The sequence below is a fragment of the Semicossyphus pulcher genome, unplaced genomic scaffold (assembly GCF_022749685.1).
Source record: "Semicossyphus pulcher isolate SPU_LCO1_2020_fin unplaced genomic scaffold, fSemPul1.0.p SCAF_13, whole genome shotgun sequence".
Classification (NCBI taxonomy): Eukaryota; Metazoa; Chordata; class Actinopteri; order Labriformes; family Labridae; genus Semicossyphus; species Semicossyphus pulcher.
The window spans coordinates 16360863-16932770 of record NW_027211637.1 but is presented as its reverse complement, the minus strand read 5'-3'; the positions used below and the strand labels follow the sequence as shown (position 1 = coordinate 16932770).

The window sequence follows — 571908 nt, the reverse complement described above, 5'->3', positions numbered from 1 at the left end:
TGCGATGGTGAACAAAACAAAAAGTAGAGTTTTGAAATTGATGATCTGACTCAGCACTAATATATGACAATGAAGTTAAAAATTTAAGTTTAAAGCAACAGTGCATGCTTTTTAGCTCACACGGAGACAGGTGATACATACAGTTTTGTCCGTTTTCATTGATGTTCATTTCATTTGTATTACATTCGCTTCTGAAAGCGTTAAAATGCAAAATACGACACCCTCTAATGCTCTCAAACACAATATGCAGCCTGAGCACAATTCACAGATAAGCTGGAAATGTCCTTCACAGGCTTTTTACGACATAGTCGTTCAATGATGATTAAGAATCTGATGCTATCGCCCCTCCTGGCTCTGGCTTTTACACTATTCACTTTTCATAAAACACAACAAAAGCAAATTAGACAGAAAGAGGGTGCTTGTGCAGGATGACGCATCAAACGGGCCTGCAGGCTAACGTCCGCGTGGTCCCATCTGAAGTAAAGAGTGTTGCTTTTGTTTTAGATGGAGGCAATTAATGACCAGCTTTAAGCTGTCATATTTCAAAAGTATGCAGTCAGATAAAAGCATTACAATGAGACACAGTTTGGATGAAGTGGCGCTGCTGCGGGGCGGTGTCACTTCATATCAAGTCCAAATTATTGACGAAAACAATTGCTTACGGACACAGTCCGACACAATCCCTGCTCATGACTCTCATTAGATGCAATTTTACGCTCAAAATGCAGAGAAAGGAAACAATCAAACAGCTTCGGTTTAAAACGTGCGTTTGTGCGCAGATTAACAAAAGACCAGATGTTAAGAAAGGCAAAACGCTCATACACATGTATGAATGATAGATTGACAGGGTGCAGATTACTGTTTATTTGCACCCTTATAAGAAGAACGCAGGCGGACAGGAAGGAAGAAATCAATCTCAAAAATCTTTCCCGCATATTCAGGTACACATGACTCATCTTCATTGTCAAGGAAGTCTGAACCGTATTTGTTTTTCCATCAATCAACACAATCAGAGTTTGCCAATTACTGGGCGGATAAATAACAAAGCAACTATTCAAGCTTTGAGCTGTTACATGCTTCTGTTATATAACACATGCGCGGTGACATTCCGCGTAATGACAGGGTGAGATCACATTATCCAGTAAGTAAATTCTGTGAATTACAAGCAACTTTCTCCAGGATATTTGACACAATAAAAAAAGTCGGTTTGCTCATTAAAGTTCATATCAAACATGCCTTCTAGTCAAACTCACACTCACAGTGAGGCCTATAACTTGTGGTTTATCTAGAAGGATTTGGACCATAATTTCTGTGTGGAAAATTGGCGGATATCAGAAGTTATTTCAGGTCTCGTGTGCAGAAGAGAAAACCCCTAACGACCACGAGTTACTGTGTGATGAGATGAAATAACACGGAATTATCAGTATAACCAAACCGGAGCCAGTGAGTGTTCTCTATCCGGGATACGTGCTTCAGATTTCAGATTCTTAGTGTCCAAATCCACGATTTTTCCTTCCCACACTTTTTCAAATCGATTTTTTTTTCATCAAAACATTTCAAATCCCCCCGCCTCCAGCACAGCAAGTCCCGAGACCTATTACTGGTCAAAAAGACATTCTCAATGCTTCAAGGCCTTACGCAGTGATAGAGGCTACTGTTGCAGCCTCGTCCTACAAAACAAGTTTTTCTTGGTTGAAAACAGCGAATTATATCTGTGGGGAACTCTCCGTTCTAGCTTCAAATTTATAAAACGCTTGATATGTGCTATTTTTGTTTCCTAAATGTTTCTCGCGTGCAGGTCCATGGATTACCAGAACCTTACAGTGCGGTTAAAATAGATTCCTAATTATTAACTGCTCCTCAAGAAATAAAAAAGGGTCAAATCTAAATTTTAATTCGGCAACAATATCAAACATAAGCCAGATCTTACAAATAAATTAGGTAAATAACCCTTTTCTTGTTAATTCAATCGTCTACTAAAAAGCTTTCGGTGCTCACTCCCCCTATTTCACACGAAAAACCCAACGATTAAAAAAATGGTGAGAAAAAGAAAAAGGAAAGCCGTTAGCATAGTTGCTTCATGTCTGATCATGCCAGTGGCAGTAACACATCTCGAGCTGTCCCCAGGAAGTGTCTGTGTGAAGCCCTCAGTTCCTGTGCGCCACTACAAAGTGAAATAAATTGCTTTATGTGTATATGGTTTTAGGGTGAATCTGCGCAGCTTTCGGGGCTGTTTCCAGCGCTGTAAAGTCTTTGTCAGTGATGCATTCCAAGGGAGACACTCATTCACTGAGCTGAATGAAAGTGACTTTGGATTCCAGACTGTCTCTTCCAGTTTGCACCACCGCCAAAGGGAGGAGGGGGGCTGAGAAAACAAGGGGAAATAGTGACCAGGATAAACACTGGACTCTCTAGTGGGGAAAATGCTGACTGTGCGTCAAGAACACACTTCTATAAATAAGGTTCCTTTAGATTAGCTCATCGCTCTCCTGAAGATGTTCCGTATCGTCTTTGGTTAATTCATGCTGAATTTCATCAATGAAACATGTGTGTTCAAATGTATAATAAGGCTATACTTTAAGAGTTTGGCCTTTATCTTGCGATGGTCAGTGGATCACTGCTGAGATGCAATAACTAGAATAACACAAATATACTTGTTTCTAATATGCGCCAGCAAGTAGCCTAATAATGTTGTGCTTTTGGGCTCTGTGCTTTAGCTATAGGGCTATTAGAGGCTGAGTCCTCAGAGGATACAAGTATTCTCATCTGTAAACTCGCTCCGAGTAAAAAAATAAAACCACTTGCGTCTTTATTAGTAAAATTAGGGCAATATAAAACATGAGACGCACACGTAGCTTCAGATTGCTAGCCGGGCCGGGGGAAGTTTCACTTCAAAGATTGCAGTGAGACAATTTAAAGAACACTAAAAATATAACATGACTCATTTATATCATTTAATGCACAAAATCTTTGCAGAAATTTTACTGAGAAAAAAAATCTTAATTGGCCAAAAGTGATGGAATAACAGCTGTCAGTGTAAATGTGCGTGCATGTGTGCTGACGTTTGTGGAAACACTTACAACGCAAGTAAAAGATATTTAACATTTTTTAATGTCAAATATTTTTACGTTAAGCTTCTTCTGAGATTTAACTTTGTAATTTTGTAATTAAATATTTAATAAACAAACAGGAAATAATGTTCAGCTCACACCAGATCTGTGAAACGTCAACACGCATCCACATCCTGTTACAGAGCCAGTTTGGTTCGTCAGATAAATTAATGAGTCAAATATGTCACATCCATCTATCCATCCATCTGTCCATTCAGATCATCATGGAGCAGCTGTCAGACGCAACACAACGCCGTCTAAAACTTTACCCCATGTTGTTTACAACCCATTCTCCCAGTGAGAGCCTCGCGAGCTTTTACAGCCCGCCACAAAATAACAGCAAAGAAAGAAAACGTCTCTGTCCAAGGTATTGCAGCGCAGTTCATTTACAATGCCATTTGCGGGGGACCTGGGTGACTATAGGGGGTAATTCAGCGGAAATTGTGCCCTTGATGAAGACGAACTGACGTAATCAAGGCAGTTTCTTGTTGCCGAGCCAGGAAGCCAACCCCAACAACATGAAACTACCTAAACCACGCTTCAGCTTCGCGCAAAAGGGGTTAAAATCCAAGGGAAGGAGAGTGCATGCAAAAAGCCATGTGAGGATTTACACTGTCCAGCAGAGAGAGAAAAGGCGAGTACCAACACAATAAAACACTCTGTCTAATATAGGCGAGCTAATCTCGTAACAGTGCATGTAAGAAACTCAGATTTTCTCTTAAAAACCTGTAAGTCTTTAAATGCCATTGTTCTCATTTCATAAACAGCATTTTAGCAGCACAGTGTAATAATAATGTTGTCATCATTCAGCCTTTACAGAGTAGCAAACTGTAAGATTCAGTCCGGAAACAGAATGCAACATATTCAGCATCAACAAACATTATAATACCAGCAGGGAGGAAAGCAGTAATGAGCAGCACGCTGATTAACGCTCCATCAACAGCTTCATATAAACTACCGACGTGTGCAGGCGTGCACCATGCGTGCCACGAGAGCTGTCAAGCAACTCCCCTGACAGATGTGCCGTACTTTACAAAACAGGAAATACAAATATTACGTTGAAAAAAAAAGAGCGTCCTACCTTCACTTGGCTCCTGCAGAAGACGCCTCCATGGTGCGTTTAGTTATCCACGTGCGCGCTGCGATGCTTGTTGTTATTATTGTCCCTGCAGCCGTCGCGGACGCTGTCCCCCCTTCTTAATCCTCCATCTTTCTTATCTCCTGCTTCCATGAAGCTCCATTATCCCGGGTGGAGGCGGCTGCCTGGCTGGCTGCTCCCCTTCCAGCCCACCGCCTTAGCTTGGCTCGTGCACATTGCAGTCTCTGCTGTGTGGATTAGCCCTCCTCCACACACACCTTTAAACGCATCTTTACTGCTGCAGCACATTATATTTGCAGATCATAAAATCCACCCCCAACGCTTTCCAGGGCGAACCTGACATTAGAATTTTATGACCTTGACTTACTGTGGTCACCTGGATAATATTTAAATCAACGTTATGGTCTTTCACTTCTATTAAAAGTGCCATAATCTCCTTCTCTCATCCGCAGTGTCTCTCCCTCCCTCCTCATTTGCACCACTATACCAGGGGAAGGACAAAGTTAGCAATACCTTCCGTTTCCCCCTGCTTTTATTGTTTTGGAATCATAGCTGCATGCACAATACACTGCACGAGTATGTCACAGCAAGACACCAACGAAGAAGCAGCAAAACATTCATTATAGCTCAGCAAAGTGAGACTGCTTACATGCCAAGACTTATTTATAGACTGCTTAAGACTGTACTCCTGCTTTCGTTTAGTTCACGTTATATTACAATAATTAAAGTAAGGTAATAGCACCTCACTGTTCTAATGCTGCTGCAAGTGTCCTCCTGCAACTCAAGTCCGCAGCGTTTTATAGTTCTAATAGGAAGGCACAGTGTGTGTGTGTGTGTGTGTGTGTGTGTGTGTGTGTGTATAAAGAGAAATGTGATTGAATGCATTATAAAAATGACACATGCTGTCTATATCTGTGCCTGTGTCTACGTGTGAGTGTGTGTATGTGTGTGTGTGAGTGTGTGCATGTGTAATTTAAAAAAAGAATCTCCTCAGGAATAGTTATAAACTGCACTGTGCTCCCTCTCTCGGCTCTCCCTGTTCAGCTTCTTGAGCTTCATGCGTCTGTTTTGGAACCAGATCTTGACCTGTCTGTCGGTCAGGTTGATACTCCGGCTGATCTCCAGGCGGCGCTCCCGAGACAGATACATGTTGAACAAGAACTCCTTCTCCAGCTCCAGCGTCTGGTGCTTTGTGTAGGGACACCGCTTCTTCCTTCCACTTTTGGCTCTCAACCAGCTTCCCGTTGTCTTTTCCGCGGATAAATCATCTACCGGAGCAAGAGAAATGCAACAATGAGCGACCGCAGCCAAACCTGAACAGTAGTTTTGCGCACAGGAAATAAGCTGTTGTAAAACCTGCATCAATACACTGGATGCTGCGTACACGCCCATTTTTCTAATGCACATTCAATAGCGTTAATGTGGATCAAAATGTAGCTTACAAGCAGAGCTTTACCTGGGTGTGGACTCTCCGACACTCTCACTCCAACAAATGAACAGCACACCTTTTCGCAACAACTCCTACTGATTTAAAATTGCTTCTGGGTGATGTACAGCTATAATTAGATCAAATAAAACCAGGGTGTGTAAGCATTTCTTTTGTCTACGTTGGACCTCAGACTGCCATTAAATTTTATCGCCTCTGCACACCGGAGCCAAAGTGAAATTTTTTCGAAGGTGCATCCCCAAAACAAAAGGCAGAAGGAAGTCTCTGATGCGCAATACACGAGCTTGGGAAAACAATAACAAAGGAAACAAGGCATGTCGGAGGTAGCAGGGAAATAACAGTGCTGCACATTCAGTTAATTCCTTGATTAGGTTGCGGGCTCAAGGGAATTACGGCTCTGTTACACACACACACACACACACACACACACACACACACACACACACACACACACACACACACACACACACACACACACTAAGCAGGGTTACAGTAATAATTACCCTAATGTGATCACGCAGTGTGTGGCCCACATTCAATCATTACAAAAACATTTAATTCAGTAATAACAGGACACACACACACACACACACACACACCTTATGCCTGGCTCTATGTTTCAATTAAATTAATCTAAAATAAAAAGAGCTTGTTGGTTGTCATGTCTGAAGCTGAATCCATAAATAAAACACAAACACACCGAGGTTAACAATAAAAATAGCAGATGAGTGCGCAATGACATCAGTCAGCTGGCATCGATTAGTTACTGGCACAATCCTAAAAATAATTATATAAATGGTGTAAAAATAATCATTAGAACTGTATATGTGTGTTTAAAATATAATCAATCGATTGTTGCGGTTTAATTAAAATGTAGTTTAAAACTTAAACCAGCTTGTCAAAGTTTGGTTTTCTTGATTTTGTCAATTTTTAAAAAAGGAAATAAATATTAAAAAATGTGCTTGGATTTTTCACTTCCTGTACAAAGGAGAATAAATTACCCGGAGTTTTCGTTGCATCCATGCAGAAAAGTGAAAATGTACTCATAATAAATGTGACTCAAAAGTTTAAAAATTCTCCCTGCGGTTTTTTTTTTTAAATTAGCCGGGCACGCGACCAAATGTCTCAACAGTGCTGCAATACTGTAGATTTTTATGTTAGCTTCATACCTCACATTTTAAGGCGTAAAATAGTGCTGTTAAAAATAGTTACTTCTCACAATGCAAATGAGCCATGTCAGAGTATTGTGTGTGTGTGTGTGTGTATGTGTGTGTGTGTGTGTGTGTGTGTGTGTGTGTGTGTGTGTGTGTGTGTGTGTGTGTGTGTGTGTGTGTGTGTGTGTGTGTGTGTGTGTGTGGTGTCTGTGTGTGTGAGCGTGTTTATTTCAATGATAACTGCCCATCTCACATTCTCACATTAATGGAAAGGTGTTAAATGCCACGGGCATCGTAACCCCTGCTAGGCGAGCCTGTCAGAAGCCCATACAGCACATATGACTGCTATCAAACACCAGCGTGCATTATTAGGCCATGACGTAACACAACGTGTACACATAACATTCACAGAGCTGATAGTTGGACTAGATTATTCCACACGTGCATTATTCTTCGTGTGTTTGCGTATGGGTGTGTGTGTGTACATGTGTGTGTGTGTGTGTGTGTGTGTGTGTGTGTGTGTGTGTGTGTGTGTGTGTGAGGGAGGAGGAGGAGGAGGAGGGAGGGGGGGTGTATAGTGTACCTTTTGATTCCCCGTCCGAGTTATCTGAGCAGCTGTCACTCTTGGCCTTCTCCTCCTTCCTGCTCTGACTCTCATCTGTCTCTGAAACCTCTCTCGCCGTCTCGTGCGCCGTTTTTTTGCTGCAACTTATTGTCGCTTCTGATGCTGACTCAACAGATGACTCCAAGTGCGTGAGGGAGAAGCCGGAGGGGAACTGCTGCTCGTCCTGCTGCGGCCTCTCCGCGCTGTTGAACACCTGGAAGCAGCCGCTGGACGAGGCGGAGGTCTGCTGGGGCCGGCAGCTATTGTCTCCCAGCCGGATGTAAGAGGCTGACTCTGTTGTCTGCTGTTTCCCCTTATTGCTGTCATCCTGATAGAGGCAACAAAACGCCTCCTCTTTGACGTTACCCGCTGGAAACGAGCAGGGTTGTAAACACTGGGCAACAGGTTGTTGGTCCCTGCTGGGTTTGGAGCCTGGGGTCCATGTGGGCAGCTGCGCGGACAGGTAGGACGCATCCTGGAAGCCGCTGAGAGACGCACCGCCCGGAGGAAGATCGTCTCTTTTGGAGAGTGGAGATGGTCCAACCTTCCCAATGTTTCTCATCACTGAGTATCCGTACTCTGCAGCTGTGTGGATGTACATTCCGGGGTTGCTGGAATAACCGTCACCCCTGAAGGAAGATGATCCTCCCATTATGGAATCCATGAGGAAGTTACCGGGCGCTAAGTTATTCGGACATGACATTTTTGCATGTGGAAGCACAGTGATCGTTTTGGTGTGTTCAGCTGCTCTGAACTACGGGATTCCTGCAGGAGAATCAGGACAGTAGGATGCTGACATCTTTTGGAGGGGGGTGCAAAAATATCAGGAACATAATTATGGATGCTGGGAGACATGTCATGTGATTTTCAGACCAATAGCGGCGTGGAAGTGGCCTTGATGCTCCAGACTGACGTGACGTCAGCGCGGTCAAGTTGGGAAATCTGCAGGTTTTTGATGGAGCAAGAGCGCCACCTAGCGAGCTCGAGCCTGTCAGGACAGCAGGCCTCGCAGCAGAGGGAACAAAGGACGGCTGCTGCAGCAGGATTACTACGTGGCTTTTTTTTTACTGTTTTTATTCTGACTAAGATAAGAACTTAAGAGAATTAAAAGAGTACACGTGTGATTCACTTTTCGCCTGCGTTCTGGAGGGAGCCAGCGAGGATTTGTCATAAGAGGTGCATTTGATGTCAGCTCTTTTTGTGTGTTTTTTCTCTCACATTTGCTTTGTTGTTACCACCGATAAAGAAAGGTAAGCTGCACGCAGGTGTGTTTTTCAAAAGCAAACAAGAACAGAAAAGTGACAAATATATTTAAACAGCAGATTGTGTTTTAATTCTTGTGTCTATGAAGTATTATATGAATTAATGTATGTTGGCGTTTGTATTTGAGCTTTGAATTTTGTTAGTAATATCTCCCGAAATGTGTTTACCCGACGTGATTCTGTAGACTTGCACTGGCACGTTTCTTTCACTGATTAAGAACAAACTTTTACCTCGGCCTGCTCTTTTATCTTGAACCTCACATTAATTATTCGTCCGCCTGTTACTTTACTACTACGGCACAACTAAACCTGAACACTTAAAAAGCAAACACATTCTATCTTATTACAACATAGTTGTAGATTTAGTATTAAAACAAACTACTCTGTCTGTATTGTGCTTCTTCATGAAGCCGCTCTAGGCTGACTTACCGGCTGTGTGTGTGAGCCTGGCTGCAGGAGGAGGTGGACGCAGTGCGTTAGGGGATGTTGGGCCTGTGAAGATTTTTTTTATCATCGAGGTGTAAAATGAAGTTATGCAGAATCACGTCAGGCGCAGGCTAATGTGTCTTCTTTTTATTATCATTTTACTTTTCTGTTGACACACAACACCTCACAGCCTTATGGAGAATTCACTGCGTACCTGTGATATTGTTATACAAGATCCTGTATGATTTAAGGATAAACCTTGTTGTTCACGTGTTTTTAATATTTTAAAGATCTGAAATAATTTACTGTTTAAAAAAAAAAAAAACAGTCATTGTCAGATTAGCTGTGGGCACGAGGAGCTGGTAATTAAGTGTGGCTCTGTCGTCAGAATAAATGCGCGTATTTCTGCACTTCTTAAAATAAAAAGATTGGTTAGTTTAAAGTCTCATTCATTCATAAAAACTATTTAGAATTCGTCACACATTGTCGTGTCCCCTTCAGGTGAAAACTTTATTTAAATAGAAGTCACTAGCAAAACGTAAACAAACGCTTTGCTGCAGCCGGGAGCAGCCAGCGATAATTATAAGATATTTATTTTCTCATGTTTGACAATAATATGAATAAATGATTATCTATTTTATGATATAAAACTTTCCACTAAGATCCTTTAGTTACCTCATATAATGGAGACGAAATGTTCTATTTTTATTTAATAGCCAAATGAGAGATATTAGTTTTTTGTGAATCTATTTCTGTTAATACAATTAGGTTAGTTACTAACCCACGTGACACATGATCGTCTCACTCCCGAGTTTATGGTCAGTTAAAATTCCCCTTCGTTTGGAGGGGATTTTTTCTATTTGATGTCATGTGTTGGGTCATGTTAGGCCTGGTGTTTCTGTGCTGGAGTCACTCTTTGCTTTAGGACATTTCATCCGGGCCAAACCAACCCGCAGTTACACGAAAGAAAACAATAACTTACACAGAGCTGCAGAAACTTCACATGCTCGAGGTGAAGACAACATGTTTTCCTGGAATAGACCGCACGAAAGCTAGCACTGAATGAAGGAAATCATATTCTGTTGCTTTTTATTTTCATCGCTCTCAAACTGAAAATTAATTAGGCTCGTTAATATCTTTGCAACTGATCTCTAGTATGCATTAAAAACTCATACTGCATGTAGCATGTCTTTAGCCAATTTGAAATGTTGTTTGAAACCACAATGCGTGTGCGTGTGTTCTTTTTATGTTTGAGACGTGCACGCGCGCCCCAGTCTGTCTCTGTCTGTCTGTCTGTCTGTTCAGTTCAGTATCATTTTCAAAGGCAAGGGCAAATTATCATTGTGTGTCTTCAAATACTTTTCTGCATTTGTAAACGTAATGTGATGTTGTGTAAGAGAAATAAATATTCGAAATAATCGATTAACTGTGTGTTTGTTGTTATTATTCATTTAAAACATCCCCCACATTTATTTAAATTAACTGCAGCTTTGATGTTTGATTAGTTTTTGTGACTTACATTTTAATTAAGGATACACAGAGGGAAGGATGACGTGTTCTTATGGGTGTTGAAAACATCGTTGCCTTCTGAAACTTTAAGAAAACTCAAAATAAAAGGTACGAACTCGCATGCGCCGCTGAGTTAAAGTTACTCCTAAATACTGACACTTTAAACATTTCCGTTTTTTTCACATCTTAACCGAAAACCAGTGGAATAAATTATAATTAATAGTTTTACTTCCAAAGCCATCTTTCTTTCAACCAAACACAAATTCTGTCTCATTTAAGGACACGTAATAACCAGACTTAATCTATAGCCTCTGCACAACTTCACACCACTGTCACACACTCACACATACACACACACTGCTTTATTGCACATTCACACCTAGCCTGCAGGCTAGCTCCAACTCCGCCTAGCACCAAAAAAGCGATAAAAACAAATTATATGTGTACAACTTTTGAAGCAGCACTGGGCTCTAAATAACGCTTACATTTCACAGAGATGCTGAGAAGCCTCGCGATGCCTTAGAGCGGCTGATGTGACCTCATATACCTGTTCGTGCAGCAAAAAGCTCGCCTTTATAATGTCAGCGGCCTGAAATGATTATTGGGAACAGAATACCTGATGCAATGTCACACACCTGGCAGAGTAGCACAATAAGGATTGGGTTCTTACAGTGCCGGCAGCAACATGGAAACAGTGTGATGCAACAGAGCAAACAATGTGGGAACAGTTTGCCACAACAGTTTGTGATTGACAGCTCAGCCGGTATAGAAATTGCACATAATGACGGAAGATCTGAGCCTGTAGCAATCACACGCAATAATGTACATGCAGAAGTATGACACACAGGTGAAACATTAAAAAACATACTTTGCTACAGAACAGACCCAAGGGTGGACAATTATGGAATACGTCATCAGGTTTAATGGCCGTATTAGTCCTGCATTTGTAAGTAATGAGTAATAAGAGCTAACAGGCTAATGAAAGCTAATGAAAGGTTTCACTGGGCATGCATACCTTTCTGCTTCCATAACACAATGTGAATTATGTTTCTGTTTACTTTTTAAGCAGGTCCATATCTGGAGAAAAGGAACCAAGCATGTTTTGTTTTGTTTACCTGCAAATGTCGGCGCTTTATTTCTGCACATGCGTAAAGCCTCTTTTATATTTTAGGCCAACAATATAAGGGAAAACACTGTTTGCAATGAGGACAGTTGCACGTGCAGAAAAATAAGCATTATTAAATATGTGCAGTTTTTTTTTTCTTCAAGAATTTCCTCACACACTAACTCACATTGCTCGTCCATGTGTGGACTACACACACACACACACACACACACACACACACACACACATACACACACACACACACACACACGGAGTTGACTGCGCCAGTATTTCACCACGGTCTTTACACTTGTCCAAACTTCAGCCAGATCTTTCGCCACTAACTCGCGCTCCGATTGATAGCAGTAGCTGGTATTACATTACGCACAGGTACGGGCGCTGAATGCTGCGGCACAGACCAGCCCGGCTTCTCCTCCTGTGTGCCTAATCAGGAGCCACCGGGGCGACACAACTAATTTGCTGCTGGCAGCCACTTTGAAATATCTACTCCAGTTGGATGTGAGGAGGCTCTGCTTTGTGCCCTCTTTCATGCCACTGCCCACTCAATGCACGAGCGCAAATTTACGGCGTCAGAATCATGTAAGTTCTTAATTAAAAACCAGAGGAACCGCCATCAAAGTACAGCAGCCTTACACTGAGGACCACAACAAACACAGGCAAGCAAGCCGCCGTTTGTTGCTTAAAACCTGCGAGAATAAATTAAAGTTGGTGGCAACAATAAATAAATACACAGAAGAGTACAGAATGCCGTTGAGTGTAAATTCCAGTGTTTTGAGTGTTATTTGGTTGCAGCGATAGCAGGAGCTGGTTTTACAGCGTCGAACTGTTTTATGGCCCTATAGAACAGGAAAGGTGCTGAGATGTGAGCACTACACTGTAGTATAAAACCATTCAATAGCCTATAACATCTTGATTAGTATTTGCAGGGGGGGAAAAAACGGAATACCCCTACATTTACGTCACATTTTATCACACATTATAAAGGATGAATAGTTGCGTAAAATGTGCAGAAAAATATTTGGAAAAATGCTTTTGATATTTTATTCGATGCGAAGGTTCACACAGTGTATTTATTTTTCTTTCTAATACTTTTTTGTTGTTGTTTTATTTCTATATATAAATCCTGGCCTGTATATTTTTAGCTGTTAAGGTTTTTTCCTAGCAATAAAATTATGTATTTTTATGTTATTGAGTGAGGACGCAATAATTCCTTATGTTTCCCGTTAAGTTTGGTTTATTTGCCTCCGGAAATAATCTTAGAACTGTTTCCGTAATTATAAATAAATATATAAATTCACACTCTCCCCTGAAGAAAATTGGTATACAGCTACAATATATTTAAAAATTAAAGCAAGCCGTTTTGATACTTTCGCAGCATCAGATCGAGCTGAGATCCTTTAAAATAATTCCTCAGCTTTTATGCGGCTGATTCAATTAATTTTTCTTCTGCATTTTTATGGCACCAGGTTGTATGTTCTCCCTCCTGCATGGTTCGCCTCATCTACATAAAAACACACCGCCATTTTCTTTTTCACCACAACACCCAAGTGCACAATCCAGGCTGGCAGGAGCTGCATTCCAGCAGAGTGGACTGTCCTTCTGTCACACACACAACACAACACATCACGAGCTGTCTCTCCACGACTAATAATACCACTGTGATGTCACAGAGGCATCCATGTCAGGAAACGTTTTCAAGATCCCGCAGAGGAAACAACACAGCGCGGAGGCCCGGGGGACTCCTTGCCCCCGTGTGGCTGATGGACAACATTTGCAGGAGCCTCTGCAGCGCGCTCTGTTAGTGACGTTGTGTGTTGGAGAAACCAACAAATTACGCACGTCACCGTCCCAGGGCCAAGGTTGGTGGGTGTGGCGAGAGAGAGGGGCTTCTATAGCCTTGATCTCCGCGAGTGTGCGGCGTCTTTTCTTTGTCAGGACGGCCTCTCTGTCCTTCCTGATATTACCCTGACATATGCAGATTGACCCGCATCTCAATTCATGCAGAGAAAATACCTGCCAAGATTTCCTTAATATATGCGCTACACGGTGCGCGTCACGTGGATACAACCAGGGCGCGTCCCACCTCCCTCTTTTTTCCTGCTCTTTCTTCACACTAAAATAATGAGACAAGGTATCCTTTATCAAAGTCTCAACTTGAATTAAACCACACACGGAAGTAAAATAAAGCGCGCGCAGGTCTGTATTTGCTATAAAATGTCTTTGATCCAAGCACAGGAGCCACTTTGAGTCAGGGCTCAAAGGATGGACTGACTCCCACACCCACACGCGCACAAACCCTCATGTTGCACGCACAGAACCACCCATTACGACAGGCACACTGCGACAGCCACACACCGGCATGTTTTTTCTTCTGTCGAGAATACAAATAAAGGCCTACAGTTTATACCAACACGGTTTAAAACGCCTCATGCGTGAAAACGTATACATTTTACAAGGACAATAAAGTGTATTTACTGGGCGTGCTAAAGCTGGCCAAGTTACCTGCTGTAGTTTAATGTGAGGGGTCAAAGTTGGTCTGTGTACACATTCCATTTTCTGTTCCCACTCACTCTCATTGGCCCATTCCGCCGCGGCACACATTTCCGGGCTAAAGGGGCTCCTTGATTCCACTTTATTGCAGCGGGTTAAAGGTGAAGGCCTTGACATTATTGAAGTTCAAAGACTACATTTAATTATAAATTGTAGTTAATGCACACGTGCAATCATCATGCGCATATGTTGGTTGCAGGGGGACACACGTACGAAATACACATGCGCCCACTTTAGGCGCGCGCGCACGCACACACACACGCACGCACACACACACACACACACACACACACACACACACACACACACACACACACACACACACACTTAAAGAAAAAGAAGAAATGCTATTTATGATTTCCTCTCCCCTAGTTAACTCGTGTTTAACTCATAACACATGCCCCCAATTAGTCAAACATTATTTATTCATAAGTGATGAGTTAGGCGGATGTTTGAGCAAAGACAAACACACTTTTATCTCAAATGTTTGACCATCTCAGCTGCACAACATTGCAATTTCACGTGGTCTTTTATAGGCCGGAGCATACATTTAAAAAATATATATATTAAAGATAAACTTACATGACGTAAAATCCCCACTCTGGGAGGTCTCTCGCGGTTTTCCAATTTTCAGACTAGCAGAGTGGACGTGACGCTGGTGCGCAGAGGGGGTTGGGGTTGACTTTGCACACTGCACAGTCCGAGTTCATGTCGAAACCTCTTGGCAACTTTTACCCCCCCTCCTCAACCCTTCGGACATCCAGCCCTGCTTGTTTACTATTTACTGCGGAAGTGAACGGCATTCCCCCCGAACAGACGGTGCAATTAAGAGAAAAAAATAGCCATTTAGTGCCTCTGTCTTTATGGCAGTGTCTAGACTACAAGAGTGGCGATTCCATTTAGTGGGCACTAAAAGAGGTTATCATTGCACTCTCTTTCTCTACATGTCTATGATGTGGCCTCTATCTGGTTTAACACGTTTGCTAAAATTTCAAACATGATCTTTAACTGTGGTGGAAGTGAAGAATGGCTGAAAATCCGACAAGTGTAGGCCCGCCGACAGCATTCATCCAAATCTACCACAGAAAATGTGTGTATCAACACGAAGAGGCTAATAACACAAGCTGAAAACGTGCTAATGTTTTGTAGCCATGCAGGCTAACATTTTGAGCTAATACACACATTTAGGAACAGTTGGTTAATCCAAAAGGCGCACGAGAACGTAGAGGAAAACAGTGCGGCTGTTGAGAACAAATGCAGATAGCAGGATTAATGGTAAATGTGGTCATGGTGGCACAAAAAGCACAAAGCCGGTGAGTTTTGCCTATACGTTTCTGTTTATTTAATAGGTATTATATTAATGATACACAGGCCAACAATCTGTTCCTCCTTTCTGGAATCCAAAGCACCAATGTTTCAGCAAATAATTTAACGAGTGTTGGCATTAAAGCTGTTAAAAGTTGAATGGTGGACTGAAAAAATAGCAGCAGGGAGAAAGGAGGAAAGGAAATTCAACATACGCCTATTTACAGTCACGAATGCACATTGCATAGGCTACTCTGTACAGGGGGGGGATATATACTTTCACAGATTGGACGTCACAGTTCTCAATGGCGGAAAATAAAAAATGCATTTTGGTATAACTTGTTCAAACTCTGGTCGAGAAATAATTAGATCATGATATGCTATTTACAAAGACCAGAGGGAAGGGAAGAGCTAAAAGTTGTCTGCGCAATAAGGATTCAAATTGTCTGATACATTTGATATTTTAACAACAAATATGCCTATATGAACAATAGAATAAACACAATGGAGAATGGTGATAAATAGAGGGAAATATTCAAGAACAGCATTAGGTATAAATGATTATTCTATAACCATGGAGGCCTTTTCTGGGACCAGCTATAGAAATTCACCGCCGCCCGAGGGGCAATAAGAAAATGGCGACTTTATCCCATGCAGGCCTATCACTCCCACTGTCCACTTTAACATTGCACTGTAGGTGATATGGGCTCCTTTAGAAAAAAAATGGTTATGCCCACGATTACAATTCAATGAGATACGAGGAGGCCTGAATGTCACTGACCAACACTGTGACACTTTTCTGCTCCATGCTCACAACAGGGGGTTTCCAGAGAAGTACTGCAGGCGATCTCTGCTCAGCTTCTTCTCTTTCATTCTTCTATTCTGAAACCAGATTTTAACCTGGCGGTCGGTGAGGTTTAACATTCGGGAGAGCTGAAGCCTTTTCTCTTTGTTGATGTAAACGTTAAAGAAGAATTCCCGCTCCAGCTCTCGGATCTGAAACTTGGAGTATGGACACCGCTTCTTCCTTGTGCGAGGAGTGCCTGCAGGGGTAAAAGGGTAAAATTAGAAATAAAATAAAGGGAAACAGCAGCATGGTCACATGATTTTAAAATGACATTATGTGTGAAAAAAAGGGGGGAAATAGATGTAAACGCTGCTAAGGATTCCGCTTGAGTGGCTTCATTAGTAATGATTCATCAGGCAAAGTGGCTCAGGCTATCAGATAAACCAGCCATAAAGAGTGTTAAATATCCGAATCGCTTGGATGGAAATAATATCAACTTACAGCCTCTAAGTACGTGTTTATCTGTTATAAATACACAACAACAAAAGTACTTCAGCGCATTATGTGCGTCACATTCCTCTGGAGCTAAACTAACTATTTACACAATCTTCTGGCACTGGCTTGAAATGCGTGGCCCTGTTTGCAAGAATGGCCTTTTGCAGACCCCTGTGGCCCTATAACTTCTTATCAAACAGGTGACTGGGGATTTTTTTTATTGTTTTATTTTTTATGTATGGAAGAGGGGCAAACTGCAGCCTCAGTTAGCTTGTCTCTGCAGCCTGCCTGGGCTAATACACTGAGCATTAGGCTAAGCATCCATACATAGGCAATATGTGCACAAATAATAGCAATTTTAGCACTTAATAACAAGCGTTATTTTACTTCCTGGTAGTTTGTGTTAAGATTGTAACGCCAGTTTGCATGCAAATGATTGGTAGAAAGGAGGGGATGCTAAATGAAAGCTAAATGGAATTGGGGTTTAGCTTTTTTTCAGCAGCTAATAAAGAAATGGCATCATTTGCAGGCTGTGCATTCTCCTCATATATGCAGGCATAACAGTCGATTCTCCGACACTGATTCATTTCCTGAATGAAAATGCTGAATACGATTGTATTAAATGTATGGATAGACAGATAGACAGATAGATAGACAGATAGACAGATAGACAGATAGACAGATAGATAGATAGATAGATAGATAGATAGATAGATAGATAGGCAGGCGCATTTAACCGTAAATTCTCTAATACTCTGCACCAACTCTTTTTTTCGTGCAAACCCAGTGCTAAAAAGAAAATTCACAAGACGCCAAAAGCAATGTTCTGCCCAATTGGTTTTTACTCTCGACAGCCCGACGAGAAAATCCTTTAAAATGCCCAACGCAAGTTCATGATCAAAGTTAACATTTGTCACAATAGCTCTCTCTTAAAAATTTCACAGACTCTCACCATAGAGGCGTCTGTGTATAACATCCCCCTTTTTTCAAAGCGCTTTCCCATCGTAAAAATTCTTCTCGTTGCAAGAAAGAGCTTTGTAGGGTTATAATAAAATCCTTTGAATGCTTATAAAACTCCACATAAAATCTGACCGACAAAACACCGGGCTAGTCCCCTTAACCTTCCCCCATTTTTACAGCGTCGGTATACCTACTCGAGTGGCTGCTCTTGCTGGCGGTGCCGTCCTTGGTTGTTGCGGAGGAAGAAGTACACGAGCCCGAATTTGTGTGTTCCTCCTCATCTTCTGGGTCTTTTTCCTGCTCCGGGGCTCCGGGTACCGAGGCTGTGGGCTGCTGTTGCTGCTGCTGCTGGGACTCGCTTTCCAGCTTTCCCCCCTCGCCCTTTTGTAAACAATTGTCTGACTGATTGTCCGTGCTGCTGCAGTACGCCGTCTCGAAAAAGCGGTCGAAACCTTGGGGGAGGACGTTGTTTTTCCCCACGCCGGAGTAAAAACCTGTGGAGGGGTGATTGGAGCCCGGGTGGGTGTGATGGTGATGGTGGTGGCTGTACACACTCTCGTTCTTCATAAGCATTTCTGTCATGGTGGATGGTGGAAGACAGTCCCTATGCACCAGATCCTCTCCCGAGTAGCACGATGCATAATTGCTTCTGTGGTGCCATTTACTAGCAGGGTCCAAGCCGTAGGAAACTTCCCGTACCGGCGGTACTTGAGACAGATTTGTGGAATAAGGGTAGCTGATTTGCCGGGACGGGGCCTGCGGAAGGAACGAGGAGACGGCAGAAAACTCGGGGACGTAGTAGGTGCAGCTGGGGAGGTAGATGTTGGACGCGCAGCCCGTCCTGTCCCCAAACTCGGATGTCCGGTCTTTGCGCGTCTGGGAGCAGAAGTTGCCCAGATTCACCGAGTTAAACATCTTTCTCTCTCTCGTACTCCGCACTATAGATAGATGTTTTGGATACGAGCTGCAGCAGAAGGGAAAAATTTGGGAAGGCGAGATGACGCGCAATCCGTCTAAGTCGCCCCGCAGACACGTGATCGAAAGTAGATATTGTCATATATCAATTTGGAAGAGTTGGATGTGTAGGAGTGGTTGGCTTTAGGTAAGATCTCCGCGGTTCAAACGAATAATTTTCCAAACACCACAGGCGCACTGAGAAAACCAGTAACAGATTCCTGTTTGCTGGCTTATGACAATTAGAGAGATATGTGCTGTGTGTGTTTATGTTTATGGGCTGCTGCTAGGCTAGCTGAGCAGCTACAGCTCCTTAAACAGGCACAGCACTAACTGCACAGTGCACTCACTCACATGCATTTACTAGTGTTATGGAGTTATACAGGTAAGATGTATTATTTATATCATTATTATTATTTTATTTTTTATCATTATTATTTGCACTATTATTATTAATATTAGAGAATTACTTTCCCTGGAACTATTTTCTGCTGCCTTTTGTAATTTAACAGTTTAATCCCAAAAGGAGATATTGTTAGTCACAGGCAGTTACACGCAGTATAAAATCTGCATTATGAAAGCTATACGTCAGTAATCGCTGCAAATGAAGCGCAAATAAAGTATAAAGCCCGAGTCGTTTCATCTATTTTTAAAAAAACTTAAATAAATCGCGGTGACAAATCTCTGAGCCGCCTCGGGACATTTTTACACAGTGGTCTTTGAATATGCAGGAGATCATTCGATAAGGGTTGTAGTGTTTGTTATGATCCCTGTTTTTTCTCTAACAGTGGCTAAACGAGTCTGCTGCACTCAGGACTCTTTCACTGAGGTGTGGATGAGCCGGGCTCTCCTTTCTGAAACTATCCAACATTATAATGCCTTTTTTTAATAACATCAACAAATGACTACACCGGAACACAGGCTGGCGACTATAATTATGCACTAAAATTAAATTAAAGAAGCCGTTAAACAATGCAAATTATACCCAGCATGCATGTTGTTGTGCAGGCTGAAGTAATCGGCCCATTCTCATGATTCCCTTTGACTTTGAATCTTGAACGCATGGAGGACGACTGCGCAATAAGAGTTCCTGGAGGTCCTGCAGGAGGACTACCGGAGAAGCCCTGGGACCTTCATCTCCCCCAGAGAGAAAAATGTGCCCTGGAAACATAAACACAAACTCAGAAAAACGCAACGAGTCCACTGAAAACGCTGGATTCAGCACACGTTGGAGCTATTGACAACACAGTTAGAATATCAGCACAATGTGGGGAGCCTCTTATTCTGAAAATACCCAGCTTGATAAGAGATGATGTAATGTCTCCTTGGACTCACTTCAGTTGATCAAATTAAATATTTTGGGTCGCAGCTTTTGATTATAAGCTTGAAAGCAGAGCAACAATTATTGTTGTTGTAAACAGCTGCTTAAAGGCCACTCAGACTGCGCTTATTGACCAGGCTGTATGAAAGTACCCGAGCGTTGCCTCTAAAATTAAATAAGTCACAGCTGATATTTCAAGCTGCTGAGATCCTTTTATTTTCCACAGGAATGTCGACTTGAAACTGTGTGTGACTGTTAAAAACGGGGACATATCCTCCGGACTTTTTTTTGTCATATTGAATAGTAATAAATTAATGGTTTGGAGAAAAGAGGCGCCTGCGTGTTCTTTCCTGCGTCATTGTAAACTTTTAATTGTACTGTTGAGGGCCATCTTGGATTCTTTATAGACTAACTGTTACTATCACAAGGTGAAATTAATATGATGGTCCATTGTTTATGATTATAGGCTACTTCCTAAATGTTGCAAAAGACTCCTGAATTATTATCCAATAATCCAATAACCCTATCATTCTATTACAAACACTCCCGGGACACCTGCGCCGGTCAGAAATAATTGAAAACAAAGTTGGTCTCTTTGGAGATTTCCAACAGCAAGGACAAGAAAAAGCAACATAATCAGACCTCAGGCTTTGGAACTGAGAGTCCATTGCAGGAGTGTTTGTGAACCAAAAAAAAAAGTGGCATTGGCATTAGCTTGTTTACTACCCCTACAGACAAAAGGTTGTCTCACATGATGCATCCTGCATCCAAGTACAAAGAAAGCAGACAGCTGTCCAGACACAGCACTTGAATTTGACCACTAAAATCCTCTCTACGTCCACCATAAAACCCCGAATGGCTGTAGTAACGCTAAATCCCTTTGTTCTATAGAAAACCATAAAGTTTGAGAATGAGAGGAATTTGGACTTTAGCAAGTAGATATTCTGCAACTTAAAAAAAAAGAGGGGAAAAAACACAAATGCGCTTAACTTGAACGCCAAACACCAAAAACGCATTTTCTGCAACTGAGTTTTGGGTGTGTACTTAAGAAATATACACATGTTGGTCAGTAGCTTCAAATAATGCGTTTTGGTGCGGTTCTTATGCTGAAAAAATCAAGTCAAATTAGTCAAATAAAGACAAGTGACAAAACGAAGAAAACAAGATTATAAAAGTGTATTTATGCGCACTGGAGTTCAGCTACTGGTGTATTATTTGGAAGACGAACAGCGGCAGCTTTGGAAATATTTGTGTAAACACACTGGCCTGTGGCCTGTACGGACACATGCTCGACACATGCTGCAGCACTAGTGCAGTTCCATCACAATAATAATGATAATCTGCACATCAAAATGTCACTGTCTACGTTAACAGTGTCAAATATACTGCCGCACTGTAACGTATAAAAGTTCATACGCATGGCTTACATTTAAAGTTCAATTTCTATAAACCAAAAAGCCGCCATACTAATTGGCTTTAAATAAATGTTCTGAATTACGACATTTAAAATGTATTTGTGTGTTAACATTACTCTGATCATAACAGCGCATCTGCGGAATTAAAAAAAAAATCTTTGGCAATAAATTAAAACCACAAACTTTTCTTTCAGCAGGCAATAACAGAACAACAGCAGACAGTCCAAAACAATATTGTCAAATCATTTCCTCATCATAATCATTGCAATGATGCGTATTAGCGCGGTATAAATAAGTAATGTGAGGGTATGAATAAGTGATGCACTAATAAAATTGAAAAGTTAGGGCAGCAGATCAAGACAAGTGAAGAATGCGTGATAGGAGTTTAAAAGACTACACAACACACAAGAGGAATTAAGGTGTTTAAACGAAGGGGAAATGGCACTCCTGGTTGCATTTAAGTCGAAGTATTTGTCATAACGTGGCAAAATATGAGCAGCTAACGTCCATCACTTGGTAATATCCGCCTTCCGATGGTTTAAACACTGGCTATTCTCGCCTTGGTGCGCTCAGACCATCAGTCAAAGAATAAGGTTTCACATGGGGTTATTTCCCTGCATGGACTCCCAGCAGCTGATATTCTGCTAGCAGTAGGACCCAGCAAAGTTTGATTTGGTTGCACCAAATGAGCAGGCTAGGAATATGCAGAGTTTGCACGCAAAGGGGTCTGCAACCGAGTGATCAATCCTCTACTTATTTTATGTTATCAGAGCTTATAGATGAACATCCCAACTATTTGAAGGAATAGCCAAATGTCTCTGTTGCGTGCGCAAAAGAGAAGGTGTTGTAAACCATTCTTCGCTTAAATATCACCGTTGGAGCTCTAACTTTACGACTGTGTCTGTGGAATTTAAGTTATGTATTGCTACCTAGCGCCATAATTACAATGGTTAACCTAGGTGTCACCCTCTTGTTAAGAACAACTCTCAGTTCAAAAATGACGCTCCTAAATATCGCAGAGTGTTTGGCTCTGCGTCGATAAATCCTGTGCCAACACTAACACACACAAGAACAGTGACACACACACACACACAATGGGCGCAGTTCACCAATACACTGTTGCACAGTTAGCTGGAGTCAAGGCTAAATGTGGGGAGCCTGTGTAATCATATTACTGTCCCCTCATGGCCTAGATAAGTTTAATTGGATGTAAGTCGGGCAGTTAAACTTGGTTGTATGAGCTGCGAACAGTTTCAAGCAACACTAAAGAGCCTTGTTTTTTTTTTACTGAGGTCTCAGTGAATGCACCATGCGTGAAGCGTTTGTGGTGGCAACAATAGCTTACAAGATAAGGACGTGTGTTGCTGTTACATTTAGAGCAATCTCCAGAGTGTATTTCTCGTTCAACCACTAGGACATAAAGCTTTCACAACAATGTGTTAAACTTTTTTTTACTAGAAGTATTAAATGATTTCACATCTCAAGAAAATCCTCCAATGGCGACTGCTGGCTCCAGCTCCTATATGTTATTTAAATGACCTGGAAAAACCTGGAGGTCCTAAGCGCAGAACACAGTAAACGCTGAAGTGGTGTATCTTTCTTTGAACACATTCTAGATGCGCCCAAAGTGAGCTTGTGTTTGATATTTTGCTGGAGGGGCTCTTAGCTTCACGGTTAATACCATTATAAGAAAGTCAGAATAAAGAGAATTTTAGGCGCAGAAATTACTGGAGGCTATGGCCTGTCACATGCCGACATACTTAAACAGCTATGTTTAGGCACAGGCGAGTATTACTCCTCTATTAACTGCACAGTTAATCTGAAATATGTGCACCCCCCTTTAAAATCAGCGGGGATAACATGACCATTGTTTAAAAACAACCCAGGGTTGATTAGGTATACTAAATAAACCGTTTTGGCCAGGGTTCGGAAATTACGCACAAGACGGCACAAAATTACGCACGACCTGCAAGCCGTTGCGCAGTGGTTTGTTTTGAAATTCGTTAACTTAAATATTTTGTACTTGGTTTATTAATTATTACAATCTGAATTTGATCATATTTTGACACATGAACTACGTGTGTCTATTAAATATATACATGGATTTTTTTCAGACGTTAGGCGCAAGCGTTTTAAAATGTGGTATTTTTTTCATTCTCATGGTTAAACCTTGTCTGTTGTCGACAAAAAAAGTGTTGGCTGTGTGTACGCAGAGGGGAATCAAGTAACAAATAAATCGGGTTAAAATTGCATTAAAATATGTGTCAATTACTCTAAACAGACAAACGTTAATTTCGTATGATTGTTATATCTGAGAGGAAGGGCGCACTGGTTGGTTCTCTTCAAAGCGGGGGGTCAAAATGCATTATTTTCGTTTGTGCTCGCCTTCACAGGAGCGCTTCAGCATGTGGACCCAAAATAGAAGCTCTAAGCTTTTCGCTTTAGACCCAGATATCGTTGAAATGCCTGCTCAAACGCATTGCTCTAATGTTTGCGTTGCCGTCTGAGCTGCAGATTTTCAAAGCTTTTCTTCAGCGCCAGACCTTTAAACACAGAGGACATAAATATATTGATATTCATGTAGGGGGGGGATGTATATTCCAGGCTACACTGCATGCGCACCGAACTGATAGCGGACCCATTTTAACAGGTGACAAAGATTTTTTCTATAATGTTAAAATTTGTAAGAGCTTTAAGGCAGCCACCGCCGGCTGTGCAGATCTATGCTGCATACTTGACCTTCAGTGAGTGCGTTAAGGCCCAAGCGTCGACAGCAAAGGATAGCCCACCCTCAAATATACACAAAATTTAGGAAGAATGTCCTTTTAGTATTAGGCAGCAAAAAAGAAAGAATTACCATGTTTATTCAAAACATTGAAAAATGTTAAAAACTGAAATAAAGTCACAAAATATTACTGAGCCGAATATCACCTCAGGCGCGACATTGTAACTATGTAGTCACTCAATTTAAAAAAATGCCGATGATGCTACAATGGGTTAACCAGAACAACAACAATAAAAGATTGGCTATTGATTTGCAACCGCAACCTTGATCCTTGTTTCCCCCATCTTTAGATATTCTTCTTTCTTTCCAACAGAGACAACTGGTCAGAGAGGAATCCGGCTCCTCTGAGGCAGCACTGAAATCTTCACACCCCGTTAGGAGGGTTGTTGGACGTGCGATGGTATTGGAAAAACAAATTGATAAGATGGCACATTTCAGAAAAATAGAGCCCATAAAGAACTCATTTCAAATCATGTCAAAATCAATACATAACAGTTCTGAAAGGAGTGCAACGATATGGATCTCTCATGTTAAGCATTCCGTCTCTCTTTCTCTATCACATTAACGCTCTCCTTCAAAACACTCTCCCCCCCCCCCACACACACACACACACGCACACTCTACACTCCCCCACATACACTTTAGCAGGAATAACATTGCTTTCTATTCCTCCAGCCAGCTTCGTACCATAAACGGCAGAGGGGTGGCGGGGGACGTAGACCACATGCCACACAAGTTCTCTGCGAAGGGCACTGTGAAGCTCACTGACCTTTGGGACGCGGAGACAGGGCCGCCATAAACAGATTTAGCCAGTCTCAAAGTCAAAAGTGCTCAAGAGCAGTATTGTAAAGACCTGCAAAGCCAGCTGAGATTTCTTCCTCTTTTACAATCTGAACATCTCGAGGTTCACCGCTGTGGCTTCTTTTGACTTGTTTTAAATTTCCTCTTATACACAGTAAACGCAATTATACTAAACTAGAACACACAAGGCAAATACATGCAAACTAATATTAGCTGTTTTGCATGGCTCACGTTTAACGTTTGACGAGAGGGGATAACAGGTAAAGCACGCAGCGCACGGTTTAGCGGTTTGTTGTGCGTAAAAGCGCTTAAAAAGGTTTCCAGCACAAGATTATTCGTCACAAGGGAGAAGCAAATAAAAGGCAGAAATATCTGAACAAAGAGACTAGGGAGAAAAGTCACACATAACACCAACAGATACGTCTGGTTTGAAGTTCAAGTTAAAACAACATGTTCACATATCCGTTTGGCACACTTCAAAGGCCAGACTGCCACGTTGTTCACTCCAAACAATCGCACCGTTTTACACAGGAATCACAAAACTAGCCCGCAAACACAAACCTCTGTTTGCATCATTTCATCTCGGTGGCAAAGACGATTCACGCTGTGCTCAATGTTGTGAGTCCTCTTAATGCTTAACCCATATTTCTCTTTGTCTTTTAACAAATTATGCAAATCGCTGCTGCTGTAAATTTCAGTTAACAATTTCCTGTGTTAACTGAAACACTAATCTACTGCAATTTCCTGCAAATCAAGGATTCCAGTTAATATCTGCGTCGTCTCGCTCTATTTTCCGTATCGCCATTTACGCATTTTTTTTTACAAGCAAGTATAAAACTAGAAATGTAAATAACTCAGCCTAATTGAGTTGTTACAATTGTTGCTGTTTACAATTCAACTGCGCATTCGTGGATATTATTTCCTGAAGCGTTTGGAACAAAATTTGGAACATAATTCACGTTGAATATGTTTATTTTTAATCACGGATACTGTCGGACAGACAAGAACGTCATGGTGCATTTTGCATCTATTATTGTCCTCCAACCCATTTAACAAAGCAACACACAAACATTCGACTCTAGTTTATGTCCCTTCATGTTAAACAGCGCGTTTGATCGGCCAAAAAGATTGGAGCTGTTATGAATAATACCCTCTTCATGATCAAAAGTAATACACGCAATTTAAGATATCCAAAGTATTATTTCACAGTCTTAGTTGTTGGTAATATTGCAGCAAACACTTGGCACACTCACTGGTTATTGTGTGCATAAACCTGGTGACTCTTCAGAACTAACACACTGTGAATGTCTTTGATTAAAACAAACAAGGACATATTCATGTTGTCGTCGGTGCGTAAAAGGGTAAAACGGTCCATATCAAAACATTACGCCTGCATTTCTCTTTGTATATACAGGGGGAGTAATGCATATTCAGATGCTAGCATGTTATCTGCTATCCATGCCAAAATACTAGGTAGTCATTCAATTGAAATTACACGTCAAACCATCTTTAATCAGATGCGCAAAAGTGCATGGAAAGCATTTTTCCAAACATAAAACCAGCGGATGCCATATATCTAGTCTGGTTTGTAGACGATGCATGTTGTATATTCACAAACAATTTGAGGCTGTTCAGTTATTTCTTACATAACAAAGCTTATTTTGGAATATTTAAATGTTTTTTAATAATTATTATTGGTAATATCTGCACACTGACGCGTTAGGCCCGATCGCAGTGCGTAAAGACGGTCCTTTTCTCTCACGGAGAATATTACAGCTCATTCTATACAATACAAACACAATGCAAGAGCTGTTATTTTGATTGAACAGTAAAAAAGGAAGACATCTGTAGCCTAACAGGGGAGTGTGGACGTTTATAGTATAAGGTAAAAAGACTTCTGTGTACTGCAGAGGCAGCAAAGCAGTGTAACCACAACATGAGACAGAAGATTTAATCACTGCGGTGAGGTTTTTGTAAGATCAAAGCCAAATGTGTCTTCTCTTAATGACGCTGAATATTAAATATGTATTTAATATAAATGTTCATGGTGGTAAATAAAATAGAAAAAGAATCGAGTTAAGTAATGAGCTCACGTCATCCTCCATGTGTGTATTTGTGCTGTGATCATGCACAGACTAGGACTCAGGAAGGCCGTTCTGTGGCTCGGTTGGAGCGGCCGTTCACAGTTCACTGAAAAGGCAACATCTGATCTCAACATTGAGACAGAACAACAGTTTCCTACTTCAAACTGAGAGTGAAGGCTACTGAGGACAAACGCATTAACGCTTAGTTAGTTAGCAGAAAGGAAAAGACTGCACAGCCCTGCATTGCTTTACACGTCTCTGCCAGTAGGGAGAGCTTTAAGGATGTTAGATTATAACAGAACCATGTCTGCTTGTGGGGATGTGTGCCATTTGAGGAAGATCTTTTATCTGATCTGTTGGCATGTTTTTATATGTATTTACAGCGTGTTTAACCCCCTAATGCAAACCAGAGGAGAGGATGCACGTGGAGAAGGACTGGCCAAGAGGCTCGACTATATGGAGCACTGGGGTGTAACCCTATTACTGCTTTACAGAGCTGTTGCGTGTTTAGCTGCACCGTTATAGGCTTGTAGCACCAGTGACATTGATTAGGTCGAACTTCAAAGGAAGAAAGGGAAGCTTTAGAAAACAGAGGAAGGTGATTTTTTTGCCTAAATATAATATAGTTGTTATAGACAACAATAAAAAGGAATAAAATTCAATGCAACATGGGGTTTAGGATGAGCATCTGGCCGCCATTTTGCATTGAGAGCTATATAGCTACCTTTGCGGCCATAATAACACACAGCCAACCTGTGTGGGCTCCTATTGATTATAGTTCACAGCATGTCCAGCCGTGTGCCAACAAAACACCCTCTCAAATTCGTCCAAATGCCCTATTAATGTTGGGATCTTTATTTCACTGCAGAGGACACACAGGTATCTTGAAAGTGTGTTACAGGTCATGTCTAATAAAATAATCCACGCAGTCAGAAAAGCGGACTTTTAAAGCAGAGCATTCAGAGAGGCGACCCATTGACACACTGAGGTTACACCAATAAACGTTTCAATATTCTGTTTATTGAAGACCTTACGCATATACATTCATATCATTATTACTTTTACAAGACAACGTAGCAATCCTTACAAGCGCAAAGAAGGGAATGCGATGAGGGACGAGAATAAAAGAACGATAACAAACAACTATTACACAGAAACAGGGTTTCTTTAAATGTCATGTCTGGTACATTTGCTTGCATACCATCTCTTAGATCCACTCTTGGCAGTATAATATAATAGGCCTACATTTCCAACCCTTACAACCACAAATAGGCTATATGGAATGCGATATTGTACACGACGATCAATAACATAAAACACTATTACATAGCGATAAGGACTCCTCAAACAGGATGCAAATAGTAACATATGTAATTTCATTTTACAAAGTTATACACGAGTACAAGGTAGGGAGAGGGACAACACTGAGCACGTTGCGAGGAGCAAGTACATTACGCAGGCCTGATAGGCCCCCCGCTCTTCCTCCCTAATCATAATAACAATAATAATAATAATTATAATAATAATACATTCGTTGGAGACGTTTGCGTCAAAACGTTGACTTGGTGTTTTCTTCTGATTTGTTCAGGAAAAAAATTGTATAAAAATTCACCTACAGAAAAAAGTGGCCCGCAAACATGACTTATAGCTATTTCACATCAATAACATGCTGCAAATACATTTCACTGCTATAGCTTACTCGTTATACATGACGGATGATGCACTGCATTCCCCCGAATTAAGGAAGCACACATGATTAACTTTTTCTAAATTTCTACATTTTTATTTTCATTTTGAGCACCAAGTTTCAGAAACGCTCTTTTAGGCCCCAAAATATCCAACCCCCTCCCCGGCCCATTTGCAAATTCAGGCGGCTCCTTCGTTGAGCCAAGTTGGCCTAAAATTGTATTTTATTCGGGTAAATTTTTCCATCACAGATCGTCGCGAGATTACTGTAGAATACATTATGTTTTTTAAACTGTTATACTCTGAATGTTGACTATAATAGCAGCTAAAAACCCGTGTTCAAACGGTGATCTCACTCAGCTAAAGAAATGCAACCCCATGCAGGATTCTGTGGTTGTTGTTCGGACAAGTTGAAAGGTAATAAAAGTAACACCAAAAAAACTACCTTTAAAAACTTGTTAGCACATGAACAAAGTAGTGGTAATTAATTTCTCAATGCGCAGTCATACGGATATGGATTACACTGCGGGTTTAGTTCTCCCTCTCCTCATGCAGATTCCCAGACTTCCAGACTTCCTGCCCGTGACCGTGAACGTGTCACAACGCCTGGTGAAAACTAAAGACGATAAGGCGGCGTTTCGTTAACCAAACAAACAAGTTATGGCTGTGGAAGTATTTATCCACCGGGAGGGAGGCTCTACTTTATCAATTACAGCTTCAGAGAAATTATTGCGCGGATGCGGCTCCAGGCGGTTCTGTCTTTCTGGCTTCAATGTTATTTTCAGGCCTATTTATTTGACATTTTACCAAGTGGCGCGCGCCCTACTAATTTTCTCTGACTACAAGTGGAACAAAAAGGATGTAGACATGACGCGTAATCCCCAAACTGAGCGATTATGCGTGGGTAACATAAGGGCGTAAACTGTTCTGTTGACATATTATGAAAACCAAGAGACACAGAAACATTCTCACAGCTTCTTGTGCGATTATACCAAACATGAAGGTACGCTTATAGAAATGTACAATATAGCTTTGTATGCCAGGTTAGTGGCGTGTTTTTGGGCTTATGCAGCCCGCACCATTGAGAGAAAAATGATCAGAAAATGTGGTGATAATTGCCTGCAATGTAAAAGATGGATAGATGAGTGCATGCATTGAAAGAAGACCTAAGGGAGCGTAGAAGGCTTGGCTTTTTACTGCCTATCGATTCACCTTCTGCCGCATCTCTAAAAGTAGGCCAAAGCTTGCTCCCTCAGCATGAGTCTCTTCTTCTTCATCCTGCGGTTCTGGAACCAGATCTTGACTTGCTGGTCGCTGAGGTTCAGACGGTCGGAGAGCTCCCTCCGCCGCTGTCTGGTGATGAACTCATTCATCATGAATTCACCCTCGAGCTCAGCCAGCTGAAGTTTGGAGTACGGCTTGCGCTTCTTTCTGGTCCGGGTGTGCATCGGGTACCACGGGGCAGCTGGAGGAGAGGGAGGAGGAGGAGGAGGAGAGGAGGGGGCATACAGCGGATTAGTCACCACAGTTGCAAAATCACGGTCACATCCAAGGTTATGAGGAGTCTACAGGGGCGTCAGTGGTCCAAGGCACGCGTGGACATTTGCCAAAGTGAATTGAACATTCATTTGAGCTTTATTTTGAAAAGCATCACATTTCTATGTAGAAGTCTTTCGCACTTAAATACTAAAACAACTAGTTTTCTTACAGATGTCTGCTGTCGTGTATATGGAAGGAATCTGAGCGTGACCTAGATCATTTCTGAGTTTCACAAAACATCCCAGATGTTTGGATTCAGTTTTAAATGAACATACAGAGAAATTACGCCCCTGCAAGCTGTCACTTCCTCCACACACAGCCAAAACGCATTTGTTTTGGTCCCTGTCTGGATGCCTGTTCATATCTCAATTCAATTCCAATTGCAGGACCAGAGCCTGTCTGATTTTTGTGAGGTTTATAATAGGTGTTTTTCTCTGTATTTTTAACCCTTTCTATAAAGAGCAGCGATGTACAGCGGTTTGTGTCACAGGAAGTTTTTATTGTTGCAGTTAAAGTAGCATTAACGTGACAATTAAGCCGTGCTTGCAAATCCCCCTACTTATTTGTGAGTTTCAGAGCATATTAAATGACTCTTGAGTACACAGCGACAGATATTAATTCTGTTTACGAGTCATTAAAAAGAAAAGTCTCCCTATTCGATGCAGCCAACCAAAGCGCCTCTTCTCTTTAAATCAATGCACTAATTTGTTTGTACAAAGAGCGACGAGACGCAGAAATCATCCTTTCTAGTTTCAGCTTTATGGACATGCAATGACAGTGTAGAGCTTTAATTCAAAGGCTGGTTTGTAATCTGGTTTGGTGAGGTTATCTGCAACTGTACACAACCACATGGCGCGTGAGGTATTTTAGGGCAACCCCTAGCGGCGTTTGCGCACCACGCAAGTACCCTGCAGGCTAATGAAGGCTGCAAGTTGTGCATCAAGATAACGAGCTCTAATGACGCTGTAATACCGCGAGTGTACGCTACGTGCAGCCCTGTGAATAATATGAACGTGCGTTTGTAATAATTGTGATCAGTAAAATAGCACTCACCTCCGCCTGCGGCTATGTTGCTTGCATGGCTTCCCGGTGACACCAGGGTCTGTGTGTCGCTGGATGGAGGCTTGCTGCCCTCGTTGAGCAGCGAGGAGCTGGAGTCGGACTCCATTGACTGACAGGATGGCGGGTCTTGCGTTAGCTGCTCGCTCCCGTAATCATATTTGGAGAAGGCGGCAGTGGTGCCAATCCCACCGTGCATCCCGTGGTCAGATGTTAATGATGATGTGTCTCTCGCCCTGTCCTCCCGTTTGAGGCTGCTGCCACCTGAGCAGGTCTCCCTGCTCCCGTTGCCGTTGTTATAGTAACATTTGCCCTCTTCTGGTCTGCTAATTTCACACGAGCGGTTGAAAGAAGGGTTAATAGACACGGGGCTGCTAAAGTAGGACTGAGAGTATCCATTGCACGGCTCCGAAGGATTCCACGGGAGGGAGCAAACATTGTCCCTTCTCGGGTAGGAGAGAGACGGTAGCCCCGCCAGTTGTCCTCCTGAAGCTCGAAAATTCGGGAAGTAAAACGTGTCTCCAGTGTGGATGTTTACCAAAGGTCCCACAAACCCTGGATTAAGGAGATTATGCTCGCCCATTTCCGCGGGCCCGACCAACAGCTTCTAGTTTATTGCAATCTGACATTTAACATAGTTAAACCTGGAGGGGCGCCTGATTGGTCATCCCCAAACCACGTGTCCAGGCTAACTTCTGCTACACATAGTACCACCCACTCGGTCCCTCTCAGACAAAACAAAACATTAACTTGTGTATTACAGAGGTTTATATGCTTTTTAAAAAATACTATAAAGCTTTTATTAAAAATGTAGAATCTTGTTTTTCCACACTTGAGTCCTGCAGAGCCTGAAAGCAGCCCGGGCTGCTTCTCCTCTTACACTGCTGGAACTGTCCATGGCCTCGTTTAATATCTTTATAAGCTGGCCAAAGTTTTTTTAAACGCTCTCTCTTATGAAAACTATTTCTCTTGAAGGAGAAGACGGTGCATATGACATCTTGTTTTCTTGCAAATTATGGTTGAATTTCATGTCACATAAAGCTGTGATGTCCCAATTTTACAAGCTTGTTTTAAGAAAAGACTGATGCTCATTGCCGCACTCTGCTCATATTTACAGTAACGGGGTCAGCAGGTTGAAGCCACTGGCTCTGTAAAACAGGACGATATTCTACAAGGTTACTTTAAGAGGGTATATTTCACATAATATCCTCTAGTACACCTCACATGAACAACTTTAACAGATACCTCCAATAAACGTTCGCAGCCAAACTCTGCTGGGATTGTTATACCTCTCACAATTCTTTTATATGAATTTTACAAGATATCAGAGGGCACTTAACTGATCCGAGCAGCTGAGAGGCTCTGCTTTATATCGCGCTAATTAGTTGATTTGTGGATGCAACTCTGGAGACGCTGAGCAAATCTGTGACATGTCACACTGCAGTCATGCCTCTGCTATTACTAAAAAAAATATATATTTTTAAACAAGCCAAATAAACACTTCACACTCCGCCACAGTGCTCTTCTTCTTCTGCACACAGCTTCGCCATGGTGAGAGCAGGATTTCGGCTTTCAGACAACAGCTGGCGCAAGAATTTCTAATGTGGCCTTCAGTCATCAAACTGCTCAAACATCATCCTCAAAGATATTCTGACTGACCTGTGCCTCCTGCATTCCCCTCCCGGGTCTACACCGCCCTCATTAACAGATAAATAAATCCAAGAAGGCTTTAAGCTTTCTATATTAAATCATATCAGTCCTGCAGCTACAACTTTTTCTTATTAAAATCATATTTTACCCAAACCTTCGCTCTTTACTGCTGAGAAGAAAGAAAAAACAACTAATGGATCTCATAAGTCACCACGTCTCCGCGCTCAGACTGTTCATGTCTCAATTATGGAAGTTTAAAAAAGTCAGAATAATTCAAGGCAGAAAGTTTGCTGTATATATTAAAGAGTAGAAATACATTAAATAATTATATAATAGTTTTAACTAATTAATGAGAGTGAATAAGAATAGGGAAAAGATCCGAAATATGACTCAGCACGCACATACACACATATAGCCGTCAATACACTCAAGTTCAAGCCGCAGTCACGGTGGGTTGAACTTGATGTTGAACTCATATAGTCAATTTAAATGAACAATATCAGTACAATTAAAATAAACAAAACATAATGAACATATAAAAGCCTTTTGGGCAGCTTGGAGTGAGGGCGAACAGCCAGACTCATTAAAATAATGTGAATATAAGATGCGCCGGTCATTGAGCGGATTTAAAGTGGATCCTAAATGCTGCCCTGCAAATAAAAAGATTGATTCCGGTCCAAAATATATTTAAATAGTAGAATAATTAGGCTCCATGAATTAATATAATAACGTTGAGGATTAACAGAAAGGTGCAAGGTTAGAGCAGCCTGCACATGCGTGCTGAATGGCGCACGTTGCGTGCTACCAATTTGCCAATGAAGGGTTATGTGAGACATTAGCATTCATTTAAACATTGGTTTGGGAACGATTTGCAAGTCAGCCGACATTTGATAGCTGTCCCCGTCGCTGGTGAGCGTGTCTCCTATCTAACCCGTAGGCAGCGGGCCTGGCTCAGCCTTAAATAGAAAGACAAAATATCAGATGTTTGAACTGGAGAAGCTGCTGCGGTTTCACTCTGTGCTCTGCACTCTTTGCCTCTCATACCTCTGCACATTCTTGCATCTAGTTAGTGAGTCTCGCAATGCAGCAAACATCAATCCCATATAATATCATGTGCCTCGCTCTCTGGGAGGAGCACAGGCTGGCTTGGTATCACTTCACGTGTTATTGTAACAAATAAAAGCAGAACAGTGCAGTGTGATGTTTACAGCAGAATGGGCCGGATGGCCGTGCACAGAGATAATACATGTAGGCTGCAGCCTCCACTTTACCTCGGAGAACGAGGCCATGTGTTGCGCCTCCTCGCCTAGTCTCTCCCCGCCTCCGCTCCTGAACTCCCACAGATCCGCATTTCACATTCAAACAAATGCTCGTCTGTTCAGTGCATCTCTGGCTCCGTGATGATGTCACGAGTGGCCGTGAGCTGCAGACCCTGCACAGTCTCATTGACTAGAACGAAAATGTGCCTTTCAAAAAAAAGAAGTTGGTAAAGCGAGCTTCTAGCACTGTCAAGGTCACTGTCTAGTCCAGTGTCTGCGCGATATTGAAATGACCCTCCTGGAATCCGCGGCTCCTGTCCAGACAGGGCAATAGCCTAAACAAAGGGCCTTTCTTCCCCTTTTCTCTTTGATTCTGTGCAGGCAGGTTGCCACAGTTAGAGCCTTGAGCGGCCCTTTTTTAAAGCTTCCTTCAAGTAAAACAAACCACCAAGGGAAGCCTAAAGAAGCCACTAAAGTGCTAACGTTTAACTTGAAAGGTTTGGCTCAACTTTTTCATTTGTGTACAGCAGACGACTTTTAATTCTGCTTCACTGCATCATCCTGTCTGACTACGCAAGCAGGAAGAACTGTGCCATCTATTATTTTAAATTGTTTGTTAGAGCGAGCCCAAACCAACCTAGAAATAATTATATAATATTATTCATATTTCAAAGTCTGAGATCATCAAGGCGCGCATTAACAGCGTGTGTAGTCTGTATAATTCCTATGTAGATAAAGTAAATAACACATTACAAAGTGACATTAAAGCAAGTATTCATAACATGACGTCATGTTATAGGCTAAATACTGGCATTTGAACTTGACGGTCACTTTGTATAAACTAATAAAGCCACAAGCTGCCACTCAGTGTTTGCTCAAATATATAAATATTTTGTTTTAATAACTCACATTTGTACTTATTTTTTAACTCTAAATTGTTAAATAGAATTGTTTTAATGCGCGTGAGTGTGAGAGATCGGCGTGTGTGTGTGTGTGTGTTATTATGATTCATATATAATCAAAAAGATTAAATATAAACCGCTCATCCACTGTGTCCGCATTCATGCGCATTAAATGATGACGTTCTCAAACCAAACTTGGCGCGTGCCGTCAGTCACGCGGGATTCTAATTAAAGCTCTTTTACACATTTACTCTTTCAATCAACAGCGCTGTTAAGTGTGTCGAATAAGTTCTTATAGCTGAACATGCAAAGACATAAACGAAAAAAATATATCAAAGAAATCCAATGAGTAAATAAATAATCATGTGGAGATCAAAGCCCTGCTTATCTCTGCTGTCTTTTCCTGCCCCGACATGTGACTTCCTGATTATCGGATGTATTTCAACAGTCAAAGCACAACACTATTCCATTATAGCATTAATATAACAAATGTATGACATCAGTTCCACAACGAAACAGCAAAAAAGAGCAGGCTTCATGTTTAACTTGTGTATTTGTTGTAACATTCACTCTTAAAAAAAGGCCTAAAAGTTTAAAAGTAAGAACTTCAGAATAATAAAGATTATCATCTCAGTATTTCACTATTTCATAAATACTGTCAACTACAGGGGGGAGGTGGAAGCACGCAGCACAAACAGACATAAGAATGCTGCAAAATAAACAGAGGTAAAAATGTGGCTGCATCAGAGCTCGCTGCAGCACTTCCTGATATTTTCCTCTGGTCACCACCAGAGGTTATCAGCCCCCTGTCTCATGTGTCTGCTGACAGCGGCCTGCAGCTCTCACGCCTCCTCACACAACCAAAACCCATGCAACTTTTTTACACATTTTACGTTTCTAATGTATAAAAGACGCCTGATCAATGTGCAAAACGTCTAAAAGCTAAAAAACATTTGTTTTCTTTTTACTGGGAAAGATGCTGTTTGTTTTATTGAGTTATTGTGAGTGTCTCTTATATCGGCAGAGTAAATGTAAACTTCGGCCGTGCAGGCTCAAAGTGACAAATAAAGCTAGTACAAAAATTAACTTTAAGCAGAGGGTGGATATCAGAGAGCTGTAATAACGTAATATTATTCCACATTTTCTTCTTCAATTGTGCCTTACAGTACTTAAAATATTCGTATTGTGATATTTCTGTATTTATCCATTCAATTATTTAATCTGCCTTTAAATTACAATTAAATATTTCTGAAGATGTGTAAAGAAAAAATAGCTTTTTGAATTTCACAAATAGTTTTAAAAATAATGTGCATATTCTCATATCACATTATATTTGAGATAACAAATGTTATGCCGAAAACCTCTTATGATTTAATACATTTCTCGACACATTTAATAAAATTGTTATTTATATTATAATATTCTAAAACTTCAGGTGTAAAAATAACTAAGCCATATTTAAAGCAGTAATCGTTTTCACAAAAGGTCTGCGCTGCCGTCTCTTACTTCGAAAAGAATAAAAATATTCAAATAGCAACCAAATGCGCCTGTTACTGCGCATCATCCGTTGTATTTCTGCACGTTTGTTTTGTTTAATTACACATGTACACAGCGCTGGCTGTGAGCTATAAAGTCATAAAACAAAGTCCGAGCAGGCCTGCTGCCATCATAGGAAGAAAACGCCCATACCTTACATCGCTGTGAGGGCGACGTCCTATCATCATTTCCTCTCGCTGTGCAGACACTATGGCTGCTGGTGTTGGTGTGAGACGTCAAAAGTCCTACCTGTCCTCCGTGGTCAATAACACACACCTCATGACGAGTGCATGAAACCATTGGTGCTTCCACGGGCAACAACTTTTAGAGGACTTCTGTAAAAAAGAAAAAAACACACAAAAGAGCAGAGCCCAAATGTTAATGCAAAGCTCGCAGAGATGGTCAGCAAGGCAGGTCAGAGGATATCGCTACACTTCCCCTTTTTTATGTATTTATGGCATGTCATTAAGCCCGGCTGTCTAGACAGGGAAATAACACCTTGTTTGCCTACAAACAAACCGCCGCCATTGGTGTCCAGCCCCCTATTTATTATTCACAATCTGCTGTGATGTCAAGGTCAAAGTGACTGCATAGTCATGGTCAAGGGTAAATGTGGAGAGCCAGAACTTTTCCACCAAGGATTGAAAATCCAGGAACCAGACAAACACAAACTTTGAGTGTGACGGCTTGGATTCTACTCAAGGACCTCAGAAGATCTGAGGAGCTGGAAAAAGTGACCAGAGAGTCCAGCCAAGCTCGCGCCTATAGAGAGATGACAGCCAAACGCACACTAAATATATGCCATGCATGGTATCTTATAGGAAAGCCACAATATGAGACATATAAGGCTAATGCTGGTTAAGTATTTAGGCCTCACATGTGATTTATTTTCATTTGAGAAAAAGACACAATATTTACATCTAACATTTAAACTAGTCCGCATTAATGTTAAATCAGACTAAACACGGAGACTGCAGACTAGAGATGGAGTACTTTTAAGTATATTAATGTAAACCACTTTCAGCTTTAATTATTCTCAGGACAGTCGTGTTTAAATGTCATTTTTCCCACATGTTTTCCCATTTATTTTCCCAACTGTAGCTTAACTTGCCTGTGGGACATGAAGGCCTTATACTTGCTAAAACTGGCCGCCTGTATAGAAGAAGAAAAAAAACACTTGCCGCATCTCTGCACAGCCTATACCAAATAGATATTAAATCAGTTATTTGTAAGCGAAACTACAGACAATCTCTGCGCAATGCAGCTTTGGGCTGATTTTGTCGCTCGGTGTGCAAGAACGTGCACGTGCATTATGACTATACATGTGTTTATAACACAATAATGACTATTTATATGTAAAAGATGAAAAATGCATTCTCAATTTTATTGCAAAACTCACCTGTGCTATTGAAACAGACTCCTACAGCAGGGTGTCACTGAAATCTAAATACGCGCGGCGCGTCACGACCACAGATATCATATGCTGCGTATATGTGCGTATATATTTATACCAAGAAATGTTTGTCCTTTTTTATAATCTTATGTATTCTCAATATCTCAGGGCAGACTCAGCACCATAATAGTGTTGGTGTAAATGCATTACACACACTGGATGTAGCCTGTTGGACTCGTGTAGGATGCGGGTAATACTGCTCCCACAATAAGAAAAACAGTGACTAATTTGTACCCGTGAAATATGGAAATGACTGCCTACAGTTGTCTGGCCTAACCCAGAACATTTTTCTCTGACAGATGATGCATAGATACCTTTATTTTGCTTTAGGCCTGATGATTCAGCAAGTTGAACTTCAGCCAAACAACAGGTAGCTTCATACATATGATTGCTTTTGACTTGGATAAAAATGCGGAGGGAGTTGGAGGTAAGCGTGGGATAGACTTTAGTTTCTCTCAACCGCCGACTATGTTTCTACGAAACTGATCAATATGAAAGACCAGATCCTGCAAGGGTTAATATTATATTTGCATCCGGAATAGAAATGAGCGCAAATATCAGTTTATTTTGTGTTTTTCTGAGTTTGCAAGTGCCAGAAAATCCGTGCAGCTGCTCAGCGCCCGTGCGTAATGAATGGATCATCTCCTGCTGCCATTAGGACTCCAGGATGCCCAATAGGTCTTAATCAAGCACTTTGCAACATAAAATCCTCACTCATCCATCCGCTGCTGCTGTTACAGACTCAACTTTAAGAGGAAAGGCGACAGCGGTGAGAGCTGCTGCTCCTTAATGACACCAGTGTAACTTGAAACGAAAGGAAATGCTGCAAGCAGGACGGTTGATTGACTTGAATATTTAAGCATTTTCATAATCATCATTTATTTATGAAACACGTTACCAGGACGTAATTCAACACCACAATACAGTTCACATACTGCACGAAAGTAGAAATTACAGGCTCCGTACAAGGCGCATGATCAGCTGCAATGCTACACTAACAAAGACGAAATCAAATCAAATAAACGATTGTGCATTTATGTGTAATACTCACTGACTTTAATGGTTTACAATCATTCCAGTTGCATGACAGAATCCTTCACTGACAAAGGAAAACATACAGGTCGTGGGATATTCCAGTTTACAGTTCCGCCATACTAGATAATATGAATTAAATAATAAAAGGCATTGCACTATACAGATTAACAACATAGCAGCCTTTGTTTTAGCCCAGGCTTAAGAGAACAAATCCCACACAGAGGAACATAGCTTTTGAAATTCAGAAGGAATATTTAAAAAATAAAAAAAGATTCGTTCTCTCGAAAGTCTTTGTGAGCTTTTAGTTGGAGTCTCAAGTTCAACGTATCATCATGCCACAAGTCCTGTCCATGTGGCGATCCTCTTCCTAAAATGACACCAAACGACAGTCTGCTGTGATTTGATCTGTCCGCTGCAAGTCTTCCAAATGTCATCGGCTCCTTTAGAGATTTGGCTTTCAAAATAAAAGAAAAAGAAAAAACACGCAATACTTGTCTTTGAAATACAGATATCGTTTTAAATATTATATATTTATATATGTACATTCATATAAAACAAATGTGAAGTGAAATTTTTCAATATTTTCACAGTTTTTAGAGGATTTTCTCTAAATTGAAAACAGGGGGGTGGCGGTGGCAAGGTCGATGGAAAAGATGGAAGTTAAATTAAAAAAAAAAAACACTCAGCCAAAATGTTCTTCAGCCACGGTTTTCGATGCAAGAGGTAAATATATGGCGTGATGTTTTGGAAGGTATGAGTTGCAGTTTACAAGGAGGTCGCTGATCTTATCAAGTGGTGTGCATGTGATTGCTCTTGGATTTACTGACGAATTTTTTCTCCTTCACTCGCCGGTTTTGGAACCAGATGGTGACTTGGCGCTCCGAGAGGTTGGTGGCGGCAGAGATGCGCCTTCTCTTGTCTTTGGTGATGAACTTGCTGGCTGCGTACTCTTTCTCCAGCTCCTTCAGCTGGATCTTGGTGTAAGGGACGCGCTTTTTACGCCCTCGACGGTAGCTGCTGACTTCAGGCTGCAGAGGCACGACATCTGGAAGAGGAGAGGGAAAATGCACGTTAGGCTGTGCGTGAAAACACCGCAATGTTTCATTTCATAAATTCAGCAGCACTGCAGTTTACAAGACTTCTGAAGAAATCTAAGAAACGTTAAGATTTAAATTCTGTCTCTACCTGACAGGAAATAAAAAAGTTGTTTCTAAATAATTCACTTTTCAATGTCAAACCCCAAACTGTGTCTGATGGTGCATGAGTGTGTGTGTGTGTGTGTGTGTGTGTGTGTGTGTGTGTGTGTGTGTGTGACAGCGAATGAGTGTGTGTGTTGCATTCAGTGGTTGGGGGGAGGGTGTGGGGTACACCACAGAAATGAGATTGCAGTGACGATCTCAGGTGTGCTGCACCTGACGTAAAGAGATGCAATATTAGCATCGAGAGTTCACTAATGTAACATTTACTCAGCTCGTGGCGCGCGCTGATAGGCCCTCCTTTGTTTCTGTGAATGAACTGTCACTATGAAGTTGCAGACACTACAATTGTGCATTGTTTCAAATGGCCAGTGATCATTGTTTTTCCTTTGGCTGCGTGTCAATACTTTAATCTGCTGGTCGACGTACGAAACTCAGCAGACCTTGCTGATGGTATCTTTCAAATCTAATAGATGATTATTTAATGCGGGGGGGGGGGCAAAACTGAGTAACAAGTGGCGCACTGCTTCAAAAATAGAAATCACAATCTGGCAATTAAACTGTTAAAAAAAGATCTTGAAAAACTAGATCAGATCAGATTAGAAGGTTTTGAATTATAATCAAGTTACACACATTACATTAAACACTGCCCTGATTTTCCTTGAAGATGTAAATTGCTCTTTCCACTGCTCTTTCTAAATGGTTTTTGAAAGCCCCAAAACCTCGAGGCAGTATGAGTCTTATTTGTTCAGGAAAGCAGAGTTCTGGGATTGCACCCTTTCGCCAAGGCTGCATGGAGCCAATGAGAGACATGACAGGACAAGTATGCCAATACCTCGAGAAATAGTGGCAAGCTGTGAGACATGAAGATTTTTACCCCCATGCCATTTTACAGTCAGGGGCTGTGGACATTTCGGCTCGGTTAAAGTGCACACGAGATTTTTATGGTTCTCTTTTTCTTTGGGCCAAAGGATGTTCAAACATTAGCTTCATGATATCTCTTTATTCACTTATATTTGATATTTCCTTGTGAGGAAATTAAGCACAACCAACTGGAGATCGCTGTTATTTTGTTTTATACTTTTACAGCACAATTTAAAGCAGAGCGGTTTCTGCGTGAGTCAGGCAGTAAGTGGCATGTATGTGCAGCCAGACAGACAGACAGACATGGACAGCGCGCGCTTGTGTTTTTGTGCATGTGTGCGCGCGCATATGACAGCGTGCCCGTGCTTGCGTGGCTTGCTCTTGTGTATTTTCAGCATAAACGGAGGAGGGGGTGGGTGTGTTGTGTGAGAAGTCCAGTCCTAATCCGAGATTAAAATACCTACAGATTTGACAAAGATAATAAAGGCTTGTGGTAAAAGACGCAGTCCAGTAAACACTCTGTAAAGTGCATTCTGTCCGGGCCCCAGTGTCTATCATCAGATATCATGCATGTTCTATGACAGCGAGTTAAAAGCCAAAGGCGAGCATGCATTATAATGTGAATTGGTCAGTGGTTGAGAGCATTTGTACATCATGGTGGTGAGGTAAGTATGCAATACAAATGTTAGTCAAATGAATTGTGAGATATGCAAAAGCCTGACACATCACAGGGCGCTGAGATTTATTGGCACAGTCCAACCACAGAAGGCTAGCTTAGTCACTATATTGTCAAACATGGAGCAAAGGTATGCACTGGTGTTGCTGTCTATTCTCCGTGGCTGAAACTGAACTATTACCATCATATGACCTCAGAGGAAAAAAATCAGCTGCCTCTAGGAATTTGTTTTAAAGCATTAAAAAAAGGCCCAAAGGCTCCTGAAACGTACAATTCTGATTGTGTCATTTTTACGCACTAAACTAAATGCATGATGCATTTAATGTCAAACGGGAAAAAAATAACTGCCCATATTCGCAGAGTCCATAAAGGACATTGGATAGCTGACATGGTGATTGACATGTTTGTTTATTCTGCACATTAAGAGTTTCCCTGGACTTCTTCGTAAACTGATATTTGGCACTTTAACACAATAATATGGACTAAGCAGTAACATCCCGGCAGAGTAAAAATATCTGGCTACATTTAAATAGCTTTCTTAATGTGATGACACAGGTATTAAACGCCTACAAGCCGCTGCACTAACATATAAATTACAGCCTGCAGGAGACAGTTAGAAAAAATTTAATCAAACATAATTACAACGTACCTGGAAAAGGTGATTTCCAAAGATGAGTTGACTGCGTTTGCTCTTTGGAGCAGTACACCTGCCCATCCCAGCCATTGGAGAGAGCCCAGTGCTGGTAGCCCTCCATGGGGATCAGGGCGTCGTGCCGCGGCTCAGGATGGGCACTGATACCGGGCACCACGGACACGTCGAGATATCCCGGGACAGCCTGATACGAGCTGGCGAAACTCGGGTAGAAGGCAAACTCTTTGGCCCTGGTGGACAGTTCTTCCGTGGGCAGCGCTGTGCTGGGCTCGGCATATTTCTCTGCGGGATGATACGAGCAAGGCTTCTGCTGCAAGTTCACGTTGTGCGAATGAGATAATCTACAGCCGTAATAAGGGTTTCCAAACGGATAACCGTAGCTCAAAGATGCACTGGATGATGTCTGCGGAGCGGGACACTGCCGGCCGGTGTCCGGGGAGGAAATATCCGAGTAGACGGAGCCCTGGTGGGTCGCTATGGTGCCAGAATGTCGTCCCAGCGCGGGGTGCGACATCAGGTCCCTGCAGTGGGTCGCAGGGCAATTACCGCTCAGTCCCTCCATTGTTTGGCTTTTATTCTGGTTGTTGTCATTCGGGCTTTTTTCATAAACGTACATCAAGGTGTCCGCCCAGCGTGGATGCAGAACCAGCGAAGTCGTCATATCAGGGGCTGCCGATGCTTTTTAAAAGTCGACTACTCCAAGACGGACACCTCATTTCCAACTACATTTTACACCACGCGCATGCGCACACTGGGCCCTCGTGTGTCCACTTCATTAAGAATCTGGCACGTGATACGCTAACAAGTCCTACGAGATTGGGCTTGTGAGTTGGGGCAGAGCAGCCCTTTAAAGACCCACTGCCTCACATGTCTCAGTTTTTTCCTGCAGAACTCCGAGTCCTGTCATTGGCTCAAATCACGCAGACCCACACCCTTAAAGGGGAGTTTGGATACTTCAGGATTGGGGCAAACGAAAACAACCTGTGAAATTTTGCCGACAGAGAACTGCAGGAGAATATTACAGCATATGATACATGTCATAGTCAGTACATGGGAAATAAATATAAGTATTTCTTACTGAATATTTATTATAATTTTTAAACTTGCGTGGTGACGCACTGCGCGAAATGTGCGTTTATCCGGGTTCACTTGGTGGAACTGACGTATCCCGACTGAGGTTTAGTTTGATTATTAAATATATTCATGAATAAAAAAGGATTTCATTTGGAAAGCATAGTTTGTAGTCATTTTTTCTGTCAATTATTTTTTATTAACACAAAAAAAAGAGCTAACGAAGCACATGTGGATCTGTAAACCGCCCAATCTTATCAAGACTGCTTTTCTGAAGGACGCATTTCCTTTAAAGCCGTATATAACTGCCACTGGGTCACCTATTAACATGCTGAGATGAGATTCTGTAACCAAAGCTAGCTGTTGACTTTTAGTGTTTCAGCAGGGTATAAAACAAATGTGTATTAATAATGTTGCTTTTCAGGGGTTTGATATTTTAACACCAACAGCAGATAATAACTTTACAGCACGATGTTATCATTTTTATTTAAAAAGTCAGGCAAAAAAAAAACCATCTACAGGCTGTGTGTGAGTGTGTGTGTGTGTGTGTGTGTGTGTGTGTTCGAGTGTGTGTGAGACTTTGTTTTGTGGGTGAGATGAAGAAGCAGGAGTTTTATTTAGAGCAAAGTTGAATGTATAATCACACCTCCACAGTTTCAGCCACAGGACTAGGTGAAAGCTCATCCAGGTAAGATACCGTTATGCAAATTACATTTCAGCACATGCAGTGCGGTTAAATTGAAGACGTAAAAATAGCAATTAAGTCCAAAGAATAGACGCCTCCTTTACTTTGTAAACATTTTTCCGCAATATGTTTGGGCGAGGTGTGCCGCGTCCGTTATGCCCCAAAGCTTTGTCATCGATAACGCGATCATAAAATAATACCATTCAACGAATTCATGTGATGTTTCAGTTTCACATGGCTATTTATTCAAACCTACAAGTGGATGCTGACGTTCCCAGGCGAAAATAATAACAAGGGTCCGCTTTAAACTGAGCTGCGTGTAGACTACAGCTTATTTAATTAGACAGCATGCGGACCTATTTCTTCACAGGAATCTTCTTCCGCCACTCTTTGACACGCGTCCTCCCTCCAGAGTTTCCCAAAGCTCTGTTTAAAATCTAAAACTACTTTTTCAGCTCATCTCGTCATCAGGCCCTAAAATCACAACGGTTGCGGAATTCCAATTTATCGTCCTCTGCAGCACTTTCTTTAAAACAGCTTCAGGTTAATATTTAAAATTTGACTATGTTTGATTTTGAAATATTAACGATGGGATAGGCCCGCAAAGTTTCCATCAAACAGACTTGTGATGCCTTTCCCATGACTCACCCATAAAGCAGGCTACAAGCTGCCCCACGAAGGGCGCCTAGTTTATCAACATTTTTGCACTGCTGAGTAGCTCTGGGAATAATCAGGCCACTGTTGTGTACTTGTATACTAAAGGAAGCTAGACCTCTGTCCTTCCTCGGACCGGGACTAAAGTTCTTTTGTCTCAAGCAAATTACAACTACGGAGGGCTCATCCAAACGGCAGCTGCACGGAAGTCCAAGGTCAAGGTAAAAAAACGCAGACAAACAGGGTCGTAATGGGAGTCTAGACAGACAAGAATGAACTTCACACTAGAGCATGCATGCAAACTAGCAGTTATTTAGAGACCCTCACTCTAAAATGTTTGCTGTGTGTGAAGAGGAAGAGAAGTTCAAATAATCCCTGTGTTTTTGTTTAAAGGAGCAGGAATTTGACAGCTTTTGCGCTTCAGGAAACCGGCTCATTCCAAACTAACATTTTTTCCATGGAAGCTCAGACTCCAGGAGAAGACTCTCTTTTTATATAATTTCATAATTTATGAATGACAGAATGTTATTATTAGCTGGGCGCATTTTCACTCACTCACAAACTTCCATTTTTTAATCTCTAAATGTCTGTAGGCTGTGCTAATAGTTTGGCCCTGAGGGATACCAGGGTGATGGAGCGCTGGCCGAATGGGCGGCACATCTCACAGATAATAATTAAAGTTGTGCAATGTAGAAGACAAATACTATGATATTATTAAACCACACTTTATGTTGCAATAACAATAAACCTCATGTTAAGCCTGTCTGTGGTTTCTCCAGAACATGCACCCAAAATGTGGATTTTTTAAAAACTGTTTCAGGAAGGAAAATCAGCAGAATAAGGTAAAATAAGATATTTAGGCACAACTGCAGAGTTAATAAATATTTCTCTCTCTACACTTTTGCAAGAACTAAAATAATTAGACATTCTTGTGGGAGCAAAAATAATTAGCCTAATAATAAATATGTCAGCGCATGGCGCATTTCCAATAGGACAAATTGTGCAAAGACACGAGACATCAGCAGCTCACCACAGACACCAGCGGAGTCACAAACACACGCACTGCAAATAGAAATGACAATGAATTTTAAAAGATACCAAAGTTTAATTCTTGCTTTTTTTCCACCATCTATTAACAGTGACAAGACACGCAGGCAGGTGGATTTCTTAAAGGGTGTTTTTAACATTACGCACGTGCAGGTTCCCTATTGCACGTTTGCTTTATATTTATTTTTACATCCAAAACCACCTATGAATGGGATATTTTGAATAAATGACTACGCAACTATCCATGACAGTCTTTAGATATTAAAGTTGATATTCCTTAACCATAATCCACCTCTAAACGTGACTATATGCGGTGTAGAAGTTTGTGCGAATTCATAAATCTCATTAGGCTTCAGCTGTGTTTACTTTTGGTTTTTAGCTTCTACAGATCGAAGCTCAAATACCAAAATCTGACAAGCAGTAAGGAATCATGGGCGCAGCGTAAATCTGTGGATTAATTAAACTCGTGATGCTGTCACTATAATTGAACCAAAATCCACAACCAGAACTATCTTTCACAGATGCAGGGTAAAATAATAAAGATGAAAAAGTTGCGTCTCGGAAGGGACGAAAAACTGATCCATTGTCAGTTTTGCTCAATTTAAAGTCTTTTAAACTTCAAAGTTTGTGGCTGATTATTGAAGCTATTCGTGCGTCGATGATAACAGTTTGGGGTGAAACTTCACTGCAAAACCTCCTTTTTTTAATTATTTTTTTTACCAAACATTCATCCATTATTCATCAAAAGTTTCCTTCAAAGCGATCTGCCAGGATGAGTGAAACACTTCACCACTGCACTTTCGCTTATTTCAGGATCTGTTAATAGAAACCACTATCGATATCTTGACAAGCAGCCATGATGTGCTGCTGTAAATACTCTGACAAGCAGACATCACGTCCTCGCAGACAGGCCCTGTCAGACGGAGAGAGAGCCCGTCTGATGCGGAGCTCTGTGGGGGAGGGGAGAGCCTCCATCCGCATTACAAATACTGCCTACCTGCGGCTTCCGCTCACAGGAACTGACTGTGGGCGCACATGAGAGAGCCGGTGGACCTTATGTAAGCAGAATGTGCAGTTATACACTTAGAGAAGATGTGCAGCATGTGCTATTTTTATGCAGACGCAATTAAATACAGTACACTCCTCTGTAATGCCACGCATTTCAAGAACGCGTCTCTCTTACTTAATAATAATAATAACACAATGACGAATACTGCAAATGAAACTAATGAATTAATCACAGTCAGTTTTCTTCGCCTTGATTTACACAATTGGCCACATTACTGCAAGAGTAGTCCCTCCATCAAAATTACTTTGAGACCGAGATTTCCGGTTCTCTCACACGTATTTATCCGTAAATAACACGTCGATAAAATAACAAAATACAACTCTTGAAATGTTACCTCACCGGTGTGGAGAATGATGCAAGTCCCTGCGCGTAAAGAGTCTTTGTAAAGGCGATGTAGCGATCCACGAATGTGTTGACAGCTTGCAGGTAGAGTGTGCGCTATGCTCAAAGCAGGTTGCGTTTATGTTTACGAGTAACCAGCCGACTTCAGACTTAGCTTTCAGATCAAACCATTTTTTTATAATCAAAGTTGAACAAATACTTATGTCACTGAACGATGGACTTTGTCAACCACTACAAGCAAACAGAATCACGCAGTGTAACAGTGTAAAGGCCAGTGCGGTGTGTTTTCAAAAGAAGGAATCTGAGGAGATTTTAGTAAATGTCAAACTCACTGGATTAAACTTTGGACCCACTAAGTGTCTGAGCTAATTAAATGGACCAAAATCTGACTGCACATAAATCGCATAGTAAATCAAGACTGCTGTTCATTTGGAAGTTGCCCGTGTGAGTCACGAGCTCCCGCTCTGGCGCCTTACATGTATTGTGCATTAAGGCTCGTGTTAATGCAACATTTTCCTGCAGGACAGTGAATGCTCACTTCCTTTTAGTCGTTTATATTACTCCAGTGGTATGTGTGTGTGTGTGTGTGTGTGTGTGTGTGTGTGTGTGTGTGTGTGTGTGTGTGTGTGTGTGTGTGTAGGATGCGGTGACTGCACACTGTTCTTTGGATAGAAAAATTGAATTGAGAAGAGACAGAGTTCTGTTGTTCGGCAGAGAGGAGCAGGCGTCCAGCAGTCCAGTGCCATGAAAACATTCCTACAAAACTAAAACTGCATCTCAATCTCCTGTTTTTTTACCCGGCCACGCTGTTTTTAATTTACGATTTAAAAAATGTTCATAATCGTAAAAGCCAAGACCACTGCATGTCCATGCCAACAGCAGGGCCAGAGGAGAGCATGTGATTTGGTCAAGAAACTGCGGCTCTCAAACTAGGGCAGTGCAGTGTTGGTGCGTGGTAAACAGAACGCAATGTCTATACAATGCGTTGGAGAGGGACATGTAAACACACCCGTTAACATGCATAAATAGATTGCTATGGAGTGTTTTCTTTTCTATTTCAACTCGTACCGACACCAACACATTCCTAGTTGTTGCAGTTTGCAGGAGATCTGCATGCATTTGCATGAACGCATTTTAAAACACAAGCACGAGTATGCAGCAGTCGTTCATTCTATCGAAGCCTTCAAGTGTTCAAAAAAATAGATTTATTACAACAGACTAAGCTGGTGCCATTGGACATGTTTGCCAAGCAAACTGAAATTAGCTTAAGTGTTCGTGAAACGACATACAGTGAATAGAGGACACTAAAGTGTCGAGTTTAGGCCATACTGGTGTGGGGGGGAGAAACCCCCTTCTGACTCACTTTACGCACCAACACTTTCTTATTCTGCTGATGTGAAACAGACTCTTCTTCATCTTCATCAAGTTCGAGTGTGAAGAAAGAGATAAGGGCTGCTCAGGAACTCTTAAGGTTTCTAATCATGTCTGTGGATGTTTTCTTTATAATTGTCACCACGAGGTAAATCCACCATTTTTATTTACCACTGATGAAGCACCCGATGGAGGTTGTATGTTTTTAGGCTGCATGAAAATGACTACCTACACTTCAGTTTATGCGTAATTTACCACGGATTCGACTCGTTTAACCTCATCCAGAGCAGGTAGACTATATATGAGAGGACGGCTGTGGGTAAACCGCAGAATGAAGCGGACCAGGCGGAGCCGCGCCCAGAGGAGAGAGGGCAGGCTGGCAGCCAGGCCAAAGAGGATTTACTAAATACAACACAGGCTTTACTGCCCTTTGATTTAGCCCGGTGTACTTATCATATTGGTATTAAAATGTCAGTGGTTCATTACCCGGTTCTGACAAGAAGCTGTGAACAAATTTGAGACAAAGACATCTTTGCGCGTCACTTATGTGACACAAAATGTAGTTCAATAATTTCGAGAAACGCCCGAGATATTGTGCAAAACAACACCGAGAATTTAAGCCTCAAACATTTTCAGAACGCCGTAAGATTTACAAAGCACGCTACAGAAGCATCAAATCAATACATTACACAAATTTAAATGTTTTTATACGTAAGTAATTACAATTTATACACAGCAACAGCCGAAAAAATGTAGATTTTGTTTCCTTGTATGGACAAAGTTTGGAGTTGCACTGTGAAATAAGCAACTTTTACGCACGGCCACCAATTGTGAGTAAAACAGTCAAAATGTCTTAAATTCTACAATTAAAAATAAGGTCGTTTATATTATTTACTATATTTACTTGTATTATCATTCAAAAATCCTAAAAGGTGATGTCTCTCTCCAATAGTGTGGACCAAATCCTCTCTTCTATCTTCCACCATAATATGAATTATAAACAAATTTGCTCTTTTAAAATGTGCGCAACACTTGAGCTGATGGCGGTCTACAATCAGTAATCTGTGGGAGTGAGCTGAAAGTATCTGCAGTCTCAGTCCGGAGGCTAAACCGGAGAGAAAGCAGACTAAATAAATCCACAGTTGGACGCGTCTAGTCGGAAGTCCAAGTTCAAGTTAAGAGAGGCGGTCGCTCCATCCGTCCAGACAGCAAAACAAAAGACACACACGTTCATCATTAATCATCTCACTGGTTCTCGCTCTGAATAAAGCGCGTCAAACTTAGTGGACACACTATAAGGCTTATCCACAGGGATCATGCGTGTGTAAATGTGCATTTTAGATGTTTTGGTCGGTAGTTTGGCTGACACATTTGAGAGGAAAAATAAGTTTTTATCCACGGTGCGAAAACAAGAATGTTGACACAGGCCAAGACGTACACTTTAAATATGAGCATCAGAGGCAAATAGATTAAAGGGACAATTTAGACGACGGTTATGATATTTGAAAGTTACCTTTTATACATTAGGCAGCTGTGGGTTTGATTCTGTGCGGGGGGGGGGGAAGTGATCCGCCTGTAATAGAAGACTGCATCAAAAAAAGAATTTCTTCTGAAATCTGAAGTCTTGCGTTAAAGGCCAATCTTTCCACGCTGCTTACATCGATGCTAACGCGCTCCACAGTCTGTCACACCATGCAGCTCGGAAAATGTTCACGTACAGAAAATGTGTCAAAATGCTGTTAGAGTTCCGAGAACACACGCTGTGAATGTCTGGGAGCTTAACACGCCACTGTATCGTTTACTGACTAAATATTTCGACAATAACTGTTTCTAAGCGAATATTATGCCACCACTATTAAAAGAGGTAAATTAAAATACGGTTTATTATCTACAGTTGACTAAATTGGACGAACTTTTACTCAATTGCGCATGTCTAACATTTTGTTTCGCAAATCAAAATATAAATGAACTATTTTCCCTCTTGCATCCCATAAAATTTCTGATATGTATTTTGAAGTCTTCACCCTTTGTTATAGACTTCCTGTGGGGCACGTGGGCGACATTTCCACATTCACGTCATCACAAAACTTATGAAAAACTATCAGCTATATTACTTCCTTCACACTATCATTAACGGCGCAGCATTTAGCTCACATACAGCTGTAAAGAATCTTAAACATGAAGTATACTATATTTGCTATAGGCAAATGGTTTATTTATACAGCCCACGCTGTGAAGCCCACTTCGCTCCGAGACACCAAATAAAAATCATGGAAATTTACAGAACGCCGTTTTAAGGACAACAACTTCCTCACTGAGTCTGCAGCAGGCCCGCAGTGACTGAGGAGCCTGAACTGTGCACGAGCTGCAGGTTTGGAGGAGCTGGAAAAGATGTCTGCACCTGCTTGTTGTTGGTTAACTCGTTGTGACGGAGGGAATATTTAAGGAATGATGACATGGTGCGCAGGAAGCTACTGTCTGAATGATATCAGCAAGGCAAACGTAAAAGGCACTTATTAACGTATTGATCCAAGTTGTTTATAAAAAAAGCCTGCAGGAGAGAGTCTGCTGCAGAGAGCTGCAGGGAGGCCACGCTGCTGCAAACATATTCATCACAAACATGTTCTAAAATATGAAACTAGTATGCATCATTTGTGTATTTTGTTGGAAGTGAGCAGAGACATGTGGCTGCGCAGAACGCTGTACCTGTGCCGACTAAGTTGAATCTGTAGCATTTGAAAATCAAAATTCGCAGCAGGATTTTCCTTTAATTTTGTCAGAGAAACCACAGAAAGCAAATCTGGTTTCAGACCGTTTAAATTCGACTTCAATCGGATAAGTCGATCAAAAACATCTATTTGTTCAGTCGGACTGTTACGAAATTTCGTGATAGTTTCTAAAACAAACTGTTGCTCTCTATCACTGCATGTCAGGTAATAATACTGACACATCATGTAAAAGTATTTGAATTAACTCCAGAGAGGCGTTTTGTGCGCAATGCGATCTTTCCCAGTGTGCCTACCTGTACTTGAACATACTGTATGTGGTACTTACGCAACTATTTGGCTCATACCTTCACCACGCGTCACGCGCTTGAGGTAAAAGGTGGTGATATTTGCATTCATGCATGTACAAACATTTGCCAACGTCTCTCCTCAGGTCAACCCACTGATGGTGGTTCTTACGTGCTCCTTGTATTACATGTTTCATCATGTGACCGTGTTTGTGAATTTACTTAGCGGACAGAACATTTGCCTGATAAGAAACATGATGCATTCACTGATGTGTGGCTGCAAAGCGAGTAAATCCTGTTTAAATAATTGACAGCAAACAGATTCTTGTGTTAATAAAAAAAATCTTTGTTTACACAGAATAGTACATTTCCTCTACACATCTAAGCCTACTTTGTGCGTGTATTTGGTTGACTAGTCTTTCTAACATTTGATAAACATGGCTGCCCTGAAGACTGAAAAGCTTCAAAGGCTTCATAAGGCTTTTATTCGTTACAGAGCGAACAACAAGTCGTCCATATTTTTGATATTTCTTATATCTTTTTTAAAACTTTCTTCTAAGAAAACTGGATGGCAAAGTTACCAAAGCTGGAGTTAAATTAAAGACAGACAGAAGAACCAAAGTGGAATTATGGTGACGTTTGTGTCGCCTGCTGTCTGGAGGAGTGCCACAGTAAATCCTGATTTCTTTTTTTTTTGCGCACTCCTGCGCGCGGCCTGAACGAGCGCAGATGGATTGATAGACCAACGATGTAAATTAATCCGCGGACCGGAATTAGTGCAGGTTCACTTGTGCCAGTGTGTCCGACACATTATGAAGATGAGCAAGACGAAGTTCAAGTTCAAAGTCAGTGTGCTCAGACAGAGCTGGGTGAGCTCAGGAGAGGACACCCCTCACCTCCATCACCTCGCTCGTAAACCAAAAACAGTAGCCGTTTGCATATCCGATCCGACTGAAAACATAGACGAGATCCCCGCTCAACATCCGAGACAGGAAAACATAACGAAAACTGCGAAAATCTGATCAACTTGTCAACAGCGGACACATTACTGATGAATGGACAAGCTTGAATGTATCTTAAAGAGACATATCACGGACCTGCTTTAATCTTATCACTGCGCTTTGCTGCGTAACTAAAGTATTTGGCGTTTCTGTTATTATTCGCATTTAAATCACCTAGAATGGCTGGAATTTGCGAGTCCTCTTTAAACGGCCGGAAATAAAACCAAAAAAATAAAAAAAATCGTTTTTTAAATCCGATTCTGAATCAAATTAGCTAATTTTTTTTATTTCTAAGTGTTGGTGTTAGAGGCCAACACTAAATATCTTTTGTCATGCAATGTTTACCGAAAGAAACGGATCAGAAAGTAGGTCTAAGCTGCATCCTATCATTTCAATGATAGAAAATTCTGTATTTCTGATGCATTCAAATGTATTAAGAAAGATGCAGGAACGTATGAAACACACATATTCAGTCAAACTAAATCTTATTTGTGCGTAAACATTTTTATATTTAACTAAATAAGACAAAAAATAATCCCATATCCCGATCACAAACTGTGTTTCGGGTATTTTTGTATTCTGCTGTTTAAGGCGGAGGTTTTAAGAAGCCGTGTCCCGTTTTTTCTGTGAATTATTCCATAAAAACACATAAATAGGAGCCTAACGTGAGAAATGCAAAACTTTATGAACATATTCAGAGGAGTAACAGGCCGATGAAAAACCACATTCTCTCACTTTTTCTTCCTGCGTGGGATTTTATGGAGAAGCCAACAAAACTCAGAAAGTTCGAATTGTGCGTCTGTGGCACCGGAACAGTGCAGCGGTTCTGCTGCAGCGCTTTAATTAATTTTCTATTTAATTGCGTAATTAATGGCTGAAGAGGCTGTAAAATAATGCGCATCAGTAAGATATTAAATGCGTGAGAGGGTTTTACATGTAGTTATGTGGCAATAATTTCGAGTCTAAGATACAGGGTACAAATTAATGCGCGCCGTCAGGTGACCTGACCTTTTTAACATATTGATAATAACACAGAGAACAACACAAAACAGCAAGAAAGTAGGTCCGATATAATCTGATGAGAGAGAGAATGTGAAGGAAACAATCAGGAGATTGTTTAAAAAAAATTTTTATTTCTACTTAAATAATAACAACCAAAATAATAAACACACAATAATTAATGTTCATCTTTCAATCTTTACTAATTATTTACCAAACATTAGATTTCATCATTCAACAGAGCTGACATTTATCATCAAAGAATGATGGCATTTTTTTAAGCAAGAACAATATGGGTGAGTTTTTTGGGGCGAAATGTTTGTATTTTAAACAATTAATTATGTATTACTTCAACCAATGTTCTATAGAAGTGACAGACTTTTTAATTGGAGTGGTTCTTTGTTGTAGACGGCACTGTGGGAGCTGAACTGTTAAATGGCCGGTTGTGTGTGTGTTAGCAGATAAACTAATCTAATACGATCTATTTCTTCAAATACTGAAACATTACAGTAGACTACAGTTAAATGTGCTTAACATCCTACAGAGAGCAGCTGCAGAATTCAACACAAAGCACATGCAATGTCTCTTCAGGAAATCAATCAACGCATTTTACATTCATGCCATCAGCAGCATTGTTGCTGCATTAATCAAAAACATCTGCAAACTGTATTTCATACCACATGTAATAACTCCTTAATTCATAAATACTGGAACCATGTCTGATTTGTTGTCTGTACTGTGCATGTTGGGTTGAACTATTTATAACGGAGTGTACTTTGATATTCTATGAAGTGTTTTAGCCAACCTGTCAGGCCGGAGACACATTTCCACACCTCTGCACAAGCTATTCTTCTTTTCATGCTAGGCCTGGAAGAAGATAAAATGTTCTAAAACCAGTTCATCTTTCATTATGAAAACTGTTTGTCCAAAACACTTCCCTGACATAACTGGGTCCTCTTAAGCCTGCTTTGGCTGCTGAGAAATCCTGGAAACCTCCCAAAGTAGAAATATGTGTCCATGACCTTGCTCAAGGTCAGAGTAAACACAAAAAGACCATTTAGCTCGGCTGAATTTGGCCATGAATCTGGGGACGTCAGTTCCCGGAGCTGGTAAGAGAAGTACAGTAAATTACAAGCACTTCAATGTTAAGCATCCAACCTTACCGTATAAACTGAAAGTAAATGACGTTTTTGAAACTACAGATTTAACTGACAGCGAGGCTCCGGCTCCTAAAGCTGAGAAACTGATCGAGCGAGCTGTTTTAAGCTGGAGCCAGATGTGGCCCGCAGGCTGCTGAATGAGCATCACCGTTTAAATCAGTGAGGAACTGATGCTGTCCTCTGTATCGGTCTTTACTTCGGTGAAGTCTAATTTTACAAACACCTTAACCAGTGTTTAGTGGAAACTTTATTTTGAAAGGGTTAAAAGTTTTATAGAGTGCACACACACACACACAAAAATCCTCTGTTGCAGCATTTTAAACTTCTCAAATCGTCTGTAAATGTTTTCACCTACCGAGGATATATTCTGATACGACTCGCAGTGATGCAGCACAGTTTCTATTCGATGAGCAAATTCTGTTTTACAGCATACTTGTGTTTTTACAATTCCAATATCATATTTTAGTAGCACAAGTAGCCTTGGCTATAGTACATTTTAATAATCATTAAATGTTCCCTGCTAGTTTTCATTTTTAATGTTTTAAGGGACAAATTTACGCTGATTTATCAAAAAATGTGATGTAAATGTAAATGTACAATGAAAATGTCAAGTTAAGCAGTGAGGTCATTTCTGAGTATGTTTCTTGATAAAGTAGTATCCTGCTTCGTTTTTATATTTGGAGAACATTTTGCACATGTATTATTTTATGTGTATTATTACTGCAGGATGGAAACATTGTAATTTCAGTTGTGCTTATATTTCATGAACTTTGGTAATGCTTTCTTAAGAGATAAATACAGTTCTAACAGATCTTCCGATGTACAATGTTTTTTGTTTTTTTTTAACATCTATTTATATTTGATGTAAAGTTATTTATCAATACTTGCACTATGTGTACTGTGTATACATGCTAGCTACATTTTATAAGTGCTGTACAGATCAGCCTATGCTGGTCTGTTTCTATACTACCTACCATGTAAGCTTGTTTTTGTCCCTCTTTAAAAAGCATCATAGTCCTAGAGAAACTACATTTCATATCATCTCACTGTATACTTGTATATGGTTGAAATGACAAAGAAAACTTGACTTCTTTCTTTGTTCAATGTCATAATATTCAAATTCTAAGTGTTATAACAAACTGGAATGGGGAAACCTGTAAGAGTCAAGCCCATAGATGGGACCTTAACTGAATTTAAGTGTTATAATACCGTTTTTCAGATACGTTACATTGGCGTGAAATGTTTCTTTAAACACTCACCCGCACCTTTATCAGTTAGGATGTGTATAAGAAAGTGGAAGGTCTTAGTGCATTACACGAGCATACACCAGTGTCCGCTCGCACGTGAAGCTGTTTGTTGGCGCTTACTGACTTTGTTCCGTCCTGTGTTGATCGTTGCTTGTGCTTGTGTATGAACTCTCAGATGTACGGCGTTTTGGACAAAAGCGGCTGCTAAATGAAATTGTAACATTGTAGCATACAGAGAGCGCCAGTGTTGTGTTTGTGGTATCTGTATTGTTTCTGCAAATGAAAACTTTGATTGTGTATAGTAAATAAATGTTAAAAACAGACGTGTTGCTTTCAAGAACTAAAAACAGAAACCTTATTACATATATATACCCTATTTTCTACTTTCAATAATACAAATCAGTCATATTGTATTTGATTAAAATCACAGAAAAAATGTCATCAGGTATTTGACTGAAGGATAAACAGTGTTTGAGAACTGATAACATGATGATGTTGCATTTGACGTGCGTCCTCTTTGTGAGGTTTTTCACAAACACATTATGTCCAAGCAGCTATTTAGCAATTAATTAGCTCTGCATCGATTCTCACGGCTGATCTTTTTCACACAGCACTACGCACGCACACAATCCCGCTGACTTGACTCGGAGCAGTTCGTAGGAGAGCGATGGATGCTCGGGGGGAAGACAGATTTTGTTTATTTATGTACAGCCAGTCAACTGAGCGAGGAAAATGTCCTTTTTTACAAGTCGCTCCCATACTGCGTGTGGCTATAATAACCACAAGAGAGGAGCTTTTCCACAACCGGATACCTACCATTTGGACTAAAGTCTCAGAGTTTTTCCACATGACTGATCGCATGAAAGGGGAACTCCTAATGGAAACATTTTTAATAAAAAGATAAAAGTCACATGTTTGTGGACGTTGAGTGGAATTTCTTCTAAATCTGCACAATGTCTCTTGAGTTGAGGAGTCGCCATCACAACGTCCTACGTCTCAGAACCGAACAACAAGTCCTCAAAACAATAAGCAATAGTTCTGGACCACTAGCACTTTTTTCTGTCTCTCCATTTGTGTTTTAAGAAGAGCAACAAAACAGCTTCAGCCCTGACAGTATATTTGTCCTATTTACCTGCCAACATGTACACCTCCTGTGAATATTGTAGGTAATGGCTTCCCCATATTTAATCTCTTCATATGAAAGTCACAAACGCCCCTTCATTATTGTATTTGGAGAACAATGGACGAAAAAAATTACACTGCATTTTTTATTTGACATTATTAAAAAATACTCTGAGCACAAGCAGAAGTTGGCATAACAAGACAATAAATGAAAAAAAGATTTAAACAAGCATCTGCGTCTGTTTTGTCCCTGTTATTCCTCCCATGATTCATTCACATCCTGCTTTCATTCTTATATATTAACATGCTCTGGTTGTCAGATTGTTCAATCACCCACATATATTATAATAGCCTGATTATATCAAGATTTTTTGCTTTCTTACTCTTTTTATTTTCATGAATATTAATGATAATAAATCAGAAGTCAGAAAAAAAATATACTCCTAGTTTACCAAAGCTCCATTTCACAAGACATTTCCATCAAAGTCTAAGGTGCTCTGAGTCCGGCTGAGTCAGCCTCGCTGACAACAACTTCCAAGTGGCTACAGCAGGTTTTACATCCATTTTATGGCTAGAAGGCAAATAAATCCTGACTGGGTTTTCTCCCCCTCTTCACCTTACCTCTTAATCCTTCCTGCGATGCTTTAGGTTCTTCTCTCCACTGCAGAAGTTAAAACAGGCCTGCAAGTCCGCCTTCTTTGATGATGATTTTCAGCTGCAAGATTGAGGGCAAAGACTTAAATGAAAAGCAATTACATAAAAAGTAAAGGATTTTGTATCAAAGCATCCAAAACTATAAGTCTATTAAAAAAGTGTTTCTGAATTCAGGACCGAATTTTGTTTCTTCCGAGTATTCTGCGTCAACAAAACCACCCAGTACATTTTGATTCACTGGTTAGTGCTTGCAGTCTCTAAATAACAGCGAGTGGCACTGAGACTATTTTCGTTACAACAGCAGCAGTAAGCGAGCTGTTCAGGTCAAAGAAGAGAGGAAAACGCAATTCAAAATGACTTGTGACATCTTTCTTTCATTAAGGATTAAAAGTTATTACCACTTGTGCAAATAAGAGGTTAACTAAAATCCTAAAAATGTGGTTAAACTGTTAAAATGGTTACCTGCTGGGTGTGGATCAGAGCTACATGCAGTAGATCCGACGGCTGTGCAAACACATGGCATCCCAGCTGCACATGAGCGACCCCGGCTTTCATCAACGATCGCAGTAGCTAAGAAACAAAACGCAGGATACATTTTAGAAGAATATTCAAATATACTACATTTATATTTTAGAAGTCAGAAGGAAAGAAGTAAAAACATGATGACATAGGGCACAAAATATGCAGGATACGGGGTCGGTTCGGCTTTACAGCAAACCACAGGCAATAATACAAAGAGGGGAAGCTGGAGCGGAATAATTAATTATATGAATCCATATTTAGGGATTTAAACACCATAATCATGATAAAAAATATACTTGAAGTACTTGTATACACTACAGTTCATAAACTACACGGTAACCTAACTACAAATCACATAACACCAAGAAATATCAAACAAACAAAAGCAAATCTGCAGAATCTTAAACTGGGGGAGTAAAACACTCTTCACTTATTTTACTCACTCAGTGTGGCACACTAAAGCTATATTAATCATGCATGTACATTTCCACTGTGCCCTCGGCATGCTGACCCAACAATATCATGGTTCTGCTACACAGCAGACGGAGCCCCGACGGTGCCTGCCTGCAACCGAGCTGTCACAGCAAAACGACCGACTCAACATATGTGCTCATATAGGCAACCGGAGAGAAGTGCCCTTTCGAAAAGGCTCGGTTGTTTTCGAGCTCCTGCATTATGTTGCTGTAATTTGGAGGAGGATTTTTTGTTTCACTCTGGGGTTGCTGTGCTGACGTTTATCTAACAACTAGTAACCCCGCTGTTTTCTGGTGCTTCCTCTTCACTGTGTGCAGCCTGAGCTGCACTTACACCCCTTGCTGTGTCAAGCTATTGATAATGCAAACCGGAGCTGTTTTACTATGTTGAAGGAACTGTTGTCTTAGCAACTGAATGCTACTTATTTTATAGTCACACTGGTGGCATGACTGTAGGGATGCAGTGATGGTCTGTTGGTTGGACCACCAATTTGGTCCAAAGTGAAATATCTCAGTCATTAGATGAAGTGCCGTGACTTTTTCTACAGACATCCATTGTCCCAAGAGGATGAATCCTAAATGCACAAACATCCATGGTTCAAAGACAGAGATGTTCCGATAGCATGTTCTCCTTCACAATACCATTTCCGATAACGACACTTGAGTATAGACCAATACTGAGTACCCCTAAAATACAATTGAAAAAAAGACAACCAACTGCAGACAATTTTCTAGCTTTGACTGACATCAGACTTGTTGATTTTTGGGGGGCTTATGAGGGTATTGTATCGGGGGATTTGGCATACTTACTAATATCAATGCTGCAATTTAGGCTGTATCTGGGAAATACCAAAGCTGGTAAAAGTATCAATACAATATTTTTCTGAGCTTCACCTGCACTTCGTGTTTGGAAATGATTAGCTAAATATTAGCATGTTACCTTTATCACAGTGAGCGTGATAGTTTGCTGACGTCGCCCACTGAGCCTCGGTACAGTCTCACAGAGCTGCTCGTGTGGCCGTGCTCTGTAGTAATACACTGATTAAAGTAGGTCATCATCTACATTTAGCCTAAACATGTTTCCCTCCTTTTGCATCAATCTAAATGCTACAAGAGAGAACAGCTCTAAAAAAGAAGCACAGTCGTATGATGAGAAACTGTCAGCCGCTCTAAAGTCTGGGTGATTCTCAAAACTCACATACGAGTGCAAGAAGGGTTTAAAAGTATTTCCAGTCATTTATTCATTCATGCTGAAACAGTATTTTTGTCATCTGTCATTCTGTCATCTCTTTCGCTCCCCTTTCCTTTCATATATATATGTGCTGCTAGCACTTTATCATTATATCAGTATTGAAGCATTTAATCAAGAAAAGATCGGTCTTTAATTTCCAGCCTTTTCCTTCAGTCAAGGATTTTACTAGACTAGTCTAAATAAACAACTTGATTCATCAACCTGAATTTTACACAACCCAACTAGTATTGTTAGCTTTATATAATTTTCAATTGTAGTTTAATTGCAGGGTTATTTGTAAGAGAAGCTAAAACTGCTATACAGTAATGGTAGTAGGGGTTTTGGGATGTTATTGTACATATGTTTAAATCTCAACACTGAGATACGCTACTTATAATCTTCTCTATAGTGTTTTTTTAGATGGAATCTGCCAGACCACCAGTGACAATGTGGACGTTAAAATGTCAATAAGCCCGCATGGAGCTTAACAAAAACTCATTTTCACAACTGTGCTGCCTCAAGTGATCGCAGCAAACAGCCTTTGTATCTAATTCTACAGGAAAGGCGAGAGCCCCGCTGTTGAAGCAATACTTTGTAATGGTATTAGGAGGGCTATAAAAGTGTCAGAGGCCTGTAAACAGGCAATCAGAGATTGAGCCATGGTCTGTTGCATTCAGAGACATCAATCACTAAGTAATGCATATGAAGAGTGAAAAAAAGTGCTGGGCATTAGACATAATGTGATAGGTCTACTTTGTTTGGTAGCATTTAACAGTAAAACTTAAAAGTACTTTTACATAAATCCACAAACATCAGTGTACATAACAAAAGAACCAGAAGAAAAGATACACACAATACTGAAAATGTATTCAATATCAGAAATCATAGGATCGCCTACAATGTCCTTGCATGTGCTTTGCCTACTGCCACGTGTCACAGTTATGGAGAACAACAAAATGTTTCATGTTTCAGATATATAGTATTATTTCTTCTTTTTCTGATACCCTTTTATATGAAAATATCACAGCAATTTCTTTAATTCAAGAATATGCTTCTAACCAGGGGTTATGAATTGGGGGTTTAAGGGGACTGTGTGTACAAGGCCTTCATGTGAGTAAGGCTGACAAAGATACTAGAATGAATAGGCCTGGATGAAGGGAGGGACCCAGGGAATACCCACGTTCAGGGCCTGGGATTTTGTATTACACTTCTGCTTCTAATGCAACTTTAACAACTTAACCTCAGTATACTCTATAACAATAGTCAAATTAAAAAGATAAGAAGTTATAGCAAATGTGCTCCGTTATGGCCTTTAATATGTATATATGTATATGTATACATATATATATATATATACATATACATACATATATATATATACATATACATATATATATATATACACACATATACATACATATATATATATATACATATACATACATATACATATACATACATATACATATATATACATACATATACATACACATACATATACATATACATACATATATATATATACATATACATATACATATACATTCACATACATATATATATATATATACATATACATACACATATATATATATACATATACATACACATATATTAGATATACATATACATACATATATATATACACATACACACATATATATACACACACACACATATATATACACACACACACATATACACACATATATATATACACACACATATATATATACACGAACACGTATATATACAGAAACAAGGATTATTTCTGAACTTTATCATAGTCTAAGGGAATGTCAGACTAATAGTACATCTTATGTAAAATGTAAGTGGGAAATTTTTCAAAGTGGGAATTGAAAATCACAATTTCAGGAGATGAATGGCAGCATATGTGTGTAACATCACAGCCATCCACAAATTCACATAAATGGAGAGAACTGAATTGGAAAAATCCAATTTGTTTTTTTTATAACACCTAACATTAAAAGCAAACAACCTTTAAGTCAACAAACATGCTGGTGTCGATGTGGTCATACGGATGCAAACCATACACATATCTTCTGGAGCCCCAAAGTAGAGCCATTATGGGACAGAGAGGATTCAGTATTGGATGAGGTATTAGGGTATATGATCTCCAAGAAGTGTTCCATTCTATATCTGGGTGATGTTACTACAGTAGTTCTGAAGGAAGATAATTACTTGGTAAAAATCCTATTCATTGCTAGTAGGAAGGCCATTACAAGAAACTAGCTTGGAACAGACCCACCCAGACATAGACAGGTGGTTAGATATAGGCAAGAGAAAATGGGGAAATGGATTACGTTTAGAAATGAAGGCATCAGCACTGTATAAATACATATTTTTTTGAAAATATAAGCAATTGTATGAATGTTTTAATAATCAAGTAGAATGATGTAAACTAGATGACTAGATGTAAACTGTAACCCCCTCTTTGCAGCTGTGACTTTTGAAGATGTTTTCTTCTTTTTCTTGTTTACTTGTGTATATAAGATAATAAAAACTAGTGTTGAAAAAAAGAATTGGTTTGAAATGAGAAAATAATTTGAAAAAAAATCTCTTACATTTTTATTACAAAAATAGTCCACTTCTTCGGTCTTGACGACTGAAATATCTTTATCAGTATTTGAGTGGTTGTCATGAAACAGTTTGTCAGATATGCATGGTCCTCAGAGGATGAATCCTCCTGTCTTTGGTAGGGCTGGGTATCGATAAGGATTTTTCAATTCGAATCGATTTCCGATCCGATTCGGTATCTATTTTGGTTAGGGGTATTTCAGTTACAATATCAATGCACCTCTAACCTGGTGCATTATCAAATTTTGTTGTTTACAATAATAACTGACCCCAAAGAAGTTAGAGAGTAACATAAACATCAGTGCAAAACTAACTTACATATTCATGGATGCACACACAATAAAGAGAGTCCATCGGCGATCACTGATGTCTGTAGTAGATGCAGTAAACAAGTCTGGGCACTGCTTCGAGGGGATGCGCTGTGTCGTGCTGCGTTCAGGAGCACTCAGAAACGTGAGTGATCAGACACGTTTTTACACATATTCTTTAAGATCGATCTCGGGGGTTGAATCGATATTGGCTCATTCAAATGAGAATCGATTAAAATCGGAAAAATCAATTTTTTAAACTCAGCCCTAGTCTTTGGTGTCTCCCGACTTTACTTTTCAAATATCTTGACACCTATTCAACAGATTTTGTACAAATATTCATGGTCCTTAGAGGACAAACTATAAAGACTTCTTTCTTTGTTATGAAATACCTTCACAACTATTTTTTTGGAATTTTGTACAAACATTAATGGTCCCCAGCAGAATACTGATCGCTTTGATCCCCTGACTGTTCAACCAGTATCAGTAAGGGTTTTTTTTGGTCTATGACATATACAACAGTAATAACATTCCCATCAGCCTCAGCCCTTTGTGTTAAGTTCTAATTAGAAATTGTTAGCATGCTACCACTGTAAACTAGAATGGAGAAAATAGTACATTATACCTGCCTAACATAAAGCATATACATTGTGAGCAAGGTAGCAGGCCATTGTGAGCATTGAGCTCCAAGCACTGCTGTGCCTAAGCACAGCCTCGGTCTACAAGCATGGCTGTTGAGTCTCTCTCCTGTTAATAAGGCAACATATGACCAGTTTATGGGGCAAGGGAGATACTAGAATTCTGAGTAGAGATGCTTACAATTCTCTGGCGCTGGTGCTAACTCCAGATGTGTAAACATTTGTGTGCTTTCTGCTGCTCGGACTCCGCATTCATTAAACCTTTTTTCCCTTTGTTTCCCTGAACTTGCAGAGGCAGGGTTGGCTAACTCAGAGACTTAAGAAAAGGTAAGGCAGACAAACTGTTCCTTGAAAGTTTTCAGACCACCCAAGACATTAATCTACATGAAACAAGTGACTGTGAAACTAGTCATGCAGTGTAGAAGGTACTCTATTTCAAAGCATATTCCTTTCTGGCAAAACTGCCCATTGACTGAGAAGCGTTTTAAATACGATAAAGGGGTTTCTGATTGTTGGGCTTTCCAAACAATGATGTTCTAATGATGTTAAATGTTGGATCTTTGACTGCAAATGTAAAGTAAGTGAAATGTAATAAAGATCACTTGGGCGATGTCGTAATGGTGCCTGTGAGCTGCTTTCTTCTTCTTTCTTACTCGTGTGATATTATGTTACATATTTCTAATAAATGAACTGTAACTGGACTGTACCTATAGAGCATTTTCTAGTCTTCCGACCACTTGAGGCGCTTTTACACTAAATGTCATTATTCACCCTTTCACACTCACACACTGATGGCAATGGCTACTATGCCAATCTCAAATCAGGATCTTCATACACCGAAGGCTATGCCTTGGGAAGCAATTTGGGGCCAAGTGTCTTGCCCAAGGACACGTCGACACATGGATTGTAGCAGTCAGGGATCAACCCCCCAACCTTCCGATAGAGAGACGACTGGCTCTGGCACTGAGCCACAGCTATTGTACGGTAAATGCAAGAGTACAAAATAAATTGCACTTGGATTTTGGGCATTACTGGACAAATTCTTTTTGCTTGGCATTACTTATAAATAGGGTTGGGAATCGCAGGGTAACTCACGATACAATACACGATACATGGCCCATAATAATGATAAAATCATCGATAAGCACCAAGAGCGCCATATATTTGTAAATTAAAATATCGATAGTTAACACCAGCCTATCGATAATTGTATTGCACTAGTCAGGAAGGTGCGAAATCACTAAAACACATCTCAATCACTGCTAAGACGTTCATCTACATGCATGTTTATTAGTCCTAACTGTAAAATTAAATTCCAGCTGCATTTTGGGAAGCTGCATGTCCAATGTTCTTAAGGCGTCGGTTCTGACCATCTAATAAACATACAGTGGAGGATCTGAGTGACCGTGAAGGCATAGAAACCGCAAGGAAGCTCAAGTACAGCGTAGGTTAGGACATCAGGTACATTACGTACACACAGCATGACTTCAAAATGAAGTCTTAAAATGCTACAAGCCAGAGTACACGTAGGTCCGCTGAAATGGTAGAGGATGCATTCTCTCTTTAGTACTAGTTGTGAGTCTAGCAGCAAAACCAGTTTAGCTGTTGATGCTGCATCTTATTTTTGTCCATAGCATGAAGAAAATATGTTTTATGTCTCGCATCTGTAAAGCTCTAAAAAAAAATATTGACTAACAGTCAGGTATCATGTGTTAATCTGTCTTTACTTAACAAGTTGTAGGTTGGCATTGCTTACATAAAAAAGTTTTGACATTGGTCTGTAGTATCTTAGGACATCACTGTCTAGGTTAGGTTATAAAAGAGGCATTCAAAATATTGAATTATTTGTGATATTTTATTGTGACATCATGCAAATACAAAGTGAAATTTAAAAAAGACTAAGGCACTACAGCCATGGTAGGAGCTATGTGAGACTGCACGTAGACACAGTGGGGCTTTGAGCTAAAGACTTATATCAATATGTTAACAAGCTCATAATTATGCTTTTTATATGTTTTATCTTTAATGTTAATCATGTTTACATACCTTTTAGCCTGTCAGCATGCTAATATTTGCTAATTAGTACTGAACATAGAGTACAGTTGAGGCTGATGGGAATGGAAGCAATGCATATCTGCACATTATTTTGTGCTGATCCATTTCTTTTGCATGGGATAAGTAAAAACTCTGGTCAGCAGTTACAGCTGCGCTACAGGAAAGGTTACCAACCTCATGGTTCATCCTCTGGACACCAACTGTATAACATTGTACTTCAACCCATCAAACAGTCGTCAGGACATTTCGCTAAAGGCCAGTAATATCAACCTGAATTTGGCGCTAGAGGTAATCACGGGATCACAAGAGTCAGTAGTCGTGGACCAAAGTGGTTGATGGACCAATTGAGACAGACAAACCTAGAATGCCATCCCTGAAGTCACTGTTCGAATTCGGAAATCCCGGTAAAATTATTTGTTGCAACAATACAAGCTGACGTCAATTAGTCACAAAGGTAAAATGTTTAAATCTATCTCGCAAAGTCCTCACACTTCAACGTGGACATTTGATAATGAGCGTCAGAGCTTGTGTCAGCATTTAACAGCCAATCTAAATAAACAACAGTCTGGATCCTTGACTTATTATCTTGGAGAAATTGCCTTATTTTCAGTGCGTACAGCCTTGCCAGAAGTATTTTTTTAAATAAATTAATGAATGGACTCAAGCCCAGTATGGTGATATCTGTCACCCAACCTTTTTGTTATAACTAACACTCAGTTTAAGTGTCAGTCTGAGTGAAAGTTTGAGTGCTCAGTGAATGTTTTCAGGTTGTTGTTTATAGTTTTAAGAGAGAGTTAGTTTAGAAGTCAAAGCCTCTCTCAATTCTGTGTGATTAAAATGTAGCTGGATTCAGTAGCCATTTAGCTTAGCTTAGCAAAGAGAGGTCTCTGCTGGTTGCCTTTTCCAGTCTTCACGATAAGCTAATGTTTGTATATTGTAAATACCTGGAGCCAGTAGCTAGTTACAACATACATATACAAACATGGGAGTGGTATTAAACTTCTCATGCAAGAGAATTAATAACCGTGTAGTTCCTGGAACAACTCCAGTGGTTCCTTTAACTAAGGCACGCAGATCAGTGAGGATGTAAGTGTTCTCCTCGTCCTCCTTATTGTCAGACTTTAGGATGATCGCTGTGTCAGGAACAGGGATATAATACGGTTATATTTTGAACTCATCACTGAGCTGTTATAATATAACGTGCCGAATATTACACGTACACACAAGATGGTGAATGGTTAAAGATAACTGATTAAAAATGGGTGAAAATATTATGAAGCTAAATCTTGTTTGTGATAAGAAAAGTCAAGCGTTTCTATTTCTTGGCTGACGGTATTTTTGGATATAATTAGAAAAAACAAAAAGGTATTTTCCTTACTCTAACCTTGTAGAAATTGAATCTATGTAGTCTAATCTTATATGGAGCCATATGACAGCCTCAATTATTGAACTTAAATAAAAACATTATAGTTAATGGGAAGGGAAGTGCAGATCATATTATTTCAGGGTCCAACATGATAGTCTTTCTGGGAGATCCTCACAAAAACACAACTGCACCAACACATAATCAGATGAATGTGACAGAATTGCACTACATATATCTAGTCAAGCAAAACATATCATATTGAAACCAATCAAGCTGTGACAGGTTTTCTCAAAAGGGCCAGGCTGAAGGAACCGCACACCAGCCAGCCAGCACATACACAATACATGACGGCTATAAATGCATAAAAGAGGAACCAACCGGGCTGCAGTGAGGAGCATAAATCCACAAGATTGATTGCCATGGTTTGATCTGTTTATAGTAAAAATAAACAGACATATAGAGATAAAGATGGAGAGAAATGTGCAACACATAGATGGAATGAATAAACCTCCCTTTTTAAGCCTAATGTGCTGCGTGTTTATTGGCTTGATTTGCAATTTTCACACTGAATTTCTGAAAACGCCAGTTGCAGTGGTGGATATTTCCTTCAATTTAAAAGGGGATTTATGGTTAAAATGATATGATAAAACAACTAAATGCTTACAGACACTGGAAAAAATACTCTATACCGATTTCCAGAGAGTGTATTTGTTGGACATTTGAAATTTAGCTTCTCAAACTAACAATGAAATGGAGCAGAGGTGGCCTTAGTGCAACTCAAACACAACATGCACTGTATATTTCACACTTAATGTATACTGAAAGTTCAGCATGGTTAAATGTCTACTAAGGAGCAGGATGTATTATCTTATAGTGCAATGACTTGGCAAATGCGAGGAGAAGGAGCTGTACCTGGAAAAGTCTCTTGGTAGCAAAAAGTTTGACTGACACATAAATGGAATGTAACATGGAGTACGTGTTTTAGTATGTGTTCCCATTTTTAATTAGGCGTAACAAAAACTATTTTACAAAGCCTAGGCTCCACTTTTTGGCTATATTATAAGTATTTATAGATATTTCATGAGCCATTGCTTTTCACAGTTTTTTCATCACATCGTAACTCAAAAATAAAGGTCTTCTTTACTAGACCTTTTACAATCAATAAAGTGTTTTTTTAATCTTGTTTAACAGTCACTTACTGTCAGTTTTTGTACAAAGAACTAGTATAAAGACTATAAATTTAGGAATTAAATTTACTCCAATTGCTTGTTTAAACTTTCGGTGGGAGGTTGTCTGTTTATTTATGATTGGACTTGGCATGGGTCCTTAAAGTCGTCTCCAACTGCAGAAGCTCTCTGCGGTGCATCACTTCTGACTGCCACTGCTGTTCCTCTGGAGATTTAACCACCAACGGTCATTTGACAAGGTCTTTAATCCCTTCATCTAAGCATTTTTCCCCTTGACTTCACTGAGTTTTCCATGTCTGCATGAGCACACACCCATGTCTGGAGACTTGATGTGAATAATTACACAAGTGTATGCACATACCATTGTCATAAAACCCAAGCAAAAGGCAAAAGGGATTATTTTTAATCAGACCACAAAAGCGTTTGCTTTGTAGCAGAGAAAGGTGGAGTAAAGTGTGGCTTTGGGACTTACTTCGTCATGTGGGTGGAGTCTGAGCGGCAAAACAGCAAAGGAACCCTCTTTTCTAGTCCACCTCTGACCAAATGGAGGATGTATGCTGCTCAACAACATGACTCCACCAGGGCCTTTCATGCCCTCTTCAACGGTTTTTCCATATTAATTATTCAGAAATGTTTCCGGACTTTTTTTTTGACAACTGCGAAGGAGCTCAAAATCACTTTCCATTACGCCAAAGACGGATTTACGTAATTAGACCTCATGTGTTTCCAGTTACAAATGCTGATGTCACGCCTTTTCACCATTTGCCTTCCAAGTCTCCAACACCACTACTCACCATGTCCAAGGAAAATGGAAGCCATTAGATAGCTTCAAATCAAATACAAAGAAAACCTTTATCATTAAATATTTCCGGCATGTTAATAACACAGTATACAAGTGCTCAACAAAACTCCTAAGTAGACCTAAAACAAGTCATGGAAAAATATGGGGAATCTTATTAAAATGCAACAATTTAAAGCGACTGTTTGAAAATGTATAAGATGGTCTATCAGTTCAGACGGATTTAATTGATAAGGTATAAATATTTATCTCTTTCTAATCTGTGTATAGGAGATTTGACTTGTCTTAATCATTTTTCCTGGTGTTAGGCTTTGCTTAGACTGACATCTGGGCATTTATAGTGCTGGCAAGAAATGGCTGCTGGCTGAGGTTTGACATACTTCGAGCCATACCTTAGAGGGCTAAGCAGGGGTTTGTTCAAATGGACGGATATTCCAGCTCTAATTTGAGCTAAATCATGGGACAAGCCAAAACTTTCCCATTTTGATCTTGGCTGCCTGAGGCAACAACAATGCATTTAATGTGCAAAGACAATTTGTTCTAACAGTTTGTTAGAACAGAATTTTTCACTTTCAACATGAGCCAAATGTGCAATTACCTTGTAGCAAGCAAAAGACTGTGGATGGAAATGTGTAAACGTTTGTGGTTTACTCTATCAGATATGTATGTAGGTGTCAGTTGTCACCTGATGGGCAAAAGACCACAGTTAAAGTAATGATCTCGAAGATTTTCATTTAAATAAATGTCTGTGAAGTCACTATCGACAGTAGGAGTACTACTGTTAAATAGCTTTAAACTTATTCTTATTCTACTTCTGTGTTTATTGTTCTGCACCTAAACACCAACTCAAAATCCTTGTTTATGTAAACCTATTTGGCAATAAACTTGATTCTGAGATCTATCGCCGAATGAGGTAACGAAAATGGCAATTGAGCCTATGGCCCACTGATGGAAGCCTTTGCATTTGCAGTATTACAGACTGGGTGTCTGTGGCGACATTCGCGGAAAAAATCTTGACGTGACGAGGGTAGGCGGAGCTAAGCGGCTGCGTTTCCAGTCTCTTCAAGTGTTGCGAGTTAACAGTAATCCACTATGGCTGAATAAACAAAGAAAAGATTGATGACTACAGATACAACTTCAAGAATAAGTGAAATTTGAAGCTCGGATGAAGGCAAACTAAAAAGGAAAGCAACCCTCAGCGAGGAAAATCAAGAGTTACAGCCAGAACCAACTGTGGACGTCACACATGCGACACTGTCTGGATATCTGGGAAGTGTGCTCCCGCAATTACCGTTTATCACCACAGGTGCTGCCAAAGAGAACAAAACTGAGATCATCAGATTAAATCTTTAATGTTGCTTTAGACTGATGAATTTAAACTTTGTGCATACAAGAAATTAAATCCTGTGTAATTAAACACAATAGACCTCCAATTACATGCTATACACTACATGCTCATTCTCAGACTGTCACTGTCTGTCTGCTCAGTATACATTATCCCGCTTATTACACAGCTTTTTACTTATGAAATCAATTATTTGTCACAATGGATTTGAAATTATTTGACTGAGTTAAAAATGATTATATTGCCGTTTAAAAATAGTCCATTACAATCACAGTGAGAGCTGTCTACATAGCAACTGTTAACTCTACAGTCTTCTAAAAATGAGCTAACGGCGCTAATGTTACTCACATTAAAATGAGCTAACGCCGCTAATGTTACTCACATTAAAATGAGCTAACCGAGCTAATGTTACTCACATTAAAATGAGCTAACCGGGCTATTGTTACTCACATTAAAATGAGCTAACCAAGCTAATGTTACTCACATTAAAATGAGCTAACCGAGCTAATGTTACTCACTAACGGAGCTAATGTTACTCACATTAAAATGAGCTAACCGAGCTAATGTTACTCACTAACGGAGCTAATGTTACTCACATTAAAATGAGTTTACCGAGCTAATGTTACTCACATTAAAACGAGCTAACGGAGCTAATGTTACTCACATTAAAATGAGCTAACTGGGCTGTTTTTACTCACACTAAATGGAAACATTTCCACTGATGGTGAAGTAAGACACGGTGAACGGGACCTCAGGAGTCAGCACAGCACCTGGTTGAGGTTTTCTGTCTCCTCACTGTCAGAGTCTGTTCACATTTTCTTTTCCATTCACCACCTTTAAACATCGCCGTATCCCGTACTGTGTTCAGTTTAAAGTTTACTTCTTTATTGCTTTCTCTTCGCTGTCTTGTCTCTTTTCATATCTTCCCCTCTGTAAACAGCCAACGTCAAATTTACCGGACTTATTTCGGCAGATTGATATGATTACAGTTGGTTAGAGATTAATCCCTAGCAAAGGTCTGTTCTTCATAATAACGGTCTGTTATCAAGAAATCACATAGCTAGGAATGCCTTAATTAACCAATCAGAAACAAGTATTTAACACAGCCGTGTAATAAACCCTTATATTTTTCTCTCTTGCCCACCTGCTCCTGTACATGTAGTGTTGGGGGGGACAAAACTTGAAGTTTACAATAACACCCCTCTGACACCGTCTGAACAAAAACTATAACTTGCTTTATTACGCAAAGGCAGCTTTTTTACAGCCCATTTGTGTAACATGGTATGAGTGTTGATTTTATTGTGTCCAGCTTCTGCATTTTATCCCACTGAGGAAATAAATGTTAAATATTGAATAAAACTCTATTTTTGACAACACAGACAGGGCCGTAATTGTAACAAAGATGTAGTTTGGTTTATGTTCACGGTTTGTTGGGTAAGTATAAAACTGCTCTTAATGGAATGAAAAGTTATACAAAGCCTCTCTCTCCTCTTTTCCACACTGTGGTGTCAATCATTATGCCATCCCTCACAAGTGTATAATATAACAATAAATATGTTTATAGCGAGACATAACATTTGACTGTAAATATGTCTTGGTCTACAAACAAATAAATGGGCATGCCAGTTGAGCACCATATGCAACTAATTATGAACTCTTTTTTTGTGTGCTTTAACAAGAAAGTGAGGGGGGCGAGGGGAGATAAAGTGGGAGAGACGACAGTTAATCTTTTGGTGGTGTTTTACTTTGCAGTTCTTGCAAGGTCTCACTGTTCATCGTGCACAAAAGGGAATATCGAGAAAAGAAACAGAATGAAAAACATCAAAGCCTTAAATTCTAAATTATTGCATATGCAGATACTGTTTCAGATTTACTTTGACTATGTTCCAGTACTACTCCAGCTCAAAGAGAACACTTTGTTCTGCTGTGTGAACACTGGCAGGGAGTCTGCTGTGGTTATGAAATGAAGCCAAACATTTCAGGGAATGTACCAGTAAGGGATAAAGGCTTAACACCCAAGCTCTGCACTACATTTATGTATCTGGCATTGTGATTCCTGTGCACCAACAAACAGTCAAACATGAATGATATGACAAACTCAATCCTGAGACTTCTTCTTTGGTGGCTGATTGAGTTGTCCTTGGTCTTAAGAAACAAAAGACTTAAGGGTGAGCAATAAATCAATGCAGACCGTGTCTCCCCTGGGCTATTCAGCCACTTGGGGTGTAAAACGCTCAAAGGCAATGAGCACTTGAAAGTCTGGAGCTGCGGACAGATTCTGCCCAGCAATTATCCTGTCTGCGTGCCTCCTAAACACTGCATACCAGATATGTTTGGGCCTCTTCAGCAACAGTCCTAGTTATGGAGACACAGATGCTAATGACACCACATTTTCAGAGAAGCAGAGACAGAAGGCCTCTGGCCATCTCTTCTAAAACACATGCCACACAGCCTGCACCACCCACAACACACAGACATGTTATTGATGACCATTGACGGCTCTCCTCTTCACTTGACTCAGGGTGGCCGCCAAAGGCAACAAAGCAGTAAATACAACTTGTCTAGGTAACGTAACTTACTCATAACTGCTTTTCAGTTACTTCAACTTGTCTGGTTGGAGAGGGTAGATATGTTCTCACAAATTGACACATTTTCTCTTCCTCTAGTAGAGTTGTGTTGTGTAACACTTTGTGTTTCCATTTTTGGGCTGCTGCCCAGCAAGGAGCAGACTGACAAGCACCTGTCACATGGATTGATGTGTCCAGCTGGTGAGCAAGAGGTGGGCTGAGAGACACAGGAGCAGGAGCAGCACACATTAAATCTGATGGCTAAGATGAGAGGGGTGTGTTTGAGGCTCTGGCAGAAGGTTTGAAGGTGATAGAGAGATGAGGTAAGATGGAGGGCTGGAAGAGAGGGAGGGGTGGATCACTAAGAAGGAGGGTGACAGGAAGTGACTCTACCTTGGATACCTTCAAGGTGACTCAGTATGACAGAACATTCCCAAAGGTTTACTACTGCAGAGAGGAATAGACAGACACAGAGAGAAAGAGAGAGAGGGAGGGAGGGGGAGAGAGAATTTCAAGGTGCAAAAGCTCTTTGCAGATGTCCAAATACGCAGTAAATCACTCTGAGGACCTGAGGGTGCTCAAATGCTTTTTGACTGAATCTGTCTCCCAGCCCAGCGGCTCCAGAATGACTAAAACATTAACAGGAGACTTCAGGGAGGCAGCAGCAGCAGCAGCAGCAGCAGCAGCAGCCCACCCATCCCCCACTAGCGCCTGCACAATCCCAGGACTGTGCAAACATAAGGCCTAACCAAAATGGCCTCCATTCAGATGTTGTCCAAATGCACGTTTTGTTTGAAAGCAAGAGAATTCTTGACTGGAAGATAGGCTTGGACACAAACTATCTATTTAGCCGTGTGTCCCCATTCCCAGGAGTCATAAAGCTGCCCCTGGCATTTGAGTAGAGAGGTCTGTGTGTCGAGTTACAGGTGTTCTTTTTAACACGGTTGCTTGAGAAAAAAAAAGAAAAAAAGGTTTATGACTTTTCTTCTATGGCGGGCTGAGGAAACAGAAGTGACATTGGGCTTAAAAAACAAGTTTTAACCTAGGATGTAATCACCTTTATAGCACAAAAACAAATAGAGCTACAAAGCGCGCTATGCAGCCGTACTTCTGCAATCAACATAGTTTTCTGCAAACACCCACTGAGTAAAAGAAGCAAACCTTTAATCAAAGCGACAGCCAAAGTGCTGAGAGGGAGGAAACTAATTACTTGTAAATGAAAACAAACAGCAATAATTTTATGATGTTTCATTATAAACACATAAAGACGGATTACAATGAATATAAACATTAAAAATAGAGAACAGAAGCCGCTTCCAAAACTTCATAATGACTAGCCGGGAATCATAACTTGATTTTTACTTTCCTTTAGAACAAAGGGAAAAACAAAACCATTTGGTGAATGTTCAGTGAGGAGTTTAGTGCAGCACCATTATTCAGATGTGCAATAACATTAATGTATCTATTTCTTATTGCTCATAAATGGTCCGAGTAGTGAAATGAGTAGTAGTGAAATGAATGAAATTCTTTCAACAGTTTTATGGGTACAAAATTACAACTCCACATTTTGAATTCATTGAATTGTAACTGGCAAGCTTACTTTGGAGAGTGAATAAATGTGCTTTTTATGCTCGCTGTTTAAACTTTTTGAATGCTTTAACATTAAAGTGTTATAGTCTTAACATTGCTTTTTTTCCAGACACCGTCCTATAGATAAGATTATCCTCTCTCCATCCCTCATTTGCCTCCTCTGACCTCCAAATTGGAAATGACTGACTGACATGATTTAGTGCTAATGAAAAGAACATTATTAGGGGATATAAAGCAGCGAGTGCTTATAATTACAGCAGAACTATATGCATGACTCAAAATGATTTAAACATATATAGTAGTGACGATCTCGGCGATAATTCAATGCATTACACAGATGTGCTTCATTTGCAACTTGCTTTAAATGTCTTCTTATAGAAGGAGAGAAACAGCAGTGCTGCCACAAAGGGAGAGAGGGAGATCTGCAGAGGCAGGACTCTGTGCCTCTGTGCTGCTGTGATATGTGTGCTCTACTGCCCCCTGGCAGATGCAGCTGTCACTGCACTCACATTTCATTAGAAAGGAAAACCACTCCCTACAACAGAACAGCCCAGAAAAATGGCCCTGTGTCTTACATATTTAATATATTTATAGCATCATCTGAATACCCCAGAGGCTGGTCACGAGATCATAATCTTTTAAACACATTAGCCTCAGAAGGGAAGATGCTAAATATAAACATAAGATACATAATGGTATCTAGAGCTTTGCAAAATTGCACACTCGTAAGTCAAGAAACGGTTTTGGTCGCCTAACTTTTAAAAAGCACTAATTAAAATAACTACAACCTTTTGCAACAATAAATTATGCATTTCCTGATCTCTTGCATTGTGCAATGAAACATTAAGGCAATACATCAGCATCCAGCAGAGCCCTTCATTACATTTATATTTTCAGGCAGTGCTTTAAAGCTTGAAATTATAACCAGTTTTTTGGCTGGTGAGCAGTTACAAAAATTACATATCAATGAGAGCTGCTTCAAGCTGAGCCAGGAACAGATGTGTATGAACTGTGCATGTAAGGGGAAAAACATGCTCACGACTTACAGCAGCAACCACATCACCAACAAATGCCAATATGTGACATTTATTCTGAAAAAAGACGCCAAATAAATGATCAACATATATAAAGAAAAATGCAGGCATGGTGAGAGAAGCATGATGAAATACTTCTAAAGCCAAACGTTGAATGCATGGAGGAAAACACGCCTTAAGAAGTCTACGCTGAGCAGCTTTAAACATTAACCACAGGCAGCGGGTGGAAAAGTTAAACACAGTTGGACAGTATATCTTAGTGACAGACCATTTTACATAAAGCCTGCCTGCTCACTGGTACACTAGCTGTAATGCAGTAAGGTTAGATGTGTTGTTAAACCACCCTCTGTCACAAACACATGCTGTGTGACTTAACTGCAGAGTAGCCCACCAAAACACTGATACTGCATTACAGTACCTCGGTCGAACTAAGGGTGGCAGCACAGCCCCTGACACAGGACTTTGCTAACTGTGATCACTGCCAGAGAGCATCTTTAATATCTCAACAGGAACCAGCAGCACCACAGAGAAACACTTGGTAGATGGCCAGAAAGTTTGGCGAGTTAAGCCGGCGTTGTGGCGGTTCTACGTGAACATTATAAGTCAGGTAATCTCTTCTGAACAAGAGCTGCGTTCTCTATACTCAATCAATAGTCTACTCTACTCTTGTCACCATGTTGAGTGAGAAATACGGCGTTGCCACTTTTCACTCCTTAAGGACAGCTTTGTGCTCAGTAACACCTTCCCCTGATAAATGGACACAGGGCAGGATATACTGGAGGGGCCACTGCAGATGAACATGCATCACCGCATCCATTTCACAGTGCTTAAAGTCTCCTCAGTGCAGGATGACATCACTCAACCAAGATCACTAGAGCAGAGCCGGAGCCTGTAAGGCTATTCAAATTAATTAACAAATGACCTTAGATTAGAGGGGGAGTCACAGATCAGACAATGAAGGCATTTATCAATTCAATAGGCGAGGGTACTCTCCCATGATGCATATATCTCTTCTCTGTGCTGCAAGCGCACACTCCCTTCCTCTGCCTGCAATAAGACACGCACTGTATTATACATAGGTTAATATAAAAAACAGCTATAGGCGATAGCATAATTTACTTCTGTCTAACGCGCCGTTTCAGTGAAGACCTTCCTTGTATTAAAATTGCCTTTGGATATAAAAGCATCACTGGTTGTTTTTCTATTTGGGGAGGAAAATTCCACAATAAAGAAGCAACCAGGAATCCTGTCACGCCGCTGTCTGATAAAGTGTGAAATAAGCTGCAGCCCAGATGGTATTCTCTTTTATTTCAAGAACAGACTATATCGGAGCCATCTCAGAGAGACAAGTCAATCTCAAGGCTCGCTAATACAGTTCCATGGACAGGGGATAAATCCCTGGTAGGCAACAAAAAGCAGATCAATAAAGAAAGCATGTAAACAAACCACAGTGGAAATGAAGTTGAGATAGATGGCGAGAGGGGTAGTGAGGGTGACCAGCAGCGCTACGATTAAAGCGCATGGTCAGGGACTGAGAGAAGAATGAAGGGCAGAAAGCCAGGGGGACTGTCAGGGTGAGGAGCAGAGGGAGTGCAAATGAGGAGAGGGAGATGCACGGCCATGAAGGAGAGAAAGGAGCAGAGAAAGAGCGAGGGAGCGCGTGAGGGAGATGGGGGAAGCGAGAAAATGAGGGAGAGAGAAAAACGGTAGTGTAGAAGTGATTTATGCTAGTTGTATAATTTTCTACAACGCTGCTCCCCCCCCTCTCTCTCTTCCCCTACGGCTCTCCTTTCCTCCTCAATATCCAACCCTCCCACCAGGGTGTGCTCCTCCTCGCTGTCACACCAAGGAACGGTCCCTGGCCACACCAGCCAGTGATTAAGATTCTGCCGTGATGCGACTGCAGCACTTCGCAAATGGAAGACTGGACATAATTTCCCTAAAATGCTGTTTTTTATCACCTATTTCCCCTTCATCAGCTTGCCGCACACGATTGATAGCTGATGGCACCTCTGACAACTTAACGTTTTTATGGCTAGATTTATGGGCTATCTGCTCCTCTCCTTTTACAGCTCAAACTCTGTAAAAATGCTTATTTCTCAGATAAGGAGAGGGAGGGTGTGTGTCTATGTGTATGGAATAGTATCACACCCAGCTAAATGTATGTATGAGAGAGAAGGGCCCACCTCACTGCAATGCAGTCCAGATCGGTCCTGGGCTTCCAGGGCTTTATAGAGAGAGTGAAATTACCTCTGCATAGCACCATGGATTAAATAATACTTCTCGCGTCTTAAATAGCATAAAATCACTCTCATCATATTCCTAGTAGCGAACGTTTGCCGTCATTGCTCGAGTAGTGCTGCTCACTTTGTTTCATTTTTGTTATTCTATAAGACAAATCACTTGATTGTGTAAACCTACTTGGCAATAGACCCCGCTTCTTTTTATGGATGCATTAATTCTGAGACTCTTACGTCGGATATATAGGCCAGTGAAGGCATCATTTAATGTATTGTTTATATGTGAGGGATCAACAAAACAACAAACTCACTATATCGCAGATGATAATCTTACATATATAAGTCTTTTTTCTCTTCATAGAAAGCTCATGTCCTGTTAGCATGCACGTGCATGCTTCTTGATCATGTGACAACTGGTTCAGATACAGCATACCTGCTCATTACCACTCTTAGGTAAAGACAAGTTGAGCTAATTGCGGTAAAGGTAAGTTAGGCAAGCTTTAAAAGGCAGTGAACAGCTGTACACCTGAGTTCAAACTACCTAGTTGAGTCTTTGTGTCTGCACATGTTGCAAGAGGTTTTTTCAGTGCACCGGGCCGCTGATGGACTGACTGGGCTGCAGTGGAAGTGTGGCCACTGCAGGTTCCCCTCCCTCCCTGCTCAGATTTACAGCCGGTACGGGCTCCCAGTTAGCCTTCCCCTCTCCTCCACTGATGAGCCTGGCAGATCCCAGACAGACGCCCCGGGGGACTGGAGTGTGACAGGGAATGGGGGAGGGGAGCAAAGAGAGGGAGAGAGAGAGAGAGATGGGGAGAGGAGAGAGGGAGAGAACCAGTCTGATGAGATCAGTGATTCATAGACACCCAGGAGGACACACCCTGCAATGGGGTAATACCACACATGTTTTAACTGGGCTGGCCCATAATTCATTAGGGTTACCAAGGCTACAAGGAGCACCTTAGGAGAGAGGCCCCAGAAATCATCTCTGCATGTTGTTGGATGCAGCCCATATAGGAGTGGGGGATTAATATTCAAGGCTACAGCGTGCTCGCCTTTAGTGGAGAAGACCAATCTGTTGAGTGGAGAAAACCAGCTCATTTAAAGTCTGCATATTTCCACATCAGGTCACAGGTTGCTCTGAGTTTTTCACACCCTGTTTTTTTCCCCTTAGTACTGTGTCGGGATCTGAGGGTGTCAGTGGAAATTTTATGGCACAAAATATGGAACTGGAAAAAGTGCTGCTCTTACGTGCTTGAAAACATCTTCCCAGAGCAGTAAACACAGAGTGGTGCTAACCTCTCCCAGAAAAAAATAATAATAATGTTGGAAGTATAATTATGCTGCATGCTTCATTACAGGAGCTAAAATCTACTAATCACTGCGCACTGTGTGAAAAAGCAAGCCGATTCCTACTAGCTACAAGAAGAAAAACACGCACCGTCATCTTTGTTTATGAAGCTCTTTCTATGAAGATGTCTGATTATTAACACGTCTCTTCTCACGTTTAAAATACCAGACCAGATCTCAGGACTAGCTAACCCTAAATAACACGCAGATACACACTGAAATTGGAAAGACTGCCTTGAAATAATATTAGCACTTTAAGTGCACCAAATAAGGCAATCACAGGATTTTAAAGCATTAACTTCTTATACAGTTTGGGGATTTTTAAGTATTAATTTAGGACTTTTTTATAGGAATGTTTTTGATGCTATAGTAAAAGAAAACTTGATATAACCTGATTACCGGAAAATGTGGTGTATAAGACACACTTTTAATCTTTCATCTAAAAAGTGAGCTGCATCCTATATACTGGTGCGACTAATTTATAAAATACAGAGAGGTATGTTACTGTGTGACGGTATTTTACTTAGACGATGGTGCTATCTAGTTGTTAAGTGGTGTCGTAACATCTCTGCATCAAACTGTTTCCTGGTCCAAGCCGCAACAACGTCTCCTATTTACAATATGCCGCAGTGCCGATTCCCTCGCTGTTTTAAATGAGGAAAACGAACTTGATTGTTGCTAACGCGTTGTCACGGACATGCTCCATTTCATTTGCCAGCTACCACTAGTTACCGCACCGGTTGCTAGCAGGATTGCAAACTCGACATGGCAAAAACAGATGGTAGGCTGTAATTTGTGTGTGTTTTTAATGAGAATAAATTGAAATACTGTTAAAATAAGTTAACCCGTTTCTATTAATGAATAACTATAGAAAACCTTTTTCCCTCTGGGATACTCCCAAAAACAGACTGCGTTTTATAATCCGGATTTTACGGTAAATAAAGGTTACATACATGTCTGCTGTTAATGAATATATTACAGCAAAGTGCATTCATGAGTTAAACTTCGTAGTTCCAGGCCTAAATTCAAAGCGTACTTCCAAGACTCCCCTGAGGTCCAAACCAGCCTTCAGCCGAGCCCTGACTGGAGAGCTTAATTGCTCTGATTATCCCCTGTAATTGCTGTTGCTTTCTCTGTCTTGAGTTTTATAGGGGTGCAATGAACAGGTATGGTTTGATTGTGGCTTTGGAAAGCACACACAGCTCATGTTGTTGCAATTAAATTTGGGACATTTCTGCATCACGCTCTGCCTGACTGAGTCAGATTTCCATTTTCCTAAAGCGAGGAGGGATTACGCACGGGAGACCTTAGGATGGTGATAGTGAACGAGGTCATTACAGGCTTACTCAGCACCTGGGGGGTCCGGGTGATTGCACTGACGTTTATCATCACCTTGTTTCACTGTACTGTTGACATCATACTGTGAAATTCTGGACATATGTGAAGAGTTGAAACAAATACAGAACAAGCAGGTAACAACATGACCTCAGTGCCATCAAAGCCTCTTAATCATCTGCATACAGTTTAACAGCAGCCTATTAATCACTTAATGTAAAACATGGTCTCTTCTAAAAGGCCACAAACTTGGTTATCCATTGAAAAATGGTCTCTTTCTGATTAAGCAATCACATTGCAAGCATAGGCTGCCCGCTTTTCATAAATCACGTCAAACATACATGGCATTTGATTAGAACCCATTAGCAATGAGCAACAGTGTGTGTATGATGTGCGTGTGGGGAGGCATGTGTTGTGCATCTCATCTCACTTTTTCCATGGTGTGCTCTGTAGGATGTTCCTCATTAGTGTGAATATTAATGCGACCAGAAAGAGGGGAAGAGGGAAGAAAAATGTAAAAGGAATTTGGAAGAGCTTTTTAAAGGGGCCATTTCATCAGAATCGTTATTTTTTTGCGGTTCTCTGAAGGCTCGTAACCGGCGGTCTATGAAGAGAGACATACCGCAGTGGGGCTTAATTTAAAACCAGAAAGGTCACTGCGCTAAGAAAGGTCCTCAGCTCAGCCAAAAATATAAAATGAGGAGGAGAAAGAGAAAGCAGTGGGGGAGGAGGAGCGGGCCAAGAAAGAGAGCAGAATGAAAGGAGATCAGAGGATGCCGATTGGGAAGGGGGGACACGAGCGGGAGGAAACACGTTCAAGTAATTTGGAAAGACAGTGTTATGAAGGGAGAACAAAAATGGAAAAATACTGAGGAAAGAGGGAAACTGAGAGAGGATAATGAATTGAGCTGCAGTTGAACTGGAACAGGCATAGCATCAAAACAGATGCAGGAGGGTTTTGTTTACTTTAATGGGGTTTTTGCAAGTAATTTGTTATAATGGCCGACAATTTCAGGGAAAAACACTGCATACGTACACAGTGAAGGATTGCCAATCTGTCCAACAATCTGTGTTGGCAGTAACACAACCCTCCCCGAGCCTTTGCTGAATTAGGCTCTCTGTGCTTGGTACTGGACCAGCGCTAATGGTCAGATGGGAAATTAGCTTTGCCATATGCAACTCAGCACTGAAAAGGTACAAGTTTGAAAACAACACTTCTGCCCAGTTCAGTGCCGTCTAAAAGCGATGATGACTCTTGATTTGGCCGAGATGTGCGTGTCCTGTGTTGGACTTGGCCTTGTGAACAATAGTAAACCATTCAGCAACGAAGCCACCCTCCCCCAACTCTACCTTAAATTCCACAAACCAAACGTCCCTGTTTTCAATCACTTGTTTATCTATCAGCTCGCTTTAATTGTCCTCTGGGTTTTTGACTGCACCACATTACATAAAAGCACACAGGAGCCTCATGGCGGCAGCAGCATGACAGCCTCTGATGTAAAGCCTCACGCTTTGCACAGATAAGACGGGTTCAATTTTAATGTTGCTAGCACACCGAGACGCACCAGGCTCACTTGTAAAACAGAATGCCCCCTTCGCTTGTAAACGCAGCAGCCCAAGAGGAGGAAAGAGATGGGGGGTTGGGCCGGCCGAGGTGGGACTGAATTAAAAGGAGGGGAGGAATTCCACTTGTCCAACTCCTGCAATCCATCCCATGGATCAATTTCTCCTCTCAAATTCCCAATCCATTCCCAATCTCTTTTAAAAACTAATACCCAATTCCAATCACAACTGCAGTAAAGCATATCTTGTAAAAGGTCATAGTGTGACCTCGGAGTTCTCTAAATTGGATGCTGGTTGGCCCACTTTCCTTTGAAATACTGCACAGCCTGAAATAAAAACTGCCCTGTGCACAATCACACCACCGGTGGGACCTGCATCCAGCCCATCAGTAGGTGTTCATTTTGATGAGGAATATCACCGCACAGATAGTTAACAAGATGTTGGCTGTCCGTGTTGAGACATCCAGGTACCAGAAGAACTTAAACCTAAACTAGAGCACGGGGGCTCAGGAATGATTTTGGTATAGGTGTTGTGTGTGCGTATGTGCTTGCCGTAGGCAGCGCGCCTGCATATAGTGGAGCATCTCTCCTGCAGCCAGCCAAGGGAACTGATCAGATGGACGATCAAACACTAATCATTCCCTCACGGCCCATACCGAGTAAAGCTGTCATTAATTTTGCGGAATTACATCAAATCTGAGACATTCTTTATGTGGCCCACGGCCTGCAGACAGTTATACGACAGGGACTGCTGCGCTAAGCAGATGGGGTAGCTTGGCCGTGCATACTAAATACCACCGTCCCCCATTTCTCCACCCTCCCAACACTCTGCCCTCCTTCCAGGCACTCTGCTCCTGCTCCCTCTTTCTTTGTTTTCTACCCTTCTAATGCTTTTCCTTGACTATATGGTCACGCACTCCTCATTGATTACATCACGCACCCCGCTGCGATAGATGTTATTTAACCTTAAAAAAAATGCTCACGCAGCTTTAATTAATTCTGCATCCTTGATAGAGAAATAACTTGTATTGGAAAAGCTGTATTCACACACATGAGACACATCATGAATTAATTTAGGATGATGAGAAAATAAATTGTTTACCGACATAAATTTTTTATGTTTGGATCTTGGATGTCGACAACTTTAACTGTTTTCTTGGCTATAGACAACAGAAGGTCATAATCCCATTTGAGGTTTCCTTGGCAACTGATTACTGCTGAAGGCAAGTTACAATTTATGACTAGTGACACATACCTGCCATTCCCTTTGAATGAGACATGTGGTAAGCTATATTCAGACAGACCACCTCAGGTACTAAAACTGCAGTAGCACTCAGGGGCTTTACCATTTTCTTATATTGAGAGGAATTCCGAGCCAGGCTGCGAGAAATCAGCAGACGACGGGGATTAAATTTGTGCGGAATAGTTCTACAACCGATAAATAAACAACATGCCGACAATTCCCTGCCAGAGAAGTTGATAGTGTCTCTTTTATTCTATCTAAAGCTTAAAAGTGGTTATAATTCACACTTCACAAATAAAAAAAGGATAAATTCACATGGTGTGTGTGTGTATTATGTGTATGTGCATGCATGTCGGCGAGAGGGGGAGGGGGGAAGGGGGCATGACAGACAGAGCAGAGCCATAACAGCAGGCAGCCAGGTCAAGATCAAGCAGTTTCATGGACAATCCACTTTCAGTCTAGTCTCTATTAGGGTGAAGCCCCACATTCCTCCTGCACGGCCATCTTTTAACTTCACACAACAGTGACGCTTCAAAGTCAAGGCTATCTGGGGTCTGCCATAATGCTTTCTGTAATGACAGTGCTGCAAAACACAGACGGTTAGCAAAACAGACACAAAACCAGAAGGATGGAATGAATACTTCTTAAAGAGAGCTTTCATGTTCAAGCATTTTAGCATCTTCATATTGATTTAATGAAATTATGTTAAAAGACAAAGCAGGATCTCATTATGAATTTCAAAGAAGCTACAGCTGCAACAAAATGAAATTGGAAGCTGTCCTTACACCCCTTGCTTAAAACACAAATGTAAACAATGAATGCAAGTAAGCCATCCAGTATTTAATTATCCAACTGCATAGAGAGCCACTACTTCCAGCCGCACTTTGTCCACACAGGCTCAGCACACTATTAATCCACTTAAACACAATTTATAGGGTCTCAACATCGACTGTCCGTCGGCATAAAATTACATGAAGCGTCCTTATAGTGTCTTCAACAGACTAAATTAGCCAAACTGGACTTCCTAATTGAGGAGGAGTAAAGCACTGTGTGACTGGAATGACTCGTCAATGAGCCGAGATAAATAAGCGGGCCACGGGAAGAACATCAATAACTATAATAATATAGAATGAGCATTACTTAAGCTGTGGTTGCTGAGGCATGAGGACTTTAAATCTTAAACACTAACTTTAATTTCCACTTCTGGGTTTTTGCTTTTACAGACTGTACGACAAATGACATTTTTAATTCCCTAATCATTCTTTTTAAGTCCGATTCATATTTCTTTCAGATTGAATACAATTACAAAACTAATACTTTAATGTGTCTATAATTTAAAACCTTACAAATTGACATCTTGGAAAAAATAACTGAGCATATTATGTTTATTCAATCCCTCTCCTAAGGGTCATGTTTACCTAATCCTGGGGTATTATCAATGTGTTAAATCAGTCATAAACTTTGCTATTCTGTTGTTTGCAAATCTTATGGCACCAGGCTTAATTAATACAAAGCTGCCACAATGTCTGCACATAGTGTGTAATTTCTGTATTTTAGACCTCATGCTGCAGCAATATTAAGCTGTTTATTCCTGTGATCGAATGTCTCTCTTACATTATGAAAAAGTACAAAAAATGTGTGCTAAGATTACTTCACACAGCAGAGACCGTCTCAGGAGACTTAAGAGCATGCTGTGTGTTAGAGAGGGTTAGGAGATCTGGTCTGCAGGAGACAACCTGAATGCAAAGCATTGTGTTTTCAAGATGGTATACTGCCACCTGCTGTCCGCCGCTGTAACCTCATCATGCTGATGTTGGAAGGCAAATTTTAAGATGTGAGGCATTTCTCACACCACTACCACCATATTCCAAAAAGTAGTACTACTGGTTTAAAAAACAAACAAACAGAATTTCTCATGAAATCTGAAACATGGAAAAAAGTTAAAAGATCTTTTCCGGTGCCAAATTTTCCATAGCAAATTTACACAGATAAATAGGCCTACTGGTTGAATTTACGTTTACTTAAGTATAATGTTTAAGTTCAATATTGAGATACTTGTCCATATCCTGCCAATACTGTGGGCTACTTTTACTCATCTACATGTATTTTAAGTCACTTGCACTTTGCAGCTGCAGTTAGGTACAATTAAATAAAACAGAATAATACATTATTGTTATGGATTAAGCTAATCTACAGAACATAAAGTGGGCTAATGAATACAACCCCCACTTTTACCAGCTGCAACATTATTGATGCTTACTTATAAACGTAACAGCAATTTAAAACAAGTTATACAATACATGTTAATTTGGAATAGGCCACTTTGCAAATGGGTTATTTTTCCAATAAAACTTAAATTTGTTTTCAGTAAAATTTGGAATTCATGACTTGAACCAGAGTATTGTTCTACACTGTGGTTTTGTTATGTTTACTTTAGTAAAAGATATTAGTACTACAACTTCCACCAGTGCAGATAACGCCTAACACCTGTTTAATTGGAAAAAGCACCCTGCAGGACATTGATGCAACTAATTAGCATAAATTCAAACAAAGAACTATAAAATCATATGATTTATGTGCAGGTTGCAGAGAATCCTAAATAAAGTATTTACTGTATGTTATACAAAATCAATAGCTTTTACAGCGTACATCTACCTTCGTAATAATGACGTTGACAAACACAACGCAGTCACTAGGCAAACATTTGCAAGAAAAAAAATAAAAAATAAACCACAACAGCGAGTGAACAGGGTTACGTTACTTTCTCCCAATGTGCGCACATCCGCTAACCGTTGTTTTTCTCATCGCACACAGATATACTTATTTCCATTGGTCAGGCTCCACCATCGGACAACCAATGGCACTCAGTTCTCTGACATGCGGTGAGAAAAGTCACAGCAGCCGATGAGAAGCATCATATTACGTCCAGTGAGACCGCTGCCATTCTGCTTTGAGCATGGGGATTGTAGTTTATAATGCAGCTGTTCAGCGTTGTGTCACCGACAGCTGAACAGCAGCTCCCATAATTCCTCGGTGGAAGTGAAGCTGTCATGCTTGTGTTTTGCTTTGGTTTTTTGTTATTGTTTCGGGTTAGTGGAGCAACTGAGACCGAGGAGGAAAGCACGACTTATTTCGCTCGTGTTTTAGTTTGTTTTCTCACGGACCGAGACTTCTGTATCTGATAGAGAGACGTCTTGCTTCTGCGGTTTACAGAAAAGTGAGGGCGAAAAAGGTAAGCGAGACATCAGAGACGGTCGCGAGATAATGTGCGCAGATGTCTTTTGTAGTTAACAAAGCCTGTTATTGTCCTGTCTGACGTGCACGCGCGGCGCTTGAACTAATTGGATGAAGGTAATTAAATAGAACCGGTTCCAATCTATCCGTTATGGTTGTGATGCCACGTTTTCTTCCTAAGCTCGCATCGACGTGCAAGGCACACTGTTTTCTCGACATGTGCTACTGTTGGGCCTCAAGCCTCGTGCTGTGTAATATGAACCCTGCTAAAGCTGCAGTAGATTTTCGTCACTAATGTATGCTTTTCGACGGCATGTACAAAATGTCCTGCAATATTTACACCAGAAAAGTTTATTCCATAACACCTTAGTTTAGAAGGATGCTTTACAATAATGAAAACTCCATATCCCTTTAATTATGTTGGATTATGACAGCACCACATGAGATAAATATAAAGTATGGAAAAGTCACAGTTAATCCACAAGTGCAGCACATGTACACTTTTACAGTTCTCACTAAGTGTTTTTCCTTGCACAAGTTCTCATAATAGTCTGTTGTTAGTTTCTGGATATCTGCCCCAGCAAACAGTTCCATATGACCTGTGGTAGAGTCACTACCCAACGCACTGCTAAAAGAATAAATAATGCATTCTGTAAGCAGCATGTGTCTCCACGTGGTGTTACAAACTGCAGGCAGGAATTCCTTCAAAATGATTGAGAGTGTATTAACTAGTGGAATTTGAGCCCAACACCTGCTGGAGGCCCCAGACACCTTGTACTGCATGCTCACACGTGACGGTGTACAATAGCAAGTGATGATGACTGAAATAGCCCTAGTGACAAACATGTTGTATGTCATGTTCCTTAAAGGCCATGCAGTTGCTGAGGTTTAGTCTTTTAAGTGTGCGCTCAGTCAGGGTGTCATCTTACTGCTGAAAAAATACTCACAGACCTCTGTCTGGTTTGTTCTTCCTGCACTCACCTCTCACCTAGTTCACAATTGGCTCATCAAATCATGCATGTGAGTTTTTACCTTGCCCATGTTGTACATAACCTTAAAAAAAAACTCAACTCAAGTTTAACGATTGTGTTCTTTCCTGTAGGTGCAACATAGCCTGCCTTTGTTTTGCGTTGCCATGGAGAAGGCTTGGCAGGTGGAGTTCAGAAACGTGGGCTGCAGTTACTTCCCTGAGAGCAGAGTCGATTGCCACTACACACTGAGCTCAAATCACAACTGGGCCAACAGTGACTGGATAGGGCTCTTCAAGGTAATGTTAACATAATCACTGTCACAAAATCAAGATTAATGTATGTATCAAACTGCGAAATAACAGTGTGTGCATGTTTTCTTCCTCAGGTGGGATGGTCATCAGTGAAAGAATACCACACCTTTGTTTGGGCACTGGCCCCTGCTGACTATCAAGAGGGCACTGATGTCAACTGCTGTGTGCACTTCCAGGGTACTCATGCCCTTGTTTTCTAATTGTATTTTATTTCCCATAGTTAGCCGGAATCTATACGAGTACAGTGCTTACATCCGCACATAAAACCTTCAGCAGGAGATTGATGTTTCTGTAAATTGAATTGCTCTGTTGTGTACAAAAGGCTAGAGACTGGATATTGAGTTGAGGACAATGATAGTTATTTCTACCTTTAAGAGAATTTCCAAAGATGTAAAAGGGAACATATCCGGTGCAGAGAACAAATATCTCTCCTATATTGTTCGCTAACAAAGACACAGTCTCTTTCTTTCGAATGCAAGAGGTTGAGTAATGCGGATGACAAAGACAATGGCTCACAGCCTGCTCTGACTACCACTGCTCACTGGGGAGTACAGTGTTGACTCTGTCCTGTCTGTCAGTGACAGCTGATAAGCCTGATTCAGTGTGAGGGGCACGTGTGCAGCAGGTGTGGCATCGACCTCTCATGTAGTGATTTATCACCTACTAAAGCAGATGGTCATTGTCACTCTACATTGCAAGAAGAGCAGAGGAAGTAGAGTTAAAAAAAAACTGCTGATGGTTCCTTATCATCAGAGAGGCAGTGATTTAAAAACAAGGTTGCCTGTGCAGTGACCTGAACTGGTGTTATAAGTTACAATACAGCTCATAAACTTTGCTGTGTGTTATTCTCCATTCTGGCCCCTTTACTGTACATGTGAAACAGAAATTCTATGTAAATCATTGTAAACATGACGCTACAGAGCCTGTGTAAGATAAGGATAATATTAGGTTAGCTTACTTTATGGGCTGGAGGAAGTCACGGGCTGTGGCTGGCTGCTCTCTGGTCAGCCTGGGAAGCAGAAGGCATAGTTCAATTTGTGGTCATGTGGACAAAATTTGTTTAAACTAGGAAATAATCAGGAAATCTGTTGCTTGTAAACTTAAAACTTTCTATGAGAGACAGAAAGCATGGACAGCACCCGTAACAGGATGTAGAGGATTTGCTTTTTTTAGCATTAGATACGATTTTTTTTTAACCAGATTTCCCCTCTGTGAATTCAATAGCAGGCACTTGTTCCTGTTAGCTTATGTGTTGAGCATAAACACTTAAAGCAACCGAAAAACTGGACTTTAGACTAGGTTCCCAGGGACCTCAAGAATCAACTACACTTATGTATTTTCAAAACAATATACAGAAATAACAGATTATTAGGAGGGGGGGATATCAGGCATTACAGTTGCTCTGATACAGAGAGAAGCATGGAGAAATATATGACATAAAATAGAAGTAAGAAATATGTCAAATAGGTATTGCAGAGTTCAATTATTGCACAATTACCCAGCTTATAAGAGTTCAAAACTGTGTTGGCAGAATAGTGTCTTTGACTACGGTCTACCAGGACCCCAATTCATTGGTATTTTTAACAGAGCAACAATTAATACAGAAGCAGAAGATAATCTAATCTTATCTAATCTAATCTAATCTAATCTGACATCATTAGGAAACAAGTGATTGGCAAATGATCAAAACTACTACAAAGCAAATGTGATGTATGGCAGAAGTCTCACATCTGGTGGCCCCCAGGTACCCAAGTTGGTACGAAAAGGGTTAACGTGTACTAAACACTACATGTTATTGCCTAGTGAGCAGTTAGCCTGTTGGAGCTTGATGAATATTGGAGCTAGCTAGCTAGTCACTGTCCAAAACAACAGGGCCCTGAGACTACATGCCTCTTCTTAGAGGTCCTGTACCCAGAGTGACTTATTAAAACTTTCTGAACCAAATCCAGTTGAAATTGTTGGCTAGCCTCTTGGTTAACTTTGCACAGCATTTGATTAAAACAGATTTTGAGTCGCGTGTCTATGTGGACATGTAGTACCCTTTTCGGCTGAAGTTAGGCTAATGTTAGCGTAAGCTGACCTCTTTTACCTGCTTCAGTTTATGCGACGGTTGTGTTTGGCTAATCACACTGACCTTACACAACAATTGCAGATGAAACTCGATATTACCACCTTAACGCAAGTTAAATAGCAAACACGCGTGTCGGACAAAAATTGTTTTATTGTGCACAACAGACGCCAATAAAGCAGCTTCTTTTCCCTCAAAAATCAAGCACTTCAAGCAATCAACACTTGTAAGAATAAGCTAGCTCTGATACAGGACCATTTAAGTGATCCGTCAATTCAGGTGCTCTGTACTCATTAAGTACTTAAACAGGTGGAAAATGAAAACACGAACTCACTTGAGCCAAGCTGGGCTTCTTGCCGAAACAGCAGGATGCATAAAGTCCATTTCAGGCGGGTGAAAAGTCACAACATTTCAGACAATTTCTAAGAACTGCTCATTCCGTGAAAGTGTTTGCAACCATTGCAAACTCCAAACTGGCGCGCGACGCCATGTTTTTTTCTCGCTCACCTCCACCTGCGCCGAACGACGCGAGTGCTGCCACAGGTGGTCGGAAGCTGTATTGCAAAAGTCTGTTAATACATCAATGATAACGTAAACGTTGTCCAAATTTAGACAGGGTTAAATTACCTAAACTTTTTTACCTTTTCTTTTGTTCAACGCTATATAAAAGTTAGGCTACTTTGAAGCACATTAATTACTGCAGATTCATTTTGAGTTGGGTTTTTTGTATTTCTCTTGTTTGTACTGTATTTTTTGGAGATATCTGGCACTATAATTTTCTTCAGGATTAATAAAGTTCTATCTTATCTTATCTTATCTAACATGAGTCATCTTTTTTCTATCCCTTTATAGCCTCCTACCTACCCAAGCCCAGCTCTCAAGAGTATGAGTTTGTGTATATCGACGCTAAGGGGGAAGTGTGCTCCCGCAGCTCCAAATTCACTTTCTGCGCTCCGAAGCCTCTTGAGGATCTGGTGACCCTTGAGGAGGAGCCCCATGGAGAGGAAGGAGGCACAGACATGTTGCTGGTGGTGCCCAGAGCTGAACTGCTGCAGGTGAGCATAACAAATTCCAAATAGATTGACTAGATTAGGTAGTGAAGGTAGTGAGTTTGTCTTTGCAAAATGAATGAGTGCTGATAAAACACATATGCAGGGAAATCAGTACTATTGTTTATCTCTGGCACACTAAGACAAGAGCACAATTATGATTCCCTTTCCGCCGTCTGCTTTGCTTTTGTCTCTTGGCAGAGTCGACTGCAGGAATGTCTGCGAGAGCGAGCTGAGCTGCTGCAGGTGCAGGAGGTGGCAAATAGGCAGAAGGAGAAAGAAAAGGAGGAGTACAAGAGGGCGAGGGAGGCCTGGGACCGACGGCGCAGAGAGCTGGAGAGTGATATCGCCAGGCTGCATGAAGAGCTGTGGCAGAGTGGAGAGAAGATGAAGGAGATAGCGAGGAAGCAGAAGGTGGTGTATAGAGCTAGGCAAATGATTGGGGCATGATAATTTGATTAGCCCCAATTTGCCTTTTATTATTTCCATACTTGTTTCTCTGTCTGTTCCCTTATTCTCTGAGGATAAGCAAAAGTCTCTGCTGGAACAACATGCTGTCTTTTTACATTATTCAATTCCAAATAGTTACAAACAATAGTTTCTTAGAGCTGTTATAGTAAAATGTAAAATATTTCCATTTTGGTTGCCCAATCTTATAATTGTAAAATAAATTTCCTCATGTAACGCCTCTGGTCTGTTAGGAGGAGCGGGCTTTAGGAGAATCACTGGCCCAGGAGAAAAGCACTTTATTGGATGCGAGGGAGGAGAGCAAAGTGCGAATCAAAGAGCTGGAGGAGGATATCAAAACCCTGACACAGAGAACCGTGGAAAGAGAGACAGAGTTGGAAAGGTACAACATAAAATATCTTCTCCCTTTATCTTCCTTTTAGTGTTGTACGGCGCACAGGAACACTTTTGATTGTCAGTAACTAAATCTGTGTGTGCAGGATGAAGGAAAGAGCAAAGAGGGCTGGAGCTCAGAAAAAAGAAGAGGAGAGTGAGAGAAAGAGCCTGCAGGTAATTATAAGCCAGAACATATTGAAATCATAATCAGACCTATTCCTTTATTGTCATTATCTAAATGTGCTATTCTTTCTGTCTTTCTTATAGACCAAGCTGGAACAGACGGAGGGTGAGCTCCGAAGTCTGTCCAAAGAGTTCCAGGGCTTGAGGACTTCACTGGCCCAGAGAGACACAAGTGTCCTGCAGCTCCAAAGCACCATCACCACCCTCACCCAGAAACTCACCACCGCCCACAGGAAAGAGGTAAGGAAAGAGGGGAAGGGGACAAAAGGAGGATTGTTTGATGTCACCACATCCTTAAACTTAGCTTCAATTGACTTTAAACAGGACTTTGGATTTTAAAGTTAAGAATTAGTCTGGCATTTTCTTCCAAATGACCTCACAGCTATGTAGCCAACACATGCTTTCTCCTTCCTTTTTGGCCAGGCTGAGAGCGAGGCAGCTCTGAAGGAGATGCGTAGTCTGCGGGAGCGTCTGAACACCAGCGAGCGTGCTGCAGAGGGCTTGAAGAGCGATCTAAGTGCGATGGTAGCTCAGAGGGATCACGGGCAGGCAGAACTGCATCAGGCTCGTCTGCAGGCTGCACAGCTCACCCTGCAGCTGGCAGATTCCAGTCTGGCCCTGAGAGAGGGAAGAGCGCGCTGGACCCAGGAGAGGCAGAGTCTGCAGCGCAATGCTGAGGTACTGCAGGAGAACAAAGAAGAAAATGTTTCATATTTATTCAGTTGTAGAGTTTAGATTATACTTTGTTCCGCTTTTGTCTATGTGAGTTATTCGATATATAGAAACAGCATTAATGTCTGATGAAATGTTCCTATAGCTCTTGTGGTATATATTACTCACTGCCTGACGTGAACATGTTATTTACTGAATAATTGTGTGTGTCACTCTGACAGAGGGACCACGACCGTCTGGAGAAACTCAACACAGAGATGCAGCGGATGGAGGAGAGGCTGCAAGAGGAGACGATGGAGAGAGTGAAGCTGGAGGTGGAGCTTGGGAGAGAACAGGATTGCAACAGGGTGACTAAAACAAAGAACTTATTGCATTGAGTGTTTCCTTTTATAGGGTCATTATTTGTAGTTTACTTCAACTTGATTGTCGTAACTGAAATTAAATGTATACATGTAAACAACGAAAAGTGCACACAATTTGAACTCTTAGCTTGGCGGAAAAGCCGGGAGCAGGAGGAAAAGCTTGCTTGGCTCTGTGTTTTAAAAATCCATTTACCAGTGACAGAGATAAGAAGCAAAAACAGACTCAAAACGACAAGTGCTGGAACTACTTCTTGGCCGACCAAAGTGGCTTCCTGTATTTTTATCGTCACTGTGACTGCTTCCAGTCTGCATGCTAAGCTTAGCACATTTAAGTTTCAATCTTTACAGCTAACTCTCTGCAAGAAAGCAAATAAACTTATCTCCCAAAATGTCCAGCATCTCCAGAGTGTTCTGACATGTCCTGTTGTCTCCTGATATGTGGCCTGCAGGTCCAGCTGAGTGAAACCCGCAGGGAGCTCCAGGAGCTGAAGGCCAGCCTGAGGGTCGCACAAAAGGAGAAGGAGCAGCTACATGCAGAGAAACAGGTAAGCCAACATGAATCTGTGCTGATGTGTTGTCTGACCAAAAAAAGAGGACATAATAATGTTTTGTTTCGAGATTTTTGAACTCTGTAACCCTGTAAGGATTCACAGGTACTGACTTTATGGTCTATTTATTATCAGCTGATGAGCTCTAAAGGCAAATGAAAGGCTCGTATGGATTAACAAGTAAATCCTTTTATTCTAATCAGCTCATAACTGCCGCCTCTGCTCATTACCAGCTTTAAATTGAGTGCAAGTTTAGGAACAATTTGTGCCACTAAGCTCAAGTGCTCCTACAAACAATAATTGTTTATCTAAACGCTCTTTTTAATAGAATATTCGTACACCCTGAAGCTAATAGATGTAACATATACACGAGAACACCGGGATCGTGAATGTCCCAGGTGTTGGGAATCTTCTGTCTGTTGTTGTCTTCTTGGTTGTTATTGTGCAGTATAAATTGTTTATAGTGCAATATAAATCAGTGGATTTCAGTGCAGTCAGTGCTGTCGCTGTTAAAGTGCCTGCAGAGTTTTTGTTGGCTAACCACAATCGCATTTACCGGCTACTGGCAGAGTACATGGTCGATGTTTTTAAAATCAGTGTCCAGCTTAATTTTAACATCGGCCATATGGGATCATAGCGGGCAATCTGTGGCACTTCATAAATCAAACAAACGTTTCAATGCTCATTGAACAGCGATAATAATATTTATATAATAGCAGACATTGTGTTTGTGTGTTTCCTGTGTAACGATTTTATGTTGCTTTGGCCTGAAGAAGTGGGACATCATGAGGGTTATGAGGGTGACGGCTGCTGAAGCCGTGATTAAAGTCCTGCCCGGGTGTGTGATATGATGGCTGTATTTTCCGCTGCAGGAGTTGATGGACTACATCTGTCAGCTGGAGCAGAAGATGGGAACAGTGGCCGGTGCCAAGTGGAGCGCTGCCCTGCCTGCCTCTACAGGTGAATGGAGCCCCACATTAATCTACTGTATGCCCAGCAGATGTGAACAATAAAAGTGTTCACTATCACTCAACAGCAGCACTAAATATTGTTCAGAGTGGCCTGTGTTGTGGGAAACAGAGGAAGTGATTGGAGGAAAGTGACCACTCTTTTGTTTCTATCTGGCAGGGCGGCCTGGCAGTGCATTATCTGACTCTGAGGACGAGAACCCCGAGGCTCTGCAGCCCCTCCGCCCGCCAAGACCTCTGGGACACTACAGCCTGTGTGAGCAGGGCGAGCCTGATTCTCTACTCCTTGCCACCCCTCCTCCCTCCCCCAGGGAGATGGAGAGGAGCGCGGTGGTCATCAACCAGCCAGCCCCGCTCTCCTCGCCACGCCAGGCCGGCGCTGACACACTGGCACACAGCTCTGACTCGGTGAGACGTGCTATCTGAGCCATTCAGCGTCACCATTGTGTAATTATATGTGATACTGAAAATGAGCTATGTCCTCCTGCTGATAGCCACACGCTCCAGTTAAACATGGGCAGTGGATCGTTTGATACAGACATTATCTCCCCGAAGCAATTAGGCCGCTAGTCTGCAAGTTATTAGACTGTAATAGCTGCTGGACAGATATGTTTTAACTGTTTATGTGTGTGTGTGTGTGTTGCTCTCTGGTGTTAAGGAGGATGAAACTGATTCACTTCAGTGTGGAAGGCACAGCTCTGGAGAGGAAACAGCACTTTTGCTGCCCGAGCATGCAGACACCATTCTCAGGTAAGACCTGCCATCTCAAACACACGTTAAAGCATACATAAAATACACACAAACACACACTCACACTCACAGGACCCATTACTCTAAAGTATCAAAGGATTAATACTGAATAAAATACCCATTTCAAAGTTGATACAGTTCTCATATGTAGGAATATGTCCAAAAAAAGTCATCACTCTGAGGAGTTCTTTTGAAAAGTAGTAACTTTTGACTTCTTATATTACTCAGGTATTTAATTTGTTTCCTATTTTAGACCTTTACTCTACAACTCTGCTACATGTCACAAGGAGACTTATTTTTTTTAATCAAATGCAATCAACTGCTTGAGATTCAAACTGTTGTTAGAATAGAATAAAATACTTTATTGTCATTGCACAAATGTACAATGACATTTTAATTGCATCTACTCTCAATGGTAGGGGTTAAAACAAAGTTAAAGGCACCATATCTTTTGAATGGATGTTCTCATATTTTACATGGGTTTAATATTTTTGGGTGTTTATTGTTCACAGTGAAAAAGTGAAAACTGCATAATTCCCTTTTTTTCCAGAATTACATTTATAAAAATGTCGCCTCTGAAATGGGCCGTTCAGAACAGCTGCATGTTTCTATGTAGAACCTTGCTTTGGCTGATATCGACCAATCGTCCTTCACCATCATTCACCTCAGGCTGCCTTCTTGCACTAGCTTGTAGTTAAGTTCTGATATCTCCTGGCGATTCTGGCTCGTACATATAAGGCCGAATAATCGTGGCTAATGTCTGACCTTTTAATAGCAAAACAGCTTGTTAGTTTCAGGAGGAAGGAGAGGCTCCGAAAATTAATTAAATTAAAATGTTTATACAATACGTAGCTAGAATATGTCCCCTTTAATAGACCTTTAGCTGAACTCTATTGGCTGGTGACCTCTGACGAACAACAGTTTCTTGCTGTGGCCTCCTGTCTTGTCATATATGTGTGTATTTGTCTATCAGCAGTTCCTTCCTCTTTTTTCATATTACAACCCCTCAGATACTGTGAATCTTGTGACTCTTATGTTTGGAACCACGAAACTTAACTACTTATCTTTATGTCAAGTAGATAAAACCAGCTCCACCTCCACCTGCTACAACAATAAAACACTATTAACACATTGTTGCATGAGAATAAACAACGCGATGGTGTCATATATCAGACACAGAGGCCGTTTTTCTGTGGGACAAAATATCTTTACTTTTACTTCTTTATGTTTTAAAGATAAAGCTTCTGTACTATCACTTGTGTACGATTGTAGATTGATGGAGTATTTTTATCTTGTTGTAGTAGTGTTTTTACTTGTTCTCCCACTGCCTTCAATACTGTTAACACTATTATTAAATCCAAGTATTCGATGTTGCAAATGTTATGACTATATATTGATTTACCCGGATTAAGGTTAGCATGTATCCCCCCCTAATGAAGAGGAAGGCAAGTGACAATTAAAAATCCCAACAAATCAAGCATCGTGGAAGATTTAATGTTCAAAAATGGAGATTTGCATTACTGACTGCTTATTAAAAATTTCTTTGAGGCCAAACAAGCCAACAAATTTCTTCCTGTCATGCCGGCTGGTTTTAAACTCAGCAATGCGTCATATTTTATGAGCTCAGGACTTGATTTGTGTGGACAACCTTACGCTGCAAAGTAATTTGTGAACACCGCCGCCAGATAAATGCAGCGGAGTAAAAAAGTATCGTATTTCTCCCTTAGATGTAGAAAAGTTAAAGCCTAAAGTATCTTAAAATGTAACATTGAAGTACTTTTACTTTATCTTCAGCACCTGATTAGATCTACTTAGTTACTTAGCGCCTCTGGTCACACACAGAAATGGTTTCACGCTCTCACTATGAATTCAGAGCTCGCTAATGCACACAGACATGTCATGCGACAAATTATTTATGGCGACAGGCTGAGTATGGCTGGAAGATGGAAGTTTTGAATATGCGGTCGTAAAAGAAGTTGAGTCAGGGTGAGGCGGGGGAGACGGCGTGAGACAGAGGAGGGGCGAGATGGGAGGACAAGGGGACAGATAAGTTGACAGCGAGCTGTAGCAATGATTTACCTGATGGGTGTACCGCAGTCACGGGCCAATTTTCAGCATCATTAAAGCCCTCTCTCTCCCACTCACCCGCTGCTTCAGCCTAACCTCCTCTTTCAACCAGAATGTGTGTTTCTTTCACTTTTTCACACACGCGCACTCTCTGCTTTGTGTCTTCCCTCAGTGATCTGGCCGACACATCCCTGTGGTAACCGGTGGACATGCGGCCGCGGCTTCGGCGAGCGATCAAAAAAGAGGAGAAGTTGGACTTTCTTGGAGTTAATGTGCTTCCACATGACTTCCACTAACAAGCACACACACACACACACAGCTCACTCACTACACAAACACAATGTTAATATGCAATTTATCTTAACATGCTATCTGCCATCTTCGGTTTTTCCTTCTTAGATTGTCGTGTTATCACCCCGGCTGATGCTTGTGGCGGCAGGTCAACACCACGTTTATGTCTGACAGAAGACTGTTCTGGTGTTTGAGAGTTCGCAGACTGTAGCTGAATGATTTCTGTTGAATCATTGCGACGTCGAGAGCTTTACGACGGATGTTATGTCGCTTTTATGACATTTGTGATTAGGAGTCATGACAGGCACTGTAATTATGATGTTTTGTGCCGGGGCCTCGGCTCCGCTGGAAATCACAGCAAAAGTCTCCTCCAGCTTTAAATTCTCCACGGCGGCTTGGAACACTTTTCATGACAGCATAACGTAAACAATACAGCATCATGCTAGAGTTATATTGCAGCAATATAGGTCTATGACATCATATTTCTCCTCCATTTACTCAGAAGTAGGATTTTGATATGCACTTTCTCGTACGCATTAGCGGTTGATTGTTGTCGTGCAGATGCAGTTTAGGCGCTTTGAGATGGACAAGCATTGGACACAGAGAGCTTATTGAACAGATTGTGTTTAAAGTCTATTAAGATAGATGCCAGATGCAACTTTCTACTTCAGTAACTTCATATCATCATTATTATAAAATTAATGCTCATTAAGCTTTTCACTACAGATCAGCTGCAGTTTTTACTCGCTTATGATCCCGGGTTTTATGTTTCACAGCTATTGAAATGAAATGCTAATTTACAAGCTAGTCCTTTGGATATTTAGTGTTGTTACAGTTTGTATTGTACAGAGAGTTTATCTCACATCTATGCGGCTCTAGATTTGTGCCTAAAATGATTTTAAAAAGAGTAAAAGAAAATCATCTTTATAGAAGCGGACATCCTGACGCGGTGTTGGTATTTCCCCCTTAGCCCTTTGGCATTATACTGCCTAATAAAAATCGCTGCCTACCTTTTAATCAATACTGTATGCATTTTTCATGATTTTCTATTTATAATTAACTTGAGTTACGCTGCAATGAGGCTATATTCAGGTTTAGTTTGAAATAGGGGTTTGGTTTTCACACAACTCTTTGTGCAATGTGTGACAAAGTTTTCCATGCTTGGCTCAGACGATTTGCTCGACACTTTGATGCTTGATTTTATCTGCTGTATTTGCACCCTATTTTTACTATAGAAGAGTTTTTAGAGGAAAAGTTGCTATATGGATACTTAAAAAATACGTCTCTTGTGTGTCCTCTCATCATTATCTTAATCATTACCATGGTGTGTTGTGTTTACGCATATTTTATGTAAACTTTTTTTTCTTTTCTAATACTTAAACTGACTCTGAGGTTTGATATTTGAGTGATAAGTCGCGGGATATCGGTGCTAATGAAAGGGAATGAAACCAGCGAGAGATTGGTTTTAAAGTTTAAACAGCTTCAGCAGGAGGAGGGTTATTGAAGTAGGCATAAATGTGTGTCCTTCTCTCATTTACCTTGTGTCACTGGGTATTATGGTGTTGCAGTACATGATGACTCTCCTTATATAGATGTAGGACTGTTTGAAGGGAGCCTGGTATTCTCTCCTATAAGAAAGCGCACTACATGTATTCTCCATAGTCTTCGTTTGTGGTTGTAATCTGACTTTTATGTGTTGAGGTAGACTTTTTTTTTTGTCGTTCCACTGAGAGCTCCAGTACTCGTCAGGATACTGTCTCCCATTGCAATAAAACTCCAGTGGTTATGGTTTGTTTTGAAGTTTTGTGTGTGAAGGTTACCCCACGTGTACGCCACCCACCCACCGTGTATTTTCTTACCAGTCATGTAACAGGGTCCGGGGCGGGGTTCTGTATAATAAAATGGTTTATGTATCCATCATTGGGTCTAATGTGTCTTTTTCTGGCCAAAGATCATAGCAATATTTTGATCCTCACATGACATTTCACTGGTAATTAACTATGCCATTTCTTTTCACACTGCTATATAACCCATATTCCCTTTTGGCTCATTGCCTATCTCGCATACATCCCTCATTCTGGGTTTTCTCCACACTCACCTTTTGCCTCTCTCCCCTCAGGCCCCGACCTCCTCATCATCTCCATCCTTGCGCCTCTCCTACTCCTCCGGCGATCTCCTATAGCTCCCCGCGTTTGAAGCTCTCCTCACCACACTCCCTCCATCTTAAGTCTGGGGTGACGATAGCTAATTATAAAATCAATGATGCCGGGCTGCCTAGTTTACAGCCCCCTCTAAAACCTTAACTGGGAAATCACTGTGGGATTGATGACTCCCTCACTCTTTATCTCTTTTAATTAGAAATGTAAAAGATATGAAGACCCAGAGGCCAGAACACATCTCCTAGTTTTTATGACCCCGACGCCTCGCTCCCCTTCCCCAAATCACCCCTCTTCTTCTCTCTACCTGGCCTTGTTTATTTCCTCTGCCTCCCTTCCCTGCTGGCACACCCTCCATTCCCACTCAGATACCTTTACCCGTTCCTCCATCACTTTCTCCATTACCCTTCCTTTAAGATGGCACGCCTGCCCGTCTGCTCGCGCAGGGGGAAGGTGTTAAATTTACGGTCTTTGCACTTGAAAACGCTCCTCACCTTCCCCTCACCTCTCGTCTCTTCCCTTGACTGATTCACCAACCCTCCGTGGATTCACCGCGTGTGTAACAAATGACCAAAATGTCCTTTTCGTCTGTTCTGACCCAACAAGAGACACGCTGTAAAAGATGTGCTGTTTCACACTGTGACCCCGCTCCAATCTGCATGCATCCACAAAAATACACCACATCAAACCCAGGTGCACCACCTTTTTATATCCCACCCTGAGCCCGGGCCTTTACTCCCTAACTCCCCAGGAGCACCTTGGATCACTGAGCTTTATCCTGGTGATCACTCTCTGAGGAGCTCCATTATCTCTCCCATTTGTTGACTAAGGTAACGCTGCGGTTTGCTCACGTTCGCAGCGAGCTCAGCGGTATGCAGCAGGGCTTCTCTTTCTCTCTCTCTCTGGGTTTAAAAATTCAAATGAGTTTCTTTGGTTTGCCGCACTCATGACCCACTTTTATGGATTCTTTACTATTTTTTATGAATAATTGATGCCCTGAGGCTGCAAGAATATTACAAGGGAGATTTTTTACCCTTTATTAATTCATTGCACCTTTTTTTTTCCAGCGGCCTTTCTTTACACATTTTCATCTTTTCCCATTATCAGAGAATATTCCCCGCTAACTCGAGTAATTAGTTAATCAAGTATCGTCGACGTGGAACGATGAGTATATAGAAATCTTACCCGGCTCCTTTAAATTCCCCCAAGCACACCCAAACCCTCCCATGGGTTCCCATGGCAACATCGTCCAGGGGCTGGGTATATGAGGCCGTTTGATTGTTCCTTGTAAAATAGTGTGTAATGTATGGGCCTTATTTTAATTCCGGTCTGGTGTTATTGATCTGTCTTTAATGATAGTTAATTAAAGCAATCGTATAATTGATAGAATCTCATCTCTGTTTATCACCCTCCTCTGATTCTCTCTCTCTCTCTCTCCGTCTTTCTATTAATAAAATCAAGGTGAGGCATTAGTATCCCACACTGGTGCGCTGAAAAAAAGAGAGATGTTTACTATCAGAAGCCCTTTACAAAGAGGGTTCCTGTTCTTTATCAAGAGGAGCACGCTCTTATCAGTGACAGTGATTTACTCGAGGCAGGTCTCATAAAAGGAATAAATTATACACTTGATTTTTACAGAACCGATCTGAAGAAGTCCATCCTAGAGTTTCCTTAATTTAAGGTTGCCTGTTTAAATGTGGTTAGCACTATTATGTTCAGCTTTTTCATACACTTTGACAAATGTGTCGACTCTGAGTTTAAGGCCTTGACGTCCTTATCAAAACGTTGCTTATTATCAAAGCGTTTTGAAAGTTTTGGATCCAACATGCTCCGTTCTGCAAGATCTGAAACCAGATTAGACCAGGTACTAACTCTCCAGTTGGAAGCATCACTTTCATCTTCTCTGGAAGGCCTCCAGTATAGACTAACATCTAGGGCTGCAAATAAAGATTGTTTTAGTATCAATTGATGTGCATCTTTTTTGATTAGTTTAGTCTGAAACACTGAAAAAAATGGGGGAAAAATCTGATTATGTCTCTGCAAGTCAATTTAAAGACTAAAAAATGGTTTATTTAATGTATCTAAAAAGTGAGGCTTCTATTTTTTAATTATTTATTTTGCCTTCCTTCCTCAGGTGCACTCCTACTTCCTGTTATATATTCTACCCACCTTTCCTAAATTCAATAGATAAACCAAAGGAAACAGATTCGCTGTTTAAGTACCGCACCACTTTATCTTCGAGCCAAAACTGTAGCAAAGAGTTAGTCTGTGGTTCTTTTTTTAAGGCTACCACCTGCGCTCCTCCAACTGCAGAGTGAACAAATCTTCGGAGCAGACCTTTATCTGATGTCCTTGTTCAGCACTGGGCTGTGATTTATTAGCCTCTGCACCCACAGCTCTCCGTGACCTAACAGACCCTTTCTCTTATCCTGCGTGCAGGGTGAGCACTGCTGCAAAGGGCGACCGCGCACCCTGCAGTCATGATTCAAGAGCTCCCTCTACTGATGTACCTTGGTACTGCATGTTTAAAGTGACTAAAACCTGCTTTATTTCGCTTGTGTGATTTGTGAGTAAAGTTTGCATGAGGATGAAATAAAATAAAAGTCCAGTAATCTCACAAAAGTAGTTTATTGTGCCTCTTACTGTTTATATGGCTTTTCTTTGTATGACAAGAGTTGACATAAACAGAGGGTAGACAACACCTTGGCCATGTTGAAAAAACAAAAACATAAAAACAACATAATCTCAATGTTCTGTCTGCATTACCATCATTAACGTCATGACAGCCCAGCAGAGAGAAAAGGATGAGGTCGTCACACAAGAGCTTTTTGTGTGACAGCACCATGCCGAGGACATTCACCCAATGACTGAACAGGTTAAAGCATTCACACACACACACGCCCACGCACACACACACATACGCACACATGACTCAAAAAGAGGAGACCTGCCCGTATTCAGGAGACGGGACCTCTCGCCGCTACAGAGAGAATGTTCATATTGCTTCAAAGAGAGACCGAAAAAACCCCTCTGTGCTGTACATCAGCCGCGCTCTCCCAGCTGATCGCCAACAGAGACGTTTTGGCAATAAAGAAATGATACATGAGAACACATAATCCTCTGCAGCTCCTTTAAAGAGAGAGGTGAGGATATACACAAAGAAGACAAGATGATATAATGGCTTTTGGGATGAGAAGGCAGTTTGCTGCATGGATGCCAGCGCGAGCACAGGCGGGGCAGTGAGGATGATGATGATGATGATGATTTTTTTCCCGCTCCTTTGGGAGAGTCAGACTGGCATCCATGCTGCTTTTCAGACTTGTCTCCTTCTATGTACACGCAGGGTGGAGTGGGGGGGTAGAGCTAATCAAAAAACGGAGTTAAGAATACACACATAAATATTGCCTGTTCCTAGCGTGCCTGAGAGCAGCGTTAGGGTTTGGTCCTTACTGAAAAGCCCTGAGTCTGATTCCAAAACATCTTCCATAAGGATTCCTGCTTTGACTTTGCATATGTCTTCGATCGTTGTGTTGCTGCATAATGTTGCTACTGTGTGTGGATGTTGAATGTGTGCGTGTGTGTATTTGTCTTCTGACATCATCGGGGAGTGCTCAAATGTTGATTGTTTTTCATGTTTTGTTCATTTTGGACATGCTAACGGAGATTTTAAGCCCGAACAGAGGATCACCAAAGTGCTACATGTACGGTGTAAAAAGTAAATCTCTGTCCGAGCACTCCATCTACATCTGCTACGGCTGAGGGTCGAGTTCAAGGTGTGTGTGTGAGCGTTAAATAGAGATCCAATATGTGTTTGTGTTCGTGCATGTGTGTGTGTGAGGATTGCTGGATCGTGGCTGGAGTCCCTGCCAGTAGTCAAGCTCCGAAAATGACTTCCTAACTTTGGCACAAACATACTTACTTTCCACATCGACAGCTTTAGTCGGCCGCAACGAGCGCTAAATAGAATAATGCCAATTCCCTGATAACAGAAACTGATTAAGTCGCTGCAACGTAACACTAGTCCTCTGGGTTGATTATCATTGACATCCACAGTGAGCCAAAGTGCCCAACAAAAAAAAGCCCCCAGCTAAGCATATGTAGCTGCTAAGGAAGACCCAGCCAGTTCTGATTACCCTTTCTTTCCCTCTGAATATCTTCTCAGGAAAGCTCTTCAAAGAAAAAAAACTTGTCTACAGGATTCATATATAAAACCAGAATAACAAATAAAGACAAAAATATAATGGTATATAGATATGTATGGACTTATTCATAAATTGAAAATAAAGAAAAACTAAAAATTCAAAAGCAATAACCACAAAGACAAAAGATAAGCATACTCGATTTGGTTTTGCCCTGTACTCTTGTTTTCTTTGAGAAATGTGCTTGTTGTTGTAAATCCATAGAAATCACCTGCTCAGTTCTGGTGTCTGGTTTGGCCGTTCCCCTATTCAGATATTAACAACAATAGTGGAAAACAGAGCGACATTTAGCTTTCTCAAAGAGGTTTACTTCCCTCTTGGCTACGCCAGGAGTTCATATGGTTTACTGTCATCTCTCCTTTACTTTATTTCTCTGTAGTTCACTTGTCATGGACCATGAGGCCTGAGTTAGAAAGTGTCTGTACACATAAGGCTCTGCTGTGCTCCGCTGTGGAGGACACAATGATGTGCAGTAAGGAGAGAAAGGGGGGGGGGAGGGAAGGCCAGCATTTTGTTGAGGTGGGAGATCGAGTGAGGTTGTGTTGTATGTTTATGTATGTGTATGTATGTGTGTGTTTGTGTGTGTGTATGAAATGCTGTGTTCACTGCGCCCTCCCAACAAGGCCTTTCCTCGACCCATCTATGGCATCCAGCACCCCCCACGGCTCCCCGTCACTGTCCGAGCCCCTGTCTCGCTCTTCGTCCCCCACGTCGTCGTCGTCGTCTTCGTCCTCCTCCTCCGGCGACGGCTCGCTGCCGTTCTCTGTGGCCCAGCTGTCCTCCTCGTCCTCGGCCTCCTGCTTTAAAACCAGGGCTGGAGGCGGAGGCGGGGGCGGTGGAGGCGGAGGGGTCGGGCTGTCGTTGCTTTCTGTTTGGTCCTCGAAAGCCTCTGGGTTCTCCAGCATCTCCCTGATCAGAGGAGGCATCGGGCCTGGGATCTCCATCTTCAGAGTGATGGCTCGCTCTGCACCTGGAGGCACAAACACAGGGCGATGGTCGATAATTAGTCCTCAGATTATTAAAACACTGCTCCCCTTCTTCATAGAGAACACAAGTGAAGCTAGTAGACGGTACTCTGCTAACCTTTGAGTGTTACTAATTACAGCGGTTACATCTTTTATTAAAATCAGATTGGGTTCTCGGAAGTGATTAAGTCATACTAACCCTTTGTGCTGATGCCCCTGAGGTCGGTGATCTTCATCAGCATGCGGGGGAACATGTGAGGTTTGTTGGGGCGACGGCGGCGTGCGTAGATCTTCAGAGCCTCGAGTAGAGGCTCTTGCAGCTTATCTACTTTCTGGGGCTCCTCCAGATCCATGCGGTCTGATGAAGAGAGCAGAAAACACATAATATGCTCTATTATTTAGCAGAATTGTACATATGAAAGACTAGTACAGACATAATTTTACACATCAGAGCAAATACACAGCTGGGATTGTCAGTGTACGTGTACGCTGCACTACCTCCACAAATGAGGCAGATGGCGCTGAGGAGGCCGGTTTCTGTGTCGTCCATCTCCAGGGGTAGAAGCTGGCCAGCAAAGGCAAACACCAGGTCTGTTAGAGGTCCGAAGCCGGCGTTGTGCATCTGAGTCCGGTTCAGAGTCAGGCCATCTGAGAAGGTCATAGTGTCCTGTTCTGGGGTGTAGCGTGTGCAGATCCTCAGCATCTGAAAGAAGGGGAAACACTTTGTTAATAAAAGTATGATGCCAAAATTAAATTAAAAAGTGTTAGCTCAAACTGATTTGTGTGCAACTGTTAACACAAAGTTCCTCTCTCTTTTCATGGCTCAGTTTTATTTAGGGGAACTCTCCTGCACTACCACTTCTCACCACCAGATGCCAGTGTTTCCTCATGTCCTTTAATACCTAATAAAAAGGGTTCTGCTGTGGGAGTGAGTGAAGAGCACAAAGGGGAAAAACAAAGACCCTGCTTCCTCACCAGTATGTCCAGGCAGGCTGACTTCAGCAGAGTGATCTGGTCAGCGATGGTGAGGGTGGTGAAACCTGGCAGCCGCTTGGCGAATTCCACAATCTTGATTATGCATTTGGTGGAGAGCTCGCTAAACTTGTCCCATAAACCGAGATCCAGCTGGACGCGGTGGTCTGAGCTGGAGTTCTGCACACACACACAAACACACACAGAGAGATCAGTATGCTGTCACAGAGGTGGTGTGCAACCTTGTTTGCATCAAGGGCGAGCGTGTCCGAGCCTGACAACACATTTACATTTAACATCAATCACAAGAGGAAAAAAAAAATCCATTTACATGTTGCATCAATCACTGTGAGGCCACACAGATGGCTTAATGGGGAACTGAATTAGTTAAAGCACCACTATGTTGGGAAAGCTACGGTGAATTTACGTCTTTAGGAGCCTTCAGTGACGGCATAGCTTGGTTGCCACACACGATATGATTGTGAAGTAGTATGTCGTATGTGTGTGTGTGTGTGCGTGTGGGAAACTTACTGTGGTGTATTTGCCCAACTGGCAAAGTGATGGGAAGGTTTCTTGGTGAGCTTTGCTGACTTTATTGACGAGCTCCTCTAGCTCCCCGCTTAGCTCATAGCTCTCTGGCAGCACCACCTCCTCCTTCACATCCTTCTTCTTCTTGTTTCTGTCATTGCGCACCGCTAAAAAACAAAGAGACAAAGAGGTCAGACAAGAGAGTCGCCACCACTTCATACTAAATCTTCAATGTTCCTCTTCGTTATCTGTGATCACATGTGAAAACATCCACCGCACTCGTGCTCTCTGTCCCTGTCAAGGACTTTTGTTGTCGCTGGTGGAAACCTGAACTCAGCAGCAACTGAGGTTTTTCTTAACAGTATCAACATATTTCCTTTAGCACGGCGCTGACACCGGCTATCTCTTTCTTATCACCCGCTCTCTTCCTTGTCTATCTCTCTGTCCACTTGACCGGTGCACATAAGCCAGGCCTCCTCTCCACTCTCTCCCTCTCTCTCTGCCTCCTCTCCCTCCTCCTCCCATACTTTCCTTCCTCTCAGGATATCCAGTAATAGCAGAGGCACAATGTGATCCCGGTCTTAACACACATCCCACAAAACATTACACCCACATACATGTCCCACGGGCTCTGTGAAGGGCAAGAAACTGCCGCTTACACGCAGCCATCCACACACAAGGTCAAACTGAAGGAGGGCACAAAACTGTGGCACAGATTGGGCAGACAGCGTGAATCCTGTCGCCATTAACTTTGTCATCACTCAAAATCTTGTTTTCTGCTCTGTTGTCCTCATGAATGAAAGCAGTGTCTGTGCCGGCCAGAGGGCGAGGTTTTGTGGTGAAACAGGAAGTCAGAATGATTTTCGTGAAGCGATTAGTCATATGATTGGTACAGTGCCCAGCCTCGCCTTGATCACCACCCCTGGTAGGCTCATCATCTGCTTCTGTCTCTGTGCGAAATAGTTTCCTGGAGCCTCTGAGGGAGCTTTTACAGATCAATAAGATCACACTGTGAGAATCAGGTCAGATCTGAGCCAAGCAGAATTTAAATCACCTGCTTGGCAAAGGTAGCCAGATACATCACACTGGATCTTCCGTCTGTGTGTGCACACGATTCTGTGTGTGTAAGTGAGTGAATATTTATGTTTTCTGTCCTTTGGGACTATTTTTCCTGGAGGACTCACCTTCCTTGGACATGCCGACCTCAAAGCACTTCTGCAGCCTGCAGTACTGGCAGCGGTTGCGAGTGACCTTGTTAATCTGACAGTTCTTGTCTCGGTGGCAGGTGTACACCATGTTCTTCTGGATACTGCGACGGAAGAAACCCTGGAGCATCAGGAAGCAAGAGACAAAAGGGGAGAGGGCAAGAAAACGACACAGGCGTTGTTTTTTAGAGTCAAGTCATCAAATCAGCAATGTGACATTTAAACTGTTCCTCTTTCATAACCACACTTTTTTAATAAACTTTAGAAAAGGGAAAGCATTTGAACTTTCCTGGATTATTACAACTTCACTTTCTTGTTCTCCATTTTTAAGAAACGAGCTGACCTATTTTACAGAAGCAGATAACTTTTCTTCTCATCTTGATCAAAAAGCCAGACAGCTCAGAAACCCAGCGTTTGTCTGAATATAAGAAATAAATCCAGACAAAGCAGAGCTCAAAAAGGATCTGGCAGGTTCTTCTCACCTTGCAGCCCTCGCAGGAGCTGACCCCGTAGTGGTACCCTGAGGACTTGTCCTGGCACACAAAGCAGGGCTTGTAGATGCGAGGTGGGGGAGGCGGAGACGGAGAACTGGGTACCATCTCCTCCGAGCTGGTGCTCTGGGTCTCCACCGCTATGGATGAGAAGAAAAAAAACCCCAGAGATGAGTGTCACAAATCACTGTCGACAGCTACCGTGCAGTCTGAAATATCACATGTGCACTTGTGGATACATGTAGCAGGCGAGGATAGTGAGGAGTTTTTAAGTGCATTCAAACGTGGTTTGACAGCTGACAGCGTTTCCTCTTTCCTTGTGATTTGTGAGGTCAGAAGGAGGTCCAGAGAAAGCGTTTGTAAACCTTTTGTCTGAAGGCTGGATTCAGATACAATTTTATGTTTTTAGCTTCTCTCTATGTGGGACCAAATGGATAAAGAAAGTTTAAATAGAGTGTGAAGCAAACAGGCAACAGTTTTTCTTCCCAGACACTAGGTACCACCCTAAGGGGTAGCAGTCAAGTGCATATTTGGGGGGATTAATGTTTCGTGTGAGCACACACGGCAACAAAGGAAGTATGACTGTCTGACAGCAGAGACAAAACTGTTTTTTACAGCAGTAAGCAAGAGTGCTGTTGATTGACAGCTTCTCTGATAAGGCCAGGTAAGAGAGTGAGCTGTTGCAGCCTGAGAGTCAAATCTGGCTCTTCCTCATTCCACGGAGTGACAACTGCACATGATGACATCTTGCACGCACAGAGAAGACACATGTCAAACACACATGCGTGCAAAGCAGGGTGTAAAGCTCTCCTCCCAACTTTTCAAACTGGCCGGTGACGTCAGCGCTACCTCGAGTCACATACTTGCTACGGTACATTAAACTTCGCTCTATTCCGAAGTGAACACACATATAAGCGCGTTTAGAAGTTCAAGTGTGCAGCGTGTGGATTCCATACTTCCCCTGAGAAACATAAGCTGCTGCACACACACACACAGGACCAGACCGTCACCACACATGCGCGCCTGCACAGACTCAGACACACATGTTGCTCGGGGGAAGTATGGAATCCATACGCCGCACACTTGAACATCCACTCTTTCAACTTTCACCCTTGGTTACCCTCAAACTTCAACCCCCCAACTCTGCATCCCACCACCCCCTGACACACAAACCCTATTTTTCTCTTGTTTCCTGGCCCTAAATTCCTCAGTGCAGCCCTGCCAGGTTTTAATAGAGGCCTCGGCTCGTAAGGCGGCCTATAAAGGCGGTCCCATGGCTGGACTGGAGGCCCCAGCTCGGCTGGCCCAAACTTTATTGGGACTCGGTCACCTTGGGCAGCTATTCACACCACCAGCTGTAGCTCCCAGCCCGTAAAAAAAAAGCCAATCATAAAATAAAAAACAGGGAGGCTCTAAAATTCTAACTTTTACTGCCCCCACCTCCCCCCAGCACCTTCAATGGAAAGCACAGAGGGCTAGCCTAAACTTAACCTACAACCCCCCTCCTCCTCCCCTCTCTCACACCCAAGGCTGAGGCAAAAACCACCAGCTTGGCTTTTTACAAGAGAGGGGAGACTTCAAAAAGAAGAAAAAAAAGAGGGCATAAAAAGAGGAATTTGATAAAAAACAGAGAAAGGGGCAGAGGGGCAGAGGGGGAAAGGGGGAGGGCGGGACACAGTTGCTCCTGAGGGCAAGTCTTGTTCAAGACCAAACTGACCATTACTGCCACTGCTGCTGCTGCAGCTGCTGTGACTGGCCAGCCGCTGCCTCATTAATGATAGTAACAGAAAAAATGTCAGACATTTTCATTTGTAGCCTGCTGCTCAAACATCTGTTTTTCATATGTGTTTTTATATTTGACTATTCAGATTCTGCATTGAAATTCCTCCTTTGAAAGGCGAACTTTGCTGGAGGCAAAGATGTTTTCCATTAGTTTTAAAGCGATCCCCGAGCCAAATGTGCAAATCAATCTAAAACCTGAAGTTTACGCCCGCTGAATGTTTCTGCAGCAGTTCTCATATCTCCCCGGCCAGAATGAAACAAAGCAGCAGGGTCAGTGGGAGAGCAGAAACCCTCTGAACGTGCCATGAACCTCTGTGTTTATGCAATAATAACAGCAGCAAATGAGCCTCCAGACCGAGCGCTGACAACCCCTTAGAAAAGGACAAACCATATGTGGCGTCAAGTAACGAACACTGAGTGACGCCGTCTAAATGGAGAAAGAAAGCGGGCCAAAGAGAGAAAGGCCTATGGTGGAGAAAACTCTGGAGAAATACATCAGGCTCCGTCAACACGTCGAACCTGGTTCCTGCCAGAGAACATGACTCCTGTACCCGCCTCCCAGACTTCGCCTCATTCAGCCCGCTCCATCCAAATCCCCCGCACCACTTACCCCAGGGCGCCACAGTGAGAGGGCCCATTCAGGCGGCCGCTATGAGCCCCTTTCCTCAGTCTCCTCAACTCAGCTCATCACTGTTTAGAAAACAAAGCCCTGTGAAATGAGAGGCCCTCCTTATCAGCGCTCTGAGGGCCCGGGGCACCATTTGCATGACAATCCGCCGGCCGAGGCCTGTGAGCCGATGACAGACGGATGAGATGAGAGGAGCGGGATAGGTGGGTGGCTGCTGTTGTTGGGGGAGGAGAAGAGGATAAGAGGCGAAAGAAGGAGGGATAGCTGGGTTACCAGTAGCCACTGTTCGTTTCCTGCTCGGTATCAGTTTACTCCCTAATCCCCTCTCTCAGTGCTCTCTGGGCCCAGCTGCACTGACCAGGCCTAATCCCCTGATCACATAAACACTGATACTATTCAATGCCTACAAAATACACACACACGCACACTGGAGGATAATATTCACTAGCAAACAAGCAAACACACACAACAATCCCCCCCTCCCTCCTCTACATTCCATTAAAGTGCTCCAGCCTGAGTGGGATGTGCAGTTCATCATTCTCCACAACCTCATTAGATGTGAAATGTAACTGCACACGACAGAAATAGCTGTTTGGCTGAAGGTGACTTCAACTAGGTCAATTACATTAAATTCTAGGTCATGTCAGGCGGGCCCGGCGACGTCCCTGTAGGTTCAACAGATACAAAAGGAGAGAGAGAGGGAGAGAAAAGGAAGGGATAGTATGGAGAAAAACAAGCGACTTCCTGGAAAGACTGAAGCTGCCTGTTGTTCAGTCGACTGGAAAGGGGAGTGTTTCTAATGTATGTGAGCAAAGGCATGACAATGCAGCTCGTGTTTTATGTTGCAACACACTCCGTTTTAACCCAGCAGCATATGACGTTCTGGCAGGTTAACAAGTTTTCTTTCACAATAGGCCTGCAGATTTTGTCTACGTGACTCGTTGGTGTGATTGAATCTACTGTTCCAGGAGTCTAGTCTTGGCATGTGGGGGCAAATGCACAGGCGTGTTTTTTAAATGTGGGGATGGCGTACATACAGTTCAGTCCACGAGTGAGTGGCACGGGCATATGTGTGTTCAGTTAGTGTTTATGTCGTTGCCGTGTGGCGCGGATCACTCCCTGCCGCCTCTATTTGATTTGCAAATGTAGGGCTGTTTGTAACAGTGCAGCAGTGAGTTCCCCATTAAAATATCCTGTGTGTGCATGTGTGTGTGTGTGTGTGTGTGTGTGGATGTAAACCTACAAGCACGGGCATGTGGGGGCCTTTGTCTCCGTCTCTACCTTCATTTAACAGCCTGCAAAGCTTGCGTGTTCTTGTCGAATGCGCGGAGCAGTAAAAGAGTGTGTGAGACTTGGAGGGAGTGTGTGAGAGAGGGGCACACTGTGAAAAAGAGAGGGGTGTGTGCTGGGCAGACAGGAGTGGCAGAAGGGGAGCAGATTGAGAGAGGATGGTGAACAGTGGGCTGGAAGACTTGCTGGCACGCTCCGGTGGGGGCCTTTAGGGGGGGTGCCCTTGGCCTTCTACCCCCGCAGCAGAGGCTGCAGCACCACAGGGTGCTCGTGAGTGACCACTGAAAGGTTTCTATGAGGAAGTGGAATTCATGAAAGAGGAAAAGAAAGTACCACACCCTCGTGAGCGGTGCCAGCGCGTTTCACTCTCCTCCTCCTCTGTGTTTCTCTGCCCACGTCTTCCTGTCATCCCTCTGAGGCTTCTGCTACAATGCCCCGCACCCACACACACACACACACACACACACACATTTCCTTCCTCTTGTCAGTACCAGTCTTTCCGGAGGATCTCCGTCACTGCTTCTGTCCCTCGCTGCAACACCTTCTTACATGTGCAATCTCCTAATACCGCTGCTCTGTTCAAACTATTGCACTTGAACCACCTGCGAGCTTTTAGGTTGGAGGTCTATCACGTCTCTATTGTGTGAGTTACACAAGAACTCACGACGTAACCTGCCTGCAACTGAGAGAGAGAAAGTTTATATGGTGAAGGAGGCAAAAGCTGGTTGGGAGGGAGGAATGTGTGTGTGTTGACAAGACGATGAGGGGGGGTGATTTCATTAAAGGTGCTGAGCAGTAGCAACGCCTTTCAACAGCTGTCAGAAAGCTCATTACCTGGGCTCCTACACACACACACACACACACACACACACACACACACACACACACACACACAGGCCTGTAAAGAGGCCCGGCTATGCTGTCTTTTAAAACAAGCTCTATGATAAAACTAGGCTGCTGACCAGGGGGACGGTCCAGGTTTGAGAGGTGAAAACACACCAAAGTGGGCAGACATAGTGAGAAACCAGACATTAACACACACACACACCCTCCAGGAATTTACACCTTTCTGTCAGAACCCAGCAGAAAGTCATGAAACACACAGAGAGGCGGACACATGATGCACACGTACTGTATAATCCCAGACCAGACGTTCTGTATATGTCATGTACATTTTGGCGTGTGTTCAAAGCTGCTTTGAGCGCCGACGACAACAATTTGAGAGCGACACAACATGATACTTGCGCCCGAAATCCTCGCAACACACACACACATTTCACACTCCTTTATCTAAACTGCAGCAAAGAAGGCGCAGAAAGCAGAGCAGGGCAGGAAAGGCAGCAGGTGGGATAAGCCTGTATCCTCAGGGCACATTTTAAAAAGTGGAATTACCCTTGCAGTCTGGTGCTGCTCTCAAAACACCCTTTCTTCTTTACAGCACCTCATAAAGGGCCTTTTGATATTTTCTTGATGGAGTCGGCCAAGCCAACATTTGGCAGCGAGCACCCCCCTTTTCCTGCAACGCCGTCAAGAAACACACAAGTTGGCTTCAAACGCACAAACTTGCCCACCAAGCTGTTTGTCCCCGATGAACCCTGCATAAAAAAGTTTCCTTCACGTGTCCTTGTACCAAACCTGAGGAAGGAGGTATTAAAAAGTAAAGGAACCGTGTTTCAATGAAAGGATTTTTTGTCACCGGCCTTTTATGGCTCGTGCAGGAAAAAGCAGACAGTCAAGTGCAGATCTGTGGAAAAAATGTGCCCCCTCATCCCTGCGGTGAGCTCCAGCTGACTCTTCATCTGCCCAACAGAAGACAGTGACTGGAGAGTGAACCCAAACCTGGCAGTCGTGCGCTAGCCTGAGCCCATTGATCACGTCAAGAAGACAGGACAAGTAGTCACGGGCAGGCGAGGAAGCAGACAGAGAGCGGAGGCAGGCAGGCAGACAGGCGAGGTGAGGAGAGAAGAGAGCAGAGGAGTCATCGAGGCAAACCCAGAGTCTTTGATCCTCAGGTTGTTTCTCGTCCTCCCAGACTTCCTCTCACCATCTGTAGCCCCGGCTCTCACCTGTCTGTCTCTGGCAAGGCCGCTAGTGCTCGTTCAATTGCTATTGCTTCCTCTCCACAACAATAGAAACCTACAAAAGTAGAAGTAGCCGGGCCGTGGCTGCGGCCTCGCTGTCAGAGGAAGTCGGGGGGGAAAGGAGGATAACGTAAACAACAACAGTAGTATTCACTCCAGCTCGTCGGGGAAGCACCGCAGACCAAAGTGTGCAAACGCAAACCTCTTATTGGAGGGAACAAGCACACCCACAAGTAGTAGTGTGACAGTTCATTCTTTTTTAATATGTAAAGGTGCGAGCCCGAGAGTCTGCACGTACCTCACCAAGCGTTTCCTCTTTCTGTCCCAAAACTTTACCTCAAAACCGCTTCACAAAATCATGTTATGTCTAATGTCTTTTCTGCTTTTATTGTGTCCAGATTTGCACTACACACTAACTACCAACTATATTTTTCTCCTTTGCACTTTGAGTAAAAAACACCAAAGACTGAGACTTGTGTAAAATAGTCAGACGATCAATGACAGAGAAGCTAGAAAGTGGCTGCGGCTTCCTGTACTTGAGTAATTTGCAGTCCATTTGTAAGTGGTATTGCGACACAGGCACAAAGTCCCCTTAAACTGGCATTGAGTTTCACAGTCATAGCAGACGTAGGAGTAACTCTGAGAAACTTCTGCTTTGAGTAGCTCAGCCGAGCAATGATGCATAACAGAGTTTTTCACTTTTGCTTGGCAACCAACCACCAACAGGTTGCCCAACTCCGTGTCTGGGCGGAGGCTGTCAGCGCTCTGACAAGAAACTCAGACTGGGGCCAGAGAGTGATTCATTTCCTTCTCGGTCTGCCACTCGATGTATCGGAAGTTTCGTGCAAGACTAAAATGAGGCAACAGCATCAAATTTTGAAATTTTGAGTATTGCCATTCAGGGAATACGAACACGTCACTGAGAGAGCAGGCGATGCCCATTCAGTCAGTTCCCATAACAGCAGTCTACCCTGAACTCATTCAGCATTCCTGAACCAGGCATAAATCATCCCAAGCAGCCCCTAACTCCTCTCTCTGGATCGCTTCCTGTCTAACTGGCTGTCCGTTTGGCCGGCTGGTTTTCTCTCTCCGGTTTTTCTGGCAATTGTGAGATTCTGATAAATCCAGGCCTTCTGACAGGACGACTACAGCCAGCTTACATTCAATCACAGTAAAGATACGGACAGATTCTGTAGCAGCGTGCAGCCACAGAAGAGCACATGCTTTTTTTTAATGTGTCAATGCGTGCCAGCTCATGACTGTGTCATATCTGGGAATTAATTTCTTGTGTAAGTTTCAGAGTGACACATCGGCTGCAGAGGCCGACTGAAAGAGTGAGTGTGTTATCGTGCATTTCAATATTATGGTAATATTTCTGGTCTCTGCAGGCGCCAGATCGGCTGTCAGAGGGATAAAGAAACTGATTTAGATAGATACATTTCTACCAGAGAAACCTGGTTTCTTAGCCATGTTTACACTTAACAAGGTTCAGAACAAGGGTTTTACATGTGCGCCTGACAAAGAGCCAGCACAATCAATGTAGCAATGTGGAGGCAATTCAGTGTGATGAAAGAAAAGATCATTACTTCAACTTTTCATTCTTGTTCCCAAAGTAAATAAGCACAAAATGTGACTATAACAGCAACTAAAATAAATACGTCTGTTTCCACAGCTGTACCATAGAGAAGTCTGATTACTGACCAGCTGTATGTTAACTTTTCAAGATGTAAACGCACTCTCCTGTTTCCTGCCGTAACCTGATTTCTCCCATTAACCTGGTTTGGCACAAAAACACACACAAAGAGACACACACATGCACAGAGAGGCATCTGTAAAGTTCTCTATTTCCATTCATGTGCTCCGCGTAAAACGCACCGAACTGTCGGCTGAGCACACAATCACAGGCATGTCTGCTTACACACACACCTGTTCCTCCTCGCTGATCACACAGGCGAAACACACAAACAAATGAACTAATGCAGGGGTATACAAATAAGCTCATGCACCATTTCAAGAAAAGCCGGCATGGCAGTTGCAAATTTTGGCAGAATTTGACTAATGTCCAAGTGAAAACAACGCCAACAGGTCTCCCCCTCTCCGCCCCCCGGCCTCCCTCCCTCGGCCAACTCCTCTTCCATCACTCTCCACCCCTGAGCCCGGATAATAGCTGTACTACACCAGCCGCCCACCACTCCCTGCCAAACACTGTCGGCTGCGTAAACACAGCCCATTCATACGTACACAGAGGGAGGACGGTCGGGCTCGTCTGGGTTTTTTAGTAGCGGCCTGGCTGTCCCGAGCTTTTCGCTTCTCAAAACAGTGAGCCCCCTGGCAACGCTCGAGCCAAGCCGTCAGTCAATAACACGCTGGTAACAGAACTGCTCTCTTCACACTCACATTCAGCTGACATACACATACTCCTATATACACTATACACAAACACATATGGGCAACTGTACATAGCGTGCTGGCCGGTGATATAAACTCTCACAGGTGCATGCACAAGTACAACACGCACACACACATTGCCTGTCGATTGCCCACGCCTTTGTACGAGGGAAAATGTGCCTGGCAGGCAAAGAGCAGGTCTCAGTAAACAGCTAGTAGCAGCCAGACATGGGTGTGAGGGTGGGCAGGCACAATACCTCCGTGACCAGTGAAAGATTGTGAAAGAACTTATGAAACTCTGCATTTCATACTCTGCTGATACTAAGCAGCAAACCTTAATGTTTCAGCAAACCCGCTCTTGCGAAATGCTTCTAAAAACGCTCAGGGAAAAGACAAACACAAAATCAGAGGTGACAGATTCAGGCTCTACATGCTGGTTGATGAGTTTTATTTACAGTAGTGTGACTGACGCTGCAGAGAGGCTATAAACTGCCATTAGAGCGGAGCTGGATTCCAGCACAGGCCCGAGGAATCCAGCCTGGCACATTGTCTGTCTCTGGATTTGACACAGCAGTCTGGGTGCCCGAACGCCGGCCAAACAGGGCACGTAAACACCGCTCACACTGACATATAGGAGTTCACATACAGACTCCACACATGCAGGAGCAGGAGCAGGCGGCCTGACACTCTCGTATTTATGCATATGGAAAAACCACGCATGAAAGGGGGGCTTGTGGAAAAAGTTGAAGCAACTGCAGGGATTGAATCTGTTTATTTATAGGCAGCACGGCCTGTTAATGGGCTCAGGCAGGGGCAGATCTGTTAGCAAGGTGGTGCGATACTGCAACACAAGCAGTCCTTATACTGAAAATGGCCTCATGGTGCAGAAATGTTTTCCATGTTGCAATGTAATGCAATACAATAAATATTAAATAACTACTACATGGAAATAATAATGATTTCAGAGTCAGATTCCTTGTACATGCAGAGTACACGTGGGATTTTTGCAGCTGCCTGAGCTACTGCATAATAAAGTGTCATTATGTAGACATATATAGCTGCATAGAGCATAAGCCTTTGCATGTACATGTACACATAAATACCCACACTTATGCATACAGAAGAAAGCAGCTTTCCCCCGAGAGCAGATGCAATCTACTAGCCGCACGCTAAAATTAGGTTGTTTTTAGATTCGAGTTTGGAATTACAGATTCAAAGGTTACCCTCCTGCTTTAGTGTATTTACATTTAACTGTGTCCTGATGTTCTCTAAACTTCTCCTTCAGTTGCATGAGCATAATTGTTTTCAGAGACAAGTGAAGCTTTTTCCATCGGGCATATCAATTACGACTCAGCGACCTTGGAGCAGCTGACTACTTAAGCCCTTTTAACTTCAGCACATTCATTTGACATTATCTCCACAGGATCAACAAGGTTTATGTATATATAACAGCACTGACAAGTCCTCATTAGAACTGCAACTATAAGTCTCCTTCAGACACACACACACACACACACACTGCCCCCCTCACCAAGATACCACTATCTATTCCCAGTCCTGCCCCCTCAGGCATTCTAATCTTTTAATTGAATCTTTTGTAATTATAATGAAATAACTGCGGACTTCCATCAGGGAGAAAATGATCAGGGCCAGAATGTGCCAGCGGTCACAGGAAGCTCTTCTTTCTCTGCCATTGCTGCCGAGATATACCCCCATTTCAATTAGCTCCTCAATTCACATCTGAGCAGCACATTAAGGGGAAAACAAAAGAGGCGTGTGTGCCTGTGTGTGTGTGTGTGTGCGCACGGTGATATATCCCTCCGGCGATTTGTCACTGCCGTGTCACTCTCTTGTATGTATCGCTCGCAAGCATCACGATTAATATCCAAACAAAAAAGATGGAGCTGCGCGTGTGTTTTGGTGAGAAAAACACACTTCCCCTTCTTGTGACCCTGGAGAACCGCTAAGCGTAATTGCCTCATTCTTCTAAGCAAATGAACATTGACAGAGTGGGGATTGCTCTGCATAGGCCCTCTCAAATGGCTTCCCTGGCAGTTGACTAATTCAGTTCTCATTGACGTATGACTAAATCAGTGTCCATTATCCTTACGCGCCGGGCAGCTCAGATGTAGTACCAGCCCTGTGCTAGAAGGCACTTAAGAGCATTACACAAGCCGAGCCGGTTGAAAGGGTCTCCTTTTCAGCAGGCTGACAAGGCCGCCACACATGGTGTGGATCTGACATTGGCCAGGCCGTAGCCCCTGACTAACCTCTGACATTGAGGTCTCCCACTGGTGAACAAAAAACAGGAAAACTGACCACACACTTTAAAGTGCTCGGACTGTCCCGGGCTAACGGCCAACAACAGTGACACTTATCACCGCGGGAGATTTACTGCCAGGACAATGGGATGTGCTCATTTTGTGTAAGATTTAAGGGGACAAATGCTTTTATTACATTTTCTACCAACAAATAGCGACACTTTTAGGATTGGCCTTTTTCCCACACTGCTGAATTTTCTCTACAAACTGAGAAAAACAGTTTGACCTCACTAATTCTTGTGGAGTATCATGCCAGGGCCAGGTGACTCTCTTTACAAACCCGCTGGTTATTTTGGTGTGCAGAGAGCGTGCTTGTGTGATTAGGAGCCAGACAGGTCCCTCTGTTGTGCAGCTGGGCCGCCCTAATGAGATATCAGACTCAAACATCAATTCATCAGCCTCATTGATGAGGACAATGAGGGGCAACTGCCTCAGTAAAGAGAGGCATTATGGCTCCTCGTGTGGGGATAGGGCGGCCTTGTTTACAAAGGTTATTGGGCACAGAGGGCTTGAAACAGTACACCACAGCAGCCTCTTCGCTCTGCTCTGCTCTGCTAGACTCGGCTCTCTTCCCCTCGGGGCAGCTTCTCAGGACTTTTATCTCTTTGATTTCTCCGGAACAAAGACCCCAAAAGAGAAATGTACTTCAGGAATCTGGAGGGACCTAATTTTTAAATGCGCGCATGTGTGTGAATGGGTTAAAAAAAAGGAAAGGCCTGATTGATTAAATAAACAAATCTCATCTTGTTATCATCAGAGCTCCCCTGGCTGAGCAGAGCAGAGCAGGCTGGGCCGGCTGGAGTCCCCCCTGGCCTCGGCCTCCACTGACAGGGCATCTGTCTTCATTAAAGCTCAGCCAGTGTGCATGACAGCCACTGAAATGCTGGTGTCTTCACGATTAATGAAGACAGATGACTCCCCCCCCGAGAGGCAGTAAAAAGGAACAAAAAGCAGGAGGACGAACAAACAGAAAAACACAACACGGACCAGAAAGCTTCCAAAAAACAAGAACACAGTTATTCTGTTTATCCCACGGCTCCATCTCTTCTACTATTCCTGATTGTTTTTCCACTGTCATATCTGGCTCGGCTCCCTCCACACGTCTCCCACCATACCGTGCATGTGCACCCCCACTCCTTTTCCACTCTCACACGCTCTCTCACAGCAGCAGCGGCCCCCTGGAAGTGTATGGAAATGGACCCCAGTTTTGTCTGTGCAGAGACAGGCCTGTTGTTAAGAGTCCGAGCCTTGTCTGAAGTCGAGGGAGGGAGAGGAAAAATGAGAGTCTGACAGAGATAAAGAGAGGGAAGAAAGCTGGCCTGGATATCCCTCTGCTTTTTTAACTGTGTATGCATTCCACATTTCTAATTTATTCATCCATTTCTCCAGTAAATAATTAATCTGCTTATTAATTCATGGCTGTTTGGCTCAGAAGGAATATCATTAGTGTCCAGAAGCGTAAACAAACCTCAGTCCTTTGAGGGCTGCAGCATGCAACCTTAACTTTAACATCTGTAATATTAAAAAGGCCAATTCATCAGTAACCTTTCATGGGAAATATATCAGAAACAAAAGTTCTAGTTTCATACCCACACGATGAATGGCAGATAGACTAAACATGCATCTGAGTCGTCGGTTTTCTCTTCCTGTCACTCGCCAACCCTTTTCCTCTTTGCTTTCATCTGTGAAAACTCAAACTTTTGTTTTTAGTACACAGCACCTGGCAAGGTCAAACCTCAGGTGGCTCATATTGTAACTGAAACTTGACTCCACGAGCCCAGACTCACAACTCAAGGAACACAGGCGCACGAAAACACACATAGACGGACAAAAAGTGCATATCATATCATAGCGGAGAGTTTCTTTCAGATGGTTGAGCAGCTCAAACTGACTGTGGGCTATGAGGGGGGGAGAGAGGAGAGGAAAGGAGAAGAGAGGAGAGGAGAGGGGACTGTCTGTCCTGCTCTTTTCCTGTGCTGCTCTGTAGCCCCTGACAGCAGCCCCCTTGGCCGAGCCCTGAGGGGTAAGCAAGCCAGCAAAGAGAGAGAGAGGAGAGAGAGAGAGAGAGAGAGTCGCAGACATGAGTGTGAAATCCAAACAGGATGCCACTTACACTGAACGCTGGCACTGCCCGTCCAAGCGAAGGGGTCCAGCCCAGCAAAGAAGGGGCTCGCCTTCCGCAGCATGCATGCACCTCGGCTGGTGACATCATAGAGCTGACGGGGGCCCATTCCCAGAGCCTCCATACAGTCGAACATGGCACCCCCCCTCCCTGAGCAGAAATCACCACGAGCCCTCACTGCTGTCTGCGTCCTTGCCTGCTTCCACCACCGCTGCTCACGTCACTCGCTGAGGCAGTGACAACAACAAACTGCAGCAACAGCTAGCTGGCTCTGCTGCTACCCTCTTCTTCTTCTCTCACTTATCTCTCTCTCGCTGTCACTCTCTCTCTCTGCTCTCCTTTCCTGCCGATGCCGGAGTTTCCCTCTTTCCCTCTGAGCTGGAATGCAGATCTGGTTCCTGCCTGGCTGAGCTGAGCTGAGCTGAGCTGAGCGTGACTCTGACTCTCTACTCTCCCCCCTGCCCTTGGGTGAGCTGCTCCCTGTCTGCTGTAACAGACCTAAATAACAGCCTCTCACAGCTCTCGCTGAGCCCCAGACACGGCGGAGCGAACCAACTACCTCGGCATGACGCTGTGAGAGGGGGTGGAGAGAGAGAGAGAGTGAGAGAGAGAGAATGCCTGAGAGGGAGGGGTAGAAGGGGAGGGAGAGGGGGCCGGCCAGCGCTGGAGGAAGAAGTGATCTGGTTAGAGGACAAAACTCTGTTGCCATTCTTCTCCTGCGTTTTTGTCCGTGCTGCTTTTGTGTTTCATATTTCAGCTCCGAATGCAAACAAACACACACACTCCCCCCTCCTCCTTCTTCTCCCTTCGTGTCCCATTCAGATCTGCTCTCTGTCTGTCTTTGCATCGCACCTCCCCCCTATTCCCCTGCAGTAAATATGAGCCCCTTTCCCCTCCCTTCCCTGAGCCCCCGTCTCTAATCATAACCATATTAAAGTCCAGCCACTGGCCGGGCGAGTATGTGTGTGTGAGAAAGAGAGCCAAAGAGAGAGAGAGAAAGAACATTGTGCTGTGGTTGAACCCAGAAACCAGATGCCAGGGTAAATCCCTCCCTCCTCTCCCGTCTGTTTGAGGGAAACAGAGTATGGTGCAGTTCTGTCTGTCCCGCTGGAAGTGCTTTAACAGTGATGAATGAGGGGGCTGCCTCGCTCAACCCCAGCAGAGCATTTACACAGACAAATACCCCCAATATACAAACACACCATGTGCTGGACACACTTCTCACAGGTTCACTTGACCTTGTTTGTGATTTATCTCTGAGCGACTGATGTAAAGACAGACAGAGAGATGCAGGGATGCAGATGTGCAAGAAGTGAATCTTAAAGCGCCTTAAATGTATAATCCATGTGTAAAAAATGTGCCATCCAAATTTAGCTCCGGCTGTTCTGTGCACGGCTCAAACAATTCAATTGAAAACATGGCAGTGCTCTCGCAGTGACGGTAAATCAAAGGAAATCAATAGGCGTCTGTAGTCAATAAAAAAGCCTGTCACTGGTCCTAACTGTTGCTCAGCAGACGAATAGACTCAGGCCGGGCTAAAGCAAACAGCCTGATACAATGGGAGATATATGATAATAGAATGGCTTTAGCCTGTGCGCCCCGCACATTCATCTCCCCCCCTGTCAGAGCGGCACAAGTGGTACAGCCCAGCAGGCAAAAAAGACAACATTTCCTGTCAATCTGTGCTGCTGGCTAATTCTCCATAAACACACAGTGCCCTCCCTCCACCCTCCACCTCCTCCGTCTAACACTTCAGTCTTCTTCCTGTCTCATGAAAGAAACCATGCGTTCTCATTTCAGCTCACTTTGAAAGATTCGGATTCAAATGTTTATTGACCTTAAAGCTGGAGAACTCCTGTTTATTTTCTTACGCTGGCACACTCATGCACACATGTGGGCTGATACTCCTCACATTACACAGCGGCGCTGACTCACACAGGCACACACACTTAACAGCTCTTTTGTCGCATCAAAGAGTAAACAACTTCAGTAGTTTTTATGTGTTTCTTCATACAGCTGTCGGGTCATAAAGAGGAAGCTTTATGACAGCAAGAATAGAACAGTAGGGCTAGATAACACGCTTTTATCTGTCAGAGATGCTCCTGCTAACAGTTTGCTGTTAAAAAACTCCCTTTTCTTTCCCCTCCACCCATTTTCACAACAATAAAAATGTTCTGATGTGGATGCATTTCAGATTAAATCATCACTGCCCAGAGTCACATTTTTGTGGTCCGCAAGAATTCTTCTCACACTCGTCTTTCGTCTCCTTCCTGTCTTTTTTTTTTTTCTTTTCTCGCAGCTAGTTTCAAACAGCATCCTGGAAACTTAAAACTGGCTAATTCCCTCGTGTTCCAATGTTCTGTGTAACACCAGCGCTGTTTGCCAGGGCTGCTCTCTGGACCGGTGAGCTGCAACGCTGCAATCGATTTATTATATCACGCGCTCACACTTGAAAATCTTTTGTTTTTGGAGATTGATGGACCCTATCTGACTCTCCCCTGGATTTGACATTTCTTCTTACTGTGTTCGAGACGATAATTCAGCCCACTAACCCCGGGTTCTCCCACTTATTGGCAGACGGCGCAGCGAGCTGCGAGTCTTCCAGCGCTTCAGAGGTTTTGCCGAGTGAGTTTAGACATCTAATCTACACATACTCCATACTGCTGCTGACCCAGGCCGGTCCCTGCCTCCCCCTCCCTCCTCCCCTTCCTTCCCCGGCCAGAGAGGTTGAACTCCAGAAGAAACCCCCACTGGGCCACTAACTTTCCCCCCAAACTTATCCTGCCCTCCCTCCTTCTCTCCCTCACTCTCTGGCTCACAAGTCTCCCCCCGTTTCTGCAAATACTCTCCTCATTTCATCAAGCTCCCTATGGCCGTTTTTTCCCTGACTGCATGATTTGTTTGAGTTGACAAAGTTCTCTGCTTTTGTTTCTGCTTTTGGAAATGTTTCATTTTCAGTGGCTGCCAACTCGCTGGTCATTTTGTGTGACTGCTGCTTTAAATCATGTTTAATTGCAGTGATTAGACCGGACTTTCACACATATTAAAACGTTTACATTTTTCTTTTATGACGGGATTTTAAACCCGTGATGTTTTATCTCTTTATCTCGACAGTAGACGGTGACGCTAAGCCAGATGGACTAAGTCTGCTTCTACCTCCACGTGGGCCTGAGCCCAGGAAAATCAGGCTTTACTACTGTCTGACACTGTGATGCCGATTACAGATAAGACGTATACAACACATTGTTGCCACTTCCTCTGTATACAGTCATTCAGGTTCCAGCCAAGCAGTCAACAGCGCAGTGCCGTGTGAGGCAATAAAGACGGCTTGTTTTTAAATGCCGATGTGCTAAACGCAGCCTGGAGATTTTGAAAGGAATGCAGAGCTTTTCCATCGGTGATGCGAGCATGTGTGCAGTGTGTGGACGTGCTGAAACAGATTGCCGGTGATGATAGAGACACTGAACACCAGTTCAGAGCGCCCGCCCACTACAGACAGATTCAGGTTACTCATACACACACAGAAACACACACACACACACAGATCCTACACTGGTCTATCTTTGAAGTAAGTGGCTTAATGAAGGAGCGGACAAACTTTGTACCTGTAGACATTTTCTGTTCTTTCATTAGAATTAAAATCTCATTGAAGCGATGGTGTGTGGTTTGTTTTCCTCATCACATCCATGAACACAAGTTCAGCTCTGAGAAAGTATGTAACTCTACCCTCTCATCTACCTGACGCTCCCACGGTATATCTCAAGCAGATACTGATGTGTCGCCGCGGAGGAGGGACGCAGGGAAAGTGAGGAGTGACTTATGATAGAGCCTGCTTCTCAGAGGCGGCCATCTTGGCCTCCGTTCACATGCTCGTTCCACCAAAGGCCCAACAGAGCTACTTTTCAGAGCGCTATCAGACTTGGCCATCTTTCAGCAACGTCCTTTTTGCTCTCTTGTCTTTTTCTCTCCCTCTATCTGCGCTGTCATGACATTTTGCTACCCGTGTTTTGTGGGAAAAAAAAGAAAGATCTTTTAGTTGTGAGGCCAAAATTATGAACCCCCCCCGTTCCTGCGCCTGTGTGCCCGCCCACGCCTCCTGAGAGCCCGTCCCTCCTTTCTCGCCATAGCGCGCTCTTCGTCCTGCACGTGCCCACAAAGGCCCATCTGAAAACAGAGCCCTCCCATTTTTAATAGTAGCCTCTTTATCTTCATCTGTCATCATGTCAGAGCTGTAGTACACTCTGTGGCCTCTCCCTCACCAGCAACCTTTGCTGACTTTCCACACACGCAGGCATGCCGGCACACGCAAACTCACACACACACACTTAATACACAAACACAAAGTTTCAGCCAGTTTCCAGCACTTAGGGCAAAATGGCTCCAAGTTGCAGAGAGGGATAACGGGAGGAAATCCAAGGTGAAGGCTGAGAAGGAAGAGAGAAAGAGGAGAGGGGAAGCAGCAGGGAACTCAGGAGTGCATAAGCCGACAGGGTTTAGGTGGATCTCATTGCAGGAGCAGATATTCCGCTCAGATTCACAAAAGTGGGTGCTGCTTAAATTGACTGGAAGAACAAACCAGGCCTTCTTTCTGTCCCCTCTTATCTATTAAATCGTGGCCAGCACCGTCTGCGAAATAAAAAAGACCAAAGTCTGTGAGGGGAATCGATTTCCAAAAAGAAGCGGAGCGCCTCGGAGAGCTGTCATCTTGAGGCTAGTGGTCGCCGAGGGAGATGAAAGCGGGGATGTCAGAGCTGTTTATTAGAGCAGAGGAGGCTCCGGTCGCACTGATAGATCAAGGACGCAGCCAAACAGCGCTACACATGCTGTCATCACACAACAACTACACAGGAATGGTGTGGTCCGAGCAATGCTGGTTTGCTATGCAGATCTTGGTCACAGCAGCAGAGGTGCCAGAGAGCAGATGGCTCTGTACAGATACTCATAACTGTGAAGTGTGGGGTTAAAACTAAACATTGCTCACATTTATTAATAGTGAAAACTTAGTGTCTTTAAATGTATTTGAGATTTCAAAACTGTTGCTGGATATAGTTCTATAGCTAATACAGATCTTATCCACAATGCATCATTTCAATAGGTGTGTCTCCTTCCTGGAGTTCCTCTGAAATCTCTGTAATGTTTCCCCCTTGGGCTGAGGCAATTTTTTCTGCCCCTTCAATAAATTTAACAGATACCAGTAGATGACAGAAAGACTGACAGAGGCAGAGATGAATTGGCTGTGCTCTGCAAACAGAACATTGAACAGTCAATTGAACACTCTCAAAGAGACTTTTAGAGGTGACATCACAGTTTAGCCGCTTTCCCATTGGTCCAAAAACACACTAACACACAGCTTTTTTGCTGAATGGGAAAGGTTACATTCAGCATTCAGACCCGGGTCAAATGACTCTGCAGTAGACCCGGGTAATTATCGCCTCGGCTATGATTGGCAATGATGGGAACACAAAACCCGGGTCGACACGCCAATCTCCCCTCCCTTTCCGGCCGATGCTATGATGCGCAAAGCTACAAATTCCAGCCGTCTCCGTCCTAACCCTGTTTCTGGCACATTTGTGACGTCAGACGTTGATGCAGCAGAAAAGAGACCAAAAGCAGTATACTCCACTGACAATGGGAAAAAAGACAATCGGCATCTATAAGTGGGTCTTCCCGGGTCTGAAAAACCTGCGTCGACGCGCTAATTTTGGTGGGAAAGGGGTATCTGTAAAGAGAGAGCAGGGAGAGGTGTCTGCCTGCAAGTAGTGAGTGTTAGCGCGGGTGAGCTCATCATATTCATACATAGCTCGCTTTCCCTTTCATCTCCCTCCCTTCCTCCCTTCACTCATATATACAGTATACCCACATATGCACAGAGACGAATCCAAACCCTCACAGTCAGCCACCTACCAACCTGCCTCCACCTCGGCTGGGCTGAAACCCAGCACTTCAACCTTAATGAAAATAAATACAGCCGTACAATGTGCTGTTTGTGCTCCGCTCCGCATCCAGCGGAGAAGCCTTCACTCTGCTGTCGACATCCTTCCCTGCTGTCCCTCTCCTCCATTTAAAGGTTTCGCTTTTACATTCCCGCTCGTACCACATTTCCCACCAAAATGGCTGCTTTACGCAACTCCCCGAGCTCCCTAAGCCAACATGACCTCCTTGTGTGTGTGTGTGTGTGTGTGTGTGTTTAAGAATGTGTTTTTAATTATGTCACTTTGCATGAGGATATTTTTTTCGGCTGGAACATTTTAGTCCTTTTCACAGCCTGCCTGACTTAATGGTTTCTGTGTGTGTGTGTTTATGTGTGTGCATACATGCATGTTTAAGCATGCACACATGGATGCATGCATATATCCCCAGCAGTCAGTATTCTATTGTTTGTGCATGCGTGTGTGGGTATGTGTTCATGTTCAAGCGTAGATAACGCAACACACATTTTACATAAACAGCCCTGCTGTTCACCTTCTCTCCAGCAGAGGCACACCTGAGCACACTCAGGCAGCTTTTACACAAGTTTCAACACGCGTTTCATTCCACTCTATTAATACAATGCCTTGATTTGATCCCACTGTGATGCAGCCTAAAGCACTCACAGCTGAGTTTCCTGGACACGTCCCTCAGAGAAAAGCTGGAACTTCTGGTCTGAGTTGAAAGTCCCCAGAAAAAGGACTTCAGATTTTGGTCCCTGCCATGTGGTCTGAAGGAAATGACCTACTAGCTTTTCAAAACATCCCTGTGGCTGGCTTTGGGGCCAGGGCTCCGGCCCTGATTGGTGAAAGCTTAGAGAGGTGTTTCAGGGCTCAGTGGTGATGTTATCACATAGTAAGTGGCCTTAATGGGCTTCCAACTGTTTGTTTGAAGGGCTCCCATAATGACAGGGATCAACTGATAACGGCCTCTCGCACACACTGCACGGACAGCCGTCAGACCCTCTCATGGATGAACAAACGCCTTTGCCCCTTTGTAAAGATACGGGTGGTAAGGATGGGAGTGCAGCAGCACACCCACATGGTCAGTGAACTTCATTCACACATGACTCAACAGTGAAGTGAGTTAAGAATAAAGAAAAGCCTTCTATCTCTCTGCATGTGCAAACACAGTCCGCCTTCCCCATCCCTCCCCTCTCCGGTCTCATCCCACCTCCGTGCAAAACAGGTATTTCCAAAGACACTGTGGTGCAAAAACAGAGCGCCGCCGTGGGAGGTGCTCCGACCTGTCGGCACAGCGTGCACGCCCAACAAAAGTAGGAGTCACCCTGGCTACCTTTCTCACAACAATTATGCACGGAGCTCTGGAGCTGGGCAAGAATGCAAGCGCCATTTACTGCACGAAAATACGCACACAGAAATATCTGCAGTGCTGCTCCCTTTATGTGGAAGGTATTTTCTCAGTCTGGCCCACAGACAGCCCGGACAACAATGAGCAGGCCTGTTAAGCCAACTCCTGGAGAAGTAGAAGAGGGAGAGAAAAAACACACGGCCTGGGGAATGTCCAAACCAAGGCCTTTTGTCTTCTCCTCTAACGTTTAAGAGAGCGGGGACTGAGACCGCTGTCAGTAAAATGCCTTGTAACATTCCTGTCAGGGGACACAACAAAAAGAGGCTTTAAAGGCCCGAAACTAACAGCTGATAGTTTTCCATCCACTATGCAAACCCTAAAGTCAGACTCAGATGTGTTTTTGTATGAGCTTTGGCTCAAATAAGCTGTAGACATGTCTCGTACTGATTCATTCGTCAATGAATTGATCAGGGAAATGATGTATTAATAATAATACTGTAACTGATTAATGGTTTAAAGCTCCTGTGAGGAGTGTTTTGCTGGTTATGAAACAGACTGAAATGAATTCTGATGTGACCTACAAAAGCAAACCAGACCATCAGCGACAAGATTGATTATTTCTATATAGTTATTTTTAATGCCTGAAACAGGATACCTATGACTGTTAGAGAAAGCAGGATGAGATTTTTTGTTAAAAAACACCACTTAAGCATGAAGACGACAAAATCCGCAAAGAGATAAGAGGTACGGCTTTGTCCACAGGGGGCGCCAAAATCAACACAAACTTAAAGTTCCTCGCAGGAGCTTTAAAGGTGAGGAAATGCTGTTTTTCTGTTTTTAAATAATCATAAATGGAATATCTTTTTTTTGATTGTTGGTTGAACAAAAGAGGAACTTTGAGGAGATTGCTTGGGTTGCTATTTTCAACAATTAAAAGAAAAAAGATAAGTGCCCAATTAAAAGTCTTTGTCCTACCTATTTCAACTTAATAACTTGTGTGAAAAAGACAGAGATTGTTTAATTTCTTGCTGATTTGACACATATCTTCAATCCTAACAGTAAATAATATAAGACTAACTACTCACATTGCTCTATAAAGCTGATGTCAGCTAATAAAGAGGTAGAAGTAAAAAAACATCCATCTCCTCACATAAAGCTGAGTCAGAGCTAATTGTCTCTGTGATCCAGACTTAATCTTTGACCCCGGCCTCGTTTAAGCCCTGATACAGAGCTTAAACCGAATAACTGCGCTCCTTAACCCTTGTGAGCGATACTACTGCCAGCGTGGATGTGTCAGTACAAGCAGTCATGTATGAAGGCCCGGCTGCATGTGGTTGCCTGTGTCTGTTTGTGCTTTGATACTTTGTTTTTTTGTTTTAACTCGTGCCAGTGCAGAAACCAAAAAGAATCCATCTGTCAGTGCTGTGGGATTTCACTCTGCGTCAGGGGTATGTTTCTCGTTTTTAGATGAAAGAAGCGCTCTGTGTGTGAGAAACAGAGAGAGAGAGAGAGGGGAGAGAGAGAGAGAGAGAGAGAGAGAAACAGAGAGAGAGAGAGAGAGAGAGAGAGAGAGAGGGAGAGAGAGAGAGAGAGAGAGAGAATGGGAAGAGTGTCTCTGGTGGTGTGTTTGCATGTGTGTATCTGTGTGTTTTCCTAGTAGGGTGTGTTCTTGGATTCCACCACACTAAGACATTACCCCCAGGTGCTCTCTCTCTCTCTCGCTCGCTCGCTCGCTCGCTCTGCTTCTATGAAAATACCTTGAGGATTAGGTGGGCAGCAGCGGGGAGGGAGGGAGGGAGGGAGGGAGGAGGAAGGTGGGTGGGGGGGGTGAGGTAGTGATTGACGGCTGAAAGGCTGGAGAGGTGCTCAGGCATGCTGTGGTAGGGGAGAGAGAGAGCGCGGGGGGGGGGGGGGAACTGCACACACAGGCGGGGGGGGGGGGGGTTCTCAGGCTCTGCACTCAGCTGTTGCCACCCACACCCATTATAGCCCCTCCACAACCACCCACCACCACCTGCCACCTCTTTAGCACTGCACCCGGATAAGGTTTCAAATAACTCCTGCCTACCTTTACCTCATATCTCAGCCTCAGCTCTGCTTCTCTCTCTGCGTCTGTCTCTCACGCAGACATCCTCAGCATGTAATTATGCAGCAGTGGTTTCACACACGGATACTCCTCCCTGACCTAGAATCCTGATGCTGATTAAAACGCTGCGTTTTGAAGCGAGCAGGTGCTTTATACAATGAGGGACGTATGTCGGCAGTGTGTGTTTAATCTCACTGCTTTTTCCATGACAGAAAAACACTCTGCATCGCCAACAATCTCCTCTTTGTGCTCTGTGCTCTCATACATCATTGAATCCTGCTGCTCTGGCATACAACAGTGCCCCCTGTGGACAGGCCCGGACCTACATGTCTGAAACAACTGGAGCGTGCTGCTTGAGCCGTCTGGCTGTTTGAATCCCGCCTTCAATTGATGTAAGGTGTTCGTTAAAAAGTCAGACGAGCCTTTGAATTAAACTCGTTTTTAAGTATTTGTTGATGCTTGGAGCACTCATCGCCTCACATTGAAAGAATGTTGTTGTGTCTCTAATTGCAGACTTGTGGGTTGCCTGCCTCGCTAGAGCTCCATGAGAGGTCCAGATACACACACACACACACGCACAAACACACACGCCACTGAAGCCGGAGCCAGAGTATGCGGTCACAACCACGCCATCTTCAAGCATCTATAAGGAAACCACAGGAGCAGAGTAATCATTGTACTGATGAAAGTGGACTTTTTCCTTACAGTCTCTTTGGGGGATTTTTTTTCGAACCACTCATCCTATATCACAAACAGACCCTGAAGTTTTCCATTTCCACAAAATTACACATAATGAAGTGCAATTTAAATCGCCGTTTTTTTCCCCTCTTTCCAGTGCACGTCCAAATTGTTTAATGTGCGTCGACTAAAATGAAAGTAAGGGGCCGTGTACGTAGTTGGAGCTGAAATGGAAAAGGACACACGAGAGGGAGGGGGAGAGTCAAACACGCACGCTAATGAAAATGACTTACAGAGGGCGGCCATCTCTTTGGGCAGGTCGGCACCGAATCTCCCAAACAGGCTGCTGTTGGCCAGCAGGTCGAAAGGGGAGTGGCTTCTCATGGAGTTGAAGGCGAAGGGGTAGACAGCAGGTGGGAAGCCCGTCATGTGACCCACCTGCTGTTCCCTGTTAGTAGCCATGGCGACGGAGCACGCCCAGGGGTCCGCAGCAGGCTCTCGCAGCACCTGGAAATCCGTGTCCTTCCGGCGACTCTCAGGATGTGTTGAAGGATGAGCGATGGTGCGGCCTCTGGTTTACTGACTCCACTTTAGAAGAGTCATCCAACCCAGTGTCCTGAGGAAGAGAAGAGAAGTCCTTACTAATAAATTCACCACATACAACGTGAGCAGAAGTGTTTCTGATTGGCATGAACATGATGATACAGTCGGTGGTTTGTGTCTCTGGATTGCACGAAACACGATTCACCTCACGTCAACTCTGAAAGCCTGATCCATCTGCGCTCTGGGATGGAGAATAGTTTATCCACAGCGCTAATGCAAGAAGGATGTGCACGCTTCATACCAACAGGTATGACATTACGAGGAGGACGGAGGAAGTGAGGGAAAAGAACGGCGAGAAACCAAAACAGATAAAGAGGTGAGAGAAAAAGAGTGAGTGAGCTGTGAGAGCAGAAAAACTGGGACTGGGCGAGGGGAAAAGAAAATAAGAAAGAAGTTTGGAAAAAGTTATAACAGGGAAGAGCGGGGAGGGGAGGGGAGAAGAGAGAGAGAGAAAAAGAGAGAGCTCTTGTTCCTGCAGTTTTGAAGAGCTTCCAGACTTCTACAGTGATTCCAGGCTATGCCATATGATTTAAATCACCAGAACTCTACTATAAAGAGCTCCTCTGTTCCTGCTGCCAGCCTAGCACAGCAGCCTGCCTCTCTGCCGCTTTCCCCCAGGACCAGAGGCCCAGACACGGGGTCCGAAGCATGAAGAAGGGAGACAAGAGGGGAGGGAGGGGGGTTGATGGTGGGGAAAATGAGATCCACTGATTGCTAACTGCTGCTGTCACTTCCAACTATCTTCTTGAGGTCAGGCTCCCATCCCACAGAGTCATTTTGGCTCTAACCTCCCGCAGCCCGCTCGTCACTTTGACTCCACACAGTAGGCACAGACAAGTCAGACTCAAGTGTGGACAAGGCTGCACTTATGCCCCACTGTTGACTGTTAATACAAGAGGGGGGGGAAAAAACCTGCTAAAGCCTCCCATTTTCTTTTTTTATGTTTTCTTTGCCTTTCGCTTCCCTAGCGTGATTTCATGAGTGGGTGGTGTGATCATCTTGTTTTTTAAATGTGGCTTTGAAAAAGAGCAGAGCCAAGGAATTTGGAACTGCTGTGGCTTGTGAATCTGGGAGAAAAGACAGGGAAAAAATCCTGGTAATGAATTCGGTATAAACAAAGAAATGAGGGGAGGGGGAAAAAAAAAAGAAGAAAGATCTAAGGCTGAACTGGTGAACTGCTGAACTGAGCGAAAACGCACAGAGGAACAGTGACAGGGTCTGGGCACTGGGGGGCACTAAGACGTGGCGCCGTGCCCAGGAAAATGAGGGAGAGCTTTCCAAGACGCACACATATGCACACAGTCTGAAACACATGCAATCAAGCACTGAAAAAAAATACTCTACACATGTGTGAGAGTACCCACTAACACACACACACACACACACGCACACACACCTCTCACCCTTTGCCTTTTCCAGGGCTCCGGCTCCCTCCCTGCCTCTCTTTCTGGCTCTTTCTCTTTCAACAGAGCCAGTTAATTACACCCTACTGCTGCAGGCAGCTTCAAACCACCACTAATTTAGAGTTCCATTACAGTAAACTGTTCCACATGTGCTTCCAGGGCCCAGGCAGGCTCGGGTGGCCACGTTTCAGGAAGGAGCAGCCGCCGATAGGCACCCACCCCCATCCTGCCAACGCAGCTATACTGCCATCTTTCTTTTTCTTTCCTCCTTTCTGTCGGCATTTCTTAACTTCTTTCATTCCCCCTCTTAGTCTCTCCCTCTTCCAAATTACCTTTGATTTTCTTTTCCGACCCACCCCACATCTCCTCTCTATAATCATGTCCTTATACCCAATCCCCCACCCCCCTCAACTCCCCCTCCCCCACCCCCACCCGCACCCCGTCTCCATCCCTCTTCTGCTTATACAACTTGTACCATGACCCTGTGCAGCGGTTCCACTGTGTGGCTAACACACAAAAACATCACTAAAGATTTCACAGTGGGCCTAATGGGAGAAGAGGTAGAGACTGGAAAAACAAAACTGCCAGCAACGCACAGGCCCACAGTATGTCTGTGTGCGTGTGTGTGCGTGTGTGTGCGTGTGTGCATGTACATTCATGTGTGTTATGAGTATATACTTGGCGAGCGTTGAGCCCGTTTGGGTATCTGCCTCATGAACTCAGAGCAGGCCCCATAAAGGCAGCGCAATCTGTCTGCGAGTGCAGGAAGAAGAGAGGCGGATAAAGAGAGAAGGGAAGATGTGTGAGAAAAAGAAGGCTCGTAGCAAAGAGCAGGACTGTACGCATTTGACTTTTGTATTCCCACAGGAGGAAACAACGGTATATTCATCCAAAAATTAAGCTTTAAATGAGTTTCAAGCCGCGAAACCAAAGCGCAGAATCCTTTCTAGGAAAAGAAACCACAGTGCCACTGCTCGTTCGCACATGTTTGAAACATCGAAAGAAAGGAAAAAAACGAGAACTAAAGAGTAAAGGCAGAGACGCAGCTTTTTAAAAGTGAACCCAGTCACTTTACTCTCCCCAAACACAATAATGAATTAATAAAAGAGTTGGCGCCAGTGTTTTTTAATGAGTCACATCAGCCGGCAGCTTTTTACAGAGCCATTTATGTTTTATGTCGGGTCCTGTGGTAGGCTCGCTTCGCCAGCCCGTCTGGAGCTATAAGGGGATAAGGGGAATTTGTGAGTGACCTCATCCCCTGTTAGCCAGGGCCAAATGGGCATAGAGGGCCTCCCCACTTCCCCTGAGCCTGGGGGGCACACAGGAGGCAGCAAGCGGCCAGGCAGGCGAATAGCACCGGGGCCAGCCATGGGTGGGTTCCCGGCTGCTGCTGCTGCTGCTGCTGCTGCTGGGACTTTCCATCATTCCCTAAGAGGTGCACTGTAGCAGTTTAAATTTACTTTGGTTGTTTCTGTAAATAGTGCGAGTGTCAGACCTCACAGTAGCTCGGCGTGTTAAAGCAGACTTATTGGTTACACTCGAGATAATCCATTGATGTTATCGGGACAACGCAGCGTGTAGCAAATGAAATGAAATCAATCAAGCCGGCAATTTGGAGACAGCGGGACAAGACGAGGCACGCTTACAGAGAATGGGATTGTTTTGTTTGCTGAAGAGTTTGGATTTCGACACAAAGCGAGGCATCGAGCAGGAGTTTAAAAAAGAGACAAAGAGAGAGAGAGAGAGCAGTTCCCACAGATTGAATGTCTGTCAAACAAAGGGTATCAAATCCTCTGCGAGCAACACAACAATTGTGCCTTAACCGTTGTGACGGAGTCGGGCCCCTCAGGCAATAAGAACTGCAGTCAAACATAACAAATAAATCACGGCATCTCAGGAAGAGCCGCACCACACAACCGAGAAAGGCAGAGTGTGTTTTTTTTAGTCAGCACAAGAAACCACAGGTGATTACTCGGCGTATATGAGCAGGATTCTGGGTGCCATGGCTGCCTCTTGTTTGTTAACAGGAGGGCTCTCATTGCTGGGAAGCAAAAAAAATGGCATTACTGTGTGATGTTAAATTGAGTTATGATTATATGTTTGTCTTTGTGGACTTGTGCCTTTGAAGTCAGAAATTTCACAACTCTTCTCTCTCTGTGACTCCTTTTTCTGTCCCGTGATTGAGTGACTTTTCTTCTTTCGTTTTCTTTTGGGGTTCCTTGAAGTACCCAGAAGGCCCAAACATGCCATTTTTAGAATTTCTGCGAGGTTGAATAAAAATATGTGCCAATCAGTCGAGGCAGCGCAGCAAGTCGAAACCTTTACTGGAAGGATTGAATTGTAAATTCACAGCCTCCAGATAAATGAAGTGTACCATGTATCCTGGCAGGGAAGGCTTGGCAGTCCTCTCTCTCTTTTTCCACCTCTGACTTGCCCACTCCTGCTCTTGCACTGTTTTTCTTTTTCTGACAGAAAGCTGAGCGTGTCTTCCAGGCACTGTCCTCCAATCGTCAACATCATAAAGTGATTTATGTTCAGTACGTTTGTAAAGGAAACGACTTGAAGCAGACAGTTTAAGTTTTGGGTCATGGGTGAAGTCATACCACCACAGCAGTTACACAATGATTTTACAGACCCTGTGTCCTAACCGAGTTGACAGACTGGCTTTTCCAACCGCTCGGAGCAGAAAGAATATTTATTGTCATCATCACCGCTTAATATGCCAACACAGAGCAATCAACAACTCAGAGCCGTGACAGATGAATAAAAAGGTTCGTATTAAATCAGGATCACAGTGTTATCTGATCTGGGTGCTGGCGTCAGCAGTATTTTGACTGTGACAACAATATCCTCAACACTATTATCTGATGCAAAGCTGACAGCTCCCAGTCTTTCAACAGGCAGCAGGCTAATGGCTCTGAGAGAGACACCTAGTGACAGACGCTCCAGTGTCTCCAAACAAACCTGCATTCCTCCCGCCTCAAACTTGTTTGACATCTGCCTGCTCTTGGCATCGCACAAACACGTATTTGCTTATAGCAACAATGCAGAGTAGCACCTCTGTGTAATCATTTGTCACTTAAAGAGGTATTGTTTTTCACCAGTGCCATCTGGGAGTGGCGTTACACAATCGGCGTGTTTGTAGCTATAAATCATCAAACATTTATTCCTCCATCTTTTTTGTTCTCTTTCTTCTCTTTGTTTAGACGAAGTGTCCAAAAGCAGGCTGTGTTGACTCGCAGTGGTGAAAGAGAGAAGTATGGAAAGAGTGAGAACTCAGAGTGAGACATAAAGCACTTTGTGACATGATGAAGTCATTCTTACAGAGCGCTGTTTCCATGATGTGGTGGAGCTCTTTGGAGGACTCAACAAGGAGACTCCGGCAGTGGGTCCAGCAAAACAAGAAAACAGAGCACAACAGGAAAAGGCAAAGACAGACGATGGCGAGAAAAAATACAAGTTTGAGAAATAAGAGTGAGTCAGAGAGACAGGAAATAAAGCATCCAGATGGCAACAATGTGGTGGCCGCTCTTTTGGGTAAAGCTGGTGCTACTAATTCCTCTTAGCTTGGAAGGTGTCCTCAGCTCAGAGGGAAAACAATCCTCTCTCTGTATGAAGAGATGTATAATGGATGGGTTCAACACCACCGCTGCTTTTAGCCTCAGGAGTCAAAGCAACACTCAGACACAAGCAGGCCCAAACACACACACGCCAAACAACACAGTTGAACTCTGCGCCAGAAGATCTTTTAATGAGGGCTTGGACGCCGCCTGAAAATGTAAATCCTCACAATCAGAGCGGCACACCTGCAAAAATAGACATAGGAAATAGTTTGCAGATAGTTTCCTTGTTAATTATAGTGCGCTAGCGGAGAGCCCCTCGATTCCCCTAAAACCACCTGTCTAACCCCTCCCTACCACTTGGCCTTAATTGCTATAGAAATTCCAGCAAAGACAGGTATCAACAACTCCCAGATTTACTGCGCAAAGTCAAGTCACAAAGGAAGACTGTTGGCGGATTTTGCAATACATGAGCTTTTATGGGTCAACTGTTGATTCCCACAAAACCTCAGATTTATCTACACCTGAGAAGGAGAATCGCATAAAGCACAAGGTTTTCCACTTCTGTCATTTTCCTTTTAAAGCACTGTGAAAGATACTTGTAGGTACGTTTTTGTACACTTATGAAAACTTTAAGTTAGTATAATCCTCATAATGCTGTCTTTCCTTTTAATCCATACCAGACATATAACTGAAAAACTAGTGCCAATCAGGCTGTTAGAATAAAAGAAAATTAACCCCAAAGTATCTATTTCATCCATTTTACCAGAGTATTATTGCTCATCTGTGCTAATATACAATAAAGTATGTGAGGGTTGATGCTAGTATGGTCTGTTTCTCGATGAGTAAATATTTACAACCTAGAAAAGAGGAGAATGTTTGTGGTGAGACCTACAAAGCTGACATATTTGTGATCACAAGAACAGGGATCATGAGTAATGACACATCTGGAGCATATAACAGCAAGCACAAATAATAATTGATTCCAAACTGTCACTGAAGACAAGCACAACACTGTGACTGAGCACCATGAAGGTAAAGCCGCCCTGCGTGGACAGCGTGTCCTCGAAACAGACCCACGGGTGGTGCTTGCGGCGTGATATTACTCTGCTCCCTTTCTTCCACTCCAGATGTCACCGCCTCAGAGTCGATGGAGCAGATGACAGCGGAGGCCGACACTGATATCACTGGCCTTCGAGCTGGGAGCCGTCTGGGTGTTTTTTCAATTCACTTCAATCAGAGTGTCCCTCACACTTATGTCAGGTCCACCAGGGGATACACAGCAGGTGCAAAGCCAAGGCAGTCCAGCTGCAGAGCTTTACCTACAGACCAGCCTCTGCTGCAGCAATAAAGCACAGCTACACTCTGACATCATGCCCCTGATCTTCATCTGATATCCAAATCACACAGCACTAAACGCACTGTGTTACACACGGCTGTAACAAGTGGAACCTGTTAACCCTGCGCAAATGCCAGCATCAATAAATAATGCTCAGTGACACGCTGCTAACTATGGGAACACATTGAATAAACTTTCATGTAAACTCCGAGCACAGTTTCAGACACACCTCACGCCACAGGAATCAGCCTGTGCTGTTTAAAAGGTGGAAAACAATGCTGCTCTTTTCCAAGTGTTCATATGCTGGTTATAAAAAAAAACAGGTCAAGGACTGGTGACTCCTCTGGTGAATACACATCAAACACATGCGAGCGTGTACACACACAGAAACACACACACATATGCTAATAATAAAGAGCTCCACAGGCAGTGGGTAACACTCGCTAATAGGCACATATGTGCACACACGCAGGCACAAACACCGCTCAAGTATGTTTTCATATAAACTCAGTGTCAGTCTCACGCTAATAAAGTAGAAACAAACTAAGTAACTAAAACAGTGCATGCAAACAAACATGTGTGTTAGGACGTTTTAGTGTTTACACGTGAAAGTCTGCTCAGATTTCGGGGAAACAATGATTAATTGTCTCAAAGCCTCTCAAGTGTTTTGCACACACGCTCTCTGTCTTCAATTAAAACTGTCGACTCGTTCCCAAAAAATGCAGCCTCTCTCCTTCTCTCTCTCTTTGTTAACAGAGGGAGGATGAGAAGAAGGAAGGCAAACAATGACTAAAGTCGCTCGTTCCAAATGTTTAAAGTGTAAACGACTCACCCGCTGTGGTGTAAGAGAAGCACACGGACGGATGAAGTTGTTGCCGGGGCGGTCTGATGAGCCGAGCTAGCCGGGGAAAAGCCGAAAAGATGTGTGTTTGTTCATCAGAGTCCTTCTGACAGCAAAGACAGAGTAGCAGTGAGCCTCCCTCTCTCACTCCCCCTCTTCCACTCTCTCCTCCTCCTCCTCCTCCTCCTCTCTCGCACTCTCTACCTCTTTAAAAAAAATCACTCTTTCACTCCCCAAACACAAGCGCACACTCACTCTCTCTCTCTCTCTCTCGCTCACTAAGAAATAATTATACTCTCTGATTCATAAAGCCTTCCTTTGTCACGTGACCCAACACTTCAAATATACAGCACATTTTTTCACAAGCCACAAAATGCCTGGAGGGAAGGAAAAGGCCCAGAGAGCTTAAGTTTCTGTTTTTAATTCTCTCTCCCTTCTTTGTCTCTCGGGTGAATTCTTTTTTCTCTCCTTCGTCTTCATGGCGTAAGGCTCGGTTTACCTACAAACTGCTTGTGCATGTTAGGAAGCGGAGCCATGTCGTGATCTCACATCATTTGGGTTTAATCAATAAATTGAGAGCTTAATCGGAGAGGATGTTTGAGTATCCTGAACAACACAGAATGTAATGTTTTCATTTGACACAGATGCGGCTTAAATGGCAAGCAGATCGAGTATTTTACAAAGAAAGTCAAAGAAGTTTCAGAGTCATTTATCCCATGATGATTAATTTATGGATTAATCAGCTTCACCTGTCTGCTTAGTACAGGCGTGAACTCTAGGTGCTGTTTGTGTTCCTCATGTTTGTGTTTGGCGCCGTGTTTTATTGCTATTGTAATGTTTCCGTGACAGTCCTCCAAGAGTAGTTATAATAAATCACAACTATTACCACCATTGCCTGTGATAACACTAATGCTAGGACCTAATATTAAAGGGCGAGCCTGTTGTGAAACCAGTAAAGGAAGTCGTGGACATAAAACAAACTAGATATAAGAACATCTCAAACTGTTCGCTGAGGATAAATGAAAACCAGAGTTTGGCCCACAAAGATAGACATTTTTTAGGATAGACAACATCCGTCAACATCCTGCCAAACATTACGCAGTTAGAGTTATTTAAGTCAAGATGATCAGGGGAAAAAAAACATTAGATTTCTGCACCTCAACCACTTGTGAAACTAGCAGTGGCACATGAGCTGCAGGGAAGTCCCGTGTGAGATGGCAGAGCTGTGCAGCAGCGGCAGCAGCAGCGACAGATTTTGGGTGTGCCCCTGAGCGTGCCCCCTCTCTCCATATGAGATCATATGTTTCAGATCTGTGTTTATGTGTTTGTGGTTCTGGGCGTGTGCCCTGTTTTTTCTGAATGCAATGTTTCTCAAGTTGTTTTGGTTATGGGGGAGCACCTCAAACCTCAGAGCTGGGAGGAGGAGGCACACCTCAACGGGCACCTCAACGGGCACTTTTACCTCAGCAGCAGGTTGGAGAAAAACAGCGCTATCTGAAGAGAACAAAAGAACAAGCGGATGTAAATACATGCAACACTTGAAGAAGAAGAATCCAGTCTAATCCATATCTAATAAGAAAATAAAAGCAGCAAGCATCTTCAAAATAACCAACTTATTCATGCACTACTTCCTCTGAAAGTTAATCTAAAGCGATGCCCTTCAGGCATATTGGCCATGCATCGCTTCACGTTCAGCCAAACACCGTCAGAAGAAGAGACGCCCACAAACGCAGCATGCAGAACTTTTATTTCCATCTTCTCATACCTGTAAGACTTGCTATAACTGCTCTGTATATTGTTTGTAAATCACAGGAACTGGCCGGATACAGGCAGAGATCTTATCCCCAAATACACTGACCCAATATCCTCCAGGATAAAGTCGAGCCATAATAAAATAAAATAACTCTCGAATGCAGCCTCGCCTCTTTCTCATACTTTGCCGTGTGCTTCCGATCTTTACAGCCACATATGGTCTACAGAAGCCGGCTGAAATGCCCTTTCATACATGTTCTCATGTGCATTTGCTTGTACATAATCAGGGTGAGTGAATGGCTAAGCAGTGAGAGGCGCTGTTGCCTTTTTCTTGCAGAAACCTTATATTCAGGAAACTCAGATCTAAGCCACACTGCAAAGAGCACTTCAGCTGATCCTTATCTCGTTTACATTTGATTTATGCGTTGCTTATGAAGCGACTCGGGCTAATAGAAATCCCTTAGCTGTTTACATAGCGGTACTAAATCAGCAATTGTGTAAAATGAAACATGTAGGCAAACACAGCCATAGGACGCTGCGAAAACTCGCTCTTATGTGATCCGTTAGAGGGATGTGAACAGTAATGTGTGAGTTTGAAGTGTGTGTGATGGTATCAGGCCGGCTGAGGCTGTGCATTTGTGTCAGGGTATGTGCAGTCAAGTGCATGATGGGAGTCGTGTGTGTGTCAGCGCGCGAGGCATGCTGTGCTCCTTATTAAATTATGACAGTGAGCTTGAGCAGGGGGTGTGTTTAGGTTTAACGTACATGCGCTTGTGAATATGTGTGTGTGGATGAGCAGGCGTAGGCAGTAGCAGCGAGGAGGTCAGAGGTTACTAGTGTTTGTGTTTCAGTGTCAGTGAAGTGTGCTCCAGGCAGAGATTTATGATCATTGTGTCTGGGAGGCTGCAGAGTGGGGGATAATGAAGATAGATCAGGGTGCTATCTCTCTCTCAGGGCACCGCTGGAAACGCGGCCTCTGGCCCCCCCTCCGTTCTCGTATCATTAACTTCAGCCTGTGACATCATAACGCACTGCCCTGACATCAATCCTAACGCAGTGTGCTCTGACAAAAAGTCGAAAGCGGAGAGGCCATTTCTCACAGGAAGTCAGCCGGCAAACGCAGGCATTGTCGGGCACCGAGCCTCTGCAGCTTCTCTGGGTGTGTTTATGAAGATATGAAATATTCATGGAATCATCGTTCTCGCTCGTGTGTTTCCACTTTGGATTCGACGTATTTGCATTCACGGAGCTACGGAGGAGAGGCCTGGGGCTGGTTGGCAGAGGAATAGCATAAAAAGGCAGAAAAGGAAGGAGGAAAAAGGGGGGATGATGGAGAGAGCAAAGGGAGGGAGGAAGTGAGGTTAGAGGGGTTACAGAGAGGGGGAGAAGAGAGGGGAGAGAGGGCATGTGGTACAGCGAATGTGAGAGTAACGGGTGTGAAATAGAAAAAAAAAAAAGAGGGGAAGAAAAGATGGAGAGAGGGATGATGGGAGGGAGAGGGGGTTGATGGGATTGGTGGTGGCGAGGTGAGAAGGGGCGCAGGGAGCTGGTGCCTGTGGCGGCAGGTTTTAATCAGTAACAAGATGCCTGTAATGAGATCACTATTTCCCCACATTTAGATTGATGTCATGCAAAGTTTGCTGCCACACTGAGACAGGCAGGGGACTCACAGTCATTTACACACACACACACACACACACACAAATATACACTTGCTTGCGCTTTCTTGGTTACAGACTTAAACACACATCCTGTGAAATGAAGGAGCTCATTCATCCCGCCTGGCAAAGTGCGCTCATTTAGAGTCCAACCGCCTTGAAGTAAAAACATACACAGAGGAGTACTACGCGCAGGAAAATGAGTTACTCATGGCAAAGGAGAAATGTATGTGCTAGGGACCGAAGGGCACACGCCACTATGTGCTCCTCTAACAAAAACAAATGAGCAAGAGAGAGAGAAAGAGCCAAGAGATTTTTACTGCAGGAGGAACTAAAGGGGAAAAGGGACAGGGAGAAAATAAAAACAGGAGTGTGTGTGTGTGTGTGTGTGTGTGTGTGAGCGCGCATGCATATTTTGGGGTGCATTCAGAGGCTGTCGACACGGCTACCAGCGTGTGTGCCAGCACATGAGTGCTCGGCCTGTTCCCCAACATGTGTGTCCAATGAAAGGTGAACGGCTCTCCTGTCTATACTTTCCTCAAAAATCAGCCATGATGTCACCATGAACCCATCTTGAACCCACCTCTGTCAAAAAGCATTACTCCAGCCCTCCCTCTCTCTCTCTCTCTCTCTCTCTGCCTCATTTTCTGTTCCACCTCTCCCTCCTTCACGCTCCACTCCTGCCTCTCTCCAATTCTTCTCTGAGCTCCCATTCTTGTGCTTTCCCTCTTTTTCATATTTCCGTATTCTTCAACATTTCCCCTCTCCAGTCCATGTCTCTTCTCTTCACAACTCTCTCCCTCTCTCTCTTTTTTTTTTTTGGCAAGCGTGGTCTAATTGAATCACCAAAAAGGCGCAGTCGTTTGCCAAAAATGCCAGGATGTTCTGATTATCATAAACTTTGTTTAAGCTGTGGTTTTACAAGGAAAATGCTCAGAGTGCAAAAAAAATAAAAAAAGCAGAAAAAATGAGGAATAGGGGAGAATGCAAATGAAAGAGGGAACGAGAGAGAGCGCAGGGGAAGAGAGGGGTGGTGGGGGCAGCGAGAAGGCAGCCAGAGAGCCACATATGGAAGTGATTCTGTAATTACTGCAAATCTGTGAGCTCAAAAGGAAAGGTCTTCTTTTCCATGCCTCCTTCCCTGCACATAAAACTGCCCTTGTGAGAAAGCTGGGCACTAAATACTGAGCAGGAAACAAGAAAAAACTAAGTTTTCATTTGCTTCTGCTTTTTGGCAAGAGGGGTAGATATATAAATATGCATATATGTTTTAGTATGTTGAGTTTAAATGCAGCTCTGCTTCTGCTTTTTACTTCACAGATGAAGGAGAAAAAAAATCTCTGCTGATCATGAGGCTAATTCCACACAGTCTACTTACTACTGGAAAATTTTCTGCATTCTTTGCTCATTTGCTTTGCTTTTCCGAGCTTAATCAACCGTCCTGGAGGCTAATCTAAAACAAACTGGGAGGTTCAGCCTGGAATAAACTCAAGTCTCTCGCCAGCCGCACACCTACCTGGCATCAGCCACATAAAGCACACATTCAACAAGGTGTGCGAGGGAGGGGGCGGAGAGGGGGATGAGTGACAGATATACAGACAGAGGAACAGACAGACAGTGATGAAGACTGTCTTTCAAGCCCCAGGCAGAGCAGTGCTTTGCAGGTGTGTATGTTGGCAGCGACTTCTGTTCTGCTTAAGTCCCCAAACCGTTCGAGCAGCCTGTAATTATCTGGTGCCCTCCCTGCCATAACGTGTTCTCATGAAGAGTCTCACACACACGCACGCGCACACACATACACATACACATACAGTAAACACACCCGGGCTGACGCAGCGTTGGCTACGTTTATTCTTAGACACATCCAATTAATCACGAAAGGAGATGATTTATGTAAAGTACACAGCAGACCTACCTTCTTCGCCTAGAGAAGTGTATGCCTCGGCTTCAAACGCGAGCACATTCCCCCAGAAGTTTGAAACGTAAATAGTAGATGACAGGCGCGCGCACACCGAAGTTTCCTGGGAAGGAGACAAAACAAAGTCATAGAGAGAGGCCCTTGTTTACAGCACAGGATGGTGTAAATGTCGCGCAGTTTGGTCTTAAACGCTTCAGATAATTCAGTCATTTGAAAGAGTACCTTCGTTTGTTGCCATTCCGTCTCCGAGTCCCGCCGGCAGCTCAGGGGCGTTGATGGGAGCTACAGATTTCTGGCACTCTGACTCCCCCTAGTGGCGGAAGACAGGAGCGCAGCACACAGTGAAATGGGATGGAAACCTAAACAAAGACACAAATAACAAAGCTAATTTAGAAGTAGGTCAATATGTGTCTGTGGAAATTACTAGTAAACCTGTTACTGATTGTGTTCGTGTCCAATGTTAGCAGAATCTTCTTCTATTTTGAGCTTTCCCAGTTATAGAATGTCTTTATAGTTCTTCTGACGGGTAAGCATGAAACAGGAAATATGTACTGTTGAGTTAACGAGTCATAATAATAATAACAATAAATAAATGGATGGATAGAATAGACCGGAAAAGGTTTCAATTGCCTTAAGTAATATTACAACCCACTCTTTTATTGCATTTTTTATTTCTTTAATTTGAACTAAAACATATTATTTAATTTCAAAACTGAGGACAAAAATATTGACCTACTCGTACGCTTAACTTTATATAACAATTTAATACAATATCGTATTTTGTGTTTTATAATGGAGTCGTAAGAAATTATTTTCAAAAGCTAAAATTGGTCACCTTAAAAAGTTGGGGGGAAAGTCTTGCATTATGGATAAATAGAATCCTGCTTATGTGTAAGTACCATGACTTGCCACTAAGGGGCGCTTTCCACAAGCTGTGTACAGTTGGTTCTATGTTCACAGCCATACAGTACAGTTGGCTACACTTTATTGCTGACTTCATGTTGCTGAACTTATTGTTGCGCAAACACATTTTAAATTTAGAGGTAAAGTAAAAACTGGAAAACAGACTTGCTATAGTTTTTAACCAAAAAAGGTCACACGTGCAGAAATAAATAGCTTTAGACATTTATTTTCTGTTATTTAGTAACGAAATTTCATCCAAAGTTGAGTGTTTAACTACATCTGGCTGCGGCAGTATGTTGCGTGTCAGAGGTCCAGCTGCGCATTTCCTTTGGCACATGGGCTTTAACCTTGGCACTTGCTTGTTGTTTGGCATGTCTCAGTGTTTACCATCCGTTTGCAGCGCTGCCTGACAGTGAGCAAGCAGTCACGGTGAGCCACGCCTATTGTCCATGTGCTTCATCCTCCAATCTCGCCATCCCTCCTCACCACGCGCTCTGTATTTTGCATAAAATGTGTATCAGTAGGGCAGCGCTCTCCCCTGCACATGCAGAGCGCACATGTAGCGTGGCTTTACTGAACACATACCACGGTCGAATAAGCGCATCAAACTCCCCTCAGCTCCAGATCCCCGCCAATGAAAATGCACAAAAGCGTGAAGGAGAGAGAGGGAGAGAAAGGACTCCGCGAGATACAAAGAGTGAGCCAAATCCCACACAAACAGACACAACACAAGTTGAGCGAACGGAAAGGCGGTCACATTTCCTACTCACCTGAAAACGTGATTGATGTGGGTGTTTGTATCAGTGGGTGTGTATGTCATGTCTGACGCTCACGGATATGCTGACTCTACTTTCTTGGAATTCATGACAATCTTTTAATCTTCGCTCGTGCAGCATCACACGCGCTCTAACGCAGCCAATGCGCAGTATCCAGAGAGCAGAAGGCATTCAGGTATCTTTGAGGAGAGCAGTCTGTCTAACGCACCTCAGTCAGATCAGACCTGAGCACTGACAGAGACACCTGCCTGCAGTTTCGTGGGAGAAAAAAACTTTACGCGCAGCAGACACATCTCCATCACTTCTTCCCATTTTTGCGCTCTATGGAGCAGGTGCTTCATTCAACGCCGTTTCTTCACTTTCTCACCGGTCTTCAGAAGACTTTTGCTCCTGTTTAGTGGCATTCACGGACGTCTACTTTTACTTCAATTCTGCTGAAAGTTATCGACATCGATCAATCAAGAATGGATCACAGCCCTGGTGGTAAGTGTAACTTTTACAATATTTTTGACATGCAGCAGCTGCTCCATTATAACAATGCTGGAGATGACACAAGAGGCATATTGATTAACTTGTCTTTGTTCAGCCTTTTCATTCATGTTGCTGTCAACTACCAATAGGGAACTATGTTTGTGCAATTCAACAATAACCAAATAATGACAAATTTTGAAATTAGTTGTAATTTAGAAACAATATGCAACAAAAAGCTACATTTCTATTATTCATAATTTTGACAGTTTGTGATAAAAAAAATTAAAGTGGAAAACTAACTTTCGCCTAATATGTGTATTAGTGGAAATTATATGTGCATTCTAATTTTTGACGTCGTATTACATGCGTGGATAGGTACACGAAATACAATTTTACATGCATACATTTACGTGTGTTTCAAGCTTCAATGCAATAAGTGATGTTATTGGTTTATAATGTGTTTATGGCAATACGCTCGTGCTCGAGTTTGAGCCTCAATTTGTCTCTAAATTCAATCAAAGTGTAAAAGTGAGACTTTACGCAAACTTGTAAAAAAGTTACTGCGCTGCGTTCAAGTGTCAGCGCCAAGACTGCAGCTCTCGCCATATGGTCGTAGTGGGGGCTGCTGTGGGGGCTGTCCACTTCCTGCCTCTCTACATGAAAACAAACTCACGTGGAGCTACAGTACACTGGCTGTCATTGTAATCACGGTCTCTCAGAGCCAGCACTTTAAAAATCATCTCACGGGGGGGAAAAAGAAACTTTGGAGTAATGGATGTGTTTGTTTCTATTATCAAGGCCATCAGTTTGAGTGCCTGCAGTATAAAAGTTGATAACCGCAGGATTTCCACCCTTTAAGTGGTATTAGGCAGCGCGCTCTCGAGGTCAGCCAAAGGTGCACATGCTTCCTGCTTCCTCACCTAATTAACGGTGAATCATTTACAACGGCCACGGTCGGTCACGTTCCAGCACAGGTGATGGGCGCACCCTGTGCTCCGTCAACATGCTGCTCTAATCTGAAGGCAACACTAAACCCACTCACCGGGTTGTGACTTTCTATTTATGTGGACAAAGTGGGCCAGTGTTCTGCTCGGAACAAGGGAGGCAGTTAGAGGAGGATTCACGGATAAAGGCTGTATCAGACGATACATATGACGAGTGCAGTGGGCTTTGATGTTTGGAAGATGTTGGGCGTATTTGTGTTGGAGTGATTGCTATTGCAGTCTATTTGTTTATATGTTTATTTCACAGTTGATATAGATTCACTTTTTTTTCAAATGGCAGTGCATCTTACTTTCAATAAGTTGTTATAACCTCATTAGAAGGCACATGACTTCATTTCCCTGAGTTGAGTGCAGTGATTTAAACAATGCTCATTAAGATCATCATGACCTGGCACAAATATGGCTATGGTGGTGGGCTGCAGGGCTCATTAAGTCTGGCAGATGAAGTTCAAGTGTGTTTGTGTTTGTTGACACAGAGCCCCCACTTTGCCTCCAAAGATGACTGGGTGGGACACCCAGAAGATTATTGATGATTAATTATGCTACATGATGTGATGTCTTTCATGTTTGGGACATTTGGGACAAAATAGTCCCAAATTTCAGGCAAAAAAAACATAAGGATTGTTTTTCTATATGTATGTTCTATTAATGCTAATAGTTTAGCATGAACTTTTGAAAATAAATATTACTAATATGAACTCAATGAAAGGGTTAACTGTCAAATGAGGCTCATATGATGAGAAGATTCAGACCCCAAACTTCGACCTATTCCTTGTCATGAAATATAAAATGCTAATAGTTTTGGTGGCAATTTTTACCTGGTTGACAAAACATTTCAGAAGAAACTCCCAAGTATGGTCCAATTTTTTTTGCAAACAATGAAACTAACGCTATATAGTCGGTGGTAAAAAATACATTTGCTAAATAATGAGTGAACCATTTAGTTTGGAGATCTGCATCCCTTTCAAATGATCATTTCCCGGCAAAAACTGAAACTCACAAAAATCCATGAGGGCAATTAAAATATTTAAAATGTCTACCCCCAAACAAGAAGTGTGGGTCCTGAAAAACGTGACTGCATGACTCTGTCTCTGAATTGAAGAAACTGAGAGGTGCAACTGAAATATGTCACCACTGTCCCTGGTCTCCCCTACTCTAATACACCCTATTACAAAGTATAACCAAAGGAGATTTGGAGGCTATAATTTGCCAGAAATATACCATAAGTTATTAAAGTTACTGTATATTATAGAGAGATATTCATCATCTTCATTGTCTCACATTGCAAACTTGGGTTTGGCTTCATACTGATACAACACATAAGTCCTAGTGTTTCTAAACTAACTGCAGCGCCTGGCTGACAGTGCAGGAGGTGCTGCTGCTGCTGCTGCTGGTGCACAGTCAGAGCCCCCCCACCACCCCCGCATAACATGCTGCTCTATTTAATTCGGCTCTTTAATTATAAGCCCCTGGCGGACTGTAGAAGCTCTGGCTCCTGGCTGGAGCTGCAGCTTCAAGTCTTCCCAGTGAAAGCTCCGTCAAAAGCCTCCTCACGTGGCTTCCTTTGCAGAGCCGCGTGCGGCGCGTGAGATAGCCGGGCCCTCCTCCCCGCCGCTTCCCCGCTCTCACGGACGCTTCTGTGTTGATGCCGCCTGCGGTGATGGTGAGGGAGAGCTTGGTCAGTGGGTCAGCGATTCCATGCATTAACTTTTTTTTCTCTCTCGTCACGTTTTCCCGCCTCATGAGCCTCCTGCTTGAAAGCTTTTTTTTTTTTTACTCATCTCGTTTGAGTCACAGTGTGGTGGAAGCTGACTTGATTTTTTTTCACTCTGCAACATCTGTCCCCAACCCCTCGGTTCAGGGCACACATCCGCTTAGGGTGCGTTTCAGCTGGAACGTGACTCTGCTGTTAAACACAACATCCCACTTTCATCCAATGCGCTTTCCGAAAGATTTTGAAAGAGATAGCGGATCAAACACACGGAGAGGTTGCTGATTAAAACGCACAACCCTGACACGGAAGTTGTTAGACCACATTTGACCGAGCGCACGAGCCACATATGGAGCAATTCCAGCCACAACAACCAAACAACCCGGGGTATTAGAGGTTAGATCTCCAATCATATTCTGGTGTTAATAAATTATAGCTATCCTCTGTAATCTACTTCCTCCTGATAACTGCACAAGCCAGAGCTGGTGTGTGATGCAGCATCAGTTTGAGATGCTTCAGGCGCATCGACACAATTCTACCAAGTTCCTGTGATATTGACCTACTTACACAAGCTGGAGTTAATGAAGTCTGCAGTGAACACCCAAGTTGTGCTCAAAGATTGGACATGTTCAGAAGCTCTTTTAGTTGGCCATATAGCCTACATCATTTTCAATAACAGCATAATAAACACCGTGTTGTTCTACGGAAGCAAAACATGTCAGGTTTACATCCCAAGGGTGCTATAGGGTCACCTTAACTGTATTCTATATGTAGCCGTCTCCCCCTGTCCTGCATTGGAAGGTGAACTAGTGGAAGTAGGAGATAAAGGACAAGAGAAACAGGGAGGAGAGGGGATGATAAAAGAGGAGAGGAGTGTTGTGCCTGTGAACTGCTCACTGCTCACGTTTCTCCGCCTGCCTCCGGTCCCAGGCAGATTAGTGCTTGCACGGGTTGGCTAAGTTTAACATGGGCACTGAGGAAGAAAATAACTGAATACATCAATGTAGATGTTGACTGATATATTACAGGCTGCCAATATTAAGAATAAAAACAGCAATGTTGCCTATTATACAATGTATTGATAGGCAATTCCAGCAGCAGTTTGCAGCCTGTGTGCATAAACTTTCTGCAATGTTTGCATCAAATATAAAGAAATAGTGAAGGGACTTTGCATTGTTGTTACTTAACTGTAACCTTTCTACAACAAGTGACACATGCAGGCGATAGTACTATAGTATCAGTCTATATACTCCAGAGCAGCCTGTAAAAGGGGATTGTTAATTGACAGTGTTTACAGCACTGAGGCTCCCAGGGTCATTCATAAACACTCGCTGTACATGTGAGCCTTCAGGTGGACATGCAATGTGTTTGGGTGGAGTGGGGGGTTGGGCCACTGACTGTCTGCATGTAAGCTCAGGAAGTGATGAGGCTCAGGCCTGCATCTGCTGGCTCTGTCTGTCTGTCAGTCTGTGGCTCTGGCATGAGTCAACAAACCAGCAACACGTGCAGGTTGAGGGATTATTAAAACATTTGAGCCAAAACAAATAGCTTGTGCAGCAAAGAGCAACATGCAGCCACACAGGGAAAGACCTGCTGCACTTAAGCAGGATTTATATATAAAAGGCTCAGATGGTCAAACTACTGTAATTTGGATATTGCAAATAATTTGCAAGTTGGATATTTCTGCAAAACAATCATGAATAAAGTTTATATTTGGCGCATATTTTTTAGATTAACTTTAATACTTCACTTGATTTGCATGTAATTTGCCTCTCTGCGGGACTCTACTGTACACAGAGTTGTTGGTGTATCATTACAGCAGTCCAGTCCAGAAAGTTGAGGCTTTTCCTTTGCAAAAACGTGACTCACATTCTCCGACTGTTGGTGGCGCATGAACAGTAACAGTAGCTGAGGCTTGGTGCCACCTCACGCCTGGGGTGCTTCCCAGCAGTCCGCGTATGTTTGTAAACACAGCTCGGATTTGAGATTGTTGTATATTTCAACACGAGACTGCGGATTTGGTTCGGGCAGTAACCGTGTCAGGAGTCCATGCATGTGAGGCGGCGGTCAGGTGTCGTGCTGCTAGCTGGCGCTGGGCACGGTGCCAGGGGAGCGAGGCTATTATTGGAGCGGAGGAGGCAGCGGACCCCGCAGACACGTGAGGCCGTGTCTCAGCTCATCCACAACGCATGACTACAAGTGCGGAAGAGAGAGAGAGGGAGAGAGAAAGGGGAGGGTTGGTGGGATGAGAAGGAAGCGAAACTTCACTAACAACCACGGCTGTGCGACATAAAACATTCCGCATATCTAAACGCTGGCTGCATTAAAATTGCACAAGCGTGACGCAGGAATTATTAACAAAAAGTAGCGCTTTGTTGGTGCTTCTCGCGCCTGTCTGCCTGCCTTGTTACTGTGCTACCAGCAGTATTTTTAGCGCCTACTTTATCGGCTTGAGCGCACCATTACGCCTGTTACACTCAGGATGAGGCAACGGCGATGCAAACTCTCAGAGCTGTTCTTTGCTGCCCAGGGGTTGTGTAACATTACATCACATCACATCCAAAGTTGTAGAGTAAGTGGACAGGTTTCTAAGGAAATATGGATTGACAATATAAATGTATATTAAAGTTAAATTATCTCAGCCAACAACTTCCTATAGGCTACATATATGGCCTACAACAACTAATGCCACTTTTCAGCAACTGAATGACATTGTATGCTTTATTTAGAAGCTTCATGTCAAATTAAATTCACCACATGACCTCCATCCTTCCCCTTATCTGCAGGAGTCATCCTGTACGCAGGCTCCTCCGGCAGTTCCAGTTCCAGTTCCAGCCCCAGCCCTGGCAGCCCTTCCAGCGGGTACCAGACTCAGTCGCCATCTTCACACTCCCAGCCCTCATCTCCAGAGGAGGTTACCTTCACAGAGATCGGGTCGCTGAAACAGAGGTCAGCTGGGTGCACCACCCCGTCCTCCAAACTGGTGTTCCAATTCCCTGATGTGTACAGTGGCCCTACAGCAGCAGCCACTCCTCAGCACACCTACCAACACCCCATCGCAGGAAAGAGGCCATGCGGGTTCACGGGAACTTTCACAAGTAAGTGTTTATGCACTTTTTTTAGGCATAAATATTTATACCTTCATCTTGCAGCTTATCTAACAGTCTGTTTATGCTTCCTCAGAAACAGGTGGAATGGTCCTGCTATGCAAAGTCTGTGGGGACATCGCATCTGGTTTCCACTATGGAGTGCATGCATGTGAGGGATGCAAGGTAAGCACCAGATCAAAAATATTAAGATGGATGAATCACCAATGCCCTGATTCGCGGTGCACCAGTTTAATGCTATATTTTTGCTGTTTTTTTGTGTCAGGGGTTTTTCCGCCGCAGCATCCAGCAGAACATCAACTACAAGATGTGTGTGAAGAACGAGAACTGTCTGATCATGCGCATGAACCGCAACCGGTGCCAGCACTGCCGCTTCAAGAAATGCCTATCTGTTGGCATGTCGAGAGATGGTGAGACATCCTGACACATTTCTAACTAGAGAGAGAGAGAGAGAGAGAGAGAGAAAGAGAGAGAGAGAGAGAGAGAGAGAGAGAGAGAGAGAGCCTTGTGCAGATCTGCCAGAATGCCACAGTGCTCTGATTAGCCAAAGCAGCAGGGAAATGGGCAGCCCGAAAGAGGCACAGCGCTCATATGTAGGTCTGTGTGAAAAATGTAATGCGGAAAGTCTTTTGAGGTCATCGTGCCAGTAGCTCAGTTTCTCACTTCATCATCACACCCGCACCTGCCTTGCCCTTCTACGGTGTCGCTGCACTGTCAAAGATCTGGCCTCGTATCACTCTCTTAAGTTTCACGGTGTCTTTCTCCTGCCCTTTGCAGCATCCTCACACTATACTGTTACCTTACCGCTCCTGCTCAGACCCCTCCCCCCTCCATGTACCCACCATGTTCCCTCAGCTCTCTTACATCTCCCTCTCAGACAATGATTTATGAGAAGAGGAGCCTTGAAGTCCCCGAAGCTATCTATCATCTGGAAAACTGCAGCAAACACAGGAATTATTTTCGGAAATTGGAACAGGGTCAACTTGATTACCTTGTGTGTGCCCATAGAACGCCTTCCTGCAATTAATGAGGGATAAGGCAACAATTAAGCAACTGATGCAGAAAACAGCCAATTGTTGTGACAGAGTTTATCAGGCGTGACGCTCACATCAACTGGCTTTAGCACTGATAGCTGAGCGTTGATTGATCACCTATCAACGCAGATTAAGAAAACAGCTGGGCTGACCTAGAAAAACAATAAAGAATTGAGCCTATAGTGTACTCATGCATCATGACCTACTTGGGGTAGTTCGCCTGTCTTCTTTCTCGCAGTATGCTTTCTGCTTATCTCCACCCTCCAGTACCCTGCGCTGCTTAATCTAGCAAAGAGGTTAGTGTTATTTCTGCATGTGCTTGACACTTCTGGTGCAGAGGGAAAATAGGTTGGCAAAATACGACTCAATAAGAGAACAAACAGTCAGGTCGACCCTTTTTAGAAAAGATTTCCGAAACACATTCAGGACCACAACCTAGAAACCCCTTTTTGCTCTTTTTCAACCATTACAAAAACAGGAAAACCACAGGCAACTGCCTACAGCCCACAATAAACAGAGCACCCTGATTTCACACCAGGCAGCTGTGTGACTGCGGCTCAGCAATATAGGCAAATATATAAGTCCGTTGGCATGATGGCACAATTCTTTCTCTAACTAGAGCGTCATATCTAGAGCAACAGCACACTAGTTTGTGTTTGCTTCTTATTTAAAACGATGAAAGGGAATAATCTGATGCCACATTATTAGGGCTATCCACATCAAGGCATCCTGCAGGCAATGCACAGATTACTGTAAACAAAGGCATATCTACTGTGCATTGAAATCACCTTACTTGACTTAACATGGTGTAATTTAGTTTTTATGTAAATTGCTCATGTGTAACAGAAGTGGAAATAACAGTAAATTCCGTTAAAAAATATGCCACTCTACAATTCCTGCTACAGATCGAGGCGTCCTTTAGTTGCAAAACTCTTTCAAGCTGCTCCACTTTAACTTTGCTACCTCATTTGACTCCACCTTGCGCAAGCACACACACACCTCCCACACACACACAGACCGGCTCTCCATATATCACTGTCTCTCACATCAGTCCCCTTCATGTTTCCGCTACTGTCTTCTCGACTCGCTCGCGCTTCAAGCCCACCTCTCTCATCCTTCTCCCTCTCAACATCTCAGTGCCAGTGACATCACGCTCACGTTGCCCCACTGCCCTACTTACAAACGGAGGGAGGGAGCGGGAGAGGAAGGAGATAGGGGTGGTTAGAGGAGAGGATGAGGCAGATGGTAGCAGGGGTTCTATAAATAGCCTCTCCAGCTGATGGTTACTGTGGGAAGGGGGAGGGGGGGAGATGTGTGAGGAGAAGGAAGTTTTCTTCTCACAACTTACATGATTCTCCTTGAAATCATAAAACACTTAAGGAGCTTTTGTGCTAGTGAGATGTGCCTGTTTCTGCCTTCTAAGCTTTAATTTAAAAACCACAGTATAGGACGGATGCACCTATACATACCACCTTAGCAATCAGAGAAACATAAATTAAAAGAGCACAAAACGTCCTCTTGACACTAATTCGTCTTTCCTGCTTGTGTTTTCCCCAGCTGTGCGTTTTGGCCGCATCCCTAAGCGAGAGAAGCAGCGACTCCTTGACGAGATGCAGAGCTACATGAACAGCCTAAACGAGTCGGCTGCCATGGAAATGGACTCATCTTCAGTGAGGGACGCTCCCTCCAGCCCGGAAGAGGGCAACTCAAAAGAGGCCATCGGGGCCATCTCTAGAGCCTACCGTGACATCTTCACCAGCAGGAACAACCACAGCCAGGAGAGGCCGGCCAAGAGAGCCAACATCTCCACCAACAACAACTCATCTCACTTCTCTCAGGATGTAGCTTTTACCCAAGTCCACTCCCAACCCGCCTCCAGCCAGAGTTATCGGTCCTGCCCTGCTGCATCTGCCAACCAATGCCCAGTTGCACATAATGACAATCATCATACTTTCCAAAATGTGGACAACCATCGCTATACCTACTCAGTGTCAACTAATCAGAATCACGATCAGGCAAACAGCACAACACCTCACAGGGGCAGCAGTGCCAATCACAACAGCTATCGCAACGCAGCAGGAAGCACCCAGAATCAGCCGTCCTGCCCATGGAAATTGGCTCAAGGAGCTAAAGTGCTGGTAAGTGCAGAAAGCATAACAAATTAGATGAAGACTCCTTATATTTCTTGTCTGACCAACAACTAATAGTTATATTTATGTCTGTCTCTTAGGCCTGTCCTCTCAACGCGTGGCCTGTATCAGGGGCAGAGCGCTCGAGTCAGGAGATATGGGAATCGTTCTCTCAGTGTTTCACCCCCGCTGTCAAGGAGGTGGTAGAGTTTGCAAAGGGCATCCCAGGATTTCAAGAGCTTGGCCAACAAGATCAGGTCATGCTGCTCAAATCAGGCACTTTTCAGGTAATCATACAATCCTTATCTTTTTTTTGCACATAAAAATTTGAGTCTAAATGTAAAATTGATGTCGGTATTTCTCTCAATCTCAAACTCTTGTTTATCTCTTTTTGTGCATGTTTAGGTTCTGATGGTGAGGTTCAGCACCTTGTTCAATGCGGCGGAGCGTACGGTTACCTTCCTGAATGGCCAAACGTACCCCCTGACCACCCTGCGTGCCTTGGGCATGGGCTCTCTGCTGGACGCGATGTTTGAGTTCAGTGAGAAGTTAGGCTCCCTGGGGCTCGAGCCTGATGAGATGGCTCTCTTTATGGCTGTGGTGCTGGTCTCTGCAGGTGAGAAAAAGGCACTATTTAGTGGGAAAACACTGACACTTTGTTAATGACCCATTACTGTAATAACTGTGTCCGTCCACCACTCACATCCGCATCTTCTGTGCTCCACAGATCGTTCTGGCATCTCAGACATGCGTGCTGTTGAGCAGCTCCAGGAGGGTCTGATCCGAGCCCTACGGTCGCTGATCACCCGACGTCGCCCAGATGACTCCGCTCTCTTCCCCAAACTCCTGCTGCGTCTGCCGGACCTGCGCACCCTCAACAACCTGCACTCCGACAAACTGTTGGCCTTTCGCATCGACCCTTGAGAAGGCCGCTCACTATGAGAGCACAAAGACTCAAACTGTTTTAAAAATATACAGTACACAATACAAACAGACACATATGCAGGTTTTTTCTTCCAAGGGCAGGACTTCCTTGAAAATTGAGCAAGAATGAATTGTACAATCTGAGAGTTTTTCAGCAGGATAAATGAGGGCAGTAGCGAACATATTCTTGATTCGTTATTGATCTTTATGCTTCATGTTTTTGGACAAATATGCATCAACATACACACTCATGTATACACATAAACCTCAACATCTTTTGAAGACATTGTTCCAGTTAAAAATGTAATTTTCATGTAGAGTAACTATTACCCTTTTGGATGAATCATTTGTGCACTTGCTCATTATATTCAGTGTATTTAAGAATTAAAGCCAGTTCACTTCTGTTTATTCCTTAAGTCGTACAGTATCACGAGGCCATCAAAAAGCAGCGAAAGAAAGACGGATATCATAGCTCCAAACTGTTTTTACTTAGGGACCATAAGTGATGATGACCGTGTTTCAGTTGGTGTTGAAAACAAAGGGAACTTGTATATAATACATAGTGAAATCTGAAATATTAAGGTAAATGTGTATCACTGTTTCACAAACATACCATCTGCATTGGTACTGGAATGAGACCACTTTATTAATGTGTCACTTGAACACAATAGGATTCATTTGTCCCTTACTGATCTTCCAGAAAAGACTTTGGTTAAAAATATGCCAACTTTATAAGTCATCGGCAATTTATTTTACTTCACACAAACATGTGTCTGCGTTGCTTTATTGTATCACATCTGGACTGATGGAGATGCTCTATGCATGTTGGTTTTGTAGTTCCTTTGTTTATTTTTTTTGCTGTAAATATTTTGTTACCCAAATGTATATGTATCAATGACTGAACTGATATGTTGGATCGGACGGATGAGTTCGGTGCGAAGAAGAATGTACTCTACCTTACTGTACTAGGTGGGGGTTTGGCCATGCCAAGGGGGCTTTGCACAGGAGGATATGTAGACGGGATTCTCAGATGGTTTAGACACACTTTCTGATATCAGATGATGTAACCAACCAGCATAATCCCTGAAAACACCAGCACTCACTCCACATGCACCCTTCCTCTGCCCCCAATGTTTGTCATACAAACACAAGAGATATTTTTGGGTGAGAGATCTTATTTGATTGGTCCTCTCACTGATTGCTTGTTTGATTATGGATGATTGAGGACATCTTGTATATTTTGTAAATCTTTATTCCTAAATAGAAATGATATAAAGTTCAAATTATGTATTACTCTGCCTCTGTGTCTTTTTTATTTATTTTGTGGCCATTAAGGCAAAATGCATTAAAGATTTGCTGAATATTTAGGACTCTATGGCTCTCAGGAATTATATATTATATATATTATATAGGAATATATATTAAAACTAAATAAGTATATTGGCACATATCATTAAAAATAGATGTGTTCGTGAGACAGAACACCTCTTTATACCAGGTGTGCATGCTAGTCACATTAGAACAAGTTATAAGAAGACAATCCCTATCACTTAGCTAAAGAAAAATCTGGTCTGCACGATCCATGTACACAACTGTATTTTTGTAGTACGTGTGCCGATTTCATTACAAGACGAGGAAAAACCTCAGCTTACTTCAAACGACGAGGTGTTAATGAATGAATAAAGTCCATCCTTGGCACTGGACTGCCACTCCAAGAAAGTTGCACCACAGGATGTTTGAATTCATGAAGCAACTTCTCCTTTCTGTGGAAATCAAAAAGCAAAGCACGACTGCCACCTCGTGGTGAAGGTATAGATATGATCCCGGATGATGAATCCCGGAAGTGAATGGTTTGTTTGCTTCTAAAGGCACACACATTCATATAATATCTTACAGCTCACTAAGTTATACTTTATGTAATCACTTTTATACGTCGTTCAACTAACATGGGAACACAGTCAAACAGCACGGTAAGATAAAACTAAATGATAACGTATAGTGGAAAACCCCATTTAATCATAACTTTAGAAGCAGGTTAGCTTGAAGGCTAGCGTTAGCTAAATAACAGTAGCATTCTGGTACAGTGTAGGTACCATTTAGCGCTAACAATAAAGGGTTTAAGTAAACTAAAATAAGTTGTCAACTATCAGGCTTTCTGTTAATGATGCATATGAGATTATACTGTCGTAACATGCTAATGCAAATTTCGTTGAGTCACAAAAAATCGAAAAGTGAAAGCTTATTAGACGAGTTAGCTCCCTATTAGCATGGCAAATACAAAACTATACTATTCAGTGGTAACTTATTCGCTCTTTTTACAGGTGCTGAGAAATAGAAAGAAACGAGTGGAAAGCACCCCAGGACCTCAGGTTTGATTTCAAACGTGTGCAGCAGTTCAACACACCATGTTGGTGACAGCATATCTTGCCATCATCTTCCTACTCGCCCTGTGTGTTGGCCTCGAGCTCACAGCACGTCGCCTCACGCCACCTCAGGCTACTCCTACTGCTGTAGCCAACCCAGCTTTCCGTAGCTTCCAGGGTATATTCCTCCGGGCGTACCTTTTGGCTCTGTGGGCAGACTGGCTCCAGGGTCCTTACCTCTACAAACTCTACCGCCACTACAGCTTCCTGGAATCCCAAATAGCCATTTTATATGTGTGTGGCCTGGCCTCCTGTGTTCTGTTTGCTCCATTTTCAGGCTGGCTCCCTCAAGCCTTGGGCCGCAGACGGACATGCCTTCTCTTCTGCCTCTCATACTCTGCTTGTTGTCTCACCAAGCTGTCCAGAGACTATTTTGTTTTGATTGTGGGCCGTGTCCTGGGGGGCCTCTCTACATCCCTGCTTTCCACCACATTTGAAGCATGGTATGTGCACCGTCATGTAGATGTCCACGATTTCCCCAAGGAGTGGATCCCCAGCACCTTCACCAAAGCTGCTACCTGGAACCATGGGCTGGCTGTGGGAGCAGGGCTGGTGGCTAACATGCTGGCCGAGTGGCTGCACCTAGGGCCGGTGGCTCCCTTTCTTCTGGCTGTACCCTGCCTGGCGGGCTGTGGCTGGATGGTGTTAACAGACTGGGGCAAAGAAGAGGCCAAAGGAAGTCCTGAAGGGGACAAACAAACACTGCTTCTTGGTGCTCCAAGTGGAGGTGTGACCCGTTTGTCTGCAAGGGCCCGCTTTTCTCGCAGCTGCCATGATGGGCTGCGCTGCCTGCTGTCAGACAAGAGAGTCATGCTCTTGGGTGGAGTGCAGGCTCTGTTTGAAAGCGTCCTCTACATTTTTGTTTTCCTGTGGACCCCCGTACTAGACCCTCATGGGCCTCCTTTGGGAATAGTGTTCGCTTGCCTGATGGCTGCCAGCATGGTCGGCTCCTTGCTGTACCGCCTAGCCACCTCAACGCGCTACCGTCTGCAGCCTGGCCATGTTGTCTGCCTGGCTGTGCTGATGGCCTTCTTCTCCTTCTTCATGCTGACCTTCTCCACTGCCCCAGGCCAGCCTAGACCTCATGAGTCCTTTCTGGCCTTCCTGCTGCTGGAGCTGGCCAGTGGCCTCTACTTCCCTGCTGTCAGCTTTCTCCAGGGCAGGGTGATCCCAGAGGAGAAGCGGGCTGGTGTCCTGGCCTGGTTCCGGCTGCCTCTGCACCTGCTGGCCTGCCTGGGGCTGCTGGCGCTGCATGGAGAGATTTCAGGAACAGGTGGAGGGGAGGGTGGCAGCGGCACCAGACATATGTTTGGAGGCTGTGCAGTTATGATGCTCGCAGCTTTGATGGCTGTAGTCAGTCTGTTCACATTGGGCAGGAATGACACAGACCTGAGACTAGAGGGAACCAGAGGTGAGGGGGAGATGTAATGAGGTGATAGGCCATAATATCCATTAATGCTTTACTGGTTTTACATTTATTGTGTCAGTATTGTGCGTCTACTTTTTGCAAAATGCATAAGTGAAGGAAATCAAAGTCCAAAGGGGGTGTTTTTTCAGAACTGGGAGTTCCATTTTATATTTTATTGCCTTGTTACTTCTTACGTTTTTGGGAGAGTCTTCTTACTTATATCTTCTGTAGTGGAAGCTCTGGGATCATGGCCATATGTACCCTAATCTGTCAAGAACATTGCTTACAGCTGTCCAAAGCTCCTGTATCATTCCTACATCTATTTAAAAATAACTTTATTGCCTGATGTGTCCACCTACAGGGAGATGGGGAGATGCATTTGCCAAGATATAAACGTTATCTGTCAGTATCCCCGTGAGGATCATTAATGAAGTAGTTTCATTGTAGTCTTAAAAAGAGACAAGAAGAGATGTAAGTTTTCAGGGAGCTCAGTGGATTTTCAAAGAAATAAAGTCCTGACTTACATGTAGACCATATCTGAATGTCACACTTCTTTCACTGTTCTTTGTTTTCTGAATGTTTTTTTCTTCTAGGATTTCTGTGTTGTATTTTAAGGAAAGAAGCAACCAGTCAGTTTTACTTAGAAAACAATATTTTCTCTGTATTGTCTTGACATTTCTCTGATCTTTGATGCTTTTAAATAAAAGTGTACATATCGTACACATTATTTATACTAAATGTTTTTATGTTTTTTCTTATTGAAGTTTTAAAATGTTTATTTAGTATTATTAGTTCAGGTTGCTTAAATTCGCATCACAACTTAATTGCTTTGTTACCAGTTTTGTGCAAGAGAAATGTATTCCTAGTAAATGCTGCCTAAACACACAGTATTTACTTATATTTTATTGAATGCACACTGAAAAAAAAGCGTTCAGCATTAAAATCTTATTTTGCGTCTATCGTTTTTAAAAAATACAATATGGATAATAATGGAAAATATATTGAAAGTTACAGCTTGAAATGAGTCACCTACACCAGAAGAAGGCACTAGTGTTTCATTTAATTCAAATGCAAAGGGACTATTTAAAGTTGCGGAACACATTTTGATTGGCAGTGGTCCAAATTGTATATTTGGACATTCCCGGCCCGTGTATTTCCCCTCTACTAGTTTTTTTAAGCTGCAAACCATATTTCCAGATTTGTCTGGACTTTTATCCTCATCACCCATCATGCAGTCATCGTCATCCCCTCTTATTTTGGTTTTGTGGTACAGCCCCAGCTCTTCTCAATGGCGCAGCTTTACCTGGATGCTGCTAGAACATCCCTCAGTGGGTAAGGGAGGGGGATCTGCACGAGTCTTAACTGCGTTGTTTTGGGATTGCATCACTACATCGTCAAAGGGTGTTTAGTCTGAGCAGCTATAACAGCGCTATTAATCTTAGGTCCTCGCTCACTGGGAAGATTGACTCCTTTAAGAGATCAATTATTGAAAGACGAGACACCAGAGCTCCATTGACTGGCATACAGAACACGACAACCCTACTGCAGGACGTCAGAGAGTCATCATGACACAGGGCAAGGTATGAGCTCTCTAACATAGCGTCATTCAGGTAATCGTTCCGTCTGTAGTGTATTGTGTATTTTGAATTTCTGTAAAGGGCCTAGATTATTATGTAACAGTATGTGCGTGTCTCTTCTCCATCCTTTTAGTCTCACTGCTTCCAAATGCTTTATGGCTACACACGCAATACTAGTTGAATACTAGTTTACTGCGTCATCATGCTGACTGAAAACAAGAATTTAGGAAGGTGGAAATTTTGAGTTCGGTTTCTCTGTTGAGCAGCATAGTGTTTCAAACCACCTAATCACTCAGGACTCTATACTGACTGTTTTATTCACGGTATCTGAATATAGTTTTTTTTACCTTTAATTCTTGCTTTGGCTAAATGATTATAACTGTGTTTATTAATGCCCAGCAGATGAGGGTAATCCGAGTTAGGTTGGTGGAATGCGTGCGTCACCGGTTTTTTGTTTTTTTTACCATGTTGCGTCACCATGAAAAAAACTGTCAATTAGAAAAAAATATTATTTTTGTAGCTAACAGCACTTTAGCCTGTAGCCTACCCCCAGTTAGTGAGTTTCTCAAAATGTGGCCAGCGTCGACTAATTTAAAACGTCCTGCATGTTTTCAAACATGGCCGATTCAATATTTTAAAACCAGTGCTCTGTGACAGTGACACCTTGATATGCTAGTACAGGAGGCAGAAGCCAATACTAACTTAAGTTGATAAGTCTAAATGTAGCAGCACTACTGTTGCTAAGTTAAGTGTAAGAAATATGAGATTTATTCTTGAAGATGAAGAAGTTCATGTGTGTGCTGAAGTTACATGAAATATTAAAAGCAGGGGATATATCAGTTAAGGGATAGCTAAGCTATCACTGACTATTATGAGCTAAAGTTTCAGTTGAGGTGAAAACACAGACGAGTTCAGTTAAAGTTGTAACCTAGAAATGAGAGAAGATAGAATTTAGAAGTAAAAGTGCTGGAGGTTAATAAATGTAGTCTTGAAATAGACAGCTAAAAAACAATTAAAGTATCTTGTGAAGTGTATCCACTGAAAGAAGGTGAACTATAAGTTGAAAGTTATTTAAATAACAGTTGACATGTCAAAAGTAAAAGCAGTTGATGTGTGTATAAAAGTTACCGGTAGTATCTGAAAAAAATGACACTCAAGACCAGAAATTTAAAATTCAGTAAATGAGTCGCAGACTAACAGATAAGATTTGAACTTAAAGATTACAAATTGTTCATCTTTTGGGCTTTTAGCTGTCACTTGCAAACAAGGCCAACAATGGCTCCACCAGTGGAGAAGCCTTGGTGTCACCTGCTCCTCCCAGCTATGAGGAGGCCACTGCAGGTATGATAACACCTCATTCGTCATTATAACCAATGAATAAATTTAATAATGTGTATCATGTTTTGGAATGGTGGGGTAGTGATGGGAATTGCATAAGCACATTTTGCTGAAAAATGCATTGTAAAACGCCAAAAAGTCTGAACTATAAATGTGTTCTCTAGGCACCAGTGCTCCTTGCTACAATGATGTTGAGATGCTCACAGAGTTCACCTGGGATGATCGCAACATCAGGAGGATCTTCATCCGAAAGGTATCAAAAGCTTTATCATCGCATTTAAAGTGAAAATCTCAAAGATTTTCATTTTAAATAAATGTCTGTTAAGTCCCTATCTATCACTGAATGAGGTAACACAATGGTGATTGAGTCTATGGCCCACTGATGAAAGCCTTTGCATTTGCAGTATTACAGACCGGGCGTCTATGGTGACTTTAGCGGAAAAAATAACAAGCGGTGCCCAGTTAGTGACACGTTTTCCATCTCCCAGCAGTGGTTGGTCTGCCAGAGAGGGTAGGCGGAGCTAAGCAGCTGCTTTTCCGGTCTCTGCAAGTGTTTCAAGTAAACAGTAATCTACTATGGCTGAACAAACTAGGGCTGAAAAGTTCGATGAATGCAGATACAACTTCAGAAATAAGTTAAAATCCAAAGACAAAGATACAAATTCGACGCTCAGATGAAGGCAAACAGTCTAAAAAGGAAAGCGACTGTGAGCGAGGAAAATCAAGAGTTACAACCGGAGCCGACTGTGGACGTCACACATGCAACACTTTCTGGATATCTGGAAAGTGTGCTCCTGCAATTACCATTTGTTGCCATAAGTGCCGCCAAATAGAACGAAACTGAGATCTTCGAGATTCAACTTTCACATTTGCCTTGTTTTGAATGCTGTTTATCAGTGATTTATTTCTTCTAAATTGACACCGTTACATTTTTAAATGCCTGAGTGACTAGCACATACAAGTTCATACAATTATGCTATAGTTTTGTAACCTAGCTTGCTTTTTTTTAGGTGTACGCCATCTTGATGATCCAGCTTTTGGTCACTCTTGCTATTGTGGCTCTTTTCACTTTCTGGTGAGTTTTAGCCAGCCTTTTTCAATATCATCCTAAGTAATTCAAATGAAATTCACTGGTTAGGGTGGCAAGGTGGGATGGCAGGGGGGTGGGGGTGAGGAGGAGGGATGAAAATACAGATGTAATGTGACATGCTTATTGACCTTTCTTCAATAAAAAACAAATGTTCACAAAAATAAATTCACTTTCATTTTAGTGACCCTGTGAAGGAATACATTCAAACTAACCCTGGGTGGTACTGGGCCTCCTAGTAAGTGATGTTTTTCTGTCTCAAGTACAACAAAGTTTATTTTCTGGTCCGTGTCACTTTTATCTGACAAAATATTTAACAAAATGTCTGTTGTTCAACAGTGCTGTGTTCTTCGTCACATATCTGACTCTATCTTGCTGCTCTGCACCAAGGTCAGTTAAAATTTCTTTAAAAATATGTGTGCAAGATCGACAAAATAAATGTAATCACCGCAAAGCTTCAATTTCTTACTCTTACAGGAGACAGTTTCCATGGAATCTGATTCTGCTTGCCATCTTTGTAAGTACAAGGCAGACATTTTTTTTTTCAATAAGCTTTATTCATGTATGCACTGAATTTTGCATTCTTAACATTCATATATTAAAAATATGTTGATATATAACTCCCACTCAACATATGATTGCATCTGGACATTAGAATGATCTAAAGTAAATGTATGCATATATTTTATAAGAGTTGATATTCTCCAGTCATGCCTGTATTCGTATGACTTTATATATTCTGTTACAGACCCTCTCACTCTCCTACATGACAGGGATGTTGTCCAGGTACACTTTATGTTGGATCACTGTTTTATGTGACGGTCTGGTGTCGCTGGCTGCTTCAGACCTTAGCTAACATTGTGGCTTTTGCATCCAGATAAATATGCAACTATTTACTTTCTGAACTGTAATGTGTATTCTGTTTTACAATAGCTTGAAATGTCTCATTAAGTTTAGCATGTGTCTTGTTTTTATAGCTTCTATAATACCAAGTCAGTGGTGATGTGTCTGGGCATCACAGCAGCAGTCTGTCTCCTGGTCACGATCTTCAGCTTCCAAACTAAGGTGAAAAAATAAAATGTTTTCCTTTTCTGTGCTTTGAATATTATCTTATATATAAATGTATGCATGATTTAGAGCGAAAATTATCCTTTTTTTAGCCTTTCATGTTGTTGGATTAAAATACTTAGGTTTGGTTTCGTGTGCTCCCTCCATCCAGATTGATGTGACATCATGCCAAGGCGTGCTCTTTATCTTCTGCATGGTCATGTTTGTCTCTGGGCTGGTGCTGGCGCTCGTCCTTCCCTTCCAATGTGTAAGTACGACAATCGAAATAGAAGTAAATAGCCAGTCTGACAAATATTTGACACTAGACTAACAGGGTGATGATTGTATGCATTCAGATGTTACCAAATAGACCTTTAAATTGTGGATCTTAGTACCTCAATTCGATCTAATCAAGTGATTTTTGCCATTTAGGTTCCTTGGTTGGATGCCACCTATGCTGCATTGGGAGCCATACTGTTTACCATGGTAATAGATAGATTTTGTTATTTATTGTAGACTGATGCATTGAGCGATAATGATAATTCTTACTTGTTTTGTTTTCTGTTGCAGTTTTTGGCATTCGACACCCAGCTCCTCATGGGAAACAAGCGCTACACCATGAGTCCAGAAGAGTACGTTTTTGCCACTCTCAACATCTACCTGGATATCATCTACATCTTCTCCTTCTTCCTCCAAATCTTTGGAACAAAGCAAGAGTAAACCATCATCCTACCATTCTTAGTTATAGACAAGGGACGTACCTTTAGCAAGTCATGAAAGGAGTCTTTTAAAATGTCTGCAATTGTGATGACAGTGCTTCCAGTTGTAACAGCTTTATTTTTGTGCCTGATATTGATAAGAATCCATTGCAAATCTCTTGTACAGCTATACATGTACATAGACGTACGTCGGTAAGCAACCACATCCAAAATCTCAAAACGTTTCCCTCCTCTCCAGCATGTTGTGAACTCACACCACATCACAGGGTTAGCGTACTAGCTTTGCCAGTAGGTGATCCTTGTTCTTCTTCCATTAATGGTGTCTAAAACCTACTGTGGGTGTTCATCTCCAGCTGTATGGGTATCTTTATATCCATGCCTGTCATGATAGCACAAATACTGTGCAAACAATAGATGTCAATACTCTTTAAGAGGATTTGATTTATTATACAATATGCATGACTCTTAAAAAAATCCCTAACTATGCCAAGTGTGGTCATGACGTCATTGAAGTACTGCTGTTGGTATTGATTTAGTTAGTGAATGACAACACAAGTCTTGATTTACAAGTCTTTTCCTCTGTTTCCAGTCATATTAATTGTACACTTGATAATGTGACTTTGTTGTTTAACCTGTTTGAGGGTAGGTGACATATTTTTCTGACTTTAAATGACAATCTGAATCTTTTATTTAATGAATTTGCAATGTTGCTACTCATCTCTGCTCTTTGATTTGTTACCCACATTCACTCTATACTGTGGGGTCTATGGTTTGAGTGTTTGCTCCATTGCCGTTCATTGACTTTACAGAGCTGCACTGTTTATTATTAGTATGTAACTTCCCTTTTGTGTGTGATTGTATGTGAACACTTTTTTCATGAACAATATTTAGTTTGAAAAAACTTGGTTTTTGGCAATATAGATGTTGGTCTTAATATTATTTCAACTTAATGAGTCGGTTTGAGAGTGGTGACAATTGAATATCTATATGACAGTGCCATACATGCATGGACTGTACTGTAACTTTTCACAAGTGGACATTTGTGAGGAGGCTTAAATGCTGTATTTAATGAGATTTGAAGTTTATTTTTTTATGACAGAGTGATATATTTAAGTAAGTGTGTGATATACAATGGCAAGTTTGAAGCTTGAAATGAATTTATAACTCTTCTGAAGTGGCCTTGGATTATTTTTATTTGATGACATTAATGCAGTATATTGTTCTAAGATCACCCTGCATTTCATCTTAGCATTGATGTTACTGTATTTATTAAATGGTGAACATGTGTGAATGCAGTTGCTGGTTCTCTCTGATTTAATAAATTATGATATCCTTTAACATGTCTTTATTATCTTTATTGCAAAATAATGCCACTTCCCACAGGACAAAGGTGAACTCTATCTCAGTTACTTAAAGTCTTATTCTGAACATCTTGATAATGTGAAGATGTCTTTGGTGTCTTTCTGAATATTTTGAATGCTCTCCTATGATAAAATCACCAGCTAACACGCTTGCATTGTTACAATTTGCATTTGTTAGAAGAGTTATTCACCAGCACTCTGGTCTAAATATTTCAGAGGTATTTAAAGTAGCTACCTTGTTCCTCTGTTTGTTTAGGAACCATAGCGTTGGTATACCATTTTGGTGTGTGTTAACATATGGCAGAGGCAATTTACAGTATACAGCAAATAGCAGCTTTTATCGTTTAAACTGGACAAGTTTGTCAATATTAAAAGTAACAGACTGAAGAGAAATACTTTAAAAATACTGGAATATGTTATGCTTAATCATAAATGATTATGGAATATGAGAGAACATTTTGTGACCTTAGGACTGCATGTTAGGTATAAAGATCAGCTTCATATTTTTTATTTTATTAAAAATAAAATAAAGAAATTTGAAATAACCATATGGCTATTTCTCCACTTAAAATTGTGAGCAAAAAAATAAATCACAAATGTAAAAAAGGATGTAGAGTTGCCTAACTGTGGTTTGAACCTGTGATGGATATGAAATTGTGCTTTTTTACTTCTTTTTTTTTTATTGTATAAATCAACATTTACAGCATGTAACATTAGACATGAACATAATAGATAGATGTTATATATTAAAATAAAATAAAAAACAAAGAAGAGACAATATAGATCAATAACTTAAGAGATATGTAGGCAATAAAATCTTCTAAAAAAATCCTGTAGCATACTAATTGTATATACGTAAAATTGTGCTCAGAAGTCAGTGCCGCCGGGTGTGACGTGATGTTAAATGGTCTCCTCCGGTCTACAATCAACCAGTAAACCTCGGGTTCACTCGGACTTACAGCATCCTGTCATCCAATCACAATGAGCGATGGTGGAGCGTCCTGTTCAGCCATGTTGTGGTTTTGAATGAGGAAGAAGCGGGAGATAATATTCTTCAACGAGTTTATATGCAATTTAAAGTGTCGTTAAGGATATATGAATGAGTTTGGGAGTGACTCAAAATGATAACCATTTTTTCGAACTCGTTGGTTGCGACTTATCGCATTCCTGTTGGAATTTAAACACACTTCCATAAATTAGCCGCGTAGCTAACAACGTTAGCTAGCAAGGTAGTTAGCACAGCGTGCTAGCAAGGCTAGTAGCTAATTCTCAGCCAACTAGCCAACGGTTAGCGTGTTTCGTGGGGAAGTAAAATGATATTTGTGTGGAGTGTTAGCCTTTGAATTAGCCTCAGCTAACCTGCCTCTGTCGAATGAAGCGCATTAGCCACAGTTGTTTTGACTATATTGTCAGGTAAGTTAGACTGAACGCAGCTTTAAGTCAGCGATTTATCCTCATTCGCGGTGATTTTTTTCCAAAACTTTTGAGCCATGTTGAATAAAATCTACGACTGGGTAGAAACAAGTTTTGCAAATCTTCGCAATGGTGTGCCAGCTGAGGAGCACTCGGATACTCACCAGGTACCGGGAGATGGTCAGATGAGGAGGAAAAGACCAATTGAATGGTATGAGCTGTATTAGCGTTGTTCCCATGTGTTATCTGGAATCGGTGTGTTTAAAACGACCCAAATTAAAACTGGACCCAAGTTTCTTTTAGGTTATTCAAGCTCATGATTCAGTGTAACTGCCGTTTGTTTAATGTTTCCATTCATTGCCTCCTATGTTAATCAACGTATAGTTACATAAAATATCAAACTGTTATAATGTAAATGAAACTGTTTATTTTCAGCTAGTCGGCATGAATGGAAAGTGATATTAACTGTTTAGCATCAATCTGTTGTCTCCTTAAGTTTGGAAGATGGACATAACATCGACCAAGATGGCTTAATAGTAAAGAAGTCTCGGATGGGTAATTATACATTAACTTTAATGCATATTATTATATAGTATAGTTTAATCAGCATTACCTTACTTAAAGTCTTGGTTTTACTTTTGTTTAAAATGTAGGGGATCTTATTGACACCGTCAAGACTGCAGCTGAAGGGGTTAAGACTCATAGCTCCAGTGTGGCTACATGGATGAGGAACAATGTGAGCCCTACCTTGAGAAACATACTTCCTGCCTCCCCTGGTACTCCACCTGCAGACCTCCTGCCCCAGCCCTCAACATCAGCAGCACTCTGGGCTGGGAGAGAGGTAGGGAATAACTTTTTTTTGGTTCAGACTTCAGATCATGTCATATCATTTGTTGCTCTTTTTTTAATATGTCATGTATTTGTTTGGTGTAAGATTGTTGATAGGGACTCTCTGGATGAAACATTTGCTGCACCCTCAACAACTTTAGAGTGGAAGACATCCAAATCAGGTAAACATTTTCACCTAAAGGTAGGATGTGTGATTCTGGAGAAAGATTGGCTTTAAAAAATCTGCAAATGTTTACAGACTGAAAATGATTGTACTCTTCCAACTGTAGAATGCCCGCGTAATGAGAGGTCCATTATAGGATCAAAAGTCTGTAGGCGACAAGTGTGCATGAGTCCTACACATCGTGAAGTGCCAAAAACAAATGGACACCCAGTCAACATGCCAACCTCCATCACACCTGAATTGCACCCCTCTCCACGGTTGGGCAGGCCCCTTAACCTCCGACCATATGGAGCGCTAAGGTATCGCTCACATCTTCTGAGTTGTCTATTGTAAAAAAAAAAAATATGTTTTTAAATTATTTATCATTGTACTGAGTCGACAAGTGTCAGATGAGAAAGTTTGATGCCAATTTGTGTCTGCAGTTTGTTTCCTGGAGTTACAAGCAACACCTGCAACAGCATGTATGAGAAGACCTTTCCCATCAAAGTGGTCCAGAGCCCAACGCACAGCACCTCATCCGGCCGCATACACAGGGCAAGGCCCCGCTGTACAGCACAAGAGGTCAGACATTTGGATGGTATGGCACTTTGTGATTCCTTCTTATTGCGTTTCTTTATTGATGTCGTGGCTCTCTGTATTTGTCCAGTCTGTTCGGGAGGAGGAGAAGGAGGTCTACAGGCAGCTTCTGACCATGGTCTCTGGTGGTCAGTCATCTTTTCTTCACAACGGCAGCTCACACTCCATTGTGAGGTCACACAGAGATTTGTACGTATCCAGAGAAGTGCAGTGGATTTTAATACTGCTATATTTAAACTGTTTATCAAAATATGTAAAGCGATACAGGAAATCACTTTAGTTGACTTGACTATATCTCGATGTTGTCTCATCTGCCTACCCCTTGTCACCTTCCTCATCAGCACCAGCTTTCTGACCACCAGCCGCAGACTGCTGCAGGTCTCATCTCCTACCGGGTCAGCTGCAGAGGAAACTTCAGAGGGACCCAGCAGCCCCCCCAGTCCCAGGGGCATGTCCAGCCAGAGCTCCAGCAACCTCCCAAGCCCAGTGGGGAACTCCAACAACAGGCCCGGGAGCCAGACGTGGTCTCTGGACACGGACATCAGCTCCAGTAGAGCAGCTACTATCACATCAGTCCCCTCCCCATCCGCTCTGCAGGATAACTCATCTCAGGACACACAATCATCAGGTTGGACTTTACCCACTTGTGTCACACATAATTGACTTATAGCCAATGACAATTGGCACACCATAACTTAAGTGAATATTTTCATGCTTCTGTATGCCCTCCTGGGTTGTAATCTGCTCATCTTTTCTTGCAGCTCATGACGGTGACTCTGTAATTATTGTAAATGAACAAAAGGGTAAAAAGCAAGACAGCTCAAGGTTAGTATTTGTTCCTCTGTCAGTCTTGGTATTTTGATTCTTTCATTGTTATCACAAGCTTCATTTTATTACAGTTAAGTTTAAATGTTTTACAAGCATAGCCAAAAACATAAAGATCTTAGTTAGAGTCAACTGAAATGTTTCATTCATTCACAATAACATATTTCTCTGTCTTTACAGTGTGCCATGTTTCCAAGCTGAGTTATGGATTAAAGAATTGTAAGTACACTTCAAGTGACTCAAATAAACAATTGATCCATTTTTCTCAGAATTTGTGTTGGAATAAAGGAAAATGCATTTCTTGGTCACTGTAGGACGAGCATGTATGACTCTCGGGCGAGAGAGAGACGGAGACAGATAGAAGAGCAGGAGGCCCTGGCTGCTCTGCTGCTGCGACAGGTGAGTGTGCACCACTGAAGCCCTCGTTCGGGTTCAGTTTTTGTCTTATCCCACTGACCTGTGTCATGTTGTTACTGGTTCACAGCGGCTGTCTAAAGAGGGGCAACGCAGCCCAGATGTCGAGGTCCATGTTCGAGTTCCTTTGGAGAAGGAGGTTCCTTTGACCCTTGTGATAGAAGAAGCGAAACCTGTGGAGGAGAAGCCGGAATTCCCTGAACTGACAGAGGTGTGGTCATTGTATCTTAATGTGCATGCACTTACCATAAATAGAGGAATGAGTCTCCCTGAATAGGCCTGCTCTCACTTAGAAGACTGATTTTCGTATGTATTTCTTATAAAAAGTTAAAGAATAAGTTAAAAGTAACGCATTTAATAATTGCTTTAAATGTGCTTTGATGTGCAGTTGTTGGATTTTATTTACGTTCCTTCAACTTGATATCAAGTGCTCTGTTCAGCTTAGTTTCAGAGCAAACAATAGTCAGTATTTTTTTGTTTCTGCAGGCTGTTCACTCATATGTAACCTAATATTTCCTGATTGTCACATGTATTCTCTCACTCTCTATGAAGGAAATGGAGGCTGGGGTGAACAGGGCGCTGAGGGGAGGGGGTCATGAAGTATTAAGTGAAGGTTTTGGTCTCAGCCTAACACGCAAAGACCTGCAAACCCTCAGCAATCTCAACTGGCTCAATGATGAGGTGAGTACACATTATCCTTCTGTAAGAGCTGTGTGTGAACTATCAGCAGGCGTTCATGCTACAATAATTCCATAGCCAAGCCATAGAATGGTCCTTGTCCAGTTAATTGAAACTCTCCCTACCTTATCTGTCAGGTGATCAACTTTTATATGAACCTGCTGGTGGAGCGCAGCAAGGACCCTGGCCTGCCATCAGTCAACACCTTCAACACTTTTTTCTATCCTAAGCTGCGCGGCAGTGGCTACTCTGCTGTCCGCCGCTGGACCAAAAAGACTGACATCTTTTCTAAAGACATCCTTTTGGTCCCTGTCCACTTGGGGGTGCACTGGTGCCTCTCTGTAAGTCAAAGTTGTGTTAAACTGTGAACCTGGAAGTACAAATCTTTGGATTTCTTTTGCAGTCATTTTTGTGCAACTCTGTCTCGCAGGTGGTGGACTTCCGCAAAAAGGCCATCCTCTACTTTGATTCTATGGGAGGAAACAATGACGAAGCATGCAGAATATTGTTGTAAGTTTTAATTTCATATATAGTTTTTGTCTAATTGCATATACACTATATTTGGAGAGCTAAATGTTACACTTGTAAATTGATTTAGATGATGCATCAAAAAGTATAGAAAGTAATTGATTTTTGTTCCCTCAGTGATTACCTGCGCCAGGAAAGTAAGGACAAGAAGGGCGAAGAACTGGATACCTCAGGCTGGACTCTGCACAGCAAAAAGCGCCATGTAAGTGCTACTAAATGTTGGATAGCTTTCTGTTATCAGGAAAAAAAAGGCACAGTTTTAAGAAGTTGCGCTTCCATCATTAGCAAGCTTGCTCAGCTGTGTGCTGAACTGCAGCTAATTTACAAGCAGACTAGTTTTAATATTCATGATGTTTTTTTGGCACGATTATTTTATTTGCACGGGATTAGGTTACTTTAGCTACTAATAAACCCATCATCATGTTTTGTTTGGAGGCCTTAATAACTTCTTGCAAACTAGTGGAATGAACAAAATATTTCTGTGAATAATTTGCGAGATTCTCAGGTGCCGTAGTGATTGCTGTTTGCTTTAAAGAGGAGAATTGGGAGTGGGGAAAAATATAAGGTGTTGTTTGACATAGTACATTTAAATAGAAAACGTCTTTGAGGTGCTTTGACAAATCATGGAGCTTTTGAAGAAGGTGTAAAGCCTCCTCCCGGCTCTTTTTATATACAGGAAAATTCATCAGTCATCTGCTGGTGTTTTTTCCCCACTATGTTTTACCGGCACATCCATCAAAAAGCCAGTACTGGAAAGAGTGTGTCTCCTAGCTTCAAAACAATGCACCTGTCTTTTTTCACTGGTTTTATTTATGAAACAGCCACTAGTACGGCTTTTAAAATCTTAGTTCAGTATTTGTTTTTTGCTCTCTAAAATAGCTGTGTTTGTATGTTTTTCTATGTTACTGTTTTTACACAACTACTGAGCTGTGAGGAAGACAAAGAGAAAATTTGTTTTAGCTGGTCAAATTGGTTAAACATTCTTATTGATCAAATATTCTGTCAAACTTGCACCAAAAGTTACTCGTTTGGCCCGGTAACATCTTTATATTCCTCCTTTGCTCTCAGGAAATCCCACAGCAGATGAATGGTAGTGACTGTGGAATGTTCACATGCAAATATGCAGACTACATTACCAAAGACAAGCCAATCACCTTCACACAGGTAATCACAGACCGCACACTCAAAGAACATTTCATGACAACAATGACAAAGATGTCTTACGTCACCTCCCTTTCATTCACAGAAACACATGCCCTACTTCAGGAGAAGGATGGTCTGGGAGATTGTGAACCACAAGCTGTTGTGATGTCAGCATGAGGCCTGTGAACTTGTAAAGTCGACTCAAAATATGAGTGATGGATGAGCTACGTTTAAATGACAGTGGTCTTGCTTTCGGATCGACTTGCACACCAGCTCATCAGATCAGGAACCAGCTCTTCTACTCTGCATCCCCTGAACCCTCAGCTGACGGGATGGAGCACCCAGCACTGCCTCCTCTCCACTACTCCACTTTTTTTGGTGCACCAAAGGAGCATCAATATGTTTTGTATTACCCAGCCACAACAGATTTTCAAACCACATTGACTTACAAACCATACTCTGAGCTGCAATTTTCAGTTTGATGCAGACACACAAAGTTTACATGTTTTTGTCTTACAGGGAGATAAGCGTAATATGCTGCATATTTTTTATACTGACAGGTATACTACATTTTAATGTCACTGTCATTGTTTGATACTCTTGGTATGTGTAAAGTAACTTGTCTTTACTATTGAAGTATGAATGCCAACCAAACTCAAACTGGCATCTAATGGCATCTAGTCCAAAACTGGTCTCTTTGTATTTGGGTTTGAGACTCTTTGTTTTTTTCAATAATATGAACATTTTACCAAAAACAGGATTATTTTTGTAATTTGTTCAATTAAAATGCACAAAAGTCTTCAACTATGACATTGCCTCAGAGTATGATTTACATTTTCACTGACATGCATGTGTAACGAAACAGTCTTAGTGCGGGGTTCAAACATTTTGCCATTTCCTCAGTCTTGATAAAAGATTGTAAATTAAGGTCCAAAGTCTATTTTATGTATTTCAGAGTAATTTTGTTTTTTTGTTTAACAGAAACTTTTGAGCATATTCAGTATATTTTGAACTTTGTAAATACAAACATATACAGCCTCTTGAAAAGTGTAATATACTTTTTCTTTATGTATTTTTGTTATCTATTTTTATCTAGATTCAAGTGTTTTAGAAATAAATCCTCATGTATCGTGACTGTTCTTTGTGCATTACCTCAGAATCACCTGGGTTTGATAGAAAAACTGCCACATTTGATAAACATGAGAGAACCTGGACGTGTCTTGGCTTATTTAAAGTTCATTATCCCCTTTATACACTTAACATATGGTCCCTTGTGTAATAAAATCACACAAACCACAGTGAAAAACTTTTATTAAAAAACGACAAGTTCAAAATCAAACCAAGTTCAAAGTTTAATAGCTGTAGGGATTTTTTCTATGAAGAAGACAAAGACCTGCATCATGGCACAGACAAACATTTACTGAGGAGAGGATGTTCGATGCACGAAACAAGACTGCACAGACGAAGTTGAGCACGAGTTACAAACTGACCCCAGATGTGACTTGATGAATGACCTTCAGCTAAAAGATGTCTAAACACTTAGCAATCCAACATTAGCAGCGATAGTTCTTTATACTTTAGAGTCACCATTCAGGTTTTCTTCCATATTTTGGATAAAAAACAATCAAACACAAAAAAGTAACTAAAAGTTGTTTATATTGTTTTGCTTTATAGAGCTCTGTTCAGATTAGACCCATAAAAAAAACATATTTCCAACATTAGCAGTGCATAAAAAAATAAAGTTCCAGTCAGAGTTGGAGCCCACCAAATCTTAGTCGCACTTCACCATCCCTTCCAGTGAAATCTAAGGCATTTCTGTGAAGTTAAATGTTCTCCTGGAAATGAACTGTTCCACGTTTTAAAGGAGGACAACAGCGACAATTACACAGCAAGATAGCAAACAGGACAAGACACAACATATAAAATATAACCCGAAGATAAAAACTGCAATTGGGTGGAATGGAGGATTACGTCTGACACAACCCTATGGTGTCCTTTCAAAATAAAAGTTGGGTAGACGAGTGGGCAACCCGTCTTCATTCACATAAAGAACACCTGCCATAGATTTTTTTTTCCTTCAGTCATATGAACGACCACATTTTGGTTTGAAACAGTTCCCTTTTAATGCAGCAATGAATGAACCAAAGATGAACGTGTCAGTCAGTAAACAAACAAAGACGATGTGAACCAGGATGTTGAGTCGTATTGTGAGGTGTGTCTTGGATATCTGTAGTATTGCATTAAGGACAATAAATAAATTGCATAGATCATCAGACCTCGGGCTTGTTTTTCCGAACATTGGACGGAAGAGTTAAGTGGACACAGTACCAGCTGTGAACAGCCATGAGACCTGCTGTAGTTGGTTATTGCCTGTGAACTCTGTACACAAACTGAATCTACATTGCTCTGGCAGGATGAGGTAAGTCAAGGTTTCTGAACATAAACATCTCTTATATTGTTCCCTAATGCTTAGGGCACAACTCTGTAACAATGCATCTGAACCTAGAAGACATGATTAGTCTGTGATCTGGAGACACAGACAGAACTGAATAACTGTAAAAAAAAAACAATAAAGCCTCTTTGACATCAACACTGAAACCAGACTGAGGAAAGTATGCAAACATACATTAAATCACTATTTAAAAAAACACAAACAACAGTTGAAATCATCTATAACTCACTATTTGAAGCGCACAACACACTATCAAAAATAAAATCAAAGCTTCTTTGAAAAATAGGACAAATCTTCAAAGTACTAAAACTGAATTTAAAAAAGACATAACAAAACATTTAAATTAGAAATGTAAAAAAATGAAGGTGAAAAACAGAAATGCATAAGTAGATGCAAAAACAGTAACGGCCTGTATGAAAGCATCTCTATACTGGCCACCTTGGTAGTGTTTTCTGGAGATAGAACAGAACAGAGCCACGCTTCACCAGTTGATCTCCATGTCTTGAGTCTAAATAAGAACGTTAAGCTTTTATAAAAACATCAAATTCTTGCTTCAGAAACTACATTTTTTGGATTCAATGAGGATTCAGCTTCCCTTTTTATAAAAGGGATGTGAAGAAAAACACAGAGGTACGTAAATCTGTCTCGACAATTTGGTAATGTTGTTACTATAACTGAGGCATAACGACACTAATGAAAGGTAATCAACACATTTAAATCTCTTATTTACAGGCAGCTCTGTGCGAGATGTGATCCCTGTTAGCAACTTTGGATTATATTAAATGGAGCAGCTAAAAGGACGCAAATATCTAGAACTTTCTGTGATAATCTCTGGAATGCTTTAAATCTATTCAGCTCTTTTAAAGATGTCTTCTCTTGATGACCATCATCTCTTCTTTGTAGTCCTCTGATTGTCTGAAGCTTTGTTGAGATTGTTGTAACTATAAATTATAAGAGTCAAGTGCCAAACAGAAGCTACAGGTAAGGTTTCATACCTGATTAACTTGGAGACAAGCAAATCCAAGTCAGCACCATATCCGTCTACAGGATGAGTCATCCGCTTTTTGAAAGACTTCTTCTTGTTTTTATGAGTATTCAAATATTTGCACCTATCAATCAATGGGACACATGAAGCTAAAACACACTAAAACAAAGAATTATGTACAAGAAAGGCAGGTTCAAAGCATGAAAGTATAAGACAAACGAAGTGAAGTGTATATCTTACAAAAGGGCAAAATAAAACAGGGTGTTGAAATGTTCTCTTCCTGGTGTGTAGTGTGTGTGACTTATTTTCTTGTTATGAAAATAGATGCTCTTTCTTCTTCTGCTGTTCCATTTCCCGTTGCCTGCCGCCCTCCAGCCTTGCTTGCTTGCTTGCAGTAAAAGGAGTTTGTTTTAAAATATGAGTTTGTAGAAAATATCTTTTGCTTGTCCTTTCTGTGTAACAGTCCATGATCCTCCGGAGTGTCCGGTGCAGAGTCTCTGTGCCGAGTTTTCAGCACTTGGGGCCCTTTTGAGAGTCACTCCGGCTCCAGAGGAAGATCTAACACAAGGTGACAAGATCAGCCAATCAGAAACAAGAACCACTGCACGCGTGCACATACAGACAAACAAAACAAGCGTGCACATGGACTTGCAACAATCACCTCTTCACTTGTTATGCTGGTAGGGGTAGGTTGTGTGTTCTGTGGGTGTCTCTATGGCAACAGGTGGTTGGACGGCACTTTCCTGAAAGAAAGGAAGAAAATATCAAACCCATGAGTGAGTGTTTCAAGTAACATTAAGGTGCAACACTGTTCTCGCAAAAGAGGACATTACCTCAACGGACATGTTGGTGGCAGGCACTTGGGTGTACTGGGGGATGTAGGTCCCCTGCATAGATGTGTTTGCAGGCATGTACTGCAGGAGGATGGAGATAATAGGTTTATTAGACATGACAGTTGCATTGGCAATAACACAGTAAAATAAAACTCAAGTAGTCAAAATTAATCTGCAATTACAACTTTCTTTATCAGCCTGAATAACAAAAGTGAGCTGCAACTCAACGAGCCAATTCAGCCTCTCGAACAATTCTTATCCTGTTGATTCGCCAAAACAAAAGTCTAGTTATCTCTAACCTAAGGATTTGGCAAACCTTTAAAAGTAGTGATTTAATACCCTTTTTCAAGTTAGAATCATTGCATCCCTCATACCTTTGGTATCTTCTTCTATTGTCATTATTGTTAGGCTCAGCTTGCTTCCATGAGTGTGAAGATGCACATATCATTTTGATGTTTTTCAGCCTCTGTTTCGAGCAAATTGAGCAGCAGTGTCTGTAAAGCATCAGTGATAGCTGCACGGAATAAAGGCTGCCGATCATTTAATGTGGGGTTTTTTTCAGCCGGAAATTACTATTCATTTATTGATTCTAAGTAACTTTAAGTTAATTTTAAGTTACATTTTCATTTAAGTTTATGTCTATTTTTATTTGGTACAGGCAGCAAGACAATAAACTGCAATAATTAATTTATTAAAGGCATTTTTTTGTTAAGGGATACAGGGGTAGGATTTTGAGAACTTGTGGGCTTGTGACGGTTATGGACTATTTGTGGTTATTTTAGCTTAGATGGTATTTTCTTTGTTTTTTCTATTTTATTTCTCATTTGTCTCTCATTATTATTACATTTTAATTTTGTTTTATCTGAGAATGTAAAGGGCATTGTGCTGTTTACTTCCCTTTGTAATGTAAATGTTTTTCCTTTGTAATTAATTCACAAAAAATGTGCACCAGACTGATTCAATAACCAGCAACTCATTGCAATACAAACGTGATAAAATAAACCCTATATATTATATGATTGGCTGGATAGTTCGTCACCAATAAATCATATTTTATTGGATTCATTCATATAGAACCGTCTGAGTTTTGGAGAAATAAATAAAATGGGTTTTTTTTGCAAATTATATTTGTTAGCTAAAAATGAGAGAGGGAGAAAGTACTGAAAGTGACTTTCAGAAAAGCTTGAGGTAAAGTTGTCTTAATGTCAGTTAAGCATCAGGCCTTCATTCAGGAGATTGTTTGGATGGAGTGGTGAGCTGTACTGACTGTGCCACTGCTGCCCATGGAGAGGTGGCTGAGCTGCTGTGTCAGGGGCCCCATCATGGAGGTCGGCTGGATGGACATGGTGTGGTCCATTCCTGGCGTCAGAACTGCTCCCTGTGGAAAACATACAGAGATGTAAGCGATGTAACTTATCACCAGATGAAAAAGATTCTTATTCACAGTTTGACAGATTCTGAAGGTATATTAAAAGGCATCACAAACACGGATGTTCCAGATACTCACTGTGGGCGGCATGATGTATGATTGGTGATGGATCCAGGATGGGTTGTGCACCTGCATGAACAAAAAACACACATGTATCAGGATTAGATGTCTTAAACAGTAAACAGATGAGCAGACATTTAGCTTAAAGGGTGTGAAACTACCTGGTAGGTGGACACAGGTGAATGCATGTACGGGGAGAGGGAGGACGGCCCGAGCATCCGGTTTGGGGCAATGCTGTAGGGAGAGGAGTAGAACCTGCAGAGAGAGATACAAAGCTGTAACCACAACTTCATACACTTCCTGTGGGTATACAAGGGATTAGACAGACTTAGCACTGACCCGTTCTGTAAGGCTGTGGTGGGGTCATAGGTCAGGGTCATACCTCCCTGGAGAAAAGAAAAGACAGTGTTATTATAAAGCAGATCAGTGTACCAACCACAACAAGCGATTAGGACATGAGGAACTCACACTCTCCCCGTCTCTTGCCCAGGGCCGGCCGTTCTGCAGATATTTTCCTTGGCTCTGACGCTTCTTCTGGCCTCCATCGGCAAATTTACACAACAAGGGCTCTGACGGCACTGGGAAAGTCAGAATACTTTATGAAAATACTTGAATACAAATACATGTAAACATATGGATGTAAAAGATAACGAGACGTGGGCTTAAAGACATGAAACGGCAGAAGGAAACCTCACCTGGAACTCCTGGTGGAGTCTTGATATAATTCCCATTGAAATGTTGGATGATGGCTTCACATTTTTCTGTTGACTCCATCCTATCGGAAAAGTTAACAATACATGTTTGTTAACATGTGTGTAACAGTAGCAGGAAGCAAGGTATAAACTCCCAGTTGAAGTGTATTACCTCTACCGGCCACCAGAGGGCTCACAAACCATGACTAATACTGAAAAACTAAAGTTGATCTGTAACTTTGGCACTGACTACTCTAATTTTAAAATTCATTTGTGTAATTGGATATTGTCCTTAAAGCACATGAGGCTAAACTGTCACTATCCAACCAGCTGCCTTTATACAAGTGACTACATAACTTTTACCTGGCAAAGCCCACCCCTCGGCTGGTTCCGTTGGCGTCACGGAGGACGCGAGTGGAAATGGCCTGGCTGAAGGGCTTCAGCATGTTCTCCAGCTCCTGCTCGTCCATGGACAGAGGCAGGTTGGAGATGTACAAATTGGTGGGGTCCTGCTCCTGTTGCTGAACAGAGAGAAGCCAAAGGGAGGATTAAAAAATGAGGAAGTGGAGCAGACATTTTCATTATCACAAAGTCAGGAGCCCTCCAGAGAGAAAGGGGAGAGGGATTGAAGTCGAAGTAAGATTTCTTTTTGGCTTTGCATGAGAAAGCGAGCTGCATGGACGAGGTCTGATGAGAAAAAAGCCATTCAGAGACGGAGGAGATAGTATTCTGGCTGGACTTCAGCTGAACTTCTCTCTCTATTTCTGTCTCTTCCACTTTTATTCATCCATCGAACTCCTTTTCTTCTTAATGCTCCTCTCTCGTACTCCATCACCCGTATATTATTACCATAAGGGTAGACGACCGGCTCATTGTGTGAGACTGGCCTCTTAAGAGGATGAAAGCGCAGGATCCAGGTAATGTGATATCAAAGCGTAATTACATTTCAAATGGCTCTCCAACCATGGATGATCTAAAATGATTATGTGCTTTTGCTCTCTGGAGAATCACTGCAGAGACATTTTGGACAAAGACCTTAGGAAGATCTGAAGAACATCTAAAGGATTGTGCTATCACCTCCCACCAGGCACACATTATCATCCTGTTTCCTGGGTCATGCAATAATATAGGAGACGCAAGTTATATCCATGTTGTAATCCTGACCTTGGATGCAGACACAGATTTCGACTCCGGCTTGCATAAATCACACAAATTATGCACCTTTTTGAATCTGATTTTATTAGAAAACAACCTAAAAGACATTCTTAAAGCGCCACAGTCTCATTTTATGCTCTTGAACTACTTTCCTTCCCTCCTGCTCAACCAAATTGGATTTAGCAACAGCATCTTGTAAGATAACCAATCTGAATCACCCTCTAACCATTATGCATATTCATTATCTCAGAGTGCAGATGTGATTAAAAACCTGTAAATGCAGTGTGAATTAATTTCCATCTGATGAATAATGCATGTGCAATTGCTGCGACCTGCGGTGAAGGTGATTTCTCCTTCACCTTCCTCCTCCTCTTTTCCCTTCGCAGCAGCGCAAGCTAGAGATGCAGCTTTACACCCAGGAGAGCGAGCCAAGCAGAGAAGACCTGCTGCGGGTTTCAACCGCGAGTGAGTCAGACTGAGTCATCGAGAAAACTGACGCTAACATAAGCCCTGTTGTAAACCCGGAGTGAAGCTGAGAAGGGAATCGAGTTATTCTGCGAGCAAGGAGCCGTATGAATGTCGGTGATCCAGCTTAACGAGAGATCAGTTTTCCCAGGGTGTTGGGTGTGCACGTGCGTGTGTGTGTGTGTGTGTGTGTGTCATAATCTGGTTAAGGCCAGGCTGGAGAAGTGCATGTGTGATTGTCAAGTGTGCAGTGTGTGTGTTGACAGGGCGGGTGGCTGGGCAGAGGGCCCTGCTGACTTGGGAGCTGCTCAGACACTGAGTCAGAAGCCACCAGGGAGAACAGACAGGTTCTTTGTGCAGAGAGCACGCTCCCTCAACACCGTCACCACTATGAAGCACAACACACATACACACCATGTACACACATGTACCTGTGTGCATCCACGAACTCTTGTTTCTACACACACGTAATCTGCAGAGCATTAATACCCATAAACACACTGATTTAAGCACACGCCCATATGTGCATGCAGAGCAACGCCTTTCGAACACACAGGCAGGCGCGCACACACAAACTGAGGCTTAATTGGCTTATATTTGTGAATCATTGCTCATGTAACAATTAGGAAATTAAGCTCAAGATAAAGACAGCTTTAAAAGAGAAAGACCTTTCTGCTGCAAACAAATTCATTTTTCACATTTTTGCTGAGTCACTGTCAAAATGCTGAGAATTAAACTCTGAACAACAAGCTGTAAGAAATAAACCAACTAAAAGCTAACGTCTTAAGCGGGGTTCTTACCTTAGCCATCTGAGCCTGCACTCCACCCGCCTTCAGCGCCGTCACCGCCTTCTGAGCTGAGGACGGACTGTCAAAGTCAACAAAGCCATAGCCTGCAGGGACAGGGACATACAGCAACAAATACGCGTTATGACAGTGTGATATAATGCACAGTGCCTGCCTCTTTAAACATAGACATGTGAATTCAACTAATGAAGCATACAGTGTGGTAGTGAATCTGAGGAGACAACCAGCTATGTTTGGATTATACTTCCAAACGGAGGACAGATGTAAAGTTACACAACACTGCTCCTGCTCATGCACCTGTTCTATAGAGTGATACTTAAAACACTGTTAACACTTTCCAACACAAAGCTAACACCTTTATTGAAAAGAAAGCTATGTGCTGTGACTTTCACACATGCAAACCAGAGCAGAGATGAGAAACCGTGGGATGTCATGCTCGTGGTGCTATTTATGAATATACAAGCTTACTTAAGACATTAAGTTATAGAGCAGCAAGGTATGGAATAAAGACCGAATATAAGGTGATAATTAGAGGTGCAGCTATTCATTATGCACCTCTGATAATCAAGCCTTTCTATCTGCATATGAAACCGAGAATTCTGTTGTTACTAACCAGTTTAAAAAGCCTTCCTGATATCAGAGGTTCAGTTCAGAGATGACACACTGACACAATTTTGAGCCGCCTCTGTTTAAACTGACCTTTTAACCTGTTCCCTACAGTTAACTTTCAACCAGCTGATGCTTGCACACCTCACCTTTGCACTTGTTTGTAGTCTTGTCCAGGATGGCCTTGGTAGATACGATTTTCCCGTACCTGCAAAAACAGTGAAGTTGACGTTTCAAGAATCATCCTTTCATAGTGTACTGAAAATAACTTGAAATCAATTACAAGCATGGAAACATTGCTGACAAAGTGTGGAGATGTGCTCCATGATGACTGCATTATAATTCACCTGATGGATTCGGTGTAATGACACTGAACACAATTACAGCATCTGATAATAAATCATGTGCATAAGGGAATCTTTAGGGAGGGGGCGGGACTTGAATTGAATGAAATAAGAGTAATGTCCCGGGGGTGTCTGAATGCTACAAAGAGCTATAGATTTCTTATTCATCCCAGCTCACGCACAGATGTCAATGAGGATCAAAGCTCAAGGGGAATCCATCATGGAAATATGGTAAACATAAATGTGTGTGCTGCGTTTTCAGAGTGCCAGAATCATTGTAAAAATCCTGCATTATCTTTCCAGCTGGCTGGATATAGATCCTACAGATGCATAGGATAGCGCCTGGCTTGGGGAAATGCTTCTGTGCAGCAGAGTGTCTATCGGTTCCCATCTCTCCAGGCATGTGCATGCAGTGTAATCGGATATGCCTCTCCTTGGCTGTCCTGTCCGATGCTGGCTCCCAGCCATACTCTCATTCTACTAACCAGCTTCTCTCCGGGCGGCGCTCAAACCTCCGCTGGGTCTTAGTGCCCCTCACAGTGCAGGCGAGCTTTCATTCAGCAGCTCTGACGACACCGCTGCCACATTTCATCTGAGCTTGAAGAGTTACTTTTATAATACTCTCTAATAATAAGGATTAAGCACTGACCTGCTAAAATTGTAATCTGGCAGTTAATCTGTTGGATTACTCCAAATTGGAAATGAAATGGTTTCTTTCCAGTTAATTTAGGATTACTTTCCTCAGAGTGAAAAAATTCTGGAAATCTTAATTCCCTTACCGAGGTGACTTAAGGTCGCCGTGAAGGTGATTACGTTTTTATGGGAAAATTCACCCGAATCTAAATGATTGATTCACACAGTGTGACAGCAGGTCACATGAACACATTTCTGGAAGTATTGAATACTTAGAAATTATTAGGAGCACCTTAAACCCCCCTGTGGCTGTTATTATTGTCTCATTTCCAGTTCATATTCTTTCTTAGATCACAACTGTATTTACAATCTTAATAACACTTGTAAATGTGTTAGAAATTCTCTTTGAAAGTGTCTTTTTTGTTTACTATCGCTGAGAGATATTGTACTATTCATCCTATCCAAATTCCCTCCAATTGAGTCCATGCAGGGCTGCACGGTGGTGCAGTGGTTGCCTCACAGCTAGAAGGTTCCTGGTTCAGTTCAGACGAAGTGGGGCCTTTATGTGTGGAGTTTGCATGTTCTCCCAGCACATGCGTTGGTTTCCTCTGGTACTTTGGCTTCCTCCCACAGTCCAAAGACATGCTCATTAGTTAATTGGTGACTCTAATACCCCTTTCCCACCTAAATTTAGTGTGCTGGTTTTTCAGACCTGGGAAGACCCACTTATAAATGCCGATTGTCTCTGTTCCCATTGCCAGCGGAGTATACTCCTGCCGGTCTCTTTTCTACTGCATCACCGTCTGACGTCACAAACGCACCCAAAACAGGGTTAGTAAACAGTGAAGCTGTTACTGTGGTTAGGTCTTAATTGTATCTATTTATATCATTATTAGTCATATCATTAGTATCTATATATATCAAACTTGGCACCGACAAAATTTGAACGATGTTCGAGCTCTGTTTGGACGGAGACGGGCGGAATTTGTAGCTGAGATGACGAGGAGTCGCAGAAGTTACAGACGGAGCATAGCATCGCGCCAGAAAGGGGGCGGAGATTAACATGACAACACAGGTTTTATGTTCCAAATGAATGCCGATCGGAGCCGAGGCGATAATTACCCGGGTCTACTGCATTTGTATTGTAACCTTTCCCATTAAACAAAAAAGCCGGGTGTTAGTGGGTTTTTTGACCAGTGGGAGAGCGGCTTAAGTTGCCCGTAGGTGTGATTGCGAGTGTTAAAGGTTGTCTGTCTCTATGTGTCAGCCCTGTGATTGACTGGCGACCAGTCCAGGGCGTACCCCGCCTCTCGCCCAATGACAATGACAGCTGGGATAGGCTTCAGCCCCCGGCGACAATGAAACAGGATAAGCCGTATAGATAATGGATGGATGCATGGATGAGTCCATGCATTATTGGTTAACTGAAGCTCTGTTGTATTATGCATTTTGCCTTCTAAAAATCATTACTATTTCATGGTGCATTTCTGATTCTAATCCATAGGATGCCACCGACTGCACTGGACATATGCTAACATTGTCTATTTATATTTTAGACGCATTATTACTACCATTCTACATCTTCATATTATGATTAACATTCAAACTTCTCACTCAATCTCTGCTTACACAGTTGAGATGCTGCTTTACTCAATAGCGCTCAGAGGTCTCAGACTACATGATGCAGAGCGAAAAGAGGGGCTACAGACTCAGCCATGTGTGAGAGAGCACAGCCCAGCCCAGCCCGATGTCCATCCATGGTCAACCACCAGAGACGGACCGGGGCAAGAACCAGAGCGGCAGTGAGGCACCCAGAGAGACAACTGCAGGGGCTGGAGATGGAGAACCAACCCCCATCCCCTGCTCTCATCCCTCACTCTCCTAACACAGTACATCTCAGAGCTGCATACTCTCCGTGTGGGGGAGGGGAGCTGTGGGAGTGTTGTCCTGATACTGTGCACTTATTTACTGTTCAAACTTGAGTTCTGATTCCCTCCTTGACTTGTCTTCCCTACTGTTTTACATCCTCGCCGGCATGCAAGTTCCCTGTTAACTACTGCTGGATACAGTTTCCTCTCTTTTTGTACTTTCACTGAGAATAACGTCGGTCTTAATGTGCTCTGCTAAAAGGTAAATTTCATGCAGTGATTTTATCTGCTCTGTAAAAGCAGAAATACGAGAACTACCCCCACAGAACACCACCTGACACACAAACCCTGAACTCCATTCACTCCTCCCCCTCTGATTCTCTCCATCCACCCTCTTCATCCCCCCCTCCTCTTCATGCCATTGCCCTTGTTTGTCTTTCCCTTTCCCCTGGGCTCGCCATTTCCTGTAGGGTTGGGCAGCCTCATGTGAGCCATATCTTCCAGACAGCTGTAAAATAGCAGGCCTCTCCCTCCCTCCCTCCCTCCCTCTCTCCCTCCCTTTTTTCAATCGCTCAAGCCCCCGTTCCCTCCTTTTTTCTCTCTCCCACTCTTCTCCTCTGCTCTTGTGGTCCTCATCACCAGGCTCCAGAATTCAATTAAGTGAACCCAGATCATTCGTCTCAGCTTCCTGCTTGTTTTGATGTCTTCAACTGAGGGACTAACAAACATATCAGATGGATTGGATAATACTGCTGTTTGATGTCTGACTACACAGTGCCCACAACAAAGAGTCACACTCGAACAGATGAGCAACGAAGTGTGGTATTTATAGTGCGGAATATGAAGGATAGTATACTCTCATTGTCATCATACTGTATGATGATATGCTACAAGAATAAAGCACGGAGGAGCCATGACTCATGCAGGCCATAAGTCAAAGAAGGAGTGAGCGTGAGAGAGGGAGACTAAACATTCTGTACCTAGTTTTTGGAAAGTCTGAGTTTAGCTTTGCCAAACTGAAAGGTCTTAGTTTGCTGGCCAAATGATTGTTGTTTTTTCCATAAGGCCGCTAAATGATGGGCCTTAAAAACATCTGGATGAATATGTGGCTCTCTTCTTCCATCCAAAAATACCTGCTCGGACTTAGTGTAGCATTCATGTGCATTTTAAGTGTAATGGAGTCTTGCAATCTTTGACTCATTCAGCCAGCCAGCCATGCACCCATAGCTCTCTCCTGTCTTAATCCAGAGTTCGACTGTAACCTGTTTCATGTGCGCAGCAGGGCAGCCAGAGAGAAATTAATGGGGTGTACATGTAGGGGTTAGAGCAATTGGTTTTTGGGTGACTTACGGCTGACAGAGTTTGACCAGATCCTGGTCTGTGGTCCCTGGATGGAGGCCGCGGATGTAAAGGTTGGTTTTGCTCAGCTGCTCTCCCCCACTGCTGCTGCTGCTGCTGCTGCCATTGCTGATGGAGGTGGTGGAGGAGTTGTTATTGTGGTTGTTGTTGGGGCTTGGGGGAGCCATGTGATGGTTGGAGGGTGACACATACGTCTGCTGCAGAACGAATAGAGGGAATAGTAAGATTTAGTATAGTAAAGTTGCACAGAAAGCAGATACCCTTATATGCAAATGATAATAAAAGTATATACTGATGTAGTAAGTGGATTTCTTTAACTGCAGGCTTTTAAAGACACAATAAGCCAAAACATGAGCAATATCAGCTGGTTAACTTTATGACTAAAGTATCAAAATCTGGAACAGAGTCAGCGCCAGGAGGCCAAAATAAATTGAGCTGCTTTATCTGACTTAAATATAAATAATTGAAACAATACAACCATAAATCTGATGCTGTAGATTCACAGAAAGAGCATATCAGATAACAGCATGTACAACGAGCACATATCATTATTTAAAGGTTATACATACAGATCGTATCTTTGCATGCATGTGCAGACAATGTACTCCAGGCTCTGAATGCGCTCTGGTTTAGCAGAGATTGGAACCATAAAAATTACAAACTACATGGCAGCAGAGACACTAAACAAACATTTACTTAAAATTAAACTCCTCCAGCAGCAATTCAGTCTCCCCAGTACACCCTGCGTGTGGAGGAGATAAATGTACAAGTAAATGTTCACTATCAGTCTGCTCAACCTGACCTTGCACTTTCTAGTAAAATGTTGTTGCCTGTAAAAGTGTTTTACATGCTTTAGTGAAGGCTGTGGCACAGAATCATTGCAGTGTCTGTATATCTGAGGCACATGCGTATCTGATTATCATAGAGATCTATTACAGGTCGTCTATGAAACACATACCTGTTGGTTTTTGGTTGGATCTTACCTTCATTAGTATATATTTAAGTGTGCCATTTAAACTGACCTACTTTTGAATGATGCAGAACTTAGAGAAATGTTGCTTTTGGCAGAAATGTAAACTCTAATTGTTTATAGCATACAAGAGAATTATGCTTTGAGAATCAAATAGAGCCCATTTATAAATGTAAAAAGAAAGCACATAACATTAAATCTGGCAATAATAAAAGAAGCCAACCTCTACACTTCTGTGAAATAGACTTTGACATTGTGGGTTGAAGCTGGAAGGGTTATTGCAAACAGTTTTCATTGGGAGCTTTTGAAAAATTTCCTGGAAAGAGTGTTCACATGGAAATCTGTAGATTATCTATCGCAACCAGGACCTTGTTTCTCAGAAGAAACTTGTATACATTTTCATATTTTTTTTGGTGCTTTTGGCAGTACAAGACAATTTCCCTTCATCTCTATTGTCTTGTGGTGATGGCAAAAAAAGGCAGAAATAAGGTGGTGATAAGGAATCTTTAAATGCATGTGCAGAAGAGTGCACACACATAATAATCTTATGTAACAGCTGCACTTTAAAAATCCCTGGTCCCTATAAAGTTAATCAAGTTAGTATGGAAGTTAAATGTTAGCTGAGTTTGGCCTCACTTTTGCCCCCTCCCAGTGCTGGTGGAGGAGAAACTGTTTGATTAGTTAGGGTCAGCAGGCTCAGCCCCAGGGAACAATGGGGCGGCTTGTTGAACACCATAAGGTCAGCACTGGAGCACCAGCTTATTAACAGAGCAGGAGATGTCAAAATGTCTGCTGGTATCAAGCTAATTATGACCTCTATTTCTCTCTGCTGTGGATCTTTTTTTGATTACCTTTTAGCCTTCATGTTAAATTTCTATCCCAGGAACACAAAGTCCAAACTGTGAATTGAAAAGTTACAGAAAAAAGATTTGAGCATTTAAAACTAAGACATGAATGTCTGTCTCTCACTTATAATGTCGGAAGTCGTATGGCTGAAAAGAGCAAATTCTGAATCACCAAGATTAAGATCTAGTCTGTATGTTGTAAACGAGATAGTTCAAATATCTCCGGGGGAAAAAGGATCACAGCAGTCTAACATGCCTGGGCGGGACTAAAGTAAAAAATTGACCAATCATATGTGTGCCAACAAATAACAACCAATCAACTTAAGGAGCTCTTACCTAACAAGTTATTATTGGTCAGACTTCTAGTCAGTCAACTCTCAAACGTTAAACAACAACCTCGCAAAACTCGGCAGACGGCTGGGGGAAAACTTGAAAAAGCTGCATTAAATCAGAGTCAAGGTCCGGTCTGTAATTTCTGCAAATTATATGATTTAGTACAAGATCAAAAAAAGTTGTTCCTCAGCTTAGAAAGACTGAGGTGTGACCTCCTCAGCTTATCACTTCGCTAGCTAGCCGGATGTCTTGCTGGGAAACAGTTATCTTTAGCTAGCTGTTTATGTTCAATGCACAAATTAGTTGTTTTTACCGGTATAACGTTTAATTTTGAGAGCACTTTTAAAAACGGTGTACAAAATAAGTAAAATCTTTATTGGAAAAGATTAATCAAGTTATGTTCAACCCTTAAACTATCATGTCTTGAATATGACTATCTTACAGTTGAAGGGAACAACAGCATCAAGACTCAAGACCTAAACTCATGTTTCTGGTGTGAGAAACCTTTGTATTGTATTTCTGATAATAAAAGTCATTTTTGTCCTGCTTCCTCTACATTGATTAGATTAATATCAAACCTAGATCTATAGCCAGCCAATGTAGCGTACTTCAAGCTTACTCTACATGCAGGATAACAAGAAAATTGACACATTATCAAGGATGCCTGCTAAGCATGAATACAGGACTACAGGAGCGGGGTGGACACTTATCACCCACATCTACGTGTAATATAGCAACATACTCTCAGACACTACTATCATGAGTAGCAGCACAGTGATGCCTTTGTAAGCTTTATTGTGTCCATGCTTCCCAGCTGCCTAATGTTTTCCAAATTGCTGATAAATCTTCAGGAGAAACTTTTTCTCTTTTTAATTAAGTTGAGAAAATCACAGTGACTCAAGAAGCCCATTCATCTCTAATCTCCCTCTCTTCTCAAGCATCAATACCTCACAGTTTGTTTTTCCACAATCACAGCCTCTTCCTGTGCTTTCCCCTGCTCTCACTGTAGGCAGCCCACGCATACTATCAGGAGGGATGCACCTGCAGAGGCCTGGGGAGATAGCATCTGACGGGAGACCGAGTCTGGGCCCGAGCCTAGCTAGTGAGGCCTGTCTAATTGGGATCTGAGCTTGTTAGCGGAAAATGCTAATCCCTCTCATGTGCTCTCAAGTCAGAAGGTAGTGTCTCATTAAGACCGCTCTGCTAGGCTCCTTTGGAGGAAAGGATGGCAGTGAGACAAATCCACACCTACTCCCCATCTGCCCCAGCGCCAGGTGTTTTACCATCCATGTAAGGTAATGCCTGATGTGCTGGTGCAAACACAGGCCAATGTGCATGCAGAATAACACATAAATACACTCAATAAGGAAGTCAGGAAGCATTACAACAGTCTGAAAGGTGCATGATAGGAAATCACAGTTAAGTCTGTTGCCAAAACCTGACCTCCTGGCATGTTACTGATTTCTTACACTTGTTACTCTTCAGTCTACAGCCGCTAACATATATCTTGACCCTGTTCCTTACATCCATCACAGAGTCATCTCTGGGGATTCTCTGCATTCCTCTGCAGCACACACATGTTTATGTTTCACTCCTTAACATGGACGAGAGTTGTGTGGGATGGGGGGCCTTTATGTTTTGAGTTTGAGATAAGAGTTCAAGCTGTCATCATTAAATTGAATTACACTCCTGAGGGCATCGAGGATATGTAGGAAATGGCCTTCTAGATAATGACTACATCAACCCTGATAAATTCAGGTAATTCTGCACATTTAACATACACAAATGTACAAATGGCCTACAAAAAATTGAAAGTATTTATCCTATCCTTCCATTGAACAATAGATGCTCAGTTACTTCCGGCTTCTCTACTACAACAACTCTTACTCTCTACAGAAAAGCTTTAAACATATAGTCCACACATCGAGTTTGCAGTTATAGTTACAGAAAGATAGATCAGCTCATTGCTCTGTTATAGCTGTGCAAGAAGCACAACTACAGTAAAAGACCTACAGCATGTTGCAGAGAGAGCGAGTGTTCTTCCGGCAGCAGCTAAAGACTGATGAGGTGATTACAGTATGAGGGAGTAGAGGTGATGCCTGTAGGGAGCGTAGGTGAATCAAGGACTTTTACATCCGCAAAAGAACAATGAGTGCAAAGTGTATGCCTTTAACTCGATAATGATAGCAAAGATAAGAGCCTGATTGTCTACCGCTTGAATGCTACATCTCTCTGGCAGGTCAAACCTTTGCGCAACTGTACCAGAAAACATTTTAAAAAATACACAATTCATCTGTCAAAATAAGTATCTCTATATTGCTATATTCTATCTGTAACAAATAGATGTATGATAGATTGTATGAGAGAGAAAATTCTTAAATGTGGATTCCTACCTGCTTTGCTAAAGCAACTTTTAGAGGCACCGTAGAAAAGATCATTGTGTCACAGAAACAATATTTTTATGTTGTTTCTGCAGATGCAAGCAAAAAAACTGCAAGAAAAACAGGACAACGTCGGAAAGACCAAATTAGAAAAGTGATTGAAATTCTTGCCGTCCTGTAGCTTAAAGGTGAGACTTCTCTTTCCTCTCCTTCCCCTGACTTAATCCAGCTTTTTGAAAAAAGAAAAAACACCGGAAAATCTTAACATGCGCTTAAAAAAAGTCTGTTTTCAACAGGTATCAAGCATCCTGAGGAGAACAGAAAGCAAATTCTGAGGACAAGGGATGCATGAGTGAGGAGGAATGTTCAGGCTCTCTTCTCCATGTGAACTGAGCCACTGACAGACAAGAAATCAAGGTATGTGAAACACAGGGGGGAAGAAAAAAAAGAGAGGGGGGAGTTAATCGAAAGCAGAGAAAAGGGGGGGAAATCTCTTAATCCTTTCTTTTCTCCGCCCTTTTTCTCGTAGTAAAAGACACAGACCAGGAGTTACCACTTGACGCTGGATTTACAAGTGCTTCCCTCTGTGTGACTTTGGCGCTCTAACAATGAGAAATGCGTACCAAAAAAAAGTGTATGTCTTCTTTCAAGGAAAAGGTTTGAGTTTGCAGAACCCTTCTTGAAGTGAGCACATTGTCTGAATCCAGGATTCCAGGAATTCCAGGTCATTAATCTGAGCAATCTGAATTCCTGCCAGCCGCGAGGCAGGGAAGGGAATAACGCAGGGAAGGAGGGAGGTATTTGATTTCAGCTTAGTTCAAACGTTACTCAAGAAATGCTGAGATGCAGGTCGCTGAATATTTATTAGCCATTCCAGTCACACTTAAACTGCATCCTTTAGAGACACATTTAGTTATAAAATCTTCTTGGAAATCAGCACTAAAATTGCTCCAAATTTAGACATGACAAACATTCAAATAGATGTTGAAAACAGTCCAGCTGATCCTGTAATATCCTCAAAATTAGATTCCTGAAAAATCTATACAGTCCCTACAAAGAGAGTGGTTGAAAATGGATCATCAATGTCACTCCATGAATTATTCATAGGAGAAGACAAGCCAATCAATATTAGACCTTATTGCTCTAGTTCTGTTGTCATTGCTCCATACCTGAAAGGCACATGTACGCACATGTATAAAATCTACATTAGCCTGATAACATGGGCTCTGTAACTTTCCTCTTTTTCATGCATACCCTCTCAGTCATCATTAACAGGATGGAAGGGGTGGGGCATATCGGTACGCGTAAAAGAAGAAAAAACTTTGCTAACTTGTGGTTAATTCAATGAAAACATTACCTAAGCGAGACGTAGTTAATGAATTACCCACAAATTCACATTAAAGTAAAAAATAATCAGCTCTTTGTGCTTGTTCGGAGCCTTTACAAGCATCTACAGCACACTTGTAAGCTCTACTCTGTGCAGGCTGGCTATAGGAAGAGATCAGCGACGGAAAAAAACCGAAAGCAAACTGTAGAAGTAATCTACAGGCAACAATGTAACGGGCCCCGTTGCTAGTTTGTAACAGTGTTAACAACACCGTCAAAAAGCCGACAGCAAAGGTTGCAACAGCGAGTAACAGAGTTTAAACGTCTCCTGTGATCCACTTTCAAGGACACTGCAGCTTAAACAGCCGAGCAGCTTTTAACTGAAGAGGCAGAGCTCGAACACAGCACCGCATCGAGAAATTACTGAGTGTTTTAGAAAGAGAGGACGGAAGTAGGCTGTAGTGTTGTTATTTACCCTCTTGCTGTTTTTGCCGGTGTAGCCGTTGTATGGGTTGATTCCTGTCCTTGGCGGCACAGAGAGCAGCATTTTTACGCGGCGCTGTGTCCGGAGGAGCGGAGAGCTGAGGCAGTCAGCTGACGTCAGCCAGGGAAATTCAGCCAGGAACAGCGGTAGTGATTGGAGTCGCTCTTCCCAGCACTCTATACGCACACTATACCCTGGCTATGCGCTCATGTGTTGTAACTCGCTTTAGCGCAGGGTACATATTCAAAAAGCCCACACGTCAATCATGATGATTTTACTCAGGAGATAAATATGAAAAAATTAAGCAAGACATATAAATTCCACTCTACCAGTGTTAATTAAAAGGGTAGCCTACTTGTACCCTAGGGGTACTTCTGCAGTTACCAGGAGGATGTGGAAAGTTGTATGTGGGGTTGTCAGCTAGCTTAAAGAATAAATAATCATTATTATTTGGTTAAAAAATGTGATTATTGATAAATTAGCTAAAAATAGTATAAATGGTTGAAAGATCTGTTGAAATGGATAGCAAAAGAAATTGATAACTGGCATTAAAAGTTAGCCAAATTTAGTGCCGTTCAAATGGTTACCTAAATGTAACTGAAATTAGTTAGCAAATGTTATAATTTGTAGTTAAAAGTGTCTCAGAAACAGTTAAAATTGTTTGCAAAAGTAATGAAATACATTTAAATAGCTAAATGTAATTGACATTAGCTAACGTTGAAATTGTTGCCAAAAGTAATGGGTTAAGTGTTGAAAAGTAAGATGAAAATAAGGGATTAACAGATTAAATTATTAGCTAAAAATAAAGGATAGCAATTGAAATTATAAGATAAAATAATGGATAAACAGATTATTGTTTTAGCTTAACATAAGGGATAAAAAGGTGAAAATGTTAGCAAAAAGTAATGGACAAACATGTGAAATAGTTAGCATAAAGGTATGGATGCAAAGCTGAAATTGTTACCCAAAGTAATGGATAAATGATTAGCTAAAAGTAATGGATAAATGATTAGCTAAAAGTGATGGATAAACAGTTTAAATCCTTAGCTTGAGAAAGTGGATTTAAAGGTAAAATAGAAATCTAGCTAAAGGTAATGATGATGATGAACTCATAAACAGTTAATTAGAAGTACTACATTCGCATGTGAGTTATCCATTACTGTGTAATAATGTGACCCTGTGGGTGTAATATTTGTATCATATTCAGCCTTCAGTCAGAAAAAGCAAGCATGAGGCCCCTTAAAAAAACTATTTCTTAGTTTAACCCTATTTTTGGGTAAACAAGTCATAAGATATACTGTTTTTGGGATCAAAGCAAAGTAAGTTATATAGAAAAAAGTATTGTCCATAAAAACCACAAGGCAATGCTTTCTTGAAAATATACCTGATATTTCTCATGGTATTTTATATGCCTGTGACCCTGGAGCTTAGAGTTACATCTTCATCACCCCTTTCATAAAATGCTTACTTTTACTCAAAAGATATAACTGCAGCTCTATGCAAATATGCATGTTTTTATGCTTGTGGAGCCACCCCAAATGTACAATCTACTGTTAATTTATTTTGCATTCATCTGCCGTTTCATCCACTTTGGCTCCCATCATGTGACTTAAAAAGTGTTTGTATCAACAGAAGTTGCTTGGCAACTAAATCCCCTGACCCCTTTTCCTCTCCTTGTGTACCCTGACTGATTAGCCCTCATGTGTGTAGAAAACATATGCAATAGTTCACTCAGCCATATAGTGTTTTTTCTAACCATGGCTGTCTGCATAACACATCTACAGCTGCAGAAGTGTGCAGCACAGAAAGACAGAGGACAGGCCTTATGTTGATCTACATGCACGAGGGATTTCATCCTGATTTCATCATGATGGTCTAGTCAGACAGACGGGAGAGGCTCAGCTGAATTCATAATCTGTATATCTCTCTCTCTCTCTCCCTCTATCTGTCTCACACACATGCATTTGCACAATGTCAAAACTGCATTGGTTTCATTTGCATAAAAGTAACATTATTCTGCATTGCCATCATTCTCTCCAGCTAGATATTGATGATTTCTTCCCTACGACCAGACTGTCTTCAGATCATAATTAGGTCACCCAGAGTGGTTCACTCCCCCTCTGTAAATCTATGCTATGTTTTGAAATGTGTGTGTGCAAGTGTTCAGCCAGATGGGCTGTGAGTTCCCGAGCTCAAGGACAGTTTGGGGAGTGACTCAGTCAGCAGAGTGCCTCAGCCAGCCAACACACACAGAATTCACCAGTAACGGGAATAGCTGGGCCTGTTGGGAGCTGGGTGGGTTTTTTGGATCGGGTTTCGTCCACTAGATGGGTAAAAGACTTGGATTTGATTGTAACGTTGTACCACAGAAAATGTTGAACAAGCAGTTTAGTGTAAAATAAACCAGAGATAAAGTTTCCTGGTAGAACAACAACAATATTACATAAGATTACACCTGCGTTTTCTACAAATCAAAGACTCGTGTGAAAAATGTCATGTTGAACTAGCTCCTGCAAGTTGGCTTTATGGGGGGGAGATTTGCAGAGGGGTGAGAAGTGAGTTGGGGTGAGTGATGGGGGGTTAGGAGAACACAGGCTGCTGGTGCATGCTCCGCATTCCTCAGGTGTTGTCAGCATAGCTTGCCCAGTAATTACCTCTCTGTGAAAACATGCACAAAGCAACACTTCACCAGCAAACTGAAAGGCAGCAACCCAGAGAAGCAGGTTAGATGTCGGAGATAGATGGGAGTATATATATATTTACGTTTATGAATAGTATGAGCTGAAATGATGACTTTTTAAAAGAATGAGTACGTTAGAGGTGAATTCATTGAAACAGGTACTGTATACTTCATGCACCAGCACAGCTACAGATGCAGAGCTGGGATGTGCAGGAGTCAGGGGCTTGATTTATACAGCCATTCATCTTATCTCAAGGATACGTGCAGGTGTGGGTAATAAGTATTGCCAAGCAGACCTTGGCATGTGACTCTAGTAGTGTAATACAGACGTACGCTTAAAGATGGTGGTCCGCCTTCACACACAGTTTTTATTAACTTTGCATACAGAGAGTAGATCCTCCCGATCCTCCCTTTGCGTGCTGTTTTACATTGCTCCCTTCAGACGTCATCACTTCCCACATTGTCACCGCCGTCACTGTGAGAAGCTGCTTCTCTGTGTCTGGGAACTCTTCTCTCACCCTCTCCTCTGCTCCCTCCTTTGCCCCGCTCTGTCTCCTCGGCTGGCTCGCTAAAAGCCGGGGGATTGTGTGCAGATGTGCCTGGAGAGAGGCCAGCCCCTCTGCCCTGGGAGAACATGTGGTCTGGGAGTGTTTACGCTGGCACTCTTTCAAGCTGACTCCCGCACAGCATGCTGGCGTCTGTCTCTCCTGGATGACAATGCTCAACCCTCTTCTCACAAAGGGGGCATTCTCAGGTTGAGGTGACACTAGCATGTTGTTGATCTACTGCCTTGGCAAACAGTAATGTAAATAAAAAAGACGACAAGTTTGCTAACATGAAAATGCTGTTTCCCAGTGAACTTGAATATTAAATGTAACATAATAGCTAAATAGTTTAATATCTTTCTCCTAACTTTCTTTATGTTTTTATTCTGAATTGATACTCAGAGTGAAAATAAGCTGAGATTCAACTGATATTTTGATACTTCAGGCATGTTTTTCACAGATTCTTGACATACTTTACATTCTCCCCTGTGATTTGGGCTCTGGGTAAATATCTGTAAACTGAAAAACACTTTTTCTTAACACCAGAGTCAGAGAGGTTATTGTCAGTTTGTTTAAGGTAAAGTCCTCACCATTTGTTTTTAGTACCCATGATTAAATGCCGTTGGGAAAAGGAGACACACAGCATTACACCATAGACTTGCAGAAAGAGTCAAATTTATGAGCCTATCAGTTGCAAAACAGCTGCGATAGAGTCTTATATCCTCTTGCATTCTCTTTTTAACCAAATGACTCTATGATCAGATTGTAAAACTCACCAAATACTACATTAAATTGTCTGATTAAGTTAATTGTGTAAGTAAAATGAGTTACAGTCTGCGTGTCTCTCTGTAATGTGAGTATTCAGCTCCCCCTGCAGGCTTACAGGGTTCATGAGACCAACCAATCCTCTTTATTCATGTCGCTAAAGAATGATTTCACAAAGATTACACACTCTTTGTTAAAGCTTTGATCAGTTATGCTTCAGTGAAGTTTGCTTTTGACTTTTGGGAAATATTCTAAAAAGGTCATTTTTTTTTACAAATCTGTAATTTTCATCAAATACAACTAAATCTGTTCAAATTTGCAAAATGTTGTCATCTACATTTTCCTTTTCGGGCCAATTTTTTTTCTTAGCAGCTCACGTTTAATGTTGCTAATATGCAGATCTGGTTATCCATACATATGATTTGTTTTCAGACTCAAATATAAATGCATAGTTAATGGATAAAGTAAACCCTAACATACCTTAAACGCTCTCAGGATTATCAGAAATGTCATTGGTCTTGTTTAAAAGGTTTAGGAAAATATTATACATGTGGACTTTATGCGAACTCCAGATTGATTTAAGTATTTTGTTTTGGTATTTAGCTTTGCCAACCAAGTACTGTAATGCAATGACTTTATTGTTTTGTGAATAATTGCATTTACTGAAAGCTGGGAAGACTATTATACTCGTATACAGTTATGCTTGTTCAAAACATGTAGCTACATCAATTTCATACCTATTTCTCCTTTACATTCACCACTAGGGGGCGTAGTTAAATGGAGAATGCAGAGGTTGAGGGTCTTCCACAATAACTGGCTAAACATAAAGCTCCGTCTAAACTGTCTCTCTTCCTGTTTTCAGGTTTTACTTGTAAAATTAGGTGCACATCTTGATGTGTTTGCGTGATAAAAGACAAACTCACTAAGATAACATTGAGATTAGTTTAAAGGCAGTCTTTTATTTCAGGCCAATAAGAGAAATGTGATTCAAAATCGTTTTTTCTCAAAGTGATATATTTCACTTTTTAACATTATGATTGATATCAAGAACAAAAGAGGTTTGGGCTACTGAAATCTATGAAAATCAGTTTATGATAGAAACACTGTTAAAAACAAAGTGTTACAACAGTTAGTAAGTAAGCAGCATATCGGTCAGTGTTTAACAGATGTTTAAGTGACTGTTTGAAGTATTATCATTCGATTTTCGAAATGTTTTATCATACAAATCAGGATTCTTTTGAAATATTGAGCCAACATGGCTGATACAAGGGCGCCAGTTGCAGGCAGCGCCGCCTTGTTCTCCCACCTCCACGGTTTGATGAAAAAGCGCATGAAATAGGAGAAAAGGAGGTGTGTTAGAGCATGCGCAGACGGTGCTCGCCGCTTAGTTATCCCATTTTTGAGGAGTCGAGCTTACGTCACGGGCTCGTTCACAGTGCAAGAGCTTGAGATTCACCATCCACTCATGCAACCACAAGCACAGAGAGGCACTGGCGCTCCGAGGGGAAAAAACGCTTTTACTTTTTAATTTTTCTTTTTGGTTTTGGCACGGCATGAGCTGAACGGAACCGGCGGCTGGCTGCACTGCTTTCTGGACGTGTGGACGATTGTGGTGGCATGGTGTGGTGAACCAGCAAGAGACCCCAGCAAGCACAGAGAGAGACAGAGGTTCACTGTGCATCATGTTTGAATGCCGATAATCAATTAGAAATATACATGACTGTGCCACTGCATTACCTTTAGCCTCACCGGGCTGTAAGTCTCCTTTTATCGTGTAGCCCGTCTGAAGCGGCCACCGTGCGGGGCTGAGGGCGCAACTGAACGGACAATCGCACCCGGACCATTGAAGGGGTTCGGATGAGGTGCTTGATCGGGTTGTTAGGTTGTAGAAATCCAGCCAACTTTTCCTCTATTCCTTTCTAACAGCAGTGCCATCGAGCATTGCTCAGGAGATGGCGATGAGGTGGTTCTACTTGGGATTTGTACTCTGCTTGGAGATCACCTCTCCTAACGGTGCAACCATAGGTAAGAAAGCCTGTTGTTTTATCTTGCATTGTGATACTCGAGAAAGCATGACCACTTTTTTCTCCTGCAAAGCATCTGTGCACAGGCCTGTGTTCACCAGAGTTGGAGCCAATAACACTGTGTGCCACAGCAGTGTCCTCAGACAAGGAGATCGATAACTAGGAAAGGCTTTAATCGGAGAAAGTAACGCACAAATAAGCAGTGTGCTAGTCATTTTGGCGTTAAAATGTGGTTGCGTTTTTTAGCACTGCTCCTGTTTGAGCAGACAGAAAGGGCCTGTCTGCAAGGGTGGTAGACAGTGAGGTTATTCACTGAATATTTAGCAGGTAAAAGGCAAAAGCAACATTTGCACGAACGTCCCGTTTAAACAAAACGACATATTTTCTGACTGCTGAAAATATCTCCTATTTCCCCCCTCATGCACATTCTCTGTAAGGCTACAGCTGATAGCCACCATTCAAACCTAACGTGCTGTTTTTTAATTCACAAAAATGATTCAGCAGCTCGCTCAAGTTTCATATCAAAGCTGTGGGTGCCATCGGTCAGATCGGCTTTCATGTTTGTTTTCAGTTACTTGGCGCATGAAGAAAACAACAGTTGAGTCTGCTCGTGAAGGTATCATCTCAATGGCGCGGCATGTCCCGACGTGCACCGTCTGTGTAGCTGCCTGGGAATCACATTTTATTAGTGACAGCCAGGTACTGTCTGTCTGATAGTGAGATGAATAGTCGTGCAGTTATCCTGTTACGTCCAGGGAGCTCCTTAATGCTCCGAAATCCCTGATGGTAATAATGAGACTCTAAATGCACCACTGCTCTTGTGACAGTTCTTTGCAGACCTGTTGAGCTTACAGCTGGCTGTTTTTGAGCACTTAAGGGAAAACCGAAGATACACACAATAACACATGTATTTTAAAATTTTTATTTCTACAGATATTTCTCTCTATATTCTACATTTAACATTGCACGTACCTAAAATAATGATACATTCAGAATAATGGCATATATATTTCCATGTTTAAAGTCCTCCATAATATTTTGTGGATGTAATACTGAAAAAGTTCAGTATTAGTAGATAGTTAGCAGACCTGACAGCCGTGTATATGCATGGGTATTTATAATATTAATCTGACAGTTAATTCACAGTTAAAGTCAATGTTTACCTTCATTCCCAGAGGGAAAAACACATTATAATGTTAATTTTGCCCCAGAAGTCAGCAAATTGCTCCTGCCCTTCTCCATGTTGAGAGATCTTATATAAGTTTCATTAGATTTTGATGGAGAATGTTCAGCCATAGCTGGGGTTACAGGAGCAGGCAAGCTCCTCCCACCTCCTCCATCAGTATGTAACATCTGGACACAGGGAGACCATTAATCCAACTTAAATGTGACTGCGAGAGGGGGAGGGACCAGCTGAAGAGCTGGGGGTGAGGGCGGGTCGAGCGAAATAAACTCAGAGAATCAGTCTTGGATGCTCTCTGAAACTGACATGTAGTTACATCACTGGGAGTCAGGGATGGGAACGGTGTATGTGTGTTATGTCATTAGTAACAGTTGATTTATCAGCCTCCTTTGGGAGATTTGTTGGTCCAAAAGGTTAGAAACGGTCAAGTGAGTAGATACAAACTTTAAGAGCAGTCAAATGGACTGGATTTGTCTGGATCACCACTGGGCCACAGCATGACTTCACAAATGAAAAAGGATTAGTTAGAGGAAGGTCAGAAGGCCATAGTCAACAGTGAAACATTGGACAAACACCTTTGTTTAATATTGATTGTTGGTATTGATTAGACATATCATTGTGTTGCCTGTAGATGAATGACAAAATCCAAGATGGTGCTTAATGATACTTGGAGCTTAGGAGTGAAATATGAAGAAATGTGAACACAATTTGAAGAGTCCAAAGTAACCTGTACAAGTCTTATTTTCCAACTAACAGTTCCAACCACCAAGATAATCAGGCTCCAGTAATAATTTGACAAAGTAAAGCATTAAATTCAACCATTTTCAGAAGCTGGAACCCTCCGATTGTTAGCCTGTTACTTTAAAAACAATCAATCAACTGTAGTGCTGAAATGATTTTTTTGAAACAATAGAAAATTAATCAATTTATTCTTATTTTAAGATTTATTTTGGGGCATTTTGCTATTATTTATAGGACAGCTGAAGATAGACAAGAAATGTTGGAAGGGTGGGGGATGATATGCAGCAAAGGACTTGAGGGCGGGAGTCGAACCCGCAGCTGCGGCGTCGAGGGCGGGAGTCAATTCCGCGTCGATGGCCGTAGCCTCCGCACATGGGGCACACGATCCACCCACTGAGCCAAATCAAAATGACAATAAAAAGTTTGACATTCCAGCCTGTTAATTGTGAGCATTTGCTCTTTGTGAATTCTCTTTGTTGTTGTTGTAGTGAGCTGAATATTGAGTCTTGGATTGTCAGTTGGTCAAAACAACACCTTGTATTGTCTTTCCGCCCACTTTATTCTGATACTAATTTGTCCAAAGGACTCATTTAGAAAATTTCTGACAGCTAATAGATACCCAAAGGCTTGTTACTTGCACCCTTAATGGATAAACAAAAGGAGTGCCAATTCAATTTTGATTGTAGACTAAAGAATCAATCAGCAAATCTGTCAGCTCTATTTGACACTACAGTAAAAGTAGTACCATATAGTCCTTATTTATGTTTGCGAAGATCTTTCATATTTACTCACCATGTGGATTTCTAACATAAAGTCGGCCATGTTGCTATTGAGCCCACATATAGGATTTCAAGAGCCTTTGGAGCCAGAAGACTCCCAATGGTGAAAAGTGTAAATGTGGGTCAGAGGCTAAGGAGGTTGAATTCCTGAGGAGCCTACACTCTGTTTGCCTGACCTTTTTAATGGGACCTGGCTTTACCTTTTCCTCAGAACTGTCACTGAAAACATCTGCTGGAAAAATTCAGCATCCCTCATACAAATTCAACAGGTAATAGGACTTGGATTGCTCTCTTCAGCTCGTCCAAGTGGAGGTCACTGGGGAGTGCTTATTGTAGCTCTGTACACCTGAGGCTCTCTGTTGATGCACTCTTATCAGGTGACACAGATTTTCCACAAATGATTTACTACCATTCAAAAATCTCCCTCCAAGGAAACATATGAAGTGTTTGGAGTAAAATGTAGCGTGTGGAGTGTCCAGTCTTTATACATTCTTTAGCTATGGGAGGAAACTGTATTTAAAGCTTATGCGCAGGTGTTTTGCATTTGAGTCCTGACCCATGCAGTGAAAATATTTCTGCAATGATAATAGCAGAGGGTGGGATTCTTGACCGTAGCTGCAGAAAAGATCCCCTTTTTTTAATCCCTTTACTTCCTGCACTGCAATGCAATCAAGTGTGACTAGAGGGTAAAACCGGATTAACATAAATGTCTTCAGTGTCGTTCCCCACGTTTTGAAGGCGTGAGACCTCAGATGAAAGAGTGTTTGTTAATAGTGAATAGCAGGGGTGCACTGTAATTGGTGTTTTCTGCTTGCTACATCACTGTTTACCCCTTTTAGCTGCTAAGACCTAAAAAAGGAACAGATCGGCTCCTTTTAACAAAATGTGTGGGTGTGTGTAAATGCAGCTCGGTAAGATTCACTGTTTTGTAGGTGATGATATAATCAGGCTGGCTGTGATGATATGAATCCTTTCCTGTCATTGATATGATGATGTCTCTTATCTTTTTTAACCTGCCGCACATGAACGTAACACATATTTAGATTGGCACATAGATGTGTTTCTCCTCACACTTCATAAAGAGGGCACACAGAGTTGTTCAAATGTAGCAAAGGCTTGCAACGTTTGCCTGACACCTGGCGCAGCTGTGAGAATTCGTGACTCCTGTTTTGCTCTGACATCATTAACGGTGAACTCCTCACCTGATGCCTCAAGCTGACCACACACACACACACACTGTCACTTTCTGGAGGCTTTCGGTCGCTGCTCTTATGTGTGTCGGCCCTGTGTGCTGGCTTTAATAGGTCACGCTCAGGTACACAGCAGATGTGGCCAATGTTGCTAACTTTGCACTTGACTGGAGAATCGATTTGATCTCAGGGACCCCGGGTTGCTTTCACACCTGCTCGGAGGAGAGGATCAGATATATGGAGATAAGATTCCAATTTCATGGACTGCTGCAGAGTGGCAAAGATGTTTACTTTCTTCAAAGTCACAGACTTTGGCTCTGAGTCCTTGGTTAGTGCTTGTAAATGAAAATAACATCTACGCTATCTGCTTAGTGGCAAAGATGCGGACACACTTGTTTATTTTTTATAGTACTCTGGTGTATGGGAGCATGTAAATTCTCCTGTTTGATGGACTGTATCGCCACAACAGTACTGCACAGTAGCCGACAAGTCATTTTCTCTTGTAATATCACAAATAAACACATTTTCGCTGTATGGGCATACAAATCAACGAGGGACGGCTGTGGCTCAGTGGTAGAGTTGGTCGTCTCTCAATTGGAAGGTTGGGGGTTCGATCCCTGACGGCTTCAGTCGCATGTCAAAGTGTTCTTGGGCAAGACACTGATCCCCAAATTGCTCCCGAAGGCCTAGCCATCGGGTATGAATGGACATAAATCCTGACTGGAGATTGGCACTTAGGCCTTTGCCATCACTGTCTGGTCAGAAGACAAGAAAAGCACTATGAAAGTGCAGTCCATTCCATGTCTGTCCAATACAACAAGATATTACTATTACTGAATGAGATATGTCCTGTATATACATAAAACCGTTAAACACACAGTCTACACAATGTTGTCAGGTTACAACCAGTGCTTAAAATGTTATGCATCCCAAAGCATAATGGAACGCCTTTATTTAGAACCAATGAGTCCGACACCTATTTAATGCATTAAAGGTAGGTTACATAAAAGAGATTACATCATCGTTGATGCCATAAAAAAGAATTAACCTACAATAGTAAAGCTGTAAACAGAGTGTAGACAAACATTAACTACAGCAGTGGAACAGCATTTATAATGTTGTGCTTTTTGCACACATTTACATACGTTGTAAACTCATCTACAACACATTTTCTTGCACCATAACAAATGTCGTTACTAACTTTTTCTCTCCGACGCTATTGGCTATAGCTCTAATTGGATGTTGATATAAACTGAAAACAAATTCCTTGTAAAATCTTTCCTCTCTAACGTGTTTGTCATCTCAATGAGCAGTGTTTCCATGAGACATGCTTTCTGATGTTGTCCCAGAAAAACACTTGTCGAGACGCTGCGGGAAAACCTAATGAGCTCCAGTTTCACTCGTTAGAAGCGAACTCTCTCCAGCTTCGTGTTTGGAGTTTGGTTTCACACTGGTTTGAAAACTAATTATGTTGCTGCTTTCAACATTTCAGCTTCTATTTCCTTGTTCCTTGTCTGGTATCACCTCAAATCTCTGCTGCGTGTTACCATGAACCCGTTGGATTTAGTTTGTGGTCCTTAACAATGCTATCAAGATTGAAGGGTGTGTGTGTAGTCTCTTGACTCAGGCTTTGCAAGCCAAGGTCCACAGTTTTTGTTTTCCTATGGAGTTTCAATTCATTGCAGTATTCTGTTATTGGTCCATTTTGTACCATATCGTACTTTGTGCTCATCATGGAGGGCAAAATGACTCATTGTGGCCTTATAGTTCCTGCTACCTTTTCAGAAGGTCATGTGAACTATCATGCAGTTTGAGACCTTTTGATGTATCTCACAGTCCAGTTTTGGATCCACTGAACAAAGAGGTCCTCTGTAAAGGTGCGAAGTGGACGACAAATCATTTTGTGCGCCTTTTATAAGTCATTCCCAGAAATGATCGTGCCAGGAACATCCCTTCCTCCTTCCTCTTTTAGAGTAAATCTAATGAATGATTCATAGAGATGGATTTGCGTTTAATCGAAGAAACATTTCATCCTTCAACTGAAGTAAATCCCGATGTCAGACTGTATCCACACAAAGGCAAGGCAGGGTTTACCGTCATCTCATTTGCAGCGAATGCCTCATTGAATGCGGTCCAGCCTTCATGTTGTGGCTCACGTATTCTGTGTTTCATAACGGATCAATCTGGTTTGACTTTCCCCTCACAGAGCTGTGCTATGCGGAGACTCCAGGGTGGGCGTAGAAGAACTCAGTCGAAGGCACCATTAGCTTATTAACATTTATCTTCATATCCATCAATCACACTCACTCTTTGTGTGTCCTTTACTGCGTTGCCTTTTACTGCTCTGGCCTGTGACGTCCTGCAGAGCCTCATCAGGTTACCGCAGAGGTCAAATGTGCTCCCTTTTGCTTAAAGGCAGTAGTTCTTACTCAAACGCAGTTTTCTGTTTATGCATTTCCAGCCTCTTTGAAAAAGGCTATTTGGGATTAGAACTTGAATGGCCTATGGACATTGAGTGTCCACTGTGAGCTGGTTAAAGTGCTCCAGTGCTTGGCTGTGGCTTGGCTTGACACAAAGCTAAGTGGTTGTTTCCACTGGATGGTTGGGCACTGCACAGAGTGGCCATTGAAGAAGTTGATTCAATAGCTCCAGCAGTGGCCAAGGAAAGAGCCTTTTAATACACTTGTTTTGTACTTCACAGCAAAGTGTTTTACATTTTCTATCTAAAAAGTTCAGACTTAGGTTGAAAAATATTCCATCTTGAATTTGAATCATTTATAGAGCACAAAAGTGGAATAACAACTTTCCTTTGCCCACGATCTCTTCCCTGTGGTTCATGTTTGGTTTTAGTTGTTACTTATGAGGCATGGCGTCTTGCTTTGAAATCTTCAAGTAAAAATCGCTTCAAACGTGACCTCAGGGGTCTAATAACAAACTTTAGTGGGTTCACTTTTTTTACTCACTGAAACACTGTAAGATCCGAGATCTCCAGTGGGGGACCAGGAAAGGGAGAAGTGATGGTGTCACTGCAAAACCAAGCAAAACCACCGAGACCCAGAGTTCCATTTATTTATGTTAATTATCCACGAGGTGATTGGGTTTGTTGGTTGGCAAAAGGAAAGTAAATGCCATCAATCAATTTGTATGGTGGATTTTGCTGCTGAGTATGTGTTGTATGTCAAGATCATGGAGTGTGTATTACAGCCAAGTACAACATTCAGAACAATACTTTGGTCCTCTCACACACTCTGTCTTGCTTCAAAAGAAACAACCAAAAAGTAATTTTCCCTTCAATTCAAAAGCGAAACAGTTTGGTTTCTTTGGATCGGGGCTGCTCCTCTGTAACAGATTGTCTTTTGGAGGCAAAGCGATACACATGAAATCAATTAGAAGGTGCTGGAATGTGCTGCATGGATCTGGAGTTGATTTGTAGAAGAGGGATGGCCATATCGAGAGAGATGGACGGGGGTGTGTGGGGAGGAGGGATGGGTCAGTTTTGTGTCCCAGCTGGCGATGGTGTCTGGAGGCCTCCATTACTTGGCTGCTGAATTTGTGACACCATTTACTCACCATCCCCTCCTGTTCCATCCCACAGTGTTCCTTTTCAGATTGAAGTTTTTGGTTAACAAAAAAAAACCTTTAAATGTCCCTTCCCTCAGAAAAAAGAACTTTCCAGGCCTTCCTTCCTTCTTTTTATGAAGCACTCAGGGCGGACGTTTCTATAAGAGCCGTGCTTTGTGTACATTTACACATTTGCTCACTCCCCCGTGTTTAATGCTTTTTGCCATGCACAGTGCTCGGGGGCAATCCAGTGTGCACTGTTTGGACAGGGCAGAGCTCCACTGGCCCTGCATAAGGAAATCCAGTGTGTGTGCTCCATACAACAGGCCATTGGCTCCAAACAATACCATATCAGTCGACTGGATCCTTTGCATCCTCATTCTAGGAAGTAATCTATTAAGTCTAATGTCTTCTCTGAGACAATCATAGCTAGGGCTGCACGATACATCGCTTAACAATTGCAATTGCGACATACGCATGTGCAATAGTCACATCGCACGTGCAATAGTCACATCGCAGGACGTGCAACAGGGAAGCAGATTAGGTGAAAGCTGCTACTTTTTTGTTGCTCGGTGCAAAACGAAAATGACCAGTTCCTCGTATTTAACTGACTAATCCACAGGAAAGGTCCGTCTCATATCATGTTATTGCAGCTCTTCACCAGAGCACATAGACTGAACCAATCGCTGTGCAGCACAGACTGTGGTCACCTGCCTGTAAACTGTTAACAAGCACGGAGAGTCACGTCTCCTGCTTCCTGTCGGTACATACAGTTTCACTCCGTGTGTGTGCTGCAGGTGCAGCCGCTACACTGCGTGGCACGTCCGCTATATGAACTGTCTGTTTATGTAACACAGCCTTAACCAGCACCGGGACGAGGTGCCAGTGTTCTAGTATGACTGTTAATTGTTTATATGAACATGAAAACACACTGCATTCATGTGGTATAATTTCCTGTATTTTTTCAAATCACAATAAATATTGCAGAACAAAAAGATCGCATTGTTTTTTCCAATACCATGCAGCCCTAATCAAAGCCTCTAGTCTCTCCTCCAGAACCTAAAAAGAACAAGGGCTCTTGCTGAATGATAGGAATTACAATACAGCAATTAAAACAGTTATTCTTGGTCTAATCTGTCTGAAGTCGATCCATCAGGGTGTCGGAGAAAAACTGTTAAAAGCAAATCCTTCTCGGTCTGTTAAATGCCAATGACTACGCCGTCACCAGCGCACTAACGCTCTGTGATTTCTAATTTTAAACCCATATATCCCAATTTGGTGTCCTTGAATGTCTCCTCCAAGTTGAGGCGCGAAAACTATTGAAAAAAGCTGGAATAAGATGTTAAGTTGAGTGTAGATAATTAGATGGTTAGTTGGGTAGAAACACAAATCTCCCGTGTCCAATGGACAAATTAGAGACATTTTTTCCAGCGTTGTGGCCTTCAGGCATTCTTGGTGTTACAATTGCCTGAAGGACTTTCTCTGCATTCATATTTAATGCCTATGATGTATCATGCTCCCATAAAGATATTATGAATGGAATTCACTGTTAGTGCAACGTATTGCAACTAGATTACAGTGAGGGAGACAGGCAAGTTTTTGTTGTTTTTTAAAGCAGCTAAATTAAAATATCCGACATGGTTTTATTTTCTCTTTAGAAAATAGGAACTGTTTCCTCTGGAGCTTCCAAAGTTGTCCTCACTTATTAATCGTGCAAAACTAAAAACTCTTTGTGTTTGAACTTTGGCTCAGAAATGTAGTTTTCTTATTTACTTCTTTAATTTGATGCATTTTCGCTCTATTAGATTAGATAGGATGGTTATATATTTTAAGTACTATCCCTCCTGTTTTTGTGGAAAGAAGAGCTGAATGTTGTGGGATTTCCTCCCCTTCAGTCACAGCAGTGCGATCAAGTTGCCTCTCAGCTGTAGCAGGAAGTGCTTTAGTTGAAATGGCATTATCAGGAGGGAACTCTGTTGGAGGCAAACACCCGGGGCTTACAGGAGTTCCTGCAAGTGGAGTATGTACCTTGATTCAGTGGGAAGGGTGTTTGCTGTTGGGCCAATCCCAGGCGACTAAATAAAGGCCTTCTTCATTCCCTTTTGTAGGTAGAGTGCACCCTAATGATTTAACTTCCCAGCCTGATTTGGACCCTCCAAAGGTTGTTAGCATTTTGGCTGTAACTTTCGGGAAAGAAGGCGACTTTGCAGGCTGAATTAACAATTCACATCTCTGTTTGAGATATTTCAGAGGGCTTTGAAAGAGGGCTGCTGGAAGAAAAAGGCTGCCAGTCTTTCCCCCAGTCTCTAACCCCTCCTCTGCCACAACCTCAAATTAGGCTCAGAGGTTCTCCCCTCTGTGGTCATCTCACGCTGGTGTGTAAAGGCATGATAAAATTAGAACCCACAATGTTTTATTTCCAGTTTTTATGCTCACTCATAGGGAACAACCGACTCAGCCCAGCTGCTTCACACGGGGACCAGAGAGATGGAGGGAATGCCTTCACATAGCAGGAGGTTTCAGATCAGGGTGCAGCAGTCAGTGGGGCTGTTTGTTTGGTTGTTAAGGCAGATTAAAGAGCAACATATAAGCACGGGTAAATCCAGGGTATTTACCACCATATAAGATGTACGAGGACATTGGTAAGCTGAAAGGGAGCAAAACTAACAAGTTGGCGTCAGGCCACGGCTAGCCTCTCTCATTCCTTCACCGAGGGGTTGGGTGGGTGCAAGTTTAAGCTGATTCATTCCCTGGTCTTTATCTGCTCCTTTACAGCTGTTTATTTTCTTTCATCTCAAATTTTACATCCCAACACACCTTGTGACATTTAATTCAGACTATTTATTATGGTGTCTCACCGCTGAGTTTAAATCTAATCCTTTCGCATCACTAGAATTATGTTTTGTAAGCCTTGCCTCTGTCATTGTGTGAGGAGAAAACGAGACGAGCGCTCTGCATTTTAAAATCCATTGCTCTCTTTCCCTTAATCTCCTCAGATATCGAGGTGTCGCTCACGTAAAGAAAGCTCTGATCTGATCCCTGCATCCCTTTTTTAGCTTCTAATTGTATTTACAAAAACATGACACTGAGAAGTCTTAGTGTTCGACTTGCACTTCACTGTCACATAAAAAGACCAAGGTCTGAACCCTTTTAGTCCGACAGTCGAATGGAACGTGATTGCAATGATACACTAGCCTCATGCTCTCTTGTGATTTCAGTCACATCCCAGCCCCCTTGCGGCGCTCCCCCACCCCACCCCAAACACCTCTCTGCCTGCCAAGTACGTAGGGAGGCAAGTCATCCAGGGCGAGAGAGGGCTCAGTCCCTGCAGAGAATCACAATGAGACCTTCGCTGCTGTCCTTCCAAGAGGTTGCTGCACAACAGTACAGTAACAACAACCTCCTGCCTGAAACGGCCTCTGTGGTCGCTTTTTTGTGTGTGTGTGTTTGACTTTTTTGACCACTCGCATAAAGAAAGTATTTCCCTGGTATATATTTGGCAACATATTTAGCAGTGTTACATAATGGACTTAAAAATGTAGTCCTACTTACTTTATTCTTCTACGTTTTACTCTATTTCTATGTTCATTTTTTGACACCAAAACACAATGACAACATTCCTCGTATATTTCACAATAAACCTTGTTAATTTTGATCTTTGAATACAGTGTAAAAGTATATTATCACTAGAACAGAAACAATAGAAATTCCTTTCAACTCAGTTTAGGGCTGCACGATTATAGCCTAAATGATAATCACATAATTTTGATCAATATTGAGATGCCGATTTTTATTATTATTATTATTGTTTTCGGTCATTTATGCCTATATTGACCAAGAGGACATTGGATAGTGTCAGAAACAGGGGAAGACAGAGTGGGAGATGACGCGCGGCAAAGGGCCGAGGGTCGGAGTTGAACCCGGGGCCGCCACATCGAGAGCTATAGAATCAGAATCAGAAAAACTTTATTAATCCCCAAAATCCGGGCGTTACAGTTGCTCTACAGTTATTTACAAATGAACAGTATAGCCTCTGTACATAGTCGCTCATTTAACTGCTGAGCTAATCATCATGCTGCACTTTATGGTGTTTTTTTCAGCTGGTTGAACAGGTTTCAGGCACTATTTGCATATTATTTTTTCTCGCTTTACATCACCTGCCCTAAACCTGAAATACCCCCAAACAACCAATATAAGCCGTTTTGGAGGACCATCTCTTCGTCTTCTGTTCAGGACATTTGACTTTTGTTTCTCCCGACCGTCTCTGTTGTTTACTCTTCCACTGTAAACTTCCAATGCAAGGTTGGTGCTCATGACATGACGTGCCAGTTCTCCCAAAAGAGAAGCCTAAAGCTCTCGATCGCCCCCTGGGGGAATGGCTGTTAGTTTAGGGAGCGCTTGATTTGATGTGCAGCATCATTTTGTTCAGGCGGAGCATTTTATCGCAGTCGGTTGGTATTAATTTTTGATGAATTGTGCAGCCCTAACTCAGTTGTATTTGGGTGAAGACAGAAATATATAATAACATGAAAAAGTGTTTGTTTGTTTGTAATTTGGGTGAGCTGACCCTTTAAGATAGATTAAATAAAGTGACAAAGTCAGTGCTGACAGCCTGTTGCAACACACAGGCTAGGTAGAGCAGGCTTTCTGTGAGTGTGTCTGAGTTAAAGCATGTCAGTCACACTGCTGATGGGTCCTGAGCGTTGCTGTGGTGCTGCTAGCCTGTGGTCCACCTCAACAATCTGTGCTGACTTACTGCCCAGAACTAGCGCGCTCTGCAGTTTCCCATGGGTTAGACTGTGATTGAATGCCCAGTTATGTCTGCGCTGTGACACATGAAAGAGCCTCTGTGGCGAAAGTTGAAAAACACCTTCAGAGTAATAAAAAAAGGGAAAGAAATGAGATGTCCGTAAGAAGAGAGGAAACAACAAACAAACCCCGAACTAAAAGGCTCCACTGTTGGTTGTAAACTTGTAGAGGAGTTTTTTTTCCTGAATAGAGTGCGTCTGTGGGTCTTTTGATACAAAAACATCATTGTAAACTGGGGTTGACCCTTGAATGTTGCTTTGCCCTGCTGAGTTAAGATCTATGCTGCTTGAAGCTGGAAATTTCCAACTTAGATTCTGCACCAGAGAGCAACAAAAAAAGCCAACCTCATTACATATTAAACATTTACTTTCCTGCTGGGTTCTTCTATTGCATTTCTCTCTAAATGCATCCTTTTTAGTAGCATTTCCAGCCCCATTTCGGTTTCATGATGACACATCAACTTTCTTCTTTTTTTTATTTTTTATTTTCAGAAGGCCAGCCCAAGACCTGCAGCACTAAGCAGTTTGTGTGTAAGGACCAGGTGACTTGTATCTCCAAAGGCTGGCGCTGCGACGGGGAGAAGGACTGTCCAGATGGCTCGGACGAATCGCCAGATATCTGTAAGTACGGCTACATGAAAGCAGCTACTAAAAGTGCCTCTCAGCAGGTTTGTGTCCTCAGCTCTTTCCAAGCTGTTGGTTATAAGCAAGAAGGATGATTACTGCTTCTATTCTGGAGCTATCAACCGTCTTCACATTGACTAATGTTTATACCTCATGTTGTTGCTGCACTTGACGTTATAAAACATTAAATTAACTACCTCTAAGTGCCTTTGAAGAGACAATAGCACAATGTTCAGACAGTTTAATTTAGCCCTGAATAAGAGGGTAGGTTGTGCCCTCCCTAGGAAGGACACAGGCTCACAGTGTGCACGCTGGCTGCTTTGCTGAATTATAGCTCTAATTATGTGGCCGTGTTTAGTCTGAACGTCGGAGGATGTGTCTGCTCTTGTCTGGACTCTCGCGGGATGCGTCCCTAAGAGTCTTGTCCCAGCCGCTCACATCTGTCGCCCTCTCCATCCTGCCCTTCCGTCCATAAACTCTCCCTGGTAAAAGCCTCCCCTCTATTTATATGCAGGCTCTAATGGTGACTTTACTGTCTGCATGTGCCACACCTTACATCTGTCATGCCACAAGCATTCTCACTCAGTAGTCTAGGACAGGCAGAGACAAGCTGCTGACACCCTGTATTAAGGGACTTGTTATTGTGTATGAAAACATGGTTAAGATCAGAGGTTTAAAATGTGTGAGGTAGCTGAGAGTGACAAGGTGCATCACTCTGCTACACTCATATTGGAGTCACATTTTTTTTTAGGTGAGGATTTAGTTCTACTCATAAGGGAAGATTAAAGTTTTCAAATAACAGCAATCACTAAACATAAGTGTTCTGTTGGTCACAGATAAAATTGCTCATGTCCCAGCCTTTTCACTAAGCAATTGAACTGAGTGAATCTTCCATAGCACTTATGTAATTTAGTGGCACAGACAATGCTGTGATTCATCTTCTGCATAGAAGGATGGAGAGTGGGGCTGCACCAGAACATCAAGATATGTTCTGCTCAATTACCCGCTTCCCATGGGCTCTAATCTGCCTGTCACTTCACCTTTAGTTAAGGCGCTTCTCTGTTCATGTTTCTTTCTTAGGCAGTCATAATAAATATCTGTTACTGCAATTAATGCACTGTTTCTCAGTGCAGCGCTCTGCGTTTGCCGCCTAACGAGCACAGTCGAAGGCGAGGCGCCTTTTAAGTATCGCAGTGAAAGGCAGACTGTGATTTTATCCACAGACGTTCGGTTGATCCATCCATTAAATGTGAGGAGTGTTTGGAATGGAGGGCTGCAGATAAAGCTACAGCAAATGGGCCTGAGCCAGCAGAGTCTGGAGGAGTGTGACTCTGAAGGTTATTTAAAATCCTGCTCTGACTCAGAGGAATGCAAAAATCTTTTTCTCTTTATCCTGGCTTTTCCATTCATGGGGCGAAACAGTTTGCAGGTCGTCAGCTTGGTTTCTCCCTGAACTGGAAAGAGGCAAGCTGACCGGCTCGCTGTAAACAAGCACTAGAGATATTGATCCATCTAAGAGGAGCAGTTAAATCTGGATCAAGCTTGTTTTCATCTGTTCATCTACTCATCAGTGGCAAAGTTTACCAAAGCAGTCTGACTTTCTCTTTGAGACTGAGTTTATGAAAGTCAAAGAGTCCCATGAAAACTCCCTGCTCTTCAGGTTTGTGTTCCAGCATGCCCCCTGACCACAGTATAGTTGTGTGTGTGAACGTTGACGGGAATTAGAGTGGCGCATGCTACTATAATTATGACATTATCTCCAGTTCAAGTTAATTACTAACTACAGGCTTGGTTTAGAGAGACTAGCCAGGGAGGTTTTGCGAGGCTTAAACATCTTCCTCTTCTTTTCCTCCTCTCTCCTTCCTGTAGCCGGCGCAGGATCGTCCAACAGTCTTCCATCGAGTAAATCAGAGACTGTGACAGGGCAGGCAGTGCATGCGGCCAACATGCAACTTTGTTTCTTTGATAGATTTGTGCATAATCTTAAAGGGCACTTATGAAAAGTGCAAATAAGAATCCGCCTGTGTTCCTCCACTCACTCATTCTCCAGCTCGAGTGCTGAAATTATGAAACCACACAGCGATTGAAGCCAACTTGGCTGAAGCAGCAGTTTGGTTTCTGGTAAATGCCACCTGTTCTGTTTACGATGATGATGAATTCACTTGCTGTCGGTTCGGTGGGTGTTGCAACATGTGCTTTTGTCTGATGTGGATCTTTGATTCACACAGCTCTGGTGCCCATGCTGGAGGAAAGTGTACTCTCCAGTGTCTCACTGTCTGTACGTCTAATTGCCTGTCGTTTCCAAACCATTCATGTGGGCTGTAATTAAGTTGAGGAGCTAAAGACAGACTTCTGCCACAGTAGCAGGGTTGTAACACTGCAGCTCATGAGGTGCTGACATGCTGTGGTTGCGGAGGTGTGGAGGTAGATGATGATATGGATCAATGTTAGCATGTGGGCTGCTTATTAGAGGGGTGCCAAAGCAGGATATGGATGCATGTTTGTCCGCGTATCTCTGCATTTTTCGTCATCATAAACGGATCACTGGGGGTCTTGGCAGGTTGCCAGCTGTAGGGTCGTAATAGCCCGCAGACCCCCAGTGTGCACCTCCCTCTTATAGCCCCTAGTGCACGCTCAGATAGCAATCAGCAGGCTGCCTGCACAGGCCCCATGCACAGGTGTGACCCTGTCATCCTCTCTTAGGGACTTGTCCTACTCCCCCTCACTGCATGGCTTCAGTTGGTTTCAGACAAGCCATTTCACCTCAATTACATACAGGCTTAAGGCTCAGGAAGTGGTTGACACGAGCCCTTGGGGCAAAAGTTTATGTTCTGCGTGTCACTGTGCAGGACTGCTGCTCCAATGCTCCTATAGGAAGTTGTGGTATTGTGCTAATGGTGTTAAATGTATCTACCATCCATTTGGGGGTTGCATGCTTGTGTGTATTGTTCTTTATGTAAGGGTTTTGTTCTGGAAGAAAAGGGTTAATCCCTAACAGGTTATTTAGAAACACTCAAGTAAATCCATTCAGGCATATTGTCCTTCCTGGTTCTCTGTCCCTCAGCACTGTTTCTGCTGTTTTGCACAGTCATGAAGAGACTGAGAGACTTGTAATAAGGTCATGACATTTTAATATAAAAGTTTTGGAGCTGGTTCTGACTGTAGTTTTCTGGTTAAATCTTCCATCTCGAAGTTTATTATTATCTCAGCTGATAGAATTTGGCCAATTGAGCATGTAATAACAAACATAACTTTAATTATCGGAGCATTCTGGTGACAGTTTGTTTCACGCTGCCAGTGTTCAAATTAAAAACGCTGTGTCACATCTCTGCCGGAACAGCCGCTGTAAACACACACACACAACTCCCTGTCTGCTGGATCCAGAGTCTGTATGCAATTATGATTCTTGCGTGAACCACATGCATTGTGGTCGAGCCAAAGCGAATGGGAACAGATGTCAGAATAGGCCCAAGCATGTAAGCACTTTCTCCATCATGAGAAGTGCTTGCCGTGAAGGAATCTCTTTTCATCATTAAAAAAACCTTACGCAATTGTCTGCCCCTAATTCTCCGTTAGACTTTTTAGCTCCTGATTTAGCATGAAAATGTCCGCAGGAGGAATCCCAAGCAGGGGGTGAGATGCATCTCAATCATGCTAATACACCGCCTTTCTTTTCCCACGCAGGACTATCTACTTTCATTCAGGAGGAGAAAAGGAGCTGATCATTCAGAGTAGTTAACACGTGCAAATGACAGCCACTCCCTGTATACAGTCAAGCTCTCATAAAGCTGTCTCCATAGGTTCATTGAAGTATTACTAACAAATAGGCAGGCAGATTCAATTTTTGTTTTCCTTAAGGATGCTGGAAAGTAATTTTGAGGAGATATCCCGTGGAATGCAGTTTAATAATGAAACTGAGCGACCCTTTTTGATGAAAGTATTGGACCCTAAAATCCAAACACACTCTACTTTTCATTAAGCTTTCATGTTAGGCTTCCAGTAAACATATGCTATCCTTTCAACGGGACAATTGGCACCAACTCACCCGAAACTCCTTCAAAGAGTTGGTCCGATTTAACACTGGCGGCACCTCCCAACACACATCCATGCCAGCTCCTTTGGCCCACACACACAAACTCTGGCCCATGTCGGTGGATGCCGTGGCCCGAGGCCGAGCTGGTGGGGAGGTCAGATGGTAAGATTGAGTTATCATCTCCTTGCAGCTGCCCGATGCGGCAGTGGGCCACACAACAAGGTTATCTGTCCATCTCCTGCCCCCGATTCCCCTCTGGACGCTTGCCAGCCTGGTTCTTTGTCCGACCCGTCTGACTGTCATGCCTCAGCAGCCTCTCCAGGACGACCAGGAGGAGCAGACCGCGGAGGTGGTGGGACGGGGTGGAGGCATGCGGCGATGGAGAGAAGACATGATGTTACAGAAAAAGGCTTTGTGTAGGAGAAAATGAGCAGATTAGCATTTAGGCTGAGGAGGAAAATGGAATCGGCTTTGTTAGGCTCCCTTACATTTTCTATAGAAACATTTTACAGTAAATTGGAGGGGGTTCTTTCATAGCCTATAATCAGTGGGAGCTGTACTCGCAGGGGGCACCATGCAGGGGGGCAGGAGGGCAGCGGTTGACACACTGCCTCCACAGAGGAAGGAGCAAAGCCCTGTAAATCCCTCTGGTCTGCGGCCCTGAGCCCTCCTCAGCTTCACCGGCCTATCACCAGACAGACAACACAGGGCTTTCTCACGCCACACAGGCACCACTTCGCTTTCTCTGCTGTCTCCTCCACGCCCCGTCTCCTTCTCTCCCTCTTCATCTCTTTCCTGCGTCCCACTGCCTTCCTCTCCGTCCGTCAAAGACTCGTGTCAGCTCTGTTCCCTGTTCCTCATATCTCATCTCCAGTCTTTCCTCTCGTGTAATTGCCTCACAGTTTTCCCGCCTGGTTGCAGATGGTGACTCGGTTTGTTTTCGCTAGCTGTCTTTTTGCATGTTACTTTGGGGAAATGTTCGGCGGAGCATGTTAGACAGTGACAGTTTTATTGTATTTGGAGCTGGAAACTACGCTGTATTCCTCTGTGGCAGCAGATTAAACAGACTTGTTTGAGCGAGCACGTTCACACATTAGATTAGATTTGTATTGATGTTTTACCAGCAGAATCAGCTTTAAAGGATACTCTGCCCAAGCTGTATCTGCAAGTGTCAAACACCCTTGAAAGGTGGCATTAAGAGTTTGTTTGCAGCTTGTGAAAAAAAGGAAATTAAGACGTTTTTTATGGGATAAAAAAGAAAACATCTTCTAGTGTGTCCTTGGGCAAGACACTGAACCCCAAATTGCTCCTGAAGGCCTTCGGTTGAATGTCTACAGATCCTGATTGGAGATTGGAACTTAGACCTTTGCCATCAGTGCGCGAATGTGAGTGTGACATGTCGTTCTTAATGCAGAGGTTCCTGCTTTGGCTGCTCAGGGTCAGCTAATGTGTCAGAAAATATGGTCAATAAGACGTTTTTTCTTTCGAGTAAATCGTACTATTCTCCATTCCATTCCCCATTTCTACAGAGCTTCATGCCGCTTTAAAGGAAGCTGAATTAAAAAATAGAAATAAGGATTCAGCGACTTGCTAGACTTGAAGAAAAATGGTTCAAGACCAGCTCCAGTCATGTTTTAAAACACGCTCTGCTTGAAGTAATAGATTTTGTCTGGTATGTTTTTTTCTGCAAAATACGTTGATTTACCTTGTAAAAATCCCCCCAAGGCATCTCCTCCTTCTCCCTCATTAAAAATTCAACAATCTGCATAGTCCCCGCCCACTATGCGCATTTCCAACCGCCCCCTCCGTCGCGAAAACAAAACACGTCTCTGCCGTCGTTAAGTGGCAACTTGTTGACACTGAGCTAGCTTGAAATAGTAATAGGTAGTAGTAACATTAACGTCAATAGTGAGTTTGCAAAAATAATGATGACTGTTACAGCTGGCTTGCGCCAAAGTGGTTGCCATAGGTTGCACATATTTATATGCATAGCATCACCCCGTCCATTAACGGTATTGGCTACTTAGGTTTGTGGCGTCTCAAACCTGCCAATCTGAAAACATGTTGTTCAGCCTGTCCTTGGTACACTGCAGTTTAAATCAGACAGGCCCAGCCGTGGAGATGACTGCTAATGTTGTCCCTGATATGTCTTGTAGCACATAAAAAACACCACATTGAGATGTTTACAATGTTAAACACTTGATTTTCACTGGAAGGGGTCTTTAAAAGATTGCAAAAGAGTTGAGTTGTAACAATTATTATGTATTATGTGGTCTCAGTACTGCCAAGATTAATGTTATTCATATTCATAGTTAAAGATTATGTTGAGCATATTGGATGAAAAAGTAGCACATCAGGCCTTCTCCCAGTGAGAGCACTATGTGCTATACTGTTAGCCCTGTGTGCTGTGGCTGCCTCAGTAGAGTTTGGCATGGCCATGTGCTTGTTGTGCATGCTGCTGTAAAGTGTGATTCCAGAGCGGGGAGAGTCAGTCAGTGGGCAGGCCTGCCTGTCACCCTGCACAACATATTTATTCGAGCTGACAGCAGACTTTATGGGAGTCAGTCAGGGGCTGCCATGGAACCCGGAGAGCAGGAAGAAAAGCCGGCTTTTATGCTCGGGACAAAGGATCGACAGGGGATCCAAATTTAAGGTCATTGCATAACTACGGGAACTGAGGCGTGGGGGATGGTGGGGTCCGGAGGTTGAGGTGTTGGAGGGAAGAGCACATTGGGAGGGATCCACTTTCCATTGCAACTCTGATGCTTCCTGGTCAGAGGAGCTAGAGGAATCCAAAGCGAGGGATGAGCACTCTGTATTTGGGGTATTATTTGAAGGTGACACAATTAATGATGCATTATTTAAATCTACACTGTGCTCAGGGGAATAATGTAATGTTGTCTTTGCACAAAGTCATATTTCACTCCAAAGACTGCACGCTGCAATAACAGTTTCAATAAAAAATAGTTCCATTTAAATCATCAGGAATCCCAGCACACGTTGCTTTAAAATGTGATTCATATAAGAGACAAAGAGAGAGCGATCATGCGGCAGATTGGAGAGAGATTTTAACAATTACCCTCCCTGAGGACACGGTGAGGATATGCTAATATCACTGTTAGCTGATCACACAGTTTAGTGCAATAATGTAATAATTATCCTCACTCCACCCTCTAATAGGTGTGAGGGTTGTTTCTTTGTCTGTTATCCGCTGCACTGCCAAGCTTCTTGCACTGTTCTCACTTTGTTTCCAAGGCTGACAGTCTCACTGGAGTGTCTGTTCTATCCCACTGCAGCAGCATGTTGAGTAATTGTTATAATCGCTTCATGATAATTATCGTCTTTTCACTCCTAAAGCAAATCCTATAGCACCCACTTATGATACTTCACGGCAAACCTCTTGTCATCGACGCAGCATTCTAGATTATGTTATCCTGTAAAGTTCCCAAAGTATTAAATGGTTTATTTAGCATGTGTTCACTTCTCTGTGTGGTGCTGTGGAGTGAGAGAGAATTCAGTTGCTGTGCTGAATTGAGAGAAAGTCCCCTGCAAAATAAACTGAACTGGTTTTATATTTCCATGTTTTGGTTCTTTTACAGATGGAGATGATTATCATTTAATAATCTTATCCATGTTTTATCGAAACGGAGTTGCAGAGCGTTTGAAAAATGAACAGCAAACGTAATACAAGCGCGGTAGGAAATGTAAGCCACAGGGTGACAGATCTTATCTTATTTTTCTCGTGCAAATCCTCGCAGTTATTTTGTATGTCGAGAGCAAAGAGGATCTTTTGCCTCAGTACAGCTTATCCCAATGCTTTTGCTTTGCCTTAAGTGTAATAGTAAAAGCATGTAAGGTTCTTTCCAGATCTTTAAATTACAAGAGACGTGTATTTTTACAAATCCGTTTGCAAAAGCTTAGGCATGAAAAAACAGTTAGAAAGTTCAATTAGTACGATGGGAATAAGTGTTTTTCCAGTTCAAGTGTTACCTTTATTTTGAAATATAATCATGTGTAACCTGCATAACAACACTGGCACATAAATTATATACTATAGAATAATGTTAAATGAGAATAAAATAAGCTCAAAACTGGACGCTCTGATGCAAGTGTTGCCTGTTTTAACTGTTAACACACGGAGTGCTGATTTCAGGGTGTAAATTAACAGAACTAGTGCTTGATCTAGAATAGTTTATGTTTCGAAAGTATTTGGATTAGTGCTTCCTAACTAGTTCAACTGAGCATATGTAAGTATGCACTTTATACTCCCTCAACATGAATAGAAACCCAGTTATTTCATCTCTTGTACTCCTCAGACTCTGGGGGCAGAGAGTTTTTGGACAGGAATATGAAATTCATAAAGTTTTTACAGCTAATTGCTTCTGGGGTGATTCTGTGTTCATGGAGCTGTAACTAGTTATTAGTTTTGCCTGCAGAACCCAATGAAATTATGTTTCAGTATTAAAAAAGGCACAGCAGACTTAATTCATTATGTTACGTACTGTTGCGTTAAATAAATCTCCAGTTTTGACAGTCAAAGGTGTCACATGCCAGATTCAAAAACCCCTATTGATATCAGGACATGGAGAGAAAGAGTCCAGGATTCCTTGTTTGTGACACCAATGCAAGTTTGGGCTGAAGAATAAAAAACGACCCCCTCTCCATTTCTTTTGCTCCTGTCATGAAGTGCTTATCTGAATGGGCTTCTCTTTGGCCTTCATGGAAATCATCTAAATAAGAATATGCTACATCTAGGACTGTTCCTGTCCATGTTTGAGAGAAAACTTTCCTTAGACACATTTAAAAGGCAACTTAAGTTTGTCTGTGAAAAGCAAAAACATTTTTTAACGGCCTGTGTCCACTGATGCTGCTTACTGTCGCTAGGTTACGAAAGTTGTCTGGCAGCACTTCCGCTTCCCTCGGTTGTGATCGTTAAGTTTGTTTTAGATTGCTCTGGATAGCCGCTTTCCCACTGCTCAAAAAACCTGCTGACACCTGGCTTTTTTGCGTTAGACCCTGGTCAAATGACTCTGCAGTAGACCCGGGTAATTATCACCTCGGCTCTGATCGGCATTGATGGGAACACACAACCTGTGTGTACACAATAATCTCCGCCCCCTTTCCGGCGTGATGCTATCCTCTGTTGGTAACTTCTGCGACTCCTTGTCATCTCAGCTACAAATTCCGGCCATCTCCATCCAAGCAGCGCTCAAACATCGTTCCAAATTTGTCGGCGCCGAGTTTGATAAATAGACTGAATGAGTAATAGATACAATAAAGACCTAACCAACGTAACATCTTCACTGTTTACTAACCCGGTCTCCGGCGCGTTTGTGCTGTCAGACGGTGACTCAGCAGAAAAGAGACAGCCAGGAATATACTTCACTGGCAATGGGAACAGAGACAATCGGCATAAGTGGGTCTTCCGGGGTCTGAAAAACCAGCGTCAGCACGCTAAATTTAGGTGGGAAAGGGGTATATACTTAATAATCTTAATAATCTATTTTATTCAAGGAAATTTTACTAAGTAGACATAAAAACATTGAAAAGGAATCTTGTCGTGGCATTAGCAGCAGCTCTACATCTGGGCATTGTAGCCTTGGAAAAACAAAATGATCAGCTTCTCCTCCGCCATTGTTGTTGACAAAGTTAATATCTGAAGTCCCGCCCCTTCTAGATTTTGATTGGTCGGTGAGGGAGAAGTGACATTGACGAGCGCGGAGGAGTTTCAAAAGTTGAACTATTTTCAACTGAGAGCGTTGTAAGTGCCAAGACAAAAAAACGCTGACACTGAGGGCGCTGTTCGTGGACACAGGCCCTAAAAGGAACAAAACATAAAACTGGCAGCTTAAAGAAGACAGGTGGTCACTGTATCACAGAGAGTACGACTTTCAAAAACGTAAAATAATGTCTTGTGGGATAATTTTGAAAAGCTGTCTTCCAAGAGATGGACTTATTTCTTTCAAAAGATAGCAAAAGAATTAATCATGTAATATGTTTAAACAAGCCCAGAGTGCTGTCAACTACAGCACCCACAGATCTTAATCCCGGCATGGCAAAATTACAAAATCGCCCACAGCGAACCAGCAGCTACAGAACAGTCTTACAATATTTAGAAGATGTGAATGTGTTCAGCTTTTGCGTGTACATTTGCAAATGAAAAGAGAAAAAGACTGTAGAATTTGTGCTCCATTTGTTCCCTTTAGATTTGCACAGTAATGCTCTGCTTCCACTGACAGATGATGCAGGAAATGGCTGCTGCCAGTGTGAGGGGAGCTTATTGTAATACACTGCCAACAACCTCCCAAACTGGAGCAGGGAGTACAGGGTTCATCTCCATTGTCCCTCCTGCAAAGTTATTTAATCCTCCATATTGTTTTTTCTATCTAGTTTTCTGCTGCTGGTCCCTATTCAGCTCCTGCCAAGAAATGACCGCGTTGTGGAACTCGAACAATTATTTCCGGCTGTTGTGCATTGCTCGCCGTTGTCAGAGTAATTTCAAAACCTTATTCTGTTGCTGCCTGGTCAGTGGAAAGGACGCGTGTTATTGATGGGAAGTAGAGTTTACGTTGTCGTCTTTTGGGGCCGCAGTTTGTAGGCCCCATGACACAATATCGTTCAGATGACTTTCACTTTCACTTGTCTATTATTCCCAGAAAACTGTTGACTAATAACGAATCTCTGGGGTTTCATTTCCTGTGTGCACGTCAATTCTTCCTTGTACTGCAGTTTATGTTGAAATCCCCAGGTTGCCGGTTTATTGAATGTAAATCAGGCTGGCTTAGAGGCGGAGGCTGTAGGAGGGCTGCTAATATGCTAGCGTCCCCCAGATGAGAGAGCTGCTCTCCTTCTCCCTAAGCCAGATGTATTAGAAGCTAATTCTCAGTTCGAATGTGGCTCATTTTCCGCTCAGGCTGCTGTGGTAGGACCATTATGGAAGCTCTTGTCAGTTTAATGTACTTGTTTTAACCAAGTTATTTTTCATGATCTGTGTGTGGTTTTTAATCGCTTGGATGGATACAGAGGACTCGGAGGAAAAGCTTGTGGTTCTCCTCAGGGAAAGCCGACATGCAGGCAAATGTTCTCTCTCATAAGTCTCTATGCACATGAACATTTTTAGTCTTTTAATAGCAATACTTGTTAGAATAAGATCAAAGATAATCAGACACTGAACACTGCTTGTGTCAGATTCTGAAGGAGGCGTCTGACACAGGTTTGCAGCTCAGGCTGCGCATATTCAATCGTCTTCCTTTCAAAGCCTCTCCGAGCACCGCGCATAACCCGCAGAACTCGTCAGATTGTTTCCTGTGAAGGAGGTGAACTTTATTTTCTCTGCTTCTAGTGTTTTTCTAAAATGGGTCAGCAGATGTTAGAGAGAGAGAGAGAAGAGAGGGAGAGGAGGAGGAGGAGGAGGAGGAGGAAGAAGAAAAACAGCCAAAGCAAACTGTTTGCTCTGCAGTGTGGGCTGATAGGAGAGATAGAGAGAAGAGTGGGAGAGAGTGAGGGGAAGAGACTGCGTGTATTCTGTGTTCTGGTCTGACGCTGGTGTAGAAAAAAACGGATCTCTTCTGTTTCTGAACCAGAGGACATCACGTTCTTTCCTTTGCCCTCCACACCCCAGAGTTTACTTTTGCAATGTTCAAATCTACCCGCCCAAATGATGACATCTGCAGATCATATTTCATTAGGTTGCCATACTGAACACATGCAGGGTGCACAGAAACGTGTGCATGTATGTTTCATGTGCTCTGTCGGAGAGACTTTCAGTTTCTCATGTTCTTCAAAGTTTGACAGATCCTTTTGATCTCACAGGGTCTCTGATTTTATGTTTCAGTGCAGGATTTGATCTGTTGTTCCACTGTGACTAAACTAGATTTACATGCTCTCATGACGATACAGAGGAGCCTGCTGGAATAAATATAAGGGTAAAAAAAGTGCATATTATTAATGGGCTCTTTGTGTAACTGGCTGAAAATGTACCTTGGGTTTACAATATTCAGGCATTATGATATATGGTAAGCATAGCTTGGTGTTTTGTCTGTGATGTTCGAAGCGACCTAAACTAATTGAAACTCAAGGAAGAGAAGTGAAACACTCAAGAGTTTGACGCTACAGTCTCATCTGTCATGAGTGCCACCAGTTTAGCTCATCGGTTAAATGGTGCGTCCAGCATACAGAGCCCCCCGATGACCCGGCCCCAGGTTCGACTCCCACCCACGAACCCTCTGCCGCATGTCATCCCCACTCTCTCTTGCCCTGTTTCCGATACTATCCACTGTCCTCTCCCTGAATAAAGGCATAAAAAAGGCCAAAAAAACCCCTCTATGTTGCCAGAGTTGGCTTTGAATTAGGGTCACCACACCCATGCTGTATATTAGGATGGCAGGTCCTGCATCAGTATGTACTTAAGAAAGGGAATAGCGTGCCAAATGCCTACATATAATAAAATGTTTGCATGATACGCACAATGATCACTTTGGTTTATCACTTATCTTGACACAATGAATAAAGTCATAAAGTGGCACATAGTTAGAGGGATGGATGTGAAGGATTATATTAACACTCACTAAGAGATGATAGAAAGGTAAAAAAGCAGCAACGATGTAGCTTGTTTCTGATGCTCTTATATCTGTTCTTTTTCTTTTTTTATCAATAAAACAAACGTACATTTTCCGTCTGGTTTTTGTTTTCTCCCCTCTTGATATCTTGCTTTGTTCTGCGGTGATTCCTTACATGTGTTTCGCTGTTTTCCAGGCTCACACAACAGGGTGAACCAGTGTCCTGTAAACGAACACGGGTGCCTGGACCTGGATGTGTGTATCCATATGAGCAAGCTGTGTGATGGAGTCCCCGACTGCTCCGATGGCTGGGATGAGGGTCCTCACTGCAGAGGTAATAAAAAAAAACACACAGAAGCATGCACACATCAGCTAGCTTAAATTTTCTGCACACTTATGATATATAGTTGCATTATATTCTGTATCTCATATCGCAAATGACCAGCCAGCTTCTCTTTGCTTGCATCTCCCTGTTTTCCCATCTGAAACTGTAATCTCTATGCAATAATCTCCTCTATTTGGCCCTTTAATGAGCTGGCCTGCTCCGGCTTATGCAATTACAATAGAATTCCCCTTCCTTGGGAAAAAGTAGTCATTAATTTACCAATCAGTTCAGCTGTGAGGCTGTTTCCCTCAATCCCTGTGGGAGTGATGAGCATTCAGCCCGGATGCAGCTGAAGAAGAATCCCATCAAATCCTCTACTATTAATTAGAAACAACAGCAGGATGAGGGATGGGACATATTGGATCCATAGTGTCGGCTTTTGTTGCATCAGACAAATACAAGCAAGCGCTGACAGCCTACAGAGGATTGTCTCAGTACTCAGCGAGGCAGTCCTCAGATATCAGTCTTAAGCTCTGCTTGTTTAGAACTGCAATGAGTTGTGTTGGGATACATTATTTGTCATTTCTGTCATCCATACCTCTGTGATTGTCTCTCCCTCCCTCTATTCAGCTTGTTGTAGTGTAGATGCATGTGCTAAGTTACAGACGCCCAAATTCCCGGAACGAGGATTGGTCTGCCAAGCTCTCAAACAATGTCGGTTATCTCTGATCACCTTATCACTTCAGATAATTACCAGCCAAGCTTCTGTTGATTTGGGTCATTTAAGTTTACTTAGGTTTAAATTTTAATGTTTGCCCTACTTTTCTTTATATCAGGTGATTTGTTTGTTGTTTAATTCCAGTTTTGCTCTTATATTCGAATCTTTTCCGTGAGGGTAAAGAGAGTTGTTTGCTTATCAGAGCGGCCTCTATAGATAAAGGCTGAGTGAATACTTCTTTTGAATGCAGTTGGTTATGACATAATAAAGTTGTAGTGAATTAGTCAGAGCATTAAAGTATGATAAGCTTTATCCAGAAGAACAAGAGCACAGTTGGGCTGATGAAGTGGACAGTTTGTACGGAGTGGGTGAGAGTGTTAGTGTCCCACACACCGGTCATCACTGCTAGACAAGCCTTTACACAACACAGCGATGATGTCATCCAATCACAACATGCACTGCCTGTCCCCGAGGACACAAGTCCAGCTGTCCTCTGTAACACACACTAATACACAGACCCGCATGCTTATGGGCTTGTAATGCATGCTTGTACTTAAACATGCACAAAAAACATCAACACTCACTCAGACCCAAACACACCCATTACCCCCCACTCACACAAACACACACCAGCAGTGTGTCCAGAGCTTTTGGCACTGCTGTTTGTGAGCTCCCCAGTTTTCAGGGAAAGGCCTGGCCTTTCACAAGCATCCTTGTGTTTGCTTGTATAAACTGCTGGGTTGTGCAAGTTTACCTGGGCGCTCATGTCTGAAAGCACACTTTGTCCCTCAGTGTGTCCAAGTCACTCTGGCAAAGCTGGCGTCTAGAGAGGTCAGAAAGGAGATGAAGCATGGCAGGTCATTATTCAAAGAGGGGGCATTATGCTTTTTCACATTTTAAGACATATATCTAATGTTGCAATGTTGTCCATACTAAAAATGGGTTTCAAATCTGTAGGAGAAAGTATGTATGAAAGTACTCCCCAGGCTTCTCAGCTCAGTCTGCAGGCCGCTGTGAACGCCAGGTTTCACACAGCTTTTTCTTCACTTTGTGACGTCACAAAGCGCAGCCTCAGTAGGCTTCAGAGAGCTGGCCAATCAGAAGAAAGTAGGCTTAAAGGGGGGACGTTTCTTACAGGGACTCTGACTTAGGGCCCCTTAGTGTCCTGTCTAATTTAGGGCAAAAAAAAAAATCTTTAGTAATTTTGTGTGTGGACCTCTGGGCTCTGATTAGAAAGAATGAAGTCAGAATTCAACAGTCAGAATCTGATGATAGTTGTGTTCTTTTTTTTTTTTTCAGTTTTGAACTAAGTCTCAGGTGCTTAAAGACAAACTGTAAATAAGCTGTGAGGCAGAGCAGAATTTGAGGGTGCAGTAACACCTGAAGACACCTCTAATCAGCAGTAGAGGGACTTATATTTTCATATGTATAAGAGAAATTGGCCCTTCCTGTCTTCCTAGAGAGCATGTAAAAGGCAACTGTTAGTGAACCAAACCAATGACCATTAAGCCTCCAGTTTGCTTCAGATCTTTGCCATCCTTTGGTCAAATCACAGTTCAAGGCCTACTTTTAAAAGGTCTTTTAACTAAAAGTAGCCTCTACAGACAATGGGCAGTTATGTTGTTATTCTGTCATACGGGGGAAAGTTGGCTCTACACATGAATCTGTAGTCTGCATTTGTCCCTTTTCTGTCATTGTGTGGGTGATGGGGCCTCTCTACCTCAGAAGTGACTGATTGATAGGAAAAAGAAAATGGGGTCACAGCAGAACTCCTTTACCCTTCTCCTCACTGATTATTGTAGTGCTATTGTTTCTGCATGCAGTGGGCTTTCATTGTCCTTCATGTCCCACTAAATGTGGAATTGCTCGTAGGCTACTTGAGGCCACATTTTCATCTCTATTCATGAGTGGGTCTTGACCTAAATCAGTTTATTGGCTGCAGTAAGAGCCGTCTTGCATGACAAGACCTGTTTTATTGCTTTTATTGTCTTTTCCCAGCACTGCATTTAGAGACACTACAGGGTTGTTAAACTGTTGTGTATTTCTGAACTCACACTGGGCTGCAGATTGAAGAGAATCTAAGTATTGATCTTCTTAGACACGTTTGACTGACTTGTATTTGGGAAACGTGTGTACTACAGCACGTGTACTTTGTGTATTTGAACTTTGTGTTTGAGTATTTGTGGAAGGTTTGAGCATGTGGAGCTGCTTGCTGCCACTGTTTGGGACTACGATAACTACTGTTTGCTCATTACTCAATCTGTTGCCCCGCTCGTGTTTGCATGTGGCTACTTTGCCCCTTTTGATGAAGTAGCTCCAAACATTGCTAGTAAAAAAAAACGTTTATACCTACAATTGGTGAGCCTTAATTTCTACACCTATTTCTGTGCATAACCGTATATATTAATAGACACAATATTACCTCCTTTAAGACTAAATTTAGTGCCTGATTTAGTTAGTTCTCAAAGTTTAGGACAATAATGATTTGTCCAAATTCTTCATACTATTATGCACAATGCTAGAATGCACATTTCAAATGTGAAAAGTATGTGTATCCATGCAAAGTGGTCAGTCTGTTTGTAGAAGTATGCATCATGTAATTTGATAAACCATGTCGGGAAATGGCAGGCTTCTGTCGGCTGCAGGTAGAGGACAGGGGCATGTGCAAACATGTTTCCAGACAATGAGAGCACACAGGTAGGAATGTCCTCGGAAATTGCCTCCCTTTTAAAATGCCACTTGAATATCCCGTTTGGTAAACTTAGTGATTGGTTTTAATTATAGACACTCAGTTTAGTGATGGAGGGAGGCTTAGTTTATTTTAGATTTTCTACTAAGGAAAGAGATTCCTTTCTTAAACCAGTTGATGTAGAGATGAGCTGATCTTTTTAAGGTGGGAGATTTATGAAATTAAGGACATTTTTTTGGTTAACTGATTTAACCATCTACTTTCATGAATATCCTCTAGGGCAGACCGTGGACTCCAAGAGTAGCATTTCTTCTTATTTTCTTTCTGTCTCCTTTCCATGTTTTTTTCCCCATCAATAACATAGCATATCATCCCCCACTCTCTTCTTCCCATATTTCCTGTCACTCTTTAGCTGATTTCCCCCTATTTTTGCCGTCCATAAGGTCTAACTAGTTCCAAATACATATATCAGCAGGTGTAGTGCATCTGGAAATCATGCTCATACATGCCTCATATTTCCATCAGTTGTCCTGAGTCATTGATTTCTTTTAAATTATGCACAACACATTAGTCTGGTGGGCCCCTCCCTGCTTCTATTTGAATTTAAAGCGCTATACATGAGTGAAATTGAGGGTTGCCATCCATGCAGCAACAGGATCAATGCTTGTTCCATGCTTGTTTAGGACCGAAGGCCTCCAGCGTGTCACTGTGTGATTTGTTTGCTCCGTTCGTTAACCCCCGGTCAAACGTCTGACACGCTGCTGTTGCTTGTTTACTCAGAGCTAGAACTTTCTTAGCGCTGCATATCCTTAAGCCCTTTGTGCACTCATTTCCATCTCTGTCTGCCCTGCCTTCCTGTCCTCCCCTCTCTTTCTTCTTTTTTCTTTGCTCTTCGTGATTCTGTTCGCCTGTTGTTTTCTCTTTGAGTTTTCATTCCTTACTTCTTTCCTCTCCTTTACTTTCCTTGATGTTGTACACCAGAAATGCTCTTAGGTTAAAACAAGCGGACGAATTTGATTCACATTCCAGAAGCTTTTTTTCTGACTCATCAAAGGGGAAATCCTCGTCTAGTCTAAACATGAATCAACATAAAAGGTTGTACTTTAATATTAGTAATCACAACCGCCCGTGGTTTTCTAATTGTGTTCATCTATCATTTCTGTCAATGAATTTGTAAATTTGTCTGTAAATTCTTGAAACTGCGTCTTCAAAAAAAAGTAGTCCCTAAGCAATCTTTTCTTTTCCATGTATTTATCTCTTAATTAATATTAACAGTTTAACCATCTCATGCATTATAGTCCACGTCTTACGAAATGATAAAAATCTGTCAAATTATGAGTTCATTTGAAAACTTTGTATCATCACAGATTGATTTTCAAATAATGCTGTAACAATATTAATTTTGTCCATAAGGCCCACCCATAGTTTAACACTAAATGGAACAAATGACCCTGCACAGAGGTGCATTTTGTGTGTATTTGGCTCTCTATCTGCCTGTGGTCTCTCGCAGTGTGAGGCTCGGTGAATGGATTCGATATGGGCCACAGTGTTTGCTGGGGGACTCTTCCTTTCAGCAGAGCCACAACAAAAGGGTCATTGTAGCCCAGAGTGCCACAGGCTTTATATAATAAGGACCCTTCACTGGTCCAATCTCTGCTCTTCACAGCCATGCTATCACTAGTTACTGTAAGCATAATGTGTCCACGACCACTGTGTTTTTTAATTGGACGCTGAGGTGAAGCCTATTTTCTCTTTTCCTTGTTTACAGTTTTGTTATATCTGTGTTTACACTCGGTTAATGATTAAATGGGAGAGTTTCTCAACAAGTGGAGCACTTTAGACCAGCATGGGGTGTGTGTTGGTAGGCTATCGGAGGGCTTTTACAGAGTATCGCTGTGGCTGCTGAGCTCCAGCTTCAAGGGGGCTGCCAGCCAGTGGTTTGTTACCATGTGTAACTCTGGCATGAGAATAAGCCCTTGTCATATTTTTTGCTCAGGGAGAAAAGCTTGCAGAGATGAAGAAGCTCCTAACTTGTGTGTTTTTGACATAGAAGGAGTAACAAAGAGAATACAGCTCATCCTTGAGTTGACCACTGGTTTATTGAACTCTGGTGCAGGACCCACCCAGCGTGCATCACAGGCCTGTTCTCGGCACTCTTATATTTCATCAGAGTTCAAGAGTGTAACTATATTAGAGGTTTAAAGCAAATTCAAACTGTCACACCATTTGTTTTGTAATATCAGAGATGTGCCACTATCTGACACATCTTTACTTTAATCTATGACCGACACCTTACCCCATTTATCCTCTAGCCTAGACACGCTCATCTGCATGCACACAGACACCCTATAGATGGCATGATGATGAGGGGTGTGTGGATGCCCCTCTTTCATTTCCTGCCAAAAGGATGTGTCCTTGAGTTCCCTCTGTAGGCGGGAGAGAAGAGGCCCTCTTACCCGTGCACATTCAAATCACAACATCTGTCACATGCACAGAAGAATACACATGCATGCACGTGCGTTCAACCCCGACACTCTCACACACAATCCTATCTGATCTCCCTGTGGAGATGTGATGGGATTTGACGGTGTGGTTCTGTGAAGATTGCCCTGGGATTAAGATGACAATTGGAAAGCTGATCCACAGACAAACCTGGTCAAGGAGGCAATTACTTAAACAGGTTTCATTTCGCCTCTGAAAAGCGACTGACATGTATGCTGCTCCCTTTCTTTCCCTTCAACAGTATTTAATGTGTCTCTCTGTCTCTCTCTGCTTCAGAACAGGCACCAGGCTGTGCCTCCCATGGGTGCCAGTTTCAATGTGCTGTGACTCACGATGGGCCTAAGTGCTACTGTCGCAGCGGCTACGAGGTTGCTGCAGATGGAAAGACATGTAAAGGTGAGTGGCTGATTTATTTTAGCTGAGCCAAAGTAAAATAGATAAAATAACCTGATCTCACCTCAGAATTTCTTCTTTTCCATCTGGTATTTGCTCGGGGCAGCTTGTAGAGGAGATTAGAACTTTTCTTGATCATACCACTTGCCTTCAGCTAGAAGATAAACGCATGTTCCTTGTTTGATAGGAATCTTTTTTCTTATTATTACCTAGCGCTGAAAAATGTTGTCTAAGAACACCTTGTTTAGTGAAAAGGCACAGAACAATCTCAATTTATTTGATCACAGACTGTATGTTAATGTGAGGGGCTTTTCTCCTGCAGATTTTAATGAGTGCAGTGTGTACGGGACGTGCAGTCAGACATGCACAAACATGGTGGGCTCCTACACCTGCAGCTGTGTGGAGGGCTACCTGCTGCAGCCGGACAACCGCTCCTGCAAAGCCAAAAATGGTGAGAACACACACACAAAAAGTGCAACAGACCAAACTACCGAACTAAAAAATGATTGGAGCTGAGATGTTTCTCTCTTGGAAACTGCTCTCCTTTGGATTACAGCAGATCTGCCTGGTGCTGCGACCCAATTTCCTTTACGAGCTTGTTCACTGGGGAAAGATGTTTGACCTTTGACTCCTCTCAATCTCCTCCTCATACCTCTGTTATGCTCCTTCTCCCTCATGATGTCTTCTTTCCCCTGATCACCCTCTCCAGAGCCAGTGGATCGTCTGCCTATGCTCTTGATCGCTAACCTCCATGACATCCGCTGCACCACCCTGAGCGGCTCCTCCTCCCGGCTGCCCACCATCCCCACCAAGCAGACCATGGCTATGGACTACATCTACGCCCAGGAGACCGTCTGCTGGATCGATGTGGGTGACACCCCCGCCGCTACCCAGCTGAAGTGCGCCAGCATCCCTGACCTCAAGCCTGTCACAAACATCCGCACCATCAACATCTCCCTCAGCCTGCACCGTGAGTAGTTTCATCGATGTAACTGTAAGAAAACTCATCGGAATACTTTTGTTTCTAGAGGTGCTGTTTTTTGCTGACAGTGTTCCTGCAGAAATGTAGTCAGGTACACACAGGGCCTGACAGTTTAGCTGTAGACTGCCACTGAAAGAGAAATGAACACGTTGCATAGAAGCCTGCGAGCAGCGCTCAGATAATCTGTTGTAGCTGTCAGCTCACGCCGTGTGAAACTTCCATACTTTGCCTCAGGAATCACATGGTCAACTTTGCATTTGCTAGCTCAGACAAACGTAGGACGTGAAGCAATACGGCCTCATCTCGGAAAGCTGCTCATACCAGCATTTAAGTGCCAAGTGGAAATGCTGAGTCCAGCTTTATTTCTCAAAGGGTTTGTCTTTGAAGAGCAGGGGCACCCTGACACACCACTAAATCATCCCATAGGGGCACTAAGTGTGTAGCTTACTTACATTGATGCGATACAGATAAGGCTGCCAGCGTGCTCTCAGGCGTTACTTTGCACATTCTTGACAGGCAAATATAGTAACTTACTGTGTAGCTTGATTTATGTACTGGTCAACCATGTCTGTGCAGAAGCGTGGACATTTTTCACTTTCATTTTTCTTGTTTGATGAATATAATCGGTTGAATCCCCCTTCCAGTCATTTATCTTTGATATGATAGAGTAACCTACAAAGGTCCTCTGTGCCTTCATAGGTCCACGCTATGAAGGTGTATATAGCGAAATTTTGTGGGTCATGTGTATAGAAGGACATAGTATACTGATTAACACTGACAAGTGAAATGTCTGAGCGGTGGAGGCAATGTCCTCACAGTCATAGACATTAATTCCCAGACTCATCTCTTTCGCAACAGCCAGACATGCACAGACATACATAGACAGCATGTGAACACTTCCCTCTCAGAGGCTTACTCGTATAATGCTGACATGATTTATCTCTGATTACGAGCCTGACAAGGTTTGTTTTCATTCGGCTGGCTGACTGAGCCGTTACTCTCTAAGAATGGGGGCAGAAATGTAGACAAAACATAAAAGCAAGGGTGTGGGTTTGTGCGTGTGCGTGTGCGCATACGTACGTGCGTGCGGGAAGCGTTCCCTTGAGAATTGGCCCGAGGCGTTGAATGGCAGATGTGAGGAAAACAAGAGGAGAAGCCCGGTGTGTGCAGACCCTGAAATATGGGACGAGGAACCTGCGACGTGATTAGGAGTGCCTCGGCTCATATCCACTTGAAATGAAGCTTGTGTAACCGCTGTCACCGCTGACAGCCGGCTCAGTGAACCCCGGCGTCTTAAAATGGCTTTTTTCAAGTTGATTCATGGCACCCTCCTGAGTGGCCCACATCCCTCCTCACCCTCATTGTGTTTGCCTGCCACTGTGGCTTTTTGATTCACCGCTCTGTTAAGTGGTCTGATGGCTAAGCGGCGACGAGGGGAGGAAATAAGACAGACCCTGAGAGAACAATTGAAGCCGACGAGACAAGGGGATGATCAAATGAGAGGGAGAGAGGGAGAAAGGTAGTGATTTGCTGTGCCTTGGAGGTGTGTGTGTTTGTGTGTGTGCATATGCAAGTGGTCATGCAGATGGTATTTACATTCCTTCTTAGGTTATGTCAGCCTGAACAGCCCCTGCATTCCTCTGGCCGTCTCATGTCCTGTCCAGTCAGGTCACCTTAACACGCTCATAGCTCACACACATGCACACACACTGACACACACACGTTAACCCAAATACCTTTGACTCATGCATGCATTACCTAGTCACATATTATCTTTTATGAATAGGGATTGGATGTGTCGTTCAGTTCTGTTTGTCTGTCCCACTTCTGTACAACTCTGAACTGTTCTACCGCTACGTGGAGTTGTTCTCATGTCGTCATCCTTCTTCCTTAGATAACCTTATTTCAGCAATTTTTTTTTTTACACATTATGTAATCCATGTTGATATCAGTCTCGAATCGACAATTTCTTTTGAATTCAGTGAGTAGCTCAGCAGTGCTCACACAATGAGCAAGGCAAAGTGATCGTTGTCTGAGACATATTCATGTAGTTACTGTGATGTACAGTAAGGGTCCCCCCCCAGGTTACTGTGCAGCAGTTGCACAACGCCACAGAGTCCTTGTTTTTTATTTTTAAAAAGATATTAAGACATAAGCGCAAGTAGTCTTAATTTCCACTCTATAAGACTTTGGACATCCTTATAGTGTGGCTCTGGTCTTGTCTGTCGGTGGGTTTTGGCTGTCCTGAGACACGGACAGAGGCTCTTTGCACTCTGGCTGACTCCCCACTTTGTGTTATATCAGTTTGAGCTTTCAGCTGCAGTAAGAAAGCAAACTCCCCTGTTAATTTTCTGAATCTCAGCTGAGTCTGAAAGCAATTTGCTGCATTTAATGTATCTTTAACCTTGTGGTAAACTAGCTTTAAAATGTAATTCAAGCTTGACTCATGTGAACTTATTATCTCTTTTGCCCCTGGAAAAAGCCACTGTCAGTCAAAGCTGGTGTTCTCTGTAATCGATAGAAGCATTAATATTTTAAATTGGCGCCATAGCTGTGGAGAAAGAGCTTGTGGTTTCGCCCATTCTACATTCCTACAACACCCAGCATGCATTGCGCCCCTCCCTCTGAAAGGAAGAGCCCAGCGAGAGACGCTAGAGTGAAATACTACCGTTTTCCAGTCAAGGACATTGATTGCTGCAGGCAATGGCTCAGAGCGGTACAGAATCCGAAATACGACGAGAATATACCGGTGGATTGTCTAAAAAATCTTCAGGTCTGCAGTCTTCGTTTCAAACCTGACGATTTTGAACGAGACATGACATCGGAGACGGGCGTCCTAGATTGAGGAAGTGTAGTTTAGCGAGCTCCCTGTCCTCCGCCAGATGATGCGTTTTACGTAGTCTGGCGGAGGTTTTCCAGGGCCCATTGGAGAAGCGGATAGCGTCCTCCAAAGGCATAGAGCGAAATTGGTATTAGCTCCCCATAATAGCATGATAGGACTGAGGTTGAAAATTTGCGAACTGGCCCTTTAAGGTGAACTTGGTTTTTCCAAACAAATCTGATCTTCTAATCGGGGCCAACAAGGGAACTCTGTCAGATTTATTCATTACTTTATAATAAGCAGGGCTCAGGTGCACTCCTTTAAGTATGCTGGGCAGACCTGGGGATGGCCCTTAGATGGTTATGGATTAAGCTGTAGAAGGGGGCGGGGGGATGGTGATATATAGCCTCTGGGAGTTTGGGAGAGCTGGGCAGATAAGTAGACGAGGGTTCCAGATGTGGCCTGCTCTGTCTGAATGTGTGGAAGACAAAAGGGGAGCAGGGCCTACCCGTCCTGTCCTCTGCAACCTGCGAGCGGAGCTACACAGCAGGGACCAGCCCCTCTCCCCTGTCAGGACTCCTCCCTCCCTCCCTCCTCCTAGCTTTTGTTCCTAAGGCCTTTTTTTGCAGAATAAATGAGGGCACAAAGGGCCTTTGTAAAGATCTGTCAAGAATGGATTATTAACATTTAAATCTCTTTTTTTATTCATGTATATTTTCTAGATGTTAATGTTAGTCAATCTTTTCAAATCCTCCTTTGTTCTAATGAGCAGAATCATGTCACAGTTGCCCTGTAATCTGCACTTTCTATCTCACCATTCACTCCTCTTTTTCCCTTTCAGAAGAGGCCCATTTGCCAGTGGCCTAACTGTTAGGGATTATAGCCTCTTATAAAGAGGTTATAAGTCAGACCCTTATGGAAAATCATACATGCTCAACTCCAAATCTGAGGTCGCAGAGTGTTTTGCACAGATTAATAGGATCTTCTTGGCACAGGGAGGATTATGAAACCAGCATGATGAGGATTTTTATTGCCTTTCACTACCATGTAAACAAAGAAGTTGCACTGACATGCAAATTGAGGATGTGACATTCAAGTAAAAAATTCAGACTCCAGAGTCCGTATTGTGTGACAAGCTTGAAGGCCCAAGGAGGCTGTGGCCCTGTATGTAAATACCTTTGCTACTTGGGCAGAAAGCATGCCTGTTGTTGCCAGTAAGACCCCCCTCAGTTTGTGAAACGTTTCCTCAGAGCGGTGCGAGTTGGTAGGTGTTAGAGGCAGGAAGTGAAGAGGGTTTGTGAGGGCAGGGTGGTTAGATGAGGAGAAAGGGGTGGGTTCATTCAGTTTCCCAGCAAACTTTCCACTTACAAGAAGCTGAATGAAGCGAGGACGTCAACAGACTCTGTGGCTCTCTGAATAAGGGGGTCCACTAGATGCAGCCTGTTACACAACGCAACAGTCACTGTGTTGCACAACGGGCTCACTGCTCTGTATGAGAGTCTAATCAATGCCTTGTGCAGCCAGGCTTCCAGCTGGATGTCTTTAGAGGAGTTTGGTTTAAGAGCTGATACCAATGGGAGTATCACTATCCGTCTTAACTCCATTACAAACTCTCCCTGTTGTCAGAATCTTGGTTCGGATGTTTATGAAACATCTTGGACTGTTGTTTCTCTCTCCCTCGGTTCATTTGACTTTGATATTTTTATTAGCTCATATCTTTTTTTTCCAAGTGAGATTGCCAGTAACTTTGATGACTTAACTTACATCGAGTACAAAGAAAGATGACATAAAAGTGTCATGCAGAGCAGGCCTCTCTAAGCTCTGTGATGTTTGGTAGGTGGGGGTCTACTTTCTCCATCTTTGAGCAGCATGGTCGTCATTTCGGGGGGTACCAATGCAGACCCTTTCTTCATGAACGGTCAAAGCCAAGTGTCTATTGCGTTATACCCCCACTCGTGTACTCCAACATCAAAGTCGTCCTCTAGATTAACTGTGTGGCCACTTTGATTCTGCATGTGTGAGTAGTGTGCTTGTGTGATGTGAATGTGTGTGTTTACAGTGTTCTGCTTGGTTGCAGCTGTTAAAACACAAAGCTGCATGTATCCCCCCCCCCTCACCCACAGCTGGGTCTCCCTGTGGTTTGGGATTCCTGCACCCAGGACTCTCACACAGGACTCTTAAGAGCGAGAAATCTTTCCAGTTAGCTCTTGAACTCCCGGATGGTGAGGGCATATCGGAAATAGACGTCTCCATCTGCAAAGCTTCCTCTTTTTAGGTCGGCTTAGTAAGCAGTGAGGTTACAAAAAGTCGAGTTCATTTAAGTTAGCTGTTGCAGCAGTGATTTGGGTTGATCCCTGAAACCGGAGGTTTATGTGTCATGTTTCTGTCTATTGGGAATTTGGAGTGGTGTTATACAGAGTTCAATCATCATTTCAGAGTAAAATTCACGCTGAATATTAACTGTTTGTTCTTGAATTGATCAGCCATAAACATCTTTCTAATAATCTTAGACATTCTTGAAATGAATCTCTCTTTTTACAAACCAGGTGGAAGGTGACAAATTTTTTTTTTTCCTTTAGTAAACATCACAAGTAAAGTCAGTCCTTTCTTCAAATATCGATAATAGCATTGAGTACTTGATTATTTTAGTTTTATCTGTTACTGGGTCTGTACTTCACAAATACATGTTAGCTTACTCCCTCCTCTAAAGCACGTGTAATGTTCACGTGTTCCTTAGGTGGTGCTGTGGTCACAGCCAGAAGGTTCCTGGTTCGAACCCCAACTTTCTGTGTAGAGTTTGCATGTTCTCCCCGTGCATGCATGGGTTCCCTCCGGGTACTCTGGCTTCTTCCCACAGTCCAAAGCTATGCTTGCTAGGTTCATTGGTGACTCTAAAATTGCTCGTAGGTGTGAGTGGGAGCGTCAAAGGGTGTCTGACTCTATAGCTCTTTTCCCACTGCGGTTCCACCTCAGTGCCCTAACGAAGGTCCGCCATCATGAAGCCTTTGTCATTTTACATTGGACCAAGCAACACCGGGGTAAAGCCGCCCCAGTGTGTGTTTCTACATAGCGTTCGGGCGTTCCGGAAAATGTGCACGAGGTGCAAGCGAGCAACGCGTGCTTCAAATACACACATACTCATAGCTCTGTCTTTCTCTGCCGGCTCTGCCATCCTCTGGATGGATGTGTGCATGAAAAGGTTCTTGGTTGCATGGGAACTTTTCTGTCATGACAATACATTAGTAGATCCATGGTGTCATGTTGATTACTTGTGTGAAATGTTAGTTAAACTTTGAATGGGTCCTCTCCATTCAGTGAGCCATGCAACATGAATTTCGAAACACAGAATATAGTCAAACTCATCCGAAAGAAAAGTCTTAGTAGCAAAGGAGAGAGACGATCACATCCAGTCCAATTAGTGGGTTTATAAACTGCAGGCCTTCACCTCTCACTCTTTATCTGTCACTTTTCATGTGTCTTTCCCTCCCCCATGCCCCCATGCGCTGCTTGCCTTAATAGAGAACAAGTGGAGTGCTGGTAATGGACAACCTGTGGGACCCAGTAGAGGAGAAAAAAATGATAGCTCATTAATTCAACACTTTTATTTTATTTGTCAAGAGTGTGGGCTTGGTTGAGGAGAGGGTCATAACGGAAAGTGGGAGGTTTGAAATCCGGCTTGTATATGACAAAGAGTTACACAACTGTGTTCCCATGAGACGCAGTGTTTTTTTAATGGCTCTGTTTTTTTCTCTGCTCTGCGCCCCTCAGATGTTGAGCAGATGGCTATCGACTGGCTGACCGGAAACTTCTACTTTGTGGATGACGTGGACGACCGGGTGTTTGTGTGCAACAAGAACGGCCAGACATGTGTGACCCTGCTGGACCAAGAGCTGTACAACCCCAAAGGCATCGCCTTGGATCCGGCCATGGGGTCAGTACTTCCCTCCACTCTTTTTGACCCATAGCTACCTGCAGAACTGTTTTAGCAACGCTTCAGAGAAAAAAAAAATGCTGTCTTGTGATCAGGCGACGTGCTGACCAAGCAGGGCGTCAGAAATCCAAGCACTTCCTCATGATGGAAGCCGAGACACATAAACGCTTGCATGTTTGATGTTTCAGGTTCCTTGTGCTGATGTTATCTGAGGTAGTTCCTTTTTCCAGAGTATCACTTCCCTATTTTAAGTCGTCCAATAAATCATTTTGAATCCAGTAATACAGATTTCTCAGATGGGGTAGGATGTGAACTGTCAACCAGTTTCATCAGGTCAACCAATTTCTTAATCAGCGTTTCTTCTGGTAAATTAAACTCCCTTGTCTGTCACTTCCTCCCTTCCTTGTTCCTCCTCTTCCTCTGCTACAGCAAAGTGTTCTTCACAGATTATGGGTCTACCCCGCGGGTGGAGCGCTGCGACATGGACGGTCAGAACCGCACTAAGCTGGTAGACAGTAAAATCGTCTTCCCCCATGGCATCACGCTGGACCTGGTGAACCGGTTGGTGTACTGGGCTGACGCGTACCTCGATTACATCGAAGTGGTCGATTACGAGGGCAAGAACCGACACACCATCATCCAGGGCCTGCTGGTGAGCTTTGAAGAGTGGCTGGATGGGTGCTGAAAGAAACCAGCTACACCCAAACATACACAGATGTGCATTTAATAGACTTCTGATTGTTCAGGCGTCTTTAAAACAGTTGAACCTTGCCAAACAGCAACAGACTGCCTTTTCAATCTTCTCCTCGACAACACTAAACATCTGTTTTCCCATCACTGATTTAATCTCATCATATTTATTGGCAGCACTGTCTCCCAGTTGTCTCCTGTGTATCTACAAAAAGAGGGCCAGCCTCTCCTGGGGTTAAGTCCATTTTATTGCCCTGATTGATATTACTTAAAGAGTGTGCGGTTTTCCTGGCAAGTGCCTCCCTAAACATATTAGTCTGACTCGAGCAAAGCTTGGATCAAACTTATTGTGGAGTAATGATCTTAATGAAATCAGGGTGGAAGGACGGTGGTGGTGGTGGTGTGTGTGAATGGAGGAGGAGGTAATATGATCCCAACCCATACATCTTCCTGACAGTAGAGGAGAGCTGCACAGAACAGACCCTTATAAAAATATAACCCCTCTCTGTTTAACAGAGGACGGGAAGTGGATCTATTATGCTGCCCCGTGCCAAGTTTACACAGACACTCTCTCCTTATCTCTCAGTCTGTCTCTGTCTGTTCAACTGTCTGTCTGTCTTTCACAGATTTCATCACATCTCTAGAACCTGACAGAATCTGTTTCATACTGATTAAAAGTTTGTCAGGAAAGTTTCAACAGGCAGAATTTAGCAGGAAGTGTTTGAGATGTAAAAAGTACATAATCAGTGTCAGTGAACACAAACTGTTCTACTGAGCATGTCAGCAGCAAACTCAAGACAACTTTTTAGTTTTTCTGCTTTATTACCTCCCTGTTTTTCAGATTGAACATCTGTATGGGCTGACTGTATTTGAGAACTACTTGTACGCCACCAACTCAGACGAAGGCAACCTCAACCCCAAGACCAGCGTGATTCGAGTCAACCGCTTCAACAGCACTGACTTCCAGGTGGTGACGCGAGTAGACCGGGGAGCTGCGCTGCACGTGTACCACCAGAGACGCCAACCTCAAGGTACTCACTCAAGAAGGCTTAGCTTGACGTCGATCACATTTGATCCATGTCAAAGGATAACGGTTATAAGTCTGTGACTTTCTGTTTGTGCCTCATTCTTCTGGCTTAGTGCGCAGCCATGCGTGTGCCCTGGATCAGTTTGGGAAGGCAGGAGGATGCTCTGATATCTGTCTCCTGGGCAACAGCCACAAGACTCGAACCTGCCGCTGTCGCTCGGGATTCAGCCTTGGCAGCGATGGCAAGTCCTGCAAGAGTGAGTATCAAAATATTGTTGACAAAATAAATGCCTTCCCATTAGTCTCAGCAGTGATGATTGATGATTGCAATGAGGTAATGGTGGTTACAGAATCACTGACTGAAGTGGTTTCTTTCGTCTTCTGCAGAACCAGACCACGAGTTGTTCTTGGTGTATGGAAAGGGTCGTCCTGGAATCATCAGAGGCATGGACATGAATGCCAAGGTGCCTGATGAGTACATGATTCCCATCGAGAACCTAATGAACCCCCGAGCTCTGGATTTCCACGCTGCCAGTGAATTCATCTACTTTGCTGATGCCACCAGCTACATTATCGGCCGGCAGAAGATAGACGGCACAGAGAGAGACACGATACTGAAGGAAGGTGAGATTAAAAGGGTTTTGCAATGGATTGTGGGAACTATTTCTTCTCTTTAACCAAATCCTGCCTACTACAAAGAATTCAGCCAGTCTTTTTCAATTTATTCTCCAGATATTCATCCTGAATTATGCAAGCTAATTGATTCTTTTCCTCCCCTGGCCTCTTTTGCTTATCTCAGGTATTCACACAGTGGAGGGGATAGCAGTAGACTGGATGGGAGGTAATCTCTACTGGACAGATGATGGGCCTAAAAAGACTATCAGCGTTGCCAGGCTGGAGAAGGCTTCTCAAACCAGAAAGACTCTCATTGAGGGAAGGATGAGCCACCCACGTGCAATCGTGGTGGACCCTCAGCATGGGTGAGACACTGGAGGGGAGGGTATTGTTGTTTTAATGCTTTGTTGAAGTCATTATTATTATGTTATAATGTGTGGCTGCAGCAGCATTCAACCTTTTTGTTAGTGTGAGTAATTCTAGTGCTGTGGGAGAGGATGGTTTGAGGGTTCTTTACTTGCAGCTATGTGGGCTGCCTGCGCTGTGTGTTTTTGTTAAACTCATTGGTGTGTGTGTGGGAACCAGTGATTTTGTGGGAAGGTCCATCAAAGAGCATCAAAGCTACATTTTGACGGCTCCAGCTTTTCACAGAACTGTCTCAAGGCTTTTGAATGTGGTGATCACCTCCTCTTATCTCCTAGATGGATGTATTGGACTGACTGGGAGGAGGATCCCACAGAAAGCAACAGAGGGAAGATCAAGAAAGCTTGGATGGATGGTTCTAATGATCAAGTTCTTCTGACCAGCAAGACGGTGCTGTGGCCTAATGGTTTGAGTCTGGACATCCCCCAAGGCATCCTGTACTGGGTGGATGCTTACTACGACCGTATAGAGATGGTTTACCTCAACACGACTGAGAGAAAGGTTGGTAATGCTCACAGATTTGGTCCCAATATTGAGATAATCACTTTGTTGGAACACAAGTTATATTGGTGATGTAACCTCTTTGTTTGACAGGTGGTGTATGAGGGCCAGGAGCTTAACCACGCCTTTGGCTTATGTCATTATAAACAATTTCTCTTTTGGAATGAGTGCCGTGGCGGCGGCATCTACAAACTGGACCAAGCCACTAAGACGGTCACTCTACTCCGCAGCGAGAGGCCGCCCATCTTTGAGATCAGAGTGTACGATGCACATCAGCAGCAAGGTATGCCTCCTTTCTACTCACTCATTCTCACTTCTGGACCTGCAAAATATGCTGATAGTGTTTAACTTTTCGTCTTTGTTTGTCTTTCCTTGTAGGCTCCAATGCATGTCGAGTCAACAATGGTGGCTGCAGCAGTCTCTGCCTTGCTATCCCTGACAGCAGGTCCTGTGGCTGTGCTGACGATCAAATCCTGGATGTTGATAATGTCACCTGCAAAGGTACTTAGCTGCTTAACCAGGAGACAGGTTTCACACAAGATCCATGAGGAAGTTAATGGAAAATTCTTCTTTTGGCATTTAGGCTGCGGAATAATTTTACACTGTATTTTCCAAACTTGCAAGCTCCACTACACCTTTGTCTTTGCCAAATCTGCAGAGAAGTTTGAAATAAACTCCACCAATATTTTTGCTACTCTAAGAGAGATAAAAGCTGACCCAGGCACTAAAAAGCTTTGTTTTGCTTCTGTGCTCTTCTCTCGTCTCAATGGCCCATCTGTTTCTGCTCCTACCCCTGATCTCATCTCCAGCCAACCCCTCCTACGTGCCCCCGCCCCAGTGCCAGCACGGGGAGTTTGCCTGCAAGAACGACCGCTGCATCCAAGAGCGCTGGAAGTGTGACGGGGACAACGATTGTCTGGACAACAGCGATGAGGCCCCCGAGCTTTGCCGTAAGCGTGCGGCATCATTGTCATAGTTACACGGCAACACAAAGATAAACACAAGTTCTGTTTAAGGGTCTTGGCTAACGTGAACCGACAGAGCGCACACTACAGTTTCCAAGTTTGCCTCTTTCCATGCCGTGTTATGTGATGTAATATTATTGGCCGGCTTTCTCCTAAACAGATGATAGTGGTATCTAGGGACTCGTGTTTGTCTTGGATGTTCTACCGCTCCCTTATACATCATCTAAAATTGTATATATAAAGGGTTACTGGATCATTGGGATAGCATGTTAAACACAGAAAGCCTTAAGAGTGTGTCTGTTTCCTTCTCTCAGACCAGCACACCTGCCCAGCTGACCGATTCAAATGCCAGAACAACCGCTGCATCCCCCTGCGATGGCTGTGCGATGGCGACAATGACTGCGGCAACGATGAAGACGAATCAAACACCACCTGCTCTGGTATGCACTAACCTGGAGGTCTCTGTAGTTTAGACAGAATTATAGATTTTGAGCCCGTTTTTTATTTGTAAGATGCAGGATTTGATTGTTTTCCCTTTGTTGGAGGTCAGAGAAATTAATATACAGCACAATAAAATATGAGTTTTTTCAGGATCTGCAGAGTCTCTCCGGGTACTCTGGCTTCCTCCCACAGGTTAATTGGTGACTCTAAAATTGCCCGTAGGTGTGAGTGTAAGAGTGAAAGGTTTTCTCTATATGTCAGCCCTGTGATTGACTTGCAATCAATCAGGGTGTACCCAACCTCTCACCCAATGACAGCTGGGATAGGCTGCAGCCTCCGCGCGACCCTGAACAGGATAAGCGGTTTAGCTAATGGATGGATGGATGGAAGTTTAAACACGTAAATCTTATTAGTGAGTGAGAAGAAGCGTTTATGTAAGAGAGAAACTTTAAAATCTTTGGAAGGCGGCCAGGTTGCAACTAAAGTAGACTTATTGAGATCTGTAGGTTTTATCTTTATTCAGTTAAGATTAGTGGACAGATGCCAGCGCGATTTTACAAGCAGTCTAGGAGGATGTATTGATCCACAGCATCAGTGATAATTGGGAGGAACACGACGATGGTCATTGACTTTCAGCTTTTGTTTATTTTATGAGTCTCTAAGTGTCTGGTCCTTTTTGCAGCAGCAGAATGTGGAAAATATCATTATAATGTTGACTTTGACTGTGTCTTGTGCAACAGTGGAAAGTTATTGTGTTTAGTCAGGGATATTGCGAAAGGAAATACAACTTTTTACAGCACCTCATTTCACAATTGTTTCTGCTTCCAGCTCGCACATGCCCACCAAACCAGTACCCCTGTGCCAGTGGGCGCTGCATCCCCATCTCCTGGACATGTGACCTGGACGATGACTGCGGAGACCGCTCAGATGAACCAGACTCCTGTGGTGAGTCTTCACGCACCTTCATATTGAAGCGCAGATTGTAGTTTGAGATGACAGATGTGATCTTGATGATTTATGATTCCTTCTTCAGCCTACCCAACCTGCTTCCCTCTGACCCAGTTCACCTGCGCTAACGGCCGTTGCATCAACATCAACTGGCGCTGTGACAACGGTAATCATCCTTTGTTCCCTCTTTTCCTTTTCATGAAGCTGTGTTTTGAAACAGTAAATCAGCTCAGAATAAAAACACGTGTGTGCTCATTTACAGACAATGACTGTGGGGATAACAGCGATGAAGCCGGCTGCAGCCATTCCTGCTCGAGCGTTCAGTTCAAATGTAACAGTGGCCGCTGCATCCCAGAGTACTGGACCTGTGACGGCGACAATGACTGCGGAGACTACAGTGACGAGACTCATGCCAACTGTACCAACCAGGGTGAGGAGCGATGCTGTGCTGTTTAACTAAAATAACACGGCTCTTTACTACATCGCTTGTACTTATGCCAGCTGTACTTGAGTCAAGCTCTAGTCACATCATGTATTGTGTTTCACAATGTTTATATGTTGCAGTTGTAAAGAGGTTTCCACAATGAGAACGGGATCCGTTTCCTCTGCTCGGCATGCCCTTGCTTGCCCTCTGGCTTCCACTTATCATTTACAGCAGATGCTCTCTGTCGCTCTGCTCAGGATGTGATTATCTTTTGTGGTTAGATACAAAATAAACTCTTTTCACGGTCTTGTGCAAATGGCAAAGATGTTTTGACTGCTCCAGTGATATGAATTTACATGTCGAGAACTGAAAATAGCTCTTTGTTGACAATGACTCAGGGAACATTAAAGCGCAGTGTCTCAGATAGGCTCCTGTATACTCTGTGTGTTCAGATGTTGAATGGACTGTCTGATCCGTGTAGAAACGCAGCCAACTGCTGTCAAGTCCCAGCATGCAAACACAGGGCCCAGCGTGACCTGTTGCTCTAATGAGCAATCTGTGCTGCGTGTGTGTCTGGCTGTGTGTGTGTGTGTGTGTTAGTGAGCTCTCTTTGCCTGCTGTCTGGAAGTCATTAGCTGAAATAAAAAAAGCAATACTATCACCTTCCCCTCCTCTATATTGTATTCCGGCGCTGAAAGGTCCACGGCCCATTTCCTGCGTTAGCCGTGCCAAGAGCTGACCTTTGCCATGAGGGGATGTGATTGTGCCACCTCCTCACTGGTTCCTTTAATCTGCCTGTGACATCAGTCAGTGGGCTTTGTGTGTCATTGTTGTTTGGCTTGGCTCGGTATCAGGTTGTTAACCCATGATCCCAGGACACCTAAACATGAATTAATAGCTAGAAAGGCCTATTCTTTCTCCTCTAAGTTTTTGTCTCTTTGTGTGTGGTCTGTGTGTTTTGCTTGTTGGGAGTTATTTTTCACTTGCTGACTTCTACTGGTGTTTCACTGCTTCTTTGACATTGCTTTAACTGCACACTCCATCTTTTTTCTGTTGGCTAACTATCACACTTTGTCTTGCTGTTTCCTCTCCAGCTACCCGTCCTCCAGGCGGCTGCCACGTAGATGAATTTCAGTGTCGGATGGACGGCCTCTGCATCCCCATGCGCTGGCGCTGTGACGGAGACACCGACTGCATGGACCTGAGTGATGAGAGCAACTGCGAGGGCGTGACCCACATGTGTGACCCGGCAGTCAAGTTTAGCTGCAGGGACTCTGGTGAGGATGATTTCAGCTAGCTTAGGCAGCAGAGGTTAAGGGTGATGAAGTCTCTCACCCTGTCAGTTAAAGATACAATGTTGTGAATTAAAACAAATAGTGTTTTACTCTCTGATAGATGAGGACAAAGATGTGACTGGTGACACGAGAGAGTGTGACATCTGGGGCTGCTTTTTGAAGCTGGTTTAATTTATAGAAAACTAGACACAAGAAGGGAACATTTATGCTCCTCATTTGGCTGTCAAGAGGCTCTGTGAATTATAAACAGCTCCAATTTGCTAGCCAATCCACCAAAAAGTTTAATTAGCCTTCTTGAGCAAATCCACTAATAATACATTTTCTCAACATTTTCGCTGGCATAAATGCTGGTGCAGAAAAACAAAAGCTCTGGCACTCACAGAATCATGGATGACTCAGTTTATTGTGGGTAACGGACGTATTTCGGCTCTACGGCATGCTGGTACAACCAATCCCTAAAACTTGTATTAAACTAATCTTAATGTATATAAAAAGTTATAGGTTATAAATCTACACAAGCTAAGCATTTATATATTTTTCGTCTCACCAGCTCGCTGCATCAGTAAGGCCTGGGTGTGTGATGGCGACAGTGACTGTGAAGACAACTCGGATGAAGACAACTGCGAGGCGTTGGTGTGCAAGTTGTCTCACCACATGTGCGCAACCAACGACTCCATCTGTCTGCCTGCCGAGAAGCTCTGTGATGGCACTGACGATTGTCCGGATGGCTCTGACGAGAAACTTTGTGGTAAAATATTATCTTCACTACTTCAGAACACCACACAAACCAGTACATGCACTTCTCCTGTCTTGGATATTTTCCAATCTTTTAATCTCCCTTCTCGCCTGCAGACTTGTGTGCATTGGACAACGGCGGCTGTAGCCACAACTGCAGCATCATTCCCGGGGAGGGCTTCATGTGCTCCTGTCCCCTTGGCATGGAGCTGGGAGCCGACAACAAGACCTGCCAGATCCAGAGCTTCTGTGCCAAACACCTCAAGTGTAGCCAGAAGTGCGAGCAGGAGAAATCCAGCGTCAAGTGCTCCTGCTACGAGGGCTGGGAGCTGGAGTCTGACATGGAAAGCTGCAAAAGCTCTGGTAAGGAAAAACTGGGCATAAATACTTTATTCGTGCAACACTTCTTTTTTGGCTTCAAATTCTGGATAAGCTCTCGGACTTTAAGATGAGATTTGCCATGTTGAGACACTAACACCTTTGCTGGTTTAACTCCTTTGCTTTCAGATCCTTTCAAGCCTTTCATCATCTTCTCCAACCGGCATGAAATCAGAAGGATCGACCTTCACAAGGGGGAGTTCAGTGTGCTGGTGCCGGGCCTGAGGAACACCATCGCCTTGGACTTCCACCTCAACCAGAGCACCCTGTACTGGACCGATGTTGTGGAGGACAAGATCTACCGTGGGAAACTGTCTGAAAATGGAGGTGAGGCAGCCAGTTAGGTTATTTTAGGTTACACAGAGAGATAGATGAGGTTGTAAAATGAGAGCCACAGTCTAATTTACATAGTAATAAGCTCGACTGTTCGTGGTATCTTTTTGTAAGTAGAATAGAAATACTGAGGTGGATTGCTGATTCTGGATAACAAAACATGTTTGTGCTTTGAGCCTTTCTTATAAATGAACTTCCCCTGAGGGAATACACTGTAATTCCTCAGAGCCAAATGTTTTTAAAGAGTCTGTGGTCAGCAGTGGCGCTCTGTGACCCTGAATAAATCTCCCAGGTCATGTTTGGCTGTTCCTACTCCAAAACCCCAGGTCTCCTTGCCAATCAAGGTTGTGTTCCCAGCGCAGCACTTAGGGGGCACACGGAAGGCTTTGTCTCTTCCTATTTGTCTCAGTACTTGCTGTGCGTGACTGCAGCCAGAACACTGATGTAGAGGAGGAGGCAAAAAAAAACACACACTGCACTTCCAGCTTCCAGCCCTGCAGCTTCACCTCTGAAAAAAAGTGCTCCTTAGCTACGACAATGTGACCAACTCATAGATCAGCTCCTGCTGGTTTTTACTGAAGACATTTCAGAATCTCTAAAGTTGTTGGCAAACTATCAACACATAAACTCAGACAGGCAGCCATAACTCTGCATTCCTTTAATCAAGCTGTGAAAGGGTCCTATCCCTCTTCGTGTAATTACAACTGGAAGGCCTTGTGAAGAACTCCTCTGCTCGTCCTTAAAGCCAAAGATGACCGCACTTTTGGGTTTCCAGCTCCCTGCGTGAGAGCGGGTTGTTTCTGGGAAATAATAAAGAGTGGTAGATCTGGTGTTGGATGTTTGTTGTTTTTACAAGTGAGTGAGGCTGGGAGGATAGGGCTGGTCGAAGCCCCACTGACAGGCGCAGCAGCAGAGCGTGCCGTTCACCCACCGATTCCATAAGAGAAAACAAGTCTAAACAAGTCATTGTTTGTTAAAGTATTTGTTTTCGTTTTGCAATGAGCCATATGTTCTTGCTGGAGATCTCCTTAGTGACTCAAGCTATCATGCTGAATTAGCTGAATTACAGCTGATCTTTTTGTACTTAAACTCACCACGGACATCAAAATGCTATAAAAATCAATGGGCCCTGTTTTTGGCTTGCTACATAGTTTTCAAAAGCACGATAAATTACCAAACACTGTCCTAGTTTTAAATCACTTCGTTTCACTTTCAGCCCTGACAAGTTTTGAGGTGGTGATCCAGTATGGACTAGCTACTCCGGAGGGCCTGGCTGTGGACTGGATCGCAGGAAACATTTACTGGGTGGAGAGCAATCTGGACCAGATAGAGGTGGCCAAACTGGATGGGACCATGAGAACCACCCTGCTGGCTGGGGAGGTGGAGCACCCAAGGGCCATTGCCCTAGACCCTCGAGATGGGTAAGAAGCATAGCTTTAGACATCTTGAAGCTGAAGTCACCCTTTTAAAAGACATTTCCAGTACCCTTCAGCTAAGGAGATAGTACTCCTACTTTATGTTCCATGAAACCGTGTGCGACAACACTGCACACATTGATGAAAATCCCTCCTCACATTGATTCATTTTCTGTTGGCAGTATTCTGTTTTGGACTGATTGGGATGCAAGTCTGCCCAGGATTGAGGCAGCATCTATGAGTGGGGAAGGCAGACGCACCATCCACAGGGAGACAGGCAGCGGTGGCTGGCCCAACGGACTCACTGTGGACTACATGGAAAGACGCATTGTCTGGATTGATGCCAGGTAGCATTAACCACTGTTCTTCTTAATATACAAAGTGTCGTCATTACACTGCATCCACCAACATGCATCAGCTGATGCACATCCCCGTTATGTTTAGTATATGTCTCTTCTTTAATGCTTCTCCAGGTCAGATGCTATTTACTCCGCCAAGTATGACGGTTCTGGGCTGATTGAAGTGCTGCGGGGTCACGAGTATTTGTCCCACCCCTTTGCCGTCACCATGTACGGAGGCGAGGTTTACTGGACTGACTGGAGGACCAACACTCTTGCCAAAGCCAACAAATGGACAGGACACAATGTCACTGTAGTCCAGCGCACCAACACACAGCCCTTCGACCTGCAGGTCTATCACCCGTCCAGACAACCACAGGGTAGGTTGCACACCAGATACTTTGCACTCTTAGATAAACACACACACCCACATAAAAAACAGTCCTGATATCTCAGATTCACCTCTGCCATGACTGTCTGATTTAGGCTTTAATTCAAAGGAGATCAATCTCACAGTTCATTGTTGCCCGTCCTTTTACCCTGAGACAGCTGACCTTTAGATTCCTGAGACGTGCTGTCTCCTCACACCAGCAGCAATTTGGACACCTCCTGCTGCCTTGTTGATCTCACTGCTCAGATTTTCCCACCGGCTGGATAGGAAATAAAGCCTTCCTCATGAGACTTGAATGTCATGTGTTGATCTCCCAGGCACACAATGATTGACAAGACGACAAAAGATTGTCAAAACTGTTAAACTGCTGCTTTCTGTCACCCTGATGTTTAGTAGCCGATGGCTAGGGGATCCCAAGGGTGCGTGGACAGCAGACAGACACTCCCGTAATTGGAGGCAGGAAAAGAGGAATCTCACAGAATTGTTGATTGACAGCTGCAGCCAATGCCCATGACAATGACTAGGAAACAAGCTGTGCTGACAGGAGCGGGAGACAATGACTTTTTGCACTCTCACTTTCCTTGGGGGGGTCAGTTGATTGAGAGCTCAATTATACTTGGAATAACTCTCAACTGTGACCCTCTGGAAGCAGCATCTCACATTTAACCAAATGCACGGTCTGATAAAAGAATAGGATTTTGTAGATTATCTTGAGAGTATACAGTAATCTGACAGACAACTCCTCTGTCTTTTTGTGTCTTTTTCACCACGATTTCTTCTTCCTTTCAGCTCCTAACCCATGTGTCACTAGTGACGGAAGCAGCCCTTGTTCCCACCTCTGTCTCATCAACTTCAACCAGACCTTCTCCTGTGCCTGCCCTCATCTCATGAAGCTGCAGCCTGACAAACGCACCTGCAAAGGTAAGGACAAACAAACGCTCGTCTTTTTTTTTTTCCATTTACTCACAGCGCTGTCATGTATAATCCATGTCATCAAAGAGCAAGAAACAAGTCTTTGTTGACAGGAATCTTTTCTCACGACTGCCATGACTGCTACGGTGCGCTCTGCCCCTGAACGTGAGACGTCAACATCTTTAGCTGTCATCTCTTGTGACAGAAGATCTGATTACATCCCCTCTGTTTGTGCCACCGGGCCTTCTTCACTTTCATTTCCATTTCATTTCATTGAGGAGACTGTCACAAGTGATGTGCTGAGGTCTTCATTTATTGCTTTGTGGTTTCATCGGTGGATTCATGATGTTTCTGAGGAGGAATTTGTGTGCATGTGTGTAAACGTTAAGCATTCTACAGAGCAATCCTCATCTCAGCAGTGTAGATTCAAGGATAATTGGATTAGAGGACATCTGATGTATTACCCATTAAGGCAGGAATTCACAGGGATCAGAGACCAAACCATGAATTTATCCTTTACTGAAACTGAGTTAAAGTTGTGTGAATTTAATCACAACATTCTTGAACAAGGGGGTTTCTATCAAGCGAAGTTATTGTAAAAAGGTAGTTAAGTTAGAAAAGCTGCCTACCTGTTCTGTATGAGTTTTTTCTTCGTTCCTCCTTTCATTCTTCCCTTCATTTGGAGATAACCGAATAATTTATGAAAGTGCAACAGAGGTTATTAAAATCATTCATATTCTTTGTTGTTGTTTTTTTCTTCCAGAGTCCCGCAAGTTCCTCCTGTATGCTCGTCAGATTGAGATCCGGGGTGTCGACATAGACAACCCCTACTACAACTACATCATCTCCTTCACCGTGCTGGACATAGACAACGTGACAGTGGTGGACTACGATGCTGTGGAGCAGCGCATCTACTGGTCAGATGTCCGAACACAGATCATCAAAAGAGCTTTCATTAACGGCACAGGGGTGGAGACGGTTGTGTCTGCTTGTAAGAGCTAAATACAGAAATGTCTGCATTTAGATTAAAAATCACTTTCTGTATCAGTCTGAAGATTATATTAAATCCTAACCTTTCCCATTGTTGTTCTAACAATTCCTAGACCTTCCCAACGCTCACGGGCTGGCAGTTGACTGGGTGTCTAGAAACCTCTTCTGGACCAGCTACGATGCCCATAAGAAGCAGATCAATGTGGCCAGATTGGACGGGTCCTTCAAGAATGCTGTCATACAGGGCTTAGACAAGCCCCACTGTCTGGTGGCGCATCCTCTACTGGGGCAAGTTTTCTCCTCTTTCTCTTATTTAGGGCTGAGCTCTCTGATGCTGAAATCTCTGTTTTCCATTTCATTTTATAACCCTCAGTGACGAAGTCTTTGATGACTGTGATGATGAGACAGACTCTGCTCTTTTAGCCCCTCTCATAACATTCATGTCCCTCCACAGGAAGCTGTACTGGACTGATGGTGACAACGTAAGCATGGCCAACATGGATGGTAGCAACCTCACCACTCTTTTCACCAATCAGAAAGGACCAGTAGGTGAGCAGATGTACCCCTACTGAAAATATGACATAATACTGAATGTCTTTTTAACTGGACAGGTTGAAAGCAAAGATTAGGCATGTTAGTGTAAGAGATGTTTATGTATTATAGCATCATTATTCTTTCCACACAGGCCTCTCTATTGACTATGAAAATGAGCAGCTGTACTGGATCAGCTCAGGAAACAGCACCATTAATCGCTGTCAGCTGGATGGGACTAAACTGGAGATCCTGGAAGGTGTTAAAGGGAAACTTACCAAGGCAACAGCACTGGCTATTATGGGTGAGTTGAAAAATAATCTTTAAAGTTACATAATATTGATGCGTATATTCCGAAGACATCTGAATGTTTAGCCAATGTGGGAGGGATAACTTGTTTCTCTACCTGTAGGAGACAAGCTGTGGTGGGCAGACCAGGGAACCGACCAGATAGGAACATGTGACAGGAAAGATGGAGGAAACTGGAAGGTTTTACGAAACAACACCTCCCCTATGATGCACATGAGGGTCTATGATGAGGATGTGCAGAAAGGTAAGAAATACCACGTGAAAAAAAAAAAAAAGAAATTTTTTTTTTCTTATTGCGCCTCACTGATCTCCTTTCTCTTCAGCTGGTATCAACCTGTGCAGTAACAACAATGGAGACTGCTCCCAGCTGTGTCTGCCCACATCACCAACAACCAGGTCCTGCATGTGCACTGCTGGATACAGCCTCAAGACAGGACAGCAGTCCTGTGAAGGTAAGACCCTGCTTCACAGACGCAGTCCCACATGCAGTAGGAATGTGTCCTTTAACAACATCATATTGTTCTTTATCTGAGCAGGTATGGGCTCTTTCCTGCTTTACTCTGTTCACGAGGGAATCAGAGGAATCCCACTCGACCCAGCAGACAAATCTGATGCCTTGGTGCCGGTGTCTGGCACCTCTCTGGCTGTCGGCATCGACTTCCACGCTGGTGAGTGACACTGAGAGACGTCAGTGACTGGATGCTTTTGCCTGAGTGACATTTTAAGCTGTCATTCTCTCAGAGAGTATTTATAGGGTGACACAGAAGGACTCTTTGTTTTCAGAGAATGACACCATCTACTGGGTGGACATGGGCCTGAGCACCATCAGCAGGGCGAAGAGAGACCAGACATGGAGAGAAGATGTCGTCACCAACGGCATCGGCAGGGTAGAGGGCATCACTGTTGACTGGATAGCAGGTCTGGTCATTAAGGATTAGTAATCCTGTTTTATTTCACTTGTTCATATTACACAATCACACAAGCACAGATACATGAGCACATAGCTGATTTGCTTCGCTGTTCTTTTATAGGGAATATTTACTGGACTGACCAGGGCTTTGATGTGATCGAGGTGGCCCGGCTAAATGGCTCCTTCCGCTATGTAGTCATTTCCCAGGGCCTGGACAAGCCCAGAGCCATCACTGTCCACCCAGTGAAAGGGTAAGGCTCCGTGCCAACACATTAATTCTGCCGTCTGCGAAACTGTTGCCTTTAGGTGTTTGGAAATATGGTAGCACAGTTGAAACTACATGGCAAGTTCCACCTAAGTCGCACTTTTTAATCACCTCACGTGTGTCCCTGTGTGCAGGTATCTGTTCTGGACTGAGTGGGGTCAGTACCCTCGTATTGAGCGCTCAAGGTTGGACGGCACCCAGAGGTTGGTCCTGGTCAACCAGAGCATCAGTTGGCCCAATGGAATCTCCGTTGACTACGAGGTGGGGGCCATAGCTGACATCACAGCACTTGCCTTCATAAACGAATTTGTCATTATTATAAGAGGGTAGTTTATGTGTTCACTGTAAGAAACAGGCTTAAAGGTGCATTAGAATGACTTCTGATGCATTAACAGTGTAACAGCGGGTCTCCCTCATACATTTTTTGGATTAATTTAATTTAAATACGTGATCTTCCTCTGAATAATCAACACGTTTTATGTCTGCTGTGTCTCTGCAGGACAATATGCTGTATTGGTGCGATGCCCGTACAGACAAGATTGAACGTATCAACCTGGAGACGGGAGAGAACAGGGAGCTGGTGCTGGCTAACAACAACATGGACATGTTTGCTGTGTCTGTTTTTGAGGGGTACATCTATTGGAGTGACAGGTCAGTTCAGTGGTTAATTAACTCGTTTATTGAACCATCTTTTTCCACGGCTGTATTATCTGGCCGTACTTGTTTATGCATGACGGCTTTTAAATCATGTGGAAAGATTTCATTTTGTATTGTGCTGTTAATTGGCTCACAGTGTTGTTGTCTGTTGTTTAGGACTCATGCCAATGGCTCCATTAAGAGAGGCAGCAAAGACAACGCTACCGATGCTGTGCAGCTCAGGACCGGCATTGGCGTTCAGCTGAAAGACATTAAGGTTTTCAACAGGGCCAGGCAGCAAGGTATTAACACAAAAAACACACACGATCCTAAACTAGAACAAACCCCCCCAAAATTGTTGTTATTTGCTATAAAATCTTTCAAAAATGTCTTGAAAATAACAGTGGGCTGTCTTGAATTGATCCTTACATGTAAGCAAAAATTAACCCACACAGTAAGTAAAACGTAATAAAGTTGTCATCCTCTCCTCAGGTACCAACGTCTGCAAAAACAACGGCGGTTGTGAACAGCTGTGTCTTTTCCAAGGCAACACGCATCACACCTGCGCGTGCGCTCACGGCATGCTCGCAGAGGACAACCGCAGTTGTCGAGACTATGATGGATACCTGCTGTACTCGGAGCGTACTATTCTGAAGAGCATCCACCTGTCGGATGAGACAAACCTTAATGCGCCAATAAAGCCGTTTGAGGACCCCGACCACATGAGGAACGTCATCGCCCTTAGCTTTGATTATCACGGCGGTGGAGGGAAGGGAGCCAACCGCGTCTTCTTCAGTGACATCCACTTTGGCAACATCCAGCAGATCAATGATGATGGCACCGACCGCAAGATTGTGGTTGACAGTAAGTACAGGGTCATCAATCACATGTCGTTTCTTTTCAGCACCCTGGGAAATTCACAAAACCCTCTTAAGCACCGCTCTGTCTGTCTACTTCATTTTCAGCAGTTTCTCGTGCTACCATTTCTTTTAATCCGTCCATTAATAATTGAATGTTGTCTCTCGTCTCCTCGACACTGTAAACAGCCATCATCACACTTTTTGACTACACAAGCACCCGGGAGGATCCTCTGTAATGTACACACAGCTGCAACTTCTCAACTAGAGGAGATTGACATCACTTAGAGCTGCCACTTGAAGACGACACACTGGCACCCACAAACACCCACTCACACTGTGCTTTTTGTTTGTTTCAGCACTGAAGTCTCATTTTGAATCCCACTTTAAATGATTCACGAGTAGGTTGTTGAACTCCATCCAAAGCATGACTTTTAAAATCCCTGGACTAAAGCTGTTCTTAGCAGGCAATATTCAGAGCATTTATTCTTTGATAGTAAGCCCATGCACATCACACTTGTCTTCCTGTGCTTTCCTGTGTGTATATATCTGTGCAGAGATCACAGGTTTGAACAACTTGTGAAAAAGACGGCTTGTTTTTCAACATCCAGTTACAGAAATATTCAAGTAAAAGGAGAATTTTATACAGGCCAGGTTTATGGAGTTTATTATTCCCAGATAATACTTAGCAATCTATAATATAATAATTTAGTGTAGCAGAGTAAGTGGAATCATAATCTCTACTTACAGATTCTACATAGAAATAGAAGTCTTCTGGTTTTCGTTTTTAGTGCTCTTGTAGTCTGAGTAATATTGACCAATCACGTATCAGCAGGCTGCGGCGTATGCAGGAAAAACAGTCCGTGTGGAGAGCAAAAGCAGGAGGAACATAATGTGCCGTAATGACATCCAGACTCCCATCAGCGGTCACCTGACTACAAATTAGCTTCTTACTAAGACAAACAAAAGTATGGAGAGATTTTAACTGATTTAATACATCACAATTGAAGTTCATGGCACTTTACAGTATTGCAGTATTGTGAGCTTACGTACATTTCCAAATAGCTTTATCAAAAAATATACAGATATTGTAAAATATTCTTATTAATATCAATTTTTTAAGCCATATAACTTAGCCCGAGTTCAGGGAACAAGTAAGTAATGAGGTAGCAGTGTTTTATTCTGGCCACAGTCAGTTTTGTCCTCCATCTGAGGTTGTGTCCAGCTCAAAAGGCTGCACCATGTCTCTGCCAATAACATGAGGGCAACCAGTCAGACAGCCTTTGCACCAAGCCCAGCGCTCTTTCCCCAGTTCTAATAAATCTCGTCTAAACTTCTGAGACATGAACCCATAGAGAACAGGGTTTACCACTGCAACTGAGGATGCCAGCAGCCTGGCCAGGATGGCAATGGTATTGTAGCCAGTTAAGCCTGTAATGTTTCCGCCAATGAATGAGAACATGAGGGCATAGGAGGGCAGCCAGAGCAGAGTGAAGACCAGGACCAGGAGAGCTGAAGTGTGAGTGACCTGGCTCTGGTAGCGCTCCAGCTGTGGAGCGTTCCCCAGCAGCCGTGCATGTCGCAGAAAACAGTAGATCTTGGCGTACATCAATACGATGATGCCTAGTGGTAGAGCGAAGCCACACAGGAAGAGGGCGATGCTGTAAATCAGCTGGCTGAAGTCAGACAGGAAGGCAAAGCAGTACACGGAGCTGGACGTGCTGACTGTGCGGAAGGCAAACTGTGGTGCAGCCAAAGCCGAGGCAGGGACCCAGAGCAGAGCGACTGTCAGCTTTATGCGCCGGTGCATTCTCGATCGGTATGCCCAGGTTGGATGAACCACTGTGAGGTAACGTGTCACAGCCAAAGCTGCCAGGGTAAAGACTGAAGCAGCCGAGCAGGCCACACCCAGGAAGCTGATGGCCTTGCACAGGAAGCTGCCGAAGGGCCAGAAGCCCAGAGTGATTGCAGAGGTGTGGAAGGGCAGGCAGAGCAGCAGCAGCAGGTCGGCCGCACTCAGAGCCAGCAGCAGGGTGTCTGTACCGTGCGGGGGTTGATTTTCTTTCTTCCTCCTGCCTGTAAGAATGGTGATGACCAGAGTTTGGCCCACCAGGCCGGTCACCAGAATTATTCCATCCAGGATGGGCACTATGGCTTTAATCAAATCCTCATCTGCCCTTATGATTTGGCCAAGGCTGCTTCCGTTTACTTGCTCTTCCAAGGTCTCCATGCATTCACAATAAAAGTCTACTGAGTAATTAATCTAATGGTCTGTTAAATTAAAGCATCAGAGCGACGTGTTCACACAGTGTCAGAGTGATGCATGAGCTGGCTCCAGTTTATGTCCTTATTGTATTAATCAAGGGTATGCCCACGCTCCATTAAGTGCTCTCAAAAAGATAGCAATTAGTTAAGCAGTTAAGATCACACCAGTCAGTTGACTTCTTCTTTGGCATTTATAATCTGTGCACTTGAGGAAACTAGAAAGGAAACTGTAGATTGCAGTTGTAAATGTGATCTGCAAAAATAAACAGTCGGTTATTATCTGTCAGAATAAGGTAATTCCCTGAAAAAGAAAAGTTGTCCTGGTCCCAGAAAAGTATATCCTAAAATGTTGCGCTCTTTTCCGCCTTCACTCCGAAAGCATCACAGAAACATGAGCTTTAAGCGCCGTCCTTTCACTCTGACTTTTCCTTGGCTGCATCAGCATGTTCTTCACAATCCAAGGAAGAGCAGGCTGGATCAAAACCGGGGAGATGTCATTGCAGTTGTTACTCCGCCGCTGCATCGATTCCTTGAAACCAGGCAACAGTGAATAAATTCATCCCAGCGGTTGCTAACAGACATTCCACTTTAAAAGCAGTCAATGCTACTTGATGCTAAGTGGTCATCGCGGCTGGAGGCACCTTGTCCATTTCGAAGCCCTTCGGGGACAATCTGCAAAAAAAATGCCATCAAAGTGGATGGTAACAGAAGCTTAGAAATTCAAAGCTGTCACTTGTGTTCCTGTACTGCTCCTGTGGTTGTCGGAAAGGTTCTATTCTGAGTTGTAATGGTCTTCACAATTGGTTTTCACCCATGTTTGCACAGTAACTAGGGACTGGACTGATGTAGTAAAGGGGAGGGGAGTTTCTTGTTACATAATCCTGTCTTGAACCTATTTTATTTATCCCTTCCACTGCGTGATCTTCCCTTAATCGAAGCACTTAGCTTCTAGAGTAAACCCTTTTCTTGTGTCTGTTCTGTACAGCGTGATCGTTGTTGAGAAAAGTTAGGATATGTTTGTGTGCATGGCTCTCTCTATTACGTTCTGGCGATTAAGTTGCATTCAGGTTGGTTAACAAGGTTTTCAGCCTTCAATTGTCCTGCTTAAAGGTTGATTATGCCACTTTGTAACTCATCTAAAACGTGAATTAAAGGGCGATTTATGACTTTCAGCGCTGAACAAACAGTTGCATGGAGTGTTCAGCTTTTTATTGTTTCATGTAAGTGGTCATAAAAGTGGTTGCTAGTGTGACCAAGAACAGTTGGATGCACACCTTGGAGCCTGCTGGGCTGTAGTATGGTGCCCTTTTCCGTGATGACCTGTAGGCACCACAAATAAAAACATTAATACTGCTGTTTGTACTGTGAGCGAGGGGGTCGCAGGATAAAAGGACGATGGATATTGAGAGCAGCTGCTTAAACTTTACCATTCATGGCTGACTTCTTCACCCTGGATCATGTCCTTAAAGTGACTCAAGCTGTTCCAGCGGCGGTTTTCTTCCCAGAACAAGAAGTGGCCATGAATGAGAGTGTCCACAGGGAGCTGTATTTGTATGTGCAGGCAGCCAGCCATGAAATGACAGGATGATACGCACTCTTTAAACTCTCTCCAGACACAGCAGGCATGGTGCATACTCTGCTCGGTGTGATACCACTTCTATTTCAGTCTTTCTTTTTCACTTTTCTTTTCAACCTTTTTCCTTTTTTCCTCACAGAGTTTCAGCTTTCATGAACTAATGTGGCAATATGGGAAGAACTCTAAAAGCTTCCCACACGGCCTTTTTAATAAAGTGTCAGAGAGTTAACCATCGGGATAACTTGTAAAACTATGGCAATGATTTTTTGAATTCTCACTTGAGGTCCTCGTTAAAGCAACACCCGAGAGGTGATGTTTTTTATAGCTAAATAAAAAGAGTTTGTTTTTCTCGAGCCTTTTGGCTGGACCAAAACAATAAAAGAGTCAGCAAAGCATCATGGGTCCAGAATATTTACCCTGGGCGAACTTCTGTCCTCTCTCTTCCGCAGATGTAGGGTCAGTTGAGGGTCTGGCGTACCACCGGGGTTGGGACACTCTCTACTGGACGAGTTACACAACCTCAACAATCACTCGCCACACGGTGGACCAGAGCCGCACTGTGGCCTATAACCGCGACACGGTGGTCACCATGTCTGGAGAAGACCACCCCAGAGCTTTTGTGCTGGACGAGTGTCAGGAGTGAGTCACTGATGGTTGTGTTTAGCTCAGGTCCCACTTCCAAAACTCAGTTCAGTCAACCTTAACCTCTGTACATCATTGTGTGTGTCCTTCCCACTACAGTCTCATGTTCTGGACCAACTGGAATGAGCAGGCTCCCAGCATCATGAGGGCTTCTCTGAATGGAGCCAATGTGCTTATAATCATCGGCAACGACATCAGAACTCCCAACGGCCTGGCTATCGATCACCGCGCTGAAAAACTCTACTTCTCTGATGCCACGCTGGACAAGATCGAACGCTGCGAATATGACGGGAGCAGCCGTTATGTAAGGCTCTGAATAGAAGCTGCGTCAAAGTGTTGACTTAGACTTCAGCGTTCTGTGAAATGATGCCTTTATCTTTCTGCTTCAGGTCCTGTTGAAGAATGAGCCTGTGCATCCGTTTGGCCTGGCTGTGTATGGAGACTACATCTTCTGGACCGACTGGGTGAGGAGGGCCGTCCTCAGAGCGGACAAATACACGGGAGGAGACATGAAGGTGCTGCGTGCTGACATCCCTCAGCAGCCGATGGGCATTGTTGCTGTGGCTAACGACACCAACAGCTGTAAGTGTTATTCACTGAAGTCTCTGTAGAGTTTGTTGTGTTTGTTAGCCAGACTCGTGGCACTAAGGATAGCCATTTTGTTCTGTCCAGCACTATAGTTCAGACTGAAGTACCTCAACAAGTATTGCATGGGTTGCGCTTAAATTTGGCACAGACATGTCCTGCCCTGGATTAACTGTAATGTTGGCATTTAGCCCCACAAAGCTGCTAGCATGGCTGTAATAGTTCGTCTTGTTATGTTGTAAATTATGAAAGAGTACAAAAATGTCCATGCTAAGTAGTTGATCTTCTTTGTCAGTGTGTCAGAGTTAAGTGACTTCATATATTTCTGTCAATCATTAAACATGCAGAGGAGAGATGTCTATGAGTAAATCACACCTGACTTTACTAACCTTAAAACCCTCCTGTGTTGTGTGTTCTTTAGGTGAGTTCTCTCCTTGCCGAATAAATAACGGAGGGTGCCAGGACCTGTGTCTTCCCACATCCGATGGGCGCGTCAACTGCAGTTGCCGTGGTGACAGACAACTCCTTGAAGACAACACCTGCTCTTGTAAGAGAGAAACTCTTCAATCAATAAAGGATATAAGTTAACAAAGCCTCCTCTTGGTGAATATGTTGATGAATTCCAAATGTTCTTCTTCACCAGCGCTGAACATGTCATGTGGAAGTGTGGATGACTTTGAGTGCGGCAACGGCGACTGTATCAACTACAGCCTGACCTGTGACGGCATGGCCCACTGCAAGGACAAATCTGATGAGAAGCAGTCCTACTGTGGTGAGTGAGGGCTATTAGTTAGTGAGCAATGAGCTGCCAAAGGTCATCAATCATATTTCATCATTTGCAGATAATTAGTTATGGGCAATTTTTAAAGCAGTTTTGGATGAGTGCACAAATACAACAAATTATTATTCCTGAGGAGTGTGAGGGCTTATGTGTGACTATAGAATAGCTGAGTGAAAAATGACTACAGGGGAATAAAGAAATGTTGTGCTTGGCAGAATTTTAGGATTTAGTTTCATTTATTCAATAGTGAATTTGTAGATTGGCCCATATTTAGACTTCAGCTAACTCTAACCAACTGCTGTTTCTACACAGCCAATCGACTTTGCAAGAAAGGCTACAGACGCTGCATGAACGGCCGCTGTATCGGCCACCAGTTCTGGTGTGATGGCACGGATGACTGCGGTGACCACTCAGACGAGCTCCCCTGCAACAGTAAGTTACACCGTTAGCCTGCTATCAGTGCTGCAGGTTTTAGATTTTTTCTATGATGCCAGTTTCTCATTTACTTGTTCACCTCTTGAGATGCTTTGTGATAGGGCCGCTGTATATAAGTACTAGCAATGTTGACTAATGAGAAGGAGGTTGTGTTTGCTTGTGAAGATGCACTTGCTCCCCATTTGTGAAAACTCTCGTGCTTCCTGCAGTCACGCTGTGCAAACCAGGAGAGTTCCAGTGCAAAGACGGAAGCTGTATCTCCAACTACAGCCGCTGTGACCAGGTGGTCAACTGTGAGGATGCTGGTGATGAAATGAACTGCCGTAAGTAAAGTACTCTAATGATTGGGAGAAATAGTTAAAGGGGAAAACTGGCTCTTTTCTGTGCTTTGAAAAGAATGGGATTCACCTGGGGAAATTACTATTATCCTTAGAACCAACCGATTGCTCCCGTTTCTTCCGCCTGGGAGTGAAAGGAGCCTCCTTCCAGAGCTGCGAGAAGACTACTCTGTGTTATCTGTCCTCATGGGTTTGTGACGGCAACAACGATTGTGGAGACTTTTCAGATGAGAGAAATTGCCCAGGTTTGATGCTCTGTTTCCTTTGTAAAATGCTTCCAGCTTTTCATTTATTGTCAAATGTTCCACAAAATGTTTTTTTTTCCTGTTGGCTTGCAGATAAAAGGAAGCTTAAATGTCCGGTGAACTTCTTTGCTTGTCCAAGTGGTCGCTGCATTCCTATGAGCTGGACCTGTGATAAGGAGAACGACTGTGAGAACGGAGCAGATGAGACACACTGTGGTCAGTCGGCTACGAAGCTGTCCTCTAATACCCTTGTTTTAGAAAACACAAAGCATGCCAGAAAAAGCAGACTGTTTTTCTTTGGTTTCACCCTGCACATGGAAAAACATGACTTACGGTTACAGTAAATTAAATAATGTGTCCAAAAAGCTGAGTCCTCTTTGCCATTCCTTGCAGACAAATTTTGTACATCCACCCAATTTGAATGTGGAAACCACCGCTGCATTTCCAGCCACTGGGTGTGTGACGGCTCTGATGACTGTGGTGATGGCTCTGATGAGGACCAGAAATGCAGTAAGTGACATATTACTTTCTTTCACTAATGTAAAAGCGCTTTTTCCCACGCCCAGCCGAGGCATTTGAATGCATTTGATGTTATGTCATCATCTAACTTTCCTATAATGTTCTCACAGAATCAAAGACCTGCAGTCCTGAGGCTTTCCAGTGTCCTGGCTCACACATGTGCGTCCCTCAACGATGGAAGTGCGATGGAGACAAGGACTGTCCTGATGGAGCTGATGAGAGTGTCAAGGCTGGCTGCAGTGAGTGGGACAAGATTACATAATAACTCCATGGAAATTCTGTCGTCTTTGTGTCGTGATTGGACAAAAAGACTCACTCCAAGTTCCATGTCCATTAACCACAGTGTGTTTTTCTTTTCCACTCCTAGTGTACACCAACAGCACTTGTGATGAGAATGAGTTCATGTGCCAGAACAGGCAGTGTATCCCCAAGCACTTTGTGTGTGATCATGACATCGACTGCTCCGACGGCTCGGACGAATCCCCTGAATGTGGTGAGTGTGTTTAAATCGTAAAAAAGCAGACCGTGAGAGAAAATGTTCTGTGATTTTTTTTTCTTGGATTGTTCTGTCAGCGGAGGTTGAGGTTAATAACACACATACTCTTGTTCTGGTGTAGAGTACCCGACATGTGGTCCAGATGAGTTCCGCTGTGCCAACGGCCGCTGCCTCAACCAGAAGAAGTGGGAGTGTGACGGAGAGTTTGACTGCCAGGATCGCTCTGATGAGGCTCCCAAGAACCCACGCTGCACCGACTCAGGTGGGGATTATAATCACCATTTTTCCTCTATAACTGTTATTTCCCCTCGTACATTTTAAGTATGAGTCATATTTTATTCAGAACAGGCTGTCCTGTCTAAAAAATGACACTAATGCAAAATGGCATTTGTTTATGATTTCAGAGAGGATTTGCAATGAGTCAGCCTTCATGTGCCGTAACGGGAAGTGTCTGAATGAGACTCTGCTGTGTGACCGTAACGATGACTGCGGCGACGGCTCGGATGAACTCAACTGCTTCATCAACGAGTGTCTCAACAGTAAGCTGAGCGGCTGCTCGCAGCTCTGCGATGACCTCAAGATTGGCTTCAAGGTAAGCCATCTAATTTGGGCGTTTTACTACTTTTGTCAGCATTTTACAAGAACAACTAAAAGAAATCAAACTGCTTCATAAATTCACAATAATAGGCCAAGAAATTAGACATGTAATAGGAACAAAGTTACCTCACAGACACATGGGGTGCATGCAGAGTTATGGAGGATTTGTGTTTGCTCTTTTTCTTCAAAGTAGGAGGCCAGTTTTAGAACAGCATGAACTCCGTGTGAACTCTCGTGTTTGTGGTTTTGAGGCTGAGGTCGGAGCTTCATTTAAAAATGATAAGGAACAATTTGCACACCAAAAGAATTCTCGATGAGCTGGTGGGGGTGTTGAGGGTATTGCAGATTTAGTCAGTGTTTGTTGAACGTTCGCATTCAGATTGTGTATAACGTCACTGTCGCTGATTCGCCCGGTTGTGTGATTTTCTTTGTGCCTTTATCGGCTTAGTATACTGAAAATATGGACGGGTAACACTGTGCGCTGGAGTTCTTTCAAAACACATCTGCTTAGGAGAAAGGAGAGTTCAATTTGATTTCCACTTGTAATTAATAAATGTTTTATTTACCATGAAATGTGAGAAGATAATGTTCATGCCACTTATTGTAGAAGCACATTGGGTGTCAGCTTATCTTTTACCCACTCGCTCTGTTGTAATACAATTAGATTCAAAGCTATTTATGCAGCTTTGATTTGACAGCAGCAACTGGATTTCATGACAGAGTTGAGATATTATTACAACTTGATGCAAGAATTGAGCAAATATTACACTTTTGCTGAGAGAAGAAAAGCATCACATGTGACAGTGGTTTTGTGACAGGCGATGGCAGATTGATCCACACTCAGAAGTGTCAGTGGCTGTGAGCTGTGAGATTTTTGACACATCTCATGTGCTCTTGGCCCCTTCAGTGCAGGTGTCACCCTGGTTTCCAGCTCAAGCGGGATGGGAAGACGTGTGTGGACATAGACGAGTGCACAACCACCTACCCCTGCTCTCAGCGCTGCATCAACACACACGGCAGCTTCCACTGTCTCTGCGTGGATGGCTTTGAACTCAGCCCCAATGACCCCACCATCTGCAAGTCCACATCGGGTAACGCATGCTTGTGTGTAATTTGCATTTTGCTGTTTGCTCTTGCCAATTCAAACCTGAGGCATATGTTCTCTGTCTGCGCTGTGTTTGCAGAAGAGGAGCCCTACCTGATCTTTGCCAACCGGTACTACCTGAGAAAACTCAACCTGGATGGTTCCAACTACACTCTTATCAAACAGGTGAGACACGCTACTTCTACAGTTTGACCAGCTGCAACTCAAAAAGTTTAAATTCTCTCTGTTAACACCTGTTAATAATGCATCTGTTTCAGGGTCTGAATAATGCTGTGGCATTGGACTTCCACTATGCAGAGCAGATGATCTACTGGACAGATGTGACCACTCAGGGCAGCATGATCCGACGCATGCATATGAATGGAAGCAACATGGAGGTCAGTGAGGATATCTTGGTGGAAATCTGAGCTATAGTGATACTTAAAACCAGTGGATACTAGCATCCTCAGCCTAGTACGGAACCCCTTGGAGACAAATGAGGAAAGAAATTCTTGTTGTACATTTTCTAAGCCTGATCTAAATAGATTTCTCTACCACATTTTAAGGTTTAAAAGCTGGTGATTTTTTTGTAGCATTATCTTTTTATACAAATTTGTATCTGACCTGCAGGTTTTGCACCGGACCTCCCTGAGTAACCCAGATGGCTTGGCTGTGGATTGGGTTGGCGGCAACTTGTACTGGTGTGACAAAGGCCGAGACACCATCGAGGTGTCAAAACTCAACGGGGCATACCGGACCGTGCTGGTCAACAGTGGCCTGAGGGAACCTCGTGCTGTGGCTGTGGATGTGCGCTATGGGTAAGAAACATAGCTTATATTATCAAAACACTGTCAACTGGATATTCTGAGCTTTATTTGTAGTTGAAGATTAATTTTATTAAGATTATCTCCAGTGTAGCTGTAACACTATCCTTTTTCCTCACTGGTTAGGTATCTGTACTGGTCTGACTGGGGCGACAGCCCTCACATTGGTCGAATTGGGATGGACGGCACCAACAGAAGTGTTATTGTGGAGGATAAGATCACATGGCCTAATGGACTCACTCTGGACTTCATTAATGATCGTATATACTGGGCCGACGCCAGGGAGGACTATATCGAGTTTGCCAGCCTGGATGGCACCAACAGACACACAGGTATACGATCATGACATAAGCACACACAGAGAGCGTTTTTTAACCACTTTGAGTTACTTGGCCAATAGGATCACACTTTGCCACCGGATTTTTGACAGTCTGGTACTCTGACAATGTACTTCCTTGATGTTTTCTTGAATCTTAAATTGAGGTTTGCTTGATGTTTAAACATAAGTTATTATGCAGAAAGAGGAAGGAGACTGTCAAATGCCACGCACTGGTCACAGAGTGAGAAGATCGGGGCACCAGTTTTCATGCTGTCATTTATTTGGACCTTTAAGTAAAACTAAAAGGCATTTGAAAAGCTTTAACTGTTTTTTGTCTTGTCCACTTAACAAAGGAAACTATTATAAACTATTACTATTATATAAAAAATCATAATGGTATTGAAACAAGGACATGCAGAGGCTTCATCTTAATCAGATAAAGTTTAGCTGGGGCTACATGTCGTACAGTGATAGGCTAATGGGCTTGTGAACTGTCTGAACGAGTTTCCTCTCAACATGCATACGTACACTTGTTTGGGATCCACTGAAGCAGAAGCAGCCAGGTCAGATTTGAGTCCGCTGCACTGGAGTCCAGAAACCCTGAATAGAAGAGATTGTTCGGACTAGCGAGGCCTCAAGCGTGTATGACGTCTGCATAGCACTCAGTTGTTCAGCACACTCGCTACAATAGTTGATATTGTCAGCCAACCAGGCGTGCAGAGGAATTCTGGAGCGCAGCGGGCGTTTGTATTGAAATTGTTCTCATTCGCTGAACTCTGCTCAACACATAGAGAACTGTGGCATCCCATCATCCCGAGCATTAAGAATGTACATCATGTAAAATTGTGGGTGTATGGAATTGTTTACAGTATTACCAAATCATGTGTTAGAGAGAAGTTTCAACAGAAACACAACACTGATGTATGTTTTTTTAATAGAGCATCTGAAGCTCTTTACAAGTATGGTGGTGTAAGTGCATGAATGATGTGTCAAGGTAGTTATTCACCCATCAAACACACACAATAAATACATCAGAGTGGCCTTGAGTGTGTTTGCAGAGCAAGACTCGGTCTGTTTGTTTCCAGATAAGTATTTTCCAAAGGGAGCTTCATGCTAATCTAACTTAAATGTTGTAAAACTACAACCGTCACTTCATAACAACTAGTTGTTTAAAGCACCTCTCTTGTTACAATCCATACATGTTCACCTTATAAGGAGATGGTTTGAGCTTTATGTACGTTCTCCCGCGTGTGCGGATCCATGCATGTGTGATGTATTCGAATTGTTTGTTTTACAACAGAAATGAATGGTGTGTTTCCATAACGCAGCAGCCTCAATCACTCGGGGCAAACACATGAAATGAGGTATATGTAAGCAGAAAAGGTGCAATTAGTGTGTAAAGCTTAATGAGGCGTAGAGCCCCATTACATAACACGCAGATATAGTGGAGCCACTGTAGCTGTGCACCCCACCCTGCCTCTGTTTTACACAAACAGTGCAAGACTGTCCTGCAAGTTTCTCTTTGTTATAAACCTCTGTAGCACACTTCTCTATTTGTATGAAAATAGGATCACAATGAGAACCCTTTAGTGCTACATATTTACTGGATCTGACCACTCTGATTGTTGCTTTGCAGTTCTCAGCCAGGACATCCCCCACATATTTGCTATGACTTTGTTTGAGGAGTACATCTATTGGACCGACTGGGAGACAAAGTCCATCAACAGAGCTCATAAGAGTCTGGGTACCAACAAGACCACGCTGATCAGCACCCTGCATCGACCCATGGACGTCCACATTTACCATCCCTATCGCCAGCCCGAGGGTAAGAGGCACACTGTTGTAGGAAGCGTGCGGTGATAGATGAGTAAAGGTTTGGGACTTTGATCCAAGGACATTCACTGTGTATATATTCAGTTCTTTATACACTATGGCTAAAGTGATGGCTGTGTAAGGGAAGACGATTCTTGGACACATTATATTTGTATTTCTGGGGGGGCTGTGTTCAGTCGGGGCACAAAAACAGGGGAAACAGACACTCAAAACAAACAGAACCTTGGCCTTAAACTGAAAAACACATCCGTGTCTTTTCCAGTGCTCAACCACCCGTGCCAGACGAACAACGGCGGCTGCAGTAACCTCTGCCTCCTCTCTCCTGGAGGCGGCTACAAGTGTGCCTGTCCCACTAACTTCTACCTGGCCAATGATCAGCGCACCTGCATGTCTAACTGCACAGCCAGCCAGGTAAGGAGGAAGTGCAAACACCAATGTCGATGCAAATATGAGTGTTGATAAGTGGATTTTTTTATATCTCCATGTCTCGCTGTGTATTGTTTGATTAACTCCTTGGGCCTGTTGATTACTCATTGACAGCTGGCTGGCTGCCTGCTGCTACTGTAGCCTGCTCCTGCTTTGTCAACAGCATTGAAGGAGAGCTCTTGTGATATGACATATCAATATTTTGATTCATTCTTTCTGATGTAGTTTGTGTGCAAGAACGACAAATGCATTCCTTTCTGGTGGAAATGTGACACTGAGGACGATTGCGGTGACCGGTCGGATGAGCCAGCAGACTGCCGTAAGCGTTGACAACAGCGTGTAATATTTCTGTTACGTAGTTTTACATAAACTGTGTTCCTGAAAATTGAATTTTTTTTCTATGACAGCTGAGTTCAAATGCAGGCCAGGGCAGTTTCAGTGCAGCACAGGCATCTGCACCAACCCTGCCTACATCTGTGACGGTGACAACGACTGCCAGGACAACTCAGACGAGGCCAACTGCGGTATGTCTACCTTTTTTGATATACAATGTTCCTGCATCTAATTATCTTTAATAATCTGCATCCTGTTTTATTGTCCTGTAATGCTGCCATCACCACTTTATTGTTAATCACTTAATGCAACTGTTTGCACTGCAGATATTCACGTGTGCCTGCCCAGCCAGTTCAAATGTTCCCACCCGAGTCGCTGCATCCCGGGCATCTTCCGCTGCAACGGTCAGGACAACTGCGGGGAGGGAGAGGATGAGAAGGACTGTCGTGAGTAGAAGCTTCTTTCTTTCATTTGTACTTTGAGTTAAATGACATGTAATACAGTTTCCACTCTGATAGTAATATCTATAAATCTTCCCTTCTGCAGCTGAGGTCACGTGTGCCCCCACCCAGTTCCAGTGTGCCATCACCAAGCGCTGCATACCTCGCGTCTGGGTGTGCGACCGCGACAATGACTGCGTGGACGGATCTGACGAACCCGCCAACTGCAGTAAGATTCCCGTTAAATTTCGCATTTTTTATATTTGAGAAATCTCTCTGACCAGCGATTGAACTAACCCCTGAATATTTCCCTCTCCAGCTCAGATGACTTGCGGTGTAGACGAGTTCCGCTGTAAAGACTCAGGACGCTGCATCCCTGCTCGCTGGAAGTGTGACGGCGAGGACGACTGTGGCGATGCGTCTGACGAACCAAAAGAGGAGTGTGGTAAGAATATATCCTCTTTGTTGAGTCAAGATGTTTCCAAACTGTGTTGTAACAATTCAGTTTTTCTATTTCATGTTATTGACAGTGACATTTTCTGTGATTTAAATAGCTGAGAGGACGTGTGAGCCGTACCAGTTCAGATGTAAGAACAACCGCTGTGTGCCGGGCCGCTGGCAGTGCGACTACGACAACGACTGTGGGGACAACTCGGATGAAGACAAGTGCAGTATGTGTCTCTTTCAGCCTGGAGACAAAACTGTCAACATCTGTTAACTCATCTTGTTTCACTTACTCACATCTCCTCACCTTGTCCAACTGTAGCATCCTCACGTTTCATCTTTAACTTGTGCATACTAGCTAACATGTTAGCGCTAACATCCATTAACTCTCATATCTGATGCATCTCATGTCATCTGATGTTTGTTTCATTTCATACTGTCCCATTGGCGTGAGCCAGAGGTAAGTTACTCCACCTTCATCACCTATGTGCCGTTTCTGCTTCTCTACTTAAATGCTTCTGTCGACTGTGATCCCTGCCCACCTGTGAGAGTCTGCAGGCTGAAGTCTGAAAAGATACATTTTGCACTGACTTTATTTTTAATGCTTATTTTCATAATTGCCAAAAATGTTGCGCATGGAAAAATACATAAAACAATCAATTAGAAATGCATTAAAACCTACTGAGCTGCTTTCATTCCTTCACATCACCTCCTGCAGTGTTTTCTGTTGTAGTTGTATCAATCTTTGCCCCGTGTTTTGTACTGAAGGATAAAATAGACATAGCTCAGTGTTAATGGGGTTTTAACTGACATGAACCTCCTGTCTTCTTCCTCTGCAGTGCCTCGACAGTGCTCAGAAAGCGAGTTTGCCTGCACCAACGGACGCTGTATTGCTGGGAGGTGGAAGTGCGATGGAGACCATGACTGTGCTGATGGATCAGATGAGGTGCAGAAACTTAATGTTTGAGTGTCCTTTAAAGCTCCTGTGAGGAAAGTTCAGTTTGTGTTGAATTTGGAACCCCCTGTGGACAAAGCCGTACCTCTTATCTCTTTGCTGATTTTGTCCTGTATATACATAGAGGAGCAATTCTCCCCTGGAAAAAGCCACTGTCAGTCAAAGCTGGTGTTCTCTGTCTTGGTTTCTCTCATTCTACATTCCTACAACACCCAGCGTGCATTGTGCCCCTCCCTCTGAAAGGAACAGCCCAGCGAGAGACACTGGAGTGGTCCGCTGGAGAAGCACATAGCGTCCTCCAAAGGCACAGAGCGAAATTGCATTTTTTATTCTACCATAATGGCATTAGCTCCCCATAATAGCATGATAGGACTGAGGTTGAAAATTGGCGAACTGGCCCTTTAAGTGGTGGTTTTTAATCCTATCCTGCTTACTCCTATGCATCACTCACTTTAAATTTCTGCCCTGGAAAATGTAAACAAAGGCAGCGTGCAGTTAATCGCTTCCTCTGACACCTACACCCCGCCAGCAGATTCAGGCATTAAAAAATAACTATATAGAAATAATCAATCTTGTCTCTGATGGTCTGGTTTGCTTTTGTAGGTCAAATAGAGTCATCAGAATTAATTTCAGTCTGTTTCATAACCAGTGAACAACTCCTCACAAGAGCTTTAAATTATACATATAAGTTATAAACTGTAGGTGTTTGGTTTGTGAGTGAGAAGCTGATCCTCTGCTGCCTGCGGGCTCTGATGTTTCTTCAGCATGGCTGTGATCTGAAGTGTGACAACGACCAGTTCCAGTGTAAGAATGGACACTGTATCCCCATCCGCTGGCGATGCGATGCCGACCCTGACTGCATGGACGGCAGCGATGAAGAGAACTGTGGCAGTGCAGGTGAGCTTATATTGGAGTTCTGATGTCAGTAGGTATTATTCTGTTTGTTTTAAACCATCTATGCCAATACAAAAAAAGATGAGCTGACACTATAATAGGAAAGAAATATGTGACCGTGAAGGGTCTCACATTTGGCCGCAGATTAGCATAAAAAGTGTGTTTTTCATGCCAGTTGTTAAAATCTCTTCCTGCTGTTCAGCTGGACGGCACTGCCCTCTGGATGAGTTCCAGTGTAACAACACGCTGTGTAAACCCCTCGCCTGGAAGTGTGACGGGGAGGACGACTGTGGAGACAACTCCGATGAGAATCCTGAGGAGTGCAGTGAGTGCAGCCACGTCACTCACTACACGTATTGAATGTCTGTCAGTCTTTTGTTCTGACCTGTTTTTTTTCTTCTTTGTCCCCTTTTGTTTTCTTTCTCTGCACGCCTCGCAGGGAGGTTTCAGTGTCCTCCTACCAGAGCTTTCCGCTGCCAAAACGACCGCGTGTGTCTGCAAGTTTCAAAGAGGTGTGATGGTGTCAACCACTGCGGCGACAACTCGGATGAGCTGAACTGCCGTAAGTTGAGGAGTCGCTCAAAGTGCTGTGAAATCCCCTCTTTCCTGAAATCAGACTGAGGAGGTTGACCTGTGTGTGTGTGTGTGTGTGTATGTGTGTGTGTGTGTGTGGTGTTATGTGTCTACAGAGGCCCCTCCAGCTGTTCCCTCATGTGAGAAGGATGAGTTCCTGTGTGCCAACGGCAGATGTATCAGCTCCACTCTGCGCTGTAACTTCTTTAACGACTGTGAGGACTTTGGCTCTGATGAGATCAACTGCAAGACAGGTGCCTCATGTCATACTAATTGTTTCATTGCAGCTAAGTAGCACAGAAGCATCATCAAGCAGAATCACTTACATTTTGAATTTACTGACTCATATTTGTCATGTGCAGACACCAAACTAAACGACTGCAGGAGTAACAGGACTCAGTGTGGTGACGGAGACGAGGCTCACTGTGTCACCAACGGCACAGACTCCTTCTGCTCTTGCAAACCAGGCTTCCAGAAGACAGTATACCGCACCTGTGGAGGTATACACGCACTAAACACTGCACCTTATAAGACAATTTGTTACCACACTAGACAAGGGGCTAGGCTGTTACATGTTTTCCTTTGGCTCTCTGTTTCAGATAAAAATGAGTGTCTGCAGTTTGGCGTGTGCTCACACATCTGTAACAACACCAAAGGCTCCTACAAATGCAGCTGCTACAAGTACTTCACCAGGATCAACGATACTTGCAAGGCTGACAGTGAGCACCGAAACTGCACAAACCCTCACAACAATTGTTGATTTAATCTAAAAGGCCGTCCTCCTGACTGTACTTTTGTTTCCGCCCAGGCATGAACAGCAGTCGACAGATTCTCTACATAGCAGACGACAATGAAATCCGCAGCCTGGACCCTGGCATGCCAAACTGGCGCTATGAGCAGACCTTCCAGGGCGATGCCAGCGTGCGTATCGATGCGATGGACCTGCACGTCAAGACCAACCGCATCTTCTGGACCAACTGGCACACAGGCCGCATCTCCTCCTATGAGCTCCCAGGACAGTCCACGTCACCACCGTCCAACTCTCACCGCAACCGACGGCAGAGTGAGGGCAGGATCACCAACCTGCAGGTAAGGCTGGTTAAATACAACAACTCATACCGCTACAAACAAACTACAAGAGATAAAACATCCTGTAAATGCTTTTCTGCTTGTATCCAGATCAAAGAGCTGAAGATGCCTCGTGGAATAGCTGTGGACTGGGTGGCTGGAAACCTGTACTGGACCGACTCTGGTCGAGATGTCATTGAAGTGGCTCAGATGTCAGGCCAGCATTGCAAGACCCTCATCTCTGGCATGATAGACGAGCCGTACGCCATCGTAGTGGATCCACAGAGAGGGTAAGAGAAAGAGAGCGCTGAGCTTGATCTTTTTCTACCTTTTTCCTGCTGTTAGTTTTTGTTTTAATTGTGTCATCCACTTCTGTTATTCCCATCAGTACCATGTACTGGGCAGACTGGGGGAACCACCCTAAAATTGAAACCGCTTCCATGGACGGCACTCTGAGGCAAACTCTAGTTCATGAGAACATCCAGTGGCCCACAGGTCAGTACTGCACCGGAGAGGAACGCTACTTCCTGCTGCACGTTCACAGTGAGAAAACTAAAGGTTTGTATGTTATTCTGTCCCTTTAGGTTTGGCTGTGGACTACTTCAACGAGCGTCTCTACTGGGCGGATGCTAAACTCTCAGTGATTGGCAGCGTTCGTCTGGATGGCTCTGATCCTGTCATCGCTGTCTCCGGCATCAAAAACAGTTGAGTTCTTTCTCTGCTCAAACAAAACAAATATAAATCTGACATTTTTCTCTTTTAACCAATTTCTTTTCTTCTTCTTCTTCCCGCAGACCTTCTCCATCCATTCGGTATAGATATCTTTGAGGACTACATATATGGGGTCACATATATCAATAACATTGTCTTCCGGGTTAACAAGTACGGCAAGGGTCCCATGGAGAATCTCACCACAGGCATCAACCATGCTACTGACATCGTCCTCTACCACCGTTACAGGCAGCCAGAGAGTGAGTGTCGGTTTCTTGAGTAGTCCAGAGATTTCTTCCACATATAAACTTACATCCTGAAAGACAAAGATGGAAATGAAAGTTTACATCAATGTCTTGTCTCTCTCTGCACCAGTGACTAACCCATGTGACAGGAAGAAGTGTGAGTGGCTGTGTCTACTCAGCCCCAGCGGACCGGTGTGTACCTGCCCCAACAACTACGTGGCCGACAACGGCACATGCGCCGAGAGACCGAGCCCGACACAGTCCCCGTTCTGTAAGTCTGCACATGCAGGACGTTGATGCACACCAACAGATAGCTAACACATGAGCAATAACCATATGCCTACTTTTAATTTATCACACCCCTGTGTGGTTTTCATTTGGGAAGCCTACATTCAGATACTTCTTACAATCTGTTGGTTTATCGTGGAATTCCCTCTCCACAGCTCCCCCCTCAGGGCCCTGCGAAATTCAGTGTCAGAACGGCGGGAGCTGCTTCCTCAACGCCCGTCAGGTGGCCAAGTGTCGCTGCCAGCCTAGCTACACCGGAGAGAGATGTGAGATCAATCTGTGCAGGGACTACTGCAAGAACGGAGGCATATGCACGGCTTCTCCTACAGGTAAGAGCACAATCACTACCATGTTGTACACAACTACTGTGCCCAGACTTTCCAGGCCCAGGTTAGGTAAGAAGTAATTTAGTTATTTTAAAGTCAATTTGATTTCATAAGAGCAGAGATATAACTAGGTCTCAGTTTTGTATATTTCTGTAGAGTTTTATAAGTGAAATATACAAGTTTGATGAGAAATGATGATGATTCCTTTCCAACAAGTCATTTGGGCCTTTGATGGCAGCCGAGCAAAGATATTTTATTTGCTTTAAAAGCTGTTCGTACAATTTCCACCCAACCTTTTGATGCCTGTGAAAGCTCTCTGGAGTATTCATTAGTAACACGATTGCAAGCCAAAAGCAGCAAGAGCAATAAGCAAAATATCCCAGCTCTCAGTCCATGCTAGTTATTTATTGTGTAATGTATAAAACTGAGGAAATTTCTAGTATCAGAAAAACAAAAACTGGGCAAAAACGTCTACATCCTGTAAAAGATTTGACTTGTCAAGAGCTGCTGACACTTAGTTGTATTCTTTGTTGTCTTGGAACTCATTATTCATATCTTACCTGTGTCCTAGGTGCTCCCACCTGCCGATGTCCAAAGGGCTTCACAGGGCCAAACTGTAACCGCCAAACTTGTCAAGACTACTGCCAGAACGGAGGCAACTGCTCGGTCAACGTGGGCAACCAGCCGACCTGCAGCTGCCCTGCAGAGTATAAGGGAGACCAGTGCCAGTACAGTAAGTGGCACTACTGATAGATGTTTCTGCATTGTCTTTGAGGAGTTTTAATGTGCTGTAAAATGTGGTGACGGTTCTTTGCACCTCTCACGTCTCCCTTCTCGTTCTCAGGTGAATGTGAAGGTTACTGTGTCAACGGTGGAACCTGCCTACAAACGTCCAACGGCACCAAACTCTGCCAGTGCTCCTCTTTGTACATCGGACACCAGTGTGAGCTTGATAAATGTCAGTTCTGCGGAACGGGCAAGTGTTTGACGTCGCCAGTGAGCAAGGTTTCCTGCATGTAAGTACGCTGTGGAACGTGGAGTATTTAATTTGGACAGCTTATTAAAAAGCCTGCATAGGCCAGACATCAATATATGCATGTTAAAGACCTTACAGATTTCACTAAGTGCTAAGTACATGGCTAAAAAGGACACATTTTTGATCGACATAATGAATGTCTAATCCATGTGTGTGCATGCATTTTTATGTGTGTGTGTGTAGCTGTCCCAACGGTCAGATCCAACCCAGCTGCTACACCTGTTTGGACTACTGCGCTAATGGACAATGTTCAGTGGACACTCGCACACTGCTGCCTCAGTGCAAGTAAGATACAACACCCACCCCATCCTCACTGCGACTTATCACCCACATTAACAAAACACACAGAGTATAAACATATCTTTAAACATATATTTTCCAAACTATATATTTCACATAAAAAATCTATTTTCTCCCCAACCACAGTAAAAAAAACAAGATTATTAGACATGTTAAAGGGCCAGTTTGGCGATTTTCAACCTCAGTCCTATCATGCTATTACGGGGAGCTAATGACATTGTGGTGGGAAAAAATGCAATGTCGCTCTGTGCCTTTGGAGGAAGCTATCCGCTTCTCCAATGGGCCCTGGGAAACCTCCGTCAGACTACGTAAAACGCATCATCTGGTGGAGGCCAGGGAGCTTACTAAACTACACTCAATCTAGGACGCCCGCCTTTGATGTCATGTCTCGTTCAAAATCGTCAGGTTTCAAATGTAGACTGCAGACCTGAAGATTTTTTAGACGATCCACCGGTATATTCTCATCGTATTTCGGATTCTGTACCGCTCTGAGCCATTGCCTGCTGCGAAAACGGTAGTATTTCAGAGGGAGGGATGCAGTGCACGCTGGGTGTTGTAGGAATGTAGAATGGGCGAAACCACAAGCTGTTTGCACAACTTTCTCCACAGCTATGGCGCCAATTCAATTCTCTGCCATCATTACGACCTGCAGCACGGTTGTTGTATTAGCTCATTTAATTATTAACGTATCATAGTATAAAGTGACGTGTGCATTCAAAGATGCTCTGTAACCGTGCGAGAGCTCGCGAGACAGCCACGGTAGTGCTGATTTTTTTCACATCTAATATTCATTTTAATAACCAAATATCCAATTTCAATTATATATTCAAATTTAGAATATTCATTGACAGTCCTTGTCGCAGCAGATTTACAATTTTTAAGCAGATGTTGAACCTGAAGAAAATAGAATCTAAAACTTGGGAGTCTTGAGTTGATTTAGTTTTTCCCTGCAGGGATGTTGTAGTATCAGATCAGGAAGGAGCGTGTGGCCTTGGTTAAGGACTGTCAAATTCTACTTTCTCATGGCTGCTCTGAGCAGAAACAACACTGTTAAACGTCCTTCATGACGGCGCAAAGGAACTATCAAATCAGGGAATTCACATGCACCCAGAAACACAACCTCTGTAACCGTGTCATTGTGTGTCCAGGTGTCCCGTGGGGTGGAAAGGATACAGATGTGAAGTTGCAGACGAGTCTGTGGATTCGTCTGCTTCCAGTGGAAGTAAGTTGCACAGTTCAGAGAGTCCTGTTCAAAAAACATGCACTTTGCTCCTATTTACTCTCATTATTTGCTCTGTCACAGGTACTGCCCCAATCGTCATCCCAGTGCTTCTGCTGCTGTTACTGGCACTGCTGGTGGTCGGTGCCATCTTGTGGTACAAGCGGAGAATGCGCGGGTGAGTCTTCGTTTCAGAGTCTTCAGACACAAACTCCCATTTGTCATCTGTTCCTCACACCTTTACTATCTAGCTTCTCTTTCTTATACCTTTTGATAACCATGTATTTCCTCTCCCAGGTCTCAATGGCTGGGCAAATCTCGCTCTCAGTCCTCGCGGTAACTTCATAGGGTTACATAATTCACCTGTCCACACATTTACCGCCCCCTCCCTTCCCTTGTATCCAGTCAGATTGGACATGATTACTGTCAATCCATTTGTCCAATCTGTTGCTCGGTGTAGAAATCTGTCCGTCCTTGCCTGCCATGTCCTGTTTACCTCGAAGGGGGTTTCTCACCCAGCAACACAGGGACCTCTTGACTATTACCTGAAGTAGCTTTGCTGTTGATGCACAAACAACTGAACTGTTACATCCTTCTTGCATCTCCATACCTCCCCTTGTTTACATGTGTAGATGTGAGGATATATATAATAAATTCTACAGCTGTGCATCTAAGAAAACAAAGTCCAGCATTCAGACATGCTGCAGTGTATTCTCTGTGTTTAATCAAATGGCCTTTTGTCAAAAGCTCATTTGACTACCTTTAATAAATGTTGTCTTGATTGCTTGGACTGTATGTTGCTGGTACTGCAGAAGCACCTGTTCTTTTATATCCGCTGTTTAATGAATGTTTTCTCCCAGTAACAGTTCATACACTTTGATAAATGATGGTTCTAATCTGTTGCTTGGATGGTTAATCAGTGAGTTTATCTTTGTCTCTCTGCAGTGCAAAGGGCTTCCAGCACCACCGAATGACAAACGGAGCCATGAATGTAGAGATCGGGAACCCTGCCTACAAGATCTACGAAGGAGACCCTGACGATGACGCCGGCGAGCTCCTGGATTCAGACTTTGCTTTGGACCCCGACAAGGTGACACAGCTAAAAGCACTCTTATGTAAAAGGTTAAAAGTTGGGACCCTATAACCCCTTATCAAATCCCCACATTTCTGGTGACCCTGCAGCCAACTAGGTGGACTGGCCAGTCTGGTATTTGCCAAATAGCCAATTATCTAAGCCTGGTTCAGATGAAAACTGGTCTGAGAAGTCTTTAACTCATAAAAAGTAAGAGGGATATTGTTTTAAGAAGGATGTAGTTAATGCTTTGACCCTAGTTTGTACTGGGATGGTCGCAGCCAATCTATATATAGATGAACAACATGTCTCCATCTACCCTCATCGTACGAAATTGATGCTACAACCGGCCCTGTGACGGGCGCTGCCATCTTGCGATAGTGATGCCATTTGGAGCTAGAGCTGCGCAGTACAGAACGGCGGGTGAAGCCGGCGTAGCCACTTCTGCTAACCAAAACACACACTTAAATTACTGTAAAAAACAGCAAAGATCCTGCATTTCAGTGTATTTAACAGCGGAACAGCTTCTTGTGGTGGTCTGAGGTTAACGTTCACAGATATGTAAACTTCAATGACTGTAGTGATTGTTTAAGTTACATTTCCTCTCGCCGTTCCTCCTCTACTCTGCTAATCAGGAACAGATCGGCTGCAGGAGCCGGATTTGTCAACAGAGCTGTCAATCATCCTTTTGACATTAATAAACTTGTCAGAAAAATGAACACTTGGATGTAAATCAGCAGGGTAGTAACTAACTATAATATCGGAAACCATGTCTGAGAAAACTTTATTTGTCGTGTATTTTGATTTTATGGTTTGACTCATGTCCCACCTGATAACATGGAAGAGGCAGGCTTTATGAGCTATACTGCAGCCAGTCAGCAGGGGGCGCTTGAAAAGTTTTGGCTTCACTTTTGGGGAGCTGTCACGTCGTCCATCTTTTTATGCAGTCTATAGACAGAAAGATGGAGGTGGAGGACTTTTTGAGGCCTTGTCAGGAGCTGCTTAGTGTTCAAGAGAAATTAATTGGTCACTAGATTTCATGAAACAAAGAACTGGAGTAGAAAGACACACTATATTACAAATCCAACATACAGGACTTCAAAAAAATAAAATAAACATGCTTGCAAGGGTTTTAGTCATGAGAAGGGAAATGTTTTTCATGTCATTGTTGTAAACTGTCCCTTTAAAGCACCAAACGCAGCTTTTACATTTTAAGAATCTCCCCCAGTGTTGCCCTTTGAGTCACCGTGTAATTTTCTCTGCCCTGCAGCCCACCAACTTCACCAACCCTGTGTATGCCACCCTGTACATGGGCGCCCACAACAGCCGCAACTCTCTGGCCAGCACAGATGAAAAGAAGGAGCTCCTCTCCCAGGGCGACGAGGACATGAGCGACCCGCTGGCGTAGAGCTCGGCATGGATTGAACTCTGCCAACATTGCCCTGCCTAACCAGTGCTGAGCCGAACGAGCTCTCTCATCTTATGCCTTTACCAACTGAAAAGAAAAGCAACAACGACAAAAAAAGCGAGAACACTGTATAAAATGTATAAAATGAAGGACTACTTTTTTAAGTGATTGCAGTATTATATTTTGTTCTTTGACAAAAAAGATCCTGGTGACGCAAAAGGAACCATTTTATAGACATTTATTCAGTTCTTCTTTTTAATTTCGCTCACCTCCTCCTCCTCCTCACAAGTCTCCCTCCCCCTCTCACGCATATAGCCACTACCTCTGTGCAAATGTAAAAGATAGAGATACGAATGGCAGTGGAACAATTTTCATTTTTTATTTTTGTATGAATTGTATAGGGGAAAAAACAGAATATTGTTCCATCCTAGAAAAAGTTGCCAAGCCTTTGTTGTTCATGAAAGAGAGGAGGAGTGTCAGTGCTCACGATGAATGCTTCCTGGATGCTGGTTCGGTTTCAGATTGTGTGTAAATGTACGTTTGCTGAAGAGACCGAGAGAGAAAAATGGGAGTTTTTATACTGCACATGTACTCGTGGAGGACTCCGCGTCGCAGACTGTGTGTTCTGTCGTCTCGAACTACATGCAAGTGATTGTCTTTTACCTCCTTGCACAGACTAAAGTTATATATTTGCATATATAAACCTATTAACAAAGTGTCTTGAGAATATACCCAGGAATACAAACATCAGTAACAAATAGCAGTCTGTACTTTTTAACAGTTTTTTTAAGTCATTGTATAATTGACATCTGTGTCAGCAATGAATGAATAAATGGCAGTGTGTGCGTGCGCTGGATGGAGATGATTGTACTAAAGTCCACATTCCAGGAGGAAAAGTCTGGGATGGATATCCGTGGCCTTGGTTTTAGCCTGCTGCAGGACACTTTGGATATGAGCCGGTTGGTGCTCTGAAACTGTTCTGGAAAGTTTTATTTAGAGAGTGACGGCAAGCTTCTGTGAATTTCCAGTCATCACTAAAAAGTACTGGGACGAATAATTAGCTAAAAGTGTCGCGTTTAGCTTTTGTTCCTCGTCGTTTGATTGTAAATGTACTTTCAGGAAAGGCCAGGGAGACCGTGTGATGGTACGTACTTCTGTTGGAGATTGAGTTTTATTTTCTGTTTTATTTTTTTTTAATCATATGTAATTACATTGACATGTAATTTGCTCATTTCTACGTTGCGTTCCCAGGAAGGGGACGGATCAGCTTCCTGATAAGCATTCCTTTGTTATTCCTCGCTGCTAACGCTCACCATCTGTCTATCAAACTGGTTTTAAGTCTTAAAGTGTTGCTCACCACGCTGCTTTTAACAGAGCTCATCGGCTGCATCACTCTGCATGGTGCTCACACACACACACACACACGCATCCTAGAGGAAACTCTCTGCCCCTCACTTCTTAACAGTATTCATCCCTCTTTTTTTTTTACATCATGCTCTGTTAGATTTTCACCAAACCATGTAAATTAGAATAATCATTTTTTTAAGTTGGAGATTTTTTTTGGTGGCAAAAGTGGTTCTGATTGTTTTGTTATGATTCTATTTCTTTTTGATATAAGAAATTAAATGGATTTTTATAGTAGAAATGTGCGGTGGCTCTGTCGGTCATTTGGAGAGGTGGAGAGGATACGAAACGCATCAGGAGTTTCATGTCCGTAAACGTCTGTTAAGTCACTATCACCGAATGATGTAACATAGTGGTGATTGAGCCTATGGCTCACTGATGAAAGCATTTGCATTTGCAGCATTCCAGACTGGGTGTCTGGTGCGACTCTGCGGGAAAATATCACAAGAAGCGCCCAGTTAGTGACGCGATTACCATCACCCAGCAGTGATTGGTCTGCCAGAGAGGGTAGTCGGAGCTAAGCGGCTGCTTTTCCGGTCTCTGCAAGTGTTGCGAGTAAACCAGGGGTGCCCGATCCTGCTCCTGGAGAGCTACCTTCCTGCATGTTTTAGGTTTCTCCGTGCTCCACACCTGATTCGAATGTTTTGCTCATTATCAATCCCCTGAGAAGCTTCAGTTGATAACGAGCAGATCATTCAAATCAGCTGTGTTCAAGTACAGAGAAACCTAAAAAATGCAGGAAGGTAGCTCTCCAGGAGCAGGATTGGGCACCCCTGGAGTAAACAGTAATCCACTATGGCTGAACAAACAAAGAAAAGATCGATGACTACAGATACAACTTCAAAAATAAGTGAAAATCCAAAGAAAAAGAAAACGCTCATATGAAGGCAAACATTCTAAAAAGGAAAGCGACCGTCAGCCAGGAAAATCAAGAGTTACAGTAGGAGCCAACCGTGAACTTCACACATGCGACACTGTCTGGGAAGTGTGCTCCTGCAATAACGCTTATCGCCATAGGTGCTGCCAAAGAAAACAAAACTGAAATCTTCGAGATTACAACTTTAAGTATCCTTTAAAAAAGTTAGAAAATAAAACATGTAGCAATCACTGGTTTTGAAAGTTGCATCACCAGCCTTTGTTTTCACTTTCACACTGAGCTGTAATGACTTCAGTCTTTAGTCTTACAGTTACATAATTCATCTTATTTATTAAACAGGAAGTGTCATTCTTCAGTCAAAAGACAAAATCATGGATAATTTCTTCCAAAAAGTAAATTTCTTGATTTGAATGTACATTAATATAAATGTCCCATTAAAGAATAGTGTCTCATACAATGTTAAGCCAAATGAAGTAGTGTAAAGATGTATCGCTCCCTTTGTGCCAATGTAAGCTTCAACAGCTGTTAGGAGAAAACGCATCATCTCTATTAGAAAAAAGAGAGAAGCTCAAAACATAAGACCTCATGAAGAGGAAACATCCTTCATCTGTAGCAGGTTAATGTCACGTTGGCCCTCAAACAGCAGTCCATGTGGAATCTTCTTCATACATTTGTCACTTCCTGAGTGTCACTTTAGAGTGACAGAAAGTGTCGTCAAGGCATATAACATTAAGTTTGAACAAGGCACTGCGAAATGTCCTTTGGTTTGATCTTAGGAGGTAAATAAGAGAAATCCTAAAATCCTTATCTCCCTCACCGTCTGTGTGTTGTATCAACCTCTTGCATATTGTTGTCGGTATTAAGGCTAATGTTAAAGTACAAGGAGATAAAAAATACAATCTTTGACAAATGAAAGTTGGAAAATAATCAAATTATGGCTGACTCACGAGAAATAACACTGTTTACACAGAAAAAAGGCACTTTTTAAGCAAAACATGAGACATTCCAGATATTTTGGTTTGGCTAGCTTCTCCAAAAAACGAACCATTGAATTGTCTTTCCTTCCAGATTCATGCGAAATCTTGATTGAATGTGTCGACTCAAAGTTAGGAAAAGGTCCACAAATGTCTCATTATGATATCGAAGCTTCTCTGTTATGAGGCGGAGAGATTTGCAAAGTGTCTTCACGGAAACGTTCCAGCAGCAGAGTTGGCATCTTCCCTTGGCTGCCTCCGAGTCTGAGTCCTGCTACCACTTCGTAATCTGAGGAAATTAAGAGTCCTGGGAATAAGATCCACATGTTGGCAGGCACCCCGCTCTTCTTGCTCTCTGGGCTTCAACTCGCCTCACCTGTTGTGTAGTCGTCCTCTGATTGGTCCACCTCCCAGAGCTGGGAAAGTCTTGTGTGTGCGGTGAGACAGGAGAAACCCACTGTGCTTTCATTATGATGTCTGCTCACTTAAAGTGGCTGTAAAGGGCCTCCATAAATAAATAAATTACCCAGCTAACACAAGGGCTCTGTCCCGTCCCTTTTTTTTCAGTCTTTGTGATCTGCAGCCTCAGGGTGGAGACAGACCGTGGCGACACAGGGAGGAAGGTTTTAATGGGGGGAGGGGGAGTTTATAAGTGACGAATAAGTGGTTTAGGGTCTCTTCCAACCGCTCCGGATCAACGCGTCAGCTCGCAGGAAAGGCTGGTTTCGGAGATCTGTGAGTAGGCATGGAGACAGGGGGAGGACACACATGTTAGAGGACTCAGAGGTAAATCAGCGCACGAGTCTGTACTGACTAAACTTCTTTTTAGAGCGCTTTACAACCATGAATGTAGAGAACATACACCTAGTTGCCAGTTTATGAAGTACACCTGATAAACTGGTGTGTTTCTATTATTTTGTCCACCCTATTTATATTAATAATGGTGGGCTGAATAACAGAAACACAGCTGTTTGTAATGCAGTTCAACAGGGCCTCAAACTGTCTGGTTAGCCGGTTGTATCTACGCAACTGGCAACTGTGTGTATATTGTTGTATTTTTCAGCCAAACATTTTTTAATCTGCTTCAGTTAAACTTTGTTAACTTTGTATTAGAACAACATGAGCAATGCAGACTTAACATAGTCTAACACATTCCCATAACCTTGTATTTTCACTGATACACAAAACAGAGAAATTCAAGGCTTTGGGAATGTAGCAACGGCAACTTTATAACATCAGTTCTGCAGCAGACATTATTGTTACAGATACAGTACATGGGTCAACAAGCTCTTTGTCACTGAAGTCAAAGAAAACCTCTCACGTCTGTAAACAAATTGTATTCATGTTTATGTGATTGATTGTGTGTGTCTTTCTACAAGAGCCTGTTGACCAAAGAGCTGTTCAGCACACCGCAGATGACAGTTAGCAAAGACAACACATGGCGGACGTTGTTGACAGGTGAGAGGTAAATGAACGCTGGACAACATGCAACACATAATGGGAGGGGGTGAGGAGGATGATGGTGATGATGAACTGATTAAGGATGTTCGGAAAATAACACAGCGGAATCTAAATTTGTGCAGTCGACAACATATTTGTGCAACCAAGATGTAAAGAGGAAGGATGTTAATTTAGAGATAATGAATTTAACCAGAGTTACTTCAAATGTAAATCTGCATTTTAACTAAATATAAAATTGTGTACAGAAACTTCTGTACAAGAAATAAAGTTAAAGGTGGGTATTATGCTAATTTCTAGCTTTATATTTCTCTCTGTGATACCTGTCGGTTAGCTTAGCATAATTTACAGTTAAAACAACTCCTGATTTTTCTCCCTCTGGTGCTCTGTGCAGGCCCTCATACAACCTCTGCCTGAGATGACTCAGTCAGTCACTCAGTCAGGCTCTGTCCCTTTAAAGAAACCCCACCCCTACAAGCCTACTTTCTTCTGATTGGCCAGCTCTTGTGACCTCAAAAAGTGCAGCGTGTAGAAAAAAACTGTGTGAAACCTGGCGTTCCCAGCAGCCTGCAGACTGAGCTGAGAAGCCTGGGGATTACTCCAACGTATTTTTACCTAGAGGTTTGAAACTTCACCCACGTTTAGTCTGGACATCCAACATTGTAACATGATATATATGTCTTAAAATGTGAAACAGCATAATACCCTCTCTTTAAGAAATAGACTCAAAACAGATCAGGGAACTGTTTTGAATGTGGAATGCAGTAAATTTCTAGGTTTGGAAATACAAATTTTTGACCCCTCATATTTCTTTCTTGTATTTTTTCCTCCTGAATTGTTTTGTTTGTTAATATGTAAGACAAGTGGAGAGTAATGCCACCTCAGACATAAGAATCGAATGGGTATAATCTAAATTATAATATTGTTTGAATGACTGTTGACGGGCAGAATGACCGGCAAGTTGTATTAATCCTCCTAAACTAAACTTAACTTGCTTTTTTAAAAATCTTCAGTGATCTTTTTTCTGACTATTGTGTTTAAAGCAAATTTCAATGTTGTGAAGCTTTTTTTTGCGTCCAAAGCAGCTAGCTGAAGCAGCTGACATCACTGTAGCAGCACACAGGAGCTGGAGGGCCAAGCGGGCCGGGTGTCAGCCGGGCTACCTTCCTTACCCTCTCTTAGGTAATACTGTCATTAATCTTCTTCTCAGCTGGAGGGGGGCAGAACAAACAGTGGTGGGTTGAGGAAAGAAGAGTCACATGTTAGCTTGGAAACCAACACCAAACAAGTTAGTCTCATGGAACAAGGCATCGTTGATAAAAACAGTCAGTTAGCCAAACCTCTTTATGTTATGATTGTAACTTCAGCTCCATGAAGGGGATGACTTAACAGGAATTTTCCATAATAATGCACAGCCTTTTAAATATGTCATGCATGATGGCCTCGCTTGATAATTTAATCACAGTCATGGCTGATTGTACTGTGAGTGTGTCAATCATATTTGTCACACATAAAATATGATGACACGCTTCACAGTACAACCTCTGTTTCATATCTGTGCCAGGCAAAGAGGTTTGGCTGACTCCTATCACCAAACGCCTGATAGGAGTCTTCTCAAGTCGAACAAACAACCAATGACGGCCCAGGTTAGTTCAGAGTAGTTATAGTTTGGGGTGGTGGGGGTTGAGTTTGGGGTGGGTGACAGGGATCATGCTGCATGCACAGTGGGGTCAGGAGGCGTACGAGAGACACCTGGACAACCTTGGCATTAGAGGGGGGGAGGGCTAGCAGTTGGCGTCGTCGCAGAGGTTGGCTTCACAGAAGAACCGTGAGCCGCGTTTAGCAGTGCGGGCTGTGAAGGGCACGCTCTTCAGGACTGGGGGAGGAGGGGGAGGGAGAGAGAACATGTCACACCTGAGACACTGCACTTCTGCAGGGGGGGGGGGATAAAAACACTGGAGCACCTTCAAATTTCTTCAAACGAACCTGAAAAACCTGAAACTGCATTCTTATGGATTCTTTATGAAACAAACCCTTATTCAACCGTAAGGATTAACGGACCCACTACACTTAAAGTCCCCATAGTTTGCATTTAAAAGCACTATATGAACAACTAATAAATGTAGTTGTAAGCATATATACATTCTTAATAATAATAATTAATAATATATTTGTGAACAACTATAACTCCTCTTGTGGACACCTATAACTGGAGGTGTCACAATGCTACAAAATCCAGCTGTAATGCTGTGAAATATGTCTTCATGAGAGAACTTACCGTTACTGACAAATACTGTACACATAAAAGGACTTAAATGTCCTTATGACTACATACAAAGACATTATAGTGTGTTATAAAACATTTAACAAATGTTCGTATAATGCTAATAAATGCTAAACAGGGGGCTGAGAGTAAGGAGTTATCAGATTAGGAGTCTTTTAAAGGCATCAGTTACATAATGAGCTCTGATAGTAGTGGCATAGCAGCATTATAAACATTACAAAAAAGAATATTATTGTATTATTCACATTACAAACACTTATTAGTGATTATGACAAAAACATCATTAGCTTATATGCTGTCCTGAGGCTGTAGATACTGCTTTATGCTCCCTTACATGTGGACTTTTAAACGTCTGACTTTGGCGACCCCTAGTGGTAGATTCAAGAAAGGCAATTTAATTTTACCCACTGGGGTTGTCCAATTTTTCTACATAAAATACATCATCATAATCTATATATATTGGCTCTAAAGAGGGATCCTATGTACCAACGTTTATGTTTACTTTATCAAACTTCCTGTCTATCTACGTTTTGCGGCTCGACAGCTTTTTTGTTGCACATTTCAGAGCTAACTCGACAGCACGTCATGGAATAACTAGCAGCTGCCATGCTGCTATGTGCTGTGCTCCAGATGTGGAGGCGTCTGGACCACGTAGCACAAGGTGCACTTCAAAGGAGCCGAGCAGTGAATGACTACAGTCATCCTCGACCTGGGGCGACCGGGGCTGCTGGCACCCACGCGGGGTCTTTTTAGCGCGCTGTCTGGCCCACCTGTGATGATGTCCTCGATAGTGCCGTCCTTGCCCTCGTACACGGGCCGGTGGTCTTTGGCTTGACGCTTGCGCAGCTCTGCGATCAGCTCCTGCTGCTGGTGCCTCTTCTTCTGGGCCTGGACCTGGACCAGCACAGAGGATATTTGTACTGTTTCACTGTGTTTTTTGGCACACCACTAAGCTTTATTTAGCACTGAGTAAACATCTGATTGCTCTCACTCAGCTCGGTTGCCTGCACTTAGACTGTACCTTGGGGTCATGCTGTTTAGCCTCCTGTGCCAGTAGCTTCTCTCTCATTGCTTGCTCCTGCTTTTTCCGCTGTTCGTTTTGATCCACTGCATCCTGTTGAGAAGAGAGGAAGGTAACCGATCTGCGACAAGACATTGAATTGCAAGGATAAACAGGGAACACACACTTTGATGAACACAACCCATAAGTCAAACTGTCTTTATCCTCGCGCCTCTGTCTTTGAAATAAACCAGATCTCATTACTGCCCTTTCACCCAGACCAGAATGTAGCTAAATTTTGAACTTTTCCCCTAAAGTCAAACATACACACAGATACACACATAAAGATAAATCCCTGTGTTGCACATTTCCTTGAGCAGATCCCATAAATCCAGACTGAGAACAATCTCAGGAAGTGTGCTGTGTGGTGGGGCAGGGCGAGGCCGTCTGGGGGTAAAGGGGAGGAGGTGAGGGGGAGGGAAGGAGAGGGAGAGGGGAAGGAGGGGGGAGTTACCAGTCTAAACACCACAGCTGCAGCTCTACAGTCAGACCCAGCTGGCCTTTCCTGTTATTTGGCTGCGGACGATACGCCACGTCCTGTGCCACAGAGGCAGCCAACGCTCTGCCCTGCTCTCACTCAGACCGACAACGTCTGAAAGCAGGAGAGAAGATCTGCACCCTGTCAGTGCAATCATGAGGGAGAAGATACACCGTCCTCACCTTGTAGGCCTTGATGAAGCGCACAAACACAGGGAAGAACACGGAGGGTGGAGTCGTCTTGGCACTCTCCCCGAAGTAGTTCACCACATTGTTGAAGGCTTCCTAGAATCGGGAAGGAGGACAGTGCCAGAGTGGAAGCGATGCATGTAAACACTGTCGACTCGTGATTGGTTGTGTGTTAAGAGGTCAGAGAGAAAACAAAAGTTTGCTTCATGTCTATTTTCAGGTTTTTTTTCCCTTTGAGGTTAGGAGATGGAGACAGTGCTTTATACCTCTGCTGTCTTAGCGTCCTTCTGCAGCTTGTCCAGCTGCGCGTCACTGCCCTGCACGAAGCCTTTCAGGACCGAGTGGTCATGGAGGCTGCACTCTCTGCGGATCAGGTCCATGCCTTTCCCCAGCTCTCGAACATCCAGCAGCACGTTTTCCAGAGATACTTTTGCACACAGTCAATAGGAAACAAGATATGAGTAAACTGGACGTAACTTTCATTGTGTTAACTATCTTCTTTGTTTGATCTCACCTGCTGCAGCTTTATCCACAAAGTGCAGCTCATTGTAGAAGTTGGCCAGTTCAGGGTACTTCTCTTTCACAATAAGAGCTATGTAGTGAAGCAATGTCATCTTCCTGTCTGTTGATTTAGTGTCCAGCAGCTGTGTAACAATAGGAATAATTGGAAGAATCAGCAATTGCAAAAAAAGAAGTGTGTGCCATATTATGGAGATGTTTTTTATGGGGATAAACTCAGCAGTTAAAAATGTTATCCAACTCTGCTGCGTATTACTCACCAGATCAAGACTCTGTAATTTGAAGCCATAAACGCAGCCTCGCTTGCTGCTGTTCATGTAGTTTCCCAAGGCTAAAATGATCTGTGAGTAGAGAAGACAACAAAGTAAACATGCACAAAACGATAACAAAAAAAATGCTGCTGATATAAAAGTAGCGGTCAAGTATACACTTCTCACCTCGAGCATCTTTTTCAGCTTCGGTGCGGATTTCACCGAGCCAGAAGCAGCGATGATGGCATTGAGCTGTGGTGTGAGCATGCACACGTTGTCCGAAAAGTTCCCAACAAAGGTGATGATGTTCATCCTCTGCGTGAGCCTCTCAATCTTGCTGAATAATAACATGAAACGATCTTCCTCCGCCAGCTGGTCCAGCGGACGCCGCTCGCGCTCGTACTGACGCATCAACTTTACCTCCCCTTCAGTGGGCAGGAAGCGCATCAGGCACTCCACGAAGTCCACAGGTAGGGCCTTGAGGTCGAACCTGAGCGAACATAACGTATATTAGTAGTTTGTTCTACCTTGTCTGTTTGTTCAAGAAAAGAAAAGTGTGCGTACTTCTCTATTGCTTTGCAGATCTCCTCCGTGGTCTTGTTAGCCTTTCGCAGGGTGATGGCTAAGTTCTTGGAGCGATTGGCATCCAGAAGGGTGACTTTGTTTACGGCCTTCTGGGCAACTTTGCTCTTTGTGCAGGTGATATCCACGATCGGACCCTGCGCTCTGGTCTTAAACAGCTCCTCAAACTTCTCCAGGTCAAGCTCCTGCACATGAGTGACGGTTAGTTCATGAACTTTTCTCTTAAATCACACCTGCACAATCCTGAAGAAGCAGTTTATCTGAGCACATAATTACACATAAGGATGTTTTTTCACTACTTCCTGGCTTATCTAGTCCTGAATATTAACTGATATAGAGCTTTTTAAAGGACCTTGATTTACCTCAAGCACACGTTCATCATCAATCTCGTTGAAGACTGTGCCGTTGATCTGATTGGGCTTCAAGGCCGTCCAGTTAAACACCGGCAGGCGGAACTTGGTCTTGATGGGCTTCTTGATTCTGATAGCTGTAGTTGAGAATTATATTCAACACATAAAACTGTTAACTTGTGCCAAAGTACTTATAGTGGAAAAGAAAGAAAAGATGCTCAATCAGAAAAATGCAAAACCTCACCTGATAGACCCACACTCAGGAAAACTGAGGGAGAAGAGCCTGGAAGAGGTGGAGCGAGAGGAGGTGGCGGCGGTGGGGCGGGTATACTCGGACCTGTAATCAATGTGTAACAAAATATTAAAATGCTTTTACTTTCATTTATTCATTTTATGACTTCCCCTTTTTTTATTTTAACTCCGACACTGTGTTTTGACCTGTGTATCTTGCCAAACTGTACTGTATATTTTCTATCACATTCACTATCAGCCTGTGTAGTTTTAAGTCTTATTCGGTGCGGTTTCTTCTGTGCTGCAGTCTGCTGCGCACACAGAGGAAACGCGCTTTGTATTTCCCTTTCCTGTCTGGGGGTAGAAACACTGCTGTGACCCGTCACCTGGCTTGGCACGCATAAACAAAGAAGTGGAACTGAAAATAGACCTCCTCTGAGGGTACAGTCAATCAGAATCAACTTTCACACACTTGTGTCACCAGACATGATCACTGTGCGTCATGGTTAATCACCTAAAGCAGAGGGAAGAGGAGGAGGAGGCGGTGGAGGTGGGGGAGGAGGTGGAGGAGCTTCACTTGCGGATGGTAGACTGGTGTCCGCTCCTCCTGATTCTGTTAACCCAACTGTTGAACCCAAAGAGAGCTGCCCGATGTTGCCCAATGGGATCCCACTACTCCCGACTCCACCCAGCGGCTCGATGGCGATGTCTCCGTCAGGCTTCTTGTGCAGACGGATGGTGCCTTGCTGCTCGAGCTCAAGCAGCCGCCTCTCGATGTTGACCTGCCTCTGGAAGGCGGCGTCCTTCTCCTTGATCATCCTCCTCAAGGTGTTGACCTGGGTGTTGGTCGACTCGTACGTCTCCTAAACAGTCACCAGGGGGCGATAAAGAGCACAACACAATGACTCTTCAAGCCAAAGACACATCCTGTTTCCTGCTGACCTAATTTGCTATCACAGCAATTTAGCCACATGCAACTGAAAGTGATAACTGTGCTAACACACAGTGAAGAGAAGACGAGCCTCATTAGCTGTAAGACAGGCTAACAAACATTACATCATTTGATCTGTCAGCTTACCCGTATCACCTGCAGGTCCTTATCTTTCTGAATGACTATCTTCTCCAGATCAGCTACTTTCATCATTGTTTCATTCTCAACCTCCAGCAGCTTCTCCGTCACCTGGTAGAGAATACAGAGAGAGCATCAGCGATGAGAGGTGGTGAATCTGAGAATTGATCCACAGCACGGGCATCTTTCCCAGTTCCACTCCCTCCCTCTCTCTCCCCTATACGCTGCGCATCATTAATAAGAAATAAGATATGGCCCAGCAGCATGACGCAGCAAAAGCATGACACAGCTTTTAGTTTTGATTTTGGACAGAATACACATGTTGCACAGGAATTCACAGGGATTCTTCACCCTCCTCCTCCCCCATCATTCCCAAATCCTGAGAGCAGAGTTTGTTATGAAATTCCTAGCATGATGTCACGGCTGCCTACGACCTTTCCATGTGAAAAAAGGTCTTTGCGATGCAGCGTGGGTTGCGAAGGCAACTGCCCAGAAAGAACGAGCCAACACGAGAACAATATTGAGATTGTTTTCACGCTCGGTTCTTTCCAGCGTTCTCCACCCCTTCATTATTCTGAACCACTCGTGAAATGCAAACACAGAGTAGATTTCTAATCACCACGTAGAAACAGGCGACTTAAGTACATGGCTGGTGAACCACAACAAGCTCATAAAGAGGGTGTTGGTGGTCCAGACTGGGTGGTGCACTTACATGGGACAGGTGCTCCTCCAGTTCTTCCACCTTCTCCAGAGCCGCATTCTTCGTCTCCGCATCTTCCAGGAGACCACCCACGTCAAACACGTTATCCAGGTAGGCCTGGATCTGCACCGACAGCTTGTCACTCTCCGTGTGTTTGCATTTCTGACATTAGGGGGAATGAGTCAGCATTAGTGAAACAAGTAGTCCCCACTTGGTTTGCCCATTTAAACCACAGAACCATCAGCCTTACCTCCAGGTAGTCATCCAGTCCCAGCTTGGTGAACTCATACTGCAGATGGACTCTGAAGTTCATGTCCTCCACTGAGTGGACCACGATGTTGATGAACTGCATGCAAGCAACCTGCAGCACGGACACAGGCTGATTTTAATACAAATGTTGGATAATTAATACGTTTTTCTGCCTTTAATTATAACACAGCTGAAGAGAGATGGGGGATGACATGCAGCAAAGGGGCCAGGGCGGGAGTCGAACCTGCAGCTGCTGCCTAGAGTAAAGTGGTCTCTGTATTTGGGGCAACTGCTCAACCACCTGAGCGAAACCAGCGCTCAAAGGACACACATTCTCACCAAAAAAGTAAACATATATCTGTAACACAAAGTCGTATCTTACCATGTAGTCGATGTTTCCTTCCTCACAGCGGAAGTACTCCATCAGTCTCTCAAAGCGATGCTTCTCCTTACACACCTAGAATGTAAAAAAAAAAAAGCAGCAATACAGATGTTTTTCTTTGGATTTAATTGGATGATTTGTAAATTTTCTTCAATTAAATGATTAATATTCTAATTTCAAATTAAAACGTGCATGCCCATATTTTAAAACTCCTCTACTTTTGGCAAAATACATTGAGATTAATCAGCTGTTTGTTTGAGAGCTGCGACTTTGTAGGGGAGTGCTTCAGAATTCGCTAAATGTTCATTAGAGAGAAAGCTTTACGTCAATTTATGTCATGAAAAAGATTATAGCAATGCTGCAATTGAAAACAGATTGTTTGACAAAATGGGCACCAGTTGTACTAACTACTAATTTTCTAATGTTTTTTTTACAGACTCCTGCATGTCAACAAGAAATGGAATAGGAATAATGCAATACAAATAAATTATATTATAGAAATATGTGTATATATACAAATATGTGTACAAAAACAAACATTAGAGTTCCTCTAACATCCTCTACGTATTTACTGTTATATTAATTCATGTGATAATACAGTATTTTGTTATGATTAAACGCATTCCACAATCAATCTATTTCACCCCAAGAGCTCTGCTGTAAGTAAACACAGAATAACTTTCTCCATTTGCCACTACAGCCTCTGCTTATTATCATAATTCATGGGAAGGAAAGCCAGCGAACGATGAAGACATGGACTTTTTTAGCCTACACAGAAATACTCTGCTTCTGTTTTCCAAGTTATAAAAAGTGCTTTTTTTTCAGTACTGGAGGGGGAAAAAAATCCATGCCCATTTTTGACGATCCCTGCAGTTGCTGACTTAATACGTGATTACTGGTTGAGAACCACTGGTGGCCTTTCTCGTGAGATATCAAAGACCTGTCACCTTGCATTAATGTTTGCTTTTAAAAAAACACCACAACAGAAACACCAGCTTGTTTTGACTAGTGGGTTGATTAGCTCCTGCGTCTCTCTGGGGCTTTCGACTGCGAGGTAATTGTCTTGTTCCGGTGTTTAGATGACTGTGCAGGCAGAATGCGAGAGGCTAAGCAAACCTTTGTGGTCCACTGGCTCCCATCAGGGAGTTGATGCTTATCATTGTTCAAGGTTGGCTCACATCTGGTGTCTTAATGAGACTAATGACCTTAGACAGGCCACCGTAGCGCTTTGCTTACACCCTCAGTAGACATGAAAACTCCCAGAGCGCTTAAACTTTCATCCCTCTACACTGGCCCTTTATGCCTTCTTGCACACCAATGATGTGGGAAATGATGGCAATTTAATTGATGTCAGTTATGAACAGTGCAACATTGGGTCCAAATTTCATTAAAAGGCTGCTTTGGGCACCTCTTTGAAGTTGTCAAATGCTGAGAGGATGATCTCGTGACCTCCTCGGACGAGACAGACGGCAGCCAGCAGCTCAAGGACCAACGCTTTCGTCCTGGAAGAACAGGAGACGCTCATTAAAACAACGTACCGGTCCAACTGCAAACACTTCCTCTCTTTTAAAATAAAGGTTGATTTTTCAGAAGTAATACAAACACATCAACAGAGGATTTGAAACTATTATTCAAACTAAATTCTGAAGCGAGGGCAGGTCTTATTGCTTTTAAGTGTGTACACTTCCAGCCCTCATTATGAAGTGATCAGCCTTTATGGTTTACCTCTAATCTTCCTTCAGTAAACATTCCTCTAACAGCCTGTATCTACGCCTCTGATCCCCAACTTCAGAGAGCAGCTCAGCCCCGTGGAGAATAAGAGGCATATCATATGAACTGGCTGCAGGGTTCCCCCTATTGTTCGACCCAGGGGAGTCGGGGGGGCCTCGGTTCTTACCGTGAGTTCTTATTGTTCAAGCTGAGAGCAATTTCATTGACTGCGTGTGCGTGAGACATGACCATATTGAAGCCATACTGCATGAAGAAGGCAGAGAGAGAGAGACAGAGAGAGAGAGAGAACAGGATGTGGTTAGAAAAACCTGAGCATACACAGACTGCACACTATACACACAATATCTTCATGTTTATAACGGATGTGAAGGTGCTGATGTCACCGTCTGGTACCTGATAGTTCATGATCGCTCTCAAGCACATGATGCACACATGCACATCATCTTTCTGGCTGACGAGGCGAGAGTTCTTGATGGTTTTGCTGCTGGAAATGGTGCCGTAGCTGCAACAGATGGTGACAGTTAATAAGTGGAAGAGAGACAAACTCGAACTCTCTGTTTTGCTTAAAAGTTTCATGTGTTTCTGAAGTCTGATATTCATGTGACTGTTGTTTTAAGTGTGGCACAGAGAGCGAGGCACACAGAGAAAATTACAGAGGACGAGGTCTGACAGAAAAAACTTTTGAGGTTACAGATGCATCATGGGAGATGCCTGGTTTCCTTGCTGTGAACCACTGCTGTTACGTAACTGTAGTGCACAGTCACCATGTGCGGATAATGTTACTTTTCTTGTGTGGTGTATGAATGGCTCATGATCCAGCATCTCTGAATCATATGAAACATTTTGTAAAGTAATACTACTTGTTACATAATGTTATATAAAAATAGATTCAGCTGTTTGTTTGACTGTTTTTTTGTTCCCTCTTATTTTGCTTATTTCCTCCTATCAGACGTGACTTCTTGCGTCTCCCCGTCTCCTGTCTGTGTGTGGCTCAGTGACGAAGAAGAGCATCACAACTGTCCAACATATGCCGCAGCTCACAGCTGGCTCTCATATGAAGACAGTGCAGACGCACATCTGGACATATGAGGGAGGATTGTTAACAAAGAGAGGCGTGTAGTGCAAAAGTTCAAAGACTTAAGTTTCTATCTCTCATACAGCTCGTAATCTGCAGAGCCTCCAGAGGTCACCTGACCCATAACACGTAACCCATTCTGGCACTTTCCTGAAACAAAACAGCACCAAGACAACAGGCGTGCATGCTAATACATGTTTATAGCATTCAAAGTCAGCAGAGCAAGGCAGTAACAGGGATAGCTAATAGCAGGGAAGCTAGCTTAGCAATACGTACCGGAGGACAGACTGGCGGGCGGAGCGCACCAGTGTGTTGCAGAAGGGTTGGGTGCTCGAATGGTGCAGATCTTCTATAGACCTGCTCCAAGATTTAGCCTTGTCCAAGTAGCCATCCTCCCCATTCTCCAGCCCCTCAAAATCAAACCTGCTCCACATACAGACAGACAAGAAGCCAACACAGAGGAGTAGAGGGAGTAGATGGGAGGCACGGGGGAGGTTAGGTCAGCGAGGCAGCTTGGTAGAGAGCCACGGGTTATCACAAGAACTGTCATCGGGCTGCATGATAAAGCTCAGCGCACAGATTCTGTCCCAGTCAGGCAACGTATAGCTCGTCACTAAACCACAAAGCTTCTGTCTGGAAACTCAGTTTGCCAGGTATGCAACACGGCATACAAACACATCCAAAGAAGGCACAGATGCAGTTTGGCACTTTTTTAGATGCACAAGCAGTTTATTACAGGCTTTACAGGACACAACGTGTTAACTCAGCAGCTGGATACCCAACCCAGTTCCTTAGGAAAGATTTTGGCTGCAGTCATGAGAGACGTGTGTGTGTGTACAAAGTGTACGTGTGCAAAGGTACTCACATGACAGCACACTGGGCAAAGGAGAGGTACTCCACCAGGACGTCAAGGCCTCTGTTCTCATCATTGAGGAACTCCCTAACCCACCTGTGACACAGGGGAACAGAGAGGGGTTAGCAGGGCACCAAATCAAGAACACACCCTCATCCTTTAGGACGACATTTTAGCTGTTAATGCAGAAAAGTAGAAAGAAACAGAGAGAGAGAGAATGTGGAGATTGGTGTATTTCTAAAGCTCCAAAGCGCCCTGCTTTGAGGACTCTTGTTTGTTTTGGCCATCATCGCCATCACTAAGAATCACTTAGGTCAAGTGACAAATGAAATAATGGACAAATAGCTTTCAAAATCAGCAGCAAAATGACATTTTCTCAAACAAGATGGGTTAAATGCCACATGAAAGTAGTCATCATGAAATAGACAGGGGGATGTGTGGGGCGAAAATATCAGCTTGTTTACAGCCTGTCTGATTGTGTGTTCCTTGACGGGGGGGATACTATGCTAATTTAAAGCTTCATATTTCACTGTGATACCTGTGGAGTAGCTTAGCATAATTTACAGTTAAAAAATTTTCTCACACTGGTGCTCCGTGCAGGCCCTCATACAGCCTCTGCCTGAAACGACTCAGTCAGCTCTGTCCCTTTGAGAAACCCCGCCCCTACAAGCCCACTTTCTTCTGATTGGCCAGCTCTCCGAAGCCTGCTGAGGCTGCACTTTGTGACGTCACAAAGTGCAGCGTGTAGAAAACCTGGCTTACTTTTACCTACAGATTTGAAACTTCACCCACGTTAAGTTTGGACATCCAACATTGTAACATTATGTCTTAAAATGTGAAACAACATAGCACCCCCTCTTTAACTCTCATCACACTACAATATCTCAGAAGTGACCTTATGGGTCTGATGTTATCATAACTGATAGAAATCATGAAAATAAGACACAAGTTATAATAAATCAGAATTATCCTTTCGGGCAGCTCTGAAGGGGGTCTCCCTCCCCCCGACTGAAGGATCTTGGCAGGAATGCAACGGAAAGTAAACTCAAGCAAGGCTTCAGATTTCATCCCAATCTAATTCCACTTTTCTGCAGAGAGAAACCACTCCAAACAAAAGAATTCCCATTGCGACCAGAGAAAGAATGTGGAGGGCATGTGGCTGAAGGAGCTGGGCTCAAGTCGAACCCCTGACAGTCAACAGTATTTTGTCTGCCTCCCCCACAAGACCCCCTTCACCTCCCCACTTCTACAGGGAACTCCAGGGGGGGGGACAGGATTGGGGTAAAAGGTTCTTAAAATAGGCTTGAAGTGCTAGTTATGATGACAGACTGCTACTCAGCCAATGGCGAGCCAGAGTCAGGCAGGAAAGCAATCAGGAGCGTCAAAGTAGCAAAGGGACGGAGGGAAGGAGGGAGGGAGGAGGGAAAGGGAAGAGAGGTGAGGAGAAGAACAGAGGAAAGCAAACAAGGCAGTAAAGAGTAAAAACGGGTGCAGGAGGGAAAGGGAGGAGGGGGAGGACAAGGAGGCGGGCTTGATCATCAGTTTCCTGTCTGCCACCCCTCCCTCCCCTTTCTCCCTCCTTTCCTCTGACCCCTCACTCCTTCCTCTCCCTCGCTCCTTCTCCCTCCCTGTACTTCTCTCCCTCCTTTCCTCTGACCCCTTACTCCTTCCTCGCCCTTGCTCCTTTTCCTCCCTCTATTTCTCTCCAACCAGTTGCTATTTCAGATTTTCTTGGCAATCTCAGGAATAACACATCAGAGAGGGCCCAGGATTCAGACACACACAATAAACCAGCATCTGTTACACTTAATCCCACCCACTAAAGCCTTCTGAAAATAGCTTTCTTTTTTTCTCTGCGTCTGCATATTTCTGGGAAATGCATTGAAACGGACCTTTATTGATGAGGCCTAATAGAATATGAGTTATTCTTGGAACTCGATGAACTCTGTGGAAAATCAAAGCCTTTTTACAGGCTCCTTCTGGTTTGGGAATTCAGTGGCAAGTCATCGCAGCACATTTTTTATGTGTAATTATCTGTGTGACATTTGTTCACAAAGTCAAGGACCATGTGTGCAACGCTGAAGATAAAGAATAGAAAGGCTTACATAACATCCACATCCACAAACTGAATGCCTATTGTCTTCTGCAGAATACAGCAAAACAATACAAAAAGATTGTTTGCTTTAAAATGTGATACATGTGTAAACATTAAAGTATCCCTGTGTGTGTTTTTGTGCTTCTCACTGGGTTCACCATTGGTCAGCCAGGCTTCCTGTCCCTCTGGCATACACAACAAAGCTTCCTGCTCCACACTATGGGGGAGTGGACGAGGCAGCACAATGGCTACCATCTGGGCACTATGAGCACCAGCTCTATGAAGTGGAGCTGCAGAGCTTGGCAAGTTAGAACAATGGGGGATATCTGGGCACCAAAAAGAGCTGTGGGTCCCTGCAGCAGCAAGAGCGCAGAGAAAGGACTATTCTTTACAGAGGGGAAACAATAATGTGATTTCCTTAACAGCGTACAGCAATAATACATCTGTGTAATTCACCATAAAAATGGGGGAGACAAGTATTGATTACCCAATGTGGTTTGTCCTCAGTGAGATCTCCAACTCCCTCAAGACTTTTGTAGATTCCTGCACCCGCCTGCGAAACTTCTGCAACATATAAAGAAAGAAGAACGTTTTTTATGCAGATTTATAATTGTGCAAGCACTAACACATATCAGCAAAGGTGTACAGGTATCCTTTTAAAGTAGTACTTCACTGATTTAGCACTGCTCACCAGTGACATTGTTTGATTTCTTTAAAAAAATAAGTAAAATCAATACAACAGAACCCACTTACTTTTAAATTGACTACATTCTTTGTCACCTACATCATCCACAATGCAAGTCAATCGCTAATAGTTTTACATAATTTTAAGGTGTGTTATGCTAGTAGAAGCTACACACACTGCAACTCCTCTGGCCACAGTTTATTCTGTTTTTTTAATTTGTGTTATGCTAGCAGCAGCTAACGCAGCAGATGATGCAGCACAACCATCAACAGCAAATTCAGTTTTTTGGGGGGGGGGGGTAATGTGCTAGGAGTGGCTAATGTAGCAGGTGATAAACTCAACTTCCAACAGTTTATTACATTTATTTAGGTGTGTTACGCTAGTAGCAGCTAATGTAGCCAACGATGTAACTCAACTTCCAACAGTTTATTACATTTATTTAGGTTTGTTATGCTAGTAGCGGCTAACGTAGCCAACAATGCAACTCTACTTCCAACAGTTTATTACATTTATTTAGGTGTGTTATGCTAGTAGCGGCTAATGTAGCCAACAATGCAACTCAACGTCCAACAGTTTATTACATTTATTTCAGTGTGTTATGCTAGTTGTGGCTAATGTAGCCAGCGATGTAAAACAACGTCCAACAGTTTATCACATTTATATAGGTGTGTTATGCTAGTAGCGGGTAATGTAGCCAACAATGAAACGCAACCACCAACAGTTTATTTAATTTTTCAGGTGTTTAATGCCAAGTGCAGCTTATGTGACCCAAGATGCAACGCATCAGTAAACAGTCTATTCAGACGGCAAATTCAGGATTGTTATGCTAGTAGTGGCAAATGTTGTAAACAATGCAACTGAACAGTTAACAGTTTATTTTTTTTATGTGTGTTAAGCTAGCAAAAGCTAATATAGCCACAAGAATTGATGAGGTGTGGGCTAAAGAAGTCTGGTAAGCTCACCACCATCAGATTTATTTTTCATTATCAAACTTGTAGTCTTCAGTCCCAACTGTTATTACACTTCCTGAAGTGACACTACTTCATCCAGCTCTCTCTGGAGCCAAAAAGGCTTTGTTAAACTTTTTGCATATTCAGTAGTACTTTCCAAGATGGCCTTTTGTGTGTAAAGTTGGTACAGTTCCCCTTTAAATGGAAATTACTTGAATGCTGATTTGTACTGTCCCACCTTTCGTGTTACTCCAGGGTCCAAGTATCCTCGTAGCTTCTGGATGTAGGTGTGAGGCGGATTCTTCACCTGAAATCTCTCCTGTAGACGGACAACAGGGCAAGCATTGTAATGTGTGTTTGCTGAAGTCACTGTGTTGGTGCATGATGGGTAACACGATAATAGCAGGTGTGTGTACATTGTGAGTGTTGGTTTGGTGATTTATGAATAAGGGTTATTGAAAGCACCTGGTCGCAGATCAGGTCCCACTTCTTTTCATTGTCGTACTGCCTGAGGAGCCGGGCTTTGTCTGGAGGCAGGTTCATAGAGTTCTGTAAAAATAAAAAGGAAGCATTAGTTATAACCACATAATTCCTTTTTTCTCTTTATCTGACTATTTATAGCAGCAGTGACAGGGGCTTCACTGGCCTCTGGCGCCAACAGCAGAGAACCGCCGAAAATTTAGGGACTTGCACCATGACCTCACTTCCTGTGTTGACTCTAGCATCCTGCTACAGGAGATGATCTGAATCTCCTCTCTCAGACACACTTTGCTTTTAACCACAACAAGCCACAATCAAAGTGCAGGCCTATTACCAGACCTGTCATCTAATCCCCTCATAAAAACACTTGAACGCCACACAAGACGTCCTGAGGCAGCCCGTTCACTGTGGCTCAAATTAAACTCTAAATGCTCTAATTTGTGTTTGGAGAGCAGCCCACTTTAGTGTTTTATGTCCCTGTGACAACAGTAAAAATAACACAAACTATACAACACAAGATTTTGAGTAATAACTTCCTCGGCTACGCCAAGAGCTTGTTAACAGTGATTGACGTGGAAATCTTAAAAATGAGGAAGCACGACAATATAAGGGAGTTGAAACTGATCGCCTCAGCGTTTCTCTTTGAAGAGACATGAGGGATTGTTTGCACTGGGAACTCTCATTTACACTCATATCAACAGGACCCATCAGCCCGGCCACAAACGGCCTATCAGCTTGACTTTTAACCTGCAGCTGTAACTCAGCCTCCTGTCTAAAACGCAACACCCCGTTAACCCATCCCAGGTCAGACGTGGTTTTCACACTGGCATTTTGCCACTCATGGAGCATTTGATGGATGGAAAATTACATATTCTTGTTCCTATAACAACTTTTTAGTCACTGGCGGGGCTGGAATATCACATGCAACTATTTTAAAAATAAGTTTTCCACATCAGGACCACATCGCTCACTCTTTTAGCACGTCATGAATCATGCTGTCTAAAGACGACCGAGCTGAGGAAACACTGCTTCTGTATTTCTTCAACACATTTGTTTTATGGAGCTGACTCACACTTCCAAATTTAAGCGCATATTTTTGTGATCACAAATTCACAAACCCAATGCACAGTTAGAAGAAAGCACAAAAAGCAATGCCTGGCAAAGCGTCCTGTAACCGGCTGTATCTGTAGGGGATAGCAGTGCAAAGATGCTACATATGGAGCCTTTGACGTAACCTGCTTTATAAATCCCACGCAGGAGAGAAGAGAGAGGCAACATGCATACCAGATGTCCAGAATTACAGGAGGAATGTGTCCTGTTTATAGTAGTAGTTTATACTGGTAAATTTCTCTCTCTCGTCTGACCCCCAACCTGCTCCCTCTCCTCCTCGGTCTCTCCTGGGAGTCGTTTTAGTCTTAGAGGAAGGTCAGACTAGGAAGTGAAGAGAAGTACCTCCCATCCGTATCTGTTTCTGAGCATGACTGGATACTTTTAGTTAAAAAACAGATGGACAATTATATATTAGAGGCTATATTTAGCATTTAGCATCACAGATTTAAAGTAGCACAGAAGGACCTGGCAACTATTTTATGACGGATTAATCATTTAATTATTATTTTTTCTTATAAAATGCCAAATATTTTGAGGTTGCATCTTTTTAAATGTGCAGATTTGAGAACTGTCACTGACACATTTCACTGTGACTTTACTAAATTAGATTTTCAACTGCTGGTCCGGCAACTCCGTCTCTTGAAGACACTTTGGGTTTTGGGGAATTGTGACAACGATTCTGACATTTTATAGACTAAAAAATATTCAATTAATCAATAAAATATTGGCAGATTAATGTATATGACAGCAATCAGTAGTTGCAGCCCTAATTAACTGTGTATAAGACAAAAACCCTTCTAAGATTATGTGGATTGTATATTGTAAATCTTCACATTCATAATGAATTATGGACAAAAGGAACCAATTTCCCTGAGTGGATCTTTTTAATGCACTCCAGATTATGTTCCATAGGCTTGAATTTTGCTGTAAACACCTGAAGGGTAAACGACAAATGAAGCCCAGGTATCTGCTCCTGCATCTGTCCGGGCTCAAAGCCCGGCTTCTTTTGTTTCCCCAGTCAGCCAAGGTCCCTATTTGTTGTAATGTAATTCTGAATTACTGGAAAACATCCAGAGCAGAAAGACGGACACACATTGACAGATTTATCAATTTAGAAGGAACAAAAGAGCAAAATAAAGCCCACTGTTATTGGATTTGAAGAGGATTTCAGTGATAGTAACATAATAAGATGTAAATAAATGCGTATTCATTCCATCACAGTCAGTAATGTAATAGGTGCCCTGCCATTATGAGCAATGAAGACACACCGAAGACTTTGATGTTTAAAACTGTGCTGCCCATTGTCAGTTAGAGCCTCAGGTAGTGTAAACAAATACAGGTGGGACTGTGTGCAGATGTATGCCGAGCTACATATGTTAAAAAATATGTGTAAAAAAGGTATAAAAGAGGCGGCAGAGAGGAGGTTAGTCCTTCGACGGAGCAAAAAGCAGAGGGGATGTTTCCTTTCTGACTAGATTTGGGTAATTTGAGCCAAGTTACCCAATTTAGCTAATTTAATTTCACTTTCTCCCACAGCGATACAATCTTGCACTTCCTGTGTTTATAAGAAGCTAAAAAGACGTAGCTTTATGGGAGAGAGGAAGCGGCGGCACACTGGATTCGCTCGCCCATTTTAGGGGAAAATACTACAGAAATGCCAAAAATGTTTTGGTGCTTGTTATGTAGCGATAATGCCCACATACTCTCTCCTCCAGCGCGGCCTTTACTTGTTTGACCTGAGACTGGCCTGACAAAGGATTCAATGTGGAGCTTTGTTTTGATTTGGTGTGCTGCCATTCCCATCCTTTGACATTTGAGCTATTTTTTTCGTCATAGAAAATCTCTAACAATGGCTGGTGGGCTGGGTCAGCGTATGCCCCCTGGTGCTGTGCGGAGCAGAATCCGGCTACAACACAACACCAGTACACTGCACGACCAGACGGACTGGTTCTATTATCACCAGTATCTCTGCAATCATTGGGGCCTATTGTGAGCCACAACAAGAGGCCAGGTTTCCAAACAGAATGAAAACTCTGCTGCATTAAAACGTTTTTCTCTTGCACAAAAATCAAAAGTAAAGTAAATAAATAACTAGCGACAAAATATGCAAAAGAAAAGTTAAAATTGAGGAAGATTAATTAAATTTAAGATTTGAAAGGATTTTAGGGAGGAGATTCAAGCACAGGAGTACGACAGGCCAACAGAGAGGGCATAAACTCTTAAACAGAGAGAAATTTGAGCCTTGACAAAGGAAGACAGAGTTTTTTTAAAGCCTCAACAGTTAAAGTAGTTGAGGGTGTCGGGTTGCTGGTTAAGGAGGCATGACGAGTCCAGGAGAGCCATCGGGGACTCAGGAGAGCGCCCAAGTCACGCACAGACCCCGACAAGAGAGGGGGGGATGCTGCAGAGTCCAGGGTCACTGCAGATCTCAGAGTCAACAGGGCAACTTACTCGACCCTAAACCGGACAGCTTCCTAATCAAACTGATTTACAATCAGTCCTGAGTCCAGCCTCTGACCTGCAACTCCAGCCACGGGCCCCCAGAGAGACAAATGGGAAAGAGTGACAGGATGGGTCTCACAGCTTCACACTTTCCATTCGGATAAGATACCAGAATGACTCTTGCTCATACATCCCTGCATGTATTTATGGTGGCTTGTAAGCCCATTTAAGCAGGTCATAGTTGTATGCATGAACATGTAACTCTGATTTCCAGTCTGTAACCCCCTACAAGTGGCCTACAAACCAAAGGCATCCACTCTGATCTCTCCTTTGTGCTCTATCAGTGGGTTGGAAATGCAGAGTCTGTGTTTTTTATCTACTTTGATTTGGTTTACACAGGCCAGACTTAGTTGTCATCGGCTCAGAGGGAAATGAGTGGGCGGCTAAAAGCTCATGAGGCTGGACAGGGCCTGTGGCAGCTCAGGCTTTGAGGACCAGACAGTCCTCTTTACCCCCAACAAGTCTGATGTCTGCTCATCAGGGTGGGGTCCAGGAGGGAGGACCTGTGGCTCAGTTAGACTGCAAGCTGTCAACCTGCCAACACAAGCAACAATTCACTTAAAGCTTAAACACTAATTACAGACACGGCGGGGACATCTATTTGTTAATATACAACATAATTGTTTTATGAGGCAGCTTAAATGCCGATTTAAGTGAGAAGATCCATACTCCTCTCATATCAGTAAGTTAGATATGAAGCTACCAGCCTGTTGACCTCTAAAGCTTTCTCATCTATAAATTATATCTTCTTTTGAAATGTTGTACATATTAAACAATCTTAATACCAAACTAAGCTAACCAGCTGCTAGCTAAAACTGATCTCCCTCTTAGCAAGAAAGCGATTGAACTCAACTAAACCTTTAATTATAGCGGTCTTATCCTATCTATTAATTTGTAGACAATTATTATTTTGAAATGAACAACAGTCTTAGTCAAATATCCAAGACTGTGTTGCATGTGTGACGTCCACGGTTGGCTCTGGTTGTAACTCTTGATTTTCCTGGCTGACGGTTGCTTTCCTTTTTAGACTGTTTGCCTTCATCTGAGCATAGAGTTTGTTTCTTTTTCTTTGGATTTTCACTTATTTATGAAGTTCTATCTGTAGTCATCGATCTTTTCTGTTTGTTCAGCCATAGTAGATTACTGTTTACTCGCAACGCTTGCAGAGACCGGAAAAGCAGCCACTTAGCTCCGCCTACCCTCTCTGACAGACCAACCACTGCTGGGTGATGGAAAACGCGTCACTAACTGGCACTATTTTTTCCGCGAATGTCGCCACAGACACCAAGTCTGTAATACTGCAAATGCAAAGGCTTTCATCAGTGGGCCATAGGCTCAATCACCATTGACTTACCTCACTCGGCGATAGATAGCGACTTAACAGACATTTACGTAAATGAAAATCTAAGACATTATACCTTTAAGAATTCATATAATCTTTTTTGGTTTTGTTATTAAAGCCTGAAAGAAAAAGGTACAAACCCACTGGAAATAAAAGCATGGATCAGCTTTTTCACATCCTGTTTCAATATTAATCCTGTGACTCTTCAGAGAATAAAAGACACTCATCAAAAATGCTATGTGGTTTCATTTTTCTGCTGAAAGTGCTTTTAGTGTCATTCATAAAATTACCAGAGAAAAAAAACTATCTGGCTCTATTTTCTAACTGTGGATACAATATTGTAATAAATTATTGAAGCACCTCTGCTTTGTATGAAAAATATTTTTTCTTTCTGACATTTTTTGAAAGAACGCTTCACTGATCCGGTAACAAAGGAAAATACTAGAGCAGCCAATGAGGAGGAAGAAAAGAGCAGAAGCCCTTTAATGAAGGGTGCTGCTGTCTGAAGAGGCTGGACAAAGCCAGGCCACTGATCCCTATCAGAAAGTAGAGCCAACAAGGAGGCAGAGAAAACACTGTGAATAAGGGACCTGGCATTACCATGTTTTCTTTAAGGATTTAAATGAAATAGGGTTGCTTGATTTAGTCCTTCAGGAAAAAAAGGAAATGACCGTAAGAAATAATCGTCTACAGTCTCATGAGAGCCAAGAGGGACAGGAAGGTTCAATACAGAACCGACTTCTGGGCGTCTGTCTGTCATTATGTAAATGCCGTGCACACATAGAGTAGATCATGACCGCATTAGGTGGTGCTCATCAAGCCGGATGAGTTGATTCAGTAACATCACTCATGGTAAACATCAGCGTGAGTCACCGTCACTGTATGACAGCATCTAAACCAACACATAGCTTTCATTAATGTCAGTCAGAGCTATTGTTTAGATTCCTCCTTTTCCTTTCGTATCCACACACAATGAGCGGGGACAGGATGAGAGGCTCGGCTGTTGTCGTCATGAAGCCACAGGGACTTCCTGGACTCTTCAGGAAATCAAAAACTGGCCTGAGTAGTGTTCGGTTTAGCTATTACGTGTTATTCAAGCATGTGTGTGTGTGTGTGTGTGTGTTTTCACACATCCACTCCAACAATGAATGAGTAGTAGGTGTTTTTTTCCAGCTCCCAGGTAAGCCTCCTTGGATTGAAAGCGACCGAGTGGAGTGTGAGAAAACACTGCCCCCCTTTCTCTGAGCAGCTATCCGATCACACTATCGCTCTTTTGCGAGGTAACCCGAACCAGGCAATCACAACAAAGCATGAGTGCTGCATAAAGACGCTGGAGGAGCAGGAGGGCCAGCAAGGCAGATGCTACACCAGCTAAAGGGGGCAGATAGCAGCGGGTGGAAGATGTTTTTCTAACAGGCGGAGAGGTGAAGTTATCACCCCTCCCTGTCCTGGTTCTTGTTGACAAAGCAAATATAATGAAACTCAGTTAAGAGTGTGTTTATTAAGTAATTAACATAACAGGTAAGGCACCTTATTTACACGCAAACACAGCCAGCTCACACCACAGTCTTTACATGTGAAACTTTAAGCATGTAGTAAGTGAAAACAGTGTGATACAACTGATCCAAACACAGTGGACGTCAATTAATTTCCATCAAACAAGAAACAACACAAATGGAAAGTTTCTTATATTCTACACAACTTAAACTGACACTGCACAGCTTTGGTGTGAGGTTTCAGACTCCCTCAGCTTCCTCTGCCTTCCTGCTCGTCCCTACTACGATCTGAAATCACCCTAAAGCCTCCTCTCTTCTCCCATGAGCTCACTTCTTCTAGACCGTGACCTCTGAGTAACTCTGATGAGAGAAATAACTTCCCCTCCGGTCACTTCTTTACAACCCGAGACCAAATGGACATTCCCCCAGCCAGCCCAAGACACAGGAAGTTGATGAAATGGCACTTTTCGCTTGATAAACCAAGAACCGCCTCCCAGAACACATTTGCTAATCCGTTTATTTGCACGATGACGTCACAGTGATCGACAGCGGTAATAGCTGGGTTCAAGCTAGAGACCGTTATCATCACAGCGCTCTTTAATCTCAACCAAAGGGCTGAGATAAAGAGGAAATATTGGTCTTTTGAAGCCAGATGTTCCTCAAGCTTCAAACAGGAGCGAACTTGAAACAAGCGCCTGTTTACATGAGCTTTTAGGAAGTTTTTGTGCATCAAAATAACAGTGACATCAATCTATTCCCACCTGACAACTATATTGTTTAACATGCTGTATCTAGGAAATGTGAACACAAACAAAGGTATGAGTGAGGTGAGGACAGAGTTATAAATAATTTCTACAACTGATAATGAATCAGAGGAATTGGTTCAATCCGGTGCGTCGAACATCCTGTTTGTTCTCCTGTGTGCGTCCGAACATGGGCCCAGGGAAGCCCCGGCCAACAGGAGACATACACAAGGAATGTCAGGAATGCAGGTACATGAATGCCTCAATAACTCACGCCGGCCGGGCCTTTTGACACACTGCCCAGTTAAAAAGATGAAGGTCAGCCAAAGAGAAAGGAGCAACAAATCTGAGTCTGAGCTGAGCAGAAAAATAAAGGTTTAAATCAACTGAACTTTCTAAAGCTTCTTTAAGGAGATCTGTGTCGGGAGAGAGAAATAAAGAAGAAAACAAAACAATACCAAAAGTCAAAACATGCAAAAATTCATATGAAAACCACTAAATCACATGTAACAAAGTTCCCCTTTGTCTCTCAGTGTGACTTTAATCAATGATGTGTCAGTGTAAAAAGGAGGAAGCAGAAGCCTTAAGAAATGACAAAACAAATATAGACTACTATGTCACATAAGGAAGGCCTGGGAAATAATAATTACATCATGTCACAAGTTAAGTAGCATCACGCCGTAATCCGCCGGCTCTTTAAACAGGCTTACAGCAGTTCTTCCGAGCGTCCACGTAAAAAAAAGAGTGAAGCGGCACAAAAGGCACCAGGGGATGAGGCCCCCTTTCTAAAACAACACTGACTGACAGACTCCCCATTGTACTGAGGAGGAAACCACTTCTCCAACCTACAGCCTCGGTGCAGCTGCATTAGAGCTGCATGCAAACCCCCACTGACGCGCACAAATGCACGCACATACCAAAAAACACTAACATATGCATATAAATGGCAAACACATGCTGTTTCTTTGCATAGATGAATAAATCCAGATCTGAAACACATTCAGTGATTTGAACAAACAACTGATGTCTCACTTGTATCTGTTTTATCTGTTTCTGAGACGGGAAAGTAAAAAAACAACAACATATACTACTTATATTTCTGCATCTTTGTTGGGCTGTGTTATACTTGCTTGCTAGCCGAGGCTTAGATGAAAAACTCAATACCCCTCTCATGTCTGTACGCTAATAATGCAGCTAGTAGCAGGTTAGCTTAGTAAAAAGACTGTGAACAGCAAAAAACTAGCTTGTATGGGCAGTCTAGTCTTTTCAACTACTACTTGTTGTTTTTACACTTAAATGTTCGTATTTTAAACTAATTAAATATAACATTTTAATTATTAAACACAAAGCCAGGCTAGCTGATGCCCCCTCTTTTTCTGGCTATTTAAGCTAGGCTAAGCTAATTGGCAGCTGGCTCTAGCTTCATATTCAGCGTGAACACACAAGAGTGGCATCAATCTTCTCGTCTCGGTCTCAACAAGAAGGAAAATGAGCTTATTTCCTAAAAGGATGATTTTTTTAAATAAAAATCTTTGTGGACATGTTATATCTGCTTAGTCATGCTCTTTAACTTGACCTTTGCTTTCCAAAATAGCTACAAGGAGAAAAGTGGAGAAGCACTAAAACTGCCCATAAAGCATGGCCCACATTGGGGGACTGTAGCCCGAGGGTGTAGAGAGCCAGGTGGACAGCCTTGTGCTGAACCCCCCCCTGCCTGCTCTACAGCTCTAAAACCAAGTTAACCGTGTGTACTCAACTCCCATAATCCCCCTCTTCCTGGGACATAGCAGTGGGTGGCTGAGCCAGATGCAGGCTACAAATTCTTCCAACTTTAGTGACGTCACAGACACATTTTCTGTTTTTAGAAAGGAGTAATGGCGGTGATGTGTGAGAAAGGGAGTGGTAGACATACTAAGCACATGAATAAACGAAACAGCTATTAAACTAATAAAAATGATTTATGTTTATGTCCATTAAATGCATCGCACAGCTTGACTCCATTAGTTCCACATGAGTGGCATCTATCCGACACTGCAGCTTTCTTTAGACCTCAGTCGTCAAGAAACAGTGATGTCACACAAGGCGCTGGAGTCGCATTGTCAGCATGTCTGATTTTACTACCACTGACTTCACTTCTTCATCTGTAGTTCTCCCAGCCTTTGATAGCGAGGGATCGCTCTTGAACAACCATAGCTCAAAAGAAAAGCTGCGCATGATGCAACTCCATGTCAGAGCATAAAAGATATGGGGAGTTGAGCAGACTCAGACAAATCGGTTAGGATGGATTCCAATGCAATCAAGTGGTGAAAAAAATCCCATGCAGCAGCTCTAACAGCTCTTAAATATGTGTGCGCTGTTTAAAAATGTTGGTAAAGTCATTACAACCGAGAACAGTGGCAGACCGCCAGTTCAAAGAGATTTTTCCTTCTCTGAGTTCTCCTGTGGCCTCAGCCTCGACTAGACCGCAGGAATCCAGCGGTGGATTGGTGCTCGGGCACTTTGAAAGAGGATCCCAGGCCAGACGTGCACCTTTAGAAAAAGCCAGTCACTCATCTCAGATAATTGTCTTAAGGACAAAGTCATATGGAGAAAGTTATTTGCGGGACAGACCCACAGTGAGAGCGATTCGGGAATGAGTGAATGAGTGGTTCCACTTCCATTTGGACTTGCCAAGGATAAGAAAGAGCGAGGACAAAGAGAGGGGGAAAAGAGCCAACACTTTCAAGTATAAAAGCCACTAGTAACCAAGATATAACATAATAGATATGGCTTCTGTGTTGTGGATCTACATTTGTCTATCTGTGAGGTCTCCTGTCGGTAGATGTCTGTGATTATCTGAACTAATGTCATGTTATGCACCCATAACAGCCTGCAGGAACACAGTTCTTATTGTAAAGCGAACAAACCACAATGACCAAAGGCTACAATGCAGTTTCCCCTGTAAAAGGAAGAAAGGAAAATGCCAGGCAGCTGTTTCCAGCCGCAAAACACAGAGCTGAGGCTGTTGGATGAGGATGCCGGACAAAAGAGACGAGAAGAAGACGATGCCTTTAGCACATGCTGCCGGTTAGAACTGACCCTGGCATTTTATTAGCAGACCGCATGAAGTAGTTGAAGCTAACTCAAGGGTCTAGCCCCCTCCTCCACTCCCCTACAGTAGAGAGGTCCTGTTAAAGTCATTAACCCAGGGATATTACTACGGAGGCTAAAGCTCCTGCACCCATGACATCATTACAGTCTGCTGTCAGTCCACAGGGACGTGTGCTGTGTCTGAGAGAGGAGGGCAGTCCTGCCACGCAGGAGCAGACACGTCAGTTTACACCAGCATGCCTTCTTGCAGGAGGACACAGTCCAGAGGAGGGGGAATTACCATTTTCTAAGTATTGCTTATGCAAAGTGTTATTTTGCAACAAAGTCAATAAAGTCCCTGCTTAGTAATACTGAAATAGAAATGTGTTTCATTTAGGGAAAGCAAAGTTTCCCAGGCTACTTTTAGAATATATGAAACTGATCTATAGCCACGTCCAGACAACAGGTCCATGTCCTCGTCTTCCTGAGGAGCTCCAACCGCGGAGGCAGAGGCTTTTGAAGTCCCTCTATCTCACAACAAGGGGCAAGCGGGGCGGAGAGAGGAGCATTGTCTGATAAGAACACTAAAATATACAAGCATGTTGTTCTTTCCCACAAAGTAAAGGAAATCTGGAGCTGCTGTGGGGTAGGATCGGGTGGGGTTAGAGGGCTCGAAAACGTCTCCCAGTTTGAAAAAAAAACACAAGCGAAATGTTGAGTCTGCTGCCTCTTGCATAGAAATCATGTGCTCTGCACGGCTGAACATAATAACAGGGATTGACTTTGTGTTGCAGGCAAGTCAAACAAATGCAAACTGTACCAGTCTCTAAGCAGGATGTATGTTGATTTTTTTTTTCTTTATGGGAAATATGACAAAGCAGTACCCATCAGTCACGTGGAAAAACCTAGATTCAACTAAAGTTTCCCATGCAGTGAGTCACCAGAATAAAAGAGACACTTGAGCTGTCATAACAGCTCGTACAGTAGAATATAATTGTCATAATAATGAGACTAAGCACAGCAGCTATAAAGAAGATCTTAAATGACTCCTTGCTGCGCTAGTCTCTTCATATGATGGCTTTACTATGTAGCAGCTGATAGCTCTGGCAACCAAATACCAGCATTATTCCAGAAAGATGGAGGCTCCACTAACAGTTCAAGAATGAGACTATGTGAGTAATGCTGCGAAGATCCCACCTCCTTGCTGCTGATGCTGTAATTAAGGTATTAAACAGCTGAAAATCAAGGCTGGGTGTGGTTTAGGTAAAATAAGGAGTGAGGAGCACAAAATAAGCACCTGTGAGAAGCAAAGAATAAACAGAGAGTAGAGTCTCTATGTTGAAACGCTCTCTAAATTTTCTCTTTCTGTTTGGATATGGGTGGAGCGAAGCAGAGCACTCAAACAAGCAACTCAAATACAAATCATGTGAATAATATTGCATGTCTAAAATGATACTGAACTAAATGTAAATAAAGTAGCTCTTTGGAAGGACTTTCTGCTGTTTAAAGGCCAGTGTGGCATCCTGGTGTAACTGTAGTTACACCCGCTTAACCCGTTCTCCAGTCCAGGCCAGTTCTGTGCAGTGAAACATTTTCTCAGGTGAACTAAAATGTGTTGCCTTGAAGCAAAATTGAGGTTTTCTATAATTGTGTCATTACTGCTTTACTTTAGGCCAGTTTTGTATTGATTTCATATGTAAAACTAAACTGATTTAAGGGGATTATTAGGGAGCTTTGCAAGTAAGCCGATTTGGTTTCCTTTGTACACAGCCGGACTAGCTGTTCCCAACTGTTTCCAGTGTTTATGCTAAGCTAAGCTAAGCTAACCAGCTGCTGGTTGTTCAGCCGTGCTGGACTGATATGAGAGTGTTCTCTTCTCTATAATCTCTTTGAACAAAGAAATAGAAGTGTTTCCCAAATTGATGAACACATGACAATACTTAATACAAAAATGTACATCAGTGAAAGGGCTGTAACTATTTTCATTATTACTTAATCTTGTAGTTTCTTGATTAATTGCTAAATAACTTGCTGCACATTTGAGGAGTGGGATTTTTTGTTATTTTATCTTAAAATATGACTTACATGATTATTAGATTTGCAAAATTGTTTGTTGTTGTTATTACAGTAGCATTTTATAGATTTATAGTTTAATAAACTCGAATTTGTCAACCCTACCGATGGGTAACTTAAGCAACAACTCGTTAAAGTTGTCATAAATAGGCCTAATAAAACACCAATTATTCCAAGAAGAGCTCCACATTATTGTAAGTGATAACAGAGGGGAAAAAAAGGTGTGAAGTCCCTTACTGTGACGGGCTAATTTAAGAAAGTCCCCTTGACGGAGGATGACATATTCACTTGACTGTGTTAAGAGTCGGTAAAAGTGGGTGTTGACTGTGTGCTCATTATTACAAAGCGCTCAGACAGCTCAACTCCAGCCTGATGTGGAGTGTGGAGGAAGAGAGACAGAGTTGAGGGGAGGGGGGAGAGTCTCCGGGTGTGGGAGTTTTGGGGGAATTCAGAAAATGTTGTTTTCAGATGCTTAGCCTGCAGCGAGAAAACATTAAGTAAACTCAGACGGAGAATTTCGTGATGTGTGCTCCCTCAAGGATATAAAGATTAGTGTCCTTCCTGCCTTTATTAACAGCTACAAAAAAAGTCCTCTCTCCCCCAACTCCCTCCATGCTGCGTTCAGTGTTTGCCACTTCAGCCAAAAGCTGAGTTGTCTGACTTTAGAGGAGACAAAAGAACCGCAGGAGAGGGGGGACAGCAGGCAGAGAGAGAGGGGCGGGACAGCACAGGTCGCTTCATTTAGGATATCAACAGCCCATCATGGACGATAAAGCGAGAGAAATGCAAATACACAAACACTTTAATGTAAGTTACAAGAGCTTAATCAACTCTATTGTTACAGAAACAACACCAACATAGTTTATTTTGCTTAAATAAAAATCAAAACTGAGTAAAAAATTTTGGTTAAAATAAAAAAGTATTTCTGTGACTAAGGTGATCACAACTTACCAAAACAATGGCAAATTTCTCCTCCAGCTCGGTGGGGTCAGGCATGGGCACCTTCAGAGGCATAATGTGATGCTTCATCTCCGACTGGCCGTCCACACTTTCTATATTACCCATTTTGCCACAGATGTGCTGTAATCCTCTGTCGTCAACTTCGCAAATCCTTCAGCGTCTTTCAGTGATGATAATCCAAGTCAGACAGTCAAAACTCTCAAAAGTATTCCAACAATTTCATTAACGGATTAATCCAAACAGTCCGCTTCTCCAAACCGAGATAAACAGCTGACAGTGCAGTAGTCTCGTATTAATGTCCCAAAATGCCATTTACAATTACTAACGCATTTAGGTTTACAGTGTGCTCCACTGTAGTTTCCCTTCAAAACTTACTTTCAGAAGAAACAATAAAAGTACAGTTGCTTTCTCTTCCAGAAAGTAGTTTCTAATCTGCCTGGCCAATCCATTACTCACGACGGATTACCCCTTACGAGAGAAAACTTTAAAATGCCGACAAACAGTTACTTTTAGTTGCTTCTTAACTTTCTTGGCTACGACGTGTTTCCATTCATTATTGTTGTGTGATCCTGATTAAGCTCTTTGCTGCTGCCTCCACTCAGAGGGCAGGTTTTCTACTCTAGTCCCGCCTCCAGTTGCGGGAGGCGGCGCCCTTGTTGGAGAGAAGACCTGTCAGTCATTTCATCTCCGTTTCCATGCCCCTCACATCTGTAGGCAGTGAGCCCACATGCAGCTGGACAGAAAAGTGAAGATTTGTCAGCACATTGTCGCCACCCGGTGGCAAGATATGAGTATGACATTTCAATAAACACCAAAATGTAGTATTTTAGAATTTAGTTTAAAAAAAAATCAAAGTTTTATACAAGAATGAAGAGACAGAACTGGGTTGATTCATGAGAGTGCAAACTTTAATCAACAACTTCAGCAGATACAAGATGATATGTTCAAATAATGTCAAAGCTAAGCAGTTTTTCTTCTTTAGTTATGACACTTAAATTCTATTTTCTTTCTATTACCACTAATCAGTGTAAAACTATATGTGTTGAGGTGACAGCGAACCTGTCCTACTGTTGATGTACAATATTTGCGTGCTTCTCATAAGGTCCTAACTGTTTTTGCTTGAAAAATAAATAGGCTGACAGCTTCAGCCTGTTTAGCATTTAGCACTACAAACACGTACAAACACAGGCAAAAATGTGCATAAGAACACCAGCGATGTGTTTTCAGTATATACAAAGTTATCTCTTCATAAAAGCACAGTGATTTAGACTCTGCTTACAGTATCATACCTCTGTTTTCAGTGGTAAATGTGAGGGTCTAGGTTTGTAATACTTTCATTTATAAAAGCAACTTTAAGAGAGCTCTGGTTAAAACATATAAAACTTCATTTGGAACATAATTCAAAAACACTGACATACTGTGCACAGTTTTGTAATACTTAAGGCAATAATATAAACATATATTTTAAAAAAGTAACATCTGGAATAATTTGAAGATTGTAAAAAATAAAATTAATAGTAATCTTTTTCAGCTGTTGAACGCTGTAAATCCACAGAACATCGTCATACATTAAGATATTGAACACAGCATAAGCCCTTTTGTAAATAGAATTCAAAGAGGACTTCAACATGCTTTTAACATTTATAAACTTGGTAGGTTCTGCAACATAGTTGCATTATTATCAAATATCTACTCAGCCAAAATATTCTACTGAAGAATCTGTCCGAGACAGCCGGACTCAGCACAGTAACACGTTACGGATGGTTAGCTACATGTAGAGTTTCTTCTCATAAATACTGATGGACTGTTTTTGTGGAGCTGATATGTCATTATGGTTTTCTTCAGTGACGGTGGTAATTTCTATTTAAGCTGAATACAAACACAAATCACAGATCACAGAAGCAACACTTATTGTAATATAGTTCTTAAGACAAACCATTGGTTCTTCTAGTTGGCCTCTGCCACCAAATCGTACCTGGAAAAACAGAAAGGAGACAGTTTGCTGATTAAATAATCCTGAAGTCATATTCAAACAAGATTTGTGAAAACATATCTTTTATGGCACATTATTTTGTAAATTATTACCATTGTGTGACACCAGTCTTGAGGTCAATTTGGTCCAGGTCCAGCTGCAACTGAGGACAACAAGGACAAGCAAAAAATGATGTGTCAGATTTCTTTATCCCTGGTGTCTGGTTATAATCACCACGGCAACAACAGGGAATTTATGATGTGATGCATTTCAGACCTGATTGATGATATATACCTTGCCTATAAGCTCCCTCTCTCTGCTCATGAAGGAGACGCTGTTCTTCACAGAGAGGTCCAGTCTTCTCTGTAAGGACTCCTCCAGAGAGAAATCAAAGTCAAACCTACAGAGAGAAAAAAAGAGGGAAAGATGGGAGAAGTCGGTTAACATCCTCGTATTTCCTTCCCTACCGCTGAGGCCTCCAGTGTTTGTCTTACCTCTCGTTGAATTCTGGGTTGAGGTCTCTCTTCTTGGTGCCGGTTCTCCTCTTGGTGGTGGCCTTCTTGTCAGGCAGCAGGATGAAGGAGACATAAGGGTCTGCACCGTCCTTGGAGCAGGCTGCCAGGGCTCTGTGTGTGAATAATTATCACATTAACAACATGTGTGTGTGTGTGTGTGTTAGGACAGAGTGTTCAGGGACAGAAATGTAATAAAATAGAAGTAACATATGTCCTATAGAGACCTGCAGGCATGAACGGTGATAAAAAGCCTGCTCTCCTCTGTTGAGTAGCCGACAGTGAGCTTCACCTGGCCTCCTGAGCCTGCATTATCTCCAGCTCTAAATACACAGTGTAGGTAATGGGATTAGTTAAATAGAGAGGGCAAAACAGACACAAATCCACATTAAAGAAATTGCTAAACAGTCTGCTATGGAAGCCATGGAAAATGTTGTCTTTTCAGTGGATGAGTTGACTCAAACACTCTGATGCTCATAGGCGTGACTCACAAGTTGAATCCACTTCTCTGTCTGATGTCTAGATGGGAAGGCACCCATCGGGGCATGAATTCCTCTCCGCCAGCGTCACTACCTGCGTCCCCTGGAGCCCTGCGACACACGGCCAGCTGAGTGTCCAAGATCTGCAGACATAGACACAGTCCAGCATGACATCACTGCTGCATGATAAACATGTAAGTGTATTACCCAAACAAACGTAAAACCATTCACAGATTTTGTTACAGCATGCTGCAATTTGTTTCTATAAAGGGAGATACCGTTATTACTCCCATGTGAACATACTGAAATATTTTGTCAGTGTAAATCAGCAGGATGTATTGTCAGCACCTTGAGCGTGACCCTCAGTAGTATCTGGCTTTCTGGCAGCGCTCCATCCAAATTGAGCCAGCGGTCCAGCACCAGGCCCGGCTCAACCAGCACCTCTCTGAGAGGAAGAGTCAAAGACCCAAGGGCCTGACCCCAGCTGTGAGAGAGCTACAAACAAAGACATACACAAAATAAATAAAATAAATACCAGCTTAAAAAAGGGGCATAAAAAATCTAATAAATTATCAGAATTCATATACTTTGCTTTATGGCTTCACAATTTAGACAAACAACTGATGACATCAACAAATCCCACCTTCAGAGTGAGTGTTTCATCTCTGGGGTCTCGAACCAAGAAGTGGAAGGCTTCGTCCCATCGAGGGGATGTGGAGCGCTCACAAACCTTGGTAAAAAACATCAAATTGGGAGAATTTAATCACTTGTCAAACAGCAGTTTTCTTTAGCTGCATTCACAAGCTGATCTAAGAGGCTGTGAACCTACCTTTGTTCTCTGTGAAACACCTTTGAGGATGACGTCAGCTCCGACTTTAGGCTCCTTTCCGCTCTTCTTCAGCTGAAAGGACACAAAAAGGATATTGTACTGCAATAACTGTAATCAACATCACCTACTTAATTAAAATAAAACACATAACATCACCACTGATGTAATTTTAATAAGTGAACGCAGCTGCATTAGGTCACTACAGTGTTTTATGCAATGATCCGCCACTAAAAGCAGCTATTGTTCGTCAGCGCAATAAACAACAGTTAGCACCCAAAGGACTCATAGGTATGACCTCACCGGCAGGCCATGGGCACGCTCCACATACACAAACAGCACAGCCGCTGATGGCACAACCTTGTTCAGGTACGACTGCTGACTCTGATACTGCAGGATCTGAAGAAAGGAGGAAATGATGTCACACAGAGGAAGAAGAGACAAAGAGTGAGAAACTTTGTCAAACTTCAAGATATGAACACAACTAAACTAATCTACATGAAGAATCTGCACTTTTTTTCAAAACTATTTCATTGCAGTCTCTCAATGTAAAGATGTTCTCTTTCCTGTTACTGTTTGTAGCAACCAAACAACAGCGCGAGAGAAAAAGGGTATCAAGCTCTTACAGTGTCCTGACCTTGAAAAGCATTTCTGCTCAGAACCATGCCTTTTTGTGTCCTCCTTGTTACACTAGAAAGGGATTATTTTACTCCAAGTACGGGCCGGAGGAACAATTACAGCAGCCAGTAATTTGCATGAAAGTACATCTGCACTGCGTGGCTCATCTGAAGCAAATCATTATCATCTGGTCTGGTCCATCCAACAGTTATTTCAGGTGGGAGGTTTATATAGTGTTGCATAAAAGTAGTCCTGGTAGGAATTAAAGTTCTGCTGGCTGAAAGGCTACAACCAGAAAGTGGTTTAATGAAGACATATGTTCAGCTGATGCTTGGAGTGACATTATTCATGATATTTTTATGATGGAAAGAAGAACTTTAACATTCTAAAAAGCTAAAATTTTACTTAGGTAAATTAAAGAATCTATTACCAAACAAAGTACAAGGATCTATTTACCTTGTGCACTAAACTTTTGTACCTGTGTCTCTATTTTATATATTCACTGTCTTCGTAGATATTTGCTTTTTGCTATTAATTATGATCCAATTTGTTTTTGTCCTTTTTACAGTTGTTTAGAAGTAGTAGGGGGCTGCACGTTGGTTTAGTGGTTAGCAGGGTGGCCTCTCAGCCAGAAGGGTCCTGGTTCAAATGGCAATTCAAAAGAAGGGGGCCTTTCTACGTGGAGTTTGCATGTTGCATGTGCAGGTTCCCTCAGGGTACTCCGGCTTCTTCCCACATTCCAAAGGCATGCTCGTTAGGTCAGTTGGTGACTCTAAAATTGTCTGTACGTGTGAGCATGAGCGTGAATGGTGGTCTGTCTCTATGTGTCAGCCCAATCGATTGACAGCTGGGATTGACTCCAGTAATATACATAATGGTTGGATGGATAGAAAGGCAGGGCCAGTCAGGGCTTGTAATTTATATGAATGTTACCATGGTATTCCCAAATAAATAAAAAAAGAAATAAACAAAGAGCTTAAATTTGTTACCTGCTCCAGTCTGGGTAGCTCAGAGACTCTGGGCAGCCACTCCAGCACCAGGTGAACTCGTCCCGACTTCACATCATTCAGAGTGTACCACTGTAACAAGAGAGGCACAGAAACGTCTGGGTCACTATGTAAATGGTAGACATGTAAATATTATTTAGTTCAATAATTTCTACTAAACATCACAAACCGTATCAATGAATTGTCCGCTGATGATATCTCGTAGGTTAAGCTTGAACCTGCAAAGAACTCAATTAGTACTAGAACATTTCCTTTACATCACTCTAAATATGCTGTGAAAAAGTATTTGTAATATCAGGGCTCACCTTCCGAGGAAGTCATCCTGATCGATATCCTTGTCAAACAGCTCAAACTGAATCTCCTGACCAGGAAGCTGTGTCAGAATCACCTAAATCATTGAAAAACAAAACAAATTTAAATCCAATATAAAGCCTCAAAGTCTTATCACATGAGTAGCAGAACAAACTACTGGAGCATTAAACAAATGAAGTACCTCGTAGAGTTCATTCCAGATGGGGTTGAGGTTCTCTTTGATGGTGTGGCTCCGGTAAGTGATACCAGCCACACGGATCTTTACATAGGGGTCGCTCTTCCCCTTCACCATGCCCCCCATGAAGTTGTCCTTCGCGATCAAGTTTTGGGCCTCCACCAGATGTATACGCAGAACTCCCTGTGGACAGAACAACAACAGGGTATGCTATCAAAGTATGTATGAGAGGCTGGGCGGTGTCGACCGCTGTTTGACTCCAGCTGTTTTTACCTCAGTTGCAAACTCCGGGTCGGGCGTGGTGTGCTGTGGTCGTGCTGGTGGAGGTTTAGCCGACCCGCCGGGCCCCATAGGGTTCAGCTCCGATGCGATTCCCCCCTGACCCATCCCAGACCCGGGGGGTAAGGGCCGAGGAGACGGAGTTGTAGGTGTGGCATCATCACTTAGCCACAAAACCTGGCAGGAAAGAATATCCAGGTTATGGTAAGCGGTAAAATATTGATTATTCTTTCATAACTTAATAATAAAGAGGAAAAATGCAGGTTTCTGTGTGACTGATTTTCTGTCTCTTTATTTCGAGGAACACGTGTGCTCACAAGGATAAAAAGAAGACACGTGGATGCACTTGCAAGGGTTAACTTCAGGCATGTAAAGGGGAGGAGTTAAGGGATTTATGTAGTTAAGTTTAAAATCTAGGGATGCAGATCTGTGGGTGTACCTGTTAGAGTATATTCTTTAATCTCTGTTTTTTTGTCCAGCCAGATCGGATTTTCATGGATAGCAGACAGAAACACATACTGCGACACTGAAGGGGTAGTCATGGGTGTGATACTGAAGCACATGTCTGATAATAGCTCCCCGAGGCTACGGTTGTCCTTTGCAGGTAGGATTTCAAAGTCTTCCAGGTAGACCAAAACAGGGCTTGAATTTGTTGTGAACACATTACCCGACACATGTGAGCTTGCACCAGAGAATTGTATGTGTTTAAAAAGCACCAACCCTTAGCACAATTTTGGCGTAGATCCGGCTTGCAGAGCCAGAATTCTCCAGCTGGAACCACTGGTCCATGGTGAGTTCAGGGGTCGCCAGAATACGGGTAAGAGGGATGCTCAGGCTGCCCAGCGACAGAGCACGGTCGTCATCTTTAACCTGATTGAAAAGCACAGAATCAGAGGATGCAGAGCTGGAGTAAAAGACACGCAAATATTATATATAGGTGGTCAAAAGAGGAGAGATTACAAAAAGGGCAGAGATGAGAGGAAAGAAACAGTTAAACCAGAGGGAAGATCAATTAGGTGTGAACTCATTGCCTCTACGCCTTGGGAGTAGTTGTATGTAAATCCTTACAGCTGGTTTAATTGCAAGTTCAATAATAACTGATCATGACTTACTTGAATGTCGATGTCTTGTTTGCGAGGATCCTGAATAAAGAAGGTGAAGGCGTCCTCCCACACGGGGCTGTTGGTGCCGTAGCAGGTCTGCAGAAAAAAGGGGGAAACATTAATTTTGGTCACAGTTTGCTTTATAAAACAAAAAGAAAGTTTTATTCTCACCTTGCTCTCTTTAGTCGCATCCTGAATGGAAATCTGCACCATCGGGCTTGGGTCCTTATTGCCTTTTCTCATCTACAACAAATCAAACACGTAAATGTGGCTAACAGATGAAACTTCAACTAAAGAGAGTCTTAAATGTTGAAAATCTTACAGGCAGAGCGTGAGCTTGATCCAGATAGATGGCGAGGATGGCGGCAGATGGAGGATCGGCCGTCTTACTGGTCAAGTTCTGGTTCTTCTGGATCACCTGTGAGAAGATCGAACAGACGCAAACAGCGTGTTGGGAAACGTATGTAAGATCCTGACAGACAAAAATGTTTTAAACAAAGTACATCGCAGTTTTTTTCACCCTATAGTGTTAAATTCAACAACAAATAAAAACACGGCATTATAAAAAGAAGAAAATTCTCTCATACTTCTCAGTGTACCAATTTTGTCCTCATCACTACCCATAGGCGTGCTGCAGGACCAATGAGTACCATAAGGCTGTGCTGTGAACTCACCTCACTCAGTCTGTCAGCAGAGGACAGCAGAGAGAGCCACTCCAGCCGGAGGTGAACGCTGCCCGATGGGACGTCCTTCAGATTGAACCACTGTTTACAAAAAGAGAGGGCTCATTAAACAGGCATTTTTTTTCATCTGGCTGAGCCTTTGAAACTGGCAAGATAGAAGATCAAAGCTGATCACGAGGAGGCGCATGGGGTCAACAATGTCACATGCTAACAGGATTACTGCTGTGAGACAATATAATAACTGCATTCTTGTGCTTGTTTATGAAACGACCTGCATCTACTTACGTCATCCACGACTCTGGCCTTCTTTACAATATCAAGATCCACCTTGACCCTGAAAGAGAGATAAAGAGAGGCAGAGAGAGAATCAATGAAGCCGTGAATCAAAGAGATGAAGGCGTTGAAATTTTGACAGAATTGTGAGAAGAGCAGAGATGGAGATGACATGAGAAGCACATAGAGACAGAGTAAATGAATGAGAATGAATAAGCTACCTGCCCAGGAAGTCATCCTGGTCTGGGTCTTTGTCAAACACTTCCACCTCCAACTCCTGACCAGGTACTTCATGGACAATCACCTGACACACACACACACATAAATGGACAAACACAAGACACACAACAAAGACACAAATATAGATACAGCCACACATGACACAGTAACACAAGGACATGCAAACAGAATCACAATGGCTTTCACTACTGTGCTAAGGAGACATTTAATATCTATTCATTGCTTGTTTCAAATTTCATAAGCCATGAAAAAAAGACAAATGTGCAACATGTAAGCAGCTTTTGCAAGAGCTGCTTATCTCGACGCAGAGGCTTCCTGCTTCTAGAGAAGTCGATACAATCTTATAAAACTTCTTATCTCTGTGCCAATGACAAATTTTACAACCAATGACTTCCCCTAACAACCCGTATAACGCAAGGACATCAACACCCAGCTATAACTCTTAGCACACAAACTGGTGGGTAGTGCAGCACTTGGATATCAAGTCAAAGCCGTGTATCTTATTTTCTCCCCTCCCTCTGCCTCTCACCTCGTACATCTCCCTCCACTGTGGGTTCAGGTTGCTGTCCACGTGATGAGATGTGAAGATCTGGGTTCCGACACGCAGGACTGCATACGGGTCCGACTTCCCATCGATAAGGCCTTTGATGACTGTATCCTTGGCAGTCAGATCCTCAGCCTCCAGCAGGTGGATACGCACGACTCCCTAGCGTGTGCATACGCAAATGCATGCACAAAGGAAGTCAAAATGTTAATCAATTCACGCTTTTCATGCACAATGTGAATTTGCTGTATGACTTTCAGGCTATGTGTTTGCTTGCAACTTATATGCTGAGACAGGTCTGCTTCAGTCTGTGTGGGTCCACGTTTCTCCAGGCCATTCATTATTGAGACAGTTACCCTTGGGAGAGGGGAGCGGAGCTGCGCAACGTGCAGGTCGGCCACCAGGGGAACAGTGAGACGGTTGGGTAGCACCAGGTGGGAGGCTATTGCATCCATTATCATAGTGTCCGACATGGCACTGCAAATGAATGCCAGGATGATGTTGGGAACACACAGGGCGGTGACAAACACACAGACAGACAGAGGCTATATACTACTGCTGAACATATGAGCATGCATAAATAACATGATATTCAGGTTCTCAGCACCACAACCAACAGGAAGCACCCATTGGCCTAAAATGAGGACAGTTTTCTGTGAAATCATGTTGTCCAATGTTTCTCTAAGGATGAATACAATAAGAGATAATGAGAAATTTCCATTTAAAGTATCACCAGAGGAGACTGATGTGTCAGCCACAAAATGACCCCTCTGACAATGCTTTAATCTGATTTTTATATCATATATAAGATCATGAAAAACACAGAGTAGAATCAGCTACCGCACAGTTACCATGAATATGAATGCTGTGTCATGACATGACGTTATGTCAGAGCATCGTTTTATCTTCATATTCTATTTAATTGCACCATAGTTGATTCTCCTTGTCCACAGTCTGATTTTACATAAAAGGCATTTAAAGCTACCTCCATATAATTGCATGGAGTGATAATATACATACTGAATACAAGAACAGCAGTATGGTATAAAGTTTAAGAGGTTAAAGGATGAGGCTGGCAAAGAAAAATATTTTTCTTATTATCAAAAAACACCATAAAAATGACAAAACCAACACATTGTTATTCTGTCTGTAACGACTTTAGACCCAGGGCCATTCCGATGCACCAAAGATTTTAACTTAAAGTTATAATCTCGAAGATTTCAGTTTCGTTCTCTTTGGCGGGACCTATGGCGATAAACGGTAATTGCGGGAGCACACTTCCCAGATATCCAAACAGTATCACACGCGTGACGTCCACGGTTGGCTCAAGTTGTAACACGATTTTCCTGTCTGACGGTCGCTCTCCTTTTTAGACTGTTTGCCTTCATCAGAGCGTCAAATTTGTTTCTTTTTCTTTGGATTTTCACTTATTTTTGAAGTTGTATCTGTAGTCATCCATCTTTTCTTTGTTTGTTCAGCCATAGTAGATTACTGTTAACTCGCAACACTTGCAGAGACTGGAAAAGCAGCCGCTTAGCTCCGCCTACCCTCTGCTGGGTGATGGAAACGCGTCACTAACTGGGCGCCGCTTGTGATTTTTTCTGTGAAAGTCGCACCACACACCCAGTCTATAACTACACTACTACTATATACTGCAAATGCAAAGGCTTTTATCAGTTGGCCATAGGCTCAATCACCATTGTGTTACATCATTTGACAATAAATAGTGACTCAACAGACATTTATTTACATGGAAATCTTCGAGATTTTACTTCAGGGGTAATAAATATGAACTTATTATTATTATTTTCTAAGACAGCTTGTCACTGTAGTTCTTCGCGAAAGCCACTCACACAGGAGTGACTAGCGCATTTGTCGGGGACTATTCTCTGAAGCAGACTAAAACACATTTGGTTTTTATTGACTATTTTAAGCAGCAGTACAGTTTGTGGAATTAAAATAAACTACAGCGCATGCTTTTATTGTGTTAAAGGAACATGCTACCCATTGCAACGACTCATTTATGTGTTTCCAATTGTAATTGGATTACATAGGAGCACTGTGGGACACAGGTGTAAGCTGTATCAGGCTTTGGGTGCTTGAAAGTAGGATCAATTCAATGTTGGTTTTAGTCTTTTTTACTTGTTGACAAGAAAAAAAATATACGTGATATTGCCAAACTTACCCTTTAAGGATGTGAACACACAGATTTGTCACTAAACAGACAGAAATATTAGCCCTGCTGTCTGTCTCTGTTTGTTTTGGGGTTCCTTTTTTTCCAGGCTAAATCAATAATACAATCTCTGAACGGTGTCCATTAATTTCAAAAGTGCAGCCTCCAAACTTCTCTGCGAATAAAACCCTAATCAGTCTTACACCACAATCAGACACTCATTAAAAAACAATAAAAACAGCAGCACACAGACACAACAGCTCAAAGCTGAAATATATCTAAAAGAGCTGCATCGTATAAACTCACTTCAGCCCTGGGATATCTAACAGGTTGGTCAGGCCGGTCCAGTTGATGTCCAGTTTCTGTGTCACAGATAAAAAGACAGACATATTAATGTGTACGTATTGATGTTATAAATAAGCAGTGCAAAATTGAAACATTCAGATGTGTTTTATAGATGCAACACTCACAGGCCTGCGGATGAAGAACATTGTGATGGCTCCGACCAGCGGCACGTCTCCGATCAGAGGCTCAAGGATCACACGCAGCTTCCCATGCAGCTACAAAGATTGAAAGGATGTTTTCAGATCACTTTTTTTATGACTCATAATAGAGCATAAAATATCTTAAAACATATTTTGTCATACCTGGACTCCTTTCACTCCGGCTTTGCAGAAGTACTTTTTGATTTCAACATTGATCTCGACATCACCGGCATAGCTGCAAGAAAGGAAGAGCGACACGCCCAAAGATGCATGTTTAATCAAGAAAAGCCGTTGATGTGAGTTATTATAGAGCTGTTTACTTTTTAAGGTTAAGTAAAGAATGATCTCCTGTAACAGACAAGAACAAAGCCTGCTCGAGTGAAGAACACTAAATGGTAACTCGTGAATATTTCAGTGTCTCACTGGTTGCTTATGCACAAGCATCAATATGAATAAATTAAGTTGCGATTAATTACCTCAGGTACAAGTCCAGCATGACTTGTCTCTTATCGTGTTCTGTGTGAGCCTTTACACCAACCACCTTCAGAGCCTGTGAACACAGCAGCTGCTATTACACAAAGCAAATAAGACTGATGGAGCCTTTACGAAATCTCATGAGCACAGACACAAATGGAGATTATCATTCACTGTGAAGGAATCATTAATACTTATGCATGCAATTAACAGGCTTGTAGTACCAGCTCTGGTAATCTGAATTACAAGCATATTACCCACACTGCATTATCCTGGTCCTTGAACATATACAGAAGAATGCTGCTTATAAGACAGGCCGTTCAGATACCTTGTCTCCTATGTTGACCTTGGTGAAGCTGAGGGTCTGAAGATGGATACTGGAGGTTCGGATGGCGGGAGCGATGGTTTCCACCAGCAGCTTCTCCAAAAACTGACCTATGAAAGGCCACGCCTGCTGCAGGATCTACAGCACAGGACATACGGCGGCCATTGGTTATTTTTCCTGGCAGATTTGAATATCGCATACAAAGGATGGTATAAAGTAATTATCAAATACAAGTAGTCTGATTTGGCTTATCCATTATAATGTATATTTCTGTGAGTATCAATGAATTATTATTTGTTGAAATTCTTAGTCGTACCAAAGCTCAAAGTTATCTACCAGACCATGATTGCAAATAACAAAGTATCACATGCAAACAAACACACACACACGCACTTCACAAAGCCATGACCACAACCTGTTTGCCTTGTGGTTAAAAGCCTCGCAGAGAAGGTTTGGTAAAAACAAATACCCTCCAGTTCTAAGTCATTTTGCAGAAAATCAGACATCATAAAGTCGATTACGGTATCATAATGGATGAAAAAATATCCCGTAGGCTGTATTTTATGCGAGAACAATTGAATGACAAATTTTAAGACCAATTAGAGTGAAAATAAAGACTGTTACACATCTAGTTAATAAATGTATTCCCCTTAAGAGCACATGTAAACTAGAGACTATTTAGTCAACGCTCAGTGAGTAAAATGTCGACAGGAATAACATAATATAACAGAAATGGCAAATTAAGTTTCCAGTAATTCAAAAATCATCATCTTTTCAGAGAATTAGTACCAAACTGTGACGCTCTTTTAAGACACTTCCTATGACATTGTGAGGAAATTTGTTACATGAATGCACATAACTTTACCATGAGATTAATCTGTTAAATTAATGTTTCGTTTCTGTAGTACACATAAGAATAGATTCCCCAGTGTCATCACCTCACACATCCTCACACTGGTGTTAGCTTCAGCATTTCAGTGTGAGGTGTCAGAGCAAGGTGCCAGCCCTGTCAGCAACTCCTCACCAATACTCTGACCTCCAAACTGCTCATGACTCTGGTGAAGCTAACAGGCTACAGCTGCAGGAGGCCATCGCATACATTATTTATGATATACTATAATGGACAGGCAGTGAGAATGATGCATTTCATTAAAGAGCATCTCCTTTTATATGCATCACTCACAGACATTATCATCGCCCTCTTTTCCTACACGTTGTCAAATATCATAAAAGGTGAGGACATTTCAGGGCTGATGTATGTTTGTTTATGGCTCTGAGTGAGGAGGGTAAGTGTGAGCGGGCGGATCACATGTCAGGAAGCCTGCAGGAGAGAGTCGTGGGCTGCTGAAAGATGAGCGCAGCAAATTGCCATCCCACAATCTGAGCTTCTGTCGTTGACTTCATTACATTTTTCCCTCCAGAAGGGCGCTTTGTGCTATTAGTATTCATATCCACACTCGCTGTGTGCTGATGAGAGGTTACTGTACTGGCAGAGACAAAGAGTTCTGCGATATGATCGGAGCCACTCTCTCTGCCTCTTAATTACACCAGTAGATAATCTGCTCTTATGCAGAGGCTGCAGCAGGAGTCGGGTCACTTAAAGTCCAAACAAGTGTTTGTTATCTTGGGAGTACATTTGCGGGGTTGGAGCTTCTGTTGGAGTCATTGAACACCTAATCTTACAATCAATAATGTTTGCAGCAGTCCACCACCATACAAGCTGCTGCATGTTGAAGCAGATGATCTTTAAAACAATCATTAGAACACACAAGGGAAAAAGACATACCTTGTTCAGCCACTCCACTTTTTCCACATCTGGAAAGTTGACCTGTGGAGAAGTAATATGTGTCAGGTATGAGCTCAAATGCAACACAGTACTGTGAAATGACCTCCAGCTCTGAGCAGAGTAGTTAAAACACTTGAGATGTGTTTTTCTGAGCACGGGGAATAAACTACAGTAGATGCGTCTTGCTTTTATAATAAGATAGTTTAATTACATGGCAGAACTTTTACTTAAAAAAACCCTGTTTTTTCAGCTTTCTAACTCTAAAATGTAAAATATATGTCTTGCAGATGTAGCACCAAAACACAGGCCAAACAACTCAGACCCCTTTGAAAAAAAAATCAGGAAACCATCAAACCACGTGCACATCAGCCTCTCCCCCGAAACCACAGAGGCATGAGATCTTGAGATCAGGCCTATCTGCACACACACAGTTTATTCTCTCTCCCTGTCTATCCAGATATGGTGGTCCTGGTCACTGCCTCTGCTCTGCTCTGGAGGATGTTTATGCGTCATCGGGTTTTTGGAGCCAGATAAGGTCAATGGCAGCTCTACTGTAGTGAAACAGGAAGAGGAAACCCTCACAGAGAATCTGTCCTAATGGTGATATTTTTCTGCATAGATGTGCATTTTACTGCCTACTTTGTGTAAAGTCTCTACATTAGTGTCATTCTTTCCACTGCAAAGACCTCGTGCTAAATCACATTCCTCAGTGTGGCAGCAGTCCAGGCTAATTCCCCAGGCACTGCACAATAGGAATTTCTAAATATGGGGCTGGTCAGGAGCAGGAGGACAATAATGTGGACAAAATGGACAATTGTGCAAAAGTATGGAGATTCTAAAACAAATAAAAAGCACATATTAATGGGTAATTTGCATGTTAGAGCCTGTCAGAGTGGTGCAAAGTATTTGAGATGCAGCTAAAGATGAGCCTTACAGATGTGACAGGTGACTAACTGCAGAGAGTGATCATAGCATTCAGAGAGGCAATCCTTACCCATGGAGGCAAATCCCGTTTGGTCCTAAACACCTTCTCCGTGGTGAATGCCCTCTCGTTCTCCAGAAGGTACATGGCAGACTTCAGCCTCATCACTTTCTCCAGTCGACTGTGTTTCCATCCCATGTAGATCATCAGCCCGAACAGTACCACGCTGATGCTGAAGCCATAATACCCTGCCAGGTACACCGGCAGGAGAGCACCCAGGCATTTTCCAAACGACCACAGCACACTCACTGCGCGTTCACCGGGGGAATGGCTCGGTAAGGCCGGGGCTGCAATCGTTGTGCCTCCGCTCATGCCCGGCTCTGCATCCGAGGGTGGCATCACAAGATCCGCTTGACTTGGCGACCAAGCCTTCTGCCTATCTGCTGCTTTTACTGCGTGGCAAGCGCCAGTGACGACTTACCAGCGTTTTATTCGCGAAACCATCGAGAATTCAACGAGAAACTGCGTGTTTTGGTCGGTTAGATCATGCTCACAGCTTCCCTCCGCGCAGTTCCGCAGGGCACTAAAATCGGCTATTCCGTGTTTCATGTACGTGTAAAGCTTCTCCCACTGAGCAGGGCAAGCATAGACCAAGACCTGTGAGGGCGGGCTCTGCCTCAAGCCCTCCTTCACATGAAGAAACCCAAACCCTAGAATTAACTTGTAGCGTCATGCACTGACTCGGGCGGAGCGTATTACGACCATATGCAAAGTGAATGAACGTTTATTTAAACCCTAAGAAACCAGAAGACATGTTTTCTTCAGAGTCACATAGTCAAAATCTAAACTTCAGGAACCGCCTTGCCAAAATAATGTCATCAAGCTCAGGCTGCTCAACCCGTTATCTTCTTTACATAACAGGATTAAATCCTGCTGCACGCGCAAGCGCTCATCTTCACTGCAGCAGCTTTACTACTGAGCATGACAGCGCCAACAGGTCCATTCACAGAAAGGTGTATTGCTGCTCCATCAAGTCACATTGATGAGCTGCTGTGGTGTTCACTTTAAATAAGAGAGAATCCGAGCAGCAGAGTCGTGACAACACCAGGATGCGCAAAATGTCCCTTGCGCAGTGTTTACGCACCAGCTGAATACGCAGGAAAGCAGAGCACTGTAGTCTGATCCGTGGATAATAAAAATGGTGGTTTTATTATCGTTGATCTTCGCGCTTCTCATTATCTTCGGTTAGCTTGGCAACTCAAACAGACCAGGGTTAAATCTGCCCCTGGTTGCTTGGATACAGCCAATTAGCTGTAGCCTATTTGCTCTCAGGTGAAAGCTATGCTAGAAGATGAACAGTTACTTGGAAATACAGACATGCAGTCAGTCAAGCAACAATAAGGTCGTATGAATCACAGGAAATGGTTTAAAAGCTACAAAAAAATGTATGTGCAATCCAAGTAAGACAAATACTGGTGATGTTGCCAAGAAGAGATATTTCAATATGGCATAACAGATATTCAGAGAGAAGTAACACACATGCATTATTCTCGTGCAACACTACAATAATGTAGTTAAGGGCTCATGTATATTATTATTATTACACAGTGAGTTGTACAATGGTTATATATGTTTTTATATCTCGACTTTGCTCTGTATTATCCCTGAATTTTTTTGTTGGAAACATGACAGCAGTTTTCTCCTGATTCTTAATTCTGTGGAGTTTTGTTTTAAGTTACATTTGTACAGAGGACACAATTTAACTTATTATTACTTATTATTTGTAATTCAATATTGTATTGAGAGCTAATACAAATTTGAAGTTCATATGACCTAGTACCAAAGTTGATGACTAGATGCTGATCACAGTAGCCAGATCAAGTGGTTTGTCACATGCTTGTTTTGTTATTACAGTAAACCTTCAAAGTGGTATCACAATGTTCAGTTTCCCGTGACTGAAACCAGAGTGTAGTCTTAATCATAAAAAATAAACTGTCAAGTACAGAAACGTTTACTGTAAGTTTTACTTACTGTTGGATCTTTTTAACTTCTGCAAACTAGGTTATTTGTTTAATGACAGGTTTGTGGATCATTTATTTCTATTTTTCTCCAGTAAAATCATGTAAAGTATTAATTCACTGCTCTGTATTAAATTAATTATGAACTTTCACAAAAAATAATTCACATTGTTACATGTTTCGCAATTCTGTCAGCAATAAGGAACAAGCAGGTTTTGTGACACAACCTAATTATTGCATCTGTGATAAAAGGTGACAAATGAAAAAACTATGGTTTTGTTCTCCAGCAGGAGAAGCAGAAGTAGCAGTCACAGGAGGATGACTGTCACATGTGGTGAGGGAAAACGTTAAATAATGTCAGACAGGCCAGAGGTCAAACTGGGCCTTGTGTCTGTCAGGTGTTAGTTTGGCTTTACCCATTGTTATTCACATACATGTATGTAAGTGTAAGTGTATTTATGTTTGTATTTAGGGCAGCAAGAGCAGCTGTTGATTGAGGCCAAGTGTAATTAACATGCCTATTTACTACATTTATAAAATTAAGTGGGACTCAATGCATTGTTTAAAGCAGTCTGTTCACAGGGAGTATTAAAGGAATTATGACATCAGTGGTGTGGGAATTTTTCTGTGTTTTGATGAATGTTTCTAGTGGCTGCAGCAGCAAACTCAGCAGAGCCTGTTTGGAGTGAGTTTACTTGGATTCTCTTTGGTTATTGTTGAGATACATGTTCATTATTATTGGGATTATTGTACCAATATTATAACCCTTAGCAAAGAGTTAAGTAAACACTACATTTTTGTTGCAATTTTTGCTCGGTCATGCTAACCACCTTCCAACACACTAGTCATCTGATTGGATTTTTTCCAAGTCACAATCCAACGCCCCTCTTTTACCCTCCTGAAATATTCTGTTTTCAGTGATAAGGACAGAAGCGTGTTTGGTTGGTGCCCTTTCATTTTTTACATCGTCTATAAGACTAGGAGTACATCCTCCTGTTAGTTATGTGCTTAGAGACAACATCTTTAATGTGTGCCAGCTGAATTTCAAGTCTAAAATTGCCCCAATTGGTAAAAGTCACAGATACAGAGGATGTTACTGTGCAGGGACGCATCAGTGTAATGTTTAAATATAAGTTGATATGACAGAATAATTATTTTTGTTGTATTGTTTAACAGAAAACAAAATGTAAGTTTTGTTCTGTAAGTTGATATTCAAATAAAGACATGACCAGTTTTACATTGCAGTGTAACTGCAAAATGAAGAGGTTGCAGCACAACACAGCATTCGGGACATTATCCCTAAAGAGTGTTTTCTAGCAGCCTGATTTATATCACCTTTGCTACAGACAGGATGAGTTATTAGTCTGCCATGAAGGGCAAAAGCAAGATATATTTCCAAGTTGTTTGTCTTGTGCGCCTTGCAAAGGTTAGAGCATTCACACACATATCACGGGATGTGGTGTAGAAGCTTTCTTTCAGAAAAGTGCCAAGAGCATTTTGGCTCAAAATGTAACCATCTTTCAGTGTTTAAGAATATTTCCATTTCATACAAATATACAAGTCTCCTTACTAAATTACATTTGACAGCTTCGTTCTTATTAGCAACTTCAAAGATAAGCTGTCAAATGAGGCCTACTCTCACTTATACTGGAGTAGTTAATTTTTTAAGTATACTTAATTTTATGCAAGACATGTTTAAACGCAAGTCCTTTACTTGTACGAGAGTAGTTTAACAGTGGCATAGTTTATAGTTCAAGTGTGTGATATGAATACTTAGTTACTTAAAGTGCTGCTCAACTGCTCAGGTTTAACTAGTAAAATGACTGCTGGGTCAGTTTAAATCAGTTGGCTAAATTCAGATTTGGCTATCAATAAGGTACTTTACAGTATGCAGCTAGGAAAAAGAACCACCAAATTCTTAAATTTTCTAAACCAAAACCTTTATTCAGAGTATAAACAAAAAACAAATGACAAAAGTTTAGGAATTAAGAACAAAGAGTCCAGAATGTCCCAGAGTAAAAGCCTGTCATCCAGCAGGTCTTGAATCAGCTCTCCAGTATCAATCAGCTGCTGCAGCTCCGCTGCCTCAGGTCGATATTGGTGCCACTGGCCTCAGACTTGACAAGGGAGGGTCCTGGGTTTCCAGCTGAGCTCACCGGTCTGGTTGTTGGCAACATGTGCTGTCACAGCCATGGCGGAGAGGACAGTTTACTTGGACCTCTGCCTCATCTTTCTCCTTTTACGCTTCAGCCTGGAAAATAATTAAAATACTAGTCAACCGAAAATCCTCAAAGATTGTTTTAAAAAAAATAAAATAAAATAGATCTGATACAGCTGCATGAGTGCAAAACATGCGCCACAAAAATCTTACCTGCGCATGCGCTTCTTTCTCCACTGTGAACGAGAAACACAGCGTTAACTTATTCACGTTTAATTCATGTAGTTATTAATGAAATCAGAAAGCTTCTTCACAGAACTGAAATAAACATAATCAAGTCCAAAAATGACTTGACAGCTAAATACTATAGACATGCTGTGCTAGCTTGTCGCTCAACCAGAACTTGCAGGCTTGCAGCTAGCAAATGTTAGCATGACTTGAAACAATGATTAAATGATCATAAGACAAAAAATACAAACCTTAGCCCTCATGTCGAGAAGGGAAGGCTGTAAACAGAAGGGAAATGTTACGGATTAGTTGGATTGCTTTACAAACGATAAAGATTAACCTGGATTCTGATACAAACAGTGAGGTTGCACATACCGATCGCTAAGGAATCGTCTCCACGAAGAACGTCATCACGCAGCGACCTCCTATTTATACCGGTTGTTTACGTCACTTTCAGTGGACCGTAAAAGATATGTCATTTGCAGCTTCTAGCAGCTTTTTGTGCATTTAAGGCCAGTTGTGACAGTAACTGTATATACAGTACGCAGTAGTTCATGTACGCAGCACACCTGATAATCATCTTATAAACTGACAGTGAAGTTTCGAATTTTACCCCAAAAATTATATTCGTGATTGGTGATATACTACTGTATTGCTTGTTAGCATAGAAAGTCAAAGCTTGACACATGTTCTCTGTAGTGTGTACAATGCTTAAGTCGTTTCCTCTGTATTTTGAAGTGTATCTTTGTGTGAATTTGAGTTTTTTTCACTCGAGGTACTTTACAGTATTTTTGTTCTCATGCTTTTACCTCTTTCATTTTGACTAACAAAGCATCAAATATGTAGATAGATGCTTAAACATTTAACCCCCAGAATTATATTCCTGGGAGTAGCCTACTGAAGAATTTTGAATTGCATTTAGACACTGTTGGAAAATGCAATTTAGATGGAAAGAAAATTAACTATTAACCAAATAAAAAAAAAATGAATCAGAACGATTTTTTTGCATGTTACGATTGATGAGGGAAGAGAATGACCTGTTTTTTGTAAGACCAGGTTATAGCCCTAAAGCTTTTAAGAAGTTTGCACATCTTTAAAGATGGCTGGAAAGTTCAACCTTTGGGTGCTGATATTTTTCTTCAAGTTCCTTATTTGACTTTTGATTAATGCAGTGTAATCAGAACAAAAGAGCCTGAGAAGGCTGACTCTTCAAAAACATGGAAAACACATTCACTCATCAGGACAATCAGCTGAAAAACACAACCACAAAAAATGATGTCAGGTGGCTTTTTAATGTTTCCAAAAATAGTCTCTGAAACTGGGATATGTTTTACAAAAGCATCCATATATCTAACAGGTATGGACTTCTTATGTAAACACAGACTGTCAGACTCAGTGGTGGCACCAGAAGACTGAATGCTGAACCCTTGGCAGGAGTTAGACCATAACTGAGAAAAAAGAAATTCATATTCTACTGGTTAAATTACTCAACAATGTCAATTTTAGAAAGTGTTAGCTGAGTAACCTACAGTAGTTGCCTCGAAGTATACACAATGTACTAGTAGACAGACCTAAGCAAGAGCTGTATAAATGCAGTAATTATGCTGAATTCATTTGAAATGATTACTAACTGTCATGCTCATAACTTGTGTCAATGTCATATGACATCAAGGATCAATACAGGTGTTATACATTTCTGCCCACAACAAGTTAACACTCATTTTAAAAAGGCAAGGCTATGTTTATGACCTCACGGAAGTTATCTAAATGCCACACAATTACACTGACTGAGTATTGTGCATTCATCATCCTTGGCCGCTCTGTCAAACTCATTTTATTTTCAATTTCTTTCACTACAGTTATTGTGGATAGAGGGACGAAGGCTCAAGGTCAGTCAAATGGTTGGATGTTCCAGTGAGTAAATGCCCTTGCAGAAAACACCCTCTCTTTTGTAGCAGAGTGGTGTCCCCTGTTAAGAGAAGGAGGCTGTCTGAAGGACAGTGAGATTTACTAGGGATGTACGTGTATGTGTTTTAGGTGGAGTGACAGAATTTAGGAGCAGCAACATCCCAGACTGACATCAGATAGATTCAGAGGTATTCACAGCGGCTATGCCCGCAAGTGCCTCGGACAGCTGGGACAGAAGAATTCGTCTGTTCTTTGGGCCATCAGATGTCTGCCAGAATATCTTGCAGAGAGAGATCTACTCTGCTGCTTCAGTCTCCATTGCCTGTCCTGTTGCGCTCTCCACAGTCTTTGAGGCCTTAAAATAAAAAAATGAAATTAGCACCAAAATTTAGAGGCTGTATTCTTGTGTATTTCATTAAAGCACTGCTCTGTTGCTCACCTTCTTTTTCTTCTTCTTCTGCGTCTTACGGCTGGCTGAGCTTTGAAGCAAAGCCTTTGAATGGACAAAAAAAAGGGTAGACATAAATGACTTTCATAACCTCTCAAAGTACAGCACACAATACATCAGAACATAATGGCTTTGGGAATGCTAAGTCAGCTAACAGCACGCTACAGCAGCCCCATTAATCTGGTAGTTTATTCTTGCAAAGGGGAAGCAATATCCCATCTATCACATTGTACCTTCAGCTCTGGGTCCTCCACTTCATGCTCGGACTTGTAGAGTTCTGGCTCAAAGAGGCTGTTTGTGATTCGCAGAGGTCCGTTGGCCATGAGCAACACGGTGAACTTAAACTGGGCAACAACTTCGCCTGAGAAAAGATGAGGTTGAAAGTTTAACACCTTAAACAGTCACACAATCATTTAACACTTCATAAATTAAGCTATCAGTACTGTAGATGTATTGTTACCAATACAACCTGTCCTATGACTTTTTCTACAGATCCTCTACAGACACCCTACTTCCGTTTGTTTGCATAAAAAACCTTCACAAATGTTCATGCTACTACATCCAGATTCTTCCACTCACCCTCTTTCTCATGCAGCACATTGAACGGCTGCAGCAGCTCATGTTTGGCACACTCCACCACGCCCAACCTTGCCTTGCCTTCTTCCTCGAATGCTCTGAGGAGACAGACACAGAAGAAGAGAGAAATGAAGGAGGTGAAACCTGGAATATTATTTTATTGAAGAAAGAAAAAAAGGGAAATATTGATGTGAGGTTAAAAGATGCTACCTCAGAGTGAAAGGCATTGTATCAAAGCGTCTCTCCATCTCACTGAAGAATGTCCGAGATGCCTTCATCTTCAAGCCGTACACCTTGTTGGGGTCTCTTTTGTAAACGGTGGTCCTCTGACCTCCATCTTTTGCCTGGATTGCAAAGCAAAACATAAAAGCTCTTTGCCCTTGTGCGATTTAAAAAAAATAAAGCAATTATATCTAAAGAAATATTCGTCTCACCTTTCCCTCTCCAGAGCTGATGAGCACATCCACTGCGTACACCTCGTGCACCTCAAACTCAGCCTTCTCGTGGTCCTTTCTACAGAGAGAAAGTGAAAAAGGTCATCTAAAAGGTTAAACACTCATCAGGTCAGTGAAAAGCTTGAGGGAAGAGTGAACTCACTTTTGCTGGTCCGTTGGGTTTTGGATGATAGTTTTCTCCCCATCAATCACGTGTTGTTTAAGCTGATGGGACAGCATGCCTGTACAGAATAAAGGAACAAAGTGATTCAAGCATGTCTAATTACATGTAACATACACTATTCAAGCTTGAAGGTGTTCAGTAACACTCACCCTCGATAGGGGAGCACTTGAATGACTTTGCAATCTTGTTCCAGGCTTCTGTGACCTGTGTGTTCTGACAGAAGAGACACAACGTTTATTAGAGGAGGTGTGAACAGGGATGCTGTTGATCAGATAGGTGGTCACGGTGGGAGAGTTTTACCTGGTTTCCTGGCTTAACAAGGCGCAGAGCAGCCTCAGCGCAGAGGTGAGCTGCTTTGATAACGTCAGCCTTCCGTCCTGTCAGAGGGTTTTCCTAAAGTGACACAAGAAGAAAGGTTTTAGTTAAGAGGTGAAAGAACAAATATTATAGTTGCCAATGATGTGGCTACCAATAAAGGACATTACAAAACCGTAGGGCTTTATCCAACTCAAAATGTGCAAGTCTGATTTGGCTGTTCAATATGAAGCTTTGACTATTATTTCATTCTGTTCAGTTCATCGCCAAACTGCAGTCCTATATTAGCCTACATAAGTCTTATGATTACCCGTAAGATGCCTACCTTCCACTACCCTATTACTGTTTAAGTCATGACACCGTGTTTAACCGACATATATCATTTGAAACAAATGACAAAGATTAGTCATCATACATCAGAGAAATAAGCTGAGCTAAAATTAGTTAAATCTTGACTCGCTGGCCCAGAAGCTACACCAAACACCATGGAGGAATAATGACGTTTAATGTGTAAGTGCTATACAGTGTTTTTACTACAGAGTTTGTTCGTTTTTACGGGGATAAGCGGATAATTTGCATCCAGGTCCAATTCTTAGAGCTATGAAGAATCTTTATGCTAAAAACAACGTGAACACCTAGCTAGCGACAGCTCACCTAGCAAGCCCCCTTGACATTCTATGTATGCAGAAGTAGAGCATGTCTGTGAGGAGGAGTCCCCTGCAGATAAAAGGGTCATTTCAGACTAGTTTGCAGCCAGCCATGCTGACGCTCCTGCATTGTTCTGTATACAATGACGCAGCTAAAAACAAAAGTGCAGAGATGCACTACCGAGTGAAAATGCAGGTGGAATCGGGGTGTGAAAGACTTTTAGGGGGCAGCCCTAGAAATCATGACTCATGTGACGAGTGCTGTAGTGCAGGTGTAAGTCATTCTAAAATTGGTGCCCTACCTTGGTCACTCCAACAACGAAGCTGTGAGCCACATTTGAGATGAAGCCATCCACGTGCACACCCAGATCACTGTGAATAAATAGAACAAGAAACAAGAAGTAAGTATAAAATTAAATATAAACTATGATTCATCTAGTACAGGATTGGCAAGCACAAATTTGGTAGCGTACATCTTGACAAGATCCCCATCCTTCAGTATGACATCAGGGTCGCTCTTCAGGGGGGAGTGATGGCATACACAGTTGTTAACTGACACACAAGTAGGAAAAGCAATACCTGCAAAAGAAAGAGAGTAATTAATAGAGTACTGAGACAGAGACAATGATGTTCAGATGATGAATGCAGCAGGCAGGACTTACCTTTCTTCATGTCTTTTTCCTTCTTGAAGACTTTTCCGGTTTCTGCCATGATGAAGGCATCTCCCTTTTCACACAAGCTGAGTACAGAGACTCCAGCCAAAGCTGCTCCTACCACCGTCTTCAGAGCCTCTGCAGGAAAGAAAGAGACAGCATGATGTGGTTAAAATGTAAAGTTTTGGCAGCAACAAAAACCATTATTTCCATTAGCAATTAAGCAGTTGAATATTTTCCGGGTCTTTCAATGGATCATTTTTCTTTAAATGTAAAAAAAATTTGGAAAATTGCACTTTTCTTAAGTTTCGTTTTGTCTGGACCCCAGATCGAAACACGTATGTTCATTTTCAGTCCTTAGACTCAAATAATTGTCCAATCATTTCATCAATCATAGTATAATTTTTACTTTGCCAGCACCTTGGATAAATGAGAGGGATAGTTTGGTAAATATTAACATGTGAAATGACTCCTGCTCACTCCTAAAGGCTGAACATTTTATTTGATCTGGACCGGGCTGATATTACGTTAGCTAGAGGTTAAACATTGGACACTGCACAGATTGTCTGACAGCTGTACATAAGCTTGAAATACCATAATGCTGGCAGTAAATTAGATGTCTTTACATAAGATAAGTGACTCAGCCGTGATAAGCTACAACACAAAATCACAAGATTAAATAACTGGAATTAATGAAAACGTTTAAATTCCTGCACAGCATTTTATAATGAAAAAGTCTAAAACAGTGATTGTTATACCATGTTAAATGATTTTACTTTATGTGTTTGGCAGGAAAGATAGTTGTGCAATCTCAAGATTGACAGAGAAATTACGGTTAATTATAAAGACTGAGGTTGAAAGTGGCAGCTGACAGGTGCGAGTGTGTGGGAACGATGAGAGTAACAGTGGGCACTGCAGTGTGTCTGTGCTGAGCAAGCCTTCCATTGACTATTGAAAGTTATAAATATATATATACATTCAAGTCTAGAAAGCGGAAATTCTTATACATCAGCACACTCAAAGAACAGGTGCAGATATAGATTTTAAGGTTTGTAAGATTAAATGTATTTATTCATATTAACACATCTCCCAGCTATGACATGGTGATGATGTGTGCGTGTTGGCTTCAAAATAATATATTATATAACATACTGGCCTCAAACAAAAGTATTACTAGGTTGTGATGTTTAGCTTTATTTGTTTGTGGTTTGATTTAAATACCCAAAGTTAAATAATATATCATATTTGAAGTATTTCATATAACTACTGAGTACTGAGGGTGTGAACTAGCTTCTGCTTTATCTGATAGTGACTTTAAATGACATAATTAAAGACAACAATGTCTTCCGTTAAGCTCTCTTAAAAGACAATACTATTTTTCCGTCTTTAAATTAGTTGTATGTATGCATTTAAATATATGGGCTAATCACTTGTTGGAACAACCCCATAGTGTCATTCAATTTTGTACTTGTCATTGTTATCTGTTACGTTAGCAGTTACAGCTAGCTAACGCTTGCTAGTAATGTAGCTCAGCCACATAGCTACCTCACAGCTAGCTTACCATGCTAATATGACAGCAACGTGACGTTAAACAAATAAGGCCATGCATAAAATAAAGCTCTGCCTAAATATATCGCCAGCTTTATATTTCATTAATATTAAACCAAGGCCCGCATTAAGTATAATCTCCCGTTGGCACAGCTGCAGCACATGGCACAGCTGCTGCCTTGGTATGACTAGCTGACACTGCTAGCTAACATTAGACGGATACAGATACTTGTGGTCTGTTTAGCCTCACCGGCACGTTCACGTTGCATTTGACTTACGATTTGCAATCTCGGCACCCATCTTATACTTGGTGACCACCAAGTCATCGGCGATGGTCTGCTCCTGTGTCTCGTCGTCTCCAGACATGTTGGCAGTGTGTCCGCGAACTCAGAGTAACTTTTTCCCCGGCGGGTGTCAGTCAGTCACAGTATGGACCACGCTGCTCTCTGCACCGGCCCGCCCGACTTCGGCTGGCAGCCTACGATCACTAGATCCCGCCTGCTGCCAAAGACACACACTGCAGTCAAGATAGTTCACGGCCTAGCGAGGCACATTGATTGTAACGCCAGAAAAAGATAGAGGCGATATTTGATATTATTTCGAGGCATTTATAAATAGACCAGGAACGAACAACAGGATTGACTGCAAATATACAGCTGCTGATTTATGGGATATATATATTTACATTTTTAAAAAACGCAAGTCTTACAGAATCCAGAATAGCTGGTAGATGAAATACAACAGCAAGTTGAAGTATTCTGAATATATTATGTGTTTCCTTTCTAACTTACAAGAAACGCTATTAAGAACTACCATTATAAGTCTGAAATTTGTTAAATATGTAAAAAGTAGATATAAAATGTACTAACTAACCTATTCGTCATAGTATGAATAATACAATTCTTAGAGTTAACAGTACTTCTGTTGCGATGAATTCAACCAGTGCATCTCTCATCTGAGGACATTTCAAAATAATTTTCTCAATGGTTCTAATTAATTTACACTAGTTCTTGGTGGCCATGAGCCCATAAAACCAAATTTAAACGAAAACGGAAAAAGGCGGAAGTGTACTTCTCACTTCTCTGATAATCTCTGATCTGCCTCTGACCAAATCGCGCGCGAGTGCGACACTGCTGCGTTCACATGCCTCCATCTCATTTTCTACTGTTCATAGTAGACTGAATACAAGCTGGAGATGTGCAAAAAAGAACTGTTTTTGGTATTATGCAATAAAACACACGGACAGAATTAAAGATAAAAAGTTAAATAAATTGATTTTTTATTATTAACTCTGTAAATAAGAAGATACGCTTAATAATACAATGACACAATATGTATTTGCAAAATAATTTTCTTTATTCATTCATATGCTACTTCATGTTATAACAAATTGTCCAAAAATGGGACATTGGCACCTCAACATACGGCTTCAAATTACACAAGCATTTTAAACATTTACTGTCACATATGTAAACTATAGAGGAAACTGCTCACCATTTAAAGTTCACAGACAAGCACCACATCCTTTGCCTGCTTTAGTATAAACATTTTTGGTTCTGTACCGATTCACGTTTGGTTTTTTAAACATCTATGTCCTGCATAAAACTGTAGAATGACTTTCAAGGGTATATTTCTTTAATAACTGTTTCAAAGTTTATTGGACACTGGAACTAAAAGAAAAAAGGCTGAAAATCAGTACAGAACTACCAAGATATAGGACAGGCACCACACTGTCTCTGTCCCAGTCCTCATTATTAGGTGCGTACAGCATCTGGCTTGATGAACAGTCTGCTGTGCCAGTAGTCTGGGTTGTCAAAAGATGTGTTGCTGCCAGGTTCCCCCATGCCAGCACACACCTTGATGTATCCCCCGATCCCTGCACACCTGCTGCTGCCCGTCTCCTCAGGAACACTCCTTCCCTTCACTGGGAGGTTCTGGTAGTCTGCCTCCTCCCACCCACCGGGCACCACTCCAAGTCTGGTCATCTCCTCGTACTCCTCCACCTCTTCTCCCCCAGCTGTGAGCACATCTGGCCTGGGCATGACCATCTCGCTCTGATCCCCCTGAAGTGGTTGTTTATTTGTGTTGTGGCACTTCTCCTCTTCCTCTTCCTCCTTGTGCTCTTTTTTCAACACCTCCACTATTTGGTCTGTTTCCTCAGTCCCTTCAGCAGATGTTTGACTCCCACGTCTCTCCCATGCTGGATTCTCACCCTCTGTTGAGTCACATCGCCTGATATCCATGTATTCATACCTGCCTTCTCCTTGGTCACCCACAGCTCTGATCCCACTATCAGAGTCTCCAGTGGGCTCATGCTTCTCTGTAGAGTCTCTTTGATCTGCAGCACTTCCCTCACAACTCTCCTCTTCCTGCTTATTCTTCACAGCGGAGACTGGTGCCAGAGTTTCCACGTGTGCTGTGTCCTCTGCAGGTGATGGAGCCTTGAAGGTTGGAGAGTGTGTAGGAGAAGTTTTAGGACCAAGTTCCTCTGAAAGGACAGGGACATCTGCCTGTGATAAGACATCGCAAGACTCTTTGGTCATGATTTCATACTCCTGGGAGGCCTTCATCACCCCAAGAGATAGATTGTTCTTCGGTCTTGAGTTTCTTCTCCCAGAATGAGGGAACCTACAGACTGTGACAGAGTGTGAAGAAGGAAGAAGATGAGGGAAAGAACTCTTGTATTCTACAACTGTCAATAAAAGGATCTTCGTGCTAATAATTTACCTCTCTCTGGAGTAACAGGCGACGCAGCCAGCACATAGCCAAAGTGGTCCACCTCCTCCTCCTCCTCTGCCGTCCACACCTTATACGAGGATGGACTTGATACAGTTGATAGTTTCCTGTGCCGGCTGATGGATATAAGAGGAGTTCCCCTCTCTGACCCAAACCTGGCCCTGTGAAGACTCCCCCCGCTCCGTAACCCTTCCTCGCGCTGCTCCGCCTCTCTGCCGCTCCCCCTGACCGCCGACCTCTCTGGCAGCGTCTGCACCGAACTCAGGCGAGACCTCTGAAGCCACAGCTGAGACAGAGAAGCAAAGACTTACAGAGGTCATGTCATTGAAACCAGTTATAGATATATCTTTGCATTTGATGGATCGTGAGTCTGTATCACCTGGCGGATGCTGTCCACAGGGCTGGGAGTCATCGGCAGGTATCCCATAGGTCCGGCCTGGGAGGTGCCACTCTACAAATCAAGGAAGAAAAAGTCCTCTGTTATAATTTCTTCACTCAGGTTACAATGGATGTATCAAATCTAAGATGTATTTCATCACCCTGTAAGAATTAATCCTGGACCGAGAGAGACTCCAAGACGGAGAGTGTTGGAGAGGAGGGGTAGCCAAACCATCCTCCAGTCCCTCCTCGTCTTGGTCTTCAAAAGCTGCCTCTAGAAGCCCTCGCTCTGATTCTCTCCGATGAATCTCGCCTGACGCCATTTCTTCTTCTTCAGACTACAGAATACAGGCAGAACACGGTTTAAGATCAAACTAAGAAGCCAGTGGATTTTGTTGCAAAGGGATAAAAGCCTCACCCTGATGACAAGATATCGAGGCGGGTCTCTTGCCATGCGAGTAAAATCACTGGCCAGCTCTTTAAATGTCGGCCTTATGTTTTCATCAATCATCCAGCCTGACGAGAAGAAGAAGAAGAATTCAGATCATGTGTTTGTGTGTTTGTGCACACTGGTGGGACGTTTTTATCACACTCACATTTAACCATGACCATGTAGACGTCTATAGTGCAGATGTGAGGCTGTGACAGTCGTTCGCCCTTCTCCAGCAGACTTGGCACTTCCTGAGGCTGCACGGAGGCATATGGCTCCGCCCCAAATGACATCATCTCCCACACTGTCACCCCTGTCCGGGAATAGAGACGCCACAATTAAACATCCTCCCTGCCAAAATTCACAGACAGCAGCTTTCAACAGGAAAATGTAGTCATTGGCACACAGCCTCTTACCATAACTCCACACGTCGCTCTGATGAGTGTATCGTCTAAACAAGATGCTTTCAAGGGCCATCCATTTTATGGGCGTCTGGATTAAGAGATAGATTGCAGACAGGTTGTACAGATTTACTCCATTACAGGAAGAGACTGTAAAAACATCTTAACTGTGACTAACGATTCAAGGGAACTGAATGAGTCATAACAACCTTGGTGTCAGTGTAGACGTATTTCTTGTCGTCGGGGTAAAGCAGGTCGGCCACACCGTAGTCTGAGATCTGGACCTGGTAGTCGTTCTTCAGCAGGATGTTTCGAGCAGCGAGGTTCCTGTGCACCATGCAGTGCTCCTCCAGGTAGTACATACCCTAAGACACAAACCGTTTTACACTTTTTATATACTCTGACAGCCTGTTTATAACAGTCAGTGGCTCTAAAACTCTAATGCACTCACCTTAGCGATCTGCACACACCAATTGAGCAGGCGCTGGGGGTCCAGGCTGGTCTTGTGTTGCCTGATGTGCTCCAGTAAGGAGCCCTGTGAGCTGAGCTGGGTCACTAGTTGCAGAGTGGGGCCTGGACAGATGCCCAGCAGCCTCACGATGTACGGGTGGTCCAGGCTGCCCATGGACCGCATATGCTACACAGAGAATAAGTTACATTATATACTTTTTTTATGACGTGCTTTGTGGTCTGAAATTGAATAAAAGAGTTTTCACAACGAGTTACAGGCACCACATAAATATCCAAACACTTTTTGTACTATCTTATATGTGTCATTAATGGCCATTTCTGTGATTTCTTAATGTCGCTCAGGACAGTAGCTCAGATTCTCACATCTGTGATCTCAGTGAAGGTCTGTCGGCCCGAGCTATCCTGGATGGTCTTAATGGCCACAGGGATCTTCACTGTCTCACCCTCTGGAGTCCAAAAACCCTTAAACACAATACATTATACAGCATCAGACACATCAGGTCACATGAAACTCTTCATCTAAAACTAAAATAGAAAGTAAAGTTATTTTAGCACTTTAAGTTATTAAAGTGTTGAATAAATACCTTGTTCACTGTGCCAAAAACTCCTGAGCCAAGGGCTTTGATTTTTTTCAGCTCAGACGGTCTCAGGATGCGGGCGTGAACCCTCGTACCTTTCTCTCCAGGACCCAGTGGCTCAAAGCTCTGCCAAAAACATGAACAATTCCCTTTATGATTCTTTTTCACTGAAAACAAATGCATGTCACAATCAAAGCAAAGGCAGCTCATGAGTTTGGATAGTCTCTAATGTCTAACCTCTCCGCTCTCCAGGTATCTCCTCATGGCTCTCTTGCGGCGGATGGCCAGGCCTCGGTGGTACAGCACGCCCAGGAAAAACAAGGCCAGGCAAAAAATCAAGCCAGCCGGGACACCTAATGCTATGCCTGTGATCTGACCACTGCAGGGGGAAGCAGAGAGAGATGCTAGTGTATGAAGACAGGTAAAAGAAAGTCAGTTGAAGAGATATGAGGTCATGATGAGACTTTGCTTTGCTGTGTTTCTTAAAGGTTGATGTTATTGTATGTTTTTGTGTGTCACACATACTGCAGTGTAGTGTTTTATAATCACCAGCAGGGGGAGACACTCACCTACTGACTGCCAGAGCGGCTGCCTCTATACAATCCTTCAATCCTGGTCCTGAGCATCTGTAACACGTTCACACATCATCAGTCATTGATTTTATAAGCGTTACACATCTGCAGATGGACACATGAAGACACACACGTATATACTTTGAGTCCAGTCTCACCCCTGTGTGCAGTTGTGGTGACATGGTTCACAGTGACCCTCCCTGTTAGGGTATTTGAAGATCAGTCCTCTTTGACCATCATTCACTCCAGTGGGACAGGAGGACATGCAGTAAGGACCGTCACGGAGGTTGGCGCACGCCTCACACTTGTCGGCACCCTACAAAAGAAAGAGAGAGAGGACGGATGACTGTTGAGGGAGGAATTAAGAGAGAGGGAGAGAGATTAAACTCTACCTTGGGGAGACATCATAAGCTGCAATGACTCAAGACATAGTGGAAGAAACTGCCTTGGTGTAGCACCTATAGCTCTTTCCAACACAGTAAATGATTTAGGACATTATCCACTGTGTATAAATAGTAACATAGCAGGAAAAGGGTGGCAGAAAGTCAATACTTAATTTCTTAATGGAGGATCTATTTCACGTTGAACAAAAGGTTCCTGAGGGCATCAAAGATCTACAAAAAAATACTTCAACAATTTAGTTATCATTTCAATTTTCCTCTAAAGCAGGGCGCAAAGAGACTAATGTTGGGAGAGTTTAATTATCGCTTATTTTAAAGGTTGGCAAGCTTTACTGTCAGACACAGAAATATAGTATGAAACTGTAAAATATTAGGGGGAAAATAGGTTTTTGGACAGCTAGGGTGACATTTCCCCCAATCCTTAATCGACATTATGCCTTTGCACTGTCAAGGTTTTAAAAAAAAAGCAGTCAGATAAAAGTAAGTATTCATATGAAGGCACTGGGACACAGTGAAATATCAAAGTAAGTGTTTACCAGTCCAGTACAGCTGGCTTTCCCACTCTGAGGTTTACACTCTGGATGGCAGGTGACACACTCGCCATCAGGTCGGGCAAATTCCCTTGGAGCTCTAGGGACACAATATTCAATAACATATAGGTAGATAAAAAAGTAAATTCAACTTTTAAACATCATAAGTGAGAATATAAACCAATACATGTGTCTACTGACCCAGTGTAAAAATTACAGCTGCCCACACACGTGCCTTCTCGGCTGTAGTTCCTACAGGATACACACTGGTCGGGCCCCGGGCCCCAGCAGCCCGCGTCTGAACACAGCGGGTCACACACGTGGCCTTCTGCAACTGAAGAGCATACACAGGGATGTAAGACAAGCATCAGGAAACTGCTGCTGAAAAACACTAATTGTTTTTAGTTTTTAATCAAAACTGCAAAGTAGAAAAAGATGGTATGGAATTTATTTTTCTGACCACTGTTTATGTTGCGTATATACTGAAATAACAGAGATTGATAAAAGTGTTTGATTTGGGTGATACAGGAGTATTTTCATTCGTCTCACCACACTCTGCCAGTGGCCTGTTGTTGTTGAGGTTGTTGACTCGAACTCTGCGCCCTCTGAACAGCTGCGCCCAGTTTACAGTGTGCTGGTAACAGAGGTTGGCATTCTGACTGATGTACACGCTGCCATCGCTGATCTCCCGGAGAGAGCGCAGACCAAGTGAGGTCAGAGTGGGGATGTGCATCACCATCAGAGAAAAACGCCTGCAGTTAGAGTGTTTTAGGAGGAGACAGAGGAAAAGGAAATCAGAATTAAAAAAGAAATACTCAACAATGGTTTGACTGTTTAGGTAATGATTTAGTTCTTTTGGAGTTATAGGGATTTAACACACACACACACACACACACACACACACACACACACACACACACAGTCCGTACCTGTTCACAGCTGTGACGCACAGAGAGAGAAGAGAGTTTAAAAGTGTCAGCACAAAGCACCAGGAGCTCGACATGAGGTGTTAATGCAGAGAGCAGCTTAGAAAACTGAGCAGACAGTTAGCAGGGTTTCAAGTGTGCATGAGAGCAGCGATGACACACGGTTATGCAACAAACTTAACATCTAATACAGAGAGATATGAGTTTAGGCACGAACACGAGCATCAGAACCAGCCTAAGGCCTAAAGCGAGTTCTCCTTTGTTCATTTTCCTTTTACATGTATGTATCATTAATTCATAATGGATTTTGCATGTTTAAATATATACATTATTTTTCCATATAAAATGAAATCATATTAACAGTGTTTCACTGGTTGATTTATTGTCTTGATTGACACGAGAATTAGCTAAAAAAGGCTTACTTGTAGAGCGACCTCCCTTGAATGGTAGTGAGACTCGAAAACACAGACAGATCATTCATTTCTTCGGGCCACGACTGGATGTTTAAGATATCTGAAGGTAAAACACAGAGTCAATATTAAAACTCCAAATTGTCACCAATAAGAAAGGAAATCGATTTAAAACCTACTGAAAAATTATGAAAATCTGTTTCTACAAACCTGTAATTTCTCTGACAGTGCGGAAAACTTCCAGCTTTTTGGCATCCAGGGGCGGGATGTTTTTAAAGTCATCTCTATGAAGAATAAAAACACACATAATGAAGAAGCTGACTGCACAGAACTGTAGTCTTAGATTCTTCAGGCTGAGTAGATAATTACCCAAGAATCCCTGTGACCAGGAAGTGAAGGCTGCCCTGGATCTTGGTGCAGTTGATGAAGCTGTCGATGTTGCTGGAGTCCACAGTCTGTCTGTGCTCAGCACCCGTACCTTCGCACACTGCAGTGATCACCAAACAGCATCATTAGCTCCTTGTGAGTGACAAATAAAGTCAGTGTAAAACGTGGAAAGTGATTGTCAGTGCCGACCTTTCGGGCAGAGTCCACTGCAGAGCTCACACTGCCTCTGGCCTTCACGCTCCACCTCCATCTTGTCTGGAGGACAGACACTCACACAGGAGCTGCCGTCCACCACGAAATGGGCTGCAAGGAGAGAAACAAAAGTGAGTTAAAACATGTCTCCAAATATGTCAAAAGTTAAAAGGAAACACGTAGAGTACAAAAACAAACGCAGGTTAACTCACTGGGGCACTGGGAGACGCAGATGGAGCCGTACTGATATTTGGCGTTCGGGTTGGTTTCCATTTGAAACGTCTGCTTGTTGTAGATCAAAGTCTGAGGACACTGAGGCACACAGGCTCCAGAGTCGTTGAAATGACGGCATGCCTACACACAAACACACACAGACACACACACAAAATAAAACTATATAAGCTTTTAGGTACATTTTACCAATGCTAGCTGCATGGCTCCGTCGGTCAGTTCACAACTTTGGTCCAATAATTAGAAATATCTGAATATCTATGGTATTGGTTGCTACAGACACCTTTGGCCCCCTGAGGATGAACCTGACAGAAATCTGGTGGTCCTAAAGGTCAAAATTTTCCATCAGAGGTCAAATAATCCGAGCAGACTCATCTTAACTTCCTGTTTTGTGCTAATGAGCTAAGTTAGCATGGTAACACACCTAAGTTAGTGGGTGAAAATGCTATCATGGTATTCATGCTAAACATCAGCATTTATGAATTGTAATGTGGGCATGTTAGCATGCTGAAAGTTAGCATTTAGGTGGAAGCACTGCTGTCCATTACGCAGCCTCACAACTGCTAGGAGGACGGTTAACTCTCAGTCTTATCTACCCTCAAGGCCAAAGATTTTAAAGTAAGCGGCCATGAACTAACACATGAACAAGCTTTGTTATAGAATCAAATCATGGAGGCACAAAATCAGCTAATGTTTAGATCTGTTTCTATTTGGCAGCTGACTTTGAAATATCAGGTGCAGCAACCACAAAAACACCACACACTGATAACATAACACAAATGAAGTGGGTTGAGTGTGTGCAAGTTTCAAGCGTCTGCAAGGGGATTTCCTCACCACACTATGGTAGTGTAGTTCAAAGTATTTTATCAGCAGATTCCTGTAGAGGCAAAGCAGAGTACTCACGAAACAGTCCACGTCCAGAGGGCCTTTACATCCTGCCGCACACTCTATGTGACAGCAGTCCCTGGGGCTAGTCCCAAAACAGCGGCCGTTACACTGCGGAGCGCACACCGTCTTAGTCACTGAGACACAGAAGAGAGACGGGTTGAACAGAGGTCACCCATGTGCATGAGTGTGTGTTGTGTCTTGGTGTATGCATCTCTCCCTCTCCCTCTGTCTCTGTGTATTTCTGTCTAAGAAGAGAGACATTCTGTGAAGAGAAAGGAGGAGGGGAGGAGATAAAACACACAGAGAGAACAATTGAGCACTCACAGATCTGACACTGGTCCTTATTTGGCCCCCAGCAGTAATCTCCGCAAGATTTGTGGCACGGGCCTGACAGAGAAACAGAGGGAAAAGACTTGTAAAAAAGAGATAATCTCTGGATAATTTGGGCCTATAATAAAAAACTCCAACACAGACCTCTCTCTCCATTGTACTGGATGTCAATAGGGGCACTGTTATCTCTGATGATGTCCTGCCAGTCGATCCAGGGGCCGTAACTCAGGTACTTGTTGTTGATGATCTGCACTCCTCCCTCCAGAATCTCTGTGAAGTTACGGGTGAGAAAACAGTGACACTTTAGCAGCCACTATATTACAGACAGTGTAAACAATATGAACGGAAAGAAGTAAGGGCAATAGAGTGACATTTGCATTTAGTAGAAATGTTGCTGGATCCTATCCCAGCTGTCATTGGGCAAGAGGAGGGGTCACACACATAGAGGCAGGCAACCTTTCATGCTCAGGCTCACACCTATGGGCACCTATGTTTAAGAGTCATCAATTAACCTAACAAGTATGTCTTTGGACTGTGGGAGGAAGCCTGAGTATCCGGAGAGAACGCAAACATGCACGGGGAGAGCATGCAAACTCCACACAGAAAGGCCCACTTCGTCGAAACAGGGACTCAAACTAGGAACCTTCTAGCTGTGAACTGACAGCGCTAACCACTGCACCACCATGTACTCCAATAATGTGTCATCCCTGTTGTTGAGTTACATATTTTAGTGTTATCATTTCCTGTTTTATTTTGTCACTTTCATTTCTGTTGTATCTAGCTTTACTTCAATCCTTGCTCCATGTTTTCCTTCAAGCTTTACTTGTGTTCTCACATGTTTTCCTGGACCTTGTTAGTTTTCATTTATATGCTCTAAATAAATAAGTTTTACTCATTCCGTGGAAGTCTGAAGTGCCTAAGTGCCATTTATATTGAAAAATATAAAGTGCAAGTATTTTTTAAATATTTGCAATAAATCAGGTTGGCTATTGTAGTTGTTATCTAAGCATGTCAGATTATTTAAGCAATATCACATGAGAGGGAGTTAAGTTGTACTGAATATCATCATGGCTGTGATTCGGTCATAGATCGCAGATAATCACGGTGATATTCAACATCACAACATCAACATCACAGTACTACAGTTATACAAGCGGCAAATAGTAGTAAACAGTAATAATCAACAACAGATTATTTAGATTTTTATGCTCCACCGACCCTACTAGTTCCACAACTTAACTGAAACTGGACTTTTGTTGCCAAGCAACCCAAACATTCTCCTGCACTCTGTGTCTACAGGTTACCACAGATCAGCTGTTTTTTGTCATGTACATTTATCTGTATGTTTTAATTTATCATCAACCAGTGAAATAAGAGTCAGCTGTTGGATCCAGAGGTATCAGCTTCATTAATGTAGACACACTATTGAGACACACACGGTCTGCTGTAACGTTACCGAATTTCCCCTCTGGGGATCAATAAGTACTGTCTTATCTTATCTTATCTTATCTTAATTAACAGTATTCAGAACACCTGGCTGAGGCGGAGTGACTACTACACTGTGTCAACATCTCTGGCACATTTTCTCAGTTTCTTTCTACAACAACATATCGAGGTGAACTTGTTAAAACTGCACTAGCAATTTTTTCTTTGTTTCATTTAATTTTTATCACTGTCTTGGATGCCCTACAAAACCTTGAATCATCTTTCACACCTTGCATATTGGACATTTTTGTTTGTGCTTCTGTCTTCCTGTTAACTCTCTTTACCTGTCAGATTCGCCAGCCCCAGCTGCCGCAGGCCGTTGGAGCCGTCTTTGGGGTAATTGAAGAAGACAGAGAGAGCGAAGCGTCTTTCATAGAGGCCGTTTCCTCTGATGACCCGTAGCTGCCCTAAAGGGATCTCCTGAAAGTGGTTCATAGCAATGAGGACGTAGCCGGTCACCTCGCGGATTGTCTGTGGAGAAAAAGAGGAGTACACTGCTACACCTCGTACATAGATATCTGTTAGAAAAATGAGGGATAGAGGAGCTACCTTGAGGAAGGAGAAATCCCAGTTACTCTCAATCTGAGTGATCTCTAGGTTTCCCATGATGATCTCACAGCCATTGTAGCGGTCCTTAGTCAGGTTGTACTGATTCTCCTGAGAACCTGTGGAGCTCAGGCCGTTCTGCGTACCAGGACACACCACTGACAGACACAGGGAAGAAAGACACACATTACTGAAGGTATAAAGAAAATAAAGAGATTCCAAGGGGTTGCTTAATATTTAGGACTTTTACTTGCTATGCTACATGTTTAAAAACCATGCCATTGCCTTAGAGACACACTGTTTCAGCAGTATTCATGTGTTCGATGAGTCTCCCTGATGCTGTGTTTGCTGCTTAATGGGCGTGTTGTGAGAGTTAAAGCCGTCCAGCAGTAACCCCGCTACATGAAGCAGTCCCGGCCCGGGGCTGATGGAGTGAAGGCCGAGGGTCGAGGAGAGCAGAGCTTTTTCTCAGACAAAGTGCCTCATTGTGATAAAGTTATAAATGTGGACAGTGTGTCCCAGTGAGTGAAGAGTGATGCAGTGACAGACAGTGCTTCTGTGTGCATGTGTGCGTATGTGTGTGTGTGTTTGTGTGTGTGTGTGTGTGTGTGTGTCTGAGGGGTCTGCGTTGCTGAGATCATACCAACAGACAATGGGCCATGTGTGAGTGGGACATTCTGGCAGAAGGAAGGGAAATATCGTGGACGGAAGGGGACATACACACCATCTCATACTGAGAAACAAAAACTGTAGCACTGGGCCTTAATGTGCAAAGATGACACACCTGCTTCAGCCAACACAAGTCAGATTTCTGTTTACACTGGGAACGTGCAGAGTTGTAATGAAGAATCTTCGGAAGCTGCACTAACATAAACCTTTTAGACCTGATGCATCTATTTTTTATTGAAAGTATTGGAGCTTTGCATGCTGACATATGACTGTACGATCATACATGTCCATGCATGCATTCATGTATGCATGTTTCTCCTACTGTATGTACACACAGGTACAGATTAATAATTGAACTCATAGTTTAAGTGGAAGAGTTGCATGATCATTCTAACTATTTGGACAATTAAAATTAACATGCATGCTCGAACACATCTGCATTATCAAACCAACCTATAACCTTTTGAAAAGACATAAGTGACAACAACAATCATCAGCAGCTTGCACACGTCAACATGAACAGGGCCAGATGTCCTCAGTAGCTTTTACAACTGGGGTCATTGACATACAGGCAACATTAATGTCCTCTCTCCCCCAGGACATTCATTAATCACTGGCAGCATATAAAGTGGTGATATATTGCTGCATTAAGGACTTTGCTCAGTAACAATAGCAAAAGAGGGCAAGGAGGAAAGCACAGAGAGTACTGTTTGATTGGAGACAAAGGAAGGAAGAGGAGAGGGTTAGGAGTTCATTAAACATTACACTCACTGAACAGCTGACAAGCTTAGATAGTTTTATTCGCATATTCTATTATTTTCTATTGTGATTTAAAAAATAGTTTTCATCCCAAGTTATAAGAAAAAAAGAATCTCCTTGTTCGTGTCTCTTACAATAGAAGGATTTATGAAATGATAACATTGTAAAAATGCACACAAAGAACTATAAATTCCCCTACCTACCTTCATGGGTTTGTGATGATGCCGTTTGTAGCCTCCATGATAATGTCACACACAGTAGTATGAATCCCCACGACTGGATCATGTTGAAGTCGACTCTATTCAGTGAGCTGTTCTCATATCACACAGGTTCATGTAGCCCCTCTCGCAGCTGGGGATGAGTAGCAAAGAAAGGATCTATATATAAAAAAAAAAAGAACAAAGGAAACAAACATAAAAAAAAAATATTCCGGTTCTAGGCTCTGTGGAAAGAAAAATTAATGTAGGAGTCAAATACAAGAAGACATGCAAACTAGTGGAAAAATTGCGCCAACTGCTAAGCTGAAAACGTCGAACAAGTGGCAGTTTATTTTGACGCTGGGTTTTCCCTCCCAGAGAGAGGCACGTGATTGGCCAGGAGCCCGATTGATTCACCAATCAGAGGCTGGTCCGTCTTTTTTTCACGAGCTGCAGCCTCAATTGTTGTTCTGAGCGTCCCATACGAATCAAATACCCCACAACAAACAGATCAAGCTACAGAGAAGAGAAGCAAAATAATTTTAAACAAAATATAATCACATGACTTCCTTTGTGTAAAAATTACTATTAGTGGAAGAAAGGAAAATCATGCCGCTCCTGTAGAGAGAAAAGACGTAAAAGTCTTGCACGTGCACCGGTTTAAACACCACATATGTCCCTTTCTGTGCAGTTATTTTGGTGCTCAGCTGCAGCGTGTTGAAGCCTTGCTGTGCTCGCCCAGTCAGCACCCAGTGCAGTGAGTGGCTGCACTGTTTCCCCTGTAAAGAGCAGTATTGTCCCCCACAGCCCTGTCAACTGGTTAATCACCACTTTGATGCGTATGGAGCAGCCTGTCACAATGGGCACATTGTCAGATGGTCAAGTGACTTCTGAACCCAAAACAAGAACATGCTTAATTTGAGGAAGATTTGCCTCAGAGCGGGCGAAAATTCCTGAACATGAAGCTGTGAGTGAAAGGAGGACGACTCACTAATGGATGGATATCAGTAACTGCCTCTGACAGATGTGCTGGTAATCTTATTTTGTGGGAGGAAAGGATGGCTGAACAGTTGGTGCTTGTTTGGGAGGATGGAAATAAGAGTGAGAATAGTCAATCGTCCTTGTCAATGAAAATGTGATTAAAATATGAATCTCTTCATTTATCTGATGTGCTCACGTATAAAAGCCAAAGACCAAGTGTAAGTGTAAAAAAACAATGCCTTTTTTATTGTTGCATGCTTGCATCAGTCTGTACCTTAAGTTTAACTTGTGTTTTCCCTCCAGCAGCAGCTTTGTGTCCAGCAGGAGGAGACAGAGTCTGACGATTGTAGGTATTGGAGCTGCAGCAGGGCCTGTGGGAAGTACACACACGTCTGTTTCTACTTTATTATTATTCTTTGACCCATAAATTTAGGTAAAATGTCAAATCTGTTTTGGTAAAATGATATGAAAGTTGAATGATTGTAAACTTAACAAAGCAACGTTACCCAGTGAATCGGAAGACATTTTCACAGTTCGAGTCAGTTTCCATAAACAGCCGTCAGTGTGAATGTGTCAGTCTTGCTCAGTCAAACAGAATAAAATGAAAAAACATCACAGAGGAAATGAAATTATAAAGATTTCAAACACATTTTTGGTCATTCGTTTCTCATTTTCAGCAGGGATTCTTTGTTCTTAGGTCAGAGTGTGGCTCTCATAAAGGCCTGATGATTCCAAGGCTTCTGCAGAGTCGGGCAGTTTCACGACGCCACCGTGGTGTCAGCCTCAGTGTCCGCCCTGGTGGCCCTGTCCCGTCCAAGGCGAGCTGTGGGGGTGACTGCTTTGGCCTTTTGCGGTTGCCACTCCCTTAAGAGATTGATGAATTGATTGTGGGGCTGCTGCCAGTGTGTCTGTGCCCTGGGTGAAGGCGTCCCGGTTACGGGTGGGAATCCCAGCTATGGCATCCGCCCTGGGGCTGCTTATTGTAGCCGTCCTGCAGGGGGCCCTGGGGGCTGGTGGCCCCGGGAGCAGCTCTGACCCACATACTGCTGTCACACCCCTGGAGACACAGCAGCACTCTCCCCTACATGGACCTCTGATTGGCTCCGACAAAATGACTCTCTGTGGAGTGCAGCGGTTCCACAGGGAAACTACCTGATCGTGCCAAACTTCTCTTGATGGCAGCAGTTAGGAAAGGCCAAGAGAGAAAGGCAACATTTCTCTGCATCCTTTCCTCCTGTTTGACCTGCTCTTATCCAGTCCATGTTCACCAGTACGTGTTTAAAAACCAAGCTACTAATGTGTGCTGTTAATTGATCTGGATTTAACATTAGTTGTCAACTGGTATGATGAACATTTGCTGGGTTGAAATTAATCCTTACTTCAGAATCTTAAAGTCCTTCTCCACTTAAAAATGCTCGTAATGTTCCTTATTATGTTTTTCAGAATAAAGCATGTGCAGAGTTTGATAGCAGAAGGCTGTTTTAACATATATCCGCTGAAGGAGGAAAGGATCTCTGTACTGTGAGTGAGAGAGTAATGTATGGAGGTGATTTTGTAACACGACAACTAGTTTTTGGAAGTCATCATGGTCCGATATGCAGCATATACAAGCTGCAAGAAGTTGAAACTTGCGTGCACACACACACACACACACACACACAGAATGGGTCATTGAAGTAGGAGTTATCTTGTGTCAAGTAGTTAAATTGTTTAGATTTGACTATCCATAGATCATAGGTGGATTTTTAATAAGGTAGAAATAGAAGTAGGTGAACGTGTTTGTTGAGAAAGCACATCAGATTTTTTGTTGTTAAATCGCGCTCGATCTAAAGTGGTGTGGAAGGGTGTTGGTTTAGCTCAGCTGTTAAATCGGTGGCCCATGTACAGAGGCTACAGTCCTCTATGCAGCAGGCCCCGGGTTCAACTCCCTCCCTCGTCCCTTTGCCGCGTGTCATCCCCAATCCTCTCTTCCCCTGTCACCAACACTATCCACCATCCTTTCTATAAATAAAGACATAAACGCCCCAAAAATAATCTTTAAAGTGGTAATCCTGAAGATCTCTGTTTCGCTTTTTGGCAATAAACAGGAATTGCGGGATCACACTTCCCTGATATCCAGACAGTGTTGCATGTGTGATGCTCCGGTTGTATCTCTTGATTTTCCTTGCTGACAGTCGCTTTCCTTTTTAGACTGCTTGCCTTCATCTGAGCGTCGAATTTGTTTCTTTTTCTTTGGATTTTCACTTATTTTTGAAGTTGTATCTGTAGTCATCGATCTTTTCTTTGTTTGTTCAGCCAAAGTAGATTACTGTTTACTCGCAACGCTTGCAGAGACCGGAAAAGCAGCCGCTTAGCTCCGCCTACCCTCTCTGGCAGACCAACCACTGCTGGGTGATGGAAAACGCGTCACTAACTGGGCGCCGCTTGTGATTTTTTTTTGCAAAAGTCGCACCAGACACCAGGTCTGTACTGCACATGCAAAGGCTTTCATCAGTGGGCTATAGGCTTAATCACCATTGTGTTACCTCATACATGATAGATTTAATTAAAGTAATAATCTCAGATTTTCAAAGTGGTGGGGAGGACTGAGATCCAAACACACAGAAAAATAAGCACAATCTTGTAAGGTGATAAATTACAACCAAAGTCAGTACGATCAGGTGAAAAATGAACAAGCCAAAGCAGATTTAAGTTTTGGTCTTTTTATTGATTGATCGATCGATGTAGTGCCAGGAGCCATAGAATCATTCAACACATTTGCACCAGTCTGTGTCGGTAATATTTCCTCCTCCTGATGATATGCCACTAAATTAAATAAATTCATTTGCAGTTTGTTCCCTTTTGAATCGACATTATCAGCTGGAATGTTCTGCAGTCTTGCTTTTCTACAATTTATCTCAAGTTAGAGTCTGCCAAAATATTCAATGAAAGGAGGACGTTAAGCCACAACAGTACTGTGAGTGCATCAGTGTTACAGATCGTAGGCGAGATACTCGAATGTTGGACATTCCTACAAACAAACCTGTTATCAAAGAGAACTTAACCACCGGCAATATAAGGCCACAAAAACAATTGTCACACCAAACTGAATGTAATAGAGGGCACATCACGCACACAAGCTGCTGTCAGTTATACAGATCTGCCAACACACTGACCCCAATATCTACAGGTGTATCAACAACACTTTCAATTAGACTGCGAATACCATGGGATACTTTTCCTGTTACATAAACATATATACAGTTGCGCTGACATAGAAAAGCATGCTTTTGCATATTAGAAGGTTGTTCGGTAAACTTTACACTAAATCCATAACATGTATCAGTACAGCATTGTTCCAACCAGCAGCAGGAATTTAGACTAACAAATATAGTCTGAGGAAACAGGCTATTATAATTCACTTTTATTACAGATCTTGTACACTATTAACATGCCTTATGATGCAGTATTTTCTATCATCCTCTCTCCTAGTTTTTTCAAATTATGTGATTTGTGTGAACACTCATAAAGACAACTGTCCCGGCTACTTAGCAAATTAAGAAAAAAACAACACTAAAAAATCAACACTTGTCTTTTGGTCCAAAATAAATTAACACTCAATCCAGGAATACAGGAAAAACAGACATTACATTTTGTACAACAGTAATGCATCTAGAGTTATTTAGTGCTAACATGGTACACAGAGATACGGTTAACACATTTAATGTCACGCCAATTAGGGATGAGGAAATCAGGATGACAAGCGTGTGAGTTCTTGTAGTTCAAAAATAAACATTCGAAAAACATGTTAGCTCTCTGAAAACGCCGATCACATGCTCCGCTGCATCATTCGCCACGTGGCAGGCTAATAGCAGCATTTTTTCTAAGCCACAGAGCTGGTACAGTGTGCCTGGTCTGTCATCTGTATCACTTCAGCTATCACACCTCGGTGACGCCACCCATTTCGACCCTTACTGATCCAGGCAAGTTGACTAAGAACGAATCTTTATTTACAGCAGCGGCCTACGGTACTTCACAGCTCTTACAAGCCCACGAGCCAGTACTCTTCATACATCTCCATGCAGATTGGGAAGCAGTAATATACAGTGATACTGGGGCTTCTTTTTTCAACAGCTGCCTTGCAGTTAATGCACATTGCAATATAAAGGGAGACGAACAGGTGATGCTGACAAACGTACAAATAAATAAATAAATAAATGTCGACAAAAATATGATTTTCTTTTTTCAAACAATCCAGTATGTCATCAAGTCGGTTTAATATCATAAATAAAAGGTAAATATATTTAAATAAAATGTAAAATTTTAATAAAATACAAATTGAGCTCTGAAGCGCATCAACTGGAGGTAAAACATGGTGGACGGAATATGATAACTTTACATTTATCTGAGTCTGTATGAGTATACTGTGTTTAAACAATGTGATAGTATTCTGATAGTAGTACTCCCACTATGCTATAATGACATTCATTATAATTTACATTTACAAGTATCCGAGGGAAGGTTGCGCTGCCATCTGAACACATTAAAATGTGATGGAGGTCGTAGATACTGCAAAGTAGGGGGATAACATAAGCCTTTACAGTAACAATATACTACAACATCCCAATGTTTATGTATTCAGCTTGTAAAAATGTTTAGGTTAACTTCAATACCATTGGTTGGTAATTATTTAAAAAAGCTCACTGCAGATAGAAATAAATTATCAAATTAAAGAGGTGAAATGAAAGTATTTTGGGGGGAGAAAGCCATTGAGAGTCACCCCCTGGGAGCTTTTCAGCACTGCCTCTCCATGTAAACACAATGGATCCACTTTAACCTCTACCTGGAGCTGGCACCCAGGCTCTTCCCCACTGACTGACCTGACCTTTCATTTTTTGTTCTTCAGCTGGTTGGCCAGCCAGTCCAGGCCCTCGTAGAGACCGTCTCCACTGGTGGCACAAGTGGCTTGAATGTACCAGTTGCGGTGGCGTAGGGAGTGCAAGCCCAGCTTGTCTGTGATTTCTGCAGCGTTCATGGCATTAGGCAGGTCCTGAACAAAAGCACATCAGGTGTGTTAATTAGGACTCTTAAGAGAGTAGGGAATATAAAGGGAAAGACAAAGGAAGACGATACCTGTTTATTAGCGAAGACAAGGAGAACAGCATCCCGCAGCTCATCCTCAGCCAGCATCCTCATCAGTTCCTCTCGAGCTTCGTTCACCCGCTCACGGTCATTGCTGTCCACCACGAAGATAAGACCTGCAGGTAGAGATATGAAATGTCTTTTTAAGGGTTAAACAAAATAAAACCATCAGTCCCACTATAAAAATCATAGCTCTGAAGTATGTGTATTCATTGTCCAGGCTTTCAACATGACTAACATGATAATGATTTCAAACAGTTGGATGCTGAATGCAAATGACCTCATCTGAGGCATTAGTCAGAAATGCCCTCAGGTGCTGGGGGCGAGCATGTGCAGCAGGATTTGCCACAGAACTGCGAGGTCTTTTTATTTCCAATATGGCAACTTGTATTTTACTTGTATATTCTAACTTGTGTATCATCTAAGAGACTGCTGTTCGGGCTCACCCTGGGTGTTCTGGAAGTAGTGCCTCCACAGGGGACGGATCTTATCCTGGCCACCCACGTCCCACACGGTGAAGCTGATGTTCTTGTACTCCACTGTCTCTACATTAAAACCTGAGGAAAAAAAAGCAAATCAAAATGAGTCACACAAGCTGCAAGACAACGGTGACAGGTGTCAGTTATGAATTCACTGCTCACACACCGATTGTGGGGATGGTGGTGACGATCTCTCCTAGCTTCAGCTTGTAGAGGATGGTAGTTTTCCCAGCAGCGTCCAGCCCAACCATGAGGATCCTCATCTCCTTTTTGCCTATCAGGCTCTTTAACAGGTTGCCAAAGATGTTTCCCATGATGATTGCCGGCTCTCACCTCAGCTGCAACAGAACTGTTAAACAGGGAACTGATGATAAACTTTGTATACAAAGCAACAAACCACATATGAAAAGTCAAAAACACACTCACACATACAATAAAACAATAACATGGTGAGACACAGCATGAAAAGCCACCTCAGAAAAGCCAGTAAAAGTAGGTTTCACACCTCGGGAAGGCGGCTGACCTGACTTAAAGGCTGTGGCTTTACACTACTGAGAGCTTGCCGAGGAAACAGGCCGCAAAACTGGATCTCTGTAATGTGGATCAGCTTTCATGTGGCTTTGTTCGCTTGCAATTTAATAAATGCCAGCAGTGTCAATCAATTCACATCACATTAAATGACACACAACATAGTATTGTGGGAATGTATGGTGCACACAGTCTAAAATATGTAGTCTTTCTTGGCCTGGCCCCTTCAACAGGCCAACTCTGCTGTCAACTTGTGATTACATTTTCTATCTGAGGTGCATTTGATGTTCACTGGGATATTCCAAATAAGCTCGCAAAAAATGCATACACAATGTGCAGTGCAGCAGTAGGAGCATCCCCCTCTTATAAATAAGGCCATTAATTTATTATGCCTGACCATCTCAGCGCTTGTAACTGATGCTGTCACTGACTGGCAACGTATTCATTCATTTCTATCAAATGCAAGGGTTTTAGCTGCTAGCATAGCCTGTTACAGCTGCAGTGGCCGCACATCCATGTACATCTGTCATAGCGCGAGGGGAAGACGGCTGCTGCTGCAGTCCAAGCAGGCGATGAATTTGAATGAGCCACGTTATTCTTTAACAAACGTGAAACGACAATTATTGGAGCGTAATTAGCCAGCAACAATATCAGTTAATGTCTTCAAACTGAAGAAAAAAAAAATCTCCGGGTCAATTTGTGTGCTGTAATGCCCTCGTACAGTCACGACAAGCGCACCAGTCGGCCTGGTGTCGTCGGTTAACAGCCGTTAATTTACTAAGAAGCCGTTACAAGGAGTTAATGCTGCGACAAATCCGCTGCGGTTTTCTTTATTACTTGCATACATCTTTGAGCATTTTCACCATTTGCATCTCATTCACACTTACCCGTCAACGGCAGGCAGGCTACCAGCTGGATTCAGGCAGGCAAAGGACTGGATGGTAGTCTCGCGAGAACAAACGGTTGTTATATGGAGTGTTTTCTCGCGGTACTTGAATTGTCAAGAACACCTCCGACACATTTGTCACCGTTGACTTGTTAGAAACCTGGACCACTGCTGGAGGGCAACTGTAATTTAATCGTCTATTTTTAAAAGAGGGAAAAGATTGTGAGTAACATCAGCATCAACCTGCTTAGAGACTTATTGTGCTTATAGGAGTCCAGCTTTCAATATTCACACACAATTCTTCCTGATAAATACACCTTGTAAGTGTTAAATGCTTTTTGTGTGCTGTTGCAGCAGGATACCAACAACAAACCAATATGAAATGTAGCAGAGTCTTCAGGCAAACATGCTTTAATAATTAAAACGGGAATCATGTTAATGAATAAGTAACTGGCTGACTGAAATAGGATGCCAAGTGATACTTTCTGGCAGCAGCCCTCAGTGTCACAGATAATGTGGTGACAGGAGGCAACAAAACATAGACTGAATCAATATTAGAGCAGGTAACTAACCTTGAGTACAGATTTTGTTAAGGTATCTTGTATTTCAAAATATGATACTGAACATTTGTGTGGTGTTACAGGTGAAAATGCATGTAGGAGTCAGGAAGGAACTCCCTCCTAGTTGTGGGTTTAACCCATTAACCATCAAATAAAACCAACCCATAGTGATTGAATGACATGGCCGAGGCCAGCCCCTCATCCACAGGTGCATCCAACATTTGCCTCCCTCTTCCTCTCTGTTGTGTGTCAGTTAGTGGTCCGGTGATAGATGTGTTTATCAATTCAGCGGTGAGGGCAGAGGAATAAAGAGGGGAGCAGATGTTTGCAGCTGCAGACCAGATTACGGGGTGGAGTGGATGGTGGGGGAGCCTGCCGACTTTGTGTGCGCATGGAGTTTTTTTTTTTTTTGGAGAAGGGTTACAGGGGGGTTACAGCGGGCTCGGGTGGTGGCAGGAGAGGTGGGGTGTGGAGTTATGACTTAAAGGAGCCTTTCCTCTGAAGTGTCTGCCAGCGTGCACCCCAGCAAATACAATCACAAGTCTCGTTGGTTCTGCTAGCTGAACTAATGAGGGCCTGTGCGTTGAGGGCAGGGGCTTTGATGTTCTGGGTAGCTGGCTCCTTGTGTTTTCTCTCCCGCTCTCCTTCTCTTGCCTGTCCCACATCAAAAATGAAAGGGGAGTTGAGAAGCAGATGTTTTGAGGCATGTATTTATACAGAGTACACTTTATTCACCCCCTTCTCCATACCCCATTTGTCCTTTGCTTGTGCATCCGTGCTGTACGTACAGCGAGGATCTATCTCCCCATCTTTATATCTAACTAAACACACTAAATCGCTTTACTTTATACATATAATCATCCTGTCAATCAAAGTGGGTAACTTTTATCTCTCCTAACTTCCTCTCTCTGCCTCCCTCTCTTTAATTTCAGCCCAGTCTGGTTGTCATTACTCGGGGGGGCAGTCGATGTGTTGCTATGCATGTGTCTCTGTCTGCAGCGACGAGGGGGAGAAGGGGAAAGAGAGAAAAAGAGCACATGGAGGGAGAGAAAGCAATTGCAGGCCGTCCACCAAGCTCTGTCTCACACATGGGAGAAACAGTGACAGGAAATTCCCTTTTGCAGCAGCTCCAGGGTGAAATGATAAAACGAATGAAGAAATGCAAACCAGAAATCCATTCCCTTATCATTCCTCACCCGTCACTGTCCCCCTTTAGTCCCTCACTAAATATCAAACAGACAGAACGGTCGAGGGATATCAACCAAAGTCAATTCAAACAAGACTTAATTGGCATTAAATCCTATATGGCAGAAGAGGTTTTTCCCCAGGAGACAGTTTCATCTAAGATATCTAGGAATGCTGCTGTCGTAAATCAAGTCAGGTGCTGACAACAGGGTTTTGCTTAATCTGCAGTGTAACTAGAATGAGAGTGCAAATCACTCGGGTCACCAGGAGTGCTGTCTGACAGTTCGTGTGCGTGCACCAGCATGCATGTTTCTGATTGTGCATTTGTGCCAGTGTTTCTATGCTAGTGTCTTTGAACATAAATGCATGCATGTGTTCATGTGCCTGTGTTTATGTTTGTGTTTTCTGCCTCCCAGGTAACAGGGGGCACTGCGCTCCACATGCTTCAGCGAAGCCCCTACTTTGGCGATGAACTCTGGACAGATGATCCCCTAAGATGCTCGCACAGCAAAGACTGGTATAATCACCCCCCTACTCTCGACTCTCTGGATGCTTCTCTGCAGTAATAAAAGTCATACTTGAAGGAAACAATATCCTGCAGCCATAAAAAGTCCTTCTCTCAGCATGAAGTGGCCATAAAAAAGGCTCTCACCTCCCAAATCTGAAGTGAGTAGAATTCGCCCCCCCCCCATTTACACAGCAACAGACACACATACGCAAACACACACACACACACACACACACACACTCTTAAGCATCAGTTCAAGACTAAAGCAGGTCCATCCCTCACTTTGACATGTACATGTGGGAAGAATCTAAGAAGATCACCAACTGATGGAAACGGACAAAAGCAGGAACAGAATAACAAGAGCTCAGTCATGGTTTCAGAGCAAAGTGGCACACATCACATCACAGTTATTTAAAGAGGAAGCACATTTCTGCCATATTACTGATATTAAGTCATATTGACAAGAACACTAGCGACCAGTCTCCTGAAGGAATTACTATTGTCTCCAAAACAGATGTTGGATCAGCTTTCATGTCTTGAGATTTAAAGTTTACAAGCTTTGATAAGCTTATTTGCTTTCTGTGTTGTAGCTTCTGTTAGAAACATTTCTTTTAAAATATAAGTCCTTAAAAAAAAACACAAAAAACTGTCCTTTATCTTGTCCACGCCGATGAGTAAAAACCTTTGTTGAGAAAGTTTCCCCAATAAGTATTGTCGCTGTCTGAGTCCCACATGCAGAAAATATCTAGATTGTTAGAAGAGCTGCGTCAAATGTGAGACTTTTTCTTGTCTAACAGGTTTATCATTTGAGTGTTGAGTGTTGTTCCCAGGCCATTTTTGCCTCTATAATCCCTACACCTATACCGAATACCCCTCCAAAAAAAATATCCATTATTGCCATAAAAACACAGATTGCTTACATTTTGCTCGCTTTTACTAACATTACACTCTCGACTCGCACCACACTGTTGTTGTTTGTTATCATCACAGGATAATTTACCTGAAAACCAGGTGGTTTTTTTTGTATGCCTAATAAATGATGGTATCAGATCGGTACACTGACTGGCATACTTGCCGATACCTCGTTTTAGGCTTTAACCGAATATCTCTATTCACCCGGAAATGCACAAGACTGCTATTAACCATAATAAAAAACACAGGCTCCGACACAATAATAATATTAATAATAATACATTTACAAATATACATTTACACGTTGAAATACACAGCTACTGTACAGTGAGATAAGTCAGCAGGTAGACGTTGAAACAGAAATGCTTCTCTGCTGTAGCTTGTCTTTGTTGTGTGGGATAGGGCCGTTTTCATGGCTGAGAGCGCAGCGTCTAAACACACCATGGCAAGACAAACGACATGAGTCACCTATTCAATCTCTGACTTGGCATTTTGAGAATAACAGCGGCTACAAAGAGAAAATAGATCCCAGATGATGGGCCGAAAAAAAGGAAAGGGGGAGATAAACAGATTCTCTGGCAGAGTTACACAAGGAGCAAAAACAAACAGTGGAACAGCAGGAGTGGGCGAATGGACAGGCTCGCCATCTTGAGTCCTGGGTGGGTAAAGGCAGCCGGGACTGGGAGAACTGGACACTATTTGCACACATTGACCCACTCAGTGAGACGACACTCCTCACACAACACGTAGCAACACCAGTGGAACCTGCAATTGCAGCGCTCGTTGCGTGTCTGTTTCAGGATGTTGTGTCCACGTCCGCAGCACAGCGAGCCGCAGCTGTCTGTGCTGTAGCTGGTTTTGTTGCAGATGCGTCCTTGTGTACCCGGGGAGTCCACAGATGGGTCACGCTCACAGAAATCTGGAGACTTCTCAAAGTACACCAGCTCTCTGGACATGCTTCTGCGACGGACTCCGTTGAGTCCTCCTGTGCTCCCGCTGGCACCGTTTCCCGTCCGAGGGTTGAACACCCCATTGTTCTTGTTCTGGGAGTTGACAAAGATGGCTGACAGGAACTTTTCCTTGAGTATAGAACCCACAAGCCTGAACTCTGGAGACACATGCCAGCAGGTCTTAAACTGGCAGCTCCCTGATGTGCCATGACATTTGCATTTCCTCTTCATGTTGTCAGTCACTATCTGTGTGGAGAAAGATAAATAATATAAGCAAATCAGAAATAAAACGATGCCCAGATATAACCTGTCCCATGGCTGATAAGCAGATCACTCACCTGTCGTCCCATTCGGTTATTATGTATCCTCATGCGAGCGTGGATGTCTCTCGGGGACCCTCTGGAGTCGAGCCAGTCCCTGGAAAAACGGTCCCCAAAACGGACATCATGACTGCAGCCCCCCCACTCCCAGGTCTCCTGCATGGAGATCAGCTCATCCGGTAAAGGCTTGAGCAGGGAGGAGGGGTGGTTGGAGCGCAGGTTAGCGGGCAGGTCGCCATGGTGACTGTTTAGCTCCGGGGGTAATGACCGTGCCATGCCGAGGCCCACCCCGCCCTTCTGCAGGGTCTGCAGCTGCAACTGTGTGAGTTTCAGCCGGATCTTGTCATCGTCCTGGCGACGCTTGGCTTCGCAGCCACACCCCCGCAGTTTGCCCATGCTGCAGGCCGAGGCCACAGAGTGAGCCACACCCGCTGCCAGAAGGGCCAGGGAGAAGGCGCTCTCGCGAAAACCTGGGAGCAGAAGATACACACTCAAAGAGATGAAAAGATAAACATTGTAGCTCTAAAATAGCCCTGCGTGTCTGTGCAGAACAATGTAATTTGACCACCAATAGCTTCTCCAGGCTCTCACCCCTGTTGAGGATGGTGCTGTGGTGGGGAAGCTTGCCAAAGCCCTCCAGGGAGGAGCAGTTCCAGCGCTGGTCTCGGAGCTGGTGCTGGCATTCGTGGATGGCCACCTGGATGCCCTGCAGAGCGGAGGCCGTGACATCGGGGCTCCGCACACACATCCGCATCTGACGCTTACTGAGGCCCGGGAGCCTCAGGCACACTGAGTTGGGGGTTAGCACCGGATCTCCTGCCACCTTCAGGCTGAGGATATCATTACACAGCACCCTGGGGAGAGAGAGGGGGAAGAGTTAGCGGAGGGTGGGGGGTCATCAGAGCTGGTTAGGAGTTCATTAGTCAAATCCAGACAGGTATGTCGCAATGGAGAGATGCTTTTGGTAGTAGATAAAAGATGTTTAAGAGGGATAAAGTTCAAAATGTATCTCATCTCCAAGAGATCTGCTGAATTAGCACTTAGCAATAAATGCGTTAATCAATTGCACAACTACTTACTCTTGTTTCTACTGTTGCTGCTTACAGCAGGGGAAAAAATAATTCTAAACAGACCATGCAGCTGAAAGTCCCCAGAAACAGAAAGTACATTGCCAAATACATCTTATGCAGAAAAAACAACAGTGGGATTTATATTTTTAGACTTCTAAAAAGCTAAAAAATGAGAAACATTGATTCTTTTGTTTTAATAATCTACTGCATCAGCCTGGTAAAGCAGAGGCAGATGTTTCAGCTTGAACCTGAATATGTTAAATATTAGTTTAAATCATACAACCACACACAGAAACTTCCCGCAACTCGTGTCGCATTCCATGTAGCCAGAGCCCGCATTTTTTACATCAGCTCTAATGGCGCTCTCAAGTGCACTCACGTTAATGCAGGTGACAGAAGTGCTGCTGCCAAAATCAGGAATTGGTCCCAACGGAGTTTGTTTGATAGCTCCATTTTGTTAAGCGTCTGTCGCGACGTGACATTAAAACGCTGTTGATGAAGTCCCGTGCTGAATAAGAAAATCAAAAGGAAGAAGAAGAGTGCAGTATTATCGATGCACCGCCAAACAGACCGAAGAATGAAGACGGAGAACAGAGGAGCTCGGGGGCGAGAGTAAACGGGAGGGGGGGAGAGAAAGAGGGGAGGGGAGGAGATGCCTCTACAGGCGGCTGTTTGCAAAATATTGGCCAATATGAAAGTTGGATCACCAGTTGATCGTTATATTATGCGAGATTCTGATCATTCGTCCAAGCGTAAAACGACGTCTCCAAACTTTTACGCACGAGCACCCCTTTCCAAAGCGTGCGCACAACTGTCTCAGGTTTTGCTCGGTAATCTAAAATAACTGATAAAATATTCAATATGATATAAAAAAAATATGAATGAGTTTAATCCTGCTCTTTGTTGGTACAGGTCGGACGTTTATATGGCATGCGTATATTCCAGTTTATCGGACGGAAAGAACAAAGAAGCGCTCAGTAAAAATGAAATATTGAAAGTCAAAGAAGATTTTGTTCATAAAGGGGTGATTAAATGATGTATGGGGGGAGGGGAGAGCTGCTGGTTCCACTGTACGACAGGGAGGCAGCAGCAGGCAGGCGGCTCCGCTAACAGACCCTCCAACAATACTGTTTGTAGTCATGTGGTCCCCCTTCCTCCCACCTCCATCACAGCGGCTGTTCTTCATTGTTGTGTTTGAAACAACTCTCACTTTGTCAGCCCAAAGTCTTTATTTCGGAGTATAAAAATATATGAATAAATTACTGGAGTGACACGTCTGATTGTTGAGACTATTTATCACATTATGCCACGCTCCTAAAATAATCACGTGGCAGATAAAACGTATGGATGATGGATATTTGACGTGTTTGAAGAAGTTGCGCCCTAACGACGTTTAAACACATCTTATGTACATTAAAGACTTCCAAAAAGCATCTCAATCATCTATTTAAATTCGCTCATGCTTATACGACTGCAGGCCTATGAAACCAGATGCTCAGGCCTTCTGTTAGGACTTTGTAAGGGTGATGTGGCAGCTCAACATCGAATCAGCAAATTGATCCAAATTACGCACAACAAACGCTTCTGCTGAATCAACAGGTCAACCACTCATTTAGCGAGAGCTCTAATTATACTTCAAATTAAAACTGTTTTCTCCACCAGACTCTGAACAATAATAAAACTGCTGTTGGAAGAGACAAGGTGCATGTGGGCTACTTTCATAAAATTAAGTTAAAACCCCCCTCGAACACGGTTCGCATAGTGACACCAATTCATCTAATCTCCTTCCATTCCCTAAGCTGCGGCAATGAAAAGTGCATTAGCATTCTGCCTTGGCGTGTATATCTAAGTGGCTTAAAAAGTGATTTGAAGTTGATTTGTATATAAAAGGCCCCCTTTATCCGGATTGAAGCTCTAATCTGCTCGGTGTCGCATGACTGCTCCAGGAAACCCGTTTGAGCACCTTCATATAAGGCTGCAGTATGAACGTAGGATGGCTGTCATTAAAGCCGTTTTACAAAAGCCCACTTCCTTTTACTGTCATCTCAGGGAGCGAGAGAGAGATGGAGAGGGAAAAGGGGGAGAGATTACCGAAGCTACCGGCTCTGCAGTGACTAATGTGGAGCATGTAAATTAGCAGATAAATGTCACATAATGAAACATTCGCCCGTGAACCGATATGTGGAGAAGTTTGGGGACACTGAATCCTGCTAGTCTGAGGTTAGATGGAGATGCCGCAAAGTGGCTCAAGCTGTGATTACACTCCGCTACATGTGCGTCGAGGGAGGTCTGCAGGCCAGATGTTTGGAATGGTTTTTATTCTTACTCGTCCCCCTCTTTTCCTGGTTCATCATACATCAAACTTCTGATTGGAGACCGTATTTCATCTCCACCGTGTTTAAAAAAATATTTAAGTATCCCAGCAGGCAGTGTGAGTTATATGACAACTAGAAGAGCTTATTATTGCTTCTTTAGACATTCAAGTTCCAATGTGCGTGTGCGCGCGCGTCATGGGCTGGTGACATTCCTTTTTTTTATATTGTGCCCAATCGAAATTAGTATCTAAATATATAAGGAGACGCTGGTAAAAGCGACAAAATAGGTAATAAAGTAAAACGAGGCTGTATTTGTAGAGGGATTAGTGCTGGAAGGAAACGAAATGTACTTAGTCACTGCACATTTTGAGAGCGCATTTGGAGAGAGGAGGAGGAGATGCGGTTAGGGAGTAGGCTAATCCAACCACCGGGTAAAAAGGGCAGTTTTTAGATGGCTCATATTCCGCTGTAACTGTATTGCACAGTGACACCAGCTTTGAGCAGCGGCAGGAGCACCAAACCGGGCGCACCCACAGCATCTGCACCAACACATCACTGCTCCAGGGGCACTTCTTCCTTTCTGCGAGGCTGGATGATAAGGAAAGCGCGCGGCCGGTGGGGAAAATACTCTCAGCCGCTCACATTTAAAGGGAATCGATTCTGTGATGACCGTGAGATTCCACAAGTAATATGCGCGAGACTGTGGATTGCCCTATTTTTTTTCTCTTCCTTTCTCTTTTCTGCCCAGTTGTGTTTCCTTATTCATTGTGCGCCCTATGAAGAGCATTAACTATCCCTCCCTCCAATCCTATTGAAAAGGCTCCGAAAAAAACAGAGGGAGATGAGAGCAGCAAATCCCTTTTTTATTCCCCTCGTAGCGCTCAATAAGAGAAGAATGTGTTGCCTATCAGTCACCGAGGGGATCAAGTCTTCGGGACTGTCCCACGCGTTCAATGCGCCGTGCAGAGCATCACTGAGAGAGACAGAGTGAAGAGGACTGCAGCAGCAGCAGCAGCAGCAACAGCATCCTGCCCGGACACTTCACATCATTTAGCAACCTGTCTACACTCAACATCAATTTAAGTCAATTAGGGCTGCCTGCTTCACCTTTCAATCCCTCTCACTGTGGACTGTGGTGAGTATATGCACTTTGCAGCATGCTCATTTAGTGATAAAATACATTATCACTTTTAATGTAATGTTAATCCAGGATCATGTAGGACAAATGCAATGCCTATTTATTTCTTGCTTTTAGACTCTTCATGCTGTGCTACTTTTAATGTAATAAATTGTGCATATTTGTGCTTAAGTGTTCAGAAATAACTGTCAGATACATTTGGACCCTGGCTATCTTTATGGCACAAGGGGTAGTAAATTGACATTTCGCCCTTCATATTTGCCCTGCAGGCACGATGAGGAGTCTCGCGCTGCTGTTAGGAGTTAAAGCCGCGTGCATCCTGCTGGTGTCCTCGCTCTCAGGCACAGGGGCCGTCAACAACAGCGGCCGGTGGTGGTGAGTTGGACACTGCATGTGTTGAAACGTTCATTCAGCTTATTAGCATGCTAACATTAAAAATAACGTGATTTAACGCTGGTTTAAGCCGGGGAAGACCCCGCGCCATCGCATGCACACAGTTTTATTTTGCGACCACATTTCTTGCTGCACGCTGGAAATAATGTGTTAGTTTTGGCACCGCGCGCAACTTCTGTTCAGCCTCTGAAAAAAAAGAGCGACCGCATGATATTAAAGCTTGTGGCTTTTCTCGCTCTCGCTTCCAAATTGCTCCACGTGAGCTCGACTGTAAACTATTTAATTTATCGCCCTTTCTGAGAAATTAGCTGCAACAGGGTATTTAACAATGAACGAATTATATTAGTAATAATTACAGCTTTACCTTTTTTTACATTCTGCGGTGGATTTAATTTACTCTCCTCCTCTCCGCTTCTCTGACATTTGGTCAGTGCGGTTTGAACGCGATACAACATTTTTCTGAGCAATGTGGGATAAATTAAATATGGATTTACTGACAGGATTCCCATCCCAGGTCTTATCCAGGGTCTTGTTCATTTAATACTGTACACCCTTCTGTCTGTACAGCGACACATAACTGACAATTTCACAATAGACTTTGTTATAGCAAACTAAATTTAATTCGGATCTGTATGGTTTTCCGTCTGTGGGCACATTGTCTCGCTTGTTTAAAAATCTATAAACTGTGGGCAGGGTTTGGTGGAGGTAATGATTTAACGAAAGATTTTGTCGTTTTGCGGTGTCATTAGATGGACAGGATTTGCGCAGAAAAAGGCAGGAGTTTCCAAATATTTAAATTGTCAGCCGAAAACATGTAGAAAAAAAGAAGGAGACACCGCGGAGGTTTGGAATGAAGAAAACACCCCAAAAGGCGACATTATTATATTATTAAGGCCTCACCACACAACTGTCTGGGTCAGCCCTCTAACAGGCCAAGACTCGCCCGCCTTTCCGGATGATAATGCTTAACAGGAGACACAGACATTACACTGCACGAGAGGGAAAAACAAATGGTTGACACGGAAATCACGTAGAAATTGCCAGCAGATAAAGTGGAAAATTATACAGTTTGTGTGAGGAAACCGTCAAACTAGAAATATTCTGAAACATGATCATCAAAATGAGCACTTTTCAGCTCTGTACAGAAAAACTAAGGAGGCACAGGTGCCATATTTAGACACAAATATTGCCAGGACAAACCCCTAATATAGGAATATTTTCTGGTATAATGTGGCAGAGTGACAACTTAAATCGAGCATTTTTTTATTCTAAGGATTATTCTGCATGATTTTAAGTGTTTTTATGTTGTAATGGCATTCAGGATAGACTACAGAATGAGTTTTTTTAATTGTCAGGTAACATTTGTCCGACTGTATTAAGGCCGACTGTGTAGTCATTTTGGACACTTGGCTCGAACGGGCATGTTTGTAGTTTAGGTAGGACCTTCATGCATGGAGGCCACTCTGATGTCTAAGAGAGTAACTTACTTCTGTTCGACTTTGGTTTATCATGCGTCAGAGATCACAAGTTTAACAGATGTAAACCTGTGAATCAAGATTTCCAAGTCCACCCAGATTTTGCATCTCTCTGTGGGATACCTTCTGTATCCCAATGACAGCGAGTGCAATATGGTGCATACCTTCATCGTGAATCATCAGATGCCAGTGACAAATAAAGATTTGGGTATAAAGGTGGTCTTGCTGCATGGGTCACTGTTGTACTTGAAATAAATGAATGATAACGGTACATTTAAAAGAACAAACACTTATGAGACGGAAAGAAACATCCGTTTAAGAGGGTCACAGAAGAAGCCTCTCAAACTGCCAGCATAAACTTCCAGCTCCTTGACTCTGATTTCCTTTGTCCTCTTGTTGTGCCAGGGGCATTGTTAATGTGGCCTCCTCCTCTAACCTCCTCACCAATTCCAAGAACGTGCAGTTGGTCCTGGACCCAAGCCTGGCCCTACTGAGTCGTCGCCAGCGCCGGCTGATTCGGCAGAATCCTGGCATCTTGCATGCCATCGCCGCTGGGCTGCACACTGCCATAAAGGAGTGCAAGTGGCAGTTCCGCAACCGGCGCTGGAACTGCCCGACCACCCACAGCCCAGCAGTTTTTGGCAAAATAGTCAATCGTGGTGAGCGTCTCTTGTCTCTCTTACCAGGCAATATTTGGATGATTCCGGGCTGGATGTAATGGAATCTCTTGTACACTTCTAACCGGCTTTGTCTGCAAATATCTTACAATTTGGGGCAAATAATTGGCAAAGTCTAAATGGCTGGATCGGGTTCTGATGTGAAGTTTTCATGTTGTTTCTTCAGGTTGCCGAGAGACAGCATTTGTATTTGCCATTACCAGCGCAGGGGTGACCCATGCTGTGGCTCGCTCCTGCTCAGAAGGAGCCATTGAATCGTGCACATGCGATTACCGCCGCCGAGGTCCTGGAGGGCCAGACTGGCACTGGGGGGGCTGCAGCGACAATGTGGACTTTGGCCGGATGTTCAGCCGCGAGTTCGTGGACTCCAGCGAGAGAGGCAGAGACCTGCGCTACCTCACCAACCTCCACAACAACGAGGCTGGCAGAATGGTAAGAGTTTGATGCTCAGATGTGCCTCACTTATCTGTTTCAGATGCTTCAAAAGCATTTGTGATTTCCTTTTAGTAAGGTTTCATCAGTAACCTTTGTTCTCCCTCTCTGCAGACTGTGTCATCAGAGATGCGTCAGGAGTGTAAGTGTCATGGCATGTCCGGCTCCTGCACCGTGCGTACCTGTTGGATGCGCCTGCCAAGCTTCCGCACAGTTGGAGACTTCCTTAAGGACCGGTTTGATGGTGCATCCAGAGTTGTTTATGCCAACAAGGGAAGCAACCGTGCCTCTCACAGAGCCGACCCCCGACATCTGGAGCCTGAAAACCCAGCTCACAAACCCCCCTCTGCCATGGACCTTGTCTATTTTGAGAAATCACCAAACTTCTGCTCCTACAATGGCAAAACCGGCACTTTGGGAACTTCTGGAAGAACATGCAACAGCTCGTCTCCGGGCCTGGACGGATGTGAGCTGCTCTGCTGCGGACGTGGGTTTAAGACCCGGACTGAGAGTGTGACTGAACGCTGCCACTGCACCTTCCACTGGTGCTGTCATGTCAGCTGCTTGAACTGCACCAGCACACGGACGTTACACCAGTGTCTATGATCACAGGCGGACAAACAAGTGAATATTTAGTCCAAGAACTTCTTAGCGGAACAGGTAGCTGGCTGAGGAAGCCGCTAGCAAGCAGGTGTTTTGAGGTATTAGATAGAAGCTATAAAAGCTTCAAGGCGGGTAAACTGATACAGGGAACTCTGGCACAAAAATCCAATCAGTGTTTTTAAAGAGCGAGGTGAAGAAAAGCACAAATATATGAACAGGGTATAGAGGAAGTGTATTTGCTTACTCCTTGCCTATGATCCTGAACAGTATTATGAGGGTATTTAAACAGTACAACCCTCCCTGTTGGAAGGAGATCATCCACGTCTGTCAGAGAGTTTACACTGTGGAGAAATTCAACATAAAGAAAATCATGAATCACTTGCTGCAGCCTTGTACTAGAAAGATCCTTCCTCTCCCCCATGAAGGGAACTGGACATAAAGTTTCACAGATTCTGCTGATGTTCGGCTTCTCTGAAATGAAACTATCTCCAGGGATGGGCTGTCTATTCCCAACTTGCCCTGGATGCAGCCCAACCACTTATAATTTCCTCGCCACATCTGCCCCTTTATTTAGATTCCTCTGGAGTTGAATACACCTCAACCCTGATTTGCCACTCTGACTTACCACAGGATGATGCTGATGTTGCATGACTGGGACCAGCGCTCGCCAGGGGGAAATAGAAACGTGTTGAAGTAATGTTACCGAGGCGATGTAATCTGAATGTATTATCAATACACTGAATATCGTGGCATGACTAGAGTGTCAAATGTGAGGGGTCAGTATTTAAAGATTCACGAAATGTGACCTGCAGAATCTCAAAGTGTTTTTAAAAATGGATGCCATACCAAGACGCTAAAGTCCTGTTAATGTTCGAGTGTAGCAGGTTTAAAGTAGGCGTCAGAATACAGCCTCTGCTTAATAAATCATACTGTATATCAGCTAAGAGAACCAAAATGCTGTACATATTGAAATATATGAATATATTTATAATGACGTAAGTTTTCATGGTTTATGGACCTGTCAGTCGCTGGAGAATACTCTATCATTAGTGTGAAGTCAGGAGATGCTTTGATGTCATGTCTTTCTATTTTGGTGTAATGTAGCCGACACAAAACCGACTCCTTCTAGAAACAGAAATGATCCCTTCCCTGCTTGTTTCCTGTAAAAAACACTTGTGTTCATGCACTGAATATTTACCTTTTTTTATTAGTGTAAATAAAAATATTTATTTCTGAGGATTTTTATACTGTTTAGAGAGATGTAAGAGAAGACTTTTTTTTTAGATTTAAATCACAAAGATTTTAGGTTCCTGTTGGTTTTGTATTGTATGATAGAACAATAAAGTCTATATTTTCAATTAAGTTGCCCTGAATGTGTCAAAAGATGCTATTATGTCTATTGTGCTTTCTGTGTTTGAGATAGTTTTGACAACCAACCAAGTGAACATTTAAGCCTGTCCCTGGGTGTCCTCTGCTTAATCCTATTACCACCACCAAAGCAGCCTCTTTCTCCGGCTCACAAAACATCCCCGCATCTGTGCCCCCCCCCGACCACAGAGATGGCCCCTGCTTATCCAGCCACTTATTACATACAGTATAGGAATTTACTGCATTGAATGTTTTGCCTCATTTGCTTAATGTCAAAAAGAAATAGTATGAAAAGTAATGAAAACTTAGAGCTCCTGGCAATCCGACTAACCACTGGAGTTTGGAGCGCTTTCCTTTTAGCCCACCACAGCACAGGAGCAGCCAGGGTCATGCAGATAGAGCACAGTGGAGTGGAAGTGAGGCCACCGACACACCCAAACACCAAAGTTGAAGCTGGAAGGGCAGACGGGGTAACACACGATCACGGAAAAGACAGGGATGAGAACATTTTCTGAATAATAGTTTTGATGTTACAGGGTAAAAGTGGGAGATCACAGGGGCTGCTATGCCTGTAGCACGAGAATACACAGTTTAGTTGGTCAGCTAGAGGAAGAACACACTACGAAGAACAAATCAGCTAATGAACTGAAACACAGCAAACTATGAGGTTTCCCAGAGGATGGACGACCACAACTGAAAGATGAGGACTAAAATATTCCAGTGAAAGACATTTGATTGGAATTAAATTAATATAATGTCTGGTATTACTGGATCATGCTCAAGAGTGTGTGAGAAAAAGTCACGAGAAAGCTCTCAAATGTGAAAATGAAACCAACCCTAGCTTGAGAGAGAATCGATAAGTGATACACCGAAAGAAACCAAAGAAAAAGAAGGTGGAAAACCGATTTACGAAGACAAGAAGGAAGGCAGAGTTCAAATCCCAGGCGTGAGAGTGAGGTGGAAGAATTGCTAGAGAGTGAGTGGAGGGGGTGCTGCCTGTGGGAGTGCTGAGGAGTCAGTGATAATTAGCTCAATTAGTGACAAAGGCAGTGTAATAAATACCGACTTAGTGTCTGGGTCCCTGCTGGCCTCTCCCTGCGCAGCCTGCGATGTGGCCCTGGCCTGACGGACAATTCATTAAACTGACAAAATACCCCACCGTCCAGGCGTGACGCAGCGAGTTAGCCCCCTACAGGCCCGGCTCATTGTTCTAATTGTCTGGGCTGGAGTCACTTTGTGGCCGCCTCCTCCTTCACCCACCCCGCCTTCACACTCTGCCTTCAGAAAACCCGTGGAGTTAATGCCCCTACCTTACTCTGTAAGTAGGTGATCGGCAGGTTGGAGAAAAAAAAGCAGTAAGAGTTCCTAGGGGTGGGGCGGCTGGTGGGGGAGGCAGTGGGATTAGCGAATGGAGGTTGCCTGGGAGTGCTGGGAGCAGCACCGATCGGAATGTAGGAGAGATGAGTCCAGAAGCTCGGATGCGGGACAAAGCGAGAGTTAATAAGGAAAGATTGAAGGGGCTGGCGACAATGGGCCGCCACCCGAGTCGAGATGAAATTGCTTCCGAGGATTATTGGGAGAGGGTGTGAGCGTTGTAGGCCTTTTTGTGTGAGTGTGTGTTTGGTTGGGCATTTGTGTGTGCAGGGGCAAAGGGGGAGTGCTGGATTGATGGCTGCCCCTCTGGTTGGGGAGCAGGGGACCAGGGGAGGCTAACCGGCTGTTCCCACAGTCTGTTCTGCTGCAGCCACCTTTGACACACGGGGCTGCCAGGCGGCGAGCAGGCAGCCATGGTGAGAAGGACACAAACAAAAACAACAGCTCCACCGCACAAAAGTCAGTGTCTGTGGAGGAACGGCGGAGAGTCACAGGCTCGAGGTGAGGGAGTGAGGAGGGGAGAAGGACAGTGAGACAGGGAGGATGAAAAAAGTTGAAAAGTTGAGTCCTGTTCTGTTTCCTGTATTCCCACATCTTAAAATGATCCATTGACATCTAGTTGCTCATTGTCAGATTATGTATTTCATTATCAGTGCTAAGGGTTTAGCTTCAGGGGTACAGTGTCAACCTTAATAGAACCATTAGCCAATTAAGTAACTTGACAATCAGAAATACGACCTGTTTGTGACCTGAGGGTAAAAGTGTCACTTAACAAAACAAAAGCGTTCATGATTTATGCCTGAAAAATCAGGTCAATCACTGCAGAACATGCACAGAAGACGATATGGCACAATGCAGGCACAGCGGCTACATATTAAAATTCCTGCTAAGTTGTGGAAAAATGTTTGCCCGTTGGGTGGAGTTGGCTTTAATTTGAAGGGCGTATGATAAGGAATTTCACATTGGGTTTGGGTCACCACACCGAATGATAGGGCTGCTCACAGTGGTTGTGATGAACAATGTGGCATGGCTTGGAACCGGCGCACAACGCTGATTTGATTTCTGTGCTGCAGCAACATTTCATTGTAATCCGAGCGTTGGTCTGCGAGCCAAGTTCCAATTGATTAGGGGTACTGTTATGACAGGAACACCCTGACGCTGCTCGTGTAATAATCAGAAGCATTTGTTTGGTTCCATTTAAGTGACCACAGGGCTATTATGTAATAAGACACGCATTTACAGCCTCGTCACACACATATCTCAGAAAGAATTATAATCAACCAAACCTCACCTAAAGTAACAGAAAACTACCGCGTTGATTAATAGCGGTTGAAACAGTGGGTCCAATTTACTCAAATTCAATTCAGATTTCAAGGAAACAATGAATACATACGTGAGTGAGTTTGTGTGCAAGCTCAAGCTAGTGTGTGTGTGTGTGTGTGTGAGTGTGTGTGTGTGTGTGTGTGGGTGTGTGCATGGCAGCTGGGAGGCAGACACGGTCCAGGAGAACCGTCCCCTAGCAACTGACCTTTTCGGCAGATGGCAGTTCCAGAGTAACAGCCACCCAGCATCACAATGGCCGTGGCCTCCTAACATCTCCATCACTTCATCATCTACCAACCTGCCACGACCTGTCACACAGGAGAGAGAGGAGGTTATCACAGCCTCTATGAAGGGTCCTCTCTTTTCCTACTCTTCACTTTAAGTCCAAAACATTCCTCACACATCAGTTTGGGTCTGTGTTTGACTGTTTCCATGTTTGCAGCAGGGCAGGCGAAGGGACGCGGAGGAGGATAGATTTAGGAGAGACACGGCGGACGCTCGACGTCGTCCGCAAACCTCCAGACACTCTGAAACCGCTGTTTTCCGTTGTTGGGTTTTCAGCACATAGTGAATCAGGGTGGGAATGTGGACAGACCGCTCGACCATGGTGAGCAATCAGTGTGATGTCTGTGGTCAGGCTCTGTGCCCCTGTGGAGCAAGATAGAGAGCGAGGCCTGCAGTTAAGGTGGGAGGGATATAAATTTGTGGTGTTTGTGCGTGTGTGCGTTTGTGATATGCCAGCACTATTCACATGGGAATAAATGTGTCGAAATTTCTAGCAAAGTTTTCCTCACACAAACGTAAGGATATCTGCTTAAGGAGATAATAAACTTATTATCAGCCACCCTGACCCCGTGCACACCTCTAGGCTCCTGAGATAAACATGAAACATCGCCTCTAATTAAATACCTATAAGTGATCATCAGTCGATTTCAAACACTACACAATCAGCTTAATTTGACAAACAAATTGGATCGCGCGGGCAGTCGTTTGGTGAGAACAATTATCCAACGAGAAAAAGTCCCCAATCACACATCTGCGAACGCTTAACCTGGCACGACCAGACAAAAGACAACAAACAGACGATGTGACATGTCCAAATGGGTCCCATTGGGATTAAGTGTTTTAGGTGGAAAACTGTGCGTCAGAGTGCGACTTTAAACCACTGTATATTCCCGAGGGGATCACATGCTAGCAAACACTGCAAGTTCTCCTGTAAACAGAGCTGTAATGACAGGGGAAGACTTTAGGGCAAGGACAACCGACAGTAGAATATGTTTACACATCTGACAATGTATGGGTACAGCACGGCGACGTTTCGGCTCTGAGATCCACATAAAACATGAGCACAAACTGCGGTGGAGTCATTGTGACACAGCATGAGAGTGTGCATCATTTCACCTGTCAGCAGGGATGAAGCTGGCGTTTATTCAAATCAGACAGACGTGTCTGAGACAATTTGCAGCATTATGTGTCTGACTGTATTGAATGATAACACTTCTCTTAATCCGAATGATGTGTCTTAAACTTTGTTACATTAGATTTGAGCGTATGATGCTTTTGTGTAACACTATGTTCTGTTTAACTTTAATTTGTGCGAACTTCCCACACTAAATCTCATTTACTGTAACTGTATTGCAAAAGAAAAGATGCTTCTGATTGTTTTCTTATCATTTGGCCCAATTTGACATCGTCTGGACCACAACATACCATCTCTGAGACCATAAACAGCCTTGAGAAATGTCTCAAGGCATGGATCCATTATCTCTAATGTAGTAATACTGTTGGAGACAAAGGGAGAAATGCTCAGTTTATGGTTTTAATTACAAGCTGTGTTTTACAGCGACAGTGGGCGAGGGCTCAGCACTGACACAGCAGTGGAGGAATGTTTATTTGCTGCAGTTTAGGAGCTGAGTGGCTTGCAGGAACTATGACACATTCCTGTGTCACTGGCTCTCCCGCTCGCAGACACACTATCGAATTCACGCGCTGGCGCCCCATGTGTTGGTTCACATCTGCACAGACATACACACAACTATTCCCTCCTGAGGCACCCTGCACACATGCGCAAAATGTGGCACCTCTGGAATCTGTAAGCATGCCGAAAATGTACGCTCATTCATGGCGACTTAGTGTGACACGACATCCTGGGCCTAATACTTTTCCTGTGTGTAACAGTGTCTATGCATGCGTGTGTGTGTGTGTGTGTGTGTGTGTAAATTGTACAACAGTGACTTGAAGATGAATTATTCAGGCCTTACTCCAGCATTATGGTGATCCCTGTCCACAAGCATGCAATCATGCATGTGTGCGTGTGCTAATATGTGTGTGTGTGTGTGTGTGTGCTCACTTGCATATCCGTCTAGCTGGCTGAACACGCACACACCTCTCCATCTTTCCCTCTGTCGTCCTATCCATTATCCCCAGCATCTGGCAGCCAAAGCCTGTAAAGAAGACATTTCTCTTGGCAACGGTGTTTTAAAGGCAGTGACACAGGGGACAGCCAACCACAGGAGCCACACATCTTCCAATCTACATGCATACTGAGAACTGCTTGCATAACAGAGCCACCCCAATCTCTTGCTCCCTCTCAAAACACACACTATTTTTTCCTCCATGTTCAATTCAGACACACATACACGACACAGCTTCCACCCGCCCTTGTCTAATCGCTTCCAGAGCCAGAGCTGTCCTACAGACTGTGCCAGCAACCTTTCAGTACATTTTGCACCCTAAAAAGTTCCTTCTGGCCCCTAAATGAATATTGCGTGGGTGTAATACACAGCCTGGGTGAGCTACACTGCAGGAGCAACAAGTGCTGTGATTTTATGTGCAAAAGTGTTTAATTTAGGTCCTGGATCTTAAAATTGGTCTCTAAATATCACAATATGGGATGCTACAACTATAAACTAATAGTGTAAGTGCACTAAAGCCTTAACACCGCCTATTAAAGGAGAATACTGAACGATAACTTGCACTCTGATTGCACCTGAATGTGTCCTTAGTTGACACTCAGTTGTTGGGAAATAAACACATTCTTTGTATAATTGAAATGGCACAGAACGTTCATTAATTATTATCATGTGCATGTTGTAGCCTTTTCAGGGTACAGCTGCACCGAGCAGCTTCTCTGAACACCAAGCATGTCATCTTTGTTTTGCGCGGCTGTTAGTCATGACGTTTCGTGGCATCTGGATCCGCTAAAAGACAAATGGGTGTGTTAGCTTGATAGAATAATTGTTCTGATTATGATAGGCTACCAGCTACACATTTGTCTGGCAGCCAGAGTTTGTTCGAGAATCCTCTGGGATATAGAAAAGATTGTTGGATTGCAGCACAATTCCTTTGGAAGATAGATGAACAGGGTGGCTTTATGAAACGTGGATGGAAGTCTGGTGGATAGAACACTGTTTTGAACACAGTAGTACAGGTAGAAATGAAAACAAGTGCTTACCTGTGTTTTCACCGCAGGGGTCTGGGTATAACTTGAGTAGGTGTCCTTTCTTGTTTATACCAATGTTCCGTCATCTGAGACTCTTCCTTCATCTGGCTTTCTGCTCTGAGACCCTGGAAAGGATGTGATAAGTTGAGGAGATATGATAGGAAAGGGGCTATACAAACACACATCAGTCAGCCCTGCTGGGATTTTAACCCAAACTTTCTTGAGACAATAATGATTAGTAAATCAGACAGCCAATAAACCTTTCCTCATATCCAAGGGAGTTGTAGTCATCTCTTTCTAAATTAAAACATTTCTGGTTTTGTACCAGCTTTAAGATGTGACTGCTGAACTAACGCTCCCTGTGGCAAAATTTCAGTTTCCCGATTCAAAGCAGTCTCCAAATTAACTTTCATGTGGACTTTGATGAAATATTCAGCAAGAAACAATTTACAATATAAACACATGAGAGACTCTGTGGTAGTCATTGTTTGCTTTTACCACTGTGTAGTCATAGGTCATCACTAATGTTGCTTAATGCTTCCTTAAGAGAGCACGAAGGGCACTTATACAATTTTCACTTGACAAATCAAGCCAGTATAAACAAGCAGTGTTGAGTTGGAAATTGTAAACGACTGCCATCTAGTGGAATAATGTTCAAATTACAAGGTCCAAATAGCTCAACATAATGAGGTAAAAAAAACACAACAAAATCAATTGAAGTGAAGGCAAATGGCTAAGTTTTAGCACTTATGTAGCAGTTATATTTAAGGTTGGGAACATGAGTTTCATGCTACCTGCCTGAGTGTCCTAACGTTTACTGTTGGCTAAAGTCTTGACATTCATAACTAAAGATGGCTAACTTTGTCAACAAAAAAATAAGTAAAAACAAAGGAATTATAAGGCTCGTGCTGCAGTACAATGACGTTGTAACCGTTATTAAATGAGCAGTTTATACCAGTAACGTCATAGTAACGGTTAGCAAGAGCTTCGAAACATTTATTTACTTGTTGTAGATATGTGTGACGGTTATACTAACGTTAGCATTTAAGTTATGCACCTTGACAAATGTAGTCCAGATTTTCCCATTAAAATACTCGGGCACTTTGACTCAGGAGATGTGATTCCACCTCACCAAAGCGGTTGGTGACTGCAGTGCACCAAGTTACTTCCTTGTTAGTCAACCACCGGAAACAGTTGAAGAAAGTTGAAGCGGGAGTACAAGAAGACGAAGAAGAGAAAGGAGGAGGAGAAATCAAGTGGGGAAAACCTCAACACAAATTTGGGCAGTTTCATGTTTCCTCATTTAGGTTTTTGATGTAACGTTAGTGAAAGGATATTGGAGCATTTATTTTTTAAAACTAAAGCCCAGAGACATATCCTAATAAATTCCCATGTTACCAACTAAAGGACCCCTAAAGTCACACAGTGGATGACACTGAGTGGATGATGCAGGAACAGGCAGCTGAAAGGGGTCATCTGAGATCCAAGGGTCATCTGTATGAATTTACTGATAAGAAATTGATATAGAAAATCAACTTCTGTACTGGATGAAGGCAAGAGATATCATCCCAGTAACCTACTGCTGTTTTTCCAATTTAACCCATTACATTCAAAATCACAACACTATTTCCTTAAAAGAAACAATAAATGTCTTTATTTTCTAGTATGTATACAGAACTCATAACCAACCACTTTGTTTCAGATGACACTAAGTCATAATTATCTGCGTATATATTCTTTAACGCTCTTGATTACAAACACAATAAATTGCCCATACTAATGACTAAATGCCCGAGTCTAATGAGCATGACCTCTGATAGCTTCCTGTTGAAGAATGGTTTTAAGAAGTTTTTGTAACTGTAAATTCAAGGCTAAAGCTCAGTATATTAACACAGTGGTTTCAATGGATTACTGTTAAAGCTGCACATACCACAAGAACGCACACTTCTCAAAATAATAATAAAATAATGAAAATGTTCGAGTTGAAAAGGCAGTGACAGCCAGACTGAAAATAAGTAAACCCATAGAGAGGCCATGCATTGGGTGTGGTGTCAGTGTGGCGGATCGTGAGCTGTTTACATCAACGCTGCAGATTTAACAACCTGAGTGTTGGATGCACGAAAAAAAGGTTTTGAATTGAGAGGTTATAAAACTTTCAGAATACCCTGACAATTAGAAAATCAACACAGAACTCGTCTTCAGTACAGCATGCTTTTTTTTGCCTTTATGAAGTGCATACTATCAATGTAGGAAAGAATAATCTGTTTATGGGATTTAGCTGTTTGTACCAATGACTGACTTTTAAAATAGGGCACAAATGTGGTTTGTATCCACAATACAGTGTTCATCTACCTTTTGTGTGTAGTAAAAGGCAAAAATAATAAAAAAGCAGCACAAGAAAAATAAACAAAATAAAAACATTGAAATCGTTAAATTAAGTGCAACATTGGTGATTGCATACATTATATATTTGTGCTGAGTGTTTACTCACAGCACTGTCTGGTTTTCTTAATTTATGCACCATTTTGAGCTGTGTCTGGAATTTGTACGTGGGAGCAGACAAAACAGATTTTCCACTGCACAGGGAGAAAAGATCAAAATGTACCTGAAACAGCCACAAAAAAGGTCACACGGGACAAAAGGTCATGTTTAAAGCACTTAAAGTTTCAGGTTTGTGCTGTTTATTGTTGGCTTTTTACATTTATTGTCTTTCTCAGTAGGAGTACACTGTGTGCCTGTTTCTATGAAGTCTTATTGTTCATTATAGACACTGTAAAAATGTAAAATACTAGATGTATCCAGATTTATTTAAGATGCACTTATATATAAACACACTATTTGCATATAGTGTATATTTTCCTATACAAACAAGGCTTATAATTTTGTATGCATTTGCTTTTTGTGACATGACACGTGTCTACATTTTTTATTGATATTTTTAAGGTGCACAGTTTTAGAACAAAGAAAATAGTAAGTGAGGATTAAAGTTTTTACTTGAAAATATTGATATTTAGATTGATTTGATTTTTATGTATTTAATATGTTGTATTTTTTAGCTTGTGTGTGTTCTGTGTATTATCTTGCTGGAAGACAACGGGGACGACGAAGACGACGAGTTTCAAGACAAAATAAATGATTCTATAATTAGGTTACATACGGAATAGCCGGTGTACCTTCTTAGATACTGGGACAGAATATTATTATTTATTTGTAATAATGTTCATCTTTCAAACCCTTTTATCTTGGACATAGAAACTATCTGAATGTGATTTAAACATTAAACAAAATAGCTTTAATTAAAAATGCTAAGTGACTGCAGAAGATCTGCTCAACATAAAACCTTCTTTCTTTTATACTGCTGACATTTTTCCAGCATCTCAATAAAGCTGGGATGAATCATGGGATTTCCTACTGTGGCAGTCCCATAAAGTATTATTTTTTTCCCATTTAAATGGTACTATGTGCAGCTTGGAATAACTGTTGTAATTATGGGACTTTTAGTCTCCAGTGGTTCTCATAGGCAGGTATTAATATAATATACAATTTGTACTGTTCTCATATTGTTAACTTAATAGGCTGTCCAGATTGTAGGCAGCTACCAATAACATGTATTTGAATTCTTTGTGTGGAAATATATCTGATATTGACTAAAGTACATAGCTGTAAAGAATCCTTTATTATTTTTATTTTTTTAAATCCTTTAAATCCTTTATTTCTACTCAAATGTAATTGTTGATTAAACCATTCTGTAGTTTCTTGGTAGTAGCAAGCAGCAATGTCCTGTGCCTAAAATTCATATGTCTGTGTCACTTAAGCATCTAGTCTTCTTGGGTGTTGTATGTCACAAAGGAGACATGGACTCAGCGACAAACTCTTCATGTATTCTGATCGAAAAAATCGTCTCAAAGACGTGGATGCCATCATAATCAAACTCGAGAACAACACTTTTACAATAAACTTAACTTTATTGACAGTAAAAAGTTTTGAGAATATCGAGGGGCACGCGTTTGTAACTGCAAGAACATCTTGGAAAGCAACATGACTTTTTGAAATACAGTAATGAGGCAGTTGTACATCTTTAACTTTGAGGTAAAGTGTTTTGTCATGTCACGTCATTCACAAAATATCGTTGAAACATTGAAAAGTCCACACAAGGAGACAAAAACCCATGCCTCATTTTCACTTCTGGAAATTACTTCACATTTCAAAAATAATTCACAATTCAGGGAGAAGCGGAAAATGACAAGCACACATGCTATATTCCATTCACACACACGTCTCTACTTATCAAACCAAGTGCATTTTTAGATTTAGCTTTTTTCTCAAACAGTTCAAGTATATTTTTGCCTGCAATTAAAGAAACTATATGAAACTATGAAGCAGCAAACCCACAATAACAAGTAAGAATACTGAGTTTGGTCTCATTCGTGTTCCCAATGATCAGATAAGTCACCATACTGTAGCAATAAGGTTTTTGGGTGCTATAAAGAAGCAGGAGGTAACATTTTATGGATTGAGGAGTATGCTGGATAAGATTTGGAATATAGCTGATTAAATACACCGAGGCTGAAACAAACAACACGAAATAGATAATCACAAGTGATAACTGAACAAATCCAAATTGATTTGTTGATTAATTTTAAATAATTAATTTGTTAACTCACTTATATTATGCAGATTGAGTGCAAAACCACAAAAAAATGATTTTAGTCGAACATTGCTGCAAACTTGCGTGTAGACCGCAGCACCAGTGCAGCGCTGTGGGATCTCTTAGAAGGCCGGCTCCGTTAAAAATACACTGGCGTTGCAAATTAAAAGAGCAACTAATGTGAATATTATGCGATTTATCAGTGCAGGAGAACAATAGCAGAAAAAAAATGTAAAGCCATCAAGAGGTGTTCATATATAAGCAGGGAACATAAAAGTTCAATCCCATGTAGGTAAAGCACCCAGGGCCATCAAGCTCAGCTCGCACTGTACACATCAAGGCTCGTGGTCTGATCTGCACCAGTTGTCTAAGGCTCGCTTTAAAATCTACTTTTAAATGCCCCGTTTCACCCTCAGGTGAATGTCTTTGAATGTTTCTTCCCTTCAAAATGATGCGTTTTCCTGTCTCACTGTGCAGCTGCAAATACTCTCTCTTCACACACTGCTCCAACATGCTGTAAACAATGTATTCCCACAGCGGCGTGCTGCTGCAGGAGTTAAGGCAATCCGTTTCTGTGCTTTGTCTGTGACAAAAGCTCCTCCCGAACCCAGAGGCACAATGCTCTCAGTGCATATTAAGCTTCCCTGACACACCAAACAAAATACCCCGTTCAAATCACAAAAACAAAGCTCTTAGTGCATACTAAGCAGATCATATGTAGTTCTGAAAATGTACATGCTTTTCTTAACTGTGCGCCACATGACTTCTCAAAAGTGCTAACTACATTAGCAAAAGATGGCTAGTCAAGATTTTTGAGCACCACTCCCCCTCCAGTTTTTTTAAGATAGAGGAAATCCCCAAAGAAGGCACTTTTGAGGCAAAACTAGCAGTTCTGCCAGGTGATTAGATATGGGAGTGCAATCAATCATACAATATAATTTGCCTCCACTAAAATTTAAATGTTGCAGTGAGAAGATTTCTTCCCTGCATCTGCTTTAGTTTAATAAATAATCTCACAATAAAACCACAAATCCTTGTACTTACACTCGGGATTTAAAGCAACTAATCTGGTGCAGAACAAACATGAGCCTATAACTTTAGAGAGCAGTCACCTCTTCTAATCTGACCTCTGACCCCTCTCTCCTCAGCCCACCTGGTGCTCTCCACGGCTGATATGAGACGAAAACTCATACCGGTCCTGGCTGCGGTGGCCGCAGATGTTACACTCGAACGGCTGGCGAAAGCCGTGGCAGCCCATGTGGATGGTGAACATGACATGGTCCAGAAAGACGATGCGACAGTGGCGGCAGTGGAAGGAGCGCACAGGCCGGCCGGCCCTGTCTAACACCTGCACGTTCTCCCTGGAAGAAAGGAGCGAGCCGGAGCCCCTCTTTCCCATGGTGGTGGGGACGGGACACACTCTCTCCCACTGGGGGTCCAAGTCTTTGGCCTGGCTGGGGCTGGAGTTGGGATGGCTGCGGGGCAGTGCTGGGGTTTGGTAGTGGAGGTGGTGGTTGTTGGAGGTACTTGTTGGGGCAGTAGCCCTTGTGCTCTGCTCCTCTGCTGTGCTCTCTGTGTCTGTAGAGTCGGGGCAGCCGTTGGGAGACGTGGTGTGGCTGTGGGCTGAGGGTTGGTCGTCGCGGCCTTCACCGGACACGCCAAGAGGCATCGCTGCCTCTGGCCCGCCTCCACCACGGGCTCGAGAGCCCTGAGGAGTCACGTTGCTGTTGATGGAGCCCATAACTGTGCGGAGCTCCGACAGGAAGGCAGGATGGAGCTGAGAACGTGCAGGCGGCTCATGGTTCTCCCCTTTACCCCTGCAACCGTCCAACGCAGGCTGAGGATTCATGAGGTCCCCGTCCTTCTCAGATCCAGAGGACAATTCGTAAGGTGCTTCAGGTAGGTCGAGGTGCATGTGCTTTTCACCTACGAAAAGGACATCAATAATAAACCCCAACTGGCATGGAAGGTGTATTTACTTCATCAACATGTGGCATGTGTCTTCAAACTGACAACATTTTGAGATTAAAAATTAAATATGTATGTGAAATACACTGAAAAATATTATTATAACCTCACTAAATATGAATAACAAAGCTTGCCTTGTTAAAAACACTCACCCAAAAACTTCTGTGGAGTCGACCTCTTACGTTTGGTGATAGCCAGTCGATCCACAAACTGGATTTTGTCATTGGAAGGCTGGAGCACAGGTTTCGTACTGGCCTCCATATTTACTGACTCTTCACCTGCAAACAAACATCACCTTCTCTTCAATATGAAAACTAACTCATTAAATGTATAAACATGGTGAAATTAATTTATATAATACGGAAACTGTATTGTGAGTTAATGTTTGTGTGATGTGTTACCGTGTGCTGTCTGTGTGTTGACTGCTGTCTGGTGGTCCAGACTCGTCAGATAACTGTGGCAGCGCTCCAGATGTTCCTCCAGTGTGCTCTGCTGTTTGTAGCTGCGACTGCAGTACGTGCACTTGAAAGGTTTTCCAACCGTTGGAGAAGACACTGCAATAAAGAGCAAAGAATTTTAAGGATATCTTCTGAGATAGACAAAAGTGCAACAATTACACGATGGATACTGTAGATTGAATGTAATGGTGATGGTCATTTATACTTTCCCGGGAGGGGATTTTTTTATCGAAATAACTTTTTGTTTGCTTGGTGTGGTCATGGATTTCCCCATTGATTGGCAATTACTGAAATTGTTCTGTTGCTTGCCAGAAAAACGCCTTGCCCTTCACCGCAACGTTTCATTTTAGTAAGCCGTCGGAGAGACTGACGTCAATTCTCCGAAATCCAGTTTAGCGAGAATCTTTTCTACGAAAACGAACCTGTGAGACCCGCGATCTGCCAAAGACCTACAGTATCAAGACTGCATGTGAACACCTGAACGTGTGTTCACAATTTGAAAACATCAACAGGATTTCCTGTTATTTGACTTTGAAATGTCATATTTACTCAAGAACCTCACTGTACATTGTGGTAAAGAATACCTATTTCCTCTGAGTTTCACAGAAGAGAGAAATGGACCTAATGAATCCCCTTCTTTAACTCTTACTATTGTTTACATACGTTAAACCTCATCACTACAAAGAGTAATGTTGTATTATTGTATTGTGTTGCCATTAAGGCTTCCTTATTGACCTGCATGTGTGCGTAGATGTCCAGCCAGGGCATCCCTCCGACGGCAGGCGTAGTTGCAAACGGGACATTTGAAAGGCTTCTCTCCTGAATGCAACTTGATGTGGCGCAGCAAGTTCCCCTTCTGGGTGAAGGAAGCTCCACACTGGTTACAATGGAACGGCCTCTCTCCTGGAAGCACAAAGGATCATTTGAAGTACTGCCTTTGTGGGTAATAATACACTTTGCCCATGCAGTGTGCTCGTTCTCACCTGTGTGGCTACGCTTGTGCACCATCAGAACATTGGGTCCAATGCAGATCATCCCGCACACCTCACACTGGAGCTTCCCGTTGGGCAGCCGGATGGGTGAGGCAGGGTTTGGACTGGCCATCTCATTGTAAATGCTCACTCTGTCTCTTCCTGGTCCAGCGTACTCCGTGCCCCCTTCCTCCATGGGGTCCCCTCTGTCATTCCTCCTGCTATCATCTCTCACAGCCTCTCTATTCTCCGGCTGTGGAGCACCCGGTGACTCATCATCGCTGCACAGCTCAACCTTGATGGAGTTTGCTTTGTCGAGAGAGGATGCAGGGAAACACATTAACTTGCATACATACAGACCATGTGGCCACACTGAAACAAAGGAATTATAACTGACCACTAAGAGAGCGATGCGGTGACGACTGCTGACTGTTTGGTGATCTCGCTGATGGGCCCTGCAATCTGCCATAAAAATCCTGTTCTGTCGACGACTCTCCTCCATTACCTGAAACACAAATATGCCCACATTATTAAAGTAAACAATAAAGTCTGGAGTATGTACACACAAATGTATAGTAGCTTTTGTTTTAGATATTAACCTACCTTGTGCATACGGGCGTCCATTGCAGTCATCAGCATTCATTCTCTCACCAGATGCCTATAAAAATATGATTTAAAAACTTTTGATTTAATTACTTTTTCCCCATTAATTAAAAGAAAGATCCAATCCTTATGTACAGAAAAATAGTACCTTTGATACTAACCATATAAGATACTTACCAGCTTTTTTTTGGTTCAAGAATTAGGTTATAGAACAGATAGCTTAACGCTTTCAGCTCCAAGACTAATAAGTTCACTGTGATTACTAACCTAGTAAATTTGTGTTCTGCTCTGATAGTTTTGTATCATGTAGATTCTTCTGCAACGTGGCCAGCAAATGAATATAAGAGGTACCACACTTATAGAAAGCTAACCACTGTTGGAGGAGGAGTTGGAACTACTGGGGGTGTAAAAATGACTGGAACACCTTAGTGTTTTAAGAAATCTAGAGCAATTCCACCACAAACTACGCCCTCGATTGGAAGATCTGACATGATCTAAACAAAATGCTATTTCAAGATATGTAGGCTACAGTAAGTGAAGCTAAGAGATCAAAGTTGTATCATTGCATCTGCAAAGGAAAGGAAACAGCAAGGCATAGAGGAAACAAATAGAAATAAGTCAAATACAGCCTTATTTATATGTAAGGTTACAAATATATCTTCAGGAATGATATAATATTAACTTTTTGTGTTTTATCTAATAGTTTAATTAATTTAATGTAGTTTTTTTGTTGTTAATTCTTCCTTTTATTGTCCAGCCCTGCTCTAAACATTCATACAATACTGTAGGAAAATTCACTGTAGGTTACATGGTGCAGTTACCTCACAGCAGACAACAAAATGAGGCACTGGCAGAGCTGAGTAACAACATTTTCAGACACAATATTTTGATTTTATGTGACTGGAGTTCAGGTGATGCTCGGTTTCATTTCATGTTGAGAGGGGAAAAAAGGAAGAGCCAGTTGTACATTGCTGCACCCTTTGCTCTAATGGATGACAACAATGGACAGAGGAGACTGTGGAGAGGAGGGGATGGAGGGAGGGGAGGTGAGGGGGGCGGAGACAACACCTCGCAGGGAAAATTAATATCCTGGCATTGGCCGCGCATGGGGAGCAACAGGCGCTGATGCAGCCGGGAGACGCGCCAGTCAAACCAGGGCACGGCGATTAAAAAAAAAAGGGACGCTCACCAGCGCCGACAATATTTTCTACCTCTAATGGGGGACTGTGCAGTAAAACATACAGCGATACATTTTCAAATAACTATCCAGCTTTTCTATATATGAGTGGCTACTTGTTTAGCTGCTCGGGGAATGAGCTCCGTTAAAGCACCAATCAGCTCATAGACGATCGAGACAGCGGCGAGACATAACGGCAATTTGTTGCAGGAGTTGCCACTGTCCAAATTATCCGCATGAACGCAGCTGTCATCCAACATCGAGCACGTCAAAGTGGCCTGAGCTGTACAATGTTTCTCATGAGCCGTTGCTATGGCACCCGACCACACGACAAATGGCATTCACCCCACCAACTACTCAAAAACATGCCGTACTTTCAAATTAAAACAGATGCAGGGTCTTACCGAGCGCCGCGGTGAAGTCCACAAGCCTCTTCCTTACCTGGCGACCGATCGGTGTTTTCCTTTTTAATTGTCTGGATAGCTGTTTGTTTTCCCAGGCGACGACAGCATCTCCGGGATTTTTTTTTTTTTTTACCTGGGAATCCCAAACAACTTCCGGGCCCATGCTGGGATACAGACCGAATAATTGTACAACAGAGCTCTTGATTCAGTGATTGTCGAATGCATCGATGCATGTCAGCTGCGGGTACAGGTGGTAGAAATGTGATGACATTTATGCAAATATAGAAACATCATAAGCTCAGCAGAAGAGTAGTTATAGCCTATATAGCCACTGCACAATAGGCTATCTTTATTGGAAAATACTGGCTACAAGCTGGTGAGGAAGCCTGTTAGATTATTAGAAATGTTCATACGTTCAAACAATGTTTATGATCAAGGCCTCTTCCGGAAATGCTAGGTTAAAATGTAGGAGGCGGGTTATTTTACTATTTCTCTCTCTCTTCTCTCTCTAGCGTATGTAGGCTATATATAGGCAACCTTTATTACATTATTATAACGTAAATTATAATAATTTAGAATGTTGGATTAAAACATAGGTGCTTAGAAGTTGTAGTTTATTGATTAATAGCAAACAAGAAGACATTCAAGTATGAGTGAAATTGTTGATGGAAATGTTTAAATCGACAGTACAGCTGTATCAACACAGGGTGGCAGCAAACTGCTGTTTGAGATCAACCATGCTAGTAACCAATCAGACAGCTGTGAGAAAATGTCAACATAATGCATGTCTCTGTGCATTGTCTTGATTTATATTTCATAAGAATAATGAAATAAAATGTGATCAAGAGTCTCACTGTGCCAGAGCAGTTACTCAGGATGTTAAGTGAAGAATGAAAGGCAACTATTTGAATCGACGAGGTCTGTGGTGTTGAAGAAGGACCTCATAAGCATCACTGATCTTTACAAACATCGCCTCAGCATCCTTGCTGGGGTTGTGGTCTGGGTGCCATCTCTTAGCCAGCTCCCTGTAGGTGCGGGTTATCACTTCAGGAGAGGCCTCTACGTCCAGTGACAAAACCTGCAACCCAAATATAAGCACATATACAGTTTGAAAATGATGACATCATTGTTCTGACACATAATATCTTTTCTCATCACTTTTCTATCCTTCACAGAGATCTGAAATTGCTCACCTGAAGTGCCTCTTTTTCCTTCTCAGTGTACTCTTTGAGCAGTACTTCCAGCACCTTCCTCCAGGCCTCCTCATAGTACCCCCCTCCAGTAATAACACACAAGATCCGATATGGCATCAAAAGTATGTACTCCAATACACTTCTGAGCCAAGGCAGGAACCAGAAAATATCCAGCAGTGCTGCTACACAGTCAGACAGGTAGTACAGTGTGGCTGTGGTGTTATGGAAAATGCAGTAACCCAGAGGAGCGGAGAAGGCCAGCCAGGCTAGACCGAGCTTGTATAGCCGAGGACCTGGACAAAGACACAAATTAATGTTAGTAGGCCTAAAAAATGCAGAGAGGAGCAAGTTATTTGTGTGATCATCTCACCTAGTTCCTGTGTTGTCCCGGGTGTCTGAGGAGGTTTGAACCTGCGGTGCTGTGCAGCAGTCACACTAGCAGCCAGGCTTATAGGAAGAGGAGAAAAGGTGCTGCCATAGAATATCGGGGAGGTTATGAGACAAGTAGCCAATGTTTTTTGGAGGTCAGAGGTCTGCTGGCCAACACTGGACACCAGATGCACCCCTGCACCCACACATAGAGGCAGAACGATGAGGTAGAAGAACCTGAGGGAGTTCAGTCCTATCAGAGCCACGGTGCCGAAGTAGATCCCAACACACACCTGTCCAGCAAATCTGGCAGGGCCTACGGATGGAGGTCTCCTTCTCTCTTTTCCAGCATCTTGATTGGCCTCTCCAACATATGCAGGAATACGCATAACCTCTCTGAACCAGCCAAACCCAAATCCGCCCAGGGTTAGCATCCATAACAGAGCATGGCTGTCTCTTCCTAAATATAAATGATGAAGGCCCAAAGGCCCACCTACTGCCCACAGGACGTAGGCCACCATTACACTTTTTGCCATCTTTTGGCCTCAGTGGATCAGACCTCGTAGATGTGCATATTAGTCATCCCTGATGAGTACCTGCAAAAAATTAGTCGAAATGTTAAGTATCTTATCTTGTCTCCACGTTGACACTTTGTGCGTTTGTTCGTTTATGGAAAAACTATAGTCCATAAATATCCTTAATAATTTAGAGGCAATCCAATCTATCTGTCTGTGTAGCTATGATTTTATGTGGTTGGAATTCTGGGATATATTGTTTAACATCAATGTCATTTTGCTGTTTTTATTTTTAAGAAGGGAAAGCCCATATATTTGCATAACCTTGTTATTCCATTTTGACTTCTGACAGCTATTTTAATAATTTTACATCATGCTTTGTATAAAAATTTTTATCAGATATTTTGGTTCGGTTTCTGTATGATCTGTGTGCTGCTGGTATGTTGGCCAGGGATATTTAATCTCTTTGATCCACTCCCTTGGTTAAATAATATATTATATAAGAGGGATTTATCTTAGCTCATGATGGACATTGTCATTTTAAGTCATTACGTGATCCAAAACATAGTACGCTGGAACTGTCCATGTTATTACGTGTGTTTCTTTTTGACTGAAAAACACATCAGGAACTAAGATGGTTTAGGCACCAACCTTTCACGATAGGCCAATCCTCAATAAATCCAAAAGTTGATGTTCAATGTACCCTAAAATACATTTTAGACCTGGTTTTGTATAGAAATAGCTATGTTACTTACTGAGTGCATAATTTAAATCCTTACAACCGATTAATCCTTTCCAATCCTTTCCGTATTGCATGTAGTTGCAACAGCTGGACTTTGGATCATGAAATTATACTGCAGCGTCAACGCACACTGCCCATCTACATTTAGTCCCCTTGATCATGTGAACTGATAAGGCCAGGGAAAGCTCTTAAAGGGACATTTGGGACGTAGAACAATGGTGCTTTAAATGCCTTAATCTGTTCTGTAAATGAGGATGCAGTGTAAACATAGACCAATACACATGTTATGAACACGAGTCAAAGCCTTATAAAAAACATGTGCTAAATGACAAAGAATATAGACATCATAAACACATAGGCTACAATGTGTTTTTCCCAAAAACTGAAATTAAAAAAATATTACTATACGAGTAAAACTGTTAAAGTGCATATTATGCAGATAGAATTGGGCATTAAAATGTTATTGGCATTTTATTGTGCTTTATGATTACAGAGTATTCTAACTGATGCAATAAAGTGTTAGTAGTGTTTAATCTGTTTATAGAGCTACATGATGCTTATATAGTATATGTACAACACTGCATCATGTGTTATATGCAAATTACAGGTTTTAATAATATCTTTTTGAACTGGTAACATGCAACTACATCAAAACATAATGGTAGAAAAGATGTAAATTATTCATTTTAAAATGTAGTTGAGTATGAATAAGTGGCATAAAATAGATCTAGCTACTCAAGTAAAAAAAAGGCTAACTACTTCATTAAGCACTTAAGTAATAGCACTGAAGTACAGTACTGTAGTAGGCCAAGTTTCTTCCCAATTCTGATTAAAACAAATGTATTTATCCAAAAAAGTCATGCCCTCTCACGAACAGATGTAAATATCCATTCATTCATTAGTATTTTGGAAAATTATGCTGGAGGCCTACATGTGAACTAATAACAGTGAGTAGGCTACATGTCCACGTCAAGAACATTTTAACCTTTAATTACCCTCTCTGGTATGTTTAGTATGTACACACACCTTTGAGCATGAATGACATAAATAGAATGATGACGCTGTATTATTAATTATAGTGATGATTGACAGCTACCTGTCTCCGAGCTTCCTCCCATCTTTTAGCCCCGCCCCCTGGAGACCCCTCCTTGTTTGTTTTATCAGAGCTGAGTGTAGCGGCGAGCTCGTCCGCCGTTTAAATGCAACCGGGCTTCTCGGCCACATAACCACAGCATTGCTTTGAAGATGAGCCGTGTTTTAATAACTTTTTGACAATTTTCGCCTCGTCCCAGCGCTTTTAAGCCTGCGGATACGGGTATGGTTTTGTAGAATGGAAGCGGAGGACGTGTCGGTTAGAGAGCAACTTTTCCACAACCGTGTCCGGGAGACCATAGTAAGTAACGCTGAACCATTGTAACCGTTTGTTAATATGCATATGAGGGTCGCCTCTAACAATACAGCCAGTCACCCAAGTACAGCAAGTAAGCTAAGTCGTTTACCAAGCTTTTTTTCGCGTGACTCATCGAAAGTTCAACCCTCAAATGTATATTGCCAAAGTCTCATATTTCAGCATTAAACAAAAGTTTTTGTAACAAAAGTTTTAACGTGACTTTAAGGTTATTTACAGGTAAAAAATGAGCTTCTTTTTACAGTTAAAGCTGAACTTGTGTACAGACGTTAATTGTCGCGCGGATGCAGCTGGTCATTATGCACAGGAACATGAAGGAGCTTACTCAGCATCTGGGTTGACTTCTTCTGTTGAGTTGTAAAGATCAGAGCCTCTTCTCAAATCGTCCTTTATCTGTTTGCTATGGTTTGAATTACGCTGCTTTACATTTTACTACACTAGTAATGATGCATTTTATCTGTGCGCTACTTTCATAGTGATTGACTCTGCTTTGTGTAACATCTAGGCTACAGCCTGTTGAACTTCAGACTTTACAGAAAGATCAGTTCAGTTACAGCAAGGCACATAGTTTCTGACCTTTAACCTGTTAAGGTACAATCAGATCCCATTGACAGTTCTTTTCATGATATTGGAGATATTGCTGATACGGTGTACCTCTTGTACGGTGTATAAGAGACAATGACAAACTAGGCTACATATTTCTACTGCACACTTCAGAATAAGTGGTTGACTTATCAATTTGTCCTGGTTTGCTGTACTGTACATAGATAAGAAACTGAAGCCCACATTGTGCTAGTACTGCAAGAGATGATGTGCAAGTGTAGATTAGGCCAGCAGGCAGATTTAGCTTATGGATGGATTATACATCATAAAAATTAATAACCTTTAAAATATGTTAACGTTCTAGTTTCAGGGCTCCAATACTGCAGTGCTTTTAGTAGCAGATATACATTTTTTACTCTTGTGGTTACTCATAGAAGGAAATTGCGATGAGAAGTATTTTTATTTATTCAAATGACCTTGTTTTGTCATTGGCCCTTTCACCTAAAGACCTAATGCCATTAGTCGAAACCCCCCTTCTTAAGCCACTGGCGGCCACAAGACTCCAGCTTACCATCTCTTCTCAGTGCTCCCTCTCACACTGGTCAGCTGCCCCTACATCTCTGGGTATTAATGGTTTCAGGCCAAGCTTATCATCTATCAGCCAATTTTGAATTAAGGAATTTGTGTCAGTAGTCTAAACAGTCAGTGTTCTGAAAGCAAAGCAGCAAACAGATACAGACTCATCACATTGAAAGAAATGGTAAAAGGGAGCAATTTGGGGTTCATAGTCTTGGCCAAGCACACTTCGACATGTGACTGTAGCAGTCGATCGAAGCCCCAACTTCCAATCGAGAGACGACCGACTCTACCACTGAGCCACAGCCGCCCCAAGAAGGAGAAGAAGAACAAGCAGATACAAGCACAAGCTGTGAATTTTTGGCTGACCGCCGGGGTCAGCCCTACACACGGGTCTGTATGTGACTGACTGACTGACTGAGTGAGTGACGGTACTTTCACAGCCGTAGAGAGAGGGAGAGTTGTGACATCCTAATGGCGGATCATGGAACACATTGGTGTCTATACGGTTCTGGATACTTAGTTCCAGTAGCCTCATAAGGACAGTCCTTGTAACACATTGCCCACAAAAGCTCACATTGACCTGATGCAGTCAGTCACATATTAGGTTTTGACCGTAACATTTCTAACTTGAGCTTTTTTTGATGCGGAACATAATAGATTGACAGAGAGAGAAAGAGAGTGGTCTCTGCTAATGTTAAACTGTAAGGCATATTACAGAGTAGAAAATGCATATGTTAATACATACATACAATGTAGAAACATCAAGGCTATATTTAAGTATTTGATACAGTGAAGGAAAGGTTCCTGACATATGGACTGTCTAAAACATAACTATCAAATATACAGCATCTATATTACACGTTTAATATATAGCATCATATTGAAATAAGCATCCTTTGAAATAAATTGTGGGTGATTTTTGATCGAACATATAAGCTGCAAACACTCACTATTAATGCTTGTTTTTGAATAAGATTTCTTGTTATGACTTGGCATTTACTAACTGATCTGCCTAAAGGCCTTTTGGATGGAAAACTTGTCAGATATTAAAATAGTCTTTGTAGACGAGGAGACAGAGAGTGCCAGTATTTTGGGCTTACTGCTTCTGAGTCACAGGACTTTGCAAAGGCCAGGCCTGCAGAAAACTCTCAGTGGTCAGAAGACTTGCAGGCCACTTTGCATAATAATAGTACTCTGTTAGAATATAGTTGGAGGACAGACAAATGGTTTGGAAAAAAATTGAGCTTGACTGGAAGAAAAAAGGGTACTTTAAGTTTGAAGTGTTATCAAATTTATTTGATATATATTTATTAAAGTTATTTTTTTCCCCACAATTTGAATAGAAAAAAAATCTGCCTTATTTGGAAGAAACAACACCATGTTAACATGCAGCTCTCAATGAAAAAGTTGTGCAAAAATAAGCAATCAATTACTTGGAATTGTAAATCATGTTATATGAGGGCATCAGGCAAGTGTAGCCAAGTAGATTAATGATATTGTCTACATGAGATGGACGAGCCAGGAGTACACACCCAAGGCCCACACCCTGAGGAGGAATAAGGAAGGATCAGTGATCAGAAGCTCATGATAAATAGTGAAATGGAACACCAAACATCAGCACATGTTAAGATATCTACACATGAGAAAAGTTGTTTGAGCACCATGTAAGCTGTAGACTGGAAAGATTATAGTCCACTTCAAAAGTGTGTTTGTTAGGACTTAAGGTTTGAGAAAAGACAAAGAGACATTTAAGATCTTTAATGTTAGTGAAGTGTTGGGTTTAATCTACTTGCCTTGTTTTGGTCTTTTTTAAGCAGAGGTTGTATAATGGTTATGTTAGAGGATAACAATCGTAGCACATAGACTCTGTCGTCATTCGTTTTCTTCTCTGGAGAACATGAACACCTAGCTCAATTTTCAGTTGTAGCTTCTCTGAAATCTTTTATCGCTAAGCTCTCCAACATTTGCCAATACATTCCAGTAAAACGATCAAAACTCCTGTATCAACATTCTGTAGCTACCCACCCTCTTTTGGATTAGGACAGCTTTGCCCGTGCAAAATATTTGTTATTTCTGGCTGTTGAATATATCTGACGTAGGTCTTGCCTAATCTATCCTCTTACTTGTACACAAAGTCCGTCATGCTTTGCCTGAACGTGTTTGGTTGGACAAGAGGCCAGGTGCCCCTGAAATAACCCACTCCGAGGGAGGGAGACCACTTGACATTTTGAAGGGATTTACTGTGCCACTGCCAACCTCCCGCTCCTTTTGAGCTAGTACAGGAACAAGGTTAGGCAAGATGTGAAAACATTTGAGCGTCATTGTTTTTGCTTGAATCAGCACAAAGATGTTTAGGTAACTCTGTGAATTTTAAACTCTCTGAGTGAACTCTTAGCCCTGGGATTTTGTGTTCAACACAAAGATGTCTCTCTTCTCAGTGGCCAGCTTTGTGCTGCCAGCTCTTAACATTGCCAATCAGCACGTGTTCACATATGTGTGGACTGTAAAGGCGTTAATCTGCCTCTCCACCTATTTCTCACCAAATATACATCCTTTGTTCCCTACTTTTCCTTTTGTTGAATTAATCCTTCTTCCAAACTTAGGCTGAATTTTGAACTATTTTGTCGACTGAGCTGATTAGTTGTACAGTCCATTATTGTTATATGAGGCAGCTAGTATGGTACAAATTTACATTCCTTTTTACACAACCAAAAGAAACGAATTAACTTGTTAGTTTGAAATAAAAATATGTAAACTAGATGTATTTGACTGTGTAAGGCATAATGACGCCATGTTAGGTGTGTACCGGACCAGGTACAGCACAATCTCGGATCCCATAGGCTGTAGCCTGACGGTGACATAGCCTCTGGGTGCAAAGGTTAACATGCCGGGCGTGTAGCCAGCGCTTAGCGATAAACGACTTCCAATCAAGTCCATTTTTCTGTGTGCTGCATTGTTTACAGAAAAGGAAAGCGTTGTTCTTGTGATTTACTTTAATAAACTGGTCTAACCTTTGCCGAAGTTTCAACATCATGATGCATATTAGTTAAAAGTCAAAATGAGGAGAAGAAAACTTGTAAAATGCTCGTTTGTTGAGCGGAGGTCGGATCGATCATTTCTGATGCATTCGAGGAAGTCGGGAAATCTGAACGCTGAACGGCTTTCGTGACACAGCATCAGGGAATTTATCTCAAGTTGAATCTTCGATCTAGAACGGATTGTTAGCTGAATTTATCTGCAGATGTCTGTTTATAGAGATTAATAAGAAGCTGTCAGGTGCCCGCTGATGGGAACCAGGATGTCATTGCGGCGCATTACATTCTGCCTGCTTTTGCTCTCCACACAGACTGTTTTTCCTGCATACGCCGCAGCCTGTTGATACGCGATTGGTCAATATTACTCGGCCTAAAAGTGTAGTACAAACAGAAACACTTGCCGTCCCTAAAATTCACGAACCTGCCTGGATAAAGATTAGGTACAACATGACGACAAGATATATTTGACATTTTATTTGCTTCTCTGCCTAAAACGGCATTAGAGTAATCAAAAACAGAAACACTGGAACCATACAGAAGGAGGGGCATATGCCCATACCCTGACCCCAATTGTCATTGTGCCATATGTCCAAGTGATCCAATTAAATTCCCCTTTGTTATGAATTTGATTAAAAGTAACAAACACACATTGTCTCACCATGGATAGTTTTGACCTACTCCTCTATTGTTGAGGGACCTTTTGTTGTTCATAGTATGTGTAGCATAACTTTCATGGCATCCTGAGGCTTAATACATTTTATTTCTAATGAACCCTTGATGCCTATCTTTGTTTTGAGATACAGGTTTTTCACCTGAGAGTATGTTGTCACATTCTCCAGAGAGCTTCGCCCTCTTTGTTTTGTTACTGTTGTTACCCCAGGGACAATGACAACATCCTGCCACCCTTACTGGGTTTCCTCTGAGCTGCCATGCAGAAACTTTCGATCTATGTATGTGGTCTTGCAACATAATTAATGCATCTGTCAGTTCAACACTTTAGTGCACTTTATTTACACTGTTGAATGGCTGAGTATACAACATTTATCACAGACACTGTTGATTGACAGACCTTAATCCGGATTATTTTGGTGACCTTGTGAATTTTTACTCAACAGAATCAAGGCAGAAGGTCTACTTCACCAACATTAAGGTTTATGACAGGAAATCTAAAAAAAAACTAAATGCGTGTCAGTCTCAGCTGTATTTATAATCATGCTAACAGGGCATACTTTGCATTTTCGAGGTAGCATGCAACACTAACATGCCGATTGTTTGTTCACATCAGGAAGGTAGCTATATCAATGACCCAGATGGCACGTTCTTGACATGTCAAATATCTTATATTATTATGCTCTAATATAAGTTGGTGATTATCCTCCCTCTAATTAAGTGTACTTTTAAAGACTAAATTAATGTTTATCGGAAACCAACAGTGACTCGCTAACATGGCTGACAATGTAGGGCTTAGCCAGACCACAGGAGAGTGACAAAACATGCCCACCGTTCAGACAGAGAGACATTTTAGTTTAACCAGCAACAAGGCCTTGGATTTGTTGAGTCTGATAGAGTTGAGTTGATGATAGAGAAGGAAATGTCTCTTATTTTTCTATCCATGGAAAAACTATGTTTACTTGTGTCAAAACCGCACAAAGCAAGCATGGCGATTGACCTTGAGTATTTTGTCCAAATTGTTGAAAAGTAGTAAGAGTATTGTTTTTCTAAGAGAGGCACTTGTATGGAAGAGAGGAGCACATGCCCCCTCTGTCACTAACAAGTTTCTATTGTGTTTTCATTCTTGAAACACAAGTTCAGCATTCACATTTGTTTGGGACGTGTCTGTTAATTTGTTTGCTGTAACGTCACTTTGTTTTCTCCTGGAAGGTCCACACAGTTGAGTCATCCTGTATTCAAACATTAATCCGTGTTTGTCTGAGCATAAAGGGTATACAGACAGAACGAGAGTTCATCAGAGAGAGGACTTCTTGTGTTTAGGTTAAAATGTTGAGAGCTCTGCCAGACAACAGATTGCTGAGTGAATATAGGTTTAGCCTGAATTTGTTGGTGGATTTAGTATAATGTCAGATAATGATCTTTCCACGCAGTAGGGGGGCTGTCACTGGTATTAAACCTTCTTTTACTACCCTTAATCCCTCCTAGTTTATCACTGTCCCCTATTTTGCTCTTTGTTGGAGTAAAATGGTAATCTTCGGACCCCATCTGTCCATCTTGACCTTGGCAAAATGGAGATTGGTTTTAGCTGTTTGCATTTGTATCCATATATGGCTTGTTGTGTTTACCCACACAGAACAGGACATTCTATGAAGAACAAATATGTTGTAGTCGACTGTATGCTTTGCATCTCCACAGCCTATGAACAATCTATCTTCCCTGGATGTTTTCGATGACTGTGCTGTTTTTCCATCCTCACTTGAAGACCTTTTAGAACATACTAAATCAGAGATATAAGCCAACCTAATTAAGTGGGTTGCTTATCAGCACTCCAGGGCAGAACAGGACGGTTTCTTTTATACAATTAGCTGCTAAAACAAGTAAAATGTAACACACTCTTTTTTCAGCAATGTTCTCAAAATGCGCAAAATGAAAATGACCTTTCTGTTTCTTTCTGCAGATCTGTGTACTCCTGTTTACATGCCTTTACATGGTGTCCTACCTCATACTGACCCACTTCAAGAAGGCTGCAGAGTTTATCACAGGTGAGTTTTAAAGTTAATAGATGCGCCACACAAAGCCGACTCTGTGAGGAAGATTGAGATCACAGGCTTACGGAGAATTGCCTGGAGGGGAATTGATGGTGTTGAAAAGCATAGCATACAGTTCTGAGAGTATGTAGGCCACATTTTTCAAGCAAGAACAGGTTCTATTCAGGCACTATGCATTGCATTTACAATATCTAGTTTTTTAATGTAGTCATCGTACTTTTAAAGAATTTTTAATCTATAAAAAAAGTCCATGCACGGCACATTTCAACCCAAGGCTCTGGACTTTGACTGTTGGAGTCCAGAGGTGCAGGAGGCGTGTTACGTAACATGTAACCAGCTCTTCAAGCAGCGTCCCTGTGGATCAGGGTGGTGGAGGGGCGGTGAAGAATGTTGTTACAAGACAAACAGAGGTGAACTTTTTGACGTGAAGCTTAGAGGCCCCTCTATTTAGATGACAACATCTCAAAGGAGATCTTTTTTTAACAAGCATATGCTCTCGCACCAACGCTATGAAACTGACTGCATTTGTCATGATGTTGCTGGTTTTACTTTTTGTGGCAAAATGTTTACAACCTTTTTTTGTAAACACAGTGTTTGCTATTATCAACTTTGTAGCTGACAAACTACCTTTATTCCATAAGTGCAACCATTATGACACAATTGAAACTTGAATGTGTTCTCTATTTTTTAAAATAGATTTTTTTAAACTCTAGTAAGTTTAGAGCAGGGTGAGGGTGAGGGTTAGGTTAAGAGTTCGGCAGTTTGACTCCACCAACTGTTACATAATAAAGCCAATAACTTTACAATATTGGAACCAGATGTTGGAAGTCCAGCTAGCCCTTTTTGTTTTTTTAATTTTCCTTTTTTTTTTTTCCAAGTGCTGAAAACCTGCAATGCATTAGCTTGCTGTGCATCAACAACAGCAGAGCGGTTGTGCCCTGTAGCTATGTGAAGATGTTGCAATATTTTGACAGAGTTGTTTTTGACTCTAAGGAGACAAAAACAGGTTTTGGACCCTCAGGCTTTCATTCATTATTAAACAAGTTTGCCAAAATTTGCAAAGGAAGACGCTACAGTATCATGCTCAGTGCTGTGCATCACAGTTATTCATACAGCGTAGTTCTAGAAATGCTTAATACTTAACAGGTTCTGGGGGGTTTACAGAGTGTTTAGGGCGTAGAGCAACACATTCAGAATGGTCCCTCTGGTATTCTTGATAATCCCTTCTTTCTCTACTCGCATGTCATTCAGTTTTTACTAGTGTTTTGGTCTTGCTTGAACAAAATGTTCCTAACTTGCTCCTAACCCTAACTCACTCCCCACTCTGAGGCCAGTGAAACTTTTTTCTTAACTTCTTTCCTCCTCGTGTGGACTGTTTCTGTCACAGCTTTCCCCTATGTACAGAATGTATGTAGAGTACACACAAACAGCTTAAACTTTCTTATGACAACACAGACTTGCTTTATATTTACATTTCAGCACTTTACCTGTCTGCACGTCCTTTAGAGGGATATGTGTTTGAACCTCCCTCAGTTAAGTAGCTAACTTACCCTTGTGAAAACTTAGATGTAAAAATGGCTAGAATCTCCTTTGCAAAAGCTGTTAACCTACTTGTTTCTCCTCTCTCTCTCTTTCAGATGATATTGAAGATGCCACTGTCAACAAAATCTCGTAAGTGAAAACCTGTAATGATTGACCGACTCACAGGAATCTGTGTTCACTCACTCACTGTGATTAGTGTCAGTGTGAATGGTTGAGCAGATAACTTAGTCAACGTGACATGTGTAGCTCCCTGAGGCCTTTTAGCAGTAGATTTATTGCCCCGTCTTGTTTGCGCCTGTGTGGTTATTTGCTGGGTGGTATGAATTGGGGCATGCCTGTGTCACTGCGCCCTTTGTCCCTACACGCTGGCACTGTATTACCTAATCCTGGGCCACCCTAGCCTTTCACCTAGGCTGAGGCATACATCACACCTACCTACATGTGACCTCACTGACAGCTTGTCTTTTTTTCTTCTCCCAGGCTGTGGTTGTGCACGTTCACCCTGTCTGTTGCAGTGTGTGCTGTGCTCCTTCTCCCCATATCCATTTTGTCGAACGAGGTGCTGCTCACCTTCCCACAGAGCTACTACATGCAGTGGCTCAATGGATCTCTTATCCACGGTACTTTTTTAAATTATTAGTCCACAACATCAAACAGTTGATAACTGTCAAACAACCAAGAGAACACCACTGTTTGTAACTGGTTCAGACTTAATGAGGATCACTAGTTATAACCTCCAAATCAATACACTACAGGCCTGTGTCCAAACAGATCATTATTATGGATAGAGCGTCTGTGACCTTGTTTGTTTCTAGAAATGATCCAAATGTTTTCCACCTGCTGTTTTTACCTCAGCCGACCCCTTCCACTTCGATTGATTGGTTTTAATTCAGTGTTCTCTATTCAATAGGTCGTCTGATATATAAATTCAATAAATATGTTGGCCAAAAGTAACCATGCCTGTAGTGTTGTTTCATGTGAGAGAATCAGATTTTCACATGTTTGATTCCTTTTTATTTATGCACATTATAGTTGTATTCACACATGTGACTTGGTGGCCCGTCTAGTTCTGCTACAGTGCTTGGCAAGACGACACCTCACAGTGGTTGATGGTGGTACTGCCAAAATGCTTCACTGCAATTGCACTGAAAACTAACATTTGTCTCTTTCTCACTTGTTAGGATTGTGGAACCTAGTTTTCCTTTTCTCCAATTTATCGCTGGTCTTCCTCATGCCCTTTGCCTACTTCTTCACTGAGTCTGAGGGATTTGCAGGCTCCAAAAAGGTACCGTCACTGGCATTCCCTCACAGGAGGTGCCTCTAGACTCCAAATCCATTTAATAAAGGCTTAACTGTAAGTTGACAGCATGTGTGTATGACCCTGTTGATCATCTCTTTTGTTTGTGTAGGGGGTAATGGCACGAGTGTATGAAGCAGTTGTGCTGCTGTTGCTGCTGGCTCTGCTTGTGCTGGGCATTGTGTGGGTTGCATCAGCCCTCCTCCATGACAACATAGCCAGGAAAAGCCTCTACGGTGAGTCACATGCATATTACAGGTATCCCTCAATGACTACTGGTTTTACCCTTTTTATTTAGTGTCTTACACTCTCCACCTCTGAATCGCAGACCTGTGGGAGTATTACCTTCCCTACCTGTACTCGGGCATCTCTCTGTTTGGAGTGTTGCTGCTCTTATGTAAGTATATCTCAAACACAATTACATGAGCAGCTTAAGACTTTAGCGAATTAAACTTGTGTATCACCATCTGTTTATCTCTCCTTAGTGTGCACTCCCTTTGGCTTGTCCCGAATGTTCAGTGTAACTGGCAGCCTATTGGTCAAACCGCGGGTAAGCCACAGACCAAGTGACTTGGGAAAAACACTTCCATCCTTATAGAGAGTAACATTTACATTAACAGTATTCTCGTAGCTGTGAACCATAGTTTCAACATTGATTGATGTCTCCTCTCCCCCTCAGCTGTTGGAGGATGTAGAAGATACTTTGAACTGCACAACATTTGAGGAAGACTCCCTCTCCAGGAAACTGAACTGTGAGTGCAGCACCATGAACACTCTCCTTCTTCTGATGATTTAATTCAAACCTGATTCACTGACTTTTAGTTTCTTACATGTGTTGTTGTGTGTATGAAGGTGGCAGTACGTCATGCTGGGTCAAGCTGAATATGGAGGCGATGAAGAGAGAGTACCAAGCAGTCCAGAGCAAGCGTATTGCCCTGGGTAAGACTGACTGAGCAGGCTGCTGTCTGTCTCACACTGATTACATTTTTATGATTTGCTGTACACTTCTCTTTTTACATTTTTTTTCTACATGTTTTCCTCCCAGAAATGCGTAGGAAAGCGTCCCCCTGGCAGCGAAACCTGGGCTATCCACTGGCCATGCTTATGCTCCTCGCACTGACGGTATAGCTTCTATTATTAATTCACTCGTATTTGCAGATGATTACACAAATGACACAGATAATTTATTCAATCATTTTATAATTACTGTGCATTACTCCTCAGGTGATGTGTGTGCTGATGGTTTGTTTCAATGTGCTGGAGTTGCTCCTCGATGAGACGGCTATGCCGAGAGGGATGGAGGTAAGGATTCAGCCAAAAAGAAAATGTGCTGCTTTGTGTGCACCAGCCAGTCATCTGTGAACACTGATGGTTATTTCTCTGTGTTTCAGGACCCTCACCTGGGGATGGCCTCCTTCTCCATGTTCGGCTCACTGGGCGCTGCAGTTCAAGTAGTCCTTATTCTGTATCCTTTCGCCCTGTTCACCTACTGAATGAGTGTGTAAACACAGAGTAAACTTCATTTGGCTCCGACTCAACCACTTACAGACTGTCCCTGATATTTGACCCATGTGGGATGTTGACTCATGCTGTTACATTCATATGAAACATGGCAGACAAATTTACTTTTCTTTACTGTGAGTATGTGAATTTTCTTTCCAATGTTGTCCTTAAAATGAATTTTAGCTATTTGATGGTGTCCTCAGTGGTGGGCTTCTACAGTTCTCCTCTCTTCACTGGCCTCCTGCCTCGTGCACAGGATACCAACCTCACACAGGTGCCTGACAGCTAACCTTTACATACATACATTTCATCTCGCAGTCAGATGTAATCAGTTGTTTTCTTTATTGTATTGTAACCTTTAGATGTCTCTTTGTTTCAGATGATTGCAAACTGTGTTTCACTGCTCATCCTGAGCTCAGCACTGCCAGTCTTTTCACGCACACTGGGTAAGGATGCAGCATAAATCAGGTTTCATCATGATACCATATTATATGTATTCTTTTAAAAACTAATTTGTAGGCCTTTGATTGATATTAGACGATATGAGCCCATTTAATATAATCCGTTACAGTTACACGGTTGGTTGGCCAAATTAGCATTCAGTGTATCTTGAAGAGGACAGTATGGACTGGTGTTTTTTCACTTTGTATTAATCGTATTACATTGTCGATCATCGAATCTTTAAATTGATGCATTGTTACACCACTAACTAATTCTAAGCAGGTTTAAAGTTCTGTGTTTTTAATGGAAAGTGTCCACATTAAGAATACATACACACTGTACACGTTTTAAGTATAACAATTAGGATTAATAGCATACAAGCTATATATTTAAGAGTCCTGTTAAAGTAGGCTGTTGTCCCACAACGCAATTCATTAAAAGGAACTGTCCATGTTGGTGAGACGGTTCAAAGAAGACCATGAAAAATGTGTTTTAAATCCGGGGAAACATTTTTTTTTTCTTCTGAAATTGCACAGATTTCTTATATAGTGGTATACTTTCATAATTAGCTATATGGTCATTGGAAAGTAATAAAACACATGGAGTTGCTGAATCAATATTTTACTTGTAGTTTTAATAAAAAACCACAAGAGGGCGTTGTATGCCATGGATACTGTAGCTGTAGGTTAGGCCTGCCTTCAGTAGTTAATCACTAGTAAAACACTTTCTTTTGCTTCTTTTCCTCTGTGTCAGGCATCACTCGCTTTGATCTCCTGGGAGACTTTGGTCGGTATAACTGGCTTGGGAACTTCTACATCGTCTTCCTGTACAACATGCTGTTTGCTGGTCTCACCTCAGCCTCCCTGATCAAGACAGTCACCTGGGCCGTACAGAGGGAGCTCATCCGTGCCTTTGGTCAGTCTACTTTTACTTAACTTTTTCAGTACTGTGTATTTGAAAACGTTGTATATATATTTCTGGGTCTGCGAGCTTGTGTTGCACTGAAATCCGTAGCTCTTGGGTAGCTGTGTCATATGTTTTCCCACCTTTGGCCCCATTTCCCTGTGGGCTGGTCTCTCTTCCTCAGATAGAAAGAATACAATTATTTCAGGAAAGTGTAAAGGGACAAGAGGAGAGCCAGGTCTCCTTGGGGACCTTAAGGCACACCGCCCTAGACCCCTCGCAGCACACACGCCCTCTACCCCTCCACCCAACACAAACAAGCGCTCAGAGCATGAACACGCCAACACACACGCACATACACGCAATCCCCTTCCTTACTACACAGATAGCATCTCTGCACTGTGGCAGCTCTCCTGCACTTTCCCATTGCCTCCCAACTCACTTTTGTTCTGTGATTAATCGACTTTTATTTCACCTAAAACACTATTTTCTTTAGGGTTACAAGTTTTTGCTCCACCTTATTATTGTGTGTGACATTATGGTCTTTTTTTTTTTGCATTTCAGGTCTCCACAGACTGCCTTTAACTGTGTCACGCTCCACCGTCCCCTTCAGGCTCCTCCTGGCCAGTGGACTGTCTAAAATCCAGTGACTTTTCCTCCTCACCACTGCCTGTCCTAACCTTAAGAAACTGAGCCTCTTAAAATATGCACATTTTGGATTAAAGGCATTTGCAATTCAGTCCCTCTGCCAGTTGGTGCATTGGTTCAGTGTGAGGAGACTGGAAAAGATGAGGAGTCTATCTGCGCTGTGTCAGTGGAAGCTCCAATCGAAGCTGTGTTAAATGACCAATATATCAGGGTCCAACTGTGTGCATTTATTCGACTGCAAGAACAAGTGCTGGTACAAGCGGTCAGCTGAGTCATTGTTGCGACTGGAAAAAGGGGAAAAGGGATTAAAGTCATATTGGCAGTGCTGCCAGAGTGGACAATAACAGAGCAACATGCCTGTTGAAAAGAGGATCCAGCGGATAGCCGTTGATCTGTCGACACGTGGAAAGTCAGCAGGGTTATTTTGAAATATTACATTGTAACTGTGACATAATTTCCTCTTCCTGCTCCAGGTCGGTTGAGTGCTCTCCCTTTCTCTGAGGCTTCCCCGCGCTTTCCTCTCTTCGGTTGTAACACTATTTTAAGATTGGGAATCTAATTTCCATGTGATTCAGTCTGCACCAGTGTTATGTTAGTTAATGAGAGGAAGCTGTAATTAGGAGAAAATAGATGGCTATACCATGGGTCTGCAGGTTACACAGGGAATATGAGAGTGAGGTAGTATTGTCAGTGTTTGAGCTCTTTTACATCTCACGTTAGCTAGTAGCTTAAGAGCATTTTCTGTGGTGATTCATCATGATGCAGGGTTTTTACTTTTGTAGATGAAAGTAAACGTAATGAGTGAGTTTGACTCATTGATTTATAAAAATAGACTTTAAAAAAAGCTTTACTCTTTGTCTTGTGAAAGACTTTTGATGCCATGTGACACTCACTCGGAGGAACTTCTGCCTTTGACCAATCAAACTGTGAATTATTAAGACTTTGTTTGGGGAAGTGCAATATTTTATAAACATTCCACTTTTTAACTTTACCAAAAGTAATTTCAATTTTTATTGTATGCTTTCTGTTAGTTTTCTGTGAGGTATATTTCCATCTCAGCCCTCTGTGTTGAGAATCAGATGAATGCTTGGATGTTTCAGAATGTTTCCAAATGTGACAATCAGTCTATGCAAACCCTTCTGCTGTCAGTTTCTATGCTTTGATAACAGAAGTTATATCATGTTCGTCAGCTGTGTCTCATCCTACTCAATGTGTTGGTGATCCTGTGTCACCGTTTGCCTTTGCTGCTGTATCAGCAGGTTATTAGCTGTTGGTTCGACCAGCAGGGGACAGTGTCTCTTAAACCCAACACCAGCCTCTGTGTTGTTTGAGTCCCTCTCTGGTTAGTCATGATATGTATTAAATACAGGGCACTCTGAGGTTTACTCATTTCACTTTTTCTGGGAACTTAAGGTTGGTTTTTGGGAACACATTTTTATAATGTACAGTTTTTATCATTATTTATGAGCATTTTTGGGGTCTCTGCTTCACACGTAAAGTCATTACTCTTAAAAATGTCCGATGTGATACAGTTGGGGTAAAAAAATCTTAAGAGTCGTTCTCAAAGCTACAAAATTGTGTTTGTGTACCTTTTGAAATGTGCTGAGCTTAATTTTTAACCATCACCATTAACAGAAAGCAATAAAAATTGTCTTGTGTTTTTAAGTAGTTTGTGTTCTTTTGGATACACATCAAGGTGACTCTTACTGTAACCCGCCTCTTTGATGCTGTTACATGACTGCTACATTTTGGGAAAGCTGACTACATTGTGACCGGGATGTGTGGCTGCTCAGGGCGTCTGTCCTCTACGTCCCTCCACCCTTTTGTTGCACTTCTTTAATCAGCATCAGAAGAAAGCATTATTTTGGCCTGTCTGTCAGCGGCATCCAGCCCCGACGCCGCTACAGCCGTAGCCCATGCTTTCCCCCCCCATCTGATGCAACTGCCAGATAAAAACTCAGGATGGAATCAGGAGGAGAAGCGGCGCTCGCTCACATCCACTCCTTCATGTCCTCACCAACCACCCACCCACCTCCTTTCTTCCATCCCTTTTTCATGCCTATTGTTCATTTCCTCGCCTCATTTTTCTGAAGTCAGTTCAAGAAAAACCCCAGCTCTGATTAATTTCTCCCGCCTGATTTTTGTTTGCATTTCTTGTTTTGTTTTGTTGGATGTTTTAATTAAGCTTATTTGGTTTGGGTTTTGTTTTGCTCTGAGTTTCCTCTGCTAAAAGGAAATGAACTCAAATGTCGCCGTAGCATTACTTGCACATCTGGAGACTGGCTGCGCCCTGAGGAAGTGACAAATAAGCCACATATAAGGTGTGTTTGAGCGAAGTTAGTGCTTTAAGAAAGAGGAGTTTGTTATGTGATTAATGTTTGAACAAACCCAGACTGATGGTGTCACAAGTTAGGTCAACGGTAGATGATTCAGAGGGCCAAAAAACATCTGAGAAAGGCCATTTACAGTCATTATTCACTATTCCTTTAGACATGACTTGGTAAACACATTTAGGGCAATACTTACACATTGCTGAATGATTCAAAGTAAATATAAACCCTTCCTGTTGCAAAATATAAGCTAGTTTCATCTATGCAAGTGTGAGTTGCATGTATTTTATCTGCTACTCACTGCTAACACTATATCTATCACATTAAACACTTCAGGGAAATAGTGTAAAATTTTTGCCATAGGTGTGAGATTTCATTCTCTATTAATGTACGATACACACACAGAATGAAACAGCCTTTCATACACGTAACCTTGGACTACGTTGGGGAAATACTTGCATAGCACCTCTCCCTGCAGCACAATATAAAGGACGATAGCAGTGCAATCAAAGTGTCCCAGCAGTCCCATTGGGTAACACACTCTATTGGAGTGGTTGTCAGGCATATCGGGGACAAGGCGGGAGACGGGCAGCTTGTAATGGGATGAGATATGCTATCTTTATTGTCAAAACATAAGAATGAAGGGGGGAAAAAGACGCAGATTAGCTTTCCTGACAGTCGGCCGTTTGAAGTTCGTGCCAAAGTGCATTAGGGGCTGTTATTCCCTCGTTTGTACGCTCGCAAAGACAGAACCACTCACAGGAAAAGGCGAGACTTGCTCGCTAATCAACTGATAATAGGTCACACTGTCCGTTTGCCACAGTTGCCCGCCGTGCTGCGTGCACACTCACGGCACACTTACTTCACACAGCCGACTGGCACAGGCCTTTGTTCATGGGGTAACTTTGGGTAAATGGTGTTAAACCTGTGAAAACACAATGAGTTCAATTCATAACTCCATAAGCATGTGATCTATACAGTGTGTGTTATCTTTTTTTGGGTCATGACCACAAAACAATGTATAGCATCATACCTGACCTTTGACCTGCTTGTCTCGGGCCAGGAAGTTCCACCCTTCTCAGTCTATTGTCCACTTCAGTGCAGCATCGCCTCAACCTCAGCTCACTACAGCTCTTTTTCGGAGGCCAAATGAAAGCCGATGAAAGCAACGCAAACCTGGACTTTACACGTTTTGCATCACTGTGTGTTACACCTCATAACGTCACATGACACATGCAGTAAGAGGTGTAATCTTAATAATAATAATAATAATCTTAAAGGTAAAGCAAGTACCAAAACAAAGTAACAATACATAAGCCAAGAATCATCCAGAGTGTGCGACCACATCAGTGCGCACCACCCTGCCTCTTCCTGCACTGATAACATGCCGAGAGACAGTGGAATGGGCGGCGCAGTGGTGGGCAGCGAGCAAGGACAAATGTGTGTGTGTGTTTTTAAGAGGTGTCAGCTCCTTGACTTGACCCTTCTTATGGCCTCCATCTGAGGAAGTGGATCCTGCAAAGTGTCCATTCAGCTGACAGACACAAGAGAAACACTTGAGATGTCAAAACCTAATTTCAGTTTTTACAATGACTGCATCCTTTAAAAAGAGAGTTTGCAAATGTATTTTCATCCTCTGCTGATTTGGAGATGTACAGAGCTTGTGATACTATAAGTCACTGACAAATCCACAGAAGAAGAAAAACTTAGCTCACAGGTATGTGACCACTTACCCAGGTGCAAGGCACAGGGGCTTATTTGTAAAGACCAAAGCAGTGTAGATTAACCCAGACAGGAAAGATCTCGTTTTCTGTGCTTTGGCTTTAACAGGAAACCAAACCATTCACCCGACCATGTACTCCCATCCTGAGATGTGGGAGTAAAATGCTAAAAGCCAGAAGGAGGCAGGGGGGAGGCAGGAGGATGGGGCCCACCAAAATAAAACCCAATAATAATTACTTTATTTCCATCTCCAACCCGCACATGTTTGCTTCCTTCCTTTCCCTTTCATGTCAGATGGATATCTCCTCTCTCGCACGGCTTTGAAGAGAGACGTCGGTGTGGGTAATTGTAGATATGAAAGTGTTTGTTGCTTTTTTTTTTTTTTTGATTGAGTCATTCCCTGCACTTGTCATGAAGGTTGATATCTCCCATCTGTGTTGCTTTGGCCAGACTCTTCCATGTTTATCATAAGGACAGGAAGATGCAGCTTCGCCTTGCCACCCCTCCCTACAACATCCTGGGATCTTCTGGAAACTTCCCTTAGAAGGAGGCCTTTCCATGGTCACTGCGGAGCTCAGTGACCTCTACTTTATCAGAACACAAAAGGAAAAATGTACGATTTTTTTCTGTGTTCAATGGTCATCTTATTGGTGATTTATTCTTGAAGCATGTTTGGTATGTAATCACTGGAAGCGAAGATCTGCTTAGACACAAAACTATGTCTTTAAACATCGAGGACAGCGATTATAAAGCGTACTTATGGCACTTATTCTTTTGCTTCAAATAAGTGTGGATGCTTTCACTGTATTGCTTTCTCTACTTTCACTTTTTTTTTTCAGTTTTCGAAATAAAAATCAATGCTTGATCTTGTCTCACAAGTTGTGTGATTAGAGGTGTGGATGGGAATATTTTTAGATTAGTGCAAGGCATCTGAGCCATGAGGAGGCTAAAGATTCATTGAAACAAAATCACTGTAGAGATAGTGGCCATGATGCATCAAACTTCGACTGTTCCAGGAATCCTCAGATAGGATGGTGACATAGTTCCGCCTTTAACCCGCCATTAATTCACGCTTCCGTGTGTGATTACAGATGTCCGACCCAGATGACACAGTGATGACTTTCATTTCTGCTACCTCTTCTGCATTATCTGAGACATTTTATGACTCTCCCAGCTATTGTTCTAGGATGGATAAAAATAATAATATGTTGATATCGCCATGGGTGTTTCCAGTGGAGAGGTCTTTGCTGCGCAGGGGTCAGGGGGGGTCAAGCTGGCTCCCCAAACACAGGAAGGATAGCACTGTAAGTTGGAGTCAGGGGTGTCAAGGCTGGATGATGTGTTCCCTCTTAGACCCTCACCTTCAACTGTGTCTATTTATAGTAAAGAACCATTTTAGTTGCCTTTCCATTTAAGTGGGTGGGATGAGCAAACAGCAGCAAGGGTGAGTCTGTTTGTGCATGTCAGGAGTTTCAAAAGTTTAGGAACATTTAGGGTGATTTGTCAAGTTTATCTTGAAGTTTAAAGTTGAAAAGTTGCCCAAACTATCAGTATTTTATTAGCCTTAAATATTAAAGATGTTGGAGGTGGTGGTGGGTGGGGGGTAGGGGGGGGGTTATTGTGTTAACATAAGTAGGCTAATCATACGTCCTTTGTCAGGTTGAATTGGAGGCGTGTGCTGTCGCAGTGGGAGCGCGCAGAGGAAGGGAGGGCAATCTTGTCCGGACGCTAATAAGACCCAATGGCTGGTGCAAGGTGGCCAGGAGCTCTGAAACGCGACAGAAGACGGTGGAAGAAGGAGAAGAGAAGGAAACCCCTCAAGAGACTCATTTATGGATGGACAAAGAAGGATGAGAGCGCCACAGCAGCGTCCGTAGGAACTGCAGGGAATCTGTTGGGAGTTTGGTGTGCGCCGGTTTGTGTGTCTCGTTGAAGGAAATGCGTGGAGAGAGACGCGGTAAGTGACGAGAAAGCCAAGAAAAACACCTGCGTCAAGGCTGGTACCTGCTTAGGACGTGTGAAGATGAGTTTCAGTTCCCAGCAGGCTTAGCGGCAGCTGATAGTTGGCGAAATCTTTTAACAGAAACTTTAGAAATCTGTTGTTTCTTCTTATTTATTAGAGCTGATTACAAATTGAACAAACTTTAGATAATCAGATCATTCATTTGGCTTACTTTTGATCACATTAATCATCAAAACAGAACAAACTTTAAGTCAGACCAACTGATTTTATCCTGTTTAGCTCTTTCTTAAATTAAATGATAAATGTTATTTATAAAAAGTACCTACCAATAAGTTTTTATCATATCAATATCATCTCATGGTTTGAAATTGACCAGGCTTTGACCCCCATTCACCTGCCTCTGTCACTCACCTGGGTCTGGGTATCCCTGCAGGCACTGTGAGCCACTGACTCCAGGGAGCCCCAACCCTCCCCCCTCCAATGAAGCGGTCCTGGTGGGCCCGCTTGGCACAGCTCGGCCTGCTTGCTGTGTGGACCTGCATATGGCTGGTCCAGGGATGCGGACCAGGCCCCGGGTACGGCATCCGGCCCAGGTCGAGGAAACTCACAGCCATGCACTACAAGCAGTTCTTCCCCAACTTCTCAGAGAACAACCTGGGTGCCAGCGGGAGGGCAGAGAGCAAGATCACACGCAGCTCGGAGCGCTTCAATGAGCTTGTGTGCAACTACAACCCAGACATTGTGTTCAAGGATGAGGAGAACACCAACGCTGACCGCTTCATGACCAAGGTGAGGCATGTGTGTGTTCAGGATTTAGTTGAAAGGGATCACTAGTTTCTTTTCACCCCATTGCTACTTTGAAATTGGTATAATTTGAGCTGAAAGGATGTCACTTCAACCTTTTCAAGCCCATTCCTCTTCTGAATTCATTCACGTGAAGGGGCAGACCACAATTCACAGCTCATACCCTGCCACCAAACATGGCACCTTCAAATCCACTCACATTACCTCAATCATTGTTATCCCCGCACTCTACACTACCTGCCCTTACCAGGCTCTTACACACAAACAAGTGTTCAACACAAAGTGTGTACGTTTTAACAAAACTTCCCCTCCCTTTTTCTCAAGATAAGAAGATCAGGGTGTAATTCAAGACTACCCCTTAAGAGAATGTGCTCCTGTTCAGGAACCTTTTAATCTTTAACCAAAGTCTTTGTTATTGCAAATAAAACTATTCCCTGTGACAGGCTCTTGGTTTGCCTGCCAGGAGAAATGCCCTGGCATGACACTTAGTTCCTTAATGTTTACCAGCCAAACTTGCATCTCATACCAAGAGAAGGCAATCAGTGGCTTAGAGTATTTAAGATCTGGATCTTAAAGAACCCTTCCTGATGATCACAGCGTTTCCAGACACTCAAATGTCACTCTGTTTCGGAAGCTGCGGCTTCTCTGTGATTGTTTCGGATATGAATCTGTGTTCCTTCCCCTCCCAGAGTGGTTGTATATGATTAAAAAATCTGCGGTCGTACATGTGTGCCCTGCTGATGCCCAGTTTTGAGTGTGTGTGTGTGTGCGTGTATGTGCCCCTCTCTTGCCCAGATGTGAAAGACACTCTTTGTGTGTCATTTGGAGACTCGGAGGGGTCGCCTATACAAAATTCCCGCCTGCTGAAGTAATGGCAGCGTCGGAAAAGCGACTATTGTAGTTCTGACAATGAAACGCCTCTCTTCAATGGCATTGCGAGAAAAATATGCCCAGTTTGTTTTCTGTCCCTCTCGCTTTCTCACTCTTGCTGTCACATTCCCATGTCCGTGCCCATACATTCTTCCCCTCTGCCCTCCGTCTTTAGTCCCAACCTCAGCCCTCCGCTTTCACACTTTCTCCTCACCCAACCTCCATCTCTCCCGCTCACACTTTCCCATCACTCTTTTTTTTCCCAAATTCAGTTCCATTCAAGCTTTGTTAAATGAGTTATATGCCAAGAGACGTGCCACATCACAAGTCACAAGAGAATAAGCGTTCACAGGATGATAATGAGTGTGTCACCTCGGTTGCCGACGTCCTCATTTTCCAGCCTGCTATTTTGTGACAATGCTGACACCGTAACATCACAGCCCACGGGGGTTTTAAGAGTCACTGTGCACATTTCTGATCAAATGTCTCAGGGGTGAAAGAGAGAAAGTCATGCCTGGAACAAACTGGAACGGCAGAGAATGGCCTTGATTATTCTGTCACCCTGTCGGAAAGGCCAAGGAATGTGCCAAAGTGGCTACAGTAGCTTTGTTCTCGTTTCTCTGATTGTCTGAGGAAGGTTGAGGATGGCCTTTAGCAGACTAGAGGAGGGATTGTGTGTTAATGCCAGCAGACAAACAAACCTGGGGGCCAGAGACAGTGGTGAAATACTGGAGTTGCACTTAAATAAGCCGGTGCATTGAAGTGTACAGTAGGCTCACATACTGTACATACCTCTGGTACACTTAGACTGTGCCCTTCCACCTGTTAATAAATGATTGTGAGTGTGACTTATAATTGAACAGGGTTCAGACATGACTTTCCCTGTACACGGCACATGCTGCAGATCATGGTTCTAAAAATGTATAAATGTCTTTTAAAGAAACTATATTTAATTTTGAACCCTTTCCCTCTGTGTCACGCTCTTCCTAGCGATGTAAGGACTGTTTGAACAGGCTGGCTATAGCAGTGATGAACCAGTGGCCTGGAGTGCACTTGCGCGTGACAGAGGCCTGGGACGAAGACGGTCACCACCCCCCTGGCTCTCTGCACTATGAAGGCCGTGCCGTGGATATAACCACCGACGACAGAGAGACGGAGAAGTATGGTCTTCTGGCCCAGCTGGCCGTGGAGGCCGGCTTTGACTGGGTGCACTATGAGTCTAAATATCACATCCACTGCTCAGTTAAAGCTGGTAAGTGTAAGGAGGGAGCATTATATTACCACGGCGGGCCTTTACTCTTACGTCACACTCAGGGAGGGAAGCTCAAATGCTGTAATAATGTCTTACTGCTGTGTTCCAGGTTGCTATTAGTATAAATGTAATGAATCTGACAAATTATCACCATTTCACTGCTTCCTGATTGATCAACAACTGAAAAGACAACCAAGAGTGAGAATCTTGAGGGATATTGGGCCTTATTTCAAGATAAAACAACATATTTGATGGCTCATTAGCTACTTTAGACAACAGCTTATATGAACATATAAGCTAACTAACGCTAATGTTAGCTAGGAATTTACACCTGTCCTATAAACACGTATAACACTATCAAATGGTAATGTTAGCATTCAGCATTTCATGGCTACAGAAAATATTAGCTACGAAGTGGCTGAACACAAACGTTAGCTGTTGTCTTGCTGTAGCAAATGGGTTATCAAATAGTGTATGTTGTTTTATGTTTCACTATCCATTGTCATTTCAGTTGATGATCAATTTGGAAGCAGTGAAATGGACACGATTCCCTTCATTTATATGGCATACAAGATGAAATGCAGCTCCAGGACAATATAACATCGTATGAGCCTAACACTCAGGGTGGCGGATGTCAAAGGAAGATGTCCATCAATAGAGGGACATGCAGCTAACTTTGTCAGATTGTGTCACGGTAGTGTATGGTAAAAAGACTTAAAAAGGAATAAAATCTGTGTTTGTTCATCTTTGCTTTATTTTCTTGCAGATCACTCTGTCGCAGTGGAAAAAGGAGGCTGTTTCCCCGGCTGGGCCCGGGTGACTGTCGTTGGAGGGGACCAGAAGAGCCTGTCCTCGCTGGCTCCTGGGGACAGAGTTATGGCTCTGTCTGCGACAGGCCAAGTCGTGTTCAGCCAAGTGCTGCTCTTCCTGCACCGGGACCAGGAAAGCTGGTCCACTTTTCTGTCTCTGGAGACAGAAGACGGCCATAGATTGGCCCTCACCGCGCACCACTTGATCTTCTTTTCCAGCCGTTGCAGACTGGACAGCAGAGAGTACCAGGCTCAGTTTGCTAGCAGAGCCAAAACAGGAGGCTGTGTTCTCATCCACACAGCGGAGGGTCAAGTACGTCCATCTCGAATCGTCTCAGTGTCAGAAGTGGAGAGTGTGGGAGTGTATGCACCCTTGACAGAGGATGGGACTGTGTTTGTTGATGGAGTGCTGGCATCCAGTTATGCACTGGTGGAGGACCACAGACTGGCACACTGGGCGTTTGGACCTGTGCGACTCCTCTACTCATTCAACCGGCTGCTTTGGGGGGAGACGACACAAAAACAGCAGACCCCAGACAGTGAAACCGCTTACACTAAGACTGTATTGCATTATAGCACTTTGGACACAACAGACAAGGCAGGTGTTTATACCAATAATGATTTTCTGACCAAAAAAGACAATCTGAGTGAACCTCTGAGGATGGAAATGAAAGAGAAGCACTCTTTGAAAAGACCGACATCAAATGTGCACTGGTATGCAAGATTACTGTACAGTTTTGGATGCATCTTTTTAGACTCATTTCATGCTTAAAACCCTCAAACTATAGATCTACATGTTGCACTGTTAAATGTTACTACTTTGAAACATTTACACTAACACTTCCTGTTCTTTTCTTTAATAAATTAAAAGCACTGGATCGGCTCGCTTGCCTTTTTTCATATTGATATACATGCTAATACGTGTGTCATGTTTTATGAGACTGAGTTTTATGAAACATATTCTGTGCTGGTTTATGTAAAATTGTAATGACTTGCATAGTCTACTGTATATGTACATCATGTTATTTCAGTTACATATGTAGAGAAATGTATTATCTATTTGGTCCCACAACAACAGAATCTTTATTTTTGTACTTTCCGAATCATAATATATAAATGTATCATTTAACTGTAATAATTCCACTACATGTATTGCATTGTCCTCACTTGTTGTCATGTAATAAAACAAACTAAAATGTCACTTTATTATGCAGCACACTGATTTTCTTTAGCCCCAGGGTAAATTAAGTCTGTAAGGCTGATTTGTCTTTTGCCTGTTCAGCAAACATGTTTTGTTTTTTTGTCATTTCTGGGGTCTCAGTTGAGCATTATGTTTGTTACACTGTTCAAGGCCTGTGGAAATCTTGTCTAACAGGCTGACAGGTTAATGAAAAGCCAAGATGTACTTGATATTCCCCTCACTGGGCCACCACCTTGACTTTATCGCAGCTACAGACTTTTTCACACAGCTGCTTAAAGGGAGAAATCAGGTTGTTCTGAATCTTTCAGGAGACAGTTTGATTGATATTCACTGATCAATTTGGGCCACAAGTATCTGTTAAGAGGTTTAGCACAGTTCACAGCTTTCTATTTTATTACATCCAATATGTACAATTCACTTTCTGACATGTTAAAAGCGCAGTTGATGTCATGTAATAATTGAATGTTACTATCGATCATTAATTTATTAAAGGTTTTGTAATAACATGCTAGACTATATTCAGAGCATGAAGTACAAGGTTATACTCCCCCTTGTGGAAGAAGTGATATTATCCTTGTAAATTATATTTCTTAAATGTCATTGTACATAAAAAAAAATATTCTAGATAATAAAATGTAATTCAATAAACTTTGATTTTATTTGTAATGTGTTTTTTATTGGTAACAATCTATTTACAATGAGACATTTTACATTTGTCATTTTGCCAAGGAATGCATTTTTACAACACAGACGATAAATCAGGTAGTTGATTGTAACACTCAAGTGAATGTCATAAGAACTCTCAACAGACACAATATTCAGAAAACAAACTACAAACAGACTAAACTTCACCCTTTAAAAGTAGCCCAAAGTGTTTATGTTCTGTTGTAAACATCTGTGGAGGTATTGTAGGGGATTATCCTTGAGATGCAGGAGGCAGATGGGAAAGCAAACGCACTGTTGACCGACCAATAAGAAACGCCCGTTGTCCTAATACCACCCTCTATTTACATCCATCGGCCAATCAGTCACTGTCTTTCATCAGTCACAGCCCCCCCCAAAATCTAATCCAATCTTGCTAAAGCTGAATGGGGAGTTAACTAATCCTGTCAGGGGGGACCAGTAACAACCTATTTTCAAAATGAAAACCTGCACACAGCACAATCAGGCACTGAAGAAAACACATTTTGAAAACAACAATATACTTACGTTAAATTCTGTTTATAAAATACTTGCCAATACAGACAATAGAGCTTATGACTACCACCTATGTGATTGAAACCTCGATCTCAGGAGCTAACTGCCTTTTTAGAGGGTGATTTTTTTCAGACATTTACTCCCGAAACCTTTTTTGTCATCTAATCTACTGAACAATTATTAAAAAAACATACAGCTTGACTATATGAAAGCTTAATTTTTTACCTTGGGTGTGGTAACCTTTTAAAAAGCGCTGCTAAATCAAACATTAATGATTTTAAAAAAAACTGTTGACTGTCAACTATTTTAAGTTGAGTGCGATCAAAGAAAGTCTCTGAATCAGTAAGGATTTTCTGTATCAGTTGCAGTATGTTCCTTTACTTAAATCAAAGCCAAAGCATTCATAAGTTTAGGAATTATGAAAAATAATTCTAAGTTGCTTTACTTAGTACGTCAAATGCATTGACCTTTGATATGAGTTCTTGTAGTTTTTTTCTCTCTTCAGAGGTCTGTGGTTTTCATTCTGCGCACATGCTTTTCCAAAGAGGTTTCACAGTGCAGGGTCAGCTATAGATCACCCGCCGACAGCAGGTGGTGGCTGTTTGCTTACTTAGTAGCCTACACGATCACTGACATTACCTTTACGTTACTTATAAGAGTTGAGTTATAGCCCAAGTAAGCTACTTACCTGTTACAGTGCACTGTTTTGCTCAAGGGCATGGCAGGAGATATACAGTATGTGTGGATTAAACCTGTGACCTTCTCACAATAGGACAGATTGTTACCCAACCTCATTTTCCTTAAGTTCACAGGATCATTTCAATGACATTCATGTATCACCCCAGGGTTTCTGTTCAGTGTGGCCAATAAAAAGGATGCCATGGAGAGGTTTGTGTCTTGATTTAAGAAGAATTCCAATGGTTTAATCACAAAAGGTTTGTAAGAACTGACCTCTTAGTAGTCTACTGAACAAAAAAGCTACTTTATGTATGTATTTTTGACCAAAATTCATTTTCTGAAAGATTTATACTGTCAAGTGATTTAGTATTGTAATGTATTTAAGGGTTGTAATGTATTTTTGTCTTCTGGAGAGATGAACATGTCAATTTCCTTTACTAAATATTACAGAAGTCATTCCCATGTTGATAGATAAAAACATACAGATAGACCAACCATGTGGACGGTAATCTTATATGCCCGGATAATTAGGCACAATTATGAGGTCACAAATCGTCAGGATACTCAATGAACAATCTCATAATAAGCAATAAAAAGTAAACAAGCATATTTCTGTTTTTATGAATGAACCTGCTGAAAACTCGATCAAGGTTATGTTTATGAACATCATGGCAGATTAAATGCATCCAGTAGGCTACTCGTCCCAGTCGTTCTTAGTCAAATGCGCAATGGACAGCAATAGAAACACCTCGGAATAAAGAATTAGCAACCGTTACAAAGTACACATTTGTTATGTTATACAAATTTACTTTGCACCCCGGATATATTAATCTATTTCAGCTCTATTATATGGTGGCAGACAATTTATCAAAACAAGTGCATTCATCCACATGCATGTCAGAGCGGCTATGGTCCTACAATCATAACAATCTAATGAAAAATGGCTTCCCTGGATCCGAAAATCTAATGACCTAATATCTGATATCTACCATATTTCAGTTGTCCGCGCGCTGCAGCCTGAAAGCTCGTGCTGTGTCGTTTGATGAACAACCTCGCACAACGCTGTCAATTGTTGCCCTAAACATTTTACACTGTCTACTAACATTCTTAAAAAATACACACTTTTGCTTGTTATTTTTAATGAATTATTTTTTGACGTAGTTGTTATTAGCTATCACTGCTAGCAGCGGGCTAGCCACTTGGCGAGCAGCCGTGTGCAGACGCAGCGCAGTTCAACGAAGTAAAGAGATGCTAGTGACCCAAACAAGGGTACCAATGCAAAGTTGAGCTGCAAATTTAGGTAGAATAATGTTTGCAGTAGACTAAAATTAAAAGAAACATATATTTAATGTGTTGTTAACAAAGTTTGGGGCTGTAATTTTTGGATGCACCATTACGTGCAAACTTGCAGCAGCTTTCACGACCTCGCGAGCGAGATTCCAGAACAGAGCATAAGCTAGCAACTGTTGGGTGATTAGCCGTTAAGCTACATCCAAAAGCAAGGAGCCAGGCAGACAGGTAGTCATTGGATTCAGTGCATGAACCTGGGGAGCCTTTTTCGGGACTTGTTGAAGGCTTGTCTCGATGCTTAGTAGTTCCCCGGCAGCACACGACCACTCGACACAGAGCTGAAGTTGCTGGTTAGCTTGCTAACCATGGCATTATCCATCTAGTTGAAGAGCTAGCTAGCAGCACCGCACAGCCTGCCTTCCGCCGACGTGCACTTCCCCCACTCTCCCTCCAGCCGGCGAGCCGCAGCGTTAGTCCGCTACATAAAATGAAGCGACCATCAGCATTTTGGGAAGCTGTGTGGCTCTTTGGATTTTGCTGATGTATGAGGAGACGTTATTGTTGTTTTGAGGTGAGCTGTTACTTTTATGGCCCTTTTGAACTTCTTGCAACAGAAAAACCTAAAGACACACCAACCCTGACCTTAGACCGGGTAATGTTAGCATTTAGCTGTTAGCTTCAAACAGATGGGGCTGTCTACTTACTGGAGAACTAGCCATGTTACCTGGATGCTAGCTTAGGTTAAAATATGTTGTGTGGTGGCTGTTTCTGTGGTGTGATTCACATAGTAGGTGGTTGATATTGTTAGAAGTACATGTGTCTGTGCATGAGACTCGACATATTTCTCGTAGTTTTGCCACCTTTGGGACACTTTGCTGCTACGTCACCATGGGTAGTTTTTAGCTTTTGCTGCTGACACGGATACGGCTATGTGCTGGACAGAACCTACCCTTTGAAGTCGATGTTTACATTGAGGAGTAGTGCTTAGCTCTGCAATTATTCAACTATAAAACCTGAATAACGTTTGCCGTGGTACTGCAACTAAAGGCAGCTGTTGTTAGTAAACATCACACAGTTAAAACTAAAACTATTTAATTTGTTACGTGAACACTTTGCACGTTAACTCAGCCATCATGTCATCACTTTTGCTCAGGACATTGTCAACTCCATTTTAGAGAAAAAAGCTTTGTTATCACGCGCATTTGCTGTAATTAAACACCAGTTAGGTTTTGTACGACTTGCATTTAAGGTTAGAAGTTTAATTGAAGTGTTGCAGCCCCTGACTGTTTATCGAAATGATGTTACACAGAAATTCATCTAGTTAATCAGCTCAGTTTATATCAGCTGTCGTAGCAGCTTTAGTTGGCGTTTTGCAAACCGCTTTTTTATTCAGTGTTATATATTTTGTAGGTTAGATTATCGGTGCAGGTGTGTTTTATTTTGTATTGGGAGCTTGTATGTTCCGGTACTGACTGGACGGGCGTTGAAAACACACCTAAATTACTTTTGAAAGGAGTGTATATACACTAATTATGGTTAAGTATGATAATACATTACATTTGAGTTCAATTCGCGATTAATTGGGCTCGAATGGTATTAATAACACAAGAGAAGCGCGCTCGTCCTCTGACAAGGATCTGCTTTTACTGCCTCCATGACAATGAATATGGGACATTTCGAAACGTGTGTGATATCTGTGCTCTCTCACAGGGTGCTTTTTCAGTATGATGGTTCAGTTTTTGTTTGGTTACTAACAAAACCGTGAGAATCCCAGCTGGATCCATATTTCATAGTCACTGTCACATTTATTGTCTTTTGAGACCAGCAGCATCGCATTACAGTTGTCACTCCTCGTTGTTGTGTTGTGTTTTCTAACCTTTGGATATTCACGATGATATTAACACATATTGGCGGGTCCGTAAAGTGTCATAAGTACAATATCCCATGCGAATCGAGGCCAATCGACCTCTTTATGAGCGTTTTCTGTTTATGGCGTTTAAACGTTAGAAAACACGAAAGGACTTCCTGTTATTACTGTGTGGATGAAACATGGAGAGCACGTCCTGCCTTGCATTGTTTGTTTTACAATATTTCTGTTAATGGCGTGAATCTCATAGCGGAACTGTGATACGAGCGACGAAGGTTCTGCACGGAAGGAGCCCCGTTGCAACAGGAAGTTCAACATACGGAAGTTGTGTTCTCTTTGTGTATCCCGATTTAGGGTTGTTTTATTTAGAAAAACATCATTTTAGTTGTAACATTTTGTGCTGTTCCACGCGGCATTTCACCGATTTGGATTATGCATTGCTGGGTAAATTATAACTTGAATTGTTATAGCCGTTTCCGATTGATTTGTCTCATGTAGCCGTTGCGCTATTTTCACGAGTTTAGAGATAGCTCGACTGCATTAGTGCTAACGATGTTTCGTTTAACACAAGGAAATCATCTAAAGTGAGGACGTAACTGCCATTTTTAATTGGTTGCATTGTTGGTTGAAAGTCTTCTATGTAAAAAAAGCTTTTGTGAGTAGTGAGGCCACTATTTATTGTTGGCTTACAAGGAAAGATTCATTTCCAGGATTCTTTTTTAATTTGATAAACATATGTTGGCTAATGTGCAATGCCATTTTCTGTTTTGGTAAGTGGGCACATGCATACGACAAAGCTAATATTTTTTTTTGGTGCAAACTTTAGTGTCATGCATTTTATGTTTTTTTTTTTTCATGTAATTATTGGATCTCTGTTTATTATGTAGTGATATCAAAACTCATGGTAATTTAGTGATAGTCAGTTGAATTATTAAACAGCTGTACTTTTTATTAAATTTACAAGGTGATTCATTTAATGTTTTTAAATTGCAGATCTCTGTCAAGGAGGTCAAAATCAGTACGGGGTATGGACGAGCAGAAATCAAACTGCGAGGAGAATGACTCTGAACCAACAGGTAATGTGCTCTGATTAAAATGTCCCCCATGTCCCAGCTTCATTCATTATAAATGTACACTATCCAGCAGAAAAATGAATAATGTGCCAGTGTGCCATTGGCCTGAAAAAGAAATTCACAGGGTTGAGAACGAAAGATTTTGAATTCTTCCCACATTAGAGAATTTTAAATGTGATTTATTAGAGGTGATGACAATGGAGTGTAGTTAAATAGTAGCATAGCAGTTAGGTCGAAATAAGTAAGGCGCTTCATTCAGTGTTTGTTTTAATGTTTAATGGTTTTCTTTTTTACATCAGCTGATGACAATGCCCCTTCAGAGCAGCTTGTCTCCTCTGAGGAGGAGTCCAAAGCCCTTCCTGCTGCTGAGGACATTTCAGGTGCTACTGCATCCTCCTCAAGCCCACCTGTGTAAGTTTTTCATTCAAATTGTAAAGCATATTTAGCACACTGCTGGTGTCTTAATCCCAAGAAGCTGTATCATTGTTGGCAACAGCAAAAACTACATCTCTGTTTGTGTGTTGAATATTTTTGTGACAGAGAGAGCATTCGAGCCTGTGCGCTTTGTAACTGTGTGGAGCGGAGCCTGCATGGACAGCGGGAACTGAGACACTTTGGGCCATCTTCTGAGACGCAGACCCTCAAGCCATCAAGTTCCCCACTGCCACAGCCCGGGAATGATGACCTGTCTTCCATTGGATTTTCACACTCCCCCTGTCTGGCAGCACTCCTTGATGACTCAGGTCAAAATCAGAACATTGCACTACTATTTTTTATTAGTGTATAAAACACAACCATTTAAAAAAATATAAAACGGGAACAGGTTTGGTTAACCAATGTTGGGCTTTACATTGAACAGGGGGTTGTTGGGTTCATCACTGGTGTGCGGCGTGGTCGGAGGGAGTAGGGCGGAAGGAGAATGAGGAGCTGGAGAATGTGGATAAGGCCGTTATCTCAGGGACACAGCGGGTAAGTTCACTGTCCAGACCTGGATTTGATGGTATGGAGTGGTAATATAAGACTTAACAAAGGCTTCCTTAAAAAAAATCTCACTTGTTACCATTGGTTTGTTGCAGCTCTGCGAATACTGCAAAAGACTGGGTGCAACCATTCGATGTCATGCTGAGGGCTGCTCACGGTTCTACCACTTCCCCTGCTCGGCTGCAAGTGGCTCCTTCCAGTCCATGAAAGACTTGGTCCTCCTCTGTCCAGAGCACATAGATAAGGCAGAGGAGTTGGGTAAGACACCCTAACATCTCTGTCATATTTTATTCATTCTCAGGCCAATCAGTGAGTAAATCAAAGGCTATGATGCACCCTCAGAATTCCTATAGCTCTCATGTGCTTTGCACAGATTATGGTTTATCAACTGTAGACTATTTTCTTTGGAGATTATGTTGTCATTAAATGTTAACTGCCTGCTCCTTCAAAGTTACAAAAACATTAGGTAGTCTATCATCTGTTTTGTTGTTACAATTTTTTCATTTTAATTGTAAACATACTTTGCCTAACAAAAAACTACGCCTCTAGAAGAAGTGCCAACTACCTTTTTTTTGTTTTGTTTTGTTGTTGAATGTTGAGCCAAATAAAAATGAAATTTTAATTCTAATAACAATTCTTATGTATTTCAACAGCAGGTGAAGAGTCTTGGTGTGCAGTGTGTGAGTCTGCGGGGGAGCTCACAGACCTGCTGTTTTGTACGGGTTGTGGTCTACATTATCATGCGGCCTGTCTGGATTCAGATCAGATTGGTGCCACGCCCATCCAGCGGGCAGGATGGCAGTGCCCCGAGTGTAAAGTGTGCCAGACTTGCAGGTTAGTCAAACTGGACCCTTAGGAGCCATTCAGATGTGGTGCCTTACGTTTTGCATCTTATTTACATTGTTTATATCTTAAAACTTTTGTCCTGTTGTTTACATTTTTCTATTTTGTATTAAAAATGTCCTAATTTAATAACGTCTTGATTCTTCATTTTCTCAGACAACCTGGAGAAGACTCCAAAATGTTGGTTTGCGATGCCTGTGATAAGGGCTACCACACCTTCTGTCTCCAGCCAGCCATTGATTCTCTTCCCTCCGACCTATGGAAATGCAGAGTAAGTCATGCTTGTCATTTACCTCAGTACAAAGAGATGGCACTACCTCTGTAACATACTGTAAAATGTAGTTCACTGGCTTCATTGAGAATGGATCTTCTTGTCAGAAAATGTTATTTACATTTTTTAACAAAACATTTTTTCATGTACTTTGTCTATCATTGCTGACATACATGTTATGTCTATAATCTGTGTTTTGTCAGAGGTGCCGTGTATGCACAGAGTGCGGTGTTCGTGGACTGGTGCTGCCAGGTTCGGCCCAGTGGTTTGACAACTATGCCGTCTGTGAGGGCTGCCAGCGTCATCGCAGCACTGTGTGCGGCGTGTGCAGCAAAGCTGCCAACCCATCTGTCACTCTGCAGTGCTGCAGCATTTGCCACAGGTTAGTTTAATGTACAAGCACAATTGCTTTCATTTGAAGTAGCCATCGTGTATGGGGTTGTCACTCAAATTATCATCCAAATTTTATGATGATCATTTTATTGTCTTAGGTGGATGCACAGTGAGTGTGCTTTACCAGGAGAACTTCCAGAAGCAAAGCACTTTTGCCTGCTTTGCAAGGAGGACCAGCAGCAGCAGCCTGTCACTCAACCATACACAGCAGAGATACAAACTAGAGAGGCTTCTGAGGAGACTGTTGGACATGTGGATTTGGTGGAGATGACAATCCAAACTGATGCAGACATGGTGACAGCAGAGCACACAGACTTATCACAGACACCTGGACAGAGAGGCACATCAGAGACAGGCTCAGGTGAAGCCACAACCGAGAAAGAGACGCCCATGGACTTGGGTAAGTACGAGTCTGACACAATATAAGACGATGATAAGCTTACAATACATGCCAGTCAAAAGTATGCGTGTTGTTTATTTCTAAGATGTTCCTATGTAAGTTAACTACTTTTGGCTTCAGGGGTGGGGTCTGCACTTGTTGACACAACAGACATTGGGGAGAAAATCGAGCAGAAAGAGCTGAAGGTTGCAAGTGAAGGACTCACCTCTGAGGAGCTCGGTGCATCACTCGAGTCTAAAGGTAAACTCAGAACACACTGTAGACGTACATTTTTGAAAACGGACACAAAGCAGTACTTTATTTGTATGATGATGTGCCGTAACTAATGATAGATTTCTTGATGATGACACTAATAAAATCCTTAATTTCAAATCTAGAACCTGCAACAGCAGAACAGAGGGCCTCTTGTCTACTTGCTGATGAAGAGAGAGAAGGGGAAGCAGTCAGCCAGGGGACACAAGCAACCCCTCCCCAGGAGCCGCCAATGGAGACACAGACTAACAACCCTAAAGAAAAACCAACATCGGTGTCACAGCAGGGCCCTGAAAGTATGGAGGTAGAGGAGGAGGAGCAGGAGGCCACTCCCTCAGTGAAGCAAGAAGTATCACCAGAGTTGTTAAACTGTGGCTCTGATGGCACGTCTATCACAGAACTGTTACATAAGGATCCACCAAAGTTACCAGCTTCTCCTGCCTCTGTGGACAAAACAGAGCATTTGCCCATGGCTAACCAGCAGGAAAGAAGCCCATGCCACAACTCCCAGTCCCCTTCTCCTCTTTCTTTATCAGTAGTCACTCGGGAGGCCATCTCTGCTGTGGACATGGAGGGGAGGTCGCTACCTCACTCTGAGGAGGAGGAGGAAGAGGAGGATGATGAGCTGATGAAAGACGTACATAATGTGGACATAAAGCAGGAACTGCAGGAGCAAGAAATTAAGCGTGAATTGCTGCTGGACGAGATGTCCAATATGAGCCATGGAGATGAGAGCAGCAGTGGCTTTTTGGGCTCTCCAGGAGAACCAGATCCTCAGCTCTCCATGGAACTTGGCTTTGTTCCTGCTGACCGCTCACACACAGATAACCTGCTCACTGAGACAGATGATTCGCTTCCATTTGAACCCTTCAGAAGCGACAGAGAAAAGGCTAAACGCAGAGGTTCCCCGGGCCGCTCACGGGTCAAGCAGGTGAGGTCACCACATGCACGTTTTTGTTTGTTTTATTGAGCACTAATGTTTGAACAGTTTGTCAAAACAACACATGATGTTTTTTTTCTCTGCTTGTAGGGGCGTAGCAATAGTTTTCCTGGGAAGCGTAGACCTCGAGGAGGAGGTGGAGGGAGAGGCCGTGGTGGGAGGTCACGCCTCAAAGCCATGGCCTCCTGCATTGATGCCTTCTTGGTAATCAGCACTTTATATCCTATTCACATGTCCCTTTAATGTCATAATCACAAGTTTTATTATTGCATTATATTTGTAACTGTTTTTTTCTTTTTTCCACAGCTGAGCATGACTGCAGAAACTGGAGTAAATAAGGAGGAAGAGGATGAGGAAGATGACACCATGCAGAACACAGTGGTTCTTTTCTCAAACACTGATAAATTTGTCCTGCTCCAGGTAAAGCTCTGAATGTGGTGTGACATTAGTAATTATCCTTAGGCACAGGGTTGTCAAAATTTTAGATACTTTTCGATACAACAAGTTTTAAAACGATACAATCTCCGTTATTTTTACATTCGATAACACTGAAAGGTACAGAAGCTTTAGAAACACAACAGATTTACAGTCAGATTTTCAACACGAAGTTGCTGCGAGCTAAAGAGAGAAAGCAGCTCTGGTTGAGCGACAAAGACGGGAAGTAAAGAGAGCGAGCGCTGTTAATGTCAAACAATCAGAAAATGTGTTATTTCTCCTTTTTCCTGCTTCATTTACATGTGAAATGAGCAGGTATGTGTGAGTGACTTTTGTGTTCCAGCACTGTGTGAAGGTGGGAAATTACAAACAAGAAAATAACCAAAGTTTTTGTTCGTAGGACTTCAATTTTTTTGCCGTGGTATGGAGTTTCTTTTTTTAATTTTTTTACTAGCATCGTATTGATGTTTGAAATTCTGGGATCTTAACAACCCTACTTAAGTATTTGCTGTGCCAAGAACCCCCTTTTTTATTTGCAACACTAACGGACTCTTTGTTTCTTCTCTTTTCTTTTTCCCTCTCACTGTCTCTCCTATCTTTTAGGATATGTGTGTTGTGTGTGGCAGTTTTGGAAAGGGTGCGGAAGGGCAATTATTGGCTTGTGCTCAGTGTGCCCAGTGTTACCATCCTTACTGTGTGAACAGCAAAGTAAGCACAATGTTAGCCACTGATATTTTTTTTTCGTCACTGTATTTTGTCAATCCAAAAAGATTAAAACTTTGTATCTCCTGTAGATCACCAAGACGATGCTCCGCAAGGGCTGGCGCTGTTTGGAATGTATTGTTTGTGAGGTGTGCGGAAAGGCTTCGGACCCCTCCCGTCTGCTGCTGTGTGATGATTGTGATGTCAGCTATCACACCTACTGCTTGGACCCGCCCCTGCACAATGTTCCCAAGGGTGGTTGGAAGTGCAAATGGTAAAAAAAAAGTTAAACTCTTAGAGCACAATGCTTCCTTCAGCTTTGAATGGGGTCAGATGGAAATGAATTCATGAAAATTTGCATATTATGTAAAACACTCATGCCTGAGCCCTGCATTAGCGATTTAGTGGCCCATCCCTCTGCCTCTTGCTTCCTCAGGCGCAGAAAAATTGTTGCACCACTCTCACTGGCATCTGTGTTTTTTAATATTGCATGTAATCTGTATATTTGTTAAACTGGCCTCACTGCTTCTGTGCAGGTGTGTGTGCTGTGTGCAGTGTGGTTCAAACTCACCGGGGTTTCACTGTGAGTGGCAGAACAACTATACCCACTGTGGCCCCTGCGCCAGCCTCGTCACTTGTCCTGTATGCAGAGAGAACTTCATGGAGGAGGAGCTGCTGCTGCAGTGTCAGTACTGTGATCGGTGGGTGCTGCTCATTAGAACCACACACACACACACACACCAGATTTAGGTATTCATGAGACTGCAGCTAATGAAGACAAGCGGGGAATGGATTATTTATGGGGTTTTTTTTCATAGCATGAATTATTCCATAACATCTTTGATTTGCGGTGTGATTTGTCAGGAAAAGTATGTGTACCAATATATTTCTGTGTGTGTGTGTGTGTGTGTGTGTGTGTGCAGATGGGTCCATGCTGTCTGTGAAAGTCTGTACACAGAGGATGAGGTGGAACAAGCTTCTGATGAGGGCTTTGCATGCACATCCTGCACACCATATGTTCCAAAACCTGTGGGTAAGTCTCAAAACAACACACAAAACTGAAGGTGTGAAGACTGTGTTTTAAAAAATATACACAGGATATTCTTGTATGAACTGTTGACATGGTTTTCTTCTGCTTTCTCTCCCTGCTTTTCGCCATTGTTCATAATAGTAGAGTCAGCCATCATGGCTTCAATAAAGATCAAAGAGCCAGGTCAGTGGGTCCTTCTTATTCATGTTTAGTATCTCAAAAAAAACATTCTTATGTCATTTTGTGTTTTGTTGTGAGTTAATTACATTTGCAATTTTCACTCTTCAGAACCTCAGTTCTACCGGTTGGAGGGTGTGTGGCTGACAGAATCAGGCATGTCCTTGCTTCGGAGCATCTCAATGTCTCCGCTGCACAAGAGAAGGCAGCGTCGCTCCCGTCTTGGCACTCTGTGTTGTGAAGGAGGACCTGATGGAATGGATCTGAGGGAGGGCGAAGGAGAAGGTGAGGATGGAAAAAGTTGGTCCTCTTTCTGCTCATCCATTGGGGTGTGAACATTTTTCAAAGGGGCTGGTTTTGCCCCTTTTATAATATAACACTTTATTCAACGTGCCTCTGTATGTGTAGGCTGTGGGGAGCCCATGGAATGTGAACCCAAGATGGAGAACCCTGGGAGCCCTTACAGAGAAGGAGGTGCAGAGGGAGCAGAAGGCATGGCTGACTGTGAGGGCAAAGGTGGAGCAGAGGAGACTGATGATAGCAAAAAGAGGAAGCGGAAACCTTACAGACCTGGTAAACCACCCAGAATTTCTGAAAACGACTTTTTACATGCACATAGACGTCTGAGCATTCACAAAATATGTTTTGTGCTAGGCATTGGGGGCTTCATGGTGCGACAGAGGAAGTGTCACACAAGGATGAAGAAAGAATTTTTTGCCCAGCTGGCTGGAGAGACAACATTAGATGGACAGCCAATAGAAAGAACCATTGATGAAGGTAACAGTATTGAGCTGTTGAGTTTCATTTCTATCAATATTTACGAGACAAATCTCTGAAAGCTGAAGTGATATTAGGGAGGATTTGATTCTTTAATAAGGAGGTATAAAATCTAAACTGTTTTCCAGCTTTTGACCATTTGACCCTCTGCTTACAGTCTCCCATTTCTATAGCCACATTCAGACCTTTGTTAAAAATGGAGCACTCTCAATCATTTGAATAAGGCCACTCCTAGCGCTGTGGGCCTAGCTAATGTAGAGGGCTGGAGCTAAAGACCCAGCTGTCCCAACACAGCTTACTGCTTCCTTTTGTCATTTTATCCGTGGCTGTTTTTGGTTTTAAAGCCCCCTCATCATCCTTCCATTACTAAAGGCAGCTTGGCCCCATTTGTTGTTTTGAATATTGTAACTTTGGGAATCTGAATTACATGTTTACATATGTATAGGACCACACCCTGACACAGATAACATCATGGATCCCAAACCAGTGGAGGGTGAGGAACAGGCCAAGAAACGTCGGGGCCGGAAGAAGAGCAAACTCGAGGACATGTTTCCAGCTTATCTCCAGGTTTGTAGACCCTCTTTGCCCTTTGCTTTTGAAAGTTTTGAAACTTTATATATTCAGTTATATAATGTTACCATCTAACTTGTTCACTGCAGGAGGCCTTCTTTGGGAAGACACTAATAGACTTGAGTAAGAAAGCTGTGATGATGCCCCAAGGGCAGAGGTCAGGCTCATGCCTGGTCCGACCTTCGTTACCAGCACCGCCAGGGGTCAGAACTACTGCCCCAGAGAGTAAGTGAACTAATTTGACCTGTAACACCTGAAAACTCTGCAGATTATATGTGACACTGGCTGTGAAAAGGGTTTGTGACCTTTGTGTTTCTTTAACTAGCTGAAGCCAAGGATCGTGTGATGAATTTTCCTCTCAAACAAGAGGGGGGTGAGCCCCCCCAGGCTCAGGGCGAAAATGCAGGTAAGTGCCAGTTTGAGAACTAATGCCTCTGTTTCATTATAAATGTCTCAGGGTATTGCAGGTTGTTTTAAAAATATACATTTTTAGGAGTTTCTGCACCATCCTCATCGCTGAAGGACCAGGCGTCAACTGATCCTCACGACTCTGATGCAGAAAAAAGTGAAGGTACTCCCTGAGAGCATACTTTGGCATAAACAGAATGAAACATTGACTTAAGGGAAGATTTAATATCTGTTGTTTATATCATGCCTTACACGATAATATGCTTTATAATAGGTCTTCCGCAAGGGGTGGAGAGTCAGGACTCAGAGCAGTTCTTCAGAAAGGTTCTGGGAGTGTCAGATGGCTCCTCTTTGGGGGGCATTAAACCCATCTTGGAGGGCAGTAAGGGAGAACTCAATCGTAGCGCTCTGCCGCAGAGAGCTCTCCTCTCAGGTTTGTACAGAGGAATGCCTGCAAATGATTATATCTTTAACACATTATTGAAGTTCAAAATTATATATGTCCTATTATTGAGGACTTTGTTAGTATGCAAGTAAAATACAAGGGAAGTTTTTCTTTGGATTTAAATCAGATAAATCTCTTGCAGGGTCCCTGCCCTCAGCTGGAATGATGGACGCTTTTCCTGGCCTTTCTCAGTCACCGTTCTTTGACATGCGGTAGGACAAATACTGAATTATCTTGTATTTCATTTTATGACGAGTGTAGCAAAGGTTCTGCCTGATAATGACACATGTAAACTCATAATTTTATATAAGTCAATACCCTCTGATTTACAGGGACAGAGGAGGATTGTTTAGTCCAGATGGAGGTGAGGAGAGCCCCTGGGCCACTCCTTCAACCCCAGCAACCCCCTCCTCCCCACCAACCCCCACTGAGGTAGAGGGTGATGGGCTGTCCTACAACCAGCGCAGTCTCCAGCGCTGGGAGAAAGACGAGGAGCTGGGGGAACTCTCAACCATTTCCCCTGTGCTTTATGCCAATACCAACTTTCCCACCCTCAAACAGGACTACCCAGGTGAGAGAGAAATAGTCTACCTACATACAGTATACCACCTATTAGCAGAGCAAACAGCCACTATTAGGTATTGAGCCGGTGTTAAAATATTTCTCCTGTCACAGACTGGGCTAGTCGCTGTAAGCAAATCATGAAGATCTGGAGGAAGGTTTCAGCTGCTGACAAGGTTCCATATCTGGTATGTTTTTTATTTTATAAATGATTTAATTATATTAACTCAATGATTGTTTCCTGCACTTTCATTCGACTATTAAGTAGTAGTGTAGTAAATGAGGCCAGGATCTTGTTGTTCTGTGTTTGATAACGTTCTCTCTCATGGCGGGTGGTGTCCTCACTTCTATGACAAAATTACTAATTTTACTCAAAATCGAAAGTGGGTAATACTCATCACAACCCAAATGACAAATTTGGCATTGAGATTATGACTCAGCTTATTGTTCAGTTTCTGTCATGAAACCATAGTGTTATAAATCATTTACCTTTGTGTACCTATACCTTTCATTTACCTAATACCTTATATGTAACTTCTGTCTGTAGCAAAAGGCCAAAGATAACCGGGCAGCTCAGAGGATCAACAAGGCACAGAAGGTGAGTTAAAGCATCAGCATCCTATTGTATTCTTCAATGGATGAAAGATTTTGCAGGTTTTATGAGTCATGCAGACAGTTAATGTTTCCTCTGTACTCTCCTCTTGTCCTCTCAAAGCAGGCAGAGAGTCAGGTGTGCAGGCCAGTCAAAATAGAGGCTGGCCGCGTGAAGGGAGAACGGCCCAGTTTACACCTCCAGATCCCTCCACCGTCAGGCTCTACATCGATTTCTTCCCAGCCCAGCTCTGCAGAGAGCCCATTTCCATATCCTCCAGATTCAGGATCATCCTCTGTCTTTTTCTCAGATGGACCTATTAAGACCCCAGGGTCAGCTGAAATTCGGACAGATCCCTTGGCCAAGCTGCCTCCTCAGTCACCCCACTCTCACTCCCACCCAACCACACCCTTCTCACATGCTGGGGCCAGCCCCTCGCAGGCCTCTTCCTCAGGTTATTCCGCTTCCGGCCCACAGGGTCCTCCTCAGGGACGGCCAGCCAGTCTTGGCCCCTTTGACATGCAACCAGGAACTCCTGGAACCCCTAGACGAGCTCAGCAGGTTGACCCCTACTTCAGATCACAGCTGCAGCAGCAACAGAGTCATTTACAACAATCACAGCAAGGCTCTCAGGAGTCCCTCGGACCTGGGCTCGGGGAGTCACCCATATTCTCGCCACCACACAATACCCATTATGGAGACCCGTTCAGAAACCAGCAAGGGATGGGACGGCCAGACTATGGTTCATCCCCGTCACCCTCTGCAGTGGCTTCCTCACCTGCAAGCACAGGGCAGTACAGGGCTGACATGAGTGCGCCTTCTCCACGCGCCTCCTCAGTTGGAAGACCTGATCTATCCACTGGCTCTCCTGCTGGGATGCTGGAGTCTGGGGATGGTTTATTTAAAGCACCTATGACACCACGAATGCACCAAGGGGAGGGTGGGGCTCTCCATCCTGGAGCTTCCCCTAGCCACCCATCTGAAGGTTACAGGCAGTCTCCCTCCCACCCTTTTTCTGACCAACACACTCAGCCTCCGCTAACTCCCAGACCGCAGTCAGGTGACAATTGTTCCCTTGGACCCCAGAGGCACCCTGGAGTCCAACAGGAACTGTGTCCTAGGGTGCCCTCCAGCCCGCAGTCCCAGGGCAGCTCTCAGTCTCCTCACACTCCTGGTGGCATCTCCAATGATGGTTACTCTGTCCAGTCTCCTGCTACCCCTCGTTTCCAATCCCCAGACCCTTGTTCTCAGCCACCCTCAAGGCCACAATCTAGAGACCCTTTTGCTACTATCCACAAACCCCCTCGTCCCTCCTCTGCTGCCCCAGAGGGAACTGCAAGTTACAAAAGCTCACCTCATCATAACCAGCCACCTGCACCCCACCCAAACAACACTTCCATAGGGGATCCTCTCTCTGGTAAACCATCAGCACCTCCTACTTTTAGCCGCAGCCCCAGCCAAGGAGGCTTCCAAATGACCCAACAACAGAGTCAGATGTTACAGGGTCAGCTACAGCAATCACAGCCACAAACTCAGCAGACTATGGGAGCTGACAGCTTCAGCACCAGGGTGCCACCTTCCTCTGGATCTCAAGAAATACAAGCTGTTCGCCCTGCAGACATACCTCATCAGCCAGCTTTGCCAGGCACTCAAGAAATGCCTGATATTTCAGCGGTGCAGGATCCTGCATTAGTAGGCCTTAGCCCGTCTGAGTTGGAGAAGCACAGACAGGTATCAGTATAATTGCCACTGAAAATCTATACATGCACCTCTAAAGTGTGTTGCTCATCAATGCTTCTTGTGTTTTTTTTTTAGCGCCAGAGATTGAGGGAATTCTTAATCAGACAACAAATGCAAAGAAATTCCATTAGACAAGAGAAGGAGGCTGCTGCTGCTGCTGGCAGTGCATCCCCCGGCTGGGCTGGAGGAGAGATGGGAGCCTTTCAACAAGACAAGGCCCACAGAGCACCTCCACCCTATCCACAGGTACACAGCTTTCTCAAAGCTCCTAGTGTCCATGGAACAACAAATTTGAAACCTTTGCATTTTATGGTAGCTCACACTCGGTGTGTAAGTGTGTGTGCTTGAATGAGGAAACTTGTAAAGAGCTTTAGATAAGAGTGATGTATAAATGCACCCTTTGACAATTTATAACTCATAAAAGAAATGGTACATTTATCTGTTTCTGCCATTATTACTCCCTTTAGGAACGTGTTGTTGCTGCTACTCCTGGAGCTCAGGCTTCTATGGCGGGGAAGATTCCCATGGCTGTTGGAGGCATGGAGGACAAGCTTATTCGCCCACCACCTACAGGAACTCCTGCCATCATGGATCCTAGTGCACAAAGGTAAGCAGCTCATTATTGAAATTGTATGTGACAAAAAATGACACATTGTTCCCCTTACACAATAACAATTTTCTAAGCTGATTGAATAATGGAAAATGTCCTCATGTGTACTTAAATAACTTATTTTAATGTAATAAATTGGTTACATGAATAATTACCCCTCTTTGGCCCCAAAGACATGATTAGCTCCACCCTATGCATCTTAAAATAATGTTGAATAGTAAATATTAAAATATCTGTTTCCTTTTGTTCCTCTGTCCGTCAGGCCACCAGGACCAACACGACCTCAAGGCATGTTTGCTCGTCCACCGTTCCATCCTCAGTGGCAGGGCCAGGCTCCAGGTCCAAGGAGGTTCCCCCAGCCTGGCATGGAGGCTATGGGCATGAGACACAATCTCATCCCTGCTGTCAACATCCAGGGTATGGAAGCCATGGGCAACCCAAACACCATGATTCCAGGACATGGAGGAGAGACGATGCAGTCAATGGGCCAAGGACCCCCACCGCAGTTCATTGAATTAAGACATAACTCACAGAGGCTACCCCTACGACCCCAGTTTATGCCTCGTGGACCCCAACCCAGACCACGTCTTTTTGTCCCACAGCAAGAGATGACGGCACCATATGTTCAGCAACATCCCATAGCTCAAACTGGTGGCATTCAAACACAAGGGGGCAGTGAATCACAACTGGGGTTACAGCAGGGTGGACTGTCGGGTTTACTTCCTCAGCAGTCTGCAGGACCAGTAACACAACAGCCCAACCTGCATCCTCAGGCAGCTTCTTCCACTCCAAACATTCCCAGCACTGAGCAGCATCAGCTTCAACAACCAAGCGTAGTCCCAGGGCCCCAGCCTGCTGCGGTAGAAAACAGTGAAGAACTGCCAGAGCCTGACCTTGACGGGCTTGGGGATGCCCCTGGAGATGGAGGTGTGGAAGATGAGGATGATTTGGCGCTAGATTTAGACCCTGACAAAGGAGATGATGACTTGGGCAATCTGGACAACCTTGAAACCAATGATCCACATCTAGACGACTTGCTTAACAGTGATGAGTTTGACCTCTTGGCTTACACTGACCCTGAACTGGACCAAGGAGACCCAAAAGATGTATTTTCAGATCAGCTGCGGTTGGTGGAGGCAGAAAGTGAAGCACCTCCATCTTCCTCTGGATCCGTTCTTGTTAAAGTGGAAGAGAAAGCCAAGGGGGAGTCGGGGCAGAAGTCTCTTACAACAGCCCCTGCCACTGCAGGGGGGGCTGTTACCCAACTGCCATCCTCTGCAGAAATTGCTGATATCTCTAAGGTCAAAGTAGAGGACAGAGGTCAGCTGCAAGCTGGACAGACTGTGGTGAAAGATGAATTCGGAGAGGCTGTGTCGATGCTTCTTGGTGGTAACACCCCATCAGCCAAGCCAGCTCAGGCAGAAAACCAATCGGCTTCACTCAGCTCAGTTCGATTAGGGGGGCTTCCTTACCCCCTGCCAGGCCAAGCTGAACCATTGCCCTTTCCTCCAGCTGCTCAACATGCAGATATTGGTGATGATCCGCTTGGGCTGCCTGATGTAGAAGGACAACACTCCCCTGCTGTAGATTTGGCAAAGGTAGAGAGCTCTTTAGATGGTGAACTGCCTCTTCTAATACAAGATCTGTTGGAGCATGAGAAGAAGGAACAACAGAAGCAGCAACAGCTCAGTTCCCTCCACCAGGGAGGGATGGCGCCTCATTTTCCTGTCCTCCAAAATCAACAGCCAAACCCACAGACACCTGGTCAGATAATGTTGCCACACCATCGTCCACCACACCAAGGAATGATGGCTCAACCGGGAATGGTGCCTCGTGCTCCGCACATGCTGCAACAGCAGCAGCAGCAGCAGCCGCAAAGGCTTATGGGAAGTGGAATAGCACCTCCACCACACATGGCAATGGCTCAGCAGCAAGCCATGATGAGGATGGGGCAGCCAGGGATCCATGCAGGTCTCAGTCATCAACAGCAGCCACAGCCAGTGGTTAAACAGCCTCCTCTGGCCAGCAATTTCTTCCCAGATAAAGGTACATACTGTGAAGCTTTCATTTTTCTATGTAAGAATAATAGTTATTATTATGTTTTTCCATACTATATCAACAGTGTTTGACTTATTCTTGCAGATTTAGACAAATTTGCTACTGATGACATCGCAGATCCAATTGCCAAAGCAAAGATTGTGGCACTAAAGGGTATCAAGAGAGTGTTGGCCCAGGATCCTATGGTTGTTCCCTCTGCCATTAACAGGTATTTTTTGTTTTATACGTTCTTTGGTTTTTCATTTCAGTCAGTTATGTAATTGTTTGAATTCAACTTTAAAGTTATTTTTTTATCAATTAAAAACCCAAATGGGAAATAATTTATTAGGTCATTTCAAATGTTTAATTTCAATGTACTAATCAACTTAAGTATAGGACCTGCAGTGTAATTGGCACAGCTGTCCGCTGAGGCAGATGTTAACAACTTTTTTACATGTACATGTTACACACATTTATTTTCTAAAGACTGTTCTCCATGGCTCCTCTAAACATGCACAATGATCCTGAAACTACAAACTTACAGACCATTGTTCGGTATACTGAAGGTGCAGTTTTTTAAGTATACACTTACGGTTTTACTTTCTCTGCAGGCAACAAGTGTCTCTGCTTGCTCAAAGATTGGCCTCTGCCCCTGGCACAGAGCCAGGTCAACTTGCACCTGGAACAGCAAAGGTGCGCTGTATTGCTTGTCAGAAGTGATTGATGTACTTTACATTTTGTCGAGCGGATTGATTTAAATGCATTTTTTGTGTCTTAAGGAGGGAGAAACAAGTGATCCCACCCAATCAAGACCCAACCCTCCCCAGTTTGTGCAAGGAATTATCAGTATGTTCTCACATTAGTTCCTGTTGTTAAAAATGAATATATTTATTTTTAAAAATGTTATATGGCTGTACTTGTACTTGTTAATAGATGTATAAAGTTATATTCTTTTGTTACAGATGATGCAGAACAGCACCAATATGAAGAATGGCTTCTTCACACTCAGCAGTTACTTCAAATGCAGTTGAAATTTTTGGAGGAACAGATTGGAGTTCATCGCAAATCACGCAAGGCCCTGTGTGCTAAGCAACGCACTGCTAAGAAAGCTGGCAGAGAATTTGCTGAGGCAGATGCAGAAAAGCTAAAGTTGGTTACAGAGGAGCAGAGTAAAATTCAGAAACAGCTTGACCAGGTGTGTAGATATCAGGTTTACAACCTTGTCCACAGCAAAGACACTTGGAATCTTTGCATCCTAATTCATATCTGTTCAAATTTTCTTTTTCTCTAGGTACGCAAGCAGCAGAAGGAGCACACCAATCTTATTGCAGAGTACCGAAGCAAGCAACAGCAGCATCAGCAGCATCAGCAGCAGGGTTCGGGTCTTCTTACCCCAGGTCATTCTGCACAGGGGGCCCCCCCACACATGTTTCCCAAGATGCCTGGTCAGATGGTGATGAGCCAACAAGGACAACCAGTAATGGGTCAGCACCCTGGCATGATGCCCCAAGGTGGAATGCCTGTCAGAATGCCACAGGGGCAGCCCTTTATTGGTGGAGCCCAACCCCAGCATCCTGCAGCCCTCAGAGCCAGTGGTGTTAGGGCCCCTGGTCCTCCTGGCGCTCCAGGATTTTTCCCACCGGGACATGGAATGCAAGGTGCAGACCCCAGGCTTCTTCAAGAGAGACAACTTCAACATAGGATGCAGATGGCAAAGTTACAGCAACAACAGCAGCAGCAGGTGATGATGGGCCAGCAACCAATACCACATCCAAATCAACAGCCTGGCTTAATCAATCAACCACAGTCTGGTATGATGCGGAATCAACTTATAGCTCAACAACAACAGCCAAACCCTCAACAGGTTATGCTAGCCAACCAGGCCAATCAGCAAGGCATGGTGCAGCTCCAACAAGGAATGGTTGCAGGCCAGTCTGGGGCTCCAATGCCACAGAACCTTGCTGGAGGCCAGCCTATTAACCATGCTCAAGGCATGATGGCAACTCAACCAGGGATTATGGGGAACAATCCAGTTGCACCTTCACATCAACAGAGGCCTCAGATGATGATGGGTCAGCAGGGAATGGTTGGATCTCCGGGTCATCCTGGCCTCAGGGGTCCTCAGGCCCAATTGACTCCACAACAACAGAACATTTTGGCCCAGCGCGTGCTTGCATCTCAGCAGCAGCAGCAGCAACAGCAGAATGTTGCAAAGAATATGGTCCACCTTCAGCAGCAGCAGATGGCACAGCAAAGACAACAAACACAGTTGATGAGCCAGTCCAGCCAAGAGCAAGGAGGGCACTCCCAACCCTCAACCCCACAGATGGGTTCCTCACCTTCAGCAGGAAGTATTACGCCCCAACCACAGGGAGCTACAGACAGCCAAAACTCAGGCCCCAAAGAGGGTGGGATCCTCAGCCCTGATTCAAGAACACCACCACAACAGAGCGGACCTCCCACTCCCAATCAGATGTCCCAACTGGGCTCTACAAATGATCATCAAGCTGACTTGGGAAGACAGCAGTTACAACAACAGCAACAGCCAAACCAGGCTTATATGGCCCAACAGATGCAGTCAAATTCTCAGTCTATACCTGAGCAACAAACAGGTGTTCAGCAACAGCAGCAACAAGTTCCACTCACTCTCCAAAGGCATGGTTCCCTGAGTATGGAAAAGCCTGGTTTGATGACTGTTAAAGAGGAAGGGAAACCACTTGATTTCTTAGCTCAGCAGCAACAACAGCAACCAGTTCAAAATGCCATGCAGCAGTCACAAGATCCCAGCATGCAACAGCAAATCCTTGGCCAAAACCACCCTGGCCAGCCACAGCCTGTTGCAATGGGCCATACTCCACAACAGCAAGCAGTCCTGGCCCAGCAGCAAAAACAACAGGCCATGATGGGCATGATGAGAGCCCAGCAGCAGGGGATGATGGCACAGAGGCCTGGGCTTCCACCTGGACAGATCCGTACCCCTATCAACATCCAGGCCATTATTGCTCAGAATCCTCAGCTCCGCAATCTTCCCCCGAACCAGCAGATACAGCACATCCAGGCCATGCTTGCCCAGCGGCAGCTCCAACAGGGGCAGATGCTGCGGATGTCAATGGGTCAAGGTCAGCAAAATCAGTTACGGCCTCACGTGCCACCGGGACAGATGCCAGGAATGGAAGGCCAACAGATGCCATATGGAGCAATGGGGAAGCCAGGAGCAGTGGGCACTCAGCATCAGTCTGGCATGTTGGGCCAACAACCTGGTGTCGCTCCTCAGATGCAACAGGGGATGATGGTCCCTGGGCAACAACAGTCACAAGTAGGGGAGATGATGCAATATATGATGAGAAATCAGGCACAAGTGCCACCTTCCCCCATGGACCAGGGCCGCATGATAAGGCCAACATCTCCTCGTCAGCCATTGCCTAACTCTCCTGGGGATCCACAAAGACATTCATTTAATCAAGCTATGGGGATGCGTCCACCCACCCCTAACCAGAACCAACAAGCACTAATGGTTTCAGCAGCGAGCCGCATGCAGGGCTCTCCATCCCATGCATATTCTCCAAGAGGTCCTTTCGGCATGAGCCCAGCCCACCCGGCCTCACCTCATTCATCCCATGTCTCCTCTCCGATAGCTGACAGCAGAGCTGGACGGGGAAGTCCATACAGCCAAGTGAAGGCATCTCCACTCAGGTCACCTGGAGCCAAAAGTCCACTTGACTGTCCAGGGCTGAAAATAGAGGCTCAGACATCTGGCAATGAAATATCTCAGATAGCCTCAGTTATCCCTAACGGTCCGCATAAAGGCATGAATGTTCAGCAGCAGTCACATCAGGTCACAGACAGCCACGGTCCCAACACACAACAAGGCTCTAGAGGAGGGGAGCTATGCAAGATGACCCTACAGAACATTAAACAGGAACCAAGAGAGGTTCAGTGTGATGGTGTGGCTGAGGCTCATCCCGGGGCTATCAAACGAGAAGCAATGGGTGAGGCAGTTACTTCTGGGAACAACAGTAGCTTTATTAATGCTGGAGACCCTGGGTCTCAAGGCCCTAGATCAGAGACTGGACAGCAACTATTACAGAAACTCCTGAGAACAAAGAACCTTCAGCTTGGGGCTCAGAGGCCCTCTGAGGGCATCCACAATGAGATCAATGGCCACATCAACAGCAAACTAGCAATGCTGGAGCAAAAGCTTCAAGGGACTCCTCGAAACATGGAGGTATGTTTTTATTTAGTGCATTCATTCTTTTAATGCTCATCATGTTTGTGGGGAAAGAACCTCATGTGAACTTTTTAACCCTTACAGGATCTACAGTCTATAACTAAAAGGGCCCCCGCACAAAAGCCAAAGCGCACTAATAAGGCAGCTGGAGACCGAGGGCCCAATGCACGGAAGAAGAATAAGAAGGAAGAAGTTGGAAAAAGTGCAGAAGCCCTGATAAAGCAACTCAAACAGGTAAAGGGTTAAGCAAAAATAAGGAATTCATTTTTGCTATTATGTTATGAAGAGTGTTTCTTCATGATGTGTAATAACGGACATTTACCTTTCAGGGTCTTTCTCTGTTGCCCCTGATGGAGCCTTCAATCACTGCCAGTCTGGATCTGTTTGCCCCTTTTGGCAGCAGCCCAGCAAATGGCAAAGCGCAGCTCAAAGGATGCTTTGGAAATGCAGTGCTGGACAATATCCCAGACTACTACTCTCAATTACTTACTAAGGTATAACAGGCTGTTTTTCGAAGCAACATTAACAAAATGTAGACACAAAGTCTTGGAAAACAAGTTGTTTCATGAAGATGATGCTTTGTTTCTCTACAGAGTAATCTCAGCAATCCACCAACACCCCCATCCTCTCTGCCCCCTACTCCTCCACCTTCAGTACAGCACAAACTGCTAAATGGAGTGACTCCTGGGGAGGAGATGTCTGAGGGTCAGAAAGACACAGAGCCGGCAGAAGAACCAATGGGTAAAGATTTAAGAATTTTGCATGATCTTTTTTTAAATATTTAATCTGCAGTTTCACAGTAATTCTGTTCTAAGTACTCTCTCTCTATATATACTTACTCGTACATAATTTCCCCTGCAGATTCGGTTACAGAGGAGGTGAAGAGTGTAGACATTCTAGCAGCTCTCCCCACTCCACCACATAACCAGAATGAGGACATCAGGTACAATGGGAAAAATCTCCCAGGTTCTTTGTCAACCAGAATACATGGATTTATTGTGTCTGAGTGGCTATAAATGTGGGGCATTACTTTTCAACAGGATGGAGAGTGATGACGAGGATGCCCCAGAAAGCATCATCCCGGCATCCTCCCCTGAGAGTAACGTAGGAGAAGAAACACCACGTTTCCCCCACCTACGGGAGCCTAAAGAGGAAGAGACAGAGAGAGCAATATCCCCCATCATCCCCCTCATACCCCGCACTGCTATCCCAGGTATTATATAACATTCTAAATCTAATTCCCAGAAACAGCAGCTTTGAGCTATTTGCCTTTTTTCTGGTGAAATCCATCCTGAATGTGTTGCATTGTGTTTTATTGTTCAAGTCTTATCTAATTTTACCGTTAAATCCATTTATGTCGTTAAATACACACCAAAAGATGAATTAACACAGTTTCTTTTGTAGCATTCCCCGAAAACAAACCGTTTGAAGCAGCCGATGGGAAGGTGGTTTCCACATCCAACCATTGGGACAAGGCTAAAAGCAACGAGGTGTCCGTTACCTTCATGTTGTCCTCTGCTGCAGCAAAGGTACGAGGCCAGCTTACTGTTTTTAGCCTGTTTAACCTTTCTTTACCTTCATAGTTAACAAAAACTTCAACTGACTTTTTCCAGAAATTGAACCATGTGATGATGGCCATGGCCCAGCTGCTTAACATCAGGATGCCAGGTTCTTATGAGGTCACGTTCCCTCCCCAAAACCCTGACATGCCTGGAGTTGACGGGGCTGGGAAAGGACCTGGTCAGTCAGGTATGTATTAAGAGAATATAGATAATCTATATGCCCTATTTGGTTGGGTCATTCATGACCATAGGGTCTGAATCCGTCTCAAGTTTTTTCTACACGTCACCTAGCCACCCCCGAGTAATGCAAAAAGTCCTGACCCATTTGAACAACAAATTTTCATAGTCTTGGTATTTTTTAGTCTCTTGTGGTGTCAATTATTTGTTTGTAACTTGAGCAAGTTTTATCACTGTAGTACAATGACAACACTGCTAGGGACACACTTATGTTAAGTTTGCAAATATACATACATGCAAACCTGCTGTTTCTTACTCTATTCATTGAAACTAACATTAACTTGGTCATGTTTTGCAGGGGCGCTGTGCACAAAGGACAGTCCTTCACCCAGTCAGGATGAGTGGCTAAGACAGTTCGACGTCTCTCTGCCAGGCTGTACACTGAAGAAACAAGTGGACATTCTGGCACTTATTAAACAGGTCAGTCTTTACAGTTCTCTTGAGAAATGTGTGATTCATTGATCGCTTTTTGATCATATATATTTGTTCAAAGCTTTAGAACTCATATGTGCATATTTCTGTCAGGAGTTCCCAGACAAAGAGGACAAACCGGCCCAGCACTGCTACACAACCAACGTAAGCGACTTGGATGTGCGGCACCTTCCTGCTATACCGGTGGAGGAATCTCCACCGCCATCACCATCCCCTCCACAGCCTCCCCCATCTGTCCCAGTTCCTGTTGAAGCTGAACCACCAAAAACATCAGCTTCTCCATCCCCAGCTCCCTCCAGTCCACCCCAAATCCAGATTAAGACTGAACCTGAACTGACTGTTATTCTTCCTACTGATGCTGCTGAACCAACTGATGTCCCAGAGTCTGACGCTGCAGCTCCAGAGACAGCCACAGATCCAGTGACTGCCTCAGAAGCTCCAGATGAAACTGTTCCTTCTGAAGATCACCTGAGTCCTGCTGCAAAGGAGGAGGACTCAGCCACAGATCCAGCTCAACCCCCTGCAGATTCTCCCAACAACACAGAGTCTTCCCCTAAGGCTGTTAAGCAGCGTAGGCCTCTCTCCCCTGATGAGGAGGTTGTACATCCCAAAGTGAAAAAATGGAAGGGCATACGCTGGAAACGCCTTCAGATAGTCATCACAATACGTAAGGGTGGATCTAAGAAAGAGAGCAGCCGTGAGGTGTCTGAGCTGATGGAACGTTTGCGCATAACTCTCCGACCAGACAAGCTTCCGCGGGATAAACGTAAATGCTGCTTCTGCCATGAGGAGGGTGATGGAGCCACGGACGGGCCAGCCCGACTGTTGAACATTGATGTGGACCTGTGGGTGCACCTTAACTGTGCCCTGTGGTCTACAGAAGTGTATGAGACGCAGGGAGGTGCCCTTATCAATGTGGAGGTTGCCCTGCGTCGTGGATTGCGAACACTTTGTGCATACTGCCAGAAAACGGGTGCGACCAACAGCTGCAACAGACTCCGCTGTCCGAATGTCTACCACTTCGCCTGTGCCATCCGGGCTCGTTGCATGTTCTTCAAGGACAAGACCATGCTGTGCACCCAGCACAAGCTAAAGGGTCCCAGTGAAGATGAGCTCATCGCATTTGCTGTTTTACGCCGTGTCTACATCGAACGTGATGAGGTGAAGCAGATTGCCAGCATCCTTCAGCGAGGTGACCGTATCCACCTGTTCCGTGTCGGTGGTCTCATCTTTCATGCTGTTGGCCAGCTGCTCCCCTCCCAGATGGCCAACTTCCACTCACCCACCGCCATCTTCCCCGTTGGCTACGAGGCCACACGCATCTACTGGAGCACGCGTCTGCCCAACAAGCGCTGTCGATACCGCTGCCGCATCAGCGAGGACGATGGTCGCCCCCTGTTTGAGGTGCGAGTTCTGGAACAGGGCATGGAGGATCTGCAGTACAGAGACACTACTCCAGAGGGTAAGTACTTGCACACAGCTACCACTTTATGTTCTAAAGTATTTTTCAACTGGAAAGATCTCTCTTGACTATTGGACTTGATTCAATCCACCATCTTTTGTCTTAAGGAATCTGGGAACGAGTGGTTCAGGAGGTGGCTAAACTCCGAGATGATTCCTCCATGCTGAAGCTGTTCACTGAACATCTGAAGGGAGAGGAGATGTATGGACTCACAGTTCATGCTGTCATGCGCATCACTGAGTCGGTAAGAATGAACATCAGGGGGAAAGTATCACTTTATTTTGTCTTTGTCCTCCACTTATAATTAAAGCTCATTCCCAGCCAGTATTCACACAGACTCAGGGCTGATTTCTCCTTCTTAATAGCAAACCTACAATTTAATGAAAGGTGTTACATTGAAATTAAAATAGCAAAATTTATGGTCTATATTTAATAAAATGGGAGTCATCAAAAGCCACCTGATTTCCTCTGATGTTTGCTCTCGTCAACGACAGTCAGACATGACACGATGTATAAAGCTTGACCAGAGTCTGCCCAGCACATGAGACTTGTGGACTGCAGGCTTACATAAATTTGCTATGCTATAATTGTTCTCCTGCAAACCAAAGGTCAGGATAAACATTGTTTGTGTGACTGTGTTGTGTTTCAGTTGCCTGGAGTGGAGAACTGCCAGAACTACCAGTTCCGATACGGCCGTCACCCTCTGATGGAGCTGCCTCTTATGATCAATCCCTCTGGCTCTGCTCGCTCTGAGCCCAAGGTCCCCACACAGTGCAAGAGGTAAGGCAGAGTTATTTTAGCAAAAAGCCACCTGCAAATGATCAAGCTGTTGAGTTGTTAAAGGGGCCATACTGTATCTTTTGAATGGATATTCTGATCTCGTGCATGGGGTTCACATTTTTGGGCGTTTGTTGTTCACAGTAAAAAAGTGAGTGAAGTGAACTGCGTAATTCAGTGTTTTTGCAGAATTATAGTTTTAAAAAGGTTGCCTCTGAAATGGGCCGTTCAGAACAGCTGCAGGTTTCTACGTAGAACCTTTCTTTCGCTGAATTGCTATTCATTCACCTTCATCCAACGTGATTCAAAAACACATTAGAATAATAGAAAATTGAATGCACAGCTAAAATACGTCCCCTTTAACCCTCTAAAATCTCATGTAGCATGCCTCCTCGTTAAAGAGGTTTATATTTTATTTAGTACTAGGCATTATTATAATGGATGCAAAACAGAATAGCCACCAGGGGATCAGCAAACTGCAACTGTAAGGTGTCACAGCGTAAAACTACTTTCGGCCAATCACACTACTGGAATGCGCTACCATCAGAAATACAAACACAAATTGATATGAAGGCTTTTAATGAAAAGTTGAAACACTGGCTGAAACTAAATCAAACCTGTGCCCACTAAAGTCGGATCATGCACACAGACACTTTAAAAACACATTCTATATGTGCCACTTTTAAAATGATTGTAAGGTGTATTTTTTTTGTGTGTGTAATTTTTAAAAGCTTAAATACATTATAACGTATGAGAATGCAACTTAAGTATGTGCTCTAGTTAAAGATGACTTGTACTGACTAACCAGGGACAGGGGTTGCAAATTAGCCTCGGCTAGAAACCCTATATGCAATACATGTGTCTCATGTTACTGTAACCTGTCACAGTGTCTTTGCATTGTCCCTGACAAATAAACTAATAAATAAAAATAAAAGTAATGTTAACCTTTCTTACTATCTTACTATTTAGTAATTATTACATTTGTCCTCCACCTTGTAACATATTCTTCTTTTACTGTCAGAATCGGGGTTTATTGCCAAGTAGGTTTACACATACATGGAATTTGTTTTGCTGTCTCAGTGCAGAACAATTATAACAGAACTAGAATAAAAATGAGTAAAAGACTTGAATAGAACAAGATAAAAAAAAATAGGCAATAAGAATCAAAATATTGAAAAAAATTTTTTTTTCGTATATTACAGTCTATAAATACACTGCAATTTTTTTCTGAAATTGAATAACATGAGTTTTAATTTTAACTAAACAAATATCCAGTACCCTGAGGACCAAATCTAAGCTTCTAAAAGTTATTTAATGTATTTTTCTTGTAGACATTTTTACTATCAACCCATGCTTTTCTAAATGAATCTCACAAATGTCTGAACACCCACCCTCCTTTTCTTTTTTCTTTTCTTAAGGCCTCACACTCTAAACAGCACCAGTGTTTCAAAAGCCTACCAGAGCACCTTCACTGGAGAGCTCAACACACCATACAGCAAACAGTTTGTCCACTCCAAGTCGTCCCAGTATCGTCGCCTGAAGACCGAGTGGAAGAACAACGTGTATCTGGCACGATCGCGCATTCAGGGCCTGGGTCTGTACGCTGCTAAGGATCTGGAGAAGCACACCATGGTCATCGAGTACATCGGTACAGTCATCCGCAACGAGGTGGCCAACCGCCGAGAGAAGATCTACGAGTTGCAGGTAGAACATTTTTTTAATTTAATTGAGCTGCTAAAATGTATTATAAAACAGGACAATCCTTCAGAACCAACTAGGAATGTAGCTATTGGAAAAATAAAAACTTAAATTGACAAGTTAGCATCAATGTTTTCCTTCTTCTAACTTAGAACCGTGGGATCTACATGTTCCGCATCAACAATGAGCAGGTGATTGATGCCACTCTGACAGGTGGTCCGGCTCGGTAAGTGTCCTTTTTCTATTTGTATCTTCACTGGTAACTCTTGAGTGCAGTACATTTTTTTCTAACAGAGCTGTTTTCCCTCCTTTTCCAGCTACGTCAACCATTCCTGTGCCCCCAACTGTGTCGCAGAGGTCGTAACGTTTGACAAAGAAGACAAGATCATCATCATTTCCAGCCGCAGGATCCCCAAGGGAGAAGAGGTGCAGTGCATTAGAAAACTAACTCACTCTAACATATATCATTAATTTTACCGCCTTTTGTATGTTTTTGGAGTTAATTTTTTCAATCTTCTTTCCAACTTCAGCTGACCTACGACTACCAGTTCGATTTCGAGGACGATCAGCACAAGATCCCTTGCCATTGTGGAGCGTGGAATTGCCGAAAGTGGATGAACTAAGCAGAAGAAAGAAAACTGGAGAGCTCCCCTCTCACTGGTGCCAGAACACTCTCGCGCCAAAGCCTTTGAATCCTACATCGCCAGTGCATAAGCTGTCCTGAAAGACGAGGAGGAAGGCAAGACCTCCGTCATTGAAAAGACTAAAGCGTTGACACCTGTAGCCAAAGGTTTGAAGAGCATTAATCAATAAAAGCAAGCAACCGTCTCCGTCAACAGCAGCTTTGATGGTGGCACTAACTCATGTTTGGACTAGTGAATCACCCTCTCCTCAGCCAAACCCCTTTCCCCCCCCTCGACTGTTCTCAATAAGCTTACAGCGGCTGGAAAACAATCCTCAACATCTACCAAATGATTCTGACCCTCTGATATCAATACTCGACAAAAAGCCATTTTTAAAATACTAAGAATGAACTAATGATGCATTTTTATGTTTTAAGTCGGACCTATTTCCTGTCCCACCTGACCACACCTCCCCCTCACCTCCCAGAAAAGGCACTTTCCCATCAAGTCATCAATGAAGACAACACGGATATTTGGCTAGCTAGACAATCTTGATGTGGCTCTGTGTAAGAACTACATTCGATCGATGGAGGAAAAAAAAAAGATGTAAGTTAATATAAAAATTGAGATGCTATTGATCTGTGGCTCCAGAGGCACCAGATGTTCTGACTGTGTGGAGTCCCAAGGTGGGTTATCGGACCCAGTCTACCTCATTGATATAGCGGGAAGTGACTGCTTTGTATAAAACTGTTAACTGCTACTGTGGAACCGGGGGGGAAAGGGGGAATGTTTTTATGGGCTTAGCCTTCTCGGACAAGCAGGGAATCTTAAGCAGCAGGTTTGCTCTATCTACTCTATGCTGATGATGATTTACAATAATGAGCCAACATAATTATTATTCATGAATTGTTTATACAGAGGAAATATATGACAGTTTTGATAAGATATTGCATTAAAATCACAATCAGAAGCTTAGCAGGTGTCCTATATGCCACCAAATCATCCTGGATATTGATGTAGCTTTTTTCTCTTTTTTTGTTCCTTTTTATTTATGGAAAAATGTTATTAGCTGTGTGAGAGCACAATAACATCCACCTTTAAGTTGCTTACAGACAATAATGGTGTGAGTGAATGGCTCTAGGATCACAGTAGTCTCTGAAGAAGACTACAAAGTCCATAATTAACCGAGCTCACATTCTGCTTGTTGCTTCACACATTGAAGTTCCACTCGTCGAAAACCAGCCGGTGGATGCATGACTACTGTCCCATGAGATGCTTTTTACTCCCCCAACGACTCAACCTTTTCACAACTCAACCTTAAACTTTGAATCATGCCTCTTCCTCTCTGTATTATTTAGTGGACTGTTGTTAAACTTTACTGTAGTAAGTCTTCCTCTGCCTGAGTACAGCCTGCAGTGTTTCTACTTCCCCTGTAGTGTGCTTTTCTAGTGCTGGTACTGTCCTCTCGAGGCTGAACGGAGGGCAGAGAAAGACTTATTGGAAAAAAGGGCATTTGTTTTCATTTCTATGTAAGATGAATGAAAAAAGTCTTTAAAGGGAGCTTTACTAAAACTCCACCTTCCCATACTACTTTGTTTCCTCCTCCCCCTAACCTAAGACCTCACATGATTTAAAAATGCAAAGTTGTACAAACTGTATATATAGTATATGCATTAGGGGACAGCAACTCTTTATTCAGCCCCTTTGTAATCAAGAAAGTCAAAAGTGTAGAGAAATAAAATTGAAAAAAAATCAACCACTGGATATCATTTTAACAAAGATAAAGCTGTATATAAATATAAATATATGTAAAATGGCAAACTAATATCTTTATGTATATGAACCAGAGTGTTTTGCATTTACCTGTTTTTCTATTAGTGTTTTTGCTATAAGCTCTCAGAGACAAGTTTGTTAAAATAGGTTTGAGAAAAAACGTCGGGTCTTCTCCAATCAGTTGTGACGAGAAGCCGATGTGATTACAAAACTTTGGATTCATGTGGAGGGTCGTTGATTATTAGACATGAAAATCACTTCTTGAGTACAGCAGTACAATGGTGCATAGCATTTGTATTTATGTAATATTGTTCGTGTTTATTTTTTCTTTTTATTTATGCTACTGCTTGTTGATTACCAAAACCTGTCCCTTAATCGGTCACAATTGGATTAATATACTCTTGTATGGAAAATCTTGAACTCCCTAGAATATTGTTAGTGTTTTTGCTTTTTTATATCTTCCCTATAGAAGTGAATGTGTTGGTAAACCTTGTGAAATGGTTACTTGGCCTAATGTATGTTATGATGTAATACTCAAAGTTAACCCCATACTTAACCTGGTAATGAATTGCACTCTCATAGTATAACGGAGATCTTCTCTAAAGTGGTAGATATTGATCGAGTATCCGAAGCAGTGATATATATATTTTTTGGTATGTTTCTATTTCAAGGGAAGACCATGACGAGACATTATGCCGCTCACTGGATTTTAGCCTGAATAATTTTTAACTTCTCTGAATCTTAATTTAAGTTCTCTGCATATCTTATAATTTAATAAAGTTTGCTCAAAATTGAAGGTTTTTTTTAACCTCACCTACTTTTTAAAAAGATGTTGCATCTGTACAGCAGAGATACTTTTAGGGAATATGAATAAATATAATGATCATTTTTATTGTATGTGGCATGTTTTGTATGGATATTATTTTGAATTGTACATATTTTTTTCAGGACGCAAGAGGTTGCATCTCTTTATATACAGCTTTCCCACTCCCCTTCCCCTTCATCTTATTTCTTTGTCTGCTTTTGTTTCTTGTAAAGGAAAATAAAATGCATTTTAAATATGTGCTCAGTTTTACCTCTTCTTTTTAAAACCTAAACTTAAAGCCGCAATGATCCTGAGCTCCGTAAACATCTCAATGCACTTAAGAGAGCTTTCTGCCACATCTCATGGCCTTTAGTGATCATGTGATAATAGGTGGTCAGGTAGAGAGTAACCCCTATGAAGGCCGAAGGATAAATCCAATAAGTGGACCATGGCTTAAAAATATTTGTCATTGTTTAAACTTTCAGATTAAGACATCTTTTGTCACGTCACCCTCAACATTTCTCTTACGGATGAAACAAGAGATTGCTTCTAATGGGCTCCCAGCGACAGACTTAGTAGCTGAAAATTACTCTAAAATATCTGATACATTGACTCGAGTGATGTCACATAAAGAACATGAACTGTTGACATTTGAATTGCATTATGGGTAATGTAGGCACCTGGTTTAAACAAGAAGAATGTGTAAAAGAAAGCAGACAATATCACCAGATCTGCTGCTTCTACCGCCATTTTCAAAGGGCCATTATGAGTGTTAAATTGTTAAAGGAGTGCAGAGATACATAGTTTAATGGCTGGTATGATCATCAATCAAATCAATGTTACCTTACAGATTTATGCTAAATATTTAGGTTTTTTTTACTGTTTTTACCCGTGTTTCCATGTCATTCTTGTACCTGAAGCAGCAGTTTGTCAATGAAAACACTGCACTACACCTTCTAAAAGCACCACACCTGAAATCAGAAGGTAAGAAAAAGAGGAATTTATTGTTTATCATCTATATACACACACACTTTTCAACATATTCTGAAAAGATTTGCACAACATGATTTGAAATTTTGAAGTTTAACTCATGAACAGGATGTCTGATGGTCATATACCCATGGCAACAATTCAAACATGGACAGGAGTGTTTTGGACAATTTTGGTTCAACTGACAGCAGCCTCCCATTTCCCCTGCTCCGGTCTGCCTGCTGAACGTCTACCCATGTTATCAGTAGCAGCAACAATTCTGGGATACACGGCCAACGACCCGAACGAAAAAGGAAGAAAGAAAACAACAGGTAGGAAAGAAAGACGAGCCTTACGTTCATCCACCTCAGTGCAGAGGACCCAGTGTTTGAGACAGCATGCAAAATGGACAGTAACATGACACATGGATTCTGGATCATTGATGACAAAAGGAACATTAACTAAAGTCCATGTGGACATAACAGTGCAGAGCCCAATGGTGACATGTCAGTGTAATACTTTCATAGTTTAACCTGCAGACAGTCTCACAAAGTAGAATGAAAACATGCAGTATCACACATCTAACCGCACGTTCCCTGTGTGAACTGTCGCAGCTGTCTTTTATGTCTGAACAGCCACCGGCAGTGTCTGAATTCAAGGTTACATGATGCTAAAATATTCCAGTGTCAATGAGAAAGAGATGTCACCCCGTAGGACATTCAGTATGTAGAAACAGATCTGCCTTTCTGAGCTCTGAAAAGAACTCAGGAAGCAAAACCAACAATTAACACATTCAAATAAAAATAAAAAAACGTTGCAGCAAAATTATCTGGGATCAGTAGTACCACCAAAACTGCCATGAGAGGATAAAAACAAATTCCAGCAGATGACAGTCTATTTCCTGGCACGGTTTAGAAACCATGCAGACCGATCTAAACTCGTCAAAGTACCATTCAAGCAAAAATCACTGTTCAAATGTCGCACTGGTGCCTGTGGCATAAAGGAAAAAAATAAGCATGTTTTATATACAAATCATATATGTACCCATCATCAGTAGTGTCTAATGTCAAAGTCAAAAGAAAACACCCATCATGATGTCTTTACACAAAACAAAAAAAACAGTATTTTTCATTGCCATTTCATACGCCTCATATTTGCTCTGCGTGCATGATGTCATCGCCTGTCACCGACAGAAGGGGGAGTTATGGCTACATCCACGTTAGCACTCAGGATCTTATTAAATGAATGCAACAACCCCCTTTGATCTAACGTCTGAAAGATGGTGAAGACCTGGACTGAACTACAACTTTTCACGTCTCATCTCACAGTGTTCATCAATATGAAATTAAAAACTATCAACAAATAAATAAAAAGTAAATCCATCCCAAACATTATTTATCCCTGCCACATTTCAGACTAACACCGGGACTGGACCACATCCGTGAGGTCTCACACGTGATGAGGAAGCTACAGTTGAGTGCAACTAAAACTCTGTTTGCAGGATGTTCAAGTGAAGGATCAAGGGGAGAATCTGGGTGTTCATGCTTAATTACCAAATACCTCGTTCTGTCTCTATATCAGAGGACATCTTAGTGGCTAACAAACATGCTAGTGTTCTGACAACTTTTACACACGCGACCGAAAGCATTGCTTCAGCCTCTCACACTCTCACAGCAACCGAATATGATGTTGCATGGCCAACAGAATATGAAGTGTCGTCATTCTTGACTTTTCTGGACAAGGCTGAACACGATTCAAAGAGGTAAAAAAGTTTAAAGGAAAAAATATCCCGTCACTGTACATTAGTAGTTATTCCTGCCATGGGAAATGCAAACAAAAAGGTTCGAGTGTGATGATATTAACAGTGGTAGTGCTGTAGTGTTGTGGCCCATGGAGAAGGGAGGGTGAGAGGGGGAGGAGACACGAGGAACAAAGGGGGAGGCGGGGGAGATAAAAGTCAAGAGGGGGAGGGAGTCTCTCAGTAGTTTTGGCTAAAAAGGTGAGGTAGGCCTCGTCACAACTTGGAGTGTGGCTTTAAAACTGGCAGGGTTTTCATTTGCAGTCTGTCTTTAGTGTTCGTTTCCTATGGGAGTGTGGTCTGCTTGTGCGTCTCCAGCGCGCCTTGGCTTTCTCCGCTCACATCTTTACGTCCTCCTCCACGCTGAGCTGAGAGAGGGTCTTCTTGATGCGCAGGGCCGTCAGTCTGGCGGCTCCATTGGCGTACCAGCACTCCCTCATGATCTTGCCCATCACACGCAGCGACTGCAGGGGACAAACACATTAGTTTTAGTTTAAAATGATGGCACTACCTAATCTGATGGTGGTATTGTGTATCGTTTTATAAATATTTCCCGTAGAATTGAGCCTCATCTGTTGATATCTCCAATTAAAATGAACTATTCAATGTATTTTTAGAAAACGGGGAGTGCACTTGTTGTATAGTGAATTATAATGTGAAATACCTCATAGCTCTGCCACCAGTTGGGCACATTGGGCCTCAGTTTCTGGTCACACACCACCTTCCTCATCTCTTCTATAGAGGGGTCAGAGGGCACGAGGTCGTAGTAGGGCAGCTGGTACTCCTCGTGGATACCTGAAGTACACAGTGGAGAAGCATTCTTAGTCTCTGCATTCAGGCTCCTGTAAATTGAACACATTCATCCACATCAGCTGCTGTCTGTCTGTCTTACCTCCTACATTGCAGCGACGTGCAATCTCCCAGTACACCAGACCCAGAGCGTAAATGTCAGCACATTTGAAGGAATCAAAGTGTTTCATGTTGATGGTTTCGTCCAGGACCTCTGGAGCCATATACCTGAGGTAAACACAAACATTTACTGCCATTATTCATCACTTCCCTTTAAGCTTCAAGGATTTGAAATAATGTGTCTTTATCTTCTTTTATGGACACTGTTTTAGCACAAATATACATCCATTATTGCTTTTCTTTCTCAGGAGTGTATCAAGTAGTTTAAAGTAGAATTCATTCTCAAACTTTCCTGGGTTAAATAAAGGATAAGGCTTCTACATTATTCTGTCAAAGTTCTAAAAAGCAAAAGGGGCGAAAAGTAGAAGAAAAGCAAGCCAGTGTTGAATGTTGGATTTATACTACAGTTATAAGAAATATGTCACAATGTCCAATAGTGTGGCTGACTTATGTGTTTTACACCACTGAGGCCTAACGCAGGTAGAAATAAGCTGCTCAGGCTTTGGCTAGACAGACGGCACTTGTTTCACCGCAGAGCCTTAGCCTTCTCAGACCTGCAGATCGCCTAATGTAAGGATCCATTTGTGTTCTTAAGAGTGACTGATGGAAACCCTTACCTCTTAGTGCCCACGCGCTGGTTCGGTGCTATATCGATTGTGTCTGTGATGGACTCGTGGCGCACTGCCAGGCCCAGGTCAGCTATGGCACACATGCCGTTCTTCTTAACCAGGATATTTTTAGACTTGAGGTCACGGTGAGCGATGCCTGGCTTACCTGCAAGGAGGAGGACACAACACATCATTACATTTGCATGGGCTCAGCAGAAACAGCACATGCTTATTGAATGTGAATAACTCCCGTCTGGGCTTTTGTGTTCAGTGTGTGCATTCAGTGTGTGCCGTGTTTTAATCATGGCCGTTCGTCTTACCCTGAGTGCCGAGGATCTCCATGTGGAGGTGCGCCAGGCCGCTGGCAGCTGACAGTGCCAGCTTGATCATGCCCTCGATGGTGACGGAGTAGCGGTTCAGGTAGTCAAAGAGAGAGCCGTGCTCGTGATAGTCGGACACCAGCCAGAGCTGAGTCCACGTGCCGTTATCTGAAAGAGAGGAAGAGAGAGACAACAGAAATTATTCAAGGTATTACATTTCATTTAATTCATGGATAATTTGTTTTAACTAAAACTGAGCTGTGCATTAGAGAATAAAAAATAAAAAGTTAAAACGACTTCCTTCTGCCTGCACCACAGTTTCATTACATTTTCAAAGGGCCTCACATTAACACTGTTACATAAACGCCTGATATGCTCATCTGAATGCCCCTATTCTTCACACAGCCAACACATTCCTCACCTTTATTGTCTGCTGCTATAAATCCCAGGATGTTTTCATGGCGCAGCATGATTGTCTGATAGATCTCGGCCTCTCTGAACCAGGAGCGCTCCTCTCTGGATGAGAAGATCTTCACCGCCACGTCCCCTCCCCTCCACTTCCCTCTCCACACCTCACCGAAGCGACCCTTTCCTATTATCTCCTGCAAAACAATGGTCCTGGCCACTGTCCGCTGCACAAACAGGGGCAAACCTGCAGGGGGCAGTAGAGAGACAAACAAAAAATTAACCAGCGTTTCCTGAAAATTCTGTTTTCGTAGAGGTGGAGTGTCGCAGCTAAATACTTGGTATTCACAAAGCAAAGTTTTTTTTTTCCATTACATCACTATATCACTTCTGAGATGCTTGGGTACTGACCAGAGCCTGATCCTGAGGTGGACATGTCATAGATGAGGTCCTGCAGGGTCTTGTCCTTGGCCAGGTACAGATGGTCACAGGATGGGTCCTCTACTTCCAGCCTCTGTCTGTGGCTGTACGCCCTCTGATGATACTGGAACAGGAACACGCCGACCATCAGCAGCACACAGAGAAGGAACACCGGCCCCGCGATGACCGCCACCAGCTCCACAGGACCCCAGGAGCTTCCTGAGCCGGGCCAGTCCCCCCCCTTTGTTGGAACTAGGAGGAACAAAAAAAAGAGGTGATTACTTTAAATTAAATAGACTGATACATGTCACAAATGTTGGAGGTTTGATTTCAAAGCCTCACCTGGGACTTTAAGGTCAATACTGTTGCAGTAATCTTCATAGCAGCAATGTGTGTTGAGCAGGCCTTCCGCGCTCAGACAGTAGAAAGGTTGTCCAGGAGGGACCAGGTTGTCCCGAGTGATACAGATGCGTACGTGCTGCTCCTTCCCCTCGATGTTGTATGTGGAGGCCATGCAGGCGCCATCTGTCTCGCACTCATAGCCTGTCTTCTCACAGTTTGTGCAGTTACAACGCAGAGCTGTGGGAAAACACAGATGTGTTAGGTTAGTTCTCAAAATGTGACAGTTAAAATTGTACAATGCATTTTGTCCAGCAGGGGGCAACCTAACCCCACATTTTCAACACAGGGTGTAAAGACTGTGGTGCCACATTAAATTGAAGGCATTTTGTGCCGTGCAGACACAGAGCTCGCAGCAGTAGCAGCCAGACAGCCCTGAAATCAGATCCTTCACTGCAGATGAACCCAAACACACTGGGTGGAGACGGACCTGCCCGGTGGGACAGACAAAGTGAAACCCAACAAGGGGAGAGAGCTCCTGCCAAATCCCCGATGCAGCATTCTGCTCCATTCGTCTCCTCAGTCTTTCTCACACTGACACGGAGAGCTGCCACTGTTTAAGCTAATGAGACAGGGGTTTTATTAAACACAGCACACTCCTGCACAGGGACCTATTAAAGCTGACACAATGGAACTCCTGCCACCACCATAATAAAACTACGGTGGTCCATTTTCACACTCAAATGAGATCAGTGCAAGAAAAGTCTGCATGAATGTGCTACTTCTAAAACAGAAGCAGAGTTGGTTGGGCTTTTGAGAGAGGAAGAAAATGCAGGCTGATTAGATTTGGGAGTGAAATGTGATTTTGAGTCATAACACATGCTTCTCATTTAAAGAAAGGTCAGCACAAAAGGCTCCTTCCAAGGCTTTCCACGAACAGAGTGCAAAGACAGGACCAGGCAAGGCTAGATGGCTGTGGGGACTTCAGGACTGGATTTCACATGGGAAAAAAATTAAAGTGGCTTAGCTCAACGGAACCCCTGTGAGTGTTAAATGACGAACTGTCTGACTGACGACAGGGCCGTGAGTGAAGCATGACAGGCCGAGAGCTGATCCCTGATCGCAAAACAAAGGCTCTAGTGCTCGAGATTAATCGCCGTGGAGTTGGCGAAGACAGGACCACCATTAGAACAACAACAACACAGGAGGACACGCAAAGCAGGGAGGAATTTCAATCCTTATTCTCCTTGGAAAAGAAGCGGCTCAGCATCAGTTGGACAGCGGACAATGTCTGATCCAGAGGAAAGAAAAGATTTTAAGAGTGGCGAGCTTCCAGTAATCCTGTGTGTCTTATCCTGAGGGTTTTTTGAGCCCACTGATCGTCCCTCTTTGAACCAAGTTTGGCTCTGTCAAAAGGTCAGCAGGTTTAGCAAATTCTTTGCTCATTACAGTTCAGTCAAAAACATGATGATGACTGATACACTGATTGCGCCATCAGCATGTAACATCTAAGTGGCTATAACCGCAAACCTTGGTGTCATAGGAGTGGTTTCCACTAAACTGCACTCTGGGAGGTTGCACTCTGTGTGGGAGCATTTTTGCAGGCAGCGTGTGAGCTGATGTGTCTATGCTTGTCCACTGAGTGTACCTGGAAATGTGGAACACTTAAAGCAGGGCTTCAGGAATATTTCTCATCTGTTTAGCGTTTGTGTGCATGTGTGGGTCTCGCTTTCCTTGGAGGTGAGCGGGAAAGTGGCGGGTGTTTCCTAATTCACTGCAGTTCGCATGCAGATGGAATTTCCTGGTGATTACACAGAGGTGAAGCAGGCCGGACCTGATAAAGAGAGAAAAACAAGCCCTGTGCCACATCACAGAAATCAGCTGCATTAATGAAGGAAATAGTTAAGCTGGATAACACACGGCAGGAGGAGCAGCTGTAGGTTAGAAAGCTGCACGGCACTCTATATCCATTAAACTCCTCTTCTGATGTTTACTGTTCTCAGTGAAATAAATCCATCTTCATCTAGTGAGTCCAGACAAGAGCCATGTGATCAATCCATCCTCAAACCGAGAGAGATAATTAAAAAAAGAAACATTTATCCACACTAGACTCACATTACATCCAGCTGTTGGAGGCTATAAATATCATCTATAAACTAACTACACCGATCAGACAAGAACATCATGATCTGACATGAACTTTATGCATCCGTCATGGAGCTCTGTGTGCGGTGGGACAGATGGTACGCAGACATACAGACAGAAGCTCAAGGAGGAAACCAAACGTAGCTGAAAACACACACGTTCGCTCCTCGAGTCTGCCGTGGATGGTTTGTGGTGTACCATGAGTTTGGTTTGTGGAGAGCCTTCCCTTTCGTTAAGGACAAGCTTATGACTTTAGCATGTGTAGCCTGCTTCCACACAAACACCACACAGAGAATGACAGGATGTGTAATCTTATATTGTGGCAGGGATAGCAACCGTTTATAGACACAGTAAGCTGATCCATTTACCTAAATACCGAACAAATCCAGGTCATTTATCGCTCTGATACAAAAATCCTGCAAATGCTATATTTCCACAAAACAGTCCTGCTTACTGATTTGCAACATCACAAGCGAATACAAGTATCAATATTACAGCTGAACATCTGAGGAAAAGAGGCAAATATCACAATAGGATCTCATCATTTCATATCCCTAAGCAATATCTCACAGAAGATTGCTTCATGTGACATAAACACCTCAAAAATAAACGATTACATTTGAAATAAAAGGGTCTTAAGACAGGACACTAGTCAAATAATGTCAAATAGTAAAAACCCCTCGCCCACCAGCGTTAGCCCAAATGTTGTTTGCACAGCGCTCTGCAAATCTCACTGGATTCAGAGCTGAAGTGTTGCAAAGCTAGACTCGAAGGAATAATATCAAACCTAAATACACACGGATCTGAGCTGAGTCCGGGTGTGTGTGGTTTTTAAGTGAACTCTGCTCTTGTATCCACATAATTGGTGGTCTTTACACTGGCCCTTTGTGTGGAGATTAAGACGACATGAGGAGGGATTGGACTGGCCCTGCACGAACAAAGAGCGGAGTGGAGTGGGGGAGCGCACTTCTGCATGGAGCAGTGAAGGGGGGGATGGGCGGCGCGCAGGGGACAGGGCAGGGGTAACAGTAACAACCCCCGATGTTTGGGGGGCTGCTCCAGGCGAGACAGGATGGGGGCAGGTCCCGAATTTGGCAGGACAATATGGAGGGGAGGGGGCAGATGGGGGAAACGAGCGGGACTTACAGGGCCCCCCAGCTGCGATCGAGGTCTGCCCAAGTGACCAGCTGCGACCATCATTAAAACCCAGTCTAGACTTTGACTTATGGGAGGGGGTGAATAACAGGAAAAAGGGAACAGAGGAGGAAAGAGGGGTGAACGCAGTGCAAAGAGCGACTCCTTTGAGTGCTGGTGTGTGAAGTTCCTATCATTCCGTTCGTGTTGAGACAGGAAATGGCAGACACAGCGAGGAAGGGATTAATAAAACATTGTTGCCATAACCAGAGTCGCCTTAACTTGGACCCAGCTGAAAACCACAGCCTAGTCCCACTCCAAACACACTCACACATTAACCTTGATGACCGTGTTTTGTTTGTATGCAAGAGTACACAAGTGTTGTTTGGAGCTACTCGTGCGGAGCGAGCCTGTCTAAACAGAGGTGAACTTTTTCTCGCATGTCGAGATGATCAAGCCTGTGGAAAATAGTCTAAGTGTGCTCGGCGCAGGGCGGCAGGGTTACACAAACACTGTGGGTTTCTGGGGGCTAAGAGACGCAGACAGGCGGTCCGTGCGTGTGTACGGGGAGCAGAGCACCATTACCAAAATGCACTGGCTGAAATTAGATCCATACAGATACCAGACTGAGAGCTGATCAAGACAAGCAGACGCCACCAGACAGTGTGAGTGCACAAACACACACACACAGACACAGGCTCGCGCACACCACAACTGTGTCCTAATCAATGCTAGGGGAAGGAGGAAAGTCATTACCTTTGTCTGCATCTCAGGGTCAGATTACTGATCTGATTCTAAAGTGAAGTCTCTGGGGCTAATGCTGCTGCTACTATCTCTACCAACCACCTCCCTCCAGGCTACATCCCATCCTGTCTGTCTGACCGACTATTTGTCTGCTGCCCTGGATGAGTTCAAAGGCAGACTAGAGCGTGCACAGGCTCATTTTGTGCTGCTGCTCAAATTCAGCGGTCAAACTGGACAACGCAGCCTCTTTAAAGCACGAGCATGTTGCAGTGCAGTGAGCCAATGTATCTGCCATGTGACCGGGGCTTAAAAAACCCTTCTTAGTATTAACAGACTTAACAATTAATCCTTTTTTGTCTTTCTACAACTGTTGAAAAAGTTAGACTCCGGAAACTGTTACGGCCTCAAATCATAGTATCACAAGCTGGCATTAATGTCTGATCAGCCTTGTGATGTGGTCGAGTTCATTTTTGATTTAATCATTCCTGATTTAAAATGTTTAAGCTAATTTTTTACTATTTTATTAAGACAAGTAATTTTCAATTTCACATCTTTGTTCAATAAAAAAGGGGGGTTTAAAAAAAAACAACACATTTTTCAACATATGGCTTATAAAAATTTTTTTTTTTTTAAAAGAGTTCACATCTGTATTGAAAATGTGGCATTTTATTGGCATTAGCGTAGAAGATTTTCAAAATATACCGCACTTTAGCAACAGAGTAGGATTATTCTAAAGTGTCAGCTACCAGATTTTACTAGATTGAAATGTTACTGGTGCTTACTTTCATTTTCTAAATGATCAGTAGGATCTAAATATAAACTTTTTTCAAAAGAAACATCTAAAAAAAACCCCGGATATTATAAAGTATGATGGCATGCTTTTTTAATGTGTGATCAGATACAGAAACGACATCCAGCCCTAATCCTGTGTTGATGTGGGAAATATACAGGAAGAGTGACTAAAGCCGCTTTCCCACTAGTCAAAAAAAACCCTGCACACAACACACAGCTTTTTTACTTAATGGGAAAGATTACAATCCGCATTCAGACCCGGGTCAAATGACTCTGCAGTAGAGTAATTATACATATAAATATAATTATAAAGACCTAACCACGGTAACATCTTCACTGTTTACTAACCCTGGTTTGGGCACGTTTGTGACGTCTGACGATGACGCAGCAGAAAGGAGGCCGACAGGAGTATACTCCACTGGCAATGGGAAAAGAGACAATCTGCATCTATAAGCGGGGCCTTCCCGGGTCTGAAAAACCTGCGTCAACGCGCTAATTTCAGTGGGAAAAGGGTAAAAAGGCCCTTATAAATTACAATCATGTGGTCCTTAAAAAGAAAATACTATATTTACAACTCAAAAAGGAGACACGTTGCACATTGCAGTTTATTGCAAGGATGGCTGCGTAAATGCAAAGTACAACGTTCTGTTCAGGCAAATGTCTCCATGGAGGCCAGAGACAGGCACGAGTTAGAGGGTTTAAAATGTGCTTGATGAACTTGTTAGATAATATACACTCACGTTTTCCCCCAAGAAAAAGATATTTTACCAGCTGACCTCTCCTGCACCATGCCGCTCAAAGCCAATCATTGTCAGGGAGGTATTGGAGATAACATGACATGTAGACTGCACACCTCCCGGCAGAAAATGACAAGGCAGAGCAGGTCTAATCTACATTCCAACAACAGGGAAAAGAAACAAATCAAACACTTCTACAAAGAGACATGTAATGGAGGATGGGTGTCGGGTTTAGCCCTATAGACATGAACTTAAATAGCTACCGAGTATGTCTGGGTGTACGGTGACAATAACAACCATTCCTCCAAGCACTTTTAAAAGGTACGGCACATTTCACCGCCAACACACACACACACTACAAAAACACTTTAGACACAGTATTTCCAGTAAATCAACGGCATGGAGAGAGTTGAGCAACAAAAGGTGAAATAGCTTGCTCTGAGGTGGGAGTAATCCCTTGGGGTGCAAGATCAGTAATAGCAGAGCTGGGTCAGTCGGAGGCTACGCTGTCTGCTGAAGCAATTAGGGCGCTGTGCCTCCGGGCCGACGGAGGTCATTAACGACAATGGTCATTATGGAGGGAAACCTAGACCCCCTGGACCTGACCTGACCCTGACTGGCTCAGTGCCACATTATAAGAACTGTTGGTAAACACTGATTTCTAAGGAGGGGGTGTCTGGGCCAGAAAACAACCAGAAATTTTATACAGAGGAAGCGCAACTCCATTTCATCATAATTTAGCTGCAGGCATTTGGCTGCAAAAACTTCCATCTATCTCGAACAGGCCTCGACAACTGCTTCACATATAGGAGATGAAAAAAAAAGACTCCTTTTCAAGCTTAAGCCAGCTGGAAATACTACAACCACCGCTCCCCTGTCCAAACTCTCTTCTCTTTACAGACACACACCTTTGAACCCAATGAGTTTAAAGTTTTCCCCGTACATTCCCTCGGCTCTGATCTAATGGGCAGGTGTACACATGTTCCAATCTGCTCCGCTTCCTCTACCTGAACTCATTCACATCAAATTTGACATTAAACAGCACCTGTAGCAAAGTTTAGCGCCGCAAAGGCAGTTCTCTGAACAATTTGAGAAGCGGGGACTTTTATGTTTTTAATTCTTTGATTTTACACAGAGACACATCAGGATGTGACAACTTTGGCGTAGTATGTGGAAGGGCTACATAAGATAGCAGGAGCTCATCTAACCAATGGCCTTCCTTTAAGCTAAGGGAAAAACGCAACCCATGCTAAAGCTTCCATCAGCACCCTATTGTGGCAGTGAGTAAGTGAAAGCAGAAGTGGGACCATAGATAACAAAGTCCAGATTACATTCTGATAAAGCACCAAGCCCTTTATAGGACAGAGATACAGAATAGAGAGGACGGGAGGAAGAGAGAGAGAGAGGGACGCGCCCTACCTCAAGGCGGTATGGTTGACAGTAGCCATATCACATTGCTATTGTGTTCAATGCACCCAGGCAGACTGCGTCACACAGGCATGTAATGCCCATAACACCAGTGACTCTGTACCTTATGAAGTCAACAACACGTGACAGATTCATCAAACCGGTGAGTAAAGTGTATTCTCACAAAAACAAACTACACTCGCCACAGGCGAGGAATCTGCTCCTGCGTCGCTACTTTCAGGTTTGTCTGGTTTCTGCCCTTGCATGGTGTAATCCATTATATGGTGTGAAACCATGGCTCCAGACAGACTTGTTGTGGGCCCCCTTTCACGACAGACCCCGCCAGCTGGACAAACCCATCATCTCCCCCTGTCTGCTCAGCCCACAGACCCACCCCCACTCTCCCCTCACACATCACTGTTAATGTTGGGGTAACCCAGTCAAACAAATGGACCACTCAGGTGTGATACTTTTCCTTGCCCGTCTTACACAAACTGATCAACCTTGGTGTGCTGCACCCTTATCTGAACCAAGCGGGGGAGGAATATTCATATGATTCTTGGAAGAATGACTCAACTGTTTAAAACACAACATAGCGATTTAATAGATGACAGTGCAGTCAGGATATTTATTCTGGCACACAGAGTTGAATTCCCTTTTTATGTCATAGCTTATCTGTTGAGTGGCAAGTTGCAACATGGCAAGCCAGGCTCAAAATGCAGCGATCACAGGAAGTAAAAGAATGGGAGTTTGTGCAACCCAGGATGTGTGTGTCAAATGAGAGCAGAAACAATTAATCCACTTATCTTCAAGTTGTCAACTACTGCATTAATCACCAACCGTTTTGATAATCAGGAAATGGGTTCGAGTGTCTAAGACATAAAACCACAAATTCTCTGTAAAACATCTTAAATGAGAACATAATCTGATTTCTTTGCAGCTCTATAACAGTAAACAGGATGTTTTTTGGGTTGTAGACAAAAAACTAAATTAGGGGATTTTGGGACACACTGCATTTAAAAGCATTTATAGACAAACAAAATTATTTTCAGTTGCAGCAGTTTATGCAGTTCTCTAATTAAAATCTATTAACCGTTAACGAGATGTAGGCTGTTTGGGGCAAAGTGAAAGATAGAGCAGCAGAGGTAAAAGCCCATAACTTTAGCGCAACATATGCCCATTTGAGGCCTTGGTGTAGAGCTGGGTATCAGCTGCTCCAGCAGAAGGGGAGGATTCAGACTGAAGCAGACCCATAACTGGCGCCTCAAAAGACCCCACTTGCCACATTTCCATCACAATGAACCCAGACTTCAACTCTGACTTCTGTCTGGGACGGCTGAATGCACGGCTGTTGTCGCCCTATGCCAGCATTCACTTTCTGCTGGAGGCCACTAAGCAGCCTTTTCACTACTTACAAATGGACACCAATGGAGGAGCTGCCAGTGTTTACCCTCAAAAAAACACATTTCATGCACAAAGTAGGTTAGGCTTCATTCAGGGACTCCTTTCTGCTCTTTCCAGCAGGGAAACCAGAGTATTTAACAGAGGAGGAAACTGTAACCGACCACAGAGCACATGTTTAACCAGTCTGCTATCATTACATTGTTGAAGCAATACAGGGATAAGCAGTCACAAGCCAACAGAGATTGTTTTGAAAATATGTTAGCATCACAGACAAGACTGTAGATTGTTTATATGCCGCTTTGCCAGCCAAAGCTTCCCAAATAAACGCTTTTAATTCTGTTTTATACTCAAAAACAGATTCTGAATGATGGACAATATTCAACTTTAACAGTTTATTATCCAGTTAGCTAGCAAACATTAGCTGGCGCCTCGAAACAAACAGCCCACCATGTTGTTGTTGTGGTTTAGCTCCCTGTTCAATAACGACCATTAACACGCCGGGCTTTGTCTGCCGATAAGTATCACAATAAAAACAAAAATAAAATACATTAACACGACTTTATTCTGTCCCCGTAGTTTTGAGGTCGACGCTAGCTAGATACGGTTAGCCAAATCCCTGATACAGAGCGCCATGATGAGCGACAACAGGCGATGCCCCGTCCAGGAAAACACATCGAGACAAAGCCGGAGAGGTGCTCAGCTGAAACTCACCATTACCGACAGCCACAGAGCCGAGCAGGGCCAGCAGCGACAGGGCAAATTGTTTTAGAGCCATTTCTTCTGAATTCCCATCTCTACGCGATGAAATGCGTCCGAAATGTCGTTACCAACACGACCAGACCTGAAACACAACCACAGTCCGACCGCACGCGCACACACCACACCGCCAAATACTCGCCAGCCAGCCAGCCAGCCTGGCGAGTGACGTATTTAAAGGGGTGTGTGCGTGCATGTTTAAAGGGGAGGGCTGCCTGCTGCATGCATGTCCCCTTCTCACCGAGGTCACGGCCGTGTGCTGGAAATAAAAAGTCAGGTCAATTACAATCTTACATTTTAACGTTATCGAAAGAAAGTAAACACTATCAATACAAAATGTATTAAGAGGGAAATCGTGAATAATGTCTACACTAGTAGCTATATACCGGTAGTATGGTTTGATATTATGTAAGCCAACGCTTTAAAGATTTATGTAGCTAAGTGCAGATGGGGTTAAATCCCATGCAATTGCTTTATTTTGCTGTATTATGAGCATGTCTATCTTCAGTAATGAGCAATTGTTTATTACGATGGGAATATTATGTTTTCCATGATGTTAAGGATTAAAAAAAAATAATTACACACCGACTCAGGTAATAAGTGCATGATCAACTGGCAAGAAAAAAAATGTTCAGAGAGACAATTTGGGATCATTCAATGGTGATATTTTCCTACTGAAAATGTAGAATCACTAAACGTGTCTTTTCATAAACAAAAAAACAAAAATGTGAAAATAATTACGTAATATTGTTGTTGTTCTTAAAGTGGGATTTAATTTGGTCTACCTGAAGTCAATCATTAACAAAACCCTATAAATCATGACTACTACTATGATATGATATGATTGGAATGTCTTAACAGTTATATCCGACTAACATTTCGATTAGCTCTGGCCTGATTTAGGATTATTACTTTGCAGCATGCTTTTGGTTACACCCTCTAACTATTACCATTACTAAACATGTAAAATATAAAATTATTTTTTATTAAATATCATAGCCAGTGATTAAATCTTCTGAAAATGATTAGTTAGTTCCTTTGATTTGATTTGTGTCTTAAAGATTATGCTGGACTGAAAAAGTTGTGTAAGTTTTTCCCAATCTGTTTATTAGTAACAGCATGAAGTGATTTCATCAGCTTCTATCTGCTCGGGTTAACTCAGTTATGATTAAATTAGGACTGAGTTTTGTTATTACTCAAGACTGTACTTTTGATGATTGATCTAAGAAGGAAAAATGTATTCAGTGAACTGTCTGGCAGAGGTGTTACAACTGAAAATGTAAAATGATATAATGTCCTCTGTAAAAAAAGGTCTTGTTGAAGAGAATTTTAAAGACAAGGTTGAGCATACCTGATGACTGATAACACCTTGTTCCTTTCACAGTGAGTACACAGAGTCGGTCAACAGACTCAGGACTAATTTAAAGTAGACATTTGAAGTCAGGCATGACATAGTCCTCTAATGCAAATAGAGGAGGAATCCAGTGTGACTGTGACTGACTACCAAACATTTAACTCTTATTATGGATGTAGATTAGAATGCAGCAAGAGAAGTTCATGAAATAATCAGCCTAATTTGTCCTCAGAGATACATGTAGATCTCCATCAGTGACTGATCATGATTGATATCAGAACTATAAGACACTGTAATGGCTCTAATCTATACCTCCATCAGCTGTTGCCTGATCAAAATCTGTGAGACTGATTTGGTTTGAGTCTGCATAAAAAAAACACTCTGCGACATTTTATTCCTTATTGTTCCAGTTTATCTCAGATCACATATCAGCTGCTGTATCAGGTTTTGCAGGAACTTACAGAAGCTTGCACTTTTTGGAGTGAGAGTGTAAAATAATCCTGGATCTAAAAATGGCAAGAGGTGTTTTTGTCCGGATCCATTCACAGTTTTCTCTCATCTTGGGGACCTGGCCTGTCTATACCATCTCCAACACTCCCAACTGCCACTGCTGAGAAAGTAGTTCAGGAGGAGGTGAGTCAGGTACATTTGGGACTTGATCTGTGCCTGCTTTTATCACCTGTCCTCTTTCCAGCACTCTCACTGATCTATCCTCAAGCCTAATTGCGTCTGCATAGTCTCCTCTGTGGCTTTATATCTGTCCATTATCGGCCCTGTCCAATTTATCTCCACATTTCTTCAGTGCACCATGTCTGCTGAACAAATCCCTCTGTCTCTGTAGAGCCGCTCAGAGTGATCCCACTGTGAGTAAGAATACACAGAGGAGGGAAACAGAGGGAGAAGTGAGAGGGGCTTCTGCACTCACAGACGGGGAGTTTGGCCTCTCTGATACTTGAACAACCCCCCCTGCAGTGTTAAAAATAACCAGCTCTTCATCTGACTGACCAGACAGACTGGGGGCTTTGAGGGAGTATTATCGCTCTGGAGGTTGTACAACAAGGAGACAGACAGAAAACACACACACACTCGCACACACACACAGCAACAGATAAAGGAAAAGAAAGCAGGACAGATACAAAAAGAAAACACTGGTATGCAGATAATACACAACGAGGACAGAGCGGATACAATCATTTTCACCAACAACTGGGAAAAAAGTTTGATACAACTTTGATTCTTTTTGGACATTTTATCTTCTTTTCAACAATCTGACATTTTGCAGCTGAAACGAGTTGCTTTTTTGCTTCGCTTTGACCACATTTTTTACACCAAATAGTTAATAAATCAAAGATATATTTTTTTTCGACAAACTCTTCACAAAAATGTGATTAATAAGACACCTCATTATACTGTGGTCGCAAGCATAGACGGATTATCATGACCACGGGCCCTGGGCACAAACTCGCAAAGGGCCCTATACAAACGCAAATAGGCCTAGTACATGCGCATTGCATGTACCCTCATGTAGCACAAACATTTGGCCACACAATAGCGTGGGGCAACCCACAACCATGCTGCATTAGCATCCAGATCCCCGGGAGGCAGCGATGTAGCACCAGCCCTCAGCTAAAAGTGTCACAATCACCCTCCACTTGCATTTTGTCGAGGATATTTGATGTAACAAAGCGACATCTTTCTTTCTTTAGTTTTAGTTTTGCTAACCCGCTGAGCAAACATTTCTAAAATATTATTTTGACCGATTAATAGAAAGTTAACGTACCTCGCAACCTACGTCATTACGTCTATGGAATTTACTCGCTAAATTAAAAAAGATAAAAAATTATTCAAATAACATTGTCAAAATAACATTTATTTTCAAAACAAAAACACTTTACACATAAAAAAAAAGATATTAATTCTTAAGGCCTCGGGCCCCCATTGGCTCAGGGCCCTGGGCATGTGCCCACTTTGCCAATGCAGTAATCTGTCTATGGTTGCAAGAGTAAAAGCTGAAACGAAGATAGTTTTAGAATTTGTGTTTAATGAAGAAGGCCAACTTAAATGTTTATCATTTTTTAGGGTTTTTAGAATAATTTCGTTCCCTTTTAAATACGTTTGGAATGAAACTCGTCAGATTGTATAGGCCTAAAATTTTTTCACTCAGTAAAGTTAAACAAAGAAAATAGAAGGTTATATTGACATTTTCAATGAATAGAGGATACGGCATGAACTATGAAGAATAATTCATGTATAATATCATAATACATGTTTGTCCCCATTCAATCAGGCTTGTCTTACATTAATCGATTTATATTTTCCAGGTAATTTATCCCAAGATGTGAGTCAGATTAAATGTCTTATTTTATCTGTATAAATGTTGTACTTCATGCAAGAGGCACATGTGCTATTAAGGCAGTGTACATGTTATGATCTGCGTAATCATTCTACCTATCCCTGATACTGGTAGCTGGCGATTATACTCTGGTGTTATGATGAAATATAGGTTTAAGCTCTTTGTTTAATAATTCAAGAGTGATGCAATGCAAATGAAAACACGATTGCAAAACCGATTACACTGTAAATCTCCCCGGGTAAGCTGCTCTGCTGCAAGCACCGTGGATCCCTGTTTCGCTATGATATGACGCCCTCTGGTGGCCAATGAGAGAAGTGCAATCACGAGTGGCACAGCGCAAATAGTTGAAAAATACAGTCGTTTATTCAACATATACAATATTACACGTCTGTTTGTGGTTCCTTTACAGACCATAGTAACGGTGATGGTACATTTTAAGCCTACAGAAATGTAAAAAAAATATTTGAAGAAGTTGTGTTGTAAAAAAAGGATATAAAATGTGTCTTGTTGAATAATAGAAAATAGTAGCCCTTTTGAAATATATTTACAATATACCCATAGGTGATACAAGGCAAACACTTCAACACTGTTAAAATATGTACAACTAAATAGCTCAGTGTGTCTGTGTGCAGATTAAAGCTGTTAATTCCATATGATTTAAATATGTTTACACAACAGATAATATGCTTTGGTACGAGCATGATATTACTTACATATTCCTGTATTCAAAGTAAAAGAAAAGGAAGGCTCTCTGATTTTTATACCTTTGGTCATTGTGGTAAAAACCCCATAAGTGCAATTTTACTGGATATCAAAGAGGGATAAAATGACATGCTGCTCCTCTGTTAGATTAACCACTCTGTCAGGAATATGAGACAATAAAGAATAAAACCCTGTGTGTGCAGAACCACCTATGAGTTCGTCAGTATTAATTCTTCTGCAATACAAATGTCTAAAATCTACATTTATGTCTTTATGCTTTCTCTTTAGGGGCCAGATATATGGCAGATGAAAATTAGGCTTTGCATGAAACATAGCCTCAGGCGTGAGCCAGTCTAGACGCTACTGCTTAAAGTCATATGGTTTTAATCAAATGCAGTGACTGTGTGAGTCATTAGCTCAAAATATGCTAATGATATGCATCCCGTGCTGTTGGAATGTGGTAAAAAAAAAAAAATCCCTTCTGGCCTTTTTTTTTGCAATCTTGTGTCCCTGTTTCGTCCTGCCGCTCTGCTCTAGACGTCCCGCTTGAGTTTCTCGATGCTGAAGTCACTTTCATTATCCAGTTTAGAGAGCGTCTTCCTCACGCGCAGGGCTGTGAGGCGGGCTGGGGGGCTCTGGTACCAACACTCCTTCATGATCTTCACAATGGCAGTCAGGATCTGGACACACAGAGACAAATGTTAAAAACCACTCGAATTTTAATTGCCTTTGAAAATGTAATTGTACTTATGTGTATGTTTGTGTTTGTGTGTGTGTATTATTAGATGACCTACAGGGTGGGAATGGAGCCTGTTGTGCAGACATGGCCTCTGCTGGTCCACACACACCACCTTCTTCATCTCCTCAAAGCTAGGATCTAAGGGCACCTGGTCAAAGAAGGGAGGACGGTATTCTTCCACAATCCCTGAAACAATCCAAATAAAAAAAAACAACAAATGTTTTATCTTACGGTAAGCAGAAGAAAAACTATCCCAACAGCAATCTTGGCTGTAGGATTCAGTGGTGGGAAGGTGAGGTGAGAAAAAGGTTGCCTGTAACTTTAAGAACTGTCAGAAAGCTCATCATCAATCTCATGAGTAGATAACCCTGTGATGTATCTCCTCATACATTTCAGACAGACATACATTTATCTTCATACAAGGCCTGAAATAGCACACTTGGAAACAGAGATAGTCTGCAGTGGGAGTTTTGTAAAGTATGTTTGACTAAACAAGAGAGCAGGGAGAGATATCAAATCCCTGGCGACTACACTGGGATGGAGATCTGCTGCATGGCCTGCTGGGTGTGTGTATGTGCGAGACGACAGCCACACAACTATGGACGTCTACTCGTTTGTGTGTGTGCATGTGGATACTGGTGCATGGATGTGTGCATGCATTTTACAAATTGTGTGCACGGGCATCTGGACTATGTACAAGTGAGTGCTGACACCAGATAAGACTGTTTATAATTACTGCAGCGCTAATCATGAGAGAGGATAGTAGAGACAGACACAGACTAGGAAAACACTGGAGTGCTGAGAGATGAGGACTAACTGCCTCTTGTGTACACATTTCCAGAGCCGGGCAGACATGACACACAATTTCAACATGATGTGGCTGGCTGGATTGGACGTAATGTTTGAATAAACATCTCTGCAAATAAAGGCAAAATAATGCTGTTTTCTTCTTACCATTGACAATGGTACGCCGTGAAATTTCCCAGAAGACCAAGCCAAGGGCCCAGATATCAGTTTGCTTGTAGGACTCAAAGACGTCCATACGAATGGTCTCGTCCAGCACCTCAGGGGCCATGTAGCGCTTAGTCCCCACACGAGGGTTGTTGCCCACATCGAGGTAGTCGTGGGACTGAGAGTGTATCACAGCCAAACCTGAGGAGAGAGCAGGAAAAGAGCACAGACGCAACATTTAATCTTGGGAAATCTACCAAATTTAACTCACCAACATAGCATGATATAGCTGTTTCCTGTCAGCATTTATTGTGACTTCTCTTATCTGTCCCTATCTAACCCTCACCTAGGTCAGCGATGCAGCACTGTCCGTTGCGCTTCACCAGGATGTTTCGACTCTTCAGGTCTCGGTGTGCGATAGCCGGCTTTTCCTGGGAGCTGACAATCTCCGTGTGGAGGTGGACCAGACCACAGGCGACAGACAGGCACATCCTCAGGCAGCTCTCAGGCTCCAGGTTGCTGTACTGCAGGAAGTCGTACAGCGAGCCAAGCTCATGGAAGTGGGTGACGAGCCACAGCTGGGTGCTGGAATTCTTGGATGTCATGTCAGAGGCTATGAAACCTAAACACAGAAAAGGAGATAACACATTTTTAATCTTTAATCGGCACAGAAAAAGGATCACACAAATAATATCTTTGGCTCTTTACCGAGTATGTTGTCGTGTCGCAGCTGCACAGTGTTGTATATCTCTGTCTCTCTGAACCAGGACTGCTCGTCCCTGGAGGAGAAGATCTTGACCGCCACACTCTCCCCCATCCAAGTCCCCCTCCACACCTCCCCATACCTGCCTTTACCTGGAAACAGAGTGACACATTATTCAACTGTAAATAAGCAAAACAAAGCCAGGAAGAGCTGCAGTATAGAAGAAGGAGACTCACCAACACATTCGACAAGTGATATTTGTCTGGCCATAGTCCTTTGGACCAGATATGGCAGTCCTGTCCCACTCCCTGATGTACAAAACTCATCAAAGATATCCTGGAGAACGACACAAAGACACTCAAAACTCAAAAAAATGGAACATATTTGAACATCAGTGTGTCTTGTCTGATCAAACGTCTCTTACGCCGTATGTAGGGTCATCTCCACTAGGAACCTTGAGCATCGTGACATCATGGTCTTCTGCATTTCTCAGTCTGCAGTGTGCATGTCGGAAGCGCAGGAACAGCACCAGGCCGCACACACTGGCAGTCGTGATCAACAGCAGCAAAGACACAGTGATCCACAGCTCCGGACGGCTGACATCTGGAGGCGTTGTTGTCGTGTCTCCAACTGGATACACAAACACACACATTTTTGACTTTGTGCAACTAATTTGCTAAGTGACCACAAGGGGGAACCAATTACTATCTAGAGGAAAGCTTAAGCAATGTCTGTGGGTACTGACTAAGGTCTGGAGGTGGTGTGGTGAAGGTGTTGCACAGATTCTTTTTGCAGCACTGGACAGACAACTGCTCCAAGCGGCCGGAGCACTGCTCCCTGAAGTGCGATGCGGAGAAACAGCCCCTCTCCTCGTAGCCGTCCAACCAGGAGTAGAAGCAGACGTACCCTCTGCAAGTTCCATTTATGCATGTGTTCTTTTCATTCTCACATGTGCACAGCAGCTTCCTGTCCTCTTCGGATTCTGAAGCACAGGGGAGTGAACACAGACAGTGATGACAATAAGATAAACAAGGTACACAGGTATAAAACTACCTTTATGATTGGATGTGAGCATAAATCAGCAGTTACAAGTTGATAATAAATTGAGAAACCCTATATAAAAAATATAAATGCTTAAAGTCATAATTCAAAGAGGAGTAGAAAAGGTCTCGTAAGGAAACCATCGAATTCTTTAGGAGGAAAGCCCAGTGGTTATAAGGTGAGATATATTTATGTAATTTCCTGACAAAACAGGACATCAAATAAATGGCGGACATTATGCAGTTAACAATGACAGGTGTTTTTCTTCATACACTGTCATACACAGGTAGTACACAGTGTACCTGAGTAACAGGAAATGAAACAATAGACAATTAAAAGTCTGAAGGACTTATAAAAGATAATGTTACTTGGGGATTAAGGTACTTTTCATACCTTAAACAGAACTCAGATTTCTGGTACTGAAGAGTTTCTTTGTTTCTCTAACTTGTAATAGAGGTTATCTGATGCCTAATGTGTGTTTAGGAAGTAATGGCCATGCCTGCTGTTAAAGATTAAAGTTGTAATCTCGAAGATCTCAGTTTCGTTCTCTTTAGCGGCACCTATGGCGATAAACGGTAATTGCGGGAGCACACTTCCCAGATATCCAGTGTTGCATGTGTGACGTCCACAGTTAGCTCCGGTTGTAACTCCTGATTTTCCTCGCTGACGGTCGCTTTTCTTTTTAGACTGTTTTCCTTCATCTGAGCATCAAATTTGTTTCTTTTTCTTTGGATTTTTCACTTATTTTTTAAGTTGTATCTGTAAGCAGCCGCATAGCTCCGCCTACCCTCTCTCGCAGACCAACCACTGCTGGGTGATAGAATTTTTCACCACTAGAAGGCAGAAAAATCTGTGACTCCCACTGAACTCCTGTCTCTTATCACCAGCCAAATGTGAGGTCCTGAGCCTTTAAGCTGTGGTTTGGTTAAAGTAGTCTACCAGCCACTCATATACTTTGATTCTGCATTTTCCTGCCAGGTCGGCAGTGTACTCTGCCTGACTGAGCTTGTTTGCTGGAAACAGATTCCTATTGTTTTACACAGGGGGGTTGGTAAGAGCTGTGGGACTTAACAATACAGTCTAGATGTGAGGTGAAGAAACAGACTTACAGCTAAAACCTGTAAGTGAGTGCTTCTCTCCATAACACTGAACATGTTATAGATCTGACTCACCTGCATGGGCTGCAGAGATCCACAGAAGCACCCCAGCTAGCACCACTGTGAGCAGAGCAGAGCCTCCCATCCCTGAAAAACAAGAACGTGATAATTAATAACAGTTTATATAAGGAAGTGATGATAATATGAAAAGTTTAGTCTCTTCATTAGGAACTGTGAAAGTCAGAGATTTCACTTCGCTGACAGAATGTAACTTTATATTGTAGTCAATGAAGAAAAGTGGTTAATGTCTGGACTCTGGCAGAGGAAGCTGTGAGGTCAAAAACAACATTCCCAGGGCCCAGCCTGTCTGCCTGCGTTGTAATTGCATTGGGTGGGAAAAGGGGGCTTAGGGGAAGGAGTCTGTAGCAGCACTTTAAAGTGTGTGTGGCACTTTGCTACCCAGGCTCCAGGCCTGTCGACTCCTCCACCACCCCGCTCGCAGAGTAAATATTGATGGCTGCGCTTCCTGCCAGTGAGTGGCCCCACCCGGCTGGCCGGCGAGACTCAGGTCTGCTCATTGTTTAGGGCTGCACTGCAGAGGGTCACGCAAGCAGGAGGGCCTTTTTTGGCTTTAAACTAGCTTTGGCTAAATTCCTTTTTTTATGTTTATTGTGATATAATTTTAATTGTTTTGTAATCTAGCTGTTTTTTTAAGTAACCAAGGAAATATATGAAGTGGAATTATCATCTGATTGTGTGCAACACTTGAGGTCTCCGTCCTGTAACCTCTGAGAGCAGATACACAGAGCTTTGCCACAGCGGCTTCCTAAAGTCAAAACGGATACAAGGTTCATTGCACTGCCACCTGCCCTGTTTCACTGCATGATGAATGACGCAGGGTAACTAGGAATAAAGTCTTTTGAAGCATAGCATATTCCGGAGGAAATTACAGGTTACACTGATTACCTGTGACACACTTTTCCTACCCTGAAGGAAGACTTTCATGAAAATCAGAGACAAGAGGCTTTAAACTAGCAGAGATGAGTGAAACATCAAAATATTGAGTGTTGCGGAAAACACTTGTAACAGAGGAAAGGAAAAACACTTATCACTCTTGGGAAACAGAAAGTCATCTTTGCATTACTCATAAAATAGAAAAATCTCATACAAAATAAGATTTTGGTTGATTTTCGCTGAAAGAATAAGGACAGTTTGGCTCATTTAACTCCAAACTGCTAATCCAGAATCAGATTAAACTCCTAAAACTCACGACTCAGGTTCAGCCCCAACAATAAGCAGATAAAAATGGACGTATGCCTTTAAATATGGGCTTATTAAAGTATCCTCATAGAAAAAGTTATCATACCTCACAGTGACCTCTGACAGTAACCCTCGTACTGTACGCATCTGGCAGTGGAACTTGCACATGTTAGCAGAAAAGTACGGATATCCTCCTTTAGTTCTGATGCATCTAGCAAGATATATTTAAGTACCAACTACAGGAAGCCTTCACACTACCTTTGTCGGTCAAAAGTCACTGAAGAGAAATCACAAGAGTGAGGGTGTTTCACCCAGAATATGCACTAAAGAGAGTTTCCTGCGTTAATCAAACTGTCAAATCAAATGTAAAATCTCTGTAGGTTTAACATGAGAGATAAAAATGTCTGACAAACTACCTTTACTTTCCTCCCATCAAGCTTAGCTGTGGGGCTCCTGCTCAACAGATGAGAACCACTGCAGAATCTGTCTGAAACCACAAGCCATATTTTACCAAACAGAAACGAGCACTTCCTGTATAATGCAGCCTACATGTCAGCGGCGGTTAATCTGTGGGTCTAGTGAGGGAACAGTCTAAACACAACCCCGCCCACAGAACCGGCTTAATCTCAGTGGAGGAGCATGAACGTATCTTATTTCTCAAGCGATCAGTTTTATCATCCACGGGGTCGCGACAAAGGAAGGAGCCGTAATCACGTCCTCCATCATAGGCGGCCTGACTTGAGAGTCCAGCACACTTCCTCTCTGAGCCTTCTCCTTTGTCTCCATTCTGTCCAACGCTTTAACCGCCTGACCCAAGGGGGAAAAGATCCATTGTCATCTCTTCCTCTCATCTACAGAGCTTTGACTGAGGGAGGCACATCTCTCATTCCATCTGGATGACTGTGCGGTTAGAGTGGTGGATGGTGGGGGACATGGCATAGCACGGCAGCCTCCAACCGCCCCTCTTCTCTGGGCCTCTTCACTTAAAAAAAACTATAACTCTGGAAGTCTCTGGAAAGTTACTTTAAGCAGAGTTACAGTAAAAGGTTCTATCATGTGGTTTAAATAGCAAAAACAACAGTACACTGAGTTTTTCTTCAACGACTTACCCACACATTAAAACATTGTGTTCTTTTTGTGTGTTTAAACTGGTAAAATAAATCAGTAATCCAGTGATTGTGACTGTCTGCTATACAGCGACAGACTGATTGTATCTTCATCTCACAGACAAAGCCAGGCTTGGCAGGCTTTATGGCTCAGTTGCAGCCTGCATGCTCTCACATGCACACCTACGATGACTGCATGTCGGGGGAAGAAAAGGATGGATATGCCTCAGAAATACTGTGCCAACACGTGGCTTTTAAAGAAGTAGAAGAAGAACTGAAAGCATCAAAAATGGGAAGGCTTTGGTATGAGAGTAGGTAACACAAATCTGATGTCATGGACCACAACAGCACCCACCTGGAAAAAGTGACTTAAATCATAACCTATACATAAAAAGGGCAAAGAAAGGCTTTGTAGGATGGGTAAAATATGCAGGGAGGAGAAATACAGTTAGGATTTACACTGATAATACTCAGGCCAGCATCTCCACCAACTTTGCACATTTCAAGAGGTTGAACTTTTCATACCAGATCCTTTTCCGTAAACTACTATGGGGAGTTTTAAACAGGTTATAAAACAGCCTCCATGTTTTACTTAAATTACTGGTCATAACTCTTTAAACCCACTAGATTTTTAACTGTTTATGAAACAGTCTTAATTTAATACTTGTGCCTTTTTATGGCCTTCAAAAGAAAACCACACCATCAGCTAAAAGGCTGGCTACTTCTCATAATTACTGTTACCAAGCGATCAGATCTGTTTCAGTTTAGGATAAATAGATGTGCAATGGGTACTAAAAACATTGTTTCCCTGCGTCAGATATATTACAATTATACATCTTACATTGACACAAATGAACGCATTACCCCATGGCTATGCATTCTGGAAAAAAAGCAGGGTTTAAAAACATAAAAAAGTTTGTACAAAAGGTGGTTCTTTCATTAACTCACTTCCAAAACATATGTACAAGCTAGCCACATGTACAACACTCAATGTACCGCTTTTGTGCACAGTGCTTCTCATAGCTGCTTTAAGCAAACGCTAGGTTAAACCTCATCTGTAAAAGTAAGTTGTTAGCTAATCATAGCCTGACTGATAGTGGATTTTTGAGGCTGATGCCAATATCAATACTTGAGGGATTAGATGCAACAGTTGTGTTGATGGCAGTCTTCAGAAATATGAACATGTTCTGTTAAAGTATGGACAATGTATTAAATGTGGGACAGTTTTATGTTAATTTAAAACTTATCAGTGCTGTACTGAATCTTTATTACCCCAAGCATAGTGTATTTAGCATCTCTGTATTTAAGTTTCACATATAAAGTCAACCAGATATTATATCCCTCTGAAATAAGCTAATATCAGCAAATGTATCAACTAGGTCAATTTATCAGTCAAGGTATTCTTCTTAGATAAATGTTGTGGAAGGAAAGTAACTAAACTTCAGTACTTTCATCGAAGATTTTGATGAAGTTAGCAAGATTAAATCGAAAACCTCGACTTTGGACATTACTTAAGCAGGCTATATTTACTTTAAATTACTTTTCCAAACTGGTAAAGGCAGGCATATTTTATTGTGCAATACAGGGATCAAAAAATGTGACGTGGCTGCCCTGAGAAATAAAGAATCACGGCATATGAGATGTTAAAAAGAACGTCAATATCACAAAAGCTACACATATCTAGGCGTTATGGATAATATATGTTTGAGACGATGTGTTCAATGATGCTCATTTTTCTTTGGCTCAGGTAGGCCATTTCTTGACACCTGTTGGTTCACATCTGGAAACACGTGGAGTGATGTTGGGCGCCGTCAAAGTGACTTAGCGTTTCAGTGTAAGCAAGTTTGACTAGTTATGAAACACGATATGAGCATAAAACATTTACACTGAGAGAAAGCAATGTTTTATACAGTTACCTGATTTCTGCTCGCCTTTTAACATGACAGACGCAAACGCCGCACGTCTCCCATATCAAAGTTAGTTTCAAGTGTCCCACCGTGGCGGAAGTGTTTCAAAAGTAGAAAGTACAGTTAAAAAACAACTGGCTTCATTTCAGGAATGGAGTAAATCGCCTTACTTTTCGTCTAAACAGCTCAGCTGCAGATGTTTCATCCACACAGAGAGCTCACATCCTTTCCTGCTTCGTTCACGACCAACCGCCGTTTCTGGAAAAAGTTCCTTCGCAGTTTTTCCCCTTTGCTTCAAAAACTCAAAACTGCTCTTTCGTTTGACAAAAAGTGAGGTCTCAAAATGTGGAAAGTTAAAATATCTATAAAAAGTAAGTACTGACAGCGGTTTTCAGGCAGGAGGACGACAAACAGCGGGCTGACTCCTATCTCATCTCGGTCCAAATCTGCACTGATAAACCGACAACACGAACCATCGTCGTCGCTTTGGAACCAGACAACACTCCTTCCGCTTCACACGTTAAGGCTCCCTGCAGGTCCTCTCCCATTAAGTAAGAACACGTTTTGTTGTTGTCTATGGTGCCGATCTTACGGCGAGATTACATATTTTTAAATAGTATACTGTCTTGTCCCACCCCTTATTGTCCCGTGCAAAGGGAGCCTGCTCTGCCTGGAATGTGTTCTCATAGCGGTTTTCCTGTTGCTCGCCAAACCTCTCATTTTCCTCTTTCCCCTGTGGACTGCTGTCTGCACTGCACTGACAGGAATGTGCTTCAAAGACCCCACTTTGACACAATAACATTTTTCTGGGCAAAAACAAAGCCTAGCCCACTTTTCACCTCACATTCTTATCAGTTGGGGCCATTAAACCATAATCTTGTTTTCTATACACTCAGAGGACATATAGCTTTGTCCTTCACGTAAGGAACAATGATTAACTTTAACCTTTTTGTTTTGTTTTGCAGGGAATAAAAAGTAAAATTAAAATTGTTTATTGGATAGTTTCTCCTTCGAACCAAAATATGATACAAAAGTAGCCTACAATAATTTTCTAATTCGAAAATTAAAGCTACAATAAGTGATTTTCATGCCAGTCAGGGTCAGCAGAAACAAGTAGGGAGCACAACATTCACACATCAGACAGGCCTTCTGTCTCGCTGAAGCTCCGCCCCCAAATTCATGAGGGTGCGTTTCTAGGGAAATATCTCTTAAAAAGAACTAAAAACAAGCAATATGGCGGAGTCCAGAATGTCTGCTTCTTAAGGCTAAGCTGGCCACAATAAAGAAAAGCAAGTTTTACTGCTAGTAGGCCTAGCTCTGTTCTTGGTGAGGACTGGACATGGAAAGAGTAGCTAGCATAGGTGTACATTGCGCGAACGCTACCTGATTAGCTTGAATTATGTTGTGTGACTTGGCCCTAGATACTTTATTGTGTCCCATTTAAAGAGCCCTGGGTTCTGTATAAAACAGCTGATATTTTTTCAGCACACGCAGTGTCGGATTAGAATCGCATACCCATTTTAAGTCGATTAGCTGATCTGTTAGCAAACAGTTTCAGTGCCAAACAGCTACAGACGATAAAGTAGTTAATTCAGAGTCGTGTTTGGGCCATCTGGTGAATTGAAATCCACCATTCACTCTGTTTTAACTCTGTTTTAGGTTTCTACCACCTTCTTACATGACTCTTTACCTGCTAAATTGTCAGGTTCAATTGCTGACGCTAACTTTGTCTCTCAGTCCAGTGTTATTTTTAGCTGTTTGACTGAAAAACAGCTTCTTGCTGCAGCTATAAAAAGACATTTAACATTATACCTAAACTCACGATAGAAATACGTAAAGCACACATTTTCTTAATGTCATTTGATACATTGCTTTTTGAAAATGGACTATAGCCACTTCTGCTGATACGAGATGACTCCTTCAATGACCATTTTAAGTGTATGTGCACTGGAGGCTTCATGTTCCCATATCACACACGTTTTAGCTTAGCTGCATAAGACCACGACTGACTTTCATACGAGTTGTCATTAAATCATGTTCTTATGTACATTTCCTGAGCTCAGATTTCAGATTAACACTGAAACATATTCCAACTTCACCCTCTAAAGGAGCCACTTTATCCTGCTACTCTGAGTCTATTGTATTTGGTGAGTGTTGAAAGCTTACACATCCCTTGAAACTGAGGTTGACACAATGGGTCTTAAGTGCATTTCTGTTTCAGCAGTTGTGGCAGTCTAAGTGTATCTTAGTTGTCTCTTGTATGCCCGACAGGCTCTGCTGTGTAAAAACGTTTCATTCAGCAGAGCCTGAGATGTCTTCATGTCTGTAATATAAATTCCCCTCCTTGTTCTCAGGCTCTGTAATCTCTCAGTTTTTGGCTTCAGGCTGAAGACACAGCTGGAAGCTCTCACATCAGCTGTCACGTAGAAGAGCAAATTGTTTTCTTTTTATTTATCAGGACTTATTTTTCGTCTCGACTAATCTCTGTTGTTCAAAGAGGCACAGGGTTGTAGTCCCTGTGGGTCTTGTTTTTTTATTATCTACGCGGAGAGAGGAGACGTGATATTGCTTCAACTGGCTTTTTTTTCAAATGCAAATTCTTGATAAAGACAAGACTTGTTTTTACTCCCATTTTAATCTTGAATAGTCAGTATTTTAACTGTGAAAAAAACGCACATTTATTCAAAATGTAATGTAATCTTAAGCTTTACAATCTTGTCCAGTCTGCGTTACAACTGGGGATATTCTCCATAGTCATGCACAAAGTCAAGGTGTTCCTTCACTTAACACCAGAGAAGTATTTATTTTAGAGCTGACCTCAAGTGCTCAAGTTCCCCCATGCAAAGAGGAAGTGAGCCACAATAGTGAGAATCTGATATGTCAATGTGTCACTCCGAACTGAACAAAATGTGTTTCTCTGTTTGCAGACATGCCAGATTTTTGTCGACAAACATGAAACACATGATATTTAACTGTTTCCATAGTAATTGAAGTATTTCTAAAAAAATCAATGTAGCCTTTTACGTTACAGCCAATAAGAGCTAAATGTTATTTAGTGACAGTGCACATTGGACCGGGATTCAAAAGCCATCCCATGCCACTCTAGAGAGCGCATTATAGGCTTCATTTAGACGCTCAAAGTTACTCAATTTCGAAAAAATAATGAAGGTTACGTGCCAGACAAGAGGGGAATAAGTCACATCACATGCATAGCTGTTAAGGAATTAGAATTAGATTTCTACCGTTTAAATGTGTGTGTAGCCCATAGACTGTATAAATAATGGACGTAGTCTAGTGACGTCAACCATAGGTTTCTGAAGAAGTGTTTGAAGCCCGTGAACTTTTTTATTTCTGCTGTAAAAATTTTCCCACCTTCTGTAATGTTATTTCTTCTTATCTGGAGCCAGCCTCAAGTGGCCACTCAAGGAACTGCAGTTTTTTGCACTTCCGCATTGGCTTCATTTTTCAACAACAGAGGTTGCCGCTGGGTGTAGACTCAGGAAGGCGTGTGAGAATAGTGTCCTCCTACCACACACAATGCACAAATATTCAGTATTTATAAGTTTAGCACAGTGGAAAAAAAGAAGAACTTGCATGCAATGTTCAGTAAATTTATTGAAAACTTTTATATAAACACACATTTTCTCACACTGAAGATGTAGAAGTCACTCTGAGTCACTTGCTTTCACTTAAATAAAAAAAACAGAAATGGTCCATCTAAATAATATTTTGTTCTAATGAAAATATATATTGCAGTTATAGCCTTGCCTTTATGTAGGCTAAAGATATTATGCACAATGGGTTATAAACAAAAGACTCCCTGAGTAATATTATGTACAAACAGTTTCTTTGCTGTGCATGGGTACCTCTGCAGATGGGATATCTGCTGGCAAAGTATTGAAAGCAGCATGACTGGTGATCAAGTAAAAGCCAATCAAACATGACACATTAAGCACCGGCAGACTGTCGACTTGAGAGCACTTTCTATATTGATCAGACGAAAAAGGTATGACACAGTTCTTGTTTTTCTGGACCTTCACATGACACGGCCAAATTAAGCTGTGGAGCATCACAATAGCATGGTATAGACGTCTGATTAATGCTACATATTTCATATGGTGAGCATCGGATAACCTCCAAACCAAAGTGTTTATTAAGACTTATTTCTGTTTTAAAATGCTATAAAATGGACTGCCAAAGAATTATAATTTGGGTCTTGATTTGTAAACTCAAAAGTAGCTTTCACATTGTCTGGTCTAGTTGTTAGAGGGATTGTAGGATTTGTGTACTGACTGAGCAGTATTGATTCAAGCTTGAGAAACTATTTCATAGCTATGTTTCACTTCCTGTTTTGGAATTTGTGAGAACAACATTTGTGCAGCATGGCAGCAAAACCCCGGAAAACAGTAAATAAAGCTTAAATGAGCCAGCTTATACGATTTGGTCATTTGTTGGATAGGTAAGAAATAGATCTCAACTCTGAAACAATGACAAAATCAATAACCTCACTGGTGACTTTCGTATCAATTTAGATGATGATTAGCAAAGCAAGACGAATGTATTATAGATTCCATGATGTGGGTTAACCTTCAAGTGGTGGTGTTGCAAGAGGGAATGTAAACATCAACACATTTCATCTTGTTCCTCCATCGGTATGCCAGTTTCTGTGGTTCAACAGGATGCCATTCCTCCCATTTTTAAGAGTTTAGGAGTCTTAAGTAAGTCTAAAGTAATAAAAGTAAGTTAGCAGCACATAGTTATAAGATGTAAGTGTCATCCCCCTCCTTTTAACAGTCTTCTTGATAACTAAAATACACAGTATTTGCTATTGCTTTGGTCTTGCAGTTGAATAACAGTGTTTTCAACATGAAATAATTTGATAGATTGTCGGCCATCAATGTAAGTATCGCCAACATGTGACTTGTCTCGGCATACCTCAGAAACCAAATAGCATTTGGTTAACAAATTGACAAAATATTGGTTCCTTTTCAAGCTTTCCAAAGCTGAAATAAATCACATCTAGCAAATTCAAGTCTCTACAGTCTTCTCATGGTCATCCCAAGCCAATTTTCAAAGCCATCAATGGTTCTGAATCGTCAATTGCTCAATTTTAAACCTGCCAGTAAATAACTTACTTTCCCCTCATGCATGATATTGTCACAGTGAAATTCCCTGAGGAAAGGAGGATAATGTCTCATTTTGAATGTTTGGACCCCTTAGGTTTTTTTTCGACTTTGTCCTTTTCATGCTGCTTCTTCTCCCTCTTTTTCTCCTCCTTGGCCTCCTTGTACTTCCAGACAGGAGGCTCCAGGTAGCCCCTCTGCCTCTTTTTCTTTTTCTCTTTCTTTGGAGTGGGCTCCCCAGATTTTGTCACTTCGATCTTAGGAATACAGCCTGTGGGGAAGATGCTGTTCCTATGTGCCATGCTGCGGGGAATGTAGCTCCTCATGGTGTTTGATGGCATGCTCTCCCTGCGCTCTGAGTCCTGGCAGCAGAGAGACACGGATTTGGCTGACACAGTTGTGGGAGAAGCTGAGGTGATCGAGCCTTTACTGTGGGACACTGTGCTCTCCTCTAACTCCTTCACACTGTGCTTTTCAAGCAGTTCAGGAATGGCAAACCGGCGCTTGCCGACCTCCGGGGGGCTGGAAGGACAGAGCGGACGGCAACCTGTGGCTACTAGGGGGCTGTGGATGCTGGAGGTCATCCGCACCATGTGGTCCAACACCCCGTTGTCTTCGGGGTCATGAGGGAAGTTAAAAGAAAGGTTGTCTTTTATGCGCTGTCGCAGCTTCTGACTGGCTGTTTTGGTGGCTGTGGCCTTTGCTACCAGTTGCTTGAGCTCAGGCCACTCAGGAATGTAGGTCTCACAGAACTGCTCAGCGACAGGGCGAGCCTGCAGGCGACGAAGTCTCAAAAGAGTGTCAAACCTTCCTGTCCTGACGACCCAATCCTTTAGACTTCTCCCTTGGACCAGGTCCATTGCATTCATATCTGCACCTGCATATGGGAAGAGGAGAAAAAAGCAGAATGCAATGAAAAAAAGACACTTGTTAAAAACCACTGGAAGCAGAGGGATAAGTATAAATCAGTCCCTGAGCTCAGCAAAATGATCCCACCATGTGGTTGCCTTTGGAGCACAATTAAGTGATTCGATTTAGCATAATACTACCAGCTGTAGATCAGGTCATTTCACAGCATGGTGGAACAGGATATGGGCTACAGTTAGGTGAAAAGATTAAACCAAATCAAGCCAGAGTTGTGCAGATTGCTAGCTACTTGTGGAATAATTAAGCCTTAATAACACATCAAACATCATTAAAGATATATTTACACCGATCAGCAATAACATTATGACAACCTGCCTAATATTGTGAATGTCCCTCTTTTGCCACTAAAACAGCCCTGATCTGTTGAGGCATGGACTCCACTAGACCTCTGAAGCGGTATGCGGTGGTACCTGGCACCGAGACTTTAGCAGCAGTCCTGTAAGTTGCGAGGTGGGGCCTCCATCGATTGGACTTGTTTGTCCAGCACATCCCACAGATGCTCAATTGGATTGAGATCTGTGGAATTTGGAGGCCAAGTCAACACCTTGAACTTGTTGTCGTGTTCCTCAAACCATTCCTGAACCCTTTTTGCAGTGTGGCACAGCTCATTATCCTGCTGAAAGAGGCCACTGCCATTAGGGAGTGCTGTTTCCACGAAGGGGTGTACTTGGTCTGCAACAATCTTTAGGTAGATGGTATGTGTCCAAGTAACATCCACATGAATGGCAGGATCCAACGTTTCCCAGCAGAACTCTGCCCAAAGCATCACTCTGAGTCCTGGCAGCAGAGAGACACGGATTTGGCTGACACAGCAGTGGGAGAAGCTGAGGTGATCGAGCCTTTACTGTGGGACACTGTGCTCTCCTCTAACTCCTTCACGCTGTGCTTTTCAAGCAGTTCAGGAATTTGCCCAAAGCATCACACTGCCTCCACCGGTTTGACTTCTTCCCATAGTGCATCCTGGTGTCATGTCTTCCCCAGGTACATGCACCCGGCCACCCACATTATGTAAAAGAAAATGTGATTCATCAGACCAGGCCACCTTCTTCCATTGCACCGTGGTCCAGTTGTGATGCCCACGTGCCCATTGTAGGCCCTTTCAGTGGTGGACAGGAGTCAGCATGGGCACCCTGATTGGTCTGCGGCTACGCAGCCCCATACACAACATATATGCTCTGACCCAGTTGTCTAGCCATCACAATTTGGCCCTTGTCAAAGTCGCTCACATCCTCACACTTGCCCACTTTATCTTCTTCCAACAATGTTCAATTGCTGCCTAACATATCCCACCCACTGACAGGTGCCATTGTAATCATCATGATAATCAATGTTATTCACTTGACCTGTCAGCGGTCATAATGTTATAGCTGATCAGTGCATTCAAGTTTGCCCATACTTCTTTGTTATTGACTGTCAATCTGTCCCTGACATTATTGAACTTCGAATAGTGTGATCTAAAGTTTATACAGGTCTAATCCCAGCGACCCAGAGAAAGACCAGATTAGTCCTCAGATGAGTTGCCCTGGATTACCCTGATCACAACACAGATTGTGTTACGTAGACAATGTTCATTCACCTATGCATCATGGTTGAGGGTCTGAACCAATGTAAGAACCTGGCTGGCTGGCTGGCTGAAAAATCTATTGTTCATTTGTGCATACACACCAGATGTTTTTCATATTTTAAACATACTGCATAAATTTACAAAAGGTGTGTACCACAAGCTTACCATGCATTACCAGGGCAGACACACACTCTTCACGGCCCTGTAGGCCGGCCTTGATGAGGGCTGTGAAACCGCGGGGGTCCCTGATCTCAGTGTCCACACCCGAGAAGTAGTTGAGGATATAGTTAAGAATGGTGATAAAGCCTGGATTGAAAATAAAATATTATGCTAACGTTGTCGGATTGATTTGAGAGTATGTGTTGACATTATGTGTTGTGTATGTCATCAGACGTACCTGCCTGGGACGCGATCATGATGGCAGTGTTGCCATCATTGTCCTGGTGGTTGATGTCTATAAATGGACACATGTGCAGCAGCGTGACAATGTCTACGAAGCCCTTTGACACAGCCAGCATCAGCCCGTTCTGATGAAAAGAAGGTAGAAACAAATTGAACTTGATTAAACTCTAAGTTTACTTATAGATAAACCTTTTTGTTAAAAGTCACTTTGCTGTTGCAATAAAAAAGAATATACAATCCATCTCACCCTCCCATTGATGTCCAGCTCCATGGCCTCTTCCTTTGTGACTCCTCTCTCCAGGATCTGGCGCAGGGAAACGTTGGCGTTCCTAGCACAGGCCTCATACAACCTTTTGGGCGGCTCTGTATATTTTTCATCAGTTTCATATTCGGGAAGCACAGAGTCATCCGAAAGGATGCTTTCTGTGTCTGAATCATCCAGAAGGACCTCTGAGTCCCCAGATGGGCCATCGCCCAGGTGGGGGTCATAATTTGCAGTGGCCATTTGACCCCTTCTGCCTGGAATCACACCTGGGCGTCAGGTCTGCTGCGCACCACCCACATCTTGAAAACATAAAGAAGCAAAATGTCAAAATTTCAATTTCAAGATTCAATCTAAGCCATGTAACAGGCATGCAATACCTCTAAGATTGCACTGATTTGGCGAATCAGTGGCATGAATTAAGACCTTTAAACTTGGGTGCCTATCAGCAGACATAAGAGGACACCAACCTTGCCCCAGTAACCCAAACAAATGCTCTCCTGTTAGGCCACATGCTGCTGATGCAAGCATCTATACTTGAAACAGTTTTAATTTGACCTGACAATCCTGAACACTTCTTTTACAGCTGCTGTAAAAGTGTTTACCTACGCTAACATGAAAGGTGTTGATGATTGTGAAAACATTTGTCATATTAGTGTAATATTAGTGTCATCTACTTTAGAAATATTGCATGATGTCTTCTCCCCAAAATAAGCACCTTACACCAGTTCAACTACAACTGTAAGACCTTTGAAGATAGCATGTTAAATAGAGCTGAAGTCCTTGTCTATAAAGCGTGATGCCTAAAGAGGATAAGAAGCTTCACCTCACCTCAGCCCTCCTGTCAGAGCGGCTCATCCCTAAGTCTGTGATTTACAAAATAGGCAGGCTGACTGTATAACATGCTTTTCATCAATGTTTGTGTAGCCATTTACAGTGTCGAGTAAACAAATATTTTCAGTGCATTAAAGCTGATTAATATTTTTAGAAGGACATGTATATTTATCTAAACATAAATAATTACTACACTACTGCTACACTAAATGACAGAGAAACATTTAACATCTGCAAAAACAGTCTGTGAAAGTTATGTGAATGTAGGAGTGTACTGGGTCGAGAAAGGCCATATGGTGCCGGAAGCAATGGAAGTCCAGGCCAGTGACAGCATCTGTCATGGTGTCTGAACCCTGTTGCACTTCTCTGCAGTGCACAGGACTATCCAGTGGTTTTCTGCTTTTGGATCCATGCACGATACAAAGGCACATGACACCATTTCTAAAGAACAGGATAGACCTCTGAGGCGCTGCAGAGGAGGGTGAGAAGCAGCTTGACTCCGTTCCAATGAGGGATTGAGGGTGTCAGTCATCAAGCTGCTCTGACCCTGCATATATCACGACACCATATCTACTCTAGGAACAAATCCTCACTGATAAATGTGTGCACCGAAGTAGCTTTCCTGCTGACAATGCTGCATTAATGCTAAGTTATTAGAGTACTTTTGGGTAAGCCCTCATTTAATGCCAAATAGAGGTGCTCAACTCCTCTAATCCCACAAACATATGTTCTTGATTCAGCATTGTGCCGTGCAGAAGAATGAAGATTACTATCACGCTAACTTTTCTCTCTCTTCCTCCTTTAGCACAAACATTGAAAGCATCCACTTTAACTCTGCAATTGTGGCCTGCACTTCCTGCTGAGTAACAGCTTGCAATCTGGTCAAGGGTCTTCCTGTGAATCCTAAATATACTGCTGCTGCTCTAAACTGTTGCATCAAGATTTAAAGATATGCAACCATATGTGCCAAAGCAGAGAATTCAGAGAAAACACAGTAAGAGTCAGAGCCTCACCCTGAAACAATCCAGTCAAGGGTTTGTCCTCCTCTCTTGGTCTTGGTGGTTAAACCATCCTCTTATATTGGACTTCCCTTCTTCCTGTTGGCTCTTGGTAGAAACTGGTAACTTAAAGTTTCCCAAACTGACACCAGCTGAATTCCTTCCCCCCTCCCTCCATCCCTCCAACTGGCCAGTTAGCTTGCAGCAATCCATCCAGGTCCCAACATAGACTGTGCCGTCCTAAGTCAGGCAACATGCTCTCTCCCTCTCATCCTGATTACAGAAGATTTAAGGATTAAGAGAAAGAAACAGGCAGCAGCCAACCTTGCTCCCCTTACAGTCTGTTGAGTTAGTCTGCTCTCTCTTTCTCGTCTCCATCCACAGCTCTCTGCAAGCCCGTCTGTTGTGTCAGAGAAATCCTCTCTAACTAAGTGCCGTGACTGAATCACGCAGGCTGTGGCTCCCAAATGTGGAGTGCTGCCGAGGACCCCCCGCCTGAAATAATTTCAGTGTGTCTGTGTGATGGGAGGCAGCGTCTTGGGTCTGTTTTCCCATGGAAATCCATTTGCTGGGACAACAAACTAACCCTGCTCTTACTCTAAGCCAGGGGAGGGCTTGGAAGTAATTATTCCCATGACAGGGATGACACACAGAGACATGCATGGAAACACATGGACACTGTGATATGTGTGCACACAAAAACAATTCCCTGTACACCCAATAAGATGCTCCAAAAAACAAAGGTTAAGATGCCTGAATAAAACTTTTTACTAGTGCCAGATTCGTTTAACCCCATCTGCTTAAACTGCAACCACATCCTTTTTGTCTCGAGGGCTGGCTCCCATATGTGGACAGAAATATCGTGTTAGCAGGTTTATTCATAGCACTGCAGACACATTCACGTGGTATCAAAGGTGCATGTAAACAGATTAACCCTGATATTGAGTTGGAGTAGGGCCAATCTGTGACTTTGTGCATGTGAAGGTAGCGGGTGTTATGCAACAGTTCCTCTTTGGTAGCGTGAGGAAGTCTGCCCCCATCTGATCAAACTGGGTGATGCAGTGCTTGGATATAACTAATAACAAGATATTCAGACATTGTATGATTGAAATAGCCATACATGTATCATCCCTGGACGTCGTGGCTGCTTTCTTTGCCTCCAAATATAACAACACACTTATTACAAGCCACATCTTACCTGCCTTGAACTTAAAACACTCCACTTTGACCTATGAAGTACAAATGATGACATACTGGCACTATTAATGACTTAGATATCAGACATCCAGCTCCACAGAGCCCCATCATAGCTGCGTAAAACCACTGTGACAAATTGGGCACTCATTCAAAAGCACTTGGATCCTGAGAATCCCCATCTTGTTGTCCCTCTGATGGTTAACCAACAGAAGCATATGTTGTTGTTTCCATGCAGCCAAAGCCGACACTCCCCAACAACACAATCCCACTAAATCCCATCAAATACCTCGGCCGATTCCTTATCAGACGCTCGAACCATCGGATCAGGCCTGAAGCGTCGCATCATCTAACCTGACCCATTACTCAAAAGCTGCTATGTTTAGATACAAGGTGGGACTTGACTCCTCGCTGATATGAAACACAGGAAAAGGAAAAAAAGGAAATGCTTGGTGGCAAGGATTTATAGCCTGTGAAAAAGGCCCAAACAGAAATGCAACAGACAGGAAGAAATCCAGAGGAAAGGGAAGTGTGTTTGGCACAAGAGGGTGGGGTGCAGTGTGTGTGGTTTCTCCTTCATTGTGTTAAACATGCAAGAGTGATCTGCTTTACCAGACGAGGGCAGCACAGCACACATTAACAGCAGGTTTGTGTTTATCTCCAGAGTCTTTGCTCTTGTTGCTCAAAGAAAATCCCTCCAATTTCACAAATGATTACTGATCTGATGTCAGAACATTTTGTCCCGACTCACCCTCACACTTTCCTTTTAGGGTCAGAGTTCTTGTCCTCCTTTTTCTGCAAATTCCTAACAGAGACATTCACTCATCACTAGAGAAGGCCGTCCAGCTTCTCCCCAGACACCACAGCACCCAGCAGAGGTCAGTGCTCGAGCAAAGGAACTTGGAAAGAGGCTTGGGAAGCAACGAGCTAAGTTTAGCTGGCTTAGTGACTGCTTCTAAAGACAGCCATGTGCTCGGCTAATATTAGATTGTTGGCAGTCAGTCCAGGACCTGTCTTACCAGCACTTTGCTCGGACTCTGAGAGCATCTGCTGTAATATTTCCAGCTATGTAGCCATCAGACAGACCCCAACCGCCTCCACCCCTTCGCTGCTACTTCTAAAAACTCTAAATGCCCCTGAGGATCGGGTAAATGGAAGAAAGCAAAGAGGAAACGCAGCTAAACCTGCTCATATCAGGCAAGAAGGAGATTCGGGAAAGCTGCTATGGGAACTGGAAGTTTGTGTTGTTCGAAATCATGAGTGGGTTGATAAGGCAAAAGTAACAATTATTGCACGCTATAGAAGTTTTTCTTTGAGCTGGAGCACTCACAGTTTTTACTTATCATTTTTATTTTCTCAATTGAAAAGAGAAATACAAAACCTATTCTGATACTCTTCTAGTTTTAAGAGTTTAAGTGTTTGTTTTAAACAGTATTGCAATCCAACTTTTTACATTTTTATTGGGAGGCATATTATTCCTTTATTAGATAGCAGTAGAAGAGAGGTGATAGGAAATGAGGGAAACTTTTTTTAAATCATGGGATACCATACTTAAATTTGTATTTAAAACGTCAACCCCTTTTGTGTGGAGTTTACATGTTCTCCCCGTGCATGTGTGGGTTCCCTCCCTGTGGGGCTGGGCAATATGATAATATACATCGTTAAACCAATATGAAAATGTCTACCGTATGTGTTTTTCTATATCGTCGCTATAGTGATGTCACAAAACCAGCGGCTAAACTGCTTTACGGCAATATTTACGTCATTTTGACGATGCTTTACGCTCTAATCCTTGCTTGTGGGAGCAAACCAGAGAGGGAGGCACTGATTATTACCATCCACATTAACGTGCAGAAAAGGACTCTTGGAAACTCAGCACTCTACTTATTTGGCAAGTATTTAATTCACACAGGATTATCCAAAAATAGGCTTTACCATGTGGTTATTTCATATGGACTAATTTGTTTAATTACAGGAAAACATAAAATATTGTGATAATGTATAGGACCATGGCCATATCGTCCAGCCCTACCTCTGGGTGCCCCGGCTTCCTCCCACAGTCCAATGACATGCTTGTCAGGTTAATTGGTGACTCTAAATTGCCCGTGTAGTGTGGGTGTAAGCGTGAAAGGTTGTCTGTCTCTCTGTGTCAGCCCTGTGTCAGTCCAGGGTGTACCCTGCCCCCCGCCCAATGACAGCTGGGATTGGCTCCAGCCCCTCCGTGACCCTGAACAGCATATAGATAATGGATGGATGGAAACTCATTGTAACTTCAGCAATTTTAGATTATCACTCATAATGTCTGCAAATAAATGTCTTATCAGATATAAATGTGATGGTAGTTTTACTTTAAAAGGAAATGATTAAGATTGTTTTCTGGGCCGGCTGCCCTCAGATTGAAGACAGATCTGTTGAAGATTGGCCAACATTGGATTTTTAGCTCCAACAGGATAAGCCTCAATAAAATGACTGTTCAAGATCTATCTTCATTTGACAGCATCAATCAACGTCTCACTTTAAATTCATTCGGCCAGCTGTTTTCCATCATTCAGTTAACAAACACATACAGCTGACTGGTGCAAGTGTGGTTGTGTCTGAAATAACCATGACTGGTTTCATTGTTGGCTTTTTAACCCCTTTTTCGACGTGATCCCCTGGACTTTTATATTCCCTGTTAGAGCCCTAGTTCCAAAAAGTAAAGAGCTAGCAGTGCAGGAAATGTGATTTATATGATTCTTTTGGAGGAGCGATTTATTAGATGCCACTCTGAAGCTTTTAGATAACTCTTAGGATCATAGAACTTAAACTCCAGCAGCAGTTATCATAGATAATGTAACATGACCTGTTAGTATTGAGCCACTCTACCAAACAGGGATCCTCCAGTTTAATGTTCAGTGTGGCCATAAACACCAGGGGAAAGTGTTTGTATAACACACACACACACACACATTATTTCCATGATACAGACTCTCCAAGTGGCCTGCAGCGCCAATCTGTAAACAACGCTGCAAGCCCTCTAACTCTTAACCAACAAACACTTCTAGTTGAATTAATCACTACCTCAGCAGTCACACAACTTGTGTAAGATGTGTGTGCAATTGATGACAGTCTCTTAAATAGTCAAGCTTCATGGGCCGTGTGTTCATACCTTATTTGGGTCTGCCTCGCTGCTCAACAGTTCAACACAATCCATGTGTCACTGCCTGAGACTTGGGCAGAGATAAAGAGAGAGCAGGGTGCCAGGACAGTTCAAAGACACACCAGAGAGAGATGCATACAGAGAGATATAGAACGGTTTGAGATGGGTTTGAAATCCAGGTGGTGAAGAGAAAGAGGAGTAAGTGAAAGAGGAGAGGGGATGATGGAAGGAGGAGATGTTTTGGGGAGGGGGGTGTTGATCCTCTAGAGCCAATGGAGAAGAAGAAAGGAGGATTTCAGGGAGGGTGATGTGGACAGTCCTGAAGACAGGGCTTTCTACTTTCAGACGGAAGGACAGAAGAAGAAGACTCATCCTCATTTGGAGGGACGACACAGAAGAGGAATTGAGGAGCTAAATCTGCAAAAGAAGGCCCAAAAAAATCTGGGAAGCTTTAATTGAGAGCACAAGGTGGATTTTTCTATTGGACTAAGAAACACCTGCAGCCCTCCCATCTGTCTGACCTGGGGGACAAGGAAGGAAGAACTCTGAGGTTCCTGTCCATGTGCATATATTCCACCGGTCTAGACAGAAACATGCCCCCGTCCTCCAGGATCAATTATTCATATGAATGAGGTTTCCTGTGTGTCAGGGCAGAACAAGGCGGGCTGTGGTGGCTCTGCTCCAATTTGTGGCACAGTGCGCAGCGAGACAGGAGCTGAGGGAGCAGAAAACAGGCGGACAAGCGAGATAGAAGACATACAGAGAGAGAGAGTGGGAGAGGTTGCGTGAGAGTTGGGTAATCAAAGGCCACAAAAACAGGAGGAGAGTTATTGTTTGGGGTTAAGAATGAAGGCTCTACAGAAGAATCAGGGACGCACTGACCAGATGTTGGGAGCCATGGCCGACGTGCTGACTTCTGTGGCCATGCCCAATCAACAGTGGGTGAGTTGTTGATCTGTTTGTCTGTTTACCGCCTGTTTGTATGAAAGCAAATTCAAAAAGGGAAGCCATATGGAAGTGTTTTTCAGGGCTCGCGGAGCAGACATCAAGCTTATCTTCAGCCCACATAATGACTTACCGAGTCTATTTTGTGTCATCTCGTAAACCTAAAATGGTGAAGCCGGGCAGAGAGAGAGAGAGATAGAGGGAGAGGGAGGAATGGAAGGATTTCTAGTCGCTGTTCAGTGCTTGTGAGGAATCTTGGATGCTTCAGAGGAACAGGAAGCAGAGTGGCAGTGATTAAAGCATCTGACCATAAACAAAGTCATGCAGGCTGCTCTTCCTTCCCTTCTCTGTTCCAAACCTTTTCATATTCACATGCATGGAAAATAGGAAACTCTATGTGTAACAGGTGATCTGTTTTCCTCACGTAGCGCATTTCCTGGATGGTTGGAGGGAACAAGGCGGCCACATTGATTTTAATTCTTGGATACGAATACAAATACTATTTTGTAGCACAAATACATCATACAACATCTGGAGATTTCAGTTTTCCCCAATGTCCAAATGGGTTTCTCTTTATCTAAATAAATGATTTTCTTCGTTAATCTTGATAAATCATTTCCTCCCTGGCCGACAGTGGTTAAAAACAGTGATTATAATCTCCCCTCATCCCTGCAGAGAGCTGATAACCCCGCTCTCCTCTCCTCTGCTGCTGCCGGGTTTTAAATAAAGATAGAAAGCGCCGTCTGAGAAGCACTTCTTAACCAAGCTCTGTGGCAAAAACTTGGACCTCAATGGTTTGCATTCTTGCTCAGTGTGTAATGGAGAAAAAGAAGAAAACGATTCAGGGAATAGTGGAAAAAAACAGCCACTGGAATAATGTTGTTGTGGTTGTGTGACCATAAGCGCTCTGTACAATCTTACCATCGCTTCCTCCTTGAGAGCAGGGCTCCTCCGCTGACAAAGGCATCTCTGTGTGTAGCTCTCAGAGGGAGGCGAGGCGGACCTCCCATCGAGCGAGGAGGAGAAGGGGCCTATGCAGGGCCAGTGGGAGCCAGAGGGGCTGGAGTGGGAGCAGCAGGCGGCAGAAAACCCCGAGCGGAGGGAGAGAACAGGTAAGACCTGAAAGTGCTGCCCTGTTAGAGTGTGACAGAACATTTTGTGACCCCTGTACTCACCACAATGCTTGTCCAAACATCGGGCCTCACCAAACCAGTCAGAGAGTCACCGAAACTTCCAGAGGAGGCTTTGATTCTTTGTGTGAGACGTCTCAGATTTCTAAAACAGCCTGTTTAGCCACTTAATCACCTTGATGAAGTCCTTGCTGTAGTTATAGTGACTGGTAAACTTATTGTGTACGAACCACGTGAGTTCGACCTTACCCAGGATAAAAACATGCCTGACTCCTATCTGCCATATCTGATGGAGGTCATTAGACTTTAATAACGTCAGATTGGAGTCACCTGAGTGTTGCTCTTATTAAACCCCACCCTCTTTAACCTCTATTAGAACCATAGCGGTAAATTGCTGTGCTGTAATGTACCATAAATAAGTACGTGAGAGAGAACAGAGTCCTTGTGTGAATGCATACACACATGCAACACTTTCCAGATGGGCCAAAGAAGAAAACATGTTCACCTCCCTCCCCTTCCCCTCCTGCCCCGGCAGCTCCTTGCACTTTCTGATTCTGCAGTGAAAGGCTTGCGTGCATTGCCATTTTCCTCGAGTGGAAAGAAACAAAAGGAGCTTTGTAGCTGGATCTGGGTTGAGGTTAGCGGGAGTGTGTGTGTATATAACTGGGGGGTTTCGGTGGTGTGTACCATGTGGAACAGTACATGGTGTGCGTAAGAGGTGTGAGTGAGACCATAGGAAGCTGTCGGAGATGCTTATCTGTAGTGCTCGTACTCGGATGGAGTGTGCTGCCGGGGTTAATGCTTACACATGTTATTTCAGCGTACAGCTAAGAGCTGAGTGAAGCGAAAAACGTAAAGAAATGCATTATTCAGGACCATGTGGACGGGTGATGACCGAATGTTTGTTCTTGTTCCAGACAAGTTCCTACGCTTAATTGTTATTGCATAGGCCAATTTCCTCCGGATGGGAAACTGGATGGAAAATCAATGAAACACAAAGCAGAGAAACATCAGAACGGCAACAACAAGATACAGAGGTTGTTGTAGAGGAGAGTCGGGCTGGAGAGCGAGTATGGAATATTAAGATTCAAGGTTTTAACAGTGACTTTTTTTGCATGAAATGTATTGAAAAATGTTTTGTTATCTATATAATCTACTCGCAGCTAGGAGATCACAGTGAGTCGTTGCACAAATATACACCATATACCTGCATACACCTGATATAAACCGCTTCAAACTACTGCTTTAAACTAGCTACAGTGATGAATGAATGTAATGAATGTACCACGTGCCTTTGATCTTTAATCATCACTATGATAAAAATAGTGATTAAAGTCTTCAGACGTGTAGAACAGGACACACGTGATTATGTTTAGCCATGGTTTGACTGGCAGAGGTCATAGTGATGTTTCCATCTCTCGGTGTGTCACAGGGGGGAAAAAGGAGAGGCCCCTGCTTTCTTTAAAGTCGTGCTTCATAAAGGCCATCTGTTGTATGTTAGAAACAAGAAGCCTGCTTGTGGCTTCCCAGGAATCACAGGACGGTGCCAGCCTCCGTGAATTTGCATCATTTGCCCTCAGTCCTTCCCATTTCTCAATTCCAGCTTACTTTGCTCTTTTTCTCGCTGCTTGGTGAATCTAACTACAGTTTGACTTCCTCCTTCTCTCTGATTATCTCTTTGTTTCCCCCCTTTTTCCTCCTTTTCTTCTCCTTGTGTATGTCTTCCTTAAAGCAATGTCTGCAGCAGTGATATTATAAGAACACAGAGCTGCCGGTCATATTTCTCTCAAATCCCATCAGTGTGTTTTTTTTCTTTTGGCTCCCTTCTCTTCCAGCCGTATAGCTTGTACTCCACCCCCCCGACAATCTGCGTCTCCAGTCTGTGTTTCGTAACATTGATCAGTGATGGATGGCCATGTGTGTAAACACTGTGTGTGTCTTTCTCAAGGTAAAATGCATGAAGCCACATAAACAGGAAACTGCACTGAACCAGTAAAAATAACAGTGTCGTATTTGACCAACAGCAGCATGCACACACTGCTCATTTGTACAGACACACACAGTATGCATGCCTATAATTAACTTTCAATGTACCTATTTCATACTTAAAACTCATTCACTTTATTACTATGGAAAAAGATCTGACAGTGAATTATGTTTGTCTTAGGAAACATGATATTCTGTTAGACAAGTAGTGGACACATTTATGGGACCACAACACTTACATAATAACCCGTACATCAAATTTAATGCATAAAAAAGCGTTTTTTAAAATATTAAAAATTTAATGGACTCTTAATTTGAAAAACCAGAGAGCAAGGCAATAAGAAAAACATATTTAGCAATGTTTTTATTCTTGAGTATGAAGTATTGTGAGATGAAACATGTAGACAATGTGTGCTCTTGTCCATATTGGGTTTTATGAGGCTGTGTCATTCATATGAAGTGCTGCTCCCAGAGGACCCTGGGACTGAACAGTGCGCGCGTGTGTGTGTGTGTGACCTTAAATGGTCAGAGATCAGCTTAAAGTTGCATCATATTGTGCTGTAAAGGCGAGGATTTGGACAGCATTACATCACACAGGTGGGAATGTAAATGTCTGTTTGTGTGTTTATTTCCATGATCACGATATCTCACAGATCTGCTCCTGTGATGCAAGAAAGATGTGCTGCATCAGATGCACTCATGCATTCTGGATCAGAAAGGAAAATTGCTTGTCATAAACATATGAAAAGCTCTTTTTTTTGGCCTTTTATGCCTTCATTTTAGAGAAAGGACAGTGCATAGTGATGGAAATAGGGGAACAGAGAGTGGGACGACACGTGGTAAAAGGTCGACTGCAGGAGTTGAATCCTGGGCCACCAGGACTGGGGCCTCTGTATGTGGGACATGTGATTTAACCCCTGAGTTAAACCGGGCACCTTGAAAAGCTCTTTAAAGTATCTCTATGTTCCCATAAAGTGGCAAGACAGTTTGATATTCAGTGTCCGTTTTGCAAGCTGTGGAAAAGTCACAGTCCTGATTGTGTTATTTGACCTCTGACCTACAGATCAGACCCATTCTAAAAACCTCTTCTTGGTTCCTTTGCTTGTTGTTCAGAAGACGCAGACATACTTTATTAATCCTCGAGGGGGAAATTTAATTTTCACTCTGTTTTTACACACACACACATAAGCCCGAAATACACACATGCACCAACAGGACCTTATAGTCACGTACTTATGGAGAGATGTCAAATAGGGGGCTGCAAATAGACATGCACCCCGAGCAGTTGGGGGATTCGATGCCTCGACCCTGACACCTTAATAGTGGTTAGGAAAGGAACTGGCATCTCTCCAGCAGTTATGGAGACGTGTTCATTCATTTGGGCCATATTTGCGTCCACCTGGGGAATGCAAATGCAATACTCCCTTTCTTTTAGCTTTGTGTTTGGTCTCTACCATACCAAATTTCTCGCCTTTTATCTGCCAAATGCTCCACTATGTTTACCAATGAAACTTACCTACTGTCTGCTGTATGGAGCTGAGCAGTAGTACTGTATGATGGGTTTTAAGAGCTTTGCCAGTTGTGGCTGAAAATGAAGCTTAAAGAGCAGTGAGATAAACAGCTAAATAATGAGACAGTTGATTCTCTGTCGGTTCATCACCATGAGCAACCACTTTTTATACATTGTCGTTAAATAGATTGTTGTTATAAATATATCGATAATAGCTTCTTTTAAGATTTAGTGAACCAGATTTGTGAATGTCCTTGTCGTGCCAGCTGCTTTAAACATATGACTCATGTCCTCTTTCATGAATATATGAATGTGATTTTTTTTTTAATAGAAGTTCCTGTCTCGTTTTCGCAAATTGGGTCATGCAGGCCTGGCAGGCAGACGCAGGTCAGCCCGGTCCCTCAGACAGCTCGCAGGTCACTGCTCCACAGCACAGCTGGCATTTAGACTAGAGACTGACCCAGCAGATGGAGACACATAAACACAGACTCACACACACGGAAGCATGCCTCTTACACACGAAAATCAGAAGCTCTGATTTGTAAATTTATTAATTGATAGATGCAGAGTTGCAGCAGGATGAAGACGTTATCTCAGCGTAGCAGAAACAGCGTTTTTAAATCTGTTTTCCTACAGAAAATCTCATTTTCTCTAGACGGTTAACTGCTGCTCTCAGTCATTATTACTCAAAGCTTAAGCAGCAGCGTGTCTCCATGTGTGGTCTCTGGGTTTACTTTTGTTTTAATTAACATTTTCTCCTTTGGGTGGCGTTTTAGCTCAGGCTTAAGCCTCCAACACAGCCAGCAGCAGTCCCAGAGTCTCAGCGCTAACGTGCTGTTTCTGGAGCAAGGTTCACAAAGCAGCAACAGAGAGATGAAGGGAGGCGGTGGGTCAGGTACGGGAGGAAAACGCTGACAAACTCACAGTTTAAGTTCTATTAGATGATTTGTTGCTAACACAGGAGCTTCTTGTGTGTGCTTGTAAATGTGGGTGGTTTGGAGTATCGAGGATGTCTTGAGGAACAAGTCTCCGCGGGTGTTGCACCTCCCCTCTGGAGCTCCTGCTGCCTGCGCTGCACACTGAGGAACAACAGTGGGAGGTACTGAGTGGTACTAGCTGTGAAGGGCACACACACACACACACAGCAACACACCTGTCTGTCCTTAGTGTATCCCAGCATTACAGTTCAGTCTAATTGGACAAAAACAGCAGCTCTCTGCAGACCAGTAAGACAGAAAGGACTAGAACACGACTCCATGATGGGACCTCAGCCAAACAACCAAAAGACCTCCCCCCCTTCACTTTAGACACGGCTCATCCAGAATGCCAGTTTGCCTTAATTGGCGCTCAGCTGAGAGATGGAGGCAGGAAGAAAGAGAGAGAGTAAAACTAATGTGGAAGAAGCGATTGTGAGGGAGGAAGGGAAAATGTAAGTGAGCATATTTTGGCAGGATTTCAGCTGGCTGATGGGGTGAGGAGAGGCTAATGTCAGTGGGGGCGGGTTGGGGGAACACGCTGCGAATAAGCAACTGCATATCTGCTGGAGTGCGGCTTGCTGTATGCATGATTATGTTAGAGGAAATCTGTGCATTTGAACTGTTACTTTCGTGGTTATGAATGAGTTTCCTACTGCAAGGTGTCACTACTAAAGAACATAGGGAAATGAGCTGCTTAATATTCATCCCTCTGTGGACACGCCCCCTTCATATGACCGACTGTCTCTTACAGAGAGAGGAAAGCTAATATATTCAAAACACACATCCATCTTCTCGTGTGCTAGCCTTTAAATCCAGGCCTACATAACCGTAAAGATACAGGTTTATTTCATCCGCTATCACCGTAGCATTCCAGGTCTCCATCTCCAGCATACGTGTGCGGATGATTCATCTCTGGCGTGTGTGCGTCTCGTGTGGGAGATGGAAGGAGGGAGCAAAGGAGGGAGATAAAAGAGGAGAGATGAATGGGTGTTAATGCATGCCTTACCTCACCTCACATCTCCCGCGTCATCCCCCCAAACTGCAAGGGGAGGAAACATTTTTTCCATATTTGTGTTAACATTCAGGGCAGTGTGAGCGTCTCCTGGGCCAGTCCTGGAGTTCATTTATTCAAAGGTTTAATTCCACATTGGGGAAGTGATACTGCAGGTGCTGAAATTTGGGGATTCTCAGCTTTTAATATGAAAACTGCATGTCAGAACTGCTCAATCTGTGTGTTATAATAATGCCAGTTAAGTTTTCATTGAATGTTTTACATCCCAAACATTTCAGACTCTGCTTTTCTTGCTCTTATTAATAAATGAAAGTAGATTAAAATCATTTCTTTGCAGCGTTTAAAGAGCAAGTGAACCAACCTTATGCAACAAGTACAAATGCCCCCTGCTGGCTGCCTTGCAGAAGCACAATCTGACAACTCCAACAGCACATGAAAAGATTCCCCTGCTTTCATTTCATGAATTTTGCATGCATCTCAAGAGCACTGTACTCTTCATTATCTCTCTGCTCTGTAGTCTGTGCGTGTGTGTAGAGTGATAATGCAGGCAGTGTTCGCCCAATTTGTACAGCTTTGCCCTCCGATGCTTGTCTCACTGTCTGCGTTTTATCTTGTTACTTTTAAGCCGCCTGTTCTACTGTCAAACCCATTGTTTCCCATCCTGCTTTGAAATGTGCTCCTGTGCTTTGACGGTGTTTGTCAGCCGTATCAGCGTCAGACAAGCGGAGACGTTCGGCAGCGCCGTTCAATATTCCTCTTGTGGATTGCTCCTTCAATCACAGTCGCTAAGAGGATCCATTATAAGGAAAGCGATAGAGAGAGAGGGGGAGGCCGGGAGGGGGAGGTGAGGGGGAGTATTGTGATCTATCTGTTTGTCTGCATAGATGCATTAAACTAGTGTGCTGCCTGAACTGGAGAATTGTGTATCTCTAGTGTCTTCCCCTTCATGTTACAGCGGCTTAGTTTGCGCTGCATGTTTGCAATTGAGGAAACAGAAACGTCTGCTGCAGCCGTGTGTGTGTGTGTGTGTGTACTCTACATGTGTGGCTAACAGGTGAGGCTTCTCCTGTTTGCTCTCACCGTCTCCTGTAGACTTCAGAAAAACATCCTGACAGCAGTCTGCCACCACCCTGAAAAAAGACGCTTGAGAAACCAACTCCAGAAGCACCTGAATGCACCTCAGGGACGTGTGTGTGTGTATGAGCTGGTTCAGAGCCAGTCGTTACTCAGCCTTCTGTTGTTTCCCTCGATGCCCCCGAAGAGGAACCTGAGTGGGTGCTCGTGTTTGTTGCAGCAACCAGGAGGTGATTTCCACACTGTGGCATTGTGTTGTGTCTTGTGTGAAAGGAGCGTGGCGTGATGAGTGCTGGGAAAGGTGGGATGAGATCACAAACTGAGTCATGAGGTCAGATGCCTCAGACCTGAGGAATGAATTGGTTGGGTTTCATATCAGCACTTGTCTTTTTCTTCTTCCTGCTAAATTTAATGATTTAGGAACTGTGACAAAGGCAGATGAGTCATAATGTAGTGTTGATTGAGGTTCATCTTCTCGGATGTAAAGCACACATCTAATTATAGTGCGCTCTGTGTGAATTGCGATTATGAAAGTCCAACCTCTAAAGCTTACAGGTTCATCAAAATGACTGAAAAAAAGATTGTAATCATGTCCATGATGACTTTTTTTGTCTTACTTTTTTGAAGTACTTTCATTTTTCAGACATGTGTGTGGCTTACCTGACCTTGTTATCCAGAAAATGTACTATATCATGATATACATCACTGTCCATCCATCCATTTTCTTCTGCTTATCTGGGGCCGGGTCTTGGTGGCAGCAGGCTAAACAAGGTGACACAGACGTTTCCAGCTCCTCCTCCTGGGGGATCCCGAGGCCTTCCCAGGCTAGACGGGATATATAATCCCTCCATCGAGCTACTACCGAGATATCAAATAAAACACTCGGTCAGTGAAGATTTCTCTGTACTGCTGTTTCCTAGATGATCGCCCTTTCTGGGGATCAAAAGTGTTATCTAGTTTAGCTTAGCTCAAACATATAGAGCCCATGGAAAGATGAAAAACCTTCATAATGTTGAAAGATAAAATGTTCACAATGAGTTTCCATCCAAAACTGAAATATTGCCACATACAGTAAGTTTCAATTGACTTAATTACGCTCAGGTATTTATTATGAAAACTAATACACAATTAGTACCGCATACCAATGACAGGTAAGAGTCATAATGCAGCTAATCGGCTGTTTATTACCAGGGTTTGCTTCGTCCTTGGGCAATGCACTGGCGTTGAATGTAGACTGCGGTTGTCTATATTTTGCTGCTGGAGTTTAATTCGGGCTGTTGAATAGGCAGCAGTTGTTGAGCGTCTGTAGGGGGAGTTTAGCTTCGTTAGCACGAGCTAACGATACAGAGCTATCATCAGAGCGGCATCTCAGCTAACTTTGCATGTGTATGCTAACTGCTAACTAAGATGTGGAGAGCAAAACATTTTATAAGTCACCATTAAGTGACCACTTCAAGTACTTTTCAGATGTCATTGTCACCTCCTCACAGCTAGAAAGTTCCTGGTTCAAATCCTGGTTTGGACATAGGCAGCCTTTCTGTGTGCAGCTTGTATGATCTGCCCCTGCATGTGTGGGTTCCCTCCAGATGCTCCGGCTTCCTCCAGACATGTTGATTAGGTTAATTGGTGACTCTAACACCTGTAGGTGTGAGTGTGTGTCAGTCCTGTGATTGACCGGCAATCAGTCCAGGGTGTACCCCCCCCCTCTCACCCAGTGACAGCTGGGATAGGCTCCAGCGCCCCTGAACAGGATAAGCGGTATTGATAACGGATGAATGGCCTTTGTGTCCTCCTCTGATTCTGACTCCGATGACACAAACATAATGTTTAGGGCGGGACTATGAGGATTGTCGCACACGTGTTATTGTGAAGTTGCAAATGCAGAGACAGATGTCAATCAAAACGTGAGTGGCCACGCCCACACGGTCAGCAAAATGAGCTGTTTCTGCATTAGGTTTTGTAAAACTTATGGACAATTAATTGCACTTAATGAGACGAGAGAAGCTTAATGAGACATTGGTTACTAACTGCTATTTAAATCCACATTTCCAGAGACTTTAAAGCACTGTTCTCCAGCCTGTAGCTTTCTTTTGTTGAACTGTCTCTCTCTGTACGAACTGTCCGGCTAAATGACTTCTGTTACTCACACACACACACGCACCAAGAATGCCAACATGCCAACATTGTGAAATTTGAGACCGCCTACTTGCTCTATGGAAACACTTGAATAAAAAAGGTCAACCAGGGAAGCCTGAATGTGAAATACACGAGACCTTCAACCCAGCGCGGCCTCTCCTCCGTGAAAAGCACTGTGTATCATTACAAACCTGGGTGTTACTATTTCCAGGGCCGGCTCAGAACGTGCCACACCATATCTCTGGTAGGAGAGGAGAGCAGCAGACGTGCAGCCAGGAAACAGGAGGGAGCAGAGAGAAAACAGCTGATAGGAGAAAAACAGAGGACAGGAAGAGAGAGAAAATTAGGGGAGTGGGAACCTTATCCTGGAATAGCCAGCAACGAGAGCTGCAGACTCCACCCTTCTCTCCCCTCCCCTTACTCTCTCTCTCTTTCTCTCTCTCCCTCGCTGCTATCTCTCTCTCTTTCCGAAGCAGTCTCCTAGTCTGTCATTTGACCAGGCGGTTCACAGAGGCGAGAGCTCAGCAGCAAACAGAGGAGGAAAAAAAAAAGAGAGACAGTGGGAAGGGAACATACTGAAGAGACAATAAGCTTGCTTGGATGTTTCTGAGGCTTTTATCACCATCTGGAAAACCCTGTGAGTGTGGATTTCTTCTTGGCAGCAGCTTTTGTGGACTCTTTCTGCTCTTCTCGGTGTGGATGTGTGGGCTTTAAAGTCTGTCTGCAGGAAAAACTGAGGAAGAGGAGGATCAAGTGACACCTTTTTGGGGGATTTACACTTTGAGGAGTCTACTTGTGTGAGGGAGAGAGACAGTGAGAGAGAGGGAGAGAGTGCCGGGCCATGCCCACCTCTGCTCATGGTTGAACAGCATGAAAGGGGGCCACCATCACCACCGCCACCACCGAGGCTGTGGCTGCCAACACTTGTTCCGTAAAGTCCTGGCCAAGTGTGGCTGCTGCTATGCCCGAGTCAGAGGTCAGTGTCACACACACAGACACACTAACATGTCAAGTTCTTCACTGCAATTATAAGTTTGAAAGATGCTTTAAAGACTCTGGTTGTTGTGTAAGTTTGCGAGGAGTTACTTGTTTTTGTTGATCATACCGAACAAGAGAAAGACTCCTCTTCCTTCGTTTAATACCTCCGCATTCCCTCGCTCATCCTCTCCTCCACATTTCCTCAGATGTCCACCCACCTCTCCCTTATCTCTCCTTCCATTCCTCTGAGCGTATGCTAATGCTTTAAGTGTGAGCCTCAATCCACCCCGCCTCCAGCTACAGCAACAGATGTGTGTCAAATACACATCAAACCAAAAAAAATCCCTCCTACAGATGAGTGCACAGTGAGGGGGGACAGGAGAGCAGACATGCATCACACATTCTTCCATTAAAAATAGAGTGTGTGTGATTTGGAAAGTGTCCTCGTCATGATGAGTGTGTGTCAGTTGGGTATGTGCAGCACGTGGATGGATGAAACACACACACACACACACACAGGGGGGGAACTCTGAAACATTCCTGTAACCCAAACAGTGAGGGCCGAACAAAAACAGAAGTAATCTCTCTCTCACCCCCCTCCTCTCACTTTCCTGTTTGCTGTAATGAAGTGCAGCAGGAATAGCAGTGCTCCATTAGAATATTGTGGGGTTTAGTAAAAGCAGCGGGTTGCATGATATGTAATAACAACAAGGCCGGTGAGCCGCGCGGTCATCCACAGGCCGAGCTGGTTTTTAAGAGTTCAAGCAATCCCGGGACTCACTTTAACATCTAATTAAACGCAGGACAATTAAATATCCTTCTTCTATTTTTGTCCATCAGTTTCTCACATGACCTCTGTGACTCGGAGGCAAAGTTAACACAACAACGCCGTCTAATAGCACTTTATGAGTTTGCGCGGCAGTGCCACGCTGTGTGTTTGTTCCCTCTTTACAAGCCGACATCAAAGGGATCAAAACAGTGGACCTACACTGCACGCTGAGGCTCCGTGCATACAGGGGGGGGGGTGCATGAAGCCGGGCTTTAATATTATTGGGCCAGCGATGTTGGATACATACCTCGGATTCCTTCAGTTTAATCTCTTATGTAATGGATATTCTCCTTTTCCATCGCCTGCAGCTTCCCACTGCTCCTCTAGCATGTTATCATAGCAAACACATGCACACGTAGATCATAAAACATGCGGGGGGATTGGTAGGAATGAAACATTCAGGCTATTAAAAGAAATCTCAATAAACATACAGAAAGAGAATTATTCTGACAGTCTAATGACCTTTGACCTCTTGATCTCACTTTACACTCTGAGCAGGAGGAATCTGAGCAGCCTGGGGAAGCCTCCACTACAGTAGAGTAACTTTACTATTAATGCTGTGCGCTCCATAAAGCCTCCTCATATGGCATGTAAAGTACATTTCTATGTAGCTGCCGCTGGTGTGGTCTCACTTGTACGCTGAGGAGCTCATATGCAGGCCTCTCCAATCATCTAATGTAAGGCAGTTTCTATAATTCACATGATGTCAGGGGGAGAGTGCCAGCTGTGGTGGAATTTTTTAATAACACTCCCTCCTTATTTCCTCTTAAATCTTACATCTTTATAACTCTGTCACCTCTCAGACTCTCTCTTGTGTCTTGTCTTGCGTCTGCGACTCATAACATGGAAGCCTGACCTAAACTGACACTTGGACCCTGTTGTTTCTGTTGGGCTGCTTACGGGAAGAACACTGAACAATGCAGGTCGGACTTCACAAGGCCCGCAGCTCTTCAGGCAGTCTGAAGACAATGTTCTCGCCGGTCAAGCGTGTCATAGCGTAGCATGTCTCTGATTTTTGTCTGTAGAAGAAGGGTTTTTTATTCGGAAAAGGCAATATAACAAGATATTGTTACATCAGGTCCTTTTCTAGTATTTTATGTACCTGTAAATGCATATGCATAAGTAGATGCAATCAAGAGCCACTTGTGTGACTGTGTGCAACCACTCTGTCCTGCAGTCCTCCATCTTCGCTTCCAGGTGGATACATTCATGTATGATCGTAAACATCCACATCAATCCATCTACTCACATACATGTCTATATTTAGCATACCTACAAGTATACAACATACATACAAATATATACTTCTGCTTCATCTGTCAACAAGGTTTCTTACATATGCCCGTCCTGCAAATGATTAAAGATGTAATGATCGAAGTAGAACGAGGGGATCTTACTTTTATATTGAGCCCTTTTCCCACTGGTCTAAAAACACCCGCTAACACCTGGCTTTTTTGCTTAGTCGGAAAGGTTACAATCAGACCCGGGTCAAATGACTCTGCAGTAGACCTGGGTAATTATCGACTCGGCTCCGATCGGCAATGATGGGAACACAAAACCGGGGTCGACACTAATCTCCGTCCCCTTTCCGACCGTCGTATCCGCCCGTCTCCGTCCAAGCAGCGCTTGTCGCCACCAAGTTTGATAAATAGACTGAATGAATAATAGATACAATAAAGACCTAACCACTGTAACATCTTCACCTCCATGCTGCTTACCAAAGACTATAATGTAAGTTCTTTGTGCGTACGATTGTTTACTAACCCTGTCTCCGACGCGTTTGTGACGTCAGACGGTGAAAAGCAAAAGGGGACCCAGATAAAGACTCTTAGTTCAGGGTTATTTGAGTCCTGATTATTGCATTCATGTTTTGTGAATGCCATTCCAATACTGTTTGAGGCAGTCAACAAATAAGGGTTTTTTTTAAAGGAACACTTTCTGAAGAGTTACGAGTAAGGAATAATGTATAGTGAGCAGGTTGTTACATCGGAATTGGCCGATGGTGGCCGTTTTGCAGGCAGGCAAATAAGGCAGCATGCGACGATGGCAGTAGGCAATGTTTTTATTATTTATCTGCTTTAATTGTGCAGTAAATTTAATTGTAACATTAAAGTATCTATGGTTTCAGAAAGATTTTTGTTAGGCTATGTAAGCACTGAAAAATGTTTGTTGGCTTTTCAGGCAGTTATTTTGGAAAAAAGATCATTTTAAAAGAAGTTTAAAAAAATATATATTGTGAATTTGAAAGATTGAATTCATGCTTTCCCAAAGAGTGTGATGAAGCCCTGAATAAATTCATTTTTTAATAATTAAAGTTAATTTTGGCCCCTTATCCAGACGAGGGCATTAATAATTACAAAAATTACAGTTATTAAAACAAAGAACAAAAAACTGATTTTCTCAATCAGTGCATCCCTACTCTGTAGCCTTCTTAAAATGAGCTAGCCAAGCTTATATAACTTTTACTTAATACTTTTTACATTAAATGGAAACATTTCCACTGATGGTGAAGTAAGTCAAGTTGCACCGGACTGCAGGAATCAGCGCAGCACCTGATTGAGGTTTTCTGTCTCATGACTGTCAGAATCTGTTGACATTTTCTTTTCCATTCATCGTCTTTAAACACGCCATATCCTAGTTTAATGTTTACTTCTTGTGCCGTCTTCAGTTTTGTAGATCTCTGTCGTAGCCTTCAGTTTTTGCATCGTTTAACCTTTATTGCTTTTCCTCCACTGTTTTGTCTCTTTTCTTTTTTGTCCCTATGTAAAGAGGCCAATGTCAAATTAGCCAGACTTCTTTGGGCGGACTGATATGATTACATTTACTCCTCTGGATTGTGTGATTAGAGCCGCATCCCTAGCAACAGTCTGTTCTTCAAAACAACGGTCTGTTATCGAGAAATAACAGACCTCAAAGTGTCGTAATTAACCAATCAGAATCAACACAGCCGTGAAATAAACGCGAAAATGCGAAACAATGGCTTGGCCTGACCCTGTTATCAACCGCAAACAATGTACTTCCTCTTGACAGACATTTCTTATCAATGACAGGCTGCTACGATGCATCTCCAGCGTCACTGATGCTAAAAAAGCCACTCCACCGGCACAAGAGGAAATGATAGAGTACAGCGTGATTCATTCCCTACTTAGGCATAATAACACTTACTTGTACGCTTGTGCAGATGATGAGACACAGCGCAATGTGCCATTATGTCACACCATATGTGTACCCAGCGTATGCCTTTATTCACACGCTCAGATTAACACACTCACAGGAAGCGTTTAGTGACAAAAGCACTAAAGTTGAAGTCATCTCAGCTGTTGTCTCCCAGACTTAATGATTTGCCTAAGAAGGCCTTCCTGCGTCAGAAACACAGCCGATCATGAGGTGTTATTTGTGTTTAATTGTACGCGCTGCAGGTTTATTACAGGCCTGTTTAGCCAAAGGGGGATGAATAATAGAGGAAATGCACGACTATATGCAGGGGGAGGCGAGGGGAGGGGGGAGGGGGGATTATTGATCTGCACAATCTGATAGAGAAGGCCAGAAAGATAGACAGGTGGAGAGATGGGTGTAATGAAAGAGAGAGAAGCGTGTGGCTCTGATGTCAGCACTGCTCCACACAGCGTGCTAACAGATTGGCTGCCAGAGGGCCATTAGTGCGGCCTGCTTCCTGGCAAACACTGTTGACGAACCATTAAAAAAGTAGATGGTGTGCCATTGTTTGAAATTGTACTCGGTCAATTGCCTCCAAGGCCAGATGGGAGGAAAAACAACCTGTGGATTCACCAAATCAGACCTGGTAGGAGGCTCTTATTTTGAAACAAAATGAACTCCATTTGTAAGGTGAAATAAAATCCGAGCGTACACAAAGACGTTAAATAGATGTGTGACTAAACAGCGACTTTCAAACAGAGGAATTCACACAAAGCCTGCACAGACTCCCGTGATGACACTGACAATGTTAGACTTAAAAGGTAATGTTAAACATGATATATACCTCTGCAGTGTACGACAGCACAATTCTTTCTACAGCAGCCGCCCACACTAATGTGATACTTGGGATGCAACCTGAGGTAAATCTGACACTCATAAATGCAGATATGATCACACATAAACGGGATGGCAGCAAATATAGAAATAAATGAGATATTTTTTAACAAGATTGCTTCATATTTTAATTGAACGGACTATTTAGAATGCATTTGGAAATTAATTTTAGGTCTTGTTTAGATACAAACAATATTGCCAAGACTGAAATATAATGTGAAAAAACACATAACCTGAATGTGTCCCGAAAAACATGTTTGAAAAGTCTTATTAAGCAGCTTTAAAGTTGTAATCTTGAAGATCTCAGTTTGGTTCTCTTTGGCGGCACCTATGGTGATAAACGGTAAATGCGGGAGCACACCTGTCAGATATCCAGACAGTGTCACATGTGTGACGTCAGTTGGCTCCGGTTGTAACTCTTGATTTTCCTCACTGACGGTGGCTTTCCTTTTTAGACTGTTTGCCTTCATCTGAGCATTGAATTTGTTATTTTTCCTTTGTATTTTCACTTATTTTTGAAGTTGTATCTGTAGTCATCGATCTTTTCTTTGTTTGTTCAGCCATAGTAGATTACTGTTTACTCATAACACTTGCAGAGACTGGAGCAGCAGCCGCTTAGCTCCGCCTACCCTCTCTGGCAGACCAACCACTGCTGGGTGATGGTAAACGCGTCACTAACTGACGCCCAGCTTGTGAAAGAAGCCACAGACACCCAGTCTTTAATACTGCAAATGCAAAGGCTTTCATCAGTGGGCCATTCGCTCAATCACCATTGTGTTACGTCATTCAGTGATAGATTTACATGAAAATCTTCAAGATTATTACTTAGAAATATAGAATAAAGTTAGACAATAAACTTCTGAAATGCTACTCAAAGTTGCTTGGCATGACTTTGCAACACTATTAAAATGCATTTGAAAGGACCTTCAGGAGTTTAAATGCCTGAACATATTTGCTGAAATAGACTGGAAATACATTATTATAATACAGCATTGAACAACACATGAAGTTATTTGGTTGTGTCATTTTCTCAACATGTCCCTGACCTGCTTTGGTGAGCAGCTTTGTGCGTCTGGTAGTTTAGTTAAAGATGACTTGTCTGCAGCTTTAACACTGCGAAATCAACTACAACGACTTTTCCCATGTGGACCTAAAATATCCACTTCTCCCTCCGTGCCTATTCGTGTTTCTCTGCTTATATCACTTTCCTCTCTTCTGCTCCTCTACAGAGAAAAAACGCTACATGCAGCCCTTTGCATGCATTGTGCATCTGCATGTGTTTTATGTGCATCTGTGAGTGTGTTTATTTGTGATGTTGAATCATGCATGCAAAGAGTTAGGACAAGGATCCCCCCCAGCAACACGCACAGCCTCCGCATACCAATATATTTAAATGGTTGAATGGGGGAGACAGAAAGAGAGCAGAGATCTACACGCAGAAGTGTAAAAAAAGAACATTCAATTGAGCCAATGCTGCTTTACGCTCCATTGCTTTCCCAAGTGTGTGTCCGTCATATAGACATACAAGTGAGCACACGCACATTCTATCTGCATGAACAGCAACAAATGTCATGGTAAAGGTAGAAACAGCTACGATGTAATGCAGAACTAGACCTGAAATATTATCACTTTTCATTCTGTATGAACTTATTACATTGTAAAGTGTTCCTGTTATTCTGTCCACCACTTCTGAGCTGTTTGGCTGCAGCACACGCCTCATTTGCTGCAGTTTCCACACAATTACAAATAAACACATAATCACTGTCAGAGAATTATTTTTGTCCACTTGCCCTATTTCTCAGACTAGTCAGAGAGCGTGATGTGATGCAGGCCCTGGAGGTGGTACGGGTCGTGTGTCTTGCTAGAGCGCACTTCAGCAGACTGGGGAACTTCTTCCCATCGCTGACCTTTGACCCCGATACCCACGAAATGCCGGCCTTGCTTTTGACAGAAACCAGCCCTGTTGGCAAACACGAGGGAAAATAAGCGTGACAGAATTATCTTTTATATTTCAGCCGCGGAGCTTTCTTTGTCATCAGCTTATAAGGCAGACTTTCCGACATTATGGAAAAAACTACAGAAATAGCTGAAATTGAAGGTATGCTGCTGGCCTGCTGTGCCTGTGCCTTGCTGTTCGGCAGTCTGAGATATTTTTAAACTTTGCACCCCGGCCCACCCTCCACTAGTCATCTCCTCTTGCCCTCCCACCCAACCTTCCCCCCTGTCTCCTCTGTGCACTGTGCAACTGATCTCCTCCATATTGTTTCTTTCTCTCGCACATGCAACAGAGAGAGAGAGAGGAAAAAGACAGAGACAAATGAAGCGAGAGAAAAGAAGCAGAGACTTGAAACAACCCAGTGCTCCCAGTCTCCCAGCTGGATGAAGAAATCTGAATTTAGATTTGATTGTTGCATGATTTGCCGGCTTGGAATGTGAACATCAAGTGGAGCATTAAGATCACTCCTCGGGCATTCTCTTTTTGTCTCTCCTCCTCTTCCTTTCTTTCCTCTTTCTCTCAGACGATTATAAATTATGTCTTCACCCATTTTCACTTTTGACTGGTCATTCTCTTTCCCTTATTGCTCTACTAAACAAGCCATGCCCTGACATATTTCCAGAGCACTTCTCCTTCTCTATCTCCTGCTCTCTTTCCCTCTTTTTCCCCTCTTCCTCAGGGCTCTGTTTGTAAATGTGCAGAGGAGAAGAATGAGGGAACAAATTATGAAACACAGGAGTGCATTCCATACCTTGTTTAGAAAGAATTCTCCTACAGCGCGGAGGGGGAGAGGAGCCACTTCCCCTGCGAATCTTCCCCCTCTTTTAGCCCATATGGGTCTTTTTATGTCCGCAGTCTCCTGGGCTGTCTCTGACATTTGGTCTCACCGTACTGACACTCGTTTATTACCCTTTTGCTGTTTTACTCCTTCAAATGCCCCCCTAAATTCTAAGTGTGGTTCTAACACTTCCTAGTCATACTTTTACAAGTATTATTAGTCTTTGAAACAGGTTGGATAGAACGTTTCCTTCAGTGTCCCTCCAGGCTGCCGTAGCAGAGCAGTACTCTGATTTCGTCTGCTCTCCTCCGCGGTTCTCTCTAGAGAAAACTTCATTGTGGCCTCGCTGAGAAACTTTCCAAAACAGCTCACAAAGCAAAGCAAACAATGGTCAGTGACATTATTGGAAGCAATTTGGAGTTGTGTTGAAGACGTGGGCTCAACTGTGACTAACACTCAGATTAGCTAAGCTAACTTTGACTAACACTCAGGTGCTAAGCTAAGCTATCTTTACCGACCATGAGAACACTTGCCTGTTGTGTCTGAAAAAGGTTACCTTGTTCTTAATCACATTTAAAGTTCAAACAGTGTCTATCAGGGACCGACCAGTTTAGTAGTGGCCTATGTTGAAGGAAGTCCTAAACCCTTTAATTCACTAAGATCAGTATGCTGTTGTGTTGACTTCTGACCCAGTTTCTCCTTTTTCGTCTTTGACCTGAGGCTGCAGGTTCACGATTCATCAGTTGTAGATTAATCAGTGTGTTTTAAATAATCATGGGTAAATAAACACATCCACATAGCTGACCTAGCTTCTTGTCTCAGTTCAATCCAGCAGTTCCTGTTATGGAAGAATGTGAAATTTTAACTGGGGAAATAAGTGATAAAGAAGGCAACATATTAAAGAAAACATTCCCAAGACGTCCCGGCAGTCTTGAGTCATTTTCCCTCCTTGTTTCTGTCTGCTCAACAACGTTGTTAGCGAGGCAAAATCGAGTGCTTTTCCTCTACTTTGTCAGAGACGACATTGATTGTCTTTTGTCAGCAGGTACCATTGATTCCTAATGCAGACACACAGCTCTTACTTCAGAGATAGCTTGCAGCTAGTCTGATGTTGCTAATGCTTAACATTTAAAATCACTCTGGTGGCCTAGTGGCAACAAACTAATAATGTTTATAGCATCATTGTAGGAGCTAAACTAAGACAACCACAGCTATGAGACAAAAAAGTTAGCAACATTGCCCTTCTATACGGAAATGACAACTAGCATGTTTGCTAACAAAGCAGTTAAGCTAGCAATGAGGATATAACCGTTTTTAGAAGCTGCAGTAACAACCTAGCAAAACCTTTTGCTTCACTTGTTGGGTTAAAACCAAAAACTATATATAAGGCTATAATGTAGTTACAAGTGGACCTTCTGTGACACTCGAATGGAATTTGCGTATTCATTAGACACTCTTTAATGGCCATATGGAGGGCTCTTGTTCCCACTCCAGGATTCAGTCTGAAATAGACAAAAGGTGCAGATGCTTTTCTTGAATTTGGAATCAGATCTACACAGCATTGTTTTAAAAATAACCAAAAGGCATTGACATTAATTGGTGTTCTGCTGTATAAATATGGATGCAAATATATGCTAATTATTACTCTTTGTGTGTTTGCAACAGACAGGCATGTGTGTGTTTGTGCCCACATGTGTAGGTTGATTTTATGTCTTGCCGGTGGCTAAGCTTTCCTGTGCCTGTCCCTAACTCTCTCTCCTTCTGGGTTTAGTTGCTATGGCGATATGAGTGGGGAAAGCTGGGGAAAGGAAGGAGAGTGTGTGTCTGGAAAGCCCATCATGTCTGAGTGAGATAACTGCAACAGCACATCCGGAAAGTGCCAGATCAGCATGAAGAAAACACTTCTTATGTCAGTCTGTAGTTAAGCTTTATGCAGATGATGTGATCGTATTAAGTGCAAAATGTGAGGAATTGATTTCCTTTATACAGAAGTCTTAGCTGCTTGCAGTTCAGAGAAGTTACCTAATCATTGTTGCATTGTGAAAAAGCCAGAGCCCAGATCCCGGAGCAGAGAACACCAGAGCTGTGAGGCAGAGCGGGGCCGGGAGGAGAGGCTCCATGTCGCCGAGGCCCAGCAGGACCCACGGCTCTGTCTGCAGCTCTCCTCGCAGGCCTCTTGACTGGCACTGCCGCAGCTGCCATAAGGAATCACAATCGCTTTTAATTTGCTCAGTGCTCTCTATTTTACTGTTTGTGTGTGTGTATTTGTGTGTGTGTGAGGCCAGATAATCATAGTGATGATCAACAGTACTCACTGCTTGCAAGAGTGCATTTTTGTTCCCTGCTGTTAAAGAGCTGAAAGTGTAGTGTTGATCATCACTATGATTATCTCGGCACACATGTAAAAACACACACACACACACACACACACACACACACACACACACACAAGCACTTAAACAGAGTTGCATATAGACTCAGCTGGATCCTGTGCTTTGCCATCCCACTGTCCCTCTTCCTGACAAGTTGTTCTTAATGGGCAGTGGCCCCATGTGTGAAACCTTTTTCAGATTGATAATAAACAAAATTATTAACGTATTATTCTAGTTTAAGATTATACACTACTCAGTATACAGATGAAGTAAAATTAGCCATTAGCCATAGCCATGTTTACCAGCTGAAACATTAATGTTTATACCCCCAATCAGTAAAATTCAGGAAGTGCTGAGCTGATCTGGAACCATCTTGTAAAAAAAGGTATTGCAAATATAAAGTGAAGTGATCGGTCAATTAACAGGTGTACAGAGTATGTGACGGGACATCTGTCTGCATAAATTCATTCATCCATGTCTGTGCCAGACCACAGGTAAAGTAAATACTCTTTGCAAGGCTGCTTGATAGAGGCCCTTAAACCAAAACACATTGTGTACCGACCTTTTAATGACGCCTCTTTGTTCCCTATCATCTTAACTAGACCGAAAACCTTCCTCTGTACACTTAAATAGACTTGAACACAATATCAGAGCAAATTTTCAGACTTGTCTACCTTTGTATTATAGACACAGAAACACTGTTGTGAGTATAAATTGTTTTAGAGATCACACAGTTAGGAGTAAGCGCTTAGAATCGGCTGCTCTCGCTCTCCATGCTGACAAGTCTGATTTTGTTCCTCTCACGGCTCAATAGCGATCAATAATATTTACCCAAAGCCCAGCATGGGAATGATTAAGGTTACGCTTGGTGACGTCAATGGGTAGACATCATTTAGAGACACGCTTAAAAGGAGTGGTAGTCTAGAACACCCGGCTTTTTTCTTATTTGGAAAGGTCACAATCAGCATTCAGACCTGGGTAATTATCGCCTCGGCTCCGATCTAGCGCAATGCTATGATGCACATTGAAGTTCCGGCTGCTGTCGCATAAATACAGAAGAACAACATACAACGGCAAATTTGTTATTTGTTTCGCAACACTGGCAAGACAGCAAGGTGAGAGAGCTTCCTCTGATCCGAGGGGAAGAAGAAATAAGGCGACAGGTTTCCGGTGTGTTTGTGGCATCAGACGGTGACGCAGCAGAAAAGAGACCTAAAGGAGTATACTTCACTGACAATGGGAAAAGAGACAATCAGCATTTATTACCGGGTCTTCCCAGGTTTGAAAAACCTGTGTCAACACGCTAATTTTGGTGTGAAAAGGCTATGACTGTTGTATAGCAAGGAAATTAAAATATTGTATGGTGGTATAGTGGTTAGCACTGTCGCCTCACAGCAAGAAGGTTCCTGGTTTGATACCTGTTTCGGCTGGCAGGGGCCTTTGTCAGTGAAGTCCTCAGAGAGGATATTTTACTTTGAAAGCTCTGTAACAGCTATTTAAAATGAGATTTCCAAAGTAAAAAATATTGAGTTTGAAAAAAGATGTTTTAACGGAAAATGTGTTTTAGCACATGGAAGTGCATTATGGGAAATGTAGGATAAGCTGTGATTAGCTCCTGATCCATATCAAGACTAAAAATCAGGATATCTCTGCTGCTGACCAAATTAGTCATTTCTATCTTTGTATTCTCCTGTCAATCCCATAATGCTTTGCTGTTGATATCATTCTGAGTGCGAAACAACCACACTGGAACCTTAATCTTCGAACTTAAACCGCGAGTGTGTGCTCGGTCCCCTGTAGCTTACAGTAAGGGAAAGCGAAGCATATGGTGCCAGGAACTTGGCAGGTCTCTCTCTGAATGGTTCTGCAGGAACGTCTGCAATTCTTCTGGCCCACTCACTATAAACACCTTTCCCAATGCCAAGGAAATAACAGTGAGTATGCAGTGAGAAAGCCACCGCATACTCATGCTGATGCTTCCTTTTTTATCAAATGAGAATTAATTCAGATTTTAAGTAGGTGCTGGAGGAAGCAGGAAAGGGCAACAGAAACGCGTTGCTATCCTCATGTTGACCTGGTTTTGACAGTCAGTGGCACTCGTGGTGGTTTAGGTCTCTCACAGGGCCGTTTCATAAGCCCTCATCAGGAGAAGTGTCTGAATCACTCCTCCACATTGTTCCGCAGACAATAGGCTTAATGCCAGCTTCATCCATTCAGACCTGCTTTTTTCTGTGATGCTTTACGCTGATGAAAAATTTGCCACGGAGTGTGCCTTATGGACGGAGACAGACCCCGATGGCTTGTTTGTGTGTTACTTGACTCCGTCTACCTTGCAGTTCCTTCTGTGCGGTGTGTGTGTGCGCGCTTGTGTGTCTGCATAAAGTAGGTCAGTAGGAGGACAGGAAATCTCTGTTCACTTGTCTGTCTGACTGCAGTGTCCCTCCAAAAGTTATTGCACGCAAATACCCGGAGATATGACACACAGTTGAGCCTTTGCATTACATTTAGCTGCCTTTCTTCTCTTCAGCATCCTCTTCCACCTTAACCTCTCCCTCTTTCTCGTGTATGTAAAGATATACATATACATAATTTGAAGAGTTTCTAAGGTTCTGGGCTCAGTTGCTTTGGTCTAGCACTCAAAATCAGCCGTGCAGAAGAGAAGTGAAGAGGGTTATTTCAAGTACATGTGCTCGTGTGTCTTCTCTATCAGTTGGTTTTACATGTCGGGCTTCTGCTGGTCTCAGCAGCTTAGGGGAAGAGCGGCCCGTTGCATCAGAGCAGGGAGCCGTGTGTACTGATCCCAGAGCAGGACCAAGCACTGCAGTGCAGAGAGAGGAAGGCAGGGTTAGAGTGTAAGAGAGGGTGGCAAGAGTGTAAGAGGGAGGGCAAGTTGTTGAGGGAGGAGAGGCAAGATGAAGAAGAAGAGGGCAGGGGAAGGAGAGAACAACCAGTGAAACAACAGGATGAAGGAGTTTCAACATGGTCTTTTCCTTAAGAGTGACAGCTGATAGGAGTGTATAAGCGATATCAGGTGGTATACAGTAAGAGAAATATGTATGTGTAAGAGTTCATCAGAGGACGGTTGTCAGCGTTTCCGGTCATGCTGCAGGTACTAAGTGCCTCTTTGTCTCTCAGGTCATTCAGTCTGCACATCAGAACGCCTGAGTGCACCTCAGGTCCTGCGAGCTGATGGGAAGAGTGTCCATTTCCTCTGAGTGAGTGAAATGTAATATGCAAGTTCAGCCTTGGCTAAAGAGCATGGGGGGGTGGAGGGAGAGAGAGATAGAGAGAGAGAGGGATGAGTACGGTGTTGTGCTGAGAGTTTTAAGTGATGACGCAGGTGGTGTTTGGTGCCTGCGTGATGACCGCCACACTCTCTGCCCCCCCGGGTTGTGATCTTTGAGGTGCTGGCATTGATTGTTTGCTCTAAGAGTCTCTTTGTGTCAGCTGGACATTTGACACATTTGACACCTTGGCGACCTGCCGCGTGTTGTTTGCTCCGACGGAAAGATATCACACTGGAGCTAAGGTCACAGTAAGCAGTCTGCAGCCAGCTTTCCTTAGAAAACAAGTGCATGTGCCATTTGCTTGGGCACCTGCATGTCTGTGTATGTGCGTGTTTCGGGCGGAGCTCAGGGATGCCTGAATTGCCTCTTCGGTCCCACGGGGCAGGAGGATTGAGAGAGAGCTCCAGAGTGGAGTAGCTATGAACAAGTTTGCTCCATTACAGCCGACGCTTTCAGCCTGATCTGTTGGCTCAGCAGCGCTCACTTATCCACCAGAGATCAATAAAGGGAAGTTAGATAAACTTCTTCAGTGGGACAAACACTTACAACATATTCACCCAACAATTTAAGGCTGCTTTGACTTTATTTACTCGCTAGTTTTCTGTTACAAACTGTTTGGAAATGTACCTTTTATTTATACATATCCAACCTCATATAGTTAATACAAACCTTTGTGACCTTTTTCATGAATATTGCATCGGGGATTTCAACTTAAAGCATGACCGTGGAAGCTTTTGTTCAAGATGGATCATTAGGGCCAGTGTCCACTTACAGTGTTGTTGTTTTTTGCCCTGGCAGCGCCCAAGACCTCAATTTAAGAGCACTAATGTTACTTTTCCCTCACCGACCATTCAAAATCAAGAAGGGGCAGGACTTTTGATATCACTTTGTCAACAACAATAGCAGAGGAGAAGCTAAGCCGTTTTTTGGAGGGTTCAATTTCCAGGTGTAGAACTGCTGCTAATGCCAGGACACGATTCCTCCATTGTTGTTATGTTTTCTTTGTGAAATTTTGCTGAATAAAAGCAAATATTAAGCATACAGACTCAACAGTCACTGCCGAGTGAAGCCAGACAACTTTCGTGACCTAACAACAGTAAGCGCCGGTGAGAAGAGCTCTGAAATTGAGGTTGCTGGCGCTGCAAGCGCAAAAAAATGACGTTAGTGGACACAGGCCCCAGCAAGAAAGACAGCTGAACATGAAATGATTTAGAGCTGCAGTGACCAGGCAATAAGTTGATCTTCATTAATAAATTGGCAAATATAGGCTATTGATGATCAGTTAAAGTCAGATTTCGTGCAAAATTGTCAAATATTTGTTGGTTTCAGGGCCCTGGTTTAGCTCAGTTGGTAGAGCAGGCACCCCATGTACAGAGGGTACAGTCCTCGACGCACTGATCACAGGCTCGTCTGTCGATCATTTGGTGCATGTCATCCCCCGCTCTCTACTCCCCACATTTCCTGCCTATATTCAGCTGTCCTATATAATAAAGGCAAAATGCCAAAATATATATATATATATATTTGTTGGTTTCCACTTGGACTGTTCTCGACTTTCCCATGTCTGGTCATATTTTGGTTTAGACTGCTGATAAAACTGAACTAAAACAGACAGTTGATGACATTCCCTGGGCCTTTATGAAAATTATATCTAAATTTGTCCCTTTTTTTTTTGTTTTATAAGTTTAAAACCAATCATACACTATGTTTACATACATTATAATGATTAGAATGATAAGAAAACAAGCTGCAGACCTGAAAGGGTAAGAGCAGACATAAGCTTGATTCAGTGCTAGAACATGTTGCAGCTTATCAGTTCTGACAGTAAAAGATGATAAATCGCATTATGTGTAATCTTATCCCATTATAGCTAAATTAAGCCATAAAATCCTCAAATCAGACTTTCTCAATTTACCCTGTTATGTAATAAAAACTATCAAACTTCACTTTTGTGAGTAAACAGCATCAGGGGAAAATCTGGAACTACTTCCCTGCAGAAACCCACTTGGCTCTAAAGTTACACAGTGCAGCAAGTCTTTGTCTGAGCCTCCCACCACGCGCACGCTCCGGCCTTTCAGACAGCGAGTGGGCGACGGTGAAAGCCCAGCATTAACTGATCACCACAGATCTGGTCAGCCTAATGCAGTCCTGCTGCCCCGTGCCCTCAGCTGTTAATTATCCTGAGCCCATAAACAATACTTATGCTGCATTAACAGAATCAGGCTGGGTAATCTTTTCTCTGCCACACCATTATGGAGATAAATGTCAGCGGGTGCTATTAGCATGCAGAAAGACTGAGCGAGTGTGTGGAGGATTGTTTTATTTCCCCAACTTCCTCTGTGTAGGTGTATAATGTTATCAACTCCTCTCATCTTGAGCGGAGGCATGTTGCTCTGAGGGGAAGCTCATCATCTCCCTTTGTGTTTTACAGTTTCCCTGCTGTTAATGTGAAATTTAAAAGCTTGTAATGGCTTGTAACGGTTTGCAGGATCAAGAGAAAAATAGAGCTTATATAAGGACCTGAAGAGTTGCAATGGTGACAGATGCAGGCGCAGCAATCTTCATTATAAAAGCAGTAAATAACGTCCACGCTGCACGTCGTAAATCTGTATGTTTGACAGAGCCACTGTGGCACAAAGACCCGGGGCTTTAAATCATCAAGCTGCACTTAACTGCTTCCAGGCGCACACATTGTCAGCCTCTCGTCCCTCCTCTCTCTCTGATAAGCTATCTCAGCTGATGTCTGGAGCTGCTTAGAAACACTGTTACTGGCCATGTCCCTGCACTGTGACCCCTGAACCACGGGCCTGCCTGACTGAACCTGATCAGGGAACTCTGGGAAACACAAACCTCCAGGCCTGGACCTGGTTAGAGGTCAGAGGAGCCGGGGTCGAGGTTATCACATGTGCTCAGCGTCATTTTCACTGCTGTTTCTCTTTAAGTCGTCTTTCTGTCCATGGATACATTCAGCGAGTGTTCAAAGTTTATTCCCTGCAGGGTCTCCGTAGCCGTCTCCCTTCTCGTGCCCCTCTTTTTTCCTTGTCTCTTCCCCCCACTATCCTGCGAGATCTCCTTACACTCTCCAGTCTTTCATGTGGATGGGGGCGGGAGGGGTGGAGGAGAGGATTTCAAGCACACACAAACATGCATGATGCTTGTAAAATGGCGAGACATGCGGTGGAAAGATACACAAGCAGAGAAATGCGAGTTATATGCACTAGCACAGATGTGGTTAGCCATTTGCTAAACGCTGTGACTGAGGTTTGTGCTCTGGAGAGTATAGGGGAGGCATTAACACAGCTAACGTCCTTAAAAGAACAAAGTGTGGAAATGCTAATGGTGGTTTTGGATTTATTCTGGCTGCGTGTTTGAGGCCAGCAAAATGAGCGTCACAGTGTCAGAATGGCTTCTGCAGTCTGGGCCTCACTGCTGAGTGAGCGCTGTGATAAGATCGTCCTCTGTGGCTCACATTAGGAACACTGAAATTAGGTCAGCGTTGTGTTCCTATAAACAAATGCACAACAAAGTCAGTCCATGCAAACTCTTTAAAAGTGTATTTACTTTGAAACTAATGTAAGTGCGTAAATTTACCCATTCAAAACCACCAGAGTCTAAGCAGGAGAGAGCGTTTCTCCATCTGTAAACAGAGTGCTGATCAAAAGGTCAGAGGTCAGCCACAGGCCGAGAAGATAAATGGGAGGCCAAACTGAGCTGCAATCGCACACAACAGATAAAACACTCCAACCACACAGTGCAGAGGAAGAGCTATCTCAGGCCTGAGGAAGGGTGGTGAGGGTTTGGGTGGATGAGGCAGGATGGGAATAGAGGACGAGACAGAAAAACAAACAGTCCCAAAGAAGGATCTTCCCTTCTACAAAGGATTAAAGTGGATGTCCGGTCCCAGCTCACCCCCCCCCCAGCTCACTTCCCATGTCCTCCTGACATCGCTGTGCAGCAGGCGGCCTGCACATTACACGTCGACCACCCTGGCTTCCTCTGTGCGCCTTACATCAGAGAGTGAGACGGTCATGTGATTGGCTGCTAATATAAAAATCATGGTCTGCTTGGTATGAACAGCACAGTGTGTCTTTTATGGTGCAGCTGCACAGCTGTGTTTGGAGAGGAAGGCTATTTTTACATCCACTCTTTGTTTTATTCTGCTCTTTACTTCTTCTTCTGTGTTATTGACACACATCTTGTCCTACATCACCTCTTAGTGACCAGCTCTGCTCCTCTTACCTAATCAGCAATCAGGAGTTTTTACTGCCTTAAAAACATCTTTTTGCGTGGCGTGGTTTTTCCAAAGATTAATGGATTCATTGACCAGGAAGTTCAGAACGTAGAGAGTCAGGATGTACTTTGCCCTTTGACCCATTAAACCCTAATTTATCAGTTGTCTTCCTCCACACTATCTTGTCCACAGATAACAGTCTGATCTCCCTTTTCTCAATCTGTCTCTTCTCTCCAGATTCATACTCGGCAGCAGGCAGCGAGGGCAGCATCTCCACCTCCGTGGCGTCCCTGCCGCCGCAGGCATCAGGCAGCTCGGCCCCGAGCTCCCCGGGCTCCAGGCGCTCCGTGAGCACCCTGAAGAAGTGGCTCACAAACCCCGTCCGCAAACTCAGCGCCGGGGCCACCGCCAAAGGGGAGCGTCAGGTGCGCAAACTCGATGGAAAGCCTCCGCCTCTGTCCTCACATAGCAATAGCCTGGAACTGGGCAGCCCCCCGAGGCCTGATGAGCCCTTCACCATCCTGCCTGTCACCCACAGAGAACTGGTGAGAAGTCAAACCATGAAGCGATCATGCATCTTTTATCAGGTCACATGCCATCACGTTTCTTTTTACACATTTAAAGTGAACCACCTCATAAGTAAAGTCAATTACTGGAATTATTCCCACATGAAGCCTTCTGATAAACTGGTTCTGGAGTAAACATGCAAAGCTGCAGCCTTATATAAATACCAGCCAAAGCCAACATCCTGACTGTGGCTTGTTTGTATTATATGTAGCTGAATAACATCAGCGGAGACACAGGTTTGATGTAGAGATGCACTAAGTATCATGACAGGTGGAGATGTTGTTATATAAGAGCAGCACTGCTGGCTCAGCCTGCAGGACCTGTGAATCATGTGCTCTCTGTGTCGCTGTGCACGAATGCATGAGCACTGCAACAACCATTCTCCTTGATGTTGATAATGTGTTATTGTAACACTGTGGTCATGTGTGTCTGTGTGTGTGTGTGTTGCAGGAGTGGAAAGATGGCCTGGCAAGCCCTGAGGACCTGTCACCTGCTACGCTACAGGCTCCCAGCCACATAACGGACTCTCTGATTGGCTGCACGTCACTGCCAAACACACAGGTCAGCCTGCAGGATTAACAATAAAACAGAATATGTGTCCGGCCTACATAAAGTAGTGAAATAATTGCCTGTGATGAGTTCAAATCGAGCCAGTTTACTGAGCTAGTCTCGGGGAGAAGTAGTGGAGTAGAGGACCCGCCTGGAGGGTCTGTTTCACCCTCCGGCAAGATCTGCAAATGACTAACACTGCTGCTCTACTATCACAGAAAACAACAAACTCACAGATGCACACAGCAGTACTTTATCCTCTAATCTCACACACGCCTGACCACACATGCTAAGATATATAAACCCACACATCTGGATATTAAGCGCGAACACACCGTTAGGGAGTCTTAATGAATACAAGGCTCTCTCCGAGCAGATCGATGCACCAGAGGACCAGAGGGCAGCGTTTGACAGCGACCTATGTGATGCATGACTCACATTCAAGATGTTACAAAAGAACACGCCCGGAGAGGAATAGGAAATAGCATGAAAACAGCAGATGTGATGAAAGATGACTCCACTTCTGCGAGCGGACAAAGAACGCTGTGTGCGCGCAGACGCTTTCATTTTTCCATTAAACACTTGGAGTTGGTCGCTCGTGGCAAAGGAGCGTCTCAAGTCTCAAGTGATCGGAGGGGTTCGTTTTTAGGAAGCGTGGCAGAAAATGAGTAATAGTGCATGAATCAGCAGTGCTTAAGCTTTATCAATACACAGTAAATCAATGATGATATCTGAGAGTCTCCTGCTGGTGAATCGACTCCAGAGCACTTAAATCCTAATTTCAGTCTCAACAACACATCAAAAGCCATTAATATGATTACATCAGAGGCATGACCTCAGTGCTTTGGTGTTTTTACTGCCAATCTTTGGAGGGAGAGGGAGAGAGAGGGGGAGAGGTAGAGAGATTAAATTATGTAGGTCAGTTATCTCAAAGCGGTGTGTTTTTGTCTCTTTACCCCACCTTCAACGTCCAGTGTTTGATGCATTGTTGTTTTCCCCCTCGTTCCTTCTCACAGATGTCTCTTGTTTTTGCGGCCGCAGCAGAAAAGTTTTTAATTGCATTGTTTCTTGGTCAATGGAAAACTTGTTGTGATTGTACGTGTCAGCAGTTAAACAAGAAGTGGGGACAAAGACGAAGCCAGAGCTGCAGATAACAATATTTATTCAATTGCTTCCCCAGAGGAACAGCTCGTACAGTCATATCGAGCAGCGGATGAAAAAGAAGCAACAAATAACTTGGGAACACTTTCTTAGTGGAACAGGAAAAGAAATGAGCGGCGCTGTTATTGTGACATCTCTTAGAAGCAGTCCCTCACTTTGTAACGCAGGTTTCAATGCTGTTAAATCGCAGCTCCAGCACTTGTAACCGTGTTCCTCCTTAGCACGGTGCCTTAGCTTTGATTTGTGCTGCACGTATAAGGATTTATGCGCCCTTTGAATCGTCTGCTCCATCTCATTAAAAAGTTAGAGAATTGATGATGCAGCTGCTGAAAATGTAGAAGCACAGAGGTGTAATATTTATGACTATAAAAGTCCCTGTTTTATCACTTTAATTCTGCTGATTTGCTGCATCCTGAGTAGTTTAGTTCCTTTCTTGATTGATGTATCTGTATCAAAAGCACAACCTCATCTTTTACTGAAACTGTTGTCCGTTTTTTTCCTGAGCGCCTGAGTAGAAAAACAAAACTCGCAGCAGAGGGAGACGAGGGGAATTTTTCCTGTGGGCTTTGCCACAGCACATCTGGAAGTGATCAGGGAGCCAGGGAGACCTGTCAGCCAGGCTGGAGCTCTCCTAGCGGGGCAGGACGAGCTAGGGTCTTTATGGAGCCTCTCTGTCTCTTCTTACACCGCTCTATCTCTCTGCTTCATGCTTTTCTCTCTCTCACACACACACATCAGTGTGACAGGGTAGAAAGCGCACAAGTTGTAGACGCCAAAAAGTTAATCATGGCGATGGCAGGTGAACAAGTTGAACCAGCCCAGAGGAGAAAAGGAGAAAGTTCTGTCCTTTCTTTCCGTTTGTTTATATGTCAGATCTATCCAATCTGTCTATTTATTTCTCCATCAGGCAGCCGCCTGCCAGGGGAGACTGAGGGATTAGACTTATGCCTGTGCTGTGTGTTTAAGGAGGGGAGGTCTGGCTTCACCGGGACAATGGGACTCAGGGATTTAGGTGAAGACAGACGGCTGCCTTTATACGTTTACACAGCCTGGGCAGAGTGAATGGCCTTTAAAGCACTAAAAATAGAGGGAAGACCTGTGTAAGTAGATACATTCATACAGAGAGGCTGTAGCGGGTTATTTTAAGGCCACACAAAGGTGATAAGTGTGCTTATTGTGAGGGAGAAGCAGGTAACACAAACATAAATATCGTGTGCACATGGGGAGCATGAATCCATCGAGCGAGCGTTGATTTAAGTCTTTGCACGCTTTGTTGCGGTTTGCACAATGACTCTATATTTGCCCCAGGATCCCCACAGGAAGTGATATCAATTCCAGGAAAAAGCATGAAAAGGAGGTCATGTATGTAACGCATGCACACAATCGATTAGATCAGAGTAACCTTGGGTTTTTCCTGCGTGCGTTTCTATTTGCAGCCAATAAGGCAGAACTGACGTACGTGTCCCTGCAGGGGTGAAAAAAAAACCCTCTGTGTGATGTATTAACACATGGCGTTGAATCCTCAGGTGGCAAAACAAGAAAATAACATTTATTAATTCACACATACATCAGAGCTGCGGTGCCATCGCCAGCGGGCGAGCAGTAATTGTGTTCGTCTTCCTCTGAGGCCAAAAGTCCATCAAGCATCTTCACGGTTTTATTCGTCGTCTCGTCTGAACTCTTTGTTTTTATCTTTACATCTCTTTCTCTCCGTCTGTCTGTGGCCGATGCATCATTAACGGTGACTATCTGAACCTGATCTTCTTATCATTCAATCTCTGTTCCTCCAGTCTCTCTGCTCGCCCTGGTCACCTTGGCAACCTGCATCATTATCATCGCCCTCTGCTCTTTATCTGCGCTTGCTTTACTTTGTGCCTGCCATGATCCACAACACTGGCACAGGGCCTTTGATAAACACTTTGTGTGTGTGTGTCTGTGTGTGTGTGTGTGTGTGTGTCTGTCTGTGTCTCCTCAGGACACTCAGTTCAGTGTTCTGCCTGATGACAGCGGCTCGCTGATGGACGACACCTCCAGCCAATGGTCGGCTGTGGCTGACACTGAGGAGGAGAGGAGGAGTGCCTTAGAGAAGAGCATGTATGTGTTTTATCAGAGTAAAGATCCACACTTATAGCAACATAATGCTGCTATATATTCTGTATTATGGAACAATTAAGTAAAACCACATGAGAGGGAGTGATGTTATACTGAATATGAGCACTGCTGTGATTCGGTCGTAGGCACGAGGCCAACTCGATTCAGAGGCACCAGCTTGATTAATGTTGACACACGGTCGGCTGTCATGTTAATTAACAGCATTCAGAACGTGTGGCTGAGGCAGAGTGATACACAGAGTGAAAACTCCCAGTGATGTTGTTCTCTATAACAGCACTCATGGAATGCCTCTTGTCCAATCAGTTGGTACTTGGTCGGAACTAACTGTTGTACAAACAACATTATATTTGAGGGTAGTTGTAGAGTGCAGCTGCCATCTAGGTGTGTTTGTTTAACGTGCCATATGTAACATCCTTATTTAGCATGTTAGCATGCTAATATTTGGAGTTATAAAGTATGGTCAAGTTTAGAAAAAGTGAGAGGGGGCAAGCTTGATTGTGGTAGCGGTAGCTTGTCGTGGCACATCCGGTAGCTGCCAGGACATGCCAGGGGAACTGCCAGTGTTATTAGTGCCAGTAGTACTACAGAATTGTGGTAGCTACCAGAACAAAAAAATAGCACTAATAATAGTCTGGTAGCCACCATAACTGCCGTGCCAGGTCCCGGGCAGGTCGCGGTAGCTACTGACAGTTTCCCTGCCAGGTCCTGGCAGCCACCAGCCTGGCAGGTTGTGGCAGGTCACGATAGTTAACGGATGTGCGAGGGCAAGCTACGGTATGACAATTGAGCTTGCCCTTGTTGGAAAAAGTTTCCAGAGGAATTTCCCTGAATGAGATTTTTATTTTTTCAATTACATGCCTGTCTGTATTTACAGTCACACAGAAAGATAGATCTCATGGTCGTTATGAGCTGTTATCAAGTGACTAAAGGTCAATGCTGTCATGGAAACTGAGACATTTGCATGACATAAAGGAAAAAATTATTGGCTGATGAGGACTGTGAGGTGAAGTTAAAAGCTAGTCTGACATTAAGTTGGCGAGTTAAGATTATTTATGTAAATGATTGTTTCCTGGGCTGACCTTCAGGATACCGTAGGTTACACTTATTATCTAGATTTATTTCAGTGAAGTGTATTAGTTACCTAAAATATTACAGCATGTCTTTTCTGGAAAATGATAAGAAAGTTTGGACCAGTAAAATAAAGTTTCACAAAGATGTTGCAGCAGTAAATGTAATGTCATAACTCTAACACTAATCCCCCCTCGCTTGTATCTTCACAGGTATGTTCTGAAGGAGCTTATAGAGACAGAGAAGCACTACGTGGTAGACCTGGGGCTCATAGTGGAGGTAAAACTGCCTGCTATAAACACACAATCTGCACCGACAGAGACTTAGTCATCCTCCCAGTCTGTCAGACAGAGCCCTAAATCCTCATCATCACTTTCTCGTCTCTCCTCCTTCCTCTGCGCTGCCTCCATCACAGCGTCTCCACTCTTAAGCAGATTGTGTGAAATATTAGTTTGAAGAGTCTTATGTTGCAATGCGATCCGTCTCCTGACGCCTTAAATAGCTGTAAAAAAATTGGTTCAGAAGACTTTTTCCCATCTTAAAGTTAGTGAAAGCGAAATGCTATCCGGTGTGCGATTGTTGCTGTGTGTTTTTGTTGGTGTGAACTGCAGCTCTGTCGTTTCCTTGCAGGGCTACATGGGCACAATGAGCTCCAAAGGCATACCGGAGGACATGAAGGGAAAAGACAAGATTGTTTTTGGGAACATTCACCAAATATTTGACTGGCACAGAGAGTGAGTCCTTGATTTTTAAACGCGTTTGATTCCCACAAGTGGAAAATTGTGCGTTTGCTCGAGCATTCAAAGAAGAAGACAAGCGGTGATTTGCAGAGTATTGTGTTTGTGGCTGAGCGGAGAACAAAGGAACAAAAGGTCAGAGGACAAATCTGACCTTCCGTTATGGGGATGATTGTGTGTGTGCTTGCCTGTGTGTGTGTGTGTGTGTGTGTGTGTTTTCTCTCTATAGCTACTTCCTGGGAGAGCTGGAGAAGTGTTTGGCAGAGCCCGAGAGGCTGGCTCAGCTCTTCATTAAACATGTGAGTATGACACAAACACACACACACACACACACACACACAGGTCTGGGTCTGCTTCCTTGTGCTGTTTGGCGTGAGTGTAAATAGAGCAAAGAAAACACGCCAAGCTCCTGTTTATCCTACACCGAACCTCTCTCCTTCTCTCTCAGCTGCCAGCGTCTCTCCTTCCACTTCCTTGTTACTGATACGTCTGTGTTTTTACAACAGTGCACACGGCAAACGCACACACACACGAACGACACACTGGCCAATTTCCAGTCTGGGCCGGACTGGTCAGGAAACACCAGGGAAAAAACAGGCAGAAAAGACAACAAGAATAAGAGGAGCAATAACAAAGCCTCAGGTCAGGCTCTTTGATATGAAGGCTTTTCTTCGGCCCAAACAGCGACCTACTTCTTTCCACGTAACACGGCTAAAGACTGAAACAAAGATGCAGCTGGTAACGGGTCACAAGGCTTATAAAGGGAGCAAAATTAGATTTATGTACATTGGTTAAGTGGTGGCACATGCAGACAGGGCTGGCATGATGAGTAATTTGACCAACCTCTCTTTGCTTCTTGTCTCAAGTTAAAAGTCTCCTTTCTGCTATAGTCACCGTCTCTTCCTCTGCAGCTCTTTTAACAGTTTAATAACGCTCAGCCCGCTGCATAATCAACTTAAAAGCCTGCAGGGGGAATAAAGAAACTTGTAACTAAATCTAAGCACGGTGTCAAACTGTTTCACAGGCTGGAAACACGGCCCTAATGAAAAGCAGAATCTGCTTTTAACAAGAGCTGTGTCACTGATATGCAACGTGTGTGCTCTCTTACATGCAACATATACACAGACTCTGTGCACTGTTCACTCCTTTAGCCTTCACGTTCAGCCGTCCTCTGCAGGGACACATGATGTCCATATTCAGGCGGAGCCGCTCGCCGGTCTCCAGGTTACAGGACCATGCAGCCTGTTGCTAGGTACAGCTTTATATGCAGGCTCTAAAAGGGCTCTGGTTACACTGAGGGTAACCTGGGTAAATTATACATCACCTGATGCTCATCTACATGTAACTCCATTAGCGCTCAGACCGCCACATCTGCCAATTAGTCACAGTAGAGTGGGCGCTAACCAGACAGTTGGCTTCAAAGAAGACAAATCTTTATTACCTTGCTCACATCGTGTTGTTGTTGTTAAATGTTTTTGCCCACTTTTATGGGCTTTTTTCATTTAAAGTCTTGATTTAGTTTTTACTCTGTGGCTCATTTCAGTTGCAACCGAATGTGTTTTTAATGAGATGTTTGTTTGTTTTGTTGTGCAGGAGAGGCGTCTGCATATGTATGTTGTGTACTGTCAGAACAAGCCCAAGTCAGAGCATATCGTCTCAGAGTATATTGAGACTTACTTTGAGGTGAGTAGCTTTTATTACATACTTAAATATTAGGTCTACATATTGTTTTTTAATAGATGACTTGGGGATTATTCATTTTTATTACACGGCTGTGTTAAATCCTTAATTCTGATTGGTTAATCACAGCATTCCGAGATCTGCTATTTCTTGATAACAGACCGTCGCTATGAAGAACAGACTGTTGCTAGGAATTTGGCTCTTATCACACAATCCGGAGGATTAACTGTAATCATATCAATCCACCGAAAGAAGTCCAGTAAATTTGACATCGGTTTAGAAGAAGACGGCACATGAAGTAAACATTAAATGGAGCACAGTAAAGATACGGTGGAGTTTAAAGACGGTGAATGTCAACAGACTCTGACAGTGAGGAGACAGAAAACCACTTGTACATATAAACATTATCATTATTGATTGACTTTTTGATTCTGGACTCTTGCATACGCATGTATCACCATAAGCCATTTAGTATTCATGAAAACTAACACTTCCTATACTACACACATGCATTATACATGGCCATGTGGCTGTATTTGTAGCTGCCATATATAATTCAGATTGACAGTAAACACACCACAAATAGACAAACGGAATAACGCCTGTCCGAGGAGTTATACTGGCCTTTAGCTGCTGTGTTTCGTGCTGTCGCTGTCATGTTAACTGCTTGTCGTGTTGTTGTGTCCGTCCTCGCTGTCAGGAGTTGCGGCAGCAGCTGGGCCACAGACTGCAGCTCAACGACCTGCTCATCAAACCCGTCCAGAGGATCATGAAGTACCAGCTGCTGCTCAAGGTGAAAGGCAGAGCACTGCTGTGCTGTTGACACACACTAACACCTCTACACACACTCTTTTTTGAAATTCACTGAGCAGCTGTCTGACACACAGCAGGGTCAGACACAGGATTGTAAACATGTGTGCACACAAACACATACACACAGGACATTATATAGTCGGATCAGGCTACTTTCCAGCCAGAGAGGAAGAGGCAGATTGCATAATTCAAACAATCGTACATAATAGTCTTTGAAGAGGATCGTAAAACGACATCCCTGGTATAAAACTTTGCCTAAATATAAAACTTTGCCCTCTGGCGTTCTAATGAAAGCTGGGATCAGCCCCCATAAATACTCCTCCAGATGTCCTCACATTACTCTGAGCTGTAAACCTGGAACGCTCTGGTGACCATGCTGTGTTTATTTGGGCAGGACTTCTTTAAGTATTACACCAAAGCTGGGATGGACACGGAGGAGCTGGAGGTGGGTATCCTCATTCAAAATATAACCCTTAAGTGATCTTTTGCTAACAAGCTTACTTGATAACGACCTTCTTCTTTGTCAATCAAACAGAAAGCGGTGGAAGTGATGTGCTTTGTGCCAAAACGTTGCAATGACATGATGAATGTGGGCAGACTACAAGGCTTCGAGGTACGTCTTAAAGTCGTCTAAACATCTCTCATGCCAACTGGTCACCCCTTGAAACCACACGGTAACCTCTTCCTCTGTTGTTGTGTTTACCTTCATTGTTGTACCAGGGGAAGATCACAGCACAGGGCAAACTGCTCCAGCAAGACACCTTCACCGTCACCGAGCAGGACAGCAGCTTCCTGTCTCGAGCCAAGGAGAGGCGGGTCTTCCTGTTTGAGCAGCTGGTCATCTTCAGCGAGCCAATCGACAGGAAGAAAGGCTTCTCCATCCCAGGATACATCTTTAAGAACAGCATCAAGGTGGGCACAAAGTTTCAGTTTAGAAATGAGAACAGATAAGTCCCAGGTTAGGAGTTACACAACAGATTCATAACAACATCACCACACTAATTCTTGCCTAAACCAGCACACGTTACATAATCCCACAGCAGGGACTTTTTAGAGGCTTGCATGTGTTGGTTAAGTATTTAACTGTGACTCCTCACAGATGCTAATCAGATGTGATGTGTTCCAGGTGAGCTGCCTCGGGGTGGAGCCCAGCGTGGAGGGCGATGAAGGCCGCTTTGTGCTGACATCACGCAACCCTGACGGGAGCGTGGTGCGCTTCCAGTTGCTGGCGTCCTCCCCTGAGATCTGCAGGGCCTGGGTCAATGATGTCGTTCAGATCTTGGAGTCGCAGCGCAACTTCCTCAATGGTGAGTCCCAGCTGAGCAGATCGATAAATTGTACTGCCACTTGGCATGTTTTCCATTTATTGACCGTGCTCTCGTAAGAAAAGAAGCTGAATCAGAGGGAGTCGAGAAGAGTTGTTCTTCCATTGAAGCCCATTTATGTCAAAAAAAGTTCCTTATAGATTTCTTATAAATGCTAAATAGGGGTTTAGAGTCAGTGTTACTCGTGTCAGTGCTCCGTTAAACATTAAGAATAGCGTGCTGAGCTTTGTAACAACTGTCTTTGTGCTTCAGCCTTACAGTCTCCCATCGAGTACCAGCGGCGAGAGAGCAAGTCTAATAGCCTGGGCCGCTGCATGAGGCCCCCTCTGTCTGCAGCCAGCGCCCTCCGGCCCCACTCCTCCGCCTCCATCGACCGTCACAAGCTGCCCTCCCTTCACTCTCACAACATCTCCTTACCCACGCTCTACCTGCCCAGCCAAGGCCAGAGCCAAGGACCCAGCGAGATGTACTCACAGCGGGACGTAAGTTTCTCTCCTTCTCTTTGTCACACCCATGGTGGAGTAACAAAAACAACAAATGGTTTTGTGTTGATGCCATGCGCTGTCAGTGAGTGACCTACCTGTTGTTTTCCTCTGCAGCCCACTCTGGTCCAGCCGTGCCCTGCTGACTCCCACACTGTTTCTCCTTCACACGTCCAACTGGGTTTCAGCGATCGGCCAAACTGTCAAGCTGTGTCAAATGGGCTGTACACTCCCTCCACGCAAAGTGCACAGGTATGAGATGAATGTCTATAAGTGGGGCATTAATGTTACATGTTTGCATGGAGCAGAACGTTTTGCTCCTCGTTTTTGTAGCAGTCATTATTTAACACCAGACTTCTGAGAGTTAATGACAAAACAATCCGCAGGAAGCGAACCACGGGAGGAATAATGAACCATTGTACAACGTCTGACAATAATTCCAATGTGCTCATTAATGTTCATTAAAAGATGAAAGACTTCAGTAAATGGGAACCTCTTATTTAGACAAACATACTGGGAAAGGATTTCTGGAGTCATTAGAAGAGTTATTTCTCCCCCTGCTGGATGGAAAAGGAATCGATAAACATCAGGATATTTCTTATAATTATAATGTTCGATGCACCCGCTGAAGTTAGTTGAACCCAACGAGGGAAACTCCATCAAATCTCTATGTTTTTCAAACATTTCAGGCCTGTCTTTCCAGATTTTTGAGTTTTACCATCTGGCCAGTCAAAAGTGGGGGGAGCTTCCTGTTGTTGTGCTCTACATTGCCATTAACTCGCCTCTTTCATCACTGAGCTTATTGTCCTCATTGAGATTGTGTGGACAGGCTAGATGATGTTATGTTCCACCTCTATCTGTTTACTCAGGCTGGATAGAGTTGGTACAGAACAAACAGGAAGCAGGCTGAGCCAGACAAAGATGCCTATCAAAGGCTGATAATGCTTCCCCTACTTGTGCAAGGGGGGGAGTGGATTTATAAAACTTAAGCCAGTGCCGATTTATTATAATGAAAGTGAAATTAAAGTTTTAGATAATTGAGTACAGTTTATGAGGCTGTGTTAATGTTCGCCTTTTCCCCAGCAGAGGGCAGGAGAGGGCTGCAGGAGGGGCCAGGCTGCTGATGCTGGGAGCCAGGCTCCGCTGTCGGGCCCCTCAGCCGGACGACGCCCTAGCAACCTGGCGCAGCTCGCCGAGGATGACCTATGAACTCTGACATCATGTGTCTCCTGGGTCAGGAGAGCAGAAGCTAAAGGAGGAGACTCTTGTCTCTTTATGCCAGGCGGGACTTTTACCTGGTTCAGTCAGGATTTCTGAGGGATAATGGGCTGCAACTATAAAGTGACTGTGCTCCTGTTTTTAGGGAGTGATTCAACAGAAGGTGACTAGCTGTGGCTACCTTCAGTGTACATGAACAGCACCCAGTGGGACGTTACTGGGTGAAAACACACAACGGACGCTCAGTGTTATGACTATATCTGCTTTTTACCTTTTTGAGAGTTTGTATACTTTACTCTTCTCTCTTTCAAAGGACGAGGGGGATCAGTTTTATGAAGAAATATCCATTCCTAATCGGGGCGGTCACTGGAGTTGCGTGTGTGCCTGAATGCATGTTTTTGTGGATGTGTGTGAGTGCATGAGAGTGTGCAAGGAGTGGCAGCGGCTCCTCTTGTACTCTCTGGTCATTTTTTTTTTTCTGATGCCCCATTGTGAAGACGAGTACAGCTACATGAACACATTTTGTCATTCCCCTGCTGACAACTGAGTTTGCTGTTGTTGTTAAGAGAGGAACGGGAAAAAGCAGAACACTTGATTTGAAGATGCCACGAGGACTTTGCTCACTCGAGCTGAGAGTGAAGAACTTTCTCTGAGAGCTCCTGTGTGCTCTCTTATTCTGTTTGACAGGCCCTCGTTTGATCTGGACAAAAAAGGCGTGATGGAGCCCCCTGGAGGTTCTCTGTGGGTATGACGTCACTTCAGAATACATTTTTTTTTCACTTTGGGCAACTCCAGAGGAGATTCGAGTGCAGACGGTGCATTCAGAGGGGCTGCTGTGCTGACCCAAAGTGTTGCATGCAACATCTCCTTGTTGATTGACTGTCACAATGCTACTGTACACAGATGATTTAAAGACATACGTCCTTCAAAGTGCATTGGTTTAAACTAATATAAATTGTTTTATAAGTCCACTGTTGTCATGTCAAGGCTGTGCACCGTTTCTATTATCTCTGTTAGCTTTGAATACTGTACAGTGCGAACCATAAAGGTGATCATGTTTCCACGTGTAAGATGAAGAAGGACCCTTGTATGCCAAGAAATGTAACCGCTAATGAAGGATGAAATGTTGCTGTTCAACAGAGTGAAGCTGACGAATCTGCATGCTCCCTCTTCTTCAGACAACAGTGCCAAAAACAGCAGCTCAACACACAACAAACACGCTCTTACTTTATTGCTCACTTTTCCTCTACTCTAACGCAACAAGCATCATGTTACCACATTACAAATAACGCCTAAGTGACAAAAAGAGGAGAAAATGGGAGGAAATTCTTCTTTAAGGCCAGTAGAGGTCCTCGCCAGGCTTTCACCTCCAGTTTAGTTTGATCATACAGCTTCACCAAAGATCAATAGGCTTCAAATTTCAGTGCTTGCAGTGAAGCAAAAGCTGCTCGATAATCTGTCCAAAAAAAAAAAATCCATGTGCAGTAAATCTGACCTGGTGTGTTTTCATGGGAATAACTGATTGGGGGGGTTTACACTAACACAATAAAACCACTACAGGGAACCAAAGGAAGGACATAAAGCCAAGAGAGAGTTGGTTGATGCCATGTTTGACTGAGTAGAATCTGTTGTATTATATTAAATAAAAAAAGTGTCTTTTTGAAACGGAGTGCCGTGTTTCTCTTCCTCTGCATGATCTCTCTGTATGCCTTTGATTTCTGCACACGCTCACCGCTTCTTTATTGCTTTTTTTTTATGAATGAAGTTCTTTAGAATCACTTTTTTTCTGTTAGCCGTCTGCATTCATTAATTTAACTCATAGTGTATTCAAATCATTATTTTTGATGTAGTCTTAGGTCCTCAGACTCCGCTTTGGGTCCTTCTGATAAAGACAAAGGCAGAGCATACTTCTCGCTTCGGCCTCCCCCCCTTTGGAGAAAGTTCAAACAGGATTAAAAACAAAGAGAAGAAACCCCTGGATGAGCAGACATCTGGTTGGCTGGCCTCTGAATAAAGCCCCATTCTGGGCAGTAAAGCAGAGCCGATCGTAACACGGCTGTGATATATGGAGGGTCGGGTAGGAGAGGGTGGGGGGGAGAGGGGGTATTAACTTTCACAAGGGTGCAAAATCAAAGGGAGTTCCTGTCACCACTGAGGGGGTCTCGACAACAGGGGTCCCATTCACAGGGAATTCCTCTCCAGTGCCCTCTGTTGCATCTGTTGACTCAATCTTCTCCATTGAGAGAAAGAAAACAGCCATTAAAGCCACATGACTGTGAACTTGATTGCAGCAGGCGAGACAAACAGCCCCGTCAATGGATGGAGTATTTACTCTGAGGTGTGAAAATCTTTGAACGGCCCACCATGTTAGGGCTTTTTGAGGAGCTTCTTCCTTCACACCCGCAGAACAATGAGGAGCATTTGTGTTCTGAATGCAGTCGGATTATCATTTAAATCTAATGTTAGATCTATAGGAGCCCCGGGGCAGCACGCATTCACACTCTTACTGACTCCCGCTGTCACGCATACATTTTAACTTCACAATAAAATGTAAGAAAATAACATCATGAGAAACTGGGATCGTTTCAGCAAGGACAATGTTTATTAAAATCGACATGCGGCCAATAAAACTGTTGATATTTATACATAATTTACAAAGAACATTTAAAGTGTTTGATTATCTTCAGCTTGAATGTCGCTTCACTTTGCAGCTTATAAGCGGACGAGATAAATCTGCAGATCAAAGACTCGTGTTTCAAACAACGATCTCTACCTTGATGAGGACAATTTAGTTTCTGGATCAAAAAGTGAACGTTAAATCCACTCTGAAGAAATTAGTATTTTTATACAGCAACCCTCAGCTGTAGTAAGGCATACATTTATTTTAAACATTATGATGGTATTCACAACAGATTCACGTAAACCTCGTGGAACTTTGCTCGATAGCATCGATAAATTATTTACAAAATGAGCCCTGAAAAGTTTTAGATTTTCACATCAGTTAAAATTAAAACAAATCTTGAAATCGGTTTTGTTTCAGGTGTTTGTGTAGCAGGTTGAAAAGGACTGGATTTGGTCAAACTCACACAATATCACTGAAACTGTTTCCTGTAAAGGTGCCTTGCCTCAAACAGCACACAATAACTTTATTTAAAAATTGTCTCTTAATATATTTTATGGTTCTACTTGAAGTCAAAATTCTGAAACAGAACATGTTCGGGCAGCTGGATGCTTCCCCACTAGTGCAAACTATGGCAGTAAGTGTCAAACACACAGTCTGTTCATTGATTATTATAATGAATGGTTGACACAGAGACGTTACTCTCTCTTGATGTTGGCGAGCAGAGGGTCCGTGCTCTGCGACGGCTGCCCCGACCGGCTCTTCCTGGTCTGGTGGGTCTTGACGTGTTTGGAGAGGTGGTCGCTCCTCATGAACCTCTTCCCGCACTGCTGGCACCCGAAGCGCTTCTCCCCAGTGTGTGTGCGCAGGTGCCGCTGCAGCTCGTCGGAACGGGTGAAGCTCTTACCGCAGAAGAGCCAGTTACAAATGAAGGGCCTCTCCCCGGCGTGCCACCGCAGATGCGCCTTGAGGTGCGAGGTCTTCTTGTACACTTTGCCGCACTCCGGGATGTGGCAGATGTGGAGTCTCTTCTTTCCGAACTCTAACCCCCCGCCGTTGGCCTGGCAGTTGGGGCACTTGCAGCGGCGGCAGCGACGGGTGGAGCTCAGCAAGCCCTTAGAGGTGCCCTGGAGAAGAGCGGCTATTTGAGGTTGGTGTCCCAAAACCAGCTGCCTGCCTAAGGAGAAGGGGTGGTTGGAAGGGGTGGCGTTAGTTTGGGGAAGGCTCCACCATTGCTGCCCTTCTTCAACGTGGCCTCCAGACAGGTGGTGCCTAGCGGAGGAGTTCTGCAGGAAGCTGGGGAAGTTTTGTCCCACACTGTTGTGCTGAGGGTAATAGGAAGGGTTTGCCTGCGGCTGAGAGGACAAAACTTTGACAGGGGAGAGTTCAAAGGAGTAGGAAGAGGGAGGCTCGGCCGGAGGAGTGAGAGGCAGCTCGTGGTGGTGGTGGTGATGATGGGGGTGATGATGATGGTGGTGACCCAGGCTGGACTGCATGTGTCCTGGGAACTGCACCTTGGGCACGGTGAAGGTCATCTGGTGTGTGCTGAGGGCAGAGCTGGGCGCCATCTCGTTGCTCCACAGCTGAAACATTCCCGATGTGGAGCTGACCGTGCTCTCGTAGGGGAACTGGGAGCCTTCTGAGCCCATCGTGCCTCCAACCTGCCAGGCCTGGCTACAGGTGGTGGCCAGGAAGGAGAGGGCGTTGGGTGCTCCCTCTGGAGAGGAGCTGGGCGTCCGGTCCTGTGTGGAGATACAAAAATACACATGAATACATGGATCAATTTCCAAATGTCAGTAAATTACATAAACATTTTCTTAATTAAATGTGTTTTATTTGTGAAGGATAAGTGTATAATTTTAAAGATACATGCTGCTATTTGGGGTATTGCACCAGAGTTAGCTTAAAGCTAATTCTCATCTGCAGCCCCTTTTAAAAGAGACATCCAAATACATTAATAAAATGGCATTAGGCATTTTTTTAATTCAACAGTTTATAATAATTTTCACATTTTAAATATTCAGTAACATTGCTCCTCATATTTTCTGTCTGTGTTGTCCCTTTTTATGTCGTCTCAATGTTTGAAAATGATTTGACCACTATAAAAAGTTACATTATTTTTATACAGATGAAGCACGTGAAGCATATTCATTCAGTCGTGTCTTTCAAAATCATAAAGACATTTTAAAAAAAACCGCGTGGGTTCCGTTAAGTAAGAATATATTTATGAAACAAACCTGTAGAAAGGTGTGCAAAAAGTTGTCAGTCCTTTGTATCGCCAGCGCAGCCATCTGTCCTCGCGCTCCTTCTTCACGCACCTGCAACTCAAACTGCGTCGAAAAGCGACGACACACAAACTCTGAAGTACAGCTCGGGGCGCTGGAGAAAAAGACGCTCACATTCACGTCCTCTCTGAGTCACACACTTTGGCAGAGTAGTGGGAAATCCAGCGTCATTCAAATGTCCCCCGGTCCGCGAGGTTATTGTTTTTAGTAAGCTAGCAGTCCAGATAACGAGGTGTTGAAGCAGCAGAGGGTCTGAAGTTAGCGGCAGAGCGGCGCGCGCTGTAAATCCTCGCGATCATCTCAAAGGCGCCTGAGCTGCATCTTCTCTTTATAGAGAGAAAAGATCCTCTCAACGGGGTCTCCAGTATGATGCACGAGAGCGAGTCAATAGAGAGGAGATGAGAGGGAGGAAGGAGGAGGGGGGCTGTTAGGTGAAGGGGTGGGCTACTGATAATTTCACTGAATTTCAACCAAATGCTGACCCTAAGAGCTGACTCCTCCTACAATTGTTCTAAAAAAAAAGATAAGAAGTCTCCTGTAAAGGCTCAATTTCTGTTTGAACTCCTCTGAACGTGCTGCGTTATGTTCCAACACCTTTAATTTTAACACACACAAGTTCATGATTTAAAAAAAAAGTGTTTAAGTGTTTCAGCTCATTTTAATATTTACATTTAGAAGCACATTTTGCACAAGAAAAAAAAAGCTTAGTCGGCTAAAAAGATCTAACATGAATGCAGCCGGCTTAGTCAAAATAGTTCTCACTCTGGGAGTATTTGCATAGTGCTTCAACTCCACTGTGGGAATTCATGTAAAGATAGTAAATACATGGAGTTTTATTTTTGGCAGCAGCTGTTAGCATTTTTTTAAATGAGAAAGTTGTGACACTATCATATCCATTCAACACATATTAAGAAAGGCATCTTTCAATATACTGTATATCCACCAACAACACATTTATATTTAAGCAGGGAAGCATTAAAGTGCATTTGTCATACATCTGTAATGATGTCAGCCCAAAAAGGTGAGTCAATTAGGTTCAGGTTTATTTATTTTATTTATTCATTTATTTTTTAAACTTTATTTGTATATATGATAGGGACAGGGAAAGTTAATAAATGCCAGTATAACAATTTTGTTAGAATCAGAATCAGAACCATTTATCCCTGGGGGGATAAATAAAGTTTTTCAGATTTTTTTTTTGCTTGCAATTATAACGCACATGCACTTTTGGTTTCCTTAAATTTGGCATTTAACAACATGAATGTTAATTTAATGTGCATACTGCTTAGATGATGTGCACTCTTGATAAGCAGATCAGAACATGTATTAAACAGAGCTGAATTAATCAGTGGACTTTACATTAGAGCTAATTTATCTCATTGTTTTATTGTTAGTTTTCTCCACAACACACATTACAAACTTCTCCCTCTTATCGCTGCAGCAGGCGTGAGTCTCACACACTCTGAAGACAGTCCCAGTGTTTTCCCTCACAAAGCTAATTGATAAAACTCAATCAAAGCCTCCGAGTTCTCACCAGTGGGTGACACGTCAAATAGGCCGCCCTGTGTGACATTCTCACATTTCAGAGTTCAAGTAGAGGCCGCTTCAGATCTGCTCCATTAAATGCAGATCGAGGCTTAATCTCATTCTGTAAGTCTGCTCACCATTACAATGTTAAGAGTTTAAATCCAGGCTGGGAACCTGTTTCTCATGTAAATACTGAGCTCCTCACTTCACTGCAGCTCCCTGTTTCACAGACTGTGATCCTTAAATAAACACACGAGGAGGAGTCAGCTAAAGTAGAAATAAATGAAGTAAAGCTTGTTACTTTGTAAATCAATCTGATCAGAAATGTAAAGTTTCCTGTATTTGATGGGTTTAATGTCATGGAATTAGCATTTTATGTATAATAAATGAAAGGCACTGAAGATCATCACCAAACTGTACCATTTGTTAGGCCTTTTTGAAGTGATTGGTGTGAAAGCAGAGAGAGTGCAGATGAATGATGTCCTTGACACAGAGACACCTCGGCCTGAAACAAAAGATTTCTCCACACTCACAATAACGTGCAGACTTCAGCTGCAGCCTGATAATAAATAACACTGACTGAATATTTTTTAAGGTGTGGAAAATACTGAGTGTGTTTTGGACTTTGAACTAAAACTAATGATAATAATTATGAACTCGCAACAGTATTTACTGGATCTTAAACCATGTTCATTTTCAGCAAATGCAAAACACTGGTGGTCATTTGAAACTAATTTTTTTCAATTAATAATAGTTTTTCAAGACTTTTCTGATGGCTCTGGCTTGCAGAATGAATTTAGCATTTTTGCAGAAAGGATAAACCCTTGCAGGTGGATATTGCAGCTAAACTGTGATTAGTATGATACAAATCACCCATGCAAGTACTAATAAATGTGATGTAACTCCAACAGCATGGAGGAAAAGACTCTAATCCCAAATTAAAGTGAACATTACGGATGAAAGCAAACTGTAGTAAAGGAAAAAGCGTAGCACGGAGGACATGAAAACAGGAGTGCATCTTGGAGGCAGAGGTATATATGTCTGTGGTTTATTACTGAGCAGAAGTTGTTAATTACCCTGATTCTTATTTCCTGCCCCCCCCTCCCTTACGCCACCCCTCCCCCACTGTACTGCCTCCCAGATGAGTGGCTTTGAAGTGCAAAGTACTCTCTCCTCACTTTGAACTGTGAAAACAATGCTCATGTGGTGGTGCTTACCTTCCCCATGTTACCTCATTTAAATAGACCTGGATACGGCTTGCGCAGTTTTCAAGGGAAAACTCATTTCCAGAGAAAGAGGTCCCTGTGTTCATTAAACAGCTGGTGAGATTGCTGGTAATCAGGCCCCGCTCCGTCATACGCTGCAAGCTGCTCCGACTGGGCGGCAAGCAGCAAATTCAACTTCAAAAGTGACACGGTCGCTCTCACGTACTTCGGACAGAAAAATACACCTAAGAAAAGACGGTAAAACTCAGCAGGCCCTTTTGTGATAGCTTAAAGTTCTGCTGCTGTTTTTCCACACATAACCTTACTCTTAAGCAGGGTACGTAGAATATGCAAGTGGCTTCTCAAGCTGTTTTTATCATGCCTGGGGGGCAGTTTAAAAGCCTCAGATCACTAAATTGTCCCAGCTGTCTTGACCATCTGCAGCCACAGAGGAGAGCCGCCTTTGTACTGGTGGCCATGTCAAAAAGCCAATTTTACAGCACCGTGCCGCTCACTCAATGGCCCTCATGTGACAAATGTGGCCTAATGGATGAGACAGACAGCATGTAAAAGCCTGCTGCTAACTGTAGGGCTTCAGCCTGTAACCATTCAGCGATGTAAGACAGGACAAGATGGGGCCTAATTACCATGACACTCGGTTCCTTTATCGCAAGGAGCAATACCAACAGCTGGACTTTACAGTGCAACAATCTGAGAGCTCGTTCAGGAGTCTCTTTCCTGTCTCCTATTGACTCAGAAATGTGCGTGTGAGTGCTTAAAGGGAAGAGAGAGAGATACTGTTGTCAGAAGAATCAGGCATATTGATAAAGTGCACTGGATCTAGATCGTGAAGCAGTGTGGAAACTTTTCGATTTAGTTACCTCATGAAATTTAGTCCGATTTAAAAGATTATGTTTTTGGCCTTTGCCTTCATTTGACAGGACATTGGAAAGAGTTGGAAATATGGTGAGAGAGAGTGGGGATGACATGCAGCAAAGGGCCGAGGTTTAGAGATTTGAGCGTGGTGCCGCTGCGAGGACTGACCCTCTGGACATGGGAGGTGCGATTTAACCGCTGAGCTAAACCGGGACCCATGTTTCTTTTTTGAGACTAAAATTCCCACATTCACCAACCTTGTTTCCTGTTAAATCCATTAAAAAATTAGAACCTCTTAAACTTTCCAGATTATATGGAAAACCTCCCATTGCACGTGACTGACAGCGCCACTGTACAGTCAAACCGTATTGAGGATGTGCTGTCTGTGCGACCTTTGAGGTGAAAGGATGATGATGATATTGACGATGAGGATGTTGTTAATTAGAGATATTGATGATGATAATGATGATGGTGACAGGGTTGTTGATGATGATATTATTATTATGTTTAAAGTGCTTCTATTCACCCTGTGCGTTGCCTCTGTGCTCTGCCTGTCAGCACCTGTGTCTGATCGCACTTGTTGGCACTCACTGACTGTGTTCCCTCCTGTCTAGATCGTTGCTTGTGCTGCATTAACTCTCAGATGTACGTCGCTTTGGACAGAAGAGTCTGCTAAATGAAATTGTAACATTGTGAAAGGTTGACCTCTGTCTCTCAATGTTCGGTTTAGTTACTTCATGTTGTTGTTTCTGCAGATTAGTACGTCCAATTTCAATCTCATTTGGATCTTATTGTCTGTTGTCCAGTTAATGTTGTGTTATCATTCATCGTATTTTCCCTTTTAACATATATACAGTAACTGCTATACTTACTAATTAATATGTTCAAACTAGGTGTATGTAATGACTTTAATACAGTTTTTTTGGGAAAAGCACTTCAGTCCATTAAATCACATTAAAGATCCGTTAGTAGGCCTCGTCTACAAATAATTTTTGCTTATGAGCATTGGCCTTTTTAAAGGATTAAATTTAGTTTGCAGGTAACATAAAATCATAAATACTGTTACGTGTAATCAGAATCTAAATAAAGCATCATTCTTAGAAATGCAGTACTTTTTGCATTTTCTACTCACTCACTTAAAATCATAGCAGGCTCCTGATTCCCACTCCTGTACAGTGTGCGTGAGAAACAGTAAACCATAATAACTCCCTCATCTCTTGTCCATTAGCATGTACGAAAACCCCAAAATCTCCACTCTCGGGCCGACGCACGCAGACAGCATGCATCTCCACTTGTCAAAGAAAACTTTTATCAATACCAAGAGCACTTGAAGTTTGTTTGCATTTTGTTTTCCGGCACTCTTAACAACTTCAGAAGTCAGATCACAGGAGTATCTGATCAAAGCGCTTCGTGGTTAGTTCTGGAAACACAGGAGTGCTACGCCACGCTTTGATACTCCACATCAATATTTCAATTCAACAATCACTTGACATGCACCCATACTCCCAGAGACGAAAGACGAAAGGGGGGAGAGAGAGAGTGGGAGAGAGAGAGGGAAGAGAGAGAGAGAGCCAGGGATGATGGAGGGGTTTGGGAAGTACATATAAAACGGGTTGAAGAAATCGCTGCCTTCTTAACCTTTGTGGCAATGTTATATAAAATAAACAAAGATGCCCTTTACTTTTACTTACATCTAGTATGGAAGCCCAAGCTAAGTCAATCCGATTTTAGTCAACATATAACTTTGGCTGTTTTGTGTCACAAAATGAAAAATCGAACCGTAAAACCGACATGAACTCTGAGTTTGATGGACTCAGGATTCACGATATCCTCGCTCTTGTCTCAGTGCTGAAGCTAAGAACCTTGTCACAGCCTGAAATCTGAGGAAAGGATGTGTTTCATGTTTTATCAAAGGAAAGTAGTACAGGAACTCTGCAGTGATAAAGATGAAGACAGTCCATCTGCCGAATGTCACTTTCATGGTGCTTCATAATCATTTCATCATCTCCACAGAATATGACATGGCTTTGAAGGTTTCGGCCTATAAAATACGGCGTTTGATCAGAAAAAGAGACCTGTGGCAAAGTTGCACGAAAAGACGTGTAGTCAATGAAGGGATATTAGCGACACCCCTACTAATAAAGCCCCAAGTATGGTTAAAATTACATTGTGAATAAAAGTGATTTGTTTACATTTAGTTAAAACTGGGGTAGGACATTTATTTAAGAAGCTTGTTTTTACCTACCCGCCTACCTGTGCTCACTCTGCCCGTGCACTCTTTGCACATTAGCGGAGTCTCCCTCAAGCTAATGCTAGCTAGCTTATTTTACAAGAAAGGCGGAAAAAGGTTGACAGTTAGCAAACTCCCATGGACTGGTCATCCATATAAGTGAGACATTGTTTTTTAATGTGTTTGGGGAAATTTGCTATGACAGTTTTCTAGTTTGATACTTTTAGCTACTTTTCCTAGTTTCTCTAAAGTTTCCTGCCCCCATTTTAAATGAATAGTTAAACATTTTGGGAGCACCATTATCCACTCTCTTGCTTAAAAGTGAGGTGAGAAGTGATACCACTTTCAAAGCTTTAATATGTAGCTGGAGGCAGCTGCTAGTAGGCTTAGCTTAACATAAAGCATGGAAACAGAGGGAAACAGCTAGCCTGACTCTCCCTTAAGCTCTCTAAGTAACAACCAGTGTACAAACCACACGGTTTTATTTATCTAGTGGAGTATTTTGATGAAGAAAGGCTAATTTACCTTTGGACAGAGTCAGGCTATCTGTGTTCAGTCCAAAGACTGTTTATAAAGATGGACAACATGACAGGTCCCTAAAAGTGAAGCCAAAACATTTTGAGCGCCCCCATACTGGCTGCAGTATAGATCATACAGCCCGCCTCCTCTATGTTAACAGATGGGACATGAGTCGAACTATAAAATCAAAATACACAACAAATACATTTTTCTCAAACATGGTTTCTATCTTTATAGTTAGTTATTATCATGCTGATTTACGTCCAAGTGTTCATTTTTCTGACAAGTTTATTTTTAATTAGTTATTTGATGCTGTAAAAAGGTTGACTGACAGCTCTGTTGACAAATACGGCTCCTGCAGTCGATCTGTTCCTGATTAGCAGAGGAGAGTAGGAACGGCGAGAGACGTAACTAAAACAATCACTACAGTCATTGAAGTTTCCATATCTGTGAACGTCTCCTTCAGACCAATAAACAAATGAAATAAATACACCGACGTGCGGAATCCTTGCTGGTTTTTTTGGTAAGTTAAGTCTGTGTTTTGGTTAGCAGAAATGGCTACGGCGGCTCCATAGATCTCTACTGCACCACTCTGACTCCAAATAACATCAGCATCCTAAGATGGCAGTGCCAGCCACGGGGTTATTTAAGCTTCAATTACATACAATGCGAGCAGATGGAGACACGTCGTCCATCTTTAAATACAGTCATTGGTTCAGTCTTTAAGCTTTATACAGTATAATGGTACTGCACGTTACACATTAGCAATCATTTATTCTTCATATAGACTTTCTGTTTTTGTTGTTTATGCATTTATATAAATGTATTCATTTTTACCACGTGTACATAACATCCATATTTAGTATGTCTTTATTTGTACCTTGAGAACTACAGAGTCAACTTCCTGACATCTGTCAACACAGTTGGCCAATAAAGTTGATTGCTGTTTACTAAAAGACAATGACAGTTTGTCTGTCAACCGTCTGTGAAAGTATCCACTGTCGCACCTTTTCTGAGCATGATACGTTTATGTTAATCCATATCCCCCGAACAACATTTAAAATTAATGAAAACTAATTTACCGGGAAAAAATGTATTGTTTATTCATAGGGTTTGCTTTGTAAATTCCCTAAAAAGATGAATTCCCCACATTTGCCTGTCAGTACAGTACAATGCCACATAGGATAAATAATAAAAAAGCAAACAGAGACAAAAGGAAAAAGGGAAACAATGGGATGATCAATCATAAAGCGTCTCTAAACGCATTCCGACAAAGATGAACAAAGGTAAATAATTAGCTGTAGCACTTGACAATATCATTTACAGGCATTGATGTAATGTGGGTATTGTAGCATGCAGGGACCTTGCCTATTGATCTCATAGCTGCGTTCAGTGGCTGTGGGAGATGTGAGCACCTGTCACAGTGATATCGGCTTCTGGTGTGAACTACTGTACTCAGATGGGAGTCAACGCAGATGGAATTAACAGACCGGATTCTCAGTCATTTTTGTATCATGACTATGCTTAACTTATTTAACCTCACTGTAGAAGATTACTGTGAGAGCAGGCGGCCTGTTGTAGCAGTAAGAAAAGCTCAAATGTCATTAATCCCATTTCATAAGTATTACCCAGGAAGCCCCAACATACCATCTGGAAAGAGGGACTCACATCGGAACGGTAACCGCATCTCATGGCAGGCCTCCAGCTGAAATCATTAATGCAAAGCAGGAGCCGAGATACAAGGGCTACATGTGCAGAGGAGTGCCGCACAGCCAGAGCAGTAGATTTATTTGTAAATGTACGCCTGTGATGCCACTCTCTGTTAAGCCCCTCCGTCAGCTCAGCCTGCGTAATGTGAGGGGAAGTGTCACCCTGTCACCGCCATGCCAGGGATCAGCCCGCTGTTTGTGTGTACCGCGAAACCAAGCCAAGCTTTGAGGAGGAGGAGGAGGGGAGAAAATGACACAGAGGCTCTTTCATCTAATCCTTGTGGTGTAATTTGCACCTCAGTAAGTTTAATTGATGACTACTGATCAAATGCTTGCCTTTGAAAATAAAAATCTTTGGGATTGTTATTTTCCCCTCCGACCTGCAAAAAGAATTCTTAATGCACCTGATGAGACGTTTCCAACTGATGGATCAGATTTTGAGCGTTTGAACTTTGCTACAGTAAATTGAAAAAGCCCTACTGATAATGAGTTCATTTCCTTTATTCAATAGAATTAACTTTAAAACTTATTAAGCCAACTTGATAGAGTCGACTTTCCTTCCTACAGCAGCACCTGGGCTCTGTGTGCGCCGCTTCCTCCAGAGATCCAACCTGAGCGTCAATGTCATTCAGACAAACGGATAGTGACAGGCCCAGCTTATCAGTGTCAACGTCAGGCTGCTCCGCGGGACTTTGATTCCGCACTTTTCCCACAGCTCAACAGAAGGCTGTGCTTTGCAAAACAAACCAACAAACCGGGAACCTGAAGAGTGTGATGAAAGAGTAAACAACATGGCCCCGCTAACATGCCCCACAACCATGACACTTCCTAAGTAGGTTAGCATGGAGGGTAACCCAATTTAGCACGTGTGTCTGATTGTTGCAGAACACGCTGAGAACTTCAGGAAGTGGAGGCTGATGAAGATTGATCTGACTCAAGACCTCGGCCTTGGAAAAAAAAAATCAAATGGCCCTCCACTAATGCCCTCGCACGTGTACAAAGCAGTTCATTATCAAGAAAAATTATAGGGAGTCAATCTATTGATGTTGTCTAACTAATTGTAAAGCAGGGGGATTCAAAAGCAGATGTTGCATTTCAAAGCGGTTGTGAGCAAGGAGACAGGTTATGATTTATGCTAAAATGTGTGGCTTCAAAGCGTCGAACGCGGCTTCTAAACAAATTGAACAAGTCAAGCGCTATTCACCCAGGACCAGGAGGGAGCCCGGCGCATGTAGATCAGAGGCGCACGGCTGCCGCTTGTAATATCACTCAGTGGAGGAGGGGGTCCCACCGGGGGGAGGCAGCACAGAGAGGCTTACTGCTCGCACAGAGAGGAATAATGTACGAATGCAGCTGCAACACCTGCACAGACCCCCCCCCCCATCCTTCCCACACCCTCCCTCTGCTACCCTCCTGGAGCATCTTCCACACAGGGGGGAGTGGAGAGGGGTGGGCAGCACCTTGAGACTTGACATCCTTTCTGTGGATGGCACAATTATTTGGGAGGAGATCGAAGAGTTGGTAGAAGATGCGAGGCCTGTGTCAACATACTGATGCAATTTTAGTAAACACGAATAAAGTCGGGTTACTTGTAGAGAAGATTGGTGGATCGGGGAGGGGGGCTTTAAAACCTGTTTATCTCTGTTGTCTTCTAAATGAGGCAGGCTGCGTGGAAAACAGAGCATATTTGACTGGACTAATCTCTGATCTTTCACTAACATCACAGGCAAAGCTTATAGATTTGGAGAAGCAGAAATAAGGGAATTAAAAAGTAGGAGTGATCGCTTGTAATCTTTGTTTTACATTTGATAAAGTGTATTTTATAGATATAGATTTTTACAGGAGTGCATATATAAGTTAAATTGTGAAAAAAATGTGCTTCATCCTGAATTGTACATCACAGAAGTGTTCCTCCGTGTTGACGGTGCCACACATGTAAAAAGACAGACTGCACGGACTTCTCTCACAAGTCATTTTTCCGTCTGTTTTCTTCCATTTGATGCTGCCTAAATTAGGACGGGAGAAACGAATTGCTAAATTTTTAATTAACTTCACAACATCTGCACTTGTGCTTTGAGAGAGCAGCGAGATTTCCTTTTAACCTATTCCAGCACATTTGCACACCAAGGTAAATCTTGATGCTGGCACTCTTACAGAAAGGAAGAGAAAAAAAAATCAAAAATGGAAATGAACTCTCACTTGTGTGTGCAGATCAAAGAGGCAGAATTATTCAACTTTTTGCCATAGCTTGATCTTCAAAAAAGAAGAGAGGGAAAAGTAGGGGAGATCTAGATGGATGAGTCGGTTTGAGTTAGAGTGTTCTTCACTTGTTTTATGAGCCTTTGCTTTCTCATCTGGTGTGTTTGCTTGTACATCATCCTAGCTTTAATGTCTCAGATCTGGGCTGGTTGATTGCACAGGTAAAACCAGTGAATGCTCATGTGTTGCTTTGACTTTACACCAAAATATGCTTTTAAGATTCTCTCTCAGGGATTTTACTAATGTCCTTTAACTGCTGAAGTTGTCCTTTCACTGGTATTAAAAGAATGTCTGATAAAACTTAATGAATGAAAATAAAAATCGGTTTTCCTTATGATAAATGAAAGACACTAAAGTATTTAAGTGTTGATGATGCGTTTAAAGACCAAAATATTGATGTTATATTATACATTAGGTGAGTATTAGCATTAGAATAAAGTCGTAACAATACGAGAATAAAGTCGTAAAATAAGAAAGTTGTAATATTACGAGAATGAAGTTGTAACAATATGATAATAAATTCATAAAAAAAGAAAGTCGTAATATTACGAGTATAAAGTCGTATTAATAAAGTCGTAACAATACGAGAATTAAGTCGTAAAATGAGAAAGTCGTAATATTACGAGAAAAAAGTTGTAACAATGAGAGAATAAAGTCGTAAAATAAGAAAGTCATATTATTGCGACTTTATTACGAATAAAGTTGTTTTAGCGCGGGCGGCTGGCTGCTCTTCTGATATCTCCTGAATATACCATACAGGCTAACCATAGCCTAAAATTAGGACTTTATTCTCGTAATATTACGACTTTATTCTCATAATTTCAGATTTTTTTCCTTTAATGTGGACTTCATACTCCGTTGTAATATTGATGCTCAGAATAACAAAATTTCTTTGCAAGAGTTTCCAACAGTTACTGTTAATATTACAGTATTACAGTTCTCTTATTATGTAACCATTTAACAATTAGTTTCCTCTTTATACCTATTTTACACGTGTGAGTGGATATGTTGATTTATGTTGGTGTGTTTTTATTAGTTTCTTGTAAATACAAGTGAGGAGATAAACTTTATTGTACAACTGCAATTAAAGGTATTCAAATCAATTCAATTTAATTTGACTCTTTAATATATAACATAGTCATATTTGACTTCAGGAAAAAGACCTTGCTTTTGTGTTCACATGTGTAATTTACAAAGTATCTTAACTTTTACTGATTCAGAGGAATTCAATCCACTTCCCGTACAATTATTGTTCCACCTGAATTTTAACTATTCTTTTTGTTTTCCCACACATGGTGAGGTCGCTCAGTTCACTGACCCCCCACTAGAGAGGGCTGTTGAGGAGGCAACAAAGTTAACTTACAGCAGACAAACAGTTACAGAACAATAACGGATCACATCTCAAAAGACATTTTCATGTGTAGATTTTAAGGAAGGAGGAACTGATATTTAAATTTACATGGCCCTTCCGTTGCTGCAGTGTTTCATGTCAGGTCTGAAGTCTGTGAAATCAGAGCAGGTAGCTGTGAGTCCAGCCCCACCCCCCACCCCCATGGTGGCAGGCATCTGCACGGGCAGTCCTGACTGATGTGGGTGATATCACAGCACACCAAAGCTCCTCTAACAAGTCTCCCTTTGATACAGCGCACACAATGGTGTCTCTATAGGAAACCCCCTTACCTCTCTCTCTCTCTGTGTAAGTGTGTGTGTGTGTGTGTGTGTGTGTGTGGGGCAAAGGCTCAAAGAAAGAGAAAAAAAACCGGCTAAATGAGACAAAGCTTGTTCTGGATGAAGAGGGAAAAAACTTTGGTGCATTTGCTTTCCCTTTTCTCTCCACAAGAGGACACTGCTCCCATACTGTATCTACTCCATGATGTCACTGTAGATATGAGTGGGTGACTTATCGTGTAAAAATGCACATATAAGTGGAGAAATGCAACTAATACAGTGAACATGGGGCGTTTAAATAGTTGGATGGGCCTGACGATGATGTTAGTTGTATCCTATAAGACCTGAGCAGTTGCTAGATCGTATTTCAACTGAGGTTTTGTGTGGACCACCACCACCATCATCATCATCACATCAAGTTAGAGGAAATCTGTAAGGAGAATGTTGTTCATCCCTTCAGTGTAGCTCAGAGACTTGAAGAGTCTTTGCCAGGGAGAAATGAAGCTGTATATGTGTCTTTCATACATCTGTCATTTGCGAGACCGCAAAATAAGACGATAAAAAGACCAGTTGCAAAAACTGCCTAATCTTTGATAAGTCTTAATAATACTTCTGTATAAAAAACTGTTAAAACAGGAACCACATATTCTATTTCAAGAGCACAGTTTGATCTGTGCCTCTTAGATGATAAAAATGAATGCACTTACAAATTCCTAAAATGGTTAAAGTTAAAGAACAAACTATAGCAGTGTAAAATAAATGGTTAAATAGACTTTTCAAACATGTAAGCTGCATTGATTTGGTTATAACAACTAAATAAATACAAAAAAATACAAAAAAGCAACTACAAAAATCTATACGTAACTTTATTTAGTTTAAAGGACAATATCATGATTTTGCTTATACAGATGAACTCCAATAACCATTTGATGGATTAAACAAATAACTGATGCTGTAACAGGTCAGACGAGCCGACTTTGCTCTTCCTGAGGTTCCCTCTATTTCTTTCTCTGGTACCATTTCCTTTTCCATGCAGCGGAAAAGGACAGAGGTTGTCAAAACTGTGCAGACTGAGAAGCCCTTTTAGCTGAATTTGTTATTTTGTGCTGTATGAATACAATTGACCTGACTTCAGTACATTTTACTTCCTCCTTTTTTAAGCACAGAGCAGCTCAGCATTATTTTATGTGTATTTTTAAGGGAATCTCTTGAGTAATAAAGCTCACACAAAGCATTAGTGCTCCTACTTTTAAACACAATCCTTCAGATGTGAACACACTGTAAGACCTGTAAGGTTTACATTTACTTATGCATGGGAATTATCAGCAGCTTTGGCGTCACCAATGTTCACATTGAGGCTAAAATGGGAATGTGAAGGATGACAACATGTAGTGAGCTACATTACATGAACAATCTGTTGACTCATACAAGGCTTGTGTTTGTACAAATGTCACCCGCATTTAACACGATTCAAAAACCATTGCTTTAACAGAAACTTCAGATTTAACGGTGACATTAAGACTCTTAATAGAGATGGTGTGTACTTAAAATATCACTGATCTATTGGTTCATCCTGCCAGTGTGCTCTGTGTTGCCTCTCATATATTATTCATGTGAAACATCTGTCAAAGTAAATGTGAGAATGAGACGTTCAGGGAGGATTAACCTCTAAGGAAAACCAACAACAACACCATGTAGCTGATGATTCTTTGTCCTGCATGTAAAACCACCACAAAGTTGTTAGTGTGGGGATCAAGTATGATGTTAAAACTATACTTGATAGAGTGAAACTAAGGGAATCAAACTATTTCAGGCTCGCTGATACACTACAGTTGTATTGCTGCTCCTTTAGCCACACATATAAGAGGCCTACAGGCTTTGTCAGTATAATGTATTTAATTATACGTTCCCATGCAGAGCTCAGGTTCCTCCATATCTCTTATAACGATTCATAATATCTGTGTGGTCTAGTAGGCTATGAATTCCCTTTAAATGCCCACAAAATGTGTGGTGCTTTTATGCATCTATCAGTGTTTGCAGAGCTCCTACTGACATGTTTCACAAAAAAGAGCCTCGACACAGCCCGTGAGGTGGTGGGGGGGGGCTCCCCCAGGCTCTTGGCTTTGTCTGCCTGTTGAGTGGGGCCATCAGATAACAGCCAGGACAATGGCGCTCCATTCTGAAGGCTCTCTTAAATGAGCAGGAAGCGGCGGTGAGCGCCTAGCGGAGGCTTCTGGTGGACTCCCTGGGGCCCGCTCAGCCCTGACAGAGCACGCCACCGCTGAATGGCTGGAGAGCAGGAGAGGAAATGAGAAGCTAGTGGCCATCCAGCCGGAGCCACGGGCGCCCTTTGATGCTCAAAACGTTTGGATAGGAGCAAGGGAAAGGTGATGGAGAGGTAAAAGGAGAGAAACTTAAAGGAAAGGCGGTGGCGAGAAGGAAAAAGTGGGAAAAGGAGAGGAAAAGAAAGTGAATTGAATTGAAGAATACCACGAAATTGCCCTCTTGATCACACTAGAGCCGTGCTCAGGTGTGCACCTCACAGGATCTTGCACAATGTAAGCTGACGACAACATCAGAAACTGTAATCAGTTCTCAGGAGAGTCTTATGCATCCTTTCTTTCTGGTCATCTAAGATTTTTGCATCAAACTATTAGAGCAACAAAGTTTACATTTTATGTATGTACTCTTGGTTTAGAAAAGACGCCTCGAATAACTAACAATTCATTAACAAAGCCTTCATAAATAAACCTTTTCTTGCACAATGTAACGCAACACAAAAGCCCTTTTTCTTGTTTCACGTTTGTCGTCTGGCCTTGGATGTGTGTGCATGAGTGATGGCACGGCGTGGCAGGAAGGAGGTTTGGCAGCGGCCACCAGTACAGTCCTGGGTCCACGTCTCCCTGCCCTCCACCCTGCTGCTTTCAGCATGGTACGTGCTGCAGATGGTGTCTACTGATGCAGAAACAATTCAACAGACGCACCCCAGGAAAACCCAGCGTTGGAAAATGTATGAATGGTTTTAGTGACGACTTGTCGGCAACATTTTTTGTGTTTTAAAGTGGGAACCACAAAAAAAGGTCCTTACACATGGCACTGAATGCCACACAAAGATACATGATGGAGGTTAATGCTAATGCTGCATGTTTCATTAACAAGTTACCGTCTTCATCAGTTGATTGTACGTGATGTAACAGCTTTGTATGTGTATTTTAGGTGGTAGCACAGTATGATGAGGACATTTCAGGTCCCACCCTTTTGTTTCAAGTCAACCCTGTTTGGATGCTAAGTTTAGCTAGCAACAGGTTAGATTTATGTTTTAATGCTACTATTACAGTTTTCACTAGGGCAAAGGCCTTGAGGTTGCAAACTAGCCGATGTATTAAGCGAACATAAGGCACTTTCAGAAATTGGCCCAGGTCGCATTTATCAATTTGACAGAAATCCAATAAAAACAAAACAAAGCCGCTAACTTTAGCCTTAAGTCTGATATAATAATAGCATCAGGAATGGGCTACAATACAGAGAGAGAATACAACACAATGCAGGCCAAGTGCCAGTGCTGTGCAGGGTACTTTTCTCTAACTTAACCTTTAGTCACACAAAATACTATAATGTAGTTAACTAATTATGCTCCTTGGTCTTTGCAGTGCCACTTTAGCTTGTTTCACTAATGTGTAGCAGCCTTCATCTTTTCTTGACATTACCCAAAGGAGCTACATGTGAAGACGTAAATATCTGAATCAGTTGAACCTGACATCAAACTGAATTTAGCCTGCCAACTCTCTAGTACAAAGTCTGTGTTAAGTTGGATCTAGCTAGCGTATGAACAGAGCAGGTCATTGTCTGCAACTGGTGGGCATGTGTGTACACACCATAGACTGTATAAAAGATGGACGACATGACAGGTCCCTAAAAGTGAAGCCAAAACATATTGGGCACCCCCTGCTGACTGGCTGCAGTATAGCTCATAAAGCCTGCCTCCTCCATGTTAACAGATGGGACATGGGTCAAACTATAAAATCAAAATACACATCCGATAAATTTTTCTCAAACATGGTTTCTGTCATTATAGCTAGTTATTATCATGCTGATTTATGTCCAAGTGTAAATTTTTCTAACAAGTTTATTTTTAATAAGTTATTTGATGCTGTCAAAATGATGATTGAAAGCTCTGTTGACAAATTCGGCTCCTGCAGCCAATCAGTTCCGGGTGAGCAGAGCAGAGGAAGATCCGCGAGTGGAAACGTAACTAAAAAAATCACGACAGTCATTGAAGTTTCCATACCTTAAGTGTGTGTTTGGGTTAGCGGAAGTGGCTATGGCCGCTTCACTCGCCGATCTCTACTGCACAGTCTCTGGCTCCCTATGACGTCGCCATTGCAAGATGGCAGCGCCTATCACAGGGGCTATTTTGGCATCGATTTCGTACAGTGGGAGCAGATGGAGACGCCTTGTCTATCTATATATACAGTCATTGGTACACACACTCATAACGTTGCACTGAGTGTAGCCTTGCTGCTGTTTTCTGCTTGCCTGTAAGTTGCTTTCCACTCATTAGTTGACATTGCGGATACATCTACTTAAATATTGTATTGTATATACTCTTAATCATTCATTATTATGGATGAGTAGTCCTCCTCGTTGTACACGTCCAACAAGTCGCGTTAGCTAGTAAGCTAGCAAGCTAGCAGAGGATGTTTTCATTTTCAGCTATTTAAGTGTCCTTACATTCTTTCTGTTATTTTTTGTTTTAGAAATGTTTTAAAAAGACACAACACTTCACACTCTCTGCAGAGTTACAGAGGCTGCACAGTTACAGATTATCGACGGTAAACTAGGCTAGTCAATAGTCAGGTAGACGTACAGTAGGCTACACGCCGTCCTGATAATATAACCGACTGTGTAACGCGTCGCAAAGGAGCCATTTTTAATTTTTGGTAACACAAAGGTACTAGTTACTTTTCACAGTGGGTAATTCAGTAACGCAACTTTTAAAAGTAACGTTACCCAACAGTGTCAAGTACACTGCTTCAATATATGGAGAAATCCAAAGCTAAATAGGCCTGCCGTGGCATAATCTTGGTTAAAGATAGGTTCAAAAACAGTGAACACTTCTCATTTGTACTACTTTTTTTGATGTGAACTCTGAGGTAACAAGAAGAAATCTGAAAAAGACGATTCATTTGAAATCTAAGAAACAATTTTCAATCATGTCAGCACCATGAAATCAATTCCAAGATTGTGCTAAGGTTCAGAAATCTCAGAGATCTCAAAAACTAGGCAAATTTGTTATTATTTGTTTAACAAATAATCCATATTCATTTCTTTTTAAACATGTAGGCACAAATTTTCTGCCAACTAAAAGATGCCCAGTCAACATTTTTGGACAATGAGCAGAACATATCTGCTCTGAACTCTGTGTGAGGTGAACCTGGCTGCACTGCTGGTTCTCAAGGACCCACTCCACCAGAGTCTCACGCACGAGGCGAAATACTACAGTGACTATAGTGGATCAACGCAAAATCCCATTCCCTTCAACCCCCATCACTGTGGCTGATTTAGCCTGAATATTTAGTTCAAAGGTCTATCTTTTCACAGCATTAAACTTATATAATTTATAGAAAATCTTTTACCATACACAGAAATTGTTCTCACATGTATTCTCTATTTTCCAGCCCACTATTTTCTGTGCATTGATCTGGGACTAATTCTTCTTCTGTACAAACCAGATAAATACACCAACATGTACAGCAGGGTGTTGCCTGAGTTCTTTGAAAGACAACAGGAAAATATTTCTCTGTTGTGTTGAACACTTTGCTCTGCAGCTGAAAGTGAACCAAGTGTTGACAGAAGAGTCGAGTCTTAGCAGACAATGCAGCGGCGGCTCTTTCAATGTGGTTCAAGGCTGTGTCGCTTTTGTATACTTCAGCTGCACAATGCTTTGGCATGGGTGAGGAAGTGACACATCCCATAAGTAGACTCTCCAGTTGACCTTCTGTGGATCAAAACAGCCAATCTATATGGCTCGTACAAATATTAAAATGCTCCATTTCTAACCAACCGTCAGACCGTCCGAAATACCCAACATGGGACAAGATAAAAATGAGGATGTGTGGCACCATACCCTGACAGGGGCTGGACAGGACAGTGACTATCAGCAAGGAAAATAAGGTCAAATGGGAATCCAGGGCTCACCTTTTGTTCTCTTCATATGACAGCCAGGCTGCTTTGAAAGGTGTTGACCTTTTTATTGTCTGTTCTGGTTTGTTTGGTCTTCACCATGGAAGTCCCTCGCCAGCAGCACACCATTGTGCGTAATCCACCTTCGACTTAATCAGATGGAAGAGGAAGAACGATCATGTGCTTAACCTACGTTACAATTCATTACGCCCTAAAGACATCATCTTTGTTGTGCCCTTAATGAGAACATAAAACTTAATTGTGGAGGATGCTTCGCGAGCGCACACACAGTTCCTTGGGGAGCCGGTGGATGTAAGCGGGTGCGGCCTTACCCGCCCAGGAGATGGATGACCCAGATGTTTGATGAATGGACCTGACCATTGTAGTCAGGGTGGAGGTCAGGAGACGTTCATCAAGAGTGAAAAAGGAAATCAGGAACCCGTTATGAAACCAACTGGACTCACGCAAAGTAAAAATCAGTCGTAGAAGGGAAGGTATGAAGAAACACTGGAAACCTTCAGGCTTTACAATCATGGCCTTGGATGCATATGAATGATAAGTGTGAACATGCTATCTTTAATCATTAGATTTCAGTGTGGTGCCCTAGGGAATAAAGACATGGCTAATCAAGAACATAAATGTGACTGACATCGGCCAAAGAATGCAACATTTGTTTGATTATTGTATCGCCTCAATAATAGAGCCTGACAAGCTTCTATAAAATATTCATTTTCCAACACACATCAAAGGGCCATTAGACAAATTCCTGGGTTGTGCTCGCCTGCAGAAACTTTGTATGGCATCAGTGACAAATTTCCAACTAATTCACTAGCCGACAGGAAGAATTCTTCAGTGTGGACATGATTCATGGAGTCAAACAATGTTAAAACACAGACAGCTCGAGGAGAGGCACTAATGGATGGAGAGGAGCTGCCAGCGGAAAGGGATGGGTGAGGTAAGGAGACAGGGGACACAAGGAGAGGTTTGGCGGCCAGCAGTCAGACTCATAGACAAGGTCATTTCCAAAGTAACGTGCCATGGGGGGTCGGGACAAGCATCCCATAAAGCAGATAAAGAACAATAGCAGGAACTATAGGCCACAAAATGACTGGAGCCTCTCCCTGGACGAAAATAATAGAAAGACCCTGTAAGATCAGGACTCAGCATGAAGGAGACAGGGTGGATGAGATATTTTTATAATGTGATTAATGCTAATGCAACAAGGAGAGCGGGATCATGAGATAAGCTGCCAGACATAACTATGGTGTGTGTGTGTTTTTACAAGCCTGAAAAATACACCATAACTGTTTTTTATGAGTCCAGCCGATTGCCTGTTTCCAGGAAAATGCTGCACTTCACAGATGTAAACAACACAGAAAGTGAAAACAATACATACTGCAGAGTAACAGAAAGGTATTGCTATCCACATTTAAAAACTAGAAGTGACCTAACACAATGTGACCTTACGAAAATGTGTTAATACCCTTTGTGTTGTTGCTTTTGAGATAAGTGATCGCCCGTTGGATTGCATAAATGACAGACTTCTTGGCTTAGTACGCCACTCAGGTATTCACATTCTCATTGTTTAAATTCGTAAGGGGCTGTCTGTGTTATGATGAAGCAGAAGGGTTTCGTCTAGTTGGGGTTAACACTCCATATCCTTTTCCATTCATTGTTCCTTTTACCACTGATTAATATCTTGTTTAAACAGCACACAGACACACCACGCCGTCGGTATGTTCATAAATCCTCTGGAGCTGATACACAATGGCCCGCATTCCGGGCATTTAGAGACCCTCATATCATTGCGTCTCCTCTCCAGCAGAGACACAGAAATTCTACGAGTGTGAATCAAAACAACTCGAGACATGCATGTCTGTTTATTTCTTCTAGCAAGACAGGGACATGTCATGCTTTGGGTGGGGGGGGTCCAACCAGTGCTTCACCTTTGCATCACTGGACCTCTCACCTACACCCTGTTTGGCTCCAGTCTTTAAGTGAATAACAATAACAGCGCTTGTTTTCCTTTATGAAAAAAAAAAGAATTAATAATAGTCATTAGAAAGGAATGAAGAAATGTATCAGGGTTAAATAATTTGACCTGACTCCAGCATTGTCGCTGTATGTGGTATTACCAAACACCCCCTGCTAATTATGGCTTCATCTGGGTTGTTGAGGTGAATGCTGTATAAAAATACAAATGATTTCATATTGATAAAATCAAAGCTGCACTAAAGAAGTTAAAAATGGCAATAATATCACAAACACAAAGTGTTTTACAGATAAGGGATCACCAAACACCAGGGGACGAAATTAAGTGATATGAAAATACGACACCAAACAATGCGATGTGAAACGATACGATACTATACGATACAAAATGATACGATACGATAAGATGCATTGCGATACGACATGAAACAATACGAAACCAGTGTTAATTTTGGCAGCTATTTTAGATTTAGTCTTAGTCTTCAGATGAAAAAGCTTATTAGTTTTAGTCACATTTTAGTCATTTTTACCCTTTATAGTTTTAGTCTAGTTTTAATCGACGAAAACTCAAAACATTTTAGTCCTGTTTTAGTCAAAAAGTCACATCTTAGTCATTACTATTAGTGTAACCGTTTTCACTCTTGTGAAAATATGACCCCCCCTCCAGTGTCCCTCTTCTCCATCCATACAGTAAAAAAACGATGAAGACACCTCATGTACAGATTACTTTTCATCATCGCTTCTTTTTAACAGTCTGACTGAAGCAGCCGATGATCGCTCCTTTTTGTGCAGAAGAAGCGTCAAATGATGCGTAAAGAGTCTGAAGCACAAAGCCTGGGTGGCACAGAGAAAGTTCACAACCACCTTCGTCATAACCGTTACCCAGTTACAGGAATGCATTGCTTGTATTTTGACAGACGCATAGTGGGGGAAAATATGCATTTTAAATGTCCGACAGCCCCCCAGAAACATTTTAGTCTTGTCTCGCCTTGTTAACGAAAACAATACATGTGTGTCGTCAGAGTTTTTATCAACAATCTATTTTTAGCTTGTCAACGTCTCGTCTTCATCAAGGAAAATAGAAACGATACGATAAGAAACGATAGGATAGGATAGGATACAATACGATTCAAACGATATGAAATGATAGGATACGTTACGAAACAAAACAATTCAATATGATATGAAACGATATGAAATGATAGGATACAATAGGATACGATAGGATACGATACACTTTATTGTAGCGTATTGTATTGGTAGCAAGTCAAAACTCCCAGTTGTAAAAACTGTGGTGGGAGACACTGTGGTTCTAAATAATCTGGTTTAGAGGAAATGTGCAAATTGAAAACAATAGTGGGCCTTGTATGGACCCCTGAGGAACACCCAATTTAAAAAGAGCAACAAAGGAAAATGTAATTGGCTATGACAACAGAGGAGGTTCTACTGAGAGGTATAAATGTAGTTAATGTACAGCACTTACTCTAAGAATAAAGTTTCTAGACGTCTAGTCACTTCCAGCAGCAAACTCCAGAAGCATGTTGTGGGTTACAGTAAGTCGCAGAGAAGTGACACGTTCACATCCATATTCTCAACCTGCGTGTCATGCATGTGGATTGGTCTTTTCAGCTCCTGTCATTCGAAACAGAAATGAAAACTAACATAACCGTACGAAATACTTTTTAGTATATTGGAAGGTAAAAGAATATTCACAAATGCAATGTACAGATGCTTTGTCATCTTTGCTGAAGACTTTGATGTGTAGGTATGGGAGACATTAGTTATAGCCAGTACATATATATCCAGTGCTATCAGTCTTATCTTGTATTTATTCAAAGCTCCCTTGAATTCATTTGCGTCTTACAAAGAACAACACCTCACTCATCACACTCCATCTCTGAGCAGAGTCAAGGTGTGGTTTGATCCATGAACCAGGCTGCCATGTGTGATTGAGTTTCACAGGATTCCCATGGGGAGCAGACTCTTTTCCTTATGGCTACACAGTTTAAAGACCCACCCATTACAGACATCCATCCTCCTCGGAAATGAACTCCTCGCTAACAGACATGGTTTGGGGTTACACCTCAAACCATCACAATACAACTTTGATCTAGGTGGGCTGTTAACAGTGGTATACATTGTATGACTTAATTGTGCCTCCTCTGAGCTTGTACCTCCCGCACAGCTCTCTTGAGGACAGGGGAGGATGCAAAGGATGGTGTGTGCGTGTGTTCTTGGAAGGAGGGATTTTAAGAAAAGGACTGTATGTCTGAAAAAATAATCCTTTTAGCAGTAGGACCCTGGGGAATTTGAAGGAAAAAGAAACAGTGGGCCAGCACACCTTTATGATGTAGGAGGCAGGACAAAGATGTGAAAAAAGTTGTCCAGCACTGTAACAAACAGGCTGAGCTTTGAGCCATGTCATTGGCTAAGAAGAGTCAGACAGGAAAATGCAATGGCTCTTAAGGTCAGGGCAGAGTCTGGTATAAATGTATTGCAGCAGACGACACTTTCACTGACTGTATAACAGCTTGCATGGTGAGTTATCATCACTCACCTCCACAGGGACAGAATGAGCGCTTCCGTGGCCGTGTACAGGAATATTTACACGGAGGACCGCTTCAAACAGGCCTACGGCTCCGATGACAACACGAGTGGAAGTTTGCGGCTGCGGGAGAAGCTGGCCGGGAGGTGCAGGTGTTCGAGGCGGGCATGCCTCCACCTGTTGAGGGAGAGAATGCCTATTTTCAGCTGGCTGCCGAGATACAGATTCAAGAAATGGATTTTAGGGGATACTATCGCGGGACTGACAGTTGGTATTCTTCACATTCCGCAAGGTGAGTAAACACATGATCAAAGTAACGTGATTACGCTTTTTTTCTCTTTATGGATAAAAAAAGTAACGATCGTTTGTCTAATTTTATACCCAATGATGATTGTACTATTTTATATTATTATTATAATGATTATTATTATTAATGACGCTCATTCTAAAAAAAAAAAATTAGTAGAGCACCAATTATTATTATTATTTTTACATGTATAAAGTTTAGTTAATATTACATTATCATTGCCTGTAAGTGTATGTAATGTTTTGCTATATTACGGTTTATGTATTCTATATACAGTATATTATGGTAAATGTATTTTATTGTATCTTTATATCTGTAATGTAATGTGGTTTAATGATACTGATAGTTTTATCATTCTTTACATGTAAAGGCCAAACTAGAGCCAAGATAAACTCTCAGTGGCACCACATCAGTTTCATGCTCATGTGTAATTGCATAGTCTCTAGCAAATCAAATGAATGCATATACAAAGAGTAATGTCTAGACCTGCTCTATATGTTAAGTCTCATGAGATAACTTTTAATTAAATGATTGAATGGTTTTAGGCTCAGTCACATCTTTAACTGTTTGTCCTTAGTCACCTTTCAGATCCTGGTCAGCCTACATCAACGTCAATAACAACACCGTTTTTTTTCATTCTGCCTTAGATTATGAAAACTGATTAACTTTTGAATGTCCTTTCTTGCACAGGCATGGCCTTCGCTTTACTCACATCTGTGGCTCCAATATTTGGCCTGTACACCTCCTTCTTCCCAGTGGTGCTCTACATGTTTTTTGGCACAGGTCGACACGTGTCCACAGGTAAGACTTGTTTTAATATCACATATAACTTTCTGTATATTCTGGGGAAGCATATAGCTAAAATTATTGTTATGGAGAAGACTATAAATGGTTAAATTATGTTGTGCGTGTGTTTGCTATTCTTGCTGAGATAACGGGTCTGCTCTCAGGTACCTTCGCTGTGGTGAGTCTGATGACTGGCTCTGTGGTGGAGCAGCTGGTTCCCACTCCTCTGGAGATGAACTCCAGTTCGCCTGAAGCTGCTGAGTTTGAGGGCCAGAGGATCGCAGTGGCCTCAGCTGTAGCACTCCTCTCAGGAATTATAATGGTAGGAAAGACAGATACTTTGGATTAAACACAGAGGTACAAGTTGAAAATCTGTCTGAAGACTTGATCACCTGACACAGACCATAATTCAACCTCTTGTTCCCCAGCTGTGTATGTGCGGCCTTCAGCTGGGCTTCCTCTCCACCTATCTCTCCGAGCCGATTGTGAAGGCTTTCACCAGTGCTGCTGCCTTCCATGTGACCATCTCGCAGCTGCAAAGCATGCTGGGGCTGCGGCTCCCTCGCCACACTGGGACTTTCTCCCTCTTCAAGGTGAGCAGTGTTTCTTCACTGTAACATGCTTTTATTTTGGTATTTGGTGCTGTTTGCAGTCAGCTCACTCTTTCACATGCTCAGACTTTAGCGTCAGTGATGGAGAATCTTCCTCACACCAACATGGCCGAGCTGCTCATCTCGCTGGTGTGTCTGGCTGTTCTCGTGCCAGTTAAGGAGATAAACATGCGATACCGGAAGCGGCTGCGGACACCTATACCTGTGGAGATCCTCACGGTTAGTCAGCTGGATTTTATGAACGTTGAATGTACATTTATAATACAATCAACAGGTCATGAGTCATGATTTTATACTTCCTTCTTCAGGTGATCATTGCTACAGGTGTTGCGTACGCCTCTTCCCTGGACTCGACTTATGACATTGAGATAGTCGGACACATCCCAGCTGGGTAATCTTTTGAATTTGACATATAACAAAACTTACATACTCACTAGTTTCCAGTAGTTTTTACATTAAACCATCTCATCCTCAGATTCCCGAAGCCTCGGATGCCCGCCCTGCACACTTTCCCAGACATCGCTGGAGACACAGTAGCCATCACGTTTGTTGGTTACGCTGTGTCGGTCTCCCTGGCGATGATCTACGCAGACAAACACGGTTATTCCATCCATCCCAACCAGGTAAAGTGTGCGAATGTCACAGCTACAATTTAAGATATTTGACTCTCTTCAATCTGTTAACTATTTTGTGTTGAACCTGTGTTTGATTTCAGGAGCTCCTGGCTCACGGTGTCTCCAACACAGTGTCTTCTTTCTTCACCTGCTTCCCGAGCTCAGCCACTTTAGCCACCACGAACATACTGGAGAGCGCCGGTGGATACACACAGGTAGTGTACATACTACAAAAAGCTAAAGTCATTGTTTAGTGTGTATGTGAAGTTTTATTGAGCTTTTATAAACTGTAATGTGTGTTCCTGCAGCTCTCCGGCTTGTTCACCAGTCTGGTTGTTCTGGTCGTCCTGCTGCTGATCGGACCGCTCTTCTACTTCCTACCCAAGGTGTGTTTATGTGTGTATCTCTACAAGCATGAGAGAGAGAGAGAGAGAGAGAGAGAGAGCGAAAGAGAGAAGGACAGAGCACTCATCTCATCTTTTATCTCTCTCCACAGGCAGTGCTGGCGTGCATCAATGTGACCAGCCTCAGGCAGATGTTCCTGCAGTTCCAGGATTTACCCGAGCTGTGGAGAGTCAGCAAGATTGACTTTGTAAGAGCACAGATTGGTATAGATAAGACATAGAGGTAAAGGTAGCACATTCCCTTTTTGTACTAAACAGTACGACAATACGTTATTGTGTTTGTGTAGATGGTTTGGTTGGTCACCTGGCTGTCTGTGGTGGTTCTGAACGTGGACCTTGGCCTCGCCATCGGGGTGGTTTTCTCTATGATGACCGTCATCTGCCGCACACAAAGGTACATTTTACACTCACTCAGCACAAATACAAGTGTGCAAACCTGCTAGCGCTCTTGCCAAATTCTCTGCTGTTGGAAATAACATGCACATCAGAGAATTTGAACATGAGCTTAACAAGAGCTATGTAGAAGTATGTCTTATAGGAATTATAGGAAGTGAAGAGAGAGGGTTCTGATTCTGTTTTGGAGCTTAAAAGTAAAACTTCATACCTGTAAGTTAGGTAGATGGTGTTTTAATGTGCTCATTTAAAACTGATGTCCCATGGTTCAACAGGGCTGGTTGTACAGTGCTTGGTCGGGCCAGCAACACAGAAATTTACAGACCTCTGGAGAACCACAGCAAGGTGAGAGGACAGCCTTACTGCTTAATCCTCAAAAAAAATCTATGAAGTCTATATTTCTTATTCCAACAAGTGACGATCATACCCTCAGAGACGATGCAGCCTATCCCAGAATAAAGTTGAGTTGATCCTGTTTTGCTTCCAGTGCTATGAGGTGCCAGGAGTTAAGATCCTGACTTACAATGGGCCTATTTACTATGGCAACCGCAGCTTCTTCAGGGAGGAGATGAGCCGGCTGCTGGGCCTGACGCCAGAGAAGATCCGCAGCCGGGAGAAGGCCAGGAAAGCCCTGGAGAAACGGGAGAGAGAGGCCACCGTCAACACTGTGGTACGACCGCTGCAAACACTGACTGAGCTGACACAGAATATGCTGTTCACACTGTGTGAATCCAGTCTTATTTCAGGGTCTTATTGTTTATCTTCCTCCGTCGATCTTTAGGAAAGAGGCATCGCAAACACATTGTTTTCTTCAGAGAATGAGTTCTTTAAATCAGGTAAGCAATGAAAATGTGGATCATATCATGTCATGCATATATTAAAAAACTATAGTTGTTCTGATATCAGAAAGGACGTACCAAAATGATCTGTGCGTTACAAATGACATTTCAGTCTGTCCTTTCTGTAGAAACCTCTGAGAGCGATGTTCAGGCAGTGCTGATCGATTGCAGCAGTGTGATATTTGTTGATGTTGCTGGAGCAAGACTCTTTACGCAGGTAAGTCTGCTAAAGTAAGACGTGCAAATAATGTCAAATATGTTTATCAAATGTCTTTCATGCATCATGCCATTCTGATCGATTGCTTTTGCCTTTTTGCAGATGTGCACTGAATGCCAGAAAGTTGGGGTTCATGTATATCTGGCAAACTGCAATGGTAAAGTATCCAAATGCTTTTCCTGCTATATCCTCTCTTAATAACACGTTTTTATTTCATGTTTAGAAGGATGATACACATTTAAAAAATCTTTTTTTGATCCTGTTAGAAAGCGTCTTAAAGATCCTCACATCAAGCGGCCTAATGAACTTCATGAACCCTCAGCACATATTCGTCACTGTTCACGATGCAGTGATGTATATCCAGCAGCAGAAGGTACGTTAGACAGCACAAATGTTCACAAACATACACAAAGATTTGATTTCTAATTATTTTAAATGTTGTGTTCAATTGATAACACTGCTGTTGTCCGCTGTAGGAGAAACCTTCAGAGAACACCACCACGGTCTGGGTATGAGACGGGGTTAGGTCATGCTCCCATCAACCGATCAAGTGCCAGGTGTGTGGGACCAACACAGGCAGAGGGCTTCAGTTTGTTACATTAGCAGGCACCATGTGTCTCAGCTCTGCAGCACTCCAGCGTGTGGTCCAGACTGTACTGTAAAGCAGTGTTTTTAGGGAAGCTTTAGCCTGTTGTAGCACTATGACATGAACATTACAGTGTTACCACTTTTCTCTAAGCTGACTCACGTCCAGCACAGGTTTGAGTAAACAATCACACATTCAGAGGGGTTTAAATCAAACAGACAATCATATATTAATAAAAAATATGTACAAAAATGCAATTTCTTACCCATAAAACTGTTACAACAGATATTACTTTATGTTGTTTATCAATTGTTGTTTTTTATGTCACGTATGCTGGAATATTACCACAGTAATATTTATTTAGTTTCTGTTGTTGTTTGCAATACAGATACATTTAAGGTGCACTGAATAGTTTGTTTAAATACTTTGTATATTTATATCTTTTGAATTATGTGCTTACTATGTAACTGTGTAGAGTAAATGCATACATTAGGTGTACATTGTCTTTATATGTTGTTTTCACACTCCAGAGAGACTGCACAAACTGTTTTATGAATGGCTTTTGTATTTGTCAGCTACTGTGTCATCCAGGGGCTGTTTGACAATAAATAAGTCTCCAAAAACATTCCCACTGAATCAAATTAATATTTACTAAATGTTCGTAGATTACAGAGATTATTATAAAATTCTTTTTAGGGGGGAAACAGAGAGTGGAATGTGAAGCACGCCTCTCTGTCAGATGATGAGAAAGGAGAAGAAGAGCAGTCTTTGTATTTGGAAAGGTACTGTAGATTTGTGTGTCTGCGCTGAGAAATGATGAAAAATACAAAGATACAATTACATTTAAAAGGTTAAAAATGGCAAGAAAGACGAGGGAAATGTTTGCTACAGCAATGAATAAAGTGGGAAGTCAACAATCCGTAAGATTTCCGGCTTAATAATCGAGAAAACTGACGTCAGTTTCATATCAGTAAGCACCTCAGAGTCATGAACGTTCTACTGCATCAGAAAAAAAGTTGCATATTATAAAACAAGTCAAACAAAACCCTCTGTTATAAGATATTTAAGATGTATTGAAGCAGAGGTTGTAAGCTCCATGGCACTAATTGAGAGTGATGTGTTACCTACCACCATGCCGCCCTCTGCTGTCCAACAGTTACAGGTTTCCTCCTCCTCCTCCTCCTCCTCCTCC

General features: G+C 42.8%; 31 protein-coding genes and 1 long non-coding RNA gene across 45 annotated transcripts; 12 read left to right on the top strand and 20 right to left on the bottom strand.

Moving 5' to 3' along the window:
* Window positions 1-5199: 5199 nt before the first annotated feature.
* On the bottom strand, window positions 5200-8117 carry hoxc10a (homeobox C10a). Its single transcript, XM_069660763.1, has 2 exons — window positions 7424-8117; window positions 5200-5477 (listed from the first exon to the last, which is right to left on the bottom strand). The coding sequence occupies exons 1-2, from the start codon at window positions 8115-8117 to the stop codon at window positions 5200-5202; spliced, it is 972 nt and encodes a 323-aa protein (XP_069516864.1).
* An 8285-nt stretch (window positions 8118-16402) lies between these two features.
* On the bottom strand, window positions 16403-18891 carry hoxc11a (homeobox C11a). Its single transcript, XM_069660504.1, is given in 3 exon segments — window positions 16403-16635; window positions 18029-18762; window positions 18764-18891. Coding segments are annotated over 3 exon segments (1095 nt in total).
* Window positions 18892-30106: 11215 nt separating this feature from the next.
* On the bottom strand, window positions 30107-32061 carry hoxc12a (homeobox C12a). The gene is made up of 2 exons (XM_069660688.1): window positions 31473-32061; window positions 30107-30345 (listed from the first exon to the last, which is right to left on the bottom strand). The coding sequence occupies exons 1-2, from the start codon at window positions 32059-32061 to the stop codon at window positions 30107-30109; spliced, it is 828 nt and encodes a 275-aa protein (XP_069516789.1).
* An 8040-nt stretch (window positions 32062-40101) lies between these two features.
* Window positions 40102-43362, bottom strand: hoxc13a (homeobox C13a). Its single transcript, XM_069660340.1, has 2 exons — window positions 42699-43362; window positions 40102-40358 (listed from the first exon to the last, which is right to left on the bottom strand). The coding sequence occupies exons 1-2, from the start codon at window positions 43360-43362 to the stop codon at window positions 40102-40104; spliced, it is 921 nt and encodes a 306-aa protein (XP_069516441.1).
* Window positions 43363-86684: 43322 nt separating this feature from the next.
* Window positions 86685-99813, top strand: calcoco1a (calcium binding and coiled-coil domain 1a). The gene is made up of 15 exons (XM_069660882.1): window positions 86685-86808; window positions 87913-88077; window positions 88167-88269; window positions 91013-91215; window positions 91411-91623; window positions 91911-92059; window positions 92157-92226; window positions 92320-92475; window positions 92659-92913; window positions 93129-93254; window positions 93719-93814; window positions 94690-94777; window positions 94946-95193; window positions 95444-95535; window positions 97775-99813. Exons 2-15 carry the CDS (start codon window positions 87946-87948, stop codon window positions 97800-97802), a joined length of 1959 nt encoding a protein of 652 aa, XP_069516983.1. The 5' UTR covers window positions 86685-86808; window positions 87913-87945; the 3' UTR covers window positions 97803-99813.
* Window positions 99814-102658: 2845 nt separating this feature from the next.
* rarga (retinoic acid receptor gamma a) lies at window positions 102659-144386 on the bottom strand. 4 transcript variants are annotated; one of them, XM_069659542.1, is made up of 10 exons: window positions 144360-144386; window positions 144135-144240; window positions 131357-131679; window positions 108401-108549; window positions 107898-108039; window positions 106717-106880; window positions 106189-106365; window positions 105712-105916; window positions 105413-105571; window positions 102659-105218 (listed from the first exon to the last, which is right to left on the bottom strand). In XM_069659542.1, the coding sequence occupies exons 3-10, from the start codon at window positions 131523-131525 to the stop codon at window positions 104851-104853; spliced, it is 1533 nt and encodes a 510-aa protein (XP_069515643.1). In that variant the 5' UTR covers window positions 131526-131679; window positions 144135-144240; window positions 144360-144386; the 3' UTR covers window positions 102659-104850. The 4 variants fall into 4 exon arrangements, with proteins under 4 accessions (XP_069515643.1, XP_069515642.1, XP_069515644.1 ...); XM_069659541.1 differs by lacking the exons at window positions 144135-144240; window positions 144360-144386 and adding an exon at window positions 138801-138909; XM_069659543.1 differs by lacking the exons at window positions 131357-131679; window positions 144135-144240; window positions 144360-144386 and adding an exon at window positions 121013-121563.
* Window positions 144387-146147: 1761 nt separating this feature from the next.
* nr1d4a (nuclear receptor subfamily 1, group D, member 4a) lies at window positions 146148-157415 on the top strand. The gene is made up of 8 exons (XM_069660210.1): window positions 146148-146299; window positions 151789-152100; window positions 152186-152274; window positions 152375-152519; window positions 154701-155281; window positions 155374-155559; window positions 155678-155888; window positions 156000-157415. Exons 1-8 carry the CDS (start codon window positions 146281-146283, stop codon window positions 156194-156196), a joined length of 1740 nt encoding a protein of 579 aa, XP_069516311.1. The 5' UTR covers window positions 146148-146280; the 3' UTR covers window positions 156197-157415.
* Window positions 157416-158039: 624 nt separating this feature from the next.
* On the top strand, window positions 158040-160715 carry mfsd5 (major facilitator superfamily domain containing 5). Its single transcript, XM_069660522.1, has 2 exons — window positions 158040-158166; window positions 158518-160715. The coding sequence occupies exon 2, from the start codon at window positions 158602-158604 to the stop codon at window positions 160045-160047; it is 1446 nt and encodes a 481-aa protein (XP_069516623.1). The 5' UTR covers window positions 158040-158166; window positions 158518-158601; the 3' UTR covers window positions 160048-160715.
* A 654-nt stretch (window positions 160716-161369) lies between these two features.
* Window positions 161370-167133, top strand: LOC138589673 (protein lifeguard 2-like). Its single transcript, XM_069660074.1, has 12 exons — window positions 161370-161607; window positions 162855-162945; window positions 163107-163195; window positions 163953-164017; window positions 164214-164267; window positions 164369-164419; window positions 164507-164546; window positions 164778-164815; window positions 165007-165094; window positions 165249-165344; window positions 165509-165562; window positions 165647-167133. Exons 1-12 carry the CDS (start codon window positions 161593-161595, stop codon window positions 165794-165796), a joined length of 831 nt encoding a protein of 276 aa, XP_069516175.1. The 5' UTR covers window positions 161370-161592; the 3' UTR covers window positions 165797-167133.
* A 1045-nt stretch (window positions 167134-168178) lies between these two features.
* On the top strand, window positions 168179-174952 carry senp1 (SUMO specific peptidase 1). The gene is made up of 18 exons (XM_069660165.1): window positions 168179-168780; window positions 169066-169124; window positions 169223-169410; window positions 169504-169579; window positions 169688-169880; window positions 170004-170142; window positions 170228-170346; window positions 170499-170785; window positions 170919-170982; window positions 171163-171201; window positions 171297-171381; window positions 171467-171607; window positions 171949-172077; window positions 172212-172415; window positions 172505-172584; window positions 172720-172804; window positions 173671-173766; window positions 173849-174952. Exons 1-18 carry the CDS (start codon window positions 168647-168649, stop codon window positions 173909-173911), a joined length of 2181 nt encoding a protein of 726 aa, XP_069516266.1. The 5' UTR covers window positions 168179-168646; the 3' UTR covers window positions 173912-174952.
* An 87-nt stretch (window positions 174953-175039) lies between these two features.
* Window positions 175040-193837, bottom strand: LOC138589494 (RNA-binding motif, single-stranded-interacting protein 2-like). Its single transcript, XM_069659800.1, has 14 exons — window positions 193763-193837; window positions 187424-187629; window positions 183378-183436; window positions 182617-182708; window positions 180560-180717; window positions 180200-180279; window positions 179973-180082; window positions 179844-179890; window positions 179666-179759; window positions 179523-179573; window positions 179283-179393; window positions 178016-178096; window positions 177844-177925; window positions 175040-177740 (listed from the first exon to the last, which is right to left on the bottom strand). Exons 1-13 carry the CDS (start codon window positions 193832-193834, stop codon window positions 177848-177850), a joined length of 1239 nt encoding a protein of 412 aa, XP_069515901.1. The 5' UTR covers window positions 193835-193837; the 3' UTR covers window positions 175040-177740; window positions 177844-177847.
* A 5623-nt stretch (window positions 193838-199460) lies between these two features.
* LOC138589241 (low-density lipoprotein receptor-related protein 1-like) lies at window positions 199461-281877 on the top strand. The gene is made up of 89 exons (XM_069659440.1): window positions 199461-199786; window positions 212540-212668; window positions 225459-225596; window positions 231773-231892; window positions 232212-232340; window positions 232599-232859; window positions 239461-239623; window positions 240053-240275; window positions 241155-241344; window positions 241454-241597; window positions 241728-241964; window positions 242140-242320; window positions 242657-242879; window positions 242973-243162; window positions 243258-243380; window positions 243689-243829; window positions 244159-244284; window positions 245114-245230; window positions 245319-245399; window positions 245496-245663; window positions 246752-246934; window positions 247503-247700; window positions 247805-248050; window positions 248195-248392; window positions 249615-249819; window positions 249996-250160; window positions 250287-250531; window positions 251332-251463; window positions 252218-252445; window positions 252558-252736; window positions 252903-252993; window positions 253130-253279; window positions 253388-253528; window positions 253608-253736; window positions 253821-253952; window positions 254068-254202; window positions 254316-254445; window positions 254594-254720; window positions 254959-255110; window positions 255273-255397; window positions 255588-255959; window positions 260243-260432; window positions 260535-260739; window positions 260825-261017; window positions 261442-261567; window positions 261664-261792; window positions 262114-262233; window positions 262446-262559; window positions 262670-262819; window positions 262913-263035; window positions 263213-263329; window positions 263449-263577; window positions 263706-263831; window positions 263956-264096; window positions 264239-264426; window positions 265339-265522; window positions 265616-265701; window positions 265794-265913; window positions 266146-266333; window positions 266466-266671; window positions 268295-268483; window positions 268754-268902; window positions 269143-269236; window positions 269325-269441; window positions 269577-269696; window positions 269797-269919; window positions 270010-270135; window positions 270245-270361; window positions 270974-271080; window positions 271854-271986; window positions 272186-272308; window positions 272423-272545; window positions 272673-272810; window positions 272919-273056; window positions 273156-273275; window positions 273365-273645; window positions 273736-273914; window positions 274013-274119; window positions 274209-274328; window positions 274419-274595; window positions 274711-274851; window positions 275024-275197; window positions 275766-275927; window positions 276039-276210; window positions 276414-276515; window positions 277679-277752; window positions 277834-277927; window positions 278695-278839; window positions 280092-281877. The coding sequence occupies exons 1-89, from the start codon at window positions 199714-199716 to the stop codon at window positions 280227-280229; spliced, it is 13638 nt and encodes a 4545-aa protein (XP_069515541.1). The 5' UTR covers window positions 199461-199713; the 3' UTR covers window positions 280230-281877.
* LOC138589240 (galanin receptor type 1) lies at window positions 257145-258182 on the bottom strand. Its single transcript, XM_069659439.1, has one exon. It carries the CDS (start codon window positions 258180-258182, stop codon window positions 257145-257147), a length of 1038 nt encoding a protein of 345 aa, XP_069515540.1.
* An 895-nt stretch (window positions 281878-282772) lies between the features above and the next one.
* fmnl3 (formin-like 3) lies at window positions 282773-315009 on the bottom strand. 3 transcript variants are annotated; one of them, XM_069659435.1, is made up of 26 exons: window positions 314441-315009; window positions 301140-301223; window positions 300913-300993; window positions 299527-299603; window positions 296957-297040; window positions 296368-296514; window positions 295410-295518; window positions 295183-295259; window positions 294694-294787; window positions 293286-293360; window positions 292905-293015; window positions 292667-292816; window positions 291964-292065; window positions 291400-291748; window positions 290899-290991; window positions 290667-290791; window positions 290287-290489; window positions 289909-290212; window positions 289732-289812; window positions 289467-289596; window positions 289219-289379; window positions 288947-289048; window positions 288248-288340; window positions 287997-288120; window positions 286704-286818; window positions 284131-284217 (listed from the first exon to the last, which is right to left on the bottom strand). In XM_069659435.1, exons 1-25 carry the CDS (start codon window positions 314552-314554, stop codon window positions 286727-286729), a joined length of 3162 nt encoding a protein of 1053 aa, XP_069515536.1. In that variant the 5' UTR covers window positions 314555-315009; the 3' UTR covers window positions 284131-284217; window positions 286704-286726. The 3 variants fall into 3 exon arrangements, with proteins under 3 accessions (XP_069515537.1, XP_069515536.1, XP_069515538.1); XM_069659436.1 differs by lacking the exon at window positions 286704-286818 and having other exon boundaries at window positions 282773-284217; XM_069659437.1 differs by lacking the exon at window positions 296368-296514.
* A 323-nt stretch (window positions 315010-315332) lies between these two features.
* esyt1a (extended synaptotagmin-like protein 1a) lies at window positions 315333-330343 on the bottom strand. Its single transcript, XM_069659698.1, has 31 exons — window positions 329710-330343; window positions 328716-328757; window positions 326933-327067; window positions 326607-326680; window positions 326293-326365; window positions 326116-326205; window positions 325952-326007; window positions 323829-323949; window positions 323458-323634; window positions 322910-322992; window positions 322701-322749; window positions 322407-322496; window positions 322055-322150; window positions 321904-321975; window positions 321742-321828; window positions 321350-321499; window positions 320624-320806; window positions 320357-320533; window positions 320169-320251; window positions 320033-320081; window positions 319846-319935; window positions 318542-318637; window positions 318242-318313; window positions 318056-318142; window positions 317761-317907; window positions 317425-317555; window positions 317161-317256; window positions 316916-317047; window positions 316716-316821; window positions 316535-316584; window positions 315333-316424 (listed from the first exon to the last, which is right to left on the bottom strand). Exons 1-31 carry the CDS (start codon window positions 330034-330036, stop codon window positions 316397-316399), a joined length of 3249 nt encoding a protein of 1082 aa, XP_069515799.1. The 5' UTR covers window positions 330037-330343; the 3' UTR covers window positions 315333-316396.
* Window positions 330344-333570: 3227 nt separating this feature from the next.
* On the bottom strand, window positions 333571-334479 carry LOC138590195 (uncharacterized). The gene is made up of 4 exons (XR_011307937.1): window positions 334417-334479; window positions 334293-334319; window positions 334027-334049; window positions 333571-333906 (listed from the first exon to the last, which is right to left on the bottom strand). It is a non-coding gene; the product is annotated as an uncharacterized lncRNA (long non-coding RNA).
* Window positions 334480-335314: 835 nt separating this feature from the next.
* pa2g4b (proliferation-associated 2G4, b) lies at window positions 335315-341225 on the bottom strand. The gene is made up of 13 exons (XM_069659915.1): window positions 341033-341225; window positions 339216-339344; window positions 339027-339132; window positions 338856-338925; window positions 337892-337984; window positions 337741-337804; window positions 337571-337649; window positions 337408-337486; window positions 337184-337317; window positions 336977-337071; window positions 336631-336758; window positions 336389-336442; window positions 335315-336304 (listed from the first exon to the last, which is right to left on the bottom strand). The coding sequence occupies exons 1-13, from the start codon at window positions 341118-341120 to the stop codon at window positions 336245-336247; spliced, it is 1179 nt and encodes a 392-aa protein (XP_069516016.1). The 5' UTR covers window positions 341121-341225; the 3' UTR covers window positions 335315-336244.
* An 887-nt stretch (window positions 341226-342112) lies between these two features.
* On the bottom strand, window positions 342113-353600 carry erbb3b (erb-b2 receptor tyrosine kinase 3b). The gene is made up of 28 exons (XM_069659629.1): window positions 353591-353600; window positions 352650-352804; window positions 352385-352571; window positions 350760-350885; window positions 350610-350672; window positions 350301-350419; window positions 349379-349520; window positions 349164-349277; window positions 348957-349074; window positions 348798-348871; window positions 348600-348690; window positions 347801-348003; window positions 347453-347585; window positions 347258-347351; window positions 346479-346636; window positions 346318-346374; window positions 345986-346127; window positions 345755-345874; window positions 345534-345632; window positions 345151-345336; window positions 344909-345064; window positions 344715-344790; window positions 344465-344611; window positions 344287-344384; window positions 344030-344206; window positions 343870-343941; window positions 343482-343776; window positions 342113-343389 (listed from the first exon to the last, which is right to left on the bottom strand). The coding sequence occupies exons 1-28, from the start codon at window positions 353598-353600 to the stop codon at window positions 342509-342511; spliced, it is 4293 nt and encodes a 1430-aa protein (XP_069515730.1). The 3' UTR covers window positions 342113-342508.
* Window positions 353601-357938: 4338 nt separating this feature from the next.
* On the bottom strand, window positions 357939-362311 carry arf3a (ADP-ribosylation factor 3a). The gene is made up of 5 exons (XM_069659539.1): window positions 362268-362311; window positions 361019-361201; window positions 360820-360930; window positions 360365-360489; window positions 357939-360281 (listed from the first exon to the last, which is right to left on the bottom strand). Exons 2-5 carry the CDS (start codon window positions 361164-361166, stop codon window positions 360120-360122), a joined length of 546 nt encoding a protein of 181 aa, XP_069515640.1. The 5' UTR covers window positions 361167-361201; window positions 362268-362311; the 3' UTR covers window positions 357939-360119.
* A 3815-nt stretch (window positions 362312-366126) lies between these two features.
* Window positions 366127-368224, bottom strand: wnt10b (wingless-type MMTV integration site family, member 10b). The gene is made up of 4 exons (XM_069659538.1): window positions 368151-368224; window positions 367293-367555; window positions 366720-367171; window positions 366127-366627 (listed from the first exon to the last, which is right to left on the bottom strand). Exons 1-4 carry the CDS (start codon window positions 368222-368224, stop codon window positions 366127-366129), a joined length of 1290 nt encoding a protein of 429 aa, XP_069515639.1.
* A 3274-nt stretch (window positions 368225-371498) lies between these two features.
* Window positions 371499-374807, top strand: wnt1 (wingless-type MMTV integration site family, member 1). The gene is made up of 4 exons (XM_069659782.1): window positions 371499-371599; window positions 373498-373751; window positions 373936-374201; window positions 374316-374807. The coding sequence occupies exons 1-4, from the start codon at window positions 371499-371501 to the stop codon at window positions 374805-374807; spliced, it is 1113 nt and encodes a 370-aa protein (XP_069515883.1).
* Window positions 374808-386276: 11469 nt separating this feature from the next.
* Window positions 386277-392772, bottom strand: ikzf4 (IKAROS family zinc finger 4). The gene is made up of 8 exons (XM_069660166.1): window positions 392578-392772; window positions 390960-391014; window positions 390754-390861; window positions 390369-390665; window positions 390121-390288; window positions 389329-389481; window positions 389080-389205; window positions 386277-388885 (listed from the first exon to the last, which is right to left on the bottom strand). The coding sequence occupies exons 1-8, from the start codon at window positions 392701-392703 to the stop codon at window positions 388104-388106; spliced, it is 1815 nt and encodes a 604-aa protein (XP_069516267.1). The 5' UTR covers window positions 392704-392772; the 3' UTR covers window positions 386277-388103.
* A 669-nt stretch (window positions 392773-393441) lies between these two features.
* dnajc22 (DnaJ (Hsp40) homolog, subfamily C, member 22) lies at window positions 393442-394638 on the bottom strand. The gene is made up of 3 exons (XM_069661065.1): window positions 394104-394638; window positions 393734-394026; window positions 393442-393618 (listed from the first exon to the last, which is right to left on the bottom strand). The coding sequence occupies exons 1-3, from the start codon at window positions 394636-394638 to the stop codon at window positions 393442-393444; spliced, it is 1005 nt and encodes a 334-aa protein (XP_069517166.1).
* Window positions 394639-396546: 1908 nt separating this feature from the next.
* On the top strand, window positions 396547-410328 carry lmbr1l (limb development membrane protein 1-like). Of its 3 annotated transcripts, none has more exons than XM_069659944.1 (17): window positions 396547-396752; window positions 403554-403638; window positions 405282-405315; window positions 405667-405806; window positions 406368-406471; window positions 406596-406719; window positions 406812-406880; window positions 406969-407033; window positions 407163-407235; window positions 407336-407422; window positions 407529-407605; window positions 407708-407785; window positions 407875-407948; window positions 408170-408260; window positions 408366-408432; window positions 409181-409342; window positions 409895-410328. In XM_069659944.1, exons 1-17 carry the CDS (start codon window positions 396690-396692, stop codon window positions 409978-409980), a joined length of 1479 nt encoding a protein of 492 aa, XP_069516045.1. In that variant the 5' UTR covers window positions 396547-396689; the 3' UTR covers window positions 409981-410328. The 3 variants fall into 3 exon arrangements, with proteins under 3 accessions (XP_069516045.1, XP_069516046.1, XP_069516047.1); XM_069659945.1 differs by having other exon boundaries at window positions 407163-407239; window positions 407343-407422; XM_069659946.1 differs by lacking the exon at window positions 407875-407948 and having other exon boundaries at window positions 407708-407820.
* A 5471-nt stretch (window positions 410329-415799) lies between these two features.
* Window positions 415800-421548, top strand: dhh (desert hedgehog signaling molecule). 2 transcript variants are annotated; one of them, XM_069659947.1, is made up of 4 exons: window positions 415800-415987; window positions 416427-416782; window positions 418658-418919; window positions 419686-421548. In XM_069659947.1, the coding sequence occupies exons 2-4, from the start codon at window positions 416474-416476 to the stop codon at window positions 420498-420500; spliced, it is 1386 nt and encodes a 461-aa protein (XP_069516048.1). In that variant the 5' UTR covers window positions 415800-415987; window positions 416427-416473; the 3' UTR covers window positions 420501-421548. The 2 variants fall into 2 exon arrangements, with proteins under 2 accessions (XP_069516048.1, XP_069516049.1); XM_069659948.1 differs by lacking the exon at window positions 419686-421548 and adding an exon at window positions 419431-419542.
* A 3033-nt stretch (window positions 421549-424581) lies between these two features.
* On the top strand, window positions 424582-455053 carry kmt2d (lysine (K)-specific methyltransferase 2D). 2 transcript variants are annotated; one of them, XM_069661048.1, is made up of 55 exons: window positions 424582-424665; window positions 426955-427037; window positions 427334-427445; window positions 427575-427777; window positions 427894-428003; window positions 428111-428273; window positions 428669-428849; window positions 429015-429129; window positions 429333-429511; window positions 429621-429922; window positions 430043-430162; window positions 430300-431105; window positions 431205-431318; window positions 431421-431534; window positions 432153-432257; window positions 432344-432525; window positions 432788-432952; window positions 433175-433284; window positions 433423-433464; window positions 433570-433743; window positions 433867-434031; window positions 434113-434235; window positions 434681-434802; window positions 434895-435030; window positions 435131-435211; window positions 435299-435376; window positions 435488-435646; window positions 435801-435870; window positions 435991-436229; window positions 436334-436407; window positions 436767-436817; window positions 436935-438542; window positions 438627-438797; window positions 439019-439158; window positions 439424-441207; window positions 441304-441427; window positions 441810-441891; window positions 441978-442044; window positions 442161-442393; window positions 442490-445423; window positions 445511-445660; window positions 445756-445920; window positions 446020-446167; window positions 446288-446369; window positions 446467-446639; window positions 446831-446955; window positions 447040-447175; window positions 447524-447645; window positions 447751-449119; window positions 449227-449363; window positions 449769-449899; window positions 451315-451600; window positions 451747-451820; window positions 451912-452020; window positions 452125-455053. In XM_069661048.1, exons 2-55 carry the CDS (start codon window positions 426989-426991, stop codon window positions 452215-452217), a joined length of 15087 nt encoding a protein of 5028 aa, XP_069517149.1. In that variant the 5' UTR covers window positions 424582-424665; window positions 426955-426988; the 3' UTR covers window positions 452218-455053. The 2 variants fall into 2 exon arrangements, with proteins under 2 accessions (XP_069517149.1, XP_069517150.1); XM_069661049.1 differs by lacking the exon at window positions 424582-424665 and adding an exon at window positions 426330-426405.
* Window positions 455054-455779: 726 nt separating this feature from the next.
* Window positions 455780-469800, bottom strand: acvr1ba (activin A receptor type 1Ba). Its single transcript, XM_069659681.1, has 9 exons — window positions 469638-469800; window positions 460567-460803; window positions 460216-460476; window positions 459821-460051; window positions 459400-459567; window positions 459089-459245; window positions 458455-458579; window positions 458227-458357; window positions 455780-458026 (listed from the first exon to the last, which is right to left on the bottom strand). The coding sequence occupies exons 1-9, from the start codon at window positions 469699-469701 to the stop codon at window positions 457901-457903; spliced, it is 1500 nt and encodes a 499-aa protein (XP_069515782.1). The 5' UTR covers window positions 469702-469800; the 3' UTR covers window positions 455780-457900.
* A 3949-nt stretch (window positions 469801-473749) lies between these two features.
* acvrl1 (activin A receptor like type 1) lies at window positions 473750-483614 on the bottom strand. Of its 3 annotated transcripts, none has more exons than XM_069659775.1 (10): window positions 482905-483614; window positions 478698-478769; window positions 477230-477466; window positions 476909-477114; window positions 476721-476820; window positions 476490-476636; window positions 476128-476403; window positions 475785-475982; window positions 474886-475016; window positions 473750-474771 (listed from the first exon to the last, which is right to left on the bottom strand). In XM_069659775.1, the coding sequence occupies exons 1-10, from the start codon at window positions 482927-482929 to the stop codon at window positions 474625-474627; spliced, it is 1539 nt and encodes a 512-aa protein (XP_069515876.1). In that variant the 5' UTR covers window positions 482930-483614; the 3' UTR covers window positions 473750-474624. The 3 variants fall into 3 exon arrangements, with proteins under 3 accessions (XP_069515876.1, XP_069515877.1, XP_069515878.1); XM_069659776.1 differs by having other exon boundaries at window positions 483066-483614; XM_069659777.1 differs by lacking the exon at window positions 482905-483614 and adding an exon at window positions 480299-480308.
* A 4403-nt stretch (window positions 483615-488017) lies between these two features.
* On the bottom strand, window positions 488018-491416 carry ankrd33aa (ankyrin repeat domain 33Aa). Its single transcript, XM_069660981.1, has 4 exons — window positions 491159-491416; window positions 490907-491036; window positions 490675-490815; window positions 488018-488895 (listed from the first exon to the last, which is right to left on the bottom strand). The coding sequence occupies exons 1-4, from the start codon at window positions 491414-491416 to the stop codon at window positions 488090-488092; spliced, it is 1335 nt and encodes a 444-aa protein (XP_069517082.1). The 3' UTR covers window positions 488018-488089.
* A 6314-nt stretch (window positions 491417-497730) lies between these two features.
* On the top strand, window positions 497731-539992 carry arhgef25a (Rho guanine nucleotide exchange factor (GEF) 25a). 3 transcript variants are annotated; one of them, XM_069660283.1, is made up of 17 exons: window positions 497731-498280; window positions 499263-499395; window positions 526867-527174; window positions 527647-527757; window positions 530882-531000; window positions 532299-532365; window positions 532717-532820; window positions 533053-533122; window positions 534417-534506; window positions 535204-535296; window positions 535711-535761; window positions 535852-535929; window positions 536037-536228; window positions 536443-536623; window positions 536894-537123; window positions 537241-537375; window positions 538210-539992. In XM_069660283.1, the coding sequence occupies exons 1-17, from the start codon at window positions 498185-498187 to the stop codon at window positions 538330-538332; spliced, it is 2181 nt and encodes a 726-aa protein (XP_069516384.1). In that variant the 5' UTR covers window positions 497731-498184; the 3' UTR covers window positions 538333-539992. The 3 variants fall into 3 exon arrangements, with proteins under 3 accessions (XP_069516384.1, XP_069516383.1, XP_069516385.1); XM_069660282.1 differs by having other exon boundaries at window positions 538207-539992; XM_069660284.1 differs by lacking the exons at window positions 497731-498280; window positions 499263-499395 and adding an exon at window positions 508592-509084 and having other exon boundaries at window positions 538207-539992.
* A 950-nt stretch (window positions 539993-540942) lies between these two features.
* sp5l (Sp5 transcription factor-like) lies at window positions 540943-543369 on the bottom strand. The gene is made up of 2 exons (XM_069660708.1): window positions 543199-543369; window positions 540943-542703 (listed from the first exon to the last, which is right to left on the bottom strand). Exons 1-2 carry the CDS (start codon window positions 543250-543252, stop codon window positions 541660-541662), a joined length of 1098 nt encoding a protein of 365 aa, XP_069516809.1. The 5' UTR covers window positions 543253-543369; the 3' UTR covers window positions 540943-541659.
* Window positions 543370-565986: 22617 nt separating this feature from the next.
* On the top strand, window positions 565987-571038 carry slc26a10 (solute carrier family 26 member 10). Its single transcript, XM_069660727.1, has 18 exons — window positions 565987-566251; window positions 566957-567067; window positions 567217-567374; window positions 567481-567645; window positions 567730-567882; window positions 567972-568054; window positions 568139-568286; window positions 568379-568492; window positions 568586-568663; window positions 568774-568869; window positions 568969-569075; window positions 569350-569419; window positions 569562-569744; window positions 569856-569910; window positions 570042-570130; window positions 570233-570287; window positions 570397-570503; window positions 570607-571038. Exons 1-18 carry the CDS (start codon window positions 565987-565989, stop codon window positions 570643-570645), a joined length of 2076 nt encoding a protein of 691 aa, XP_069516828.1. The 3' UTR covers window positions 570646-571038.
* The last annotated feature ends 870 nt before the right edge of the window (window positions 571039-571908 follow it).

Bases quoted from the DNA above. Each gene is read 5' to 3' on its own strand.
- hoxc10a (XM_069660763.1), bottom strand. From the start codon at position 8,117: ATGTCATGTCCGAATAACTTAGCGCCCGGTAACTTCCTCATGGATTCC. The intron at 5,478-7,423 runs GCTCAGATAACT...TTGCTCCGGTAG, and splicing joins GAAGGCCAAGAGTGACAGCT to ATGATTTATCCGCGGAAAAG.
- hoxc12a (XM_069660688.1), bottom strand. From the start codon at position 32,061: ATGGGCGAGCATAATCTCCTTAATCCAGGGTTTGTGGGACCTTTGGTA. The intron at 30,346-31,472 runs GTGAGTGCTATT...CCTCTCCTCCAG, and splicing joins CAACATAGCCGCAGGCGGAG to CTGCCCCGTGGTACCCGATG.
- hoxc13a (XM_069660340.1), bottom strand. From the start codon at position 43,362: ATGACGACTTCGCTGGTTCTGCATCCACGCTGGGCGGACACCTTGATG. The intron at 40,359-42,698 runs GTACGTTGTAAT...CTCCTCTTCCAG, and splicing joins TTGGAAATCACCTTTTCCAG to ATGTCGTGCCTCTGCAGCCT.
- calcoco1a (XM_069660882.1), top strand. From the start codon at position 87,946: ATGGAGAAGGCTTGGCAGGTGGAGTTCAGAAACGTGGGCTGCAGTTAC. The intron at 91,216-91,410 runs GTGAGCATAACA...GTCTCTTGGCAG, and splicing joins CCAGAGCTGAACTGCTGCAG to AGTCGACTGCAGGAATGTCT. The intron at 95,194-95,443 runs GTGAGACGTGCT...TCTGGTGTTAAG, and splicing joins TGGCACACAGCTCTGACTCG to GAGGATGAAACTGATTCACT.
- rarga (XM_069659542.1), bottom strand. From the start codon at position 131,525: ATGGCTACTAACAGGGAACAGCAGGTGGGTCACATGACGGGCTTCCCA. The intron at 108,550-131,356 runs GTAAGTCATTTT...TCTCATCCATAG, and splicing joins CAAAGAGATGGCCGCCCTCT to CGGTGGAGACCCAGAGCACC. The intron at 106,366-106,716 runs GTAAGTTTCCCA...GTGTGTGTGCAG, and splicing joins AGTTGGGCAAATACACCACA to AACTCCAGCTCAGACCACCG.
- nr1d4a (XM_069660210.1), top strand. The intron at 152,275-152,374 runs GTAAGCACCAGA...TTTTTGTGTCAG, and splicing joins ATGCATGTGAGGGATGCAAG to GGGTTTTTCCGCCGCAGCAT. The intron at 152,520-154,700 runs GTGAGACATCCT...TGTTTTCCCCAG, and splicing joins TGTTGGCATGTCGAGAGATG to CTGTGCGTTTTGGCCGCATC.
- mfsd5 (XM_069660522.1), top strand. From the start codon at position 158,602: ATGTTGGTGACAGCATATCTTGCCATCATCTTCCTACTCGCCCTGTGT.
- LOC138589673 (XM_069660074.1), top strand. The intron at 164,420-164,506 runs GTCAGTTAAAAT...TTACTCTTACAG, and splicing joins TCTTGCTGCTCTGCACCAAG to GAGACAGTTTCCATGGAATC. The intron at 165,345-165,508 runs GTAAGTACGACA...TTTGCCATTTAG, and splicing joins TCGTCCTTCCCTTCCAATGT to GTTCCTTGGTTGGATGCCAC.
- senp1 (XM_069660165.1), top strand. From the start codon at position 168,647: ATGTTGAATAAAATCTACGACTGGGTAGAAACAAGTTTTGCAAATCTT. The intron at 169,411-169,503 runs GTAGGGAATAAC...GTTTGGTGTAAG, and splicing joins CACTCTGGGCTGGGAGAGAG to ATTGTTGATAGGGACTCTCT. The intron at 172,078-172,211 runs GTGAGTACACAT...CTTATCTGTCAG, and splicing joins TCAACTGGCTCAATGATGAG to GTGATCAACTTTTATATGAA.
- LOC138589494 (XM_069659800.1), bottom strand. From the start codon at position 193,834: ATGCTGCTCTCTGTGCCGCCAAGGACAGGAATCAACCCATACAACGGC. The intron at 187,630-193,762 runs GTAAATAACAAC...TTCGTTCTGCAG, and splicing joins CCGGCAAAAACAGCAAGAGG to CAGACGTATGTGTCACCCTC. The intron at 179,394-179,522 runs GTGAGTATCTGG...TGTTTTCCACAG, and splicing joins CATACATCATGCCGCCCACA to GGAGCAGTTCTGACGCCAGG.
- LOC138589241 (XM_069659440.1), top strand. From the start codon at position 199,714: ATGGCGATGAGGTGGTTCTACTTGGGATTTGTACTCTGCTTGGAGATC. The intron at 245,231-245,318 runs GTGAGTCTTCAC...TTCCTTCTTCAG, and splicing joins AGATGAACCAGACTCCTGTG to CCTACCCAACCTGCTTCCCT. The intron at 254,721-254,958 runs GTGGGGGCCATA...GTGTCTCTGCAG, and splicing joins GAATCTCCGTTGACTACGAG to GACAATATGCTGTATTGGTG.
- LOC138589240 (XM_069659439.1), bottom strand. From the start codon at position 258,182: ATGGAGACCTTGGAAGAGCAAGTAAACGGAAGCAGCCTTGGCCAAATC.
- fmnl3 (XM_069659435.1), bottom strand. From the start codon at position 314,554: ATGGGTAATATAGAAAGTGTGGACGGCCAGTCGGAGATGAAGCATCAC. The intron at 290,490-290,666 runs GTAAATCAAGGT...ACTCATGTGCAG, and splicing joins ATGATGAACGTGTGCTTGAG to GAGCTTGACCTGGAGAAGTT. The intron at 286,819-287,996 runs GTGGGCCAGACA...CTCCTCCCCCAG, and splicing joins TATCGAGGACATCATCACAG to TCCTGAAGAGCGTGCCCTTC.
- esyt1a (XM_069659698.1), bottom strand. From the start codon at position 330,036: ATGCCACCCTCGGATGCAGAGCCGGGCATGAGCGGAGGCACAACGATT. The intron at 321,500-321,741 runs GTAAGTCATGAT...CTTTTCAATCAG, and splicing joins AACAAGACATCGACATTCAA to GTTAAAGATGACGACCGTGC. The intron at 318,314-318,541 runs GTGAGGTCATAC...GTGTCCTTTCAG, and splicing joins AGCGTGCCCATGGCCTGCCG to CTGAAGAAGAGCGGAAAGGA.
- pa2g4b (XM_069659915.1), bottom strand. From the start codon at position 341,120: ATGTCTGGAGACGACGAGACACAGGAGCAGACCATCGCCGATGACTTG. The intron at 337,072-337,183 runs GTAGCATCTTTT...CTGTCTCCTCAG, and splicing joins ACAATGCCTTTCACTCTGAG to AGCATTCGAGGAAGAAGGCA. The intron at 336,443-336,630 runs GTACAATGTGAT...GTCCATTCAAAG, and splicing joins TGGAGGACCCAGAGCTGAAG to GCTTTGCTTCAAAGCTCAGC.
- erbb3b (XM_069659629.1), bottom strand. The intron at 343,777-343,869 runs GTGATACAGACT...TCTCTGTCTCAG, and splicing joins CTGTGGACAGCATCCGCCAG to CTGTGGCTTCAGAGGTCTCG. The intron at 343,390-343,481 runs GTAAATTATTAG...ACTCTGTCACAG, and splicing joins GCCTGTTACTCCAGAGAGAG to TCTGTAGGTTCCCTCATTCT.
- arf3a (XM_069659539.1), bottom strand. From the start codon at position 361,166: ATGGGAAACATCTTTGGCAACCTGTTAAAGAGCCTGATAGGCAAAAAG. The intron at 360,931-361,018 runs GTGTGTGAGCAG...TTTTTTCCTCAG, and splicing joins CACCACCATCCCCACAATCG to GTTTTAATGTAGAGACAGTG. The intron at 360,490-360,819 runs GTGAGCCCGAAC...CTCTACCTGCAG, and splicing joins CTACTTCCAGAACACCCAGG to GTCTTATCTTCGTGGTGGAC.
- wnt10b (XM_069659538.1), bottom strand. From the start codon at position 368,224: ATGGAGCTATCAAACAAACTCCGTTGGGACCAATTCCTGATTTTGGCA. The intron at 367,556-368,150 runs GTGAGTGCACTT...CTCTCTCCCCAG, and splicing joins CTTCTGTCACCTGCATTAAC to GGTGCTGTGTAATGATATCC. The intron at 367,172-367,292 runs GTGAGAGCCTGG...TTCTGCTCCCAG, and splicing joins CAGCACCATCCTCAACAGGG to GTTTTCGCGAGAGCGCCTTC.
- wnt1 (XM_069659782.1), top strand. From the start codon at position 371,499: ATGAGGAGTCTCGCGCTGCTGTTAGGAGTTAAAGCCGCGTGCATCCTG. The intron at 371,600-373,497 runs GTGAGTTGGACA...TTGTTGTGCCAG, and splicing joins AACAACAGCGGCCGGTGGTG to GGGCATTGTTAATGTGGCCT. The intron at 374,202-374,315 runs GTAAGAGTTTGA...CCCTCTCTGCAG, and splicing joins ACAACGAGGCTGGCAGAATG to ACTGTGTCATCAGAGATGCG.
- ikzf4 (XM_069660166.1), bottom strand. From the start codon at position 392,703: ATGGGCCCGGAAGTTGTTTGGGATTCCCAGGTAAAAAAAAAAAAAAAT. The intron at 390,862-390,959 runs GTAGGTTAATAT...TTTGTGTTTCAG, and splicing joins TGGACGCCCGTATGCACAAG to GTAATGGAGGAGAGTCGTCG. The intron at 390,666-390,753 runs GTCAGTTATAAT...CTCTCGACAAAG, and splicing joins ACCGCATCGCTCTCTTAGTG to CAAACTCCATCAAGGTTGAG.
- dnajc22 (XM_069661065.1), bottom strand. From the start codon at position 394,638: ATGGCAAAAAGTGTAATGGTGGCCTACGTCCTGTGGGCAGTAGGTGGG. The intron at 394,027-394,103 runs GTGAGATGATCA...GTCTTTGTCCAG, and splicing joins CGGGACAACACAGGAACTAG to GTCCTCGGCTATACAAGCTC. The intron at 393,619-393,733 runs GTGAGCAATTTC...TTTGGGTTGCAG, and splicing joins AGGAAAAAGAGGCACTTCAG to GTTTTGTCACTGGACGTAGA.
- lmbr1l (XM_069659944.1), top strand. From the start codon at position 396,690: ATGGAAGCGGAGGACGTGTCGGTTAGAGAGCAACTTTTCCACAACCGT. The intron at 403,639-405,281 runs GTGAGTTTTAAA...TCTCTCTTTCAG, and splicing joins GGCTGCAGAGTTTATCACAG to ATGATATTGAAGATGCCACT. The intron at 408,261-408,365 runs GTGCCTGACAGC...TCTTTGTTTCAG, and splicing joins AGGATACCAACCTCACACAG to ATGATTGCAAACTGTGTTTC.
- dhh (XM_069659947.1), top strand. From the start codon at position 416,474: ATGAAGCGGTCCTGGTGGGCCCGCTTGGCACAGCTCGGCCTGCTTGCT. The intron at 416,783-418,657 runs GTGAGGCATGTG...CGCTCTTCCTAG, and splicing joins CTGACCGCTTCATGACCAAG to CGATGTAAGGACTGTTTGAA. The intron at 418,920-419,685 runs GTAAGTGTAAGG...ATTTTCTTGCAG, and splicing joins CCACTGCTCAGTTAAAGCTG to ATCACTCTGTCGCAGTGGAA.
- kmt2d (XM_069661048.1), top strand. From the start codon at position 426,989: ATGGACGAGCAGAAATCAAACTGCGAGGAGAATGACTCTGAACCAACA. The intron at 430,163-430,299 runs GTAAACTCAGAA...TTTCAAATCTAG, and splicing joins TGCATCACTCGAGTCTAAAG to AACCTGCAACAGCAGAACAG. The intron at 445,921-446,019 runs GTATAACAGGCT...GTTTCTCTACAG, and splicing joins ACTCTCAATTACTTACTAAG to AGTAATCTCAGCAATCCACC.
- acvr1ba (XM_069659681.1), bottom strand. From the start codon at position 469,701: ATGGCTCTAAAACAATTTGCCCTGTCGCTGCTGGCCCTGCTCGGCTCT. The intron at 460,052-460,215 runs GTCAGTACCCAA...TGCCCCCTGCAG, and splicing joins CACCTCAGGATCAGGCTCTG to GTTTGCCCCTGTTTGTGCAG. The intron at 459,568-459,820 runs GTGAGGAATGTG...CCTCTCTTTCAG, and splicing joins TATAGCAGCAGACAATAAAG to ATAACGGCACGTGGACTCAG.
- acvrl1 (XM_069659775.1), bottom strand. From the start codon at position 482,929: ATGTTAAAAGGCGAGCAGAAATCAG. The intron at 477,467-478,697 runs GTGAGTCAGATC...CCTGTGCTTCAG, and splicing joins GATCTCTGCAGCCCATGCAG to AATCCGAAGAGGACAGGAAG. The intron at 476,821-476,908 runs GTAAGAGACGTT...GTCGTTCTCCAG, and splicing joins GAGATGACCCTACATACGGC to GATATCTTTGATGAGTTTTG.
- ankrd33aa (XM_069660981.1), bottom strand. From the start codon at position 491,416: ATGGCCACTGCAAATTATGACCCCCACCTGGGCGATGGCCCATCTGGG. The intron at 491,037-491,158 runs GTGAGATGGATT...TCTTTTCATCAG, and splicing joins AGCTGGACATCAATGGGAGG to AACGGGCTGATGCTGGCTGT. The intron at 490,816-490,906 runs GTACGTCTGATG...TTTTCAATCCAG, and splicing joins CATGATCGCGTCCCAGGCAG to GCTTTATCACCATTCTTAAC.
- arhgef25a (XM_069660282.1), top strand. From the start codon at position 498,185: ATGAAGGCTCTACAGAAGAATCAGGGACGCACTGACCAGATGTTGGGA. The intron at 536,624-536,893 runs GTGAGTCCCAGC...TTTGTGCTTCAG, and splicing joins GCAGCGCAACTTCCTCAATG to CCTTACAGTCTCCCATCGAG. The intron at 537,376-538,206 runs GTATGAGATGAA...CCTTTTCCCCAG, and splicing joins CCTCCACGCAAAGTGCACAG to CAGAGGGCAGGAGAGGGCTG.
- sp5l (XM_069660708.1), bottom strand. From the start codon at position 543,252: ATGGCTGCGCTGGCGATACAAAGGACTGACAACTTTTTGCACACCTTT. The intron at 542,704-543,198 runs GTTTGTTTCATA...ATCTCCACACAG, and splicing joins TTTTGCACACCTTTCTACAG to GACCGGACGCCCAGCTCCTC.
- slc26a10 (XM_069660727.1), top strand. From the start codon at position 565,987: ATGAGCGCTTCCGTGGCCGTGTACAGGAATATTTACACGGAGGACCGC. The intron at 569,076-569,349 runs GTACATTTTACA...ATGGTTCAACAG, and splicing joins GTCATCTGCCGCACACAAAG to GGCTGGTTGTACAGTGCTTG. The intron at 570,288-570,396 runs GTAAAGTATCCA...TGATCCTGTTAG, and splicing joins ATATCTGGCAAACTGCAATG to AAAGCGTCTTAAAGATCCTC.